Below are 576,716 nucleotides of genomic sequence, written 5' to 3' on the forward strand. Positions count from 1 at the left end.
AAAAACACTGGCCTTGGCCTGCAAAGTAATTACGTTTGAGAAGTCTTGAAATCTGACTGAAATATTTCTGCAATGTATTTAAAAATAATAATAATAATAATCCAATGCTGATATATTCACAGAATAGTAACATTTAGTGCTGCGGACTATATAAATACAGTCCATGTTCATTTAGCTCTTTTATTAAAATATTTGTATAGCTCCACTTTTAAATCCTATTCTTGTTTAGCACACAAGTCCTTCTGCCAAGAAAAACGGCAGCAAAACACAGTTTGATGCATTTCAATATTCTCATGTTTATTTTACATACTATTAACAAGAACCAGACTTGGAATCTATTGGACTTGTCCGAGCGGTGTGTTTCATTCTAACACCACCCACACCATCTTGTCTGGAAAGGTTGGTGTGACCCAGAGTTTGTTATCACTGCCAGGAGTTCAGGGGGAAAGATGAAGACCTTTTTGTATGCAAAAAGGAAGCAGGGAAGGTGGATAAAGGACACATGGGGACAGCCCTCTCTCAAAACCCATAATTTATTTAGTAGCAAAAATATTATCAGAATAGAGGATATTCCAGAACCACATTTTCAGATCTTTAAGGTAAAGGTAAAGGGACCCCTGACCATTAGGTCCAGTCGTGACCGACTCTGGGGTTGCGGTGCTCATCTCACATTATTGGCTGAGGGAGCCGGCGTACAGCTTCCAGGTCATGTGGCCAGCATGACTAAGCCGCTTCTGGCAAACCAGAGCAGCACACGGAAACGCTGCTTACCTTCCCGCTGTAGCGGTACCTATTAATCTACTTGCACTTTGACGTGCTTTCAAACTGCTGGGTTGGCAGGAGCTGGGACCGAGCAACGGGAGCTCACCCTGTCGCGGGGAGTCGAACCGCCGACCTTCTGATCGGCAAGCCCTAGGTTCTGTGGTTTAACCCACAGTGCCACCTGCGTCCCTTTTCAGATCTTTATCTTCTTGCAAATCACTGCTTTATGTCATCCAATCTTCCGGTGCACAGAAAACATTTGGTGGTTTTTAGTCACCCTTCTACTCCTCCCTTGAGTAGCACTCTTAATAAATCATACACTAACGACGTCTGCGTGCAATAATGGGCCCACACACAGTCACATTGTCTGCTTGTCTCTCATTTAATATCGATAAGCCCCCTCCTTGGCATGCAGTGTAATGGTAATCACAGTAAGATATTGTTTCTGAGATGACAATTAAGCACAGAGCTGAAGGAACATGAAACTCTCTGCTCCTCAAACCACATTCGCTGGAGTAGATTTCACTGCCTTCAGGTATGGGATCCAGCTAGCACCGGGGCTGCTTTTTTAACAGTCAGATGATCCTTTGTTGCTGACTGGTGTTCAGCAATGTCCTTGCAGAAAGAGGCCAAACTATCCAATAAGATAAACTATAAATAATACCGATGTACAGAGAAATGTGAAAGACAAGTATCAAGGTCTTAGGTGCAATCTCAGTAAAACTGTCAATCTCTGGAACAAAAGCTCTGGAGGAACATATAAGGATAATACACATTTCCAAAAGGGGAGGGAGATTAGAGCACTAGAGATGAGTGTAACAAAATGTGAGAACTCTTTTACAGTACTTGCATTTCAGTTCATTTCCCTCAAAGATGCAAATATTAAAGGTTGTCAAAGTTACTAGAGCCCAGTTCTGCTGTTAATGAAGAGTCTTGTCCTATCCCAGGGGTTCCCAACAAAATTTTCTCGAGGACCCCTCATCGAGCCGCTATTGTGACAAGGACCCCCATTAATTCCTAATCCTAAAATTAAAAAGTGAGAGCCAAATTAAGAGTTTTGCAAAGAGGCAGCGCACGCCAGGGAGGAGGGAGGGGAATGGAGAAGACAGGGTACCTGCGCAGTAGCGCACAAATGAAGCCGACGCGCGCAAAGCATCTTGGGGAGGTGAGCGTTAGTAGAATGTGCGCACTGTCTCTTTGCAAAACAGTAGTGTTTGTAAAGCGCCACCTAACGGCATACAGCAGAACTACTGCCTCTATCTAATTCTAGTTTTGCACTAGACTCTGCTCATGCAGGAAGCGGCCAAAACAAAAAATCTGTTATCATTCGAAATATATTTAATATATTTTTTATTCTAATAGCATCTTGCGGACCCCTCTGGCATAGCTCGCGGACCCCTGGGGGTCCGCGGACCACCTGTTGGGAACCACTGTCCTATCCTATCATTGAGTCACACTGACTGCAGAAGGGCAACATAGTGACCTACGTTATACTAGCAGAATGAATATATGATTGTATCATAGCAACATTCAACAGGGTTCACTGTTTGCTCAGACAGCTCTTCTCCCCCCCCCCTATAATATCCCCATGCCCTCCCCACCCCACCCCACCGATCTGCTGCAAAGCATTTGGGAAGCATGGAGGAGAGGAACAGAAAGTTCTTTTGCACAGATAGGAGTCCTGATTATGTGACATTAGACGTCCTCTAGAGCCAGATATATAGGATGCCATCATAACCGATTACATACCGTGTTTCTCCCAAAATAAGACGGGCCTAAAAAATAAGACATGGCATGATTTTTTAAAGGCAAAAAAATATAAGACATCCCCCCAAAATAAGACGTGTTGGGGTACTGGTACCCTACCGTGCTGGAGCAGGTCTGGATGGCGCTTCCGTAAGGAACAGGAAAAGGGAGATGCCTTTCCTGTCAGGAAGCGGATGCGCAACGTGCGCCACATGGAGCACAGACGGACCGGGAGCCGGGAGAAGCTGCAGCACGCGCCGCGCAGAGCCTCGACCCAGCAGGACCCTGCGCGATCCGCAGCTCGCGCCGCGCCAAGCCCTGACCCAGCGGGACCGGCAAGGGCAGCAGTGTGCGCTTTGCTGAGCCCTGACCCAGCGGGAGCCGGCAAAGGCAGCAGCGTGCGCGCCCTGCCGAGCCCTGAACTGCCGAGCCCTGCTGACTGAACTGAGCGGCAGCCGGCAAAAGCAGTAGCGTGCGCGCCCTGCCAAGCCCCGACAGAGCGGGAGCCGGCAAAGCCAGCGGCGCGCGCGTCCTGCCAACCCCTGAGCCGGCAAAAGCAGTAGCGCGCGCGCCCTGCCAAGCCCTGACAGAGCGGGAGCCGGCAAAGCCAGCGGCGTGCGCGCCCTGCGGACCCCTGAACTGCTGAGCCCTGCCGACTGGACTGAGCGGGAGCCGGCAAAAGCAGTAGCGCGCGCGCCCTGCCAAGCCCCGACAGAGCGGGAGCCGGCAAAGCCAGCGGCGCGCTGTGCCGAGCCCCGACAGAGCTTAATAATAATAATAATAAATAATAATAAAAAAGACATCCCCTGAAAATAAGCCGTGGTGTTTTTTTTTGCAAGAAAAATAAATATAAGACGTGTCTTATTTTAGGAGAAACACAGTAAACAGGGAAACAAGCATGTAAGTGGAAATGGTAGGGAAACAGCAAATGATTAATTAATTTAGCTAGCATGCCATCCTGTCACAGGGCTAGGTCCCCACACAGGTAAAATTTTGCCCACAAAAAGAGCTGTCAAAACAAAATGTCATGCAGATCAATGCAGAGCTCATGACAGTTGCCCTAAACTTTGTGCCACTCAGGTATACTTGAGGTTAGGGTCCCAGCTATCCAATCTCAGCAGAGCATCCAGGTTGTCTAAACCCCAGGAAGGGAGCATAGCAAATCTGAATATCCACGACATGCAAAAACATTACTCTGCTCCCGTATCTTTAGAACTATGGATGCACAAGAGCAGGGAGGGACTCTGGTGATGTGGGATTTTGGTGAAAGTGTGCCTTCCACAAACAACCAAGTCCAATAACAAAGTAGGAAGGGCAAGGAATAGCACTTGCTCTTCACCTTAGATGACTTCACAGTGAACATAAAATGGAAGCGTGTTACCTACCAACTGGGCTAAAGATTGCCCTTCCCATTTACTAAATGTAAAATGATGCCTCAATCTGAGTTGACCGCCTTTCATTTCATTTCAAAGACCGCCTTTCATTTCAAATTTGTGACTAAGTGAATGTAAGAATTTTAAGAATTCAGAACGGTCCCAGCAATCACAGCACCAGGGACTGGTGAGTTCCAACGTTATAAATCTATATATATATATATATAAATGTTCCCACTGCGTGTGTGGATGTCCCAGCCTTGCACCGTAACCGCTGAACCGAATTGCATCAAATTAGGACAAAGCGTACCTTGCCCATCAGGGAGGGATCTAGCATTAAAAAATTATCAAAAAACCACACCTTTCACACCTAAAATAATGATTAAACGCAAAAAGTGGCGAGCAAATTATACATCACCAGCAGAAGCTCTGAAGACTCCAGCAGCATCCAATAGAAAGGCAGATCGCACACTGTCACCAGCAAAAGCTCTGAAGGGCAGCGCCAAATAATGATGTCATCAACCAAGCAACTGAAACCACCAAGGCGGCCATTACCAGACAACCCACAGAGTCAGGCCGGGGCCAAGGAATGGAGATACAGGGCGGAGGCCTCGGCTCGCATTTAAATACTAGCCCAAGCCGAGGCCAACAGACTAGACCTCACCTCTACTTTAAAGCCTAAAAACTAGGGCTCTTCTCTACTTTACAAACAGGCCTTGGCTCTACTTTACAGCCTACAGACTAGGCCTCGCCTCTACTTCACAGACTAGGCCTCGCCTCTACTTTACAGCCTAAAGACTAGGCCTCGGCTCCACTTTACAGACTAGGCCTCATGGGTCTCTACAGGATGGGAGTAAACACAGGGATGAGACACAACCACGGGAGGGGGCACACATAGTCCGAGGGAAATGGACACATCCTCCCCCTTTCCTGGGAAACATTGACCCTGAGCATAGCTGTCAAGTTTTCCCTTTTCTTGCGAGGAAGCCTATTCAGCATAAGGGAATTTCCCTTAAAAAAAGGGAGAACTTGACAGCTATGACGCTGAGTCAGGCACAGCAACACGTCATGGATCATCACAGGGTGGGGGCAGCCACAGGGATAACCGACAGCAACACGTGGGAGGGTCAACTAGTGTGTTATAAAAATATGACACCAGGGGGTGCTGTACAGCTGTCAATGGAAAATTGCCTTGAGAGCTATATAACTACTTTTTTTAAGTGCTTTTTAAAATTAGTGTAGATCCAGCCCAGAACTAATATTGAAGTAGGCATTTTGGAGATAACATACAGTGTTAGTGTTAATGATGAAATAGTCCTTTGCCAAGGACTGGTTAATACAATCTACTCCATGGATTTTATTGCCAACCTTATGGTGTGTGTGGGGGGGGGGAGTGTTGGCAAGTGAACAAGCATATATTTGGCCCACCAAGCCTTAAAACCAAGAAAAAAACTTTACTATCTTCAGTGAGCAGAATTCAGCAAACACTCCTTGGAACCAGGATTCCCCTCCCCACCTTTTAACCAAGTTATGATACTGCTCCCCCCCTTTTTTTTGCTCCACTACAAACTAATATGGAATGTACTTTTAAAGTAAACGTTCCCACTGCTTCTTTGTGCCAGCTCGTTAGCAATGAAAACTAACAACAAGAGAGGCATATCTGATCCTCTTCAATGTTGCAGATCTGAGCGAGGCTTTTCCTCTTGCGTCCTGTGTTATTGCAGGTGCAAGGCAGCTTGTCCAGTAGCAGCAGTTTTCCGGAGCAGGGGTTATAATGGAAAACAAGAAATACGTTTCATGCCAAAGAGAAAATGAAGGGCATTTTCATCTTCAAAATGGACATGACTCGTTCATGCCTGTACCCTTCCACTTTCTGTTAGTTTCCCCCTCAACGTAGAGGAGGGGTTGCATGATGTAATAAACAAGTTTTGCAGTTTCTCCCCCGCCCCAGCCCAATTAAGACCATAAATCAGGAATAGTCAACATGGTGCCCTCCAATATGTTGCTGGACTCCAGCTCCCATCAGCTCCATCCAGCATGGTAAATAATCAGGGATGATGGAAGCTGGAGTCCAACCCTGTTGGCTGCTCCAGCCATAAACGTTTTAATGTACAAGAAAAAACATCCTGATTATGGTAAGTAAATGTGACAAGCATCTCTTTTTCACATTATGTGTAGCAGCCCTGAAAACAGCGATATGCACCCATACATGCTGTAAGCATGCTGGTACAGTTCAAATTCACACAAAGTAAGATGTGATTGTTCACGGGGGGCCTTGGAAATAGTCGACACCCGCACCCCCAGATTCCTTCAGGCAAAGAAGCCTTCAGGGACAAAGAAACGACTTTGTAACTTAAGACTGTGGGAAATGCAATCCTCCCAGCTTGCAAGGTCCTCTCCTCCCTGGCAAGGCTCTCGTGAGTTCAGTTCTTTTGTGGTTTCTCTTTCACCGCCAGCTACCAGCTGCACACGAGCAGGACAAGTTACGGCTGAGTTCCTCCAAAATCGAAATGGATCGCTGACACTATTTTGCAGAGTTGGCATGGGACCTTAAGTTTACAGGGGCAAATGGTTGGTTTCAAATGCAAAGGGAGTAAGGTTATAGCAGCAGAGAAAATATCCGTTGTAGTCAAGGTGTCCTGAACTTCTGACCTACCTGGCAGCAGGTCAGTATCTGGTCTGCAGTCCAGGGTCAGTCCGCATGTCCAGTTTACGAAGTCCAAACCAAAGCACAGTCCCACAGAGATCCTGGAGCATCCAGGTTGGAACAAATTGCTGGTGCTAAATTGGAGAGATCCAAAAGGTACAGTAAATTGACAAGGGAGAGTTGAGTTTCAAATGTTTAGAAAATCTGGCTTAAGGCAAGAAGGCCCAGACGAGCTTAGAGGATGTCAGGAAGAGAAGTAAACAAACTGCTGGTCTCATAATATTTGGAGAATATGGGATTACTGAAAATGCTTATTTTAAACAGGACACTTTTTCTGTCTCAGCTGGCAAAACACCCAGAGTCAAATTACCCAAGTGTTGAGTAATTATTTGCGAACCATTTAAGTAATGTGAGTAACAGGTTCTCGAAAAGGGATGTTCACACGTTTTGAACATCTTCCGACATCGGTCCATGCTTCCAAGCTATTTCAAAGGTGTCCAATCATTAACATGTACGCTACACATTCCTTTAATAGAAATATGGATATTCTGGGATTAAAGGTTAAAGAGAAACTGGGCATACAAAAATATTAAGCCATATGTGGCATTGTTTAACACGACCTACAATGTCCAAAAATGTTGTTTTAATATTATTTGATCTTCATATGTGATTATATTTTATGTTGAAGAAAAAGAGTTTTTTAAATAATAATTTGTTGCTGCCTTTGGGTGGTGAGCTAAGTTGTTTCTCTGGTACATATTGGTTACTAAAAGCATTATTTCCTTGTAAGCCATTTGGGGACAGAAACCACTGCACACAATTATAAGAAAATGTTATTCTGCAGCCACGGTTAACGACCAATTAAAATTTGTACAGCACTTCAGAAGATGTAAGCTGCTTTAAATGCACAAATGATGATCACTGCCCCTGAGTGGGGGGGGAAGCAATTTTATATTAAGTAATAGAAACAATTGCTGCTTTGAAAGCAAAGCAAAACCCTGCTGTCTTGTTCTTTCGTCCCTGTGCTGAAATGTTACTAAACAATCACTTAAACCTATGATTAATTCTTAGGTGTTGTTATGAACATCTTGATACTAAGTAGAACCAATCACCTGATTTTTTTAAAATAAACTTTATTAAGATTCAAATTAAAACACATAATACATCAAATTTGAATCATAACAACATTATAATAAATACTACAATACCAATAACACAAAAAATCAAATCACATAACTTATAATTCTCTCCACTCTGTCACTTCCACTTGTTTGCAGTTTGGTCCCTTAGTAGTTTTTTTTGAAACTGCTTCTTTTGATTTTATATATTTTTCTTTTCTTTTTACTTTTCTATTGTGCTTCAGTGCAATAGTTTGTTTTCATTGTTTTCAGTGCCGATCTTTAAAAATGGATCCAAGATTTAATTGTGGGACATTGTTGTTTCATATAATTTCCAAAATTTTCCCAGTTCTGTTCAAATTTTTGTTTATTACCTCCTCTTATTACATTAGTTAATCTTGCTAAGTCTACATATTCAAATAATTTCTCCTGCCATTCATTTACTTTTGGCACATCCTGCTTTTTCCAATATGAAGCTATTAAGATACGTGCCACTGCTGTAGCGTATAGCAGTATTTTTTGGTCTTGCTTTTTAACCTCTTTATCAATCATTCCCAGTAAGATATTCTCAGAACTCTTCTTAATATTAGACCTTATTATTATTTTTATTTCTTCTATAATTAAATTCCAGAATGGTTTTATCTTATTGCAATGCCACCACATGTGCCTAGATGCCTAGGATGTGCTTGTCCTAAGGAGGGGCAAAGCAATATTGCACTTAGAACAAACAGTCTACATTTGGAGGTACTGATACTAAAACAGCTGTACGACAGGGTGAGTCTTTTGTGTGGCGATACCCCGAGCCCTCCCGGGATAAATAAAGACACAGGACACATTGCACAAGGTTAATGGGCGTAAAAGGCCACAACTTTATTGATTACGGGTGTAGAGAGGTATTGGCTTAGGCATTGGATCTAACAGTCTATATCTGTGAAGGGTTAACCACCGTTAAGTGAGCCCTACGATTGCAGATCAACTACCGTGTTTCTCATATTATAAGACACGTCTTATATTTATTTTTTCCTCAAAAAAACACACTATGGTTTATTTTCAAGGGATGTCTTATTTTTTCCCTCCTCCTCCTGCTGTGGCCAGCATTGCTGCTGAGCCTATCACTATGTCTTATTTTCGGGGTATGGCTTATATTCCTTGAATGCTTAAAAATCCTGCTATGGCTTATTTTATGGGTATGTCTTAAAATATGAGAAACAGGGTAGGAACTCACCCTGTGGCAACCACTAGGGGGCGTGCCTTAGGCCCTCACCTACCACGGCTTCGGACATGGCCACGCCCCTGGACTCCTTAAGGGAGTACCCTTCCGCATTTTGGGGGAGGTGATGGCAGCAACCTCCCTCCCCCCACCTGTAACCTTTCAGAGATAATCCAATGCCTACCGCCAAAAAACCAAAGTTGTGACGAGTTGCTATGAGGTAGGCGAAAACCACCAGGCCAGAGCCAATTTGCCAAGTGGATAAATTCCTACCAGGCCCCTCAACGGCGACCAACCGAGGTCCATAGCAATGTCAAAAGGAGAGCCTTGCCTAAAGGGAGGGTGGGCGGGAAAACGAAGTGGCTGGGGGGTCCAGGAAAGAGAGGCAGACTCCCAGCCGCGCTCGCTTAAATCAGCAAGCCACGTCCCCTTGGAATGTCCGGATTGGGCGCGCCAAGGGAGCGCCCGTCCGGAAGCTAACCAATGGGCTGGGGGATGGCAACCACGCCCCCCCAGCACGTGAGGGGCTCGTGGCGCCCACAACCCCCCTCCTTCTACGGCAGAAGGGGCTTTAAAATAGGCCCCATGTAACATGCGTACTCTGTATCCACGGGGCCTCTTTTAAAGGACTCATCTTGTACTATTACTTGTGGACAAGTGATGCCTGCTTAAAGGTTTCCTTCTGATCTGCCAAACCAGAACTTTTGTAAATAAGCACTTTATTGTAAAGGGCACTATACATCTTCAGGATACTCTATGCAGAAAAGAAGTGACCTTGTCAAAGTTGGCCCTGTGATTTGCTCAGGGAACTGGGGAGCATTAAGCAGTATGGAGACATGGTTGTTTACGTGACACCATTTGAAGCAGAGCTATAATATTAAACATCCTGATAATCCGTAAATATTCCTATTTAAACTACGTTAGTAAAATGTGATTTGCCGTTTTCTGCTCAATTATTACGAGAGAAAAATAAGGTAATTTCTAGTACACACCGGGTTCCGTGTGCAACATTTATGAAGCATTAAACATTAAAACCAGAAACGCTGTCGTATTTCAATGCCTTAATGCACCCATTTTTAGCATTCCTGCTGATTATTAATTGAATTGTAGTAGGTGATAAATGTTTTATCGTACAAGCAGTGGAAAGATCAAAATTATCGAGTTTAAGTATGTTTTCCAATTTAAATAATTATCTGTGTTTCCCATAAAGTTGTTGCTGTAATTGGTTTTGACTTAACTTTTGAAAGCAAAATTAGCCCCATTAATTAAGGCAAGGCAAATTATGGCCTCTGTTTCCTCTACAGGAAAGAAACTTGTTTCTTCATCTAATCAATGACAAAATGTCTCATTATGCCATACAAAACGTTTAAAATTCAAATCAAATCTTTCCATGACCGACTGACTCATCAAACAAGAGCTACTATAGCCAGTGTTCTGAAATGCATATATTTCTGCAGTGAAATTAGTTATGAGTTTTATTTGAGTCTGGAAACAGAGCTTTACCATTCTGAATCTGGTTATCTCCCTCACAAATTTGCTACATACAGTTTTAAAATCAATTTGCTATGTGCCTCAAAACATGATGAAGAACGAAGGAAAGCAAGCATAAAATACATTAAATGAAGACACATACAAACCAGCCAGTTCCTTTCCATGTCATTCAGAACTACCTTTTTACAAATTAATGAATACACTGTTGTATAATTTTCAGGTCTGCAGGATTTTCTGAAGGTTTTCTGAAATAAAAGTCGAGATCTGCAAAGTGTAAAATGGAGACGGTCCTTTACCAGCTGGAGAAAGTTATTTTTGTATGTTCGAGTGGGACTGCGCTTTGTAAATTGCTCTGAGTGCTTTTTAATGGAGTGGCACTTAATGCAATTTATACATTCATAATAAAGAAAGGGAACACCGGCTTTGAAAGGAAACAAGGGGCGCAAAATGTGGAAAAAAAGAGTGGGAAGTAGGAGGTTTTGCAAACGTTTTCACACACAAACATTTTGCAGCAAAAGAAGAAGAAGCCCGGCGAATTTGGCACAGCACTACTGGTCATAACATTACCTGTGAATAAAGTTCCTGATATTTTTGAAAGCTAGAGTGTACAGCGAGTAGAAAGTAAGACTCGAGTTCGAATCCGCACTTGGCCATGAAACTCATGGCCTTGGGCCAGATGCAGTCTCCTAGCCTAACCCACCTCACAGGGTCACTGTGAGGGGGAGGGAACTGGTCCTTGATCCTTGGAGGAAAGCAGGGATATAAATGTAATAAATAATAAATAAATGAATAAATAACATAGAAATTCTGCCAGTACAGAAATGTGGGTTGTGGCCCTCATTTTATAAAAGAGAACAGAGCAGTGCAGCATATGCAGGGATCTGCATTCATTCATTCATTAAAAAACTTCTTTTTTTTACGACTGTCTATGCGGGTGGCGCTGTAGGTTAAACCACAGAGCCTAGAGCTTGCCGATCAGAAGATCGGCAGTTCAAATCCCCACAACGGGGAGAGCTCCTGTCGCTCGGTCCCTGCTCCTGCCCACCTAGCAGTTCGAAAGCACACCAAAATGCAAGTAGATAAATAGGTCCGCTCTGGTGGGAAGGTAAATGGCATTTCCGTGCACTGCTCTGGTTCGCCCCAGAGGCGTCCGCGACTGGACCTTTACCTTTTTTCCATTCAAAAACCTTCAGGGCATCCCACAGGAAGGTCAGGGTATCAGCTGAATTATAAATAACCAACAAACTGAAGGTGCAATGGAAGAAAAAGGTCTTAAAAGCTCATCTAAGCACAAGTAATGAGAAGTCTAATCAGGCCTCCTTGGAAAGGAAATTCCACAATATGAGCACCCTGCCAATTGGTACTTTGATGGCAACAAGATATGGAACAAGACCTCTGGTTATTAATCCAGTGGGGGGGGCAGTTTATGCAAGAGAAGGTGGTTCTGAAAAGAACCTTATCCCAAACCATTTAGGGCATCCCTGACAGATGTTGCCGGTCAACACATTGAGATTCCATCGGACCAGATTGTGAGGCATTGAAAAGATGGGAGTACACTTTGGTGAATGGGATTACACTGAGTCCAGCACGCCAAAGGTGGGATATGAATGGTGGTTTTGGCAGATCTTTATTTTCATTGGGAATGAAAAACTCAGAAGGTAAACTCTTACTGTGAAAAAGCTGCCAGGAACATACGATAGCATTATGTACACCAGGGGAATTAAGTGAACTGATTTGCACTTAATTGTCCTGTTAGATTCCTTGTAGTATGTGAGCATGAAACATTTATCAGTACACCCACTGGAAGGTTTTTTTTACTAGTTAGTTTCGAGCCAGGGGCAAAGCATTCATTTGGGCCATTAGTCTGACTACTGTGCAGCTAACAACAGGCTCATTAATGCAGGTATAAAGCACAAACAGATCTTTTCATAGCAATTCAATATATTCTCGATAAGGCAAAAATACAAAACTTAATTCCAGTCAGAAAACAACCAGATGCATGCGGTTCCATGTTTCGTTCCACTGATATACCAAGCCATATAACCATGGAAGGCCTAGCCTTCTCTCTGATACATAATTCTCCATTGATTTTTTTTTTTTATTTTAAGAAAGAAAGCAATCACTTGTGTTAATCTCCACCTGCAGTTTGAAGTGGTACAACCTATTGTACCTGAAATGGTACAATCAGGTCCACCACCTCATCTGTTGCTTAGGACAATTAGGTCAAAGTGTGCATGAGAACAAAGGTTCATACTCAGAATAGTATGGTGAGATGTCTAAAAAAAAAAGTAATTTTCAGGTATGCATGTTTGGAACTGAAGTGATTCAACACAAGGGTGAAAGACAGATGCAACATTTCATTGCATGCATTAGGAGAAATGGACCCTAAAATGCTGGTGAATTTTTAAAGGAGCGTATCCACCCCCATTGTTCTGCCCGGACACTGAGGTCCAGTACCAAGGGCCTTCTGGCGGTTCCCTTGTTGCGAGAAGCCAAGTTGCAGGGAACCAGGCAGAGGGCCTTCTCGGTGGTGGCACCCGCCCTGTGGAACGCCCTCCCATCAGATGTCAAAGAGAAAAACAGCTACCAGATTTTTAGAAGACACCTGAAGGCAGCCCTGTTTATTACTCCTTTTAATATTTAATTCTGTTAATGAGCTGCCAGTTGGTTATTTGGTGCACCGTTTCCTATCATTATGTTGCGTTTTAATACGTACTTAGTTGGTTGGCTTCCTTGTGGAGCCTTTTTGGTTTCAAAAGGCAGGATATCTTGAATAAATAAACGAAATGTTGCATGCTATTTCTGTCTGGGAGGAAGACAAATGCATCACTGGAAACAACCTGCAGAGTACAGAGCTAAAAGGCACCAGTAATCTCAGCGGGGTTGGCGATGCTTACTGTAACTAAATGTGTGGATTTATACTTGTATTCAAGAAGGAGTGAGTCGTTCTTATGAAGTAAGCTCTTAAGTAGCGCTCCTGCTGGGGTGCTGTTATCCTGGTGTTTTCCCCAAAGTGTGGAGCTTGCCAGTCCTGTTCCCTGTTTGCACTGGGATCATTCTGAAATTCCTCAAAGCGCAGATGGACGTAAGCAGTTGCTAAGTTATCACAAGACAGGAGGCCAGGGGCTACCTTCTAATTTTTCCTCCTGTTGAATTGCGTTTCATATCACACCCTCCACTTCCCAGAGCTATGCAAAGTTCCAAAATATCTCTCTACAGGGTCAGTTTCTTTTGGAACGAAAGTGCCCTGGAAAGCTCTATTTTATTTTATTTTACTTTGTAATAAAGCTATTTAATTAAAACAAAAACAGGTGAAGCAGGTGGCAGATAGGGAAAATTAATTTTAAAGCAAACCCACCTGATTTGCACTTACTGCAACAATATGTGAACTGAAACGCAGCTGATCTTCAACGTTTCCACTTCTCCAAATTGTACAACACGGTTATCCAACCAGGAGAAGTGTGCATAAAAATGTATATATTCGTGAAAACACACACGCAAAAATGCATTTTATTAGTGGAAATTGCTTGCAAAAATATTTACCTGTCACAGAAAATTGCGTACAAAAATGGATATATTAGGAAAAATGCAAATTAAACTGGTTTATTTTCATGAGGTTTTCCTTTTTTTCGAAACGTAACTTATGCAAAAATGTGGACAGGGCCAGATTAAGACCTTTAGAGGGCCTAAGGCACTTAAAAGGATTTGGGTGCCCTCATATATATCTAATTAAAAATAAAAACAATGATAAACCATAAAAGATTTTTTTCCCAAAAAAATGAAAACAAAACCTACAGTAAGGTGAAAAATAATGTTTTTTGTATATTTGTAAAAATAATGTTTATTTTGTTCAGCTGCACCATATAGTCCATAGTGAATCTGGCAATGGGAAATTTCTGTGTGCCCTCCCCCCTTCCCTTGATGCCCTAAGCATGTGGTTATTTTGCTTAATGGATAATCCAGCCCTTGAATGTGGAGCACTAAACTGAAAGTTTGGGGAAGCATGAACATGAGAGAAACCAAAACTGCCAGGTTTCAGTCTACTTCCCTTATTTTGAAAACATGAGTAGATCTTTGGGGAATAGCCAGTGTGCTTCTTCATGAGAAGCAGGGAAGGGTCGGCAGCTATGATAAGGTGGGGTCAGCCAGCTGGAGAGCACAGAGCAGCAAGTGAAGAAAATAAAAGCAATTCCCTTCTGAAAAGGAGACGTAAAAATCAGTATACCAGTCCAACATAGTGCTGGGTGCAAGAAGAGATTGAATCACTGCAAGCTTTCCATTGGAAAGCTGTCTAAATGTATGTCTCCCCAGGAGGTGCCGCTATGCATTTGACAGCAAGTTCCCTTTTGCTACTATGAAACACTATTATTCACTCTGCATGAGGCAAAGTGGTTTGTCTGCAATTCACTTATCACTGCTATTTTATTTGTCCATCGTCTGTCCTATTTAGCAGGGCACACTTCTGTTCCCCATATGTATTATTACCCCAAGCATCATTCATCTCTTAGTTTTGCAGTGGACCCAGGGAAAATCTGATAAAACATGGTTTAGAACTCATTTTAGAGCTTAAGCAACACAAAAACTATATTTTCTCACCAACACTGCATTGGTATAGAGCCGATTGTTTGAACAGCTATGGGCTTGCATCACCTTGACAACCCCAGGAGGTGTTTGAAGAACTCCAACAGTTGTCCATTGTGATCATCCCACTAGGCACTCTCCTAACCAAATCACTTGGATCCCTTCTGCCTCGCAGGCCCCATTCATTGCCCCATTAATTTACAGAAGTTCTTCCTGGAGCTTTGGCTTGGAAACTTTTCAGTGTTGGGATGTGGTCAGGATCTTATAAAAGGAAGCACAGGGCAAACCTCTTCAAGGGGAGAAGTCCACAACCAAATGAGAAAGCCTTCTCCTTTTTCAGTGCAATACATGTCTACTCAGAAGTATGTCCCACAGAGTTCAATGGGGGCCTTACTCCCAGATACATAATTGTCGCCTTAATCTGTGCTAATACTGCTGGTTATTTTAATGGCGATTAAAACGAAGGAGGAATTGCCTGTTTCAATGTCTGCTGTCCTTGTCCTGTTGGGTTTGGTGCCTCAAGAAAAGAAAAAAGCCCATTGGGTTTAGAATAACAAAGGGATGCTAATAATGGATAGACCAATATCCTCTGAACCTTGAATTTAAAAGATTTGGGTTGGGTGTTGTTGTTGTTTGTTTGTTTGTTTGTTTGTTGTTGTTGTTTTTAAATCCTTCATCCAAATTCTTTAACCTAACTTTCAGGGGCACAGATCAGAAAGCTACACTATTATTCCACTTGCATTTTTCATTGGCCTTAGGTACAACCAGGTTTGGGGGGTACATTGCTATGGCACAAAAGGAGGTCTATCCGTGAAATAATTTATTGTAACAATTTTGCCTTAACTAAAAGATTTAGGTTATATTACAAAGAAAAGGCACCGGAGAGCAGAATTTTCCTCCCCAGTCAGCCTTCTCAAGGAATTCAATTACAAGCATGTAGCTACGACACAGGATCTATTACTTGGATATTCCAAAGGCGTTCAATAAAACATATTAAGAAGGTAGCTATGCTATTTCATCATTGCTATAATGTAGACAAAGCCTCGTTATTCCACATGTTTTGCAGCCCCCTAACCTAATTTCCAAAGAGTACCATTGTGGAATTATATCAAAGATTATTAAGTTTTATGTCCCTGGACTTTATAGGTTGTGTCTACAGGGAGAGAATTCAAGCCAATTATGTAACAGTGAAGATCTGATTAGGTTGTAATAGAGGGACGAAATTTATTACTCTGAACTGAAAAGGGCAGAACAGCCACAAAGTGACCTGTACATTTTACAGCGAAGATTAATGTCATATATGTAGAAGGGACAAGTTCACTCATGCGCCAGAGCACATGTAATCTGCACTGGACAGAAAGGAACAGATTAATCAGTATATAAGAGGTGTAAACAGGCAGAGGTGCCAACTTGAATAAAATATTGTGTGGGCCCAGGTAAGCTCTGCCCCGCATAATCAATCACATGACACAGTACACACACACACCATTTGAATGGGAATGCCCATAAACTTTGTGGAGGCCCGGCTCCCTCAAATATTTTACTGTGGGAGCCAAAGCCCCCCATGGCCCCTAGGAGTTGGCTCCTATGTAAAGGCAAAATAGGACCTTAAAGGTAAAGGTAAAGGGACCCCTGACCATTAGGTCCAGAGTCGCGGACGACTCTGGGGTTGTGGCGCTCATCTCAGTTTATTGGCTGAGGGAGCCAGCGTACAGCTTCCGGGTAATGTGGCCAGCATGACTAAGCCGCTTCTGGCAAACCAGAGCAGTGGAAACACCGTTTACCTTCCCGCTGAAGCGGTACCTATTTACATGTATCTACTTGCACTTTGACGTGCTTTTGAACTGCTAGGTTGGCAGGAGTTGGGACCGAGCAACGGGAGCTCACCCCGTCGCGGGGATTCGAACCACCGACCTTCTGATAGGCAAGCCCTAGGCTCTGTGATTTAACCCACAGCACCACCTGGTCCCTTAAAATAGGACCTTAATATATGGAAGCACTGTTCCCATGTTGTATGTGAATGAAACTGAATTGGCAGATTTAGGACAGGAAAACGGAAGTACTTCTGCGCACAGAAGCACAACTATGGAATTTGCTCCCTCCTCAAGAGATAGTGATAGCCACTACGTTGGGTGGCTTTAAAAGAGGATTAGACCAATTCACAGAGGGTATGGCTATTAGTGGCTTCGAACTAGCCTCTGAGTACTACTTGCTGGAAACCGCATGAGACCAGAGCGCTACGGCATCCTTTAAAATGTGCATTTCTCTGAATTATGCACTGCAGGTCTCCGGTCAAGTAATACCGTAGGTACAAAAATCCACACACTAGTGTAAAGCACACACATAAATGGCTATGTTAGTAAAAATAACATAAAAGATGTGTTATATTTGGGGGAAATGCTTTGGAAAAATGTGTAAATGATGAAAAAATTCAGACTGAAATTGGGAGAAAGCAGAATTGACAGATTCCTCCAGCTTGATCTGCAACTATGCCTAAGTGCATATAACTGACATGATCACAGATTTCCCTCCTGTTGAATCCTTTCCCTTCCCCTCCCCATGAAAATATGACATTGTAAGCTTTCCAGGGCACTGTTGTCTTCCACTCTGTAATGCACTATGCACACTGAAGGTGTCCTATGAATAAGCAAATACAGTGGTGCCTCGCTAGACGAAATTAATTCGTTCCATGGGTCTTTTCTTATAGCGAAAAATTCGTCTAGCGAATCCCATAGGAATGCATTGAAATTTTTTTTTGCCCATAGGAACGCATTAATTGAATTTCAATGCATTCCTATGGGAAACCGCGATTCGCTAGACGAATTTTTCGTAAAACGCATTTGTCTAGCGAGGCAAGCTCCACTCGAAAAATCCTTTCATTAAGCGGAAATATCATTAAGCAGGGCATTCGTTAAGCGAGGCACCACTGTACTTAATTTTCTGTCTCTGCACAATCAGAGCCTGATGTCTCTGTACACGCTCATACTGACACTACAGAACATTTCAAAAAAACTGAGAACTAGTATTCATCTAGAGCACAGCTTTCCAAATGGTGTGTCGCGCCACATTAGTGCGTTGGCTGCAGTGTGTAGGTGTGTCACGTGAACGCTCCCTGCACTTCTCGTGGGGCTGGAAAGGGGTTAGTTTAACCTCCAGTTTGCTAGTAAAGCTGATTTACTGTGTCGTTAAATGATGCATGTCTAAAAAGTGTGTCACCGACATGAAAAGTTTGGAAAGCTCTGCTCTAGACTCAGGATCAGACAAAAGTTGTCCCAGTTTTGTTATGATGCTTACACTTAAAATTACTGAATTCACAATACTCAGCATTCACCAAAATCAGCCACACAAAATCTTTATATTTTATTGGTGAATTTTTCAGGTCAAAGATTTGAATCCACGTTTGCAATGTGAACGTTTAGTGCAAACCTGAAATCTGAGCACTTTCAGATTATTACCTGCCCAAAGGAAGCCAATTAAGAGATGCCATCAAATATAAATTGTCAAGTGAAAGTATCAGATATTGGAATAAAATACCACCTGAAGCCAAATACAGATATTCAGTATCAAAATTCTTGCAGGAGAAGTCTGGGGAGCAAATTTATTTCATTCCTATGTGTACGCAGCACATTTATTTCAGTCCAAGATATGAATGATAACATCTATTATTGTTGTTCCTTATATTTTCTTTCACCCTTCTATCAACGAATTCTAGGTAGTTTACAAGGTCCCCCCTTAAATAATCACAAAAGCCATGTAAGTTAAGATAGTTTAGTCTGCCAGGTAGACCAAGCTTTGTGGCTTATCAGTTATTTCAGTGTGGGTCTCCAACTCCCTAATTACTAGGTCACACTGGATTGTGTACATATGGTACTGCTAAGCACAAAATGCAAATGGCATGGTGGACTGTGACCTCTCACCTGACCTCCAGTCTGTTACATCATTGCTGCTTACTGGGAGATAGAGGAGGAAGGGCGAGGCAGCGGCAAGGTCAGCATGGTGTAAGCTCACTGGCAGAACTAACCCAGGTCTCCTGTCAATGCATTTGCACTACACCAACCTCAACCTTCATCTACCCCCTGGTAAAGCAGTCAGTTGAGGGGCGGTACCCTACCATGCCGCCCACTTCCATTCAGTATGTGAACTCCGCACTGTATTTTTGGCTAGCTAAGGTTGAACTGTCGATGGCCAGCCATTTCAAGAAATGAATATTTAAACAGTATTCCTACTGAAGTTAAAGAGTAACACATGTTCAAAAACACAACAAAACACCTTATTGGTTTTACGTCACATATAATTAACACAGAGAGCTAATTGCAATCAGATTCCACTGAAATAACCTGTGCTCACCGAAGCAGTTCAATGGCTGTCAATATTCAATTTGGACTTCACTGAGTATATCAAGATGAGTGCTGCGTCATCAGCACAGGGCAGTGTCCAGTCTATTATTTCAAGAAGTACATTTCAATGAGAATTATGCCCAAATCATTGCATACACAGGGTCACTATGCAGAGGGCTGGATCCAATTGCACCTGTCCATTTGTGGAAGGGTATTTTATGTAGCAAACAACTGTTTAGTCTCACCAGGGCCATAGCTAGAGGGTGGTGAGGTGGGCCCCTGCCAGGGATGCAGGCGACGGGGGCGCACAGAATTGGCTAAAAATATGTCCATAAATATAAATATCGATTATTGCCTCATAAGAAATGGTTTTAAATAGAGGGTGAATTGCATGGGTGGAAAGGGGGTTGGAGGAGAGACGGAAAGAAGAGCTAATTTGTCAGTGGCTAGGGGGCGCAATCTGGACGGTTCTGCCAGGGGCGCAATATCACCTAGCCATAGCTGCCAAGTCTCCCGTTTTCCCCAGGAAACCCCCGTTTTTACTTACCTTTTCCCGGTGGTCACCCGTATCACTTCGTCTCCCGTTTTTCTCCGTTATTTTCTCCTGCCGGCAGCCATTTTTTCCTTTCCGATTTGCCCTTCTATGGGCACAAAAAATGGCCGCTGGCGGCTTCAAAAGTCGCATCTACGCATGACCGGAAGTGCATAGATGCGACTTCCGGTGTCGACGGCGGCCATTTTGGTGCCCATAGATGGGCGGGGCGACACCGGAAGTTGCGTCGACACACTTCTGGTCATGCGTAGAAGCTACTTTTGAAGCCGGCGGTGGCCATTTTTGGTGCCCATAGAAGGGCAAAGCGACACCGGAAGTTACATCGACGCAACTTCCGGTGTCGCACGGCTGCCAGTCCCAGATTCTGCAGTCCGGGACTTGGAAGGTAAGCACCTAGCTATGGCTCTGGGTCTGGTTCCCATTTCCTTGTGTCCCTCCACCCCTAATGTGTTGCAGAGAGTTGCTGACTCTCCAAAATAGCATGGAATGTGATAGGGTGAGCTACATGGAGAAATTTGTGAAAATTGCCACCTCCTCCTCTGTTCCATTTAGACCAGGGGTCCCCAAACTACGGCCCCCGGGCCGGATGCGGCCCAATCGGCCTTCCAATCCGGCCCGCGACGACCCCCGCTGCCCGCTGCCGCCGCCCGCTCTCACGGCGCGCGGCGCAGCGACGATCTAAAAAATCGGCAAAAAATCGCCGAAAATCCTTTGTGCGCATGCGTATGGGCCTCTCCTGACCCGGAAGAGGTCATTTCTGGTGCACTTCCGGGTCAGGGGAGGCCCATACGCATGCGCACAAGCGATTTTCGGCGATTTTTCCCCCGCACGGGCGCGTGTGCGCATGCGCACGGGCGCGCACTCCCCCGCCCTCCGGCCCGCTGCGCGCGCACTCCCCTGCCCTCCGGCCCACCGCGCGGTCGGCGCGGCGGGCACCAGCCCGCCGCACGGTAAGTCTGGGGACCCCTGATTTAGACTGTAGAGGCCTTCATCAATTCAAAGACTTTTCACATCCAGAAGATAAACCAAAGCATTTAAAACATGGATGGAGACAACTGTTATTCCTTACCATTGGTCATGCTAGTTGGGGGCGGATGCGGAGGGCCACCACTTCCCCATTCCCTCATTTAAACATGCAAAGTCAGCAGTAGAATCCAGTACAATTATTTGAAAAATACAATTTTTCAAGTTCAATATCTTTTTAGTTATCTCCTCTGCATTTGTTCTGGAACCATTAAGAGAATAAGCATTACTGACTGACTCACGATCCACAACGTAGGAAATTACAAGCCCATGCCTTATTGGATGTGCCCCATGATCAGCAATGGGGCACTTGCTTACAACTAGGGATAGGGGAAGAAGAAATGCGATTCAGTTCACCTACCAAATTTGCACTTTCTGAAACAGTATTCAAACAAAGCCATCCTCCAAAGTTCACACTTCTCTAAATTTTGCAAGCAGTTCCCCAGTCAAGTAGTGTGAACAAAAAATGCATGGCCTTGAGGAAAGCACCCATAAAATTGAATACTGTATATCAGGCATGTCCAACAGGTAGATCGTGATCTGCCCGGTAGATCACTGGACGTCTGTGGTAGATCACTGGTAAATCAGTGGCTCCCCCCCAAAGAAGCTAAAAAACTTTGGCTCCCCTAAAAAAACCTCAACACCTTTGCCCTGCACCCCTAAAAAGACCTGAACCCCCCAAAACAGGGCTTTCCTTCCTAAAAAAAAGCTCAAGAACTTTGACCTGAACCCCCCAAAAGGGGGTAGATCACTGCCAGTTTTTAACTCTGAGAGTAGATCACAGTCTCTTGGAAGTTGGCCACCCCTGCTGTATATTAATGAAAATGACATATAAAATATTAGAGAGAAATGCTCTGCAAAAGTGTGCCTATTATGACAAAATTGCATAAAAAAAAAAGTAAATGCGTTAGGATAAATTTGCAACAAAATGCTGATCAATTTTCAGGAGACCTTTTCTTTAAAAGCAAACCGACAAAGTGTAGCCTCTCATGACAGTTTATAAGGTTTCCAAATGTGCCCAAGGGCCCAGAAGGTTGACAAGACTCATTTAACCGAAATTTCATAATGAAAGACATTGCACATAGCACCTGCTAGGTGGCTCCCTCGGCAAATGTTGCAGTACTGGCAGAGTCACTGGCTTCATTTTTGTATTTAGCCATGCACGGCAATATTTTTGCCAGTACTTACTTCCCCCAGACTTTATCAGGGAAGGAAAATGTCGCCAACTTTTGAACTGCCGATTGGAACTTCACTGTCCTGAACCCCTGACCTACCTGGCAACAAGCCAGTATGTTAAGTCCAAAGTTCAAAGTCTGGGGTTCAATCCACACAAGCAATGTCCAGGAAACACAGTCCAGAGTCAATCCAGGTAGGCAGGCCTGAAGTCCAGCAGTCAGGATACAGTCCAGAGTCAAACCCATAGAGGCCAGGAGCATCCAAGTCAATGCCCATCAACACGGGCAGTTGAGCAGACACCGCAGCTCTGCTGCCCTTCTGTACTTTGCATACTGATTAATAAATCTGTGTTTCTGCATGGATTTCAATGGATTCCCCCTTAAAAGTCTGCCTGGATAGGATGGACTTAGACCTATTCACTCAGCGGGAACAGGGGTGGACCCGTCCAACTTTCCCTAGTGCAGGCATAGGCAACCTTGGCTCTCCAGATGTTTTGGAACTACAACTCCCATGATCCCTGACCACTGGCCCTGTTAGCTAGGGATCATGGGAGTTGTGGTTCCAAAACATCTGGAGAGCCAAGGTTGCCTATGCCTGCCCTAGTGGGAACCAGAGAAAGGATGTGGAGCATCACTGCTCAGCTATATGGAGCATGCAACACACTATATAGTAATTTTAAAATAAGAAACAGATAAATGAAAATGATTGTTATGAGTAAAGGCGTCACATAATATATCCAGACTCTGCAGGCAGGTAATCAAATAAGCAAACCATCTTGCAGCGTAAACACATGCCAGAATGCAATAAAAATCTAAATTACCATGCACATAAATTCAAGATCAGCCAGTAATATTAAATTGTGATCATTTTGGAGGGACTTGAACATTAGGAGAGTTTTCTACCCAACTTTGTTTATATATAAACACACACGGAGCACTGCAACATGGCTCCCTCTCTCTCTAGCATCAGACAGCAAAGAGAGAGAACAAAGGACAATAGTCCCCCTTCACGGAACACTGTAACACAGACAACCTGTCTCCGTCACTTCCCACTCTGTGGAATGAAAACATACACTATCATGTGACAGACAACAATCCCATGACTGCAGACACAGGGAATGAATCTCCAACAGTCACATCGCAGTATTGCTGAGCAATACTTTGAGCAGGGAATCCAGCAATACTTGAGCAGGGCATCCAGCAAGAAATCTGGATGGTTGAGCATTCTAGTGCAAGGAGTAATACTGCCTCCTCTGGTTTGCCTTAAGCAAAAAGGCCACTCTGGCAAAAGCGTCAGAGAAGGCTGGTAATTGTCCAATAGAGGGAGATCAACTACCTGATGACTAATCTCCAGAAACACAGGCTGCAGAGCTCTCTGTCAGGAGTATGGGCAGGAGTCAGGCTCTGGGGCCTGTCGTGCTTTGCAGGACTGGGGCCTGCCTCAGCTTGTGCTGGAGAGGCAAGGAGTGGCCACTCAGGTGGTCCACTTGATATCTTACTGCACCTGGTGGCAGGAGCTGGGAGGGATAAAAGCTCAGCATTTCCCTTCAGCTCTTTGCCACAGCAACGCTATCCCTGCCTGGTTGCATCTGGCCTCTTGCTCTTGGACCCTTGCCTTGCTGACGCCTTGCTCCTTGGACCCTTGCCTTTGCCGACGCCTTGATCCTCGACCCTTGGACCTCTGTCTTGCCGACGCCTTGATCCTCGACCCTTGGACCTTTGCCTTGCCGTCGCCTTGCTCCTTGACTCCCAGACCTTCGCCGACGCCTTGCTCCTTGACCCTGCGACTGCCTGCTGCTGGACCCTCAACCCTGCACCTGTTCCTGCTTCTACACCACCATCTTGCCTCTGGTCCTGACGTCCTCAGCCAGGGCTTCAACCGCGCACCGACTGGACCGTGACACTCTCACAGCAGGAAGCTGAAACTTGAGGACCATGTGTGTTTGTTTGTTTGGAGATGGCTAGTATCAGTAGCAGCGGCAGCATGTTTCAGAGAAGTTCTGCAATGATGAACAAGCTTAGGATCGCCCTACTGTCCTGCAGTAAAGCTTTGAAGCGCATTCTTGCGGTGAAGAGAATTCATTTCTACACAAGCTCCAGAGAAGGGATTCCACTGAACAACTCGCAACACTCACCTAGGCCTATCAAGCTCCTTGGTCTCAGCAAATGCTCACCATAAAAAGGAGCGGCCTCCTAGTGCTGTGCCTCATCATCTTCCTTGGAAGGTAACCCTCAGCCTGGCCCTGAGCTATGCCCCTGATAGACCTTCCTGGTGCCTGATCTACAGTTTAGCTTTGCCTATGCCCTTGGCCTCTTGGAACCTGAGCTGCTTCTCCAGTCTCAATCCTGACTATATCCTTCTCTTGGTATCCAGTGATCAGGATCAAGCCCTGGCTAAGGCCTGCCAGTAATACAGGCATAGAAGGCTGATGTGCCCATGCAAATTAGTATAGGGTTCTACTAAGAGCGGAGGTAAATGAGCTCAAACGGCAATAGGAAGTTATGAGAACCATCTTCCCCCTTCCACATTAGGAAGTTTCATCTACATAAGCTACATCAACTATAAAGGCATGCTAGCCAGTTCCCATGGGCGGCACAATTTAAGAGGTGCCTGTCATGCCAAAAGCCGCGTATAATATCAGCTAATGAGCTCTTTCCAGTTTGGTCAGCCATCTCACTATGCAAATCAACCATGCGGCCCAGCATACTTTGAGACATCGCAAATATTTACTGGCCACATGCTTAGTTTGTATGAGAAGCAGGTCTTGCTAGAACCAAAAGGGGAGCTCCAGACTTGGCCTGTCACCCACCCAGGGCAGTGAAAAATCTCTGAAGGTGGCCTTGCCTATAAGCATGCCTATAACTAAATCTTGTGCATGCCAACATCACGGCATAGTCAAGCACTTTCCTTCCTTCCTTCCTTCCTTCCTTCCTTCCTTCCTTCCTTCCTTCCTTCCTTCCTTCCTTCCTTCCTTCCTTCCTTCCTTCTTTATTTCTGACTGACGGAGAAAGCTCTTCCGTTGTTTGGAAGTAATGTCAAGACCCCATAAAATAATCTATTCTCTGTCTATTGGAGGAAGTTCACTAGGTACATCTTCCATAACAACCCCAATAGAATGAAAGGAAGCACAAAAACGTTTCTTCATCTGGCCTGTTAAAATGTCCTGATTAATAGGACTGCATTTTATTTTATTTTAATGGCAAGGATAGCTTACAACGTTGCTTCCCCATATGAGTAAATACACCAGGCCTGCATGACTTCCAAGCCAAATGTAGACTACCAGCCTTTATGACGACCGACTAATAATTCAACGATCCTCTTTGGTATGGAAATGTGAAACAGTGACGTCCTACTCCATCAAAAGTCACACGTGCCTACAATAACTTTTACACCGAGGCTGTAGTCTCATGAACAGTCATGCACATTAAGTCTGATAAAAATGAATGGGATATAATTAAATGTATTTAATTATAAGCAGAATCAAGTACTTACATTTCCCTTTCCTTTTTGCCAGTGGCATATCCACATCTTTAACATTAAATAGGCTTGCCATACGCCCGGAAAATTCCTGACACGTCATGTGTAAAAATGACATCAGGGGGGGGGGGATATTGTTGAATTAACTCCAAAAGCTTAAAATCACTAATTTTGGGGGTTTCTCAAAAAAAAAACTGAAATTTTTTGGGGTCTTCCTAAAAAAAAAAAAGCCCAACAACTTTGTGGCTGTCAGGAATTATACTTTTTGAAATCTGGCAACCCTAATAAGCTACTGATAGTGGGGAGGGCATAAAGAAATACTATTGGAAGCCGCAAGCAAACTGTTAAGAGAATAAGACTTGGAATTTATTTATTTTTTATTTTTTCCTGTTTTTTCTTTTTTTCCCCTATCTGTTGTTTTGTTGTTAACTAAAGTGTTATATTGGAGAATTAGCTGGGGGACAAACCAAACCTCAGAGATCCTCCGCCTCTGTCCTCTCAGTGGCAGGGGGGGGGTGAGGGGGGAGGAGGGAGGGGGGAGGTCAAACCCAGCTTAAAATGGACCCCTTTGTTTCCCAATGCCCATGGGTATCACTGGTGGCAGAAGTGGTCTTGTGGGTGGAGGGTAAATGAAGGGACTGAGCTTATTTTGTATGTTTTGTATGTTTTGTTTCTATAAAAATCAAAAAAAATTATTATATATATAAAAAAGAAATACTATTGGTTCCTCACCTATAATTTATTTCATTACATCCACAATGCAAAAAATAAATAAATAATGCTCTGATTCCCCCCCCCCCCCCGGCCCTGTTGTATTAGTGTTTTTTAAGACAGTCAGACACACAAAAAGGGACAGGGCTCTTGCAATGTTTAATAGTTGAATAGAAGCCAGGACTTCTTGCCTAGATTGCATGAAGACTATTAAAGAGGCAGGAGCACCAATTTATTCCACAATCTGGCCATCCTCTATCTCAGGCATCCCCAAACTTCGGCCCTCCAGATGTTTTGGACTACAATTCCCATCATCCCTGACCACTGGTTCTGTTAGCTAGGGATCATGGGAATTGTAGGCCAAAACATCTGGAGGGCCGCAGTTTGGGGATGCCTGCTCTATCTCTTCCCAATACAAAATAGCTTATTCAGAACCAGAATTTTCTCCAGGGCTTAGCAGGAGAGGAAAGGGTTAGATTCCCTCCCCATGCCTGTCCTTGATCCACCCCCACCCCCCAGCGGATGCCATTTGTGTGAGTGTGCAAAATACACATTTAACAACGCATGCAGTTTGGCCCCTTTTCTGGCCTGCAGAAATGTAATTTTCTGGTTGCCCCTCAGTGGTTCTCTGCTGGCTCCCTTTCCCCAGTGGTGGCGCCTAGGTGCCTCCTCATGCAGTCGCCTTCAGCTGAAACTCTGCTTGGCAGCAGAAAGGTACCACATGCCAACTGCCTGGAGCTGAGCAGGTGGAAGGTCAGGTTGTGTTGCCAACACTCTGCAGACATTCCCAGCCCCGGTGCCACCCAGGATAAAAATGCTGGTTCCTATCTCAGCTTTGCCTGCGTCTTGGAAGGTGATCAAACCACCTGATCCTTGCCTACTCCTAAAAACCCCTTATGAAATTCACTTCACGGAGTTGTCTTGTATTCATTCAGAACTGTCATGCTGACAAGACACAGGCAGATAACCAGTGCCGGATTTACGTATAAGCTAAACAAGCTATAGCTTTGGGTCCCCCTCTCTTGGGGTCCCCCCAAAAAAATTAAAGGGAAAAAAAACTGGATGTACATTTCCAAAATATAAGATAAAAAACAAATGAAATAAAACCTACATACAGCAACAGCGTTTTGTGTTGTGTAGGCTCCTATGATGTACGGTAAGTCATGGGCCCCGCCTGCAAGCCTGCTCCCTAAAATATCTCTGCTTTGCTCATTTCTATATATAGGGTGCCTACATTCTGCATGGACTGGTTGAATGGCAACATGTGCAAATGGCTTTAGATACCTATTAAAAAAATTAAATCTCTTCCATTTGCATTCACAAGAGTTAAAATGCACCATGTGGATTTTGGCGAAAATATGTCAATCAACAAAATGGGGAGGGAAGAGGAGGCAACGTTTAGCCCATCTTCAAGAATCTTTAAACAATGGTTTTTAGATTTATCCCAACCATAGCTTCTCAATGTACAAAGATTAAATGCACAGTCATCTGTAACTAAGCTGTCCTGGAATGATCCGTATCCTCAAATACAAGATACAAATAATCACAATAAATAATATTAAATAAAGCAAGGCTGTATCGGATCTAGCATTAAACTGTAGTGTGAACCCAGGCAAAAGAATTCTGCGAGGGAGGGAGCCTATGTCCTATTCCAGTAGCTTTTCCTATCCTGTGTTAGACCCCTAGGTGGTGCAGGTGAGTTTCCACAGAAGGGAAACCCATTATTTTAGCAGTTTTCAGATCTATCAAACTCAAAGGAAAGCCACTCAGGGAAAAGTTGCGGGAAGTCCTCTGAGACTGCAAAGTAAGTGTAGGACAAGCGAAGCACAGGGTACATGGTGGCCCTTTATGGACAGCAGCAGGTCTTGGAACACCAATGAGATATGGTCCACCTACCTGCCTTGCAGCATCTGATGGTGGGATGCCCATAGGCAACTGCGAAAAGAGCTTCAGTAGCTTGAAACTGGATATTGTCAGCATTTTATTGACAGACTGCTTGCTTGGCTGGATTTCGGCTTTGTTCTTAAATTCTGCGCAAGGTAAGATTTTTTTCCATAAGAAATTTATGTTTGGAGAAGCTAGATACTCTTCGTGGCGGCGATCGGGATAAAAGCAGTCAGAAAATGTTTTCAAAATACTTGTCATTTTTAATATTTCGCGAGACGCGCCTCCGCTCATGGGATGTGCTGAAAGCCCTGGATTCCACATTTTTATCCCCCCCACCCCCATATCTCTCCCGAACAACTGTGTGCACGTTCTCCATTGAGGATTCATCCAAGTGTGATGTTGTGTTTCTTTGTAGTGCCCATGTAATACAGCATGGAACATATATCCAAGAAGTTGGGTTTTTGCTATATGGCTATTTGCAATAATGGGCAATAAGCTTTGATAGGTGGGTTGTTGTTGTTGTTGTTGTTGTTGTTGGCATTTTAGAGTTTGTGCTTGGAGATTGCAGCTTCGTTATTTGAGTTGTACAGAATACCAGCAATATGTTTATAACTTATATGCTGACGGGAACAAAGAATATTACTGCAAGGCACCTCGGCACCCGCCGGGATGAGGTTGATTGAATGTGGGGAATTACATACCTGTAAATACAAGTTTAGGAGCATGTACGGTTTTGTTTCCAGGAGAAAGTTTTCTCAATATTGCTAGAGCAACAGGGAACCCAAGCGCTAGAAAGAAAATGATTGCATTCTGCTAGATCTTTAAGCATGTTGTTTAGCATTTCTGACCAGCAGTGGAAAGGTAGACGGAGACATCTGTGAGTTCCAGGTAATGCTGTTTTTACAGTCATACAGGCTAAAACATTTAGTGGATCTGTTCCTTGCATGACTATAATGGATCTGATCTTCAGCTGTCTTAAAATCTGCAATAATCTCGAGACCAACGTTGATTTGCACTGTGCAAGAACGTAAGAGCTGTGCAGACCAACAGCCCATCTAATCATCCTTTGGCCAGCAGTGGTCACTACATTCCTGCAAATGGATAGGACAAGAAAAGGCAGCTGTTTGCTCTCCACTTCCATCCGTTTGCTATATGGCATAGGCATGGGGCATCTTTATCATGAGGATCAAGGCCTGAAGGCACAGAACATACCTCGCTCCATAGGGTGGAACACAGTCTTTGCTCACCTAAGTTTTGTAAGCATGCCCTGACCACTTTGGCAGTTCCCGATATTCCTGTGTTTCGTTCCAGCTCAGCTATATAAAAATAGCTTTCCTTGTTTTTCGTGGCAGTGTGATTCTGCAAGGATCAACTCTTCAAACTACCTCCTCAAAGGCACCAACTAATGTAATTTCCTGCTAAAAAGCAGGGTGGTCTCTGCCTCTGCTCCAACCTGCTTTCCCCTCATCAAGCTATGCAGAGAGAAGAGCACACCACATGAAGAGTCAGGTCAAGTGAATAGCGGCCGACGCAAGCTAGCCAGCCATGCCCTGAAGGCACCAATCCCTCTGGTCACTAACCAGTCTAATACAGCAGGCAGTTCCTTCCCCACCCCAGTGCGGTCAGACCCTGACCATTAGGAAAAAGTCCCGCGTCCTTATTAAGTCATCCAGTCAACATCTTGCCTTTGGGCCAATTAATTTTTCTTACTTCTCCATTTTATTTTATTTTACAAATTAACATCAAATTTGTTGGTGTGACAGTATCTTCCATACTCCCAAGGATGATGGGGAGCAGCAATTTCACATGTGGGGAAGGAGCCCGTTCTAAATTTTATGGGCTGGATTTTTTCTTCTGTGTTCTCCCGTGCTAATAATTTGACATTTCAGTTGCTGCAGTATATGATACATATTGCAGGGACCAAAGTATGAATTATATATGCCCTTAAATTCCCCTCTCAACTGTTGGATGCTGTATGCATCCACTGTTGTTGCTGCTAAAACTATCCCAATATTTTATTACCATGCTCTGTTTTATTGCTGCTATTATGCATGGCAGTAAAACAAAATATGTATCTCTGTCAACATCTATGCAGTTTTTTCTTCCCTCCTTACTTTCATAAGCTGGAGGAGTCTAACTTTCTAGTCTCTCAGTGCAGGCGCGCCAACTCTATGAGGCTGAGGTATCTACAGCCCCCCCCCAATGTCTGTACCCCCTCTTATCTTGAGACGGCAGAGAAGGGTTGCACAGTGCCAGGAGAGATGCACAGACCAGTGCGGCCTGGCACACAAATGTTACATCGGGAAGATGCCTGGTCGGCACTCTCCTGATGCAATAGTTGTCTGTCATGCATGTGACGTGTGTGACATCATATGCACGAGATGTGCATCGCACGCTTGATGTGCAACTCGGCACCTACGCCGTCTCAGTGTGTGCCACTCTAGTTATTGTACTGTGCCAATGAACACTTGGAAGCAGAGACTTGGCTTCTATAAATTGTGCAGTGCTAATTTATGTAGGGGCATTATGTACTTCTGAGTTTCTGATGCTTTGATTCTGGGATCTACTCTAAGCAATATGTTATGAGGCTCATTGCTGAAAACTTATTGAGCGAGGGGCCACAGGACTGGGCATGACAGGAGCCCCTTGGGGTGTTTCCTGCTGATAGGGGCAGAACTGAGCGTGGCCATCATCAGATACGTTCTGGATATAAAGCTGCTGCAGAGTCAGTGAAACTGTACAAGAGCCAAATGAATGCAAGATAATCAAAATGGAAAAAAAGTAGTAATTGGCTCAGGTGGGCAAAAGGAAGTCAGCTAAATGACTCAGATTAGAAGTATTTAATTTAATCTTCCTTGGCTGAGGAATTCTCAAATATTTCATTTAAGAAAGCCACCAAGGAGAAAATAATTATTAAATGTTAATGTTTGTAATTATTCCCCCAAGACATTTTCTTTTTCATTCTTGAATACACAGGCAAAAGAAAAGGAAAAAGCTAAGCAAAGGAAATAAATTGCCCCTGGCAGCTGCTTTCTTGGCTTCAAACAACATTCCCTGTGCCAAAGTTTGACCTTGCTTAAACTGACACAAATCTGGAGTTATATACTGCTCTTTGATTTCTAGTGAAATCATTTGTGATCTGGGTATGCAGGAAGCCCAATGGCCCAGAGTCTATGTATCCCACATGGGACCACAGGAAAATGTATGCATGAGCAACCGTCACACATGCCAATTTGCGCATGCGATGCAGAAGTGCAAATAATATGCAGCCCAATCCTATGCATATCTTTCTCAGAAGTAATTAATGCAATGCTCAAAGGGATTTGTCCCCTAGTAAGTGGGCACAGAATTGCAGCTTTAGACCATCAGTTAATTAAACACTACTACTTATAACTGTGAAATAAATGTGAAGGCAAATATACTGAGGATCCGGGTGCGGGAGGGCAGAGGTGATGTTAATAGCACTGCTGAAACATTGTGTTTAGAATTATGTCCACTTTGACAAAAAGACATTAAAAATAATTGGAAAGCGTTCAAGAGAAGAGTTATGAGAATTTTTAAGGATTGGAAAACAAGCCTAGCAGCTAGCAACTTAACACGATCAAGCTATTTATCATATCAAAAAAAAGTTGAAGAGGTGAGTTGTCCACAGGGTATAAATACTTTAACGAGGAGAAAGTATTTCATAATGAAATGCTCTCTAACCTAGAAGAGGAAGATAAAATATTAAGAAATGTGCAAAGTTCAAATTCATTCAAAATAGGTAGGAAACAAATTTCTAATGCTGAGAAATAAACCACTAAGAAATATTGCTCGGGATGTGCAGTTTTGCATCAGCCATCCTGCAATACAAGCCAAATTGTATGTTAGAATACGGTTTGACCCAATGCAATATGCATGTCATTAAATGCTGCATTTTAAAGGAAATTAAGGTTGCAATCCTATCCTACACTCCCTTTCCTGGGCTTAAGCCCTGTTTCATTCAGTTGGGCTTACTTCTGAGTGGACATGCAGCATTGCCCTGTAAATTATGTTTAATGGTTTCACCATCCACATGGTGCTCAGAGAACAATCTGCACCTAAACATTGGCAAGACAAAGGAGATGGTGTTGGACTTTTGGAGCAAGAGAGGGGAGCTAGCCCCATTGTATATCGGGGGGGGGGCTGTGTGGAGAGAGTCTCTTCCTTTAAATACCTGGGAGTCCATCTTAATGAAGACCTAACTTGGAAGGTCAATACAGCCAAGGTGGTTAGGAAGGCCCAACAGAAACTTTATTTCCTTAGGGTCTTTCGAAAGAACAAGGTTGGACAGCAACTGATGATTTCCTTCTATTGGTCCACGATAGAAAGTGTTCTCTCATACTGTACAGTCATACCTTGGTTTAAGTACGCTTTGGTTTGAGTACTCTCGGTTTAAGTACTCCGTGGACCCGTCTGGAACGGATTAATCCACTTTCCATTACTTCCAATGGGAAAGTTCGCTTCAGGTTAAGTACAGACTTCCGGAACCAATTGTGTACTTAAACCAAGGTACCACTGTATTACGGTGTGGTACGCTGGTTTGACAGCCATGGACAGAGAGTCCCTACGGAGGGTGGTGAAGACAGCAAACGATATCGTCCTTGAGTCCGCTAGATGTCATCGCGGGAGACTGTTGCCTAAGAAGAGCGAGGGACATTCTCATGGATGACTCACACCCTGGCCAGCACCTTTTTAATCTCCTGCCCTTGGGCAGGAGATATAGAAGCACGATAAACCACACCAACAGTTTGCACCCGTGGGCCGTGAGGCTGCTGAATGGAAGACAGCAACATTGCAGCTGATGTTCGGGGTTGCTGGTCGTACGACAGCACCCAGAGTGTAACAAGGACTGAGAGATTTGGGGGGGGGGGCTCATTTAATCCCACTGTAAACAAGTGGTACAGTGACAATAAAGTATTTCTATTTCAGCCAGGATCCCATAAGTAAAAATCATAAAAATGGACTCTGATCTGCTTCAGTCATGCTTATCTATGCCAATTCCAAGTATAACCTAATGGTCTGGTTGGGCTGTTTATGCAGAGATTAAGACCATGGAGGAAGCCTTTGCACCAATACAAGCTCTTTCTCTGCATTGGAGGGACCGCAAATGCATGGTACCACTAATGTCAAGAATAAAGACTTGAAATGTGCTTCTAAGTGAGCCTTCTACAATGCAGTGAAATGTCAACTTATAGACTCCTGCTGACCTGCTTCCTGAGTTTGGAGGCCTACAATCTCATTGACTGGTTGTGGGGCAGATAATCCCACAGCAAATATGCTATTGCTGTCAGGCTCAGAGCATGCATGAGTCACTAGGCATCACAGCAGGAAGGTATCCACAGATGTAGAGGTGCTCACACCAGCACTGAAGCTTTCCCCTTCCACTTTAAGGCAATCCTCCTACCTATTTCATGTGTTGCAGGACATATATGTACTCACAAGCATTCTCTGCAGGGATGGTTTGGGGACAGGAGAGAGAAGCAGGTCAAATCAAGCTATAGGTGGCCAATGGACCGCCAGTTGGCCATGCCTGATTTCGACAAAGAGAAAAATGTGAAAAATGAGCCACTGGCGTGTGGTTTTGGATATTTGCCCCCGGTGGTAGCTGCTGCCCATCAGGACTGATGGGGTGGAAGGCCAGGAAGCCAAGAATAGGTGGAGTCAGAGCCAATGACAGGCAGAGCCAACTAATTCTAGTTTTGCTTCCAGCCTCCTCGCTACTGAGTTATACAACATGAAATCCTGAGACTAAGGAGGAGAAAGCTGACAGGCAGTGCCATCACTTGGACAGGTGGGGATTGGCAGAGAGCAGACTGGGGTTAGTAGAGCAGTCTCACATTCACCTAGATGAACCAGCTTTGTATCCCATTTAGCTTTCCTCTGGGTCTAAAGCTTTTAGGCCTGATATACCTGGCCAGCTCGTAAGCAGGGGTCACAGGGTACCCATTTGAAATGATACAGGGAGTCATAAGTCTGAATCATCATGAACAGAAAGATAAAGGATAAAATATACTTCAGATGTGGTGGGTGTTGTTGTTGTTGTTAACATCAGTAAAGTGGGCATGGACCTTTTTGGTTTCCCCCATTTTTGTTAGAACTGAATCTACACTGGGGTTTATTATTATTATTATTGGTGTTAGCTCTGTATCATCAATCTTTCATGCATGCTCTTTCACATCTGCTGCTATTTAGGAGTAGGAAACTTGCCTCATTTATCATTCTGTAAAGCTTCATGTGTGCTGACTGTATAACACCAAAACCACCTGCAGAGCTATGGCCTACTTTCAGCCTGAATGCCAGAGCTCCAGGGGTATGCAGCATAGAGTAGGTTTCACTCGTCTGCAGTTTGCAGAAGCCCCTCCTTTTACAAAACACACAGGATAAGATTCCAACATACCATCAGGCACGGTGCTAGGGCTTTTTGCACCCTAGGCTAAATCACCTTCTGGCGGCTCCCCCCGGCACATGCGTCATGACGCGTGCACAATGCCGCTGACGCCGCTGCGTCCCCTCCATAGGCGGGAGGGCGCTGAGCTCTCATTTCGGCTCGCATGCCTCCCGCCTATGGAGGGGATGCTGTGAGCTCTTCAGCGGCCGCGGCAGCGAGCGAGCGTTGGCGTCGGCAGCAACAGCGCCCATAGCTGAAGGCTTCAGCTACGGGCACTGCCGCCGCCACCACCACCGCTCGCTCGTTGCTGCCGGCGGTGGCGGCAGCGCGGGCGGCTGGTGGGCAGGCTCAACAGCGCCCCCTCCATTTCGGCGCCCTAGGCCAAGGCCTAGTTTGCCTAAATGGAGGCGCCGGCCCTGCATACTATCTACTTCTGCTGTGGGGCATCTCCTTTATCTTCTGCCCCAAGCACTGGGGGGTTGGAGGAGCCTCTAAGGGACAATCTCGGTGATTCGCAGAGAGAGCAAAGAAACCAAGCACCCCGTTATGCAAAGTAGATATCTGGGTTCATTTTTAAAGATGTATGTACACATGTTTCTTCTTTCTGAAACAGGAACTGTTCACACATGTAGATTGGGTATAGCTAAAGTGATGGATTGCAGGTGCAAAGGAAAAATTTGCACACCGCACTCATAATTTTCATCTGGCATCAGCTCACCTCAAAAAACAACAGCATGCCTTTCAATGAGACAGCCCACACATTTGACTAAAAGTCATCAAGCGATGAGTAATCAAGGAACAAGCAATCAAGTTCACATGCAGAATGCTCACAGATAAGATTAGAAAGGTGGGGTAGAACTACTTTGACCCATAAGTATTCAATAGCTTAAAGACTCGAGTGTTTTCTTTTTAACCTGGGATGCTATTTTAAAATAAAGGCAACCGGGGTGGGGGTGGGGGAGGAAGAGCACACTTCAAAACCCACAGGATCACTATCTAAGAGGGAAAGGAAATTCATGAATTACAAGCCTTAGTCAGTGTATCGCAGATAGGCCTGTTAAGAGTCAAACTGCCTACAGAGACGCTTCTGAGTCATGAGATAACACTGCCATGGTGTGATTTTCAAAACATACAGATGTGAAGCAAACTGTGTGTTTACCGCAACCTTTTCGCTAAAGGGCCTAAGGCGGATAGAGTGATGGTTAATATCTTCACAGGCGCCTTCTGGCTGCAATTCTCCAAGCACGTTTTCTGAAATAGTGCCATTGATCCTGGAGAAAAACCCACCCTCCACGAACAACAGCTCGCTAGGGTTTTGAGAAAGCTTCTGCTTTTGACGCCTCCCTGGGACTGCAAATGGCACAAGCTGATGGTGGTATCCTGCCAGGTGCTTTTGACGTGATTTGCAAGATAACACACAAGAGTAATTAGTATTTGACAGTTGACATCTTACGAGGTTTCACATTTGAAGAATGCCAGCGAACGGTGCCAACGAGTCTAAAGCATTCAAATCCAAAGGTTCAAAATGCAAATGTGAGTTATGTTTTTGAAATCTCGTGCAAAAATCTGATGGGCAAAGTTGCATGAAACCTCGGGTATTTGTTTCGGTTTTATTGTGGACCAGGCATAGGCAACCTTGGCTCTCCAGATGTTTTGGAACTACAACTCCCATGATCCCTAGCTAACAGGGCCAGTGGTCAGTTGTAGATCATCTGGAGAGCCAAGGTTGCCTATGCCTCTTGTGGACCAAGCTTGCCATGGAATTCTATGGACCTTGTTGTTTAGTCGTTTAGTCGTGTCCGACTCTTCGTGACCCCATGGACCATAGCACGCCAGGCACTCCTGTCTTGCACTGCCTCCCGCAATTTGGTCAAACTCATGTTCGTAGCTTCGAGAACACTGTCCAACCATCTTGTCCTCTGTCGTCCCCTTCTCCTAGTGCCCTCAATCTTTCCCAACATCAGGGTCTTTTCCAAGGATTCTTCTCTTCTCATGAGGTGGCCAAAGTATTGGAGCCTGAGCTTCACGATCTGTCCTTCCAGGGAGCACTCAGGGCTGATTTCCTTAAGAATGGATAGGTTTGATCTTCTTGCAGTCCATGGGACTCTCAAGAGTCTCCTCCAGCACCATAATTCAAAAGCATCAATTCTTCGGCGATCAGCCTTCTTTATGGTCCAGCTCTCACTTCCATACATCACTACTGGGAAAACCATAGCTTTAACTATACGGACCTTTGTCGGCAAGGTGATGTCTCTGCTTTTTAAGATGCTGTCTAGGTTTGTCATTGCTTTTCTCCCAAGAAGCAGACGTCTTTTAATTTCGTGACTGCTGTCACCATCTGCAGTGATCAAGGAGCCCAAGAAAGTAAAATCTCTCACTGCCTCCATTTCTTCCCCTTCTATTTGCCAGGAGGTGATGGGACCAGTGGCCATGATCTTGGTTTTTTTGATGTTGAGCTTCAGACCATATTTTGCGCTCTCCTCTTTCACCCTCATTAAAAGGTTCTTTAATTCCTCCTCGCTTTCTGCCATCAAGGTTGTGTCATCTGCATATCTGAGGTTGTTGATATTTCTTCTGGCAATCTTAATTCCGGCTTGGGATTCATCTAGTCCAGCCTTTCACATGATGAATTCTGCATATAAGTTAAATAAGCAGGGAGACAATATACAACCTTGTCGTACTCCTTTCCCAATTTTGAACCACTCAGTTGTTCCATATCCAGTTCTAACTGTAGCTTCTTGTCCCACATAGAGATTTCTCAGGAGACAGATGAGGTGATCAGGCACTCCCATTTCTTTAAGAACTTGCCATAGTTTGCTGTGGTCGACACAGTCAAAGGCTTTTGCATAGTCAATGAAGCAGAAGTAGACGTTTTTCTGGAACTCTCTAGCTTTCTCCATAATCCAGCGCATGTTTGCTATTTGGTCTCTGGTTCCTCTGCCCTTTCGAAATCCAGCTTGCACTTCTGGGAGTTCTCGGTCCACATACTGCCTAAGCCTGCCTTGTAGAATTTTAAGCATAACCTTGCTAGCGTGTGAAATGAGCGCAATTGTGCGGTAGTTGGAGCATTCTTTGGCACTGCCCTTCTTTGGAATTGGGATGTAGACTGATCTTCTCCAATCCTCTGGCCATTGCTGAGTTTTCCAAACTTGCTGGCATATTGGGTGTAGCACCTTAACAGCATCATCTTTTAAAATTTTAAATAGTTCAGCTGGAATATCATCACTTCCACTGGCCTTGTTATTAGCAGTGCTTTCTAAGGCCCATTTGACTTCACTCTCCAAGATGTCTGGCTCAAGGTCAGCAACCACACTACCTGGGGTGTACGAGACCTCCATATCTTTCTGGTATAATTCCTCTGTGTATTCTTGCCACCTCTTCTTGATGTCTTCTGCTTCTGTTAGGTCCTTACCACTTTTGTCCTTGATTATGGTAATCTTTGTACGAAATGTTCCTTTCATATCTCCAATTTTCTTGAACAGATCTCTGGTTTTCCCCATTCTATTGTTTTCCTCTATTTCTTTGCATTGCTCATTTAAGAAGACCCTCTTGTCTTTCCTTGCTGTTTTTTGGAAATCTGCATTCAGTTTCCTGTATCTTTCCCTATCTCCCTTGCATTTTGCTTGCCTCCTCTCCTCCGCTATTTGTAAGGCCTCGTTGGACAGCCATTTTGCTTTCTTGCATTTCCTTTTCCTTGGGATGGTTTTCGTTGCTGCCTCCTGCATAATGTTACGAGCCTCCATCCATAGTTCTTCAGGCATTCTGTCCACCAAATCTAAATCCTTAAACCTGTTCCCCACTTCCACTGTGTATTCATAAGGGATTTGATTCAGATTGTATCTTACTGGCCCAGTGGTTTTTCCTACTTTCTTCAGTTTAAGCTGGAATTTTGCTATAAGAAGCTGATGATCTGAGTTACAGTCAGCTCCAGGTCTTGTTTTTGCTGACTGTATAGAGCTTCTCCATCTTTGGCTGCAGAGAATATAATCAATCTGATTTCGATGCTGCCCATTTGGTGATATCCATGTGTAGAGTCGTCTCTTGTGTTGTTGGAAGAGAGTGTTTGTGATGACCAGCTTGTTCTCTTGACAGAACTCTATTAGCCTTTGCCCTGCTTCATTCTGAACTCCCAGGCCAAACTTGCCAGTTGTTCCTTTTATCTCTTGATTCCCTACTTTAGCATTCCAATCCCCTGTAATGAGAAGAACATCCTTCTTTGGTGTCATTTCTAGAAGGTGTTGTAGGTCTTCATAGAATTGGTCAATTTCACTTTCTTCAGCACCGGTAGTTGGTGCATAAACTTGGATTACTGTGATGTTAAAAGGTCTGCCTTGGATTCGTATCGAGATCATTCTGTCATTTTTGAGATTGCATCCCATTACAGCTTTTGCCACTCTTTTGTTGACTATGAGGGCCACTCCATTTCTACTACGGGATTCTTGCCCACAGTAGTAGATATGATAGTCATCCGAACTGAATTCGCCCATTCCCTTCCATTTTAGTTCACTGATGCCCAGGATGTCGATATTTATTCTTGTCATCTCATTTTTGACCACATCCAGCTTACCTCCATTCATGGTTCTTACATTCCAGGTTCCTATGCAATATTTTTCTTTACAGCATCGGACTTTCCTTTCGCTTCCAGGCATATCCGCAACTGAGCGTCCTTTCGGCTTTGGCCCAGCCGCTTCATCAGCTCTGAATCTACTTGTACTTGTCCTCCGCTCTTCCTCAGTAGCATGTTGGATGCCTTCCGACCTGAGGGGCTCATCTTCCAGCGTCATAACTTTTATATGCCTGTTGTCTTTGTCCATGGAGTTTTCTTGGCAGGGTTACTGGAGTGGCTTGCCAGTTCCTTCTCCAGGTGGATCACGTTTAGTCAAAACTCTCCACTATGACCTGTCCATCTTGGGTGGCCCTGCATGGCATAGCTCATAGCTTCTCTGAGTTATTCAAGCCCCTTCGCCACGACAAGGCATTGATCCATGAAGGGGGCTATGGACCTTATTCTTAGCTAATTAATAGCAGACAGATGTTGCACTATCTTAGCTCTGGATGGAGAATAAGATGGCCTATGGGACAATTTTCAGGCTCAATTTAAAGTGTTGCTATCAAAGTCCTTGACTATTTGGGAAATTTATTGGAAGGGCTCTTTATACATGCATGGACATTTCTAGGTGTCCAGAAGCTAGAAAAGAAGTTTATTATCTCTCTTAAACAAGAGTAGAATGGGAACAGAATTTAAATTGGTCTAGGTCACATCCACACCATATATCTGAAGCACATATAACTTCTTCCCAAGAATCCTAGGAACTGTAGTTTATCTCTTGCAGATTTACAATTCCCAGCACCCTTAACAACACACAGTTCTGGAGATTCTTTGTGGGAAGCAATGTGCTTTTAATGAATGGTGTGGTTGTGACCCTATTCTCTGATCTGCCACTAAGAAATATCAGGGTATAAAGGATGAGGTCTCCTTCACGGTGGTCCCACGTCAGTGAAACTCCCCCAAAAACATTGCGTGGCCACCCTCTCATGGTATTTAAACTTATCCTGAAATTACGAATTTTTTCCAGCTTCCACTGCATTATTTACAAAATAAGAAATTGGGATTGCCGTATTAATATATCAAAACTAGCAATTAAGCAACATCAAATTAAAACATGGTGACAACATTTTAATCTGATGTTATGTGCTTATATTTGCTTTTGGATTAAAACATTAATACAATACATATCAAAACAATTCATACAATGACATCTGAAAAGTAGTGACTATGGATTGTTTTATAGATTGTTTTGACATGTATTGTATTAACTTTTTAATCCTGATTTCTTATATTGTAAACTGTCTTCGGTTTGGCTCCCAAACAGCAGGATGAAAATGACTTAATGAAAACACTAAATAAACAGGATGGCTGCTCACATCTGTTGCCCGTGAAAACACATCTAATAGGCTTTCTTTACTACTCAGGTTATGTAATTCTATATATAACAGAAGTGTTGTTCCATGCAAATACTGCTACTAATTGCCCATGGTATATTATCCTTAAACACCCTAGAAGGAGTTAACAATACAGTGGGATTTCAAGAATGTTATAGCTACTGTGAAAAATTATAATATACATGAATATCTAATCCTAGATTAGGGCTGCCATATGTCCAGAATTTCCTGGACATAGCTGGGATTCTTCCGTCGAAACTGGCATCCGGGCGTGATTTTCGATAAGCGTATGACAGCTACAGTATATAAAAAAATAGCTAACAACAACAGCTCTGCCAAAACAAAAACAACAAAACAAAACAAAACACACCCAACAACTTTTGTGTCCGGATTTTCGTGTTTTCAAATGTGGCAATCCTATCCTAGATACTGTAGTAATAATCCCTAAATTGTTGGCATCAGTCTGTCTTGAAAGGCAATGGAGTTCACCTCCAAGGGTGAAATCAAACTGCTGCATTAGCAGCACCAAAATGACGGCCTGTCGTGCAAGCCAAAACAGTGTGGATCCTGGGCTGCCCAGATGACAAGACGACACCCACCCCCCGGCCCCGCGGGCCTTGCTGAAGTGGTCCAAAGGAAAACAGAGCAATTGGCTGCAAGGACTTGCTGGAAGGATGCGTACAAGGCGCCACCCAACCATCTTAGGGACTCCACTCCAGATTTGTGTATGGTTTACTCCTTAGCCTGTTCTTCTCCAGAATATATCCCGCAAGGCACCAGAGAGTTAGGATCAGAGTTTTCCCTCTAGATGGGCTACCTCCCAGGGTGACGAGCCCAAACAGCACCTCTCTTCCCTTCCCTCTACAGCACGTGCAGAAACTGCCTTCTTGAACCCTCTAGTGTCTCATCTGCTCAATCAGCTGGAGCCTGTCTTTGCATGCAGGGGAGGTCCCTAAGTAACCGAGGGTTTGAGCCCCATTGGCTATCGTCACCCGGTTTAGCTGCCTGTTCATTTCCTGGGGTGTGGCTGCTGTCACATGCTGACAGCTTCTAGGAGCCACAGGACCCCTGATCGCAGGGTGGGGACCAAAGATGGACAAACTACCCTAGAAGGAGAACGACGTGTTCCCCCAGATGTACTACCCTCCCCTAACACCCCATACACCCAAAAAGGAAAGGAGTTAATCATACAGGAGTGGGATTTCAAGAGTGTTATAACTACTGCATTTTTTTAAAAATATGCACGAATATCTAACTCTATATTGTAATAATAGGATCTGTGTTTTCATAGAATTGCACAAGATTGTATTTTGTTGTGTTTTGTGGCTCCGCACCACCACTCGGCTGCAACATTCGGCATTTGGATACAAATTACAATCTTTGGGTTACACTGTGGAGAAAAAAATAAGCATCAAGCTAGCTAATAATCTGTTGAGTCTATTGGAGGAGACAGTACTTTTTAAAACCATCCCAGATCCTTGCCCCATTTTGGCATAGATTCTAGACATCTAATCTTTTATACATGTCCAGTGTCTTGGCAACTCTCAGGAGATTCCCCCCTCCCCTTGCTTGCTGGTTTTGATTTATGATCCTTTCATAGAATAATCCTGTCAGTCACCACACTTTGAGTTCCCCTCTCTCCTGCAAGATGATATAGAGATTTATACTTTCCCCCAGTTGCCTTGGAATTATTAGACCACGCTATATATGCAGAAACCTTTTGTAAGACTTCCAGTTAGTGGGTAATGCCCCTTTCGGATGACTTGGACTGCCAACCTATGGCCCCTGGAATGATAATGATGATAGTGCAGATTAGGCTACAGACTGAAAATTACCATCCTGGGGCCTCATTCTGGAGTGTAATGCAAAAAGGGTTGCATCAAATGAAGCTGCCCTGTTAGCATAAGGACTTGGACTTGTACAACAGAAACCCAAATTGTTTCCTTGCACACATTTATGAGAATTTATCTGATCCTTAGCATTCTAAGAATTGACTCATATTTCTGTGACTGGGGTAAGTGCCTTAAAAGTTATTCCAAATACAAACTGTAAATGAGCAAGTGGTGTGTGTACACACACACACACACACACACACACGTGTATATTCCAATATTCCAAAATATTCTAATGTGGAATGCATTTGCTCAGCGTTCCATGCAATTTCCCCCACCCATCAGTTTTTCCATTCTCTCCCACCAAAATAGTCAGTCAGCATTCCATGCCTACTGAGCATGCTCAGGACACATCGGCCTGGTTTTATTGGCCCCCTGAGGTTTTCTAAATGTTTGTTGCCTTTCTGCAAACCTCAGGGATTTCCCAAGCATGCTGGTCCCTCCCTCTTGCGAGTGGGTGGCACAGTTCTGGCTACATAAGAACTGGCACTCAAGAGAACCGCGGCCGCTATTATTGATGATGATGGTTATTGTGTCCTTCCAAAACAAGCACTGCCGTACTTTTGTATGTATTCGTGTTGCTATTTTTATCCTGTTTTCACAACATATAATGCAATGCGGGTGTTTCTCAAACAAATATTTTTCTTGGCTTATCTAGTGAGGGTTAAAAAGACAGCTGTTATGATGAAAAGCAATATATTTGAGTTGACTGGCTCTTAGATGTGTTGATCATCATGCGCTGTTTGATTCTTATCTTATTCATTCTGGAACACGATTTAAATATTGGAAACCTCAAGGCTCAGAAACAAGCCAGCTGCAAGCTAGGCAACCGCTGAAGAGCATCATGACCTAGTACCCAGTGCTGGTTGGAGGATCAGAGTTGTACATCTGGAAACACTGGAGCCTAGAGGAGAGATGGGGAGCCTTTGTACTTCCATAAATAGTTGGACTACAACTCCCATCATCCCAGACCATGCTGAGTGAACAGGAGCTAAAATCATCATCAGGGACTCAGAATCCCCATACATAATCTCGAGGGCCTCTTCTTAGTATGAATGAGAATCATTCATGTGCCCTGGTAACAGTGCTGTTGTTATCTATCCTAATGTGGCTAGAAGAGAAACAGAGGATCCAATACAGTGGTACCTCGGTTTACAAACACAATTGGTTCCGGAAGTCTGTACTTAACCTGAAAAGTGCTTAACCTGAAGCGAACTTTCCCACTGAAAGTAATGGAAAGTGGACTAATCCTTTCCAGATGATCCGTGGAGTATTTAACCTGAAGCGTACTTAACCTGAAGCGAACTTTCCCATTGAAAGTAATGGAAAGTGGATTAATCTGTTCCAGACAGGTCCGCGGAGTACTTAAACTGAAAATACTCAAACCGAAGTGTACTTAAACCAAGGTATGACTGTACACGTCTCTCATGTGCCTGAAGAAACAAGTGGCCAAAGCACTTTATGGGGTTATAAGCATTTTGCAGAGGCAAATGGAATTCACATGATGGTAGGAGGGACAGAGATAATTACTGTATATTGAAATTACCTAAATCTGTTACAGTGAGACTAGCAGGATGGACAATAGATAGTTGTTGCAGCTCTCACCTCACAAAAGTCCCCCTTTTAAAAAAGAATTCTAGTTATACAAATAATATGTAGGGTTTAACTGTTTCTTATAAAAAGTGTATGGCAGTGTAGGAGGGTGGTGAGCAGGAGCATATGGATCCATGACCTGCAGAAGTGTTCATCTGACTCAGCTGTCAGCTCATTTCCACAGCCCTGAAACAAATTGACAATTGATGGTGCCCGACATGGAGGCTTGTTTTTTTTTTTTCATTTTAAAGACACAAATAGTGCTTTTTTGTGCAATCTTATACATGCCTATTCAGTGGGACTTACTCTCCAGGAAAGAGTATGTATGATTATAGCCTTGCTGTAACATTCAGGTGCAAACCAGATGTGAGGTGCAGACCTTGATGGGTCTCCTGATGTTGTTGTTGCTGCTGCTGCTGCTGTTAAAAGCAGCTGTGTGAAGGATCCAGTTTGGATCAAGACCACAACACTGGAAGAAGGGACTCAACCAATTCCTGCCCACCTGTTTCCCCCCACCCTGAGCTGCTACTAGCCATTCTGGGATGGAGTGATGAGTAGCTTTGATGGGATGTGTTAACCCTTCCTCTTTCAGTTCAATGAGCTTGAGCCTATTTGTGGCCCCCAGCTTCCTAAAAAAAATGGCCAGGTGCTGTAAGAGGTACCAGATAACAGCAGTGGCTGTATGCAGTCAAATACAGCACAATCAGATCCTCCAAGTGTCTTTATTTTTTAGGGACAGTCCGAGATTGACATAAGCCGTTCCAGTTTCTGATTCGATCCTGGAATGACCTGCTTTTCCTTAGGACGTCCTTATTTACATTGGGTATGCAATATGCCTTTCCTATTTTCATCAGAGAAACATTGGAGCTGATGTGTGTATTTTCTTCAGGAAAATATTGGAGAGTGTGGAATAGGATGTTCCTATTTTCATCAGAGAAATGTTGGAGCGTATACACGATGCACTTTTGAACATCAAGGATGAACCAGTATGGTTTCACGCCACAAATGTTTGTGTGGCCTCAGGAAGGAGAAACTGCAAAATGGGTTTGATATTTGGCTAAAATTGCGAAGCACAATCCATGTAACTAATGCATGAGTGACTGAAATGAAAGGGGGAATTCATGATCCTAATCTGGTCCCCAGTGACGTAAACTGGTAATTAGTTCAAAACCACAATTTGCTCCCGTAAATTATTTTCGGTAAATTCACTAGGAGTTAGATCCGACCGTACACACACACATCATTTCGATTTTTACAGACGATCCATATACATGAGAACTAAAGAGAAACTGAAAGACGAAGAGTCAAACTATGTGTGAAGCCATACCTGCCTTTCTCCATCAAGCTACAGTAATAAGAGCTTCAGGGGGAAAGCTACTATGAGAATCTCTTCTCTGCAGTGCTTGTTGTTGTATAAATATTCATTAACAGAGGGTTCATTATGCATATGCTATGCATATTTCCTCAGAAGTACATCCCACTGTGTTTGATAGGGCTTGTTTCCAGGTAAGTGTTCATAGGCTGCCTAAACCCATTAACCTGGGAGTGTACCCCATTGAGGTAAAGTCGGGATCAAAAGGACTTACTTTTGAGCAGATATGATTAGGGTCCTTATTGTGGGTTAAACCACAGAGCCTAGGGCTTGCCAATCAGAAGGTCGGAGATTCGAATCCCCGTGACGGGGTGAACTCCCGTTGCTCAGTCCCAGCTCCTGCCAACCTAGCAGTTCGGAAGCACGTCAAAGTGCAAGTAGATAAATAAGTACCACTCCAGCGGGAAGGTAAGCGGCGTTTCCGTGCACTGCTCTGGTTCGCCAGAAGCGGCTTTGTCATGCTGGCCACATGACCTGGAAGCTGTACGCCAGCTCCCTCGGCCAATAAAGTGAGATGAGCACCGCAACCCCACAGTTGGTCACGACTGGACCTAATGGTCAGGGGTCCCTTTACCTTTATTCCCCGATGGACTCTAAGGATAATTTGCCAACACAATGGACTACAGCAGGGGTGGACTTCAACTCCCATCATTCCTGACCATTAGCCATGCTGGCTGGGGTTGATGGGAGCTGAAGCCTCTCAACAGCTGGAAGACCACAAGTCTCCCATCTCTGGACTGAAGGTTTTACATAATATAAAGCTGTATCCCATAGCTTTTATCTTTGCTACTTGGGATTTCGTTCCCTATCACCATGGAGGGGAGCCAAAGGAACAACACTTCTCAAATGAAGAGTGTGTCATTTTGGTTGTAACTGAAATGGAACTAGCTCATTATTCTTTTGTTGTTGATGCCGCCGCTGTTGTTGAAGGATACCTGACTGAAACGCCTAACAATATTTTTGCCCTTCAGGTCATGTTAGCGGAAACTTTGGAGATTAGGTTTTCGGGGTAAAAAACAAAAAAACTTCGTTTTATGAAACAAGATTAAAGCGAAGCAATTAAAGGATAAGGCTCATATTTAATTTTCTCCCTAAAATGTAATTTTTCATGCAGTGACAACCTCAAACCCTTTTCCAGTTTTATAGCTATTTCACATTTGGCACAAAGAACAGGAAACCATCTGTAGCAGACCAAGATCATCACAAGGCTATTCACAGATATGGGGGGGGGAGGGGAAGGCTGAGATGAAAAGCAATGAAACGTTAACTTTAAATGAAAGCTTTGAAGGTGTGCGGAGGATGCTGGTTTCTGCCTTGGGCCTTGATCTCTGCAAACAAACAAAAACCCTGAAACAATGAATAATTACTCTTATTCTTAGAATAAGAAGTCGAGTATTGTAGTACAAGGACTGGAGTACATTCATAGTTTTGCAGCTCAAATCCATACATGTTTACTAGAAAGAAAGTCCCCCTGAATTCTATGGAGTTCCCGAGTAATTAGATTTCTCTGTTTTCCTGAGGTCTCCCCTCTCCCACGTGACCCCATTTTGGGGGTCTATAGTGTCAACAATCATTGTGCATTCTCCTAGCTGCCACAGATTTAAACTACAGTGGTACCTCGGGTTGAGTACTCAATCCATTCTGGGGTGCTGTCCGCACCCCGAAAAGTACTCAACCCGAGCGGCGATAGCACCCATGTGCGAAGCGTCGATAGAGTGCTTATGTGCATGCGCGCACGGTGGAACCTGGAAGCAAACACTTCTGAGTCCGCCGAGTATGCAACTTGGAAGTACGCAACCTGCAGTGTACTTAACCCGAGGTATGCCTGTATGTGTTTTATTATCTTCAAACCCGACAAGTTACGTGCAGATTAACAGTTTAAATAAACGTTGCAAATAATTAAAACCTATTGAACAGGAGATCCATTGTAAAACTACTTTTTGTTTTTCTCTCACCTTTTCAAGTTCTACTTTTGCTGAGGCTCCCTAAAAATGGCCTGGTTTGGATGTAACACTAAGCCATAGCTTAGCATTGTTGGAACAAGCCCCCTTAAGACTTGGTGGTTGACCATTCCGCCTGCCCATATTATTATTATTATTATTATTATTATTATTATTATTATTATTATTAAAATTTGTATACCTCCCTATGCCCGCCAAAGGAGGATACTGGAAGAATCTACTTCTAGATTTAAACTAACCATGGTTTGTTATTGTGCTTAATAAGGAGAAAGAAACTGTGCTTAAACTATGTTTTCTTGAAACAAGCCAGGATCAAACTGCGGTTTCTGATCCTGGTTTATTTTTTAAAAAGCCCCTCAAAAAACCAATAGTTTAACCTAGCCTCAATTCCTGGTGGAAGCAGTGGAGCTTCTCCTTGAGAAAGTTTACACCAGCATTGGGCTTTTCATAATTTATATTTAAAAAAATAAGGGAGCTCTCAGATGGCCTGTTTGCTGAACATTCATCCTGATTTGTTTGCAAAGAGATTAGGGGATGTTGGCTATTTAATGGACTCTTACTCAGATTTATTTGCTGGGAGATTAGATGAAGTTGCATCAAAGCAAATGTTATTCCACACTTCCCAGTGCATTTTCCTAAGAGACACTAGGTAGAAATGTATGAAACTGATTCAGAGTGGGTGTGGAAGGAATGAACACAGTAACCCGATTCAGAGTATAACCACAACAAACAATTCGGATCTTAAGAAATACATTGTCACTAGATCTTATGACAACCACCAGCATAGACATTCTTTAAAGAAAGCTAAGACTTTTTAATAGGGCCATACCTATCAAAGGCGATATTTGAGGATGGGATTTCCATATTTACAGATAGGAACAACAGCAGGATATTGTGTCTTGCTTAAAAGCTTCCCTCAGGGTGCCCGGTGACTGATGTATGAGACAGAAGGCTGGACAAAGGCTTTTGCTCATCTTGAGCAATGCAGTTCCCCATTCTTTTGTTCTCATTATTCACCCCAGGATTATAAACTAAGCTATTATTTGGTTCGGCAAGTTTTAGGACTGGGCCATACATTTTATGATTGTAGCACCTCGGTGCAGAAAATTACCTTCCAGAGAATTACTTTCCACATCTAGATAAGAACTGCAATTAGATTTAATTGCTGGCAAATGGCAACTAAACAATATTTTAGATGTGTGTTTTTCTCTTACTTTGGGGGAATCGAGGGTTTTTCCAGGCAATTCAGAACAAGCATGCCCTAAACAGCATTTGTAGGTAGCAAGCAACGAAGTCCCACACCAGCAGGACATCTAGTCCTCCTGTAAAGGGAATGATTGCCATACTTTGTGCAACAACATAATCAACAGGAAAAGAAAATGAAGAATAATAGTAATGGAATAAGAGATTATTGAAATGACATTGTGAGGTTGTCAGACAGGAATGGGATTTGTTATCTCTTAGTGTTTTAAATAAAACGTTTCATGATTACAAAACTGGGGAGCTCACATCCTTCAAGAACTTTTATTTTATTCTCAAACCCACAACACGGCATGATTTGGGCGGGATCTACACCAATTGCAAAAATGCTTTAAAAAAATGTAATAATAGCTCTCAATGCAGTTTCCCATTGATGATGGATTGCTGTTCTACAGAGCCCTCTGGCGTCACATTTTTATAATGCATTTTAACGTTATAACTGACCAGTGTAGATTTGCCCCTAGTGAAGAGAAATGGTGTGTCTTGTATTTGCATACTCACACAGTAACTTCTAGGTATTTCCAAAACACATACAGCCAGACTACAAAGACAAAAATACCACTATTTCCTCAGATATAAAATATTGAGTGTTGTTTGGGAATTCTAAGAAAGAAAGAAAAATCAAGGAGTTTTGAAATGAGTGATTAAAATCAGTTCAGTTTTTAAAGGTTCTGGCTTTTTAATTAAAAATGGCATTCAACTGAATCCAAATACACAGGTAGATGAAAACCTACTCCTTGATCTGATGAAGCATCTTGCAAAAAATTGTTAAAATCAGGGCAGTTTTGAGAGATTCAGCCCACCATGTTGATTCAAAATGGTGGCGAATCGCCGTCAACATAGACAAAAACCTACTCCTTGAGTTCCCTAACCATCATGCAAAGTTTGGTTACAATGTCTTAAGTGGTGTCCAAATGGATAACCAACAAATGAACAATTTCCCAAAATATATAGTAGAAAGTAAATATATCACATACAGCATTTGGAAAAGGTACTAAGCCTACAATTTGATCCTGACTTGTTTTTAGGAGGTAATTTAATTATTGCTTGGTGTTATACTAATATTATATATTTGATGTTAGCCGCCCTGAGCCCAGTTTCGGCCGGGGAGGGTGGGATACAAATAAAAGTTGTTGTTGTTGTTGTTGGTGGTGGTGGTTGTTGGTTGTTGTTGTTGTTGTTGTTGTTGTTGTTACAATGGAAGAACAAGTGGAGAAGTGCCAGGATAGAACACAACGTTTAGTGAATTAAAAACTAAGGCTGTGCACTGGATTTCTCTGGGGCTGAAATCCTGAGCCAAACTGGGTGTGTATTCAGAAGGATTTGGACCTCAGGAAGGAAGGAGAGGAAGGTGTGAGTGAGAAGGACAAACTGCAAAAAAGGAGGGACCTACCACACAGCTGTGTCTTCATTGGAGAAGGAGGGGAATAGACTTTCCTTCCACGCCTCTCCTTCTTCCTGCCCCTACAGCAGCACTGGGCAGGACTTGATGTTCCTTCTTTACAATTGTTGAACAGGAGTATTCAATCCTGTGTGGTCCTGTGTGGTGCTGCTCCTTTGCAATCTGATCCTTTGTGGTGTTGGCACACCCCCTCCCAAATATATTTTTAATACGTTCAAATAGGTTTTTTTAAAGAACCCTTTAAAACTCCTTTGCTACACCCCTGAATTGATTTAGGGATGGATCTGATGACCACCACCACCACCCCTCGGGAGAACAGGATGAATTGGTCTGATCTGGTGGCCACAGATCAAGACCACAGGGTGGATTGGGAGGTCCACACACACCCCTAGTAAAATCTCATTTTGTGGAATGGGCCCATGCCAGTCTTTCAAACGGGTAGGGGTGGGGGGAGGAAAACAACTATTCAGGGCATCCTGCAGCCAAGATTGAAAGCTGTCATTTGCTAAAATGTTACTTCCCAGCCCCTGTGATTGCAGGGAGAGAAGAATCAAAACGTGCCACAAGCTCAGAAGCTCTTAAGACCGATTCAGAAAAGCCTAACATTAATTGTTGTGCAATTCATATTTCCCAAGTACATTTTGTGACGGCTGAGGCTCTTGATTTGTGGCTTTTCGCATTCGGAGTTAATAATTCTGAGGGGGTGGGAATGTCACAGAGGAAGGCCTACATGTCTATTAACTTCGTCTTGGCACCTATCGTGTTAATGGAAAAAATATGCAGATTTGATGATTAGCTGTAACTAAAATCTACAGCCCTCCAGCCACGATGTGCTTTTCGATGTGCTCTAAAGTTACACCAAGTAAGTTGTCTAACCCTGGGTTAGACTCTAAGGCTTTTGAGCTTGGATGGTTTCCTTTTCAAACTGTTTGGCATAGATCAAAAAGTTGATTTAATTATTTCCGTCTTGCACTCCCTCCCAAGCTAGAAAGCTGCTCCGCCTTCCCAGGATCAGGTGTGAAACCTAGGTAGGGTTTTAGACATGGCAAAAGCTTCAGAGCAGTTTTCCTGTTGTGATGGAAGAGCAAAATGAAGGAAGCAGAGCAATGGTAAGAGACGATATTAGAATTATTGCTTTACAGCTCTCTACCAAAGTGGATATTTTGCCAGAGTTACAATAGATTTCATCTTTGTGTGTGTGTGTGTGTGTGTGTGTGTGTGTGTGTGTGTTTTGCAATCAAAGATAACTAAACCGAAAATAGTGAGCAAGTCATTGTACTAAACTGCAAGTGACAATTAGTATATATTTCTGGTGGAAATGGATTGTTTTAATGGTGAAAAAATCCTGTTGTGTAATAAGCACCAATGGACAGGTCATTTCAAGAGTTTCATCAATCGCAATAAGAAATGAAAGGTGCATTTAGAAATGATTCACACATGCTTAAATTATTTTGCTTTTCTGCCTTAAATAAAGTTTCTGGGGCTGCAAGATTGTATCTGATGACCTGGCTATCATCCTCATTGAAATAAGTGGGATATACTTTTGAATTGACACATAAAGGATCATTCTTCTCTCCACCATTTGGGACACATTAAAACACTAAAGAAGAACCTGCATAAAAACTCTAGATTGGTACTGATTTCAGTGACATTTGCACCCTGCCCTTAGTACTCTGGCTAGTAAGTGCAAACTGTGTCAACTCTTACAACCGTGCAATCTCAATTTATTTTAGGAGCATTTTTAAGGGTTTAGAAGGGCTATTAGGGATGCTGGGGTCTGCTATGCTTAGCTATGCTTTTCAATTTAATGAAACAATAAAGAGGAGGTGAACAAACAATGCTCACATAGCTCATTTCTTTACACTCAAATAAAGAGGTATATTAAGCTTAGTAAAAGCAGGAGAGTCTGTGCTAGTTCAATGTTTCTCATACTTTTTGAACATGAGCCCCCCCTTCTAAACAAACTCGTCTATTTTTCTCCACCACCCCCTCCAATGACCCAGCAGCAATAATCTGTTTTGTAGGTGAGATGCAGTCAGAGAGAAGGAGACCCTTGCTCATGTGTCATACATAACACAGTCATGTGTGAAGAGTTGGTGTTGCATGCAAAGAGCTATGGGTTGGGGTTCCACTCCTATCACCAGCGCTAGCAGAGAAACGGAGCAGAATTTATTTGACACCCCTCTAAAACAATATACCGGGAAGCATCATAAAAAGAAAACAGCAGGTCTTTCTGAGCAACCTTCTTCGCAAGGTTGACACACGGATGATAAGGCAATGAAGGGGCATTTGCTGGGGACATTCAATCCACCCAGGTTTGGACTTGGGGGATGTGCCACCATAACTTCATGATTCCATCCCTCCCTGAAACCCCATGCCTTCCCTGTAAATTAGGAATGAAGAACTCTGGCTCTCCATATCTACTTGGCTTCCATTATCCATGGCCATTGGCCATGCAAGTTGGGCCTGATGGGACTTGGGAGTCCAATAACATCCAGAAGGCCACAGGTTCCTCACTCCTTCTAAACCACCCCTCATTTGGGCAACCACAGTATAAGAATAGGATTTGTTACATATTCTAATCCTTTAAAAAATGTTACTGAATTGTTAACAATCCCATCACTTACCTCAATTCTCAGTGTATATAATCTATTTGAGGTTATCTAACAAGGATTTTTAATACTGGTGGATTTGTGATTACAGGACTAGAGCATTTAAAGGATTTGTTATTTTTCCAGCTTTTCAATGAATCTATATTAATAGAGAAGTGATGCTTTGCCTGCACTGGTTGCAAATATGGAACCAATGTGGAGTCTCAGTATCTCGTGAGTATGGCCATCCTGGTACAGATGTAACTCTTGTCTTGTTTTTGTGTAAACTACACTTGGCCATAGGAACAGCGCCAAATTAAACTCTGTGGAGGACCCTAAGCAGTTGAAATCTCAGGGGACCTCCCATGCACTTGCTCTAGTGCAATAACATTGAACTAAGAAAGCTTGATTGTAATTTTCTTTCAAGATCAAATCAATATTATTTTGATCTGTTATCGCGGGGTCGCTAAAAGGCATGTGGCCCCTCTGCCTATTTCGTAATCCAGCATTGCACAGAAAGAGAAAAGTTCAAAGACTGTGATAATGCATGGTTGCGATTCACTTACTGATTCCAACGTAGCCTTTAAAGGCTTTGGTTTTCATAAAAATGAATGACAAACGTAACATTGTCTTACTTCTGCCGACAGCCTCAGCACACTTAGAACTAGCATTTACTAGCAAGTAAATGCAAGTAGGAGGAAGGCGGAAACTTGTCAATGTACCATACAGAACATTTAACATGCCACATGCGAATGATTTTTTTTTAACATGCAAGAATCTGCTGGCAAATCTAGAGAAAGAAAGGAAACTTTCTGTGCTTATGCTTGCAGAAGTGTAGGTTTCTCTGGAGGGCATGCTTCCTTATATCAAAATGTCCAGATTCACTGAAGTCGCTGCCAAATGCTCGCTGACTTCCGTGGATTCAGGTTACCCCCTTAAGCCCTACATCTCTGTGCTTTTCAATAAGATATGTATTCCTCCAGCGCCTAAGGGTCAAATTACTCAAGCATTACATCATCGTAGCGGAAGACATGCGCCCCGAAGGGGGAAGCCTCATTGATTATAGAGCAGGAGCACTACCTCAAACAATTCTCTCTGAAGGACCCCGAAGGGCAGATATGCCACCAAATATAATCTGTGGGAAGAGGATCCATGTAGGTGGTGACATGATTACTGGTATGTATGAAAAGTATATATAATAGTTAGGAAAGCCAATGAATTTGTATGTCAACTAAACTCCATCGGGGATGTATTCTAAATGCTGTACAGAAACAGGCAGTGGGTAGATCTGGTAGCCCTCAGGATGATTTGCAGGTGGCCATCCTACCACTGTTAAAAACCTCCAATGAAGGGGAGTCAACTTCTACTTCTGAGGTCGTCTATTCCACTGTCAAATAGTTCTGGCCATCAGCAAGTTCTTCCCAAAGTTTAGTTTCAATCTCCTTCCTTGCAATTATCATTCAAGCAAGGGACTCCATCAGGAAACAGGTTCCTCTGCGAATGTATGTTTGTATAGTTAGTCCCACTGGGGCATGACAAGCCAACAGGGATTGAAGAGGAGGTGTGGCGAAACTCAGGAGACCCATGGCATGCTGTGGCATGGGGCATCATTTTGCTGGGGGTACCAAAGTGCTTCAGGCATGTACTGTATTGGCTTGCCCAGTTGGTCCTGGGACAGCCAGCCTGAGAGCGAGACTTTGGATGTGAATTATATACAGTACCTGAGCACAGAATCATAGAATTGTAGAGTTGGAAGAGGCCACAAGGGCCATCTAGCTCAACTCCCTGTAATGCAGGAATCTTTTGCCCAGTGTGGGGCTCAAACCCACGACCCTGAGATGAAGAGCCTCATGCTCTACCAACTGAGCTATCCCAGGTACGGAAGCACAAATGAGCCCCACACTCTCCATCTGCAATAATAAAAATGATTTAATAATAGAAAGACATTCGTTTTGACAACCACGCACAGCAAAGTTGAATGTCAAAAAGAAAAAGGGGGGAAAGGAAGAAGCAAAAAACTTCTCCCACTACATTTCCTGGCACAAAGTGCAAACAACATACCATACAAGATGTTAACACCCTTTCCTTAGGACACCAGCATCTCTAACGGAGGTGATTACCTGAGCAGAACAATAGCCTGATTGTCAAAATGCTCAATGCAGATCACTGGAAGAACGTTAGTATTTAGGGATGTAATTAAATGTCACTTGCAGTGTGAGTGAGCTGATACCATGTAATGTTATATGTACTTGGCATCAAGGAATAGATTTCTGGGAATCTTTTAAAAAACAGAAGGAAGTCAGCTGAGCACTAAGCTGTAATGTAGCTGCTGTACACAAATGCAGGAAACTTATTCAAGTTTATGGGGTCATGGGACTTCCTCTACAGTCTTTGCCAGCATATAAAAGATGTACAGGCAGAAATCCAAGCAGGTGGCAGGGCTTCTAGTTGTGGTTGTTGTTGTTGTTGTTGTTGTGGTGTGTGCTGAGGGTCATATGCACAGCATATTGAGCACAGGATGTGTGTGCAAAAGATGCTCGACTCTCAGAGGGCTTCCAAATGTTGGGTTTCACACTGCCACCTCCACAAATACACCTGATCCTTAAGTGATGCTATGGCAGGTAGATACTCACAAACCAGGTGTCGATTTCCTTTCTAGCTCTAATGTATCAGCAATAATAGAACGAGATGAAGCGCAAGCATTCCTCTATATCTACTGATTCAACTTGCTTGCTGGTTGATATGTTGTCGGTCAACAGACGGGGTTGACCGATGTCGGGGTCCCCCACATAGTGAACCGCTTCTGGTGGACTCCGAAATGACTTTGGCTTGTGTGTGTCACTGAGTACATTCTTCAACTGACCCAAATGCTTTGTTGGTTCAGCCCGTTACTTCTACCTGGAATATATGCTGTCTCACTTTTGTATGTAGCTCAGCACCTGAAGGATTCTAGGAAACAGATGGTATCTTTCAGGCTATTGCCATCACAGGATGGCATCTGTAGGCTTGCCGGAAGGGAAAGTTGCATTTTACAGACTTTATCTTTCTTATGTCGCTCCTATTCATCTTGCTTTTTCGGTGGTTATTCAGGGCAGGATTTTAGCCACAAGTGACACCCCTCGATGGCATGTGCTGAGATGAGTGGAAGCCACAAGAACACTAGATAGGCATGACTACTGTGCGCAGGGTGCAGCCTGATATGCTGCTCAGGCACACTGTCTCTTCCCTTGCCTTGAGGAAAGAGAGGTGTGGCATTATGCATGGAGAAACTGTTCTCCAAAGCGTTATCCTCTAGTAAACTCCATTGTGTACGGTGATGCTATTATCGGCTCTAATTTGTGCTTAACCAACTTCAGTGGAGCACTAAAACATTGCTTGAGGGTAAGGTGTGGTGTACAGAGAAGAGCACAGTCGGGTCCCTGTGATGAGGTGTGTTCTGCTAGGAGCTGGAGAGGCACCACATAGAGACTTCCATCTTTTGCCTTGCTTGGATCAGTGACTCATATCTAAGCATCAGGATTCCCATGGCCTTTTGGCAAAATAATTTCTGAGTCACTGTGCCACCATCCCCCTTTAGGACGATTTGCTAGAAACCGTAGTACTGTTTACCTCTCTGCATCCCCGTGGAAGCGGAAAGGTGACCCTTGGTTTTTCATGCTTCAACAGGAATTCCATTGTTTTCCTCTGATTGTTTACTGTAACTGAGGGATCCAGGTCATAAGTATTATTTTTGCAAGAAGGGGGAAGAGAACTGCTGTCTTTAGCATTTCTATGCAGAATCATGCTAATTGTTTTAAATGTCACAGTTTGTTTCCTTTGATTTATAAGCCAGTTTTAAGCCACTAATGTGAACATACCCTGAATTAGAAGGCTGGCAAAATATCTATGTTCTAACTAAGCATCTTGTTGAGAACATAAGAAGAGAGCCTCCTGGATAAGGCTAGTGGAGCAAGTATCTGTTCCACCGGCTGTCTTAGACCTGTGTCATTCATTAGGTTAACCAGAGATGAGGGATCAGTATCGCTTCAGATCTTGTTGGGCTCAAACTCCCATCAACCCTGTTAGGATGGTTAATGGTGAAAATATGATAAGAGTTGTAGTCCAACAATATCTGGAGAGTCAAAGCTTCCTTATCCATGATGCAAACCAATTTATCACTCCCCCCTCATTCTTTATGGTGTGAAATTCTTTAAGTACCAGTGCAATTCTTGAAGGATCATTTTCGGTAGCTGTTAACTTCACAGCCTTCCACCCAAAGGCCTGTTCAAAATGTAAGCACTAAGTTTAAATCCTTGTCGTTTTTCCTGATCAGTGATGAAAGTTAATGTTTGCAACATGGAATGCTTATAGCTTGAGGAACGATCTGTCATCAGAATAAAGAATAGCTGCTCTAGCTGATTGGTTTCTGTCCATAACTATTGGTTGGTTTTCTAATTATTTCTTGTTGGCAGTCATTTCAAATCATATTATCAAGGTCATGTCACTCTGAGGTACCTTTTCAAATGTTACTGAGGGGTGTTTCCTGAAAACTAAAGTACAAAAATAATTTCACTTTATTTGTTCAAGGAAGGCCTTCAAACTGGTACCTTTGAGTTGTGATCCTCTAATCTCTTCCTTGGGAAGATGCACCACTGAATTCAGTTGGACTTACTTCTGAGTTTACATGTATAGGATTACACTGTTAGTAGAAAAATATAGAACTGACAGATGTCAGTGAACAAATATGTATATTTTCAAGTTCCACACCAAATCCATAAAAAGAGAGGGGGGGGGATAATATAGTGATATACAGTACTTGACAACATTGAACATTTCCTCATAGGTAAAAAAGTGGCTGGCAAAAATTTGGTAGGTCAGTCGGCAGCCGCTGAAGACTGGGTCCATCTTGTGGAGTGCCAGGCGGCCATTTCTCAATTAAATAATAAAATATATAGCTGGCTCTCACTTTATGACAAACAGTTGATCAGGATGGTCAACATGGAGAAGAGAACAAGGCAATGGTAGGTGAGCAGGAAGTCAGATTAGATTATGAACTAACATGCACTCTTTTATCCATTGATGCAGGCAAGCAACACTGCTTGACACTCTGAGTGCAAAAGGCTTTGCTATTCACTTACATAGCTGATGTATCATATGATACATAAGAAGCCCCCCCCCCCCCTGCCACACTTTTTGTAAAAGCAAAAACCTTAATATTCACTCGCCTACTTTATTCTGACATGTAATGGCCTGCCCAGTTTCTGTCAGATATGGTGCTTTTTCCTAATGATTCAAGCTGTAGAAAATGTTCTCTGGGAGATGGACGAAAATAATAGCTCTGGCTTCTAAATATTTATGGACCATAACATTAGACGTCAATATGCCCAGAGAATCTGGATCAGCATCCAAATTCTTTCAAGTACATTTTAAAAAATGAGCAGAAACGTTAGTGAACTCAAAGTTTGCGTGACTAAAAACATTTTCTGAACTTGGAAAAACAGAAATTCAGTTTTGGACCATTTTGCAGCACTGGATCTAGGGCATAATCATATTAATGGAGAGATTTCAACTTATTCCTGTAATCAATCATTGCATTAAGTTAGGGGTGCTGTGGCTGTCATTGTACAGATGTTGGACTCGATTCCCATCAGCCTCAGCAAGCATGACCAATGGTCAAGGATGCTGGGAGTTGTTGGCTGGGTTAAAGGATGGTTGATCAGTGTAATAGATGAGGGCCAAGCATGAGGGACTCATACTATGCAGCACCAAATCAAGGCATCAGATCAGCGCAGCATTGCTGTGCTGCAATATCTACAACTGCCTGGTGTAGTGTCCTGCAACACCATTGCATTGGGTTGTGTGAAAGTGTATGAAAGCAGCAGGATTTATTTGGTCAACAATCTAAAAGCATTGTGATGTAATTCCACACAACCAGAATACAGTAGTTGTGCAGTAGTTGTATGTACAGTGGACATACAAAATAGAACTGTCTCATTTGCCAAATGTCAGGTGGTCATCCACAAAGTACCGTAAGTCATTCTAAAATCCCATTCAAATCAATGGGTTTTAGCACTGACTTTTTTCTGTGCTGGCTTGTGACCATTATACATAGATTCAAGAGCTTGGCATCATAGATATTTTACGTCCTTCATTTGCTTTCTGTTGCCAGTTTTAAATGTCCACATCTTTCCTAAACCTGTCCAGTCTATTTATTTTGTTTCCTGGAATTGCCATTCCGTATTGTTGAAAAGAAAAATCATGTAAGAGAATGTTTTAAAAATGTATGTTTGCTGCGTTGAATCCAGACTGACACTGTTATGTTTAGTTAAATGGGTCTGTTCCAAGCATGACTAAATTTGGGTCAAACCCCTTGAGAAGTCACTCGAATGACTTCAGAACATGATGTAGCATCCAGAAGGAGTTCTTCTATTGGAAAAAGACCCCTTCTGTCAGATTAACGTCTTTCCACCAGAGGAAGGAAATCATTGGAAACCACGTAATCCAGAGGAGATGTGTATTCATTTGTGCTGGTTGTTTTCTGGATGCAAAATTAAGAAGTTGGGTTGAGAAGGGAGTTGAGGTGTAGAATTTCTTAGAGCTATCAAATCCCTGCTTTGTGTTCCATGCTTTGTGTAGTCTGCCTGAATTAAGCAGTGTCTGGCCATTCCATCCTTATACTGTATATAGCTGCCAAAATCTGTCACTGTGTTCATGGGAAATCACTGGAAAGTGACTTTTATATCTGGAGCTCAGTGATGCAGTCCTCTCTAAACTGGTCCAGGCATGTGATTTCATAAGCAAATCTTCCCTCAGCATGTTCCTAGGACTGCTGTGTGGGATGTTGCAGAAAAGCAAATGTATACATTGCCGTGTATAAAATGAAATGAAATGAGATAGCATGATGGTTTAGAATAGATGGTTATGCATCACTCTCGGTCCTACAGCATCCGTCATTGTAGTCAGGCTTTCTAACAGAGTTGGCTGAATGGGTAATTTCTGCAGCCAACCCTGCTAGATTTCCTTGTAGAACATCTTGCTCCTTCCCTCTTTGCTTTTCTGTGACATTTATTTTCCTCTATCTATCCATCTTTACCCCCAAACCCTTTTGGGCTCATGACGAGCTGCATTAAGGATTTGCTTTATCTTTTCCTTCCTTCGCTTCTCCCACCCCCTATGCTCCCCCACACCTTTTCCTAACCTTGAAAGCATTATCCATTCCTTGTGCATTTATCTTAGCTTATGTGGTCGTTGTGAGATGAAGAACCTCAAGCAGTCAGTCTGCGGTTGATTTGAAAACAGGCGAGTCTCAACAATGAGCTTAAAGAAAGGTGTCAGGTATAAATCAATTCTTCAAACAACCAGCGTGCATTCCAAACTTCAGAGACACTTCTTTGTGCAAAGTGATTTTTCTCTCCTCCCCCCTCCTTTTCTTTCCCCTCTGCCTGGAAGAGGATGAAAGTGGAGGAGTGGGGGCATTCATTTAGTCTAATAATGAAGGTGAAGCTCACAGGCATAATAATTTGGCAGCTGCGTTGCTTCCTGTAACAGTTAAAACTTCTATATAGGGTTCTTTCTTTTTGTAAGATGGGGGCTTCTCAAAAGCAAGTGTGTGCGCTTGTTGTTGTTGTTAAACTGCTGGTGGTTCACCTTATGGAGGAGCCCTGCAATTAATCTTGTTTGTATTTAAAAAGACAGGTTCCCTCTATAAGCTTTCCTGACCTATAATTAATGAAGATCAAAACTGTTACTAAGATTATTTAAGAAGGTAGGGTAGGCACGGACAGTTCTGTAACAAGCACAGGAAGAAAAGAAACACTCTGTTCTTCACTCAGATTCTTTTTCACTGTGGGTATTTTTAAGCGTTTCATATTCTTCTTTATATTGTTATCTTTGATTAAAGGGATGTGCAAATGATTATGATGGATAAACATTTGGAAGTGCCTAAAGCGCTAATCCACACACTGCTTCTTTGTTGCAAGCTCTGATCTCTTATGTGGGGTCTTGGTGCCAGTTTCATTGCTATTATCATCCCTGCTCAATTACTCACTGCTGTCAACTTACAATGGAGACAGATCCATGTTTAAAGTGGTACCTCGGGATACAGATGCTTCAGGTTACAGACTCTGCTAACCCAGAAATAGTGCCTTGGGTTAAGAACTTTGCTTCAGGATGAGAACAGAAATTGCGGTGCGGCGGCGGCAGGAGGCCCCATTAGCTAAAGTGGTACCTCAGGTTAAGAACAGTTTCAGGTTAAGAACAGACCTCCAGAACGAATTAAGTTCTTAACCCGAAATACCACTGTATTTGCAAATGCCTCAAAAACACATTCATACTATGGGTGCATATTACTGAGTACATATTAAACTCACGGGCAACTCCCATTTTATATGTGACCTGTATGTGTCCACAGGGCCAAATCCGGAAGTGACCCCAAAAACGTCACAAAAGATGTCACAGGGGCAGAGCGGGGCATTTCAGTTTCACACGGTTTCACGTAAGCACGCAATGACCCAGAACACAATCCCCACGCAAACTGGGGGTTGCCTGTACTGACTTAGTGTTATCCTGCAATCTGAATATAGATTTTACATTTGAAAGATCACAGCATATGGATATTTACCACCCATTAGCAGACAGCCATGGCTCTTTCCATGTTTTATTTGCATGTAGGGTGCCAGGTTTAAAGGGGGGGTATACTTCTTCCACTGCTCCCAACACCATGTTGCAATACTACCTCTTCCCCCTGATGGTTGAACACTGAGTGTGGTTGTGTCTGCAAGGCAAGCTCGACCCACAAATAGCTGCTTGCTCAGAGAGACCCCATGCAAGCAGGAACCCTGCCCTATTTTGTGTTCTGATCATGTACAGCCCCTAAATGTGAGCAGATACTAATGCACGAGGCTTCTTTTGCAGACAGCCACACTCAAATTCTGAACATCAGAGTATGGCACTGATCTTCCACTCTGGCTTGAAACTGTGAGTGCCCTACACTTGGCCAACACGTATATAGGACTCATCTTGCAATAGGAACCATCAAACTATTGCCAGCGCAAGGCCATTTATCTGAGTGGTGTCTTCACTGGTATAATTATTCCTTAACAAACCCTCTCAAAGGGTGACATTGCAAGATTAATGACCAAGCCCAAGGACAGGTGGGTCAGGAAGTCAGTGTCTGTACTCCCAGAGCTACTAGCCAGGCCCCTTTGATATGTCCTGTGGGGTGGACCAAAGGGAAGTTTCCACTCAGGTCCATTCCAACCAACCAGCATGGCCAATTGGCTCCTTCAGCACTACTGATTACCCGCACATCCTGGTCCTCCCCAGAGGCCTTCTAACATTCCCAGGTATGCACCCATGGCAGGATCCTTACCCTCCATCCTGCACCCAGTGACAGGATCCTTACCCTCCATCCTGCACCCAGTGACACAAATCAGGTCCTGGGTAAACTAGGGCCTGGGGCCTCTGCTTGGATTTTCAGAAAGTGAAGGAAGTGCACCAGTCTCATAGTTCTGGCTTTCATGTATTGTGGACTAGGGTCTGAAACCCAACACTTTGAATCAGGGATGGGGAACTTGTGCCCCCCCCGATGTTCTTGGACTTCCAACTCCCAACAGGAATGATGAGAATTGTTGTCCAACTCCATTTGTCTGCCTGAGATGCAGCAGCAAATGGTGTTCCTCAAGTCAAAGGCGCACAGTCCTAAAGGCTGGTCAGGTTTTTTTGGCACCAGAGGCAGAAAATCCCACAGTACCAACAATAATAATTTGCTACCCTTCATGGCACCCTAAATCAGCCGCCCGAGGCTGCCTCTTCACACTGCCTAATGGCAGGGCCAGCACTGGTCTTGAGGGCTACAGGTTCTCCATCCCTCTTTTTTTAAACAACAACAACAACAACACACACACACACCAAGAGGCCTTCTCTAAAGAGAAGCAGGCCTCTGCCTGCTTCATTGCTATGGAAATGAAACACCTATTTTACAAGAGCAGTTTAAAAGGTTAGCATCTGTAAGGTGGTGCCGTAACAGATTGGCTTAAGTGGGAACTGAGCTCACCCAACATCTTATAAGGCTGAAGCCATAAACAGGTTTATTTCAGGCAAATGTATGCATGGGCCAAAACTTCAAAAGGAAATGCAGAGCAGTTTCATGATTTTACATGTAAATAAATAAATCCCAAATTGCCTTTGCCACTGGGAATTTTGGTAGAGCGGATTAACTTTCCCCTGCGCTGCTTCAAGGAGTCATTGAATTGGCATCGCCAATGGGATATTTGATTATAAAGTAACAATTCAGGAACCTACAAACCCCAAACTGCCTCTCAGTGGCACAATCTTCTGCCGGTTGTGTCAGTCCATGCCTCCATTTTTATTTTGCGTCACCACAAGAGCATTGGTAACTTTAAAAGAAATCCAAAAGCGGATGTGAAATGAATGAATGAATGAATGATCCACGGTGACTTTGATTGATGATGTGTGTCAGTTCAAAGAACGGCAGGAAGAGATTGATTTTTCTGTGAATCAGCAGAGCAAGATATAGGGCCAGCTGCTTCTCAAGCTCAGAACACATAAAAGGTTTTATAATGGGTTGGGTTCAGAGTATGTTATTCTTTTTCTGCTTCATAGGGGAGGGAGAGGGGGGGAAATAGTTCCCTTGATCCTTTAGACTTTGAACCTACAATATAATTCACAAAAAAATTTGCTTGCTCCAAAGGCATCCACAGACATCAGTGAGACTACTCTGGTGTAACTGATTTATGGGTTAGAACCATATGGCCTGATCCTATGAAGTTGCTTCCATTTTATCATTTCAGAGATTGGCTTCTTTTGCCACAGGTAAAGAACCATCCTATATAACTGCAAATGGGGCACAGGTCACATGCTGTGCTCCATTTGCTAGCAACCCCCCTACCACCGCCCCATGGTAACATAAAATTTCATATTTGAAAAAAGGGAGGAGGAAGGAAATCTACAGTTTTGCTAAAGGGCACCCAGTGTTGTTACAGTCTTTTAAAAACTACATTTATATTCTCTCTCCTTCCCTGGAGCTTAGACACCACCACCCAGCACTCTCAGTGACAAGGAACAACAACAACATCTATACCCTGCCCCATGGAGGAATATCATTCACTAAATGAACAACTTGCCCTTACAACCCACTGTCCTTGTCAATATGTTGTTGTTGTTGTTAAAATCAGCAAGTGTTTTAGTTTCATAAGGGAAAACAACTTTAATTCCACAAAGCTTTCCACAGACCCTTCAAGTGTCCCCACCAAGCCATCCTGGGACTCAGCTAGGTAAAGGTAAAGGGACCCCTGACCATTAGGTCCAGTTGTGACCGACTCTGGGGTTGCGCGCTCATCTCGCATTATTGGCCGAGGGAGCCGGCGTACAGCTTCCAGGTCATGTGGCCAGCATAACAAAGCCGCTTCTGGCGAACCAGAGCAGCACATGGAAATGCCGTTTACCTTCCCGCTGTAGCAGTCCCTATTTCTCTACTTGCACTTTGACGTGCTTTCGAACTGCTAGGTTGGCAGGAGCTGGGACCGAGCAACGGGAGCTCACCCTGTTGCAGGGATTCGAACCGCCAACCTTCTGATCAGCAAGCCCTAGGCTCTGTGGTTTAACCCACAGCGCCACCTGCGTCCCTGCTACACAGCTGCAAATAAAATGTTTTAAGTGCAATATATAATGCGACACTAGCCTTATGGAAAGTTCAATGTATTTTTTAAAAAGCATTTTTAGAATGGTTTTTATGTATGTGTAGATTCCACTCTGGTTTCTTATTTGATCCCGGAATGTCCCACTTTTCCTTAGGATGTCCCTGTTTTCGCTGGAGAAATGTTGGAGGGTATGCTATTGACGCTTACTAGAGGTGAACACACAATACCTGCAAAACAAGGTATTTATTCTTAAAGGAAAGAAGGAACCCATCCATCTTTTCCCCATCCCACTCAACTGTATGTGTTTCTGTTGCCATGAAGTTATTTTAGAGTGATTACATTCTAAAAAATATAAACCCAGCAGGCAACGAGCATCTCTTCACCAACCCACTTCTCAAATGCTATGAGTTACTTTGCCTCATTTTTCTTCTAGAAAATATTCACAGCAGGGATGTTTGGGAACCGATTGCCTCATTTTTGGCAGAAAGAAAAGAAAGGAAAACAGACACGTAGTGTGATTGATGCCAGCTTACAAGACAATGCTAATTTAAAATGTTAATGCCAATGTTAATGCCATGTGGTATTAAGGCTGTTTGCAAGTTTGGTTTCTAAAGCAGTGCCAGAAATCCATCCAAAGGCAAAGCACCAGTTGCTAGGGAAAACTATATTCTAGGTGAATTCAGATCAGCCAATTAACACAGTCTGCATACAATGATTTTGAATAGTAGCCGTGTTGGTCTGGCGTAGTCGAAATTCCTTCCAGTAGCACCTTAGAGACCAACTAAGTTTGTCATTGGTATGAGCTTTCGTGTGCATTCTTCCTGTTGCTCCCATGAACAGTGCCAGAGCGTGGGAGGCTACAGGGGCAGTTGCACTGGGTGCAAAATTGTTAGGGGCGCAAAAATTCTACACCTGGTGCTGCCTCAACAACTGCACACCTCCATTGCTGGGCTTTTTTGGAAAATGGCTTCTCCATGAGAACCAAGAAGTAATCTCTCCACATAATAAAACGACTATTATTTTCTTATCTCTGTGGTTGCGATCTCCCGGGTGACACAGATGCCATTAGGCAGTTGAATGCACATGCATACTTTGTCCATTTCCCTCCCACCCACCTACCCCTCTGCGCAGCCCCGGGCACTGACAACCACGCTACACCACTGCCTGTGAACATACAATGCTTTTACTGAGTCAGGCCATTGGTCAACCTAGCTCAGTATTACAGTCTCTGTTTTCATTTGCATCGGCTCTTCAGGGCCTCAGGTAGAAAATGTTTCCTTACTTTGAAAACTTGAACAAAGCAATAAATATTTTATGGTGATCTGGAAGTTTAGTCAGGTGCTTTAAACTTCGTGATGGTTGATGCGCCATAGCTCAAATAACTACACCGTATCGAGTTTATAATTTTCATAAGAAAAGGAATGATAAACTCACTCTTAGTAGTAATCAAGACACTGGATTATTTTTCAGTTCTGAAAAGTTAAATCTTTGCAAGTTTGTCTAGAGCTATAGTATTTTATTTTTATTTGCAAACTAAAGAATTACTTGACTTGGAGAATCAACTTTAGTTAATATTTGCTTCCTCATAGATTAGAATTTGTGTACTACTGCTTTGTGACATGTAAAATCTGGTGAAGGCAACTTGAGGCGTGCCCACAATTGGGGCATGCCAGAGGCTCTGTGTTTTGCCATTCCCTCAGGCTTTCAGGATCTATATACAAATTATCACCAGAGAATGGATGTTGGCACATCTGTTATCCTGGCCAAAACTGACACCTTTTTGCTGTTAAGGGGAGGGACAGATGTGATAGCCTGTGCCAGAACCCAAGTGATAAAAGCTCCTGTTCTACGTTTCCTGAGCTATTCATAAATCATCTGATTTCAATAAGGACATGTACTGGTAAATGGGAAACATGTGGTTAGTAGATCCTACAAGGGCCAGCCATTTTAAAGCTTTTAGAACAAGAGAGGGAAAAGGCCCCCACCCCCCAAACAAAGAATAGTAGAAGCAATATCTAGGAACCAGGCAGTATCAAAGCTCCATTCAGCTGTTCCCCTTGTTTTTCCCCTTGGAAGGAGGCATATGATAGACACGATTACACACACACTCTCATTATATGAATGGGCTTCAGATTGTCCAAATGATATTGAATTGTAAATAGGAGCTTTGATAGAGGTGGTCTGTTGCATGAGTTGCTCATCTCTCCATAGCTGCCAAGTTTTCCCTTTTCTCGCGAGGAAGCCTATTCAGCATAAGGGAAAATCCCTTAAAAAAAAGGGATAACTTGGCAGCTATGCATCTCTCTGTAACCCGCCTAACTAGTCCCCATTCAGATGAATGGCACCTACTCTCAGAGGCAAACCTTGTTCTTGCCCTCTGCTATACATTGTAAAGGCCCTCGGCTATGCACAATGATTTTTTTTTTAATGGAACCTGCTCCTGAGTAAATGCTTGTAGAACTGCAGCCCATAAAGACAAAACCATACCTGCAGCATATTTTCATTGTGCTGACTTAGGGTATGTGCTCTGGGGGAGAAACGAGCAATTGTTTCAGGATTTTTCCAAGATACTGTTACGTTCAGCTAATTATAGGTCTCGCAGACTCAAAGAGTACCTATGCTAACATATATCATGACTGTATAGTGTGTGTGTGTGTGTGTGTGTGTGTGTGTGTGTGTGTGTGTGTGTGTTTCTTCTTTTGGGATATTGTTCCCAAAGGCTACAACCCTCAATAAACTAAGTTGGCAAAAATTCTATACCAGAATAAATTTCTCATCCAGAGTCTTTGCTCAGGCCTCATCATCAATTTTATTGCCTACAGCATGTACTGTATAATTCCCTCTGTTGGCAAGGTGCATGATAAATAATGGAAATTACACACACACACACACACACACAATGAGTCTTGAACTGGAGAAAGGATTGCGTAAAAAATAAGCTGCGACCGTTGTAAATGTGTGCCCTATGGTAGAGAACCTCAGGTCCTAGGCCTGAATGTGGTCCTTCAGTCCTTGCTGTGTGGCCCTCAGAATTCTCCTCAGGCCACACCCCTCACTGGCCTGCCACACACCCCAAGCAGTTTTTAGAAATTGCCCCTGAACTCTGATAATGACTTTTGCTTGCCTGGATAAAAGATAAAATTGGATCTACAAGACCCGATCTTTTTAAAGCAATGTGGACCAAAATCGCTTCTGGGGGCCTTCTGGGATTAGAGGCCCTGAAGCTTAAGCTTCATGTGTTTCATAATAGTTCCGCCCCTGACTGGGACTTGCGTACGCCTCCCTTGTTCTCTTGTAATGGCAATGGCACCCACTTGAGAGGTGCCAGAACTGAGTTCTGGCGCATTTTGGCTGGAAAAAAAGTATTGGTTTTCTCTCTTGTTCATTGTGTTGGCTCCTTTGGGAGGAAGGACAACATATAATGAATTCAATACAGCAAGGAAAGAAGGGCCTCACCCTGTGGAAGGGTGAGGGGTATCAGGTGGTTCCCATTAATGCAAGAGAGGCCCTCTCCTTGGCAGCAAATGGCACACAAAGAGTCTTTTCCCATTGGGGATCATGGGGCCTGTCCATATGCACTATGGCCCCTGGCAAGCAATGACACTCTATGCATCATTCGCAGCCAATGAGAGGCCCTTTGGGGCATGTTCCAGGTTGATGGGAATCCTCCGCCAAGTGCCATTGCCTTCTCCAGCCAGGCATCAGGAAAGGGACAACTAAATTGGAAGGCCAGGCTCACACTGAACTCTAAAAAAACCATGTTTAATCTCGACTGAGGGCAATCAGGAGGCGTGTGTTGTATCCCCAGTCCCTGCAGGCATGGCTCCACTCCATATCCATGGTGCGATTCCTGAAGGATGTGGAAACGGGGTAGTGTCATGCACCTATTGCTTTCCAGTCTTCACATCCTTCAGGATTTATGGATACTGACCTCTACTTCAAACAGTGGACTGGGCATGGAAAGTGCTAGCGATTTGTTTTTAATGGCTCATGAGGCACAGATTAAATGTGTTTTTCTCAAAGAGGCTATATACGTTGCTGTTGTTGGAAATCATTCTCGCCAAGGGGCGTATAATGCACTTATCTTGCAAATTGTTATAATGGGGCCATTTTATAGTTGTTAACTCAAGGCACACAATGTTTTTGATTAAACAAATTGTGTCAATTGAAAGCCGTATCCCTGGTCCAGATGTGAGCATCTGCATGAAGCCACCGTCAGTAAACAGCTGCCTCGGCTCTTTGAAAGCACCTTGAAAGTCTGCAAATATTTTCGATTTGCATTTTGCCAGTTACAGCTAGGTCTTTGGCAACAAGTTCTGTTTGGTTCCAAGAAATGTGCAAAAAATCACCCAACAGTTTTGCACGTTTAAACACAGAAATGCAAACCGTTTCCTATATTTTGGAGGTTGAGGGCCATTGCTTACGTAGCTAAAATGCTACCATCTGCACACTTCTGTAGGTCTCACTTCTGTTTTCTTAAAGCTCAAGAGCCCCAGGGCCTGTTGTGCCATAGTAGCGTTTCTAAATCATCTATCAGACACACTGAAGCATGTTGGAAAGAAGTGTGCATGTATCAAGTACTCCATGCTCCTTGGTATGAGGAGGTCCCACACAGCCCAAATTCCTGCTGATATATATGGCACTCCAAGACTGGGAGCAAGGACTTCTTCAAAGGTAGCCTGCTTGGAAGCATCACAATGATCTAAAATCCACTGTCCCTTGACTCCTAAGTGACTAAGCAAAGGGGAGGGGAGGATATCAGCAATTCCTATATGAACTGATCTATCCGGCAGCTGCAAGGCAGTTGCCTGCCCTTTGTTCTGGAAGTTGTCTGAGAGACTATATATGTATCTTTCTGCATGTTACCTCTCCAATTTTATTCTGGTGGGTGGATGGGTGGGGTGGGGACTTTACCCCAGGTATCAAAACTCTGGGAAGCGTTGCTGTACAGGTAGACACATGAGTCATGGGCAGATGGCCGTTGGCACTACCTGGAGTTTTTTGACTGGGTAATTTGAGGCTGGCTTTCTTATGCATGCCCATCATGATTTCTTAAGCTTACATTTGCTCGACCCTTGATGGCTCCTGGCTGAATGCTTGAACTGAATCCAGTGGAAAACATTGCAGCTGAGCTGATGCAAAATCTCCTGCCTGTGGCTGGTCATTGTGGCTGTGCTGTGGCAGATTTTTCTCTCATTCAAACCATCACTAAGATACATATGCATGAGGGAACCAACCAACCAACCTAGGTCTATCATCATTTCTTCAAACTCAAAGGAGATTGAAAATAAATGAATGCCAAAAAAACCCAAACCCCTCACTGTTTACACAGCGAAAAAGTGACCTAATGAAATGGTTTAACACAAATAACATTTAGTGCTAGAGCTTCAGTAGTCCTAAGCAGTTTGGGAGGGCCTACATGGGCATCGATACCTGCTTGTAACTTAAGCTGTAGCTTGAAGGCTCTGCCGGAGTGCTCACCTGCGACGGCTATTTGGCCAACAGGGATCCAAAACAGGGTCATTTTGACACTTAACTTCACGGTTGTGGAATTTTAGTTCTGCATGAACTCAGGCAGGCTCCAGCTTCAATATTTTTAAAGAGAGTCTAAATGGCCCATCATTTTACATGGCCTCTAGCAGGTAATTATGACCTGAGCTGGAAAAAACTGTGCATGTTCTGGTTTTGAAAGGCTTATTGGCCGCTGGGTTGTTGTTGTTATATTTCTTCTGGCTTTTTAACAGAACTGAAATGTATGTTTTAACTCAGGGGTGCCTAACATTTTGCAGACCAAGGGGTTCACTGCTGGCCCGCCCTCTGAAGGGCACATGCCTGCAGATGTTGCGAACATAACAAAAGTGAGTGTTGCCGAAATTGGCATGGTCCGCCTGCACTCACTCCACTTCTCTCTTCACATGCTTGCATGCACACACACAGCAGGAAATATAGCCAGAATATTCTTTGTACTTTTTACTACAACAGACAAGCACGCCTACCTCTCTGGAAATTGCTGGTATAGGCCCTCTTCAATGTGACTTAGATTTACAAGTTTACTTCATACTTCATACTATGTGCCTTGGCAACATCTTCCAAAAATTCCTAAAATATTATTCTGAAAGAACTTTGAATCAATTAATACCCTTCTGTCTCTTCATAGAAATGAGACAGCCGGATGGCTTTAAAGAAGTTTTTGACAACGCATTTATATCTCGGGTTTCAATAGCAGTAATCCTTACTTTTGAAATCAAGACATTAATAAAAGGATTAACTTTGAATCCCAATAATTCCTGCAGGTTTCTTGGTGTCTATTCTTCTGTAAACAGTATCTGAAATGTTTGCCAACTCATAGCCATGGCAAAATGATGTCACTTGGCTTCACACAGACGTCCTCAAAAATCCACAGGTAGTTTTGTATTCTGTGGGATTCTTGAGGGGAGAAAGCACTGATAACACCATATTTTCCTCATGAACCAGTAGAACAGGATATCAGGTCTGACAGAAAAGACCCAAATTTATTCCTTGTTTGATTCATGCTTGAACTCGAATTTTTCAGGATGGTTTCTTCATGAGAGGACATCACATGGTTATTTATAACTTTTGAACATCTCAGTCACTTCTATGATCAATCAAATACCATCTGCTGCTGTGACTTAGTTCAGTGTCCAAGCACGCAGAAATAGAAGCTTCCTTAACCCAAGGGTGGGAAAAGACAGCTTCAAAATTAATGTATAAACTTATTTTACAGACCCCTACTACTTTAAAAAATACTTCAGATCCTCAAGCTTTTGCCTAAACATAAAGAAGGTACATTAAATATATTGACTGCCGCTACTGAAATACATCACTACTTTATTTCCCAAAATTTCAGGTTGTCAGGGCTAACTCTGTCCATAATGGATTGCCGCGGCATGTATTTTCATAGCTTCCATTATTTGAATGTTCAAGTCATTTGGATAAATTGGTGTGTGCCGCAATGCAAGTTTGCCTGGTGTTTGCCAGTGGGATATGCTATTTAGAAATGATTAGCGACAGAAATGAAATAAGTGCTTTTCTCCCCTAGTTTCCAAGGCCTTCTAGACTTTCACTACCAGACACTGTTTGTCAGTGGCGTCTGCTATTTAAAAACGATTTGCATTCGGAACGAAACAAACATTACATATGGAATAAGTCACCCAGGCCAGCACCACACCAAAAAGCTCTTTCAGCTCAAACACTGCAGTTTGGGCTTCAAGTTAACAATGTAGTGGAAAGAAAAGGAAAGGAGGAATGCAAAGTCTATTGCTGTCTCTAAGCTTTGGAGAGCCCCTGGACACCCCACTCCCTCAGTGGGTCAACCTCTTCACTGCCATTGTCACCAGCTCGCTGCTCCTCCTCTCATTGCTAGTGCTTGCTTTCTTGCCAAGCAGAGAGCCAATGAGCAACCAGGAAGTGGCAACTACCGCTCTCCCTATTCTCTGGGCCAAAACCAGAGGTGGGTGTGCAAAGGAGCAGGTTGCAACCCTATAGAGGAAGAGCAGGTTTAGGAGATTCCTGACAGTGGGGCCCCTGTGGGGGTAGGCTCTTAGTAGATCCCAGTCCCTATTTCCCAGGGACAGTCCCGGATTTACAGAAGCCGTCGCAGTTTCTGGTTTGATCCCGGAATGTCCCACTTTTCCTTAGGGCAACCATGTATTCATCAGATAAAAGCCGAAGGGTACGGTAGGACATTCCTATTTTCATCGGAGAAAAGTTGGAGGGTATGGAGTTGTCCAACCCCCAAGCCACCCCTTTATATGGAAGGTTTTTTTTAAAAAAAGTTTGATTTTTAAATTATGTTTTTATGTATGTTGGAAGCTGCACAGAGTGGCTCGCGCAAACCAGTCCACTTTGGAATTCAGGTTTGATGGATTCCTCCCACATCTGCAGTTTTTAGTGTGGGTTTCTAGATGTTGCCCCAGTATATCCCGTTTCAAACCCCGACGGTGAAAACTAGCTGTAATGGCCACAGGCCTGTGTGCAGAATGCCGGCTGCCAAAGCTGAATGAAGTGTCAGCGTTGTGGGAGGGGGGGGCAGATTTAAAGTACAGCATAAGCCCCCTTATCTAGTCAAGGCTGGTCCTACCATTAGGCAGTGTTGATGCGCCTCCCTCGTGTAGCAAGTGCTAGTATTTAAGGAGAGGCAGCAAAGTTTTGGGCTAGGTCAGGCATCCCCAAACTGCGGCCCTCCAGGTGTTTTGGCCTACAACTCCCATGATCCCTAGCTAACAGGACCAGTGGTCGGGGAAGTTGGGAAATTGTAGTCCAAAACATCTGGAGGGCTGAAGTTTGGGGATGCCTGGGCTAGGTTGTCCTGCCCTCCTGCCCAGGCTAGCCCAACAGTGTCCTGTTGTCAGTGTTGAACTAACTGTACATGGAATGGGGGGAGTGGGGAGGCAGGTTCCTGCGCCTTGCTTTAGATAGCAAAATGTCTGGAGTAAGCACTGCTCACATTTAGTGAGGAAGGGTAGCGCATCTGCTTTGCATGCCATACATCCTTGGTTCAATCGCTGCTGTCTCCGGGTAGGGTTGGGAAGGACCACTGTTTGAAACCCAATGCTATTCACTCCCCCCCCCCCCAATACAAATCTCCACTGGGAGGAAAAAAAAACTTATATAGAAAGACAAGAGGTTTTGAATGGATCATTGTGGATGGGAGTGGTTTCAGCTCCCTACCCCATATATCAGGCACGTCCAACAGGTAGATCGTGATCTACTGGTAGATCACTGGATGTCTGTGTTAGATCACGGGCTCTCCTAAAAGAAGCTCATCATTTTTGCCCTGCACCCCTAAAAAATGTGGCTTTCCCCCTCCCTAAAAAAAGTTCAACAACTTTGACCTGAACCCCTAAAAAGGAGGTAGATCACTGCCAGTTCTTAACTTTGTGAGTAGATCGCAGTCTCTTGGGAGTTGGCCACCCCTGCCATATATTATAGGAGAATGGCAGGATAGACCTGGGCTCGGTGGCTACTGTGCTTCCTTGGTGCACACTAAAGGCATGCCAGATCCAGGAAAACCAGAAGAAGAGGCTGCTTACCTCTTTTGCAGCATTGGTCTTACTCCTCCTCACTAATGTTCAGGTTTAAGAGACACACCCATCTCGCTAATGAGCCAGATTCTTACCATTTACGTTACGGTAAATACATCCACCAGTTGCGACAAGTAAAGCCTTTTTAATATTTAGCAAAAAGAGCTATGTTGGGTTTTAAAAACTTATACATGAGTTGTACCGACATTATGTTTCCCACTTTTAATTTAATTATTCTACACAAAATTTGATTGACATGCATCTTTAGTTTGCAGACCAAAAAAATAATAATACGAAAATCACCACACTGGAATGCCTTCAAGCAACAACCACCCATGTTGGCAGCCTATTAAATTGCTATTGCAATCTTGACAACCCTCCAGATGAACATCAAACCTTCCTACAGTTCCTCTGGGGCTTGGGAGGGGGGTACACCCCCCTGAACTTAATATTAAGAAGAATAAACCCTGAATGCTTCATTACTCCCTGCAGCTTTGTAGCTAATTTAGAATCTATTGATCCTGGTGCCAATACATCAACTCTACTTAGGGGTGTTTTTTTTTTTTTGCTATCAAATTATCATTTATTTCTTGACTAGCAGATGTGGTTATCACAACTCAGCCTGCAAACATTGTTTAGTGTGTTTGTGTTTCTTCAGTGCAGGAGACTGTTTTATGTGACACTGAGGTATCGCTTAAAGGCAATGGGTGGGGGCAAGAGAGACAGGTTTCAAAGGACATGGGGCTATTTTAACAGTTATTAGCTGGCAAGACAGCATCCACAGTAATCCTTTAAAGCTAGGGTTGCCATATTTCAAGAGCTTTTTTGGATCGATCATCCAAAGTTGTTGAGCTTTTCTTTGGCGGACGGCAGCGTGGTGAAAGGGCTTCTGGGAATTCGGGGGGGGGTTGTTAATGGTTGCTGGGAATAATAATTCTGAGGGGGGGGAAGGTGTTTAAAAGGTATAGTATGTATGCAGCTCTGTGTAGCTTCAAATGCAGAATCTAATTTGGTGGACATTGTTCCATCTGTGACCCAACTTGCCGTATCTGGGAAGAATTAGGTTCGGGGGATCTGGAAGGAATTAATGAAGCAGACCTTGGAATAGATCTTAAGGGCTATATCCATAATGATGGCATTCAAGAGCCCAGTGTTATGACTATTACTGCTATTAATGGCACATGAGCACCCAGGTGTATGTCTGCTCTCCACGTTTCTTGTTTACCACGTGTATGGTTGATTTTCTCCTCCTGGTCTGTTCTTCCAATGTTTGCCAGCTCACTGATTTACAACCTGTTCAACAGCCAGCTCGCATTCGCGGAGAGGGTATTGCCTGACTTGTGCAATTGGGAGGGGCACGTGACCGTTCTCAGCACAGCCAAGCGCTTGCAAAGCTCACGGCATGTATGAATTCTGCCTGCAGCCTGTGTGGCTTCAGATTCCTAGCGATCCTGCTCAGGCCTGTGAGTTGGCACAGGAATGGGATGAAATGCTACAGTCCTTCCTAAGGCTCCTTCTTCCTGCTGCTTCTGCGGCAAACCCTGCTGCTCCTACAGCCATAACAAGGAGAAAATAGCTTCTGTGCACTTACTGTGGTCAGGGCATGAAGGAGCAAGTCGCACTTGTCCTCAGCATCTTCTTCTGACTGCAGATTTTCAGAGGCCCAGGCACCTGTCATTAGAGATAGACAAATGCGTCAGTTTCACTTACTCATTTGCCATATTTCTGCATCCATTTGAGAAACTTGGGTTAGCATTCTGGTGCACATTTATCCTAATGTACACATTCTTCTGTGCAATTTTGCCTAACATGCACATTTTTGCAAGCAAAACTGTTCATTAAATTTCTATACCGTCTTTCATCCAAAGGCCATAGGGCAGTTTACAATATAAAAGCACAAAAATGCATACCATAATAACAAACGAAACAATAACCTCCCATAGCTGCCAAGTTTTCCCTTTTCTCGTGAGGAAGCCTATTCAGCATAAGGGAAAATCCCTTTAAAAAAGGGATAACTTGGCAGCTATGTAACCTCCACACCACACACCAGATTTAAAGGCTATAGATTGTTTAATTAGCATATTTTTGCCTGGGGCCTAAAGATATGTAATGAAAGTACCAGGCAAGCCTTGCGAGGGAGAGCATTCCACAAGCGGGGAGCCACTGCAGAAAAGACTCCGTTCTCATGTTACTACCCATATGCAGATGACACAGCTTGACCCTATCCTGTTCCTAAAACAATGATTAGTGAATGGGGACTTCCCCCACCTTGGGCCAAAATCAGTCCACAGAAAACTGCCTGTCAGCTCTTGTAAGAACATGAGGAGAGTTCTTCTGGACTGGACCAGTGGTCCATCTAGTCCGCCATTTTGTTTGATTGCTATGGAAAGCCAGCAAGCAGGACCTGAGCTCAACAGCACTCTACCCACTTGTGATTCCTAGCAATGAGCGCTCAGAGGGACGCAGCCACAAATGGTGGAGGGAGAGCCTCGTCCCCCATTCATTTTTCTAATCCTCTTTTAAAGCAAAATCTGTAACCATGCACGGTGCGAAGAAGTACTTTATTTTGTCTGTCTGAAGCCTTCCAATGTTGGTTAGGTAGCCCCAGTTCTTATATTATGAAAGAGGGTGGAAAAACCTCTCCCTATCAGCTTTCTCCATGACATGCAAAATCTGAGGTTTATTCTAAACTAAAAAGCCTGAAAGGCTGTAACCTTTCTTCATAGGAAAGTTGCTTCAGTCCCTTGATCACTTTGGTTGCCCTTATCTGATCCTCTCCAGCTCTTCCAATGTTTTCCCGGAGGCTTCAAGGAACACTTTAGCCTCAGCCAACCCCCTATCAAGCTTCGAGAGGGAAAGGGGAATTTCCAGACAGATACAAGCTCTCCTATACAAACATTCTCTCCCCCCCCACTCCCATCCTGTATTGTTGAGCGTTTCAAATGTTGTGTCCTTTGTAGTACTCTGCATAGCCTTCTAAATCTGTATGCCATTACCACCCACCCTTCATCAAGGTCTCCGGGTTCCGGCTTCAATACGATACACATCCCAGAAGCAGCGCGAAAAGAAGTTCCTTTCATGAGACGCGTCAGCAATTGGCATTACAACAAGATAAACCACCCTGTGTGAAATTTAAAAGAGGAATCATAATGCGATGCAGGACCACCCAGGACCGGTGCTGCTTCCTGACAATTTAAATGCATATGCCATAATTGCACCAATTTCCAGTGCAGCAGGGCTTAGGCTGAGTCGCTTCATTCCACCTTTCCTCATGCACTTCAAGATTGCTAAGAGCAGAAATAATAAAATACAACAAAGGCCAACGGAACAACAACAACAACAACAACAACAACAACAACAACAACAAAATAGAGATCAGCAAATAACCCCCAATCCTAGCCGCAATAAGAAAATATTCTAGGTACAGTAGGATTCTATAGCAGCCAAAAGCTGCAGTCTAACACTGGGGTAGAAGGCAGGCATTCAATGTGTGCTAGGCAGAGAGTTCAGGTCGTGTGGCCCCTCTGCAGTGCGCCCCTGATGTGCAACTAGCTCATGTTTTCCCAAAAATCTGCCAGTGCAACCTCAGAACTGCTGGATGAACCCTTTTGTTCGTATTGCACTTTTGATCTGAATGGAAAATAAGGCACCAGAGCATAGTGGAAACAAAGCAAAATATTGTTATGTGGGAAAGGAGCCATAAGCGAGAAGGGCAAGGAATAAGGGAGGGTGCTGTAGGAAAGTGAGGACGGGAGAAATAGAATTTTATAATATTGTTTTTAAATTTTAAATATTGAGCGATTTAGAGATGGTTTTAAAGAAACAAATGTCTCAAAATGACAGCCTTGACTAGTAATGTATTATTATCGGATAATGCATTTTTCACCAGGAGGAAGAGTTGTAGCTCAGTGGTAAGGATCCTGCTTTGCATGCGTAAGGTCCCAGGCTCGATCCCTAGTTGTTGCTGATATCAGTCTGTCTTGAGTGACAATGGAGTGTGCCTCCATGGTTGAAGTCTGCTTTAGCGGCACCAAAGTGACCTCTTTAGAAAGCAGAGCAAGACGTTTGGCACCAGCCTGGCCGCAGGACTTGCTGGAAGGAGGCATATAAGGCACCATCCAACCCTCTTAGGGACTCCGCTCTGGATTTGTGTAGAGTTTACACCGTAGCCTTTTCTTCTCCTGAAGGTAGCGGAAATTTAGGTTCAGAGTTTTCCTTCTCCTAGATGGGCTACCTTCCCAGGCTGACAAGCCCCATCTGCCCCTCACCTCCTTCTACAGCATGGGCAGAAACTGCCTTCTTGACTGTTGGACCCTCAATTGGTCTCGTCTTGTGAAGAGCCTGTCTTCACATGCAGGGAAGTCTCTAACTCACTGAGGGCTTGAGCCCCGTCAACTACCCTCACCTGGTTTAGCCAAATCTAAAGGCAGTCCTGTTTAGGGAAGTTTTTTATGTCTTCTGTTATTATTAATCATCATCATGATTGATTCTGTTGTGATCCACCCAGAGTGGCTGGGGAAACCTGGCCAGATGGGTGGGGTATAAATAATAATTTTGTTGTTGTTGTTGTTGTTGTTGTTGTTGTTGTTGTTGTTGTTATTCTAAACTACAGTTTTCAGGATTCCTTGGAGGGAGCTATTTGCTGTAAATGTTCTTTAAACGTATGTTGTGGGTGTGACCTTCAACTCTAAATTAGAATAGAGAAGAGAGTAGGATACCCAAGGGAATTAAGTGATGAAGGTAAAAGTCCTCAAATTCCACATTGACATAGGAGAAACAATCCCATCATCACCACACATGAAAAATACAGCTGAAGGCATTTGTTTTGGGGGGGGTAGAGGAAAAGGTTAATTTTGAAAAGCCTCTTCTGCATTGATAAACATTTCTTCTCCTTTTATGGTTATTTTACCGCATCTGCTTCTGATGAAGGTCTTCTTCAGAATCACCTAACTTGCATTGAAAACAGGATACTGGATTAGACGGACAGCTCATTTGATGCAGGAAAGATGCAGAATGTTTCAACACAAAGAATGGAATAAGGAAAATTGGCCCCCTGTGTTTTGCTGGCTCCAATTTTTTTTTTTACATTACACATGTACATTACAATCCCTTTTTGATAAAACAACACAGAATTGTGAGAATCTTGGCAAGTATCTTAAGGCTGTTTTAATTCAAAATCTTTTTTGCCAAAACGGGGGGCCAGGGAGAAAAAAAGTGATGTCTATATATAGACACCGGAATCATAATCCACACGTATGATGAGTATACCTTGTGTGTCTGGAATCTGATGATCACTCAGCTTAGAAATTTTTGGCAGTCATCTGCTCCCTAGTGGAGAATTTACCTCATGATACTGTTTTTCCTCCTTTTCGTGACATGTTTTGGCACATCAAGCTTTGTCCATAAACACCTTTGGCCCGTTCACCTGATAGCATAAGAAACTACCTTCTACCTTAGAACAAACTTACCAAGGGATGAATAGAAGAAATCTGGGGGCGGGGGAATAATTAACCTGTTTTTGTAACGAGGCAAGATACTCGTTACAGGGTTTCCCAGTGCAGAGCACTCTTAGGAAGAAGCGTTGTTGTCAAAGGTGAGACCAATCATGTAGGGATGAAGAAACCCTGTGTCTCTCCCTATGTTGTTAGACTACATCACATCACTCCAGGCTATTTGCCATGCTGGCTAGGGCTAATAGAAGTTAAAGTCCAACAACATCTGAAGAGTCATAGGTTCCCCACTCCTGGATTAAGGGGGAAACTAAAGGGGAGTTTCCTAAAGCAGTCAGGAGGAGTGATATGGGTGGAATGGAAAGATGGAAAGCAGGGAATGACCTTGGTAAGGGGGCAGAAATTGTTGGGTAACGGGGTTCTGGGTGATCCTCCTTCAATATGCAGGCCGTTTGATAAAGGGAGTTTGTTGTTTTAATTAATCTCCACATCACTTCTCTAACCAGAAGTCTGTGCCAAATACAACCCGTTCTCATGTGGACTTAATGTACCTTAACGTACCTACTTAACAGCCTCAGTTGCTACAAATGAAAAATGGAAACAACAGGTTCTGTGAGAGTAAATAAAGAGAAAAACTGTAACACCTTAGGCCAAGAAAAACACTCTGTAAATGATATACAGTAGTAATGAAAACCAGAGGGAACTGTTTGCCTCTCACTGACAACACATGAGACAGGTGGCAAATTTATAGGCCTCCAACCCGCACCAACCCAAACCTGCATGGCCATAGTTGGGGACTGTAGGTCAGCAACACCTGACACAGGAGGATCAGAAAGGTGATGAGAATCATAGAATTGCTGAGTTGGAAGGGACCCCAAGGATTTAGTCTGATCCCCTGGAATGCAGAAATCTCAGCTAGATCATACATGACAGACAACCATCCAACTTCTGCTTAAAAACTGCCAAGGGAGGAGAGTCCACCTCCCTCTGAGAGAGTCCGTTCCATTGTCTAACAGCTCTTAGCATCAGAAAGTTATTCCTGATGTTTAGTTGGAATATCCTTTCTTGTAACTTGAAGCCATCAGTTTGAGTCCTAGTCTCTGGAGCAGGAGAAAACAAGTTTGCTCCATCTTCCATGTGACAGCCCTTTAGATCTTTGAAGATGGCTATCATCTCTCCTCTCTGTCTTTTATCCAGGCTAAACATACCTAACTCCCTCAACCATTCCCCATAAGGCTTTGTTGCCAAGTCCTTGATCATCTTGGTTGCCCTCCTCCGCACATGTTCCAGCTTGTCAATATATAAGTCTTAAATTATGGCACCCAGAACTGGGCACAGTACTCCAGTTCTGATTAACGCAGAATGGAGCAGGACTATGGCTTTCCTTGATCGGGACAAATACTTCTATTGATGCAGCCTAGAAGAGCATCAGCGTTTTTGCTGCTGCATCATACTGTTGACCCATGTTAGATTTGTCATCTGGCAATAGGACACAATCGCCCACCATATCTGACGGGCACCAAGCTAGCCTAGTGAGCAGCCCTCATGTCCTCCAACACCTTGCCACTCCACCCTGGGCCCGCTTGCTCGAGCAGATAGTGCAGTTTGTAGCTAATGAGCAGAACAACACAGGCAAGAAATGCCTGCAGGAAAGCATGGTCTGAGCTAGCAGCCACTCATGCCTTTCCCAATTTTCCTGCGGTACACACTGGAAGACGATGGCAAGATAGGCAGCTAAGCAAATGTTGCCGCCCCAGCTCATGAGAATGGGAATAGCCAGAGGCACATGTGGGCGGGTGCTCAGTTGCTGCCGTTCCACGGATTCTGTCACCTGAGGCAGCTGCTTCATTCTGACCAATGGTAGGGCTGACCCTGATTTCCTGTGACTCCGGAGCAGTGTTAGAAACTGAGATATGAAAGCTAGGAGCTAAATGGCACCTTAAACTTAGGTTATGGGTGCCGCAACAGAATGCCTAGGTGTGCTTTTTTAATAACAATACAACAAAGCTGAAAATGAATGAACTGCAGCTAAAGTCTTGTATTAATTTTTCACATGGTCTAGTCCTCAAAAAACAAAGCCATACTTCCCCTGCCTGCCTCCCTAATATTCTTATGAGGGTCCCTTCTCCCGTCCTCAGAGAGTGGCTGGAAGTGGGGAGGCAGAAAAAGGTCCTCCTTTCGTTCCAGCAGTGGCAGTTTTAATCTGAAATCTTAGGCGCAGTACTGCTCCCAGAGCTCAGAAACATTAATGAAATTCCCTGTCGCAAAACGTGCCTAGAACAATGGGAGTTTTGAACGCTGCTCCAGAGGGAAGGGTATTTCCGGCTCAACAGACTTTTTATTAAAGCTGAGCCACAATGAACACATGAATAGAAATATGTTGAGGATTATTTAATTAAGGAAGGTATAAATATTGAATTGGTGATTTGCTTAAATCAAAATATATATAGGGAAGTGTATCGAATCATTGTAACTAATAGTTAAGATAAGCAAGTTAAGTTATTAAAAAATAAAATTAAAGGAAAGCGGTGTATAAACAATAGGGAGTCAAAAATTTTGCTTTTATATTTATATATATATATTTTCTTTTTTCTTTTCTTCTCTCTTTTTTCTTCTTTACTCTTTTTTATTATTATTATGCTTGTTGCTTATGTGCATATTGCTTTATATTGTGTGTTATAATTTGGTTTGTCTGTTATTGGCTATTTAATTTTTCCTTTTCTTTTATGTAACATTTTAACGTTATTGAATAAAGCTGATTTAATTTTTAATTTTTATTTTAAAAAAGAACACAGCAGCTGTCACTCAGAGCACAGTGGACATACTGATGTCTCCGTAGAATTTAGGTTACCCATCCCAAATTGCTTGCTTTTCAGCCAGACAAGCATGGCTACTTTTTGTCTGAATCAGGGCCAATAGGTCTACAGTGACAGTTGCAGAAGCAACCATAACATTAGTTATGTGCCAGCTCTCCACACCTGTGCCAGAGTTAGGGAACAGATAAATACAGCATAGGGAGGAGTGCGCTCTTGGATTGTATCCAACGCAATGATGCACAGGTAGCTGGAATGTTTGGCCAATCTAAACACACTAACTGTTCACCTAAGGCAGGGGGCCTTTTTCCTTCCACAGTGATAGATATATGGTTCTGTCCTCCCAATGTGTGTATGGAGAGGAAAGAGAAGAAAATAGTAATTATATTGTTTTCTCTAATGCCTGAATCTAGGTAGGGTTGTGTTTTTTTGTTGCTGCACAACCCAAAGTTGCACAGCTCAAACCACATCGATTTAATGAGAAAGTTCAGCACACGGTTCACTCTCTCCTGTGGAAATCAATAGGACTTTTTAAAAGTGCCCCACATTGCTTGGATTGTGTTCTAAAAGCAGTGTGTGTGTGTGTGTGTGTGTGTGTGTGTGTGTGTGTGTGTGTGAGAGAGAGAGAGAGAGAGAGAGAGAGAGAGAGAGAGAGAGAGAGAGAGAGAGAGAGATCCCTTTCCAATCCCCATCCCCATCCCCATACAGTAACTTGTCTGAGCTAGTCTACTTGCTGGAAGGAATATGCAAAGCAAGTTCACTGCTTGCTGGTTAAGAGTTATAATCACTGCTTCAACTATGTCGAATTTTAAAAAAGAGATATTTTTGTGATTTAAAAAAAGAGATTTTTTTTAGCACATATGCAGCCACAGTTGCCTTGAGATTTAGGGAAAGCTCTTAATTTGACACGGGCTTTTGAAATGAATTTCTAGAAAGGTAGTTAATGTTTTCTGCGAAGACCACACTGCTGCAGCCACACCTCAAAACTTCAGAGATATTTAATTTGTTCAATCCCTGCAGCATATACCATGTTGTAGCAGCAGCATTAATACTGGGCTCCCCCCACCTCCCCGCTATCCTACTTCAGAGCAGTATTTTTAACTCTTTCCTCTCCCAATACAATTCTCAAAAGAGAGAGAGAGAGAAGATTAATGAACCTTATCAATTTCTGTTGTGCCTTAGGTGAGATTCTTAGATGCCAGCTTTTTAAATTTTAATATGGGAGACTTAAGGATTTCCCAGAATGTTTTACATATGTAACAACAAAGCACCTCCAAAAAAAATCAGGCTTGAAAAAGACAAGAAGGAACACATAAGAATAAGGCCACCAACTAGACATGGGAACCTAATATTAAGGAGCTAATGCTGCACTTATTTACGTGGAAGTAACCCCATTGAACCCAGTGGAACACACTCTTTGGGGCAGACTTGGGGCAGACAGCGCTCCATAAGCAGAGCACGATTCCAAAAACTGGCTTTTCGAGATGAACATTTTGTCTTCCTGGAAATCAAACACTGGAAACAGTGAATCTTGGGCAAAACCTTCAAAAGCAAGATACATAGAAAGCCATCTTTATTTCTAGTAGAAAAGGGGCAGGGGGGCAGGGCGGAAGGCAGAATGAAATATCAGACTGTGCGTTCTTCTTCTTCTTCTTCGAGCAATTAACAATATTTTAAAATAATTTTATGCTCCCTTTTTAATGGGGAACCCAGACTACATTGTTGCCAATGTGTTGTTTTATGTCTCCTGTCATTTTTCAGATCTGATCTGAAGTGGTTCCCTTCCCCCTTTAAAAAAACAATTAAAATGCCGTGGACAGCCAGCAAGGGCAACCAAGTAACTACTGAGACTGTTCAGGGCTATTGTGCCTTTAATTAGAAGCTTCCTTCCCTAGAAAGAGCAGCTTCCTCTGCCTCTTATTGCTTCCTGTTCAACATAGCCTTGGGTTCAATGAACCCTGTAATGAGGTAGATCCTGTTTCCCGCAGGAATGGAGGATGGCTTTAATTACTGGTCTCATCTAATTTTTTCGTTTATCCTGACATAGCACTAATTTGCAATAAAAAAGGGGGGGAATGATAATAGCAGTGAAGTAATTTCCAGGGAACAGAAATGCACTACTTACAGGATAATTTCATCAGTAATCCTGGGCTTGCTCTTCTGTTAAATAGTGTTGTTCAGCTTGACACAGCCTTAGAAACTATTTAATTAATATATATTTGCTAGTAGAGAGCCACTGAAAATTAGGCAACCATCCTCTGTACTGGTAATGATTCATATGTACAGATATAATTAATTAGCAGCAGTATCACTTCATCCATTTCCTTCTCCTTGCAAACAACATTTTTACAAATTGGTATAGGCTTGATTAATTCATGCCTCCAGAAACCATTATTTTAAACCAAATTTAATGCACTAAATTTTTCCACACACATACTCCCACCCACAAAATGAGAGACTTTCAAAATAAGTTTAACAAAGAACATTTCTCTAGCTGATCTGATGCACGTCTAGCTGATATAATTGTGTTTAGAATCATTAGGTCAACGTACTTGGGACTAAGTTATATTGAAATCAGTAGAACTTACTGCTAAAGTTGAAGCTACAATCCTAACTACAGCTACTGGAGGGTGGAACTTACTTCAGACTAAACATGAATAGGGATTGTACTGTTAAATATTTTTCTTACAATTAACAACTGATGTTTCTTTTTCAGATAAATCCTCAGGATAATATGCTGCACATGGGAGAATGTAAATGGAGTCAAATGTTTCCTTTTATCATGGTAGGTATTTCAAGGACATATGTTTCAGAAAAGTCGCTACAGTTATAAACCCTAGAAAATTAACAATAAGCATAATTTTAATTTTGTTAACCTGAGCAAACATTATTTAATCTTTGCACAGTTGCTTCAGATGAAGTCCTTATCGACATCATCAGGATTTCTGCCCAAGAAAATATTTTGAAATATATTACGAAATCAAACCACTTTCTTAAAACTGTTGCATCTCAAGGATATCAGCAACAAGAATACCTTGTATTAGGAAAAACTGCAAGCATACAACAATTAGTCAAAATTGCATACAGAGATGAAGATCATTAAGTGAAAAGCACACAAAAATGCACAACTTTATGCAGTTTTTTTTTTTTTTGCAAAGTGATATGGAAATTGGAGAAATGAAGACTGGGGGACGGACGGACCCCTGGCTAGAGAGTGACAAGACATGGCAATAGCAGAGAGATTAAAAGTCAGAGTAGTTCACCCTCTGATGGTATTGTTTTTAGGCTAATGTGATGCATTGACAACTTGGAAACTGGGCAATGGAATTAACCAGTATTTATCCTTTGGTGACAGGCGTCACTTGTTTATTCTGCTAATGCCGAATATTCCAACTGCGGCGAAAATGAGTACTACAACCAGACCACCGGAATGTGCCATGATTGTCCGCAATGTGAGCCAGGAGAAGAACCTTATATGGTGAGTTCTTTACATACTTGCAATCTTATCCTAGAGGTGGCAATAGGAACATCTGCACTGCATTATCCATAGTGGTCCTTACACACTTCTGGAAGTCCAGTGTTGTTGCTTTTAATAACTGCTCAGCCTTCCTTCCTTTTCACTACTACCGAGAGGAGATCAGTACTGCTGAATGCAGTCGCAGTCCAACACACCACACGCTCCTGCAAGTGCTGTTATTTCTCACGCCCCGTGCTCATTATTCTAAATTCCCTCCGCTGTCAGGAAAATGGTCACCACATGGCTGTTGCGAAGGAAACAGCCACCATGCTTCCAGGAGGAATGTTAAAGCAGTCTGGCACAGGCCAGCAGGGCAGAAACAGTCTCTCTCCAAGGCACTTTCAGATAATTACACCGAATCAAGAAATTTTGTTTGGCCTGTGTTCTGTTGTCCTCGTCGACATTTGCCTTTTAATGGGGACCATATTTCGAACGGAGGAGGGCTACACAGCATTGGCTCTACCCACTCTTGCCCCAGCCAAGTGGCTCTGTAAGGCCCTCCCCGTAATGTAACCAGCCACAGAAGTCCTGCCAGAGTCCTGCACTTTATGTATCTCATCCTCCCCACCTCCTTTGATCAGGGTCTTGGCTGGTGAATGGGAGGGAAGAGCAGAAGGAGGCGTAGCCTAAGGACTTTGACAGAGACTCTCTGTGGCTAGTGCAACACAGAGAAAGAGAAGTCTTAAGGCACCCTTGAGTGAAGTCGCTGGGGTGTTATGGTATGTTTATTTCTATGACACCTATGGGGGAAAGGAAAAGGAAAAGACCCACCCCCAAAAGGCACCTGAACTACTAATTTCAAACAAGAAAATAAAACGGCTTTGTTTTAGAGCAGGCTTGTCCAACAGGTAGATCGTGATGTACCGGTAGATCACTGGATGTCTGCAGTAGATCACTGGTAGATCATTGGCTCCCCCCAAAGAAGCTGAACAACTGTGGCTCCCCTAAGAAAAGCTCAACATTTTACCTCCTCCCTGAAAAAACTCAACAATGTTGACCTGAACCTCAAAAAGGGGGGTAGATCACTGCCAGTTTTTAACTCTGTGAGTAGATCACAGTTTCTTGGGAGTTGGCCACCCCTGTTTTAGAGAAAACACCAACATGCAATAAACGTATTTTTTAATTTAATTGTTGCTCCTTTTGCAAATCTACAAAAAACTGGTCTTGCTTGCCCATGCTGTGCCCCATCGCCCTCAGTCTACTACTCAGTCAGCCCCACCTGCCTGCCTTCTTTCTTCCAAGCAGCCCAGGAGATGGCCCTGATTGTCAGCCTCTTCCTCTTTACTCTCAGTATTGCCTTTGTCGAACACGTCAAGAAAGAGGACAGGGGCTAAACTGGAATGGGTTGGCGATGTTTGTCGTTGGTCCTGCTCTGGCTCCACTCATCTTTGGCCTATCTGCCTTCTGACCTACCAAATGGGCACCGGCCACCACTGCTGTATCAAAGCTTACTCAAAGCCGCTTCACATGCTGCAGCAAAGAACATCTTTGGCTGCAAAAATCCTTTTTATTCACAACTGAGTTTGGAGAACAACAGAGCAGAAAGTTCTCTGAGCTTTCCTCCTCCATTAATATATAGTGCAATTAGGGAGTCAGAGGACCACCAACTTTGGCCTCAGACACTGCAGGACCTCAGACACTTTGGCCTCAGACACTGTGTTAATGGGCTGTTAACGTTGTCTTTTATTTTCTTGAAAGTTGGTTTAAAAAGTGGCACTTTCCATTCAAAGACTCTGTTAACCCCCCCCCGCCCCCACAGACGTGTGGATACGGCACCAGAGACGATAGTTACGGCTGCGTTCCTTGTCCATTGGAGAAGTTTTCTAAAGGCGGATACCAGATATGTAGAAGGCACAAAGACTGCGAGGGATTCTTTCGGGCAACAGTTATGACACCTGGAGATCAAGAGAATGATGCAGAATGTGGGCCTTGCCTCCCTGGGTAAGGATTTAATTATGAGCCTTTGGTCTCTTAACAAAAACTCGTGTTATGCTGAATGACATTAGCATATTTGTTGCATTCCTGCTGTTGGCCACACTACTTTCTGCATCCATTTAAGCGCACAATAATTAACTCTATGTAAATAATATAAGCACTTGGAAAAGCATGTTTTAAATCAAGGAAAGTAACAGATGCTATTAGAGCAAATGAAATTTAAAACAAGTGCCTTGCAATAAGAACTAGGAGGAAGAACATGTTTTTTTGATGTTAGAAGGGGAGGAAGCTTGCCCATATAAGGATGTCAATGTAACTGTAAACTTTAGACTACCAAATTATTGGAATTTTAAAAAGAAACAAAATGAAACCAGTGTTTCTTGGTTACCCTAAAGGAGACTGAAGTATCGCTCTGATAAGATGAAAAATCAACATGGTCAGAATATGATCCTTCATTATTTTATATGAAAAGTTGATTGCATCACTAGATCTTTATAGTGACGTTAAATAACACACCAGAGCAGTTAAATTTATTTTTCTTTCCCTAGTAAAAGTAAATCACTACTTTTTATTAATAAAGTATTAGGTTCAATGAAGCCATATTGATTTTAAAGTCACTTTTTATTATTTTTATGCTTAAAGCACTTTAACATTCATGGCTCCCCCCCCCAAAAAATATATATTGTGGGGACTATAGTTTCTTAAGGGTGCTGGGAGTTGTTAGCCAGTATAACCAATGGTCAGGGGTGTTGAGTGTTGAAATTCAACAACATCTGGAGGGCCACAGTCTTCCCACCCCTAACATGATGCATAGGATTCCTGACCACGTGTCTGGCTGAATTGGCTCAGAGTCCAGCTGGTATCACATGTTCAGGTGTGTTGTCTTTTCAAAGTGACAGCAGGGTCACATGGAACACAGGGAGCTGCCTTCTACGAAGCCAGACCATTGGTTCATCTACTCTAGCACTGTCTCTATAGACTTTCAGTGGCTCTCCAGGGTTTCAGGGAAGAGTCTTTTTAAATCCCTGCTGCATGTGGTTACATGACTAAACTTCAGCACATCCCGAAATGTAAATTAAAAACATGTGTTCCTGCTTTTTTTAAGTCAAAAAATTACATTGGTACCTCTGGATGTGAACGGGATCCATTCCGGAGCCCCGTTCGCAACCTGAACAGTGCGCAACCTGAAGCGCCGAATCTGCACATGCTCGCCGTGCAATTCGGCGCTTCTGCGCATGCGCGTGACGTCATTCGGCGCTTCTACGCATGTGCGAATCGCCTAACCCGGAAGTAACCCGTTCCGGTACTTCCGGGTTCGGCGCGTTCGTATCCCGTGGTGTACGCAACCCGCCCGCAGCAAACGTAACCAGAGGTATGACTGTACTAATTACAATTTGGATGTACAAGAGATTAGGGTCTAGTGCTTCCACACATCTAAAGCAGGGTTCCCCAAACTAGGGTCTCCAGCTGTTTTTGGACTACAATTCCCATCATCCCCGTCCACTGATCCTGCTAGCTAGGGATGACGGGAGTTGTAGTCTAAAAAAAAGAGAAAAAAGCTGGAGACCTAAGTTTGGGAAACTTCTGATCAAGGTGGAATCTACACACATATAAAAACCCTTCTGAAAATAAGCATTGAATTTTCTATAAGGCTCACCGTTGCCATCTAGTGTCACATTGTATATTGCACTTACAACACTTAAAACATTTTATTTCCAGCTGTATAGCTGAGTCTTTAGAGCCTTGTAGAAGTTTCTGCTTATGGTTTACGCAAGCGCATTCCTATTTGTCAGAAAGGACACAGGCCATGACAAAGAGCTTCACGTTCTCGCCCTGCTTGTCTTCTAAACTTGATGTTGTAGTAAGTTTTGCATAAGTTGCTCTCTCTCTCTCAGTCCCCATCTCTCTGCCCAGGAGGATTAGCCTGGAGCAGAATACTCAGCATGCCAGCAAAATCAAGGCAGCTGGTGCTTGTCTGGAACATCACTTCTGTGTGTGTGTGGGGGGGGTTTATCCTTGCACAGAGGGTCTCATTTCAGAGACATGTCTTGAGCTGCATTGCAAATGCAGTGGACAAACTTCTGTTGATTTAGGCAGTGATACCACCTCATGTCATGTACTCGAATGCTTGATTTAATTGCCTTTATGAGGGCAGCGGAGGAGAGACTGTTTCTAGTCAAGCAGGATAAAAGGGGGATAATGCCATTAAACGAGAAGCACAAAAATTTAAAGTTAGTGATTTCATCTTGCAAAGAGAGTGATTTACTTCTCAAGCATATTTGAAGGCTACCAACCCAGTTCTATTGTGTGGTGTGTGTGTGTGTGTTTTCCTGCCTTGTCCTTTCACTGCCTTGTCCTTTCATTGCAGTTACTACATGCTAGAAAACAGGCCACGGAATATCTATGGGATGGTTTGCTACTCATGCTCCCTGGCACCCCCCAACACGAAAGAGTGTAAGTATTGCCATTCTGATTTCTATTTAGTTGCATTCCGACTTAAGAGACCTCAAAACGCCGCCTGAAGTTTTCCTGAGCAATATGCCAGTTGACAAATGGAGCCTGCCTTAAAATGGAGCAACACTTCAGCAACACAGAATGGAGGAGGGCACATGAATCTCCATGGCTTTCTTTTCAGAATAACTTAGAGACGCCTTCCTGAATCTGTTTCCAGACTACAACTCCTATAAACCTTGACCATTTGGCCATGCTGGCTGTGACTGATGAGAGTTGGAGTACAGCAACATCTGGCAGGTCCCATGGGGAAAGACTGACCTAGAGTTTTCACATGGTGGTTTTTCATTTTGCTACTCCAAAAAACAATAGCTGCAGTGCAGAAGCCGCCAGTAGCAAGACAAGCAGATGCACAAAACCAAGGGTGGTATTCAACTAGCAGTTTCCCGTCAGCACAAGGATTTCCGCTTCCCCCTCCTCTTTCTCCCGGTGCAAACCTTCCCAAAATCTGCTCCAGATTTAGGGGGGCATGGCGGGAGGTAAATTCCCAAGGTGCAAGCAGACATCCTAGTGCTTTACTAAACTTTAGATACAACCACAAATGCACATGCTTGGCACCAGCTTCCACGGAGCCTTGTATAAGCAAGACCACATCCACAGAGATGTCCATCCTTCGTCCTCCTCCTTCACAAAACAGGCTTCCCAAGGCTTAATATTGGCAATCCATATAGCTTTTTCCATTTATTGTATCCAATGAGCTCAAGATGGTAAACGTGGTTCTCCCATGCCCCATTTTATCCTAACAACAACCCTGTGAGGTAGACTAGGTTGAGAGGCAGTTTCTGGCCCAAGGTCACTCAGCAAACTTTACAGCTGAGCAAGGATTTGAATACTGGTCCTCACCCAGCACTTTAAGCACTATTCACACTGGCAATCCTTAAGGAAGAGGAAATTCCTTAATGGATCCAAGCCATTCTACATATTTCAGTTTGTCGCGTTCCCAACATGAAAGGCCGACACGGGGTTATCTTCCAGCGTGGCAGCTAAAATGCACAAAGCCTTTTAAAGCCTTTTAAAAAGAATAATCCTATTTACTTTTTGGCATGTGGATCTAAAGGAAGGGACTGTGGTAAACAGAACATGATACACTGGAAAAAAACAAAAAACTTTTTAAAGGCAAAATTATGATCTCCCAAATAGCAATGTTGTTTAATGGAAAGGCCGACAGACCTTCCGCTGTCGCACTGCTGATAGCTTTCTTCACAACATTCCTGCTGAATTGCGTACAGGTGGTTAAAAGCACACAACCCACATTTGTGTCCTTGAATTTCAGTCATCAGCATTTTGACGCCAAAATGCGGAAATTTCCATGTGTGGCGATTTGTCCTTGAGTTCCCCTGCATAAATCTTTTTAGAAAATGTTCTGAGTCATGGCTGCCCAACTAAGTGGTCTGGGTTGTAAATGATACTTGAACATTCATAGCTGAGAATGGCGGGAAAGGGAGCTTACACTTGGGTTTATTTGTTTCTTGTTATTTACTCCCCTGAAAGCCGGCATGTTGTAGAAGGAGTTTGTTTTAAAAGGTTCTCTGTTTTATTTAGGGCGAGAATAAAAAGGGGGAGTGGGGGAAAGCTTCATTAGAAAATGTGACCATGCAGCTTGAAAGGCTTGTTTACTGAGTCACACGGATGTTCTGTTGGCTTTTTTTTAATAAATCAAAACTAAGGTTTTCATTTACAATAAAAAAATCAAATTCTTAACAATACCTAAACCACAATCCAGAAAGTCACACCAATCATGCCATGCCATGCCTGCCCCCCCCCCCAGCAAAGTTTAGCATTTGGGTAGAAAGAACTGTAAACTTTGATTCTCATTTTTCCAATCTTCAATTCAGTTCTCCGCATTTCTGCAGCAATTTGTGAATTTTCTTTTTTAAAATTTCCTCAGCACTTCAGTGAATTCTCATTGTTGCATAACAAGTCCTGCAAATAATCCAGAAGTAAAGCTCTGTAAAGACTGTAAACACCCCTCCAGACTGGCAGGTATTTGTGGGTGTATTCTGCAACATGCCCAATAGCATCCTGAAATCTTCCCTTGAGTATAAATCCTAACTGATGAAAGACAGACAAAATGGGAAGAAAGCACACAAGAGCTTTCCTAACTAAGCCTCCAGTTCATTTGACCGCCCTAATTCACCGTCTTCAAATGTCCAGAACTATCAGGCTTATGCCCACCTAGTTTAAAGTCAGGAGATATACCAGTATATTGCATGCCTTACTATTTCAACACTGCATAAAAATAAGAACTATTTTGGTTTCAAATGAAAATGTCTATTACAAAAGGCACATACGACATTTAAGAACTAGCCACGCTTGGAAGGTACTTTGCTCTGTTATAGGAAAAACTCATTTGAAATTACTGAGCTATATGCTTTTTTTGGCCATGTTTCCAGCTCATATTTCTTTGCCATTGTCTAGAGCATTTTATATTGTGTAATAGTTCTTCGTTTATTTTTAAAAACGCATCTTTATTTAGAGCATGCACATTTCTTTACTTCATAAGCTGCGAGAAGTTTTTCACGCACTGCAAGAGAACTTAATTTCCTGCCACATTTGTCTGATGGAGCTGGGCCAAGAAAATTCTCAACTTCCTAGAACTGCAGAACAACATCAGTCATTTTTTCATTGGGGCATGAATTTAGCCAAATAAATTCTCCCATCTTGTATGCCCGATGTTATCTTTGCTAGAGATTCAGTGTCTTAAATGCTGATAATACAAGCCAATGCCTTTTAAACAATCTTAGAAGCAGGCTGAATATATATAATAAGTCTAAGGCTGCAAACCTGAAAGTCCAGTTGAAACCATTCGTTTCAATGGGAGCTGCTTCTACAAAAAAAAGGGGGGGGGGAGTTTAGGATTGCACTGCTGTGCCTCTTGTGTTGGTGTTCAGCTGGCACAACTCTAGGTTCGGAAATAAATGCGTGCCAAATGCGTCTTTCACAGCACGGCACCATAAATCCACATTTAGGTGTTTGACATTTGAATTGTAAGCATTGGCTTTTAAATGGATGGGAAATTCATGCAAGTTAAGTAACTGTGCTCTCAGTTCAGAAATGCATCAATTCATGGCTGAGATTTTACAAGCGTCACCAGGAAAATTTATGGCAAATTTGTTTTTTTTATTATGATAGGTGCAGGCGTTACCTCTGGTGCGTCAGCCAGTTTTCCAATTACTTCTGAAACAAGTACTCATTCTCCTTTCCAGCATGTGCACAAAGGTAAGAAAAAAAGCCCAGTTCCCCTTTTAGCATTTTCTTGAGTTGGCTTTTGTATGTAATCCTGGGAGGCTGGAAGACTGAGCAGCCAAGAGAGCAAGGTACCTTCTTCCCTACAGAGATGTGGGGTTGATGTGCCGTCTCAGGAGTCTGAGCTGTTTCTATTTAAACGTGTGTTTTTTTTACTCAGCCTATGGGTCTGTCAGGCAGGCTTAAAGTATGTGTTTTAATTTCATTTCACGGTTTTCTCATAGATCATTAAAAATATTTCTTCAGCAATCAACATGCTTCAGCAGAGATGAGTTTTACAATGAACTTTGAAAATGAGGTGTATTTATTGAGATGAAAAGTTAATTTAGCTCCTTTATCTCATCAAATGAGGTTTATTTGGATTGTGGGAATTTAGTTCATTTCAGCCATGTGATGATGTGAGCAATCTCTTTAGGTGCTAATACAGTCAGGTGTGTCATTATGGGGCACAGTCAAGGCAAGGGTACCAGGTCACCAGAAAATTGGTTTTTTTTGGGGGGGGAGTCATCTACTGATCCCGATTCAAAGGCTTGGTAATGTGTGTAAGGAACTCACAGTGATCATAACTTTGTTCGCTGCAAAGCAAGAGGCACTTTAGCCCATTTTAAACACAATTGCTAAGCAGGGCCAATTACTCTTGAATCAGGAACAAATCCATTCAGCAAATCCAGCTCCACAAACAGAAAGATTTGAGACACTAATGAATATTGGCAACTGACTGTGGTGTTTCACCTTAGCCGAGAAATATGTATCAAGAGTGTCTTTCAAACAAGCAAGTAAATTGCAGAAAAATGAAACAAAACCAGATGATTTCGCTGTAAGAGAATAGCTTTTAAATAAATGGGTTGTTCACGAAGGCTAAATAAGTATTTTGTTTATTCATTTCAAAGTAACTGGGGAAGAGAATTTTACAGCAAATCTGTTTCTATTGAAGGTGCGAGTCTTACCTTTTCTGGAGTGTTCTAACTGGAAAACTTTGCTGGCTGCAAATGGGCTTTACTTGCAATTACTCATTAGTGGTGGTTTTCGGGGGGGGGGGGAACCCAACACACAACACTACCACTATGAAAAGGTCTGCATTGGCACATATGAAAAGTGAATTGCTTGTTTGAAAATTTTCAAATTCAGCAACATTTTGATACACTCACAAACAATTTAGGGTAGGGGAATCTAGTAGTGCAAGCTTGCTAACAGTTAAATGACAATTTCCTGAATGGGCAATTTCACCTGCAGGAGTGTGATCTGAGAAATGTGCTCTGTGTGTTGTGTGTGCAGGGGACAGAAACAGTGGCAGAGCTTCATGCTCCGGCACCGGGGGGCAGAGAGCAGGCAGGGGCGGGGCTGGCACACGTTCTGGGCGCGGGGCACGACACCTGCAGGGGCATGGTGCCCAGCGTAGGTGGGAGGCAGCCGCAATGGCACCCCACCGGGATCGCGCTGTTGGGGATGGTGCACTCCCCCCGCACTCCTCTTCCTCCGCCAGTGGACAGAGGCAGTTTGAGTTTGAGTTTTAGGGCTAAGGAACCTATTTATGGAGCATTTATCCTGATTTCCTTGCACAAAGCTGAAACGGCAGTTAGATGATATTCAGACTCTATTGAGCATTCGTTCTAATTTGTTTACAGGGAGGTTATATGACAATGACCAGTCCTCTTGGTTTCGTTCCAGGGCGTTTGCACATTATCCCAGTAATCATTCCATTAATCCCACACTTTTCACCATCACTTTCCTAACTGCAAAAGATCCACTGTTGTTTTTTACATGGATATGTTGTGCTAGGGCAACAGAGAGCTTTAATCCATTTTAACTGTACAAACCCACATTTGCCCGATGGACTTGAATCCACCCTGCAAATCCTGGCCACTTGGAAGCACCCTTAGAGACCGAACTGTGAGGTGGCTAGAGCAGGTGCATCCTCGAAACTGCTCCCTATGAGGACCTGATGTGTGTGATAAATACGTATTTGTGTATGCATGTGTGCATGTGTGCATGTGGGGACACAGACACACATGCAATACTGACTCTGAATTATAAAGACTACATCTGGCATTCTACTGCAAGTAAAAAACTGCAAGCTAAGTAAATGAAAATACAAGATGTTGTGACGTGGGGTTCGTGATTTCAGCTCTCTTGACACAATATGCTGGAGACAGTTCTCTAGTAACACTTCTTTATTAAAGCAAACAAGACTGAGCTCTGAGGGGAGGAAAGCTATATTTATAGGGACGGGGGACTAGCTAGAAAGGGATACATTTTGGAGGGAACAATATCAGGCAATCACAGTGCTGCCTTTTGGAGGAAACCAATAAGACACAGCATCCAAATACAGCAGCTTAAATGAACCAATAGTAGCTGTACCTTCTGGAACCAAAAGGCAGTTACTTTACCCTAAAGCAAATACATACAATAGTCATACAGATATAAAATCCTTTGACTCAATACACAAAATTAGTGTTCTTCTGAGTCCAGTGGAGTTTATTTGCATGTTAACGTGCCTGACATTGTAGCCTTACACTATACAGTGGAACCTCGGTCTATGAACACCTCGGTTTATGAATTTTCGGTTTACGAACGCCGCGAGCCCATCTGGAACGGATTAATTCACTTTCCACTACTTTCAATGGGAAAGTTCGCTTCAGTTTATGAACGCTTCAGTTTATGAACAGACTTCCGGAACCAATTACACCCATGCTTCGGGTTAAGTACGCTTCAGGTTGAATACTCCGCGGACCTGTCTGGAACGGATTAATCCACTTTCCATTACTTTCAATGGGAAATTTTGCTTCAGTTTATGAACGCTTCAGATTATGAACAGACTTCCGGAACCAATTGTGTTCATAAACCGAGGTACCACTGTAGTCCTGTGCACTCCATGGAGTTCAATGAGACTTACTACCAGCTTAAGTAGATATGGGATCTCAGCCTTAATAATGGTAAAAGTGCCCCCCTGATTATCCAGGCAACAGATATGAAAAGTAAAGGAAGTGTGCTTCCTTTTTCAGAAATATTTGAGTTATCCTATACAAATGTGATTCATAATCGGTGACTAAGAGACAAGCTCATATGGTTAATACTTTGAAATGCCTTTAATGGGTTTGCAGCCACAGCTCTAATAATCTGTCTCTGTGTTTTCAGGCGACCTTTCCAGTCAAGGGCACCTTGCAACTGCTCTTATCATTGCTATGTCAACTATTTTCATAATGGCAATCGCTATTGTCCTGATCATCATGTTCTACATTGTGAAAACCAAAACTTCGGCTCAAGGTAACTGCCCGTCAGTAAAGAGAATTCTGACTTCTGAGATGCTGTGATAGGCATCTGCCGAGAATGGGTTTTAACAAGAGGTGTTCTTTTAAATTCCAGCTTGCTGCACTAGCCATTCTGTGAAGACCGTAGAAGCCCAGGCCAATATGCAGGGAGAGAAAAAAGAAGTACAAGGTTTGAACAGTTTTTTTAATTTCTGCCTTTTACACACATCAGATCCCACACGGCTTAATTTGCCCTGAGGTGATGCCCCGTGTTAATTTAAACTGTAAACTGCTCGGATTCAAATTCCATTTAGCAGAAGAATAATTGGGAAGGCATCTATGTAACCTTGAAAACGTCCTTCTGCATGCAATCCCTTCCCTGACTAATTTAAGGCTCAGCACCACAATTCGGTGATTTGTTCCAAAACACCCATACGCAGGTGCCAGCGAGGGAATTACGTTCACAACTGTGATCCGTTGACCGTTTCAAACCCTTTCCCTCCTTTTTTTTTAATTTGCAGAAAATGTGGTGATTTTCTCAGAGAAAGACGAGTTTGGAAAATTAACTGCAACTCCAGCGAAGGTTGTCAAGAGGTATGTGACAGAAAAACAAGCATGCTGATAGCAGGGAAGGAGTCGACAGGACATGACACTTAACTCTCGACAGTAGGCATTATTCCAGCCAAACTAAAGTCAGAGATGTATATACAGAACGGATTAAGTTTGTAAACCGGGCTACCACTGTATCTACGATCACATCCGCACCACATATTTAAAGCACATTTATATCATTAATAGTGGCAGGCAGCTTCCCCCAAAGAAACCTGAAAATTGCCGTTTACCCCACACAGAGCTACAATTCCCAGCTACAGTTAATAATAAAACACAGTGCCCAGGGTTCTTCGCAGGAAGCCTTGTGCTTAAAATGTATGGTGGATGTGACCTAGATCTCTAGATAGATGAGTGTGCACACAGATGCACCTAAGAATCTCTTAGGATCCAGGGAGGATCCTGAAACCTGTGGAAAAGAGACCTGGAGGGGCATATTTAGACCCAGGCTTGAGGTGCCTACGGTCTTGAAAGCAGAGAGAGATCTGGAAGGAAAGTTTATTTACATTAAGTGGGTGGTGGAGTAGGGCATGAAGGAATTTGTCGCAGGAAAATGTGGCAGGACAAACACTACAGTGGTTTGTTTGTTTTTAAAGGAAAGGATTGAACATCCGTCAGTTGATTTGAAATTAAAACTACAAAGAGCTAAAGCCCTGGTGCTCAGGTGGATACAAGAATCCCTTGCGCCAGGCTCAGTCACCAGTAATTCTATCTAATGTGAGGCATCAATCCATGCATATACCCTCCAGTATTTCTCTGATGAAAATTTCTCTTTTTTTAAAAAAAAAAAAGAGGTGCCGGAACTTACCATGAATTCCTTCCTAGTTCTCTTTGAGTACCCATCTGAGAGATGCTGGAACTTAATTCTAGTGAGTTCCGGCTAAGAAAAAGCCCAGAGGACATCCTATTCCATACTCTCATTTTACGGATGCAAATAGGGACGTCCTAAGGAAAAGCGGGACATTCCGGGGTCAAATCAGAAACTGGGGTGACTTCTGTAAATCTGGGACTGTCACTTGGAGAGTCTTGCCCCTGCCAGCAAAGGAATATAAAAGCTCAGTGGAAATCAACAAGCAGGTCACTCTGAAGCAGGGAGCTCTCTGGCCTGAGTGCATCAGAGTTTTCCACACCTGGAATAGACGGCTGGTTTGGGGTATGTGACTGTAAAAGCCCCTGGAATTAGAAAAGCACAGAGTAGGCAAACTACTTACTGGGCATTTATTTCCAGATTAGGATGCAATGGAGGGTATGAGAAAAGAGGGCTCCCCCCCCCAAGAAGCCCTGTTGCCTCATGAAATCGCATTGCAACACTTTGCAAGAACTAGGCCGAGCCTATTCAGTAAAGACCATGCATATATATTTAAAAGATGCTGGAATCACCTATGCTATCGTTTAGAAAAGCAACCCTTCTGTTTTTCCTCCCCCTCTTCCAGTGAAAATGATGCTTCTTCAGAGAATGAGAGGCTTTTAAGTCGTAGTATGGACAGCGACGAAGAAGCTGCGATTGACAAGCAAGGGACGCCGGAACTGTGCTTGTTGTCTCTCGTCCATTTGGCCAGAGATAAATCTTCCACAAACAACAAATCCACTGGCGTAAGTCTCACCTGGGAGACTTTGGGTCAAGTGCCACTTCCCCGTCTGCTTGAGCAGCTAGCTAGCTGATCTTCCATCAGGCATTGTTGGAAAGGAGAATACATAAAATATCATTAACTGTGTGGCTTAAGTTCTGTGGCATGGCCTCAGTGAGAGCCTCCATTAGATAATGGAGAAAGACCGTATCCAGTTTTTAATCTTACAGAGTTATTGGGATTGAAAATGAAATAGCAAAACAGTTCTGACTGAGCTCACATATTTCATTCATATGAAATATGCACATGTTCATTCATATTTTAGGTAGCTATTGAAAGGCATCTGTCTAGTCTGTCTAGACAGCTATCCTGGTTGCCCAGGATTTCAGACATGGTTCTCTCCCAGCCCTACCTGGAGATGCCAGGATTGAACCGGGGATCTTCTGCACAAAAAGCAGGTATTCTGCCAGTGAGCTACAGTCCCTTCCACATTGTCTCCATGTCCTGGAATGGTTACAGGCACGTGGCTCGGGTAAAAGGGTAGCACTAAGGACCCTGCTGCTCCCTCTCATATCTATGAGATGTTGCAATCCGTGGAGGGCTGTTGTGGGACCTTTATGCAGCTGGCTGTATTGCCAATATAGCAGTACTGTCTAAATGAAGCTTGCCAAAAAGCTTTTATGAAACCAGTTTTTTGCTCCATCAGTTCTCCTCACAAGATTCATGGCAAAGCAGGCTCTTCATGGGGCCACTAACTCTCAGTTTATATAACCCTCTTTCAGGAGGTGTAGGTAGAACTGCTTGATTCACCACAGATGTTTGTGCCCTATGAATCACATGGTCTCAGGCCATGATATACAACCGTGATATTTTATGTATTCTTCCTGCAAAATCTGGTCAGTGTCTGTTCAAAGAGCAATTAAACGCTGGAACATGTAAGCAGAAATGTCCAATTGATCCAAGGCAGAGGATGATCTTGTGTGAGAGTAATGCAAACTCTACTTAAAGGGATAGTGGACATGAACAGACTCCACATCTGTTAGACTTTTAACTCGCCTGTCACCTCAGCAGCATACTGTACAGCATGAAAGCCTCTAGTCCGGTCATTAATTTCACAGAACTAGCTTTCCTATGGAAGCTTCACAAATGTAACTGAAGACGGAACAAAGATGTTTCTGTAGTTGGCTCCTGTCAAAGGAGGACACACTAAGACAGGATCGAGACTCAAACTTTGTATACTTTATTACAGGCACCCCCAAACTGCGGCCCTCCAGATGTTTTGGCCTACAACTCCCATGATCCCTAGCTAACAGGACCAGTGGTCAGGGAAGATGGGAATTGTAGTCCAAAACATCTGGAGGGCCAAAGTTTGGGGTTGCTTGCTTTATTATTTTGTTTTCAATGCCCCCTGCCCTCTTCTCAGAAGTATGCAGATGTTATAAGCCTCACTGATGAATGCACATGGGTATGTGGGTGTGGGTGTGGAAGGTGTACTACCATTTGCCTGTGCCTGGGGCAGGTATGCTTCGCATGCACACCAGCCAGAGGTGGATTGCACTCATCCAGCACTCGCTGCCAACGATGCTGGGCAGGTGCTGGAGGGTGCTCTTCAAGCTCTGCTCCACAGATCCTGTCCCTGCTGGGCAAGCGCTCGTGCGCCAGGCAGGGGGCAGAGGGCGCATGATGGGGTTCTCTGCAGAGGGTGTCTGTTTCATGCACTCCCCAGATTGTGCGCCTGTGAAAACGGCCCCCCTGCCCCCCCACGACGCCACTGCTATCGGCCTACCAGTGGGATGATCTTTCTTCCCACGGGGGCCACATTATGTGAGTAGAATTGCCTTGGGTTCACACACCTTTGGCTCATATTAAAGAGTCAGCAACCTATTAAACAATGCAATTATGCTCATGTTGACGTTTTTAAAAACACAAATTTTGTTATCCTGCTTGTAACATAACTAGGGAAACAGCTATATGGGTTGGCGATGGAAGGCCCACCCTGGCTACTTGAAAACTGTATTTAGCCACACTTCTGATGTGAGTTTTCACTAGACAATGCCTGGGAAAAAAAATAGCATGTCTCCACAGCTACAAAAGCTAAAAGCGGGCTTTACCATCCCCATAAAGACCCCACCACCACCACTGAAATTCATAGGAATTAGCGTTCTGCACCCAATACCAAATCCCATTCTTTATAGGGAATCGTAGAATACACACAACTCCTTCCCCTCTGCTCATCAAACATCTAAGGATGAAGGTCCACTTAAAAAAAAAATCTTTTATTTTTCCTTAGATACAAAGCCGGCGGAAAAAGATACTTGATCTGTATGCCAACGTATGCAGCGTTGCAGAAGGTGAGTGAAAAGAAAACACATTAATTTATAGCCACATTATTTGCTACATAGCTTCAAGATGGCTAATATGTCACAGGCAATAGATTCAGATAAACCCAACTCTGGAGGTGAGGTAATTTTGGAAGCAATCTGCCTGAACGGCAGAATAAAATATCACCCAGTGCTATAGTTAAGACTAGCGCTTTAGGCTGAATTCCTATACACTTTTACTTGCGAGAAATCCCACTCAAGTCAATCAAGCTTCGAAAAGATGCATGTAGGTCTCACTGCGTGACAAATATGTTAACAGCCCTTCACAGCTCTGCAACCAATTATATATATAAAGAGACACTCCTCCCGCCATGTCAGCTATGATTTATTGCCGCTTATCAGAACTTGTCCTTCACCTGTGACATTTAGAGACCAACACAATAAATATACCATAGGGCTTTTGGCATGAGGAAGTGGGGGAAAGCGTTGCTTGATTACTACAGCACTTCTTTTCTTTTTATGCCCACTTTGGTCGCAAGATTCTTCAAGAACATAAGCCATAGCAAGATATTTACGGTCTGCGAGAATAAACCTAAAGCCACATAAGCATTTTTCTTTCCAGAAGCATTTGCATCTGTTCCACCCCCAACCCTGCCTTTCCTTTTTACCTCAGAAGATGTGTTTGGGAAAGTCTCTTGTTTTTGACCTCAGGATAAGATGGATAAGATGGGGAAAGTGGTAGGCCTCACCAGGAATTTCACCCTTTCCTTGAAATATATGTCGGCCCTGAGGTGACAATATATATATATATATTTAAAAAAGGTTCTATTTGTTGGGGGTTCCAGTGCTTTTCAATGGACACTTTTTGCTTTTAATGAAAACTGGAAGCTTCAACCTCTCCTGCAGGCAGTGCCAGATTTACAGATAAGCTAAACAAGCTATAGCTTAGGACCCCACTCTTTTGGGGGGCCCCCCCCCAAAAAAGGAAAAAACCTGTATTTCAGTTCAACAATTACTTTGATAAAATACATATTTTGTTATGTGCAAATGGCTTTAGGTACATATTAGGTCCATAAGTCACCATAGAGCATATATTGAACACAAAAAACAGCGGCAATTTGTTGTTGACAAAGGACAGCTGGACATATAAAGGGCCCCATTACCTTCAGTAGCTTAGGGCCTCATCAAACCTAAATCCGGCCCTGCCTGTAGGCATAAGACCTCCCAATTAAAATTTTCAGCCTAATATGAAGGTTGGCTGTCAGCTTATGCCAGGAAGATGCAGAAAGGAAACAGCAGCAAAACAAGGAAGGGGAATGTGCTGGATTAATTGACATTACTTCTATTGCAAGGTGAAATGAAAGTAACAGAAACTAATAAGCTTGTGCTGGAAGAATAATCAGTATGTGGGAAAACACATGCAACAGTAAAAAAAGGGGGGGTAATTTCATAGATAGCTTTAATACTATAAAACAAATATGGATAGCTCAGTTGGTTAGAGCAGTGTTTCCCAACCTTGTGCCTCCAGCTGTTTTTGGACTACAACTCCCATCATCCCTAGCTAGCAAGACCAGTGGTCAGGAATGATGGGAATTGTAGTCACAAAACATCTGGAGGCACAAGGTTGGGAAACACTGGGTTAGAGCGTGGTGCTGATAATGCCAAGGTTGCAGGTTCGATCCCCATATGGCACAGCTGCATATTATTGCATTGCAGGGGGTTGGACTCCATGATTCTCAAGGTCCATTCCAACTCTACAATTCTATGATCCGATGAAAAGCATTGCGAGTACACGTTAATGTTAATAAAGAAATATTCTGAATATGGGGAACCTATGGGCCTCTAAATGCTGTTGGGCTACAACTCCCATCATCTCTGGCCGTGGGCCAAGCTGGCTGGGGCTGATGGAAGTTGGGAGTCCATCACCTTCTGGAAGGGCACAGGTTCCTCAGCCCTGCCTGGAAGAGGCACTACATGTCAAACATGGAGAAGAGAGCTCAGTAAACGTGACCCTCTAAACTTTCTTTTTAGGCCTCAGTCCCACGGAGCTCCCGTTCGATTGTCTGGAGAAGACCAGCCGGATGCTCAGCTCCACGTACAACACCGAGAAAGCCATTGTGAAGACCTGGCGCCACCTCGCCGAGAGCTTTGGACTGAAGCGTGACGAAATAGGGGGCATGACAGACGGCATGCAGCTCTTCGACCGCATCAGCACAGCAGGCTACAGTATTCCAGAACTGCTAACAAAACTAGTGCAGATTGAGCGGCTAGATGCCGTGGAGTCTCTCTGCGCGGATATCTTGGAATGGGCTCAAGTGATACCTAAACCTGATCCAGTGGTGGCCTCGTGACATGTGTCTCAGTTGCCTTCATTTCAAGAGGATATGGATTCCAAGAGCAATGGGACTCACTATGGAATGGAATCTGAAAAGCATGGATGGCCTTCAGATTTCAGTAGCATTTTCTGTTGTTGCAAGTATAAATCGAGCCAAGGATTTTTACTGGTTCATCATAAAAGAAATGAAAGAAGCTTCACTGGCTGAAGACTTCTTGAATGAGACTGACTTGGCCTGTTAAGAAGATATTGTTGTTCACTTCAGACTCCTTTTACAAGCATAGATACAGATCGGCCTGGCAGTATCATTGCAGGCTCTGAAGAAATCTGATGTAATCACTATGGTTTAATTTTGTCTCAGTCCTCAGCAATTAGTAACGACTATCAGATATAGTGTTGCCTGATACAGATAATGTGAATGTCAGTTCTACTACATCTAGCATTTAACCAAATGTCAGTTTCCTCTCAAATAACATTAAGGATTAACCATTTTTTAAAAAATCATGTGAGGTTTTGACGACATAGATTAGTTGGATGTGTGTTGAAATTAGACCAAGTAGACCACAAGAGTCCAGTTTATTCAAAATTTCAGCGTATGCTACAGTCTTGGCATATGTGATCCACACAGACATTTCAGAAATATTGTCACATATACTAATGGAAATATATGTCAATTATAAAATTAGCAGAATTTATTTATGAATATGCTCATACACATACATTAAGTACAAAAATTATTTTGACCATCTTTTATGCTGCAGAAGGGGAAAAAAAAATAGACCTAAGCATAGAAGTATGTGGTGACATTTATTCTATCTTCAACTAGATCACAACCGAGGTAGGAAATAATAACGCCTCAGTCAATATTGCTCATTTATTTGTTCAAATCATCTTTAGATTTAATGAAATTCTTTACCATTGCAACCCTTTCAGAGAGGGTATTTTGAAATGCTACTTCTGTGTTGGCTACAACTGTTATGATTTCAAGGCACTGACTAATCAGATCAATATTGATCGGCAGGTTTCTCTGAAAGACCACAGTCTGGTTCATTTTCATGTTTTGTCATTACAAGAATGAGTCTGTGTGAGCCTCGTTGCTCCTGCTCCCCCTCCCCTGCCCCAAGGCATGAAGAGACCAAAATCTCTTGCTTTTGAGCTAACCACAGTTCATTGTTCTGCCTGAACTCTGGGACCTATCGTTCATTCTAATCTCGATGAATACAAACCAGAATATCAGACTGTGGTTTGGTGCTGGTTTGATTTAATGACCTCAAATTCAGATAGATGTAGCAAAGAACTCTAAAAATAGGTGATTTATCTCTTTCTGCAACTGGAGAGAGGAGAAGAAGATGGAATAGGGAGCACATGATAAGCCACTGTCACTGAAGTGGGTCAACGTGTTCGCTGTTACCAGAATTTCCCAGTATGTGTCCATGTGCAGGGGAATTTTGGACATGTATTTGAGTTTGCCCTCAGTTCATATGGGGCAATGGCGAGATCCAACAGTGTGACCAGTGCTCAACATGAACTAAAAGCATTGGAGAATGTACTTCAGAATCCTTTGGGATTCTACTGCAGATGTCCGAAGCTTCTCAGAAGGGGTCAGTGTGAACCGTATTAAGGTGATAATTAAATAACTACTTACAAAAGTTAGCGTGAGGTGTGGTCTCACCATTGTAATTACCCCATTCAATTTAATATATGTTTAAAATAAGCAATATTTTTTTTTCTCATTTGAAAAGTAGAAAAGAAACAACACATTTCTAAAGATCAATACATTTTTTTAAAAAAATGGCTTTATGCAATGATCACAAGAACTACCTAATGTTGCTGGCAGACTGTCCATGAGCAGGTAGTTAGGCCTAGGGCACAGATGAGGGCTATCTCCTCTCAAGGAAATCCGTATTTTTCTTGGCATGGGGGGTCCTCGTGAACTCATAATTACAGAGTCCAGGGGCCAGGGGCAGTTTAATTAGCAAGTTTATTAATTTACCGTTCAGTTCTCCACAAAGTGCTGTGCTGGCAGATTTCAGTAAGTTATTATTATTAAAAGAAACACCATGTCTCAAAAAGCAATATTTTTTTAATTAGAAGTTGCATGACTGAGCAAAAGTGATATAGAACTATAACTCATTTTCTTTAAAATTATAACCAGCCCTGCCCCCTGCCTCTTCAGCTGCAAACAAGTGGCAATCGAAAGACTCCACTCTAATGGGTTCAATGTGATGAATATTTAATGTTGTCATTTAGTTTTCCCATGTGTGGTACCCAATTTGTTAGCCTGTGAGCTTTGGATTTCTAACTATATTTTACTATCTCCGAAATGTCCTTTCCCCTCTGAATAATGATGAAGAATACCTTGTGTAATTAATTTGCAAATGTGTAATTTGATGACAGTTCATTCCTCCCTGGCCAGTGCAGTTTCCTGAAGCTTTGAAGCATTCTACCACATAAAGAGAAGCCCCACTCACCCACAACTATCAGCTAGAGTCAGTAGCTCTGAAATGATGCAATATGGTCTAGATCAGACATAGAATCCCAAAGGGTTCTGAAGTACGTTCTCCAATGCTGTCTTAGTTCATGTTGAGCACTGGTCAGACTGCTGGATCTCACCATTGCCCCATATGTTTTTGGACTGCAGTTCCCATCATCCCTGACTAGCTAGCGATGATGGGAGTTCTAGTCCAACAACAGCTGGAGACCTAAGTTAGGGAATCCCTGGTCTGGAGTCTAGTGCACAGGTTTAGCTTCCAGTTGTAAAGCTCAGAGGAAAGCTATTCCTGTGCACTGTAGTCAACTGGGGAGGGGCCACTGCTTCTTGTGCAGAGATCGGTTTCTGCAAATGTTTGTGCTCCCATAGTTTGGTTTGCAGAAGCCCCAAGACAAAAGTCCGGCTGCAAGCACAAACCTCTTCCTACTTGCAGAACACAATTGCTGGCTTATAACACCACATGTGGTCATTTCATTTCCTCATTTTGCAGCTCTGTACTTAACATAAACAGTAAACCTCTCTTTCCTACCCCAGTTCCTATCTACACTGTTATTTTACAACTTAGAAAGGTAGCCTGCTTTGGTTATTCTTCCACCTACTTCACAAATAAGTACAGTAATTATTTCCCCCTCAAAGCTTTGGGAACAATACGCCATTGTGCAGTCCCAGCATGAACACAGGGCCTGGTTCAAATTATTTCATTTTGCATACAAAAATTGTTTTCTTGCATTAAATCCCCTCCCCAAATAAATAAAAGGGTCGGGGGGAAAGCGAAGACTAATTCTGCACTTCTGCCAAAATGTTTCTATTGTAGCAATCTTGTATATATAACTTATTATTGTTGTACATTATGCAAAAAATAAATAAGGTATTAAGATAAAGCAATGCTACATGTGTGGTGATATTTTTGTTAAAAGGTTATACAGTTTACTTTTTATATCTACATCGCTTCTTGCCTTCCCCTCCAGGACTATTAACCAATTTCAAACTCGTATATTCAACGACCAGGATCCAAAGAGCTAATTAAGGCATGCCCAGAGACTGCGCACTAGTCCTATGGGTTTTGCTTTTTTAAAACTAACCTAAACTAAACTTTCCCCTCTTGAACAGCAAATCCTTCTAAAAGCCATCAGAGAAGTGCTTTGAGGGCCTTCCTCTCTGTAGGGCTCTGCACCCTACACCACCCCAGAGCAGTATTCTGTTCCCTCCTTCCTCTCTTCCATCACTGCAATACAGGCACCTATATTGTTGTTGGACAAGATGGTTGGACAGTGTTCTCGAAGCTACGAACATGAGTTTGACCAAACTGCGGGAGGCAGTGCAAGACAGGAGTGCCTGGCGTGCTATGGTCCATGGGGTCACGAAGAGTCGGACACGACTAAACGACTAAACAACAACAACAATATTGTTGCTAACCATTGCTGATGGCCCTTCCTATTTTTAATATTGTTCATGTTTTTCATGATTCTTAGTGCTGGATCTATTTACCACGTAAACATAATAAAACAGGCCCCTGATGTTGCTGCCCTGAATCCTGGATGAAGATTCGTGCTGCCAGTAACAGCATCTAGGCATTGGGTACCAGTTTGCTTAAGCAAACTTAAGGGTTTGCTTCTAGGGGGTCGGAAGCACAACAGCAGACTGACAACCATGGGCGCACCCGGGGGGCAGCTGCCCCCCCTAGAAGCTAAAAAGGAAGGGGGGAAGGTATAAATTATAGCTCGTGCTGCGAGCTGTAGCATCACACTATTTTTTTCAGTGCAAAAAGTGGCCGGCAGGGAAAAGTGGTTGCGGAGTACCACGTGACCGCTGCCTCCCCTCCGGGGGGCGTGGACATCATAGCCAGCCAATCGTGCGAGGAGGCGGCGCACGTTCCCGCCTCTTTCCCCTCCCACCCGGCTCCTGAGCTGCTTTGGCGGGGAGGAGGTATGCAGTGCACAGAAACGCCGTTTACCTTCCTGCTGTAGCGGTACCTATTTATCTACTTGCACCTTGACATGCTTTCGAACTGCTAGGTTGGCAGGAGCTGGGACCGAGCAACAGGAGAGAACCCCGTCACGGGGATTCGAACCGCAGACCTTCTGATCGGCAAGCCCTAGACTCTGTGGTTTAACCCACAGCGCAACCCCTATTATCAGTCAGGGCTCCCTCCATTCCTTCTAGTTACAGGTAGGTAGCCGTGTTGGTCTGAGTCGAAACAAAATTTAAAAAATTCCTTCAGTAGCACCTTAAAGACCAACTAAGTTTTTCTTTTGGTATGAGCTTTCGTGTGTATGCACACTTCGTCAGATACACCGCTGACGAAGTGTGCATGCACACGAAAGCTCATACCAAAATAAAAACTTGGTTGGTCTTTAAGGTGCTACTGAAGGAATTTTTTTATTCCATTCCTTCTGTTCTGCGAAGGAAGCCATTCCAAAAGAATTGAGGAGCTTTGGGCTCATGCAAAGTGACTTAAATGCCTCCCTAGTTCCTCTAATATCTCCTTATAGACCTCATTTGTCTAAAAGAAGGTGGAAATGCTCACATTATTTGCTGGGCCACCCCGAAAGAGAGGGGCACCTCCCTATACAGACAAGAGGTATACTATTCACATCTTACCAGGCACCAGACTTTTCAACAGATTAATCTAATTCTTTGTCACTGTTCTGTTCCTGGGGGGTGTTTTTAAAGGAAAAGCAGCAATTAAATAAACTCCCATTCTGCCAGTCGGTAAGTTGCCATGCTTACATCATAAAGAGAGCGGGTTATCTTATTAAGGAAATAACCTGTGGGAAATGTGCCCACTTTCTTTGCGGCTGTCTCCGCTTGAGAGAAGTGGATCTTCCCATTATGTATTTATCTCTAATCACCAAACTCCTGTGAAATGAGGAGGATGTTTAATGAGCCATCGTTGGCTCGAAACAAACCAACTTTTCTTTGAATAGATTCCATACAGCCTTCTAAATCTCTCCTCGGGAACAAAATAGCTTCCCACCCCCCTGCTCCCATCTAGTTGATTTTTATCTTAGCCCACACACAGTGGGACTGGGATACATATTTCTGAGACCTCGAATTCTAAATCCAGGCACATCTGCTCCTACTGGATTTAACTTAACCCAAAGAAAGTTCCTAAAATGAACATTATTCATGCCTCAGATGTTTCCCCCAAGAAACAGTAGAAGGCATGTCTTCTACTAACATAACATGAAGCTTACATTTTAAATGTTTTCTTGCATGATAAATCTACTTTTAATCTGAATAACATGTTATCCAGACATACTTGTACTGAAGCCCTGAAGAAGCTAGTACAGTAGTAACTTGGTTTAAGAACAGCTTAGTTTATGAACTTGGATTAAAAATGCTGCAAACCCGGAAGTAGGTGTTTTGGTTTGTGAACTTTGCCTTGGAATAAGAACATGTTCCGCTTCCAGTTGAGTGTGTTCCATTTGTAAATTGAGTCCCCCACTGCTATGGGAAAGCACGCCTTGGTTTAAGAATGGATTTCCAGAACGGATTAAGTTCGTAAACCAAGGTACCACTGTCCAAAACTGAACTCTGGCAACTATCAGTTGTCATTTTTGTGCCTTTGACGCCCAGAGTTGCAATCCTAACTCCACATACCTGGAAGTAATCCTACTGAATCCAGCAGAGCTTACTTATGAGTAGGCATGGTTTGGATAGCACTGTGATGTTCTAATGAGAATTGAAATCAATGGGTCACCTCCTTACAGAGATGAGACACTAAAAATATGTTACAAGTATTCTCCAGTTCCTGAATTGGTCTCTTTGGTTTTCTGGGCACAAATCAGGTATTGGCTTGGACCAATAAAGATCCAAGGCTGAGATTCAAAGTGTCAGAATTAACGGATGTTCCCACAATAAAACTAGCATTCTAAGTACCTCCATTATGGACCGTAGACAAGGAGGCCAACTGTCTTCTGCATGGGATAACTGGAGATTTTTTGGGGGGAGGCCCTCACAGGGTAGCCTGTTTCTCCAAGCACAGTTCACTACACAAAGAAAACGAGGTGTTGAGGAAAAGGGCTCTAGCCCAGCTTGCTTGTTAATATACTCACATTTTATGCCTAGAGAATGGATTCATTATGGAAGAGTTTTCAGTCCTGTGAGCCCCGCAGCTGTAACCTGAAATGCTGCTGTCCAAAGAACAGCATAGCTCATAAGGACAATTCATTCCTCAAATAACCAGCCCATCTATTACAATCATCTTTAAAGGGATGTCTCCAAACTCCTTGCCTTTGGAGGTGACACAAGGGCCCCCCCAAAAAATAGACTATTCCTGGTTGTAGTGGTTTTTTCCAGAGGGATTATTTTCTTCTCGGTATCCAGTGAAAATATTTTTTATTACCAAGGCTTCCAGTAACTGTTTGTAGGCTGTCTTATTTACTTTTTTAAGATGTGGAATTACACTAGTTCCAAGATTTCTTCACCTAGCAAAACGTGTGAAGTCAAGTGGCAATTTAACTATTTGTTGCCATCGCTTCAAGTCGCAAGTGCAAAAGGTTCTCTCTCGTCTCACTGCCACAAATTTGAAGGAAAAACTTTCAACATGCTCCACGTAACCCACCAAAAAGTTAGAAACTACCTGCCCAGGCAGACTCTGAATAGAAGATGAAAGGCTCTGCATCAGATCATCAGTTTCCTGAACAAATCAAATCCTAAGGGTGAAAAAACCTGCTCAGCTTATAAAGGCTACACTTGTGACAGCTATGAATTACTGAGTTTTGCTCACAGCTCTTCTTTAATTTGATCTGATAAATTAAACCATACAGAACAGTGACATCCATTGTGAATGAAAGTTCTAAAGGGGTGGGGGGTTTGCTATTGCCAAGGGCATTTCTTAAGTTTCAGTTAAATGGATCTGCTAAAACGTTTTCCATTAATTTATTGTTAAAAACACACACACACCACAGAATGCATTTAAGTAAAACTAAATCATACCTAAAAGAGGAATTGCTATGAAACTATGAAAGGACATATCTAAAGGTTGGTAATTCTTCCTGTACAGGTTCCAGAATGAGCAGTGCTCTCGAGCAAACTCTTCTAATCACCTGATGACAAAATTTATTGATTTTTTTTTAATAATTTTTTTTCCAGCATAACACAAATTAAAATTAATTATTTATCTCTTCTGGACTCCCCCCCCCCCCCGGTTTCTAATGTCTCCCCTTTGTTTCAGTACACAAGATGTGTAAGGAGACAAAATTCATTGACCTAAATATCATACCTGTGAATTCTGATTGGGGGTGGGTGGGGTTGAATTCTGATTTCCAAAAAAAACCAAACTTTTTTTTTTTAAAAAAAGTAAACTATTTTATTAAAGGTATATTTTTTACACCTACAGTATATATTTTAGAGCAGGCAACCCCAAACTTTGGCCCTCCAGATGTTTCGGACTACAATTCCCATCATCCCTGACCACTGGTCCTGTTAAATAGGGATCATGGGAGTTGTAGGCCAAAACATCTGGAGGGCTGCAGTTTGGGGATGTCTGTTTTAGAGGATAGCATAACTGCAAATACAGATGAAAGATCTTTTAACGTAGAAAGTATCTCTCAGTGCCACAACCACCTACTCATAACCCGGAGCTGCCATATTTTGCGGCGACTCACAGCCAGATCCTGTACAGCGCCAGGTTTTCAGAAGGCTTTGGGAAAGACACTCTTGGAAGGAGCCCTTCACATGTGGCTTCTCTCCTCCCTCCTTTCTATATCTCACTTCATTTCCCAGAGAGAGATAATCATGCAGAGGTTTTCTGCTTCCCCTCAGTGTCCCTACTTCCTTCCTTGCTTGAAGAGAGCAGGTGGCCATGCAGTGACAGCAAGGTGGCCACGAGGCTCCATGAATTGCCACTGGGTTGCATAATGAGGCATGGATCTCAGGCATGGACCAATGATGCCAATTTCTGGTGCCCCTTGTGGCGGATTGGGCTGGCTTGAGTAGAACTCCAGGGTGTTAAGTGTTAAACCCACCCTCTTAGTTGATTGACGGCATTCCATTCCATGAGGGGCGGGACAGCCACGGGTTAAAAGAGGTTGGGTAGCCGTTAATTCTGAGAGAGAGAGGGTTTGGGGAGCGGAAGCGTGTGGGAGATTGTGGAGTAGGTTACTAGAGTAGGTGTAGATGAGGAATTGGTTAGGTTTGTAATTATACAATTAACAAGAACAGTTTTATTGAAACCACATGCTTGTACACATGAAACTTGAACGCAACTGTTAAGATTTTAAGACATTAAATGTTAAGTTAAAGTGCCATTTAAACTATCGTCGGTGTGATCTTTCCAGCAGAGGTATCTATTGCTCATCTGGTGGGGATACTCATTAAAAGGACAAAACCCCTAGCTAAGGCAGAAAGGATAGTTTGTTGTCCCTTGAGTACACCGAGAGGGGGAGGAAGAGGGAGACTGGTTCAAGGGTGACACAAAGTTTCCTCGGGAGGGAGGAAAGCTTCACAGTGGGAAAAGCTCAAGTGAGGAGAACCCCTTACTGGTGTGTACACTAAGAATAGTCTCATATTCACCCCAGAGCTTAAGAAGATACCGGGCCACGTTCGGGCTGGTAAAGTACTCCCATTTAATTGTAAAACCTACAAGGGATAGGGGGATTACAATAAGGCTATAGGGAAGAGTGGAGAGGTTGAGTGTTACCTCAGAAATCCCTATTAGTGCTTTTTTATAATTTGAGAGGTTTGGAAACAAAAGGCGTAAGGTGGGGACCTCTTACGTCGCACCCCCTCATGCTACACCACAGGGATGTGAAACCTCTGACCCTTCTGATATTACTGAATTACAGCTGGACCATTAAGCCATGCTAGCTGGGATTGAAGGCCTCATTGTAGACCCACCCTTGATGTAGTTTTAGAAATACTGTTACAGGCTTAAAATATATAGACACATCCCATTCGTTTGGGAATCAAATAAACTTCTGTTCAGGACACAACCACAAATGGCCCTGTAGCAACTTGTTCTGAGCAGGACACCAATTCCTTCTTATCAGATGCCCTTGCTGCTCCTTTTGATGCAGTGCCATTAACGATCACCAAGCACATTAAAGCACTGAAACACAATCCCTAAAACAAGAGCATATAAAAGCCTTATTTTGTTTTTTACATCATCTACTCTTGTTTTCACCTGCCCCACCACTCTCAAACAGGAAACAAAATTGCAAGGGGCGAAAACTGTGTTTCAAAGACTGCCAACCTCATTCTTAAACATTGGCTAATGCCTGCAATGTTAAGCGAAACATGGATGCATGCTACTGCGATTTATTCCATATTTCATGGAAACGTTTATACTTGCCCCGAACCACTGGCCTACCTGGCGGCGAGTCAGTAAGTCAAGTCCAAAGTTCAAAGTCCAGGGTCAATCCAAGTAAGCAAAGTCTGAAGTCCAGCAGTCAGGATACAGTTCAGAGTCAAACCCAAAGCACAGTCTCCTAGAAGTTCAGGATTATCCAAGCCAAAGTCTATCAACATGGGCAGCAGTTGAGCAGACACAGCCCCTCAGCTCTGCTTCCCTTTTGTGCTCTGCATGCTGATTGCAGGATCTGGGCTTAATGAGATATATGACCCTCACCTGTTCTGAGCCTACTTCAGCTGAAGAATCACAAGCTTCTTCCAGAGCTAGAGAGCCCCACCTGGCCAGCTAAGGAGCTGAGCTGTGGGCCCTTGCCTGCCTCAGCTTCCTAGAGCTCCCCTACCACTCCTCCCTATGCCTCAGAGCCCAATGTTTTCATCAAGACAGGAGGCCCTCTGGCTCTGGGACCTGCTGCTCTGATTCCTGTGCACTCACCCCCAACTGCCTTGCCATCCTCTGTCACTCTGAGAATACTTCCTTCCCCATCCCCTGCTTGTCCCAGTGTGTCCTGGCTACAACCCTAGCCAGGATCCACTCCCTCCTCTCCATAGTCCTGCCAGTTTATGACATCGCTGCTTGACTGTAAGAACAAAACCTCAATGCGGTTTACAAAACGCAGCTGCAGATTTGCTGCATGCAAAGTGTTCATAAACTGGTTGATAACCCTAGGCCTATATATATATATATTTTCCTTTTGTTGTCTGGGTAAAATGGCACTATCATAGAGAAAACAAACTGGATGTTCTAGGACATGGTGCCACCTTAAAGACCTTTGCCCAGAACAACGTAGTATGGAAACGGGTCAGGTCGCTGCAGCAAGAGGACGAGGTTCGATGGGAAGGAGCTGGAACCGAGAGAAGTGAAGATGTCAGACTGGACCTCTTACCTCTCAGATCGCTACTCCATCAAACTGAGAGGCAAAGGAACAGAGCTTAAGTCTCTCTCTTTCAACCCCATGTGACAAATTGTTCAGGCATTTGTCTAGTTTAGTCATCGTATACATACAAGAGCTATTTCTCCACCTCTCTCGCATTCCATCATACCGGAAACAACAAACTTGAAAGAGTAAAGGATCTACACCAGTGTTTCCCAAACTTGGGTCTCCATTTGGTTTTGGACAATTCCCATCATCTCTGACCACATGTCCTGCTAGCTAGGGATGATGAGAGTTGTAGTCCAACAGTTGGAGACCCAAGTTTGGGAAACCCTGATCTACAGAGGGAATAGAGTTGCCAACCCTTACCTACAATGTTTTTCCTTTCTGGTGTTGGTTTCACGAGTTTACCAAATCCAGTATACGTGGTCTTCTTTTTGTTTGTGGGAGGTATATTAATGCAAATTACAAAACTTACTGGCCTGCTTCAATAACTCCCTTTGCCCGCTACTGCTGACCTCAAGTGTGCTCCCAAACCAGCACTGCTGTGTATTGGTGGGTATTTCTTACCTGTCTAATCTGGACAGAAACAGGGGGATGGAAAGGTTGAAAGCAAGGGATAAAGAAAGGGAAGGAAATGGAAGCGGGGAGTCTACTATCCCGCTTGTCAAATTAACATGTGCTTTTATAAAAGCTAACATTTGGTTCCCTTTCTTCAAGTTACAACTTGCCTTTATGTGCACGCAAATAAGAATTGTATGTAATAGACATGCACAGTAGGCAAAGCCATAAACATGTGGTAAAAAGCCACCCGTGCTACAGTTTTTCAACCAAGTATTTTAATCACAAATATAGTCAACTCCAGTCACAGAACTGCGTGGAACTGTTGCTCTTTGTTGCAAGCTGTATGTTTGCAATATAGGAAAACCATGCCTGTGCACTGTGGGTGGGTGGTACGGTATAATTAACTTGTGCTCATAATTAAGGCCACCAGTCTCATAAAATGTAAGGGAATGGAAACATTTAGCTGTGAGCACACAAAGTAATTGTTACAAAAGTTGCCCACAAGCTCTTAACGTGGAAAACCGAAGCACTTGAATAAGCAAACGCCCCCTTGTTTTCCACCCAAAGGTAACAATCCCATAAAGGCCTCTGCAGAGTGGCTGGACCTACTGAGTTGACAGCAAACGGCAACTTTTTTTGCAATGGGAAGATGACAGTGATCCAGCCTTGCTTCAGTGACATTCCAGGGTCTTTACCTTTGTCCTTCCTTGCATTTCCCCCAGACGAGTTTGCCAGCTAAGCACAGCCCAACAGAGCTGTCAAAAGGAGTGAAGCCAGCTGACCAGCGACACAAGGGCAGGCAGCAAGCTCTTGCAGAAGGAAAATATTTACCCATCTGCCACTCACCCTCTTACTGGCATCGCCAGCTTGCAAAAGGGATGTCATCTGGGGTACAGAATCACTAGGAAGCTGTACATGCAGGCTAATCATTGCTAGCCAAGCCAGTATCTCTTCTTTGCCCCAAGGGAGACAGAGGTATACCCACCTTCCTTATAATAATTTGCTTTGAGAAACTAAGGTGCTGGTTTCTACTTCCTTTTTTTGTCAAGGCTCCTGGCACAGCCATTGCCAAAGAAACAGGGTACAGAGGGGTGACTTTAATATCTTGTTCCTGGCAGGAATCTTGTTATGAGGTTTCATGGACAAGTTAAGCAGGTGCTCAAATATTTATTTCCTTATTTCCAGTTAGGATAGCACATACATTTTTTTAAAAGGAAAGTGCTCGTGTACGTGAAACCTGTCCTGTCTACGCTCTCTCTCTCTCTCTTATATGAGATAGTGAACAAGTGGATTGTGCAAGCAGAATAATCAAGAGTTTCATCCTCCCCACTGAATTAAGTAAGACTTACCTCTATGTAAACATATTTAGCATTGCAGCCTTCATAATCAAATAAGGTATAAACCCAAAGGGGGAAGTGTGTGTGTGTGTGGGGGGGAGGATGGCTTACTTTTAGTATTAAGTAAAACTGAAAAGCAATTTCTTTTTGTTGAAGAATTAAGTTCTTGGTGTAGTTTAATTTTGTGGACTTCTTTTTAATATTAAAATGCTGAATACAAATAGAGCACTCCAGAATAGTCATGTATCAGTAAGGACCAGTAATAGCCAATAAATACATATAAAAGTGACAGGCAACTATGCCTTTGAACTCTGAGTTACCAAACATATAGAGGGAATCAGTCAAAGCGCAAATCAGTTGCAAGCTTGACTTCAGTAGCTGATATCCCCCCCCCCCCAATACAGAAATTAGCAAACCAACATTTAAAAAATTCCTGTACAAAAGGAACTCTATTTCTACAAGAGGATAACTCACTGGTGTGACTTTGAGGATGGGATCAGGGCATCCTCTACTATAGCAGCATGGTGCCCAAGTCAGCCATGTCTGAGTTCTGTGTGGTTATGAAGTTCTGTCTTACGGGTGGGGAACTTGTGGCCTTCCAGGTGATGTTGGCACTCCCAACTTCCATCAACTTTCCCATCCCAGTTTACTGAAAGAAGTGCCTGGAAGCTGAAAAGTAGGCCAGAGACTGACACCACTCAAAGGCTCTCTTTCTCTCTACTGGCAATTGTCCTCTCCCAATGAGAAGAACCCAAGAGGCCTCTGCAACATCCAAAAAATATCTCTGGGATATCTTCTCACTATGCTGCTGGGATGAGGGTCAGGAGAGGTTGACCCTCACATTTGGCAGCAAACGTTTTTCAACTGGGGATGACGATGGTCATCTAGTGAGAGAGGGAGAAACAACTTTATGGCCAGGGAGGATTTGACACCCCCCCCCCCACAGGTTAAATAATTTGGCCATTGACGGATGAGGAACTGCTTCCAAAAGGGGCTGCATATCATGAGAGTTAGGGCTGTACACAAAGATCACTGTCAGCTTTGGCAGCACAGATTACCTATTGTACATCCCTCTGGATCATGACCACCCTAAAACTTTTAATATTTAAAGGGGGCAGGTAAATCAAGTATTCAATAAAATGAAAAGCTGTCCTAGGTCTATTTTGAGGAGCATATTGGCATAAAAGATTATGTCCATCGTGACCCCCCCCCCATTTATTCATTTAGAATCAGCATGCTTCAGAAAACGTCTTAATAAAATGCAATCTTTTACTTGCTCCCATTTAAACTATTGCTTTTGGGGTTGCTTTTAGTCAGTCCCAAATTGAAGAGAATTGAGTTGAGGTTAATGCATAAGAAAGCATGATCTGGATGCGTTGTCCTCTGTAGCTCTTGAATCATCAGGTGAATTGTGAACAGCTCAAACATCTTCTTATTGCCCCTGTAAGATTATTTTCCAAGAATGTTAGGCAGTGAAGGAACATCATTTTGATCACTCTGAAGGACGGGAAGAATTTCAATTATATCTGAACACTACAAGTTACAGAGCATCTGAAAATTGATTGAAGTAAAAATAAATGCTTTTCTTAGTATTAAGAGATATTGTAGTAGATTTGAGATGTGTTCGGTTTTCATTATGAAGCTAAATGGACTTAACAGCAGTGTAAAGCCGCGGAAAACTTTTTGTTAAATAAAGGTGTCTACAAATTATCCCACAATGGCATCTGCCAACAGCAGCCAAATTTGCACATCATGCTAGATCATGGTTTAGAGCGGGGGTTGAAGAAGCTTTAAATGTGAGGCCTGTATTTCCTCATAGCCAAACTTCTGAGGCCAGTAGCGAGCAGGGTGGGATGCAAAAAGTGGGTGTGGCCAGAGGCAAATGTGGGTGGAGCAACAGTTGTGACCCTTATTGTTGTACAGTAGGCTACATTCCAACTACAGAAAGGCTAGAGGTTTATCCTCACACACAGCCTCCCATCCAAGCAAACAATAGATGTTATCATAGTTCAAAGATACATTGTGGTGAGGGAAAAGCACTCGAGGGCATCAAAGGAAGTGAGGGATGTGGTCTGAGGAATGGGCCATGGTCTGAGGAGAATCCTAAGGGGTATAGAGGGCTACATTTGGCCCCTAGGTGCAAGGATTACCAACCACTGTTTTAGTGAAACATGTGCAAACCATCGCTCATATGCTCTGCCTAAACACACGGCCAGGAAGAGTTTAGAAGCTTTTAGCTCTTTGATCAGTCAGTCTGTGGTTTTGTATGTGATTAACAGTAATTATGGTTAATACTAACTATGGCTCACTTCAGACCATAGTTTCTGAAGGCAGCTTGTTGAAACTAACCAAAATGTTTACTGATTATTATTTTTTTAACAAAGCATGAACTGTGGAATTGTGGTTAAGGCAATACTGTCTCAAAAACCGTAATTAAATTTTTTTTCTTTAGCTTAAATAAAGATTTTTAAGGCTTACATTTGAAAGTTTGGGAACTTTCCCCTACCCCACTCACTTTTTACCTACAGTTATTATTTTCAAGTGGAGATCACAATTCATTTGTCATCATTTCCTCTTAAATATTAGTATGATGCTGAGGGGGAAATAAAGTTAATGTGCCTATTACACAATACAAGAACCTGAAAATGGGTTGAAAAAGATGACAAAGAGAGGATAATAAAACTGGATAGTAAGAAAAAGTTTACAAGACTTACTTGATTTTTGAGAGCTTTTGCAGCAGAATACTAAGTTTTTCCAATATCTGTGTATCTAGCTTAGGGTTTCGAAGCAACAGTGAACAAGTGCGAAAAAAGGTCTCATTACTGCAAGCTTCCAGAAACGGATGCAAAAACCCTGTAGAATAAAGTGACCAATAATTATAATTAGTTGAAAAAGGAAGAAAAAGGTTTTTTAAACAAATTAATAAAACTAGTCATGTAAGGCATATTGCACAGCTTCCAACTTTAGAAGAATACTCTGAAATTCAGATTCAAGCACAGGCACCCTGCAGCCCTTAAGTACAGAACATGAGAACATCACATATCCTGGCATAGCAGAGGCAGCTGAAAAAATGAACTGATTCGATAATCATTAAAGAATCAATTATAATGTGTGTAGACAGGTGTAGAATTATTCTACATCTGTAGTGCCCTTAGTGGATTCTTCGAAATGTACCAATTGTACCATCTCACTCGTTGCTCTGAAAGATTGGTTGATTCACTAGTATCTAGCAGCAAAGACTGCTGGGTAATAGCTGTGAAAATGGGTTTTCTTGTTTCAGGACAGATGCTTGACGTTGTTAAAGCTGTGCCTCTGGTTGCTTATTTTCTTGGTTTGGTAAGGAAGCAGCATGAACAAGCGTCTACATAAGTTCTCCTTTCTCTTGTGCAACAAAGTAAATCTTCCTTAGTTTGAAAGTGTAGGAACTAGGTTCTAAATGTTCTTAGCCAGCCTCGTGAATAGGCCAGCACAACTACTCAAGCCTCTTTTGGAAATTATTTTGACCCAAATGCTTTAATTTTAACACCTGAAGAACAGACAGTCTACTTTCCAGACTTGTGGCAAGGACAGATCGTGAAGCTGAGGCTCCAATACTTTGGCCACCTCATGAGAAGAGAAGAATCCTTGGAAAAGACCCTGATGTTGGAAAAGATTGAGGGCACTAGGAGAAGGGGACGACAGAGGACAAGATGGTTGGACAGGGTTCTCGAAGCTACGAACATGAGTTTGACCAAACTGCGGGAGGCAGTGGAAGACAGGAGTGCCTGGCGTGCTATGGTCCATGGGGTCACGAAGAGTCGGACACGACTAAACGACTAAACAACAACATTCTACCATGGAAACCCTGGTCTTCAGTTTAGCTGAAATCAGTTGACATTTTGACAGTTTGAGCCATCTTCCTCTCTAGAGGGATGGTTTGCGTCAAAGATGGTTATTGGAACATGTCCTGCTACCCTCTTGACCCACCCAGCTCCACCTACAATGCAGCATTTGATGTTCAAATTGCAGTGGCGAAGGGTAAAATTGGCTGTAGCCAGGATAGCTAACTCAAAGGTCAGGGTTTTCATGGTAGATCAACCTTGGGATAACAAATCTGGGCAAAACAAAAGTCTTGGTGCAAGGAATTTTAGCAGCTATAGGAATGCAAATCCTAATAATGACAGCAAAATCTAAAGCAGCACAGTAAAGCAGGAAGAGGCAGCATCAGTAATTGAAGGCCATTAACAACAACAGGTTACCCAGGTTACAACAGGTTACCCAGGTGGCGCTGTGGGTTAAACCACAGAGTCTAGGGCTTGCTGATCAGAAGGACGGCGGTTCGGATCCCTGCAACGGGGTGAGCTTCCGTTGCTCGGTCCCAGCTCCTGCCCACCTAGCAGTTCGAAAGCACATCAAAAAAGTGCAAGTAGATAAATAGGGACCGCTCCGGCGGGAAGGTAAACGGCGTTTCCGTGCGCTGCTCTGGTTCGCCAGAAGCAGCTTTGTCATGCTGGCCACATGACCCGGAAGCTGTCTGCGGACAAATGCAGGCTCCCTCGGCGTATAGAGCGAGATGAGCGCCGCAACCCCAGAGTCGGACACGACTGGACCTGATGGTCAGGGGCCCCTTTACCCTTTACCTTTAACAACAACAACAACAAAGGATGGAAGATACTAAACAGGCTTCTCATGGAAGAGAGATTTTATTCAAAGATAACAGCTCTTTAAGGCTCCAAGACAGATGAAAACTCCCAGCCTTGCACTACACAGATCAGCACCACATTGGCTGAATGCCGAGCTCGGCTTCTAGAAGAGAAAGAGAATCCTAGATGAATAATCGGAAGGAAGACTACAAAGAGAGACAGGATGGGAAAGGAAGGGAATCCTTTAAAGAGATGTTTCACTGCTTATCCCACATAAGCTATAAATTATTTCTTCTGCTCCTACTTCAAATGTTTCTCTTCAAGATAACTTCGCACCTGCCCTTTAGAAGAGTAATGGATGTGATGGATTAATCCTTGCAGCGCTGCCTGTACTGTCATTTAGACTCTTAAAACAAAGTTAACGCTACGCAGAAGTTGGTCTAAAGCAGAAGCCATCCTCCTACAACCTTGGCAAGGTCAAGAATAATGCGACCCTTTTGGAAGAAAAATATCTGGCTAAGAACATGCATGTTTCTACTTTATTATACAAAGAAGAAGAAGTGGTAACTGCTCTTTAAAAATGCCAGAAGCCCAATATTTGACTATCACCCATGTTCTGTGCAGGGAAAGCAATGCTTGGTTCCAGTAGACCAGGCACCCCCAAACTTCGGCCCTCCAGATGTTTTGGACTACAATTCCCATCATCCCTGACCACTTGTCCTGTTAGCTGGGGATCATGGGAGTTGTAGGCCAAAACATCTGGAGGGCCGCAGTTTGGGGATGCCTGCAGTAGACCATTACACAGATCTGAGCCCTTTATAACCTTTTAACAAGAGTCAGGTACAAGAGCCATGCCAAATAAAAGGCACGGGTCAAAATTCCTGTAATGTGCTCAATTGCTCACATGTGCAGCAACTTGAAACAGCTAAAGCCCTGTACAGGTGCATGTTTTTAAACAGCCTGAAGCATGAGCCTGGCCCTGTGTTCTTCTTGAAGCAGGGGGAGAGTGCACAACAAGCCCAAGGCAGAGCATTGCCCCGACTTTCTTGCTAACCTCCACCAAGAACCCCTTTTAACTGGGATTTAGAGTAGAAAGAAATGCCAACAGGTGGAGTAGATCTTTAAAAGCTGAAGAAGCTAATACAGCAACTCCGGCCATGAGCAGCTTCAAAACAAGCACACTCCCTCTAGTGGCTCTGGCTGTTGGGAGAACTTTTGACGCAAGTATAATACCGTAGTACTCTTCTAAAAAATGGAGGGCGCTTTGACTGTATGAAAAAGGGATATACAGTATATTCCTGCGTATAAGACTACTTTTTAACCCAGGAAAATCTTCTCAAAAGTCTGGGGTCGTCTTATACGCCGGGTCGTATTTCTTATACAGTGAGTATATCCCAAACTCTATATTTTAACTGGAAAAGTTGGGGGTCGTCTTATACGCCCAGTCGTCTTATACGCCGGAATATACGGTATTCTAGAGCCGTAAGAAACAACCCTGAAATTCCACACTGCATTGCGGGGCTGCAAGTAAAAGGGTGGGGCGAGGGAAGCTGCATTAGCACACAGCAGGTCCAGTAAAGGACTCTCCAAAATACAGTGGTACCTCGAGTTAAGAACTTTATTCGTTCCGGAGGTCTGTTCTTAACCTGAAACTGTTCTTAACCCAAGGTACCACTGTATAAAAACACAAAATACATAATAAAAATTAAGAAGGTGGGATTTAATTTGTAGATGATGATGTGTAGTTCCATCTAGCTAGGTAGCTTCTTTAAATATTCTCATTCATGTACTTCTGCAAGAAATAACCGCTGAAGAAGCCTAATGTGCCACAAGATTGACTGCACAGCACCTTAGGCCTTGCTCTGCCAAGGTCAAGTCCTCTGTTTCTCAGAGCCCCTTGTTATTCCTTGAAGAGTCTAGTCTACTGTCCCCTACATTGTCCTCAGCATCCCATTGGTGGCTTGTGGCATTAGAGCACCCTCTGGTTTCCTCTCTTCCAGTGCCATTCGCTGTCTCTCCTGTTCCATCTGCCACTCTCTCACCCAGACAGCAGCCATCTACCCTCCATGATTCTTCAACCTGTTTGATCCCAGTCTTGTGGCTGTTGCCCTGCTCCCCTTTCATAATTGCTGATATAGCCTTTCTTTTCTGCCTCTCACACTGCTTGCCCCAGAAGCCATGGTTGGTGGAGTTAATCTTATGTTTCCTAAATTCCAACAGCTCCATCCTCCACAGCCCACCTGGTCTCTCCGCTTTCCAATCTAGTTCGCTCTGCGTGACTCTGCTCCTCTCTGCATCTCCAGGCTGTTTTCCAGCCATGGGAAACAATAAAAGCTGTGGTAGGTTTTTTGTTACTGAATGTGTAACACTTACAGTTCGCTACAAAACGCAGGGCTAACTCCACGCTCATCCACTAATGATCTTTTTTGCTATAAGCCACATTCTATGTTTTTGGTGTGCGTACAAGAGGTTTCACGTGTACACTTAAAACTACAAAGTATAAAATCATTTAATTATTTAATTATGCATTAAAGCACCAGGACAGCTTGCAATGCATCAGTTCACATTCGACCATCAGAACACTAAATAAATAAACAAACCATTAAAATAATGTTCAAAACTGTTAACAGCCACATGCATCATACGGGCACATTCGTTAGAGATGGTGGGGGGAATTCACTTCTGCCCCCTATCAAGTGAACACTCAGTACAAAACCAGGTAATGGGTGATGTCGGAAGTCCTGGTTACCTGCAAGGAGACTTGCTTCTAAGCTGTATTTCACCAAAGGTCCTAAGCTATGGTATCACGCCTTCCGGGCATTTTGTGCAATTGAAATAAGAAGGAAAGTGCACCCAACACATATAACGTGCACGAAAATTGCTCTCCTGACATTAGTTTGTAGGGGGCTGAAGATAAAAAGGAGTAATACTTCCTGGTTAAGATAAAACAGCATAATCACCCTAGGCAGAAAGCGTGGGATGAGTCCCAAGCTGTGATTTATCTTAGTGGAAGATCAAGCAGGCTGGTTTGCATAGGAATGCATAAGAGCTCTCCATTTCTTAGCTCAACTAGCTGCAGGTCTTTAATGCAGAAGGATTATTCTATTTGGTTGGAGGCACATCTGGGGATCTTAGTTCTGTGGAAGAGTCTATCCAGGAGCAAGCAGTTCGAGAGACTGAAACAACTGCATTCTAATACTGTAGACTTGATGCAACGGTTTCAAAGCAAGGTGCCACTTAAAACCGAAGGATATCATATAGCCCAGGCACCCACAAACTTCGGCCCTCCAGATGTTTTGGACTACAATCCCCATCATCCCTGACTACTGGTCCTGTTAGCTAGGGATCATGGGAGTTGTAGGCCAAAACATCTGGAGGGCCGCAGTTTGGGGATGCCTGATATAGCCCATTCTTTCAGGTAACAATGTAAATATCTCACAAATTAAGACAGTTATATGAGATATGCTGTACAAAGTAATCTTGTACACAAAACACTCCGCCATGCAGATATATGCATGTCTAACCTCCTCACATAATGAAGAATTTACAGGGTACTCGAGGGTTAAAAGTGTGGCATTTACTGTAACAACTTCATGGTGAGTATCAGCACCATTTTTTTTTCTTTTTAAAAAAGCACTGAATAAGGAGTGGAGACTATGCAATTGGAGACTATGCGCAATGCACAATCCCTATGCAAACACGATATCCAATGCACGGACATGGAAGCATGGTGGATGTTGGGGATGGTAAGTGAAATCTTGATTACTCCTCTCCCTCACAAATCATTAGAAACACACATAGGGTTTATATCAGCCCCCCCCCCCCAAGATGTTATTCAGGCCGGTATATACTCCTTTTGTACAGTCACAGATGTTTCAAGAGGAAGAAGATAAAGCATCGTATCCTCCCACTAAATTTATGGGTGAATCATTTGCAGTTATTTTTCTAGACTGTATCCTACGGCAAGTTACTGTGCGCTTTGGACAGGTGTCTTCTGGGAAAGGAGAAGAATGAGCTTTACCCTACTCGTGTCATGTTTTACCAAACAGGCTAAGTAGAAGTCAGGGGATTGTTGCATTTTAAAGAGAAGCCTGCTTACTGGCTTCTTCCTCGCTTTGATTTCTCTCTGAGTGTGAAAAGTAGAAAGCTAAGCATTAGATCTACAGAAAATAATTTCTCCCCCTTTTACTAGCTTGCCTGCTAGTAAATTAATGAAAGCATTAAAATAAGACACTTTTGGGGGCGGGAAGTAAAGCCTGTTTTACTTGGACGACCAAGCAAAAGGCCAATTCAAAGGAAACCTGCAATTTAGGAAAGCTGAGCAAAGCAGTATGAAAATGTTGATCGTCACTTAGCACACTTACTGGATTGTGTTGTCATCTGAAGCAAACTGTCAACGGCGTTGGAAAGAACACCTTTACTCGATATTCTTATATGACTCAAGATAACAGGCACAGCTTGGTAGTCCAAAAACAAGGCCTTCCCTTCATCTGTCTTCAGATCCACGCAAAGGGAATCAAAGGCTTGAGCCAGGTAATCAGCTAGAGAATATGCATTAGAATTTAAAACAGTAAAACCGCACCACTATTTTGGGTCACTTGTCAAACAAGCTAGGCAAAAGAGGATACTGATATAATGGGATATCAAAAACAAAATGTCTTTATAGTGTGTTGCTTATTTAATGCCTAGCCTCGTTCATTCTTTTTTTTTACTAGAAGGAAATCATATTTACAACTCATATTTTTTTTAAATCAAATAACCATAAAATGTTTCATTTTTCACATTTCCTGTCCTTACAATGTTTATTATTATTTTAAATAAATTTTATTAGTTTATAAAAAGATACAAAACTTAATGCCAAATATCTTTTTTAAAATCCAACATTAATCTAAATAAAATAAAAAACATAGAAAAAAAGAGGGGGGGATCATTAGAATGAAAAACTTTTCCTCATTCCTGACTATCCCTCTTGACTGTTTTAGACACAACCTAGGGCCCAGAGATTTCCATAGACTTGCAACATGGTTTGTATTCCGATTTGATTTTAACCAGGTTATTTTTTAAAAAAGAAAAAAACATTCTATAAATTTTAAGAATCCAATTTAAAAAACCAAACCACCCATAGGTTTCAAAAATAAAATCGGTTTCTATCTACTCTGATAGAAAACAATAGCAGCACATACAGGAAACCATTGTTGTCTGTGAATCCAGAAGGTCCTATAGCACCCATTTCGTGCCCTTTTGTATTTAACCATTTAGGTTTGTGTAACTGAAGCTGAGTTGTTGTTGTTTTTGAAGCCAAAGTTCATAAAGCCTTGACCCTGCCTAGCATTCACATTGCTGAACGCTTCTCACTATGCTTAGAACCTAAACCTACACAAAGAAAGGATTTCTCCAAACTTAAAGGTTAAATGCTAACTTTAGTAACATTCAGTTATAAACAAGGTGTTAGTGGCTTTAATGTCCTCTGAATATCTGCTGCTGTGCAGCTTTTATTCAACAAGTCAAGGAATAGCATTGCTTTGTGCTGGGTGGCCCCAAATTTTTAGTGAAACAAGAATAAATATGCATTTACTAACTAGCTATATGAATACCAATCACATTTTCCTTTGGTAATCAGTTATTGCATTCATGTTCAAACACTACTAACTGTGTTAAAAAACATTTTAAGTCCCCTTTAATTTCCCAATGATTTGACTGAGAAAAGGTTTCCTTTGCTATTTTTTGGTATGTTGGCTTTCCATCAAAAGTAAATATTGCAGATTTCAGGTAATGATAATAAACCACAGTAACACTTATTCTACTGCATTAAAGGATTATTACATAAACTGAATCATGCCTGAACTTACAAAACCTTAATTAGGATGCCCCCTACTGCATTGTGACTTTAAAGCAAAACATTTCTTACAAACTATCTAGAATTATATACCAATCTATGCTAGCATTTTTATATTGTATATTCATTCTTACTTTATCTAAAGATTCTACACTAAAACAATAAGATGACAGAGAATTGTTCATGTATATTAAATATTTTAGGTGTAACTATAACCATCTTAGAAACCAAGTTTTATTTTTGTAGAAAGGTAAATGACCCCTTTTGGTCAGTATTCCTGGCCATTTTGTCCTTGAGCAGGAGTGCAGAATCTGTAGCCCTCCATATGTTGTTCAACACCCAATTCCCATCAGTCCCAGCTAGCCATTGGCCAGGGATTATGGGATTTGTAGTCCAACACCGCCTGGAAGGCTACAGGTTTGCCATCCCTTTTCTTGAGTATACCTAGGGAGAAATCAATGACCTACAGATCACCGGTACATTATCAGTAACATGTTTGTGACAAATAGTTTTCATTGGCTTCAGAATGGCAAGCCAAACTAAACAATATTTACAGATTATATGTGTGGGGACTGTTACTTTCCATGCCCTAAGGATCTAGCACAGGGGGTGGAGAGATGGATCTGGCCCTACCCCTCACAGGCCAAATTTGAAAGGTGGCCCCTTTCAAGGACCCCTGTGTGGTGCTTTGAAGCACTGCTGATCAGCTGGTTATTGGCGCTTCAAAGAGCAGTGCACCGCTGCTCAGCTCTTTGCAAGCCCTTTCATGGACCAGCTAGCTATGGAGTTCCACATGGGGAAACTTAATTGTGTGGCCAATCCCAGGGCACTTAAACTGAGTTCCTATCAGGTGATTGGTGGAGAGGGCAAGCCAACTAGGATTGGCCTATCAGTAGATGGTGCATTGGCAGGAGAGGCTTTCTGCCTAATCAGGAATGCACTTAAAGGCTCCCAATGGTGCACCAGCAGCCATGTCCCCATCTGCCCCACACCTGATGTCAGGTGAAAATGACCTCTCAGGCCAAACTGGGACCTATGCCAGGTCTAATTAGGCACACAGGCCAGAGCTTTCCCACTCCTGTTCTATCGTTTCCTGGTTATGGAAGTAAGTTCAAACACATGCAGACAGTGACTACCAAAATATTCCGGTATTCATCCATTCCATAAAGAAGCACCACTCTCTCAGGGCCTCTAACCACATCTCCATAATCACTCGCGCCAACTGCTTATCCCACTATCTTACCCCGATCTCCCTCCTGCCCATCATTTGCTTGCTTCTTCCAAAACCTTTTTATTTAAAAAAAAAATCCAAATTCTATTAAGTGCTAATGTGATAGGTGATCACTGAAATTTAATCATGCCTACATACAGTAACAATTTGCACAAACACATTGGATTTGACTGCTGCAAGTTGTGATGATAGCCAATGGATTTAAAAAATAGGGGATAAAATAAACTCTTGAAGGAAATATCTAACAATGAGTATTCGTCAGAGCTTCCCTATCTTGCTAAATGTCACTTCCTGGGAAACAACAGCTTTTGCTCTTCAAGCTCCGCTTGCAGGTCTTCCCAGAGGCATATGGTGGAAAACCAGATTCTGGACTAAATGACCTTTGGCCTGATCCAGCAGAACTGCCCTTACACTGTATGTTTATGGCCCTCTTGGGCTGCCAAACATGCAAAAGTCTAGAAGTTTAGCTCTGCAGACAGAACTAGCCATTACCCCTTAAAATGCATACTGAAATACTTTAGCCCCCACCCCATTTTTTAAAAATCAAGTTTCTTTAACCTATCTTTTTTTTTTTGCCAGGCTTTTAGAGAATGATGGGTGAAGTGATTTCTGAGTTCTGACACTGCTGGTTAGGCCATGTGTTTGTTGAGAATGGCTTTGATGTTTTGAACTGCCTTATTCTGACACAAACAGCCCTGTAACCAAGTTGATGGAGGGTGGTACAGAAATAACTTAATAAATAAATCAAACTTACTTCATGGGTCAGTCAGTCGGAAGAACAGTCTTTCTGTAGTTTGCTGTTTAAGTGTGGCTGGAGGCACTATATGTTGCATGCGGACATCAAAAGTATTGGTAGAACTTACCTTGCGTCACTGTTTTGATTATAATTAAGGTTGATACAAGTCTTAAAGGCAAGCTGGAGCTTTTAAAGAACGCTGCGGACTTTGGCTTGGGCTCGGTAGTATGTTCAGGGGAACTATATTGACATCCCTTCGGCACAACACCTTTAAACAGGTCTTCACCCAGTCTTCTCATCGTTGATGTCATTGTTGCATACTGTTATACAAGCAATAAAACTGTATGAAGTGAACATAGCATTCTACAGGATAAATGCAAACGTCATTTAATTACTCTGAACAGGTCTCATCAACATTATTCATGTTTTAAATGCTTTACGTTTGAGACGTCCGGGTGGAAAAAGGAATATCAAAGTACACCAATCAATATGTGAGCACCGTATTATAAGCCACTATGCAGAAGGCTGTCTCTTTCTGACGGACACGCATTTCAGATAGCAAGAGCACCCAGAGAAGAACACTCGCAGATGATCTATAAAGCAGCACTTTTGAGACTCCCAACAAAAATTGAAATAGGTGTTTGAAAAAGCCTACTATATAAAAGAATTAATAACATGTTATCACTGACTTCAATGGAATGTAGCTTTATCCTGGCCATGACTGCATTTCACGGAAGTAAGGTACGTTAAAACCCAGAAAGGTTATGTGGTCTTAATGTACCACATTCTAGCTTTTCCTGCAATATCAAGTTCTTGATTTTGGCACCCTATTCACAATAAAATAACAACCCTCTACCTAGCAAAATAATTGTGAACACAAGTACATTAGTACTGGAAGCAATTTACCCAACATATAAATGATAATAAATAACAACTCCGGGTCAAATTCAGATCAAGTAAAACATGGAACCTCCCGTAGAGAAGCAGTGTTAAATGCAAATGAACTACTTTGCATGAATACTTCTTACCTGTGTGCCTCCATCTAACTGCCTGATAGCCCAGTAAATGAATTTAACCACATGCATGTGCAAGTCAGGATTCACAAAGGGCATCCACTGAAACTGTTCAGCAACTAGAGGCAAAAACTGGAAAACACAAACACATCATTACTGTCTTTTTTCTCTTTCCAAAATTTGGGTTCTACTGATAGATCCTATTTGCAAGCTATTTCCAGTGGATATCTTTCATGTGATGCTGCATAATCCCACATGAAAAATTACCTAAGCAAAAAAAGACAAAACCAGCAACACGGTTGGCTGACTAGCACCATGAATGTTTCTTTACTTCCGAGAGCATGCCTTGCTTAGTAATTCAGACGAATTCAATGCTATTGTCAATGCTAATATTGCTACCTTTAAATTCTGGAATTCTGAAAGAGACAATACTATAAAATTATTATTATTTTTTGCAGAAATTTCCAATTTTTCTAATAGTGTGGGGAGAAACCCCGATCCTGTCCTCTCTCTATACTCCTTGGAGTGCACAAACAGGGCATGCAAGCAGCAGCTGCTATTTGTCCCCAGCATCTTACATGCCTCTGAACACAGAGGTATCAGTTAGCTATCATTAATATCACAATGTAAGGCTTTTGAGTACATTAGCAATATAGGGGAAAGCTGCACAGGTTGAAGGAGATGGTGTAGTCAAATGGCATGTATAGGCTATTGTGGCAACACACTACCCAATCTTGTTGGAGAGTGCCGTCTGGGAGGGGCCCAGTGAGCAACAGAAGCCTACAGAAACTCTTATAGGCAGCATTTATTTACATGAGAGCTCAAGGACAGATCTTATGAGCTTCTGTTAGGCACCACCAGCAAGGGCAACAACTGGAAGCAACTGTGTTATCTTAGGTGATGTTTCCAAAGCACAACTAGGGAAGAAAAAGCACCGTCAGTTCCAGAGTGTGGGTGCTATTGACTCCAGGTGTTCTCTCCATGCCGAGGTGTGAACAAGGAACAACACGTCAGCCAACAGCTGTTGGAATAGGAGCCTTGTAGGCACCTACCCAAAGCAAGTAGGAACAAGCACAACAACAGCTACATCAGACAGAATTCATGCCACATCTAATCACTACTTTGTCATGATAAATCATAACACTTGTGTTTGGATTGCTTTTTAATAGCCCATCGAGGGGATATTCTAACCTTTAGGTTAGATTATGGCAATGCGTTATACGTGGGGCTACCTCAGAAGACAGTTCAGAAGCTTCAGCTGGTGCAGAATTCAGTGGCCAGGTTGCTCACCAGGGCAAGACAGTTTAAATATAGAATGCCAATCCTGGCCCGACTGCACTGGCTGCCAATTAGTTTTCAGGCTCAATTCAAATTGCTGGTTTTGACCTATAAATCCTTTAACAGTTCAGGAGTGCAATACCTCAAGGACTGCCTTTCCCCATATGAACCAACCTGGACCATGCAATCATAACCTCCAGGTATGGGGTGGGATATAAATTCAAACAACAACAACAACAACAACAGGAGGCCCTTCTTTGTGTGCCTTCTCCACAAGGTCCAGAGGATGGCAACACAAGAGCAGTCCTTTTCTGTGGCGGCTCCCCATATGTGGAATGCTCTCCCCAGGGAGGCTCGCCTGACGCCTTCATTATACACCTTTAGGCACCAGGCAAAGACATTCCTCTTCTCCCAGGCCACTGGCTAATTTAAAAGGCCTATAACCTTTTAAACTGTGTTTGGGGTGGGGTGCTTCTGTTTGTTACTATGGTAGGTATTTTTGTGTTTTTATATTGTAAACTGCTCTGTGATCCTCAGATGAAGGGTGGTATAGAAATCTAATTAATCTGGGATTATAGGAAGCGATTGATAAGAGTAATGCAAATGCAGGGAAAGGGGATTCTATTCTGAGCAGCAGATCTCTATGCATGCATTTGAACTACTGTATCTGGAACAGATTGCTGGATCAGATGCTAATGGAGATGGCAAAAGCCAGTTAATGAAGTATTTATTGCAGTTAAGATTTTTCCAACTACAACGGAAGGACCGAACATTCCACATACTCACAAATGTGTTCCTCTGACAAACAGTATGTCTGAAGTTGTTCCAACATTAATAGCCTTTAAATATTTTCTGTATGAAACCTGGTAGATAGAACATGTCCCACATGTGTACAGAATTAACAGGGGAATCCTACGATAGAAGTCAGTCACACTATGCCCATTAAGGCTAACTCTAGGTAAGTGTTTAGGATTGGAGCTTAAGGATACACAAAATACCTTTGTTTTGTAATTTTATATCACCTTCTACTTAGGGGGGGAAAGTACTATATTCAACATTAGCCATACTCACCAAAGGCCCCCAGTAATTAATGTATGTGACTAACTACTCTTAGTATGACTAATTTTGGATACAACCTTTATAGGTTTATACAATGATATGAATTCATTATTCAGAGTGGCCTGGAAAGCATCCAAATCAAGATAAGCAAAGTTTGTATATATGGAAATGCTGCAATCATACATAAGGTTATATCACAGACTACACCCTAGCTCAGGTTTGGAGATCACATGAAAATGAACACCAATTCTGGGGCCTACAGCGTTGTTAGACACACATCCAAATATGATACAAGCAGTTTTACTGTAAAACAAGATGTAGGAAGGAGGAACCCTACCCTGATACACTTCTCCTGTGTGTAGTTTCTGCTGGAAGCAAGCATGCCTGTTAGAAGACATTCAGAAGCTTTCTCTTCCTCTGCTACCAATTTGCTCAGGTGCTGATCTGAGATCCAGTCCATTAACACCGTTAAAAGGTCATATATGTGTGAATTAATTGGTATCTGCAAACATAAAAGTGAATCTCTTAGGGCACAATTTGAAAAAGTTCTTTACTATGAGATGACTATCTAGAGCGTGCATTGACTTGTGCCGTCTGCACTGCAACACACATCTGACGTGCACTGAGAGCATATGCAAATCTGCCTGGGGATGATGGTGATGTACTGGTTTGAAGAAGGGGAAAGTTACTCCATTTCAGCATCATATATATGGATGAGAATTCCTGCAGGATTGACACTAGGAGGACAGCTATTATTATTATTATTATTATTATTATTATTATTATTATTATTATTATTATTTATTACATTTCTAAACACAGTTCTGGTACCTTCCTCTGTTGGGGTATGTCATTAGTCTTTTTGGGGGGAGGGGGAATTCTTCTAGTTACAAGTTCCTTCTTTTCAGAAATCCGTTTTTTTGCCTTTTCAGTTTCAACTAACCCCAGCCAGTGTCTTCTCAGAAACATCAAAAACTAAATATAACCCAAGCTTATTGAAATGGGAGACATATTTGGAAAGAATATTTTCAAGAGTACTATTTACCCTACAACTCCCCTCCCAATAAAATATAGCCGTTCCAAACCAACATGTCCCTGTGCATGCAAGAGAAAGAGAAAATGAATTTGTAAAATCTGGAATTGATTACTGAAAAAATATTGTCTTACAGACTTACAGAAAATAAAATGGTTGGGTGTTGATTAGTGAATACTAGAATTAGATGATGATGATGGTGATGATTTATTTATTCCCCGCGCATCTAGCTGGGCTTCCCCAGCCACTCGGGAGTGCACCCAACAGAATTAAAAGCACAATAAAACATCAAAGGTGCAGGACAGAGAACCAGAAGTCTTTATCTTTGGTCAGGGCTCAGCCTGACTCCCCTTCCCTTTTTGTCTAAGAAATAGTACGAAAGAGGCCTCCCAGCATTCTCACAGGCCCATATAAGATCAGTGTACACAGTTGGGCCTGATGAGCATTTACTGTTCCCAACCCAAATCCTGCGGAAAGCCATCTAATTCAGATTTTAATTTTATCCCGACTTGTTTTTAAGAGGTGATTTAATTATTGTTTGATTTTTATATCAATGTTTATATTTGATGTTAGCTGCCCTGAGCCCAGTCTCAGCCGGGGAGGGGGAGATACAAATAAAAAAAATACAAATAATATTTTTTTTCACTTTCTCTCTCCTTTCTCTTTTTCTTCCTTCCTTTATTTACCCCTTTCCTTCTTTCTGCCTCTATTCCTTTATAGATTAAGCATTTCTTTTACTTCAGTGTATTATAAAAAGATACTTTGTATTGAGTATGAACTTTTTTATATCTTTGGAAGAGTATCAATAAATATAGATAAATATAGATATAGATACAAGTATCAATATAGATATAGATACACTATAGGTGGACAGGAATTCCCCTTTCCCCCTATAGTGTACAGCTTACTTTGCAACTTTTTGATGTTATTGTTTTTTCTGGCTTGATAACCTTTCGTTCCTGGGCTGTGTGGAAAGCGTCTTTAGATTTCTGTATGGATAAAAATTCATGCTTCCGCTGTAACGGGACAGAATGAAAAGAAATTACATTAGACTTTTTCCTCCTGCAAAGCTGACAAAAAATACAAAGCATATTGAATTATTACCTGCAAATTCTCTAAACGAGATTGCACCTTTCGAGACTGGCCTTCCAACTTCTTGTTTTGCTCACTTATGTCATTTAGCTAAAAAAAGAAGTGGAAGATGTTGAGCCAAGCCTTAAAGATAAAACTTTTCTGTTATGTAGCGGGCGGTTCACAAATAATTCCTCTCCTGCTCATAAAACTGTCTGCGTAAGTCCTCCCCACCCTTCACAGCTTGTAAGAGTGAAGAGAACTAGAGTCATCCTTTATCCTCCTTTACATATGCAAAGATCAAGCTGCCAAGAGTTTGCAGCTGCAATTCTAAACACATTTATGGAGAAGTCAGTTTTGCTGAAACCAAGGAACATGCTTTCACGTCATTTTTTGGTGTTGAGACGAAAGACACACAAGCCACTTCAGGGTGACTGCATCCTTTCTGTGGCGTTTTTGAAAAGCAGTGCCCTGCTCCGTGGTGAGGCGAGGCAAAATTCCAGGCTGTGCTATCGAAATGCAGAACTTGAGCAACAAACAAAATGAGACTGGGAATTATAGAGTGGCAACAGCTGCCTTTCAATTGTCAGCCTTGCCTGCACTGGAAGGTGCTTAGAGGCCCATCCTGCAGCAGTAGCCTCCTACTGCGATAAGAACTGGGGAGCATCTGGTCTCACTGGGTCTCAGAATTTGAGGACAGCAGTGCCACAGGCTCATCTGGTGGAAGCACATCTGGGGCTCCCCCTGTGAGTCCTGCCCATTCTGGTTTGAAGTCCTTGACCTCATGTCCTTAAAAATTCTGGGTGCCTGAGAGGCACTAGTAAGTTTTTTTTTTAAAAAAAAGTGTGGTCAATATTTGTAAGAGCCACAATGGGCTAAGGCTCCCCCAAACAGACAATGGCTCCTGAAATGGAACAGATGTAGCCTACCTGCAGCAGAAAGATGGGTACCCCATAGTTTGTTGAAGCTCTAAGAGACCCACAAGCATTGGAATGCACCGCTGACAGAGAGAGAAGCACTTGAACTCAAAAGCAAACAACTACAACATTAGGTGCGAACACTCCGGTGCAGCAGATATGCTTTTAAAATACAGTAATTGCAAGACATCTTCAAGTATTACACTAGGCTAGTATAAGATAACGTGTGAATTATGTTTAACTATTCTGGTGACTATATTTCTTACCCAGCATCACCCATACACCATAAAGCTAACAGAAACTGTAATAACCATTTAGTATTAGAACACTTTACAAAAAACATTCTATTTGTAACATTTAAAACACCTGTTTTATGTGTATATTATTATTTATTATTTTTAATTTATTAAATTTGCTTACCGCCCTTCATCTGTAGATCTCAGGGCGGTTCACAACATAAAAATACAATATAAAAAAACACTTACCTGTTGTCTTAATCCATCATTCAGTTCCTTCAAAGTTTCGAATGATGATTTAAGCCTTTTGTTTTCCTTTGCTTTTTCTTTCAAAGCTTCAGACAACTGTTGAATTTCAGCTTCATGTTGCTAGAAACAAAACGAAGAACTTGTTAAAAAAAAGAATTAGAAGTTTTGTGTTTTTGAAAGCATTTAAAAGGTCCAAAATCACATTGAAACTATGAGCCACCCTGTCACATTCTTGACATAATGTGAATCCAAGACTCTTAAGGTGAGTAAGGTGGAAAAGAAAAATCTAAAAGAAGATAAATCTGGAACTTATCTGTCATTGTGCTTGCCCTGCTCAGTGGTACAGCCAGTCGAACTGATTCAGACTTAGGAGTGCCAAGTGAAATATAAAGAAATAGATCCCCAATTGTATGAAAGCATATATATTGAATGTCCAAATTCTGATATAGGCACTTCAGTTACCTCCTGTCCAGTCCTCTGGATAACGTCTATGCACCATACTACCCGTGAATAAGCTTTGGCCATACAATCCCTCTCATTCTTCTGTCTTTCTAGTAGCCCTCCTCTGAACACCCTCCTAAATATCCAGACGTTATGTCTCTTGATCATCCAAAATGCTACTTGTTATGTTTTCCAGTTCTCTTCCTTATGCCTTTTCATAATTAGCTTCTATGCCTACATCTGGATGATTGTAGGTCTGCTTAATAAGTGGAGAGATTAGCTTCCTGCCCCCATAACCAGTCCCTTTACACATCCCTTCACAAGAGCTGGGGGGCTTGTCTCCTGCCTGACAAGAATTGAGGAGCAAAGTGACTGCTTGTGGGTGTGCAAAGCTTGTTCATATCTTGACTTATCACCCTGTGATATGATTGAATGTGGCTTGTAAGCGATAAAGGAGCGCAATTATTTTAATTTAGATTGTTTCTTTAATATAAACTTGTATGAGCGCATAAATTATCTGGGGGAAATTTTACTTGTGGCACTACAGCATACAGAATATTATGGAGCAGTAACCTAAAAAGGAATATTTTCCTCTGGTGCACTGTTGTGGGGTAGGAGAGCTAAAAACAACAACAACAACACACAACTGGCAACCAATGTGTTCCTTTGGTTTCAGATAGTAAATACTGTAGGTAGAAAAGTCCAAAAAGCATTAACTCTGGAAGCGTATATTTGATTCTAACCAAACTAAGCCTCCTAGAGCAAAATATACATCAGCCTCTACATCAGGCATCCCCAAACTGCAGCCCTCCAGATGTTTTGGCCTACAACTCCCATGATCCCTAGCTAACAGGACCAGTGGTCAGGGAAGATGGGAATTGTAGTCCAAAACATCTGGAGGGCTGAAGTTTGGGGATGCCTGCTCCAGATCAAGGCTTATGTGTGTTTTGGTGGAGATTCCTGCATTACAGGAGGTTGGACCAGACGCCCCTTGGGAGTCCCTTCCAACTCTACAATTCTACGTATCAAGTAATGAGAGTTGCTTAGCTGAGATGTGAGAATAGTTCCCACTCTTGTGAATATTTTAGCCAGAAACATTTCACCCTGGTAAAGAAGCATTTTTAGACGTAACCATACCTCTTTCATAATTTGAAATTTTGTGTGAACTTCCTCCTCCACACTTCTTATCTTGGTCAAAGCAGCTTCATGTCTACAAAGCAGGGTCTCTCGTTCTGCCAAACAGTGCTCACGTCTTTCAAGTTTTAAAGCATATTCCTCCTGGGCTAATTTTTCTTGCTGCATCAGAATAGAAGAGGGGCACAAAGAGGGGCACAAACTGTGGTATTGTGAGTAAATTTTCATAAAATTCAGCATTTTCTCTTTAAATGTAAGTCATCCCTGCAATTAAGTGTCAGAAGAAATGACTACACTCCACAAAAGATGCGCTAGTCTGCCTTCCTTCCTTAATGTACCTTTGGCCTGAAAGGGCAGAGCTGAATCTTTTCCGAACACTGGTAACAATGAAGGCAGTTTTAATAAGCTTGTATATTGCAAAGAAGACTGAAGTAAGCAATTAAAGTAACTCAGTCATAACCACATTAGCTGCATATGGTACTGAAGGTTACTCATTTTTATATGACAGCCGAGATCAAACTTTGGTAAAAAAAAATTGAATTTCCTCAGTTTGTTTGAAATAGTATTTTACATACATTAATATTCACATTATAGATGGAATTTGATACAGATGTAAAATTCAATAATAAAAAACTGGAAACATTGGTTAAAATTGACGTTTATAGCACTGCAGCATCTAAACAATCAAATAATTCAGGAAAATTTGTTGATTAGAAAAACAGAAACATGATATTAACAATAAGCAAGCCACTGCAGGACAGAGAACAGTAAGAAAACATACATGATGTACATTAAATTAAAATTTATGTTTTTAATTTTTTTAAAAAACCTACTGATCATTATTGATTTTTACCTGCAGCTTTTGATGTATGATAGATAATTCGCGATAGATTTGACTGAAATGAGATGGTATCAAGTTTTTCCCATTTAGTTCTTGGGTTTCATGAATTCTCACACTCTCTCTTGCTGGTTCACCACCACTATCATAATTACAAGATGTGGTCACTGTCAAACTGGACGGCAGAGTAATGTCTAATGGGTGAAAACAGACACAGACACAGACATGCTCAGAAGCTCAGTGTACCATTCCTCTATTTAGAGCACGAGACTGTTATGGGTTCGAGCCCTGCGATGGGCAAACGATTCCCGCATTGCAGGGCGGTTGGACAAGATGACCCTCGTGGTCCCTTCCAACTCTACCATTCTACCATTCTACTTCTGTTGATAATTCATCAAGTAATCAACATAATGTGTGAACCAGTCGGAAGTGATCTTCAAAGCCCTCATTTATAGGTTTACCTAGCCATATCTAGGAGCACCCTGAAAACTGTTGACCTGTCCTAGAAAAGGATGACCCCCCCAAGTTGACCGATGCACCCACCATCAAATCATCCACCTTGCCTAGACTGAGCTTCAGTTTATTGGCTTTCATTAGTGATTCAAATCCCACACACCAATTTACCATGTTCTCTGCCTCATTTAAATCAGATGTAATGGGGAACTATAGTTGGGTGTCACCAATATACTGATAAGTCTCCACTCCCAATCCTCACATGATAACTCTCATGTTGAAAAGCGATCTTTTTTGCAGTCAATTCTCCAGTGTAAGAGCAAAACTACTATTTGAAGAGCCTGCCCAGGATACCATAGCTACTGAATGTTGTTGAGAAGTCCAGAATGAGCAGTGTTATGACATTCAATGCAATCTCATCCTGAAGTTGTAATGTCTTATTACTTGGCTACCACTAGACTCTGAAAAGCTATCACAGCTACTATGCAAAAGCATTTTAGACTGCAGTTGATTCTTGGAATTGTGTGCTCTATGCTGTTTTTTTAGGTTTTTGTTTCGTATTGGTGTAGCTGGATTTGTAGCTGGTTGACTGACCGAGCCCAAAGAGTGCTCAATAATGGTTCCTCTTCATCCTAGAAAAAAGTGACAAGAGGGGTGCCGCAAGGTTCTGTCTTGGATGAAGGTATTGAGGGGGTGCTCATCAAATTTTCAGATGACACCACACGGGGAGTAGCAGCAAATGTAACTGAGCACAGAAATGGGATTCAAGATGATCTCAACAGATTGGAGAACTGGACCCAAGCTAACAAAATGACTTTAAATAGGGACAAATATAAGGTGGGGAACATCTGGCTTGCCAACAGTACATGTGAAAAGCATATTGGGGTCACAGTAGACCACAAGCTTAACACGCGTCAACAGTGTGATGCAGTAACAAAAAGGCTAATGTTAATCTAGGCTGCATCAACAGATGTATAGTGTCCCAGTCAAGAGAAATAATAGTCCTGCACTACGTAGTTTGCCTTCACGATCTGTGTTATGACAGATCGTGAAGCTGAGGCTCCAATACTTTGGCCACCTCATGAGAAGAGAAGACTCCCTGGAAAAAGACCCTGATGTTGGGAAAGATTGAGGGCACTAGGAGAAGGGGACGACAGAGGACGAGATGGTTGGACAGTGTTCTCGAAGCTACGAACATGAGTTTGACCAAACTGCGGGAGGCAGTGGAAGACAGGAGTGCCTGGTGTGCTATGGTCCATGGGGTCACGAAGAGTCGGACACGACTAAACGACTAAACAACAACAACAACAACATTCTGCCTTGGTCAGAACAGAAGTCTAAGTGGATCCCCAGTCTAGAGGTATACTTTGGTTCATCTCAAATGGGGAAAAAGCTTCATCTCCTTCCTCTGAGAACAATGCTTACTGTTGTAAATTTTGGACATTAAGAAATGCAGTTAACTAGAAATGCTTCCAATACATTGCTTGGTTTCCTATAAAGAGTCGTTATGTAGCTAGCAACACAGGGTTATGTTCCGCTGCCCATGTGTAGAAGAACACAGGCCAGCCAGGCAAGACGCTTCCAATAGTAGAACAAGGGGATACTCACCCACCTGTCTGGAATTCGGAAGAGATCCCTCCCCCACTGGCACAGCAATCATTGCCACTGTTGCATCCATGTAAGGGAGGGTAGGGTAAATTACCCACCATGCTTTCCAACTAATTTAACACAAAACTTCACCTGTGAAGATGTGAATTAAGAGAGGGGGCATAGGCATAGTCTGAACTGTAACTTACTACCTCGTATAAGATGTCACTACCAATCCTGGAGTAAAAGTGCTAGAAAAAAATCATGCAGTAAATCAGCTGAGCTGCCAGTTACATATTTCATTTAATTTCAGGTTGCAAATGGGCTATCAGATGAGATTTCATTTGAGTTGTATTAGAAATCATAAGAATATGATTACCTGATTCTGAATACGTGTCTCTGGGAAAATCTCCAATGAACTCAGGCTGTATGTCATGCTGACTTGAGCCATATAGAGAATCCAACTCATCACCCTGCCTAATAGACACAAAATGATTGCATTAAGCTACACAGTGTTATAAAATAATGTTCGTTCACATTCCTTGTACAGTGGGAAAGATATCCAATAAAACTTTCAGATCTTAAAATATAATATTCCAGACTACAATGATGAGATTCAGTGGTATGCTTTACAACAAAAAGAAAAGACTGGCTCAAAGAGAAAAATGGTTTTCTTACCGACTTAAGTTTTTAACATTCTTTGAAGTGTCTGAAAAATGCTTTGTATTTTGCTTTCTTCTATTGCCAGTATATTTTAACTGTGAGGAGCATTCGAGTAATGATGCAATTGTATCATCAAGTGAGCTGTCCATTTTCTCTGCAAGGAAACAATATAGGATTGTGCAAATTAGAAAAACAGAGCCATCCTGCTAATGTACCCAGCACGAGTACCTGAAAACCCTGCTAAGAGCCAGTCCCCACAAATCTGGGACTAGGGAGAGTGAACTCTGGGTGAAGGAGCAAATCCTAGGAAGTCTTCAGCATTGGCAACTGGTTTAATATGTAGCCATTAGAATGATGAGCAGCCTGTCCACTCTCCACTTCTAAAAAGACACGTGGCGTCATTTATAGAGCCAGTGGAAAGGGAAAAAACCACTCCCAACCTCCACAGTTCACAGAGAATTGGAGAGAAGAGTTTTTGTGTTGGGCATGTTGGAAAGAAGTACTTATTTGTATACAGGCGGCAACCATTTTGCAAGCACCCAACTGATGGGTGACTGCCGAGACACGCACCGCTTTCAGCCCCGGAAAGGATGTGCGCAATGACCAGGAAGGCATGCCTTTGACACAACAGAACAGCTACTCTCTGACTTAAACATTGAGACCACTTGTTTTTAAAGGTATTCCCAGGTTTGTTAAGAAGCTAGCATGGGAGCACTGGCCCACAATCCTAACCGTATCTTCTCAGAATTCTCAGGGGGACTTACTTCCAGTCTAAAACTCCCAAATTATTAACTTTCCACTGCACCTAAAACTCCTAGGTACTTCTAGCATGGGTACTTCTTCAGGCTGCAAACTATAGACAATACAAATTAGGGAAGAATAAAAGATTAAAGGGCATAGGAAGGTCAGACAGAAAAGGTCAAAGAAAAGAGACGCATCCTTGTGCTAAGAGCATCCCCATTCTATTTTCCTAACTTTTTCATATCAAAATTTAAGAATTCTTTTAAACAAATAGATCAAACACCTTTAAATGCCTTACCTGTAGATATTAGGGACCTTCTACTTTTGCATTTGGTCTGCGCTGCATCCAGAGAATTATTCTAAAAGAAGAATTTTGTTCTATAATTACTAACATCAAAAATATGTTGGTCTGTTACATCTACACAATGCGTGTTTATTTTATTGTTTTGAAGTGACATTTCACCTTTAAACAGGAAAGGGGTTTCCATTAAAACTTTACAAGAAGTCAAAGGTGTTTTCCTTAAGCCAGCCCTTAAACAAAATATTTAGCCAACGGTGTGTTTGTGTGTGTGTGTGTACACACACACACACAAGAGCAAGAACAATAGCAATAGCAAGAGAACACCAAGAAGAAGGGGGAGTAAATACAGATAGACATTTCAAATACTGGTCTTCATACAAAGGGGCAATTATCTGTCAGAAAGTTCCACAACTTGTTTTTCATAGCTGCCAAGTTCTCCCTTTTTTAAAGGGAAATTCCCTTATGCTGAATAGGCTTCCTCGCGAGAAAAGGGAAAACCTGACAGCTATGCTTGTTTTTATAGGGCCAAATGTCACACACATACACACACACAGTTTAGAGCTGCCAGTTAGTGTATGCACTCAGAAAAAGGCTAGGAAAGCCTTTGTGAAACAAAGAAAGCGAATTAAGTCTCACTCTTTGTTTGAGTGTTTTATTATGTTTTGTGCATCTTTTTGTTTGTTTAATGACAGGGACCCCCTCTGGGCCCGAGTATGCCTCTGGGCACGTGCAGAGTGGCTTCCCAACCCAAGACAAACAGCAACTCATCGTCCTACATTGAGGTCTGCAGGCTGAAGGCTTTTCCGGAGGACGGGAGCCCCCAGCACCTGAAGAACCGAACAGGTGAGCGGCCGGAATTAAAAGTGCTACACGAGAACGTGGGGGGGGGAAGCCGACAGCACTCCTGGCCCACCCCGCGTCTCGTGGGAATGGAAGAACACGCATATGTAGTCTGCCCTCCTGTTCAGGCAGCTGTTCCACACACGCAAGCCCACCCTCCCTCACGCATTCCCGCCCGCAGGAGCCCCACCTGTCCGGCCAGGTAGCGTCTCCTCCAGCGCTCGACAGAGGGGCTCAGCTCGGCGGAAGCCGCCATTGGAGGAAGGCCAGAGACAGTCAAGCAGCCCGCGGCCGCCTCCGCCACTCACAGCAACGGCCCGAAAGGGGAGGGCCGAGGAGACGCCGAAGGGCGCCTGCGCGAAGACGCTCATTACCGCGGTTGCCACAGGCAACAAGGAGCGGGAGGCCGCGCGGCCTGTTTCCAAGGCGGCGCTCTACCTAAGACCCTCCTTTCCTCCGCGGGAGGGGAAATCAGCTTGTTTCTCTTTGACGCCGCAGGAAGGGGAGGGAACTCCCTGGAGGGTAGTCCCATTTCTATGTAGAAGACAGGAGCTGCCTGCCTTGGAATTGTAGGTACCCCATGGGGTCATCTAGCCCAACCCCCAACTCCCCCCTCCCCCGCCACGCAGCAGGATTCTCCACTAGATCATACTTGGCATAACTACTTCCCCGCTTTCCCCACTCCATGACCTGGAAGTTTTTTTTAGCATAGGTTGCTCCTGGTTTTTGGCTGAGATGACCCTGGGGGAGGGGGGGTAATCTAGTGCAGCTCTTTTCAAGATCCTATTATTCCCCGGTGTGCACCCAACACGGTGAAATGGCGCTTGGCACGCTTCAACCGTTCGGAATGCAAAAAGCCACCAGCAAACCTTTTGTAAATGCCACACTTGGCTCTTGCTGGCTGGCTGACTTGGATGCTATAAAAACTCGCAAGCAGTGTTAACTACGGTCTCCGTGTTTGCAGCCTTCATCAATGCAATACTGTTGGTGCCTACTTGCATGCCAATGAACTCCTTGGCAGTCGCTTCCAAGCATACGCAAGAGATCGGTGCTTTTTCAGTTCAGTGCATATGAGCAGGGGGCCAGGTGGGGAAGAGATCAAATTCTCCATAGCAACAAGGGGTCAAGAGCTAGCACCACCACAATTAGCAAAGAATGATCACCATGGCAGTATTTAGTTATATGCATCTATATCATTTTTAATCCCCCCTTTTGCCACCAGGCAATCCTTTGATTGGTTAGAAAATAAAATGAAATTGTTCAATGTAATATTAACAGACATAAATCATTCCATCAGCTGCCTCCTCTGTCTTGGGGGTTGCCAACGCTTTTTGGACTGTGTGGTTATAACACAAAAATTAAGAGTAGCTGCTCCTTGTCCAGTGGTTCTGATCCTACCTTCAGGCCCAAGTCTAGAGAGCATTGGGAGAGTGCAAATCGGCCCCCTTCTGTTATGGGGACTATCTCTAGTGGTATTTAGTATCTACATGAAGCTGTTGAGAGTGGTCATTAGGCATTTCAGGGTGAGGTGCCATCAGTATGCTGATAACACGCAGCTCTATTTCTCCTGCTCAAATGAATCAGGAGAGGCCATGCAGTCCCTGCGCCATTATCTGGCCAGTGATGTGATGGATGAGGAAAAACAAGCTGAGCTTGAATCTTGGCAAGATGGAGGCACTGTGGGAAAGTAGTTTCAGCGTCCAAAAAATTGATCAGTTACCTACCCAAGATGGAGTTAACCTTCAAGAGGAGCCTTCATGGGGAATGTAAGTTTGTGGGTGCTTCTGGGTCCAGCTCTGTCACGGTTGGCTCAAGTGGCTCTCTTACCAACTCTGGTTGGACAGCTACAGCCATTTCAGGACTATGAACCTGGCTATAGCAGCTCATGCAGATTACTTCAGATATAGGATTGGTGCAATGCGCTCTATGTGGGGCTGGCTTCCCTTTCACTTGATCCAGGAGGTAGGCCGTGTCAGCATATAACATCGGTGCTCAGAGATCTGCACTAGTTGCTATTTGCTACTGGGCCAAGTTCAAGTAGCAACTTGGGACCAGTTTACCTACGAGATCACTTTACCCCATATGCCCATTCAACTGGCAGAATTAACACAGGCTACCCATTCTGCATTTGTAAGAACTGCATTGTATAGTGTGGCAGTACCTGCACTTTGGAATCCCTTGCCTATTGAGATCAAGTAGGTGTGCCTTCATTGTGCTCTTTTTAGCACCTGCTAATACATTTAGACAAGCTTATCCAGATGATAGAAAGTTGAGATAACTTTAATCTCCTTTAAAGTATGGTTGCAATTTTTTCTCAATTTTATTTTATCCTCTTGTAAACCACTTTGGGGTATTTTTTTTTAAACAAGCAAGCAGTGTATACATTTTATGAAATAAAAATGGATAAAAAAATAATTTAAAAATGGTGTCCAAAAGTACTGAATAGAGATCAACAGATTCCAATTCTATGATTTGTTCACTAATATACAATTATGGCTCATGTGAATGAACCACTGCAGACTGCCCAAAGCCACACACTTAAATTTACACATGCAGGCAGGCAAGTCAACATAAATGTTTTGGGGTTGTCTGTTTTTCAAGGAAGTAAAGAGAGGAAAGTAGTAACCACACACTAGTTTGTAATTTTATTTAAACCATTCAATTAAATTGGGAAATTTGCACAAATCAGAGTAATAGAACTTCAGACTCGTATTTAATTTTAAATCATTTAATACAAAAATGGGGATGAACCAAAAATACACCTAAAATTTACCAGTGTTTGAACTTTTATTTCACAACATGCAGTCAATTGAAACACTAAAAAAGTACTCAGCTATAAGCTGTAACTTTACATTTATACATCAGAAATGTTCATTTTTTAAGAAGCTGAACATAATTTTGTCTAAATCAGAATATTTTAATCCACATAAAGGTCATAGCAATGATTTTATATTTGACCACAGTCTGTAATCGAAATTCTTTTTGACACTTCTCCTTTAGGTGAGCCAAAAGATTCTATTTTTTTCACGACATCCATCCCATCCTTTACAAACCCAAAAACAACATGTTTAAAGTCCAAGTGCTCTGCTTTTTTGAGAGTGATAAAGAATTGGGAATTATTGGTGTCTCTGCCACGATTTGCCATTGACAGTAAGCCAGGGCCAGTGTGTTTTATTTCAAAGTTTTCATCCTCAAATGCTTCTCCATAAATGGACTGGCCACCAGTACCATCTTGTCTAGTGATATCACCTCCCTAGAATGTAAACAAATAGAGAAAATTCACTTGGTTATAGTACACGTTGAAACATCTGAAATGTGTGTAGAAATACATTTACAATGTGGTGTGCCATCTGGTGTTCTCAACTGTTAAATCAATAGTGGTTTCATTCAGCTCCTGTGTTTAGCTATTGCAGCAAACCATGGTGTCATATTATGTACACAAGCAGCAGCAAGTCTCAGGTAGATGTCATTTGAGCCCAAAGCTCACCACCACCACTCACACACATTAATAACAAACCATGGTTTGTCAGGTTTGAATGCAGTCATGGTTTTCACTTACAATTGCCTTTCTTTTCATATAGAAGACTGTAAGGTGTTATGTCCCATTAGCTTCAGAGGCTAGCATAAATACCCTTGTTCCTTCATACTGTCACTGATCAAAATTAATGAAGGGGAAGAGTGAGCCTAGAAATGTATTCTGATTCTTCTAAGGCAGGGGTGGGGTACCTCCAGACTGTGGGGCCAACTGGTCCTGCCAGAGCTCCCAATTTGTCCTGCAGTGCCCACCTGACTCAGTCAAAAGGGTGTTTTGCTTTCAAAGAGGCATCTGAACACCCCAGAAGCAAAACAGGAAAGCTGGTGTCATTGTGACATTAGGTGTTTGACAGAAGTGCAGCTCTGCCTACATGTCAAATATGATCCCCACAATCTGGCTTGCAGGGCTAAAACATTCCCCACCCCAGGGTTTAAGAGATTGGCCTTTAGTATCCATTTACATTCTCTGTGTAGGTGTACATCTATTGGAAATAACTGAAGTAGGTAAGAGAAAAGGAGAAGCTAACTTGGCACTAGAGAAACTACAGAAGTAATGGAATATAAATTGAGAAGCAAGGCCAGACTTTCATGATATGAAAGGCTCATATCATGTTTCATGTTTCTACTAATTTGCTTGCAAACTAGAACTTTTCTACTGAGCCTTAAAATATATTCCTGTTAATAAATGTTTGGTATGAAATGTATGCGCTTTCTTAGTATTTTCACTTACTTGACAGATAAAATCTGGAATTATTCTATGAAATATGGAATTTCGGAATCCAAATCCCTTTTCTCCTGTGCATAATGCCCTGAAGTTCTCAGCAGTTCGTGGAACAATATTTGAAAACAATTCTATGGTTACATGACCTAGAGGTTCGTCATCAGCTGAAACTTCAAGATATACTATAGGGTTAGATTCCTTTGACAATTCTGCTGCCAGAGAAACATGACCCTTCTGTAACTCTGACAAGCTTTGTTGACATTCTTCAAATCTCCTCTTGAAGGAATCAGCCAGCTCTTGGCTTTTAAATCTGACAGCAAGCTGTTCTATCTTAGCTTCACCATCTGAAATTAAGATTAAAAGTGTTATTCATGATGTAATGATCAGAATGCAGCCTTCTTTCAACATTTGGTCCTGTCTTCAGCAACATGGAAGCTAGGAGAGGGGTTGTGCGGAGTAGCCCTGCCCCAGACATAGCAAACTTCATTCAGCCCAACATTTGTGCAAGCATCTGTACTGAGGGGGTTCTTCATTTACTTGCTATATGCAGAAAGGTTCCAGATTCTGTGGAAACCTTCACGCTAATGCCTGCTTTCTGCAGCAGCCACGGAAAGGGCCCAATGGAGCACCCATTATCAGGGGCATAGCTACTTGGTATAAAGTCTCCCTCCATGGGAACCAGCACAACCACAAAGGGTTAGGAAGGGAATATGTCATATATAATGGATGGGAAATAAAGTTATAGAATATCTTTACAAATACTCACCGGCACAATCTGTTGCAGTCCAAACCATAGCATTGTTTGAAGTATTCAATGGCTTTAGAGCCATCATTTTTGAAATCAAATGATTTGCACAGACTTTGAAAACTTGGTCCCTTCTCATTAAGATTCTATACCATTTATTCTGTGTATGGTAGAGGATCTTTATTTCTCCCACACCACGTTCTTTCCACTGATTGACTTCTCTGTCCCATCTGTAGAGTTTTGCCCTCTCTTTGAAGAGAATTTCTTCATCTTCTTCTCCTGACTTCACCTCAACCTAGCAGGGATAAGTAGTCATATTTACTCAGATTACTGCTCCCGAGTTATTATAAATTCTGTGCATGTTTACTAAGGAGTAAATTCCACTGTGTACAGTGGGGCTTAATCTCAGGCTAGTGTGCAAAGGATCACATTCTTAATGTAGTATATTCTTGAATTATGGGAGCTTTTTTTAAAAAATAAATGATCTGCAGACTTCTTCCATTTTAAAGTAAAAACAACAACCCTATTTTTCACAGAAGAGAAAGTGTGCAGCTCACTGTCCTCACATGTGTTAGAGGAAAGGACCAACTCTTATTTTATTTAACAGATTCATATCTTACCTCAGGCAGTGATACAATTGGTTCAAAATGAATATCATCACTATGTACAACTTCTTCATCACTTCCATCATCTTCATTGTCACGTTTAGTGGCCACTTGTCCGCCAAACACAGTTGCTCCTGTATCTGCCCACTTGAAGTTTTTGTCTGCTTAGATGGGAAGAGAATCTTAATACTATAGAAAAATATTTCTGAGATTACATTTTCTTATCCCCCCACCCCCCCAAAATGTGATTTCACACACAGTAACTCTCTTAGCAGCAAGCAGTTTCTATAAATAGTTAAGTAGATGTAATAATAATAATAATAATAATAATAATAATAATAATAATAATAATATATTATTTATACCCCACCCATTTGGCTCGGTTTCCCCAGCCACTCTGGGTGGCTTCCAACAAAATATTAAAATACAGTAGTCCACACATTAAAAGCTTCCCTAAACAGGGCTGTCTTCAGGTGTCTTCTAAAAGTCTGGTAGTTGTTTTTTCTCTTTGACATCTGGTAGGAGGGTGTTCCACAGGGCAGGTGCCACTACTGAGAAGGCCCTCTGCCTGGTTCCCTGTAACTTGGCTTCTCGCAGTGAGGGAACCGCCAGAAGACCCTCGGAGCTGGACCTCAGTTTGAATGAATGAATGGATGAATCGATTTATTACAATATGTGCATCTTACCTTTAGAACCAAAAGCAAAATCTCCAGAATTATTTGAAGCCAGGTCAGCAAATGACAAGCCAGGTATGTTGTTGCCAAGGGCAAATGAGAAAGGTTTGCTTTCTAAATAAAGGGAGGAAAAGTGATCATTTCATTCTGTGGTCCATTTTACATTGCATAATAGGTCACATTCCCCCACTATTATAGCTCCAGACATAAGCTCAGGTAGAAGGAGAAAGTGAACAAGTCAGCTGTAACCTCTGAAAGGACACTAGCAAGGCATTAGTCAGTCCACTGGAGATACAATGAGTGTTGCCCACTCGTCAAGGCCGCTTTCTGTTAAACTCTCAACCCTTCGTATTCTATACAGTCAGTCAGTGAATGTTTATTATGGCAAACAGCCAGCATATTAAACCAGAATTTCTGCATAATTCTCTACATGAACAATAAAACGATTGATATGGCGTTTAACAATCAAAATACTAATTAAGTGTACTTAAAAGTACATGTCCAGAGGAATAGAAGTTTTAATTAGCTGGAGATTCTCTGTATGCATTGTTAAGACTTTGCAATGTTAGTTTCCATAGTATATGTGTCTTTCACACATCAAATGAGTCTACCTTGGTTTGTAGAGGTTGCAGAACTGGCATCACTTTCTTTTTTCGTTGACAAGTCAACAGGTTTGTCATCTGCTGCTAATAACGTCTGTATAGTGTATATAGGTTCAGTGGTAGAATCTGGTTCTTCAGCTCTACTGACTGCTTCAGCAGGCTGTTCCTCCTTAATGGAGCACACATCATCAGTTGAACTGGTTACTTCTTCTACTTGAGCTTCCTAAAAAGAAACTCACTAAGTTATTTTTTTAAACTGGTGCCAAGTCTTCATAGCCTCTTTATGTAAATGCATATGTAAAGTACCGGACAGTATCTGAAACCAGAACTAGCTGATCTCTAGAATAGGTATCTTCCTGGCAGGGCAAGTGGAGGAAACTAAAACTGCCAAGCACCTCTGCACTTTCAAAATGGTTTCACATCATACTATCAAATGCTTGTTTTAGAATTGGGAATTAAAAGGAATCAGAAGTCTCTGTTATCCAACCCAATGTCCATGAAGTCTCTTATAAATATCTTATTGGAATAAAGGAGGTAGACATAATCCCTCAGCCCTCAAAATTTAAGAAGCCAAAGTTGTCCAACAAATCTGTAGTGGGGTAGGAGAGCTGAAAATAATGCCGATCTATTTCACATCTAGCAACCAATGCGCCACTATGGTTTCAGATAGTACATGGGTAAAGGTAAAGGGACCCCTAACCATTAGGTCCAGTCGTGACCGACTCTGGGGTTGCAGCGCTCATCTCGCTCTATTGGCAGAGGGAGCTGGCATACAGCTTCCAGGTCATGTGGCCAGCATGACAAAGCCACTTCTGACAAACCAGAGGAGCACACAGAAACACCGTTTACCTTCCCGCCGGAGCGGTACCTATTTATCTACTTGCACTTTGACATGCTTTTGAACTGCTAGGTTGGCAGGAGCAGTGGCCAAGTACATGGTTAGAAGAGTCTAAAAATCCCAGGACACAAATTTTCATGGCCCTCTAGCAGCTATGGTGGCTCATTTACCAGGAGTAATGTATTCATTGTTAACTCTGGAAATGTATACTCAATTCTGACCAAACTAAGCTTCCTGATGTATGTTGTGTTCTAGATCTCTTCCATGAACTTCTAGTAACAAAATGGCATTAGGGTGCAGGCAATGTGGAATATATCCCACCCAACTCTCAGCCCCAATAACAAACAAAAAGCAACAGCATCTCTTCCCTTAGAAGTATAGCATGTCAGGAAGAAGGAAGTCTTCCAGTTATGCTAATTTTCAAGAATCACACATTTGGACCATAGCAAGTCCAGCTGAACTGGTGCTTAAAATCCCATTCTTTTGTTACTTACATTCATTTCTTGGACCTTTCTAAGTTCTGTTTGAAAGTCTTCTAAGTTATTGTCTTCATCAGTGTCACTGCCAATACCACACAGAAAGGTTGGAGGAAGCTTCAGGGTTTCTGCTTTAGCCTTTTCTTCAGGAGTTGGTTTCTTTTCCCACACAAGAACACACTCACTCCCACATTCTGCTTCATTTTCTCCTTCAATAGCTAAACAGAGAATATAAGATTTTATTGAAAAATACTAGAATAAAGTAAAACCTCAAAATATTCCAATGATAAACTTAAAATCTCAAATAATGAAGCCTAGGGAGAAGAGGTTTTAGTAAAAATTAAATTGTCCAATAGCAGCTTAGAGACCAACTAAATTTGTTCTGGGTATAAGCTTTCATGTGCATGCACACAAAAGCTTATACCCAGAACAAACTTACAGTAGTTGGTCTCTAAGGTGCTACTGGACAATTTTTTTGTTTCGACTGTGCCAGACCAACACGGCTACCTACCTGAATCTAGGTTTTAGTAAAAGAGAAGGAGCAGAGGAGCTCTGCTGCTTTTTGCATCTTCAGAAATCTCAACCTTTTGCTGTAACAAATTTCTCATTATACTACCACTTGGTATTTTCACTTGTTTTCTCAGCCTTTAATTGTAAAACTGAAGCTAAAATTGCTAAGTTTCTAGGAAGGTATCACAGAGTGCATTTGAGGGGATTTCACCCCATATGCATGGGATTGTAACACATTCTTATTAAATCTATTCTTCTTCTAATAGTGTTTAGTACTACAGGGAACACTTTAATTATTTCAGCTTTTATCCCATTATAGCGAGCAAATTCATTACAAACTTGAAATTACCATTTCCCTACACAGTTCCCCATTCTTTTATGTTGTATTTCAAGTTATGGAACCATGTCATAAATGGCATGGCAAACGAGATTGAGTTAGAATGTATTTTCATTCCCCCAAAATTCAAAATTATAGCCCTGTGCTTGCTAAGTTACAATCTTCTTCCCAATAAAATTTACTTGTATCAGTTTCTTTCAGTTGTGCATGTTTTTCAGGTTTATCAGGATACAACTTTCCATTAAGCTTCTTCACGGCTGTTTCATAGTCCTCATCTGAAATAGGAAAATGAAAGTTTGTTTACATTGCATATCTGTTATGCCACTAGCAAGTAAGTATTTAGGTTTGTATGCCCCACTACTTTAAAGGGAGAAACAACCTTAAGCATGGAGAAAATCCAAAAGATGCAAAATAGCTTAAATAATAAAATGCAGCAATTAGACAACTATGGAACTTAAAAATACCTGGGTTTTGCCTGGTATGAGTATATTTGCCAGGTATGAATATACTGATAAAGTGAGTGCCAGACACGCGTCCCAAGTGAGGGAATACCACAGAATAGGGCGAGGGACCTTTTTGGCTCCACAAGCCAAATTCATATCAGGATCTGTCTTGTAGGTCACAAATGACATCAGGTGTTGGGACATCAAAGCACTTTGCAGGCAGCAACACACTGCTGAAAGCGAGGTTTTCACCTTTATTAGCAGCATATTGTTGCCTGCAAGGTATTTTGAAGTCCTGACACCAGGACTTCGAGGTTCAGCTAAACAGCACATTTGAGTGCACAGGGGGCTCTCATGTGCATCCAAATCAAGCTGGACTGATCTTCCATTGCATCAGCTGATGCAGGGGGAAGTCAGTGCTGCTTAGCTGAAGAGTGCTATTAAGTATCATCCTGCTCTATATGACTGACAAGGGCCAGAAACAGGAGACTTTGTGATCCCTGAGAAATGATCTACTGCACTGTGCATGTGATACCCTCCCCACCGCCCTTAATTCATGAAGACAAATACATTTCCAGAAATGATGTCCTTCTGGACTGGACCAATGCTTCCTTCATTATTTTAATAGTGTTCTTGTAACTTAAAGAAGCTCATAGATAGACAAAAACAAGAACAAATACACGCGCAAATTTAATTTAGAATAATAAAAGGCTCAATAGATATACAAAATTAAATATAAATATAAGGAAATTTCAAATTCCATACAGCAATCCATTACGTCTCTTATATGAAAAAACAGAAGTTAAAATTTTTGCCATTTGTAAAGTTACAAATGGATCTGTATCTTGCAATAAAAAGGCAAGATGGAAATCTGCCGGGTGCCCAGGAAATTTTTGGATTAATGGTAGCAATAAATTCTTCCGGACAGCACAATATAAAGGACATATAAACACTATGTGCTGAAGGGTTTCAATCGAACGATTATCACAGGAACATAAAACCGAAACTTGGCCCTTAGAGAATCTATGAAAGAGGGAATTTGAAGTCTAGCATGAATCTTGCTGGCCCAAGGACTGCTAAACTCATCACGCCAAAGACATTGGGCTAGATAGGAATTAGGTAATCTGTGCCAAAGTGTTAGCCAATAGCTAAAGACGCGTTTCCACAGGAGTGTCTCTAGGGAAGGCACCCTCAATTCAACACGAATAGCCATGTTACTCGCACAAGTAGGGACTTTCAAAAGATGGCGTAAAAATTGGTTTTGAATGGTCTCAAGAGAGATAAAATTTGCCAAAGCAGCCCCAAGTGGAGCAACTACTCTCAATTTATACACCTTCAACCCTGAGGGCACATGCAGGGCACGATTCCATGAAATAAAATTGAAGGGAGTGCATAAGACACGGCTTTTGCTTTATTGAGGAGATACTGAATCTCTGCTTTCCACCTCATGTTTTGTTGAAAGAGAATGCCTAAGTATTGGAATTTAGTAACTTGTTCCACAACCACGCCATCGAGCTTCCAAGCATATTGTTTCCGGCTTCTAGAAAAGATCATTATTTTAGTTTTTGAATGATTTATGACTAGATGATTAATTTGACAGTAGGAAACAAATATCTTCAATGCTCCATTTAAGCCTAACTCAAGAGTAGGAAAGAATTACTGCATCGTCTGCGTACAAAAGCAACAGGCATCGATAATCCGCAAGAAGAAGAGTTTTCAAGGAATGCTTCTTACCTTCAACATCATCATCTTCACTCTGATACCCAGGTTCATTCTGGTAGCAGAAGAATGTTGGAGGTAACTTAAGGGAGTCTGCAAGAGCTCTTTGCTCAGGCGTGGGTGTTAACTCATATACAATCAAAACATCGTCTGAAGTGGCAGTATCATCTGGCTCCTTCTTAATCTCAACTGCTGGGGAAAGAAGTGAATTGTCTAAGCAAGTCTGAAAGTAGCAGCTGCACTTGAACACTAACACATTTACAAAGCAGGCAAGAAATACTTTCAACCAGAAAACAAGCAAGATTTAAAGTCAAACCAATAATAAGAAGAGTTTAGCCACTATGAGATGGGTTTCCTTTCCATAAAGCCAAACTCATGCCATGCTTCTCGTAAGACAGCTGCTTCCAGACACAACAAATCTTCCATCCATCTATTGTCTTTTAAGTAGAACTTACACTGTGCATGTATTGTGCTTAGAAAAAATATACTTCTGGGAAGTTCAGTGAAATGGCATAGCAATATTTTAAGTTAAAAACTTGTAAAGCAGAAGAAAATGTACTTTTGATAGCACTTTAATTCCATTTTATCTTAGACCTGATTTAGGTTGGGTTTTTATTGATATTAAAATATGAATGTATCTTTTGTTAATGTCACTTAACAGTGGGAATAAATTGATAGGCTTTGAAACAGATCTGTTTCTATTCATTTGGAAGCTGAGAATTCAATTTTACTTTAAACAGTTGTAATAACAATAAAGTCGGGTTCTTTCAAATTATTCAAATTACACATTATAGATATCAAGCAGGAGCTTGGCAAGTGTGCATGGCCCCAAACTCTGACTTTGAATCACAAGATTTTGACAAAGCTAAAACGTGATTTCAGTGAGAGTTGAGCACATGGCATTAAGTTCTTCTCACTGAATGAGACACAATGTTTATTGCACAAGGTAGCACAAGGTAGATGACTAGAGGTGAAACTCGGAAAATTAGAATATCGTCGAAAAGTGCATTTATTTCAGTAATGCAATTTAAGCGCCAACAACACAATGGTTAAACTGCTCCTCAAAAGCTTCATCCTATAACACCTTACTATTTGACTAAAAAAACTATTTCTGAAGCTCAGACAATCATCTGCAAGGCAAAGTCTTTATGTCAATTGATAAATACATATTAAAATAATACATGCCAAGTACACAAAACATTTTCATGCATGCTTATTATCAGTGTGCACTGTCTCACACAAGAATGCAAGCCATATCCTACCTAAACAGTTAAATGTTCCAGACTTCTAGTCTCCTTCAGAATGCACAATTTAGAAAAACCATCACCACAAGTAGTTGTGCTAGGTTCAGCTTTAGTAAAACATAAGCCTTGGAATTTCTTATTTCCTTATGCCCCCTTTCCAATCTGCTTCAGGGGGTTGGGGGATGGGTGCATGGGAGGAAGAGGAAGTGTGAAAGTCCCATGCAGAAGCCCTTGCACTAGTGGGAAAACTTCTCTAGATAGAACTCAACATCTGCAGCCATTTTCTCTTAAAGAAAAATGGTCTTTCCCCAGGAAGTTCCTAGGTTCTTTAAAAACATTTTAAAAAATTAATCAGATGGAGGGACTTCAGATTATGAAGTGAAACAAAAGCAAAAAATATGAGGTTGGATAGTAGTTCAGGAAAGGTTCCATGAATTAGCATAAACCTCCCCACTCCAGGAAGAAAAATATTTTGCCTTGTAGGATGGTTCAAGAACAAAAATCCTAGTATCGAGACTGGGGGACAATAAGGACCCCTGAAACATACTTATTCCATGTCTATCCATTTGTCCTTGCCTACCTACCATCCAGCAAGCAAAAATTTAAAAAGTCTATAGCTGGGCACTCAGAAAACATAGGAATCAGGTAATCACATCCAAGAATTCAAGAACCAATCTCTTACCACAACAGCTGTAAAGCAAATTCAGTCATTATTATTCTCTTTTAACATGCATGTTAATTTTTCTATAATTCCATTAGCCAATATAGTAGTCTGCTAAAGTTGGGGAGCTGTCAGTGTTTACCCAAAAGTGATACAACACGACATTCAGTGCAGTATGTAAATACCTTTACTATTGGGTTGAGGGGGAGATGCGCTGGTCCAAAAGGCCATTGGGTTAGATTTAAAAAGGCTAAAATTAAATCCTAGAAAATAAGTGGATTTAAGTATTTAATTAAATTCATTAAAGGGTCAAGGGGCGCTGCCAAACACACACAGAGTCACAGACACACAGTCACATACACACAGACTTGTCTATGATTTTACATAACTTATTATACTAATGTAATCTGGAACAGTGATCTTTCTAGCGCCAACAATTAAGACATTAGCTTTCAACTAGCAAAACAATTTTATCAGTACAGGAAGTAATGTTGCAATCCTGACCCTACACTTTTGGGAGTAAGCCCATTGGTTTCAATACAGTGTACCTCGGGTTAGTGAACTTAATTCGTTCCGGAGGTCCATTCTTAACCTGAAACCGTTCTTAATCTGAGGTACCACTTTAGCTAATGGGGTCTCCCGCTGCCGCATGATTTCCGTTCTCATTCTGGGGCAAAGTTTGTAACCTGAGGTACTACTTCCGGGTTAACGGAGTCTGTAACCCAAAGTGTTTGTAACCCGAGGTACCACTGCAGAGCCTACTTCTTAGCTGACATGGTTAGGCATTCAATGCAAGATACCTAAAAAAACCAAAACAAAGGTTCATTACCCCCATTTTTCAAAGTAGCCAACCAGTTTCTAAGAAACATTGCAGGACACGAAGGTAAGAATTTCCCTCACTCTGTTGTGACAACTGGCATTCAGAAATACAGTCTCTGAACATGGGGAGTCAATCTGGCAAATAAGTGCTAAGACTCTCGTCTAACTCAAGATTTTACATTTCGAAGTTTTAAAGAGAAGAAAACAAAACATGAACCATGTTTTCCTTTTACTGACTTATTAGTGCCAATATTTATTCTGATCAAGTTCCCCTCAAATTTTCATCCTCCATGACATTTTGGCAGACTCCAGCAACTTGGCCTACACGGGCCTGCTAGTTGAACTGCAGTGTGCTGTTGCCCACTTCTGAATGGGCAAAGTCAGAACTTAGAACAACTGCGCAATAACTGTGCTACCTACCAGTTATGGATTTATCTGTAATTCAAAGAGTTACTTTTGATCTCTAAAGTGCTAAATAGCTTGGGTCCTGCATACCAGATCTTTTCTTTTTAATCTTCCTCAATAATGTTTAAGTAAACCAGGATACAGTCATTTAAAGATTTTTCAGTATTGTTTTTTCTTCTTACCTAGGGTTAACCATTATAGATTTTGAAACTGTACACCAGCAGGCAACTTAAACTCATGAAGATGGATAACGTGGAACCCAAGTACATTTATAACAACTTGAATTTATTAAAAATTATGTAAATGCTCACCTTTAAATGAAAAATTAGGAAGTCCTTCTGCCTTTGAGGTAGCCACTTGACTTTCTCCTTTGCCATCTGAGTGTTTCCAAACAGTAGCATCACTTTCCTGATGCTCAGCACCTTTGCAGGCATCATATGTGCCATCTGGTTCTCGCTGTTTTGTGCTATGACACACTGAGCTATCGCTTTTACTCTTGGGAGAAGCGTTAAAGCTGAAGCCAAAGAGAGATCCCGTTGCTGATGTGTTTCCAAATGTGAAAGGCTTTGATTTTTCATTGCTAAAAATACTTTTGACAGATTCTGAGCCAAAGACAAATTTGGGTGGTGATACCACTGCTTTCGTTGGTGTCTCAGAAGTGCCCACTGTTGGCGAAGTCTCTGCAGTTTGTGTAACTGTTTCTTCTTCATCCTGCTTTATATCAGTTCTTTCCCTGGTGGTTTCTTCAAGTACTGCAACAGCAATCTTTCCACATGGCGATTCCTTTGGAGTATTGGCCCGTGAAGAGAGCGGTGTGATTAAGGTGTCTTTTTCTTGAGCGTGTCTTGCTTCCTCGAAGATCTGCTTAAATGAGTCAGCAACATCTTGCAGCTTAAATCGCACAGCCAAGAGCTCTACTTTCCGTTCCCCTTCAGCAAAGTCAAATGCGGTCCATACCCAGGCTCGCTCTGTGCCTTTCATTGGCTGGATGTTCATATCTGAGGTTATTCTGTGATTGGCACAAAGTTTTAATACCTGGTCCCTTCGCATGACTACACGAACTTGTTTAGTGTCATAGTTTTGCAAGATCTTTATGTCTCCGATACCCCTCTCCTTCCACTGATTAGCATCTTTATCATATCTATAAAGTTTAGCACGATGGCTGAAGACAACCTGCTCATTTTCTTCACCACTTGTTACTTCTACGAGGTCAGGTAAAGGTACTACTGGTTCAAAATACTGACCATCTCTTTCATCTTCTTGGGTAATGTCAGATTCCTCATCTGTGCCTACAGAAGTCCTACTTTGGTTCTGTTTGGAAGGAGACTTAGAGGGACTTAATGCAGATTTGAAGCTGAAGTTAAACCCTGTGGTGGACTCTCCAAACCTAAATAGGTTTTTCCTCACAGGGCTACTGGCCCGAGGCAAAGCATACACAGAACTGTCTGTACTATCATCCAGTGCTTCCCCACGCAAGTCATAGTTGTCCCACTCTAATGTAGGCCCAGTGCTTTCAGCGTGTGGCTTGATAACCAAATCAGAGGCGTTTGTAGCAGGCACTGAAGCTTTACTCTCCTCATCTGCAAGTTTAGTTTTATCATCTGTCAGGAAGGTTTTGAGATCTTTCAAACCACTTTTCATTTCTTCTGCTTTTTGTATCAGCTCAGCTGTTTTCCCAGAATCTATTAGTTTATGTGGGGTCTGGAGTGGTATATCTAGCAATAGCCTTTGACATTCTTCAAATTTACATTTAAATTCCTCAGCTTGCTCTGGACTTTTGAATTTAGCTGCCAACTGCTCCAACTTTCCATCATCACCATCAGAGAAGTCGTTGGCTAACCACATCCATGCTTTGTCTGAGCCAGAGAGGGGCTTCAAGTTCATGGTAGTTGTGATCCAGTGGTTTGCACAAACCTTAAATACCTGCTCACGCCGCATGATGATTCGTAGCTTGCCATTAACTTCGTTCTTAAGGATTTTCAAGTTGCCCACACCACGTTCTTTCCACTGGCTTGTTTCTGCATCAAACCTGAACAGTTTTACTCTTTGGGAATACAACAGCGTCTCATCTTCTTCGCCAGTCACCAGTTCGACTTTCTCGGGCATCTGGACAACAGGGTCAAAATGAATATCATCGTTGTCTTCTGTTTTATATGACTCATCTTCCTTCTCAAGATCAGCAGAAGTATTTCCTTTGAATGAAGATTTAGCAGCCTGAGAAGAAAATAGCTTTTCACCTGCACCTGTAAAGCCCTTGAAATTCGGATCTTTCCTACCAAACTGAAATCCTTCACCTGCAGTTGTGTTTGCAAGGTCAGCAAAAGTGAATGTGCTGCTGTGTTGACCAAACACCAAATCACCACTCGGTTTGCTAGATCTATCATGAGATTTCATTGCCGTTTCTTCCTCCGACACATCCTCTCTTTCATCAGTACCACCTTTTTTATTCTGTTGGTCATTTACAACATCTTTGCCAGGCTCTTGTATACCAAATTTAAATTCACCTGGAGGTACAGGCATTGAAAAATTAAACCCTCCTTTTAAGGGCTTAGTTTCACTGCTAGCAGGAACCTGAAATGTGAAGGAAGAAGACTTCCCTTGCTCTGTAGAATGGCCAAATTTAAAACCCTTCTCTGTTATGCCACATTTAAAACCCGTCCCCTGTGGTCCTCCAGTGGGTTCGGATAATTTGCTTTTGAAGCCAAACACAGGCAGTTGAGGATCACTAGCTGGTAAAGCTGGAGCATCGCTAGATGGGTTTGCAGCCTGACAAGCAGCACAAGTTGGTGAAGAGCCATCATTTCTTACTAAGCATACGCTGCAATCCCACTGGCCCTCCTTTTTCTGAAAAGCAGCCCCAAAACCACTTTGGGGGACTTTTAGAGCCTCTACATGACCAAATTTGAATGTGGTTTGGGAACCAAACACTGGTACATTTGTACCGCTGGGATTCTTGCAGCTAATACAATGCGATGCACTGGCTTCGTTTCTCACAAGACAGGTCCTGCATTCCCACTGGTTTTCCTTTTTTGGAGGAATTGGTCCAAATTTACAGTGTGCACCTTCAGTGTTGGGTTTGAAAAGTACAGTCGATTCTGCCGGAGGAAGCACAGCCTGTGCTTCCCGATTAGCTGGATTTGGAGTCTGGCATGCTACACAACTCTGTGCAGTTATTTTATTTCGAACGAGGCATGTGTTGCACTCCCACTGATCTTTCTTTAACATGAACTGTTCACCAAATCCATATGTAGCATTTACTCCCGACCCTTCTTTAGCAAAAGAGAAGGATGCAGGTGTAGCTGCACTTGATGCAACCGTAAAAGTACTTTTGGCATTAGTGTTTTTAGCTGAACTGCTCACATCGGGAACAGGAACCTGATAGCTACCACTGACAGATGATGTCCCACTCTTGAAGTTAAACCCAGAGCTCATGAGTCCCGAGTCAGATTTACCAGAATCTTTTGCATCTTGAGCAGTAGCTTCTCCTAATGACACAATACCCTGAGAAGCCTGTTGACTATCACTTGATTCAGATACTCTCAAAATATTTTGTGCCTCTTGAAATTTCTGCTTGAAAAGCATCGCTTCCTCTGGAGTTTTAAACCTGATTGCAAGTCGCTCACGTTTTGCTGATTCATCTGCATAGTCAAAGGCATGCCACACAAAAGATTTGTCTGATCCAGCATTTGGTTTCAGAGTCATACCAGGATTTATATAGTGATTTGCACAAATTTTCAGCACTTGCTCCCGTCTCATAAGTAGTCTGATTTTGCCAGTTATTTTATGCCTCAGAATTTTCACATTACCAACACCTCTCTCTTTCCATTCTTTGTATTCACCATCAAAGCGGAAAAGTTTTGCTCTATTGCAAAACATCTCCTCTTCATCTTCTTCACCTGTTTTTACTTCAATTTTGTCAGGTAATGGCACAACAGGTTCGAAATGAGGGCCATCATCTTCTTCTTCACCACCACCACCATGGACACTTCCTCCATCTGTTTCGTGACTTCTGTTTGCTACATCTGAATGTGGAGTAGCAAATACAGGCTTGCCAGGATCCTGATAGCTGAACCCATCACCCTTACTAAAACCAGAGGGCCTGGGTTGATTTTGTCCCATTTTATCCGTAAATGAAATGCCTGACGCATTCTTCCCACCAAAGCTGAAGATGTTTCGCTGTCCAGTGGGATATTCAGCAAGCGGCTTTTGTCCAGCGTATCGGTCCTCTTTGATAGGCTTGTCAGATGTAAGAAGGCCTAAAAGACTGTCACTGTTACTATAGGGGGTACTATGTGGCTGTGTTTCAACCTGAGGTGATGAAAAAGTAAAATCTCCATCATTAGATTTGAAATTGGAATTAAATTTGAAAGTGGTTGGCTGTGTCGACTGAGCAGAAGTTATCAAGGAAGGTTTTGCTCCCTCTACTGGTGGTACAGGGTGCCCAAAGGTAGGCTTCCCAAATTCTATCACTTTTGACTCTGCAGACCGGGAGACCGGGGGTGCTGCAGAAGGTTTTGTAAAATAGCCTGGCTCGGGAAGTGGCGGAACGCTGTAGTTGTAGTAGTCCTCATTGCCACGAGGAGACAACATTCCGGTTGCCGGAGAATCGAAACGCAGGGGAGTACCACACATTTCTTGTGAAAACATGCAAGCAGAAGTGTTCTGCAGTGGAGGAGTATGCATTGGCTGTTGATATGTATATATGTGCTGCTGAGGAGTAAGCCTGTTCATGGCATAGACAGGAGCCTATAAATAGAAAAATGATCAATCTTAGTTTTAAAGCCTTAGTAGTTGAACATAGATTATAAATTTAAATTTCAAAAATTGCTTAAACTGCATTCAAAAACAACTGCTGGCTCCTGCTCTCCTACCCACCCCCACTATGTGACAAGAAACCTGCTTTTAAAATATTTAACAGAAAGTAACACACTTCTCGGGATGCGGGTGGCGCTTTGGTCTAAACCACTGAGCCTAGGGCTTGCCAATCATAAGGTCGGCGATTCGAATCCCCGCGACTAGGTGAGCTCCCGTTGCTCAGTCCCTGCTCCTGCCAACCTAGCGGTTCGAAAGCACGTCAAAGTGCAAGTAGATAAATAGCTACTGCTCCGGCGGGAAGGTAAATGGCGTTTCTGTGCGCTGCTCTGATTTCACCTGAAAGCTGTCTGCGGACAAATGCCTGCTCCCTCGGCCTATAGAGCAAGATGAGCGTCGCAACCCCAGAGTAGTCCGTGACTGGCCCTAATGGTCAGGGGTAGCTTTACCTTTAACACACTTCTCTGTTTTCCATCTCTTTACGAGTTATGAGTTGTATCAGAGAAACAGCAAATAATTACCTTTGTGGGGGTCACGTTCGTGGCTGCTGTCCGTAGGAGATATTGGGAATTGTAAGCTGGTGATGGGTTGTAGTAGACAGATGGACCTGTTGTAGCAACTGGACACACAAGAGATAAAAACAGTGAGAGTCCTGAAACTGACAGGAACCCTTAAATTGACAAGAACCCTAAATCTTTATCTTAAATATGTATGCCTTTAAAAACAAGAACCCTCAAGGTGGTTTATAATCCAACACACAACAATCCCATATATAACCATCTAAACACTCACTTCTAGTATGCCATCATTTTATATACAGCTTTAGTGATTTACTTCATTGGCGCTGTGGATTAAACTGCTGATCAGAAGGTCGGCGGTTCGAATCCCTGCAACGGGGTGAGCTCCCGTTGCTCGGTCCCAGCTCCTGCCCACCTAGCAGTTCGAAAGCACAACGAAGTGCAAATAAATAGGGAACCGCTCCGTCGGGAAGGTAAACGGTGTTTCCGTGCACTGCTCTGGTTTGCCAGAAGCAGTTTTGCCATGCTGGCCATATGACCCGGAAGCTGTCTGCCTATAGAGCGAGATGAGCGCTGCAACCCCAGAGTCGGACACAACTGGACCTGATGGTCAGGGGCCTTCACCTTTATATGGATATCATGTGTTGTTGTGGAGTATTCTTGTGTAATTTTTAAAAATGTATCAAAATCAAATAAAAGCAATCATTTAAAAAGTGTGAAAATGCACCCTCACCCTCAGCACTCATGGCAAGTTTTAAATAAAGCCTTGAGATTATGAAGCCAGTAAACAAAAATACTTTATATAAACTTTATCCATCTTTTTAATAATGTCCTACTCAAGCCAGCTTGTGATCCCTTCAATGCTTGTTAATTATAATCAGATGTCACATCAGAAACTACACATAAATTTATCTAGGCTCTCCACCTCCAAATGTAGTTACCAGTTAACGGTGCTCCATGAAAGCTCTGTGTGCCTTGATAGCCATCTGGCATAGTATCTGCTGCATAGCTGTCAGTAGGCCACCGCTGAGACATGGTTGTATTAGAATTGTTAAGTTTCATTTCTTGCATCTCATTCTATCAAAAAGACAAGTAGAGCCATTAAAAACTTTTGCACCAACCCCATGCTGTTTCTTTTGCATCTACAAAACTGAAGAGGAAAAGAATCTAAAACAGTTTGGGGTGCATATGTTTGTGTAAGTCCTGACTACATTGAATCCTTGGATTTCTCAATTCATTTTTATGGACTTCCACCATGAAGGCATTAAGAACAGTTACTCAGAGTGAGCCAGAAAGTGACCAATCCAGGCAATAAAAAAGTGTTCCCTCCAACCTCTTTATATCTTCCTCTAGTCTTTGCTGGTTTCTTCAAGATGAAAGTGGAGGATCAAAGTACAGTGGAAGTCAAATGGAATCCGTTCTGGAAGTCTGTTTGACTTCCAAAACGTTTGGAAACTGAAGCACGTCTTCTGATTGGCTGCAGGAAGCTCCCGCAGCCAATCAGAAGCCGCAGAAGCCCCGCTGGACATTTGGCTTCTAAAAATAGTTCGCAAACTGAGACAGTCACTTCCAGGTTTGCGATGTTCGGGAGCCAAAATGTTCGGGAACTATGACTTGTATAAGGGAAGAAAAAGCACAGCCAACCTTTTCACTCTCCTCCTTACCAGCTCTTTGTCCTTTGCTTCTCTGTTAGCCTGTCTTGTCCACTGATCAACAGTATTTTGATACCTCTAGGGCCACCACAGCAACACACACATCACTGGCTACTGCCAATCAAGTCAGTTTCAGCCTCCTCTTCTATTTCCCGCCCCCACAATGGTTCAATATTCTCTGGCTACTAAGCATGCTCAATAATCCCTTTAGGATTTTTTCCCTAAAGATTTTTTGCAGTGATGATGGCAATGACTGAAAATGAACCATGAACTGTTGAAAGGTTAACTGAGCAAGGAATAGTTGTGTGCAAAGTAACACATTTACAGAAATCAAATATCTTCTGAACAGCCCAAATTTTGATTTTATTGCTCTTTTAGTGTTAAAACGTTCTGGAGTATAAAAAGCTTATTTCTTACAGCACAATCATAACCATGTTTACTCAAAACAGTGGTCTTTATTCCCTAATGAGTTTAGTATTTTAGTGTTAATGAAAATTTTGTACAAATGATCAGTCTTCTCTCTTTCAATCAAAAACGGCCAGGAGTCTTTTCCTTTCTCTCTAGTAGAGGAAACTTTATTGATGTCACAATAGGCTGCTTTGCAACAAGATACCACAACTGTACTTCAGCTAACTTGAATCAAATTAGCAAGATCTTTCTAGTCTGCTGCTGCTATAAGCTTATTACGTTGTTTCTACTGCAATTTACTTTGCTTTAGTGTTAGGGTTAATTCTGATCTGATCCATGGACATGAGAAAAAGTTGTGCCAGCAGACACAATTGAATTTCCACTTCTTCCCTTCTTCTTTGCAATCCCTGAACTCCCCTCAGGCTACTTCAGAGGGTCTGCCAACCCACCCAAGAAGATTTTTAGGGGGTGGGAGAGGGGAAATCTGGACATCATTTCACATATTTGTAAATTTTTATTATTCTTGAACTTGCATATACCACCTTTCAGAAAATAATTTTACTCTGGAAGTATAATTATTTGGATAGGATCTTCTTGAGCACTTGACTTATCCATCCTGACTTTGATTATCTAAGCTGAATAAATCACATCTATCCCCAGTGTGGAGTACAGAACATACACAGCAGTGCTCTTATTTACCTTTATGGATTCTACTTGCTGACAGATCATCTTAAGTAGTGATTTTTGATCCTCGGCCCAGCGAGGAGGAGTTTTGGGCGAGAACTGAAAGAACAACAGTTAGGTGATCAGACCAACTGAAACATAATACAGATTTAAAGAACAAAAACATATTTGTTTTATATACCTTGTAGCTTTTACTTGGAGATAGAGAGAATTTTGTGGGCGATGGGGTAGAATGTTTAATTTCCGCCTCCACTGGTTGGCTCAAATCATTGTTTAGGATAAGACTCCTTTCTTCACCATTGATTCCAAGTTCTTGCATTGTACTTTCCAGCATCTCCTTAACTGTCTCTATGGATACAGGTAACTAGGACAAAAATTAAACAGTTTGTGACTTTAGGGTGAGTTTAAATATATACACGGTTACATTAATGAACTGCATATTCTGCCCTTGTTTAAAATTTATTGGCTTCAGAAGTCTGGGTTGCATCTAGTGCTGCTATTCTGCTCTTTCGGCAGACTTCCACCTCTCCTCTGCAGCTCACTCCAGAGCAAATTTTTGTGAGAGGACAAGAAGTCCTGGTGTGCAAGTAAAACTCTGCTCAAGCAACACTGGATACAACCCTCTGTATTTCACTAATTAAACAGAAAATGGTCACTAGCACCAAGAAGTTTGTATAGAATTTTTGCATCTGAACAAGTTTTAATTCCTAGCTACTCATACTCAAATGTTTGCTTTAGAGTCAATTAGTTCTACTACATTTCTGGTAGATTTACTATTAAAGCAAGTATTATACATCTAGACATATAATCTGACAAATGCTTTTTTTCCTATATAGATTTTCTTAGCAGTTTTTTTAAAAAAACAACAACACATTTTAACCTTTTCAATTACTGAAGTATCGCTGCTGCTTTCATCTATAATTTTTATGAGGTAGTCTCTACTCTTTTTCAGAAGATTTCTGTATTCTTCTTGTTCTTCTAATGACAGACCATCATTCTCTATCTCTTCAGCTTTCCTCTGGAAAATCTATCCAAGAGAAGAAGGAGTCAGTTGAGAATGCAGCTTATTAACTGTGCATACAGTTAGGGCAGAGGAATCCCTTGAAGTAATGTAACACTTACTAGAGCAAGATTCCAATATGAGACAACATTTTTAATAGCTTCAAATGCTTGCATTGCATCGTCTGTTTTTCCATCCACAGAATCCAAAATAGCAAATGCTATGTGTGCCTCTTCTTCATATACACCAACCTGGGAAACCTTTTTTAAAAAAGGTTTATTAATTAGTTTTATATAAAGAAATATTTTGGTACAAAATATTTTATACATTTTAATGATTTACAATTGTGTACAAGTTTTGCCCTTTTAAAGTGAGGAACTACTACTTACCTTGCCCAAGATGATAACCAGATTTTCAAGTTATACGATTCCAGTGAGAGAAATACGTTTGTAGAAAACATACTGAAACGTGCGTATGGAACACATATGCAATATTTGACAAACTGTTTATACAAGCGTGTTTCTACAATAAACATGTGCTTTTATATTTATAATAATAGTATGCATGCAGATACATGTATGATATGCTCAAATACTTGTAACAGATAAGTCTAGCTAGATAAGGAAATTCATAGTCACAGTCTATTTTTCAGCCATTATTTTCAACCATGCATGTAAGGGGAAGTTATTTCCACATATGCAAAGGCAGCGTTGAGAGTCCCTTATAGTCCCACCCAAAAGGCCTGCAGTTTCCCCCTCTGTAAATTTTTTAAAATAAGTGTTACAAACATTCCCCCCCCCCGCCCCCAGTTGGCTTAGTGTGTGCTGGGTTAAGTTTTCCATGGGGAAGGGAGGCGCTTCAGCAACTTGCATAGGTCTTCCACCTTCTCGATTAGCAGCAAAAATCACGATGCTATTTGATGTAGCCATAATGAAAACACTGGAAAAGCATGTAGTAGAATTAACAGTTTATATACTGAAAGAGTTAATGTCCTCAACAATTTTTTTCCTGTCACCGATGTCTATACAAAGCCACAGTTCAAAGCACAGTGATGTCAATATGCTAGTAACTAAACTTTAAAAAATTAACCCAGGATTGGTAGAAAAACTGTACCAAGTGCCTGGAAGCACTAAGAAACTTAAGTTGCATTCAGACAACAAGAGAGGCAACTCTGTGGACCTGGGAAAGGTGGTTCTGCTCATTCTGAATGGGGTCAAAATTTCTTTGAATAATCATGTTTCCAGCCAAGGGCTGAGTTCCTGGACACCATCTAGGTCCTATATATGGAGAAAAAGGCTACCAATGGCTACTAGCCACAATGGAGATGTTCTACCACCACTGCTGGAGGCAGTATCTCCCTGAATATCAGCAGCTGGGTATCGTAAATGGGGTGAGTGGTGTTACACTCAGGCACTACTTGCATGCTTCACATAGGCATCTGGTTGGCCACTGTGAGAACAGGATGTTGGATAAGATGGGTCTTTGGTCTGATTCAGCAGGGCTATTATGTTCTTCTTGTAGGTTCAGATAGCAACTGTGACCTAGGTGTTTCCACACCCTTCTAGAGAATTAACTGCTATGATCCATACCTCAGTAACCTCTCATATTTCATTACGTTAAGACACATCATGAGCTGTGTTTGATGACTGCATGATATCCAAGTCAAATAGTGAGATCAGTTAAGTTCCACTTTCCAAATAAAATAAAATAAAATAAAATTTTGAGCAACACCTGGCTAGCAGACAAATTATGTTACAAGCACATAATTAACATTTGTGGCTTATGAAGGAAGACTGGACCAATTCCAAATGTGTGGGTCTCAAAGTACGTTAATGGGGGAAGCAGACAGATCTGCTGATGGTTCAAGAGTTGGCAAGTAGCTTTTGTTGTTGTTGTCGTCAGAGTTGGAATGTAAACAGTACCCACTTATGGAGGTGGGGTTGAGTTAGAGAAGCGGCAACAAGAATTATACATCAAAGTAAGAAACTGCAGATTAAGACCCCCAAAGCATTTAGAAATATAACTACCATAGGAAGATTTGAGCTGCCTTATTACCTGAATATCTTCACTATGAAAGTGATTGAACAATGGGTTAATTGGTTCAGGAATACTTCTCTTCTTCTTGATTGTCTCAAGCATTGGCAAAACTTTCTTCCAGTAATAAACACTTCGTCCAATGTACTCTCTTTGGTCATAGAAAGAATTAAGACTGCAACCCTGTGAAGTAAAATAATTTGAATTATTTTTAATGTTACTCACTAAATTATTTGTATATATCAATGATAGCCCTGATGACACCATTTCACATTTCTCTATTAACATTCAGAATTCCAGTTGTACATGCAAGTGTTGTATTTATGATTTATTAGGTTTCATACCCACCCGTCACTGTAAGGTTACAGGGTGGATTATGACAACAGAATATACAATTATAAAAGCTGGTAAAACAGTCACAATTGTAAGACAAATTAAACAATTCATTGAATAATTTACAAAACAAAATACCTTAACTGTCAAAGGCCAGGGTAAAGAGCTGTATCTTCAGCATTCAGCAAAAATTATACAGTGAAGATGCTAGACATAATGATGGGGAGGAAGTCCCATAATTTAGGGACTGCCACAGAGAAAGTCCTCTCTTGGGCCACCATTCCCCAAACTTCTGAAGGCAGCAATTACAAAGAGATTCTCCTCTTGAGAGCCCTTAACACTGGAGAAAGTTAGTAGAGATGGAGATGGTCTTTCAGATATCTGGAGCTTAAGTCATTTAGGCAGGGCCAGAGGTTCTCCATTGGTGTTTTAAAAGGTGGTGGCAATTACATTCCAGACTTGTCTCCCCACATATAATCTAAATACCTGCAAGAGGCTGCATGGATTATACAAGGTTAAGAAATTAACTTTATAGCTCCAAATTGATTGAAAATTGCATCTTCCTACTTACTGTTTTAAGGAGACATTTTGCCCAGTGCACGATCAGAGCTGGCTGAAGCCCATGTTTACCTAAGGCTCTGAGGATGCTTATTTCATGTTGGACTAGAAGCCTCACTTTTGCTGCTGTCCCAGGTCTGAAAAGTAACATGTGTAACAGAAAAGCGTCAGCTGCATAATGTAGTTCTTAATTACCTGTTTCTCCTTGATTATCTATAGACTAAAAGTTATAAAGTCCATTCCTAACCAAAAAGGCAAAAGACAAAGGATCAAAAAAGTTTTCTTGTAAATATTTAAAAGTCAGCCATCTCCTTCAGCATGAGAAATGGGCATTAAAAGCTATATGTAGTCTATAGCCACATGTCTATTGCAAGGATGACTACCATAACAAAAAAGTCATACTTACACAGTTTGTTTGTGAACAAGAGCATAAACAGCATCCCACCAGGCCCTCTGCCTCTCGGTACAAAGTTGCTTGCATATTGGTAGTGGTAGGAATTGAGGCTGGTGCGCAGTGTACTTGGCATTAAATTTCTCTTCCACTTGCAAATGACAGGTAAATATCACCCCAAGCAGAAATACCTGTTTTGCAAACACATGCATTTTAAGTTATACAAAAAAATGTTTTATAAACTCAAATTGTGGTAGAAATTGATGCTGGAAGCATTTCCTTACTTCAAGGTCCAACATGCAAATCGATTCAGGAGCATTGGTCTCAAGCCTGGATGTTTCCTGAGGCAAGTGGAAAAGCTGCTTCAACCATTTGCGAAAAGTTTGCAGGGATGGTATGGAGTTCCACTGCAGACCAAGCCATATGAGGTGTTGGAGACTACCACTGTGGGCTCTAATGGCACCTAACAACAAGAAAGTGCTGGTTCATTTCTAAAGATGCAACTATGTGATACTACGGCAGAAGACAGCAAGCAAGCCATCATCTCATGTTAATATCATCTCATGTTAATTCCAAAACAGTTAAAAATGTGAATCAATGCCTCAGCTCACATCCTGTAAAATGTAGGTGTTCAAAACATAGCTCAGTAGGAGCTTCCGATGCAGTTTTGCCAGTTACTGAGGCTCCACTAGCTACAGTATTTAGATTTCTACAGACCTGTCTACAAGTATTCTGTTTAGAATGACAGAAACGTAAACATCACCTACTGTGGAACATAGCCATTATTCATTACTGCTTCCAAATACAACTATTTAGATACATAAAATACAGATAATTTAGCATCTTAAGTTATGCAAACTGGTTTGATTATCAAAGCATAACCTTATATGTTAAAAGGTACAACACTTGAAAGAGAGAGCTCATTTAAAGCAGGGGTGGGGAAACTCTAGTCCATGAGTCAATCTGGGCCCATCAGGGGGTACCATTTGGCCTGTGAAGCTATCTTCCCAAACCGTGTTCACCCATCAATCAGCTGACTTAACTGGTGACATCAGCTGATGGCTGAGGCCTTCCTGGAAAACCCAAACGGCCTCTCTTCAGCCTCCAAAAAGCATCATCATGAGCTGGGCTTTCCAAAACAAACAAACAAACAAACAAACAAACAAACAAACAAACAAACAAACCTACTTGCTTTTGTGTGGAGCAGCAAAAGCTAGCAGACCCTGCTTTTTTCTTTGCTGCTGCATCATCCAGCAATCCCTGCTAGAGCTAATGCCTGCTTTAGACACTGGCCTGGACAGACTGCTCGATCACACAAGAGTAAAGAAATAGGCACTTGTTTCCAAATGAAGTTCCTGCTCTCCCACAGGACAGCAGGGACTACAAGGAATTTAGACATACGGGCAGGGCAACTCATCTCTCAATCATGTAACCCCCTGTTACTGGCAGGTAGAATACTTCCCCTCCTGTCAAACTTGGTCTATAGGCTGGGGCCAGATTAAGATATGGTCACTGGTACAAAAAATGTTCCCCAGTCCGCTTTAAGATCTTTTCATGAGCTAGTATTTATATTCACCTGCTTCTTCCAGCATTTTTAATCTTGAAGTATCGAGATGTATGTGTATCTATTTCATAATATGCAATGAATTTATAATATAAAAAAATAAAAATAAATCAACACTCAAACCAAACTTCTTACCAATATCGTATCTAGCCAGTTCTACGTATTCTGGTACTTGCACACCAACATTTCTGATATCATCTGTGCCAAGAAAGGAGTTCTCTGTAGAAGAACCACTCCCAAATAGTGCATCAATTAAGGCAGACTGTCCACTCTTGTTTGCAAATGATTCTACAATCTCATTGAAAAAATCTTGCTTCCTACGGCTTAGGTTTAGCAGCATATGTCCTGAAAAGGAAAAAGATACATGATTAACCAAAAGTCAAGTTTCTGTTTGGCAGATATACACCAAATATCATGTATCCAATGAAGCTTGTTCAGTTTATGCAAGGACTTCAGCCTGCACAATGGAACTCCCCCCCCCAGACACTCCCCCCACATAAAATCTGCTCCAGAGTATTGTAGGAACCCCCAGAACAAATCTGGGGAGCATATAGGGAGAGAAGGAAGAGGCAACACGCCACTGCGCAAATGAAAGTCTGTGTGCAAATGAAAATACTGGTAGATACAACCCCTTGAATAAATTTGTCAAGTCCGTAACTTGAGTTCAGAGGACAGTACTGATGAAGTAGTTCCGCTGGTAGAAGAACTTTGGCCACACAATAGAACATAGCCCTTCCCTTCCATGCCCTGCTAAATCTGTTCTGGGATTTGTTTGACCTTCTAGGGCAGATCTGGGGAGGGTGTGAGAGGCATATGGGGAGAGAAAGAGGGGAAGTTGTGTTGTACAGTACAAGCAGAAATCCTTGTGATAGTGGAAGTACTTTGCTGAATACCACCCAAAGAGTTAAGCTCTTAAATTTAAAACATTCTGTTCAAAGGGGAAATAACTGTAGGTTTATAGACTCAGAAGGTGGAAAATGAATCTTAGTCAAGAGGGTAATGAAAAGTTATGCTGGGACCCCTAGCACTGCACATTATGCTTTGAATTTTTAGCATTGCCTGCTAAAGGTTTGTTACGTTTAATTTCAACTGAGTGAAGTCATTACACACTACTAAATTGCTACTAAATATCCACAGCTTTGATTTTAAAATGAATCTGATTTTTAATATTATTACCAGACTGGCTCTGTCGATCACAGGCTAACATTTCCAACTTCTCTTGTTCAGCTTGATCGCCTTTTATTAGTTTTGACTTTGGTCTAGGAACCTGGTAGAGATTAGACAAGTGTAAAGAATTTGCTCTGCAGTGGAATATATTATAATACTAAGCTTAAGAATAAAATCAATTTCTATGAAGTGTAGAAATCATGTCTAGTACAATCATAAATTTTACATTACATTTCTGCCCAAAGTGCCAAGCTGAACATTTTTTTACTCTATATTGCTATATGCCAAGGACAAGTTGAATGAATACAGACATATTGCTTCTTTCTCAAGAAATGAAGGGAAAGGAATAGTATTTTGAACTGCAAGTCTTGCTTTTACTCATCAAGATATGGTGGTGGAAGGTCATTTAAGAACAGTCCAATAGTAATTATTTGATAGAGCTAACTTTAGAGAGTCCAGAGTAGCCTCACCCAATCTGTTGGCCTCCAAATGTTTTGAACTACAATTCCTATCAGTCTCAGACATGTCCATTGATCACAGATGATGCAAATTGTAATAAAAAAAATCTGATGGGCACCAGATTTGGGAAGGCAGGGCTAGGGACTTTGCCCTTTGGCTGGAGAGAAAACTGGCATAAGAGGATGATAGAATCTGTCAAAGCAATGAAAAGCATCCTAATTATCACAGATGTATGTATGTAAAGGTAAAGGGACCCATGACCATTAGTTCCAGTCGCGGACGACTCTGGGGTTGCGGCGCTCATCTCGCTTTACAGGCCAAGGGAGCTGGCGTACAGCTTCCGGGTCATGTGGCCAGCATGACTAAGCCACTTTCTGGCAAACCAGAGCAGCACACGGAAATGCTGTTTACCTTCCCACCAGAGCAGTACCCATTTATCTACTTGCACTTCGTGCTTTCGAACTGCTAGGTTGGCAGGAGCTGGGACTGAGCAACGGGAGCTCACCCCGTCACGGGGATTCAAACAGCCGACCTTCTGATTGGCAAGCCCAAGACTCTGTGGTTTAACCCACAGTGCCACACGCGTTGTTTGTATGTATGTATGTATGTATGTATGTATGTATAAATAAATAAATAAATAAATAAATAATTTATTATTTATACGCTGCCCATCTGGCTGGGTTTCCCCAGCCACTCTAGGTGGCTCCCAACAGAATATTAAACAGAATAAAAGAGCAAACATTAAAAACTTCCATTAGTGCGCTGCAATAATGGCACACAGTGCAGCTACTTTAGTAAAGGTGCCAGAAAAGGATGTGTGTACATCGAGGCAGCAGCTGCATTGTACCACACTATTCTCCAGGCAAGAATGAAGACAATAGTATAGTATACTGGGATGCAATGTGTTGGCTTCCCATGAAAGTCAAAGGTGCACAGCAAAATTACTTGGCTGGGCTAAATTAAGTTATCTGTAGACAGCAGATTCCTCCTGATTTCACACATACTTATTTCCTTTTACCTCTAGATATTCAATTCTACTGAAAAGCATTCAATTTTGATTTTGTACTTATTTTAACAAAATAAAAAAGCACAAACAGAACAAATTTCACCCCCCTGCAGTTTCATGCATATACAAACACTCCTGGGCACTTTTAACATTGAAATCTACAGCACAAATACTATAAATGACTGAGGGCAACATGTTACTTGAGAAGAACGTACCTGAAAAGCTAGAAGGTAACATAAAGCTGCCAATTCCGAAACAGCTCTCCACTGCATCTCACTTTCCTGGGCCATTTTCAACAGCAGAGTTCCAGCATGCATGTAGAAGTGGCCTTTCATTTCCAGGAAAGTTACAGAAAGTTCATCACCTCCAGCTGCATGAGGTTTCACTGAATGGAGTGCATGATCAAAGCTACAAGACAAGTGTTCATTAATAACAGCAGTTTCATGGCTCAACAAGTACTGTTACAGAAACAAACAGCAACATGAGAAAATTCTTTTGATTGGTTTATTTACTAGTGGCTCCTGCTTATTGTTCCTCTGCCGTATATGGTACATATATGCACTGCAAATGTGCAAAAAGCAGCATATGAAAGCAACTAATAAAACATTCAACTGAATTAAGGGGCTTTTGTGCGGACACAATACAAAAGCAAGGACATTTCACAATACAAAAACGGGGGCATTTCATTTTTCATCAAGAGGCTATCATTTAGAAGAGTTCTGAATTGAACAAATCAAGATACCTTTGGAGGGATTCTCTGCTTTCTTCTACACCTCTGTTTGAAAGTGTCATTACAACCAGATTTGAATAAGCCAACAAGAGATCCCGACGGGATCTAGTCTTTTGCTCGTTAGGTTTATTGGATTCCAACTCCTGTGAAGAGTCAAGATATTCCTAGGGAAAAAAATTTAAATTAAAAAACTTTGGTTTAGTCTAATGTGTATTATGGCTCAGCCATCAGATCTCCAATGCGTTTTATTAAGCAAGATCAGACCCTACTTTGTTTACCCATTCTCTATTGAAATTCAGCAGCCCAAAATTAAATAAAGCAAAAATCTTATTCCGGGGAGACTGGGAGGATTTTATTTTTAGCACCTTTATCAGTGATAGTTTAAGCTATCTTTTAAGACACCAACTGAGCATCATTACCTCAGTGGACTCCAAAAGTAGCAATGGAAGAGCTGAGGGTGTGTGCAAAAAGCTGAGAAGGACTTTTCAGCATTTTGCATATGCCCTCCAAAGAGTGTGGCATGAGTGGCAAGACAAAAATATGCCAGTCTGCTTCATGCACTGCAGAAGGCCCTGAACACCTCCATGTGTTGTCCATGTAGATCACTGGGGTGACCCACTGTATTTTAGCAAGGCAACATCATGAGCAGAAGGAAGAGTTTTTAGGGCTGTTCCACAGGTGCTTGCATGAGTTCATGCAGTCCTACCATAGGTAGAATCTAGTTAGTTCTCTGGCTCCTCACGGGGTTGTGCACTTGAAAGAACAGCTTTTGACTTAGTCTCAATGTTTCTTATAAATGCTTAGTCAAATGTGAAATGGCTTTTCTAGGGGCATGAAGACTCCTTTCACATGAGGGGTATGAACCCAGTAAAAGCATATTGTAGGCCGTTGTAGACCTCCTTATTATATTGTTATTCGCTTGCTCAGACTCTGATCAAAAGTAAGTTCTGTCATGCAACTGGATCCAATTAATGAAGAAAGTTTAACTATAGGAAATTACAAAAAGAAATATTTTTACAAGACAAATATAAATAAACAAACCTTAAGTGTATGTACAACACACGAACACCATTCCAAGCTTGACTGCAATGGTATTTTTTTCTCTGCTTCCTGACAATGTGCCACAGCAGCTGCAAGATTTTTGTTTGATAAGTACAGCTTCACTAATCGAATGTTAACATAAACATCATCAGGTCTGGCACACAATTCTGACTGGATCAAATCAAGAAGCTGGTTCCATCCAGTCTCACTCCTGCAATCCACCAGACTCTCCTACGGCAAAGATAAAAGGGTTGGCATTAACACAAGGCTTTCAAGCATTCAAGGAATAACATCATTCTTATTGCTTCTTTATATAAAACTGCACTGCATAAGCAAGCTAGTTTTGAGACAATGTAGCAATAAACATCTGAATCCATTACATATCTGGAAATACATTGCAGTTTCTTTGAGGGGGGGCTTTTAAAAAATCAGGAGTTTGTTAACTATGAAAGGAAATGTTACATGTTATCAGGTTTCTACTTTTTTTGAGACTAGTTAGAAACCTCAGAAAACAGCAGGTATTAACAAAGTTACAACTACTAAGTTATTGCCAAACTTTTCATACTCCCAATTTCATGTAAAGATTGGGGAGGTGAAGGTTACCTTTAGTCGAAAAACTGAAGGGCTACCAGGAAAAAGCTTGGCTGCTCTGTCAACCCAGTATTTTGCTCTTCCATCAGTAATATCATTACTGCACAGCAGCTCTGCAATCTTCAATACAAGGTCTTTCTGTGTTGGGTTCAACTCCACTGAACGCTAAAGCCACAATTGAAAGGAGGAAGTATATACAGTTTAATTCTGTTTTTCTGTGACGCAAAATGTTGCAGTACACTATAGGCTACCAGAACACATTAACCAAGTTAAAGAGGCCTACACAGCTGTTTAAGAAGATCACTTCACTGCCTTATTTGCAATGATACTCAGGTGTAGAGGAGTGATGTGACTTTGTTACCACATGTCTGTAGATTAGTGCACCACTTCCGAAACACAGCATTCAAAAGAACCAAGAAAGGGAAAGAGAATGATGTTATGCTTATGAAATATCACGAGAATTAAGTATTTGTACAGAACAGAAACATGATTCACAGAAGTGTTGTTTTTCCTTGCCAAGTTGCCCTGTACCACAACACAGTCTGAGCATTTCCCAAGCTGACAAGTCAAGATGTGGCTTAAATTCCATACTGTTACTCCTTCACTTAGAAGACAGCACATAATTCCTTTCATTGGTTCTGAAAGCAATAGGGGAACCCATCGGAAAAGGCCAACTGAGCAGTATTCCTGTCACCTACTCCAAACTTCAATATTAAAGTGGACTCTTTATTAAGCTTAGAACACATAGTAAGGCATAGTAGCTTATGTGCTAAGGTGGGATATGAAAAATTCAGGTTGAGATCCTAGCTCAGATGATGGAAGAGCTAAAAATTCCTTGAAACTTATATGAGAAGTTGATAGCTATAACATCCTGCTGCTTGACAGCCCAGCTCAGATGATATGCCAAGTGTGTGTGTGGAAAAAAACTATTTCTTCTGTTTGGTTCTGTGCTTTCCAGAAAAAGGAAAGCTTATGAAAGTCTAAGGTCTATTTAAACCAGGCATGGCCCAACTTGGTCCTCCAGCTGTTTTCGGACTACAATTCCCATCATCCCTGACCACTGGTCCTGTTAGCTGGGGATGATGGGAGTTGTGGATCAAGACCAAAGAGAAGCTCAGCATTATACCCAACAGTCATCTGGTCAACACTTCATGCTTCAGGAATCAACAGGAAGTTCTCCCCACTATATTGACTTGACAGACCCAATTGGACTATCTTTTGATACCACTGAAATGACCTGTTAAGTGTTTCAGAATCACTCAAATTATTTTGCCAACTCTCTGTGTGGCAATCTGAGGTGGGAATGGCCAATTGTTACCCTAGGAATCCCCCCCCCAATGGAATACTATAGAATTACTAGTACATCTTGTAAAGGACAGTCTTGGTGGCTGCTCTACAACCATGCTTTACCCATGCTCAAAACACACTTCTTTCGAGGCAACAGAAGTTTTTGTGGTACTGACATTTGGTATCCAAAGTAATTCTATTGTTTAATTATAGCCAAGGAAGCAGCATTCCAAAATATGCTCTAGCAAAATAAAATATATTTAAGTAAGTATTTTATATACAACAGCCTCTAGCAACATTAATGTATGCAAAATGTAGAAGCATTTATTTTTTACCTTATAACAGCCTACAGCTTTCTCTATGTTTTCTTCAGCTTCATAGAGTTGTCCCAAGAATTTGTGTGCCTTGGGATCTCTTTCTTGGACACTGAGATATGTAGATATGTACCTTTAAAAAACAGCATAGCAAGTTAACATAGCAGCAGTCAATGACTAATGATATCCCTCTAGAATAGACGTAGGTGTTGTTAATGCATTTGATAGTCCCTCTATAAATGAGAATTAGGAGCCCCAAGCTTGGCATATTTAATTTAACAATGCAAAAACCACAGTACTTGGTATGAAACAACTGCCAGCGCTAGTTCTACATGGAACAATATAAAACCTGAAAATAATTATATATGATTAGTAGAAGCCAGTGTTCTCCAACTTGGTGCCTTCTGGATGTTTTGACCTTCAGCCTCATCAGCTGCAGCCAAAACATCTGGAGAACAGCAAGTTGGGGATGGCTTGTATAAACCTATCAACACTCATCATGCAGAGCTCTCTCATAAACAATTAACCAAACACAAGTTATTCTGAATCAGAGTAAAATCAATCATTGGAATAATTATACTTTTTAAAGAATAATATTTTGTATTACCTTTTAGCCAATTCATATTCCTTTGTTTCATAATACAGCTTAGCAAAAAAGAACCCTTTCATGGATTTCTAGAGAGAAAAATACTTTTGTTAATGCTGATAGTAATTCACTTACAGTTTGATCATTGAACAGCCAGAATTTTATCTGCATAACTCTATCCTAAGTTCTAGATTCAGGTAGGTAGCCGTGTTGGTCTGACACAGTCAAAATATATTTTTAAAATTGCCCAGTAGCACCTTAGAGACCAACTAAGTTTGTTCTTGGTATAAGCTTTCGTGTGCATGCTCACTTCTTCAGATATGTACAAGTGTGCATGCACACAAAAGCTTATACCAAGAACAAACTTAGTTGGTCTCCATGGTGCTACTGGACATTTACTTATATATATGTGTGTATATATGTGTGTGTGTATGTATGTGTGTGTGTGTGTATCCCCTAAGTATTTACAATGCTAGAGTGAGATGATGCATTGCAACAGCTGTTTCCAAGTCTCTTTCTACCGTAAGCATTTAATTCATCACAATAAGTACTTGTAAGCCTCTATCGTGGAAGACCTGGTTCTACCTGCTGTTTAACAACTGCAATGGGCTGTGCTAGATGCTAAAGTATTTCTTTAAAAATAAGTTCAAAGTTGTTGTTTAGTCGTTTAGTCATGTCCGACTCTTCGTGACCCCATGGACCAGAGCATGCCATGGGGTCACAAAGAGTTCAAAGAGGGTTCCTCAAACTGCCTTCCTCACCAGTCAAGGCCAGTGAGAAACATTACGCTTTGCAGAAGTTGTGAACTTTGAAGCACTGACCAGTAGAGCTGCAAACTGCCAGAACCCAGGGCAGAAATGTAGTCCCTCCTACAATTTGAATTTAGTGCAAAACTTAATGCTTGTGCCAAATGCAGCAGAACCCTGGAGTCAAAACCATGCTGGGTATCCACTCATATAACAAGGGTTATGCTCCTTGCTGGCCCTCAAAATCTACCCTAGGGATTAGTGGATCATCTGGAGATTTGGGGGGGTACACAGGGGAGGAAAAAGAGATCATCTAATGCCACCCTGTATTTTCTTCCTGCAGCATGCTCAATACTAAGGTCCAATAACAGCCTTTTTTTGTATAAGCATAAAATCTAATGTATAGATACCACCATCTGAATTATTCAAAGCTGACAAGTAACAACTGTCAATTTGGTGTTTCAGAGAAGGGAGTGACAGCAAAATGTATGGCAGCTTCCTATACTCAGAAACTACGCTTTCATTAAGACAGTCAAGACAACAATATGCAACTTTCATGTTAGGTCAGGGATTCTTTTTTTATTGCCTTTAGTTGAATTGTCTATAGCATTGCCTACCTATATGAAGAACTGCGCAATAGTTTCTGCAACTTGTCATTTGTATGTACAGTCAGGGGAATACCCCATTTGCCTGATTAAAGAATTTTATTTCTGTGTCTTGTCCTAAATTAATTTTATGTCCATCTCAAGCACAAATACTTTTATCAGAGAGACAACAGATCAAAAAATACAAAAACAAACTAGTCTACCTCAAGCTCTTTGCCATAATAATCCCACAGACCTCAAGTAAGAAAAGGCACTGACTTAATTAGAATTTAGGAAGGACAACTTCCAATTCCTGCCAGGACATAACTCACAACTGCTAACAAGAATGGGAAGTGAAACTTAACTAAAGCAACATTAGGGTTTTTTGAGGGGGAGAGAATATAACACTATACAGTTTGGTATAGGAATATCCAATTATCCATGATGTAGCACCTAGAAAACTGCAGGAAATATTTTTAAAATACACAAACACATGGTTAAGTGTTCAGTTACCAAATGCTACTTCACATGAAATATGTTGAAGAAAAAAAACACCTTGTTTTTAAGGAGGACAATAACCACTGGCAACTGTAATTGGGAATGGATTTTTAAAGCAAAAAAAATTAAGAAGGTAAGTTGAGCAACCTTATGCCAACTATTTTTAAACCAGCATTTATAAAGTTTATACTACACCCAGAGGCAGCTGGCAAGAGTGCTATATGATGCCACAGTAAAAAGATTACAGGGTTAAGAGAGCAATCCTATATATGTCTTCTCAGAAGGAGGTTCCACTGAGTTCAGGGGGTATTATTCCTAGGAAATCTTGTATACCGGTACTATGTATAGGATTGTACCCTAAGTGAGGAAACCTGATGGTAATGATCACATGTGTTCAAGAACCATTTTAAATATAATCTGCATGGCAGAGCTTCTTTGTCTGGGGCCTGGGCTAAACATGACTGAAATTATCCAAAAAGGAAAAAAGACACCCTGCAGAATATGTCTGAATAGCAAGAAATTGAACTTTAAGACTTAGCATGTCAGAAGCTAATAGGTTCACTTGCTTGTTTGGGTGCCATTTAATTTTAATGGTTATTACAAAAGTTATTAAATACAAGCCCTAAGATACTGGTTTGCAGACAGACCATGAACCACAGCTGTCGGTTTACATTGGAAAGTTCACAATATATTAGTTGGGGGGAAAGTCAGATGGAAAAGCCGCCATACATTAAGATTACCAAGCATAGGCCTGGAAATGGCTACTGCCTTTTTATGAATAGAAAAAGCATTAGAATTTGCATTAGAAACTGGCTTTTCTTCATCAGAATTTGTGCAGTAATACGAGGGTAGAGGACCCAAGACCCAGGCACCAAACGCTCCTAGGCACTCAGGACTGTCCCAGGCCACACACCCTCCCAAGCTACTTGAGTGCTTTCACCTGGCAGGAATAGGCCCTTCAACTGTACTCTTACATCTTGCTCGCCAAGGAGGGCTATGGGGTGTGTTAGTATAGCAGGGTACAGAAACTCCCGACTTCTGCATGTCAGGGATGTAACAGTGTAAGTTAGAACATGGGCGTAGCCAGGATTTATGTTACAAGGGGAGGCTTTTTGTTGCGGGGGCGGGGGGCGGGGAGCAGAGCCTCAGTTAAGTATTTTTATTGATTTACATGATTTTTTAAAAATTAGTTCTTATTGGGGTTTTCTGTGTTACAAAGCAAACAAGCAAACAAACAGGGAACGGTATTATTGTCTCCGCTTTCGATTCATACTTGATTTGAGCGGGGCAGCTGAACCACCCCCTTTTGACTACGCCCATGATAAAAAGACAGAAGATGCCCTGCCCACTTTTGCATCTGGCCGCACCAGACCATAGCGTGGAGCCCTCAGGAGGCTGCTTTGAAGGAAACGAGGCGGCCTTTGGCTGGAAGGAGGTCCCCCCTTCACCAGCCCCCTCCCGACTCCTGAAACTGCATCCCCTAGCACAGCACAGCCTCTTAGAATCACCATGGCACAATCCCACATGCTCGTCTGTTACACTGGAGCCAAGGAACAGGAGGGCCAATCCGCGAGCAGGCGCTGCCCTGATCACAGAGCAGAAGCAGCCGAAGGGGCGACGGCGACGCTGTTTCCGCTCCCGACCGTCCAGCCCCCTCCCTCCCTCGAACCCCGAGAGGCGCGTGTCCCGCCAATCCAAACTAACCCCCTCCCCTCCTTCACCGACGCCGGCTCACGTCCAGTCATTGGAAGAGAGTCTCAAAACAAACAGCCGGGGAAACCAATGGCGGGCCGCCTCTGAACTCCCCTCAAAACCGGTGGGGAGGGGGGAAGGGAAGGGAAACGAAACGAAGGCGCCTCACCTCCCTGGGCGAAGAGGCCGAGGCCTGCAGCGAGGAGACATAACGGTCCACTTCCGCCCTGCTGCGCCTCAACATGGTGGCGGGCGAAGGAGGGCCCGCCGCGAACGGGCCCCTCAGGCTCCTTCCCCTGGCTCGAAGAGGGAGAACGAGAGCGCGGAGCCCAGCTGAGCAGAGCCTGCGCCGGTCTGAGGAGGCGACGCAGCTCGAGGAGGAATGACGTGCTAGCAGACGCGCCGGCTTGCGCAGAGGGAAACGCCGCCGCTATTGCGTCGACTTCCTCGCGACCGAAATAGCGGGGGAGGGGGGGAAGAGATCGGAAGTGACGTCCTGTCACCCTAGAGCTGCGCACTGGGGAATTAACACCCAGCTTCGCTTCCTAGAGATACTGTACGTAAATTTGGGAGAGTGATCGCACCTCGGAGCCGCTATAGACAGAGAGCTACCGGTACTAATAGATGAGAGGGTCGAAATGCAGGGCAATAAGCACAGCTGTGGTCGGGCAACCAGCGCGCGTGGGAATCTTCGTGAAAACGAACTGCCTTCAAAGGTGGCGGACTTTCCTTCACTGGAGGTTTTTTTTAAAGACAGAGGTTGGATGGCCATAGGGTTGCCACTTGCCAGACTCAATAGAGGACAGGACTTCTGTGGCTTTAATTGCCCTGCTCTCTTTTGAGTCTGGAAACAAAGGGTCTGCTGGTTTCTCTTTAAGGTTTCCAGACTCAAAAGAGAGCAGGGCAATTAAAGGCACAGAAGTCCTGTCCTCTATTGAGTCTGGCAACCCTAGATGGCCACCTTTAGCAGAGATTCCTGTGTTGCAGGGGGTTGGGCTAGATGACCCTCGGATCCCTTCCAGCTCTACAGTGCTAGGGTTCTAAGATGCATGGAGCAAGATAAGCTCTCCCTGTGCACACAGCCAGGGCCGGATTTAGGTTTGATGATGTCCTAAGCTACTGACGGTAATGGGGTCCTTTATACGTCCAGCTGTCATTTGTCAACAACCAATTGTCCCTGTTTTTTGTGTTGAATAGATGCTCATACCCTTAGTCTATGCTGCCTGATCATCAGTCTACAAGCACTCTTTAATATTAGATAACAGGTACAACAGCTTGACCACATTCAACTGTGCTGCACTGCAGTCTGCATGTAGCTGCATGCTACATGTTGCCGTGTAACCAGTCCATGCAGAATGTAGGCACCCTATACTGTATATAGAAAGGAGCAAACCAGTGATATTTTAGGGAGCAGGCTAGCAGACGGGGCACATTACTTACAGCACAGGAACCTACACGACACAAAACACTGTTGCTGTACGTAGGTTTTATTTTATTTTTTATCTTATACATTTTGGAAATGTTCATCCAGGTTTTTTTTTCTTTAATTTTTTTGGGCCCCCCCAAGAGTGGGGCCCTAAGCTATAGCTTGTTTAGCTTATACGTAAATCTGGCACCGCACAGCTTTCCTCAGGTGAGGAATGGGCACTGGCTTGTACACCTCTTCTCTTACATCTGTTGTGCATCCTGGTTCCAACACATATGGAATCCATCCCACACACCCTGTTCCATATGGACGATGAGAGAGGCTCACCCCACATTAGGAGTTCCATGAGAGGCTCACCCCTCATTAGAAGCTCCACTGTCATGAGGTTGTTTGTGAAGTTCTCTTCCGTATCTCTACTACAGGCACCCCCAAACTGCGGCCCTCCAGATGTTTTGGCCTACAACTCCCATGATCCCTAGCTTACAGGACCAGTGGTCAGGGATGATGGGAACTGTAGTCCAAAACATCTGGAGGGCTGAAGTTTGGGGGTGACTGCTCTACTACATCTGAGTCAGTAGTGACTGTGCAAGCCCTAGGCTGCTGGACCAGGTGCAAGCTAGCCAGCTGACCTTGAATCCTAGAAAGATTGAGGCCTTGTGCGTGGGCGATTCCAGCGCCTGTTGCCTGTTCTCGACAGGATCACACTCCCTCTGAAGGAAAAGCTTCACAGCTTGGGGGTACTCCTTCATCCATTTTTGTCGCCAAGAGGCCCAAGTGACCTCTGTGGCTAGGAGTGCCTTCTATCAGCTTCAGCTGGTAAACCAGCTGCCAACATTCCTGGACCAGGAGGGTCTCACCACACTGGTAACCTCAAGACCCGATGACTGTCTTGCATCTGGTCCAGAAGGTGCAGCTAGTGAGTAATGCAGCAGCCAGACTGTTCACAGGAGAAAGCTCTTAGTACCATGTTACTCTGCCACTGGGAGAGCCACATGGGTTACCAATTTGCTACCTGGCCAGGTTCATGGTTCTTGTGTAAATTCAGAGAGCCCTAAAAAAATCTGGAGCCGAAGTAACTTATGGACTGCCTTATTCCATATGCTCTGCCACGATCACTGATACCTTCTGATGAGGCCCTTTAGTGCTTCCACATGCCCCCGAGGTTCAGCTGGCCATTACCAGGGACTGAGCTTTTAGTGTGGCAGGCCCTGCTTGCCAATAGCGGTTCATCATGAGTCATCCCTGCTGGCTTTTAGATGTCTTTAAAAAACTTACTATTCCCTTTCAAACCCGAGATTCTTTGCCAACCAGCTTTTACTGATGTGTTTGACATTTCTAGCCAGCCAGTGGTGTAGTGTTAAGAGCAGTAGACTCGTAATCTGGGGAACCGGTTTCTCATCTCCGCTCCTCCACATGCAGCTGCTGGGTGACCTTGGGCTAGTCACACTTCTCTGAAGTCTCTCAGCCCCACTCACCTCACAGAGTGTTTGTTGTGGGGGAGGAAGGGAAAGGAGAATGTTACCCGCTTTGAGACTCCTTTGGGTAGTGAAAAAGCAGGATATCAAATCCAAACTCTTCTTCTTCTATTGTTTTTGCTGTAACACTGTTTTTAGGTTGCGCGCTGCCTTGTGGTATTTTATATGGAAGTGTTTTTAAAAAATATTTGAATGAATAAAATGGGACTAAGGAACCACTGAATTCAGAAACTAGAACAGCTGTGATATAATCAAATAGATGACAGCAATGAAAAGGTCCAGCTTTGTGCAAGCAGATTTCATCTTTCGCTGAAGTAACGGAGCAGTCGGTGTGAGACCTTGGCAGCTGGACCGACGATAAGGATGACAAAAACAGTCCTAATCAGGCAACACAGCAGATAGTGAAACAGTAACATACTTTGGTTGTTTTTGAAAGTATGCTGATAAGAAATGTGACTATGTTACTGGAAGGCAAATGCAGATTTGAGGGAAGTCAGTTCTCTCCTTATTCCAGGAAGAGTTGGGGGCATGTATAGAAGGGTGAAGTTCTAGGGTCCATTTAAGGTGACAAAAAGATACTGGTCACATCTGTTACCAATAAAAATGGGGTGTGAGATAAGAGAATATGATACAGTTATTTTTAAAGGTGTGTTTTTCGTAAATGGGTCAAAACCAGGGTTCCACCAAACCTGTTAACTCCACAACATGTGTGACCTAGTTTATTGACAATGTACTTTCCTCTACTAAATATGATTTTTCTAACAGGCAGGGCAATCCTACCCAGGAAACAGGGGTGGGATTGTTGTCTCAGACCCCATGCCTATGGAACAGTTTCCAATGTTTACTTAGCCCAGGAGGGAAGAATATCAACTTACAAACAAAAAAGCAGAAAAATAACAGACATGCTCCAGTATCCTTGGAAAAACCACTAATGCCCATCAATTGGGGACTGTGGTACCAAACTGCTCACAGACTTCTCCACACGGATTGAGTTCTTTTCACCCTAGGGCAGGCATAGGCAACCTTGGCTCTCCAGATGTTTTGGAACTACAACTCCCATGATCCCTGACCACTGGCCCTGTTAGCTAGGGATCATGGGAGTTGCAGTTCCAAAACATCTGGAGAGCCAAGGTTGCCTATGCCTGCCCTAGGGGGATCTCAAACCTTTGTCCTAAGAAGGCTGCAATCCTCAGGAGCTGTGAACTCAACCTTCCTCTTCTTTATATAGGCTTTGCTCCTCCTAACCAGTGCTGATAAGGATACCTGCGCTCTGGCAGGTGTGCAGTTGCTGCTGTCTATGCTGCTGGGGCTAACGGGCACCATGGCAATGGGATGCAGGGAGGTGTGCCGGAGGCACAGCATGGCATAGAGGCTAGAAATTGCAAGTCGTTAACAGTGTATTTTATTGACCTAGTGGCACAAGAGGCATTCAGTGGGAACAAGGGTGCTTTCAGATTTCTATTTCAGATACTATTTAAAAATAACCAAGCTGAGTCGGAAAATGTGTTTTTGAAAAACTCAAGCATCTTCCATCATTAGGGAAAAAAACCAAATCTTAAAAATGCTTAACCTTTTCAAATACTGGGCATATATTTTCTGCATAAAAATACAAAATAACAGTATACAAAGGGTACATATTTTGACTAATATTGCTTTAAGTATGGCAGAATAAGGCACGACAAGGAAATGAAATACAAAAGCACAGAGGAATATCTCTGTTACATAGAAGGAATCCACAAAATTCAAGTAGCTCTGCGTAGACATATTTCTCATGATATAGAACTATTATGCTGCCGTTTCCAGCTCTGAGCCGCAGTCTTCTAACGACGCATCCCAGAGTTGTCTTTCTGTAGTTCTTTGAGAACGACAGCCAAGACTCTGCTCACACCAATTAATTACAAACACTATTAATCTCTGAACAAAGCATTTGTTGTATAGGCTTCGCTATGATTCGCATCCAAGGAGCTGTGAAGAATGGAATCTCTGTAATTTACAATGCAATTCTAGATGTGTCTACTCAAAAGTAAACCCACTCAGTTCACTAGGGCTTGCTTCCAGATGAGTGGATATAAGACTGCAGTCTTGGACATTTAGAGTTCTTTCTGGTAAGTTAGCAGGCATGATCAACAAGGCTTCCTGGCAGAATATGGACTTCTAATGTTGAGAATGCTAGTTCGTTTCGTTTTTTAAAGTTTTCCTCAGGGCAACAGCAATAGTTTGCAAACAGACTTCAAGCAACAATAACTCCTTGCTTCAGTAACATGAAGTGTGTGCATTGGACTCCTAATTTTTAACGTACAGTGGTACCTCGACTTACGGACGATTCGGCAACCGAATTTTTCAACTTACGAATGGGGCAAATGGCCGCACACTTACGAATTTCTCGACACCCGAACGGAAGCGGCGGTTTTAGATAGGGTTTTTTCAGCTTACAAATTTTTAGATGGGGTTGCTTCAACTTACGAATTTTTCAACTTCCAATGCATTCCTATGGGAAATCGACTTAGGAATTTTTCGACCTACGAAGGTGCCTTCGGAACGGATTAAATTTGTAAGTCAAGGCACCACTGTATACTGTATCAGGGCTCACAGCAAAGGAAAAGGTACTTTAGCAGCTAGAATCCTCTAATCCCTCACTTATGCCACAAGAACACTGGTAGAAGACATTGAGCTCAAGACCAAGAATGTCTATGTGTCGGAAGCAATTCAATTCTACTGCCACGATCCAGCCAAACACCTTTGTTGGGGTTTGGCTGTGCAATCAATCCTACATATGTCTACTAAGAAGTCCCACAGAATTTAATGGTACATACTCCTGGGTAAGTCTGTATAGAATTGCAGCCTCAGGGTATTTGCTTGAACAGACCATGTGCTTCGCTTGCATGGCAGAACAAACAATGCCAGAGTTTAGTGTAAAATGAGGTTTGGTCTACTTGGTGAGGGGATCTGCTAGATATGTTAAATTAGGCTATTCAGCACCAATTTGGGTCTTTTTCAGTTGCCCCTTACTAAGCAAATATACAATGTATATATCTACAAATTTATATACGTGTAAAATACAGATTTTTTTAAATGGTTGGATATGAGGTTACATAACATGTAAAGAGTTTTTTAGAGGTATACTGTCAAGGTAGCGAGGCAAACATTTTAATATGAAGCTAGTCATGCAGAGGAATACTCTCTCTTTTTTGCACTTAGGTTTCATAGACTCAACAAAAATAAGTCTGTAATATCACTTCCTAAACTTTGCACAGCAAGATGAGATCTGGAGAGGAGGACCTCACTTTCTTCCCAACGTCTCAGCCAATTTCTTCAGTCGCTTCTTGAGCTCCAGTGGAAACTTCTCATAGCACTTCTTGCAGACAGGCTTCATATCAAATTCCACAAACTTGTTTCTAAAATGAGCACACAAAAAAAGAGTGGTGGGGAAAGAACAAAGTCTTAATGCAAATAATAACCTTTTCATAGGTTTCGCTGGAAACTAATTTTATATATAAATTACCACCACCACCCCAAACTGAGTGTAGGTTACACTATTTTTACTTCTTCTCTTTTTTTTTTACAATTTTATAAAGACAAGGATTTGTACTAGTCCTCTAAGGATTCATAATTTAAATCCCCACATCTGAGGGGAAAGTGGGTGGTCTTAGGGCGGTTTTACACATACACATTTATTAGTTTATGTTTCTAGGCATCATGCTCTCCCACCATAAAGAAGTGCAGGCAAAAGAGTGATCGCCACCTCACTTATCATTATATGATGTGCAGCACAGAATAGTGTTCTGCAGCATTCACACAGATGGTGTCTTTAAAAAGTGATTTTTTATTTATTTAAAAAAATCAGACATGTTATGTTGCTTGTAAAGGCTATGGCTCTGAGCCCCAAAATGCACACCTGAAGTCACTCGTAAGGATGAACTGTGTTGTTTTAAAAATAATAATAAAATAAAATCATTATTATGAATCCATTTAAAATTATGTTGGGGAAATCTTGAATCCAAAGATTGCCATTATTTCTTATCAGGTCCAGAGCCGGTCACAATGGCGGCTCTTTCCCAGTCTTGGTGTGGAGGTGCTTCTACAAGAATCTCCCCGGTCTAACAGTATCCTATGAGAGGGGTGGCAAAGCTTTGCTTTGTGGGTGCACAGGGTGGTATTTCAACTAAATTTTACGCAGGGCAGGCTCACTGGAATTAAGGAATATGACTGAGTTAGGTCCATTACTTTCCAGAGGTCTACTATAAGTAAAACTTTGTTGACTACCACCCACTATCTTTGTTCCCAGGGAATTCCTGGGATAAATATTTTCAAATGCCTTGGGATAGATATGTTCACGTTGCCTCTCACCTCAACCTCAATAGCTATGTTCTAACAGACACAAATACAAAACAAACATCAGCGCTAGAAGAGTATGTCACCTAGAGAGCTCCACGTGTGTTTTGGGGACAAAGGACTTGCATGTAAATTAGTCCAGTTACTCAGAATGAAGTTGCCCTTTTTGTGTGGTGCTCATTGGAGGGCCACGCCTGCTGTATAAAAAGTAAAGTATGCATTCATATCCCACCTACTTTTGTCTCCTGGGCCACCCACCACTGATATGCTCCCCTTGGAAAACTGCCCAGGAGGGAAGGAGCAGCAAAAGGATTCTTGCCCCTAAAAGCTAAAAAGAAGAGAACTCCCTAAAACTGACCGAAAGGAAGAAAGGAAGGAGCGCAGTTGCTGGGAGGTAGGAAGAAAGCATGTTTACAGGCAGACAGGCTTTTTCTTTTTCTGTTTGTCTTTATCCTTTGCTTCTCGCTCCCGTTTGGCGAGCCTCCTCTTAAATTCTTCCGGCATTTTCTCGTAACAGTGTTTGCAGACAGGTTTGAGATCGATTTCAACAAACTTGTCCCTTCACGGGTGGGGAAAGAAGGAATGGAGGAGAGAACAGGATAGAATCAAGATCCAGGTGAAGCAAAATCAAGGAGAATTCAGCAGGAAACAGAGAGGGAGTTAAAGTAGTAAATATACTAATAGGAAAAGATGTCTCTGACACTTGGCAAGGGCTGCATCGTTAATGGCAACTCACAAAAGACAAAAAGCATACTGCATGTGTGCTACAATGAAGGAACCCTGTGCTCCAATTCCCATCAGGCCCAGCTAACATAGCCAATGTTCGGGGATGATGGGAGTTCAGCAACATCGCCGGCACCAAACAAACCATGGTTATCCAGGGCGTGTGAACCTGCAGATACAAGCCACGCTGCGGCTAAACAAACCATGGTTTGACATGTACAAACATGGCCACATCACCGCTTCATGTATTATCATGAACATCTGATAAACTTACTTGAGTGTTAGCTTAGTGTTGCAAGTAGAGCACGCGAAGCAGTTCACGCACCATGCCTTGTTCAATGCCGACACAACTGAGAAAGGGGAGAAATGACAGGATTAGCCATCTGTTTACCAGTGGCAGAGTAGATATTTATCATCGGAATTCCATGGCAGGTAAGGTAAAAAAGGTAAAGGACCCCTGGATGTTTAAGTCCAGTTAAAGGTGACTATGGGGTTGCGGCTCTCATCTCACTTTCAGGCCAAGGGAGCCGGTGTTTGTCCACAGACAGCTTTCCGGGTCATGTGGACAGCTTTCCGGGTCATGTGGCCAGCATGACTAAACTGCTTCTGGCACAAGGGGACACTGTGATGGAAACCAGAGTGCACGGAAATGGCGTTTACCTTCCCGCCGCAGTGGTACTTATTTATCTACTTGCACTCACTGGCATGCTTTTGAACTGCTAGGTTGGCAGGAGCTGGGACAGAGCAATGGGAGCTCACTCCATCACGCAGATTCAAACCGCTGACCTTCCGATCAGCAAGCCCATGAGGCTCAGTGGTCAAAGCCACCCGCGTCCCTATATATATATATTCCACAGCAATGTTTAAGAGAGTTACACAAAGTCTTTGAAATCACTATTGCGTTGTTTGAAACTGCGTATTATTTACACAATAGGGACACGGGTGGCTCTGTGGTCTAAACCACAAATTGTGTTTTTATTTGTTATTATGGTATGTATTTTTGTGTTGCTAAACTGTAAACCACCCATGAGCTTTGGATGAAGGGCAGTATGAGAAATTTAATGAATGAATGAATGAATGAATGAATCTGAGAACTTTCAAATCAAGCCCACTTTCATTTGCCTCACTATATTTTGTGATTGCTGTTTTTTGACTATAAGCTGACTTGGAAACCCACTATCAATGCCTAAACAGTTTCGTGAAATAATATTTCAGGCTCATGCTTAGCATCATGTGTATTTTATGTGCATTTTGAGTATTTTATTTTGAACTGAACTTCAACTGTTATCCTGCAGTGTGCGTCTCCTTTCTTAAATCACTTGTATTAAGTGGGTTTTTTTTTTTTTTTTTAAAAAAGCAACAACGCTGAAATGAAGACACAAGCACATCAGCACAGAGACTCACCATCTCCTTCAATCACACGATTACAGTGGAAGCAAACATCACCAAAGAGCTGTGGAAATGGGAAAATATTGCATAGTCATGCAAGTATTCATAAAACTTTGGAAAATGAAAATCAGCAGTTGGGACATATTAAAAACATATGCTTTCTCATTAGCACAACAGATTAAGTAGGAAAAAATCTCTTAAGTAATTATGAATTGATTTTTTAAAAAGGAAGCTACACACACTAGTTTGGATTGAGAGAAATATGTATTTAATGGTGTTTGTGGAAGCTGCCCCCCCCCCTGCAGCCTGCCCCCCCAATGCTCCCTTGAGGGACCCTGATGAGTGAAGTGGGCTGTGGTGCAGAAGGCTAAGGTGAAATCCCCATTTCCCCCTCTACCAAATATTCAGGGCTCCTCTTGGGCCCTTGTGTCATAGCCCGCCCCATTCAGCAGGATCCTTCAACCCCCAGGGGAGCTAGGGAAGAAGGGGGCCAGGAACTGGAGCCAACACATTCAGATATAGAAAGAGAACTGTAGAGTTGGACGGGACCACGAGGGTCATCTGGTCAAACCCCCTGCAATGCATGATCTTTTAACCATCATGGGTGATGGTCAGGGGTGATATGATAGCCATGTTCAAATATATGAAAGGATGCCATATGGAGGAGGGAGAAAGATTGTTTTCTGCTGCTCTAGAGAAGCGGACACGGAGCAATGGATTCAAACTACAAAAGAAAGAAGATTCCACCTAAACATTAGGATGAACTTCCTGACAGTAAGAGCTGTTCGGCAGTGGAATTTGCTACCAAGGAGTGTGGTGGAGTCTCCTTCTTTGGAGGTCTTTAAGCGGGGGCTTGACAGGGATATGTCAAGAATGCTTTGATGGTGTTTCCTGCTTGGCAGGGGGTTGGACTGGATGGCCCTTGTGGTCTCCTCCAACTCTATGATTCTATGGGGCCTGAACCCATGACCCTGAGATTAAGAGTCTCCTGCTCTGCCAACTGAGCTAGGAATACAAGCAGCTGTTTTACACCAAGTAAGACCTCTAGCTCAGTGCTGTCTACTATACTGACTGCCATTGGCTCTCCAACAAGACAAATGTCTTTCTGAGCCTGATCTGGAGACGCCAAAGGTTGGACCTGGCAGCTTAAGTGTGTGGTCTGAGCTATAACCCCAAGTGACCACTTGGGGGTGCACTCTTAAACACTGCCCAGTTTAAAGTGAGCACACTGCATGGTCTAGGATTTCACAATAGGTTTTCGTGCAGTGGTCCACATCTGTATGATGGCAGCTGTTAAAAACAAGCGCACACACAAAAAGCTATTAATAGGGGAAAGGAGTCTTTAAACTTAAACTCAGTAATAATTTATTAGAGATCATTGGAAATGTGAAAGGATCAATAGGACCTATGAACACGATAAACACACACACACAAACCTCAGATGGAAAAGTTTTAAACAGGCTAAAATAAAGAAATGACTATATTCTGAATATTTTAGACCATATTTTATATGATTCTTCTAATTCAGTAATTAACAGGAAAAATAATAATTTCTATGTGTAACGAAAGCTGAAATGAAAACACACACAGACACAAATGCATTTGAATTCATAGATTGGATTGCTACACTGCAAAATATTGCAAATGTGCAATATAGTTTTCCAGCTTCAAATTTAAACCAGTTCTCCAAATGTGTTTTTGAGGTGAAGAACCAATAAAAAAGGCAGATATTCCAATCTAAAAGTTTGCCTATTAAAGGTAGGCCATCATTGAATTAGAAGCTTTACAAGCAAATTGTTGTTCTTTTTTTTTTTTGACCTCATTAAATGCTGCATATCCATTGAATGTCAAATCTACATGGTTTGACACATACCAGCACTTGCTACGAGACAAAAAATGTGGACAGAGCGAAGTTTCAGAGTTAACATACTAAAAGTCTCTGGCTGAATGTACAAAATCCAAGACGCAGCCATACCTGGTTGTAGTGGGTCTCACAATACGCCAGCCCCTTCCTCTCGTAGTGACGGTGGCCTAGGAATGGCTTCTCACACTTCGCACAAACAAAATGCTGCAAGGGGGGGGCGGGGTGGGAAGAAGTATGGGTTACCTTCAGTTTTATGTAGTGATAATTCATCTGCATTAATCCCTATGTGATCTTGAGCAAATAATTTACGTAATTTTTGCTTCTTAACTCACTGTACTGGAGCAAGTTAAGTGTTTGCTCCAGAAAGCTGGAGCTAATTCTGAGGGCATGTGAGGAAATGAAAGGAAGGAGAATCCCATTGCACAAAGCAGAACTCTGGACAAAACCTTAAGTATTGCTATTAAAATGATTAGACAAGAGTTATTATTCTGGTGTTTTCCTTTGTACTTCCCTTTTTTTTGGTCCTCTTTTGTTTGAAAGCACATCAAAGTGCAAGTAGATAAATAGGTACCGCTCCGGCGGGAAGGTAAACGGCGTTTTTGTGTGCTGCTCTGGTTTGCCAGAAGCAGCTTAGTCATGCTGGCCACATGACCTGGAAGCTGTACACCAGCTCCCTCGGCCAGTAACGCGAGATGAGCGCCGCAACCCCAGAGTCATCCACGACTGGACTTAACCGTCAGGGGTCCCTTTACCGCAACCTATGAAGTTACACAGAATTCCCTATTTTGAGGACTCCTTTCTCTGACCTATTATTATCTAGGTTGTTGCACCCATCCTTACAGTAGCAAGCAACACGCAAGGCTCACCTCCACATGCCACTGTTTGCCCATTGCATTCACCACTCGTCCTTCAATTGGCCTCCTGCATGCTCCACAGATGGGGACGCCCATTTTGTCATGGCAAGGCAAGCAGTACAGTTCCCCCTTCAGTTCTCGGGCGTCAGCAGTTAGTTCCTTTCTGTTCATGAGGTACCAAAAGAAATGTGAAGACACAGCAAAGGAAAACACAGGCATGCATTTCAACTGGTGGATACAGTGGCAAAAGAAAACATGATTTTATTATTATTATTATATATTTGGTTACAAACTGGAATGAATACCCGCAGCAAAATATTTGGGAACTGTTGGGCCAGCAGCTGAAAACCAAATACAACGGCATGAAAGGTGTCATATGAAATGATCCTTGGGAAAACAAACCATTTTTTTCAGATTTAAGCCCCATGGCATCCATTTCAAGTGGGGATTCGTGTTGCACAAAATGAGAATAGCCAATAATGCTTTTGGTCTGTAGGAGCACCAGTGAAAATCTGTAGATGGTCCACTCAACAGAAGGCAGGCTGTTCAAAGTGATATCACGGAACTCCTGCTGAGGTAAAATACATCTGGGGCAAAATTAATACAACCCTTCTCAAAAGTAAAAGTAACAACCTGCTTAGAGAATTAAAGAAGCAGGGCCTATAAACTGTGCCGTGCCTCAGCCAAATTCCTCTCATCTCAATAGGCTATTTTACAAGTTGAGTGTAGAAACCTGAATAGTTTATACTACTGTAGACAGAGCCTCAGCTAGACCAAGTTCTTCCCAGCTAAAAAGGCCTTGCTGAGGAAAGTAAAGTGGTCATATGTATACATATGACCTGGGGACTTACTTCTGTGAAAGTATGTGCAGAATGGGTCCTACACACACTCACTCCAACTGAACACAATGGAAATTATTTGGGACCAGGCTGCAAGAGGTTTATAAATATCTTATTCACTGGTAAATGTGTGGTAGGATTGTGTATTTGCATTCACGCTTAATTATCAAACACTCTGATACTAAAGTTTCCATTGTAAAGATTTAAAAAACAAAAAGACCAAGTTCCTGTTACCCGCAATTGGCACAGTTGAAGTGATCAGGGTGGTAAGGGTCATTTTTGAAGATGAGGGGTTGTTCTTCGATGATAGCATGGCACTTTTGGCAAATGTATTTGCCCATGCCCCTGGCTTTCTCACGATTGTGGCAAGGACGGCAAAGGTGTCTAAGAGAGATCAAAGGAGAAACAGCAATGAAAAGAAACCATCTTCCTAGAACTGGGTTTTGTTTTGTTTTTAACCCACAAAAATGTAACAAGGGCTTTTGCTTCAGCTTTTTAGAAAAGAAACAAGTAATAATCCATAACAAAAAGAAAGAAAGAAAAGAAAACCACAAACCTTACCATAAAACAGTTATTTTACTGGTCTTCCAGCAGAAAGTCATTCTCTGCCCCTAAATTTCTCAAATCTAATGTGCAAGTATAAATTTTGCCAATAAAAAAAACTGCTCTAAAACTATTTTGGTGCAGAACAATGATATAGGCTCTGACCCGGTATTATAGCCTATGAAAACTGTCTCAGAATGCCATTATAGAGCTGAAGGTCAGTTAGGCTTATAGCCTGCAGCGAGTTATGATCTTCTAATATCATGATCAGATTAAATATATTAAAAGTATATTGTAGCTCTTAGATATACAGTGGTACCTTGGTTTAAGTACACAATTGGTTCCAGAAGTCTGTACTTAACCTGAAGCGTACTTAACCTGAAGCGAACTTTCCCATTGAAAGTAATGGGAAGTGGATTAATCCATTCCAGACGGGTCCGCGGAGTACTAAAACTGAAAGTACTCAAACCGAAGCGTACTTAAACCGAGGTATGGCTGTAATGTGAGCATAGTGCTTCTGGTTGTAGAACCTTTAGAATGGAGGGAGCATAGGAGCTGGGTTCTGCTCTTCCACATGCAGAAGGCATCTTCTTACCCAAGAGCTGTTTCATATCTCACACAAAACTGTTGCTTAAGAAAAGCAAAACTAAATCCAAGGACGATGTTCTGGCTGCACAACCTTTTGCACACACAGAAGCATGGGACTTACTTATATAGCACTGCAGAAATTTGCAGAGCAACTGTGGCAATTATCTTCCATGCATCGTTCTTTGGTTCCAGCCCTATACTTCCAGGATACAAATGTCACTCATTGACAGCCACACCCTCAACGAAAGGTGGTAGGGCCAGTGGGGGTGGGGTGGGGGTCTAGCATGTTTCATCTCCACAAAGTTGAATGCAACTACAACATCCATGATTCCATGAAACCCCGTTTGCAACTGCTGTCTTGGTTATAGTTTTGAAAGTATGTTTAATGCTATACTTCCAAAATGCCAAAAAGCCGGCCACCATTTAAAAAGCTGCTGCGTTATTTTTGATAGGACAAAATCCTGAAATCATTATGACCTTGCCATCAATTGACAATGCTCAGTGTCAAGAGTCAAGACAAAAGAAGTTGAACAATACCTGCCAGCATTCTTCACAAATCCAATGTCTGCCAATACCTGTTGGCAGATATCACAGCAGAAACATTCTGGATGCCAGCTGTTGTTCATAGCTTTAATAACACGACCAATAATGAACTCTCCTGCAAGTCAATAACATACCAGGATGTTTTAAAAAGAGTTAAATTTTAAATGCTATGGTGCTGGAGATAATAATATGGTGTGGGATATAACTAATGAGAGGGCAGGTCGTTCCACCAGGATCTGCTTAGCACTTTGCTGAATTCCTCCCAAAATATCTGTGTCCTCCCGGAAGTAAACAAAGCAAAATAGCAACAATATTTTTATATCCCTGTCTACTGCCATGTTTCAACCTCAACGAGCAAATTCAGATAATTTTACCCAATGAAATTTATGTTACCCAATGAAATTTTGGTCAGGCTGAGTTCCTGAAATAATAGGAGTACAAAGCAAAAATGAAACACAGAAATACAATGAGTGTCTGTCATACTTAGGAGTAGAGTTCAGCTCATTAATTTCAATGTGTCTTTTCCAAATGTGACTTAACACTGGAGATCAGTCAACGGCTGCTAAAGAAGCTCTTAATCTGAAAACCTAAGTATTGTGGAAAACTGTGTCTAAATACAGTATCTTGTAATTTGGGCTTCCAATAATTTAATGCTCATGGTCCTTTCCTCCCCCTCAAAAACAGGGTGCCAATAAAGCTATTAAGAGGGCTGACAACAAGATGATAGTGGACATGTGCAGAAAGGACTGGATTGTAATGGATAACAACAACAACAACAACAACAACAATAATAATAATGAAGTGTTTTAGTTCTCATATATTTTTAAGATGCTGCAATTTCCCTCAGTTTTGGGAGCCACCTCTCCTTTTCCAGCTCTGTCATAAAACTTCCTTTTACCTTTCCAGATTTCACTGCTGCCTGCAGGCAATTCATATCAGGTTTCGCCCCGGGGTTAATTGGCCTGGAGATTCCTCCTTCTAGGCATCTAAACACAATTGCCATAGTCCAGGGGGCTTTATTGGGTGTGGAAGACGGAGAGCTGTGAGTATATGGAACACTTTCTCCTTCCAAAATGGGCAAGATCCACTTGGAAAATGCAGCTGCCTCAGTGCAGTATGCAAAGCAAGCTCCAAACTCTTGCTTCCTATCTAATTCCACTCCTCACAATAAGGCAGAGCTCTGACACTCCTGGGGAAAAAAAATCCTACTCAATTCTGTCTACAGTATTACCGAGACAACTCTCGGTTTCTTTCTGCTGACCTTTTTTTTTTTTGATAGGTTACTTTAGGAATCTCCCAGTTAGTTCCAGAAATAGCATTCCTGTGCCTGATAAACAGAATATTATCTCATTCTAATTAAGTTATTTGACCTGTTGCTCTTGCCAAAGGGCACAGCAAGTGGGGGAAACAAGATATTTTGGTCTGGTTACTTTTGAAGGTTGAAATTCCTATTTAATAGCCCTCACTTTGCTTTTAAGTGAAACAAACTTAGGGAGGCTTAAGTGGGATTCAGTACATGCCACAATCTAGAGACCCAGTTTAGCCTGCCGTGGGGGTGGGCCTTAATTGTCTGTGGAATAGTAGGGAGGCTCTCAGGCATAGATGCCACAAAAAATACCACAGTTAAAAGCATTTTCTTTTGAGTATTCAATAGGCTGTAGGTTTAAAAAGTGTTTAGGAACTAAGGAAGTGTTAAGGATAATGATTCAATTTCCTGAAATGGGAATGTTTACTTATGTTAAATTACTGTGTACTTTTAACATGGGTTCCCCCCCCCCCCTCTGACAGTAGTTCTCTTGTGATTGGCTGATTGTGAGTCATGCAAGAGAGGCATTCCATTTCTGTTGTGATTGTTATTCCAGTAACTGTTGTTTTTTAACTGCTTTCTGCTGCTTATCTTTCTCTGTGTAAGGAGAATGGCTGCTGAGAGAGGTTTTTCAGGATACTGCTGAGGACAGTGTTGTGTCAGTGTGATCTGTCTGAAGTGAAACAGAGGAGGATCCCTAAACGTTAATAGGGAGAAACCTGTGCAGGAACTCTCTGAAAGGAGCAAAGAGAATATTGCTGCAAGTGAAAGTAAAAAAACCCCAAAACTCTTCATAAGAAACTGTAAGGCCTGAATGAGGTAAAACTGTGGTGCAATTCTCAACAGTTTTGCTTGTAAGTCCAAGTAAAAAGACTTAAATCTACAATTCTAGTGAGAACATACCCATGTTTGAATAAGCACGAGACTGTAAATCAGGCATCTCCAAACTGCGGCCCTCCAGATGTTTTGGCCTACAACTCCCATGATCCCTAGCTAACAAGACCAGTGGTCAGGGATGATGGGAACTGTAGTGCAAAACATCTGGAGGGACGAAGTTTGGGGATGCCTGCTGTAAATATATTCTTCTCAATTCTATGTTTATGAAAGTGAAGTTCTTTTGAATATAAAGTCTGGACATTGTACAGATGTATCTTCGAAGTCTAACGGAATCCGTTCCGCAAGTCCGTTTGACTTCCAAAACGTTTTGAAACCAAAGCACAGCTTCTGATTGGCTGCAGGAAGATCCTGCAGCCAATCGGAAGCTGCGGAAACCCTGTCAGATGTTCGGCTTCCAAAAGAACATTTGAGAACCGGAATACTCACTTCCGGGTTTTGATCGTTTGGGAGCCAATTTGTTTGGGAGCCAACTTGTTTGAGATCCAGGGTATGACTGTATAGTCTTTACAAAGAAGCTATCAATCACCTAGAAGTTATTTAGCTTCCTAGCTGTAAGCTACTCTGCTCCTTTGCATATCATCAAAATTTTATTTATATACATAACAGGAAGCTGCCTTAAGTCAGACCATCTAGCTCAGGATTATTTGCACTCACTGTCTGTGTGTCTCTCTAGGATTTGAGTCAAGAGTCACACCCAACCCTACTTGAGATGCTAGGGCAGGCATCCCCAACCTGCGGCCCTCCAGATGTTTTGGCCTACAACTCCCATGATCCCTAGCTAACAGGACCAGTGGTCAGGGATTATGGGAATTGTACTCCAAAACATCTGGAGGGCCGAAGGCTGGGGATGTCTGTGCTAGGGATTGAATCTGGGACCTTCTGCACTCAAACAAATACATTGCCACTGAGGTATGTGGTAGCTTCTAAATCAGACACTGAACCCTACAGGAGTACAGCAGTCTTCCCACTACAAACTTTCGCCTCCCAATTCATGGAGGATGGCGGAGAACAAGCACCTTTGCCCATGCTTCCTTCTCTGTGTTAATCGCGGGGGGAAACAAACAAATGCCCTAAGCAGGCTTATGTTCAGATGAATACCATCTGGGTGTACAGCTGTAGACAGTCATCATCCTGGCAGATATGTAACAAAATCTTGCTTGTGTTCAAGACCTGCTTTGTTTTCTTTAAACAGCATATGTCCCTCTCCTTCCACGTTTGGATGTCCACATTATCTTTATAAAACATTCTAAAATTTAATATATATATATTCTAGAACTTACCACACTGATGGCAGCAAGGAGCAAAAAGCATCTGAAAGTCATGTTCACAATATTTCCTTCCTTCAAACTAGAAAAAGCAAGACACAAAGGAATTAAGAGGAATACTGAAAAGTATAGCACTTCAAGTTTCATACATATAAATGGCCGGACAATTTCTGGGTTCTTTCAACTGTTTTTTTGTTTTGTTGTTGTTGTAAAAAGAGGATTCAGCCTGATTTTATGGCAGAAAGGAACTGAAGCTCTGCTAATCCATCGGATTGTTTAACAAGTTTTGCTTGTATATTATTATGCCACAGGGAATGATTTGCACAAGAAATCTGGCAGGCTGTGGTGGAGTTTATGTTAGATGGCTGGATTCTGACAGGATGCTAAAACAATCTGGGCACGGAATCAGCTCGTAGTCACATTTGCTTAACTGGATCAAAATAATAAACACCTGTGCTGGTATTCAGAACAGGAAGCACTTTCTGCTGGCTCATTAGATCCTTTCTGTCCCCTACATTTCCTGAAACCGCACTCTACTGTATTGCAGGAAACACGTCTGTAAAGACGGGAATATTCATACCAACCATCTATATAAATGGGCATACAAATCATTATTCCAGAGATTGCAACCCCCACTTCAGTGTATGACTTATTATGTCATTCAGATTAACTTCCAAGTATGTGCGTGGGGTGGGCAGGTACCAATGAGACAGACTGCAACGTTTATTACAGAAAGTTAAATATTTCAGGTTTCTCTCTGTGACAAAACCGCAGCCAGATCAGGACCCCGGGTGGATCTGGATCCTGCTCCCAGGGAAAGAGAAGGTTAAAACACTAGACAGCTTAGTAGACCCAGTTGGACCTGCAAAGGTGACAGGATTAAGGAAGGAGATGGTAAAAATGTTTTAGGGGATGCAGAAGAGTGTGTGGGCAAAGTTTGCCAGGTGCTCACAGCCAACGTCCTGGTGTCACAATGACATCAGGTGGCCTCCTTTTGTTTGCATGGGCAATCAGCTGATCAATGGACTCACATAGTTCCATATGCAAACTCCATGAGGCACAAAGGTGTCTTCAGCTAACCAATACTTGACATCGTACGTAACACCAAGTGTAAGGCAAGTGAGTGTGGATTGCTCAAAACGAACAGGGACCCCTGGTTTGCTTAATTTGGCCCACAGGCTGAAATTTCTCCATGCCTGCCATACACTGTTTGTCTAGCCTGGGATCACAGGAGTTCCTCCAACCAGGGGTCTAAATATTATGCTGGGCCCTGCAGATCCATAGCACCATGTGACACAAGGCATATACTGAACAAGTTCATCCAGCTGCTCAATGGCAAATAGAGCCCAGTTATTCTCAATAACTTTTATAATTACATTCTAGTTTTTCTGGCTCATTATGCCTGATTTTTCTGGCCAAGTCTACTTTCATCTTCCTCTTGATCTATTGGTGAAAGCTTCAAAGACCTGTAACAAATCCATACTTTGAAGTGAAGTTTGTTTGACGGTGACGTATGCCTAAGTTCCTAGTATTAAAGGCTTCGAAGGGGGAATTTTGTCTCAAGTGGCCCGTAAGCTAGTTGCTAATCTCTATACACTTTGCTAACTTTTTGGAAATTCCCACCCTCCCTAGCTGAATGTGTTGAACGATTCCTTGGGGGCATCTTGGGGACTATTATTCCAACAGATAAAACAAATACACTGACAGTATTCATAGAAGCAGCAAGTAATTACACCCTACCAAGATTTGCTCAGAAGCAAGTCCAATGGATTTTAGCAGAATTTACTTCCTGGTAAGAGTGTTTAGGATTGAGATCTTGGTTTACTAAAGTCGAACACAAAAGAAAGAGGGGTTCTGGCATAAAGCAGGCTCTCTTGGTTCTTCAGTCTCATGGATGAGAAAGGAGATAAAAAAAAGTACAAAATGACAGATAATGGCATTAATTGAAAATGTAATAGAGCACCTGGTTTGCATGTAGAAACTTGCAGGTTAAATCCCTGTGGTCTGTGAATGTCCCCTTGGAGAGCCGCTGCCTCTGTGTAGACAGTACTAAGCTAGATGGACCAATAGTTGGACTAGGATATATGGTAACTTCCGATAGTGAAATAGGCAGCCTTTCAAATTATAATGTGTTGGGGTATCAACACAAGATAGTAATGATACTTACCTACACAAGATAAGATAAGGGCTGAGGAGGACTAAGTCAAAAGAAAGATCCCATTCAACCAAACCCTAATTCAAAATCATACCCTCAGCCTTAGAAAAATGAGCTGTAAAATCCCCAAGGATTGAACCCACAATGGAGATAGGCAATGTGGTACCCTACAGATGCTCCTGAACTACAACTCCCATCATTCCACAGGCATCTCTTAACCACGTGCCAACATTTCCTTAGACTTCCTCATTTACATAGCAAATACGTATCTGGTTTCATTATTCCTCTGGACATCTTGGCATTGGCACTCCTAATTTTAGAAAGCTCTTACGAGTGTTGCTAGCTCTCTGTGCTGCAGCATGCTATGGCAAACAGCTGGAAGCTACAGGTGACTGAGTTCTAACCCCAAGTGGTTGTACGCGATGTAGCAGATAAGATTGTCAAACTTGGGCCATGAACCCGCACTGAGTCAGTCACAATCTCTCGGTCTAATTGATCTCAATGGGTTGTTACAAGGTTAAACAGAGAGGCAATTTTTAGCTCTCTGGGGGAAGCATAGGGCAAAACTCTAGATCATAATTAAAACAGAAAGTTAAAATCATAGATAGGTAAGTCATCACTCCGCAAATGGACATCTTTATTTACCCAACACAGTGCTGCTTTTTAAAGTTGAATTCTGTTGCCTGGTGCTTAGTGTCTAAACATGTATGTTGGGGCTGATTGAAAAGCTTTGTTTTCTAATAACTGCTGTATTGGACCAGCTTGTGGTTATGCTGTAGAGCAGCTGCGGCCCTCCAGATGTTGAGGAACTACAGCTCCCATCAGCCTCAGCAAGTGTGGCTGACGGCTAGGGCCAAAGGTCCCCCACAGCTACTGTGGGGTCTGTAGTTAAGCTGAACTCTGCAGGTGGTCAAAAGATGCTATCTTCTACATGGAGGTAGGTTCTGGCACTTAAAAAACAGGTTATAGGAGATGGGTTGATCCCAAGTCAAGCACTGCAGTGGCCTGGAGTCAGTCGTAAAGAAAAATGAACCTGCATCAGTCATAAAGAAATGACCCTGTGTTAACTGCCTCCCAAACGACACTGCAGGGAAGGAAGCAATTTCTGTGGCAAGTCCTTGACCAACGTACACAAGCGGCGCAGCACGGGTTTGGGAATAGTTAACGGAGAAGTGAAAAGACCACGGGGAACCAACCTCATAAAAAAGCCCTTCGGGGAACTGCTGGAAGCACTGGGCACACACGAAACACTGTTCGTGATACAGCTCGCCATTGCTGTTCACAATCTTCTCCGCAGGTGCGAAACCTCCCCGGCAGCGCTCACACATGGCATTGGCCAGAGCGTTGGCCATGTTGCTGTAACGATAACAAAGAGCAAAGGGGTTAAGCACACAAGTAAGGTAGATTTGCCGACCGTGCTTCTTTTTCAATAGGCAGCTGTCCCAATTCAGCAGGAAAACACACACTTTTTCCTACTTACTTTACTGCCTTCCTGGCCCTCCTGTCCAGGGACCAGTGGCAAATGCAGCTCCCACTTCTGCAATGTTGCTATTTAATTGATTGATTGATTTCCCATCTTTCCACCAAGGAGCTCATAGCGGTGTACACGCTTGCCCCTCACTTTCATTTTATCCTCACAACAACCCTGTGAGGTGGGTTAGCTTGAGAAAGAGAGACAGGAAATACCATCACCCTTGTCAATCAAGACTGTTTCCTATTGTGGGAACTTGCTGGGAGGAGGTGGAAGAGGAAGGCAAAAGCGAAAGGAATAGCAGTGGCAGCAGCGGACAAGATCTGCCACAAGCATCCTCCAAGCAGGTGAAGAGATACTTTGCCTCCACTAAGGGACTCTGGTTGAAGGGAAGCTTCCCCTTCTCTAAAAAGACTCTTGGGGGCTGTGTGGTTTATTGTTGGTGAGCCAATTTCCCAGTTTTTCTTTATGTTGCACTGTTAAGAGTAGCTTGGGGGAGGCAGAGGGAAAGCCGACAAGGATGCTACTCTGGCCTCAGGGTCCAGGCAAATGTCTCTGCCCCCACACTCTCATGTGGGACCCCAAAGCACCTCTGTCCACTCTGCTATTGGGCATCCTCCATCTTTGTGGAGCCTTCCAGATATTGCTGGACTCCCAACTCCATGGGTCATAATGGCTGAGGCTGATGGGAGCTGGAGCAACAACATTTGGAAGGCCATGAGTTCCCCATCCCAGATGCATTTATTTCAATGTGACGTGTGAGACGCTGGCCTGGTTCACATCATCCCACAACACATAAGACTCTGCAGGCAGGAGGATGCAACAGAATGCTGGGAGGTCATGTGATCACATGCCCCCTTTCCTCTTATGAACATCACAGTATACCTGGCAAGAGAGCAGCTGATCTCTTCTGGGGTGAAAACAGGGCTGCATTTATGACCTGGAAACCTACAACTTTTGTACTTTTTTGTGGGGGGGGAGGTAGAAGTGCATGCACAAGCCTGAAACACTCCCACATTCCACTATATGTAGGACCTAGACTTCTGCAGAGTATATGAGTCAACCAAAAAATGGTAAGAGTGTCAAATTTGAAGTAGCCTGAAGTCTCCTTTAATTCACGGCAATTTAGAGAGGGAAAGCCACATCAGTCCGTTGCAGCAGCAATCCTGTGTCACTTTGAAGCCTAACACATTTATTTGAGCATAAGCTTTCATTAGAGTACGTGTTGTCAGATTCAATTTAAGTGTCTCGTATGAAGCAGCTCCTCATTTGCTTTGGATTGTGCTGAGTAGCTCCCAATGTAGCTCCCCGTATAACCCCAGTCCCCCCAAGAGACAATTGCATGAGTATCTCTTAGCTGTTCAGAACGAAGAGGCAGAATCCTCTGCCTCACCAGTTTCCACCCAGTCATACAAAACGTACAAGCCAGAACAGTTCAAGTGACCTTTCTCCTTAATCTTGTTCTGTTCACATGGGCCTCAATCCAAAGTAACAGTTCTGCTTGCAAGAACATGGCAGCAGACAACATTCTGGAATGGGACACCGACATCCACACCCCCTCAGGCTACACTCTTCTGAGCAGCTGCAAACCCATGAAAGGCATCTTACAAGCGAAGTACGGAATTGCCGCCATGATACTACACAGAAAGGAGCCAGGTCTCCTTCACCCCCCCCCCCCAACTGCAATTCCAAAGAAATGTGCCAACAGCCACCAAGATGCACCCTGCAACCAAGTCACTTGTTATTGCAACAGAAAAGTCTTAGAATCAAGCTCTGAACGCAATATTGGTGTGCATGTCCCTATCCCTAAATATATTATCTGCAAATGACAGCACTCAAAAGAGCAATCCTATCTATTTTTAATCAAGTAAGTCCCACTATGTTAAATGTGTTCAAGATTGCAGTTTAAAGCTACAGGTATATATACACACTTGGAAGTCTTACTGAATTAAACTTGACTTTTTTTGAATAGCTATGTACAGGATAATGCTGTGGGGATGCAAGCCTATGTACAATTACTTGGAAGTAAGCCCAATTGAAATCTTTGGGACTTATGTCTGGGCAAACATGGATGTGTGGCTGCCTACATCAGAATTCCAGCTGAGATATCAGCGAATAAAATGAAAAAACGTCTCCAAGCTTATACTGATGGAACTTAAGAAAAGTAATTTTTATTTTTATTTTTTTAAATACATTTTATTCCATTTTCCAAATTCAACAAATTAACAAAACCAATCTTTTATACAAAATCTTATATTCACATCTTTTATCTTCTCCACGGCAAACTAGTATTTCATGTCAATATGGAAAACGGAGGTGTTGCCATTTTATACCTATGTACCGCAAAGTATTGGAAGAATGTGGAATCCACAGTCAGAAATCCCACAAAGCGTTTATTCTGCTGTTGAACCAGAAATGAATGCACACATTAACTAACACATACACACACCCCATGATTAAAATACAGTTAACTACAAAGCATCCTGTTATTGTGCAGATCATAATAAATTGCAAGTTCCCCAGTCATGAGAACAGCAAGCAAGATTGTGTTAGAGTAAGGCAAGCAGACCAAGTAACAAACCGACTCCGGCGGAGTGAACTTACAATCTTGCATAAAAGTCACATATTTCTTTGTATACTTTTACGTCACTGTGCCTGCGTTGCAATTTTGACACAGCTCTCTCGCCTTCATTTTCGTGGTCGTTGTGCACATTCTGATGGGTGTGCGAGATTTCTTCGTTCTCTGGAATGGCATAGGAGTGCCCCCTGCTTTGGAATTCCATATATATATGTATTAAAAAACACAACAGCCCAGCAGCAGCAACAGAACGCTCCAGGGAGCAGCGGTAAGGAGAGAGAAAACAATCCGCAGGACTTTAGCTGCGTGCTGGGTAAAGAGCTTCCAAGTTTAAAAGCGTCAGCCACAGAGCAGCTTGAATGTCAGAGCGAGGCTGGGAGAGATTCACTGGAAGCAAAGCAACACATTCCATTGCAAGGTGGTAACGCCAACTTGGGTGGAACATGCGATCTCTGCTATCTGCTGTCCTTAGCAAGAGTTCCACTGAAGCAGTGTTCTCTTAGGGTAAATGTAAGCTAGGGCAGGCTAGCTGTCGCAAGGGGTTTAATGTGGAAAAACTTACTGTGCCGTGTGTGTGTGTGTGTGTGTGTGTGAAACAACACGTTAACGCCTTTGCAAAGATAACAAGGAAATACCCTGCTAGGAACATCTTGTTCACACAAAAAACCAAACTGTAAAAATAGTAAGAATGCCCTTTTACAAATAATGCTCCCAATTTGATTCCTATGTCATGGAATTTGGAGCAGCTGGTGAGCACGCGCACACTCAAGAATGGACACTTCCATGGCTGACTAGGCTGTTCTGTCTTTTGTTTCAAAACACCAGTGACAACACTGCTTGGCAAAAACCACTCGGCATAATGGAATGCCTTAAGTTGCCATTTTGGGGACAGGCAGTTCAAAAGTCGTATTTTCCCCGATACGACTTTTTGGTTCCTGAAATTCATTCTGATTGTGCGGATAAAATACAGTCATACCTCGGTTTAAGTACGCTTCGGTTTGCGTACTTTCAGTTTAAGTACTCCGCTGACCCGTCTGGAACGGATTAATCCACTTTCCATTACTTTCAATGGGAAAGTTCGCTTCAGGTTAAGTACAGACTTCCGGAACCAATTGTGTACTTAAACCGAGGTACCACTGTATAACAGATCAAATTCTAAAGGGTGTGTTGCTAAACGTGTGAAAACAGTCCGAATCCAAGGCATGCACCTCCAGATGGTGGAGACGTCGGGTGCTGTCCTGGCACCTGGGCATCTTCACTTGATCGCAAGTGGCCTATAGCCAGGGGCAAAATGTGCATGGCAAATTTTGAACAATGATGCAATTAGGGGGGGGGAAGCATATGTACATAAAGCAGGCTCCCCTCTATGGATGTCCTCTGTACAGTGGAGAGGGGCAGCACAGTTGGGATAAAAGGGCCAGCAGGATTAAGGTCTCTCTTCCTTTCGTGTGCCTGGTGCCCCCATAGGGCTCTAGAGCAATCCCCCACCCAAATTCAAATGTCTGCATGGTACTTCACATAGAATCATAGAATTGGAAGAGACCACAAGGGCCACCCAGTCCAAGCAGGAAACACCTTCAAAGCATTCTTGACATATGGCTGTCAAGCCTCTGCTTAAAGACCTCCAAAGAAGGAGACTCCACCACACTTCTTGGCAGCAAATTCCACTGCCGAACAGCTCTTACTGTCAGGAAGCTCTTCCTAATGTTTAGGTGGAATCTTCTTTCTTGTAGTTTGAATCCATTGCTCCGTGTCCACTTCTCTGGAGCAGCAGAAAACAACCTTTCTCCCTCCTCTATATGACATCCTTTTATATATTTGAACATGGCTATCATATCATATCACCCCTTAACCTTCTCTTCTCCAGGGTAAACATACCCAGCATAATAATCTACAGCTTCTTATACATTGTCCGCCAGACTCTGGGGAATAGAGAAGGCTCTTGCTCCCAAAGGCGCTCTGCGGGCTTCTTAAAATTTCCTTATACAGAAGGAGCTGCTGTTTGAAACTATGCTATGGAATTCAATTAAACGTATTCAAGTGAATCGTTTTCAGTGGAACATCTTGCTTTGCTCTCAAGGCACGTTCACATCTTCTGGCAGCTTGTAAAAGATCCTAGGAGGAAGGAAACTTGCAGCAAATCCCAGCACTAGCCTGCAAATCAATATGGACAATGCATTCCCTAATTCTCACAGTGCTTCCTTCCCATAGGGAACACTAGATGCACACTCAGGTGGATTGAGGCCAATACATTTAGAAATGAGGTGCAAATCACATCACCCAGAAGAAAGGCAAACAACATTTTAAAATCCTGGGTTTTTAAAACTATTTGCTGTTGCCCAAAGAATGGGAATCCAAGCCCCTTCTCCTGCATATGTCTGCATAGGAAATGCCTCCTCAACACACTGTTACTAGCACAAAGGTATCTTTCCACAGATAAAGCAAAGCTGGCATGGTTGTTTGTGCCAGGGATATTCCAAGACTTGAAAGGAGAAATGAGAGATGTGACTAGATAATGTTGACAGATGTTTGTTTTCATCGGCAAGCACAAGATGTACTCCATCGGCTTGATCCACGTCCCATATTTAAACTTTGCTTGCAATAGTTATTTATTCAGCCGAATGCCTAATGGCACAAATTGTGTACGGGGCACTGGGCATCACCACCATTGCCACGGCACTTCGCTTCTCCATTCCTGAACTTCAGTGTGAACGCCCAAGGGGAGCATGTGCAGAGATTGCTTAGAAGATGCCCTAGACCTTCACTCTAAATGCATGAAAGTTGGCACAGTGGAGGGGGGTGGCATGAGCCAGCATGTGGGGCACCATGCCCCCAAACACAATTTGTGCACTCACTCACACATTTGGCTGAATGCCCAAACAGGGGTTTATGCATTGATTTTTACGTCTGCTACACTGAGGGCCAACCAACACATAATGTTAATAAGCCCGTTAAAAACGTGATTTGGGTTCTCCACGTTTAAGCAAAAGCAGCCACACTGTGGGAGGAATCTGAATGAGGACTGTGGTGCAAGGGTGAGTCAATTCAATCCATCCCCTGGAACATTTCCCCCATTCCCTGCAAATCCCCAACCACTGTTCGTTTTGATCTAGAAAGTTTTACACAGCTTGGGTTGGGACTCAACTACATCAGGGACTGCCTCTACCCCTATGAACCTACCCACACCCTACAATTATCATCAAAAGCCCTTTCTCCATGTCCCTTCTCTGAAGGAAGTGGGGAGAGAGAGGCAAAGAAACCCATACTTTTCAGTGGCGACTTCCTAATTGTGGAACTCCCTGCTGAGGCAAACTTGCCTGGTGCCAACATGATCAACTTTCAGGTGCCAGGCGAAGACATTTCTGTTTACTCAGGCTTTTCATTTTTGTGTAGATTACAGTGTGGTATGATTTATAGCTTGTTTCAGTGTTCATTTTTAGTGGACTGGGGGGGGCAGGGTTCATCCTTTTCATTCTTGCTGGTAGGTAAACACTTTTAACGTGTTTACGTGACCTGTGTATTCCATGGCATTTTGGATTTTAAATATCTGATATGTTGTACCGTGTTTTAAAATATTTTGTAAGTTGCTTTGAGAAGTTTTGCAGAAAGCAATGGGACAAATATACAACAACACTATTGACAGGGGGGAAGATGCATTTTCAAGGTGATTGTCAGCAGGAAAAAAGACACTGGGGGCATGGAGAGGGTTAATTCCCTTCCTTCTATCTCAATCTGGATCTTCCCCTCTTTTGCTAAGGTAAGTAGCAGGCCCTAATCATATTGTTAAGTAGCTAACATAATATGCAGTTCAGTCATGAACTTTGTGAGTCCACTGAAAGGACTTGGGAGGTTCAATGTTGCAGCACTGCTGAAACTTTATAAGGTAGAAGAAGTCTCAAAGAGAGATTACCGGAACCCTCACACTAAATCAGGTGTGTGAGACTTTTGGCCATCCAGATGTTGCTGAACTATAAATCCCATCAGCCCCAGCCAGTATGGCCAATGGCCAGGGAACATGGGAGTTGTAGTTCTGCCATAACTAGAGGACCAAATGTTCCTCACATCTAAATATACTTCCCACACTTGCTGTAATAAAGGTTGGTTCATATTAAACATGAAGAAACTGTAGAAGTGAATTTGCTTCAGCTGACTACATTAACTTTTCATTATTACTTTAAGACAATGAGCCGAGCAGTAGCTATAATTAATACCCTAACCAGACCAGACCAAACATCCAGACTGCCATGAAAGACTTCTCGTATGTTCATGAAGTTCCTTATACGGTTAGGGTAACTGTCAACACCAGACTTTCTGGCTCGAAACTACATTCTTATTATAGTAACGACTCCATCACAGATACCACACTGAAGACTGACCTTCAGCTAAGGTGGCGGAACTGGTGTGGATTTCTTTGCTAGGCAAGCATGTCAGTCCCACAGGGTTCCATTCTCAAGTAAACAAAGAGGTTCACATTTACATTAACAGGATTAAAGACTGTGATTTATCTGAATTTAGCACATTTTTAATGACACGGAGACAGGGATCAGAGCACCACTTCCATCTTATTTCAATTTTAGATTTTTCTTTCTTCAAAAAATAAAAATAAAAATTGCACAACCCTGCCGGTAAAATTAGATTTGAAAGGCTTCATCATTGAAAAGTAGTCTTAGAAGAATGGACAGTTGAAGACTCTTTTCTGAGACACAGTGCCCATGTTAAGAGTTTTGTAGCACTTTATAAAGTCCAACAAATGCATTATGGCACAAACTCCTGAAAACTAATCCACTGCAGCAGATAAAGGCAGAAACCTGTGCCAAAACAAACCAGTTAGCATGTATTGCACTGCAAGACTTTTGTTGTTTTGTTGAGAAAAACTAAGATGGGTACCCAGCCACTCTGGAAGTTAGGGCCAACTGTCACCCTATTTTAGTGTGTTCAAAGATACATTAAGTGTGCAATCCTAAATATTCACTAACTAGGGCATAAGCCCCCAATGAACGCAGCAGAGCTTACTTCCGAGTAGACATGCATAGGAGTGCACTGCACAGCTGCCATTCTTTATGTTCTTAAAAGAGAGCAAACCTTACTGAAGTCTAAGGAACTTGCATCCAACTAGAAGGTTTGAGATTGGGCGGCACACCACCGGATTTTTAATCTCTGCCCCAAAATTCTATATATGAGTAGCAAGGGACTCTGCACAAGTGCTTGGCCCCTTTAATTGAATGCATATTATGTATGCATCTTTTCCACTTCAGAGGTGCCATGTGATGCAGCTTGTATCTGCTTTCAGTATGGACGGGACATTCCTTTAGCCATTGCCCCTAGTAGAAAGATATAACCTGAGTAGGTTCATTTATCGATTCTAGTCAAATCTACACCTAATTTACAAAATCACCAGATTTCGGTTTACCGGTTGCATTCCATTTATGAATGTATAAATATTCAGTATGTAAAAACGTCCCGTATGTAGGAAACAATCAGATCAAAGGCTTCATCTTACTCTTGATGTGCTAAATTACTGTTTGCAGAGATTTTTTTTTTTAAAGTAAGCATTTTTAAAATGTCAGTCCTGCTCACATACAATACTGGAAATCTGCTGAACCATGATCACAAGCTGCAGGTCTACCCTTGTGCTGCTGGCACAAAATTTCAAAATGAAGACATTGAAATACATTCACCCAATAACAGAATTTAGTAGTAGTTGTAATGTCAATGCACCATGTATTCTTCATCATGACAGACTAAGGCTGCAATCCAAACCATGCCTAGTCATGAGGTAAATTCCGCTGAACATGATGTATCTTACTCACAGGTAAATGGGATTAGGATTATAACCTAAAAGATTAGCCTCTGCACCTGCAAAAAACGACTAAAGAATTTGCATTGTAATTTTAACATCATGTCAACTACTGAAATGAGAGCGTGATCCGAGATGCCCCATTTATAGGCAGAAATAAATGGGGAAACTCAACTGTTTACACAGGAACAAGATGTAAAAAGGCCAGTTGAGAACTATTCTTATCAGATACAGATGACAGATAACAGGTTAAACTCTTTCAAGGACAGTGGCAACAGCAAGAGACTTGTTCTCTGGGAGGGATGGGGACAAGATAAAGATGCAAAGAGATGTTAATAGGCAAGCCCTTATTTCCTTTATAAAAAAAATAATAGCAGTGCTGGTCTAAAGTATGTTGAGCTCCTGCCAGTGAGATGTTGGCTGTGATGTATAGAACTCAAAACCAGAATCTGGCACTGAGTTGCTTCCATGGGGAGCAATACTCGAACAATTATGTAAGTACAGTGGGTTGCCAGGCAGGTATGTATGTACTTATTCCTACCCTGTACTGAAAAGTTGTCTTTGGCTAGATCTACCTGTCACTCTCTGCTCCCCGCATGGAATGTACTAGCCAGATGTAACAGAAGAGATAAGTAGGTTCCAATCGAATGGTTATTGCCACACATTTACTTATATGCTCTCACATTTGCAATAAAAAAGTGAGTTATTGCCTGCTTACTTTCCCCCATTAAGCGTGGCCAAACAAAACACAAGCCAGAGAATCTGTTGCACCGGTACACAGCAGCGCCCGTAGCCAGAGATAGCACTGCCTGTTGCACATTCCCATCCAGTAATTCTGCACTCTAGGGCTAGTGAGTAAATCAAAAGGCATTTCTTGAAGGATGATTAAGCAACACGCACGCCAAAAAAAAGCGTTAAGGGTAAAGGCGAGGGCAAAGGGGGAGAGAAGCAGGGTGTGTCGTGCTGAAGATATTCAAAGCTTTGAGCAATGGAAATATCCCACATCTTATGCAATATCACAGTTCGACAAAATGTGAGTAATAAGTTTCCTAATAAAATAAGAGGTGGCAATTATTCTACGTGGGGGCCCCCCTCCCCGAAATGGAGAGGAAGAAACATCCACAACAGTAGCAACTGTCTACGCAGAATCTTTTTTCGAACGTATTCCATCTAAAATGGAGGCGTCCTGGCTGGGGCCCCGAAGGCACTGCTATAATTCAAAGAATAATAACAGGGTGAAGCTACATTAAAACTGCCTTAACTTTGAACTCCAGAGCTAGTGGCAACTCGTATTGGAACTTCAAAAAGGGATAATTCAATTTGCAGCGGAGCAACACTATTGAGGGGGGCAGGAAAGGAGACGTAATGCCTTCATGTTGTGCCATAAATGTATGTCAGAAGGGGAGGTACAGGAGTTCTTCTTATGAGATAAGAGGAAATATGTAATATTAAAGATCTCATTAAAGCTTTCTTAAAAAGAAGAAGAAAAAAACCAGCGATTTACTGAAACCCAGGCCCAAAGCCATTAGTGAGACTAGTGTTTGAGGATGATGCACCAACAGACCCATTTTAGAGACTGTTACTTCAAAGCGCCTAGGGTGTAGAGATGGTGACTTCTAAGCGCTGCCTGGAAGCGCAGCAACAAGGCATGGGATGGTGCAGCAAAGCAGCTGTCCCTGTTGGCACTACTGATCTACACAGACCCAATGCGATGCACAGCTGCTCAACAGGTTTCTGGACAAAGCCAGAATGACTGCAGAATGTATATTGGCTGGAGATGGGTGGGGGCATTTTGACAGCTGTCATCTATCAAGCATCATCTCAAAGATCTTGTAGCTCAAGAGAGATAGTTGCCTCATGTCAATGGCACCCCAACAGCATTTGTTTTTTTTTAAAAAAGCAGCCTAAATTAAATAAGTGGCATTCCTATAATGATGCCCCAAATCCATCCCTTGAAGCTTTTCCTCGTGGAGCTTCCCCCTTGAAGCTTTTCCTTCTAAATCATCCATCAGAGGTTGATGGATTGATCCAACAGAGCCATGCTTTTTACCTGGAGATGTTTTGAACTGAGCCTTTAACTCAGGGGTAGGCAACCTAAGGCCCGTGGGCCAGATGCGGCCCAATCGCCTTCTCAATCCAGCCCGTGGACGGTCTGGGAATCAGCGTGTTTTTACATGAGTAGAATGTGTCCTTTTTTATAAAAAAAAGCATCTCTGGGTTATTTGTGGGGCCTGCCTGGTGTTTTTACGTGAGTAGAATGTGTGCTTTTATTTAAAATGCATCTCTGGGTTATTTGTGAGGCATAGGAATTTGTTCATTCCCCCCCCCCCAAAATATAGTCTGGCCCACCACATGGTCTGGGGGACGGTGGACCGGCCCATGGCTGAAAAAGGTTGCTGACCCCTGCTTTAACTTCTCAGGAAGCTGCTCAGCCTGCTACCGGTAGTTATAGGTTTCTTCCCCACTCTTTGAACACAGATATGTACGGTAGGATCAGCATGCAAAGCTGCAATCCAAAACTCCTGTGCAGAGCAATCCCATGCAAGTTTATTTCTCCTACCAAGTGGAGTGGGACTTACTCAAACCAGAGTCTGCGCAGGATTGCAGCCTCAGTCTTCTTTGGAAAGCATTTTGCCCAACAAGACCAAGGTCCAAACAAATCTCTTTATGAACAAGGATGTAAGGAATCTGAAAGCACACAGGCTATCTGGATTAGAACCTGAACTTAGACCTTAAAACAGCGGAAAGGGTAAAGCGGATAACCTCGTCCAGTACTGACTTCCAGCTTTCTTTGACATTTTACCTATAATGTAAAGCGAAGAGAGCTTGGAAAGGCAGCGCCAAATTAATAAAAATATTGCCAATATGACTAGAGACGACTTCCAAGGTGCACCAGGAATGGGAACTTTTAAATATCACCAGCAACTGAGAATTCTGATTAGCACTGTCAAAAATTATAGTTTGATTCTCGCTCACCTTCCGCACGCTTTCTTTATTGATGCCAGGGGTCACCTACCTGTCGGCACATTTCCAAGCTAGAGAAGCTGTCATGGCCACCCCCACCCACTGCAACCACCCACCCACCGCAGCCTGTTCTATTGGCTCCAGTGACGTCTTTCTTCCAAGCCTTAATTTCAGCAGGGAGAAGGGAACCTGTGTGCACCAGAGGAAAGCTTCTGTGGGCGCACACATACCTTGGGGGTGCCATGTCTTGGCAGCCCCAGATTTAAGTAGTTACTTTTCCTTCTTTTCTTTTATCCCATGTCCCACTAAAGTTTTATCCTTTAGTGTAGGCTGAGAAGGAGTGATGGCCGCAAAGTCACCTAGTGGGAGCGGCCGCCGAGACCACATAACACCGGTCCTGAAAGACCTACATTGGCTCCCAGTACGTTTCCGAGCACAATTCAAAGTGTTGGTGCTGACCTTTAAAGCCCTAAACAGCCTCGGTCCAGTATACCTGAAGGAGCATCTCCTCCCCCATCGTTCTGCCCGGACACTGAGGTCCAGCGGCGAGGGCCTTCTGGCGGTTCCCTCGCTACGAGAAGCCAAGTTATAGGGAACCAGGTAGAGGGCCTTCTCGGTAGTGGCACCCACCCTGTGGAATGCCCTCCCACCAGAGGTCAAAGAGAACAACAACTACCAGACCTTTAGAAGGCATCTCAAGGCAGCCCTGTTTAGGGAAGCTTTTAATGTTTGATGGATTTCTGTATTTTAATATTTTGTTGGAAGCCGCCCAGAGTGGCTGGGGGAACCCGGACAGATGGGCGGGGTATAAATAAATTATTATTATTATTATTATTATTATTATTATTATTATTATTATTATTAGTGAGCTTCACAGCTGAGTGGCAATTTGAATTCTGGTTTGTGCAGCACTCTTGACAACTGCATTATGCTGGCTGTAAACATATAAAAGTCCTGAGCTGCATTTCACCCCCATAGTGATGGCATGGCATTATCAGGAACGGGAAAGCAAAGCGGCCTCGTGGTAATTTCTTTAGAGGTTAGCTATTAAAGCTTGAAGGGATCGGGGATTTTGGTCACCGTTCTAACAAAATTTCAACACTGGGCAAATGGACCACTAAGTTAACAGGTGAGGTCCATTGCTTTAACAAAGGAAATGACTATTGCCCACTTCTTTGGCAAACCGGGAATTATGAAGAATGCTAAGCAAGACTTCACTGGTAGTAAACTGTTCTTTTCTACCCTTTATCTGACTTGGCAGGGGCCCTTTTTCATAGAGAGTATGCTTTGTTTTCAAAGGGTGTTGACTGTTCCAGAGCAGAGGTGGGCAGGCTTGCATGATTTCTTTTTTAACTGAAAGCCAGGTTCTGCTGCAAAAAAAGCTATACACTTATGAATTTTAAGTATTCTGAGCCAGGAGTCAAGTTTCTGAAAATCAGAACTGAACACAGCTCACAGTCCTTAGAAACAAAAAATTTGCTCCTGGTTTACTACTACCCCACTTTCAGGGAGAAGAGACATTTTGCTGGTGCTATTGTTAAACAATTGAAGTGAGAAGTCCTTGTCCATCTATTACAGATTATCCAAAGATCTGCCCAGAGATCCAGGTGCCCAGGGGCAGGCAGAAGCTCAGGCTTATTTCTGCTCTCTTATTTCCAAGATTCTTATCCAGCAGCACCAGCCAGCGAGCAGCCCAGAGTTCCACAGGAGGTTTAGATTGTTATGTTAAAACAGTAAATACCTAATGGAATCATTAAAAAAGCTAGTCATTCACTAGTCATAGCATGACAGGAAACTCTACCCCTTCACTAACACTTTTGACATTTGCTCAGGGATTATTATTTTTAACAGTTCTGTACAAAAATGTGTTATTGGTTACCAGATCTACACTAATTACTATTATCATTACACCATTCTGTTTCAAAAAGTTTAGTTCCTCTTTTGAAAAGCGACATGAAATCCTCTACTGAGCTGCACTTTTATAAAATCAATATTTTAAAAGGAGCTCAACTTTTGGAAACTAACCAGTGTCATTAATGTTTAAGATTCTTCTTTGGTTACTTTCCCTTCGTAAGTTCATATAAAGTGGTTCTACTGCATTCTTTTGTTGCAAGGCATTTCAATAATAATAAGTAGAAATCTATTGGGGGGGGGAATAAGAGCAGATTTTTGCTTATTACAAAATCAAGATCTGATATGTCTCACATCACAACTTTTTTTTTTTAATGAAAAGAAAAACCCTATAGAACAGCCCAGGACTCCTATAAGGCAATGGGGTTCTCTTCGAATGCAAGTGTGCTGGAAACTAAAACTTATTTTTAAGATGTAATCTGGAGATTGATTAGTTCTGGGGGAAATTAAGCAGGGATCAAAAATATTGGGGAAGGGGAATGATTGACACTTCTTACGGTCACTCTTCGTGCTGCTGCAGCATTTAGGATAGCAAGTCAAACATCTGAGAAATGAAGTAAATGGAAAGCAGCTGCTTCCTCTCAGCTCCTCCTATATTATCCTGGCAACTCTGGACTATTTCCAACTGGGCACATTTTATAATTAGCGTTATTACACTTCCACCACCCTGCATTCTGTTTCTGCAACTGATTCTGTCAGGGCGTCAGTGTTAAACTCAAGAGACACCCAGAGCTGTCTTAAGTTAACCATTAATTTCCTCACCACCACTCACCTCAGCTTCTGCTCAGGTAACCCTTGAAGACCCAGGCTATCTGGACGGTCCCGTCGCCTCCTGTACAGACCTGAATGCGATAATTCTTTCAGCTGTAAGGCAGTCATTTTTGCTCTACCCACAAGCGCTGCTCCCCTCCCAGAGCACACAAGAGCTCTTGTTGAACAGCACAACTGCCAAGATGCTCGGAGGGAAGACGGCTCTCGCAGAGAGGCTGCACACCTGCGCTGATCAGAACTGCAAGTCTCTCTCCTCACAGGCAGTTTGCTGCTCTGCTTCCTGTTTCTCATAGGTACACACCCTCCAGAACGGACGACGGCACTGTGTTTCCTTTAGCGAGTTAAGCCTCCTACCTAAGTAAGGGGTGCTTCTGTGAGAAGCCAGGGCTTCAACTGTTTCTGCGCCCAGAAGCAAATGGAACCACTCACTGTGCAACAAAACTGCCACAAACAACAACAAGAAACCTCTTCCTGCCAGTTTCAAGAAGCTGAAAATCTTCAGCTAAGGACCAACTAAAAGGTTACACCACCATGAAGTCTTAACAAAAGCAAAACCTATTAGCACTTCATTGATGAGGGAAGGAAGGCCTGTGGCTTTCTACCTAAGAATTAATTTGGTGTTTAAGGTGGTTATATATACGTATATATCTAAAAAATGAAAAGTAATGAAAGACAGTAAGACAGGAAAAACAGACGGAAGTTTCCCTTAACTTTGAAACACAATGCTGTAGGAGGACTTAAGTTCACGAGCAAAAATCACTTCTATAGAAAAGTCCAAAATTCTGAGTATTTTTCTGTCCAGATTGCAAGCACCAAAGGTTACGTCATTCATCACTCATCACCTTTCCAATGTGCTTTGGGACAAGGTCCACTGGAAACTAGGGAAACAAGGAGGGTATATAAAAGGCTTTCCTGCAAAAGAGGAAGCTGGCAAACCGGAGATTTCTAAGTCATGCATGCCTCATTTAACCTTGCGATAAAAGCCTAGTGTGATTTGCATTAGGCATAATAAAATGATTTGCAGTATAACCAAAAATGATAACATATCATACCACCCACAAGAATTAAAATAAGGAGAACAAAATGAACAGGTGGAATATAGCAGCCTGCACTATAACCAGCAACCAAGACACCTAATTTATTCATTGCAAGGGCCTCTTCAAACCACCCAACCCTTCCCTTCCCTCAGTTTCCAGTAAGTAGGTTATGGCTTCTTGGACCCAGCCATGAAGAATATGCTTCTGCTAAGAACATCGCATGCGGTGGGCTGATTCGCTGAACACGCAGAGAGCTGCTTGTCTTGCTGGGTCCAGTTGCTGTGTGCTGACAAACCCACGTATTGCCCAAGCATGGCTCCCACTGTGCTTGAGGAACAAATTTTCTATTCACAGTGTGTCCTTGCACACCTGCTTAGAAGGGGCAGGATGATGTTCACACCCACTTTAAGAAGTAGAGACAAATTCCAAATCAGCCCTTACTTAGAATGCACATCTGGAGAGTAAGAAATTTGGGGTGGGGGTGGGGGTGCGGGAGAGGAAGATCCTGATATTTGCCTAAACATGCAACATTCCATTTTCAAGTGGGAAAACTTCAGCTAACTCTCTCAACATGCAGCAGGTGAAAAATAAGTAAGCAACAGCTTCCTAAAATCTTTCATTAGCGGTCTTTTAAGAGGCAATTAGTACTCCGACAATTACAGTCAGCCTCGGAGTTAACAATTCATGTCTCAGGGCTCTTGGCTTTTGTTTTTAAATAAATCAGCAGGAATAACTCTTATAAGAACGTAATCAGTACACGTGTCAGGATTGCCATTTCTGTCGTAGGAAAAAAGTGAACCCACAGGAGATACCTATTAAAGAGAAAACTAGGGCAACATTTAAAAGTTGTGGGTGTGACGGGAGAAATAGAGAGGTTTTGCTCAAATAAGAGTCGTTTGCGGTTATCCTTCATGTTTGCTATTTAAAACTAATAAGGCAAAATCCAAACAGGAGAAATGCTACCACTCACCCTTTCTGTTGCAAATGAGAGTGTATTTTGCTGGCTCCAAAGTAAATGATGTGAACCTACAGCTTGTTTGCATGAATAGCTGCCAAATGGAGGTCAGCAGATGTTTGTGTAGCCATATCTGCCCCAATCTAGCAGTACGGCTTCTTCCAAGGTCAAAATCCTGGTTGCAATGCACTTGTAGAAGAATTTACAAACAGATCCAGGCATGAACTTGTTTGAAGCCTAATCTCCCGGTGACAATCAACATGGCACAATCTCCTTTTGCCATATAACACCACACATTTTGTACGGTTCCTAAAGCCATTCCACCAATTCAGCCATCTTTTCAGTGGCTTTATTTTAACAACCAAATTTATGAAGTCTTAAATGGAACTGGGAAAGGATTTCCCAACTAGAGATAAGTGAACTGCTAGTAGCATTTTGTGTGTGTGTGTGTGTGTGTGTGGAAATCTATCTACGTCTCTCTCTCTCTCTCTCTCTCTCTCTCACACACACACACACAGAGAGAGAGAGAGAGAGAGAGAGAGAGACTTAGGGTACAATCCTATACTCTTTTGATAGTACGCCTCCGTGAAATCAACTGGACTTACTTCTGAGTATATATGTATAGTATTGTGTTGTCTGTTGTCTTTCTTGGCAGGGATACTGGAGTGGCTTGCCAGTTCCTTCTCCAGGTGGATCACGTTTAGTCAAAACTCTCCACTATGACCTGTCCATCTTGGGTGGCCCTGCATGGCATAGCTCAGGGGTGTCAAACTCAAATTCATCGGGGGCCGCATCAGCAGTTTGGTCACCCTCAAAGGGCCGGTTGTATCTGTAGGACTATGTGTCCACTCTTTATTATCATAAATTATTGTCAGTGCATTCAATTATTACTGTTTTTTGTAATAATGTAAGTAATAACTAGCTCTGAAAGCAGAAACATAGCCAGAATAATGGCAAGTAGATATTCAAATGTACAATTATTGTACAATTTATTGAAAAATGATTTTTGGTAACTGCACTGGGTGGTGGAGGCTCGCTAGGGTTTCATGCAGGACCTTTGCAGAGCTACTAGTACCTGGAGATGCTGGGGTCCTTCTGCATGCAGGACAGATGTTCTGCCAGTGAGCCACCACCCTTCACCAAAGGGACTGGCTGAGGTTGACTCACTGAAGCTGCTCTCCTGGTTCCAGGGTTTAAGGGCCAGAAGTATAAAGCAGCATCCTATGTTTCTGAGGAGAGGGAGAGGGAGGGGAGGGGAGGAAGGAAGGAAGGAAGAAAAGAGGGAGTGGGAGGGAGAGAGGAAGGAAGGAAGGAAAGAGGGGAGAGAAAGAAGAGTAGGAAATAAGGAAGAGAAGCGGAAAGAAAAAGAGGGAGAGAAGACGGAAAGGGAGAAAGAAGGAAGGAAGTAGAGGGAAAGAAAGAATAAGAATGAGGGAGAGGAAGAAAGTTGGGAAGGACGGAAGGAAGGAAGGAAGGAAGGAAGGAAGGAAGGAAGGAAGGAAGGAAGGAAGGAAGAAAAGAGGGAGCAGGAGGGAGAGAGGAAGGAAAGAGGTGAGAGAAAGAAGAGTAGGAAAGAAGGAATAAAGAAGGAAAGAAAAAGAAAGAGGGAGAGAAGACAGAGATAAAGAAGGAAGGAAGGAGAGGGAAAGAAAGAAAAAGAACGAGAGAGAGGAAGAAAGAAAGGGAAGGGGGGGGTCACCGCCTTGATTCAGCTCCAGAAAAGAGTGCGAAGGGACCCAGGGGCAAAAAGCATTTCCCCGGCCCCAGCTGTTTGTCGGCGCTTTGTTTGCGCGGCGCTTCAGCAGCAAGGTCCCACTGGCTGGGTCCCACTGGCTGGGGCACTCGGCGGGCCACATGATGAGGTCTGGCGGGCCGGATTTGGCCCCCGGGCCTTGTGTTTGACACCCGTGGCATAGCTCATAGCTTCTCTGAGTTATTCAAGCCCCTTCGCCACAACAAGGCATTGATCCATGAAGGGGATCAATACTTTGGCCACCTCATGAGAAGAGAAGAATCCTTGGAAAAGACCCTGATGTTGGGAAAGATTGAGGGCACTACCCTGTTTCTCATATTTTAAGACATACCCATAAAATAAGCCATAGCAGGATTTTTAAGCATTCAAGGAATATAAGCCATACCCCGAAAATAAGACATAGTGATAGGCGCAGCAGCAATGCCGGCCGCGGCAGGAGGAGGAGGAAAAAAAGAAGACATCCCTTGAAAATAAGCCATAGTGTGTATTTTTGAGAGAAAAATAAATATAAGACATGTCTTATAATATGAGAAACACGGTAGGAGAAGGGGACGACAGAGGACGAGATGGTTGGACAGTGTTCTCGAAGCTACGAACATGAGTTTGACCAAACTACGGGAGGCAGTGCAAAACAGGAGTGCCTGGCGTGCTATGGTCCATGGGGTCACGAAGAGTCGGACACGACTAAACAACAACAACATTGTGTTGTCAGTAGTAGTAATATTGTTGAGTTACAAGCATGTTGGGTTTCCGCCCCACAAATTCAATATGCAGTAATGGCCTCTCAGCCTTTTTTGAACACCCTCCCTTGTGGAGTGTTTCCTCAGGCTCCTCTCCTCTGCCCTCCCCATGAGGGTCCTCTGGGCAGCTGCTGCTTCCGTCCCTGAGCTGCACCCCCCTCGCCCCAAAGAGAGGTGCCTCCCAGAGGCACGGAGCTTATAGTCAGGGCTGCTGCAAACAAACAGCTGTGCAAGCCTTCAGGAAGCAGAGACGCACGAGGGCATCAGAGGAGGGAGGGAAGGAAAGAAAGAGGGACAGAGGCCTGTGTTGCCCACAACATCCCTGACCATCTTTCAAGGCACCCCAGGGTGCCACAGCACACTGGTGGAAAACCACTGCCTTAGCCTGCTGCCCCCTCAGGCCCCAGCCGATTTCTTTTCTAGGACCCTGCTCTTTAATTTCTCTTCTCATAGGCTCTTCTCTTCTGTAGCATCTCAATAGCAGCTAGAAAACCATCGGACTGTCTCTCACCTGTGGGGCAGGTCAGCTAGTCACAGGCAGAGGTTACAACTGATGGGGAGATTTACTTATCATATAGCAAGATTGGTTTGGAAAACTAAAACAATGAAATAACGTAGGCCAGAAATGGACACTTGAGGAGCTGGCAGGAGGAGAGGGAAGACAACTTTTTACGGAAGATTTAGTTACTTCCAAGTAAGTTTTGCAATATGTTCTTCAATTTAGAACCCTGTATAAATAGGTTGTTCTTCACGTCTAAATTCTGCAGCTTTGTAATTCTCTACAAAAGGTTTTCTTCTCCTTTTCTGTAACACCTAACTGTAGGTGAATAAGCCTCTTAACCCTTGGTTTGTTTATATAAACTAGGGACCTGAGGCTATTTAGTCAGGGTTTTTCTCCTGAGCCAACAATCTTTGTAAACACAGACAGGAAATCTCATTATTTTTAAGCTCTCTTGTGCATAGTCTCAGCTAGTTCTTTGCTTGCACCCACCTCTGCATATCCACAAGATGATGGTTGTGCTATTGTTTAAATGGCCATTTATTCTGAAATGATAGAGAAATGATCCATAGCCGCTTAATTACATAGGGGGAGATTTGCTGACTTTCATTTTGCTTCAGCCTTGGGATTCACCACCTCTTAAGTGTGTAAACAAGTCAGAGACTGAAGCGAAGGTGTTATTATAAAAATTACTGGTTGTGTAAATGAGCATTTCGTACAAACCATCTTTAGCAGACTTGTAGTGGTTCAGCCACCTTCTTTTGTTTATAAAAGTATTTATATACCACCTTCTCTCAAAACATCAGGGCAACGCACGGCAACAAAAAACACTTTACAATACGAAACAATCACTGAAACGGCTGGCCACTCTGTCAAGCAGTTTCAAAATAAACATGATGAACAGATCAAGATTCCTTCGCACTGCGTGAAAATCGTCAGCGCTTGCTCAATTTGGGAGAAATTCTGGGCATCAGGCAACACTTATATGGCAGTAATATTTAACTTGTCGTTTCCCTAGTCAGCTTTCAATGAACTTCCACCTAGTGCCTGAAATGTAAAGTGTATTCTCCTTCATGGGGAGCACGTGTTGCGGTGGGGGCAAACAAGACATCCCTCTGTTGCTGGGCGGGTTGGTTTGGATGGCCACGAATCTTACTGGGCACCTTTTGGTCATTGGGGAGAATTTGATGTTGCAATTTATGATTGACGGCCAAGGGGCTATTTATTCCCTGCGCGCAGCGTTGAGCTGCCACTTGTCGCTGCTTGCATCAGATCACCCTCCCACCCTCCCTATACTTAGGTCTGTTCACATTGACCTTGCTATGCCTGTCATGGGGTTGTCTGCTTTGGGGTAGGGGCCTGGTAGGAATTTTTCCATTTGGCTGATTGGACAGTGCCATTTGGTTTTTTTGCCTACTGCGTGGCAAAATCGTCACAACTTGTAAGGTTGCGGTTAGGCATTGGTTAAATTTGGTTGGTGGGGGGGGTATGGTTGGCTGTGCCTGGCCCTCCAATGCTGCTGCTGCAAGGGTATTCTGTTAAAGGAATCCAGGGGCTCGCCATAATGTTGTCCGAACCCCTGTCAAGGGGCAAGAGCCCCTGGGAGCATTTGGGGAGAGGTGAGAGCCTGGCACCCAGCTCTATTCTTTCCCCAAAATGTTTTCCCTTATTGACTTTCACAGGCTTGCAGACGTCGGTTCTGTTCCTACCTCTAGGTGGGAACAGATACAGTCATGAACCAATGCCTAAGCAATCACTCACATTCTGTAATCCATAAAGTTTTGGCCAAAAAATTATGCCAAAAATTCTGTGTGAATTGTGTTTTTTTTTTTAAGGGTGGCTTGGGGACCTCGACACACAACACATTATCCACGTCTGCGCATTTCAATCACTACACAGAAGTATAGCTAGAACTTTTCAGAATCAGCCCAAATGTTTTTTACAGCCAGCCTGGTGTGTACAGGATGCAACAGCAGGCAAGTCTAGCATCCAGGTGAGAAGGGCAATGTTCAACAGAAGGAAATATAATCCAGAACAGACTGCTTTCCTTGGCTTCAGGGAAAGACTTGCAAACTCAGCACCAACTACCAAATCATATATGAAAGCAGTTAGGCTCTTCCAGGGGTCAGCAAACTTTTTCAGCAGGGGGCCGGTCCACTGTCCCTCAGACCTTGTGGGGGGCCCGGACTATATTTTGTGGGGGGGAAATTGAACAAATTCCTATGCCCCACAAATAACCCAGAGATGCATTTTAAATAAAAGGACACATTCTACTCATGTAAAAACATGCTGATTCCTGGACCGTCCGGGGGCCGGATTTAGAAGACGATTGGGCCGCATCCGGCCCCCAGGCATGACCAGAAACAGTGGCTTAGCCAGCATTCATAATGCACTAGCACCTTTGCTAAACATAATGCCCCCCTGTCACCATCTTAGAAATTGCTCTAGGTGACCCAGACACTTGCCCTTCTGCTTTTGGGGTGACCAATGAATGGGGACTAAGTAGATTTTCCACTGACAACACCCAGTTACTTTCTTGACATCCAAGCAGAAAGAGACTCTTCAAGCTGGAATAAATAAAAAGGTGGCTTTTCAAACTACCATTCACTTTTCCTGTGCATTCAAATGGTATGTTTACGTAGCTAGAATCCGTTGTGGGGCTAAGCAAAAACTTCTGAGCAATCCAGTGACAGAGCCATTCAACAAAAGTGAAGACTCGATTTGGAGATCTTAAACATAATTCGGAAGATATGCCGAGGACACAACCTTGATGGCAGAAAGTGAGGAGGAATTAAAGAACCTTTTAATGAGGGTGAAAGAGGTGAGCGCAAAATATGGTCTGAAACTCAACATCAAAAAAACCAAGATCATGGCCACTGGTCCCATCACCTCCTGGCAAATAGAAGGGGAAGACTAAAAACTAACTGCATGTTATACTCTAACGTATGTTATAATGCCTTGACGTATGTTATAATGCCCCCGTGTGTGGGTTTTTATTTTATTTAACCCAGTCTCTTTTGGAAAGAGAAATATAGCAGGGCGTGGTGAGAGAGGGGAATTTAGAGCAGAGATGTCCATAGGGCATGGTGAAACCGAACCATTTCCCCACTCCAAATCACCCTCTCATATGACTTCCTCTCCCTTGCATGGTTCAAAAACCCATGTTTGCCAAAAGACTACAGTACTGGAAATTCTACTTCCCTTATAGCAGTGCACATAAATTCTCCCGTGTGACTTCTTCTATGCTAGAACTATACCTGAATAGGATTTTACCACTGCATAAAGCTGGACACAGATCCCAACACTAGCCCACCTAGGTTGTCGGTTTTTTTACTTGCAATAAAAGCTCATACTGTTACCTATCAGGCAATCAGCTTTGCAACATCTCCCTCTGCTGATAGAGTGCCTAATGTGCTGTCTTTCTATGTCAACATTATCCTCTGGTTATTCAACACAGTCCGATTTGCTTCCTTTCTTATTCTCACCAGCCTGTATAAAACCTTGCATGTTGGTCATCTTTGAATAAAGGTTTATTTCATGTGTATATTTAGTAACTTGCCAAACAACATCAAACCTTGCGTTACGCGTCTATATAATCTTACATTGCAACAGTTGTTGTTCCCGGCAGAAACCACTATGTTTTAAGTTTTATTATTTTGATACTTCATATATGCTGTGCACTTCTATAGCACAATTGTTTATATAATTTCAATTTGTTAAAATATGTTGAATTACGACATTATATTCCTTAGAATATGCACCACTGATGAAGCCCACGAGAGCGAAACAAGGCATTATTCCGGAAATCCTTGTCAACTGGGGAATTGTAGTAGGCTCCAATTTGGACATATGTGGAACAGAAACTAGCAGATATTTGGTCTTTATGAATGAACTGATCTATTGGGACTTCCATCTATATTATTGCACTTTATGTGTTGTTTATGTGCAAGATAAACATTTGATACAGTGATAAGAATATATAGAAGAGTATTGTTTATGTGAATGCACAGTCGGTTACGTCTTGTGTGTTTGTTGAATATATTTAGAAACTGGCCAGCAGAGGCCTTCCCTATTTCTACTGCTCTTTTTTATAAAGATAACGTTGCTTTGTATTAGACAACCTTAATTTTAACTCCGACAGGTTGAGGGAGGGAGGAATACAGACTGACTAAGAGATTCACTCGCTCACAGAACTACTATTTCTGCATACCAGGGAATGAGGGAAGATGTAAGCTTGCCATTTCCCTCCTCCCATTAAAACGTGCCGACTTTCTTTCTAGCATAGATCGGCATGCGAGCCTGATAAGATACATTTATAAATTAATAGCTATCTATAAGGTATCTTACCCACTTTAAGGTCCCAGGAAGGGTGGCAGCAATATAACCAGATCATTATTATTGCACTTTGTGCAATTTTGTATGAAGTACACACCTCCTTGCTGTATTTTTTTTTAAATGAAGGTAGAGTTTATAAATATTTGCGTAAACAAAATAAAAACAAGAGAGTTTATATACAATTATAAAAAAAACAAGTTTAACATATACAAGCAAGAACAACACAGTAGAGATTAAACAAATTAATCGCCCATCATCCCTGACCATTGGGCATGCTGGCTGGGGCTGCTGGGAATTGCAGTTCTGCCCTGCCACATTTTCTAGGTGGCCACAAGTTCTCATCCCTGATCCAAAATGCTCCTGCACTAACAAAGGGAGACTTTTCGCACTGTTATAAAGATTTAATTTTCAGTGCCGAGGGGCAGAGAGGCTTCTTTGTTGGTCTACGTTTACTCATCTTCCTAAGAGTAAATTAGAGAGAAAGACTGGTCTATTTTGTTTAATGTGAACAACATTCTCTCTCCCCACCCCCCTTTGGAGTAAGTACGGGGTGAAACAGGAAGCGATTCTTCCTAGGACAGATGAGAGGGCTGGGAAGGTTATATCAGTAAAGTCAAAAGGACACTCAGGCATGGGCGTACCCAGCGCGGGGCAGGGGGGGCAGCTGCCCCCCCCCAGAAGCAAAAAAGTGAGAGCACAGCACGACAGGCAGGGACGCTGCCAGGTGTGCTCTGCCTCGGCCTGCTCGGCTGAAGCGAAACGGCAGCAGCAGCAGCGAAGCTGCCTCCGTCGAGGGAAACCTGGACCTGGACCTGGGCTAACTCCTTCAAGTCACTCCTTCAAGTCACAGCGAGCACATGACAGAAAGTGCTGCCCCACAATGCTCTGCGGCACTTCATTTCAACAGCATGGAAAACCCAAACCGGTTTAATTTATGCCCTTTTGCAATTGCTCCAGGAATGGGTTTTCTTCCGCTTCACAAGCTGCTTGCCTGTGAGAATTTATCTTAGCGGCAAGTCCCTTCTATCCTGAATCTGCTGTGTCCTCAAAGTCACGAGGAAATTATAGACCATCTTAAGACTACGGTTGATTAGCAATATACTTACATGAAAAGTTCCACCGAATCTCTGGGCACAAGATTATTTCAAACAGAACTAGAGAAAAGCCAAAACTGGCTTCCTAGAAGAAACAACAACCCACACTGCTGAAATAATCATGTATATATGGCATGACTCAGAGGCCTAGAGTGGACAATGGCTGACATGCCTAAGGTAGGTAGCACACCCCCAATGCCTGGAGTAGTTTTGAATATGATTTTTTATATATATAATTAAAAAAAAACTTCAGAAGTACATGGGGGAGAAAAGCATGTGCCCATATGGAGCCCTTAAAAAAAAGAACTACACCAAAAAGCAGTGCATAGATACGTCCCCAATTCCCGTTCTGTGAAAAACAGCCAACTTTATTTTCCCTTATTATTGAAACTGAGTAAACTTGTGTGGGACTAGAAAAGGCTGTGCACAGGGCTTAATGCTACCCTAACAGCACCCTCTGCTCCTCCACCTCCCAATTGCATTTGTAGTTATCAAAACACACCACTGGCTGAATGGAAGCCCATGGCCAGCATGGTATGGAAGGAGATGTAAATACCATCGCTCTTCAGAAGTGATGGCCTATGGGCAGCCCAAGTAATCCCAACCCCACAAGCTATCCTGCAAACTGAATAATATTCCTAAGCGACACAAGATCCAACAAAAGCAGTTGATTGAACAGCTCCCTTTCCAGTCCCCAAAGGGCTTAACGGCAGCAAGTCTCTCAAATGGGACATTATTCAACTACTGGTCTCACTTCTCTCTAGAACTGTGTGCCTGTGTAGCCGCGTTAACGGTTATTTCTGAAATTACTAAACGACACGGCAGCCATGCAGGCTGAAAGAAGATTTAGCTTACAAGTACAGAGTTTGCAAACAAACTGATGGCACCCCTGAATGAAAAGAAATAAATAAAATGTGACGATACTTACGCCGTCGCTTTGCCAGCAGCACAAGACCTGTCAAATGGACCAGTGCCACATATAGTTTTGTGCCGAATATGCTGCCTTCCACAGCTTCTCTGTGGTCATTACTGGCAGTGGTGATAAAAGGCAGCATGACTTGACAAACCACTTCCTATTTTTTTTTAATGTGGATATGCATCAAAAGCTTCTTTATTTAAAAGAAAGATGCAAAATGTGCCTATTGTAGTATTGGAAATGTTTTCAAAACAGTGTCTGGGCTGAATGATGGAGGTGGAAACGCGCCTTCAGGTATACCGGGCCAAGGCCATTTAGGGCTTTAAAGGTCACCACCAACACTTTGAATTGTGCTCGGAAATGTTTGCCTCCTTCTTCGTATTCTTGCTTGGGGATCCACATCTTGTACATGAGAACTTCATGTACAGCAGCCACCCTAAGTTCCTTGAATGATATAGGTGTTATATATATAAAATGAACAGTGGCGAAAGGTCCCCCTGGACCTGAAGTGGTAGAGGCTTTTGTAATATGGCAGAAGGAACCAAAGCGCCAAATGCAGGGGGAGCCAAGGTCAGCTCCACTGAAGCCACATGTGACCCAGAAGCCCCAAACGTAGGTCTCGGTGGATGTTCTCATATCTTAAGTCCCCTACATCTTTTGCAGTGAAAGGGGCACATCTCTTTTGACTGTGCATTGCAGCTGAGTGAGGCAGCAATTTTTTTAAGACTAGCCCACTCCTCAGAATACCCCATCAAGCCTAATTTTTGGGATTGACCAAGTGGAGAAAACCAACATCCACAAGGCTATCTTCTATATTTCATTATGCGAAGATCCTATAGACAACCTTGTACAAGTGAGAGCTGGTGGGTATGCATCAAATATATGACCTATGCTTTGATGATGGTTTTGAAGAGATCCCTTGTAAGAATTGTGACAATTCAGAAGGATCCATCAGTTTCTTCCCCCCCCCCCTTATCTCCCTCTCCCCAGTGACTCTGTTTTCCTTCCTCTAGTCTCCCAGATAACCCCCTCCCTTTCTACCCTCTTGGTTATTCTGCTTTCTGTACAGGTGCAGATATGAGTCTTGAAAACCACAGAGCTGAAAGAGGATATGGGAAAGAGCAACAGTCTTCCCACTTCCTCTTTCAGCTCTATGTTCTTTTCAAGGAGAAGGGGAGAGAGGACAGCAACTGTCATGACAAAGGCAGCAGTGACTGGGGAGCTCCCCAAACGTCGGCCCTCCGGATGTTTTGGACTACAATTCCCATCTTCCCCGACCACTGGTCCTGTTAGCTAGGGATCATGGGAGTTGTAGGCCAAAACATCTGGAGGGCTGCAGTTTGAGGATGCCTGCTCAAGAGGCTTCTCACAAGCAGCAGGGAAAGTCCCCAAGGACACTACCGCAAGCATAGGACCATGTTGGCAACACCAAAACACAACAATTATGGTGACACTCCTCTGCGAGGTCCTTCATAGATCATGCTTCTGCTGCATTTCACAGCCCCCTGTCATTCTTTTAATTTAAGATTGTTGTTGTTGTTTAGTCGTTTAGTCGTGTCCGACTCTTGGTGACCCCATGGACCATAGCACGCCAGACACTCCTGTCTTCCACTGCCTCCCGCAGTTTGGTCAAACTCATTTAAGATTATGAGGTGCTTTTAAAGAGTTTGGGGGTTTTTTTAGGTGGAGGAAGCAGGGACTGTGTTTATTTGTTAAGTTAGTTTGAAAGCTTGCTTTTTGAACTGTATTGCTCTTCTATACTCAGAATAACAAAGTTAACTGAATATAAATTAAATAAGGACTTGAACAGTCCCTCAATGGAAACACTCAATACTTTTAAAATCTTTGGGCGTGATGCAGCTTTAAAAAAAATTATATAATCCTATTAGTTTTCATGGGATAATTAATTACTGGTATATGCTTTTCACTTTTGAAACCAGCAAGACTAAAAGCAGCCTTACTTTGGTTGCATTCCCCCCCTAATTCATAAGACACAATTCTACAAACATGCTACCTATTTAGAGAAACCTATTCCTTTAACATACAAAGTTCTGTTGTGCCTAAACTTTATAAGCCAGCCCCATTTTGATTGTTTCAGCAGAAGCAGGCAGGAAAGACAGGATGTTGCTTCACAATGACACTAATGTTTTTCTGTGGTTTCAAGGAAAACGGAGATAAATTTACACTGCAAGGCAACTATGGCACTAAGGCTGTTCAATTTTATTTCTTATTAATTTTTTACCCACCCTGTCTGGAGCAAGTTCTGCAAAGCTTCGTAGATGGCAGCCTTCAAGCCATTTGCTTTGGAGTCACCCTTAAAGCCAGTGGAATAATCGGTAAGAAGTTCAAGGATCACAGTGCTGATTATGCAGTAGACTAACAAAGTCAAGCTCTCCGAGACTGGTTTTGCAGTATGAGACAGGAAAGGGCAAATATTTAGCCTGCTAAGACAGTACAAAGTTCGGCTGCCTCAACTCTGTCTCAGAATATCTCTTTGCCAAAAATGCATGAATGAAGCAGCTCACACAGGGCATATTGGCATTGCTATGTTGGCTTAAGGCAGGTGTGGGGAACCTTTAGCCCTCCAGATGTTGCTGAACTACAATTCCCATCATCCACAGCCTGTCATGACCCCTGCATCCAGCATTAGTATGCAAAGTCAGGAAATGGATACTAAGAACTGTATGTGGAGCCCATTGTGCCAGCAGTGGTTGGACAAGAACTCCCAAAGTTTTCTCAAGGGAGTGCGACTTGGAGGCATTACCTCAGAAACAGATGCATTAAACACCTGTGCCTGCTTTCGTTTAAGCTAGTTGCTCACTCAAGAGATGCCAGAGGTCCAGCCTTGGGGTTGCCACCCACCCACCCCATGAGTTCCTGCATCAGACCAGAACACAACATAGCCTGAAGCAGAACCCAAAGGAGAACTCTAGCAACTTGTGGTTTTCACCTTAGAGGAGTTCCCTCTGCTGAAGAGACAAGCCACCACTCAACTGAAAAAGCAGCTTGTTTCTTCTGCAGCAGGGCCTTGTGCAGCGAAATCAGCAGCAAACAGAGGCTCTCACTCATGTCTCTTTTCTTTATAACAGGAGTCTGTCAAAACATCATACTGAGAACTGGAAAGAGCCATATTTCGCAACACCACCCCTCAATTATATGCTTGGCTGCGCTAGCGTATTTCTTCTTGGTAAATGCATAGTGCTCTTACTCAACCCATGCGGGAAATTTCCTTTGCCTTAAGGACATGAATTCCTTATCACCCAGAGAAGGGTGAGGCCACATAGTTAGCCACCACTTGAATCAAAATTGTTTGCTTTATTTTAACACTCTTCGGGAGCACTGTACTGCTGAAACACTTTTAAGCCATCCACAATGGCATCTGCCAGAGCTGTGCTGGAGATGCAAACTGGTGTGGCGATGGAGTTTTAGACACACAAAGGATGTGGCAAGTCATGCGTCTCATTTGGGTGCCATGATGTGGCTGGCGGGGGATGCTTGGCAAAGCTCCGCCACTACCACTACAATATACATTTCAGCATGAGGAATCTCACACCAACTACATACTTTTGATTGTGTGGCCAGCCCAGCCTGTGGTATCTTCTGCACATTTGCTGAAGAGCTCTGAGTACAGGTGAAACTCAGCAAATTAAGAATATTGTCAAAAACTGCATTTATTTCAGTAATGCAACTTATTATTTTTTATCTTTCACAAATGCTTTCTTTTGGAAATTCCACAGTAATCAAACAAATAGTTACAATAATACAAAAATAAACATCGCTATTACATTTCATTAATTACATTCCATTTATAATTGACCTGCCTAACAACAAATAATTACAATTACAATAAACAGAGGCTTGACATATCTTGCTTTGCATGTCATGCATCTATCTCATATATTGGTTTCATCTTTTAAGTTGCATTACTGAAATAAATGCACTTTTCGACGATATTCTAATTTTCCGAGTTTCACCTGTATGTAGGTTATAAGGAGTGCCCTACTATAGAACTGGCTCTTTGTTATGAAATATAGCATCTTTTACAGCCCATAAACACATGCAGATGATGAGCAGATAGAGTTCAGAGGTCAACAGGAAAAAGATTTGTACTACTGAATAAGGAGAATCTTGGCAGAATCTTGGGAGAAAGCCACATGTCTGGCATGATAGGCAAGGGTGAATTCTTACTTTACTTTTAATAAAAAGTAAAATTCAGGCATCTCTCGATGATTTGAAAGGCACTCTTCCCTTTTAAAAACTTCCCTTGGAAGCAATGGCCCGGTTCTTTCTCAGATGTTACTCCTGAGTTTCTAAAAGAGATACGAGGCCAATTCTACACAGATTCCCCCTCCCAATATTTGAATATTTTGTACTACCGAGGTACGCACGCCCAAGAAGGAAAGGGAAAGTGATAATCACCCTGAAGGTATGGTAAGGCATTGCTGCAACAAAGCTGTCTTTCCACAGGTACAGATAAAATAATCTGTGCTGCCAGGTAGATCCACTTATACTTTAGCTTCCACAATCTTGCCACTGGGTGCCATCACAGCAGAAGCTATGAAAAGGAATGCAATGGAAAGAGGCCTGACTGAGAATGTCACAGCTCTCTGATAGCATCCTAAGGTCTGGTGAATCAACAAGCATAATATGTGTTCCTCAGATCATGGCCTAGTTAACTCCATGCCACACAAATGCTCTCTGTTCATCATATATCAACAACAGCTGATATATGAGGCAGATTAAAGCCTTGGTATTTTGTAATGAAACAGCTGCTATCAGAAACACGGCTGAAGTCTACAAAAACTTAGAAATCTTATCTACTTCCTGCATAGTATATTTCTAAATCCCCTTTGAAACTGTGTTATGAGGCACAAAGCTGTAGATCGCTTATTTGCACTTTTGCAAATGTAGGGGATAAAGCAAAAGACTCATACATTCAAAAAGCATTATGTTTGGGGACATACTTCCTGTATCACCTTTTAGTTCTAGTCTATAAGGAAAGTACTGTTAACGCTTTCAAAAGATGCAAATGTAAATTAAAGCTGACTAACCAGGGCTTGCTGATCAGAAGGACGGCGGTTCGAATCCCTGTGACGGGGTGAGCTCCCGTTGCTCGGTCCCAGCTCCTGCCAACCTAGCAGTTCGAAAGCATGTCAAAGTGCAAGTAGATAAATAGGTACCTCTCCGGTGGGAAGGTAAACGGCATTTCTGTGTGCTGCTCTGGTTCACCACATGACCTGGAAGCTGTACGCCGGCTCCCTCGGCCAGTAACACGAGGTGAGTGCCGCAACCCCAGAGTCGGTCATGACTGGACCTAATGGTCAGGGGGGTCCCTTTACCTCTAGCTTTAACCTTACAAAATACAAAGAGCAATGAGATAAATAATAGCCTCAGCTTCTTAAGTTCTTACAAGAATCTAGAAATCAAACTGTATAGAATGAATTAAGTGCTAATTGATTAAGACATTACCTGCATTGACTGCAACTATATGTATTTGTTGAATAGCCAAGTTTTGCATGTGGCTCAGAATTAGCATCTCTTCTATAGGCCTGGGAATTTTAAGATTATAACTTTGCTAAATGGGAAGGAAGCATAATGAATAGTGATCTGTCATGCTAGTTTGTAATATCTGTCAATAAGTATACCGTGTGTGTCGTAAACGCTAAATGTATATCACAACAGATATACATTAATAACTTGTATATTCCGTAATCACGTGCGGCATCTGCAACCACCTTCCTGTTCTCCCTTAACAATTCGAAAGGTTGCAGAATCTGTCTGTTATAAAGAGATGTTAGCCAGGACAAAGACACTGTCTCACTTGGTGTGTGAAGAATGCATATCATATTGGCCTAGAATCATAGAGTTGGAAGAGACCACAAAGGGCCATCCAGTCCAACCCCCTGCCAAGCAGGAAACACCATCAAAGCATTCTTGACATATGCCTGTCAAGCCTCTGCTCAAAGACCTCCAAAGAAGGAGACTCCACCACACTTCTTGGCAGCAAATTCCACTGTCGAACAGCTCTTACTGTCAGGAAGTTCTTCCTAATGTTTAGGTGGAATCTTTTTTCTTGTAGTTTGAATCCATTGCTCTGTGTCTGCTTCTCTGGAGCAGCAGAAAACAACCTTTCTCCCTCCTCTATATGGCATCCTTTAATATATTTGAACATGGCTATCATATCACCCCTTAACCTTCTCTTCTCCAGGCTAAACATACCCAGCTCCCTAAGCCGTTCCTCATAAGGCATCGTTTCCAGGCCTTTAACCATTTTGGTTGCCCTCCTCTGGACACGTTCCAGCTTGTCAGTATCCTTCTTGAACTGTGGTGCCCAGAACTGGACACAGTACTCCAGGTGAGGTCTGACCAGAGCAGAATACAGTGGTACTATTACTTCTCTTGATCTAGACGCTGTACTCCTATTGATGCAGCCCAGAATTGCATTGGCTTTTTTAGCTGCTGCATCACACTGTTGACTCATGACAAGTTTGTGGTCTACCAGGACTCCTAGATCCTTTTCACATGTACTGCTCTCAAGCCAGGTGTCACCCATCCTGTATTTGTGCCTTTCATTTTTTTTTTTTTTTGCCCAAGTGTAGTACTTTACATTTCTCCTTGTTAAAATTCATCTTGTTTGCTTTGGCCCAGTTGTCTAATCTATTAAGGTGTGATTCTGTCCTCTGGGGTATTAGCCACCCCTCCTAATTTGGTGTCATCTGCAAACTTGCTCAGGATGCCCTCAAGCCCATCATCCAAGTCATTGATAAAGATGTTGAATAAGAATGGGCCCAAGACAAAACCCTGTGGCACCCCACTAGTCACTACTCTCCTCACTGCTGAAGTCTGGTCAGGCTCAATTTCCCCCTTTTCAATTGCCATCCTTGGAAAGTGGCACTTTCCAGCCAGTTTGTATGTTCCATTCTTTTGCCGAATCCTATTTTGTTCAGGTCAGAAATAAGATATCGTTCATGACTTATTAAGAGCTTGCTCCAAGCCATAACCAGTTGCCCAGTGGTGTCAAATCTTGATGCTGGGCCGGGGGGTGATATCTGGCTTTCTTACATGGTTGTGGTATCTGTGTAGGAAATTGCTATGTGTGAGTACCAAAGAGCTTCTCTGGGGTCAAACATCTCTACATCAAAACAAGTAAAACCTATTACTTCTTGCTAGCACTTCTCTCTCCAGCAGGTGGAACCAGAGGTCTATCATATCTGTTGCCTTTATACTACTTCAGAAATTTAGCCTGCAATCTTAAACACACTTGCTAGAGTGTCAATTTCACTGAATGGGGCTTACTTCTGAATTTAGATAGCTTACGATCATGCTAACTAATAATTTGATTCTCAAATCTGGGTCTTTTTTTTTTTGCCTTGCAGTTCTTAAAGGTAAAGGTAAAGGTGAAGGGATCCCTGACCATTAGGTCCAGTCGCGGACGACTCTGGGGTTGCGGCGCACATCTCGCTTTACTGGCAGAGGGAGCCGGCGTACAGCTTCCAGGTCATGTGGTCAGCATGACAAAGCCACTTCTGGCGAACCAGAGCAGCACACGGAAACGCCGTTTACCTTCCCGCCGGAGCAGCACTTATTTATCTATTTGAATTGCGTGCTTTCGAACTGCTAGGTTGGCAGGAGCTGGGACTGAACAACAGGAGCTCACCCTGTCGCGGGGATTCGAACCACCGACCTTCTGATCGGCAAGCTCTAAACTCTGTGGGTTAACCCACAGTGCCACCCGCATCCCTCTTTAAGGTAGGGTGGCCAAATTACACAAGAGGACAGGGCTCCAACACGGGGAGAAAGGGGATTTCAGCAGATATAGCTTGTCATATTCCCCCCCCCAGCTGATCGACCTATATTAAGAACAATAATACGTGTATGCCTTAAGGCCCAACATGTTTGCTCAAGAGACACATACTCAACTGGAAGTCTAGACACCCATATAACAAAACAAAATTAAATTACATCACCACCATCTTTCCAGAAGCAAATTTTAAGAAAACCATTGAAGTCACTGACAGAATTATAGCAGAAATGTGAAGTGTTGCCAGTCTAGGATTACTGTATACATCCCACCACAGACAGCATCACTTCTTTTCAGCACTCAACAGGAAGTTTAAAATGCACTGAATTCTATTTTCCAGCAAGTACATTACTGTTTTATTTAAGCTACAAAAAGTGGGAGCTTTATATAGTGTGTGGTTTATATAGCTTGTCGTTAAGCTCCTTCTCCCCATCTCTGTCATACCCATTTTGCCACTTTTAAGATTTCAAAACAAGAAACAATTCATTTGCGGAGTACAAAATCAGCGTTTCCTTTTCTGTTCTCTAGAGTGGTGGCGTTTTTGGAGTAAGGGTCAAGCCTAGGAAAGAAGAGACCCACACTCACCTCCCCCCTCTCAATTTTGTGCAGTTTCTCTTTCTAAATAAAAAAGAAGCCTCTCATTAGAACAACACTCTGCAGAATCCCTACTTTTCCTAATGACAGAAATGAGGGCATTTATTTACCCAGTTAAAGGGGAATGAAGGGACCCGATACAACAAGTTAACCCCTTCCTCCTCCACCACAGGCGTGAACAAAACCGCAGATCCTAACCTCCCTGCTAATGGAAGTGTCCACTGGCACAAATGGGGGCTTCCCTCCATAGCTGCCAAGTTATCCCTTTTTTAAAGGGATTTTCCCTTATGCTGAATAGGCTTCCTCGCGAGAAAAGGGAAAACTTGGCAGCTATGCTTCCCTCCCAGGCACAACAGCAGCTGCAGGAGGGTGATTTTTGGCAGGGCTTCAGCAGGGGAGGGGAGGGGTTAAATTCTCTGGAATACTTTGTTCCCCACAGATGGGCTTGCAGCATTGGCAAAATGCTCCCTCTCTCCTAATCCTAGTTCTTCTCCATCCAAGCAACAACAACAACAACAACAACAACAACAACTTAACAACAACTTATTATTTATACCCCGCCTATCTGGCTGGGTTGCCCCAACCACTCTGAGCAGCTTCCAGCATTTATAAAAACACTAAACCTTAAAAAGCTTCACCTTATGGAAGACAATAATAGTCTTCTTTGCCCCATTTCCTTACTGCCATGCCAAGAGCAGATTATTTGGTTCACTAGAGTCCTTCCTTCCTTGTGCCCAAAGGCTTGCTGGCTGGACTCCCAAAGCCCAGAGACACAGCTTCCTAGTCCAACGCTCTTCCCACTAGCTTGGCAGCCTACAGTTTCCTCATTTCTTTATCTCCTGACTACTTCTCCTGAGGCCGCTTCACTGCAGTTCTGGCTAATATCTGGGGTCTTGACTGCCACTGGGCAATCAAAGCCTCTCACAGCCTCTGTCAGGTTAGGGAAGAGAGACCTTACAGCTGAGGTATAGCACAGGATGCTCTCTGCTCTCACAAACTTAGAACAAGAAAGTAGATTCTGAGTATTTATTTTATATTCTTCCCTTCCTCGCAGGGTGGTTCGCAGGATAAAACACAAGCAAATCATTAAACCAAAACAACAAAACAATGACACACCCACACCCCACTCACAGACACATTTAGAAAGCTGTAGGATGCGAATCAGCCCAAGGACTGGTGGAAGAGGAACGTTTTCGCCTGGCACCTAATATATATATATAGTGAAGGCACCAGGCGAAGCTCCCTGGGGAGAGCATTCCACAAACGGGGAGCTGCTAAACAAATCAGGGAGAACACCTGGCGGTTAGTGCGGTTTGACATGTGTGACACGCGTGTGACATCACGCAGCTGTCAAATGCATGGGATGTCATGTTTGCAGCGCAAGTGCGTCATCGGGAAGAGGCTGAGCACGGGGCCCAGCGGTCTGGCGGCTCCTCCTCTCTTGCACTCAGGAGGAGCTGGCCCCTGAAGCCACACTGTACTCAGTTCCATGCTCAGCCTTTTCCTCCCCCTCAACATTGAGGGGATCAGGCCTCCTCCCAACAGGTATTAGGGGGGGCAAAGATACCTCGGCCCCAGAGTGTTGGTGCCCCTGGTCATGTATGATTTAGCTGAGATTCCTGCATTGCAGGTTGGACTAGATGGCATTCAGAGTCCCTTCCAACTTTACAATTCTGAGATTTTAGGACTGCCCCGTTTCCTGCCCTTGGGGGATATTGCAGTTAAAAGGATTTGCGAGAGCCTAGAACTCAAGAGTATGCATTCTCTGAAGATCCAGCCTCAGGATCTGGCAGACTCTCAGCTGCCATCAGGTAAAGTGATACCTCTACTTACGAATAACTCTACTTACGAATGTTTCTACTTACGAATGGAGCTCCGTCTGCCATCTTGGATGCGGTTTAGATAGGATTTTTTCTACCTACGAATTTTTAGATAGGGTTGCTTCGACTTACGAATTTTTTATCCCAATGCATTCCTATGGGATTCGACTTACAAATTTTTTCGACTTACAAATGTGCGTTCGGAACACATTAAATTTGTAAGTAGAGGTACCACTGTATATGGCCGACATGAAGGTGTCAAATGGTGTACTGGGGGGGGCACCAAGTGTCCTGTTGCTGAGGGCCCCCTCTGCCCAGGAGTCAGCCTTTTCTCTGTGCAAAGTTATAGCTGGAGCTCTGACAGTTACTCCCTGCCATAACAATATTTTGTGAATATCAAGAGTCAGTCTTCACTCTGGTTACCTGCCTAGTACCATGTTTCTCCTAAAATAAGACACCGACTTGTAAGTACCGTATGGTTCTAGGCGCCTGCCTCCTCCTGCCGCGGCCGGCGTTGTTGCTGCTGGGTCCTGCTGGCTCGGGGCACGTGGCGCTGTCGGGCACTGAACCGGCAGGCTTCCTGCTCCTCCTGCCAGCTCCCGGAGGCTCAGGGTGCTCCGCTGCTGGGCGCCGACCCGGCAGGCGTCCTCCTCCTGCCGCGTGGAGCCCTGAGCCAGCAGGACCCAGCTGAAGTGTCGACAAAGCGCCCAGCAGTGCTGCGTAGAGTGCCCCGAGCCACAGCAGGAAGAGGATTCAAAGTGCTACAGAGCACTGCTGGGTCCCACTGGCTCGGGGCGCTCCGCGTGGTGCTGGTGGGCGCTTTGTTGGTGCTTCAGCGGGGGGCGCTGCTGGGTCCCGCTGGCTCGGGTCTCCACGCGGCGCCTCTTGCCGGGTCCCGCAGAGTCGGGGCTCCACGTGGCACACGCTGCTGGGCGTTTTGGAGGGGCAGCAGCATCCGGTTCCGGGTGCTGACAGGCATCTTCCTCTTCCATGGCGCCATCCAGACCTGCTCCCACCACTACGGCTTATTTTTGGGGTATGTCTTATATTTTGTCAATGCATGAAAATCCTGTCATAGCTTATTTTATAGGTACGTCTTATTTTATGAGAAACACGGTATTTACAGAAGTGGCTTCACACAATATACCACAAAAAAAGGAAACACTTTCCTTGCCTTGTGCCCAAATAACCATTCGTGCAGAAATATTTTGAAGGACAAAAGTGTTATGTGAGATTTAATCGATCAATTGGTTATAACTTAGAAATGAAAATTTCTTTAGCGGGCTGTAAACCTTAGTAATCTTCTTTTTAAAATGCCACAGTGCTGGTAAAGGGTTATTTTCCATGGGAAAGAGGCGAATCCAAAGCTGTCTGCCCATAAGAGATTTGGATTGTGCAACTAAAACTTCACGGTATGACTCAATTATTCTTGAAAACTTGCTTCTATTATACTGCTGCTACCCAAACCTTTCTCACTTTACAATGTCAAAACAAAATAGATTTAGTTCTTTAATATGAGTAAATGCTCTCTTAGTCATGCCGTTCCTTTGGGCTATAACATTTTTCATCCTTAATCACACCCATTTATTCTAATACCGTATTCCTAATAAATGCATTTCCACATCAGAGTGTGTGTGTGTGTATGTGTGTGTGTGTATATAATCTCCCTTTATGGGAAGCTGTTTCCTGTGCACTGAAAGCTAATTGCAAAAAGGAAAGGAAAGTTAATTACTACAGGAAAGATACATAATCCGCAAAGAATTTCTCTCTCTGTGAACACAGCTCATTTAACTACCAATACAACAACAACAACAACCACCACCACCACCACCAAGGGAGAAAGGTTTTATTTGCACACTTCTAACTCCTTATGCGACCATAAATCCAAGCAGAAAATACAACCACATTTATTCCTATCCACAAAATGCATGAGTGTTTTTGAGACTCCAGGCGCTTAGGAAAGCAATGACTTGCTGGTGGTTTTCTTCAGCTAAACATGCAATTCCACTAAAGGTCCCACCCAAGTAGCAATGTGGTATCATAACAGCAGAACAGCCATGCCAGCAACATGCCAGCTTGGCAGAAAAACTCCCTAAGCGCAAGGAAGGTGGGGCAAAGGCTTTTTAAAGAGTGTGTTCTCTAGGCAGATCCTGCCACTCTTCATTTGTTACAACTTGCAATCCTGCTTCTGAGCTATTGAGATGCCCATGATGAAAAATCCTGAACAGCTCCAAGTGCAAACAATGCTGTTATAGCTAAGCTGATGTCAATCTGGATGGAAGACTGCTTGGGAGCATCATTTAAGCCACTGTGAAATCCCCAGAGTAAGTAACACAGCACCTTTGAAGAGACTTCACAAAGCACAACTGATCCAGAATGCAACAGCAAGACTGATGGGAACTTCCTTATGAAATCATATCACCCCTGTCCTGCAAGGGTTACACTTGGTACCAACTTGCTTCTGGGCATCACTGAAGGTGTTGATGAAGACCTTTTAAAGGCCTGAAACCCTTAGGTTCAGGATAGTTTAGGGGCCACCACCTGTCCATATCTGGAGATTTATGGAGAAGACTTTCTCTATTTCTCATCTATGGTGGAGGCTCAGTTGCCAGGGAACAGAGAAAGGAGGAGTTTGGATTTGATATCCCGCTTTATCACTACCTGAAGGAGTCTCAAAGCGGCTAACAATCTCCTTTCCCTTCCTCCCCCACAACAAACACTCTGTGAGGTGGGTGGGGCTGAGAGACTTCAAAGAAGTGTGACTAGCCCAAGGTCACCCAGCAGCTGCACGTGGAGGAGCAGAGACGCGAACCCGGCTCCCCAGATTATGAGTCTACCGCTCTTAACCACTACACCACACGGTAGCTGCACCTAAATCGTGGGACTCTTTACCCTGGGAAGTCAAGTTGGCTTCCTCTTTTATGGTGTGTTGCAGAATGGCAAGACCCTTACTGTTTGGAGAGGTGCTTGTTTTAATAGATTTATAGGTTTTCATCCAATGCTTTCAATCTGCTCCCCACTCCTGCATCACACTGTACTGTATGTTATAGCCGATTTCAATTGTTGTTAGCCCTGAGTGGTAAGCAGGCAACAGAAAGGACAGGATATACAGTTTTACGTAGATAAAATTAATTAATCAAGATTACATGCTAGACTATTTCAGGGTTTGGAATTGATTGTGTTTATAATGTAACAGAGAAGAAACCCAAATGATGAGAAATGGGGTGATTTCAGAAAAATGAAACCTTATGCAAGAAGTATTGAATTGAGCTGGGTATTGAATTGCATAAGTACCCAAGAGAGGAAGATTTAAGTTGGAAGAAATGACTTGCCCCAGCATCAAACAGGGTGCCTGGAAGCCATAAGGTCAATGGTATGTCACCAGAGCCTCATACACACTGTTGAAATGCCTACAGACAACCTAGTGCCTTCTCGGTAGTGGCACCCACCCTGTGGAATGCCCTCCCACTAGAGGTCAAAGAGAACAATTACCAGACCTTTAGAAGGCATCTCAAGGCAGCCCTGTTTAGGGAAGCTTTTAATGTTTGATGGATTTCTGTATTTTAGAATTTCTGTTTTTTTGGAAGCCGCCCAGAGTGGCTGGGGGAACCCGGCCAGATGGGCGGGGTATAAATAATAAATTATTATTATTATTATTATTATTATTATTATTATTATTATTATTATGCCATGTTAGTTGTTAACTAGCTGGTGGACAGAACTGTGTTATAGCGGTAGTGTGTTATCACATCAGTGGAAAGGAAGCAGCATTGCTCCTATGAAAGCACATGCACAACGATTTTAATTTTCATAAAAGATGCAATGTGATTGCACTACCTGCAACGACATCCGGTAGCACATCACTTCTTCTGATCGTAAAACGGGTGTGTTAGGTGTAGGGCCTCAAATTGCAGGGAGGGCAGGTTGCAGGATATATGTGGGGGTTTACTAGGTCTGGGAGGCTAAAGAAAAGCAAAACATTTGCCCCTTGTTTCCCTTCAACCTTGGGTCCTTGGGAATCGGAACTGGGTCTAGAGCAGTGTTTCCCCAAACTTGGCTCTAGCTGTTTTGGGACTACAACCCCCATCATCCCTAGCTAGCAAGACCAGTGGTCAGGGGTGATGGGAATTGTAGTCTGAAAACAGCTGGAAACCTAAGCTTGGGAAACACTGGTCTAGGGGATATTTGCCCCCAGGTGCTTGAACTGGGCCCAATCCCCCAGCTCAAGATCAGTCATAATTTAAAGGAAGTGTGGGTAGGGAATTAGCTTTGGAGGCCACATATCCGCCTAGGCCACTTCTCCACACACACACACACACACACACACCTGTTATACAAGTCGTACAGTTATAGATTTTAAATATTTAATATATGAAAACATGTACAAAAGGCAAGCTCTCTCATGATGTCTTTGCAGCACCCACTCGATCGTTCTGTAACCTTAATCCGTTTTCAAGAAAACCCTAAAATCATTAAGTTCCTACCTACTGTGTCTCCATTAAAATATGGTTTTGGAAAGAATATCCTTTATAGTATAATGCTGCATTACGCAACACTACAAACATCAATGCAGAGGACCAATTCCTTCTGCACTCTTCAGCCGTGAGCTCCAGCAAGAGAAATCGCGAAAGCTTTCCAAAGCTAAGGCCTGCACTTCCACCAAGTAGCAAAAATACGAACGACAAAGCAACCGATCAGAAGAAAGAGAACAGGATAAAGCTTGAAAAGGAAGGGAATTAACAAACAGATTTGAAATGGCCATAGACGCAGCCAGGAGACACCTTCAGCGGCTGCTAAAAAAAAATGCAAGAAATGTTTTACAGTGGTTAACCTCTTAAGGAGATACCACCTCTTTTGCGTTCAGTGTGTCTTTGTACTTCCAAGATATGCAGGTAGAAATTTAAAAAACAAACACATGGCACTAACCCAAGCAGCAATTTGGTAGCTTGGATTTCTTTCAAATTCTATCTAACTGACAGTGCACATTCGCCTAAAAGCAGACAAGTAGTCTGATGCTCTGCATAGCAACTTTCCCGATTGGGAGATGAAGAGAAGGAACTGTAAGCATCCCAATTTTTAAAAAAGGGGAGTGATGAAGGGATACTTTCCCAGCTTCGTCACACAAACTAACATTCTTTTTGTCAAAATCAAAAGATGACTTGTTTTCAAAGTGATGTGGCACCTCTGGGCAGTGGAGAAGGGCTATGAGGACACCTGGAAGAATTGCAAAGTGTCTTCCAAAGAGATAATCCTTAAAATGAGCTGCAGGCAGATAAATCAGGCCTGCAGACTTGCAACCTGCCAAGTCAAATGCAAACTACAACCAGAGTATTATGATATTACAGCAGCTGCTTTTTGCAGCCCTAGGCAGACAGTATAAACAGGAAAGACCCTGTTGGGTTGCCATGTTTTGCCGGCGGGCTGGTACATTGTGCAGGCCCCAGATAAACGTATGAAATGAAAACTTAGGTTTATCCAAATGGAAAAACCCCTGTCCTGCAACAATGCAGGATGAGAACATAAGTGCTAAGCTCTTTGCTCAGATGCAGGTGGGTATCTTGTCTGCTTGCAGGGTGTGCATGCAATGAGGCTAAACTTACTAGCAACTCTCAGCTTCATCTCTAAAGCTCCAGAGAGGTCCAGTTTCTGTGGAATGATGCTGTCACAAAAGCCCAAGACTTAGAATTTTCACAGCAAGTAATTCTGGGGAGCCTTGCGCAAAACCTATAATGCCAGATGGCTTCATGTGATCTATTTGTTTTAAAAGAGAAACACCTGACACCAAATAGCAGCAGCAAACAAAATCTGTTTCTATCATTATCACATAGTCTGGAATTTGGAAATAAATTAAAGCCAGTCAGCCATGAGTCTGTTTGCTCCTACTAGTGTTGCCCATGATCAGTTTCAGGACAGCAATGTGTTTCAGAAGGCAGCCAGGGCTGTTGGCACTGTATAAAAATCTCTTCTAGTACTGGAAGAAAGAGAAAACCCATTCCTGAAGGGAACACCCACTCTGGAATTTGCTGAAGAGGAATACTTAAGAACAACCAACAGAAAAAGGAAGGAGTGGTCCTATTTTGCTGCTCCCTTCTTTTTGGCATTGTATTAGCAACAGGCCCTGGACAGTAGCAATGGAAGGAATTCTTGAATGAAGAGGGTGGAGAAAGACAACATGTTCTTAGAATCCTTATATTTAAATATGAAACAGCTTTCCTTGCAGAGTCAGAGGACAGAGAGAATGTCTCCGATAAAAGTAGAGTTAAGCAGCAACTGACACCACACCGGTGGCAAAAACCATTTTGGAGATCAGGAGATCAAAACATACAGTTTCCAGCTTCTTGAGCTGCAAACTCTGTAGTTCTTAAGCCTAGGCATATTCCCCAAACCTCTCTCCAGCTTGGTTTTCATCAAACTGAAGATGTATCTGGGCATACCAATTCAGGCAAGAGTTCACATTGACTGAGCGCACATTCAAAAGAGGAAAATCTTCCAGAGAAAACTAGGTGTCAGGAACAAAAAATAAAATAAAAATTCCTTCCAGTAGCACCTTAGAGACCAACTAAGTTTGTCATAGGTATGAGCTTTCGTGTGCATGCACACTTCTTCAGATACCATGCACACGAACGCTCATGCACACGAAAGCTCATACCTATGACAAACTTAGTTGGTCTCTAAGGTGATACTGGAAGGATTTTTTTTATTTTTTATTTTTTGTTTCGACTATGTCAGACCAACACAGCTACCTACCTGTTAACTAGGTGTCAGGAAGAAGAGCTCTAGCTTAGCTTTCGCTGTGTGCAATTCTTGTTGCACGGAGAAGCATTCAAGGGGGCTGAAGTGGTATAGTCTTGACACAGGGCTACCACTTCAGCTGTGAAACAGGTTAAGTAATAACAAAAAGATACGGCCTCTATGAGTGCAGGAGGTATCTCTTATCACTAAGTAAGCATAACTCATTCCTGCACTAATGGGTTCTTCTAGGGCAGAGAACGCTTCTTGTACTTCTCCTTTTAAAACATAAAAACACTGAAGACCCATAGCAACTAGCACCACCCTAGCAAATGACATATCTACTTCGAAGAGGAAGTCTGCAAGAGGTCCGCCATCACCTCGCCCCCATTAGTCACAAGCCACACCATGCTGAGATGCTGCCACATCAACTATTTGCATGAGGTTTAAGAGCTGAAAATGAGCAAAGCCTGCAGCTAAGAAGTTCTTGTTTAGTTGCTGCGTGTTTGGGCGATAGGAGGAATCGCAGCGGACTAGAAAGGAACCAGTTTTGCACAGCGACTCAGGAACAGCGAGTTAAATTTCAAAATGAAGTTCTTTATGGCTACCTATCTTTTCAATATATCTTAAGAACAATTTGCATTTTTTTAAAAAAGGCTACAGCACCAAAACAAAAAAAACAACCCCACCCACAACCTATTGATCCACTACTGCAATGGCCAGCACAGGCACACAGTGGCTAATCTCTTAATTCTGAATAAGAAAGCAGAAGCCAGCCACTGGATTTGCCTGTGTCCTCCCCACAGTTTGTCCCCTCCCCGGAGCGAATTCACTGTTCCTGCTTTAGCTAAAGTTAAGCAGCGCATGTTCTTACATTAGCTGTGATCTGGTGAAAACTAACCGGGTTTCTCACTTACCAAACCGGTAAAAAGGATCCTGGATACGGTCCTGAACACAGATTAAGTGCATCTGAGTACACAGTTAAATCTTGAATACAGGAGGCAAATATGCTGGAATGAACTGGAGCGAATTGTTCCAACTCTACAGATTGGCACTAAAATCACCAACTGTTTAACACTCTTCTGACAATATACTCTACAAACTTTAGAGCTCATGGGGGTGGGGTGGGGTGGGGTTAAGCCTAAGAGAAATAAAATTTTTAAAAGCATCTTAGAAAAACATCACCATGCAGCTTGAGCCTTGAACAAAGTACTGTTCTTCCCGTATCTCAGCTTAGCTTTAGGGCCATTCCATTGTCACGGGTGGGACACTTGGACCATGTTTTTTGGTATTCACACATGTGTAAGAATGTAAATATACATAAAAATTAACAACCAAAATTTGAACTATGTTCTTAATAAGATACTGAACATTTTACTAATTTTTTATTATTTTTATGGATATTTTTGACAATTTTATTAAATGTTAAAGTATTGTCACGGGTGGGACAAAAAAAGGACATGGGGCTTGAGATAAGTTTGATTTATGGAAAAACTCTGTGAGTTGGGAGGTGAATCAATTATAAACTCAGCATATTTGTTTAAATCAATGTTTATTGGTTACAACTATGCAATCAGAAATTCAGGTTAAGAAATTTAATGATACAAAATTAAGGAAAAAATGCTGTCACGGGTGGGACAATGAAATGTCACGGGTGGGACGCGTCTGGCATACACTTGATTTAACATACAATTAAGGTTGTTAAAAATGGAATAATTACAAAAAACCTTTTGCTATTACTATACTTACTATCTACCATAGCCTACAAAGTATAATGTTGTATTTACAGTGGTACCTCGGTTTACGAACTTTCGGTTTACGAACTATCCTAACCCGGAAGTTAGTAAACCGAGGTGCCGGAGGTCTACTGAGCGTCCGATGCCTTCGGGGAGGCCGGGCCTTCGCTCCGATGCCTCCTGGAGGCCCGCAGCGAAGGCCCGGCCTCCCCGAAGACATCGGGGGAAAAGGCCAAACCTCCCCAAAGGCATCGGAGCGTCAGATACCTTCGGGGAGGCTGGGCTTCGCTCCGATGCATTTGCGGAGGCCGGGGAGCGTTTCCGTGACTGGGCTGCAGTCACGAAAGTGCTCCCCGGCCTCCGCAAAGGCATCGGAGCCGGGACTTCGCTCTGATGCCTTTGCGGAGGCCGGGGACCGCTTTCGCGGCTCCCCGGCCTCCGCAAAGGCATCGGAGCGAAGTCCCGGCTCCGATGCCTTCCGGAGGCCGGGGAACGTTCCGGGGACTGCTTTCGCGGCTGCACAGCCCAGTCGCGGAAACGCTCCCCGGCCTCCGGAAAGCATCGGAGCCGGGACTTCGCTCCGATGCCTTTGCGGAGGCCGGGGAGCCGCGAAAGCGGTCCCCGGCCTCCGCAAAGGCATCAGAGCGAAGTCCCGGCTCCGATGCCTTCCGGAGGCTGGGGCTTTGCTCCGATGCCTTTGCGGAGGCCGGGACCGCTTTCGCGGCTGCAGCCCAGTCGCGGAAACGCTCCCCGGCCTCCGCGAAGGCATCGGAGCAAAGCGGTTAATCCGTTCTAGGGGGTGTTTTTCCTCGTCTAGAACGGATTAATCAACTTCCCATTACTTTCAATGGGAAAGTTCACTTCGGTTTACGAACACTTCGGTTTATGAACAGACTTCTGGAACCAATTGTGTTCGTAAACCGAGGTTCCACTGTACTAAAATTAAAATCTATTAAAAAAATATTTTCTTGATTTTGATTTGCTGATTTCAACTGTTGGATTATCAATCTCATAGCTGCCAAGTTTTCCCTTTTCTCGCGAGGAAGCCTATTCAGCATAAGGGAAAATCCCTTAAAAAAAGGGATAACTTGGCAGCTATGCAATCTTAAATAAGGCATAGGCCTCTTGGACTGTCATATTCATATGCCGCTTTTGGATTTTGATTCTTTTTCCACTTGTCGGATCTTTAATAGATTTGACATCCTTAAATCCTGGTGCCTGCCTGCTAATATCATCTGAATTATAAAACTCATGGACCTTTGAGATATTATCTTGTGAAATAATAGAACTTTTGGTGTTCTGTTTAGGGCTTTTATCATATACAGTCGTACCTCGGGTTGTGAACTTCGCAAACCGGGAAGTATTTTGCCGCGCGCGCATGCGCAAAAGGCGGTTTGGGCCCTTTTCGGGTTACGAACTTTTCGGGTTACGAACTGCGACCCGGAACGGATCGCGTTCGTAACCCGAGGTACCACTGTAGTGGTTTTGGCGCTTGAGGTGAACTCTCATACACAAGCTTTCGTAACATGGCTATTCTTTATTCTTTTCCGTGGACTTAATGGCAACACTCTTTTAACTTTGGTAACAGCCTTTCCAAGAGATTGTGGGCATTTAAATGACCCAATCTCTGGAATAGTAGTGTCGCCAATTGGCCTAGATTTTTTTCTTTTATCTTTTGTCTGTACTTTCTTTTGTGCTCAGTTTCTTTCCGTCTGTATTCCATAAGTGATTTTGCAGACAAATTCTTTACCAACTTTTCTCGCCTATTCTTATCTCTGACCCTCTCCTTTTCTTTGAAGCTTTCACATTTGTTTTTATCTTGTTTTAGTTTTTCACGCAGCTTTCTCATACGTTCTGCAGATGTAGTCTTTCCCATTTTGTGTATTGATTCAAAGGTTATATTATCTGTATTACTGTATGTATTCGTACTAGGGTAAAGTAACGGTAACTGCCTTTATGTTCCAGAAGGAACAGCTACTATTGATTCATTCAAGCAGCTGCATTTGGCTCCTTAGTCTTATTGGTTTCCACCAAAAGGCAGCTTTGTGATTGCTTGAGATTGTTCCCTCCAAAATGTATCCCTTTCTAGCTAGTTCCCCTCTCCTCAGTCCCTCAGTCTTGTTTGCCAGAATAAAGAATTGTTACATGAGGAATCTGTCTCCTGTCTGCAGAGAGCTGAAATCACTTGCTGAAATCACTAACTCAAGCTACAACAGTAAAACAAGTTGAAAACTGTCACGGGTGGGACAGAAAAAGAATTATTAAAATTTCATGGTGTTTACATTAATTAACTGCATTTTTATTACTGATAGGTGTGTTATACTCTAATACATACTCCCACAATAAAACAAACATAACCTATAAATTAGTTTTATCACAAAATAAACTTTTGTACCTTTTGCTGTCACGGGTGGGACACTGAAACAGCATCCCATTCAATAATAAAAATAAAATAGAAATAACTTACCTATTTAAAAAATTTCAAGTCCAATGTGTAGACAAAGGTCTTCACTTTAATAATATACCAACAATGACAACCACAATTTTTGTTTATCTTTAAAAAATAATGCCAACCTAAATGAACAAAATTAAGCTACACAATCAGAAAAATGATACTGAAACTTCAAGCTCAGATTTCTCATGAAAAAAATAATTTCAAATTCTTTTTTCCTTTGGAATATTGAACTTTAATATGTTTAGTTAATGAAACTATAAGTAAAATAAGTATATTTTAAAAATAGTTTTTTTCTAATCAGGCTCATTTTTCACGGAATGGCCCTTTAAGTGTATGGTAATGTGTCTGTGTAAACGGCAATTGTTCCCAAGAGCACCACAAACACAAAGGGGAAGCTCTCAGCCACAATGTTTATCCATCTTCTGAGTGGTAGCAACAATATATTGATCTCCCCAACACCCTCTTGCAAGTACAATTCAATTAAAATGGAGGCAACATTGTACTGTATTCCTACATACAGTGGAACCTCGGTTTATGAACACCTCAGTTTATGAATTTTCGGTTTATGAACACCGCGGACCCATCTGGAACGGATTAATTCATTTTCCATTACTTTCAATGGGAAAGTTCGCTTCAGTTTATGAACGCTTCAGTTTATGAACAGACTTTCGGAACCAAATACACCCATGCTTCAGTTTATGAACGCTTCAGTTTAAGTACTCCGCGGACCCATCTGGAACGGATTAATCCACTTTCCATTACTTTCAATGGGAAAGTTCGCTTCAGTTTACGAATGCTTCAGTTTAAGTACCCCGCGGACCGTCTGGAACAGATTAATCCACTTTCCATTACTTTCAATGGGAAAGTTTGCTTCAGTTTATGAACGCTTCAGTTTATGAACAGACTTCCAGAACCAATTGTGTTCATAAACCGAGGTACCACTGTATAGCTAAACGGGGGGTGGGGTGGTCAAAACTGTTGCTCAAGGGGGCAAGCAAGTGGCAAACCTGGTCTTACAGACATAAAAGCCGAATCTATTTCTCTCCCCTTTCCCCAAACTTGACTTCCAACAAGCTGGGAAAGCATTATGGGAACATCCCATTAATTTGGTCATTGGCAATGCTATTTTCAACTTACATGAAGGGAGATAGATCCCTGCCCCAAGGAGTTTACAATCCAGAGATCATTAGTCAGGGGCATACAGCAAAGAGAGAAGAAGCAAGGTTAACAAGGGATGAGTGCATACAATCTCTGCCCACCAGCTGTGTGCAACACACACACACACACACACACACACACACACACACACCCTCACCCTCCAATCAGTAAGCTGCAAACAAGTCTTGCAACTGCTTTCCAATAATCACCATAAATGGTGTAAACCAGACAAGCATGAGGTAATCAAGAAACGAAGCACAAGCACATAAAGAATGAAAGTGCTGTTTTAAAACAAATTCCTCTGCAAATGCCAGGTTGCAGAGATCCAATCTCAGCTAATGCTTCACTACTCACAAATCCTTTTTCAAGCCCCAAATAAAGAACTTCCACTTCATCATTTAAAACAATAGTGGCTGCAGCCAACTATCAGCAAGACTTCAGTGTTAATATTTGCTATTCTAACATGCAGGGATATCCTTCTCAACTGCTCTGGAAGCTTCTCTGGTGTCCTTCCAACGCAATAGCTATATTGGCTGAGACACAGCAATTCTTCTTATATATATATAAACACTACACAATAGATCCATACGAAATATTTAGAGATCTTCCATATGGAGGAAAATTATCTACTACAGGTCCATTATAGATGTGCATCAGAACTGGAAAGCTCTCAGGTATGTGGGTGCCATGTGTTACCAATTAGACTGTTTTATTACTGGCTTCCTTTTGGCTACGTCTAACCGCAAATCCATTACCGGTATTTACCTATTCTCCAGTGCTGCATACCACAACTCAGCAATGATGAGCTAGCCTTTGTATTTGACTTACAATTCTAGATTTTTCAATTTTGGGGCGTCTCGGGGTTACAGTTTCTGATCGGGACTCCATATTTCATCCTTCCAATTAGGCAATATAGTAACACTACATTTAAGAAAAGTGCAATCGTTTCTTGCAGGGAAGGTTTTAAGCAACAGCCGGTTCCAGGGACCGAGAAATGAAACATGGGCATCAGGCTTCATCTCCAACATGCATGTTAGGATCGCAAGTGTGAAGGCGCTGCACATTAAAATCTCTTTGTGTGAATGAACTTAGGCCACCAAGGTAGAAAAGCTTTTGGTCCAGCTTTCTCCTTTGATGTGCTAACCTCGCCCATTCAGGAAGATGCATTCAAATATGCTATCCCACAAACATTATTAACTGACTTGGTTCACTGCCAGGGGGATTCTTACTTCGTCAATAATCAACATCTGAATCAGTGTTAAGGTTCTCCATGCCTAGGAAAGGTACTAGAGACAAATATTATCTGGTATCTTCCCCGCCAAAGGTACTTTTGAGAACTGCGATCATAAGAAAACGACTGTTCATGTATAAATATCTCAATAATAACAGATCAAAAACATGTAAGTTTAGAGTCTAATCAAAGTACAGTGGTACCTCGGGAGTTGAACGGAGTCCGTTTTGGAAGTCCGTTCGGCTTCCAAAACCAAGGTGCGGCTTTGATTGGCTGCAGGAAGCTCCTGCAGCCAATCGGAAGCCACGTTGGGCATTCGGCTTCCAAAGAACGTTTGCAAACCAGAACACTCATTTCCAGGTTTGTGGCGTCCAGGAGTCAAAACATTTGACTCGCAATGTGTTCGGGAACCAAGTTAAGACTGTAATTCATAAAAACAGACAAGATCCATTGTGGGGCAGGGGTGGGGGACACACGTGAGTGTTGAAACCACGACAGGAAAATCGCAATACGTGTGTTATTCTTGAAGATTCTATAGAACTCATTATTTTGGAATGTTATCTTCTTGCCTTCACCCTATATGCACTGATTTGGATAGGGGAACTTTATACTATATTGAATGGTCTGCATGTTGCCTCAGGGCCAGGGTAGCCAAAGTAGTGACAGCAGCTTCAGATGCCACCCACTCAGGTAAATTACCACATAAATTGGCCATACCATCTCATATCCAAACATAGAATGGCCAACTCTCAGGTGTTGCCATCTGAACTGGCCAGGAACTACAGCTCTGAGAAGGTAATTCCTTAGGAGATATTCCTAGTTCCATTCTTAAAATAAAATAAAACCACAGCTTCTATTTTTTCCCAGCAAATGGACAATAGCTCTCCCACCCATTGAGTTCACATTGCCTGAATTCACAACCACTGTATTCATGAGGACTGGCCTGTTCTCCAATTGGGGAGGGGAGCGGGGGATAAATGTTTAGCTCCAACATCAGTGACAAGGAATTCCCACTCCCCCTTTCTGGTCATTCTCACGGTCCCAACATGACCCTGGTGGACTGAAGCTGGCTGCGCACTTTGAGGCATCCTACACTGCCCCCAACTTTCAATTCAAGTGAAACAAACAACCGACAAAGAACTGAGGCGAAAGGCTTGGCAACTGGCAAGCATACATGCAATTCCTGTTAACTGCATGTTAGACAAGGCGGCACGCAACCTCCTTTCTTTGAGATATCTTTATTATAGCCTGTTCTGAGTGTTTACCAAAGAACATTGTTGCACAGGATTCTGAACACATCACACACAACCAGTCTGCACAAGTGAAGCTCGTCCTCTGAAATTCTACAGACAGAATATGACTTAGAATCATAGAGGAATTGTAGGGTTGGGAGGTACCTCAAGGGTCATCTAGTCCAACCCCCTGCAATGCAGGAATCCGGCCCAGAGGCATCCCTGGTTGGGCTTGAACCACCAACCTTCTGGTTAACAGCAAGATGTACTGACCCACTGTGCTGAGGGGCATGTGACTTTGCGTAGAAACTCGCCTCCTGTACAAAGATAAAATCCACTCGCTTTTTGCCCCTGGAGCTGGCATGTGGCCCCTATAAGGCTGCCCAAAGGGCAATGTGGCCCTCTGGCTGAAATCGGTTTCCCCACCCCTGCTTTACCAGGTTGAGCCACACAAAGCTAGTGCGTTTAGCTTATTGGGCCACAGAACCACAGTCCCCCACCCCATATGAGTCTATCTAACTTTAACAGAAGTAAGTCTGGACTCAACTGGACAGTTCAAGGGACAGCGATTTCTAAACAAATCAATTCACATTCAAAACATGTGCCTAGTACCCGTTTGCCAGATTTTCTCCCCACAAGAAAGCAAGCACAACAAAGCCAGAAGCTTCTACGAGTAGTGAAGGATGCAATTTAGAATACTGCTGGAGTGAATGAATGAATCACTGTGTCCCAGGCTCTGGCTCATTAACCTTTACTATCACTTTATAGGAATGCTTACACAGCTCTGGTATAGCACCATTGTACTCGCACTTACAGAAATGCAATTCCACCAGGAATTACAGGGATATGACTATAGATTAGTAATATAAATCATCTACTTGCATGCAGAAGCCCCCCCCCCCGATTCAATTCTCAACATCTCCAGGTAAGGGGTCTGGGAGAGCCTGCTGTCCGAAACCCTGGAGAGCAGTTGCCAGTCAGTACCGACAACACTGAGCAAGACGGACCAGTGGTGTGACTGACTCCATAGAAGGTGGCTAAGGTGGCCAGGACAGCTCAGTTGGGTACATCATGAGACTCTTAGGGTCGTGTGTTCGAGCCCCACGTTGGGCAAAAGATTCCTGTGTTGTAGGAGTTTGGGGTTGATGATCCTCGTAGTCCCTTCGAACTTTACAATTGTGTGAATCCGAGGCAGCTCCCTATGTTCCTGTTGCAAGAATGATAGAGGACCAAAAAGCAATCTAGCTTACTTATCCTGGCACATCCAAGATGTTGAATCATTCACCAACAGTTCAATCAGAGCAAAAAAATAAATAAATGCTATGGTAGGTGTGCTATGCAATAGCAATAGTCACTGATGCCTCCAGCAATGAAACAAGCTCGCATGTCCAGAGTAAGCAATTTGACTAGGATGGAAATGTCTTGCCAATACCAAATACAGTGGTCATTCACACTCTGAAAATGAACCAAGTTAGTCCACCAATATTTCCCAAGGACAATATTTGGGAAGATCCTGTCTTTCTCCTTTCAGTAAATGTTTTCATTCCACAGCAAGCTTCTGGGGTTACAAAACTGAGATTATTGCCCCTGGAGTCAGCGTCTCCCATTCAGTAGGCTATTGCCAAAATAACAAGGGCAATATTTTGACCACCGTTAAGAGATCAAGAGAAGGCTATGGAATTGCATACTCCCCACCTCCCTGTTATGCACCTGAACCATGCAGCATTACAAGAGCATGGGGTTAATGTGTCAGGTGGTCATTGGGTCTTGCAGAGCACTTTTCAAGGGGCTTCATATGACTGAAGCATCAGCTAATCATTGGTGCTTTGAGGGGCATTCCTTTGCCACACCGTTTGATTTCAACCTCAGCAAGCAATAAGAAAAGGATCACCTGACATAACATGTATTTGAGTGAAATGTAATTGAGGGAGGTTGAATTGGGGTTACTGATAGGATATTAATTTGAAGGTACAAGTTAATTGAAGGTAACCATAGCTTAAGAGTAATGAATGGGGATAACTGAAGGACAACTGATTTGGAGTAAGATCTGTTAGGAAATGAACTGAGGGTTTCAATGGAAGGTTACTGATTTGGGCTGACCTGCGGTAGGTTGCAAACTAATTTAAGAATGTAACCATACTGATTTGGATGAGAAATTGATTGGCTTGCCTCCTTTGAGATTTAAATTCTAAACCTGCATCTATAGGTACATATTTGCACATGCAAATATTATGTAATTACGGTATGTGTTTATGGAGTGATCCCCAATCTTTTAAGACTATAGATTATAGTCCCTAGGGGAGGAGGCCAAAGCTGTTTAGAATTTGGTAGGATCCAAGAATTAGAATCTTGGATTATGCCCTGAAGGCCAGAACCAAGACAGAATGCACTTTGTAATCATCTGTACCGGCAACAACCCAGTTAGTGTGTAAATCCCGGAGCATGTGCGAAGAGCAATGGCAAAAGTGGGAATTGAAAACTTCAGGCTGTATAGTTGGCATTTCACACCCTATCCATGCAGTCTAGAGTTTCATCACCCACCACAAGCAGCTGTGGTTATTATTATTATTTGCAGGAACAGATGTTATGGGTAAGTATCCTGACCAGATGACATCTCCAGAAGAGGACATGCTGTTACTTAGGATCCTGGGAACTTCGGAATCCAGAAATGCACAAAGTATGCAATCCTTTCAGCTTCTTCCAGAAGTGTAAACTTTGTGAGGAAAGGGAGACGTGTCGTACGCACTTTCACGGTGCAAAACTATTAAAACAACTTGGGCACCAGTGCTTAGGAGACCTGATTGGGTGGGCCACGACTCTATGATGCACACATACAAATGTTTTAAGAGCATACAGTGGGCATTAACAAGTTGCACATTTGCTGCAGGGAGCACCGATGTTTCTGACAGTGTGCCCACAGCAAACATGAGTGCTACACAAAATGTGAGGAAGCGGAATGGGAACCAATTGTCAGAGGTCTCTGTCTGCTGGGTGAGGGTGACCTTATTTTAAAGAGCAACCAAGCCATGAACTCTCCCACAAGCTCCAACAGACCCCACTTGTTTCAGAACATTTCAAGGAATAGATGCCACAGTTCCACAAGAAAGCCCTTTGTGAAACTCTCCACTTATTAGCAGCAACATGCAGAAAAACAGGCTTGTAAATACACTTGCCTGAAAAGGCACTGCCTCCACCCTAACCAGAAAGCAGGGAAAGTTTTATGTTTTGGCTGTTTTGTGGCTTATTACTTGTATTTTATTCTGTAGACAAACAGCCAATGAAATTTGGCAGGATGGGATGTAATAAACAAAATAAAAATATTGGAAGTAGATGATTATCTATGTGGGAGATGCACTCTATTTGAGGCACTCTTCAAGGCTGGACGTACACCTAAGCAGTTGGGACTTATTATTTCAGTGTCACAAATATGCATTTGGGAAAATATATGTATCATTTAAGGTAAATTTGTAAAGCACCCAGATAAGCTGAGTGTTGAGTGTGCAGTTGTTCACCAACCCTAATCTGAAGGTCTGTGATGGAATGTCATGTCAGATATCCTCCTTTCTTCCTTTGCTCCAAGTCTAATCACGTGACCATCATCACCTAGCTTAGGTGAGCAGATAAAAAGTTCTGCAGGCTTTGTTGTTGTTGTTTAGTCGTGTCCGACTCTTCGTGACCCCATGGACCAGAGCATGCCAGGCACTCCTATCTTCTGCAGGCTAGTCCTTGTTTTAAGGGACTTGCTTGCAAGGCTGCCTTCAATGATGTCGCCTTGCAATCCGTGGCCGGCCGTGCAGAATTTGGAGAGGGGAGAACAAGCCCAGAAAAGCCTCGCCTCACTTTCCAGGATAAGGCTACCTTAACCGAACTCCTTTTCAACTTTATAAAGTCCCCGCTCCACCCCTTGTGACCAACGAGAGGCTCCTTCATCGAATGCAAAAGCGTCCCCACCCTTCCCCCCCACCTCCACTCGCCTGCTGCAACTGCGGCGCGGAAAAGTTCTGCCAGCCCCACAGTTTGCAACATCCCGCCATTCCTCCATGATCCCTTGCGCCCAGAAACAAAACAGAACTCTCTTCCCTGCTTGCTCCCTTCCAGATGCGCTGAAGTCCAGGCAGCTTCTTTCCCAGGCAGCCCCTCTTCTCCACCCCACCCCACCCCGCATCTCTTTCCGCGTGGCTCCCCCTCCCCCCTCGACCAGTTCCCGTCCCTTAAATCGCGCCAGCCAGCCCGCCGCCACCGCAACCTCGGCGCGCCCTCTGGAGAGAGCGCACAGTCCCGTTCTCGACGCCGCTGCTGCTGCTGCTGCAGGAGGGCGCGGCGGGCTCATCCCCGGCTTCCTTCCTGCCTGCGGGGATGCCTTTTGCCTGACTGCGGGGAAGTTGTTCGGGGAGAGCAGGCAGGAGGCAGAGCGGGAAGGAAACTGGGCAGGCAGGGCGCACGGAGCCCCCCAGCCGAGTCCTTTTGCAATGAATGGGGAAGAGCCCGGGCTGTGGCTCGCTCGCTGTCAGCGGCGGCTTACCTGTTCGTCACGCCGGCCGCCACCCCCAGCATCGCGGCGGCGAGGAGGCAGGGGAGTCCCCGACTCAGCGAACCTCGCAGAAAGCGCGCCGCCGCGTCTCTCCGCTCCGCTCTTTGCCTTCTTCTCGCAGGCGAGTTCCGCGCAGCAGCAGCAGCTGCAGGCGGGGCCGCCCCCGCAAGGCAGCACAGGAAGGCCACGAGGGGGGAAAGGGAGGGAGCGAGAGAGCCAGGCAGGCGGCGGCGGCGGCGGCAATGGCGCGTCACCGGCCCAAGCACCCTTTGCTCCAGCCCCCTCCGCCGCCGCCTCTTCCTCCCGCGGGGAAGGAGAGGGAGAGGTGCGCGCCGGGGGTGGCTCGCGGGCGGGCTCGCTCGGCCCCACTAGGGCTTCCGGCTCTCCAGTGGCTCCTATTCCAAAAGCCCCGTTTCTTTCGCAATGTGACCCCCCCCCTTTTTTAAGCAGTGTGCTTTTTATATGTATAAAAAAGCAAGCGCACTGGCCAACGGGCAACAGCTGGAAGTCGCCGTGTGGTCCATAAGTTGTTTTTAGAAACGGGAGAGGTGAATGGCTTTGGAAAGGGGCCACACACAAAAAAGCGCTCAGCAGAACAATTACTTTGCTCGCCCGCCCCCCCAAGGGCCGGCCCAATACATTTGGACACCTGAGGCGGACCCCAGAATGGCTTCCTGCCAGGGAAGAAAAGGTGAGGGGAAATTTAAATCAGAAACAAGGCGCGCGGGGGGGATATCTACATCGGCATGACGCTGCCCCTGTGGATTCTGCCGCCTGAAGCGGTCGCCTCCCCTTGTGTGGGTTGGTCCTAATCTCCCCCGCTCCCCACTTTTTTCTCAGGACCCTCGCTTCAAGGGCACGCTTTCCTCAACTGCTTGACCCCCCCTGAGCCCTGTTCTGTTTGTAGCCTCCCCTTGTGACCATCAATTCTCTAGTCCAGTGTTACCCAAAGTGGGCGGTACTATCTCTTGTGGGGGTGGGATAACCTAGGAGGGCAAGGCAAGGGGGCGCTGGAGATGTAAATAACTACCGGTACCAAACTTTAAAAAGCTGGCATCACTAGACAGTGCATCAGTTTTGTTACTTAATTAAACCAGTGCTTTTGTCTGGGGGACACGGGACGCATACCCCTAAACGTTTTGTGAATCTTTGTACTTTCATCCATTTACTGTATTTATTTTTCCCAGTTTGAACTATAAAACGGTGGTTTTCTTGAGTCAAAATAAGAATACCCCTAAACATTTTTTTTAGAAAAAGCATTGAATTAAACTAGTTTTAAATGGATTTTGAGTAAATGTGCAATTATTCTTTGTTATTATTTTGAGTTTTATTGTGTTGTTATCCCCCTTAATGGGTCATGCAAACCACTACTCTGAATAATGCTTTTTATACGGTTTATGGAACCAGGGGGGCAGCGGCCCGAAAAGTTTGGGATCCACTGCTCTAGACCTTGGAGAATGACCCCCACGCGCTGCTTTTACAGTTCACATTTCCTACCTCTTAGCTGTGTTTCAAAGACAGCAGAAATTCTGACAGTTGCTTGCTCAGATTATTCACACATTCATTCTGGACTCTGTTTGGGTTTTGGACCTGTTAACTGTGAGAAGACTTGACCCCAGTGGAGGCTGGATTACAGGGCTCCAGCCCACCTTCTGAAAACATAATGCAGTTTTTAAAAATTGTTCTCAAAATCTCAAAGCCACGTGCTCTTTCTTGTCCCCTCCACATTTTATGCTTGGATTTACAGAAGACTTTTTGTCATTCTCTCCTCCAGCGAATCGGCTCCCTGCACCACTCAGCCAGTCCTAACCCAAATGTTAGCTACAGCAAAGAGATCCCCTTTGTGTGTCCTAGCCGAAAAACCATGTGACTGATTGGAATGCCAGAATGTCAACCCTAAGAGGAAATCTCTTACTCCATCTGCTGTTATGAAGTCTGTCTAGCATATAACAGATGTGGGAGGAGTCAAGACTGCTTCAGGAGCATCCCTGTGTGGTAGCATTAGCCTTTGAAGAACATGCATTGGTTCAGAACATGCACAGAGCTGTTTCCCAAAGGCCAAGAAGCAATAAGCAGCTTCCTTTTCTTTACACTGGTACCTTGGAAGTCGAACGGAATCTGTTCCGGAAGCCCGTTAGACTTCAAAAACATTCGGAAACCAAGGCGCAGCTTCCAATTGGCTGCAGGAAGCTCCTGCAGCCAATCGGAAGCCGTGGGCGCCCCATCAGATGTTCGGGTTCCAAAGAACATTTGCAAACTGGAACACTCGCTTTGCGGCGTCCAGGAGCCAAAATGTTCAACTCGCAAGGCATTCGGGATCCAAGGTACGACACAAGGTGTTTTGTGACTTTGCTAAGAAAGAGATTGCGAAACAGTGCAAGCAAGCATCAGTGGGTCTCTTTTTTTTTTTTTACATGTGGTAATCATTTTTGCATTTTTTTAAATATTGGGAGGATAAATAGTGGGTGACCTGTGTATGTTTTGCGACCAGTAGTGCAGCAATAAAACTGCTGTACATTTGCAAAGCTAAGCAGGGTCTAATATGGTTTCAAATTGAATGGGGAACCTCTTGTTGAAATTCCCACATTGCAGGGATTGGACTAGATTACCTTCAGACTCAGTATGGAATTGGAATAAAAAGATGACCTGACCTGAACTGTGTAGTGTTCTGGCAAGTGCTCACATTTTTACTAAAAATGAAGCTTTTAGCAAGATTAATATAAAATATGCAGCACTGATTGCAGAGCCTGAAAACTTCCTGGCACAATTTGGAAAGTCAGATGCCCTGTCAAAAAATGCTGAAAGATATCTGGTCAGGGAGTTGAATCACTCATCACTCTAATCACGTGCTAATGTCAAATGGATATGCATGACTCCTGCAACAAAATGTTTTACATTTATTTCTTCATTTAGTACATTAAATTGTTGGAGGTGGGATAGAAATATAAAAACATAAAATCCATACTTAAACCACGTCAAAACAAGAACAATACTTTAAAAAATGGGGAAAAGAATCCAGATTTTTAAAACTATCACAGAACACCGTAAGATACTTACTGCATAGAAATTGCAACAATAATGAATTTGCTCCCTGGAGGAAGAACTGCATTTTCCCAGAACACAAAACAAATTAATTTGCATTTCTTAGTTTGGGGATAAATGCATTCACAGCTTCCTAAACCAGCCTTTGCAGTGATTTAGGCAGTTTTCTTGGCAGAATCCCTAATGCTTTTTTTGCTGTGTAAACAGGGCCTAGTATTGGGAAGTAGGAGATACAAGTTCCAGCCTCAAGGGAAAAGGAGGAAATGGCCTCTTTCACCTTTTGCATGCCTGTCCAAAAAACAGCCATGTGACGAGGAGAGAGGAAGCACCCAGGACTCAAACCCGCACTGTAAATACTGTATGAAGCAATTCCCTATCCACTCAGCCACAACAACAGACAGGAAACACAGGGGACATGGAGTATTTTGGGAGTATTTTGTGTTCTCCCATGTTGCAACCCAGCAAGCCTTCCTGCATCATGGGCTCCCCTGTGCTGTGCTGTCCCACCCCACTTTGGCCATCCCATTGGCACATTTTCACCATCATAGCAGATGTACCAGCAGTGGTCCACTGGCATCTCTTTCATGGCAGTGGTGTCCCACCAGCAAGCAACACGGGGGGCTTCCACCATATCCCACAGCCCCTCAGCCAGCACGTCTCCTTAATAGCGCTATGAATTCTTGACTTCCTAAATGGTCAAATTTAGCTAATATTTGGGGCAATAAGAGGAGATGCCAGGCAAAGTGTAAAGATACAGGCTGACACCAATTCTCCTGTTCAGGAGAACAGAAGATGGAGATGGCATCAAAGAACAAAGATTGGTGATGGCAGGGTCAAAATGTGAGACATTCAGCATAAGGCGAGGAGGGTGAAGTTCTTCCCCCTCCCAGCCTTTCTTTCCCCTCTACTGGGTTTTGTGCCTATTTGCCTAGGGACTTGTTAATCTTTAAAATGGGACCGGCATATTTTAAGGTTTTGCTTTCCTCTGTGTGAACACACAAAAGGCTCCTGTATGCATTATTTACAAGTTAAAACTGTTTTGTACTCTTGTGTGCATGACTTCTTTGTATCTGAAGAAGTGTGCATGCACACGAAAGCTCATACCAATAACAAACTTAGTTGGTCTCTAAGGTGATACTGGAAGGAATTTTTTTTTGTTGTTGTTCCCTCAACCCTGTATGCAGAGATTGGTACACAAACAACAGGACTCCCGAGGGCTATTTCCCATCAGCCTCCGGGAGCTGCACCACACATGGAGTTCCCCTGCTGCACCAGAAGCGTGCCAATTGCATGCCTTTGCGATGGGTGTTGCAGTTTGAGTCTTCTGTGCCTCCTAGTAGGGCATGCACAGGCTAGGTCAGGCCTGAGCTCTTGCTCACTCAAGCTTAGCATTTATGCAAGGTTCAGCTGAAACCAAGCCACTCGTTCACAAAGGGACCTATACCAGGGGAAGCTGATGGCACAACTTACATTGATTGATTGAATTTGTATACCGCTCCTCGTCTGAAGAGCCCAGAGTGGTTCACAACAGAAAAATGCAACATGAGAAATACAAAATATGTGATAAAACTGTCAGGGTTCAAAACTACAGTGGACTCTCTAGTTATGTATCACTCTGGATATGCAACTTTTGGGTTATGAACGCGGTATATACTTCCGGGTTTCACTGTGCATGCATGCACAGAAACGCTCAATCATGCACAGCAGCGGCGCCTCTGCCTATGGACTTTTTGGGTTGCAGACGGATGCCCGGAACAAATTTAATTTGTATCCGGAGGGTCCACTGTAATGATCTTGACACACAGACATAAAGTTATTGGGAGTAATGTTAGTGAATGCAGATGCCAGCGAAGCCTTCAGATTTCTGGTGCAGATACAGAGTTGAAATGGTAGGTCCAAACAGTTACACTGAGTCTCTTGAGCTTGCCGAATGGAAGGTCGGCGGTTCGAATCCCCTCCGTTGCTTTATCGCTCTATCCCAGCTCCTGCCAACCTAGCAGTTTGAAAGCACACCAGTGCAAGTAGATAAATAGGTACCGCTGTAGCGAGAAGGAAAACGGTGTTTCCGTGTGCTCTGGCACTTGTCATGGTGCCCTGTTGCACTGGTAGCGGTTTAGTCATGCTGGTCACATGACCTGGAAAGTTGTCTGTGGACAAATGGCTTCCTCGGTCTGAAAAGTGAGATGAGCACCTCACCCCGTAGTCGCCTTTGACTGGACTTAACCATCCAGGGGTCCTTTGCCTAACAGTTACACAAATACAGAGGAACAGAAACAGGCATAGGAAAACCCAGTAACAAAAATGCAATTTGATAAAAAGTACTTGGGGCAGTTTTTCTAGGAGAGTTGTCGCAGAAATAGGTCCCAAGTTCTTATGAATAAAGTTTTAAGAATTTCCCTTGACGGCTTTTTTTTCAGATTGGGAACAATATCCATTGTGCAGCTGTTTGCTTCTTCTTCTTCTTCTTCTTCTTCTTCTTCTTCTTCTTCTTCTTCTTCTTCTTCTTCTTCTTCTTCTTCTTCTTCGTCCTGACACCTCAACTCTTTTGCAGCTTAAATTAAAATCCAATCTGAAGGGGGGGGGTCATTTTCTCCTGTCCCCACAAATATACGATTCCAATATTTCTTTGGATTTTTATTCTATTCTTTTGAAGCATGATCCACATCCCATTTATATAATATTGACACACTCGTTGATTTTAAAGAGCTTTTAATCATATGGAAAAATTTCCAGCATGTATTTGGTACATTTCTGGTTCCTGCAAAACCTTGCAAAGCATGAAAACAACACCTAAACCTCCAGAGAATCAGCTATAAATTTCGACATGCCATCATTTACATTTAGTATAATATGTCTCATTGTATATGTAAAAACTGATTTCTTCAGACAGACTCATCTGCGAGTTCCAAAAATAGCTCTCATAAAAGCTGTGTACTGAAGAATGATTTATTATCCTGGGCTATACAAAAATAGGGCAAGATTACATTTAGTATATTGACAAGAGTTATGTCAGTGATCTGTTCGACTTCCTTTTTGATTCATTGCCAAGGTTCTATCTGATCCTTATTAGAGACCGACCCTATGTATTGAATTCAGCCAGCTGGCTTAAGAAATAGCCAGAACATAAGAGATGTGATTTATCATGCCACAGTCTGAGATCTATGCATTCAAATTATGTGTTTACCCAGAAAATTGAATTCTCCAAAGTAGCCTGGTAATTAAATAGTCTTCTATGCTTCCCCCCCATCTGTACTCGCATTTTAAAACAAATTGTTTTAAATGCCGGGTTAGTGTCTAACTAATCACATTACTATCTTGCTGACCATGTGCTATGTAAAGCACGGCAAATTCCTCATACAGTACTCAAAATAAAAAAAACACTTTTTGTTATTCCAATGTAGTACTTTTGCTTTTAAGAGTATTCATTCAAGGCTGCAAGCTGGTACAGGAAGCAAAAATAAATGCTATGCAGTTGTCCCGTGATGGCAGCCTCCAATGTTCTGGTGATGGGTAGGAATTCAGAATAAATTGGGTAGGAAACCTCTGCCCAGTGGCTCACAACTGACACACCAGAGCAGAAAATACCAAGACATATTTCATAAAGTCATCTTTGTCTTGAAACCATTATGTACCCAACTGTCTCCCAAGTCAAACAAGTTATATCCTCTGGTCTAACTGTAGAAATACTACATTCCCTCTTAGCTACAAAGCTAATCCTTTTTAGGCTCTGAACAGTTCATGAGTTATCTGCTCCTGCAGTCACTAGTTGATATTCTTTGCATCTGATGTACTCTGGATTTATCGCTGGTGACTGGAAACTGGAGACAGCATTTAGTAAAAGCCTCATCGGTGCCTTGTATAAGATTATAATACTTCCATGGCTGTAGCTGAATTCATGGAATCATAAGGGACCACTAGGATCATGTAGTCCAACCCCCTGCAATGCAGGAATCTTTTGCCCAACTTGGGGCTTGAACCTACAACCATGAGATTGAGTCTCAAGCTCTACCAACTGAGCTACACCTAATGTACCCAGGAACATAGCTGCCAAGTTATCCCTTTTTTACAGGGATTTTCCCTTATGCTGAATAGGCTTCCTCACGAGAAAAGTGAAAACTTGGCAGCTATGCCCAGGAACTGCCTTTTTGGCAGCTATCTCCCACTCACAGCCAACAATGCAATATCTTCTTTCCGGGCAGGAGTTGATCACGGTGTGGGTTTGCCAAGCGTGCCTTCCTCTTAGCACGTTTCTCCCTTGAATCCTGAGTTCGAGTGTCTTCAAAGCCCATGACACCTTTGGCAAAGGCGGTTCTCCAACTGGAGCGCTCGCAGGCTAGTGTTTCCCAGTTGTCAGTGTTTATACTACATTTTATTTAGATCTGCCTTGAGACCGTCTTTAAACCTCTCTTGTTGACCACCAGCATTACGCTTTCCATTTTTAAGTTCAGAATAGAGTAGTTGCTTTGGAAGACAATCATCAGGCATCCGCACAACATGACCAGTCCAACGAAGTTGATGTTGAAGCCGTGCCTTGGTTTCTGAATGCTTTGGAAGTTGAATGGACTTCCGGAACGCATTCTGTTCAAAAACCAAGGTACGACTGCATAAGGGTTATAAAAACACAATCACTACACACATTTACATTGAAAAGTCATGTTTTGTACTTCTTATTTTAATCAGCATTCACCCTCCACAATCTTTCTTTGTAGTAAAAGGTTACATTGAGAGCAGGAAAACAGTATGTTACATTCATGAGTATAGCATTTTAATTAATATACAATTGAAATTTTCAAAAATAATGAACTATATGCATAATTTATTCACAGTCTGAAACAATAAAAACAGAATTTCAAATGACTTCAAAAAAGAGGAGAAGTTTGTTTTGTCACAGCTGTTAATAACATTGAAAATCGTATCCCTACCTGCAATAAGTAGCGAGCATTCAGTCAAGCTAATGTGAAAACGGTGAAGAAAATGCAGAGACAATTTCCTGCTCAGTTTAAATATCTGAACATACACGGCAGAACATAAACCAAGACATCCAACTCTTAACTATCGCTGTAGGAGCTCACATTAGGGGGGAAATGATATACCACTTACACTGCTGCGGTGAAATAAATTAACGTCCACAGATTTAAAACTTAAAAAAATAAGGCATGGCTGTGCTCTGAAAACAGACTGTTACTAAAGCTGTGCAAAGGTATTTCTAATTAGCTATAGTGAATGGAAATTATGTGTAATTATTGGTGAGAAGCGGTTCGAGTATATCATATGCCTAACAACGGAGCTGGCCGTCCAACTGCTTTCTAAATTAAAGATGGCAGTCAGTGTAGGTGGTAAAATAACTTAAGCTAAGCAGAGTAGCTGTGTTCTCATATTACCCTTTAAGAACAGGTGCACTCATCTGTTTTACTCCTTTGTCTGAAAATGCATGTTACTATCTTTACAGAACATAACAACAACATTTGGGCAACCATATCTTGGCTCAATAAACTGAAATATGGATGGGTCTTTTGTCCATGCGGATAACCCCTTCATATTTCCCTTTCTGCAGGCTGGAATACAAAACAGGAAGCCCTCTTTTAACTTTAATTACACTTGAGACAGAAGCAGCTAGCTACCTCAAGGAGTCAGCCGCTTCTATTCTTTGTAACGCCAGAATGAGCTGACACATAATCAATGAATATCGAATGCATCACACAGACATCAAAGCAGTTTAAAATGAACTTACATGAACTTATGCAGGAACCTTCTCCAGACCTTGCACATTTAAGTCTCAACTCATCTCTCACTTATTAGTAGCAGAGGGAATAACTGGACTTGTAGCATATAGTGGATGGTTGAGCAGATGAATAATGAAGCAGGGCTCACATACCAAGAAAAGAACCCCAAATTTTGGCATGGCTGTTCTGTAAGAAACCTTGTTTTTAATGATAGCTGAAAGCATTTGAAGGGCAAAAAAAGAAGAAGGGTAGAAACACTGCGGGAGAACACGTTACCCAAATTCTCACAATTACCGAGCCTAGTTTTAGAAAGTAATTGTACTGCTTCTAGAATTGTGTTAAGCAGATGTACAAGGCAACGTGAAGTATAGACCCCTTATTAAGTGGTAAAAATGCATCTTTCCTTGGAAGAACTAGCTGGAAATTACACAGACCTGACCCTTTCCAGAGAGCCCTCATCTTCGATGACCACTGACAATTATATTTAGAATTCACAACCTTCAGCAAATTCAATCCTATTTTAGGATCTTCCCTCTCTGTAAATTCGTGAGTAGCATAATCAGTGACGTCAGTGGCTACTTAAGAATCAGTACAATGCATTTCCCTGTCTCTTAATTTAATGAAGTTTTTCTCGTTTCGTTTTTGAAATGTCACGTTTTAAAGCATCTTGTTCTTGATGCTCATTAGCTAATGACTTTAATGCACAATTCAAGAGGGTATATGACACACAGCAAAATCCCGAACACTAGATATTACCTTATTAAGCTTGAGAAATCACTAAATGAGTTTGGCAAGATTCCTAGAATTGAATAAATTGAATGTAGGGCAAACAGCCAGATTTTTTTTTAAAATTTCTGTATGCCCCCTCTTTCCTTCTGAGAGACATAAGCAATTTATAAGCTATGTCTTAAAGTACTTTGATGAGAAAAAGCATGCCTCTGATACTGCTGGTCATTAAAGAAGTGGTGATTTGAACAGCAAAACTGGAAATCACATGGTCAGACCTGTCAACTTGAGTCTTACTGATACTCCCCCCCCCCGATAAATAAAAAAATGAAGATGTCTGCTGAAGTTGGACATCCCAAACCAGAGTTCCAGTGTACAGAAGGTATTTCTCCACGCAATGGGAGAGGGCAGCTCCAGACAGACAGACAGACAGACAGACAGACAGGCAGACACAGACAGACAGACAGACAGACAGACAGGCAGACACACACACACACACAAAATGTGGAGCAGCTCTTTCAGACTGGAGAGCTTAACAGATGTACAAGGCCTCACACACCTGTAGCCAAAGACTGTAAAGGGGAACAAAACAGAATTCGTTGTTCACATGTCTTCTACAATCCTTAGCCAAAAATCAGTTACCTGCTTAAAATGGTCAAAAGAGAAAACGACACAAGCTACCCTGGCTACAGATATATACACTTCATTCTTCGGTGTTGAGATTCTTCCCAGTGCAATCGCAAACTCTGAACGTTTGAACAAACGAGAAGTCTTATCGCAGTCCTGACCAGCTGTGCAAGTACGACGCCCAGCCTGAAGGTTGCGATGTGCTCTCTTCCTCACCTTACGAAAGAAAACAACAACACATCAATCCTTTAAATATGAGCCAATACAGGTTTTCAATCACACAACTAAAAGCATGATTCAAATGGCCAGTGTATTAATTGTGCCTTAAAATGTGGATTTCGAACCTGACTTGAGTCAGAAGCTACCCGTACAAAAAGTATAGTTAAGCAAGAATCGGCCATGGAACACTTTTTTGCAGGCTCTAGGAATGACAGAATCATAGACGTAGAATCACAGAATTGTAGTTGGAAGGGGTCCCCAAGGGTCATCTAGTCCCACCCCCTGTAATGCAGGAATCTTCTGCCCAACGTGGAGCTCCAGCCCACTACCCTGAGAGTCTCATGTTCTACCAACTCAGCCATGTATAGTATAGCCATGTTAGTATTATTTTCAGATTGAAAGTCGTGTTCAGCATATTGCTTGAATATGCAACCCCCCCAAAAAAAAACCTGCTCTGGGAAGAAAAATGACTCATAGATTTTCTAGTTACATGTTATAGTTTACATTGAAATGGTCACTGGTAACTTGTTTCTTAGATGTTGGGAGTTTAAATTTTATAAAGCCACTCTGCGCCCTTGCAGTTCTGACTGTATGCATGTCCTTGCAGATGGGAGGAGAGCCATATTTCTTTCAATTTCTATCTTGCTGCAAGCTCGCCACCAACAGCAACTGTCCCACGTCCCTTCCTCTGATAACACCAGTAGCAAAATACAAACAAAAACAAAAGCTTAATGTACCCTGAGCTATCGCAACCAGCCTTCCTTTTTCTTCTGGACTCAGCTGCAGCATGGTGTCTATGACCGGAAGAAGCCTCTCTCTTTCACTGCCCGATTTTAGGAAAATAAACTGGAGCAGAACATTCTTCAGATATTCCAGATTAGCAGCGGATTTTTCTCGCTCTTGGTTCCTTTCCAATCGCCTTATTTCACTTTTAAGAAGCTAGAGAGGAAAATCAAAGAAAGATCTCTTAAGATACCGACAGGGCACCCTTGTGACACATTAAGACAAATGGCACAAGGAAAAGGTATGGGCACTTCTGCACCGATCTAAGTTCCCAGGAAGACTGAACGTGGCATGAAAGCATGCCGTGATACACTTAACAGAATATAACGTATGCCAGTTCACACTGCTAAATTGCTTCAACATGATCACATATGCTGTTATACCAGTGAATAAAGGAAAGAATATTTTCCTTACCTTATGAACCACCCTGAACTTTGCGATCATCATCTGAGGCCCTTCTTTCGGTGCACCCTCCACAGGAGGTTTGGAGGCTGGTAACACAAGTGGAATGCTCTCCACAGAGTGGTATGCCTGGCACCATCCTTGTTTAGTTTTAGGCATGAAGCAAATATTTCTCTACCCCACCCTGCACCTTTAGACTTTGAACTGAAGGATACTGTGGCCTCTTAGCTGGGTAGGATTTCCAGACATGCCTTTTTATTAACAGTGCTTTCTAGTATTTTATTTGAATTGTTGCGCTCTTAGGTTTTCATTGTTGTTTGTAATTGGTTCAATGAAAATCGCTTTGAGTTACCTTCTTAAGAAAAGCAACTAACCAACACAATAAAAAACAAACAGACTGGGTTGTGCAAAGTGGTTGAATGAACAACCCCTGCATGTTTGTCTATATAATAGAACAACAACAACAACATATTATTTATACTCCGCCCATCTGGATGGGTTTGGGTGGCTACCAACAATATACAGTGGTACCTTGGTTTGCAACCGCTTCGGATTGCAACCGTTTTAGATTACAACCACATCAAACCCGGAAGTGTGTGTCCCTTTTTTTTGGATTACAACCCTTTTTTTTTATTACAACCAATTTTGGGGGGGAGGTCCCACTGGTGAAAGTACGCCTTGGGTTACAACCTGTTTTGGTTTACAACCAGACCTCCAGAACGGATTATGGTTGTAAACCAAGGTACCACTGTATTAAAAACACAATAAAACATCAAACATTAAAAACTTTCCTAAACAGGGCTGCCTTCAAAAAGTTAGATACTGTAGTTGTTTATTTCCTTGATATCTGATGAGAGGGTGTTCCACAGGGCAGGTGCCACTACTGAGAAGGCCCTCTGTCTGGTTCCCTGCAACCTCACTTCTCGCAGTGAAGGAACCGCCAGAAAGCCCTCGGCGCTGGACCTCAGTGTCTGGGCTAAACGATAGGGGTGGAACTGCTCCTCTAGGTATACTGGGCCGAGGCCGTTTAGCGTTTTAAAGGTCAGTACCAACACTTTGAATTGTGCACAGAAACGTACTGGGAGCCAATGTAGGTCTTTCAGGTGTTATATGGTCTCATCAGCCGCTCCCAGTCACTAGTCTAGCTGTCTAGCAGTGGCAATCATGGGCACACCCTATTTCAGATTAACCGTTTCCCATGTAGTGATGCACCCGCGTGTGAGACCACAAGGAGGAACTCAGCAGCATGAACTGGCTCTCAGATGCACTGAAACCAGCATAAGAAAGACACTGAGAATCTGGGTGAGAGAGAGGAGGCTGGAGAAAGCCTCCAATAAAGTAGTTGCTATAGCTTCTCCTAGTAGTGGCATCCCCTTCCAACAGTGTTTTGAGGGGTTGTGGGCAAGCAGGAACTCCCATAGGCAGTCAGGAAGCTATGAACACAGGCTCCCCACATCCCGGCTTCAGGAAATTTAAAGGGGTTAGCAGTCTCAAAAGTATCTGTTGGTATACGGGACACAGTCAACCTCTTTTTGAGGGTCCCTCTCCTCTTTGGTATTTCACACTTCTCATCACTGAGTCAATAGCAGTCACTGAAGCTCTCAAGCTTCTGCTTGCAAGCAGAGCTTGACTCAAGCGTGTCCCATGTCCGACTCTTTCTAATCACTTATGGAACTGTGCACCAGGAAACTGACTGTGTAAAAATGCTTTCCTCCGGCGACAGTGATTGAGTCTCCTCCCCTCCTCCCAACAACTGCTTCACATTTCACTGTGTTCTCGCTGACAGGCAACTGACATTCTTAGCTGTCAAAATTCTATTCTGCTAATTTCCAGTTCCTGATTTTCCTAGACCTTTGAGACTCTCGGGAGGCCTCCCTCCTACTTCATATTCTGCCTTTTTAACACTCCATTAGCCTACGTTCATTCACATTGCCTGACATTGCCTGACTCCTTTTCCTACGGAAGAACCAAAAACTGTTAATAGGAGATTCCATTCTGTGAGAATTTGTTAGTCCTCACGATCACAAAGGTGGGGAAGACAGTATTTCCATGAGCTGATGGGGAGAAGCTGGCAAGTTGTGGGAATGAGAATAGCCCTGAGTTCACATAACCGCAGAAGGATTTTTAGACTTTGCAAACAAATACTGAGGCACCATGCAGTTCACCAGAGCTTGGTAAGGGTATGCCTGCTAACCTTTATTTGCTCCATGAGGATTACATTGGTGGCTTCTGATTCGCGCAGCAGTCCATTTAAGTGATCCGCACTCTTCGACGTGGTGTTCAGCTTCTGCACCAACTCTTCTTTGGTGAGTTCTGCTTCCCAGTGTGGAGCTTCTAAAATGGTTGACAATAAGCCAGTTTCAAATGTGATTGATGCTTCTACTATTTCTTACGGCTGCAAGGTGTGTATATGTCAAGAGGAATGCAGGTTAAACAGGTTATGTGCATGGCAACCGGTGAAAGTGCATGTTCGCCAGGTTTCATGAAGAACATGCGCATACGTTTTTCGTAAACGTGCTGCCATGGGATCCTGTCACAATACACAGAATCTTCAACAGGCCTTGAAGAATGTGCATCTCTAGGCTGAATTTGACATTCCCTAGGCCCTATGCACATCATCATGGCTCATGAAGAGGGCTAAACATGAAGAAAGTATGACAGACCTCAATGCAACATTAAAAAAGTTGTACAACTCATACAAAGTTCTGTATTGTGCCCAAAACAAAAGTTTAAAATAGAAACTGCACCAATGGATGACCAAGCCTTCCTTACCAAATTTTGCATCAGGGGTATTAAGAAGCTGTTCCAACGATGGCATGTAAGTGCTGGCAGAAGATACAGACTCTGTGTCAGTGGTTTCCATTCCTTCGCCCTCCTCCCTGGTGATAGCGTGGACATCGAGAAGAGGAAGGTCAGTGCTCCTCCGCTCTCGCAAGTTCTTTGCTGGTAGGTTGGATGGAGCAGAACCTGGAAAAATAAGCCATTATAAAGCAATCCCAAGACAAAGCAAAGCAAAACATCTGGAAGGAAATTACCTAAACATTGTTAACAGCCAATATTTTTTAAAAGTACCAAAAGACACACTGCTGTACAACATAGAAATGCCCCAATATAACATTGATTCGTTCCTGAAGCAGAATATCTAATCCAGGGGTCAGCAAACTTTTTCAGCAGGGGGCCGGTCCACTGTCCCTCAGACCTTGTGGGGGGCCAGACTATATTTTTTTTGGGGGGGGGGAAATGAACGAATTCCTATGCCCCACAAATAACCCAGAGATGCATTTTAAATAAAAGCATACATTCTACTTAGGGTTGCCAGACTCAACAGAGGACAGGACTTCTGTGCCTTTAATTGCCCTGGTCTCTTTTGAGTCTGGAAACCTTAAAGAGAAACCAGCAGACCCTTTGTTTAATTTCCAAGCAAAGGGTCTGCTGGTTTCTCTTTAAGGTTTCCAGACTCAAAAGAGAGCAGGGCAATTAAAGGCACAGAAGTCCTGTCCACTATTGAATCTGGCAACCCTAATTCTACTCATGTAAAAACACCAGGCAGGCCGCACAAATAACCCAGAGATGCATTTTAAATAAAAGGACATATTCTACTCATGTAAAAACACGCCGATTCCCGGACCATCCGCGGGCCGGATTTAGAAGGTGATTGGGCCGGATCTGCCCCCCGGGCCTTAGTTTGCCTACCCATGACCTAATCCCTATCCACCTGGATACAAAAACAGTAACAGAGGTGGTTTTAGGGAAGCTCCTACAAGCACTTGCTCAGCTACAGGAAGGAGGTGGGAGCCCTCACACCTCCGCACAGCATGAGGCCTGGAGGAGGGGGAAATTTTGGACTAGGTCAGGGTGCCGTAATACCAAAGTCCGCCCCTGATAGTAGTAAGAGCAAAACGGTTTGGCTCTGCAGAGGTGCCCCCCCCAAAAAATCCCCCTCTGCTACCATCCTGACAGGAAAACTTGTCCTGCTACAGGACATTATGTAATAAGAGATTTGAGTCAGTGACAGAATTGGCAATTCACCTTAAATGAAGCTGGGGAGTAGAGTCCTAAGTGGAGTTTATTCGACAAGCACAGAAACAGTTGCTAGGTGAGCTCAGCTGAGCATTATTCCTTCAGTGAGTATCAGATTACTTACTTTTGGTGTTTGGCTCGCTTTTGAGTTGAAAAAGCTGGGTTTCTACTTTGGACAGCTGCTGCTGCAAGGTCTCCACAGTCTTCCTGTGCTCTTCTTGCAGGTGCCGGACTTGATCGCGGAAACTGTTGCGAAGAGCTTCATTCTGGGCTGTCAGCTGGCTGACAATCTGCGCGTGCTCCGACTTCATCACCATGTTTTCAGACTGGATTGTGCAGAGCCTACCCAGCCAAAGAATGTCCATGTCAGCTAAACAAGGAACTGTTAATGATGTCTCAAACTTGGGGGGGGGGGGACAGGAAGAATTTATTGAAACATCTTCCCACCATAGGAACACCTAAGGCATGGAGGCTTTTAGCTCCAAAGATCTGCTTGGGCACAAAATTCAAAGATGAAAGAAGGTGTAGAAACGTACTTTTCTCGGAGCTCTGCTTCCTTTGCCACAGTCTCTTGAAGAATTTTATTGTGCCTTTCCAGCAGAGTGTCATGTTCAGACTGCAGTGACTGAAGCTCAGTTATATTCATTTGTAAGTTATGCTGAGTGTCTTGCAATTTGATCTTCAGTTGGTCTATTATATTTTCCATGTGTTCTCTAAAGAAAAGGAAAACACACCACTAAACACTGCAAGCGGGTACCTTTTCCTGAACCTTCAAGTTTACCTTCCTAAATCACAAAAAAATGGAATTCTTCTGTGCTTTGTTAGTCTTCTATGACTGTATCTACATGGTTCCAAATCCATAACAGAATTGAAGAATGTCAGGCTGAAAGAAGTGATGAAGGGATCTGAATTTCATCATACACATCCAAATCAAATCAAACTTTTGTACTTTGGAACAAGCGGAACTCCACAAACAAGAGCATGGAAGTTTGCCACATTGTATGGCTGCTGGATGCTAAATGGACTGGAGAATTACAAGCAGGATCACAATGACTGCATCAGAGGAGAGGGAAGTTAAATAGAGGTATATTTTAGTGTTACGTCTGAATCAGATAAATATTAAGTGTACTATGAACCTTTTTTTGTCTCTATTTCCACTTGGTACTAAGTAAGATTCTAGATCTACTTTGCAAATACACTGAGGCAATCTGTGAACTGAGAAACTTTGAGCCCTAATATTAACAAACGCCCTGAGAATGGAATTTTGATTTAAACCAGCATCCACCAAAGCCTTCCAGCCACGCAACACTTACCTTTCTTGCTTGGTCACATCCGCTTCAGAGTGAGAAGACTTATTCTTCTGTTTTAAAACATTATGAACGCGGACTTTGTAGCTTTCAAATTCGGAGGTTACAGCAGAGTATTCTGCCTGCAATGACATATGGGGGCTGAAGGTTATTTCAATTTGCATAAGGAACAAAACCTAAAGAGTTACTTATGATGCACACACTTCTTCTTCTTTAATTAGAGAAATATTACACCCCTCTCTCGAGCTTCACAGGATAATCTGTTCTTAAACCATGACAGTAAAAAAAACCCCACCACTTTTGTTTCAAAGGCACATCATTTGTAGCTTCAATATACAAATTTAATGCATGACCAATGTGACGAATGTCCTCCCTCTCTATTACTAAAAATGCGACACAGGAATCCACGGGTGAAACCACCCTCCCTCTTCTTCTGCCGCCTTAAAATAAACCCCTTTTTACTTGTGGGTTTCTTAGTAAAGAGAGTCTTCCAGCTTACGTGGCCTGGTATCTCGAGAAACTCTAGGCTGTTTGACGGAATAACCTCTTGCCTACAGTAAAGGGTCTCACTCAGTTTGATTCCCCACTGCAAAAGTTTGCCCTTTCCACTCTGGCAACTTCGTGGCACCCCAGGTTATCCTCCTAAGCCTCCTCAGTGTAACTCTAAGACACAAACTGTCGCCTCTATTCCTGAGGTAAGTTTTGTCCTCTATTGCAGTGTTTCTCAACCAGTGTGCCTCCAGATGTTTTGGGACTACAACTCCCATCATTCCTGACCACTGGTCTTGCTAGCTAGGGATGATGGGAGTTGTAGTCCCAAAACATCTGGAGGCACACTGGTTGAGAAACACTGCTCTATTGAGCCACCACTTCTGTGAGTTCTGATACCCAGCTGGAACAATAATGACGATTCTTCTTGGCACAAAAGAGATGAATTTTATTATCTTAAAAACATAGGTGTTTCTTTAACGTTTCATGTGTTTATCCGCTTTGTTTCAGTTGTACAATAACTCTGTCAAACATTTAACATCAAGCTTTCCTAAACCTCATCTAAACCACCACTATCCTGGCCTCTCAACTTTATTCTTCACATCTCATCACCTCCCTCTCCCTCTCCCTAACTGACCAAACCGCTCCTCTCTCCTTTTGAACTGGGAACAGTCCCGCCCCCATCAGAATGTTATGTCAGTCAGGCTGGAGGTGGATTAACTCTTTTCCAGCCAGGTAGGAATAACTATTTCAAAACTGTGTCAATCCGTTACAACCAAGTGCAATGCTATTTTGTAATCTAAGTGTAACCAACGACAACCAATAACAATTACAATGCAAGCCAGGGGCAGAAACCTCAGAAGCCACGCTTCTGTTCCATGACACATCCTGCCATCACAACCCAGTCCCCTCCTACACACACATCAATCACACACCTAGTTATAACTGACACGGATTCTGAGTCATTCTGCTTTGTAAAAGCAACCAAAAAGATAGATAATTCTACGTTCAATTTGGAAGTCTGCTGAAGAGCATGCAAAAAACATTGCCCAGAAAGCAAAAACATCAATCATTTATCTTTGTGCAATAAACACAAAGGGGTGTGTGTGTGTGCAAGCAGTACACATGTTCTTTGCAACTGAGTGAAAACTCTTTGTAACTTGATTCCTCTTCCTGCTCCCCAAAATATCCTTATGGGAAATACAGCTTTTTCCACTCCACTCCATCTGTTACCAAGTACAAATCCCAACTTTCGCCAGCTTGGGTATTCTAAATGCAGCTGAATTGCCTTCTATACAATCAGATTAATTTAACCTGTATATCGCAAAGCCTAAAATAATATCTATATACATACTGTGGTGCTTAGCATCTCTAACTGTAGCCTCCTTGCAATCAGTCAGACTTTTCTTTTTTTATGCTGCATTTGTATCTATGACATAGCAACACTGGGAAAGTCTACCAGTCATGGATATATGGCAAAACAGAAAGAAAAGTAAGATACCAAACAGTTTTGCTCATAGGGAAAGATGACGAATTAAGTAATTCTCCTAAAAGAACTGTTGCATGCCATGGTGAGCATTTGGCCTTCTGAACTAAGATTGACTTTAATAAAACAAAGCTAGGCATTTGAATAATTCATTTTTCAAAAGAACTGAATGTCAGACAGCACCTCCCAACCTCTAAGCAACTACTAAGATGCTTACTGAATGTTTTCATAGAGGAGCCATTCCTTAGGAATTGGAATCCCTCCTCCACAAGAAGAAAATACCTTTGCCGTACTACATTCCTCTTGAAGAGCTGCTAATTTCTGCTGATAAGTACTCTGAACCCTCTGGTGTTGCTCCAGTGAAGTCCGCAGGTGTTCCTGTATCCTGTGCTTTTCTGAGGTTATATCAGCCAACTGAATCTGTAAAAGGACATTCACAGATCCAAAAGATTTGAATTTAGCTGTCGACACTGGTGTTTTCTCATTAAAAGAAAACTTATTGCTACAAGTTTCCATTCTGGTAATAAGGAATAACGGTAATAAGGAATATCAAATTGACAAAAATCGAAGCTTCCAACAACCCTCTGGAACAATTTTGGTGGCACAGGAATACATTTACTTTGCTTTTTCACTCTTTTCCATAGCAAAAGTGTTCCACTTAGTGGCTTAGGTCTAGTTGTTGCAAAAGAGTTGCAAAACAACTGTTTTGTTGCTAAATTTGAAGCTATGTAAATAGTCAAATGTTTAACAAGTGGCATGAAGCGAGGAATTCAAGTACTGTAGTTGCAATTAACCAAGAGCTACTTCTTGTAAAAACATCCTTACACAGAACATTGGATGTAAAAACTGTGTATGTCTATTTTGTCATGGAATTTATAGCCTGGAATTCCTGCAGCTTCCAAAAAACGTATTCACGTGGAGAAAAAATGAGATACACCATTTTGGTCAAAGACTTTACTCGTACTGTATGTGACATTGTATATTTCTCACTGCACTCATGTAGGGAAAACATGAAATGGATACAACATTGACCACTAAACCTAGTGGCGTGGCGTGAGTGGAGATCGGATGCAGCGTGGCATTGGCAATCCAATTTACAAGCTGCTTTTAATTTTATTAAAAGGAATATATTTGGAACAATCCCGTCAAGCACTTTGGGGCCCCACACTGATTTCAATAGTTGTCCGCACACGCATAACTCTCTTCACTGAAATCAACAGGACTTTAAAAGGCTCAGTCTTGATTGGATTGTGCCCAGTTTTTTTTATTCTCAGACTTGAAATCTATCCGGGGCATTGGGGTGGGACTGGGTACAGAAAACATCTACAATGACATCCAGATCCAAAAGCATGTACAGTGGTACCTCGCAAGACGAATGCCTCGCGCAACAAAAAACTTGCAAGATGAAAGCGTTTTGCGATGTTTTCGGCGCTTCGCAAGACGAAGTTTTCTATGGCCGCACTTTGCAAGACGAAAATCTCGCTAGACGAAGCGACTCGCGGAACAAATTACTTTCGTCTTGCGAGGCACCACTGTAATAGCAGTATGTACACAACTACTCCAAAGTAACACCACCGAACTCAGTGGTCCTTATTCTGGAAACTGAGTCTAAGAGTGCATCCTTAGTAAGGTTTTGTTGATTTCAATGCAACTTATTTGTAAATACGTAACAGCAGAATGCCATCTTGAAAAATGTAGTATTTCAAGGAGATAACATGTATGATAGCAACTGATTGCAGTTACGGTTTTTAACATACAGCTTTACGGTAGCTACCACTCTGGGGGAGGTGCAACATTGTGCATCTCACTACTTTTTTTGGGGGGGGAGGGGAAAGGTCTTGCCTTATAAACTTCAACTTGCTGCTGACTTGCTTCCAACTCCCCTTTTAAAGATGCTTGAAGTCTCAGAAGTTCATTTCCCTGCAAAACAAGAGCATCTTGAATAATTTAGCACTATGGTGCAGAAGAGCAAAATGAAGCTGCATCATTATTACTTCGTCAGAAGACAGAACAAATTAGAAAGCATAGGCACTTACTGCTTGCTTTGAGTCGGCCAGTTCCTTTTTCGTTTTCACCAGCAGCTGTTTGATCTTTGTGTTTTTCCCCTCATACTCTTGTACAGAATTCTGGAATGATTCTAGTGAGCAAGGTAAGTGTTGAAGGTAATTTATTCAGAAAGCAAGCAGCAGAACTTTCAATGAAATTCTTCCAGATTTTCTATAAAGGCTTGGAAAGAAGGAATGAAGTTTCCTTCTTGCTCCTTGATTTAAACTTTCCACTAGAATTAAAACTATACCAGAATGTTGCAGTTTTCACTTTAAAATACTGTTTTCAGATAAGAAATGTTTTAAACCCAACTAAAAATCTAGACACCATTTTAGAAGAAATATAGTAAATGAACAGCTATAAAGATTTATCATCGACGTGAAAAAATATTTCTAAGGTTTGTTGGCTTTTCCAACCTACTGAACTTTAAAGATTTGTGAAGTGGCATATACTGCCACTGATTTGTAAATACTATGACACTTTGTTAACCCTAACAAAATAATTTTCTTGCAAAGTTATTCCTATCTACTGGATAAGAGGCCATTGACCTCTGTTTGGAGGATGTAGATTCTCTGCTATTCTGAGGCATACCTATAAAAAAAAACCCTCTTACTGTACTGAAACATCCACAAAAACTTATTTAGACACAAGAAGGAGTTGAGTGCGCTACTCACTGATTTCTTCCTGCAGAGTCTCTTGCTTCTGCTTCTGAATTTTAATCTCTTGCTCAAGGTCTTCAATTCTGCTGCTTTTGTCAGTAATCTTTTGATTAAGTTCTTTTACACAACGCTCATAATCAGCCATTTCCATGTCCATCACTGTACTCTTATGTGCATCCTGTAGGTTTACAAACACACGGCACCTGCAAGTTTTAACTTTTACCGCTGCTTTGGCTGGTCCCGTAGACCAAACATTTATTATTTAGCCCCCTTTAACATGCCATGGAATACTGAAATAAAAAAAACCCAAGATTCTATATATCAGGCACATCCAATTCCAAAGAGACTGAGATCTACTCCCAGTATAAAATAAATGGCAGTGATCTACCCACAGTTGAGCTTGGGGGGGGGGGTAGCCAAAGTTGTTGAACTTTTGGGGGGTGGGGGTGGCCAGAGTTGTTCAGATTTTTGAGGGGTGTGTGGCCTCGGTTGAAAATTAAACACTTACAATTTCACGAAGTGCTACAGATAACTTTGCTTTAGCTTTCCGCATTTCAAAACATTCACAAATGCTGTGCCACCAATACAGGAAACTAGCGCTGGGAGACGGAGGAGGGGACATTACTTGTCCGCGATCGACCAAGATTGTGCAGCGATCTACCTGTCAATCGCGATTGACTGGTTGGATATCACTGCTATATATGAATCACCAACATACTCGTGAATCGGCTTGGAGCCCCCATGCTGCGTCAGAAGGTCCCTTGGCCTTTAGAAGAGACTTTGGGGAGGGGAAAACCCAGTAGAGTCCTACTTTGCATGCTCTTTTCCAGATTCTACCTCTTGAGTGAAAAGATGGCAAATATGCAAAGCTAAAAAAGAGAGAGGTAGATATAAACTACCAGTCTACCTTCTTTGCCAACTCCAGCTCTTCTAGAATTTTCTGAAGATGCTTCTTTTCTTTCTGAAGTTGGGTTTGAAGTTCTTCAACTTCTTTTACAGCATTAGTGTGGTCCTGCAAAAAAAAAATAGTGTAAGGGCTACTCATTCAGAAATAGCTATCTTATTCTGTCCTATTTTCTGCTCTCCTAACACATGCCACTCACCTTTATCTTTTGTTCTTTTAGAAGCTTTTCAGCTTCGAGTTCTTTATCAACTTTTGCTTTAGCCCTCTGAGTTTCCAGTAGCTGTGTTTCTAGCAGCTTAGTGTTAGTTTGCAAAGTCTGAATTCGAGTCAAGAGGTCTTCGTTAGCAGAACGCCACTGGTCTTGCTAAAAATGATGGTAGCAACGTTAACAGAGTCAGGATGGGAAATATTCAGCTACACCACTTAAAACACTGGAGATTTCACCCAGATACCATTTTCAAAAGCCAGACTTTCCCCCCTTAGTGTGAGGCTTAAAATAACTTGCTTAAAAGCCTTCAATTCACACAGGCTTTCCACTAAATTTAGTGTGCCACTAAATATATGATACTGTTTTTCTGTATTTTATTTTGTATATGCTTTACAGTATGACGGCATACACCATTCTGGTATTTTCTACGTTGAACTGCTCTGGAATTCTTACAAAACAAACAAACAAGCCCTAACATAAACATACTTGAAAAATATTAATTGCTTTTAACCCACTTTTGTTACTTTAATGGCTTGAGTCCTGAATACATCAATCTCAGGAGAGCTTAAATACGACTGATTCTAAGCAAATGTATGATTTAACTGGTTCCTTTCTGCAAATAGTCCCTAGTGGCAATGATACAGCACAAGAAAACTACGGCAGACAATCCTGTGCAATGTAACATTTCAGTCAACTGGAACAGATATTAATGATCAGAGCAACTTTCTCATAGTTCCCCCTGAAGGACAAAGATATCTAATATAAGTTGGCTCATTTTTTATCTGCACAATATACAGTACTTAAAGAACTGCATTATTTAAGAATACATTGGGGTGGGGACGGAGAATCACCTGTCTCTAACAAAACTTATTGTTTCCACTTTAAAAAATAAATCTGTGCCACCTTCAGAGGCACTAAATACTATCTAAACCATTTTTAATGAAACTTTTATGTTCCTCTGTGAAAATAAAGAGCCAGATTTTGTTATAGACTTTTTCTACTTTTGTATTTTAAAAAAATCCAGTCTTTTGGATTGGTAGCAATCAGCTATGATAGTGAAATAAAGCCTTCATTCCAGGCAGCACTGCTGGGAACTAAAAATGGTGTGGGCAGGGGGAAGAGTGGTGATGCTGTTACCCTCAAGACCTGCAGTAGGTTTCTCAGAGTCATGTGGCCGGCCACTGTTGGAAATAAACAGTGCTCAACTAGAAAACAAGTGAAGTGCCCAAGTTCACAAACAGGGGCTCAAGCCCTGCAAAGGCAAAATTCATTTTCTAGTCTTAGACTTCTCACTCCCTACTCTCCTCCCATCAATTCCCACTTTTTCTCCCCCCCCCCAATAAGAACAAATTCCATTTGTATAGATTTTATATAACCACCAGCACCTGCTGAGTAGAGTTTTCCAGTTGTCTCGTAAGGTCATCTATTTGGTGTTCAAATTTACGCGCTCGCTCTTTTTCAATGTCCAGCTGCTCCGCTTGCTTGTCAAACTCTGTTAAAAGATTCTTGGAGCACATAAACATTCTATTAAGCCTTCATTTATGAGCCTACAACGTTCTGTAGGCATAAGCAGCCATATTCTTTGTCAGGGTAGCACCAGGAAACAGAGCTACTTCTTAACATGGAAATAAAACCTAGATTTTACTTTCTGGATACCCCTCTGAAAGATCTGCACTGGTGCATCCTACTGCAACTATACTGTTATATACCGCAAAGGAAAATAGCATGCTAGATGAAGGCATTAAAAGTCCACATTATGTTTATCTCCATGTCATGAACTTGGGCTGGCTCAACAAGCAGCCTATCTTCAGCATCTCTGCTGAAAATATCTGGGAAGTTGTGTTTTAGCATGGAATTGTACTGCTTTAAAAACAGGCAAAATGAAATAATTGCTACTTAAGTTTTTTGTTTTTTTAAAAAAACGCCTGGTCAAAGATTAAAAGATAGACCACGTTAGCCAACTTACTAGAAAACTATTAAAATATTAGATGCCAGTGTACAATTAGATTGGCTAAAATGTATAAAGATGATGACAGATCTTTGTGGGAAGCAAGGGGTAGAGAGGGCTGATTCTTATCACTGTTAGTGGTTTTTTCAGAAGATAAAAAGATTTTAGAGGAAAATAACAGTAATACTTAATATCCTGCAAGTGAATATACTGTCTGAACCAGGCAGTATTTTAATGACTCCACTCTCTCAAATAAAGAGAATCTATTATGTAATACACTGTCATTACAGTAGCACCTTAAAGACCAACTAAGTCTTTTAAGGTGCTACTGAAGGATTTTTTTTATTTTGTTTCGACTCAGACCAACATGGCTACCTACCTGTAACTGTCATTACAGTGTCTTACATATGCCAAATGGGGGAACCAAAGTAAAAACTCCATTAATTTTGAGAATGGTGTATGAAATTTTGGGACTTGGTCCTATTGAGCAAAATCACACAGCCCTTGTGAGTCAAACAAGATCATTTGAACAAAATTTGAGAAGGAATTCAATTCGATACATTAACATCCAAGAGACAGAGATAGATGCATACTTCTATTCTAAAACCTTTTTTAAAAAGAGCAAAATGTTGCTGGTAAAACAAAGCGCAAAAGCACGTGGGGACTAACAGCTGAGTTCAATTCACAAACAGAAACTAGGGTTACCATGCAATGGGTAGGCAGATCTATAACTGAGTCCTTGTCTCTGCTTTTTCCATTCTGTTAGACAGAATGGAGTTGGGGATACAAATCAACTGTCCTGCTTATAAACAGCAACAACAGGTTCTGCAGGATCTTTCTGTGAGTTCCGTGCAATTAATTAAGGGGATTAAAACAAAAATGTAAAAAAAATGATCTAAAAGCGAAACACCTTAGAAAAATCTACACTAACAAAGCTGTAAGCAGAGGGTTTTGGCGCACAGTGCTGTCCGCTGCAAACACAGCCCTTGCTTATAACTCCCCAGCAGCTGAAACGCAGGTGCTTGGAAACAATGTGGGCACAAGCTCAGAGAAGCCCTGACTAAGCGCTTCAAGCACAGCAAGAAGTGATGAAGATAAAGTACTTGCCCTTTACCTTATAGCTCTCTGCTGTCTGAATGATGTCTCCCATTGAAGTTGATAGCTGCTGTCTCTCTGACTGCAATAACTTCACCTCTTCTCTAAGTGACTGTGCCTAAGCGCAAAGAAAGATATTAACCCGTTACTTCTACCAGTGATTGGACCCGAAGACAACCTTCTGTGAATGAAAAGGGGGGGGGGCATTTCACTAACTCTAGCCTCCTCTGAAACTTTCCACGCTACCTCCTACCTTGTTTCCTCTGGAGCAGATTTTCACAGTGAAGCCAGGACCCAAGAGTGACCCACTCCCTGAGCTCACCAAATCCCAGCCCTCATTAGCAAGCTACCAAATTCCATGTACTGTAGCTTTGAAGCTCTTTGCCACAGAGAAGGGTTGACCAACCCCATTCAGCATGAGGGCTGTATTGACCCTCAGTCAGCCACTCCCTTGAGGGCAATATGGCAGCAGTGAGCATGGCTGCTGCATGAATACACAAACATACACTCACCACATAGGGACATTTACCACATACAGAGACATCAGAGTTTGTCTCCTTAGTCACAGATTTGTCTCCTTAGTCACAGATACACTATTTCACACACACGTATACAGAATTGGCACTTCCCGTATTCCTGACCCATGTTGGGGTGGCTGGAAACGCTGCTTTTTTAACTCTGCACAGAAGGATCTGTGTGGGCAAAAGACAATGTATTCACCCACTCCAGTTTGGAGTGCGGAAAAATAAAATGCTGCCTTTCACTCTTTAATGTATACTCACTGCTCTTTAGAGATCAGACAGAGTAGTTTACCTCCTGAACAGATCTCAGGAAATAAAACCCCCTCAGATCAGGAGATAAAGCTGTGGGGGGCTTAAATCAGGCCACTTCCTGTGGCTTGGCAGATAAGATGCAGCTCATAGGTCGTGGGTTAGTCGTTCGTGCCATAAAGAGAATGATGAACCGCAAATCCAACCTTCCTTGCAGCTTGGTTTTCAAGGAAGAACTGAACAGACAAGAAATTCCAAATGTGTGGGTTGTACCGGCTTCCAAACATGTGTATTCACTGTAAAAGACATGGCAACTCCACATGTAGAATTGTGTCCCTTTCACCCCATGCAAGTACTGCCATGCAGGAGAAACATGAGATGTATGAAACAGCCATTTGGCAAAGACCAAAACCTCTCAAGTCAAACGCTGAATCTACCTGCCCTGGTTCAAGGCCTGCTGATCATTATAACTTCCATCTTCTCCAGCTCATATGCAGCCAGACATTTGGTCAAAACTGAAACTAAAGGCTGTGGATAGATGAGAATGGAGGCTACCAAAGTGCCACCAGCCCATTAGCAATCACAGATGAGAACACTTTGGAACCATGCTACTGGGAACAAGTTAAAAGCAGGCCTAAAAAGACCTGTGTGGCCCCAGAAACACATTACCAAACATCTCACAAGGAATTGGTACAAAACATATGGAACTTGATTCCAGTTACCTCTTTCCTGCTGCATTCCAGTTCTTTCCTTAATTTCACGGCAACGGCTTTGATTTTATTTCCTTTTTCTTCTTTCTCTTTCAGTTGTCTTTCCAAAGTCACTGAATGAGCAAACAAAACCTATTTTAAAATGTGAATGCAAAAACATCTTTCTGAAATAAGAAATAATTGATTAATATATACCAGCTTCATTATATTCGTTAAGCAATTAAGAAAATTACGACAATAAAAACGGTCACATCCCATAGCAAGATCTATTTACACACCACCTCATACAAATTAACCCACACATTGATAATATGCTTTCTTTTCTTTTTAAAATGGAAGCCATACATTTCAGGATTCGAAAGCAAAGTATCTCCAGAAGATGCAACTTACTTACAGAGTAAGGTTGCAGATTTGAGATGAGATAGAAACAAACATTAAATACTCAACAATTATTTACACAGCAGCAAACCTGGTAAAATATATATATATACCCATTTTTTCTGCTTCTGATAACTGCTGGTCATCTTTAGCAGAAGACTCCTCGACAGAAGCCTGCATTGCAAACACAACAAATTAGATGGTTAGCTTGATCCTATCACTGAATGTAACTCATCTAAAGTAAGAGAGACAGAGCTTGTCCCGGAAATGCCTTCTGAGAAGCACTTATTGATGCAATTTTCTCTCCAAACGGTAGAGCAGCGAAACAGATGTCTGCTGCTGCCTGGTGGTAGGGTTTCCAGAGCCAAAGCAAAGTGACCTGTGATCTCATTGTGACATCACAATGGAAGCTGTTGAGGCTGATTCCGTCATTCTGCTTTGCTCGGTGGGAAAGTGTAACACTGGACTCCTAAGTGTTAACAGGAGTTCCTAGTTACATCTGCTATTTGTTTCTATAGGATAAAGACAGGCAGATAAAACTAGTTACGTGACAGGAAAGGCTCCAGTAAGAAGATATCACTTTTTAAAATTCAGCAATACATGTATTTTCTAATTAAAAACTGCATCATTGGTTTCTCCCTGATCCTTTCCCCCCTCAGACTAGCTATTTCATTTATTTAGTATTCATATTTCTTTACTGCCCTATGAGCAGAACTCTTTGGGCAACAAGTTTCTTCTTGATAAGGCAATGACAGAGCGTCCATGAAGCATTATTCACTTGCAACAGCCATCTAGCTTCATTGCTTTATCACCTCTAAAGTGTCTCAAAGTGAAGAATACTAAAAGTCTTGGAAGACCCTAGCTCACTTTCATTTTCCAGAATTTTGGGGGGACACAATAAAGAACCTAGAAGTTTCACCCTTGACTACTTAACACTATCTTAAAATGCATTTTAGTGGCACTCAAACAAGACCAAATTAACAACCACTGTAAAAGAATGGTTTTAATGAGTTATTGTGAACTCAGGGATAATTAATCCTCAGAACACAAATCCAACCCGTAACCCAGGTTCCAAATCTATAAATGCTTATTTGGGGATGAAAGGAGGAAGCACACTTTCACGCAAGAGTTGTGTTTACTGCATGTACCACAACACTGTTAAGACAGGCAGTAGACAAGTCTATCACGCAAAGTATGAAATCACCCTCACCAGCCTCACAAGAGATATGAAGAGTTCAAGTTTTGCGGTATTTCTTTTGCATGTAAGAACAAAAGATTGTACCCAAAGAATTTCACAATTCCCACTACTTTCCCAAATTCTGTTCTCAAGAGGCTTGGGGGGGGATAAATGAGAGCAATTCAATAATAAAACCCTAACCTTCAGCAAAGAAAGCTCAGCCTGCACGTTTCTCAATTCCGTCTCTTTTTCCTCAAGGATTAAGCTTAATTTTTTCCGCTCCTCTTCTTGATCTTTTATTTTGCTTTCACAGAGCGCATGCTTTTCAGATAGATCTTCCATGCAAACTAAAATATCTTGGTTCTCATTCCGGAGTTTTTCACTGGCGTGTTTCAGCTCCTGGATATCTAGATGCAGGGCTTCTTTTTCAGAAACAGCCCCTTCCAACTCGTCTCTTAACAAGAGTTTTTCATTTTCATAGTCATCCAAAAGAGATCTGAGTTCCATGCAACGAGCTGCATTTTCTTCCTGCAGCCTCTGCATCTCCTCCTGTAGAAGCAGGTTTTCATCCTTTTGTGAGTTCAGACTTTGTATCTCTTGCTTCATTTTTGCAAATAATTCATTTGCCGCTTGCAGCAGACCAGCTACATCTTCTCCTTCGTTTTCTTCTGGGTTTCTGGAGCCCATCTGCTCAAGGAGGCTACAGAGCTGACTCACGACAAGCGATCTGAAAGCCTTTTCCTCCTCATGTACCTTAGTCAAATGGTCTTTCTCTTCACAGACTGTTTGCAATTTCGTTTCTAAATTATCTGCTTTCTCTTGAGACACAATCCAGCCCCGCTTTTCAGATGCAATGCTTTCCAGCTCTTTCCCTGCTTGGTCCCTGTCTTCCTTGAGCTTGCTATTTTCATCATGTAGACTCGCTACTTCAGATGAGAGGTGCACTTTATATTGCTGAAGAGCTTCAACCTGCTGTTCCAATTCCCCCAGCTTTAGTTGGTTCTCTTCTTTTTCCACTTTCAGTTTCGCCATCAACTCCTCTACCTGTTGCTCCAATTCACTGTTGCAAAGGCTAAGAGCCTCAACCCGCTGCTGATGCTCCACAGCCACTGCTTTCTCCTCTTTGCATTTTCCCTGGAGGCTTTCTATCGTCTCAGCAGAGCATTTCAGTTTGTCAAGGATACTATCATTCTGTGATGAAAGCTCACTCTTCTCCTCTTCCAGTTCTTTCATTGCAGCCTCTCTTTGATGAAGAGAAGCAAGAAGTTTCTCCTTCTCTTCCTGGAGAGTGCCTATTTTATGCCTTAGTTCTTCCAGCTCCTCGAGTTTGAAGGAGAGCTGTTCAGTATGTTCCCGGAGCTGATTTACGGTCTCAAGGAGAACATCCTTTTCACTGAAAGCAGCTCTAAGCTTTTTCTGTAGTTCAGCAACATCTGAAGCCTGCTGCTGCTTCATGGATGCAAATTCTCTGCTTATCTTCCCAGCAGATTCCCCCAATTCAGTTTGAAAGGTTTCCATCGTTTCACGCAAGCTCTCATAACTAGCAATTGCATCTTCTTTCTCCTGTAGGTGCTTCTGACATTGTTCTTTAAGATCCACTATCTCAAGAGCCAATGACTGGTTTTCTCTCTCTAAACTTAATGATACTGATTGTTTAAGCTCACAAATTTCCCTTTTATGCTTTTCTAACAGTTCTTCAGTTTCTAGACTATTTTCTTTTACAGTCTTCCTGTGTTGTTCTGTTACTGCCTTCAACTCCGATTTTAGTTTTTCAACTACGCCACAGTGATCCTCTTTGGCAAGCTGCAGTTCGTTAATTTTGAACTCCAAATCTTCTTTCTCGTGGAAGAATTCATCCTGTGCGTGCTGGATTTCCACTTCCAGTTTCATCTTAACATTGTTCATGTAGGTTAACTCATCTTGTAATATGCTGTGTTGAGATTCCAGTTCTTTTAAAGCATTTTCTAAATGTCTGGTCTTTTCTGCCATTTCCGTTTCCAACTGTACATCTCCAGTTTCTAGGCTGTCTACATCTTTCGTTAGAGTTTGCCTTATGTATTCCAGTTCACGCTCATATTTCTCCTTACAAGCACGCAATTCATCCTGCATGTCCTTCTCTTTTAACCTGTATTGCTCTATTAAGTTCTGCTTTAGCTGATCCACTTTATTTTGCTCCTCTTCACGTGCTCTGACAGCGGCTTCAAGCTGACATGTCAACTCAGACACTTCCTTTTGGTGAGTAGTCCTCTGTTTCTCTAGTTCTTCATCTAATCTATCCATTTCCCTTTGGTAACACTGAGAATTGCTTTCAATGACCTCTTGCAGTTTGGCAGTTTCCTCCTTCTTACCCTCAATGGAAGCATCCAACTGTTTCTTCAGATTCAATATTTGTTCCTCACAGGCAGCCTTAGTTTGATGGACCTCTTCCTGTAGCCTTTTAATTTCTTTGTGGTTATTACTCTGACACTTAAGCTGTTCTGTGAGCTGCTCTTGTTTGCTCCTTTCTGCAAGCAGTTCCTTTTGCAACGTGGCCATAGTTTCATCATATTTGGACTGTGTTGCTATGGTTTCATTCTTAAGACCTTCGATTTCTTTCAGGTAGTCAGTGTTCAACTGTGCAAACTTCTTCTGCAATTCTTCTTCCTTAGCGAGAGCAGCCTATTGATAAAATATTCAAAGGAGTGTCATATATGCATATTTTAATCATTTTAAAGTGTATACTCAATTTACACCACTTAAAATATCAAAATCAAACCGAAACCCACCCAATATCCATCCTCACTCCCCAACCCCATCTGACAGAGGGAACAATTTAGGAATAAAGGCATACACAAAAACATGTGTAGGAGATCTGCACAACTTGCGTTACTTCATCAACATCTGCCTTCCCATCCGAGCTGAAAACATATTTCTTCAATTAAAAGCAAAATATAAATATGACCTATTACAAAATAGGATTTCAAAGGATGCACAAGATTTACTCTCAGTCTGCTTAAATAATATATATTTAATCTACTTTATTGCTCTCCATTTTATTCCATTCACAAAACTGAGCATGCAACTTCCAGCTTAAGTAACTGTGTGCCTTCTACCTAATGGTAGTTGTCATCTATTAACTGACACACATACCAGAAAAAGCAGCAGAACACATTTTACAGAAGAAAAGAATTCAAACTACATTTTGTTCTTGGTGGCAAGATATCTTCTGAGAGATTTCTAAAACGGGAAACTTGAGAGGCCAGATAAATGAGAAGTGTTTCAATTGTTCAATGTTTTGGCAATATCTTAATACTCCGTCTGCTGGGAATAACTTTTGTGACACCTCACATGTCTAGGCACTGGCAAGAGCTTTGGTTTGTTTTTGTTTTTTAAAGGATGTTTAAAGCAATTTCCAATAAAAGGTTGAGAGATGGCTGGGGCATTAAGCCTTACTGCAACAGAACCATTGGCCCACAGATAGCTAATGTTATGCTCTCTGGTTGCTGCTGGACTTCAACTTTATCATCCCTGGCCACTGGTTGTGATGGCTGGGGCTGATGGGAATTGTACAGTAGTCCCGCAGCATCTGGAGGGCACCACATTAGATACCCCCCGCCTATTGAATCTCTCTTCCCCAGAGAATACACTCATATCTGCTGTGCCTCCCTGTTTTAGGATCAAGGAAAGGGGCAATGCATGACACTTGTAAACTTGGAATAGAAACAAAAGGGATTCAAAGATAGGAAAGGCTCTCTTTGACAGAAATATATTAAATAAGCTAGAATTAGAAAACATATTTTACTGCATTGAGGGAGTACCTCTGCTTCTTGTTGCCTTTTCCCATTTTCTTTTTTCAGAGCTAGACACTGCTGCTGGATTTCAGCTTTTTCCAGAAGAACAACATCCAGCCGCTCTGTGAGGGCCTAATTTTAAGAAGGACAGAACAAGAAGGAAGAACCCACTTCACTATAAACAAAAACACAAGAGGAATTGTATTTTTTTAAGATGCTGAAAGATGTCTCTTTTTTTATTGACATTTGTTTCCTGTGCCCCAGAATCAATGGAGACTGAGAGTTCTTCAGCTGCACTCAATGGGCTGAGTTATTAACCCACTTCAGCACCAAACCCAGAGTCTGGTCATGTGTCAGAATCATGGGCTTGATCCTCAGGCTCCATTTACATTTAAAACCACACAGAGATATTCACTCTAAAGTTAACTCTGATATAATTTCTTTGTATTGAAAGTCATCCTTAAACAGAAAGCATTGTTAAATCAATCCGAACCTGACCAGGGATATGCTCATGGTTCTGTTTGGGGCAGTTCTGGGGCTACTAATAAGTCTGGTAAAATCTAAAAACAGCATTGTTTGAAAACACATCCTTATCAGAATACACAACATGGCTAACCTAACTATGCTCTGAAATTTTCTTTATCTGAAGTTTAACTAATGAATTTACTGCACTGATCCAGAGGGGAACAGACATGGGGATGAGATTATTGTAACAATCATGTTATTACTTCTTGGCTGTGCTTAATGTTTACAGTCATAGAATCATAGAATCATAGAGTTGGAAGAGACCACAAGGGCCATCCAGTCCAACCCCCTGCCAAGCAGGAAACACCATCAAAGCATTCTTGACATATGCCTGTCAAGCCTCTGCTTAAAGACCTCCAAAGAAGGAGACTCCACCACACTCCTTGGTAGCAAATTCCACTGCCGAACAGCTCTTACTGTCAGGAAGTTCTTCCTAATGTTTAGGTGGAATCTTCTTTCTTGAAGTTTGAATCCATTGCTCCGTGTCCGCTTCTCTGGAGCAGCAGAAAACAATCTTTCTCCCTCCTCCATATGACATCCTTTCATATATTTGAACATGGCTATCATATCACCCCTTAACCTTCTCTTCTCCAGGCTAAACATCAGATTTGCCATTTCCCCCTCTTCTCAGGTGTAACCACGAGAAGACTTAAAAGTTGTCACTGTCATTTTCAGCTAATTACAGTTTAGTGTTATGTCCAAACCCTAAACTGTGATTTATCATAACAGTAGTTTACTGAAATAAGCCAGCTTGAGTTTAGTTTCAAGCATTGCACTAAACTGTGGGTAATGGAATGGAATCAAAAGCTTCCAACTTCCTCTGGTGTGGGTCAGGGGAGATGGGAATGCACAAGTCCAAGGCTTATGAATGTAATGCTAAACCATAGTTAAGCTTACGATCAGACCAAGCTTTCAGTTGCTCACTCTCATTAAGGTGACCAGTAAATGCGGCAACAGGCAATTATAGTTTGAGGAACACTTGTAGCAAATGATCTTCAAATCTCATGAGATAAGAAGCAGCCCACATTAGGAGGAAGTCCAAAGAAAGATAATTTTCAATAAAACACAATGCCCTGCACTTTAACTCATAGGTAAATGACCTGCCAGACAACTGAGAAAAGGAGTCTCAGTGGTATGACACAGGCAGAACTTACTTCCTTTTAACCAAAACATGTATTTATTGGGAATGAAAAGCCCTTGCACAATATATGATGCGTTAAGAGTACAATCCTACCACCGTCTGTGTTGATAGCTGGGGGCATTAAGAACTGTGTGTAGTTGTCTCTCTGCTGCCAATGGAGCCTCTGCCTTGGCTAACCCAGACATCCAGAAAGCTACTGCTGGGGATCCTCCTGCCAGTGGTAGCAAATGGAAAGCCCCAAGAAAGTGTTGCATTTTCAGGATCGAAAGCACTGCAGATTCCCCAATGGCTCTGGTCCTCAGCCTCCTCCCCAGTTAGATCAGCCTGGAGCTGGCTAAGTGAAAAGTTAGAATAAACTGCCCCCATATTCCACTCAAACCGGTGTGAGCTGGCAGGGCTTGGGAAGCTGCAACAGTTCTGCCACCCTACCAGCCTCAGGATTGTTTGTTAAGTTATGCATTCCCACCTGAATAATATCATCAGTTCCTCCAGCAGCAGGTTTTGTTTTCATTTCTTCAATCTCTTTCTCCAATTCTAAGGGGAAACAGTGTTTTCTCTGAATAAGGATAATTCATTCATTTCATGTATTATTCTACTCTTCTGCAACCCCAAAGTTTATTCTATACAGCTAATTTGGTTTATTCATGGTCGTTATTACGCCTAACATCAGCAGGAGCAGATCCAAGCCTGGCAGATATTCACGCCATTTCCCCAGGATTTCTGAAAGCTTTTTTTTTTTGTCTCATGACTCTGATTTGTTGCAGCTAATTGTACTGGTGGGCCTTTTTTAGACTAGATGCTACATGCAGTCTGCCATGCTGTTTTAAAATAAATGAAAACCAACATCAGTAGGGAGGTACCTGAACATCGGGATTTCACTTTCTGTACATGCATCATTTGCTTCTTGGCAAATTTGATAAGATCTTCTCTGGGTAAAGTATCCAGCTGCAAAATTAATAAATAATGTTCTAAATAGCAGTTAAGGGTATTGAACTTCAGAACGTCAAGCTAACTTTTAATGCTTTCCCTATTTCATTCCACCAGAAGAAGCTTCACAAAGAACGCTGGAGAAATAAGCTGCAGTTTGCAAAGCATACTGCAAATGTTTGATTCAACATTAGCAGGGGCTGAATGTATTTGTCTCCACCAGACCTACAAAGTGGGACAACCCTTTCAGAATAGTAGCAGTAAGAGAGACTTAGGCACTCAGCCCTGAAAAACACTAGGTAACACAGCCTACAGTACCACAGTAACTGTGCACTTGCTATGTTATTCTGTAAAGATGGTATCTCAAATTACTATTCTGGCTCTTTACAGCTTGAAAAGCAGTGAGAATAGCACCACCTGCACTGATTTGCTAAGCAAAGAAACAGTCCAGTTTAGCCAAGGGGCTATGCCGCCTCTCATAGGCTCAAGGTTAGGAAAACGCAACCTGAATTATGGCAGAACAATGATTTCCAAACACATTTTCAGTTTATCTGAAGTAATTTCAAAAGGAGTCTACATATAAACATATTGGAGGGATGCCAAATAAAAAATGGCTGAACCTCTTCAGATACACCAAAATATTAGGCTTGCCAAACAGATGAAGCTCAGGAGTTACTATAGACTAAATTGCTGAACACTACAGAAAGCACAACCTTTAACAAGGTTTGTTACATGAATGAGCAATAAGAAAATGAAAGCCAAATATTCGAAGGTATTTGTTTCCTGTAATAGCTGCCAGCTGCACTTGCCAAATAAACCTTTGCTGCATACAAAGATTACTTTTTAATGGCTGCAATGACTTCACTTTCTGCAAATAAAGCAGAGCCAATTCTTACATTTGAAAATGCAGCATTTTTTAATGTCACCTACAGACAGACCTCCTTTTGTCCATCTATTACTACTGAAACAAATTATATTTGTAAGGAAACCTTACCTTTGACTTGCCTGTTGTGGATGTGGAAGGCGAAGCTGCCATTTCTTGACCACTATCTTGCAGCTGAAACATACAAAATTACAGATAAAAGCCTGGTGTGTGCAGACTATTTTATTATTTCTTTCTCCAACCCTACACTACCATTCTACCCCGAAGTGTATTCAAAGCTTACAGCAATAAAGAGACCATTTAAAGCAATAACACTATTAAAGCAGATACAATGACTATTAAAAAAATAGCAGAGTCAACAGCAAAGGCAAATAAAAAGACCACTACTGCACAATCCCAGGTTAGCACACACAGAATTGCATAAAGAGCAATTCAATAACTTAATACATTAAGAATTAAGTCTTCAGTGCAGCTTACTCCTTTCTAAGTGTTTAGTAGTTTTCTGGGACCTGATAAGCTATTGGCTAGATGACAGGTGTCTCTTCAGGGAGTATGGTATTCTGCCTCACCTGGATCAAATGAAAAGGAGGCGAGTTGGGTGGGTGTCAAAAGTATGTTAATGGAACACCACCCTAAATTGCCAGATGACAACACAGGGCTTCATGTTCACGTCAAACAGCTTGGGATTATTAGAAAAATGTGTAGAATATAGTCATACCTCTTGTTACGTCAAGTCTCCGGTTGCGTTTTTTCAGGATACAAATGCGGCAAACCCGGAAGTGCATGCGCAAAAGCACTCTGCACACCTCGTGCGTGCGCAGAAGCGCTCTATTGCGCCGCGTGCAGAAGTGGCGCTCTAGCTGCGGACTTTTCGGGGTGTGAACGGCACCCCAGAACGGATCGAGTCCGTAACTAGAGGTAGCACTGTAGTTTGCAACTTAATCTAAAGGGGTACTTTCTATTTCTTTTTTAAATATTAATTTTTATTAGTTTTCAAATTTTAACAAATCCATCCAAATTATTTAAATTTAACACATTTTTTCAAAAAATAATTTGGTTTCCCGCTCTCGTTGCAAGCATATGTCAATTATATTCCTGATGTTACCACTTCATTCTTCTTCTTTAATCACCTTCTCAACCTTCTACTAGTTTTAAACCATTTTCATCGCCAGCTGATCTTGTTACCTTGTAATCAGCACCATTGTTGTTTCCAAAACATACAAACATCCATTTTTGCATGCACAAAGAGATACTTTTTATTTCTAATCTTTGGAATGCACAGATAGTTGTGTGTTTATGCTAACCATTCAGTATATAAACATGGCATTCATATTTTCTAATACTTCACAACAACGCGAAGAATAAAAATGTTTCCAAGGCCTAGTCACTACAATTACAAAGCTAACTTTGCTAAAATAAGATGTAGTTTATCCACCCTGTTTCATTCCAGTGTTCGAATGCTGAATTCATAGTGCCAGCAGATGTTGCAGGGGTGCCCAAACCTTTTTCAAAGAGGGCCGGATTTGATGAAGTGAACATACATGAGGGCCGACCAAAGTTTTTAGGACTGAAGTTGTGGTGCTTTGGGGGGAATTTTGCCCAGGAAATAAAACTTACTCAGGGGCCGGCTTAAATCGACCGGAGGGCCAGATTAGGCTCACGAAACGGGCTTTGGACACGCCTGGTTTAGGGCAATGTTCAAAACTCCCATTGTTCTAGGCACATTTTGCGACAGGGAATTTCATTGGCGCAAGCAGTTTCTGAGCCTAAGATTTCAGATTAAAACTACAGAGTGGAAGGAAAGGATGACCTTTTTCTGCCTCCCCACTTCCAACTACTCTCTGAAGACTGGAAAAGAGACCCTCTTAAGAATATTAGGGGGGGTGGGCAGGGGAAGGACTAGACCAGTGTTTCTCAACCAGTGTGCCTCCAGATGTTTTGGGACTACAACTCCCATCATTCCTGACCACTGGTCTTGCTAGCTAGGGATGATGGGAGTTGTAGTCCCAAAACATCTGGAAGCACACTGGTTGAGAAACACTGGACTAGACCAGGCATCCCCAAACTGTGGCCCTCCAGATGTTTTGGCCTACAACTCCCATGATCCCTAGTTAACAGTAAAAGTAGTCGGGGAAGATGGGAATTGTAGTCCAAAACATCTGGAGGGCCGAAGTTTGGGGATGCCTGGACTAGACTATGTGGAAAATGAACATATTTCAGCTGCAGTTCATTCATTTCCAGCTTTGTATTCTTGTTATAAAAAAACGCACCTAGACAAGGTTCCATTTAGCTCCAAGCTTTCATCTCTGTTTCCAACACTGGTTTACGGCTGCCATCTCTTTTCAGCCCTCATTCTGTGTCTTTTAACAGCAGTCTGGCACACTGAGGCTTACCAAATAAATGTTCCTACCAAAGACGTAAAGTGATTGGAATTGCACTCAGCATCCATACAGTGCTTTATGGTGTTCACTGTGCTTCATACAAATCTCCTCGGTAATCTTTTCTCCATACTGTGGATCTATAGGAGTGTGTTTGTTCGTTGCTAAGAGATTCTTTACATTTACCTAAAATCAGCTAAGGTTCAATGTAATTTTAAAAAACCACCACACCCTAAACCAAGGTCCTCTACTTGCACTCTCTGAGACGCTGTTCCATACCAGTAACACCTTGACCGATTTAACTTCTGCGTATATCAGGCTGCTGCTTTAAAAGCAAAGCAGCAGAGGCCAATACGAAGGCCTTACATTACATATACGGTACCACATTTTTTGGGGGGGGGTCCAACCTGATTAAGAGGTGCGATTCTACTCAGGTGTGCTTAGAGGTAAGCCCCGCACAGTTCAGTGGAACTTATTCCTGGAATTCGCAGGATTCCAGTCCTAGCATCTGACCAATATTGTTACCTTTTCCGAGGACCTTCTGGCGGTTCCCTCACTACGAGAAGTGAGGTTACAGGAAATCAGGCAGAGGGCCTTCTCGGTAGTGTGGAATGCCCTCCCATCAGATGTCAAGGAAGTAAGCTATCTGACTTTTAGAAGACATCTGAAGGCAGCCCTGTTTAAGGAAGTTTTTTAATGTTTGATGTTTTATCGTGTTCTTAATATTCTGTTGGGAGTTGCCCAGAGTGGCTGGGGAAACCCAGCCAGATGGTGGGATATAAATAAATAAATAATTTATTTATTATTATTACTGTATTATTATTTGTGCAACTCCTGTGTTGAGGGAGGGAGACACTTGTCTGAACGGGGATGGTTTGGGGAAGATGCCCACCTATCATGCATGATCTAGCTGAGATCTAGTTGAGGAGGGTTGGACTAGATGACCCTCGGGTGTCCCTTCCAACTCTACGGCTCTATGAGATTCCACGCTCCTGGCAAAAGCAGGAGACGAAGCCAAACCAGGCAGCCCACACCACAAACCCCGAGTTAGCCTTATCCCCGGGCTAACCCTCCACTTGGGAAACGGGGAGAACCCACAAGTGGCGGAGGCGGAGGCCCCTCTATGAATGAGGGGTGAGGAGGGGGAAGCTCAGAGCCCACGTCCTCCGTCTCCCTCCCCCCCCCCGCCCAAGTTCCTCTCCCCCTCCCCGTTTTACCTCCATTGCGGCGGAGGGTAAGCAGGCTCGTTTGCTCCCTCAGCGCCTCAGTTGGCAGCACTTCCGCCTTCGTCACCGGCTCTCCCAGCGCGCGCGCTTCTGACGCCAGCGAAACGAGGAGGTGCTTGACCAGAGTGACGGCTCCCCTTCTCTGCTTGGGTCGCCGTGGCAACCGGCCCGGCCTGGCTCTCTTCCCTCCCTCCGCCTCTCGCCTGCCTCCTCTCAAGCCACGCCCCCTTACCCCACGAGTTCTTTTTATCTTTCATCATGACAGTGCAGAGGAAATAATAGCAGGGGGGAAGAGGAGGAGGGCGGCCGGAAAGGCGAGATCAACGCCATCCCTGAAAGACTTGGCTGTACAGTTTTTTTAAAGAATAAATAAATCTCCCACCAGCATCTTCAGTTGCTTATATTTGCTTATTTCAAAGTCCTTTTGATTCTTGGAATGGATCAGACCGCGAACACACACTTTTTATTTATTAGTTTTTAATAAAGATTTTCCTGTGCTGCAAAACAAAACAAATAAATAAATGGGGGGGGAAATGCATATTTCGCCTCCTGGAGCCTTTCCCGCAGTTCGTTCACATGTAGTTAGAGAGACTTTTGCAGTGGCCGTGCTTGCTCTTTGGGTAAAAGCGGGTGAAAAATAAAACAATGAGCTGTTGCATCACACAGTGGATTACAAGGTGGAACAATGATCGCCTTAACAACAAAAATAGAGCCCACGTAAAGTGAATAGCACAGTAGATTCAAAAGCTTATAATGGGACCACAGAAGGGTCAAAGCGCATCTCTAAGTGTCACAAGGAGCTTTGTCCCACAGTATAATATTAATGCTTGCTCACATCCTAAGCATATTTTCTCTTCCATGTATTGATTTTTGAAGATGATAGAACCTGGTGCCTTGTGGCAGGAATGCAGGATGCTGCCTCACACCTCATCACACCTTTGGGGTAGGCTACTCTAGCTCAGCACTGCCTACCCGAGCTTTGCCGACATGGTGCCTGCAAAGGTCCTGGTTCCCACAATGTCCTGCAAATGTGCCTGTCAAGCTCCCCTCTCCCACACCTGTCTTGGCAACTGTTTGTGTAGACACTGGTGGACGTGGTAGGTGTTTTCCCCTACCTCCCCACCTCTTCTATTTAACCTCCACCTCCAAGGTTCAGTGTTGGGAGTGCAGAGAAAGGGAAACAACTGGATTGGGCTCAAGAGGAGAGTGGGTTGAGTGTGCATGTGCATGTGGCACGAGATGAGCAGACAGAGCATGTTCTGCCACCTCTGCCACAAAGAGCAACTCCTGTATGGCCTTTTGTTCTTCCTGAGCAAGTCTGAGGAGGAGAGGACAAAAACTGACCAAGGGAGACAGGAGTGAATACTGTACTGGACATGAGGATATATTTATTTCATTTGAAGTGGAGTGGAGTGGAGAATGGATGGATGGATCATTTCAAGGAGAAATGGGAGAGGTGGGGCTGCCTCAGAGGCAGAAGAGAAGAAGATGCTGGATTGGGAAACTCTCGATCCCATTCCAGCATTCTTTTTCATTCTGCTTCCAGGACAGTCCCCCACCTGCTCTCTCCTAAAATAACCCAGTTGGGAAGCCTAGGAATTGGCACAAGAAATCACTTTGAATATGAAAAAGAATGAAGGGATGAAAGGATCCTCTTTTCACTCCAAGGACAAACCTTTCCAAACTTCTGCTTCACACACACACACACACACACACACACACACACACACACAAAATTTACTTCCCAAATTCAGTGTTAGAGACAGAGAGTGGGGGGTGGGGAAACTGCCACTAGGCAAGCAGAAGCCCCTTTTGTCAATCAACATAGCTCCATCTTCAATTCACATTTTAGGTTGAAATGATTGCTACAGTATACTTTATACTGAAGAAGATAATGAAGACCAGCAAGTATAAAAGGATTTGTACAAGAAAGTGTGATGGGTTAAGACTTTTGCAGTGCAATCCTATGCATGTCTTCTCAGAACTAAGCCATACTGAGTTTAATCGGGCTTGCTCTCAGGCAAATGTGTATTCTATAAGGTTGTGCTTTTAAATAATGTAACATACTAATAGGATAATAGAGTTTACACTGTTCCTGCTTAAAGTTCCATGCGGAAAGTCAGAGAAGTTCCTGCCATGTTCTTCTTATACTCTGCATCAAATTTCTCATTTTGTGCCACAGTAAAATGGTTCTTCCAGTCCCCAACAGTTCCTAGAGCAGAGAAAACAAAAGACAAAGAAAATTCAGTTTCACTTAAAAAAGTTAATTCTACTGTTCAAAGGTCACAAATTTGGAAGATACTAGCAAAAGAACCCCACAACTATTGGGAACAAACTACCATTAGCACATAGGAAAAATGGTTTAATCCTGGAAAACAGGAGTATTACTAGGCCTTTAAAAAAACTCGGGGCACAGTCCCCAACACACACCTTCATATGCTTGGAGAGAACTGCTGCTTATGTACATATTAAAACTAAAGCAAGTCTTGTCAGACATCTAATACAGCTCCTCTCTCTCATGTGCAGTTCTGCCTCCCCACACCAACCAGCTACTATTGCATGTGCTTACAAGTCTTCTGTCCCCATTCAATACCATCATCACAGGAAACTCTCAATTTAGGGGCATCCAAATGATGGGCGATTGAGCACATGCGTACGGCGCCAAACCTGAAAGTATCCCCCAAACGTCATAAAGACGTAATTAAAAGGGGCAGAACAGGTTGGAGCATGGCGGAACGGGCTTACGCATGCTCTGCTGATGTGTGCTAGGGTCTGGAACAGAACCCCCCCTGCAAAAAGAGGGTTGCCTGTACACACAATATCCAGCAAGCACAGATCAACACACCACTAGAGAACAGATAAAGCTGGCCTGTGATTGGACTCCCACTGAATTGCACCCAGCCAAGCTTTAAAAAAAAAGGTTTTTCAAAAGGAGGGGGAAAAGCAGGAGACCAGGACCATAGTGCAGGAGATAGAGGCCTTCTGCTCCCTGAGCGGCACCCCTGTAGAAAAACAATGACCCCCCCCCCCATAGCACCTTTTCTCATGAATGGGGAGATTGAATGGTCCAGTATCTCTTGAGGCAAAAAGGTGTAGTTTGCCATGGGATTATCTTTCATGACTTCAAATTGTGTATAATGGATTATCTTATCTAGAACCTCCTTTTCCAAGTCCTTCTCCAGGAAGTGCAGGATCTTCTGAATTTCACACCTTGGATTCTGTGGAAAGGGAGGGAATTAAATCCAGGAATTAACCAGGAATAGGAAAATAAAACAATTGTTAATCAACAATGCAATCCTGCACATGTTTACTATACTAAATCAATTTTAGGTTTCAATCCCTGTAGTCTAGTGTTAACTCGCTTGTGGTCTGAAGCCTAAAAATAAACACTCACTTCTTTTATATCTTCATAGAAGAGGTAAAGAATCCGGTTCTTATTTTTCGCCTCCCACCAGCCTTTTACATGATCATACCAGGAACCCCAGAGCACTAAGGGATAAAAAATGAATTAAGCGTCTTAAGGAAAAATTTCATATCACAGACTAAAGAGACTATAAACTTAAACAAGGAGATGTTACGGATTTACAAAATATAGGTCAGCTTGTTCACGGCAGAAGAAAATTCACTGGGGCCAAACAGTTCCATGACTACAATGACAGGAAATACATTTTAAAAAACAAACAAACAAACGCAAAAACAGTTAATTTATTCCCAGGTCGTGGTTAGACAACACCAATTCAGGGGACTAAGCTGGATAACTCTATGATCAGAGTTTGTTATGATGGAACAACTGTCAAATCACACCCAAACTCAGAACATTTAACGTGCTCAAGCTTGGCAACTTTTTCCTAAATAAAAAAGATAATTGCCTCAACATCAAGACTGTAGCAAAATGGAGCAAGGGGCACATTCCCTTATGGAATGAGGAACAGGCAGGAGATTTCCTAAACAGGATACCTTCTGCTCCACTCATCCCAGCTTCCTCCCTTGGCTCATAAATCAATCCCATCTAAAACAGATTGCGCTTTTATTCCCAGATCAGAAGCTGGCCTTATATGCTGCAGCAGCTGCACCTTGTCTGAACGAAGCTTGAGTTTGTTTGTCCCCTTCTAACTAGAAAGGAGCCACATGCGGTGTTTGGCAAAAAGTTTTTAACTTCCCATTATCAGTTTGCTACTTGAATTTAAAATACAAAGATAAATGATTGAGTTCTTAAAAAAAAATAATGTAGAAAACTTGGCGCAAAGCATTCCGTTCACCTTTTCCATCTATGTATTTCTGAAAAAATTCCTCCCATGTTCCTGGCTCAGGCATCATTTGATTCATTCTGTGGAAGTGATAATAAGAAACTAGATTGTCTTTGGCATTTCTTGCCACGTAGATGACCTGCGGTGGGTATAGAAGTGAGAAGATACCATTATTCGCCTGTGGAGAAAGCGCAAGTGCACTTTCATAATACTAGAACACAGGACCGTCCGGTGACGTTCGATTTTGGAAGACTCAGGAGGACAGGCAGAAGAAATTGCCTCTTCACAACAGTTGCTCCCACCAGATGCAGTGATGGCCGCCAACTTTGAGAACTTTAAGAGGGGTCTAGACAAATTCATGGAGGTTTAGGCTATCAATGGCTACTAGTCAGGATGGTATCCCATATTAGAAGCTGTATGTCTCTGAATACTAGTCTCTGGGGAACAACAGCAGGAGAGGACTATTGTTCTTATATCCTGTTCTTGAGCTTCTATAAGCATCTGGTTGGCCACTGTGAGAAGAGGATGCTAGACCAGATAGGTCTTTGGTTTGAGCCAACATAACTCTTCTTATGTTCTTAAACATGAACTAGATCATTTTAGTGGTATCTGACTCATGTTCCTCTATATTGCCTCCAAGTGTCCTTATTTTCCAAGGACAGTTCTGGATTTACAGAAGCCATCCCAATTTCTCATTTGGTCCTGGAATGTCCTACTTTTCCTTAGGACATCCCTATTTTCATCAGAGGGTATGAAGTTATGCAACTCCCGAGCCAAGGAGATAAGTAACTATACAACCTTTAGAAGACATCTGAAGGCAGTCCTGTATAGGCAAGTTTCTTTTTTTAAATGCTTAATTATGTTTTGTATATGTTTAAAGCTGCCCAGAATGGCTGGGGCAACCCAGTCAGATACGCAGGTATAAATAATAACATTTATTGTTGTTATTGTTGCTGTTATTGAATAGGGCATCCCTATATTCCTTGGAGAAATGTTGGAGGGTATGAGAGAAAGAAAAAGAAAGAAAAAGAGGACAATAGCACTGAGACTGAAAGGGACACAGAGACCTGACCTGCATTGGGGAGCCATATCAGGAAACCTAATAGAGAAGTAGGATACAGTGGTACCTCTGGTTAAGAACTTAATTCGTTCCGGAGGTCTGTTCTTAACCTGAAACTGTTCTTAACCTGAAGCACCACTTTAGCTAATGGGGCCCCCTGCTGCCACCGCGCCGCCGGAACACGATTTCTGTTCTCATCCTGAAGCAAAGTTCTTAACCTGAGGTACTATTTCTAGGTTAGTGGAGTTTGTAACCTGAAGCGTTTGTAACCCGAGGTACCACTTTATGTTGGAGTGTTAATGATGTGCCCCCCTCTTATGCTTAGCATCTGTATATACAGTATCTGTAAATAAATTCTGATTTTACAGAAACACCATCAGTGTCCAGTGACTTCATTCAAAGGAAACCAACTCCAGGGCATGCTTGCAAAGCTTCGTGCCCAACCCATTACCTTACAGTTTTGTTCCCAAAATGACGGAGGCACCAGTTGTACAGGAAGATGAGTTTTCAGTGTTCTTGGTGAGGGCATGGCTTCAGCTTTATCCAAGCCTGAGAAACAAGCCATTGTTATTCTACAGTATTCTTTAACTTTATCCATCCAATACCATTTTGTAGGGCTACAGACCAGACTTTCCAAGACCCACATGCAATGCTAATGTGTTGCTAGATCTTAGCCTAGTGGAAAACATAAATGTTTATCTCCTTTCAGTGTCCTTTGGGCTTTGCCTTCAGGGGCGTTGAAAAAAATGATCTCATATCTTCATCTAGTCTCAGAATGTTGTCTGGAACATTCAGCGTCATCCGAGCCACTGATGACCTCATGGCTAATTTGACCCTCCTCTTAGGACAATTTGTTCACTGCTTTTCTATTTTTCTCTTTTCATTCATATCTTTATTCTATTTCATGATATATTTTAGGTGATTTTGTTTCTTGATAATTTTTTCAAAGCAAAAAAACAACAACAGTACGGCTTTGGGAAGGAGAAGATGGAGCAATTTTCTGCTTTTGGCAGTTAAAACGAGTGACAAGAAAATAAAATAAGCATTGACTTCCTAACAGTCCTTTTCTGACACTCGCTTTGCCTCTTTCAGAATGAAATATGACATTCCAGCAAATAATCCTGGATCATGTTAGCCACTCCATTTTCTTAATATGGATATTTTTTTGAATTTCTTAGCAATATTTTATCTGATAATTATATACAAGTTGACCTGCAGATCTGGCGCTTACCAGTGGGCAAAGTCTTGTGCAGCACCCATTCAATAAAAGGTTGCCGATCGTAAGTGGAAGCACGCTTGCATTTCTCAATGTCGCCATCACATTGGATCATGTCTACAATCTCCTGTGTCCATGTTGTACCTGGTAATATACGGAAACAAAAGAAGAGTTTTGCCTTTTGGCACAAGATTTATGAGTTCATAATTTTTCATGGACTGGAGCCAGAAAATATTCGAGTCCACATTATACACATCTCCCATCTAAAAGCAACGGATGGTTTGGCTAGCTCAATGCTGATTGTTGTTGTTGTTTAGTCATTTAGTTGTGTCCAACTCTTTGTGACCCCATGGACCAGAGCATGCCAGGCACTCCTGTCATCCACTGCCTCCCACAGTTTGGTCAAATTCATGTTAGCTTCGAGAACACTGTCCAACCATCTCGTCCTCTGTCATCCCCTTCTCCTTGTGCCCTCAATCTTTCCCAACATCAGGGTATTTTCCAGGGAGTCTTCTCTTCTCATGAGCTGGCCAAAGTATTGACTCCTCAGCTTCAGGATCTGTCCTTCAGGATGGATAGGTTTGATCTTCTTGCAGTCCATGGAACTCTCAAGAGTCTCCTCCAGCACCATAATTCAAAAGCATCAGTTCTTTGGCGATCAGCCTTCTTTATGGTCCAGCGCTCACTTCCATACATCACTACTGGGAAAACCATAGCTTTAACTATACAGACCTTTGTCAAGCAAATAACAACAAATGTTGCTTTTAGATAAATATAAATGGGGGGGGGGGGTACACTTGTCAACTGAGAGTGCAGAATGCATAAGGAATATATGTTAATTTTAAAGCTATGTCCCCCACCCTATAATACAAGAAAAGCCTTATGAACCTTATCACCTACCACCAGGACGGTGTGACCTTCTTCACATGCCTGCTGTTTGTAGTGGCCATTGGTTCTGGCTGTTTTCCTGTGTATACTGTCCATGTACACATATCCTTCATGAGAGACAGGCCACACATTTCGCACTTGTATTTATAATAGCAGCCCAAAGCCCCCCTTTTAAAGTTGAAAAGGTTGTATGGGAGAGATTATGGGGTAGAGGAAGGAAAAGAAGCAAAGGAAGATTTTTGTTGGGATTTGAAACATGCATTTGCAAAAATAGTACATAGGCTATAAAGTTTGAAAGCTTCCACATTATGCATTGGCTTACAGATCCTCAACTCTTTCATGTTCAGCCTGAATTTGTCTGGGTCATTAATGTTATCTTTTGAAACCCTTTTTTTGGTCCAACAACATTATGTGCTTTCAGTGACAAGCAATCACAAGGCGTATCACTATGAATCATACTACCATCTACTGAAAGCAGGCAACATCCACATTCATTATAAACAATAGGTCCTGTTTGCAAATCCATGAGTCACAAATGCATTAACAGAGATTTTAAAATATGGTACAATGGGAACAATTCGCCAGGAGGTTCTGAACTCCTTGAAAATGTTTATGGGATAATTTTCTGGTGTGTTGCATCCAATCGATGCAAAGATCTAGCGGAAACTACTGCAAGTCTTGGGTCACTTTATGTGCCTGGTAAGTCAAAGATGCCTAATTAGGCCTCCTTATGTTTCCTGCTTGCATACTCACCTGCCTTTGCATAGGTTGCTATGAGGAGGTCATCAGGCTTGGCTTGGAAAGCCCAGATTTTATGCCACGTGTCACAGATCTCCTTTGTCATAGGAATCCCATCCACCTCACCAACTTCAAATCGTTTCACATCCCAGTCCAGCTTCAGTTCTTTCATCTTTTCCAAGGGCATGGAGAAGGTGCACTTCAGCGATTGCTTTGCTCTCCTTTAAAGAAGAATATTACTTTATACCTGGGACCTGGGCCAAGAACCAGCTGAAGTGGCAGCTAACACCGCCAAGAAGTGTTGCTACTACAAGTTCCTCACTTAAGCCCCTCCTACCATTCCTTCCCATAGCTATCAAGTTCTCCCTTTTTTTTTAAGGGAAATTCCCTTATGCTGAATAGGCTTCCTCGTGAGAAAAGGGAAAACTTGACAGCTATGTACCTTCCTTCCTTCCTTCCTTCCTTCCTTCCTTCCTTCCTTCCTTCCTTCCTTATTTAGCCACTCCTGTCTGTAGCTCCACTCCTTCAAAGCTCCTCCTGCTTGCTCCTTGCCATTCTGTGCCTCAAAGCCCCACCTGTCCTCCATGATATTAAATGGGTTCCATGCTCTGAGGCAACATATTGCTGAGTACCAGATGCTGGAGACAAAGCCCAGGGTCAGGCCTTTGTGCTTTGCTTTAGTCATTTGGCTGGTTAATGTGGAGACATATGGGACTTTCCCAAGACCACAAACTGAGTACAAGGCAGCAGTGGGATCTTATCCCCCAAGTTACTCCTTTGCACCTGCACCTGCTACTGCAGTATAACGTCAGTTTTGCAGAATAATGCTGAGGCTCAAGTAAATTGCCCAAGACCACACCAACTACATAAGTTCAAGCCATACACTGGGCCTCAAAGCACCACCCACGCTTCTAATTTTCCAATCAAATAGACCAGGACATTTCTGATAGTGTTGGGTATAGAACTTTGCGTGTTTCTCCATAGAACTCAGAGGCATTGGGCTGGATTCATTGAAACCAGTGTGGTAGGGGAAGTAAACCCAATGCCTCCTATTAGTGCAATGGGGCCTTTAACCTCCCAACACATCCCTCTTATTCACTCTGGGGGGCTGGAAGAACCTCCAGAGCAACACACAAGGGGAGGAGAGGTGGATTGTTCCAGCAGAAATGCTTGTGCTGATGGAGCAACAGAAATAGTATGATGAAAATGAATTCCACTCATAGGTAGAAACAACATAAATACAATATGAAACTGCCTTACACCAAACTATTGGTCCATTGAACCCAGCATTTCCTGATCTGACTGGCAGCATCCCTCCATCACCTCTCCCATCATCTACTATTTAATCCCTTTAACTGGAGATGCCAAATATTGAACCTAGCAAACATTCTGCACACAAGACTTATGCTCTGACACTACGTTATGGGCCCTCATCTCTGCCACAGCCAGATACTCACAACACAAATTGGAAGGGGGATTGGGAGTTTCTCTTAAATACCTTGTACACTTTCCCCTCAGCTGGATGTCTTGGCCCTGTAAAGGGGATGTAGTCTTTTTCTCAAAGCGAGGTATTGTTCTGAACCTTGGAGCTACAAGAAAAATCCACGTCCTTGGAAACTGCCTGTTGGTGGCACAACTGTGGGATGGAGTACAGTACTCTTACCACCTAACAGGGACACAGGAGTAGTGTGAGGATTTGGAGAGAACTTAAATTTCTCTTGTGAATGGGGAAATAAAAGGAGGTGGAACAGGAGGTGGAGAAGAAGGTGTTTCAGAAAGAGCCAATAGCAACAGAGGTGTCATGTGCTGTAGCTTTTTGAACTTTGCTCTTCACCTTATCTTCATGGGTTAATGCCCCAGATGGAAATATTTCCCACAAATGGTGACTTCAGACTCCTCTCCATTTCTTGCCACTATTTCGTTTCAAATTGAATTCTTGCTCATTTCAAATTAACTTACACTCCCACTTTAAACATATACATACTGTTCTTAAACTTATGTGCTCTTAACTAAAAAAACGGCAACCCTAAATCTGCTTATCAGGCGGTTAGAGCATGATGCAGCAAAAATCAATCACTGTGCAGCAAAATTCTACGCAATATTTATTCGGACATCCCACTAAGTTAAACGGTCTGAACTAACTAATAAGGGAGATCAAGACTGCAGCCTTAATGTTGGGTTGATTTCAGCAAGGGAGATTTAAGCACGTGCAGAATTTTTCCTCTGAAATTAATGCCATTTAAAAATTATTATGTTTGGCTGGATTGCACTGTAAGTCCCACTGAATGTGTCAAAACTTACTGAGTTAAAGTGGTTATGATTGGGCAGAAAATACCAATTCTGTGGGTTACTGCATCCATGAGTGGCAGCATGCTTCAATAAACCGTTGTGAGGATGCACCCTTAGAAACTCCACACACACAAACATTTTGAGCAAAAGGATCTCATTTCAGTATAAGAATTCCTCTAAGAGCCTTCCGTTCAGAAAGTTGTTGAGATTTTCAGTGAATATTGACCTGCAGCATTTTGCATTGACCCTCTTGTATACTGCTTACCTAACTCTTAATCTGGACAACCGAAATACTGTGCTCAAATAAAGTGTTCACACAGTGTAAAGATTAACTAATGGAGAATGCAATTAATCAGATATTCAAGGTATTAGGGAAGGAACTGGGGTAAAGAAGAGAGAGAAAAATATGCATGAAGCTCCATTGAGTTAAATAGGACTTGTGCTAATGAAATGCCAGTAAGTGCTGTGGGTGCAACAGATTTTGCTTTTGCACATAACCATTCCTCTTTACCTGCCAGTTCGCCTCTCTCTACCTGGAACCTTCAAGAGGAAATCCAATGCTTGGTTATGCAACCATCAAGATAATACGTTAATCCCTAGTTTAAACAGAATGGAAATGCGTGAATATAAAAGAAAGATAATGTTTGATATCCTTGTCGGTTTTTTTGCTCAATGTTGAGGAAAGGCACACCCGGCGCCACATACCCTGGGAGCAGGTCTGGATTAAAGCAAATGGAAGCCCTGAGCTAGAAGACTTTGGGAGGCCCAGACTTAATAGCACCTGATCACAAGAAACAAAGCCTCATTCTATTTTTTATCTTCTCAGTGAAAGTATGACATTGATGAAATGTTAGCATTGATAAAAAGATTGTTTGTAAATTTATAACCTTTAATACAACTACAAAAGAATTAATGAAGATCTTCACAGAGAACATTCATAGGACAATCATAGCTATCTTATTACATTGCACTGTATACAAAGTCAGAACAGTTTTTTTTTAGCTCTTTTGGATGTGAACTTATCAGTTAATGCTTAGAGATAAAGACAATCGATCTTGGGACATTGTTGACCGTAGAACATTCTTTATCCCTTTTAGTCTAGAAAAATGATCTTTCACCGGTACAGTTTGTAACCGTTAAACACAGGAAGAGTTTGTAACCATTAAACTCTTTGTAACCATTAAACACAAGGACAATCTGAAAATTGTGTCCACATTTGAAAAAGTTCTCTGAATTTTCTCCTGGAATATTATCTGATACAGTGGAACCTCGGTTTATGAACACCTCGGTTTACGAATTTTCAGTTTACGAACGCCGCGGACCCATCTGGAACGGATTAATTCACTTTCCATTACTTTCAATGGGAAAGTTCGCTTCAGTTTATGAACGCTTCAGTTTATGAACAGACTTCCGGAACCAATTACACCCATGCTTCGGGTTAAGTACGCTTCAGGTTGAGTACTCCGTGGACCCGTCTGGAATGGATTAATCCACTTTCCATTACTTTCAATGGGAAAGTTAGCTTCAGTTTATGAACGCTTCAGTTTAAGTACTCTGCGGACCGTCTGGAACAGATTAATCCACTTTCCATTACTTTCAATGGGAAAGTTCGCTTCAGTTTATGAACAGACTTCCGGAACCAATTGTGTTCATAAACCGAGGTACCACTGTACATATCTTTGTGGCTGAAATTTTCTTTTTCAGGGTTAGCTTGTTTGACGTACAGGTGGAAGTGCAAGGGTTCATCAACTAGACTAAGCTCAACATCCTTTGGATAACTCAACATGCATCAACATCTTGACGCCATTCTGAATCTGTTCCTTGGTTGCTTGGAGGTTCACCAAAAATGACAAATTGCCAATGACACTTCTATATACTGTTGCTTTTCTGTCTAGGTTGGCTGCAAGAATATCCATGACAGGGATAAATGAATTTACCCTAAACTTGTCTCTTGGAGAAAGTTCGTCTATGGCCTTAGGTCCTGTCTTATTATTGCTTTGTTTTTTCATACTCTGCTTTCTTTTGACAATTTTGTATCCTACCGGTAAGTAAATTTTGCTTGCTGTTCAATTTCGTCAAAATTAACCTGAGTGCATAGCTGCCAAGTTATCCCTTTTTTTAAGGGAAATTCCCTTATGCTGAATAGGCTTCCTCATGAGAAAAGGGAAAACTTGGCAGCTATGCCTGAGTGTTTGATACAAACTGCAACAGTGAGATGTAAATATTTGCACATGTGCTCAATGAAAGTTGTGAACTTTGGAGTGCCTTGCCAACTTTAAGAAATGGGACTAGCAAATGTGTCTAAATGTGAAGCATGAAAATGAATTCAAATTCTTCCATTTTCTGTAGAAGATTTTCAGCCTGCCATCCAGTATCTCTTTTTTTCAGTTTCATCACAGTAAATATAGCAGAAGGCTTCAACAATATAAGCATAGCTAACACAAGCTACCCTAGAAATATATTGCCTGGCTCAGTTCTGCAGCTTGTATTTCCCCCTCATATCCCAAATTTATCTAAATACTACTGTTTATTAATTTCTACCATTCACTAACAGACTCTGGTACCCTCGATCTCTGACAGGGCTATTCTGAGCACAGGTTGACCTCTGTGAAAGTACAAGAACAGCTTGACAGGGATTTTAGCTAGATAGTCAAAGAAGAGGCTGTAGAGAACAGTCAGTACAAAAGTGCAATAAATATAATGGAAAGAGAAGGAGAAGGAAAGAGCAAAAAAAATTTATGCCACTGATGGTGCTGTCATGCCAAAAAGCTCTCATCACGTCCATGGCAAGCTTTTACTTTAATTAGATCTATTGATTTTCAGTGTTTAAGTTGATAAACTGCTATATATATATATATATATATATATATATATATATATATATATATATATATATAGTTTCAGCTATATTTAACTTTTAAAAGTAATACATACTGGGAAAAGGTGACCTTAGAACCTTCTATTTCTTTATTAAATGAATTCAATTATAATGTTCTTGGGCAGGCTTCCAATTTATGAAGTATCGGGAAACCAGGATCTTGTACCGGTAGTTTTAATTCTCTGATCTCGGCAAACAAAAGGAAATTAAAACCGTGGGATTGATTTGAAAAAAGATTTGCCCTCTTTATGGATTGGTCAGCTGCTAAACCCGTTTACCTGGTTTTGTTTTTGTAATTGTTGCTTTGCTTCTATTAAATTTCACCAATATGCAGCGTGTAAGAGAAGCTACTTTGTTTAAAACGTTGAGATGTAGTATTTCCTACAAACTCAGTGTTTTGTCCGCAGCATCAGTACTATACTAATCCAATCTCCCTCTAGTGGCTGCTTCTGAAAGCACTCTGTTGATTTCTGCTGCAGAAGTTCTTACTTTCCTGGAATCGAACCCTTTTATGGGAGTAAGCCCCACTGAATTTAGAGGCACTTATTTCTGAGCAGACCTGCCTAGAATTTCACTGCCAAGCATGATTAATTGTCAGTGGAGGAATCACACCACTAAACTACCGGTACTTGTTAGCACCAGGTAGTGGTGGCATTTTAAGTTATCAACGCTTCATCTGTATCCTACCTTTCTTCCAAGCAGCTCAGAGCACTCATGGGGCACCGTGTCATTTTATCCTCACAACAAGCCTGTGAGGTAGGTTAGACTAAAAGATTAAGATCTGCTCAAAGCCACTCAGTCATAGCTGCCAAGTCTTCCCTTTTTTTAAGGGAAATTCCCTTATGCTGAATAGGCTTCCTCGCGAGAAAAGGGAAAACTTGGCAGCTATGCTCAGTGAACCAAGATTTGCCCCCTATGCATAGGGAAGCCAGTGTGTGCAATGGAGAGTTGTGGGTTTAGGGCAAAGTTGACCAAGTTGACCAGGCTCAAATCCCCATTGATTCTTTTAAACATTTCCTTAACTTATTGACTGGTTCACAGACAATCCTTGGCATGTCTATTTAGTCAATTCCCATTTAGTTCAAAGAGACTTACTCCCACGTAAAGTTTATATAGGATTGCAGCCTTAATCGCTTTAAATGCAATTTCCCAGCTCGATGTGAAGATGAACTGAGCTCATCCAACACATTTATTTTATGCGTTTATATACTGCTTTTCAAGCATCAGTAAAAATTATACATTACGTCGGAAAAGATGAGCCAGAGCAGCGGGGTATCTTTGAAAATCCATTCTTTTTGTGCTACATTCTTAAATCAGGTTCCCTCTTCTCTCAGGACAAGATGGCTTTTGAATTGCTGTTGGAGGACAGAGGAGTCTTTTTTGAGGAAATGCTGGGACATGGATAGTGGGCAGTGGCATGGCTGGCCTAAGACATTTTGCAGCCTGAGGTGAAGGACATTAATTAATTAGGCATTCTATTGTGACTCTTATTCCAGTGACTGTCATTTTTAACTGTTTTCCTGCTTCTCTCTCTCTCTGTGTGTGTGTGTGAGGGAGAATGGCTATTGAGAGAGGTTTCTCTGGATGCTGCTGAGGACCGTGTTGTGTCATGGTTTCTCGGAGGTGAAACTCAGGAACATTCCGAAACCTGTGCAGTAGCTCTCTATAAGGAACAAAGTGAATAAGTATGAGATTGCAAATATATTCTTCTCAGTTATGTGTATGAAAGGTAAAGCTTAAGGGGCCCCTGACCATTAGGTCCAGTCGTGACCAACTCTGGGGCTGCGGCGCTCATCTCGCATTATTGCTGAGGGAGCCAGCATACAGCTTCCAGGTCATGTGGCCAGCATGACAAAGCCACTCCTGGCAAACCAGAGCAGCACATGGAAACGCCATTTACCTTCCCGCTGTAGCGGTACCTATTTATCTACTTGCACTTTGACGTGCTTTCGAACTGCTAGGTTGGCAGGAGCTGGGACCAAGCAACGGAAGCTCACTCCATCAAGGGGATTCGAACCGCGAACCTTCTGATCGGCAAGCCCTAGGCTCTGTGGTTTAACCCACAGCGCCACCTGCGTATGAAAGTTACGTTCTTCTGAATATAAAGAGTCTGGACATTGTATAGTCTTTACAGAGAAAAGTTATAAATCACCTAGAAGTTATTTAGCTTCCTAGCTGTAAACTACTCTGTTACTTTATATATAATCAACATTTTATCACACACACACACACACACACACACACACACCATTCTGCCTTTACCACCGCTGGTGGTGAGGGCAGCTGTTTTGGTCTTCTGTATGTGCTGCTGCCAAGGCTTTTTCCTCCTGCAACCTCCTAGGCCAGGATAAAGAGTCAGCGCTCAGAACTCACAATAAATCTCACTCAGGCTCTGCAGGTGTTGGAGGCGCTGCTTCATTAAAACACGGTCTTTCCAGTCAACAGGGGTGGCGGCATGGCGGTCAGGTGATATAAACCTCATTAGGCTCCTACAGCTTTCCCAAATGCTTTCTCTGAGGACTCAAGCATTTGAAACGCGGCAGCCCATCACACTCCCTTCAGCGGTACACGGCCTCCGTAATGTATTGTTACTTGAAAAAATGTACAATCCAAGCGAAAGGTCAGGCCTTCTGCAGGTAGGAGAACCGTTTTCCATTAGTAAAATGAAATTTGTTTCTGAAACCTGGGAAGACGGGGGTGGGAATGAAAGAGTGTTTGTAATAAAACATTCACAGAACGTGCTGGCCTTAATAAAGTAACAAATATGGTGCCTTCCCCAAGAGGGGCGGGGGAGCCCTCAGGTGACAGGCCCCCATTATGTGCTGGAGCTTGAAGGGACAGAAGCAAATTTTGCCAGCACTGAGTGGAAAGGAAGCGCTGGATGCAGAACTTGAAGGGTTTCTGGGCAAAGAGATGAGGGAGAAGGAAGGTAGTCTAGCTTCCTCCCTGCCCAGCAGTTTTTCATGAAAACCTCCAGGACCACTTTGTGGGAAAACATTACGGCAATAAGATTATTCCTTCCCACTTTCCTCAAAGCCCTCTCAGGAATCCTGTTGCCCCTGATGGCCTGCAGCAGTCGCAGCTGGTCAGGTTGAGAGTGTGTGTATGTGACACAGAGAGGGGGGGGATGGTTTTGCCAAAAGTTAGCTCCCCACCTCCAGCAATCCTCTAAACACCACCATCTGCCTGGAGGTTCTAGGATGTGGTTTTACAAAATAATTCCCTTAGGTTGCCCCTCACAATTAAGGATTTAATTGAGGTGGTATTTTGGTTCCTTAGGACTAAAAAGGTAGATGTAGTACACTGTAGATAGGATTAATCAGCTATGGCTGCCCAAGGGGGGAAAGAGTCTAAAAACCTACTGGGCATGCACAGGTCCTTGAGTGAACCTAAACTACTGTGGTTTTCAGCCTGTGAAATAGATTTAAAGTCAGCAGAAGCACAGTAAGATCATATAAAGGAAAACCGGTTTTTCAGAGCAGGTGCTCTTCTCAGTTTCCCAGGAACCTAAGCACTATCAAATGACAACAGGAATGACATACGGTACCTTATATCCTCAACATACTTATTAATGGTTTTGCTCACTGGTGGTTACGTGAAAGTTGCATAAACCCTTCTACCTTAATTATAGAATTATTCAGGAATAAAAGAGGGAAACAAAATACCAGTCAATGCAGATTATGCAAAGCCTCTGATTAGTTTATGTAATAAAAAGTGTGTATAACATACTCAGAACTAGCCGATGATAGGTAAAATAGAGGCAAATGTGCAATTTTTTCTTTCCCTAATGTGGAAGGTATTTAAATGCTTTTAAAAAAATAACACATTTCATTTTTTAAATATAAAATTCTACTCCCCCTGCAAAAAAATGGGTATCTGGATTTCCCATCTCTTAAAAATATTTTAATTGAAGTATTTTATTATTAGTAGCATGCATAATATACATCTAAATAGATATATAAATACTACATAATAAATATAAAGTTTTGGGTCCAAAGTGACTCTCCTGCAAATGGAAATATTCCTCCCGTTCATGGAAGCCACTGAAATCCAGTGGTTTCTTTCTTTTGCAGGAATGGAAGTAATTTTTAATGATGACCTCATCCCATTTCTGCCTCCCACCCATGCTCATGCTATTCTGGAGAGTCTTGCAGTTTCAGGAGCAGATTTTTGAAGGGCACAGTGGGCTGAATGCAAAGAGGAACAGGTGAAAAGAATCTCCCTGTTTCCATTCTTCCACCATGAGCCAAACATTACTGGGCACAAAATCTGGATCAGATTTATAACATTTAGTATGCAATGCACAGTTAATAAGTCACCAGTGTCCCCATATATTTATGTCCATTGATCAGAGATCTCTAACTTCGGTTGATCATTATATGTTCTGTACATTTTAGTTCCATGCACCCCTCACAAAAGTGAACAAAAACTCAACTTTTTTCTAATCAGGGCCAGTTCTAAGGCAAGGCTGGGTGGGCCGCCGGGCCGCCAGGGGGCGCCGCGCGGCTGCACCTGCTGCAGCGGTGCTACGCGCTGCGCCCGCGAGACAGCTGCGATGGGAAACGGGGCGGGGGGGCGCGCCAGAGTGATCTTCGCACCACGGCGCCCGGGCGCCCGATATGCTTAAGACGGCCCTGTTTCTAATTATATGTGCTGTACATTTTCGTTCCATGTACCCCTCACAAAACTGGACCCAGGTGGCACTGTGGGGTAAACCACAGAGTCTAGGGCTTGCTGATCAGAAGGTCGGCGGTTCGAATCCCTGCAACGGGGTGAGCTCCCGTTGCTCGGTCCCAGCTCCTGCCCACCTAGCAGTTTGAAAGCACATCAAAGTGCAAGTAGATAAATAGGGACCGCTCCGGCGGGAAGGTAAACGGCGTTTCCGTGCGCTGCTCTGGTTTGCCAGAAGCAGCTTTGTCATGCTGGCCACATGACCCAGAAGCTTTCTGTGGACAAACGCCGGCTCCCTCGGCCTATAGAGCGAGATGAGCGCCGCAACCCCAGAGTCGGACACGACTGGACCTGATGGTCAGGGGCCCCTTTACCTTTAGCTTACCCCTCACAAAAGTGTGTGCGGGGGAAACCCCTCAAATTTTTCTTATTATTGTCTACTCTCTGGTTGTTGTTGTTTTACATCTATATGAGAAACATCTATATTTGTCAATGTCCTAATTGGGGGGGGGGAATTAAGTGAAAGGGGAAGAATATTCTCTAAATGTAACTAGTCATTGTCCACCTGCCCCCAGCATTACAAATACAATTAGATGGGGCAGAATTGCTTCATACTGCTCTCTCGGTGGTAGAGACAACAATCACACCACTCCCCCCGTCATAATTAAGATCTCTGCTGTTTTTAGGTTCCATGCCAGATGCTGATCTTCAGTTGGAACAGGTGCTTTAAAATACCCCAAATAAAGGATCCAGATTAATGGGCTATTTGGCTGTCGGCCAGATAGCATAGCTTAATGTCCTCCAAAACTTCTCTGTCTTTTTCCAGATATACATTCACACTATGTACTGTGACTAATGATGGCTGTTCGGTATCCAAGTCTCTCATCCATGCACAGGCAAAGAGCAAGCGTATGGATAAAAGAGGAATTTATTTGTTTTCCCCTGCTCCTAGCATTCAGGATGAGACTTCTCCATTATCTCTATTTAGCAAACATTGTTACTTCATCTGGAACAGTTAAATGCTCCTTTAAAAAAAGAAACACATCTGTTATTCCTTCTGGAATACTCCTGTATCGCTGCATGAAAACTTCCAGCTTCTATAGGGAAGCCATTTGCTTACCCAACCAAGAGCTGTGCCAGCTTTTGTTTTAGCATCATGTGTTGAAGCGTGAACTCTCTGGTGAAGTGAAGCTAATGAGGCAATGATAGTTTGTGTGCCACTTCTAACCAATGAAGATCACAGATCAAGTTCAAACAATCTCACTAACGTAACTTTTTGGCTCTCCCAGAGAGATGATTTAGTTGGATACCATGGCCAACAGTACTGAAAGCTGCTGAGAGGTCCAGGTGAACCAACAGTGTCGTGTTCCTCCTATTCCTAGAGTAGCCTTTCTCTTTTTTTTTTTAGTATATAGATATTTATTAATTTTCACAGTAGAAAAAGGGTTACAGAAAATTGGAAAGGGTGGGGAAAATACAAATTCAAAAAGCAAAAATACAAAAATCAGAAAAAACATAGAAGAAACAACACAAAATAAGAGAATAAAAAGAAACTGTATAACTTATCTTTATCACAGTGTATATTGGGACCTCCTTGGGTTCCCGTCCCTGTGTATCCCAAACACATTTCTAATTTAGCAAATTCTACCTCTAATTATTCACTTTTAATACTAAATTTCTTATTTTCTAATTTAAAATAACCTCTTCACTTAATCCACAGGTTTATTTACCACCTAATTTCTATTCTTAAAATATTACTTTAACATGATTTTTTAAATACAATTTAAAATCTTTCCACTCTTCTTCAATTGCTTGTTCTCCCTGGTTGCGGATTCGTCCGGTCATCTCTGCCAATTCCATAAATTCCATCATCTTCATCTGCCATTCATCAATCGTTGGTAACGTTTGCTGCTTCCAATATTTAGCAATCAAAAGTCTCGCTGCTGCAGTGGCATACATGAAAAAAGATACCTTTCTCTTGGGAATCTCCCTCCCTACAATGCCCACTAGGAATGCCTCTGGTTTCTTCACAAATGTGCCTTTTAGCACTTTCTTAAGTTCATTATAAATCTTATTCCAGAAGTCATTCACTAGTGGACATGTCCACCACATGTGGTAAAATGAACCTATTTCTTTCTTACATTTCCAACATTTGTTATCGTTGTGGTAAATCTTTGCTAACTTTTCTGGTGTAAGGTACCATCTATACATCATTTTCATTATATTCTCCTTTAATAAGCTACACGCAGTAAACTTAATATTTTCCTTCCACAACTTCTCCCAATCCTCCATCATAATATTATGTCCCACATCCTTTGCCCACAAAATCATAGCATTTTTAGTTTGTTCATCTTTTGTATGCCATTCTAGCAGCAATTTATACATTCTCGAAAGTATTTTCGTCTTAGGTTCTAACAATTCTGTTTCCACCTTTGACCTCTCAGTTTGAAAACCAATTTCTCTATCCATTTTAAACGCTTCATTTATCTGATGGTATTGGAGCCAATCATCCAATTTACCTTTCAACTCCTCATATGTTTTTAATTTAAATTGGTCTCCATCTTGAATCAATAAATCTCTATATTTCAGCCAACCGGTCTCCATATTTAACCTTTTTCGAACCTTGGCCTCCAGAGGCGAAAGCCAATTTGGCGTTTTTCTTTCTAATAAATCTTTATATCTGGACCAAACCTTGAACAATGAATTTCTGACAATGTGTCTTTTAAAGCTTCCATGGGCCTTAACCTTATCATACCACACATATGCATGCCAACCATGAACATTATCATAACCTTCTAAATCCAAAATATTAGCATTTTCCAATGTGAACCACTCTTTCAACCAGCAAAAGGCAGCTGCTTCATAATAAATTTTTAGGTCAGGTAGAGAGAAGCCTCCTCTTTGTTTGTCATCAGTCAATATCTTATATTTAATTCTTGGCTTCTTCCCTTGCCATATAAACTTTGAAAGCACCTTTTGCCATTCCTTAAAACAACTCAACTTTTCAATTATTGGCAATGATTGAAATAAAAACAACATCTTTGGCAATACATTCATCTTAATCGTTGCTATACGGCCCAACAAGGACAGTTTCAGGTTGGTCCACGTTTCTAAATCCTTCTTAACTTCATTCCATAATTTCACATAATTATCTTTAAACAAGTTTAGGTTTTTTGCTGTCATATCAACACCAAGGTATCTTACTTTTTTAACAAAAGATAAACCAGTTATTTCTTGCAATTTCTCTCTCTCTTCCTTATTCAATTTTTTATCTAATACTTTAGTTTTTGATTTGTTCAATTTAAAACCTGCTACCCTTCCGAACTCTTGAATAACTTCCAGAGCCCTCTGTACACTGGACTCTGGATCTTGTAAAGTTAACACCAAGTCATCAGCAAAGGCTTTAAGTTTATATTGTCTCTTCCCTACAGTTACACCTTTTATTTCATCATCTTTTCTAATCCTGTCAAGCAGGACTTCCAGGACCGATATAAAGAGCAAAGGAGAGAGAGGACACCCTTGTCTTGTACCTTTCTCAATTCTAATCTCATCTGACACCATATTATTCACGATTATCTTGGCTTTTTGATCTGAATATATTGCTTTTACTCCATTCAAGAAACCACTGCCCATTCCCATTTTTCCTAATTTTTTTTTTAAAAAATAGCCAAGAAATATTATCAAACGCCTTTTCCGCATCTATAAACATAAAGATGGCTTTTTTGTTTATCTTCTGCTCCAGCATTTCCAAAATGTCAACTATATTCCTAATATTGTCTTTCAAATGCCTCCCCGGAAGGAAGCCGGCTTGATCTTGATGAATAAAGTCTTTCAAAACCCTTTTCAATCTGGAGGCTAAGATATTTGCAAATATTTTGTAATCCACATTAAGTAAGGATATTGGGCGATAGTTCTTAACTTGCGTTCTATCCATATCCGGTTTTGGTATCAGAGTGATGTAAGCTTCTTTCCAAAATTCGGGGGCCTCTCCTCCATTCAAAATTTCATTGCATAAATCTTTCAATGGTTGTACTAACCAATCTTTCATTATCTTGTAATATGCATCAGTCAAACCATCCGGTCCTGGGGTCTTGCCCGACTGCATTTGTTGTATAGCATATTCCACTTCTTGCGTTGATATCTGTTGGGAAAGTAGGGATTTATTCTCTTCTGGGATTCTATGCAGCCCAAATTTGTCCAAAAACTGCTCCACTTCCTCTTTATTTTGATTATCTTGTTTGTACAATTGTTTAAAATACTTCTGAAAAGATTTTTGTATCTCTACCGGGTGTTCCAGATGTTTCCCATCTTGCACTAAACTTACAATAGTGTTCAATTTCTGCCTCTTCTTCAATTGCCATGCCAGTAGCTTTCCACATTTATTTGCTGACTCAAAGGATTTCTGTTTCATCCATTTAATTTTGGATTCAATTTCTTGATTCATCAATTTAGAAAATTGAACTTGTAATGCTTTGATTTCTTTCTGTATCTGTTGATTTTTAGGATTTTCCCTCAATTTCTTTTCTTTTTCTTTCATTTGATTTAGAATCTTTTCTTTATTTGCATTAGCTTCTTTTTTCTTTATTGCATTCTGTTGAATTAGAAATCCTCTCATCACTGCTTTGCTGGCATCCCAAACAATTTTTTTCTCAGTTGTAGTCCTTAAATTTATCTCAAAATAGTCTTTCAATGCTTTCTGGGCTTTCTCCACTATTTTCTCATTTCTTAACAACGCATCATTCATTCTCCATCTGAAAGTTCCCTGGAGAGATATCCTTAAATCTAGTAGTACAGCATTATGATCAGAGCAAGTTCTTGGGCAAATCTCAACATTATTTATTCTTGGTCCTAGCTCTCTTGTAATCCATATGTAATCGAGACGACTCCACGATTGTTGAGAATTTGAGAAAAATGTCTGGTCTTTTTCCAAAGGATTTTTCAATCTCCAAGTATCAATCAGATCAAAATTTTCAATCAACTCAAAGAAAGACTTTGGCAGTCTTCCTTCTTTACTACAGGACTGTCGTTGTGATCTGTCCATTAATGTAGAGACCACTCCATTCATGTCTCCCATTAAGCATAATTTGTAATCCAAATAGTCCAAGAGTTTATTACATAGCTTCTTAAAAAACTCCGATTTTCCGTCATTTGGTGCATAGACTCCCAGAATTAAGATTTTCTCGCCTTGCGATAAAATTTCCACAGCGACGTATCTCCCTTCTTCATCTTTAAATATTAACTTTGGCTTTAGTTTTTCTTTCACGTAAATCACCACACCTCTCTTTTTAACATCATCCGAAGAGATGAATTCTTCACCAAACTTATTATTCTGTAAAAGTCTTTGATGTGCTCTTGTGATGTGTGTTTCCTGAAGACATATTATATCTAGTCTTTGTTTTGCTAAAATATGATAAACTTCATTCCTTTTCCATTTCGAATTCAAGCCATTCGAATTCCAAGACAAAATCCTAAGTGACATCTTTAAATTGCTGACGCAGCTCCTGCTCCCAAGAAAGAATCTGAATCTAACTCAATCGGATGTCCTGGTTGGCCTGGGGTGGAGGTTGCTAAGCCAGCTCTTAACAGCTCTCTCTCGTAGTTCTGAAGGAATTCTTTCTTCTGCTGGTTTGACCTGATCTTAATCTTCTTCTGTTGGAATTGAAAATTCAAGCCCTCAGGTAACTCCCAGTTATAATTGATCCCTTGTCTCTTCAAGATAGCTACCAAATCAGAATATTGGGATCTCAGGTCCAAAAAGAATTTTGGTAAATCTTTAAAAATTATTATTGGCGTTTCTTGCACCTTTAAGGTTTTCTCGTAGTGTAGGCTCAAAATTCTATCTCTTTGTTCTCTTGTTTGAAATGACACCAAGCAATCACTAACCAGTTTCTTGCCTCCTTTTGGTTTTGCTCCAAATCTGTATGCTTTTATCATTTGTCCTTCCAGCTCCTCCTTTGATAGATTCCAAGCCTTCACAAATTCTTCAATTATTGCCTCTTTCAGATCACTCTTCTCAATGTTGGGGAACGCTCTTATCCTGAGATTTCCTTCTCTTTGATGTAATTGTACAAAAGCCAAAGCCACCTGGGTCTGATAGGCTTGCTTCTCCAAGTCAGGTACTTTTTCTTCCTCGAGATGGTCCAGTCTCTTCTCCACACCAGTCACCTGTGCTCTCACCTGGGCAATATCCTTAGATATTGCTCCCACTTCCTCCCGCAGTTGCCGCAATTCCTGAGTGGTCCGTTGCTGTTCTTTCGTGTTTCGATCAAGAGCATTTAAGATTTGCTCCTCCAAAGTAGCAGAGATGGATGATTTTTTCTTCCCTTTGCCAGTCTCTTTGCCAGTCTCTGTTCCAGCCATACTTCCTGTCAATCCAATCTCAGAGCACACAGTTCAGTAAAAATTCCCACTCAGATGGTAATCCCAATTTAGGCCTTAAGCCCTCTGTCTCAGCCAGCAAATCAAATGTCTTTTAATCAAAACAACAAAGTAGAATATAAGCCGTTCAGTCAAGTGAAAGAGCAAGCCGTTCAGCGGAAAATTCCACTCAGTAGATTACTTCGAGTCAGTCAATAGGAGCTCTTTCACCGCCAGTAGTCCAGATGTCTTTTTATCAGTGAAGAAATATAAACAAGTGCAAACTAGCTGTCTTTTCAAGGTCAATGCTGGCATGAGAATTCCAAACTTATAACACAGTCTCTGTATGCTTGCCTAAATATTGAAACTGGAACTGGCTCATTAAAATAATTCAAGGCAAAGGAACAATATTTCATACAGTCACTTATAGCTCAAAAGTCGATACGTAGCATAGTCTTATAGAAAAAGAAACATCCTTAAGTCCTCAAAGGAAGGTTGCAGGTAAATCAAAGCCTGTCAAGGGGTAAACAGAAGTTCATATAGAAGTTTCTTTCATGCCGTCACAATGGCGAACGGCTAGAGAGATCAGAACGAAGTCCCGCTTCCAGTTTGAGCAAGCAGTCTCAAGTATTAATATTGCTGTCCACTGCAGGGTATTTTCCAGAGCCCTGCTCTCTTTTAGATAGTACAAAGTCCAAGAAATAAAGTTACAAAGCTTTATGGTTAAAGTGCTGCGGACACTGTCTTTGCTTTCAATCTTCCACAGGGGGGAGGGAAGAACCCGACCTCCATAAATTTTAGGTTCCCCTTTGACCAAATCCGTCCAAATTAGAGACGTTAAAAGCTTTTTAGATTCATTACTCACAATGGCCAGATGGTTCCATGTTGATATTGTAGATTTTGAAGGAGATTGGTTGCTGTTCCGCCGCCAGTAAACGGAGCTTCTCCTTTAAGGGAAAGCGCTGTACCCGCTGTGCCGTGCCTTCCACCTTCCCGCTCTCGCACTCTTATTATAGCTCTTCGGGGGGAAGGGAGGCAAAAAAAAGACAACTGCCGGGTTCCCCAAGCCTTCGGAACTCTCTATCCGAAGTTTCGGGGGGCTGCGCGCTCTGCAGACCCCCCAGAACCCCTCAAAGGACCGGGAGGAATCTCTCCCACAGCCGCCGGCGCTCGCAACCAACCAGGAAGTCTAGAGTAGCCTTTCTCAACCTTGGGTTCCCAGATGTTGTTGGACTGCAAGTCCAATATCCATAGACAGCAGGGGGCAACAGTCAGGACTGATGGAAGTGGTAGTCCAACAACATCTGGGAACTCAAGGTTGAGAAAGGCTGTCCTAGAATGTCATCCATCCAACAGTGACCAAGGCTGTTTCTGTCCCCAAATCAATCACAGGCTTCAATGCCATATTATTGTAGAACAATAACATGCTAATAAACATTTTCAGAATATCACAGAAAGTTCAACATGCTGCCATTGTGTGTCAGAAGATAAGAGCAAAAATGCTTTACTGGAAGAAGTCGTTCTGGATTAAAGTATAGATGTCAGAGTTCATCTTCCTGGCTACATTTTTCAAATACAGTGGTACTTTGGTTATGTGTGCCCCCCCTTTTGTATTACAACCCATTTTTTTTTGTATTACAACCCATTTTTTTTTATTCCAACCATTTTTTTTTTTGAGGCCCCATTGGCGAAAGCGCATCTTTGGTTACAACCTGTTTTGGTTTACAACGGGACCTCCGGAACGGATTACAGTTGTAAACCAAGGTATCACTCCACAAGAAAAACTGACACCAAGTATATACAGCATGGCAGGCTGCAGTGTTTAAATCAAGAAATATGTGGTTAAAGATGCTGTCTGCATCCCTGCAAAGTTTTTGTGTGTTCTAGAGAAGTACTGTAATCGAGAAATTCCACGGAAAGTTATTTTGAGTGCGTCAAGGTTGATGAGTTCTTTGTATGTGTGCTGAAGTGTTGTTCATTGCCTACTATGTCATCCTTGGGCTCAAGATGTTGTGCGAGTTTTGCTGCAACAGTTCCAGTATTGTGATTAATGTGTTTTCAAAGAGGCTTGAGCACATAGCAAAACAGTGTAACAAGTCAGCAACCCAAGTGGTTTACCTAGTCATAAAATATATTAATGGGGTTCCAGCTGAGAGAGAAATATCGGAGTAGCATGAGCATGACTTGTAAAAGGAACTTTGTAAAAGGAACATTGGTCTTTTCATGAAAAGTTGGGTTGGGCTTGTTATGGGTTGAGGCTTGTTTGCACATGCCTCCTCTTCTCTTGATTTTTTAACGCTGGATGGCAGACAGCTGAATATGTGAATGGAAAAGTGACTTTGGGCCATATGCAAGCTTAGCTGTGGTATCAGATCAACGATTCATAACATTTAAGGTGGCAATCCTGTACACACTTGCCTGAAAATACATCTGGGTGAAATTACTTCTCAGATCTGAAATGGTTCATTCACCCGTAAAGACCACCACTTTACGTGCACCATTATGTGGTGGTTTGCATATGTGGATGAAATTTCGGGAGTGCAGTGGTGCTGTCAGGGCAGGACTTTGGGGCAAGGATTCATTCAGTGATCATTCATTCACCAGTCCTTACGCGTGAAACTGGACAGTTCAGGTGGAAGTACATAAATGAGCAGAGCACTCTGCTTTTACACATCTCCACATACCTGCCAAGTCCTGGACTGCAGAATCCGGGACCGGCAGCCGCGTGACACCGGAAGTTGCGTAGAAGTTCCGGTGTCGCTTTGCCCATCTCTGGGCACAAAAAATGGCCGCCATCGACACCGGAAGTCCTGTCTACGCACTTCCGGACATGCGTAGACGCAACTTTCGGCGCCGGCCATTTTCGTTGCCCATAAATGGGCAAAGCAGAAAAAAAATGGCCACCGGCAGGAGAATATAAGGGAGAATAACGGGAGACGAAGTGATACGGGGGACCGCCGGCAAATGGTATGAAAAATCAGGGGTTTCCCGGGGAAAACAGGGTACTTGGCAGCTATGCATCTCTACTTCCTCGAAACAAGGGATGCTCCCTGAAGTGAGTCCAAAGAGATGTGACTCTTAGCACTGTGGCAACAGTATCGCACACATGAATAATCTCCTCTGGGTTCATGTCCACCAAGATGCAACAACTAGGTTCTCTCTTCTTCTGACAGCTTCTCCTCAACCGGTGCAACATGTTTTCCTTCGCCTTTGAGCAAGCCTGCCTTTTTAGTTGCCAGTTCAGATGCTATATTAATGGGAGCTAATAATACACCAAGCTCTTTGGAGAAAGGTCAGAAAACAAATGTGGTTAAGAAGGTTAAGAAGGAGATCTTCTATTTGCTTTATTCCTTAGGTACCTTAGGTTCCTTATGCGACCACTATGTCACAGTAGCACTTTGTTTACCCTCAGAGGAGGTCAGTGAACCCACACTGCATAAATGAATCATTTTGGCATATAAAACAGGTTTAATGTATACTAAGAAATGCAACCCACATCATTCTTTGCTGCTATCATATCCTGTATCAACGTGGCAGCAATTTATATACAATTAAAACCGCTCTTTTAAAGCTGCTCAGAGGACAGCAGGCACTAAGCTTATAAGAGTATACTTATCTAGCCTTTCCGTGTAATGATAATATGGCTGCTTCGTGGATTTCCTCTTTGTTCACTTCAGAAGATGGAGGCTTATTATAAAATAGCGTTTAAGAGTATTAATATGTAAATTTGTTTTCTAATACTGATGAAGTGCCCCCGGATAGCTTTGTCAGCATTCATCAACAGTTCTCGCTTATGGTTTGAATATGGAACCTGTCAGAAGCTTTGAAACTCTGACAGATCATTCTGAGCAAAGCACTTTATATTTGACAGAGCCGCTTGGTTTTCCCAGCCCTGCATCCCTGCTTCACTGAGCAAGGGATGCTGTTACGTTTGGCTAAGTTCATTTTGGAGTCTCTAAGGGTCACAACCCAGAAAACGGAGTGACAAAGGGCCATCAATCAATGGGAGAAGACTCCTGGCTCAGATACTGAATTCCTAAAGCTATGCAGAATACATGACACTTGCCATTTAACCTGCAGAATATAAATATCTTCTTGCCTTTGACAGCCTGAGGCTGAGATCAAGGTTTCAGTCATTTCCGACAACACTGCTGAGCAGTCAGGCCTCCCCAAACCGACAGGGTGCTGTGTAGATCCACAAGCAATAGTGCGTCACTGTTTATGGAAGTTAGTTGTCATCCACCAGCTTCTTATGCCATTCCGTGTTTTGAGAAAGCCCAGAAGTTCACTGGGAATAAACAGCCCCATAAACAGCAAAGCACATGCGGACAGATCCATATGCACCCCTGGATCATGGCCAAAGGGTGCACTATGTATCTACATCTTTAATACATGCCGTGATATCCAACTTAGGGTTCCTCCCAGATGATCTGTTTATTAAGCATTCATCCTGATTTGCATGCACAAAGCTTACGAGGCAGCGTCTGGTCTGTGTCAATCATTTGTACCAATTCTTTACAGGGAGGTTATACCATAGTGAGAATTCACCTGGAGTTGCTTGTGGGGCAGTTAATACATTGCACAAGATACAGCCTGGATGCAACCTTAGATTATACACATATTGACCATTTTTACTTTTCAAAATAACAAGTGGTGATCTGGTATCATAATCAAACATAATGTAGTTATACAAAAGGCTGACTTTCTGCATACTCATGTTTTCGACAGGCTAATTTACTGCCTAAAGCAAACACATATTTCTCCACCTCCATCGTTCTGCCCGGACACTGAGGTCCAGCACCGAGGGCCTTCTGACGGTTCCCTCATTGTGAGAAGCCAAGTTGCAGGGAACTAAACAGAGGGCCTTCTTGGTAGTGGCGCCCGCCCTCCCATCAGATGTCAAAGAGAAAAACAGCTACCAGACTTTTAGAAGACATCTGAAGGCAGCCCTGTTTAGGGAGGCTTTTAATGTCTAATAGATCACTGTGTTTTATTTTTCTGTTGGAAGCCGCCCAGAGTGGCTGGGGAAACCCAGCCAGATGGGTGGGGTATAAATAAATTATTATTATTATTATTATTATTATTATTATTATTATTATTTTATATTCTTTTCTTTTCCCCTTTAGTACATATACAGTTAGGGCAGCAAGTGATCCTAAATGTATTTACTAGGGAGAAATCTCCACTGAGGACAAAGGACTTTCTACTGAAAAAATACACACAGGGCATCACTATCTTTCTAGAAAAAGAGGTGCTGGAACTCACCATGAACGCCTCCCTTGTTCTCTTATAATGGCAGTGACACCCAGCTGAAAAGTGCTGGAACTGAGTTTCCACAAGTTTCAGCTGAAAAAAAGCCCTAATTGTGGCTACGTGCACTATACAGATATAGCATAATGTGGAACTGGTAATACGTTTTCACATTCTGTTTGAAGGCTCCATTTGCTATATATATAAACCCTGCACTTTCTCCCTTGCTTTATTGCAAGAGAATCAGCAGAGGGCGTACAAGTTAAATGAAGGAAAACCAAACGACTTCAGTCAAGCCTGCGATAGGAAACCCGTTACCCTGCACAAATGAAAATTCAGCTGCGTTTCCCCCGGTTAAACTGTGAGCCACCTGCTTCCTGATTTGAGGGTCTTGCAGTTGTCCTCTCTCTTCACCGTGTCGGTGGCACCTCCACCTTCAGGATATATCAAAACCAGGATGCAATTTTTTATTACAGTACTAATATTACGGCAAGTTGCAAAAAGCATTTTTGGGGGTTATTGTTGATCTTCATATGTCTTCTTTGTTTATACTCTGTAACAATTCTTCCTCCAGTTTCTTCCCTTTGCCCCTCCAAATATTAAAAAACGAGGAGGGTACGTGATATGAAGAGCTGCCCTGTACCTGTCTCGGTGTGTGAGCAACTTGGCAGGTCATTTGTGTGCAAACTGAAATGCCAAAGATTGGTTTTCTGGAAAGTTTTAAAGGTTAGAAACTTATAGCTTTGGACTTCTAAAAATGTGAGTTATCACACCCTTTGAAATGATTGAGGGGAATGTTAAAAAATGACTGGCGTAAAGGAGGATCTCTATTTTTAAAAGCGATTTAGAATTTTTAGATTTTTAGGTCTGTGTATTAATCCTCTTAATCCGAAGTATGTTCATCAAGGTTAAAAAAAACAAAACCCCTCTGTATATGCTCAGCTCAGTTCTTTTGTATTCTGTCAAGTGTTACTCAGTTAAGGTGTGACACAAACTCCAGCATTGTTCTCTGGATAGCTGTGACTGTCTTAAAGTCTTTTGCCTTTTAACTAACGCTTTCTTTAGTTCTGTAGCCAAGTCGGAAGCTACAGCTGTGTACCTTTACAGCCTGATTCTATGTAAAATTAGATATGCTTAATTGAAATCAGAGGGCTTATGCATGCATCCTGATTCTTGCAATAGGATCAAGCTGCTGTATAATACTGTTACAGGACTGGGTGGTTGGTCCGAAGGGGTCCCTTCTGTATCTGTGAGTTTAGAATCTAGTCGTGGAGGGAACCTGCTGAACTGGTCAAACCAGTTTCTTTCTTAGGCTGATAGCTGTAGCCACGCCTGTAAGCACCATATTTTGCATGAATGCAAAAGGGGAATAGAACAGGATATCTCTAATCTTCTCCCAAATCCAGAGATGAGGGAAACATCATTAGAGAGTGGTGAGTGTGATATAACCTCTGCAAATTTAACATGGAATAATGAGTTCTTAGCCAAGAATGTTCCACACGTTGAAGGACCAGCAATTCCCCTAGATCTTTGCTTTGCTATGCATAAGTGGGGCCCACTTGACAGTTTGGGAGTAGGCTTGCCAGACTCAATAGAGGACAGGACTTCTGTGCCTTTAATTGCCTTGCTCTCTTTTGAGTCTGGAAACCTTAAAGAGAAACCAGCAGACTCTTTGCTTGGAAATTAAACAAAGGGTCTGCTGGTTTCTCTTTAAGGTTTCCAGACTCAAAAGAGAGCAGGGCAATTAAAGGCACAGAAGTCCTGTCCTCTATTGAGTCTGGCAACCCTATTTGGGAGTCACTGCTTTGCAGTAGCAGCCTTTTCCAACCCAATCATAGCTGCCAAGTTTTCCCTTTTCTCGCGAGGAAGCCTATTCAGCATAATGGAAAATCCCTTAAAAAAAGGGATAACTTGGCAGCTATGAACCCAATACCCTTCGATGTTTTGGACTACATCTCCCATCAGCGCTAGCCAGTGTGGACAATGGGCAGGGATGATGGTGGCTGTACTTCAACAACGTCTGGAGATTATCAACTTCAGGAAGGCTAGTCTAAAGCAGCTAATTATTAGTATTATTGCAGAGAGGCAAAAAGCAGCATCCAGTAAGGTAGTCCCCTTAGCTCCATGTCTTCTGGCTTTGTAATGGACCTTCCGGTCCCTCTCCTTTCTCTGTGCCCCCCACACCTCCTAAATCTGTTTTGCGGTTTCCCCCTGCCCTCCAGAGCAGTTTTGAGAGGTGTATCGGGGGATTGGGGAGGGAATGGAAGTTCTGTTGCACAAAACAGAAGTCCTTGCACCAACAGAACTACTTTATTGGATACTGTCCAATGTGTGTGTGTGTGTGCCATATCCTCCAACGTTTTCCCGATGAAAATAGGAACCTCGTAAGAGAAAGTGGGACATTCTGAGATCAAATCAGAAACCAGTTTTTCAATACTAAGTAGTTTAAGGTCAACTTAAACTTAAAAAAAAAACATTTTCAGTACATTTCTTTCTACATGGTCTTTCTCTTGGTTTGGACCCTGTTACTATTTGCTTCATCACACGCTTTCAACAACGTTGGCTTCTCTGAAAGGCAATTTAGAAGTTCCGTGTAAAAAGGCAGAAAGTGCCTTAGGAAATCCAGTGCCATACAAAAGAAAGAAAGGCAGCCTCCATTTATGAGGATTCACAAAATACAATGCACTTTTAAAAATGTTTGCTTTGCAGGCTATAAACATATTGACAATCATGTGGCTTATGCATTATATATACTAAGCTACCCATTCCAAATTAAATCTTCATTTCATTAATTTATTCAGATCCACCCCCCGTGATATTTTCTTCCTTGCTCCCACAAAGGGGGCACATTTATTTCTTTTTTATTATTGAAGCATACTGTTAATGGCTGCTGTCTGGCTTCTCTGAAGCTGGACAACCAGCACTTAACTTTTGTTGTTGCTACATAGCTTAAGGCACATCTAGATGGATCTAATTTTAGCAGTTGGATGTGCTTTTTTAGCACTTGCCATGTAATCATAGAGTTGGAGAGGTCCTTGTAGGTCAGGGGTCTCCAACATGGTGTCCATGCGCCCACAGAGGCCTTTCTTGGTGCCCACAGAATTCCCTTTCCCCACTGAAATTAGGCTCGAGAGAAGCGCTTTATTGGAGCCAGTTGAACAAGCTGCAGTATGTGTGTCTGTGTGTCACCTAGGACAGATTCTCAGGACCTGCCTCCACCCCTCCAAGTGTCCCTATTTTCCAGGGACAGTCCCAGATTTACAGAAGCCATCCTGTTTTCTGATTTGATCCCAGAATGTCCCGCTTTTCCTTAGGACATCCCTATTGTCATCAGAGAAATGCAACTCCTGAGCCATGGAAATAAATATCTATACAACCTTTTGAAGACATCTGAAGGCAGCCCTGTATAGGGAAGTTATTTAATGTTTATGTTTTTATATATGTTGGAAGCCACCCAGAGTGTCCTGAGCAACCTAGTCAGAATGGTGGGGTGTGAATAATGAAAATTTTATTAATAATATTATGGAATAGGTTGTCCCTATTTTCATTGGAAAAATGTTGATGGGTATGGCACCATGATTTTCACTTGGAAGCGAAGAAGAAAGAGAGAGAGTAAGAAGAAGGAGGGAGGTAAACAGAAAGTTAAAGAGGGACAGGGGGAATAATACTTTTGAATGATTTAAAAAATCTTTCTGGTAGTTTTTGTTATGTGAATGGTGCCACGGACCCCCTGGCTGGGATTATGAAGCACCATTGGAAACCACTGTCCCAGATGAGAGCACACAATAAAAACAAAACAAAACAGCGTATTCCACATATAAATTAGGTGGGCTTCTGGGAAGCCACAAAGCAAACATCTGTCTATCTTTAGTCTTGTTAGAAATGTGAAGAATTCGTCTCCCTGCCCTCCCCGTTGTTCTTCCACCCAAGCAAAATCAAACTAAGATTGAAACATGAAGCACAATGGTTTTTACTTTCCCATTGATCACACAGTACATTCTGAACGTAGAGCTGAAAGCAGTAAAAAACTGTGGTGGCTTAAAGTGATTGGTCTCTTGCGAAGATTTAAAAATAGCTACAATGCCGGTTCTCTCCAAGGAAAGATCAAGGGGCAAACAATCAGGTTCTGTGCTCAACAGGACAGGTGACTCCCAATACTGTATTGTTGAACCAACAATGAGGAGCGCTGAAAGGCAGCCTGCCATAATTAATGGCTGACATTCTTAGTAAACCTATACCAGGCACTTCTGTCACATGCAAAGAGCATTTCCCCATAGATCTGCATAGCAGTGTAGTCAAAAACCCTGATGACAGGCAATTGTTCTAATAAACATCTTCACAGCAAATAAAGGTGCCCAGCAATTATTTTAATACCACAGTTTCATAAACAGTGGAATATCCTTGGACTCTGTGGGTTGATTCAAAGCAGATAATGAGTTTACTTGCGTGGTTTTATTTGGATTCATGCATACACTACACAGATATGAAGCATTGGGCCACAGAGGTTAGCAATAAGCTCAGCTGGGTTTATTATTATTATTATTATTATACAGTGGTACCTTGGTTTTCGAACTTAATCCATTCTGGGAGTCCGTTCGACTCCTGAAACCATTCAAAAACCAAGGTGCGGCTTCCGATTGGCTGCAGGAGCTTCCTGCACTCAAGCGGAAGCCTCATTGGACATTCGGCTTCCGAAAAATGTTCGCAAACCGGAACACTTACTTCTGGGTTTGTGGCGTTTGGGAGCTGATTTGTTCGGCAACTAAGCTGCCCAGGAACCAAGGTTCCACTGTATATATTAAAAAATACAATCTTTTTACAACAACAGAACCTTGCTAATGAAAGATACAGCATATAATATACAGGAAAAGACCCTGATGTTGGGAAAGATTGAGGGCACTAGGAGAAGGGGACAACAGAGGACAAGATGGTTGGACAGTGTTCTCAAAGCTACGAACATGAGTTTGACCAAACTGCGGGAGGCAGTGCAAGACAGGAGTGCCTGGCGTGCTATGGTCCATGGGGTCACGAAGAGTCGGACACGACTAAACGACTAAACAACAACATAATATACAGATCCGAAGGCCTTCACTAATTTAATAACTTCCCTTGAGTTTCCCTCCTGTGTTTCAGACCATGCATGAAGAGGAAATATTTGGGTCCTACCCAGTGCTATTTTTCTAGAAAAAGAGGTGCTGGAACTCACCACGAACGCCTCGCTTGTTGTCTTAGAATAAAAAGGAAAAAATAGAATGGCAACGGCGCCCACCTGAGAGGTGCCAGAACTGAGTTCCAGTGAGTGTTGGCAGTACAATGAAAATATAAAGGGAATGATGCGACTTCATGTGGTGACAGTATTTAGTTTTTCATGAGCCTTTTAGAAGTTCTTGGGTCACCCTGTAGGGTGTTTTCATGAGAAAGGAATAAGGAAAAATCTCCTTGTGGTGACTTTACCTCAACATTAAAAAATACCTGTGAATCATACCAACATCATGCTAGTATTTACTCTTGCTCCAACAACTCAGACATTCCTCAGTGCATCAATGTTTCCCAAGGACTTTAATCTTGTGATTTTCATTACTATCTCTAAAAGCAATAAAACAACAATAATTAGTGTAATTATTATTATTTATTAAATTTATATACTGTGCTTCATCCAATGATCACAGGGCGGTTTACAGTATACAGTCGTACCTTGGATCTCAAACACCTCGGCTCCCGAATGATCGGAACCCAGAAGTGATTGTTTTCGAACGGTTTCCAGAAGCCAAACATCTGGTGCGGCTTCTGATTGGTTGCGGGAGCTTCCTGCAGCCAATCAGAAACTGTGCTTTGGTATCCAAACGTTTTAGAAGTCAAATGGACTTCCGGAATGGATTCCATTCGACTTCCAAGGTACGACTGTAATTCCATTGCTAATAAACATTTGCATCACAGAACATCAGTTGCCCTGCCTCCTAATGCTGCTTTCTATCCTGCTAAGAAAACATTTAAACATAATATAAAAAGCTTATTAATTCACTGTTCCTTCTCTTTAGGCTGAAATGAAGTCAGCTCGTAAAATAAACGACACTTTGTTGGATTCCACCAAGCCCCCCACTGACAGCACAGCTACGTGAAAAATAATATGACTTGTCTCTGTCTCATGCAGCAGAGTGAATTACTCTGAAGTATTCCTATTCCTGTCTTTGCCACAGTCTTTTATTACAGTCCTTGTCATGAGCTGTGCCGATCATTCATTATTGTTGATGGGTTGTGGGCAAGAAGGCATTTCTCTCTCCTTCTCTTGTTCTCCAGAGGATTTAATCTTGATATACGTGTGTGTGTGTGTGTGTGTGTGTGTGTGTGTGTGTGTGTGTGTGTGTAGCATTTAATCATGTCTAATAGCTCTTCTGGCACAAATTCAGAAAAGGCCTCAGGAATAAAGAGTATAGAGTTTTTATTAATTGTTACTTCAAAAATGCATTTATTGGCATGGGCCAGAATGAAAGGTGTTGGGAATATCTTGGTGCATGGGAGGAAGGGTTTTAATCCACAATTTTGTAAAACACTCCTCATGTCTCAGTCATCTCTGCTGAGGATGCGATACTACATAGAGAAAACAATGGCAATTTGGTTTGCTCACCTTTATGGCAAACACAATCTAACTCTCTTATTAGCCAACAAAGAACAAAGCAGCAATAGTTCATAATATTGTTATAGATGACTGGTCTATCAATACAGCAAAAAGCAACCAAAATTTGAATAGTAGAGGGATTCAATAACATTGTATTTTTAACATTTATTCCACACTATTTCATGCATTCTTTTTGGACAGATAAATCTGGTGTCCCCTATAGTAAATAAAGGGCATAACTGCATATTAGATGGGAAAGTGTGTAAAATGAGTCTTGCATTCCTTTTTCTTTCCAGCAAAAGGCAGGAGGAGGCAATATGAAGAAGGGGAGGCGGTTCTTAACACTCTCGTTGACTGCCACTTCTGCTTTCCAGTTTGCTGCTCTTGAGGGTTTTCACTTTCTCCCTTTTAGAATAACAAATCAGCAAGGGGACATAGTTCTGTGGTAGGACATATGCATTTCACGAAGGAGGTCCTGAGTTCAGCCTTGATATCTCCAGAGAAAAGACGTCTTTTGAGTCCCTGGACAGTTACCACCAGCTAGAGTGGACAATCCTGGTTTACTATGTTCCTAATAGGCACATTGTTAACAGAACATGACTAATAAATATCTATTCCCTGCCCCATCTCCTTTGGGTTTTGTGACTTCTTCTCAATATCTACTGTGATTAAGAATCCTTTAAAAGTCAGAAGCTAGCATTCAGCATTGTTAGCATCTGTTGGGTAAAAGGCGCCATTCTTCAAAAAAAAAAACAGGGAAAATGAGAGGAACCAGGATGACATCAATGCCTGGAAAGGTTCTAGAGCAGATCTTGATGCAGTCAGCCTGTGTACATGTAGAAACCCTACCCAAAGTCTTATTTAATGGCTCCTCATCAACCTGGAGAAAAAGGGATGTCAAGGGTGCTGCAGGGTTCTATCCTCAACTCATGGACTGAACGCTGTTTAATTATAAATTATTTTTAATAATTATAATAGTAATTTATTGTTTATACCCTGCCCATCTGGCTGGGTTTCCAGGAAGGGAGGGGAGGGGAGGCTTGGCAAATCCGCAGGCGACACCAAACTGGATGGGATCTCTAATCCTGAACTTGACAGGATGGAGAACTTGGCCAAAACTGACAAACGAATAGAGACAAACGTAAAGTTCTGCATTTAGATAGGAAGGGTCAGATCATAACTGGAGGATGGGTGCCACCTGACTGGACAGCAGTGCGTGTGGAAATGATCTAGAGGTTTGAGCAGTCAGGAAACATGAGTCAGCAGTGTGATACAGCACAAAACATGGAGCTGATGCACTTCTAGGTTGGTTCAATGGAAGCGTAGTGTCCAGATTACGAGATGCAATGGTACTGCTCTATTTTCTCTTTATCCAGGGAGATGGATCCGAACCAAATGGGATCAAATTGCAGGAAAGAAATATTTGAACTAAGCATTAGGAAGAACTTCCTGAGATGATGAACCAATAGCGGAAAGACTGTCCCAGAAGGATGGCAAACCTTTTTTTGCTAGGCTTTTTAAAGCAGAAGTTGGCTAGCATTAGCTGCAAATTGGACTCTGATATCTTCTGATACGCTAAAGGTATTGTCTCACTTGCTTTGTGTTTCTCTTGGACTGCTCAGACAGAGATTGGGATTCACAAAACTCTTGATGAACTTCACAGTAAGAATTTTGCACCCCCTGAAACAAAATCTTGAATGAAACACTGGATTGATAATTTTATATTTAACATCTCTTTCTCCACCCCCACCCCAACTTTGTGAATTAAATTCTGACTGTTTTCTATATTATATGTTAACTATTATGCTTTGGGGCAAACAGAAAACCCGAGAGATACATGTGACTGAAAGGGTTCCCCACACACACACTTCAGGATACACAATATTAGAATTCCTTCATGATCAAAACAGGGCCTTGTATGCTAGACGTGATGAAATCATTGTCTGCAGCTGTCAAAATAAAGATCACTCAGTGACAGATTGTCTAGTTAGAGGAGCCTTGCTTCAGTAGACTGGAACTTACAAGCAATTTTGCTACATCAAGGCAGTAAACCCTATTTAGAGCAGAGCATGTAGCAAAGATGCAGCCAATATTTCCATTTGTTTAATGATCACACATTTTCTAATTATACAAACAAGTACCGGTACTATAGAAATTTAATGAAGTTCAGTACTCATTAGCATTGGTGGAAAATTAATTGACAATAATTGATTATATCACATTTTCTTTTGTAAAGGTTGGTGCATTCTAAGTGCATGTTACAATGCTGCCCTAAGCATGTTTAATCCCATTGAGTAATTCCTATTGAACTCATTGGGGCTTGCTCTCTAAGACACGTTTTAATGATTGCAGGTTTAAGTCTTTGACTTTTCACCTGTAGCAATCTTAGTGCCAGTTTGAACATTGCGTGTTTGTCCTCAGGATTAATGGATGTTCTATTTAGATATCATGGCTGATAGGGGTTGAAAGACTGATCCCCTGTTAATTTGTCCAGAAGGGCATAAGCACTTTGGATCAAGCTGGGAAATACATAATTTTGATTAAATGCCTATGAAGTGGTAATGATCAGATCTGCTTTTTAAACTGAAGAGGGACTGCATTTTGAAAGGGGTATATAGCTGGGACTAGACTGACTTGGAGTAGGGGAAAGATGTTGCGAGATGCTTACAGGACCAGCTACTAGGTCTTTAAACCCCCTCAAAAAAACTGGTTGCTGTCTTTAAAAACAGCTTGACAAGAATTCAAGCAGGCAAAACATTTCTCACCATTATAGTTCCATGCTAGGAAGATCTTCCTTCCTTTGTTTTGTTTATTGCCTGCCAGGCTGCTGTTAACGGTGCAAAAGCATGGCTGGTGAATTAAAATAAAGGATAGGATTTGCATAACCAATGCAGAAACATTTCTGTTGTGTGCTACTCCCACTTCGAATGTGGCCACGTGTTGGTTTGCTGAAACCACTTCGAAGCCTGTAAAGGACTGAAAGTTTAAGGCTGTACTGTAATGATATACATGCTTTCTTGGAAATAAGGGGTCCTATTATTTATACATGTGCATCTGCGTTACCTATATAAACACAGTGTTGGACTGGATATCTGTATAATATAGAACTGCTTATGAATCCCATCTAACAAAAGCTTTAGGCTTATTTAACATTACATAATGTTTCCCAGGGACCCAGGTGGCGCTGTGGTTAAACCACTGAGCCTAGGGCTTGCTGATCAGAAGGTCGGCGGTTCGAATCCCTGTGACGGGGTGAGCTCCCATTGCTTGGTCCCAGCTCCTGCCAACCTAGCAGTTCGAAAGCACATTAAAATGCAAGTAGATAAATAGGAACCGCTACAGTGGGAAGGTAAACGGCATTTCCATGTGCTGCTCTGGTTTACCAGAAGCGGCTTTGTCATGCTGGCCACATGACCTGGAAGCTATACGCCGGCTCCCTCGGCCAATAATGCGAGATGAGCGCGCAACCCCAGAGTCGGTCACGACTGGACCTAATGGTCAGGGGTCCCTTTACCTTTAATGTTTCCCTACGCTGCTCTGGTTTCGCCAGAAGCGGCTTAGTCATGCTGGCCACGTGACCCGGAAAAAAACTGTTTGCGGAAGCGGACAAACGCCGGCTCCCTCGGCCTGTAAAGCGAGATGAGCACCGCAACCCCAGAGTCATTTGTGACTGGACTTAACTGTCAGGGGTCCCTTTACCTTTACCTTTAATGTGTGTCGTGGATCTATACAACTGCAGTTGTAAAAGAAGCATGAAATCAAAAGCTAACTTCGGAATGCAATCAAATGCAAACTCATTTGCTAAGGGTTACAAGGATCTAAAATGTCGATTTTAATGATAAGGAGTATGAATGGTGAAAAGAGACAAACAGAGCCATCTGGAGGAGCAGTAATACTCTTCAGAAGCAGGCCTCTCAAAGGGACATATTTTCTCCAAACACCTGCTATGGAAAGCCTCGAGGACAAACCATTTTTTCTAGGGTAACTGGTTGCTTTTTTGGGGGGGAAGACAACACACTACTTTTTTCTAGCTTATGTTTCTGTGAGCTAATCCTGTTCCCTTATGCCCTGTGCTAGCAGAGAAGTCTGCCTGGCTTGATATTTCTATTTGATGAATGCCGTAAAGTCTGCCCTTTGTCTGTATGAATAATGAAGAGTGTCGCTTGCGTCTGTTTTACCAGACATATCAGTCACGATCAAGGGAAATTTCTAACATCCTATCATCATCCAAAGAGTCCAGGCCAACAGTCCCTATGACATCCAGTTCATACCTTGGTGAACCTCAGTTCCTTTCAAAGTGTGTTTCTTTCAAAGTTGGGTTCCTTGGACATGTGTAGGGATGGAATAATCTGCCAATTTCAGTTTCTCTGTTTCCCAATCTTTAGTTTAGCTATCCACATTTCTGCATCCATTTTCAAATTTTGTTTTTAAAGTTTTCATGAAAATCCTTCAACATTTTAGTGTACATTTCTCCTAATATACTCATTTTGCTTGGTCCCAGCTCCTGCCAACCTAGCAGTTCGAAAGCACGTCAAAGTGCAAGTAGATAAATAGGTACCGCTACAGCGGGAAGGTAAACGGCGCTTCCGTGCACTGCTCTGGTTCACCAATAGCGGCTTTGTCATGCTGGCCACATGACCTGGAAGCTATACGCCGGCTCCCTCGGCCAATAATGTGAGATGAGCGCGCAACCCCAGAGTCGGTCACGACTGGACCTAATGGTCAGGGGTCCCTTTACCTTTACCTTTACTACATATACACATTTTTTGCAAAGCAAATTTTCTAATCTAATGCATTTTAATTGCTATATGGATTTTAAAGCACACTTTACCACAGTATATACATTTTTAATACACTACTTGTTCGAAAAATTGTATTGCAAAAATTGGGAGAGTGTGAATTTGGAAAGATGGCTGTGTTTTGGTTTGAATACTGTTTTTTGAAGTGCAGATTTGGGGTGCTTGCCTTCATATGCAAACTGGATCAAATTTATCCTCAACCCCTAGCCATGTTTTCGGATTCCTCAATGGAAAGAGCAGCTGTGGTCAACAAGTTCACCTAAAAGCAGGATTGTGATCTAAGACTCACTGTCTGTTGAGCTCTTTAGCCACCTCTGTGCATGAACTAAACTATGTGGGCTAGAACAGGAGGGGGAATAAGGTCAGGATATGGTGAAAAATTCCTTTGATTTGCATACTACCTAATCCACAGTTCTGCAGGTAGTATGTGAAATAAAACACAGCTGTATTTTGCAATTCCCATGTCTTTGAATTTTGCTATGTAATTCTCCAACAAAAATACGTATATTCAGCAAAAATGTGCACAAAAACTGTGTATATAAATGAAAATAACATAAAAATGCATTATAGTAGGGGGAAATGCTTGCAAAAATGTATATTTTAGGCAAAATTACGTTAAAAAGTGTTTATTAGGGGAAATGTGCAAAGAAGTGCACACAAATTTTCATGTAGACTTACCCCCCCACACACACCTGTGGAAAAGGGACATACTGAATTTAAGAAAGGGAAAAGGAAATAAATGTAAACTGATAAAATTCAGCCAGCCCTGCCAGAAGGTAGATCAGGCTCTATTGATAGACCTCCAGCTAATTTGTAGTAAACGAAGAAGGATTTCTGATACCTAGTTGCTTAACAGTAGCAATACCAAAACAACTTTTTAGGCTGCTGAATTGAAGAAAGCCAACCAGAAGAGGAATTTTGAGTGAAAGGAATGTGAGCGTATTTCAGTTCTGGTACTGAAAACATTTTTTAAAAGCTCAGAACGAGCACACCAGCGCCCTGTTCTTTAATACGAACAGTATCTTTGTTTGCCTTTGGCTGGTAAATTTTGGGGGTTCTAATTAAAAAAAAAAATCAAAGTGGAACTGACATGCCTGAAGTGTCTATCTCTGCTTTAGACTATGCCCCAGAATCCTTTGCAACACGTGGGAGTTCCATTAAGGTTGAACATTTGAGTGCCACTGATCTAAGTTACACAACTTAGGGAGAAATGTAAAGTACTACACTTGGGGGAGGGGAAATGAAAGGCACAAATACAGGATGGGAGACACCTGGCTTGAGAGCAGTACATGTGAAAAGGATCTAGGAGTCTTGGTAGACCACAAACTTGACATGAGTCAACAGTGTGATGCAGCAGCTAAAAAAGCCAATGCAATTCTGGGCTGCATCAATAGGAGTATAGCATCTAGATCAAGGGAAGTAATAGTACCACTGTATTCTGCTCTGGTCAGACCTCACCTGGAGTACTGTGTCCAGTTCTGGGCACCACAGTTCAAGAAGGATACTGACAAGCTGGAACGTGTCCAGAAGAGGGCAATGAAAATGGTCAAAGGCCTGGAAACGATGCCTTATGAGGAACGGCTTAGGGAGCTGGGTATGTTTAGCCTGGAGAAGAGAAGGTTAAGGGGTGATATGATATGATATGATATGATAGCCATGTTCAAATATATAAAAGGATGTCATATAGAGGAGGGAGAAAGGTTGTTTTCTGCTGCTCCAGAGAAGCAGACACGGAGCAATGGATTCAAGCTACAAGAAAGAAGATTCCACCTAAACATTAGGAAGAACTTCCTGACAGTAAGAGCTGTTCGGCAGTGGAATTTGCTGCCAAGGAGTGTGGTGGAGTCTCCTTCTTTGGAGGTCTTTAAGCAGAGGCTTGACAGGCATATGTCAAGAATGCTTTGATGGTGTTTCATGCTTGGCAGGGTGTTGGACTGGATGGCCCTTGTGGTCTCTTCCAACTCTATGATTCTATTATTCTAACTGCTCTTGGAAGGTGGATCATTGTGCAGCATGATGGCAACAATTTTTGCAAACTGGGCTTTTGTAGGCTCAAAACAAAAACCTCTCAAGCAAGGACATACCGGTAACATTCTGCTACATCAAACATAGAGTGCAGCTTGAAATACGTCCTCCTGGTCTGATTCCATTAGTTATTCCTCCACCCAGTGCAATAATGTAATTAACATTGTGGGTCTCCTGGCCCTTTTTAAAGGAATTAGGAGTCATGACTCACTTGGGCATTATGTGAACGAACTCCCCAGAGTTAAAATGATTCAATCACTGTGATTGGAATCTGGCAGTATTCTGAGATATGTCCAGAAGAGAAGAGGAGCCAGCACTTAATCTGATTTAGGGTCATCTTCAGTGTTTTTCAACCAGCGCCAAAAATGTACTGGTTTTAGTGGTGGCAGCAAGAATTATTTTAGGTACACCCCTTTCTTTATCTCTTTTATCCCCCATGCAGCATCATTTTTCCTTTTAAAATGACGAGGTTGTTTTTAGAGCAAAAGGCAAAGAAAACGGAAGGAGCCTTGCGAAGCAAAATGGCTCACAGCATTTGCTACGGAAATTCTGAAGCCGTGAGAATGAGCAGAAAAAAATATATGGTTTCTTGTTTGTTTTGAATTTAGATACATAGATTTAGTTACAATTTTTTTTAAAAAAATACAAATATTGCACAGCTATTTGACACAACAGTATACTAAATACATGATGCACAATAATACACAGCTCCTCAAGTGAAAATAATGTATGATAATATTAACATGCTAAATTTGGTAAAATCTCTTTGTCATTCATTCTAACAACAATGACCGTTCCCTTCATCAAATGGGGGGGGGCGCCTTTTGCGTGATCACACGCAGCCCCGGATCCCAATGAGACTCCTAGTAGTTCGGGCTGGCCTCATCCTCCCCAGGCTGGATACCTGGAGGTCTCCGCCTACCTCAGCCAATCACCCAATCCTGCCTAGGGAGGTTGCCAGGGGATTGGCCAGGTAAGGGGAGGGACCGTCCTGCCCACACAACAGAAGGTGAATCTTACCTGCGACGCGACAGTCAGCTCCAGAGCTTCTCCCACCCTCCCTCCCCTCAGTTAAGTCTTCTTTTGCAGGTTAACCTATTCTCCACAGGTACGCAGGCGCTGCTACATCAGGGTCACTGCTGAAGGGCCGGAAAGGAATTTTCCTGCATTGGCAGGTTTCGCCTTTCCCGTAGCAAAATGTCACAACTTTGGCGGTTTCAGGCCTTGGGCGGAATCCTTTAGTCTATCTTCCTAAAGGGGGCGGGGCGCGTGAAGCGGTGACCCACGCCCCCCCTTGCGGCGATGATACCAGGGTTCCCCATTAAAGGGGTCTTGAGGGGAGGCATTGGCCATATGCCGAGAGGTTGTCATTGCTCTCCCCTCCAATGGCGGTGAAACGGGGGGGGTGGGCTCTCTGCTTTAACATATGTTCTCCAGAGCCAGCCCAATCCCCACACATTCTGGATAACCCTGAAGTCTCTCAGATCCCTGGCTGGGGACTGGGAAGGATAAACGCCCAATGCCTGAGCCAAGGTCTCCCTACACCTGAAACTTAATAAAGTTGTGGCCACTTTTAATCCCTTGAGTCATTATTCCGCTCAGGGGTTGCCTGGGGTTGGGGGGACTCCGCCTGTCCACACAAAACTTTGATGAGGGCAGTATTATTTCTGTTACATGGATGGGAGTGATGATGATGATGAGATATATTATTTAGCCCACGGCCATTCTGTGAATATGATTTGTACCCGTAGATACCTTGAGTAGATTGTGCAATTCACATCTCCTTCCCCTGATTAATAGTCCAATTCTAGGCTGGTATTGGTTTTTTTTTTGAAAGGCAAAACACAATGCAAAGAAAGCCTAGAGAGGCAAGCACAGGTCCTCCGAGGTTCCTGCTCCTTTGTCCCTATGTCTTTAGCTGCCAGGGGATATGAGATATCATACTAGCAAGGTGTTGGGAGCTTGACCTCTCTCTCTTAATGAAACAGCCATGCATCCTTTCTGTGAACAAAATACTTTCTGTCTACAAGGCTGCTGCTCAATTGAATTACTTAATGGCTTTAACAAAAGCTCCAAACGTGAGCTTTGATCTAAAGGTGCCATGATCCTAGTGTGTACGCTAGAGCTTCTAGGAGATTAGCAAAGAAGGAAGATAAAGTGAAAAGCTGCATCTCTGCGCAATTTGGAGTGTGCACAAGCCCCAAATCAATGCGAGTAACAGAAAATCTACTGCCTTCACCTAGTCATTTAGGCAAATGGGATAATCAAGCTTGTTTTGTAATAGATTATCTAAAACCTTCTTCTTTGATTGAAAAACCCCTCTTTGGTTTTTGTTCTGGGCATGTTTAAGAATCTCCCAGTGGGGTAGGTAGGCCTACATAGATTCTTCAGTATTGCCTGAGAAAACCAGGCATTGTTTTCCACCTAAACAATCTTTTACAAGGACGCAGATTGTCCCTGGGGTATGTACATGTGCCCTTAGAATGCCTCTGCGCTCCCTGAATATTAAAAGTTACATCCAGGCAGTGAAGGTTAAGGTTCTACCTAATGGCTGCTACTTTAGCTGATGAATATTTTGGCGTGGGTAATGCAAATCGCATTAGTGAATGATATTACATTTACATTGATTCTTTTTTTTTAATTTCTCCCCTGCTCCAGGTTTCTCTGCTTTTATGCAGTTTCTCCTCCCACTTCTTCAGAGTGCATCAGAAGAACCAATTTGGAGATGATCTCATTCATCTTGCACAGAAGTTGGAAGTTTGCCAGTTTGTGTTTATCAGTTAATACACTGCCATTGATTTTTACACAGTATTTTTCATTGATACTGAAGGGCTGTAAAAATCAATTGTACAAAGAAGACCCTTTCAGTTTCAATGAATATATGGTATATATTCTCTCTCTTTTTTTCTCTCATTGCCCAATTCCTGGAAAATAAGAGATAGTTTTTAGAACCAATTATCATCATCATCATCTCTAATGAGTCCCAGTTACAAGTCTCAGTGAGTCAAATTGCTTGGTATGATTCAATTTCTAATTATATTTCCCACCTTTTTCCTTTTTCCTCCAACTGGAAGAAAACAGTTTGTTACATAATTCTCTTGTAATCTTAAATATATAAACGATCCCTCCAGAAATTTCTACCTCTCCTATATGATCCATAAAAATAGGGAAATTCCAGTGTATTGAAAAGCTGTCACACAGATGGTATTTCTGTTTCAAACAATACCAGTGATCGGCAATACAAGATGTGTTAAAGAATGGCAGAATGATATTACTACGTTCATCTGGGGGAGAAACCAAGAATAAAGTATAAATTATTGACAGATGCCAAAGAAAGAGGTGGATTCTCCTTACCAGATCTGAAATTATATTTTGAAGCGTCCTGTCTTTGCTGGTTAAAGGAATGAATAGAGTTGGAAAACGGTTCCTCTCAAGTGGGTGCCATTGCCATTACTAGAGAGCAAGGAAGGTGTTCTTGGTGACACCTCTCTTTCTAGAAAAATAGGTATGAAAATGGCAACCATCTTAAGTGAGGTATTCTCCTTTCTCTGTCAACAGAAGGAAATGCCTCTGCAAACCTCCCTACAGCATAATATATTTATTTTTAAAGGAAGAGGACTTTATGCTTCAGAAGTGTTTTATTCCTTATGAAAATGCGACTAGTCAGTTATTGAGTAAAAATTATTCAACTGTGTAGTGGCCATACAATAAATGAAAACAGCAGTGTCTCAGGAGAAACTTCACCTACTGATTTTCTGCTTGTCAAAGGTACTGGAACCTTTCCAGAAAAAAGTGGAAAATCCTCAGTTCTGGAAATTCCTGATTCTACCCTTGGGACCAATATATTAGTGAAATGCCCTTTGCTCCTTGGGCTGGTGGCTGAGGGGGCCATAGGATGCTATAAGCACCCCTCTCTACCCTGTCCTCGTATAGAGCTCTCCTGAGTGCAACAGCAGAAATAAACCCTGATACACACCCCTGGAAAGCAAAAAGGTAGTAGCATACCTGTCTTATTTTCTTTCCCATTAGTGTCAACAGAAGTAATTCAAAACAGCAACAACTTGGAGAGAAAAACTCTAGAAAATCCATCGCGAAAACCTTCCACCTTGGTCAGTCTAGATGCTCCACTGTAAATCTCCACCTTCCTATGTGGGATTGTCTATGGTATTGCTGTGTAATCTTCAGCATGTTTATTTTGATGCAAGTCACACTGTGTTCAATGGGGCTCGCTCCCAACTTCCCAAGTAAGTCCTTTTAGGATTGAAGCCTTGGAGTTTCTTTGGGGGGCTTATAATTGAGCCTGGAGAAAGCTGGGACACAAGTTTAGCACTGTGCATAAAATCCCAAATAGATTAATATATTGCCCGATCAGATTTTATTGCCTTTAAAAAACAACAACTGCAGTAACCCAGTAAATATCAATTATGTCATTTTTGAGAAACCTGCAGGGTCTATTACCACACTTAGTTTAGTGGCAAGAGTTCATACTGCATTTGACCACAGCAAATGGTCACATCTTGAAAATAAGCTCGCACTCTACCCCGATACCTAACTACAGAGCAGAAAACAGCAATATGTCTAGAAGAGCTGTTTCCTGCACATATTTCTTACTGCTGTCTTCAGTTTTGCTGCAGAAACAGAGTATTCGATCAAGAAGACCAGTCACGGAGTTCAGTTATGGTGCTAGCCCTTGTTTGGCAAGTCTCCTGTGTCTTTAATAGTTATATAATACGGAGAAGCTCAACAGGTGTAGTGAGCCTGGCATGGAGTTGTGCCAATGCAATTAGTGTCATCCATTAAATGTCTACCTGCCACAGAGCTGTTACAAGGCTCAGGAACACAGCCAGACAAAGGTAGCGACTTGAAATAATCACCCTGTAATAAGCATACAGTGGTTACTGTCAGAATTTGTTCTAATGGCATTAGGGGAGAGCAAAGCATTGCACAGACTGTGATGAACTGCTCGGTCCAAATATTACATGGTTCTTTAAAGTAGAAAGAAGAAATAATAAATTTTATGTGTATCTGGTACCTGTTGCTTTTACTAAATAAAACAAGTATTTGTTTCTCTGAATGGTGTTTCAATGGCAACACTCTGCATACCCGAAGGAGCGTCTCCACCCCTGTCGTTCAGCCTGGACACTGAGGTCCAACTCTGAGGGCCTTCTGGCAGTTCCCTCACTGTGAGAAGCAAAGCTACAGGGAAGCAGGGAGAGGGCTTTCTCGGTAGTTGTGCTCACCTTATGGAATGGCCTCCCGTCAGATGTCAAGGAAATAAACATCTGTCTGGCTTTTACAAGATATCTGAAGGCAGCATTGTACAGGGAGGTTTTTTAATGTTTGATGCTTTTTGTGTTTTGATTTTTTTTGGAAGCCTCCCATGGTGGCTGGGGCAACCCAAACAGTTGTTGTTGTTGTTGTTGTTGTTACTCTCCAACAAGAGAGTGGCTCAGACATTGGCTCAGGTCCTGCTTGTCCACACCTTATCCAGAAGTTTCAGAGAAATGGAGCTGGGTATCACCAACATACTGACGACAACACCGTCAGCCCCAAGACTGCACACTCTTTGGTTCAGTTCAGACATGCATGTTCAGACATGCATCTTCTCACCACCTGGTGATTGGCAGCTGAATGTGTGAACTCAACTGGGTTTATTGTAGACTGAGTAGATACTAAAGATGATTGATCTGTAATAATTCATCAGCCAAACAGGCTGATGAAGTCACCAAGGGATGACTTTCTGCTCGTGACCCATCTCTTAGCAAGGGCTGCTATTCTTTTGTGTATGTAAATATTCTGAATGTTGTTCTGAGCTTCTTTTGCTAAGCATCTCAAAGCCTTGCCGAATGCCTTAATTATATCTGTATGTGCTCAGTTGCCTTTATAAGTCTCTGAGGAAGAGCACAAGCATTCCCCCCCCCCAACTCTCCATTTCTCTCGCTTTTAGTTTTATGAAGAGGAAGGGACCATAACTTTGTATTGATTCTGCCCCCCCCCAACACAATACTAGTTTATTGCCCAAATGGGAGCCGTCATCTCATTAGAAACGGGCAGTTTAATTTTGACCCATGCAATCTGCTCTTAGTTGCAGCATGAGATAGATTGTGTGCATTAGCCCAGAAGACACAAAATGTTTTGAAGCTAGTGAGTTAGAACGGACAGAAGGGGAAATATAGGGAAAACATAAAATCTCTCAACACTTAGATTGAACGGACAAATCTAACGTGATACTTTAAGGGAAGAGCATGAACACACTGATCAATACACTTGGGGATGCAGTGTGTACATGTGTCTTAAAATTACCTGGGCAGATGTGTCGCCCATCTCTTGCAAATCTAATCATCCCTGGACAATGAAGAGATATTTCATGTTTTCTGCTTTAGTATTTCTCTGACACAGTAGCATCTGGATGGTCTTAATTACTGATTTGGCTCAGTGGGAAAGAGAAGACAAAAGTTGTGCTCACATGATTAAGAATCTCTTTTCTTCGTTGATATTTCTCCTTCTACTGTATTGCAAGATACCCTGGGTGCATTCTCTGAAATATCAGTATGTTAGGCTGGTTCTACTCAATAGAAACCTCCTCCCCCACCCTGGCTTCAGTTGTGTTAAAGACTTTAAGACCAGCCATGAAATGGTAAGGGAGCACTATGGCATTCATTCATGCAGTAAACTCAGCTAAGGTCTGAAGTCAGACACAGAATAAATGTTATTCTAAAAATGGGGGACATATTGGTTACTGGATATGTAGGCGCAAGCTGATAAATAAAGCTAATATACAGAATCTGGATCCTTCAGTTCATTATTTTTCTTATTATCCTCTCTGATTGCTTTGGAGGAGGCAAAATAGATCATTTAATTCACTAAATTGATACATTTCCGATGCAACCTGATTAAAAAGCATTTTAATTTATTGTGTGGATTTTAGTCGATTAATCTATTGATTATATTTTTTGCATACAGATAAAAACAGTATTTCCGAAGCAAGATGCATGTGTTGTATTTAGATTATGCAGATTATGTCATGCTCATGCATGGGCACAGAGCTCTGGCCCCATCCATCAGCCAGGGGGTGAAGGGCTGCTGGGTTGCATGCATTCTGTGGTTTGTGATTTATTATAAGATGCTTTGGGAATCATTTGGATTTGAGACACGATATGGAATGGGTAAATAAATAAATAAATAAATAGCAAGAATAATTAGAGATTCCTTTGTTTGGGGGGAAGGGAGAATGCCTCTTTCAAGATGGAAATTGCACTCTGCAGTCGTCCCCCCCCATTTATTTGTTTGTTTACTTCAATCATTTTCACTCTGCTCTGCAGCCAGAAAGACTTCCCAGAGCACAGATTCATCTACAGACTCTCCCTCCCCCCCCACACGTATCATGATTAATTGACAAAACGCGGGTGGCGCTGTGGTCTAAACCACTGAGTCTCTTGGGCTTGCCGATTGCAAGGCCGGCGGTTCGAATCCCCACGGCGGAGTGAGCTCCTGTTGCTCTGTCCCAGCTCCTGCCAACCTAGCATTCTGAAATCACGCCAGTGCGAGTAGATAAATAGGTACCTCTGCGGCGGGAAGGTAAACTGCGTTTCTGTGTGCTCTGGTTTCCGCTGCGGTGTTCTGTTGCGCCAGAAGCGGTTTAGTCATGCTGGCCACATGACCCGGAAAGCTGTCTGTGGGCAAACGGCGGCTCCCTTGGCCAAGGGTCCTTTACCTTTTTTACCTCCCTGCCCCATAATCATAAATATTGGTACAGGATGATAGACTTGTGGAAGAACAGTTCAGCCCTTGGTCAGGGATTGGATGTATGGGTATGTGAACTGCCCGAGCTTCTAATGATGGGTTATTGATCCTGTAAATTACCTTGTGGAAAGCTCCTATGGAGTCCATTGCAATTCTTCATATGTGTAATCAGTGCTGCCAACTCCTAGGGATCCAGTTCTTTGGGGGCTGCAATATTTTTGGTTCTGAACAATCAGGGGGTGGAGGAGGTGAGGGTGGAGCTGAACTTGGTGTGGCTGGAGGCTCCTCCTCTTCTTGAATGGAAAGCTGGGGGAAGCATTCCCTGGCCAGTGGTGGCAGCAGCAGCAGCAGGAGGAGGAGGCTGAGCATGAGAGAGGAGGGGCCACCGGTCATTGGAGCCTCACTGCCACTGTGATTGGCTCTGCCCCTGGCTCCTCCTGATGTCATGATGCCCCAACATCACATGTGTGATGTCACGCGTGATCCCTCAGTCAAGTTGGTGCCTCTGCGTGTAATACAAAAAAACCCTTGTAGATACCTGTAGCATTATTCCTCTTACTCCCTTCCGGGTTGCCGGTATAAGAATTCAGACATGCATGTTTCAGTTCAGTTTTGTTGCTTTTAACCACACGTTTATCAGCTGTTATTTTGCACATGCACAGCTCAGCCACCACAGATAGGGCTTCAATCGCAGCTCGCTTTGCTGCAAATACATTTCTACCCAGAAGAGGCAATTCACACAGAGAGAAACCACATGGTAAGTCACAGAGTGATGTCCTGTTGGATAATGTAGAGATGTGTGAATCAGTCCTTGAAACCCTCTACTAGTAAGAGCCAGTCCAACAGACTGTTATACACCTTTCCATGCTTTTGGAACACAGCTCAGGTGCATTTCCAAGAGAGAAAGAGATTGGCCAGTAATTAATGGGTGCACTCTGTGGCAGCCATGTGCAGATATGGGACAGCAATGGGATACACAAGATGACACTGAGGGCCTATCTTATATAACAGGATTTAAGAGACAAGACAGGCAATATTTTTAAGTATGAAAGTTCCAAGTTGCACAAGTAACACTTTTAATATGATTTTTGCTAACCAACCCTTCACAAAGGCTTACTTTCTGTTGGAAACTAAATAGAAAGAAATATTCCCCCCTTGGGTTATGAGTTTTTTTGCCTTTTTATTTTTAAAAGCCCTTTGAAGAGCTACAGATTCCTTTCTAGCAGTGTTCTTCATATCTTCCTGCTGCTTATTCCATTACATGATGAAGCGGTCATTTGGGTAGCAGTATGTTGGCTTGCCACGGTGAGAACTATTACTTTCCCAAGAAGAAGAAATAAAGCAATTAATTCACCTCAAGCAAGCAATTATCACCTTTTATTGAATATGTAGTGAAGAGTGCCACTATAAATAAATAAATAAATAAATAAATAAATAAATAAATAAATAAATAAATAAATAAAGTCCCCTGTTGCAATGCTGTTCAGGTTCCTTCTTTTCATCCTGAATAATGTCTCAGTGAAGAGAAAAATAATCCAGATCACTGGAACGTCAGCCAAGAAGTAAACAACAGGTTCAGATGAACTCAAACAATTACAATGTGGTAGAAAAGAAAGCAAGAGAAACATGTCGATAACTTTGAACGGCCAAGACCGCCTGTTTCAGATATTAAAGTAGTAGAGAACACGTTGATAAATTTTCTAGTGTGGTTGAACCCATCTATGCATCTAGGCTTGACAGAAAACATGTGTTATTGCCTCCCCCATCCCCTTTAGAAACAGCCATTTCACTTTTAAGTATAGAAATATTTGGTTCAAGACAAATTGTTCTCCTAACTTCCTGTTGGTTTTCTGTAACCCTAATGTCAGAGCTGGGGGGGGGGGAAGAGAGGCAGTTATAAGGAAGATTTGCCAGGTCGAAGGGGATGGGGTATCCTATCCTTTGCCTACTCATTGGCTCTTCTCTGGAAAGGCCCCACCAATAGCCTGTGGCATAGTTTGGAAGCAAGTCTGGCTGTGCTAAAAATGCTCAGGAGTGATTTACAGGGGAGAACTGGCAGACATGATTAAACAATCTCGTTCCGTGCTGATTCTTCCTTATGGGTGTCATCTCCCAACAATTCTCGTTGCATCAGTAAACATAGGGCTGTGTATGCACACAAGGAAGATGACATAGTGGGGTAAAAGATTGCATAAAATTGTCTGCCAGAAATCTTGCTGCTAATGCTATTGCGTGAAGCAGCGGAGGAGAACGTGGTTCCCACCAAATGTCCGACTTCCATCCCTGACCATCCAACACAGAGTTAGTCTGCATCTTATACCCACTTACCTGGAAGTAAGCCCCACTGTAGTCCATGTGACTCGCTTCTGAGTAGGCAGGTGCAGACTTTTGCTTGTACACTTACTCACCTGGAATGTTAAGCACAACTTTAAAGAGAATAAAAGATCTTAAGAGAGTTCATGACCTTTTTTTTATTTTTAGAAGAAAGATACGATTATGCAACATTTCTCCAATAAAAATCTTGTTAAAGCAAACAGCATTTTCATCTAAAGGATGATTGCTGCAGTTGGTTCTGAGTATTTTCAGTTTCATCTCGTGTATATTGGTTTTTGGGGTTTTCTGTGGGAAGGGGGGGAGCTTGACATTTCATTATTTTTGCCAATGTGAAGTACTACAGCAGTCGTACCTTGGAAGTCAAACGGAATCCGTTCCAGAAGTCCATTCGACTTCCAAAACGTTCAGAAGCCCAAGCGTGGCTTCTGATTGGCTGCAGGGAGCTCCTGCAGCCAATCAGAAGCCTTGTTGGACATTCAGGTTCCAAAGAACGTTCGCAAACTGGAACTACAGCATTTGGGAGTCAAAACATCCTAGTAACAAGGCGTTCAGGATCCAAGGTATGACTGTACATTGCTTAGGAAGCTCTGGCCCCTTGCCATAAGACAAATTCCCATCATCCCCGACTGTTGCCTATGCTGACTAGGGATGGAGTCCAACAACATCCGGACATTTTTTCCACCCCAACTGTAGTTGAAAAATTTCCCGCAAGTAGAAAATTAGTACAGCAGGGAGAAGGCCAGCCTAGAACCACCCTCTACTTAAGATATGAACGAGACAGGGATGTGAATCATAGAGTATCACTCCCCATTCCCAGCTCTCAGAGAGCTAAATTCTGTCCGATATTCAGTGTTGGAGGTGTGCAGCAAGCAATACCGTGGATAACCAGATACGTGAGCAGTATAGAGTGCTGGATTGTGACACCACAGGTAAGAAGGGAAGCACATTCTCCAAAATATGCTGCCCAGCTGTTCTGAGTGCCACACTTGTCTTTAACATTTTGCCGTGTATAATGGATTTTTCTGCTTCTGTGTAACGAAACTTCAAAAGGAAGAATAATGACAGGACTAAATGGATTTCTAGGGTAGGTTCACATTAATTTTATAACCACTCAGTGACACTATTATTTGCTAACTTAAGATGCCTGCTGGCACAGTTCTTTCCCTCTCCTTTAGGAGTCGAAATACCTGTACATTTCCAGAAATCATGGTTGTGTGTAAAAATAATGCTTTGGCAGATGTGACTAATAGGCTGTTGCACAGTTCAGGCCTCTAATAATTGCATGCCCTTTACAAATGCTGCATTGTTTGTTAATACGGCAATGCAGAGGTGGCATAGAAAGAGAACCTGCTCCCCCTGTGTGTGCTGATTAACCTATCTGACAATACGGTTGGAGTATGAATTTATGATCAGTGTAACTAAGAAGCAACAGCCTCAGTTCCAGGCTCAGTTCTCAGGCGAATGGCAAAGCCCTCCCTTCTGTTTGCTAATTCCAATGAACTGCTCCTCATTGTAAAGTGTGTAGGATTACTCAGGGGCGTCTTAGCCATAGAAGCTACTGGCGCAAGGCGCCACGGCGCCAAGTTCTGGAGGCGCTTTGGAGGGCGCCTCCGCCATGCCACGCTGTGCCCAGAGCCTCCTCCCTGCTGGAGGAGCAGCACTCAAGCCCTGCCGGCAGCGCCGCCCTCGCCCGCCTCTTCTTGGGCTGTGGCCGCCGTTGTGGGGTAGCCGGCCGTGAGCCTCCCGTCGGTGCTGCAGCCAGGGCTGCCTGGACGGCAGCGCCGCACAACCGCTTTGGCCAAGGAGGCGGACCACAGCTGGCAGCGTCCCCGCCTGTCAGGCTACCCCCTCCGGTGGCCTGCTGTGCCTGGCCCTGCCCAGCGGAGCATGAGTCCGGCGTCACCGTTGCTGGTCCTGCTTGCGGCGGGCGAAAAGCAGAAGCCACGGCATGGTGGTGTTGGGGGGGGGAGCGACGCCCCAGAGGTTTTCCGGCTGGGAAAGGGGGGGCGGGGTGCCAGAGGGATCTCTGAACCACGGCGCTGGATAGGCTTAAGACAGCCCTGGGATTACTATAAGATAAATCAAGCCCTGGAGAGTTCTAGTACACTTGTGTCCTTCTTGTGGATTCCTGGCTGGCCAGGGCGTCAAACCGGAGGCAGGACAATATCGGTCTTCCACCTGACCCACCAGGGGTCTTCCTAGAAGGCAGAGAGGCAATTGTGGGGGAAACAACTTAGGATATTTAATTTGTACCTTTTATGAACAACGCCCCTATGAAAAAAGGTCAAGGTGGAGAGTAAATTTTAAGTGCCAATCAGACACTACAAAGTAGGCAAACCTGCCATGTTGCTGTCAGAGAAATAAGGGTCCGGGTGGAAGTAGCAGACCGGAAGTAGCGCTGTCGCCATTTTGGAACTGGGCGGAGCATGCTCAGAAGTGACTTTTGATGCTGCTTTGCCCAGTTCCAAAATGGCCGCCGCACCCTAAGTCGCACTGCAGCCATTTTGGAACTGGGCAGAGCAGCATCAAAAGTTGCTTCTGATCATGCTCATAGCTGCCAAGTTTTCACTTTTCTCGCGAGGAAGCCTATTCAGCATAAGGGAAAAATCCCTGTAAAAAAGGGATAACTTGGCAGCTATGATCATGCTCCACCCAGTTCCAAAATGGCCGCCGTGCCAGAATAAACCAGGAAAAAACAGCTGGAAAAGCGGGGATTTCCCGGGGAATACGGGAGACTTGGCAGCTATGCAAAGTAGGACTGTGGTATGCAGGGAGAGGGGTTTAATACCCTGCTGTACTCCCCCCCCCCGATGACAGCGGAAGCTCCCAGGACCGTGGCATGAGAGGAAAGGGTGAAATATCCCTCCCTGTGTGCTGCAGTCTTGATGTGCTTCACCACCTGGCTTTTACTGTTAAAAGAAAACAGAAATATGTCAGATACAGTCAGGGCTTTCCCCCTCAGCTGGAATTCAGTTCCAGTACCTCTCGATTGGGCAACATTATAAGAGGACCAGGGAGATGTTCAGGGTGAGTTCCAGCACCTCCCTTTTTTTCTAGAAGAAAAGCACTGGATATGTTTATGTGCTTATTGTCCTGTCTATTTTGACCCTTAGCTGGACAGCTCCCCTGTTGCTTCAGCAAACTTGCCATGGTCTTGCTCAATAGACTTGCTGGACTGATCCTTGGGTTCTTTAGTAAGACATGGACACCGAATCACGTAATTCAGTAGTGGTGGTAGAAAAGGGGTATGAAGCATCACTGGAAAAAGCCATATCAGGGTAGGAGAAAATTGGCATTGTAACTGCTTGCTTCCATGCTATCAAAGCTATAGAAGAAGAGATCCAAGTTCTCTGTGGGCGACTAAGAACCACTCAGTATTCTCAGTGGAGAGGTTACGTTAAGTAATATGTTTGAAGGTCGAATGTGTAAATTTACATCTAGAGTCCAGGGATAAAACAAACATCATCAGATGTACTGCTGGATAAGTGTTTAATGGTTCTAGTTTTTGTATTTATTTAAAACCAATTAAAAATGGCACATTTATATGAATTTTAGACACATTTTAGTCACAGAAACCTTCCTGGAATGTGGTAAATGACACACAGGAAAAAGAGACACACTGAATAGCAAAACTACACAGTCACATATTCTGACATACAAAAACAACGTGGGTGAGCTTGAGCTGAATGCAGTGCAGCTGGGATTTCTCCTGACATAATTGGTTTATCTTTCATTTCTCCATAAATCCAATTTGCCTCTTTGACTTCCTGTATTGATACAAATGGAGTAAATCGGAATATGGCTTAAGCAGTCATGTCTAGGCAAGCATTTTTTCATTCCTGTTTTATCAATTAAATGAGTTGCAATTGCATTACAGACGACTCTGCCCCCAAAGCCCATAAATATTCTTAATGCCTTCTGTCTAGCTGAACTGAGAGTGACGCAGACAGCTGCATCCGTGACCTCCTTTCTTTTCATTCCTTGACATATGGCTTGGACAGTTGCAATTTGTTTTTGTTTCTGTTTTGCTGCATGAGATGGAGAAATGGCAGAAGGGCTTTTCTTTTGACTTCTTTTTTCTTGCTTACACAGAAACAGATTCTCTGACTTTTGTTTTGTTTTGTTATGAATACCGATAGGATGTCAACCGATTTAGCTGGAAGGGCAATTTTACAATGGCAAGGTTCTTGCGTTCAGAAAATCACTGTAGAGCAGCCGACATCCGACACTCAGAATTTATTTTCCAAGTGGCTTCATTGGATAGGAAACTAGACCTACAACAAAAGGGGATAGAAAGTAGCATCTTCTGTTTTAATAGACCACACACACACACACACGACAAATGATGAAGTAGCGATGATACAGTTTAGAGAAGATAAAAAAGATTTTCCCTAATGGCGCTCATCCCTAGATGTATTGTCTCCCAAGCTGTCCTGTGCTAAGTTCCCTGTTCCTCCTTCATTAACATCTGGTACCACAGACTATATGCAGTGGTGGGGGAAGCTGTGTTGTCAAGAACTGGCAGAAGAAGAAGAAGAAGAAGAAGAAGAAGAAGAAGAAGAAGAAGAAGAAGAAGAAGAAGAAGAAGAAGAAGAAGAAGAGTTTGGATTTGATAATCCCACTTTATCACTACCCGAAGGAGTCTCAAAGTGGCTAACATTCTCCTTTCGCTTCCTCCCCCACAACAAACACTCTGTGAGGTGAGTGGGGCTGAGAGACTTCAGAGAAGTGTGACTAGCCCAAGGTCACCCAGCAGCTGCATGTGGAGGAGCGGAGACGCGAACCCGGTTCCCCAGATTACGAGTCTACTGCTCTTAACCACTACACCACACTGGCAGGACTTCAGGGAGGAGAAAAAGGAGGAAGTGGATCCTGGCGAGGGGTTTAGCTGGGACTGGCACACACGGGGGCAAGCTGGGGATGGGGAAGGAGAGGTTGGTGTAGGTAGTACTCACAGGGTGACAGGGGATGATGAGGGCACAGGGGCCAGTTCACAGGAAGTCGAGCAGTGGGACCCCTCGCCAGAACCGGAAGGGCCACCATCCCCACGAACACGGCGGGTCTTGAGACGTAGGGAACAGCGAGCGGGGCACTTCAGGAAGCAGAGGCAGGCCAAGGCCCGCAACCCAGTTCACTAACTGGCCAGATGGGGAAGGAGGCATGTGACTCCTTAGCTGGAGTAAGCAGGTGAAGGTCACACGCCTCATCAAGCCCAGATGCTGCAATCAGCAGGCACAGTATAAGAAGGCAGCAGAGCTGAGGTAATGTGTCTGCTCAGCTGCCTATGATGAGGGGCCTTGTCTTGGATATTCCTGGACCTCCATGGGTTTCTACTTTGGGCTTGACACTGGACTGCATCCCGCCTTTGGACTAGGATTGACCCTGAACCTCATTTCCTGACTTTGGATTTTGGACTGTGGACTTTGCGGGTGCTGATTGATCCTCGGATTTGGGACTTGGTCTGTCTGGCTGCCAGGTAAGCCAGGGGATCAGGACACTGTGACTCTCCAGATGTTGTTGGGTGTCAGGCTGCTGCCAGCGACTAACACGGCCTGTTGCTCAGGAATGTACAAAGACGAGGAACGTTCTTACCGTCTGCTTTTTATTCAGTGTTTACAGAGAGAGGCTATAAAACCCAGCCTCTTGGATAATGGCGTTGTCCTGAGTGAATCTCCACCTTCTGTCTCTCCCACTTCCTCATTCGTCATCCCTTTGTTGTTTAGTCGTGTCCGACTCTTTGTGACCCCATGGACCAGAGCACGCCAGGCACTCCTGTCTTCCACTGCCTCCCACAGTTTGGTCAAGCTCATGTTGGTAGCTTCGAGAACACTGTCCAACCACATCGTCATCCCTACGGGTGCTGATAAGTGCCCTCTGTCTTTGAGCTCTTTGCTCTCCTACTTTTACGACTCACCGGGTTCTGGGAGAGGTGGTCTGGAATGCTTTTTAAAGACACTGTGTCTGTCAGCTGTTGCCCCTGGTGCCACCTCTTCCTTCTCCTCTCCCATTATTTCCCAACTTTCCCCCTCATCTGCCTCTGAGCTGTGACCTCCCTCAAACCCCTGTTGTAAATCTAAACTGTCTAAAGCAGGCACCCCCAAACTGCGGCCCTCCAGATGTTTTGGCCTACAACTCCCATGATCCTTAGCTAACAGAACCAGTAGTCGGGGAAGATAGGCATTGTAGTCCAAAACATCTGGAGGGCTGAAGTTTGGGGATTCCTGGTCTAAAGGATCAGGCTGGGGAGGCAGTCTCCACCATTCCTCCTCTGCCCAGTCCCTGACATTGGACTCCAATCCCCATCAGTCACAATTACATATACAGAAAGTTTGAGGTGAAATAATGCTGAACTTTGATGGAATTTACCAACAGCAGATAGTTCTTGCTCTTCCAGCATACATGACTTGGGATCACAACTAGCCAATTTATTCAGTAGTAGCTTTGTTTGATTTTTTTTGGGGGGGCGCTTTCTGTTTTTGAAAAATAGAACACTTATGTTGATGAAACAAACTACTCAGACGCTAAGTGAGAGAACTACTGCTGTGGCTTGAAGTGTAAAAACACTTTTCATATTCTCTGCCCTCGCAGCGTGCAAGGAAAGCTGCAGCTGGGTTTAAAAATGGACAAAGTAAACAACTAACTCTTTAGATCACGAAGGCTTCTGCAATCTTCACAAGAAAGCACACCATGACACTAACAGGGCCCTGCGTGGATTGCTCACATTTTCATTCAGCAACCCTAACTTGATTGCACCATTAGGAGGACCGCAATAATGATGACTGGGTGGTGGTTAAAAGTGGTTTCCAGAAGTATTTGTGCTCTAGTACATTTCACTGTATTTTCATGATTGAGCACATCTGTATTAAAACATTCCCAAGGAGTCAAATGTGTAGCATTTGTACTGATTTCATTCAATTCAGCACTTCATTTGGTATTCTGGCCCCCTGTGGTTCAAGAAAGGCACGGGTGAGCTGAAAAAGATTCAGAGAAATGTTCTGAGCATTGCAAAGACCAGATATTTATTATAGCTGGTTGACTGTTGATGGTTGCAATGTGCATTTTGTTAGACAGGTTCTACTAATTGAGTTGCACGGTACTTAGTACAGTGGTACCTCTGAATATGAACGGGATCCGTTCGCATCCAGAGCCCCGTACGCATCCAGAGCAGCACTTACCCTGAAGTGCCGAATCTACGCATGCTCCCTGCGCGATCCGGTGCTTCTGCGCATGTGCATGACGTCATTCGGCGCGTCTGTGCATGTGCGAATCGCCGAGCCCGGAAGTAACCTGTTCTATTACTTCCGGGTTTGGCACGTACGTATCCCATGTCGTACGCAACCTGAAGTATACGTAGCTAGAGGTGTGACTGTATGCAATTACTGCTTAGGGGATTAGGAGCAAGGTGTTGATGTATGTTGGGTGTGAATGCAGTTGCATTTGCAACTAGAAAGTGAGAAACTGATTGTGTCTTATTTCAGATGATATGGGCTATACCAGGCATCCCCAAACTTCGGCCCTCCAGATGTTTTGGACTACAATTCCAATCTTCCCCGACCACTGGTCCTGTTAGCTAGGGATCATGGGAGTTGTAGGCCAAAACATCTGGAGGGCTGCAGTTTGGGGGTGCCTGGGCTATACTGTCTGAACGAATCCTGTGAAGATATTTTTTGTTCTTTTGCAATCTACTACTTGGCCTGTTCTGAAATTGGTTTTTTTTATATATATAGAGGAAGTTTGTTGTGAAAATGATATACGGTATGTATATTTGTTGTGTATTACCAACAATGATAAAATAAAAGGTAATTTTAAGAAGATCTAATGTATAATCCTCCTGGAGGTCCTCCTTATAAGCCCCTTGCCGTCGTCTTCTTCTTCTCTGGCGATCACTCGTAGCTGAGTAATATTGTCTTCCATAAAGACGGTTTTAACAATGAGTCCGTAAGTGACTGTGGAGGCCAGTTCTGGATCCACACGTCATTCCACAGTGGGGACATTGGCTACCGGGCAGGAGTTAATCATGGTGTGGATTTGCCAAGTGTGCTTTCCTCTTAGCATGTTTCTCCCTTGTGTCCTGAGTTCAAGTGTCTTCAAAGGCCATGCCACATTTAGTAAAGGCTCTTCTCCAATTGGAGCACTCGCAGGCAAGTGTTGTAAACAAATGGTGGGTAATGCGATCCAATAGGGCTTCTTCGTTCATCACAGCTCTTAAACCTACACAGTGTGTTCCAGGGCTTGTAAGTTTACATTCTCCTTTTATCCCAAAGAATATCCCAGACATATACATAAAGAATTGCAGGGTATTGAACAGCCTTAATAATATACAATTGCCAGAAAAATGTAATAAATATCAAATGTCGCACCCAGAAATAATAATAAAAACCCAGCAAACTGTAATAGAAATATTTTGGTGAAACCAAAGAAGAGTTGGGAAATGCTTCATGGAAGTCATGCTAATGAAGAAAATATATGGTTATGTATCTGGTTTACATAATTTATTAGAGTCCCAATGTGGATTTTTTTTGGCTGAACAATTTGAGATTCTTAGTACAAAATTAAAAACCCTCTGCCAGAAGACCTTTTTTATGTTTTTAATCATCACTTGTTCGGTGTTAGTGAAAAACAGCTCCTCCTGTGAATTATTACTATAGTCTCGGAACACTGAGTATATCTTTTCTCTTTGCCCAGGGCAAATATAACTGATTATTCATCCTTTGGGAAGAGAAATGCACATATGACTAATAGCTAACTTCTAAGGATGGAGCCTAGCATTAAGCAAGGACTACTTTTTCTTCTCCTGTTTAGGACCCATTCTCATACAATTATAACAGTACAGAATTTAATAATGAGCCCTTTGAACAAATGGCAGTGATTTAAGATGGGGGACAGTGCTCACATCAATCTGGATGCAATTATCCCAACAAAACAAAACAAATCACAATGGGTTCCTGTCTTATGGTTTCTCAGAGCTTCCAATAAATAAATAAATCACTCATAGCATATCAGAACCCTTATTTTACGTCCAAGGGTATTGGTTTCTATCTCCTGTAATGCAATGTCTTTTCCCCATAAAGTCAACTGAGTCCATTCCCCAAAAGGCCTATCCATTAGCCATTTAGCATATTAGACTCTGTGTCAGTTATTTGTTTAGGAAGCCATGGAACTGGCATTCAGTTGCTGAAAATGCAGAGGCTTAAATAAAGCCTGCACAGCTTGTAATTCCACGATTACTGCCTTCCAGCCAGGGACTTGATAAATCTCACGATTTGCTGCCTGTAAACAAGAAGGACTTGTACATTACCTTCCAGGCCAAAATGCAGAGCTGCTGGTCTACTTTTGACCTGGGCTTGAATTCTTATCTCAATTGCTTATTATTTGCATCCCATCAACACACAGGTTTGATCACATGTGCTTGTACATAGATATTTACAAAGGTCAGAAATGAAAGCACAAGATCTTGGGCTTAGGAACTTTGTACACCACAAAGATATTGGGTTGCATCCAGCCTGTCATGGGTGTCAACTTTGCATTTTTAAAAAATTCATTTGTTATTTTCAATGATGTTTTTGATGGGTTTTTTAAAAATATATTTTATTATATTTCATTCTCCGATGAAAATAGGGACGTCCCATCCATGATAATAATTGTACTATTTATACCCCACCCATCTTACTGGGTTGCCCCAGCCACTCTGGGAAGCTTCCAACATATATAAAAACATAACAAAACATGAAATATTAAGAAAACTTCCCTGTACAGGATTGCCTTCAGCCGGCTTGGGGTTGGATAACTCCATACTCTCCAACATTTCTCCCCAAAAATAAATAAATAGGGACATCCTAAAAATAGGGACATTTCAGCATAGCTGCCAAGTTATCCCCTTTTTTAAGGGATTTTCCCTTATGCTGAATAGGCTTCCTCGCGAGAAAAGGGAAAACTTGGCAGCTATGCATTTCAGGATCAAACCAGGAACTGGAACGGTTTCTCTAAATTTACTCTGAATAGGGCCAGCAATGATTACAACTTGCTGCCTCTTTTTAAAAAGATATTGTTATTTTTACACAGGCTAATGATTACATGAGTAATAAATCATACGTTCCAGTCGTGAGGAAAAGCAAGAGTTTATATGTATCACAGAACAGAATACATGGAATGGATACAAATGTATTTGAGTGGACCACACCAGCAAAACATAGTCTGGATCAACAGCTAAATTGAATTGGTTTTGTAGAAGAGGACTGAAACAGTATGAGATGTTGGTGATGGGAATATTGCTGCTCTACAAGGAGATAGGAGATAGCTAGGGTTCTTGCAGGGGGGCAAAATGGAGCAAACTCGGAATGATTGCAATTGTGGGGAGCCTGCCAGGTGAGCTGGGGCCCAATTTCTGAGGATCAGGCATTTCCCATCAACTCCCACCATATAGCTTCAGTTACACCACCTTTTTGTGGGCAGAACTTACACTGGATTGCTTGATCACATGACCAAGCTGAATGGCCTTGGGATCCTGCATAAATCATTTCCCCTGGCCTATTCTTCTACCCCTAAATGGTGATGGAGGCCTACGCCCTCCTAAAAGCACATCACTATCTAGTTGCTGCCATGGCAATTCATCTGTCCTTGACCAACACTTTAGACATGTAAAAGGGGTGCTTACAAGCCGGACTAGGGCTGTTAACGCAACAAAGAAACCGGGTTGACCACTTTAGCATTTCCTTCTTCAGCTTTACAGATAGAAAATCATTGGCTTAATCCAAACCAACCCCCCACATACTATAACAGGGGTCAGCAAACTTTTTCAGCAGGGGGCCAGTCCACTGTCCCTCAGACCTTGTGGGGGGCCGGACTATATTTTTTTTCTGGGGGGGAAATGAACGAATTCCTATGCCCCACAAATAAAAATAAAAATAAATAAAATAAAATAAAAGCACACATTCTACTCATCTAAAAACACCAGGCAGGCCCCACAAATAACCCAGAGATGCATTTTAAATAAAAGGACACATTCTACTCATGTAAAAACACTTTGATTCCCGGACTGTCGTCCGCGGGCCGGATTTAGAAGGCGATTGGGCCGGATGCGGCCCCTGGACCTTAGGTTGCCTACCCATGTCCTATAACAAAACCTATAAGGTAGGGGAAATAATTTTTTCTGGGACGTTTGGAGAATTTATTGTGTTTTTCACAAAAGGATCTAAAACATTCTCGGTGAGTTTGGAAAAAAAAGCAAAAAAAAAAGCTATCCCATTTATCATGTCAGCCCTCTTTCTGAGTAGGATGACTTTCCAATAAATTTTGTGTCAATGTAGAAGACAAGGGAACTGCAGATGCTCTGTGTGACAGACTAACCAGCTTCTTCTAGGCTATTGAGAGACATGTTGAACTCCTAGGGACCAATGTTCATGGTATATCTTGTACAAACCAATACAAGAGTCTCCAAAATCTGCACTAGGTTTTGAGCAAACCTCTGGTTTTATATGTTGTTCTTGATGTTTTATTGCACTTTTTTTTTATCCTTTTGTCTTTTCAGTCCCACTAGATGTGAATTGAAAGGAGAAGCTGACAGCGTCAGCGTCTGGTGCTGGTGTTATTCGCATTTTATAAAAATTCAAAACCTTTGCTTTCTTTCTGTCAAAACAACTGACTTTCTCCTGGCAATAAATATACATAAGATAACCTGTCATGACATTTGGTACCAAACCAAAGATTAGTCATCGGAGGAGAACCCTGTGTTTGCATAGCACTCATTTCATATTTCCCAACACCTACTTTCTGAGGACAAAATAACAGCAGAACTAGAAATAAATCATGGAATGCAGCCCTGACTTGATGAACAGTCAATAAATCATTTCTGCAGAGAGCAAAACTCGAGAGTTTTTGATTTTCCTCTAGAGGTGGTGGTTGTCATTATCATCATGAGCAGAGGTTTGGAAAGCAAAACAACAACAAAGTCATCCCCCCCCCCCAATGGCCTGCTGAGGAATCTTGGAGCATGGACTGCAATGAGCAACAACACCCAGTCACAATTGCCACTCATCCCCTAAATACTTCAGACTGGTGTTCATGTGGTTAATCCAAGCATGATTGTACAGACCTACATAATCAGCTCTGATTGCCTTCCATACTTTGTTTTCTGTTTCGCAAAGTCGGCAAAGAATTAAAAAGAATCCGGGTACATAGAACTGCATTAGAAGGAAACCTTTGGACATCCAGACATTGCTGAACTACAACGCCCACCAGTTCTGACCATTAACCATGCTTGCTAAGGCTGTTAGGGACTGTCACGGTCCGGTCGGTGGGAGGTAGCAGTCCCAACTAAGGACGTCAGGACTGGGTGCAAGATGGCGGTGTGAAAGCAGGAACGAGAGTCCAGGTGGTGCGGGGGCTGAGGGTCAAACAGCAGGGAGTCATGAAGTCGAAGAACCGAAGGTCGGGAAGCAGGGCGTCTCGAAGGCAAGGTCCGAGGGTCGAGAAGGAAGGAGCAAGAGGCTAGACACAACAAGGCAGGGATCACGTTGCTGTGGCAAAGAGCTGGAGGAAAATGCTGAGCTTATATCCCTCCCTGGCTCTTGCCACCAGGCGCAGTGAATTACCAAGTGGCCTCACCTGAGCGGCCGCGCCTTGCTTCTCCAGAACAAGCTGAGGAGGGCCCCAGTCCTGCAAAGCCCTACAGGTCGCATGGCCTGGCTCCTGCCCATACTCCTGACAGGGACTGTGGTTCAACAACATCTGGAGGGAGAGATGCTCTCTGCACCCAGGGCTTTTTTTTCTCAGCCAGAACTCACTGGAACTCAGCTCTGGCACCACCATAGCTGCCAAGTTATCCCTTTTTTACAGGGATTTTCCCTTATGCTGAATAGGCTTCCTCGCGAGAAAAGGGAAAACTTGGCAGCTATGGGCACCACTCAGGTGAGCGCCATTGCCATTATAAGAGAACAAGGGAAGTGTTCATTGTAAGTTCCGGCACCTCTTTTCCTAGAAAAAAAGCACTGCCCAAACCTGATCTAAAACATGCATGAAAATATAGGATGTGTATATTTGGACATGTTTTGTTACCTGATTTTGGACCTTGTTGGATAAAGATCATGGATGATGTTGATAATAGTAACAGCAGTAGCAGGAATAAAGAGATCCATATATCATGGTATTGGGGAATTACTGTTGCGTGGGTACCACAACCCATGTTTACTTTCATTTGCAAATGAGAGATATTACAAAAACATATTATATTTGCTTTGTTTGCAAATAGGCCCACCAGATCCCAGAGAGAGGTGTCCCGCACCCTAAGGGTCCTTCAGTTCTCTCACTACTTTTCCCTCTCTCTTTTCTGAATCACCAATCTGTGCTTCCCCCTCTCCTGCACTCATAGACCTATGGTCAGAGCTGGTCCGCCAATGAAGTGGGGTGAAACACTCGCCTCAGGTGACAGAACTGCCCGGCCCACTGCTTCCACCGCTGCTGGAACACTCTCCTCTCGCTGGTGAGAGGGAGGAGTTCTGGTGTGTGGCATTGACACTCATCCCCTCCTAGGGTGGAGAAGACGAGCAGCTATGCTTAGTGGAAACCCTCTGGCTCCCGATGAGTCCAGTGAGAGCCAGAGGGTTTCTGCAGACAGTGTTGTTGCTTGTATTCGCTGCCCTGGGGCAGAGAAGATGAGCAGCAATCCCTTGAGGAATCTTTCACTGCGTTTGGTGAGAAGGGGGACATTCTGGCAGCGGTGGAAGTGTGGCAGTGAGGCTGGGGAGGGGTGGGACAGGGAAGGGCAGGGAATGGCACATTCCCCTTTCACCTCAGGTGACGAAATGCTACGGGCCACCTGCCTATGGTGGCCCAATGAAAAAGAGGTCAGGCCTCCTCCATCTTTAATGTAGAAGATGGACTTTCAGGAGGTGTAGCTAATCTTTTTATTATTATTAGTAGTAGTACATTCCCTCCTATGAGCACATTACATACTTGCATTTCGGAGCAGACTGAGTTTTTAATCTATGTGTTTTAGATGTCATTTTGAATTGGAAATATTTGTTGAATAATTCTCCTTTTTGGTCCCTTTGGACCAAAACGCAATATATAAATAAACCATAACATAATATTTACACAGGATGACACATTTGTTTCCTCTGTACTGATAAATCCAGGATATTTACTACCCTCAGATTCTATTTATCACAGTTACTGAAATAATACTGAATAACTATAAGTTTTTTGTTTTTTTAGAGTGACCAGCAAGGATCCGGAGTCCTAACTTGAACACAACTATTCAATGGATGGACAAACTTTATATTAAAAACAAACAAACAAACACTTTAATATTAATCCTATGGGAAGTACATTTGGCTTTTTAAACTTACAATATTTCAAAGAAGGTAATGACAAGAAGATGGTGGAGTGGGGGGGAATCCCAGGAACTTAATTCAGAAACCAATGTCTTCTCTTGAGACCTCAGATCCTGATGTTGAACAAGACCTTCTGCTTCAATGAGTTGTGCTGCATCATATTCACGTGACACAGCTAGGAGCTGGGATTCCACCATATGGACGTGACTGTATTATGAAAAGGGCAAGAGAAACCGTGAACCTTTGAGAAAGCCCAGCCAGAAGATCTTGGCTAGTTCTCAATGCCATTAGTGCTAATGAAAATGCACATTAGTCATTGGAGCCTAAAAGCCTGCCACTCGGCAGGTCAGCTGCTGTGCAATGTTTGGCGACACAAATTGCCAGTCAGTCAGGAGGACCTTTTAGCTAGCTAATGAAAATGCTCTGCTACCTAGAAGTGTATTCAATCATTCATTTGCAGTTTTGGCACAAAGGACAGATTTTGTGAACGCAAACATGCTACACTGCGCCGCAAAATATTTTCAGCCTCTCGAATCCACAGCACCAGTCTTTTTTTATGAAGTCCAAGTAATATGTCACTCACAGTTTGATCATATATGTGCATTGCTGTTTTCTGTGTCGGCAGGTATCTTGCGGGAGGTATCTGTTGAGGCCTGACCAAGTTTGCTTCTTGGCAATCATGGAAAAATCAACTCACAAGGTGCCCCTACTCAAGGAACGAATTAAAAGAGACACATTTTGTTCCAATTTATTAGCCACACAGGGAACAAATCAGACAGTTCCAGCAAGTTATGCACTTTGATGGAATTCACAGCCCACCAGCCAAGTAATTGTGTGCATATATATGCAGATATTAGTGAAAATTATGCAGAAATGTATTGTATTTGGCAAAATCCTATGATTCTGTGGGATAATAATTTTTCAAGTTAAATAAGAAAGGGAAACTTGAATCCTGCAGGCTTCCTTTCTTATCATTAAAGGTAAAGGACCCCTGACCATTAAGTCCAGTCGCGGATGACTCTGCGGTTGCAGCACTCATCTCACTTTACTGGCCAAGGGAGCCGGTGTTTGTCCACTGACACCTTCTGGGTCGTGTGTCCAGCATGACTAAGCTGCTTCTGGTGAACCAGAGCAGTGCACAGAAACGCAGTTTACCCCCCCCCCCCCCCAGAGCGGTACCTATTTATCTACTCACACTTTGACATGCTTTCGAACTGCTAGGTTGGCAGGAGGAGGGACCGAGCAACGGGAGCTCACCCTGTCGCGGGGATTCGAACTGCTGACCTTCTGATCGCCCTAGGCTCTGTGGTTTAGACCACAGTGCCACCCGCGTCCCTTTCTTATCATTACTTGTATGCAATTAGCAAAGGAGGGGAAAGGTGATCGTACCTTTATGTGAAATCCCTTTTCTCATTTCATGCACCAAGGTAGAAATATATGCCAAAGAAATCAGAACAAACTCCTCCGTTGAGATGTATGCCTTTCGGCTAATATATCAAGATTAATTTAATAGATGCGTGCGTGAAAGAATAGCAACTGTGTTTATTCAGTGTGCAGAGGAGGAGGTGAGGGAGTACCAGTATTTTGAGCTCTGGTTCCTTAAGCTTGACTGCTTCAGAGGAGGGAAGCAAATGCATGCTAAATCCTCAATAGAATATATGCAACATTATTTGTGGCGGCATTGCTACTCCATAAAAGAAAAATTTATGCAAAGGGAGTCTTAGCATCAGCAATACATCCCTGGTCATAGGTTTGCATTCCCGCGAAGACCACTGCAGAACCAAAATGTGTTTCTGGCTTATGGAAGTATCTCTCTCACTCTGTCTTGCCTTAGCACAGGTTATTTTGCTTGGCTGAAATCACAAAATGAGCTGAACCTTGAGTCTTGGAAGGTTACCCTCGAAGAGAAATGCAGCCACATTATGCCTTTGTCATTCACTCATGTACCCCTAGGCAGGTTTTCAGCTTTTATAAGTGATGAGCTTATTAAGGCTCCTGCTTCTTAAAAGCCCCTCCAGACAGACATCCATCTGACTTTTTGCTCGCCTGTATTTACAGTTTGCAAGCAGCGAAAATGGGGGCACCTCTTTTCTCAGACTCCCCACCAGCTCCCAACATGTTATAAAACAACACTTTGTGAGGCCGAGCAGTTAACAGAACGCTGCCAGAGATTAGCTTTTGTCTCTTCTTTGATATCAGAGCTGCTTGCGAAGGTAAACACACCTTGCTCTTCACTAAATGTAAGAAATGATGCACAAGGGTATCTGAAAGTACAGGGGATCCTCTTCCCTGGAACAGAACAATACTCACAGGAGTGTTTGTTTATAGCACACTTGTTTAGAGTGGTTAGCAGGTTTGGTTAAGGAGTTGCTGCAAGTCTCCAGCTAAAAGTGTAGTCGGCCCAGGGGTGCCAACTTGAATAAAATATCGAGGTAAGCCCCGGCCTGCATAATCGATCACATGATGTGGCACATACACAGCATTTGAATAACAATGCCTATCAACTTCCCCCACAAATTCCTTCTCCTAGATGGGCTACCTTCCCAGGTTGACAAACCACATCTGCCCCTCACTTCCCTCTATGGCACGTGCAGAAACTGCCTTCTTGACTGTTTAATCCACTATCGGTCTTGTCTGCTGAATCCACATTCAGGGAAGTCCCTGAATCACCAAAGGTTTGAGACTCATTGGCTACCCTCACCTGGTTTCGCTGGCCAGTTACAGCCTTTTCCTAGGATGTGACCCCTGTCGCATGCTGACAGCTTCCAGGAGCCACAGGTGAGAACAGGCGGTGTCCAGGGCCGTCTTAAGCACCCCTGGCGCTGTGGTGCGACGGATCCCTCCGGTGTCCCCCCACCCTGTTTCCCAGCGTGGTGGGCAGGCAGGCACAGCGCGGTTGCCGTGGGCGCAGCTGCACGGCGGACCGTCCGGCCAGCGGGTGGGCACAGTTCGCGGCGCCTCCCTGGCAGGCCGACGCCGTAGTGCCCTGCGCCACCCAGCCTGGCCGTAGGGCCGGCCCTGGCGGTGTCACTCGGGACTGCACCGCACCCCTTGCCTCTGCACGGCAGCCTTGGGGGAAAATACCCCAAAAAGCTGCAGGCGCACCGACCGAGCGATGTTTTGGGTGCCGCGCAGGTGCCTGCTGGAGGGGGGGTTTGGCACTCGGGGCCATGCCCCCACCCTGCGATCGGCGCCTGAGCCTGGACACTCCGTTTAGAAGTCGTGGGGGCGCGATCCCCCTCTACGTTGTACGCATGCATCGTTACGTAGCGACGCCACCCCCCTGGGTGCATGGCAATTTGCCACCCCAGGTGTTGCAGCGGCTCGCTGCACTGCTGCAAGGTGGAGACCAAAGGTGGACAAACTACCCTAGAAGGAGCATGGCATGTCTTCCACCAGAGGTACCGCCCCTCCCCTAACACACCACGCACCCACAGTGCATCTAAGTGTGAATAAAACCAATTCACATCACCCCAGCCACTTTAAAACGAACATGCAAATGTAATGGAATACAACAGGGCAACACCTAAACCCCAAAGCTTAAACCACAATAACTAGCCATTCCCCCCAAAATGCTATAGGATGCTGTTAATGATACTGCATGGAAAACAATTACTAACCCCGTAAAAGTGGGTAGAAAATAATATCCAAAATGGAATCATGTTACACAATACATGATTTATTGAGGAGTCAGTGTTGCTTTTATGTACTGGGAGGGAGATCTTCATCATGCGAAATCTTCCATGTCCTTCTCGGCATTGACCTTGCATTTGAAGCTTTGATTGCGAATGGATCAGAATTGATGGCTGTGATTTATACTTCATTTTCCTTGCTTGGAGTCACTTGATTTCTTTAAGAAACAACTAAACTGCAAAATCGTCCCCAATCTCTTAAACACTGAAATAACAACTGCTAATGCATAAGAAGCTTAAGGCTTTAAGGAAAGTGACCTTAAGCCATCCACTTTAACTTGAGGAAGTGAAAGCATTGTGGGAACGGCGTCAAACTTTTTAGCTGCCTACAGTGGGGCAGCAGAGAGCCTGTTGGTGTGACGAATTAATCTGAAGCTCTTTAAGCTGCTGAATCTCACTTGGGTGGGGGGTCACTTGGTGACCCGTAACTGGGTATCAACTTGACAAAAAGTGACTTGCACCACCAGCACTATGATTATCACTTGCAGGAGGAGAAGAAAGAGAAAGAAGAGGGAGGGAGGTAAACAGAAAGAAGGAGACTGAGAGAAGTCAGTCAAATCTCAATTTGAAATGGGGTGGGTGTTCTTGAGCCTTTTAGGGTAATTTCCCAAACCTCCTCCTCCTCCTCCTCCTCCTCCTCCTCCTCCTCCTCCTCCTCCTCCTCCTCCTCATTTTGTATTTTTTTCTTGAGGATTGTTTGGTTGTCAGACCTTGCCTTGGGGCTTCGTAGCTCAGGCTTCTAATATGAACAGTCAAACGTGTCCTCTTGCCAATTGCTCATACTGTACGTTGTTTTCCAGCATTTGGGATTATTAAGGACAAGCTCCTGCCTGTCTTCTAGTGTGAGATCTCCAGCCCCATGGAATGGTTTTGTACAGGAGCTATGAAAAGTCCACTCATCCTCATGCTGTCAAACAGCAGGGCTGGATTCATGTCTGCATCAGTGTTTAAGACTAAAATGTTCCGTTTTCAGAGCCTGGCATGACCTCACCATCTTTAATCAAAGTCATGTTACATCCAGTTAAACTGCTTGTATTGTAATCGCAAAATAATAATTTAAAAAATGATGTGCAGTGATTTGGGAAAGGCAGATCTATTGGCAAACAAAAACAAGGTGTAAGTGGACTGCTAATATATTATGAGCTGCAGTCCTATTCCCAGCCACTTGGCTATGGAACAAGCCCCACTGAACATCTGGGTCCTCTCTTGCTTATCTGGATGGGAGAGAGCTGTTTGGGTGCGTCTAGAAACCAGCATCCTGCACAAAGGCAAAATTTACATTAATTGCCCCACCCACTTTTGCCTCTGACCTTTCGCCTCTGGCATGTGGCCCTCGAAAGATTGCACCAAAGGAATGTGGACCCCATACTCCACGGTCTTCATGTCTGCTGCCTCGTTCTGACAAGTGCAGCTGAGTGGGAGAGGCCTCCCCATGCCGTAAGATAGATCTGTTTCAGTGTATGATCAAGAATAATGTATTTCTAAATCGGCTTTAATTTTTCAATATCAAATTACACTCTGTACCTACCTCTGCTAATTGGATAACTGCTATTTATCAACCCCACCATCTCTGGAATTCATCAAGCAGCCAGGCTCACCTGTTTATCTTCATTATGCCGCTCGGGAAAAACACACGTTCACCAGACTCCTGATATTGTAGGCTAGACTTCAGCTGTCAGGTCTTCTGTATTGACTCGAGTGTTTTCTGAATATTGGTTTTATGACATCCTCTGTCATAATGCAACCGGCATGCCATTACTCTCTGAGCTGCGCTGACAAATTTACATTGCGTTTGCATTGTAGGGCATTTAATAAAGAAATATTGTAATTGAAAGCCAGCTGGGCTGCAACCCCCTTCCCCTTGCTATGGATTTCATAGAATCACAGAACTGTAGAGTTGGAAGGGACCCTGAGGGTCATTTAGTCCAACCCCCTGCAATACAGAATTTCAGCTAAAGCATCCACGACAGATTCAACCTCTGCTTAAAAACCTCCAATGAAGTAGAGTCCACAGCCTCCTGAGGGAGTCAAACAGCTCTTACTGTCAAAAAGTACGTTTAGTCGGAAGCTCCTTTCTTGTAACTTGAAGCCATTGGCTAAGGTCCTACCCTCCAGAGCAGGAGAAAACATATGACGGCCCCCGAGCTATTTGAAGATGGCTAGCATTTCTCCTCTAACTCTCCTCTTTTTCTGGCTAAACATACCCAGCTCCTTCAACTGTTCCTCATAAGGCTAGGTTTCCAGACCCTTTATAATCACGGTTGCCATCCTCTACACATATTCCATCTTGTCAATATCCTTCTGTTGATGCAACCTAGAATAGCATCATCTTTTTTTTTCTTTTGCTACTGCATCACACTGTTGACTCATGTTAAGCTTGTTGCCTACTAAGACCCCTAAATCCTTTTCACATGTACCACTAGCAAGTGCCATCCATTGGCTCCCAGTACGTTTCCGAGCACAGTTCAAAGTGTTGGTGCTGACCTTTAAAGCCCTAAATGGCCTCGGTCCAGTATACCTGAAGGAGCGTCTCCACCCCCATCGTTCTGCCCGGACACTGAGGTCCAGTACCGAGGGCCTTCTGACGGTTCCCTCATTGCGAGAAGCCAAGTTGCAGGGAACCAGGCAGAGGGCCTTCTCGGTGGTGGCGCCTGTCCTGTGGAACGCCCTCCCATCAGATGTCAAAGAGAAAAACAGCTACCAGATTTTTAGAAGACATCTGAAGGCAGCCCTGTTTAGGGAGGCTTTTAATGTTTAATTGTTTTATTTCATTTTTCTGTTGTAAGCCGCCCAGAGTGGCTGGGGAAACCCAGCCAGATGGGCGGGGTATAAATAATAAATTATTATTAAATTATTATTATTATTATTATTATTATTATTATTATTATTATTATCTTATATCTGTGCAACTGGTTCTTCCTGCTTAAGTGCAGAACCTTACATTTGTCTCTATTGAAATTCATTCTGTTAGTTTGGGCCCAGTTCTCTAATTTGTTATGGTCATTTTGAATCCTGATTCTGTCTTCTGCAACATCTAGTTTGGTGTCATTTGCAAATTTGATGAGCATCCCTGTACGGCAGAATCTCTATTGATATGACACACCTAGAGTGGCACTGGGACATAGTAATGAAAAGGGTACCAGACTCCAGCGGCGTAGGAAGCCGCTGCGTCACCCGGAGCGGTAAATTGCCGTGCACCCAGGGGCGGGACATCGCTTGTAGCGCACATGCGCAGCGTCGTTACGTAGCGACAAATGAGGAAATTATAGGAAGGTATAGGCCGGTATAGGAACCAAGTTAATATATTGTCTGAGCACCATTTAAGAAACCATACGCTCAGGGCCGTCTTAAGCGCCTCTGGAGCCGTGGTGCCCTGGGTCTCTCCGGTGCCCTCCCGCCCCGTTTCCCAGCGCGGTGGGCGGGTGGGCGCAGCACAATCTCTCCGGCGCCCTCCCGCCCCGTTTCCCTGCGCGGTGGGCGGAGCGCGATCTCTCCGGCGCCCTCCCGTCCCGTTTCCCAGCGCGGTGGGCGGGTGGGCGCAGCTCGCGGCGCCCTCCTGGCGGGCCGGCGCCATGGTGCCCTGCACCACCGGGGGTCTACGTAGAGCCGGCCCTGCATACGCTTGTTCTCTGTACAAAATAAACTGAAGTTTATGTTCACTTTCAAACTCTGACTGGACTCAGTGATTACCAGATAGTGCCTGGTTGGTGGCAGCGGGAAACCAGTGGTGGCACAGGGATCAATTGACCATAAAACGTCCGGGGACCCTGTTTGATCGCCACAGCCCCCCCTTGCTACGCCACTGCCAGACTCAGCTGCTTGCCACTTCTCAAAGCACTGCCACTTCTCCCCAAGGAAGCTCACCATGACATGTTGAGAGAGGCTAGGGCCAACTGGAGGTCTATTAAATCTTCACAATTGTGTGTTGATGTACGTGTGACATGAGTGTGTTAATTTAATGAAACCATGGCTTATAGAGATGTGTGAGTTTCAGGACTGACTCTATGGAGTGCGGTACCCACCTCAGGCAGCAGTGGTAGCTCCTTAGCTATAGTTCCTGAGATAGCTGCCATTGACCTCTGTTGGAGGACAGAGATGATTATGAAAGCCACATAGCTTGGTCGGGGCCTCTAAACTATCCTGGTGCTTCAGGTGCAGTGGAAGAATGCAGTCCCACTGCCAGTGTTGAAGTAAGATCCAGCTGCCAGTCCAGTGGCCTTCTGTATGTGGAATGGGGAGGGGAAACCATATTGCTTTTGCTTCAGGTGGCAACATATCTTGGCCCAGACCTGATGAGGCTCCATCACAGGCTTAAGCCCAGGACCCCACCATCTCTACCATCTTAATCTAGTCTTGATACCAGTTTTCAGCCTTTCCTGAAATGAATACTGTATCAGAGAGATACTCATTGGGGTGAGTATTGGGCAGAACATGAATGCACAGGAGATAAAGTCCTGAGACAAAGACCAGAGGAAATCTTTGGCTGTCATGAACAGCTTGTTAGAAGTTCCATTATTCATGTCAGTGGTCCTCTTGTGTCAGTCTTGCTGACTTGATTCCCCTCATTACGGTGCACGCGTGGCAGGTGAGAACGGCACGGTAGCCAAAGCTTCCATGCTTTCTCTGCCTATTATTTCAAATTAATGCGGAGATCCTTAATTGAAAATACAGAACAAGCCTCTTAACTGCAGGCTACCCACTTCCTTCTGACATATTTGGCGTCCATGAGAGAGGTAACGTCTCTACTAATTAGTGAGGGAAAGAAAAAGGAATCTGTATTTCACTGAGGCAAAATTAGGGTGAAGTGTGAGGTTGGTTTATGGTTATTGAATGAAAAGATAACCTTATGAAGCCTAAGGGAAGATGTCTTGTTTCTGTGTTGATTGTCTTACCAACTGCTCGTCGAAGCAAACAACTGTATTTTCTAGCTTAAGAAGTCTTTATGTATTACATGGTTGACTTTCTTTCTTTTTTAACCTTTGCCAGGAAGCAGAGATAGGAAATTTTATTTCCACATTAGATTGAATTGTAGACACTTAGCCAGCCTCACTGTTGGCCTCAGATGTACATTCTCACAAACGTCCTAGAATACTTCCTTCACAAAGTTGTTGGGAAGCTAAAATGGCATTGTATCTAGAAATCTGTCTGATAGCCATAAATGACCAGGAATTCCAGGTGTTCTTTTCTTTAAAACTGTGCAGATATTTCAAGAGCAAAATGTTTCATTATATATCAGACACAATACACGTTGCTTAATAATAAAATAAATGTATATTTTTTTTAAATAGCTGGACAAAAACAAAGCCAAAACTAGACAATATTTGACATTTCCCCTCTGAACCTTTGGGCACTATTGAAATACATTACACAGCCAGAGAGAGAACTTACACATCTACAGCATGGTTATTATTAGATCCAGCCATTTTTAATATATTTCTGACACAGACAAAAATATACATCTATTAACAAATAATAGCCACAAATACTACCCTGTTTAAATAGCAGACTTACAATTATATACTGATGAGTTGCACATTTAACTCAGTCAAATCAGCTTGAAGGGTAGACAGGTGATCTTGACCATTTTCTTTCTACGATTTAAAATATTTTAGATACATTTCAAAGATTAAATGGCCGTACTATATGAAAATAAAAGGCTAAGATCTTATTGTTGCTGTGTATATGATTAACACCATTAACGTTTACATTCATATGAGGCTCTCATAGGGTTAGTAATGTATATCTATCACCAGCCCTTAAGGGCAAAAAGAGATAAAATAATATTGTACTGTTGACATGGCCTCATCTGTGGACAGGCTTAGAACCTGGTCTTATCACCTTCTGTTAGCATTGCAGAAAAAGAAGTCCTGCAGCTTCTAGCTTGTGCAAAGCTGTGCCACTGTTAATAGCAATGAAACTTGATCAATTTGGGCAAATGGGACACTGCCCTACCAATCTCAGTTTGTCCCCAGGCAACTTCCACCTGCCCATCTTTCTTGCAACCATGACTATCAGCTTCCACCCTCAAAGTCTCAATGCTTCCCTTGTTCAACACAGCAAGGGGTAAGATGTGGATGAAACTAGCATTAGTTGGCTCTGACTGCTGTTGGCTCTGGTTCCACCTGTTCTTGGTGACCCATTGGTTCCCCGTTCCAGTGGGCACAGGATGGAGTGATGGAGGACCCACTCTGTGGGCTTTACAGGGCTTGGCTCTCCTGTCCATATCTGAGACTTTCCTACCCTAAAAAAGCCACATGGCTGGGCTCTTGCGCCATGTTGCTCTTGCAGCAACAACAATGGGTTACTGCAGTGCTTGAGCTCCTTGCAACAGACATACAGTTTCAATAACCATTGCTATCAGAAGTCATGGTGGGGAGGCTCCCTCTCACTCATGTACAGAAAGAACAAACAACAAATAAAAATAAGGAAGAGTGCAATCCAGTCCCACAAAGGCACAGTGCCCACATAAATGGAGGATTTTTTGTAATTGCAAGAGACCCTGTTTCTCACCCCTCCTCCCTGCCTGCAGGTGCAAAGGCAGGGGAGCAACGAGGTCTCTGTTGAGCCTACGAGAATCCTTCCTTCATGGACTGGGCCTGTTCTGGTCCAGGAGTCAGCTTTGCCTGTTGAACAGCAGCCTGAAGAAGAGAAGGCGGAGTGACTCCACCTTCAGCTGATCAGGAAATGGGTGAGATGGCACTGGTGAGACCCAACTGGCTCTGGCATTCTTAAATGGAGCTCTCGGCAGCAGCAGCCTGTGGTTCCCAGCCCAACCTAGCTGCTTCCTGCTCTCCATCTGGACCCTTGGTCCTGTGAATTCTCTGTCCTCTGAACTGACTACGCAGATTGCTGCCTGCTCGACCCTCAGAATGGACTTGACTTCAGATGTGGATTCGGCTGTCAGGCCAATGTTTCTTGGAGACTTCTAGCCCCAGCCTCCTCGGCAGCGGGGCTCAGATGGGCCTGCCATTTTTAAGAGTATGCATTAAATGTTTTGTGTGAAGATATGAAAAGGTCATAGAGGGAAGAGCGGCCAGTTCCCAGTTTTGGAAATTCCCAGCACCTGAAAAACTCAGCACAAGAATTACCTTTCAGTCTTTGGTTGTACATTTCTTTCTATATATCTCAGGATACAGGTGACAAAAATGTGCACCCAGCCAATTGGCTCAAAGATTGGCATATACAGCAGAATGATTACAGATCATTTGTCAGCTTTTTGTGGTGCTCTAAACAGTGCTATGGCGAGGTTTTTGTCCGTGAAAAGCTACAGGTTGTCCTGTTGTGCAACAGTGTATGCTTGTACAATCATTTTAAGAGATGACCATAGGGAAGGCTATGTTACTAGGGAGGCCCTCTGAACCTTTGGCCATCAATGTTGTGAGAGTCCCTCTGCAGAAAACATATGGAAGCCACCGCAAAATATTGCTTCCTTCTCATCTACCTTGTGTCAGATGTCCTGACTTGAAATAGTGTGTGATAGACTCAAAACATCCCTACTTTCTTGTTGTTGTTACAATACTCCCTGATGTGATACAGGAAGATGAGTCCTGATTGCTGAGCCATGATAAACCTGGGTACAAATGTGGGAACCTGCTACACTAGAAATGTACCAAGTTGCAAAAAAAATCTTATTACTTAAAAATGCCCTAACTTATCCATAGTTTTGCTTTGACACTCAGGAAAGCACATTTACAGCAATTCATTATTTGTCCCCGTCCCCCATTTCATAAAGGGCAGGGTGAAGTAGTTCTTAGAGTGAACTTCTGGAACTCCCGAGATATTAATAAATGTTTTAAAAAATGAAATACTTTTGGATGGAAATTTGCATCATTTAATTTTGAAATGAAACAATTAGCACAGTTCATTATCCCATTATTGGATCTACTCAGGATCAAATCATGTGCTATGTAATGGATCTCTCCATGTAGTTTTGCTCTCCTAAATGGAATTATCAGTGGGCTAGGGAAAGAGGAGATCTAAGCCTTGTACTGTATTCCTGTTCCTCAGCCATCATGGCCCATGGTCAGGGATGCTTTTAGCTAGAAGTGGCAGCCAAGAGATATAGTTTTCCACAGGGGACCATGGGATTTGTAGTCTTCTCTGCTTCACGAATTGAAACTCATGATCTTTGTCAGCAAATACTGGCTGAGATGCATAGCATTTTTAGTTCTCCCTGCCTCCCAATTCAAATTGAAGGGAGAAAATGACAAACTCCCTAATTCCCAGCGGGAAACAACACTCCTTAGCACCAGTTTCAGTTAGAAGGAGGCACCACAAACTTCCTCCCTTATGTAGTGGACCCTCCCTGATGTTGGTTGCTCATGTTCCCTTTGCAAAATTAAGGTTTTTATTGCTTGGGAATGGAGGATTGGCAGGGGAGGACTGCCTAGCAGTTGAGGTGCTGAATAAACCAGTCAGATGGGTGGGGAAAAATAATAAAATTATTAGTATTATTATTATTAAACCATCTTTTAAGATGGACCCAAACTCAATGGAGTGATGCCTCTCCAATTGCCCTTCCAATTCACAGTTCATTTCCAAGTTTAATTGAAACATTCAGTACTGTCCTAGACACTGAAATGGTACAACCAAGCAACAAATTAATTGCATGGGGCTCCTGTTCATCTGTAGTAGGGATTGCTTATTACACTTCCTCCGAACCAGATGCTGAACATTCATTATGGCTATAGTTGATTCTTTCAGGTACCTGAATAAAAGTAATTTTTAAATTAAAAAGGTTACTTAATCTTTTTATTTTCAAACACCCCCCCCCCCCCAAATACTAAGTTATTTGGCTTCATTCAAATGCTAGCAGAGCAACTTATTCTATTCCACCGCATTTTATCATAAAGCACAACAATTTATTCCACAGACTATTCCTAGAAATGAGTTGAAGAGGATTGTGCAGTGGTATTTGTTTGTTTGTTCCCTGTCCATTCTTTCTCCCTCAACTAAAATGCCTCTGATCTCCCTTTGTTGCATACCCTGTTGCATTGTGGGGGATGTGAAAGCGACCTCTCTCCTCCGTTGGGCCGTTGTCAGTTATCTTCTGCTGTGGATACATCGGGACTTGAATCAATATCACTGAAGGCCTCTTTGTTTGTGAAGGTGGTGCTTAGAGCCAAACTGTGCCGAGGGTTCACAGGGGCCAACTCGTTTAAAACAATATTGTCACTTTTCACAAGAGTGGCCTTGTCCATGTTCTCCTTACTATGCTTCGCAACAACGGCATCCAAGAAGTCAAATTTGGGTGACAAAGTGCCGCTTTCGAATAAGTATTTTGCCAGATAGGATACTCCAATGTTAGTGAAGAAAGAGGTAAGCATGGCTATTGTTTTAAAAGGGAACCTCTGAATTTGCTGTTCTTGATCATAACCAGGATACAAAATCAAGGGTTGCAAGTGCAAATACGGTTCTCCTCCAGTAATTCGGAGTATGACACCAAACAGATACCCTACAACGGCACCGTAGGTGTTGGTTCCTTTGATGAAGAGGACACACAAGAGCTGGGGGAAGATGATGATGTAAACCAGGTCAGAGCTGAGGTACCAGAGCCCATAAACCGACTGAGCTAGTAGGGCCATTAGTGTTGCTGCTGCTCCAAACACAAAAATGGTAATTCGCATGACCCAGACTATTTCTTGGTCTGACGCCTGTAAAAGAAAGGAATGGGATTGTATTGTTTTCTACCACTGAGTTTTCTTACAAGAATATCCATAAAGGACAGAAATATATAGATTTAACGCAATTAGCGGAAAAGAAACACTTGAATCTTAGACATCCATAACCAAAGTGACCTGAAAGGATTCTGATATTTATCAAGTTCACTCTTCAAATCTCCAATGACTACAGAGCTTTGGAGAGGAAATCCCGTTGTAGGACATGGTACTTAATATTACTGAAGTTAAGAACAGATCTCGAAATATCACAGACTATGAGCTGTATACAATAGAACAAACATTGGTTGCAGCATGAGGTTAATCTGGAGAGACCTAAACAGTGATCCCAGATTTGGAAGACACATTAAGCCAAACTATGACTTAGCTCAGTGCAGTGCCACAGCAAAATTAGAAGGGAGGACTGTGAATCATCTTCAACAGCTAGCTTGAACTGAGGCAGACGATCATTGCTCAGAATATACAACCACTGAGTATACCAAGAAAATCTGGGCTTCTTTGTGTACCAATTTAATGTGTGCTCAAGGTATTGAATTGCCTTCCCTTGTTCCTTATGGGTGGAACTGGGAAGGCATTTGCACACAGCCCAGAGTTTCAGGGCATCAGAAGCTGCAGTTGTAGCTTCCTTATATCCAGCACTATTTTTCTAGAAAAAGAGGTGCTGGAACTCACAATCAGCACCTCCCACATTCTCTTGGAATGGCAATGGCACCCACCTGAGAGATGCTGGAACTAAGTTCTGGTGAGTTCTAGCTGAAAAAAAACCCGCCCTGCTCATATCTCTATATTTTGTGCAGCTCAGAAACAATTAAGTGCTCATTTTTCTTTCTCTGTTCATTGTGTCACCAGCCACTATTGACAGCATGGTTAATCCTATCGCAGAACGAAACTGTGGTTGCAATAGTGAATCTTACACTTTGCCGAAAAGAAAGCTGGTAGATGTTCCGGGCAAACATGGAACTCGCCGATAAGATGGAAGAGTCAGCAGATGACATGACAGCAGCAGAAACTGCCCCGAGGCCGAAGAAGGAGATATATACTGGGCAAAGGTACTGGAGGACGATGGGTAAAATCATGTCAGCTTCATAGTTGTCCTTGGGGTCTGAATTACCATAGTCCGTCTGGTTCCAATCTGTAATGCAAACATGTGAGTATTATGACCAGATCCACTAATGAAGCTTCAACTTCTGCACTGAGAGAAGCGTTTGGAGCCCAAGGACTGCATTTCATTTTGGAGAAACTTTTTCAGGGGTGTCCACTGCCAGTGGTGGTTGTGGCCAGAGACAAAAGTTGGGTGGATCAATGGATGCGATTCTTACCTTTGACAACAGGCTACGTCGCACTCACCTAAAACTCAGGTTTTTACACCAATTCACGTCTCCTTCCAGACAAGCAGAGCACATTGTCACAGTTCAAGGACACCTTCCAGCTAGGCAAAAACTCTCAAGGAAGGTGTGAGGCAAAAGCAAGGAGAGGTGTTGCTTTGGCAGGAGCAATGAGGCAGTGAAACAACTGAGGACCAGATAAATCCGCCTGGAGGACTACATCTTGGCCCTGAGCCTGATGTTATCTACCTCTGCATTAACCCTTCTTTTATAAGAGTAGTATTTCCAAGTATGAGGGGTGTGTGTGTGTGTGGGTCTATCTATATCTCTATCTCTAATCTATCTATATGATTTTGGGATGGGATGGGATGGGGAGAAAAAAGACTTCCCAAGATCACCCACCTATATGTATTTTTTTTACTACTTTATTTTCCAGTTTCTAAAAATACACATAACTAACAATCCCCATATCCCCACCCGAAGTGCTGAATCCAGATTTTCTAAGGGTCAAACTAGATGCTACATGTATGGTCACATTTAATAAACAATTTGACCCTTAGAAAACCTCGATTCAGCCTTTGCTTGGTAGGTGACCTTGGGGACATCCACACATTTAACATGTGATAATGTAAATGTTCTATGCATCTCTGCGTGCTTTAAAAAAGGAACTTCAAGGGGAATCAAATCCAGACTGCAGTGCAGAGGACCTTTCCCTCCATGTCATGGTCCCGATGGAACTTCCCCCCTCACCTACAAAGCTGCTGTTTGCCCAGAAAGGAAGCTGCTATTTATGCCAGTACCAGCTTCCCTGGTGGGTCAAAAAATATCTTCAGCAGAAGGGAAAGTGCTAATCCCTTTCACCACTCACTGTGGTCCTGATCATTGTCCGAATACTGCATTGCAAAATTGGGATAAGTGCAAATTTCTATGGATAGTTATGTTTCATTTTGCATATTGTTTCAGAAAGTGCAAATTCTATAGATTTCCTTTTAAATGAGAATTGAATTGGATTTCTTCGCCGTCCCTGCAGTAATGGCATTCCCTTTGTACCCCCTGCTTTAAGTAACGGCGATCTGGACACTCAGTGTACCTGTTGATGCACCAATGGCACCAATGAGAATGGCAGGCACTGCCATCACAAGACATCCAAAAGCTGCCAGAAAGGATAACACTTGTGCATAGGTAGCAGAAGAGGAAGAGAGAACTCGCTGGAAATATGCTTGCCATGGGATTCCTCCTAATGTCTGCAAATAAAAATAAGGAAACCCTCCATCATTTCTGGGCTAACAAGAAGATCATTTGAGTTCATTTGAATGCTACTATTTTACTATTTCAGAATGATTTCACCCAGTATTTAAACCTGTAATCATGAAATAGCTGCACCTTCAGCTTGAAAATGTATTTAAAAACAAATATTGGAAGGGTTTTTTCATGATGGCAACATGTGGGATTGAGGCAAGAAGGTATTTGCTCCCATAAAGCTAGATTTGCTCAGGTACCATTGCTCCTTGGCCCAAGGGTCTAGAGAGCAGCATCAGAGGAGAACATGGATGGAAATTTTCAGCATCCCACACTTGTTAAAAACACAGCAGGAAAGGTCGACCCCTCAGTCTTTTAACATCAGGAACACTTGTGCTCTCTTATTTCTGAACAAAGTGTAATCCCCCCAAAAACCCTGGTTGTAATCCAAAAGAAGGGACACACACTTCCAGGTTTGACATGGTTGTAATCCAAAATGGTTGTAATCCAAAATGGTTGCAAACCAAGGTACCACTGTATTGGTATCCCACCTTCTCGTTCCCTTTAAGTACAGATTCAGTCATCTAATGTACCTCAGTATCCAGACAATCCAAATATTATAAGAGTTTCCTAAGTCACCTGCAACACTTTTTCAAAACTGCTACATTAATGCATGATAACTGTTAAGTGGCGTGTTGGTTTGCTTCAACATATGCTTAGATAATTAAAAAGCAGTAATTGAGCATCTCTTGCTTAGTTGGTTTGTAATTGTAGAGTTTTTAGAATAAAACTGTGAGTGTCAGGCCATGGTTTGTCACAGGAGTGCTCACCAATAAGAGGAAATTGTCAATCCACTTGTAGATATCAGGTTTTTTAATGGTTCCAAGCCAAGGCTCCTGAAAGACATTGTGTACAGCTGTGTATCCAATATCTGTCACTGCAGGATGGGACATGGCAAATGGAACACTGATCCACTATAATAAAAGAGAAGCTATCATTCAAAACTGGGCACTAAGGAAATAATGAAGAAATAGCAGCAATATAAGATTACTTAATATCCCCCTTTTTTTCTTTTTAGCATTATTCAGGTCCAAATATAGATTTCTATAGCTAAGAAAATACAGGCATTACTTTTTCTGATCACCAGGATTTCTTTCAACCAGAAATAAAATTCGACACAGAACATAGGTAACAGCAGATTAAAATGGAAACATAAAATGAGTATATTGCAGACAGGATATTTTCTAAGCTGAGCTTATAGGGCAGGTGTAATTCCTGCCCTACCTTGAATGAGATTGATAAAGACCTGTGAATGTAATAATAATAATAATAATTTATTATTTATTATTTATGGATTTCCCCAGCCACTCTGGGCGGCTTCCAACAAAATATTATAATACAATAGTCTGCCAAACATTAAAAGCTTCCCTAAATAGGGCTGCCTTCAGATGTCTTCTAAAAGTCTGGTAGTTATTGTTCTCTTTGACATCTGGTGGGAGGGCATTCCACAGGGCGGGTGCCACTACCGAGAAGGCCCTCTGCCTGGTTCCCTGTAATTGGCTTCTCGCAGCGAGGGAACTGCCAGAAGCCCCTCGGCGCTGGACCTCAGTGTCCGGGCAGAATGATGGGGGTGGAGACACTCCTTCAGGTATACTGGACCAAGGCCATTTAGGGCTTTAAAGGTCACCACCAACACTTTGAATTGTGCTCGGAAACGTACTGGGAGCCAATGTAGGTCTTTCAAGACTGGTGTTATGTGGTCTCGGCGGCCGCTCCCAGTCACCAGTCTAGCTGCCGCATTCTGGTTTAGTTGTAGTTTCTGGGTCATCTTCAAAGGTAGCCCCACATAGAGCACATTGCAGTAGTCCGAGCAAGAGATAACTAGAGCATGCACCACTCTGGCGAGACAGTCCCCGGGCAGATAGGGTCTCAGCCTGCATACCAGATAGAGCTGATAGACAGCTGCCCTGGACACAGAATTGACCTGTGCCTCCATGGACAGCTGCGAGTCCAAAATGACTCCCAGGCTGCGCACGTGGTCCTTCAGGGGCACAGTTACCCCATTCAGGACCAGGGAGTCCTCCACACCTGCCCGTCTCCTGTCCCCCCCAAAACAGTACTTCTGTCTTGTCAGGATTCAACCTCAATCTGTTAGCCTCCTCCAGACACTCACACAGGACCTTCACCGCCTTCACTGGTTCTGATTTGAAGGAGAGGTAGAGCTGGGTATCATCCGCATACTGATGAACCCCCTGATGATCTCTCTCAGCGGATGCATGTAGATGTTGAAAAGCATGGGGGAGAGGAGAGAACCCTCAGGTACCCCACAAGTGAGAGCCCAGGGGTCTGAACACTCATCCCCCACCACCACTTTCTGAACATGGCCCAGGAGGAAGGAGCGGAACCACTGTATAACAGTGCCCCCAGACTCCCAGCCCCTCTAGACAGTCAGGAGGATGTTATGGTCGATGGTATCAAAAGTCACTGAGAGATCCAGCATCAGGGGCGTAGCCAGGATGAAAATTAGGAGGGGCAAGGGGCGGGGCCAAGGGGCAGGGCCAAGGGGCGGGGGGAGGGACCACAGTGGGGCAAGGAAAGCTCCCTTCTCCCTTGCCAGCTTTCCTTCCACCCGCACCGGCGATCGCGGAGGGGGAGGAGGGGATCAGAGCAGCCCGATTTCGGGCTGCTCCGACCCCCTCCTCCCCCTCCTCGAATGGCAGGGGCGAGGGGGCACCAGGAACAGCCTGAAATCGGGCTGCTCCGACTCCCTCCTCCCCCTCCGCGATCGCCGGGGCGGGTGGAGGGAAGGCCCCAGAGCCGCGCAAAGCGGTTGCCTGGCTTTCCCTCCGCCCGCCCCACAGCCAGCCAGGGAGAAGGGAGCTTTCTCCCTGGCTGGCTGTGGGGCGGGTGGAGGGAAAGCCCCAGAGCCGCGCAAAGCAGTTGCCTGGCTTTCCCTCTGCCCGCCCCACAGCCAGCCAGGGAGAAGGGAGACGTCCCTTCTCCCTGGCTGGCTGTGGGGCGGGCAGAGGGAAAGCCCCAGAGCCACGCAAAGCGGTTGCCTGGCTTTCCCTCCGCCCACCCCACAGCCAGCCGACTAGAAGGGACGTCTCCCTTCTCCCTTGCTGGCTGTGGGGCGGGCGGAGGGAAAGCCAGCCAAACGCTTTGCGCGGCTCTGGGGCTTTCCCTCCACCCGCCTCACAGACAGCCAGGGAGAAGGGAGACAGCACCGGGCGGGCAGCGGGGCAGGCTGGCCAGCGGCCCTGCTTCTAGGGGGGGGCAACTTCCCCCCTGCCTACGCCCATGTCCAGCATGTATTGTGCAGGATATTCTCTTCTGAAGAGTGAGGACACACTATGCAGTCTTTTACAACCAAAACGCATACACAAGCTATAAATCAACAAAACTAAGCTTTAAAATGGATAGACCCACCAAAATAAAACATTGATTTTCCCTTTCAAACAAACATCAAGCCAAAATCAAATGGCAATGAAGTATCTCTGGAAGATACTTGGGTTCTGATTCTGCTAAGTTTCCAATGGGAAAGAATGTGGACATTTCTCTGTGCACCCTTATCACATGAATTAAACACAAAGTTAAGGTGTTGCTCTGATTAATTTTGGATATAATAGCTGTAAAATATAAACTGACATATATATATATATATATATATATATATATATATATATATATATATAGTCAAAGCCAGCCTCTTGACTTGAAGCATAATAGGGATCCAGTGTAGGAACAGAGCAGTGGTCTAGTAATCACTCTTGTCAGAAGACAATTGTGTCTACCACTACGTATCATGGGCTGCACCACACACAAGTCATTATAGTAGTCCAGCCTTAAGGGTCACAAGGGAATCACAAAGAGTCCAGTGTTTCTCAGACTTGAGCCTTCAGCTGTAGTTGGATTACAACTCCCATCATCCCTAGCTAGCAAGACCATTGGTCAGGGATGGTGGGAGTTGTAGTTTAATAACAGCTGGGGACCCAAGTTTGAGAAACACTGTGGGAACAGTAATAGTATTCAATCTGGACAATTTGCTATTGCGGTAAGGTTGTCCTGTTGTTGTAAAGAGGTAGGCACAAAACATATTTGGTTCTAGTTCTTTCCTGACCAACAGGAGTCAGTTAAAACTGTAAACTTTGCAAAGGAACAAGGCATGTTCCTTCTGCACATACTACAGATACTATAATCATAATTGCACCTGTACAGTTTGACTGATGAGAACATAATTCCCTCCTTCCACCAACCCACAGAGTTATTCAGCACCTCTCTCACAATTCAGGCTTAAACAAAGCATTTGCAAGACAACCATAGTTTCAGACACATAAATATTATACAGAAACTTACCAGTCCAAGGAAAATGCAGAACAGCTGGACCACATCAGTATAGGCTACTGAGTAAAGTCCACCCACCAGTGTGTACAGAGTTGCAATTAGGGCAGAAATACCAACTGAAATATTGATATTGACATCAATGATCACACTTATGGTGGCACCTGCAGCAGAGGTTGGGGTTAAGGAAGGGAAACAAACCTATTTTAGAAATGCATGCCCTTTTCAATGTGTTTCAGTTTGCCCCAGTTTCTAAGACAACACTACTGCTTGCTGGAATCTTTTAGGACAGATTCAGAAATAGTCTAATCATTTGTAGGGAATTTATACTTTTTTTGCATTCTGCAAGTTTGTTTGTTCTACAACTATGTCTTTTTAGAAGTCCAAGGTACATTGATTTCTTAATTTAAAAAGTGGTTGCTTCTTGAAAATATATCCACGTGGTATTTTCTCAAAACTACCACTGTCAGGTTGCTCTTCCACATGATAGAGTGTTTCAAAGTCTCCACTGGCCATCATTAGAAGCATTCAGCGCTGGTGTGAAAATTCTGTAGGCCAAGCAGAAGAATTGCATGAAGCACTACCGATATCACCACAAACTATCCTGTTTGAAAAGTGACACCTGCATGTAGAGTTGTGAAAAGAAAGCACAGGAAAAAGGAAGAAGATCTGGCGAACCCTGAGTTCTGTAACAACAAAACTCTCCAAACTTGCACAAAGTAATTAGGAGGCAAAAATGTTCAGTGTATGCTGACATATTGTACTCTAATTTTAAAGGCAGCTCCAGTCTCTGAGATGAAATGCTAAAGGCATACCTAGAGGGGTAGGCGCCGATCTGCTTTGGGGTTTAAGTCAAAAGCCTGGGCCAGATTCAACTAAATAGTTGTGCTAGCAGGAATTAAACCCTCTGCTTTCTCCCCTTTTCCTCACCTCCATTAGCTGTGTGTGTGTGTGTGTGTCTGTGTGTGTGTTGTCAGCTCTCAGGGCAGTGCATTTGGGTGGGGGAAGAGGGGAGATAATTCCATCAGAAAAAGAACCTAAACACACACACACACACACACACACACACACACACACACACACACACACGATCTCTTGAGTTGTGATCTGATAGCCCTAGATCTAGAATTTAAAAAAATCTATCCACCCAGAAGAGATCTTTTCCTTTGACATTCAATAATGCTATATGGCAGCTACACCTCCTATAGCCTCTCTTTCATGGAGAGGCTTCACGTGACAACTTGCTGTTCACTTTCTTTGGCACAATAGGGTCATCCACACTATGGCTCAATTTCACTGCACTTAATTGCTATGCACTTGATGGCTTGCCGCTGAATAGTGGGGTTACCTGACCCCACTTAAAATGTTGCATTTGAGGTGATGTGTCAGTTCTATCTGTGGTGTTAAATCTGCAACAGTCTTTCTGAGCATTCATGATCACACATGTATGAGTGAACCAACACTAAGTGGATTGGAAGGACCAACAAGCTTATGGTATACTTGAATATGTTGCTCTCCAAGGTCCTAGCTCAGAGTTGATTTTGCCCATGCATTTTGTTGCCTTAACACTTATAACTGATAAATTCCACCTAGCTCCTAGACTGCAAGTTGCCCTTTTATGAGCCTACCAGATTGAAAGGCATTCACAGTGCTCGCTTTCTCATTGTGAAACCACAGAAAATCTTTATTAAGTTTGAGCTGTGCTTTTTAAAAAAGAGGAACAAAAGAACACGTTTTAAATTCCCTGTTTAAGCCACTCAGTTTCCATCACCTCAGCATGCAGTTATTCTCAGACTCTTGAGCACTTGCAATAAAATTATGGTTAAAAAGCTCCCCATTGATTTCCAGTTAATCAGAGCACAGTTGGAAAGAAGGCTGATTATTTTATTTTTAAGAGTGCAACACCAAACAGCTTTATATATGCAGTTGATGTGTGTGTGTGTGTGTGTTTTTTTTAAAGTAGAGAAAGTTGCAAAGGTCACTTACAGTAATTCATCTGAATGCCCCCCCCCCGAAATGCTAGAAGAGCTATCTAACTTGGTTCTTGCAACAGAATGAAAAACATTCAGATACAAAATTCCACCAGGGACTGAAATTCAGTGATTTCAAAAACTCTAGATAATAATTTTGTACATGAAGTTTCAATGGAATGCATCATGCAGTTTCATTACTACCAGTTGAAAAAAGATCTTTTTCACATGTTAGAGAAGTGCAAACACACATTAAAAAAACACACACTCTCTCTCACACTCTTTATACAAAATATGAAATGCAGAAATAGCACAGACACAGGTTTATGTGTGCACAGACAATCCTGTAGGTATGTAGCATGTTAACTCTTTCATATGTGGGACATGCCACTAGCTCCTCTACCAACCAAACTAGATCCTAGATTTTAAGGCTGCAATCTTATACTTATCTGGTAGTAAGTTCTATTTAACTCATTGGGTCTTATTTTTGAGTAGATCTGTATAGGATTGCATTGCACATCATTAGTTCAGATTAAAAGATATACAGTGGTACCTCTGGTTACGAACTTAATTCGTTCCGGAGGTCCGTTCTTAACCTGAAACAGTTCTTAACCTGAGGTACCACTTTAGCTAATGGGGCATCCTGCTGCCGCCACACCACCGCCGCATGATTTCTGTTCTCATCCTGAGATAAAGTTCTTAATCCGAGGTACTACTTCCAGGTTAGCTGAGTCTGTAACCCAAAGTGTCTGTAACCCAAGGTACCACTGTATGTATTCTACATTATTTGATCAGTCCTAGTTCATTGCATGCAGCAGAATTATGAAAAAAAAAATTCCCATGAAATATTCTATGGTAATCAAAGTACAATACCCACACACTAGTAATGAAAGATATAATTGCTGTGTTTTGAGCCCTTCACTACAAAGGCTGAATTGTTTAAATCAACAAGAGCATTTTCAATTGCAATGTAATCTCTTTAATATTAAAACAAGTTGGGTAGCTAAAGCCTTTCATGATGAATCTTCTCAAATGTTACTATAAATAACGATGGTTCTTATTTTGCAGTCAGTTTTCTGATAAGCAAGTATCACCACATGACTAGGGTCACATGATTTTATGGTGAGCATTTGGATTTAGCATTTCTCTATGCCAGTGTACTTCAGGCTTGAGTCTCCAGATATTACTATACTTCAATTCCCACTGTGCCCAGTCAGCTTAGCCAAACATCAGGGATGAGGGAGTTGTATTCCAGCAACATCTAGAGACCCAAAGCCGAAGAAGACTGCTCTATACCACATGGATTGTTAGCATTTGTATTGATCGCTTTTCAAAAGTTGTCCTGGAGCCACTGATTGGATTTCTTGGCTCCATGCTAAAAGGTAAAGGGACCCCTAGTAAAAGGTAAAGGGACCCCTGACCAGTAGGTCCAGTCATGACTGACTCTGGGGTTGCGGTGCTCATCTCACGTTATTGGCCGAAGGAGCTGGCGTACAGCTTCCAGGTCATGTGGCCAGCATGACAAAGCCGCTTCTGGCGAACCAGAGCAGCACACGGAAATTCTGTTTACCTTCCCGCTGTAGCGGTACCTATTTATCTACTTGCACTTTGACGTGCTTTCGAACTGCTAGGTTGGCAGGAGCTGGGACCAAGCAAAGGGAGCTCATCCCGTCGCAGGGATTCGAACCGCCAACCTTCTGATTGGCAAGCCCTAGGCTCTGTGGTTTAACCCACAGCGCCACCCACGTCCCCACCCACCCGCATCCTTACCTAATTCTTTACCCGTATTCCTTACCTAATGCAGAAAAGATGGCTGCAGCCCAGAACATTTCCCCCATTACAGCAGGTATGAAGATAAGCCCTCCCATTCGTTTTCCATAAATTTGCTGAAAGGGGTCCAACATTGTCACATAGCCTTTGGAGCGCATGGGCTTTGCAAAAAACAAACCACCTGAAGCAACAAACATGAGAAAGACAATAGACATGAATAATAGCAAGTGATCTCAGACATGCCTGGTTCCATGTAAGCCCCATCTCCAGTAATCAATCAAAACCTGTGGTTCTGCACTATTTTAATATATTTTCCCATTTAATAGAAGACTTCAGATATTCAGTGGTGTCTTGGGGTTGCAGTGCTCACCTGACCTCCTGACAGCTGAGTCACCGCTGGGAGGAGAGGGAAAGGGGTGAACTGGCAGGAAGGTGGGGGGTGCAAATGGACTGGTGGAGGCAAGCCAGTGCATTTGCACCACACCGATCTCCCCACTGCCTTACCCCCACCCCCCACCCCCGTTTTGGTAAGTGGCGGTGATTCAGCAAAGGGGACCATGAGATTTTGATTATAAGTACCACCTCGAACTTATGGACATGTTTCACAACCATACATAGGCAGATGATTCCTGTTCTTGTCTCTGAGAGAAAACATCCTGTTCACATAGGGGGAAGTGAATGTATCGACTGCAAATTACTTTTCATCTAGATGAGAAGAAGGAAAATCCCTCCCATATTCAAGACTCTGGAACAGTTCCCTCCTTAAGGGCCACTGAGACAGACCTGAATGAAGTAAATAATTGCACCATTCAAATTCAGATTATGCCCAATTGCATTCTGTCTCGGGATGCAAGCAAAAATGTTAACTTTGTGAAGTGCTGAAAGCATTGAAAAGATTTTGGATTCTCATGAATTCCTTAGTTTGGTGCAGGCAACCAAATAATGATGGTGCTTAGCAGTTTTAATGTGCTGCTACATTACTAAGCTTGTGAGTAACATAACTGGTGTCTAAGCACAGACTAGGGCTTTCCCTCTACCCATAATAAACTGTCCAATGCACTGTTACTAATTACTGCCAAAGAAATGGCAATCTGGTCATGGGATTGGCTCTTGTTGCTGGCAGCCTTACTCATCATCACAAAGGTGTATTGAAAAAAAGTACACATCACAGAGAATACCTGTGACAATTGTATTAAAGCTCCCCTCCTCTCCAAGATCCTTGCAATGTGTACTTAAACAAGACTGCTGTTATATTGCAGGTATGTACTGCAACTTTGTTCTTAACACAATGCTATCACATTATTGTTGTCTTATAGTGCAACAAAAACCGGTCAAAAATAAACTGAAACATTTGTGGCATAACAAGTTACAGGATTTCAACAGGAAGTTATGACATATGTACTGATTCAGGTTGAAGCAGTGTGACTGCCCCAAACAGTGTTATAAGTGGGAATGAGTCTTACTGTCCCAATAACATCATGAGCAGAAAATCACCAAGAATGCACAAGTAAAATGATGTCCGGAGAAGCCCCATGTCTTACTGTAGGCCAGTTAAACATAGGTCCCATGGGCATGTCATGTCTCAAGTGCTGAGTCCCTCCTTCCCATTACCCAGAAATATGTCGTAATGAAAAGAGGAACAAGGAGACAGTCTTCTAGCTGGTGGGCTCAGAGAAACAATTCATTTTAGCTTAAGCTTCAACTATAGTGTATCAACTAAACTTGACATTTGCTTGGGTCGTAATTCCAGCTTACCTACGACAAGGCTAAGTGAATATCCAATGGGTGCCTGGGCCCAGGCCAGCCCATAGCCTGGTACATACACAGCCTCCGCTGTCCCGTTTATATAACCTCCTCCAACCCAGGTGGCTGAAGAAATGGAGATAAGCATTAAAGCATGTCATAGATATGAAAAAGAAAAACAACATCCTTTATTTGTGCATCAAACACAGAATCGTAGAGAGGAACAAAAGTTGCATCTCGGCTAAAGAATTCATACTGGTAGTAGATTTACAGCACATACTCAATCAAATCTACTAAGACATTCATTCTATTGAATTCAGCAAGGCTTACTCGCAGGTAAGTGGCTTGGGACTGCAGCCTTAGCTACTCTACAGAACTAGAGATAACTAAGAGAGAGAGAGAGAGAAAGGTAAACTGTAATAATCTAGTACACCCACCCATGTGTTAACCTTGACATCATTTGCTATTTTATTTCAGATGCATGGCTGAATTAAGCTTTGGCTTTACTCTTATGTTTTGCCTGCACACACACAGGAAATGGCAGCATCTGTGATGTAGCTCTCTCCTGAGCAGCTAATGAGTTGATTCTCAGTGGCGTCTCCATCAAATTTTTTTTTGGGGGGTGTTGAATGCTCTTAGGCAGCTCACAGACAGAACAGATATGTTATTGTTATGAGTTTGGTGGGGGAGGAATAGGCTGTATGCTGTATGCTGAGATCCTTTGCCTGGGTCTCCCTCTAGTTCTTGGAATAGCCAGGCTAGCTTCCTGATGAGGTGATTGCCTGGGTGATGGGCCATTAGGGGGAACAAAGGAAGTGGATCTGTGTGAGATGGCAAATGGGTGGGGCGCCCTCCCCCAACTTGTGGGTAGTTGAGAGCAGAGTGTAGAGTGATGTAAGCTAGAAGCAAAGCTTGATGTAGTAGTATAACATCATAACATAATGTGGGTAGTTATTCTTCCTGTGATCTTGCTGAAGGCAATTGCTGGTCTATCATCAGACTGCACACCACCACCTAGTTCCTGACTCACTGTGGGATAAAATCCCCACAGACTGAAAGGGATACAATAAAGCATTCATCCAGTACCATGTTTCTGGTGGTTTAGTGATGGATAACAGACATAAACAGAGGTTGTGTGGAGCATGTATCCTGATACTAATTCCGTACATGCTACCAATCTCCCCACAATGGAAGAGTCGCATGGGGAAAATAATGGCAAAACTTCTGTTGCTATCTGCTCTGCTTGTGGTCATGGCAGAGAAGCTTGCCGTGTACTTAGCATGGTTGCCTGTCAAGAAAATGCAGTGGGATGACACAGATGGTCAATACCGCTAACAATCCTTTGTGTGTGTCCGTGTGTTATAGATATATGGGTAGATTCTTAATCTTCTTTATTAAGTGAAGCACATACATGATCTGCTGAGTGATTTTGCCAATTACTGAAGCTCAGAACTGCTGACTCTTCAGGTTAATTTCATTTTATCAATATTCAGTTCATATCTGAGGTGTTTGGGGGTTGTTGTTGTTGTTTAAATCCATTAAAGAACACCACCACCTAGGGTGATGCCTTATTAAGTAATACTCAGATTAGACCGCTTCAAATTGGTGGATTTAAGTTACATGGGAAGATTGATTTCAGTGCCTTCACTCTGAGTATGACTAACAGCAGAATTCACCCCACGACTTTATTGTTATCTGTTCAACAGGAGGATTATCAAATACCAGACCTGCTTTACAGCCAATTTCTATACTTTGCCAAAAACATTCCTGTCAGTGCGAATGACTCCCAAGTCATTTTCAGACAAATTTACTCACCCCCCCCAAAATCCATGCACTAAGATTGTTTCATCTCCCTTAAGCAAAGTGCTGAACTGTATGCTTACCTCAGAGACTCTGCATAGAGCCGAGGGTTTCTACAAGCCACAGTCTGTCTCCTATGCAACACGGTTACAGATAGATATTGCCAGAGTCATGCAGCTGTTATCATTATGCCATATAGAGATTCATTGTATATTGTTGTAGTAGTTATTTACAATTCTCCCTCACGCTTCCTCACAAGAAGCCCAGTTCAGCAAACATAAAACAAAACAGGTTTGTTTTTTTAAAATGTCCACCCCCCCCCAGCCTTCTTTTGGAGCCCATTTCTTACACCCGCAGTTGGTGTTTGGGATATAAATTTAGCAAATCAAAAACAGTATCTGAATCTGGAGCTGTCTTTCATCTGGTTTTAAGAGCATTTGCTAGGGCGACAAATGGCAGAGTTTTGATTTTAATATCAAGGCGGTCCCTCCCCACCCCTGGTAATCTTAACTCAGGGTATTTTAAAATTAGGGAATCTTACATTGAAATAAAGTTACAAATTCAGTCAACAAAAGGGAAGAATACATGTAACTATGCAAAAGGGTAGGTAATTAAGGAGAGAAGGAAACAGACTGCAATCTTCTGCCTCTTTAGAGTAATCCCTGTTTAACACAGAGAGTTGTCTCCAATGCCAGTCTCCTCCTCAGAGCCCTACCCACTGACATTAAAGGACATGACTAATTTAGGTGCATTCATTTCAAAGGTCTACTCTGAATATATTAGTTGGATATAACCCTGTGAGCCTTACTTCAGAGTAAACACATAGGATTGTATTGTTATTTATTACAGTCCATGGGGGTCTACTGTGGATCAGCTTCTGGGGCAAATAGAATACAACAATCTAAGAACAAGCTCGTTGACTATCTTGGGTGTGTAGACAAAATGTGTAGCTGAATTGTAGACAAAAGTGTGCACCTGTATTTTAGTGGAATGCAATCAATTCCAAACTCAGGAAGTTCATTTATTTTGGAGATGAGATTTTAACTTTTTTTAATACTAGGAAAAACGATTATATATGTGGTGCTAGTTAAATGTGTGTTTGCTATTCCTGGTGTCTAAATCTGTTTAAATGTGTTGTTTCTTTTTAGTCCCGCCAGTAGGATTTGTTTGCATTTTGTGAACAGACACATTTAGCTTTGAATTCTTTTCTAAAATTTAGATGTTTTGCAGTCTTATTTGTCTTGTAGATATCATTGAAGACATTTTGCCACTTTCTAAATATTTATTAACACCAGTAATCACAGTGGACAGCTGGTGCTTCTCCTGACGAAACTGCCTGCAAAATTCTCATAATTTTCACGGCTGGCAATCAGTTCTGTTGACAGAACTGCATCTAGTTTCCTTTGAAATGTTAGAACCTTTTATTCCTGGCTGACAAAACACAGATCAGCAAACATCCCCCTGGCTGCTATTTTACAATTTGCACACTAAAAATCACTGCATAATTACTTACACTGCAAAAGTATAAATGCCAGCATAATTGGGAATTATAACCCTACCAAATACTCTCTTTTCTTTACATGGTGTATGAGTGGGTTCTGTAATGTGGCAGCTGTAGTCACCCTGGAAATCTTAGAAACTCCCATGGCATACACCAAGGTCCTCTGCCCTCCCAATTTTTAAAATTTAAGTTTTCCAGGAGAGGTATTTAGCTGTGGAAGTATGGCCTGGTTTTTTTTTGTCTGCATTTCTTTCATTTGTGAGGTGTGTGTGTATGTTTTGCCTATTTGGGGTGTTGTTGTTCAAAGTATCGCCACTTTTTCTTCTGTGAAATGAGTATTTTGTGGTGTTCACAACTGTTTCTTAGATTTTAAAAATGTGTCCCTGGACCTAAAAAGGCTGGGGACCCCGAGTGCATGGCTCCAGAATCTAACATTTTAGACAAAGAGTCTTGCGACTCTCCACTTCATCTGTGCTAATGCCACAATAAATTGATTAGCCTTCAAGACTCCTTGTTGATTTTGCTTCCACAGATTAATGTGGCCACTACTCTGGAATTTTTGTTCACAATAGGCAGCCTTTCAAATCATGAGCAATAATTACTCCTTGAAGTAAAAGGAGAATAAAGGCTCCAATTTTTTAATCAAAATGGTGGAAGAAGGCAGACTTTTACTTGCTTTAACTGATATACTATTTTCCCTCCCCAATGACAAATCTGAACCCCAACCCAGCCCGTATTTGAATGAAAATTTAAATGAAATCAACAGGAACTCATCCGTTCAACATAGTTATGCAAATTAGTGCTGGACAAGTTTAATCGTAAACCTGAAACGACTGCAAAAAGAGGGGAAGAAAACAATGAAAGAATAATCAAATTTGGAACTGAAATGGTTTTTCTTTCAAATGAATTCATCTTGTTTCTGGAGCAAAGCCCTTTATAACAAGTAGAGTGGGGACATTTCATATCTCATGCCATTTTGCATCAATCTGAAATGTCACTTTGGCAATTCTTGTAACTGAAGGCCCAGCCACAAACATTTTAAACATTTTGGTGCATGATGACTCACCGTTCGGCTCCTTTGCCCTCTCTGATGATGTCATCATGGAGTCAATGCGGCCTGACATTGTGTATAGGAAAGTAGACATGTAGATTGACCCATCATTTTCTTCTGATATCTGTGCAACATGAAGGCTACAATCCTATGTGACTCACTTGGGACTAAGTCCCATGACACAGAGTCAGACTTACTTCTGAGTAAACATGTACCAGATTGCATTGCATGAATTACTTAACTATGTTGGCTTAACTGAAAATATCTTGCCTAAATTGCTTTGAGGATCACCATGTGAAATCCCAAATTATTTGGTTAAATTATAATAAGGCTGGCCCAGTGAAATTCTTTGTGAAGCGCTACTGTAGTTGATGGCTATGTTTGGTTTAGATTTTACTTGGTGCACCTACAATGGCATCTGTCAAATATTTTGATCCTTCCCTATATGCAACATGCTTGTCCTATTCCGTGTAATGTTCAGAAGCAATAAAAATATATCTATAAAAGATGCAAGCCCCATTGATAAACTGTTCTGGCTCCTGTTGGATATTGTGAAGGTAATAGGAGATGCGACTCATTCATTAGATATTCGATAAATCATGGTTATATCGACCTGTTCATACTGCATTATTCAGTAAGCCCAGTGGGGTGCATTTTCCAGAGGTAAAAAGAAAACAGTTCTCAGTGTGACTACTCAGAAGCAACTGGTTGAAGCCTTCCTGTCAGAACTATTTATGTGGCATGCAATTTTACTGGCGGCTAAGCAGCATCGTGAAGTTCTGCCTTTGCAAGGCATACATTTAAATTCATGTCAGATGAAGGATGTAGACACTTGAATAACAGGTAAAAAGAGAGGAACATACCAGTCATGGTAAATACACCAACCAGCAAGCCAATATCTCTTCCGCCAACTATAATAGCTTCCCTACGATCTCCATCACTACCACTGTTTTTGGTTTTCCATGCAGCCCATATTCCAACAAAGAGGATAGCCAGGTAGAACACAATGATAGCAATCAGTCCCGCCACATGAAAAGCCATGTTGAAGTCTCTCGACACTTCTCTGGATTGCTATTTCATTAACATGAGAGCTAGACAAAAGGTAATAACATATTATGCATATCAGTTGTACATGGCAAAAAAACCCAACAACCCTAAGTCCAAATCAGACAATAACATGATTGTCTTATCCTACAGTTCATCCTGATATGATTATGCTACTTCAGATGTAACCTCTTTTGTTTCAGATAATCCACACACATTTCCTAAACATTGCAACATCTCCAAACAAATATTTCAATCTAAAAATCAAAGTGTCGGCTAGAAACTTGGTTGAAATAAAGTCACTTTATTTAAATCTTTCTTATAGATGATAAAATCGAAATGTCAGTTCAAAATCAAAGAATTCTCCACAAACCTCAAGAATATGATAAAAGCAGCTTAAAATGGTATACAATGGTGAGCACATTTACTTTTTTGGTTAAAAAAGAGCCAGCTCTTCCTTAACCAAAAACCAGTATAACAAAACAAATAAATTATAGCTCAAAGAATGAAGGTCAGAAACGAACAAGTTATTTCTGCCACTTTTGCAAGCGTAGTTTTCATTTTCATAAGAATGACATTTCTGTGCCTTGAGAAGGTCTGCCTCAAGTTTGCCATTAGGAGAAACTCATCACTAGAAGATTTAAAGTGTTAATAGAATCCAACAAAATCAATAGCTCACATGAATGAATGACAAAAAAAGAGTAGAACTATTATCAACAGTTGATGTACCTTAGACTGTGCCTTCCCCCCCCATTCCTTCAGAATTTACTTTTGCTTTCACAGCTAACCTACATTTAACATGGAATTGAAAAGTGTGTTTTCAATCAAAAGAAGAATGTCCATGAAAGGTTTTCTGTGTGACATAAATATTTAAGTCTCCGTACCGTAAGAATCAGAGTAAAGTGTGATCCAATTAGCTGACATAAGCAGGGGCATCCAAGTGGGGCTTGGTAATTCCTTTCCCTCTACCCAATCATTAGTGACTATTTCCTTAGAAATTGTTGATCAGCTTCTAAAGTTTGAGCAAAAGCAGGTTGCCAGAGGTGAGATTTGAGTTTACACAGCCAATTTCTAAACTCCCAGACTAGCGTCAGTAACAAGTTAGATTTATTGGATTACTCACAACCCTTGCAAAAACAGGCATTGTTCCCGGCACAACTATCACCTCCTCCCAACTCCCCCCCTTTTGTTTCACATATCCTCATCCCCAATTCACCTCTTTTTCCAGCAGATATCCTCTTCTCCCTTCTTCCTCTGTGCTCTGCCTCTACTTTCCCTTGATCTGGCATCAAGCAGCTCAATCCCAGCACCTTGTGTTCACCCACAGAGGCAGAGTGTGAGAAGCAGCTTTCCCTTTCTTTAAAGGGACAGGCACAATTGCAAAGAGCTCCAGTCCTACGAGAATTTCAGGCTAGTCTGTACACATCCAGGGTCCTGTGTAGCACAGAAGGGAAGCCAGACATCTTCCCTAAGAGGCTGAATTTCCTCACTTTTGGGGAACTGGTGCCTTCCCTCCTATTTCACCCTGTTCCCAATGGTTCTGTGAGACTACAGCTATGGAGGCAGAGCATCAGCCATCCTCAGTGGGAGAATTACCTAGGGCTCCACTCTCAAGGGAGCAGCAATTCTTTCAGGAGCCGATCAGGAACAGCAAAACAGAAGGCCCTTGGCCTGGATTAACCCAGTTTACCCAGCCCACTGAAACAGGTGCAGAAAAGATGCTGTTTCCCTTCTCCTCCCCCTCCTATTGAACCTATGCTCGTTTTGGGGCCTGCATGTGGTTATTGGATTAAAAGAGGCGATTCCATTATAAAGGAGTGGGGTGCGGAGATTGCATCCGTCAGAGCTGGGACAAACACGTCACAGGGCAAATGGGGGCTGTGGGGCAGAAATGACTCAACAGAGCGTGATCTGCTACGTGGGGGACAGAATGAAGAGAAGAGTGGAAAAAGACAATGAGTGTGGGAACGGAACATGAGACAAAATGCCAAGGGGTGAGTTTTAGGGTCCAAGACTGTATACTGAGCAATCGGGAAAGGGAGACTTCGTCAGCAGTAGAAGTTCCACTGTGTGTGTGTGTATTTGTGTGTTTGTAACATTGTTCGAAAACATTCAAGCGGCTTAAGTAAAATGATTAGATTTATTAGATTTTTATCCTGACTTGCCTGCACAAAAAGGAAAGAGCATTCATATTACTTTTGCTGAATTCAGGAATTTTAACATCAGTATGGGGATTCTCTATTGTCCCAGTAACTTGGTTGTCATAGTGTTTTGCCATAAAATGGCAAAATCCGTGCAAACCAACTCCTATAATTTCCATCCATTCCCAAATAATCTATTTTTAATTTTAATGTATTTAGTTTTGTTGTTGAGTTGTATTTTAACTAGTTGTTTTATATTTGGTGTTAGCCGCTCTGAGCCCGGCCTTGGCTGGGGAGGGCGGGGTATAAATAAATTTATTATTATTATTATTATTATTATTATTATTATTATTATTATTATTATTTCATTTGCCAAGAAGACAGAGTCAAAACTTAAAATGTTTACTCCCAGTGTATGAGAAAGCAGCTGTGCAGCAGTGTAGATGCAGAGCCTGGGAGTAAGTCCCCCAACATATGGAGGGACACAGGTTCCCCATCCCTGCTTTAGTAAATAGCTCCAGATGGAGTTACATATTAGTGACCCCATCATAAAATGAGTGCTCCTACTATCCCAGATTGTTTGGGCATCTTTCTCTGGGTGGTTAGTGTGGGATATTACACAGCCAAACATAATAGTGCATATTCACCAGTAAGAAAGGGGTTAAGGATCACAAAGTTCTGTATTGGTAGACAGGGCCATCTCAAGCAGGTCGGGCGCCCTGGCGCCATGATTGCTTTGGCGCCCCACCCTGGTGGGCGGGCGCAGCGTCCACCTGCTGACCCGGCGCCCCGCGCCACCAAAACTACCCCTAGAGCCAGGCCTGGGTAGAGAAGACTCAGATTGGTTGTGACTTCTCACCTTGGGGGAGGGAGGAAGCAAGCAAGGGTTGTTTCCTGTTCCCCCCCCTTTGAACCATGTAACTCAGCAGACATCTGAGGCTGGGGCTCCAAACTTCTGTATTTCGTAACCAAGAATACCTTACTAATGTTTCTGGTGTAGCATCACAAAAGCACTCTGATTACTGTAAGTCAGGCATCCCCAAACTGCGGCCCTCCAGATGTTCTGGCCTACAACTCCCATGATCCCTAGCTAACAGGACCAGTGGTCGGGGAAGATGGGAATTGTAGTCCAAAACATCTGGAGGGCCGAAGTTTGGGGATGCCTGCTGTAAGTAAAGCATTTAAAGCATTTAAATTTACTTAAGGATGTAGTCTATTCACTTTGAGATGGGTAGAGGTGGGAAAGTACATTATCAGTGCTTAACACTGGGATATTTGCAGGTCTAACAACCTATATGTCCCACACTTTGCAAACACTGTACATATTTCTGTTTAAAATGCTACTGGGGTCTAATTTGGCTAAAGAGTGAGTCAAGCCCACATTATTTAATTCAGGCAGTCAGCTTTTTTTTTTTTTTACTTTTGTAGTTTCCCACACAAGTGGGACTTCAGAATTAACTGGTATCCCCCAGTTATTTCCCAACAATTAGATCATTATATATGAATATCCATCCATGGCTCAGGCTGCTGATTTCTAACCCTTAAGCAACCCTTCATTTTCCTGCCTGCAGTCTTTGCTTGTGCAAGGGACATTGCTGATCAGGCTATAGGCAGGAAGAGGAAGGAATACAGTGGGAGGGGTGGGCAATCATGAAGATTGTGTGGAGTATGGGCAGAGGAAGCCCATGTCTCACGCAGTTTAATTGTACCTAGTCTGCTCTTAAGAGGGCTAGGATCCAGACTGCCTGAACAATGGCAGTTTTCAGGTGCAAGGGCACATTATCCAGGCACTTGGCTTGAGATAAACAAAACAAACAATAATAATACTGCAAGAAGTTGTATTACACTTGTTTTATTTATTGCCATACTAGCCTGAAATCCTAAGGGCATTTTTGTAGAAACAAGTTTCCACCGAAATCAGTGAAACTTGCTCAAGTTTGCATGCACAGGACCGGCTGTATAGATCAGAAATCACAAAAGGATATATAGATGCTTGATTATAGCTGCTGGGTTTACATTTCAGAGACATTTGTTTTACCTTATTAAATCTGTGCACTTGTACTGCACACAGGCGTTCTCACAGCGGCTTACAAAACTAGCTGAAAAATTCAAATGACAAATTCTGCAAAATCCGATATTTGCCCTATTCCTTACGTGCCATATTAACAAAAGTCTACAGGACTTTTTAAGTAGGATATTGCAGGTGAGACATTCAGCACATTCAGCTTACTGACTTCCTTGAACAGAACTGACATTTGAATAAGTGTCCTTAGAATAACATCCCTTGCAAACTTAATTCCTTTATGGTGCAGGCTGTTATGCATCCTTAAGTGATGGAACAGATATCTTTCCAGGGGAGTAGACCAACATTTTTCATTTTTAAATAAGGCTATGTAACATGGAAAAAGAGTGAAAATATACCCAATGAAGGTATCATAATGTGGCAGGTGGCAGTTGTGTTTTGGGTTCACCCCCTCCCTTGAAAGTATTCTGATTAGTTACCCTACACAAAACAGGCTTAAGCAAAGTACAGTACTGTAGTGTGCTTTCATATGGAGTAGAAGACTATTACCCAAATGAAAGAAGCAACTAAACTGTCTCATTTGCTCTCTGTGAGTTTATGACCAAGAACCTCATCACTATGATATATAGGCTCTCTGGGACTCCAAGAGCACACGAGCCCATCCACATCTTCCCTCAAAGCAATCAGTGACTGTTGATTTCCTTCAGAAATATTTTCCATTTCCATGCCTTCCTTTCCCCTCCCCCCTCAATTCCAGGCAGGTGGTTTGTCTAATCAATGGCTGGATAATTTCTTTGGGGACTCTGTAGTTGCTTAAAGAAATTGTACTGGGACACTCAAGATGAATGACATCCTGAAAGCCACAATTTCAGTCTGTGGCCTTACTTCTGTATGTATGTATGCTTTCTGATAATTCTGCTGTAAAGCATTTCTTAAATTAAGCATCTGCCACCCAAAAAGTTTGTAAACCTGGCTTTAATGGGAAAGCCTATCCTAACAGAAAGCTCAATTTTCAGTTTGATTACACATAGTTTGCCATTCCTTGTTTTATATTGTTTTAGTATTTTTAGCACATGGTGTTCTGATCTCCTTCTGGAGGAAAAGTAGGCTATACTTGACAATCAATACAATAATAAGACTGAGATAAGTGCCTTACTTTAGCCATGGTGATTGGCTGTGCAGAGAGACTGATCCTTGTGAGGACTGCACATAGGCTTGCCAGACTCAATAGTGGACAGGACTTCTGTGCCTTTAATTGCCCTGCTCTCTTTTGAGTCTGGAAACTAAAGAGAAACCAGCAGACCCTTTGCTTGGAAATTAAACAACGGGTCTGCTGGTTTCTCTTTAAGTTTTCCAGACTCAAAAGAGAGCAAGGCAATTAAAGGCACAGAAGTTCTGCCCACTATTGAGTCTGGCAACCCTAACTGCACACTTTAGAACTAAGCCACAAACTCCCCAAAAGCATAGTTAGGAAGGAGCTGGGGTACTAACAATAATTAGCCTGGTCTCCTAACCTCTGCTACAGGTTCACCTGTCACCTATCTGAAGGGTGAAACCCCCGTTCTAGGGTTCACATCTCACAATCTGGATCCTGGACACACCCTGTTCACTCTTTCACTAAAGTAGTAGATGAGCTCTACTGCAGCTCTTCTTCCCTATTCACTCTGTGGTCCTGTTATCAGATCCTTTCCTCACCTGCTATGGTCTACAGATTTCAGGGAGCAGATTAGGGAGGGAGCAGGAGAAAGCATTGCAAATGGTGGGAGGAGCCACAGCCATTTTGTCTTGCTCCTAAATGAGAGATTAAAAAAAGTTGTGCTTGACCATCTGGGTTGTGGAGTGGAAATGTTATCCTTTCCCCATTCAGTCCAATTGGAGTAGGGCGAGTTGAGAGGCTCCTTGCAGTGTTAAGCAAATAGTCCACACAGCCAGCAGAAGGAAGGACAGAGCTAGAATTAGAAGTGGACCAGCCCCTTCACCTTTTGTGATTGACCCTAAATTGATGCTAACAGAAAGATACGTATATTTGGGCTAAAATTGCAAGGAGGGCTTGTGGAGGATTTTATGATGGCCTTCCCTCTCCCCTCATCATTTGATCCATTGTGGGATAAATGGATGGTGCAGCCATTTTACCATTTTAATACCATGTTTGCCTTGCCTAAAGGCTTCATCTCTACATGACAGCTGTGATGCACAGGGCCTAATCAAGGGGCCTCAGTTACCTCACTGACATGCTACTCCTCACCTCACTGAAAGCCTAAGGCAGGCATCCTCAAACTGCGGCCCTCCAGATGTTTTGGCCTACAACTCCCATGATCCCTAGCTAACAGGACCAGTGGTCGGGGAAGATGGGAATTGTAGTCCAAAACATCTGGAGGGCCGAAGTTTGGGGATGCCTGGCCTAAGGCCAACAGCCAAAGCTTTGTTTGGCACATCTTTATATTTTTTTCATACCTTTTATCCAGTACTGTTCGTTGACCATGCCCAAAGCATGTCCGGATAATACTTCAGAGGGCCTGCATATTATACCTGTGTGCTGAATAAAGGAGAATAAAGAATCATATACAGTGGCAACTTGGTTTAAGAACAGCTTAGTTTATGAACAATTTGGATTAAGAACTCTGTAAATCTGGAAGTAGGTGTTTTGGTTTGTGAACTTTTCCTTGGAATAAGAACATGTTTCACTGCCTGTTGAATGTGTTCCATTTGTAAATTGAGTCAGCCGCTGCTATGGGAAAGCACGCCTTCGTTTAAGAACGCTTTGGTTTAAGAACAGATTTCCAGAACGGATTAAGTTCGTAAACCAAGGTACCACTGTATAGAGAGAACATATTTGCTTATTTAGTTTGTACAGGCTGCCCAGGAGGACTCCCCTGCCGTCAGTGCCTGAGGTTCCTACCTCTCACCACCTGGCCCAGGGCAGGGCCTGACAGGCCTCATAAGGACTTCTGCTGCCGCCCAGGAGGACTCCCCTACTTGAGGGCCTGAGGGCCCCATTCCTGCCTCTCACCACCTGGCCCAGGGCCTGCCTGACAGGCCTCATAAGGACTGCTGCTGCTGCTGCTGCTGCCGCCGCCCAGAAGGAAACCCCTACTTGAGTGCCTGAGGGAATGGGCCCCATTCCTACCTCTCACCACCTGGCTCAGGGCAGGGCCTGACAGACCTTATAAGGACTTCTGCTTCTGCTGCCGCCCAGGAGGACTCCCCTACTTGAGTGCCTGAGGGCCCCATTCCTGCCTCTCACCACCTGGCCCAGGGCCTGCCTGACAGGCCTCATAAGGACTACTGCTGCTGCTGCTGCTGCTGCCGCCGCCCAGAAGAACTCCCCTACTTGAGTGCTTGAGGGAATGGGCCCCATTCCTACCTCTCACCACCTGGCTCAGGGCAGGGCCTGACAGACCTCATAAGGACTTCTGCTTCTACTGCTGCCCAGGAGGACTCCCCTACTTGAGTGCCTGAGGGCCCCATTCTGCCTATCACCACTTGGCCCAGGGCAGGGCCTGACAGGCCTCATAAGGACTTCTGCTTCTACTGCTGCCCAGGAGGACTCCCCTACTTGAGTGCCTGAGGGCCCCATTCTGCCTATCACCACTTGGCCCAGGGCAGGGCCTGACAGGCCTCATAAGGACTTCTGCTTCTACTGCTGCCCAGGAGGACTCCCCTACTTGAGGGCCTGAGGGCCCCATTCCTGCCTCTCACCACCTGGTCCAGGGCAGGGCCTGACAGGCCTCATAAGGACTGCTGCTGCCACCCAGGAGGACTCCCCTACTTGAGGGCCTGAGGGCCGCATTCCTGCCTCTCACCACTTGGCCCAGGGCAGGGCCTGACAGGCCTCATAAGGGTGGCGGCTGCTGCTGCTGCCCATGAGGATTCAGAACACCGCCGAGTTCTTTTTAAAATGTTTTTTTTAATTTTTTTTTTACCTTTTTAAATTCCTTGTGGTGTGGGGGTGGGATGGAAGTTTAGTTGGGTTTGGGAATGTGTTTAATTTTACTACTTTTGTAATTTTTATTTTTGGTTTGTATTGTTTTATGGTGTTTTGTGTGTGTTTTATATAGGTTTTATTTTGTTCTGAAGGGGAGGGGTCAGGGCTGCCTGGGAGTGGGTCCCTGCCAACAAAATGGCTGGGGCAGGTTCCACAGAGTGTGTCCCCCCCCTCTGTGTGTGTGTGTGCGTGCGCACTCAGTCCAGTCTACCTGAAGGAGCGTCTCCACCGCCATTGTTCTGTCCAGACACTGAGGTCCAGTGCCGAGGGCCTTCTGGTGGTTCCCTCGTTGTGAAGTTACAGGGAAGGCCTTCTCGGTATTGGCACCCGCCCTGTGGAATGCCCTCCCACCAGATGTCAAAGAGAACAACAACTACCAGAGTTTTAGAAGACATCTGAAGGCAGCCCTGTTTATGGAAGCTTTTAATGTTTAATAGATTGTAGTATTTTAATATTCCGTTGGAAGCCGCCCAGAGTGGCTGGGGAAACCCAGCCAGATGGGCGGGGTATAAATAAATTGTTATTATTATTTATTACAGGGAGGAGAAACATGTGGATTCATAACATGGATTTGCAATGTTTAATTTGGACCTGGTTCACTCAGCTTTTCCAGGTCTTCTCCAGTTGTATTCATTTTTGACGCTGTAGATGGAAGTGCCCATAAAGAAGTGAGACAGAAAGGCCATAAATTAGTCTATTTTCACAAAGCTGCTTTTTAGTACACTGGTGCTTCTGCAGATTTATTAGGAGGTTGTTGCAGCCTCTGCTTTTATAACTTTAAACAAATTACACAGAGATTCTATGCTTCCCCTCTTCCACCCCCAGCCCGGAAAGCTTTTTATAAAACCATATTTCAAAAGTGGTTCATAATTTATTATGTATACACTGGAACTATGCAAGCGACACAGTTGTTAGACCTAATGAGAAAACATGAGAGGCCTTGTGCGATTCAAATAGATGACATAAAACCTACAAGAACCTGAAATCCTTTCAGCTAATGTTTAAGGAAGCCTCACAAAGTCAAAGTTAAATCATGCTTCTTATTCCATTCTTTACTCATGCCAGGGCTGCCTATATTTAGCATGGGGGCTAATTCTATCAGTTTTTACTGACAAACCCCTCACAAAGTCTCACAAGGGCCCTCTCCTTTCTGTTACTCATGCTCCATAGGGTTAGGGAACCTTTGGTTACCCAGCTGTTGTTGTTGCCCCTCAGATCCCATCAGTTCCAGCCAGTGTGGTCAAGTGTCATGGATGATGGGAGCTGAGATCCAGCTACACCAGGAGGACCACAGGTTCCCCACTCCTGTCCCAGAAGAAGCGTTTCTGCAACTTGGTTGAATTTTTTTTCTTTTGCCCTTTCCTGAAAGCACTCAGGCCAGGGTTGTTTAGGCAGCCAATTGCACTCCTCTTGGGTACCATTTTGTTTTCTGCATCTAGGTCACATGTGCTCTAGATCTATAATAAGTAGTCACTCTGTGAATGTTAGTCTTTCCCCTCTACATTTACATGTATTAACACTCTACCTTTTTTGTATTTAGAATCTTTCTATTATTCAATTATTTGTTATGTATTTGAACTTGTTATGAATGAATGATCGAATGAATGAATGAATGAATTCCATTTTTAATCCACCTTTCACCATCAGGTCTCATGGAGTGGTAAAGGTAAAGGGACCCCCTGACTATTGGGTCCAGTCGTGACCGACTCTGGGGTTGCAGCGCTCATCTCTCCTTATTGGCCAAGGGAGCCAGTGTACAGCTTCCAGATCATGTGGCCAGCCTGACATAGCCGCTTCTGGCGAACCAGAGCAGCACATGGAAATGCTGTTTACCTTCCCGCTGTACCTATTTATCTACTTGCACTTTGACGTGCTTTCAAACTGCTAGGTTGGCAGGAGCTGGGACCGAGCAATGGGAGCTCACCCCGTTGCGGGGATTTGAACCGCCAACCTTCTGATCGGCAAGCCCTAGGTTCTGTGGTTTAACCCACAGCACCACCCGCGTCCCCATGGTGGGGTACAACAACTTAAAAATCAATATTAAAACAAATTACAGTCACATGTCTTGTTTTTGTTTTCTTGATATTATGTTGATATGGATATTTTATTTATACATTTTGATGATGTGATACTGTCAGATCGTTTGAGATCAACACCATTGATGGAAAAGCTATTCACACATATTGGATGCCCGGAGCATGCGTGGACTATGCCTGTCTTGAACAATTTTGAAAACAATGTCCTTTTCCATCAACATTTTTTTCAACCACACCTTGATTAGCATTTGGTAGTGTTGCCAGGGTGTAGATAACATTGCTTTGGGATCACATTTTGCCCTTTGAGGGAAAATGTGCTGATTTTGTGAATTTCCCTTTTTGCTTTATTCTTGCCCTTTCTGTTAAAAACAAAAGCTTGTACATCGGATTACAATATCTGGCCTTTCAAGATATCACAAGTTTATGTCACGAAAAGGGATATGACAGGCATACAACAATGAAGTCAGAAAAGAAGAGAAAAGGAGGGGAATGGCCAAGGTGCAAGTGAAGGCTGGATATATTGGGTTGGGTCTGGTCCACGTTGTTCCCACTTGGTTCCCACTAACACCAGTGAGATGAGTTAAATCATAACTAACATTTTGCATTGATTTTGGCAGGACTTGGGTGCAGTTAACTTAGACTGGATTCTACTTATTTACAGTACAATAAATAGGTACCGCTCCGGTGGGAAGGTAAATGGCGTTTCCATGCATGGCTCTGGTTTCGCCAGAAGTGGCTTAGTCATGCTGGCCACATGGCCTGAAAAAACTGTCTGCAGACAAACGTCGGCTCCCTTGGCCAGTAAAGCAAGATGAGCGCCACAACCCCAGAGTTGTTCGCGACTGGACTTAACTGTCAGGGGTCCTTTACCTTTACCTCTACATGCTCACCTAGAAGATATCCCACTAAATTAAATAGTAAATAGGTATAGGATTGCAGCTACAATATATCTGAAATGTGACTACTACAAACATCCAAGGACTAATCTTCCCAAAGCTACTCAACCATTTCAATTCCTTTTGTAATCGTTTTAAATACCATATTCCGAGGAAAGGATTATGGCTCAGTTCAGATAAAAGATATGCAGTTGAGGTTCCCCAGAAGTGACTATGCAATTGGATGTAATATGTTTATGTAACATACCTAATTTGTTATCCAGCAGGTGCAAATGCTATTCCTATTTTCTGCTTATTATATGCTGGAGAAATAGAAAGCAAACAGCTAATCAGCACCATGGACAGAGAGCAAAGTGCCCCATTCATTTTTGCATTTACTTTTGAAGTTTTCAAACTGGACCTGCTTTTTTAGGGGGGGAGAGGTGGTCCTCAAGAGAAAATGTTAAAACAAATCTTGCTTCAAAACCTGTGTTGCTGGACTCCAACTCCCATCACTCCCAGACAACATGTTAGGTGATTAGGGGTGATACACATTATAGTACAACATCTGGAGGGCTACAGGTTAGTCATCTCATGTTATAAGTGAATTTCACTTGACTGAGAGACCCTCTTTATAGAATGATTCTATTAAAGCAACCTTCCTCTCAACCTGATGTTGTGAGGACATTTTGGACTACAACTCCCATCAGCCCCAGCCATCATGGCCAATAATCAGGGGAGATGGGTGCTGTAGTCCAAAACATCTGGAGGACATCAGGTTGGAAAGTCTGTGTAAAGCAGGCATAGGCAAACTCGGCCCTCCAGATGTTTTGGGACTACAACTCCCATCATCCCTGACCACTGGTCCGGTTAGCTAGGAATGATGGGAGTTGCAGTCCCAAAACATCTGGAGGGTCGAGTTTGCCTATGGCTGGTGTAAAGCATTATTAAAACAGCAATCTTATACACACAAGGCTGGGAGTGAGACTGCCAATTTTGGGGATCAGAAAGACATTATCCAGTACACTCAAAGGGATTGTGAGAGGATAGCATTTGTCAAAGAAGGTTTTGTGCCCTTGATTTTTTTTAAAAAAAATAATCTGAAGGAAAACTAATTTGGTTGTTTTTATAACAGAACACACCCCATTGCTTTCCTTTCGTCTCCCTGGGCCTGTCATTCTTGGTGACAAAGGGTAGGAAAGTGGAGAAAAAGATGAGTTCCACATTGAAATTCCTGTTTCCCCATCTACCTTTGCTATCTCAAAAAATTAGAGAACATGAAGAGCCATAGCTCAGTGGTAACGCATGTGGTTCCAACCTTGGCATCTTCAGGCTAAGAAAGAATGTCTGGGCCGTATCTGATGCAGTAATTCCACTGGTGCAACAGCCTTCTGTTACCTCCAGAATCTTTGCACTAAGTCATCTCTGGAGGGCTGGGGACCATTGTACCAGTGGAACCATGCTGGTGCAGCTATGGATACAACTCAGTGTCTGAAATCCTGGGAAGCCACTGCCAGTTAGTGTAGACAATATGTCTATTTAGTCCAGAATTTATAAACATCCTTACATTCAGAGAATACATGAATGGTGTGCAGAAACAGAACACAAAACCCTATAGAGATAATAAAACAATGTTAAAGCATAAACCCTATCAAAAATTAAGAACAGCAACAATAAAATAGACTAATTTGGGAAGGCTTAAGAGACACAGGGAACCTGGTGGAGCAATTGCCTGGTGTAATATAAGGCAGCTTCGTGTTTTCATATATTCCTATGCTCTTTCATTTCAGCTCCCTGAATGTTTTGCTTTTTAATTCTTTTGTTGTACTTTTAGATTTCATAACAAATGCTGCAACCGAACACAACTAAACCATTGTACATCCATATATTATCAATAAATCAAATATTGGGATGCAAAAATAAGAAACGACCCCTCACTCTATAAATAAAATAAACAAATTTGATCCAGAATCTCAATAATGTTTTAAAGAAGGCTAGGATATGTCAGTTGACTTTTTCTCTGCCAAAATCTGTTATCTGACAATGACTCGTCTCTTACATGCTCCCCCCCTTCCTCACATCAATCTTTTATGCAGCAACACAAAAGGAAATATAGCCAAGCATGTTAAATGACCTGAGGAAATATGGAGAGCAAAACAGGATAATTTCACCGGGTCTATGAAAAGGCAGAAAAACTATGCTATGAAGGCAATTGAGCAACAGCAACAAAAACAAAATGGTAAACATGGATGGAAGCTTGCCCAGAACTCAGCTAGCCACCTGAAATTTGTTTGTCCAGATGACAATAATCAGGGCACCTGTTCCATCAAAATTCCAATCAAAGCTATGAACTTGTATGAATTATAGAAGCACAAACAATACTGTAATGTGAGTGCTATATTGACAGTTCTTTTTTGATGGCTTCAAAGTCACCCTCATCCCAATTGAGTAAGGGAGACAGACAGACAGAAACACAGAGAGGGGATGTGTACACATAAAGCACATATAAGTAGATACCAATCCAGGTCTGTGGAAATCCAGGTGTTCTTCCAACCTCAACCTGGGCAGCCAAGTTAGTTTTGTTATCTTTTACAGGATCTGCCTACTGCAGAAGATTATTTTAGGGCATGTCATTCGATTGCCTCCTATTCATAAAAACCTACTGGCCGATTACATTTCTGTTATCATGTCCTGAAATTTCTCCACTTTCTTGCACAGGTATAATCATGTACTCTTGGATGGAGGCCAACTCTGCTCCCCCCCCCCTCTGACAGAGGGGAAAGTGGTTTCCCCTCATGGGTGCAGACATTATAATGTTGCCTGTTGGATATTAAAACTGTCAATTTTCTTTATTTGCAGCAAAGTAAGAAGTAGTATATTCTATCTCATGTTTGCATTGATGTGATTCCCATCAGTTTACTGCCAAGCAAGCCGAATGAAGCAGAGCAGAGTTGTGCAAACATTTTATTCATTGAGCTGGAATATTTATTTATTTTTTAAAAAAATTGTATGCTGAAATATTTCAATGCCTACCTTTCTTGAAATACCTTTAAAGTAATTCCTTCAGGATGCCTGCCAACTTCTGCATATAAGCTATTGATTGTTATTGTTCCTGTTTGCTCAATTTTGATAGGAATGGAACTCTGGGATCCTGAGAGAAAAACTCCTGTCAAGCAAGGATAATACTTAATGCATTTGATTAAGTAAACTCTAGTCCAGGCAAGTTTATGCTTCAATAAATGTTATTAGTCTTCTTAAGAGTCCTGTCTGTTTCGGCTAACTCGGAGGATGTTACTCAGATTGCAGTTTTGTACACAGTGTCACAACTTTTCCACAAGTTCTGAGCCAAGTTTATTATCTGAGGACAGCCTTCAAGTCCATGTGAACAGTTTCAAGAGAGCTGACAATGTTAACAGGCATTTTTGACACCAGAGGTAAACGACAAAATGGTGTCTCACCAAGCCAGAGAAGAAGGACTGAGTGAAGGAACGGGGGGGGGGGGGCAGCATAAAGATCTACATTGAAAGCAAGTGTTGGAGAAGACCACCAGCGCCAACAGGTCACTGTAGATGTTTAAATGGGGGAGGGGGGGTTAGGGGCATACCCAGGATCAAAACTAGGGGGGAGGGGCAAGCCATGGTCATTCAGGTTGTGACATTTAAGCACGGAAAAGGCGAATGAAACCAAAATTTAAAGAAAATTATATATAATTATAGCAGTGCTTTATTACGGTAGTTATTACAATTATTTGCTTGAAATTTTTATTCTAGTTACATGTCTTATACTAATATCATTTTTCTTGGGTTTGAAGAAAACTTGTTCAAAACTTTCGTTTCAATCCAGTCCTGATTTTCCTTGAAGAATTTCCGATGGACGCTCATCAAACACAACCCAGTCAGTCTGTCCTCTCCCATTGTACTTCTGAGCCAGGTCTTTACCCTTTACAATTTAATTTTCTACAGAAATTACTTAACTTACCTTTTTGGAGCCAGTTTCTTATATCCATTTAGACAGCCTCGATGTCTTCTAAATGTAAATAAGAAGGTAAACTAATAGCGGGCGGCTCAGTTTAGTGGTAGGCGGCTCTGTTTAGTGACGCGGAACTCACTAGACCCCCCCAGGAAGATTTCCTCTTCTCTCTGCTAGAGCCCGATAGAGACCTCTCCCTCCCTTGAATCCCAATGGTTGGCTGACATAGATTCCTCTACCATTCGCTAGGTGGCTCTAGATACTTCTTGGTTTTTACACCATTTCAGTGTGGTAAACAACTGATTATTCGCCATCGCCCTACCTAATTTTGTTTCGTTTCATCACTTTATAACCATTTTATTTATTTTTGCTTCTGGGGGGGCAGCTGACCCCCCCTGCCCCTCGCTGGGTACGCCCATGGGGGGTGTTACAAAGAGGCAGCAGATCTGGCCTCCAAGGAGAGCACTTCAGCTGTCGCTGCCACCACCAGAGCAGGCGATGCATTCAGTGAAGGCCTAATTTGCTGCCTCTGTGGATCCTGCCACCTGAGGCAGTCACCTGACCTTGCCTCCTGGTTCAGTGAGGAGTTCCTCAGTTCATCATTCAAGATACCCCATTTTATTTTCCCTTTAATGAACCACTGAGGATGCTCAGACAGGCTGCTTTTTATTCCTTTTTTGGTTTTTGCTCCCATAGGTGTTCTCTCTCTCTAATTGTTGTTGTTGTTTTACTTCCGCAACCCTTGACGTTTCCCCATGCAGGTGTGTGGGTGGTGCCGTTTTGGCGACGGCAAGTCCTGGCACTTGGAGAACTACTTGGAGAGATATACAGTGGTGTTTTCTGTTTGAAATTCAGACCAGAACAATGAGGCTTAAAAAACAAAACAAAACAAAACAAACACCCTCCGATTCATGATGTGCTTTTATTTTATTTTGTTAAGGACATTGACTATAAAAATTAAACAAAGCATTGCCAAACACAAATGCCAATGGGATAAAAACAGCCATACTCCTGGACAACGTTGGCTCATGCATTTCTCAGATGAGGCAGTGAGGCTTTGAATGGTGACTTTTGCGTTGTTTTTCCATGAGGCATTTGAAGTTTTGTTCTCATGCAAATCATCCCAACGGGAACATCTGCACACTTTACTGGATGCCAGTTCCATGAGAGCTTATGACTCCTGATCAGGCATAGAGCTCAGGGGGGTAAGGAAATAAATGGGAGAGGAGAAGTCTGGGTGTTTGGTTAGCGAGGAGCAAAAGCAAAGAAAGAAAGGGCACTGGAAGGTGTGGAATTAGAGGTGTTTGTTTGTTTGTTTGTAGGGGGTGGGGGTGGAGTTACACTGAAGTTTGGGAGTACTGACCAAAACAAAATGCCTTAAACCTATATCTATACTTATAGAACTTGTATAGTTCCATATAAAATCCATTCGCCTTGCAGAATGCTTAAAGTGAGATTTTAGAGCAGGCCAATAATATTTTGATGCCTGAGGCGAAGGACGGCATCCCTTCACAAGTTGTCATGCAGAAGTCAAGTGGATTGGCAGTTGAATCTTGATTCACCTCTGGTGACAGGAGAGCATCGTTTGCCACACCTGAGGCAGCAGGCCAGATTAGGGACAGCAGAGGTAATTGGCAGGGAGTCTGTCAGTTTTGGTTCCTCTCAGTTTCTCATTTTTCTACTCTGAAGTTCAGGACTTCTCCCCATTCTGGCACAGTTTGCATTTTTAAAAGAAGTCCTCATGAAAACCCACCAGCATTTTACTGCAAAATTCTCCTAATATACATAAAAGGGTAAAGGGACCCCTGGCTATTAAGTCCAGTCGTGACCGACTCTGGGATTGCGGCGCTCATCTCGCATTACTGGCCAAGGGAGCCAGCGTACAGTTTCCAGGTCATGTGGCCAGCATGACAAAGCCGCTTCTGGTGAACCAGAGCAGCACACAGAAACGCCGTTTACCTTCCCACTGTAGTGGTACTTATTTATCTACTTGCACTTTGACGTGCTTTCGAACTGCTAGGTTGGCAGGAGCAGGGACTGAGCAATGGGAGCTCACCCCGTCACAGGGATTCGAACCGCTGACCTTCTGATCAGCAAGCCCTAGGCTCTGTGGTTTAACCCACAGCGCCACCCGTGTCCTAATATACATACGGTATTTGAATGCAATTTTGTTTAATACGCAAAGCAAAAGCCTACAATACAATGCATTTCTGTATGTCCTTTTTTTGGGGGGGGGACTAGCGTATGCATTTATATGCACACTTTACTTCAGTGTATGCATTTTTGTAAATGGTACAGTACTTGCCTGGAGAAGTGCAACTTGCAGCTTTGCTTCAATCCTCATCTTGTTTCAAACAGTGAAAGTTAGGTAAGTTTGCCTTTAAATGCAAACTGACTCAATTTTCTGCCTTATCCCTATTTCTGCCAGAGGTAGTGGCTTCACTGTGGCTAACGGCAGGGCCAAACTTGGGGCCAGGTTGTGAAGCTATTATTATTATTATTATTATTATTATTATTATTATTATTATTATTATTACAGCCCTCCATCTGTAGATCTCAGGGCAGGTCACTGAAAAACAAAACAAAAAACCAAACAGACAAACAAACAAACAAACAAAAATACAACATACAATTTAAATCACACTGGCACATTCTTAAAACAACCAGGCGTTGAAAAACGTTTGGAATAATGAACACAACAGACTTTAGAATTGTTAAAATGACTTAATGGGTCTTTATTATTATTAAAAAATGGTAAAGAACCCCTGACAGTTAAGTCAGTCGCAGAATTAGGTTGCTGTTAAATTTCAAAATGGCCTCTTACCTCTGAGTTGGGAACAAATTTGACACATAGTTTCATGTATGTAATTAAAAAAAGAGTCATGCCTGCCATACTGATCATCAATGTTGTCCATCAGGAAATTTGAAACACAAATAGTTCTTTCCCCAGACGTCATGACAAAAGTTGCTTATGTGGGATACAAGCAGCAGTAAAATAGGTAGCATAGTGTCCCCTGCTGGACAAAGGTAGCATATTTTGAAACTAAAGAGAAGGCAGAAAATACAGGTCGCTAAGGTTCCAAATGCATCCCTATCTTATTTTATGACTTCCCTGATATCGTATGTGAGCTGGAACTTCTCTGTGATTCAAATCGTTAAGGTTTGTGACTGTGTGGCATCCTAAACAGACTTGGAAGTAAGTGCCATTTCTTTGAATGCAATCTATAACAAGCAAGGGCTGCTTCACACAGAGGCTGTAATGCTGTGGATAGCAAAAAGCCCTGTTAAACACAACACAGCTCTTGTGCAAATCTGGCTCCATGGATGTGTGAGGGTGAGGGTTCCTGGGGAGGAGCATATTGTGGCCACTGGGCTCCTCTCATTGGTCCTTCTGCCGCTGGCGGGTCTCACCTTTCTCTTGCCACATGTACTCCCCTTACGTGGCATCGACCTGAGCAGGGATGAGAAACCTTTTTTTTTCCCCTAGTGGCCACATTCCTTTCTGGACAACCTTCTGAGGACTGCACACCATTGGTGGGTGGAGCCACAGGCAGAAATGGGTGGGGCAATTGATGTAAATTGGACTATTGTACAGGCAACCCAACCCACCCCCATTTACGCAGGGGTTACGTTTTGGGCCATTGCACGTGTTGGTAGAGCATGTGGAAGCCCACCCTGCCCCATTCCACTCCCCTGCCCATTCTGCCCCATTCTGCCCAGTTCCACCCCCTTTCCACCCTCTTCCCATGCCAAACACGGCACGCACAACAGTCCCGACCCCATAGGCACTTCTGGTGAAACCTGAGGGAAGGAAGTGCCAGAGGCCTTGGACCCAACGGCGCCCTTGCAGGACCTCAGGATCTGGAAATGGTTGGTGATGGGTAGATACTCCTGTAGATACTCCGAAAGGTAGGGAGGTGATTTTGAAAAATGCATTTAATACACAGAGTTGAGTGTTCAGCTATCTGTGCTTGTAGGTAGCCTTGCATTGGGGTGGGGCTTTAAGGTTTGGGAGAAGGTTGTTTTAAGGTATGGGAGAAGGGCACGTAGCAGCACCCGTAGGGATGACAAATGAAGAAGTAGGAGAGACACAGGGCATGTGTGGAGATTCATTTGGGATAATGCCATTATCCAAGGGGCTGGGTTCTATAGCTTCTCTCTGTAAATACTGAATAAAAATAGGATGGTAAGAAACATTCCCTTGTCTTTGTACGTTCCTGGGCAACCAGCCAGGAGTTGGTGGCAGCAGCCTGACACTTGGAAGCCACTGGCCTAGGAGGGATAAAGGTAAAGGGTAAAGGGACCCCTGACCGTTAGGTCCAGTCGCGGATGACTCTGGGGTTGTGGCGCTCATCTCGCTTTACTGGCTGGCTTCCAGTTCATGTGGCCAGCATGCTCTGGTGAACCAGAGCAGCGTATGGAAATGCCGTTTACCTTCCCGCCGGAGTGGTACCTATTTATCTACTTGCACTTTGACATGCTTTCGAACTGCTAGGTGGGCAAGAGCAGGGACCAAGCAACTGGAGCTCACCCCGTTGTGGGGATTCGAAACGCCGACCTTCTGATCAGCAAGCCCTAGGCTCTGTGTCGCCACCTGTGTCCCTAGGAGGGATATCTAGATCTAGATCTAGATCTCTGTATCTGTAACCATTTGGCTCTTTCTTTCTTTCTTTCTTTCTTTCTTTCTTTCTTTCTTTCTTTCTTTCTTTCTTTCTTTCTTTCTTTCTAAAAAAAAAAACAACAGTTTCCAGAGACAGATTTGAATGGCAAGAGATCTGTGGTTGATTTCATCCACCACTAACTTTCCTGGTCATGAGCAGCAACTGTACCAAGCTGTTTGGTGGTAGAACTGAGCCCCTTTCGAGAATATTTGCTGCATGTCTTACATAATCCTGAAAATTATAAAGATGAAAGACATTAACTAACATGTGTGTTGCATTAGCAGGCAAATGGAATATCTTTCATGTGCAATACTCGATAGTAAGCTAACAGCCTTGAAATGACCTCATCCAGTATGTATTTTTGGCCTTAGATCAGCATGTGCCGCCATGCATGGCCCTTTTAAAGGTTCTGCACAGTAAATCTACATTTCACAGGAAAAGGCTCATGACTCACCTACTGTAAATTTCTGTTTCCCTGCACGCCTTTGCACAGAAGATCTTTGTCTGCCTGCTGTAAATAATTGGCTTGGCTGCTGGCCTCCATTGTTACTTCCTGTGACTCAAATTAATTGAGACACAACTGATGCTGAAGCCTGAAACAAGAGCTACTCCAATAGAGTTTTTAAACTGACTAACAGCACACCATTTAGACATCAATTCCAATTAGCTCCACGACTGACAGCCCTTTCCTACATTCTACTTCTGTTCTTCTGTGCATTCTTCTTTGCTAAAAAATTAATTTGATTTATGAAGACTCCATTTCCTCAAGTGGCTTGTGATGGGGCTACCAAACTTGACCCATAGGTGGATGGGCACAGTGGAGAGAAGTCTTCTTAGCTGCAGTCTTCTGGCACAATCTGTTTAATCTCCCCTGTGCCAAGGATTTCCATCCACTGATGTGCTTTAAAATGTCAGAGTAAGTGCATATCTCTATCTTTTCATGGTTAAGGCATGACTCATCTGCGCCAGCTGATCTTCTGTCTGCATTCTTGCTGCAGAACATGGAGTCTTGTTGGAGTTGTTCCAGGTACAGCTAGTTCAACAGCATCCTTGGCAAGGACCTAGAAACCAGGAAAGCACTGGGTGGTCCACCAGACAATGGCCATTAACCCAGCAACCAGGGCCGTCTTTACCCAGGGGTGCAAGGGGTGTGGAGCACCCAGGCACCGAATTCTGGGGCGTGCCAGGCTGCCTCGCAGCCAGCCAAGCACCAAGAGGAGCTGCAGGAAGACTGCGGAGAGGCGGAGGAGGATGACGAGGGCAAGTGGCGGCGGCAGCAGCAGCAGCAAGGGGAAGGAGTATCTCCACCTCTGCCGGGCAGCGACTGTGAAGTCAGCGAAGATCTCGTAGCCGATGTGGTGGCACCCCAGAGAGTTACTCACCGGCAGAGGAGGTGGCTGCTGCTTGCCCTCACCTTCCCCGTCGTCCTCCTCCACCTCTCCACAGTCCTTCTGCAGCTCCTTTCAGTGCCTGGCCAGCCGCAAGGCAGCCTCTTTCCCGCCACAGGGGCTCAGGACAATGGCCAAGGAGTGCGGGGCAATTTGGGGCGCTGGGTGGATCTTTGCATCCTGGAGGCACATATGCTAAAGGCGGTCCTGCCAGCAACCTTTGGGGGTGTTTTTCTCATGAGTTTGCTATTTATGATTTGTAGCCTTGTGGGAAGTGCAAACAGGTCAATGGATCATTTTTTCCTTTTCCTTTTTTCACATGTGGTGGACTTGCAAGAAAGCAAGGGCATTTTGGGAAATGATACAGAATGAGGGTTTTTTTTTTTTAAAAAAAGATATTTAAAATGATTGTGTGTGTGTGTGTGTGTGTGTGTGTGTGTATATATATATATATATATATATATATATATATATATATATATATAAAACTCTTTTTGTTAGGGGATTACAGGGGTAGAAATCCCCACCCCAAATGTTAAAGTTTTTTATGTGTGCAACAACAGCAGCTAGGATTCTATATGCACAGAAATGGGAGGAAGGAGACATTCCAACAAAGGAAGAATGGATAAGTCAAGATGATAGAGTATGCAAAACTGGCAAAATCAACAGCAAAATTAAGAGAATCTAATGAAGAGTGTATTATGGAAGAACGGGCACCTTTTTTGGACTATTTAAAGAAATATTATAGTATGATGAACTCAGGAGTAGGATTTGAGCTATGGGCAACAACTCCATGGAAAAGGGGGTGGGAAGTCGACAAAAAGAAGAGAATAGACAAAATTGTGTTTTGACTATATATGTTAGAAGTATTGAAATGGAATAAAATATAATAATTTTTTTTGTAGCCTTGTCTTTTACAAAAACAGGCAAAACGTAAATAGATAATGGTAGTGAATGCATGTCTTTTTTCTAACTAGGTGTGGTGGAGTTAATTAATTATAATTAAATTAATAATAATGACAAAAAGTTCTTACCCACCCTTCATTATAAGATCCCAGGGCAGATAACAAGAAGAGTCAAAAAAATGCAATATTAAAACACATCAAGGCAGTGATAGTCCTCGGCCGAATTTTGACATGAAAGGCCAGTTGGCAGCGGGATTGCCTGCCTGGAATTGACCGAAGTGATCTAATACGAATCCTAATCAATACAGTTAAAGCCCTAATTTCAAATCCAATACCTTTATTAGGCTCTGAGGGAGAATGGCTGGGGTTATTTTATTTTATTGGCCTTTCCATGCCACTTTCCTTTCAGCAGAGGGCGCTGTAGGAGAAAAAATCCTGACAAGGATCCGGTAGCTTGAGCAAATCAAAGGGGATGTGTCTGAAGTCTGGGCAGGCGGCTGCGGAAAACAACTCCTGCCGCTCAAATGTCAAATCAACATGGAGGCAAATCATGCTATTTGTTTCGACTGCCCCCTGTCCCGCCTGCAGAATAAGCCTTCTGGTGGTGGTTCCAAGAGCTCATCCATCATGAGAAGCAAAAACATTTAGAGGGTTTGATCTTGCCTTGGTGTAGCCAATTAAAAAGTTTACGCAAACCGTCTCCTCCTCGGGGAAGGGGCCCCATTAGCTGACACTTTGGACAGCTCCTGCAATTTGTCTTTCTTCTCTGGACGGCTTCTACAATTTGTCTTTCTTCCGAAGAGTGAAACACCAGCCTTTTCCTTCTAATGAGGTTCGACTTCGGCTGCCGTTAAAAATAATAATAATGATTATTTAAAAAAAGGAAGTTGTTTTGGAATCAAAATATAAATACAGTATCTCTGCATACAGTATATTAATCCTTCTAACAACATGGCAGTCGGCCAGCTTCTTGGATAATTCCACCCTTATTCCTTTTAGGAGGTGGCTGACTGCACATTTGTGCAACTCTTATGAAAGGAGAGGATTTTTCCCCTCCTCCTCTGGAGGGGTCTGCCAATGACATCTGCAGCTCAGTTTCTTGCCACCTTATATTGCCTTGCCAATGTCCCCCCATCCCAAATGCAAAAAAGGTGGTCTAAGTAAGAGTTCAAGCGCCTTCTTTCCATTTTTCTTTTGTTTTTGTTTTTGCGTGTGGCCAAATTAATTCCCTTCCAAATCTCATTTGTTCAGACTCTCTAACAGTGATAATATCTTCTTTTGAACTGAGTATAAAAATGGGGGGGGGGGAGAGAGAGATGTGGAGAGGAGTAAACAAAACACCACTTATATTCACAGACTGGGGTCCTTCCTCTCTGAATCGTATGCCTGTTCTCGAAAGGAATCTGCAGCAGTGGCTGTGATCCAGAAAAAAAGAAGAAGAACGCGAAAGGGATTTGCTTGTGTGCCTCTCTCTTCATAAAATATGTACTCTTTATTTCTCAGTTTCCCTTACAAATATAAAGTTCAGGGCCATATTATGCAAGTAGTATCTTAAAAACACTACAGTACACAGCTGCCAGTAGTCTGAAGGGGAGGTATTATGGGAAGGGGTCATGTCATCCACCATGCACTTTGCACTTTTTTTTTTTAGTGTTTTGGCCTGTCCTTGAGATCTGACAATGCCTTTTGGTTGCCTAGATGGAGGATAGAGAGAGAGCTGTGTGCAGTAGAAACTGTCCTCCTGTACAAGGGTAAAATGCATGTTCATTGCTCTCTGCCAGCTCTTGCCTTTGACCATACCTGGGTTTTTTTTGTGTGTGTCTCTTGTCCTGCTTGTTGCTGGAATGCGGTCTCTGGTAGGTTGCCCAGAAGCAGATGTGGGCCTCAGACTGGAATATGTGTTAGATACCCAACATCAAGTATCTATCTATCTATCTATCTATCTATCTATCTATCTATCTATCTATCTATCAGCAGCTCTACTTGGAGATGCGAGAGATTGAACTGGGGAAGTACTGCATGGAAAGCAGAAGCTCCCCTAAGGAGCTACAGCCTTTCCCCAGACCTATGGAGGCAGAATCCAGATGGGAAGCTTTTAACACCTTTGGCAGAACAAGCCATACCTGAGCTTCTACAGAGTTGACACAAGTAGGATGATGGTACCTTTCACCTGGTCTATATGGGAAAGGTTCAACCATAACAGAAGTCAAAGAACTCTGAATAGGAAAAGTCAGGAGATGCACTTTTAAAAAGAGAGAAAATAATAATAATAATAATAATAATAATAATAATAATAATAATAATTTACCCCGCCCGTCTGGCTGGGTTTCCCCAGCCACTCTGGGCATCTCCCAACAGAATATTAAAAACATGCTAAAACAGGCATCCCCAAACTTCGGCCCTCCAGATGTTTTGGACTACAATTCCCATCTTCTCCAACCACTGGTCCTGTTAGCTAGAGATCATGAGAATTGTAGCCCAAAACATCTGGAGGGCCGAAGTTTGGGGATGCCTGTGCTAAAACATCAAACATTTAAAACTTCCCTAAACAGGGCTGCCTTCAGATGTCTTCTAAAAGTCAAATGATTGTTTATATCCTTGACATCTGGTGGGAGGGTGTTCCACAGGATGAACAATGTGGGTGGAGATGCTTCTTCAGGTATACTGGGCCGAGGCCATTAAGGGCTTTGAATTGTGCTCGGAAATGTACTCTCTTCATTTATAGTCTCTCTTCATTTCATTCTGTTCTGGAATGGAATGCTGTTCTTTATTTCATAAAAAATGTACATTGCCATGAAATATGGATCGCTAGCAGGTACAGGCTTACAAATTCAAGCTAAATTATTTCTGTTGGTTTTATGATCTGCAGTACGGAGCTGCAGGTCCCAAACTGTCTTTCTGGGAGTTTTAAACATTTTAAAACAAAGGACAAAAGAAAAGAGAAGAGAAGAAATAGTTGCTGCATTTCGGGCTCAAGGCAGAGCAGTATATTCAGAGAACATGGTAGGGCGGAGATGTAACTGTGGGATATCAGTATGAATAGTTTATAAATACCAAAGTACTGCAAAAGGTGACCAGATGCTGGATGGTCCCAACTTGTAGCTGAGAAAGGGATTGGGAACCCAAGCGCTTCAGGCTACATTTTGCATTTTTAATCTTCAATAAAGCAGGTGGCTCTGAAAACAACGTTTTAAAGGAATACACCACAGGACAGGAAAGGGCAGCGAAAAGGAAACCAGAGGTACAAAAATAAATATTTGTATTCTACTTAATGATTGGATTTGTCAAGTGCCATAATTCATTGGCTTGGGATATGACCTTGGTGATCCATAATGCTTGCTTAAGAAACAAGCATTACAGTCTTTCCCTCCACCCCACCTTCTTGTATGACCCAGTTTTAACCTGAGCCAGATCAAATCTTCCCTCCAACCAACCAACCAACCAACCAACTCCTAGCTCCTTACTGAGGGAGACCAAGATGATAAAGGGTCTGGAAAGCAAGTCTTATGAGGAATGGTTGAAGGTGTTTGGATAGGAAAAGAGGAGTCTGAGAGGAGATAGGATAACCATCTTCACATGGAGGATGGTGCAAGCTTTACTTCTGCTACGGAGGCTGGGACCTGAACCAGTGGATTCAAGTTACAAGAGATGAGGTTCTGACTAAACATCAGGAAGAATTTTCTGACAGTAAGGAATTATTATACCTCTGTGAAGTAGGAAATGGAAACCACAGAAATGGTTGAGTGTTGTGTTTTTTTTTTTTTGAAAACCTCAAAGTTGTTGAGCTTTTTTTACACAACATATAGCAACCAATATTCCAATTTCTGTCCTCCGAACATATGTCTGGGGAAGAGGTCTTTTCAGAACTCTTTAGACCCTTAACAAACTAAGGATACTTTGGTAGAAGCCATGATGGTTTAAAGTGGTGTGATGTTGCTTTAAATCTATAGTGCAGATGGAGCCTTACTTCTGAGTAGATCTGTACAGTAAAGCCACAATTTGCACACATTTAACTTGTGTGCATTCAGCTTTATTGGCTTGCCAAATTTTTTTCCAAAAATAAAAAGGGGAAAGGCATCTGGGGAAAATAACTTTGGCAATCCCACCTATCATTGAACCCAATGTGTTCTGACCATACACAATTTTGGATTTAGGTGGCTGGGGAAACCCAGCCAGATGGGCGGGGTATAAATAATAAATTATTATTATTATTATCCCTAGAGCGTTACCCTCACGTATGTTTCTGACTTACTGTATAGCATTGCCCTGAATGTTTCTTTTCCATGTACAGTAATTATTAAAAGTGCAGGAGCCCAGTCCTCTTTCGATTCTGGCCTCCCTAAAGATCCACATATTTATGTGACCTGCATAATGGTTCAAGAACCCTAGATTTAATTTCCAGTGTCAAGCTGCACTTGAAGTAAGACCCACTGAACTCAGTAGAACTTCTGAACAATGCCTAGTAGCCTTCACGAATTCCATGAATTCCCTGGTTCCAATTTCTACTGATATTGTTTCCCCATCAGTTCTAACCTCCAGTTTCCATCCACTTTGGCCTTTGGCTGTATAACCAACTGCTATGCACACCAATTGCTTCAGGAGTTCAGAGCATGGTCTATTTAAGAATGCAATGCCACAGAAAATGTACTCCCAGTTGCTCTTTGGTGCCCCTCTTCCCTGCTTAGAATTCGCTACCTCCTAGATAATCCGTCAGTTTTAGCTGCTTTAATTCTACCTGTTGTTTTATCTCCATTTATCTGCAGCGAGATCAGTGAGAAGATGCTAAGAAGCCCAAAGTGGCGGTGGATTTAGCCTGAAAAAACCAGTGCCTTTGTGACTCTAGCTAAGCACCATGGCTTGCTAAATCAAAATACGTCAGGTCATCATGAGACTTTAGCTCCACATCAGAAAGCTGAATGAGAACACCATCGTGCCCTCAGATTTGAATCTCAGAATGTCACCTACCACGGGCTGCCTCTCCTCTAAAATAATGAGATATGAACCATTGGCTTAAGGCTGTTCTTGACACAGAATATTATTACATTACTGAAAGTTCTCTAGAGTAATCTTCAATCTCTTTCTGTGGGCTTCTCCTCAGCAAGATTTTATTTTTATTCCCCACCTAAGACTTGCTGTCACCTTTGCTATTTCTTGCTAAAATATGAAATACATTGGAAAGAACCATTTTCTCTCCCTCTCTCTGCCCCCCCTCCCTACCCCCCTGATTAATGAAAACTCAAGCTTGAAATCCATTTGAAGATTAAGGGCACTGTCTCCTCCATGGAGCTACAGCAAATTGAATGTTATTTATAATTTATAGGAATAGTGAGTAGGAGGAGCACTTCTGCTTTCTTCCATTAATCTAATGAATGTAATTATCCCCTAAATCTGATGTATGTAGGTCTTTCTATGGAGGAGAAATAGCTTCTCTATAGATTTTTCAAAAGAACATTATCACTAAAACACATTAAACTTCTGTGAATGTACTGCATTCTGTGGTGGACCGAACACCAGTGAAATAATATAACACTTCCAGGTTCTAGGTTATTGCAAAATGTCCTGTGAGTGTGTAAAAGCAATATAGGATAGGGCAGAAGATAGATCTTATAATACTAGAACCTCGGATGAAGCTGAATGTTGGCAGGGCAGAAAAAAAAATAAAGTTCTTCGTACAGTGGTACCTCGGTTTAAGTACACAATTGGTTCCGGAAGCCTGTACTTAACCTGAAGCGAACTTTCCCATGGAAAGTAATGGAAAGTGGATTAATCCGTTCCAGACGGGTCCGCGGAGTACTCAACCTGAAGCGTACTTAACCCGAAGTATGAGTGTAATTGGTTCTGGAAGTCTGTACTTAACGTGAAGCGTACTTAACCTGAAGCGAACTTTCCCATTGCAAGTAATGGAAAGTGGATTAATCGCTTCCCGACGGGTCCGCGGAGTACTTAAACTGAAAGTACTCAAACCGAGGCGTACTTAAACCGAGGTATGACTGTACAGTGAAAAGAAAGGAAACACACACATGTCAGCATTGCACTCAACATGAAGTGCCTCCTGTTAAAGGTAAAGGTAAAGGGACGCCTGACCATTAGGTCCAGTCGTGACCGACTCTGGGGTTGCGGTGCTCATCTCGCGTTATTGGCCAAGGGAGCCAGCGTACAGCTTCTAGGTCATATGGCCAGCATGACCAAGCTGCTTCTGGCGAACCAGAGCAGCGCACGGAAATGCTGTGTAGTATATATGACTGTGTGGGACCCAGGTGGCGCTGTGGTTAAACCACTGAGCCTAGGGCTTGCTGATCAGAAGGTCGGCGGTTCGAATCCCTGTGACGGGGTGAGCTCCCGTTGCTTGGTCCTAGCTCCTGCCAACCTAGCAGTTCGAAAGCACATCAAAATGCAAGTAGATAAATAGGAACCGCTACAGCGGGAAGGTAAACGGCGTTTCCATGTGCTACTCTGGTTTGCCAGAAGCGGCTTTGTCATGCTGGCCACATGACCTGGAAGCTATACGCCGGCTCCCTCGGCCAATAATGCGAGATGAGCGCGCAACCCCAGAGTCGGTCACGACTGGACCTAATGGTCAGGGGTCCCTTTACCTTTACCTTATGTATGACTGTACTGTGCATAGTGAAATTATGTTCAGTCCCACAAGAGACAGCCATGGCCACTAACTTAGATGGCTTTAGAAGACAATTAGGGGGGAAAATGCGGAGGATAACACTATCAATGGCTCCTAGCCACGATGGCTGTGTCCTGTCTCTAGAATCAGAGGAAGCATTCCTCTAAATACCAGTTCTTTGTGTGCACAACAGGAGCGAGTAGTGCTGTTGCCTTCATGTCCTGCCTGAGGGCTTCCCAAAGGGCATCTGGTTGGCCAACTGTGAGAACAGGATGCTGGACCAGATGGGCCTTTCACCTGATCCAGCAGGGTTCCTCTTCTGTTATTAGGATCTACTAGGAAATCTCTGGGTGATCTGCAGTAGACCGGCAAATGTTTCTGACTTTCAACTATCTAATGATGGCAGCAGCAACAAAGCTCTGCCTCCCCTCAATAACAGGATGCTGAAAAATAAGGCAGGGTAGTGTGGTGAAATGGCACCAGGAGTGGATTTTTGTGTGCAAACACTTGTAACCTTGGTTCTCATATTGTAAGTAGAAAAATTTGTAAGTAGAGTTATTTGTAAGTAGAGGTACCACTGTAATTTATTCTATCAATATTGTCAGTTTGCATTTCTTGGTACAGAAAGTATTGATCTGATGAGATCTTTCCTATTCGAATTAATTCAAGAGGGTTCTGGAAGCTTCTCTGTGTGAAAGAAACAAGCATAAGGTTTGTGATGTTTGGGTTACTCCTTCAGAGAAGCTGAGTGCAGCTGGTTTGAACTGGTTCTGTTATCTCTTATGTTCAAGGTCATGCTGACCATAATAAGAGGCCAGAAGGAGCCTGGCTTTTTGTATTCTCTTTCTAGCTCTCTTCCTTTTGGTGTGGTGTTCTGTATATAGTGTTAAGGTTTAAACTCATTATAAGTTATTGTAGGTTTAAGTTAAGTCTGCTGCAACTGGATTTCTTATGGACAGTGCCAATCCCGAATGTATTGGATTTGTGACCATTATGCTCATTTGCCTTCAGTAGCAATAAAGCTCTGCTGGATGAAATATTAATTGCCTCTGGTTTATTTTTGGGGAATCCTTCAACGTGTCTAAGTTTTTACTTTGCTAACTATATGCCCGGAGTTCTGGATCAATACTGAGTAGAATTTTTATGACAAATATATGGCAACTTTTTAAATAAATAAATAAATAAATAAATATGGCCCCCAGGCATGTTTGAGTTAAATGTAGGTCTCAGGTCTGAAAATATGGAAGACTACTGGGCTAGCACAGCGGAAGAGATAAGACTGTCTTCCATTCCTACACTCTTCCCAGACAGGCATGTGATTTACACCAATCTCATCTGCAGCATCGGAGGCATGAAATACTAACAGTTGAGAGTAGATGCCACAAGAAAAACAACAACTGGCAGTTGTTAGCAAGGAAAAGATGATGGAGGTGGAGAAGAGCTGCTCCAATTAGGGAAAGAGTTTTTAAACTGAATCTTGTGGGAGAGAGGCCTGTTTGTTGGCACAGGGAACACACACACTTTGAGACAATTAAAGGCAAGTGGACGGAGCGCTTTTAAAAAAGCAGAGACTTCCATTCAAGGGGAGGGAGGCCAGTGACTCATATTCCATTTCAGGTGTGAAGATGTCTTAAGGCCAATATTTCCAGAGAGTTAAGTGGATTTCATTTCCGGGACAACCTGCTTTGCGTTCACTACCCCGAAAGAAAGTTCCAATTAGCTCAGATAATAGTAAAAGTAAACTGCTTTAGTTCGGGGAAGAGAAATTGGCAGTTAAAACATAATAGCAGGCTTGTAAACATGCTTGTTATTCTTAGTGCTTGATAAATCACCCCTTTTTGGCTCCTGCAGACACGCGGGAGCGCTTACCTCTTCAAACGACTCCGGCAGATCAATTCAAAATTAGTTACATATAGTTAAGCCACCTTTTTATCTTCCTGATAGGTACCGGTAGTGATTCATTTATTATGCTTTTATTTCTCAGCTATTATGGGGAAAGGGGAAAGGCAGCGGAAAGGAACAGGGTCGAATGCGCAACCTGGACACCACCACTGCCTTTGGGTGGCGGGGAGTGGCCTTGTTCTCTTCATGCACCTTTAACAGCCATTTGAGACACAGAAATCTGCAGGTGGAGGTGTGCTTGATGTGGGCCTGATCATGAACTCATATTCAGAGGGGTCAAATGCAGAGGCACAGGGATCATTTAAAATAAAGATGGCAACCTGCTATTGCTTTGTAGGGAATAGGGCTCCCTCTTCTGTACTGGAGAGTATTGCTTGGCAAGTCCACAGGGTACTTGATGCAGTGGATTTCCTCACTGAAACATAGTTGTGGCCAAATCTTTGGCCACATGGCCGTCAAGTACCCCACACCACTTGCTCAGGAATTGATGACCAATTCCATATGGTGCTTCTTCTCCTTCCTCTATCTAGTTGTATCTCTCATTTGCACCCAAAATGGCAATGGTATTGAACTTCTCAAAACTTCCACAAAAAAATATTGTTGTGGGGGACTCACCTTAAATTTTCAGTGAAAGGCAGCCTCCGATGGCCTTTCATGCGTCACCAGATCATTTGTAGACATAGTTCACGTGTAACTTGAGCTGAGCCAACATTTATCAGAAGACATTTCCTGAGAACATTCCTGAGATTTTTCTTTTTCTCCCACACCAAGAACAAGAAGGCACTTGATAGAATTTTCTCCAAATATTCCACACCGTGTCGTCGTCCCCCCCCCCAAAAATCGGGTTCATTACCCCAGAATGACACTAGATCTGGAACATTGTAGAGAATGCAAAATTATGGCCAGGACAGTAACACAGCTGCTGCTGCTGCTTGCACCAGGACAGGCACCCCCAAACTGTGACCCTCCAGATGTTTTGGCCTACAACTCCCATGATCCCTAGCTAACAGGACCAGTGGTCAGGAAACATGGGAATTGTAGTCCAAAACACCTGGAGGGCCGAAGTTTGTACCAGGAGAAAACCCTAAAAACCGTAGGAAGAACAGGAAAAAGTTGTGTGCCACCCCCTGGGGAATATTTCATTTCCCAGGAGAAATATGGTGAAATTGTCCCTAGTTTCTCTGCTCACAAATATAGTGGGGAATTCCAAGACACTATTTTGCAAAAAGCTTTAGGTATACTCACTGAGAATGCTATGCTGCCTTCCAAGTGCTTTCACATGTACTCAGTTCCATGAGCTTCTTCCATGCACTGCAGACTTCTTAGGCCTCTGTTATCAGGTGTTATCATCGAAGGAGCTGCTGTATCAAATATTGTCCCCATTGTCTCCTATTCACCAATATACTACATAGCTGGTTTATTGTGAGTAATTTTCTTAAGAATAATGACACTTTGGGTCCTATATGTTTTTGTCTTTTATATTCCACGGTAATGTTTCAGACTCATAGATATAATAGGGCACTAAATTTCCTGGCAGCAACTTTGTTATATGTGCTATTTGCTGACGGATCATTTCTGCAACAGTGTTATGTTGGTGTAAAAATAGTCACCGCTACATAAAATGAGGAACTCTGCTGATCAGTATTATATGATTTGTCCTAGATTCGTATGTAGGCTGTGCTTATATATAATAGTTTTCTTCATTAGAAGTTTCGTATAATCACCCCTTTTTTATTTCTTGATTCTTTACAGCGGGGGTGGGGGTGAACAGCTCTGTCAGTGGGGTTGATTCTGATCTCCCTCATCCAATGGGTGATTTTGGCAGTGGGCAGTAAGGTAAAGGTAAAGAGGCCCCCGACCATCAGGTCCAGTCGTGACCGACTCCGGGGTTGCGGCGCTCATCTCGCTCTATAGGCCGAGGGAGCCGGCGTTTGTCCGCAGACAGCTTCCTGGTCATGTGGCCAGCATGACAAAGCTGCTTCTGGCGAACCAGAGCAGCGCACGGAAATACCGTTTATCTTCCCGCCGGAGCGGTGTGGGATGGAACACTGGGGCAGACAAGTCACAACAGTTCCTAGAGTGTCCACTAACAGGAACTCACCTGGAGGGACACCTGACTACAGGTCAGTTCCTGTTCCCTCAGACATGCAAATGAGTTTGATTAGACAAAAGCCCTAGCCTGCAATCACTCTCTCTCTTAGCTACTTCCTCCCTCGATGAGGACACATCTCCAGAGAATCTCTAGTTAGCATGGTTCTCACTCTAGGCCTGCAGCCAAGAGTGAGACCAAATGGAGTCTTACTTTACTAAGTAGTCTCTAGATGTATATATACTTGTAACTTTTCTAAGCAAGCCTGCCTTTCTGAGATTATGCTGTAACTCAGGATGAAACTGTAAGTAAACTCTATCTTATTTTATAAACACTGTGTTGTGTATTTCTTTTAAGAGGGACAAAGGGGACCTTTGCCAGGAAGTGTAATATTGAACTATAAAGTGTAATATTGTTATAGAGATTCTAGCGAATCTAACGCACATGCTTTGCTGCGCACAAAAGGGGAATGTCACTCTGCTAATATTGGAAGCTTGCTAACACAAGCTTGGATAGGATCTATCTAATAATATATCCTAATCCACATCCCTAACATTCCCATAAAGGGTTATTACGGCCCAGGACTGCGTATTTTTGTGTATTTTTGAAGGATTGCTTTGGATTGTGATTTTGAACTGAGTAGGATTTTTTCAGTTAGAACTTCCTGGTGAGCACATGGTCTATTGTTCTCCAGTGTGCCTAGGGGATTAGCTACCCCTCCCCTCCCTCAGAGTTTACAGCACTGAGAACTCAGAGGCAGTGAAGATTATTTTGCATTTTGAGATATTTTTAGAGATTTTGATTTTGGAATTTTTGGCAAATTTTTGAATTTTGAGAAATTTTTAGAATTTTGAGATTCCAAGATGGCTTTTGCAGATTTTGATAGTGGAGTTAAGCCAGGATTCATGGCTCTAGATGATGACAATTATGTATTTTGGAAACAACGCCTGATAGCATTTTTAGATGCAAGGAATGTTTTGGATGCCATTGAAAAACCTATGCCTACTGGCACAACAGCAGAGGATTTAGCCAAGATAGCAAATTGGAAACGCATGAACAGCGAGGCCAGATACATAATTTTGAGTGGACTTCGCAACAGGCATCTAACATCAGTTAATAGCAAAGATGATGCAGCTAAAATCTTAAAAGATATTGAGCGCAGGTATGGAGCATCTACTAAGAACTCCTACAGGAATTTGATGAGCAAATTAACTGCGCTGAGGATGAATTCAAGAGAAGAATTCACTGACCATATCAGCAAATTTAGTGAAATTGTTCAGAGGATTGATCTTACTCCTAAAGCCCTTGATGAAGAAACAAAGGTTTCATTTTTGATAGCATCTCTAGGACCAAGCTTCAGTTCATTCAAGAGTTGCATGGATCACAAAAAGGACCTGACTTTTGAAGAACTGATTGATCATTTGAGAGAGGAATGCAGAGATTACCTTGATTCTTTAGAAAGGAATACAGGGAGAAAGGACACTAATTATGCTTCCAAGCATTTTCAAAGGTCCAGACAAACGCCAAAGGAAATAATTTGCTTTAACTGCAATTTAAAAGGGCACATGGCGAAGGAATGCCGGGCACCTAGGAATAAATCCCGCCCCTTTCCACCAAAAGGCGAAAAGAAGGGGGGTCGTGGGCGTGCAATGATATTGCAAGAAAGAAATGTAGCTTTCCAGAGCTGTGAAGGAAAGCGCAATAAGTGGCTTCTGGACAGTGCAGCAAGCAGCCATTTCTGTTATAAAAGGGAATATTTCAATGAAATAGACAATAATAAACAGTCTGAGATTGAAATTGCTGATGGAAATGTTATAAAGTCAATAGGTGCAGGATCTTTGAACTTGAATTTCAAAGTGAACAATGAGTCTTTTGATACTACAGTGAGTAATGTTAAGTATGCACCAAAGCTGAACTGTAATCTAATAAGTGTGTCTAGCTTGGACAAGAAAGGTTTTGAAATTATATTTAAAAATGGACAATGCAATGTGATAAAAGATGGTGAAGTGTTTATTCAAGCCAAACTAATCAATGATGTGTATGAGATTGATATTTCAGAGAATGAGTCTGCAAGGGTTGCACAACCCAGCAGAAAGGATCAACCAGATCTGGAACTCTGGCACAAAAGGCTTGGACACAGGGATACCAACCTTATCCTGAAAATGCAGAAGGAAAATCTGGTAAAAGGTCTACAGGTAAAGAATTGCAGTACACCAATGCCAAACTGTACAACTTGCATAACTGAAAAGGCAGTCAAGCCTTCCTTCCCACGTTGTACAGAGAAGAGAAGCACAAAAGTCATGGACACTGTTCATACTGACCTATGTGGTCCGCTGAATGTACCTTCCCTAGGAAACAATAAGTACATTCTGATATTTATAGATGACTTCTCAAGATATTGTGTTGGATATTTTCTAGAGGAAAAGAGTCAGACACAGGAATTGTTCAAACTGTACTTAAACATGGTGAAGAACAAATTCCAGAGAGCTCCTTCCACCTTAATTTCGGATAATGGTGGAGAGTTTTGCTCACGGCAGATGAAGGCCATCATGGCACAAGAAGGCATAGCACATGTAACTACAGTTGCTTACACGCCTCAACAGAACTCCATTGCTGAGAGAAAGTTTAGGTCTATTATGGAGATGACAAGGTGCATGTTAAAAGAGGCCAACTTGTCACAGAAGCTATGGGGTGAAGCGGCGAATACGGCGATTTATTTGCAAAACAGATTGCCTACAAAGGGTGCAGAACGCACACCATTTGAACTTTGGCACGGGAGAGTCCCAAGTCTGCAGCACATACGTGTGTTTGGAAGTGTCTGTTATTACCACGTGCCCAAAGAGCGCAGACACAAGCTTGACTCCAGAGCAAAAGCAGGTATCCTGGTTGGATATGCTCCTGGAGGAAAGGGATATAGAGTTCTAGATCCAAAGAGTGGCAGAGTAGACCCATACCATGTGGTTCATTTTGATGAACTAGGAAAGTTTGATACAAAGAACACTGTTATTGACTGTTCTAGAGAGTCACCAGATGAAGAGTTTATAAGTTTTCCTTTAGCACAAGGAACTAATATACCTTCTAGTGTCACAACACCCCCTACAGGCGACACCCCAGAAGACGCAGAGGTCCAGACCCCTGGCGGCACCAGAGACGAAGAGGAGGAGCTGTACGTGGACATGCCAGCGTTGGAGGAGGATGAGGATGCTGATGCGGTTGCACAACCAGAGGTCAGATGCTCATCCAGAACCAACAAGGGCGTTCCGCCACTACGACTGTCCTACTTTGCAGGGTCGGCGTCTCCACCAGAACCTTCCACTTGGGAAGAGGTAGAGCAGATGCCAGCCACCGAAGCCAGTCTCTGGAGGAAAGCCGCGCAGGAGGAGATTGACGCACTGCACAAGAACAAGACCTGGACACTCACAGAATTGCCTGCTGGTAAGAAAGCAATTGGGAGCAAATGGGTGTTCAAGGTTAAAAGGGGTTCAGAAGGGGAGGTGCAACGTTACAAAGCAAGACTAGTGGCACAAGGTTTTTCACAGCAATATGGCCACGACTGTGACCAAGTCTTTGCACCGACAGTGAGATACAGTAGCGTAAGATTACTTTTAAGCATCGCAGCATCAAAAGGGATGGAGGTGAAACACATCGATATAGCTACTGCGTTTTTGCATGGGGAAATTTCTGAAGAAATTTACATGAAGCAGCCTAAAGGTTTTATAAAGCCAAATGAGGCACATTTGGTTTGCAAGCTTCAAAAGGGACTGTATGGTTTAAAACAAGCAGCCAGAGCCTGGAACTTGAAATTGCATGGAATGCTGGTGAAACTTGGGTACAAGCAAGGTGAAGCTGACAAGTGTTTGTACACTAAGCAGAGTAATGGACAATTTTCTTATATTCTTGCCTTCGTTGACGACCTTTTAATCGCAACGTCAAATGACAGGGATTATAAAAATGTAGTCCAGCACCTCAACAAGGAAGTGCAAGTGAAGGAATTAGGACCAGTTGAGTATTACCTTGGGATTCAAGTGGAAAGAGAACAGGATGGTTCATTTCTACTTAATCAGAAGCAAAAGATAATTGAACTGTTGGAGAGTATGCAATTGCAGGATGCAAAACCCGTTGACACCCCGATGGCTACAGACTTCTTAAAGAACCAAGAGGATTCGAAGCTGCTGCCAGACAACACAGAGTACCGGTCCGCGATTGGTAAACTTTTGTATTTAGTTACCACGTGCAGACCTGATTTAGCCAATGCAGTAGGGATTCTCAGCAGGAAAGTGAGTAGTCCCACTGAGCATGATTGGGTTGGTGTGAAGAGGGTGGTTCGATATCTTAAGGGTACAATGGATTGTAAATTAAAGTTACCAGCTGTCAGTGACCCTAAGCTCATTGGGTACACTGATGCTGACTGGGCGGGTGATAATTCTGATTATAAATCCACAAGCGGGCATGTCTTTTTGTATGGGGGCGGAGCTATCACATGGGGCAGTTATAAACAGAAATGTATAGCTTTATCGTCTACAGAATCGGAATATGTTGCGGCTACAGAAGCGTGCAGAGAGATTTCCTGGCTGGACCAACTCCTAACAGACTTTGGCGTGGAGAGAAAGGAACCTATAAGCCTGCTGGAGGACAACCAAAGCTGTCTAAAGCTGGCGCAGAATGAGAAGTTCCTAGCACGCTCAAAACACATTGGGGTCAGGTACCACTACGTTCGCCAGATGATACAAGATGGACTTGTCGAACTGTCGTACTGCTGCACATCGGAGATGACAGCAGACATCCTAACAAAACCCCTGCCAAGACAGAGTTTCCAGAACCTGCGTGTCAAGCTGGGACTCTTGGGTGGTTGAATAAAGTTGCTTATGTTTTGTTTTGTATGTAATGAATGTTGTGAATTGCCTGAGAAGGGGTTTGTGGGATGGAACACTGGGGCAGACAAGTCACAACAGTTCCTAGAGTGTCCACTAACAGGAACTCACCTGGAGGGACACCTGACTACAGGTCAGTTCCTGTTCCCTCAGACATGCAAATGAGTTGGATTAGACAAAAGCCCTAGCCTGCAATCACTCTCTCTCTTAGCTACTTCCTCCCTCGATGAGGACACATCTCCAGAGAATCTCTAGTTAGCATGGTTCTCACTCTAGGCCTGCAGCCAAGAGTGAGACCAAATGGAGTCTTACTTTACTAAGTAGTCTCTAGATGTATATATACTTGTAACTTTTCTAAGCAAGCCTGCCTTTCTGAGATTATGCTGTAACTCAGGATGAAACTGTAAGTAAACTCTATCTTATTTTATAAACACTGTGTTGTGTATTTCTTTTAAGAGGGACAAAGGGGACCTTTGCCAGGAAGTGTAATATTGAACTATAAAGTGTAATATTGTTATAGAGATTCTAGCGAATCTAACGCACATGCTTTGCTGCGCACAAAAGGGGAATGTCACTCTGCTAATATTGGAAGCTTGCTAACACAAGCTTGGATAGGATCTATCTAATAATATATCCTAATCCACATCCCTAACATTCCCATAAGCGGTCCCTATTTATCTACTTGCACTTTGATGTGCTTTCGAACTGCTAGGTGGGCAGGAGCTGGGACCAAGCAACGGGAGCTCACCCCGTCGTGGGGATTCGAACCACCAACCTTCTGATCAGCAAGCCCTAGACTCTGTGGTTTAACCCACAGCGCCACCTGGGTCCCTAAACATGCCACAAAGGAAAACAGGGAGGTGCATCTTTTGGGGCAGTGTTCCCACATGACTCGCAGAGTTGGAAGAGCTCCTAAGTTGTGTAGTTCTTTTTTCCTTGACATCTGATGGGAGAGCATTCCACAGGGAGAATGCCACTGCCAAGAAGGCCCTCTGTCTGGTTCCATGAAACTTCACTTATTGCACCTTCTTCTTCTTCTTCTTCTTCTTCTTCTTCTTCTTCTTCTTCTTCTTCTTCTTCTTCTTCTTCTTCTTCTTCTTCTTCTTCTTCTTCTTCTCACTCAGAGCTGAGTAAGATTGTTTTCCATAAACATGGCTTTAAAAATGAGTCCGTAAATAACTGTGGAGGCCAATTCTGGATCCACACGTCCTTCCACAGCGGGGACACAGGTTTCCGGGTGGCAGTTGATCACAATGAGGGTTTACCAAGTGTGCCTTCCCCTTAGCGCATTTTTGGAAGATGCCCGTGCATGAATTTGTTTTATGTGTGTCGATCAGTGCATGCTGACCAACACACAGTCTTCGCAGTAAGGCTCTATACTGGTGGCATGAGTAATCATGACGACTGGTAGATGCTTATCTGCTGCAGCCTTCATCTGCCTTCACAGCCGTTGTAACATAATGCTTGTTATCTTCTGCCTGTTCTGCCGTTGAGGACTTTTTGGATTGTTCTTTGTCTAGCTCCTCCCCTTGACCTTACCACCTTGGGTGACCCTGCTGCGAGTACAAGACTCCCGACGGCTTCACTCACAAGGGTCATAAGAACAAGCAAGCCCACTCACCACAACAAGGTGATGATCCAGCGACTGAGGAGGGAACCAGCAGAAGACCCTCGGAGGTAGACCTCAGTGTCTGGGCTGAACGATAGGGGTGGAGACACTCATTCTTGACACTCCATCTCACTCTTCCAATATTCTGTCACCCTTTGGAGTGACTGAGAACTGAACCCAGAATGGTGCTGTGTACATCGAGGGGCGAGGCTATGCAAATAAGCTCAAACTTCATTCTTAATGGCTGGGGTCAGCAGGGGTTGGCCAGGTGGTGTTCCTGAGCGAATTCTTCTTCTTTCTCTTATACACATGCAAGGCTCCCATTCTTTCCAACGGGGAAAAGTAAACAGCTGCAACTTCTGTGCAATTTACAAGCTGTGCACGTTCTCCCACTCATCATAATGTGCTAGTCATACATGAAACAGCAAAACCCAGAAATTTTAGAAATGTAGTGCTAAAGCAGAGAGTCCCTTAGACTGCAGTAATGTTGTAGTCCCAATCACTTCCTTGCTGCTGGACACATGGATTGCATAAATTAAGCATTCTGCAAATGTTTATTTTTTGAACACATTTACACAGTGTTATGGAAAGGGCATCCTGCTACTTCAACTAATTAATAGTATCTCTTTTCGGCTAAATCATTTTGAATTTTGTAACATCTGTAAACAAAGAAAAGATTACTTTAGGTTGGCTTCAGTTAATAACTTGCGACAATGTCCAAAACGGTTACAGAGAGCCCTTTGTCTTGTTACATTTAAGTTTCAGGCATTGCTATGTTTGGCATGCTTGTTTTAAACAACTGTCAGTCCCACGTTTATTCATCTGTTTTCAAGGTAGGAAAGGAAAGGAAAGGAAAGGAAAGGAAAGGAAAGGAAAGCGTTCTGGAATAAACACAAATTGATCATTTATTCAGGAGACAATAAGCAAACAACATCTGGTTCAGAAGTACATGATTATACTGAAAATAAACAATTTTCCCTCTGATTATAAAAATGGCTGGTGATATCATCAGGCCGACTAGGCAGCCTCCTAGGGCATAGAGCAGTGAAGTAATTCATACATTAGAATGACTTTTTATGCATTTATGAAATAGATAGACCATAGAGTTGATTGATGTGATATATATATATATATATATATATATATATATATATATATATATACATACATATATATGGTGTTATAAAGCAGAAAATTTAAGCAAACTCAGCCAAATACTACTCAGTTATTCTGGACTGCACACCTGATGTTAGTCATATTGAACAAATAACAGTGACTGTACGTTATGGTGATGTAATGAAACCATCAGATAATGAGATGGCCTGAGCCCGAGGTTATTATAAGAGAACATTCCTTGGGATTTGTTCCAGTAAAGGAGACTTACAGGTGCCTTTCTGACACAAGCTCTTCTTGGACAGCTTGAGCAACTGGGATTACCAGTTGAGAATCTATGTGGTCAAGGTTATGATAATGGGAGTAACATAAAAGGCCAAGAAAGTGGTGTATAACAAAGAGTCCTGGACGTAAACCCACGTGCCTTTTCTGTGCCCTGCAATGCACACTCTTTAAATTTGGTAGTCAATGATGCCACTAAGTGTTTTCTAGAAGCAACTACAGTAGTTTCTTCAGTTTGGTTCAACAGATCTGTAACTATTTCTCTGTATTGACTTAGTGTGGGGAAAACTGTATCAGACTTAGGTATAATTGTTAAGCCATTGAATGAAACAAGATGGCAGGGTCAGATTGATGCTTTGAAACCACTGAGATATCCACTTGGTAGTATATATGATGCTAGTCACAGCCCCAACCTTAATACTTGACTCCTGGCCCATCTCAGTAAGTGCCAATGTGGTATACCACCCCACCTCACAGACTGCTCATGGACTGTTGCATTTCCTAAGGAGTCTTTGGTGATGGTCTTTGTCCAAAGCATTTTGAAAGTCTACATACACAGTGTCTACCAGATCACACCTATCAATATACTTACTGCATGCTCAAAGAGTGCCAAAAGGTTTGTGTAATAGGTTCTACAATTAACACTGTTAAGTGGTCTCATGAAACAGCAACTGCTGTTGATATTAGTTGGTGGGAAATATTCTCAATTTCAGAGCAGAGTAATGAGGACTGGACAAGCTATATGTCTAAATACTCTCGTGTGGAGTAATTAACAACTGTTTTAATTAAATAAATGCAGTATACCATGTCTTACCCATTCTGGAGCTATACAGCAGCTGCTGGTACTTGGGACCATCCTTTCCCTACAGAACTGTCCACAGACAGCTTCCAGGTCATGTGGCCAGCATGACAAAGCTGCTTCTGGCGAACCAGAGCAGCGCACGGAAACGCTGTTTACCTTCCTGCCGGAGCGGTCCCTATTTATCTACTTGCACTTTGATGTGCTTTCGAACTGCTAGGTGGGCAGGAGCTGGGACCGAGCAACGGGAGCTCACCCCGTTGCAGGGATTCGAACCACCGACCTTCTGATCAGCAAGCCCTAGACTCTGTGGTTTAACCCACAGCGCCACCTGGGTCCCTTATAGGAGCTCAGCAAAGAAACTGTTCCAGCCAGAACTCAGCCAGTTTCAATGTCTAGTCTGAATCTGAATCAAGAGCCCATTTATTGGCACATTATACCCCAACCTATTTATTATCTTCCTCCAAATTGTTCTCAATAGGTCATCTTACAAACAAGTCCACTTCAGACTAAGATCTGGAGAAACTGAGTGAGGTCCTCTTCTTTTTGTTGTTGTTGTTTTTGATGAGTTAGATTAATTCAATTGTATCTGTTTTTGCTTCCTATTTCTCAATCTGCGCAGTCAGTGTGTCTGTCAAATTCTCTTAGCCGTCTTGTTATTATTTGGTCAGTCTCTCCTGCACAGCCTTACGCTGCTATTGCTACACATTTTTAATTAGTTCCACCACAGTCATCAGCTTTGTGATTAGCTTTGCATCTTGGAACACCTGGTGTGACTTCAGAAATTACTTGCCATCTGGCCTAATATCGGATAATTATAACAACATAATGGCAGTTTTTTTGTTTTTTTTTAATGCTAGTTGCTGAGATACTTGATAATTTCTCCACATTCAATGTGCTATGTCATTTGGCTGCATTTAAATCCAAACATCCTCAGCATTTTAACTCACAATGTCCTTTCTGGGGGTTTCCCCAGTGGAACATCACTTCGAACTTTACTTGATTTTAATTGCAGGTCTATGTCTAAAGGACTTTGTGAACTGCTTCTTGAAATTCACTGGGATGATATTTATTCAAGAACTTCCATTGCATATGAATAAATGAAGTGGCAAATAGGACTTGCCTGGCAAGCAAATGCTGAGACTACTCCAGGGGGCCATTTCTGAAGCGTACACAGAAATGGAAGGTCTCTAAATGGGCCATCAGTGTATCCTTCCTTTCCTATACAATGTGGGAAGGGTGAAAGTCGCTGGCAGATTATATTTGGCACACAGCTATAAATAAGTCAATATCTTGTGAAAATCAGTGGGTCGGGTAATGGGCTTCATGCAGTGTGGCTCATTGTGTGATTAGCTCTCTTTATGGTTTTCAACTTTTTCGTGCAAGTAATGTATCTAAGGAACAAGTCCCTCACATACAGAAATTTCCCTTAGTGCCATTTTTGCCGGTAATGAAAGCAATGCGTTACTTATGACAGTGTGTGTGTGTGTGTGTGTGTGTGTGTGTGTGTGTGTGTGCATTGATGAAATGTTTTGTCCTCTTGAAAAATGTGATCTAATTCTTTCTTAGTATTAACATTTCTCCATTAAGGCAAATTAGGGAATGGGCCTGTATGACCCATAATGTCCCTCCCCCTCTTACACTTTTAAAAGCAATGCTCAAGAGAATTTGATGGTTTTTGCACACATTTATAGCTCACAAGGTATTCTTTTTCAGTATAATGGCAAGAATATCCTGCTGTAGCTCTTTGTGCCATCATATCTGAAGATTCTCCCTCTCTTTCTCCCCCCCCTCCCCAAAACCTAAGGACTTCAACATTAAGTGTACGTACAAATCTTCACAGAATCAGGCAGGAAATATTACAGAAAAGCTGAAGCTCTTTTCCAAAAGATGAGTGTAAAACTATAAATAGGAACCTCTTTTTTGGTGTGTGTGTGTGTGTGATGGTAGTAAATCTGCACAATGCAGCTTCAAAAAGCTTATTAAATCAGCCAGCCTACTATTTCATTTCATTTCTTCATACAAAATTCATAAAATACTCATTGTAACATAACGATATCAAAGTCACTGGTATACTTGTGGCAGACGTATGAAACTAATATGATGAGAGTGAAGATAGCTGCTCAGACTTACATTTAATGGGATTATGAAATATACTAATGAATACAGAACAACCTGTAAAATATCATTATGTGTTCAAAGCTGGGACTGTTTGAATTACTTTTGAGTCAAAAATAATAGTATGTTATTGATCATTTTCCTTTTATATCCCCCCCTTTTTTTATTCTGCACTACTTTGCTTTGTTCTGTACCAGGAATCTTAGACGATACCAAATCTAATTATCTTTTCAAGGCCAGAGTTTGATTGAAAAATGTTGTGAGCAATCAGAAAGGTAACAATATAGAAATAGATTTTATCAGATTATTTTAATACCACACCTAGCACCTTTTTACTTTTTGCCTTGTGTGTTACTTTGACGGACAATCGGCGTAAATATATTTCAAAGAAATACACACATAAATGCATGTGTTTTTAATTTCCTTTTCTAGATTAGCTAGTCATCCTTGGGATTCTTTTGTATTGTTTTACAGGAATTTATGTTTTATTGCATTTACATATATTGCAGTTTATGTGAGTGGATGGTATATATAAAGACTTTTATAAAGCAAGCAAACAAAATGGTAATCTTTTGTTGACCCTCTTGGGAACTGCAGAGAATTTTTTCCAGAAACTATGTGATGATTTTGTTCTTTTTTTTCCAGGCAACTTTCCCTAATGGAATGCAATTTTGAATGCTACCTTCAGTAATGTATATGTCTCGTGCATTTAATATACATTGAACACACACTTTCCTCTAATCATGCTATTTCCCCCTCTGGGAAAGGGCAAATTTACCACACTCTCCTACTCTGGAAGAAGACGAGATCCAGGAGAGAAAAGTGGCAAGAGTATGGGGAAGTGGCAGAGTCCAGGCTATTTAAGACAACTTTGCTCCACACTCTTCCGTTTCTTTTTTTTTGGGCGGCTGCATTCCCACTTCCACCATGTGGGCTTTGCTAGCCACTCCAGGAATTTTTGCTAGTCACTCTAGGAATTTTTGGGGGAGCCACTGATAGGCCCTTGGGACTCCTTCTGAATGCCAGTTGCAGGGGAACAAAGGAGAGAAAGAGAATCCCATAGGTGTCTCTGGGTTTTCCATAAGTATGTGGCTCCCCCATAGGCATTTGGTTGGCTTCTGTGGGAAAGAGGATGCTGGACTAGATAGGACTCTTCTTACATTTTTACCTTTTCTCAGCCTCTGGCCATCCCATCCGTGGGGTGTTGTTCCCAGCCAAACTGACAACTTTCCTTCCCTCACAGAAGCTGGATTGAAAAGTGTCTCCCTCCCAAGAAGCTAAACGTTCTCACCAGTCATCACATTCTGGGTCATCTCACCAATCAGTTGACAACACAACAGAGATCACGAACTTCAGTTGTTCTCTGTTTGCAGCATTCACCCTAATGACCATCACTTGAAAGACTACAACATGCTTCCTGAATGAACTATCTTAGCTGCAGCTGGCTGGCTCGAAATGGCTGAACAATCGTTCCTTTGTCAGGTTGTCGGGATCACTTAAGCAGCTGCTATTCCATAAGAACACATGTCTTTCTATATTTGGGCCCCAAACAAAATACTTCTCTCATAGCAGCCTAAAGGCCTATAGATGAAGTGTTTGTAACCGTTATAAAAACATAATTATATCACAACTCTTTGGGCAAGGAACAGACATGTAAGTCAGGACTGCCATACCTGGGAAGGTCACCTAGAGCTGCTTTATGTGGCTTTTAATATTTACAGCATGTATTTAATATAATGGCAGCTTGTTAACTTTTCCTGCCTTGCTTGGCAAGTAGGTTATAGGGAAATCTTGGCTGGGACCCAACAAATTTCTTAAGCTCATGCATGGAGCCCTTAGGATCCCCTTTCTTCCTCTTGGAACTGCTGATTCCCAGCTTAGATCACAAACTACCTTTGAGCATCAGTTCCTGGAGTAGTTTTCTATGCAACACAGAAAGGGCGGCAGGGAAGGAAGGGGGTTTGACAAAAAGCAGACAGCCTTGAAGCTCCCTGGGGATTATGATGGAACTAGTTCTATTAGATGTGTTGTTGTTATTTAATTTATATACCACTTGTTGTTGTTATTTAATTTATATACCACTTATATTCCAAAATGGCTTCTAAGCAATTTGCAAGTACAGAGGACCAGCCCATCTATGGACATTAACCACAGTCAACTGCTAATCTGTGTTGTTAGATTTAATAGAAGTACTGTTTGTGGGGGATAGGAGGCGGGCAGGTGTGGGGGACTCCCTGGTCCTGAATGGGGTAACTGTGCCCCTGAAGGACCAGGTGCGCAGCCTGGGAGTCATTTTGGACTCACATATGTCCATGGAGGCGCAGGTCAATTCTGTGTCCAGGGCAGCTGTTTATCAGCTCCATCTGGTACGCAGGCTGAGACCCTACCTGCCTGCGGACTATCTCGCCAGAGTGGTGCATGCTCTAGTTATCTCTCGCTTGGACTACTGCAATGCGCTCTACGTGGGGCTACCTTTGAAGGTGACACAGAAACTACAATTAATCCAGAATGCGGCAGCTAGACTGGTGACTGGGAGCGGCCGCCGAGACCACATAACACAGGTCTTGAAATACCTGCATTGGCTCCCAGTACGTTTCCGAGCACAATTCAAAGTGTTGGTGGTGACCTTTAAAGCCCTAAATGGCCTCGGTCCAGTATACCTGAAGGAGCGTCTCCACCTCCATCGCTCTGCCCGGACACTGAGATCCAGTGCTGAGGGCCTTCTGGCGGTTCCCTTGCTGCGAGAAGCCAAGTTACAGGGAACCAGGCAGAGGGCCTTCTCAGTAGTGGCACCCGCCCTGTGGAACACCCTCCCAGCAGATGTCAAAAAGAAAAAATAACTACCAGACTTTTAGAGGACATCTGAAGGCAGCCCTGTTTAGGGAGGCTTTTAATGTTTAATCGATTATTTTATTTTATTTTTCTGTTGGAAGCCGCCCAGAGTGGCTGGGGAAACCCAGCCAGATGGGCAGGGTATAAATAATAAATTATTGTTATTATATTATTATAATTTCTCTTATCCTGCAGTTTTATATGAGAGTGTGCTGTTGACTGATAGGAACACAGAAAGCTGCCTTAGATATGTCATCTAGCTTAGCGCTGTCTACACTATTATCATAGAATCATAGAGTTGGAAGAGACCCTAAGAATCATCTACTGTAGCCCAAGCTGTCCCATGTGGAGACTGAACCTGCAACATTTGCATTTTCAGCACCCTGCTCTAACCAACTGAGCTAGCCAGAACTGAGCTAGGTCAACATCATAGCTGCCAGGTTATCCCTTTTTTTTAAGGGATTTTCCCTTATGCTGAATAGGCTTCCTCGCGAGAAAAGGGAAAACTTGGCAGCTATGCAACATTCACAGTTCTCTGATTTTTTTCTAGCCGATTAACATATACAAAATGCATATATTAGAGGAAATGAGATATGAAAACGCATTGCATTAGGGAAACTTGCTTTGAAAAATGTGCATATTAGGCAAAAATTGCACTCACAAGTGTGTACATTAGGAAAAGCTGAAATGGTGGTGAATTTTCACTTTAAAAAAAAGCAAACCAATGTGGAGAAATGTACTTGAAATTGGAAAAACAAGAAACCCAACTTGACAGAATCACCATATCTCCCTGTTTGTGAGATTCCAAAAGGGATCTGGCTGTCCACTGTTGGAAACAGAATGCTGGGCTGGAAACAGAATGCTTGTTCTTATGGCTATTATCTTTTAAGTTCTATTATTTCATGGAATTTGTTTCATATTTGGTAGTATGTCATAATGACAACTGGCTTTGTTTTAAAAATGAAGGTGCCCTTTTTCAGCGTGCTTCTCTCTCTCTCTCTCTCTCTCTCTCTCTCTCTCTCTCTCTCTCTCTCTCTCTCTCTCTCTCTCCCTCTCCTCCCTCCCTCCCTCCAACTTCTTAGTACTGCAGTATTTCTCTTTCCAGAAATTGACTGGCAAAAATCCATCACAGAACCAGGTGTGCCACAGCCCTTTGAAAACAAATGGGCTCATGCACACCTCTAACTCTGATTTGGATTGTGGCCATAGCCTTTTTGAATTTTTCATATTGCAATATCCATGCCTTAATTTCCTGACATTCTATGGCTTTTCCTCTTTGTCATCCGGACCAATTAGCCGTTCATTACTGCCCAACTCTTTAAACAGCTAATGGATATGCTTAGCCTATTTAAGTCCAAGTTAATGAAAAGCTCGGTTATTCAACAGCCTCTCTGGGTGCTGGTTTCTCATTCTAGCACAATTAAAATAAAAGGCGCACATAATTTTGAGTTAAACTTTTAGGTATTGCTGAATTATTTCTGATATTCTCAGGCAGGTTTCAAAATCTGTGCCAGGCACCCAAGCTCTTTGCACGCCTCTCTTCGCATGATCAGGTAGCTTCAGCGAAGCTGCTTAGAGCTGCATTTTCCCCAAATTCAAAGCTGACCAGCATAATTCCCAGCATCTCATTTAGCATATTTTTCCCTTCCCTGGCCTGCCAACTCATTCTATGAAGGGCACAACTGACTGACACTCAGCCTCCCTCACTCCTGTCCACACACAAGTTGCCCTCTGCCGGCTCAATGGCACATTTGGAAATTTAAGGAACTGCCAGTGCCAACACAAAATACCGATTGTACAGGAGAAAAACTGCAGATACTCAGACTCAGACTCAAAAATAGACAAAAGATATAACCCTGCAAAGCAAATAAAACAGAGACAATGCAGGAACACCCCCCCCAAAAAAAAACAGGTGACAACCAGCATAACAAAACAAAACAAAACAAAACAAAAGTGCCAAAATAGCTAAGCAACTTGGGAAGGGTATTAATGGTTTGTGTATATCTGGAAGCAGCCTGGTGCTCCCAGGCTCCATGTATAATATATAATGTATAATATATAATTTTTATTAAGTTTTTCTATTTTACATTTTATAGTATTCATTTGAACAACCATAAAATATCAGTGGCTTCCCTTCTTCTCCCATGGTTCAATTTGCATGCCATAGATCCCTGCATATTTTACATGAACTACTAAGCCATTCAGTATTCCGTTTTTACATCCATCGAAACTTATTTACACTGTTGAATTTATCTTAATGCTGCCAGTGTTTTCAAATGTACACAATTCCCCCCCGTATATTCATTAAACGTTCTCCACTCTTCTTTAAACATATATTCTGCTTGTTCTCTTATTAATGGAGACTCCAGGTTTTTAAACCTTCTTGCTCCCGACCTTGCATTATTCCCTCAAACGTGGTTGCAAGATTGAGCATGCAAAGAATATGGGGCCTCTGGGTAGTGCATTGCATCAATATTCAGCGGGGTAATTGTGCTTTAGAACAAACAATACTACATTAAAAGCAAGATATGCCTTTGCTTTAGTAAGTGGGGGACTATTCATAGATCAGTATGTGTTTAGTGGAAAATGTGAAGATCACCCTGTTCTGTCTGTCTGTCTGCAGGGGAGCATGATGCAAGAAGTTTGGAAATTGGAGGCGAGGGCCAGTTCTTATTAACATGAAGAAGACACCATATTTTACTGTGATCTCTTGTTATAGATTGTGCAGAGTAACCATTCAAGTCCAAAGAGGTGCTCACCACCACAGTTCTTGTATCACAAATTGCATTCACACGTGACACAGGCATGACCTGACCCTCGTGAAAACATTGCACTTTTCTCTTTGTGACTTATGCAATGCACATTTTGCCATTTGGCGGTTCACTAGTTTTAAGCCTGCTCTAACCACTTGTATTGCTTGTTGTTGTTGTTGTTGTTGTTGCTTAAATTGGTCCATGTGAACTTCTGAAACTTCTCACTCAACTTTTGGGCAGATCCAGACCTACTCATGCCTACAATACACCCATTAAAATCAATGGAACTTAAGTAAATCCCTCATGTCATCATGACTCACGATAAGTCTATTGATTTCTATAAAGCAGGAATGGTAAACGTGGATAACCTCTTTTGAATTTCACAATTTAAGAAGAGAAGAAGAAGAGGAGTTTGGATTTTATATCCCGCTTTATCACTACCTGAAGGAGTCTCAAAGCGGCTAACAAACTCCTTTCCCTTCCTCCCCCACAACAAACACTCTATGAGGTGAGTGAGGCTGAGAGACTTCAGAGAAGTGTGACTAGCCCAAGGTCACCCAGCAGCTGCATGTGGAGGAGCGGAGACGCGAACCCGGTTCCCCAGATTAGGAGTCTACCGCTCTTAACCACTACACCAACCACACTGGCTTTAAATTTAAGAATTTAAAATGTGATTCTAAAGGGATATTTAACCAAATTTGTCATACCTTTGCTTGCACACACATACTTCTCTCTCTCTCTCTCTCTCTCTCTCTCTCTCTCTCTCTCTCTCTCTCTCTCTCTCTCTCTCTCTCTCTCTCTCTCTCTCTGTGTGTGTGGTTTTTTTTTAATCTGAGTGCAAAACAGTCATGATTGTTGAATTGTACCCAAAGAAATAGACTTCTGTGCATGGTGAATTTTTTTTGTTCAGGAAGGAACCTTTTCTCTACCTTCAGCTGGCTGTTTTATTCATTGTTCCCCCCACAAAAATAAACATCACAAGTAAAACCCTAAGTTTTAGAAAGCAGTTGCTGTAAGGTAAGGGGTAAAGGTTCACTGCCCTTGCAGAAACTTATAGACACCTTAGCAGATCTCAGCAAAAATATTCAGTGCTGCTCCTATATTGCAATTACTGTATCTGTGATATTTCAAAGGAATGGATATGATTAATTCATAAAACATGGGCTTCATAAGTAGACATTTCATAAGAGTTCTTATCCAAAGTTATACTGTGCTGTGCTTTTAGTGAAAATGCAGCCGTTGCTTTTAAGTCTGCTTATGAAACATTTATGATGCATATTTATATGGCTAGATTGCAGAAAAATTCCACGGCTTGAGAAATAAATAATACCTCCCTCGTCATTTAATTCCCAAGTATCACAGTTCTTTCAGAATCCAATCAGAAAAAAATGTAACTTCATTTGGGCGTAGAGATTTATGTACTTATCATACTAGCGCTCTCTCTTCCACCCATAAAGAAAATTTAACAAATTCAGCAGAAATTGTAGTGATGTAAATGAATGGTGGCAGGTCACAGTTTCGAAATTATGTTTCTGCAGTCCTGTTAGCCTACAGCCATTCAACAGCCACATAGGCAGTTTGAACAAGACACGCTACATTTAGGATCTGGGAGACAACCAGAATTCATCCAATATTATCTGCAAAGTTGACACTTCTAGTCTTATATTTAACATGGAGAGACAGTATCCCTTTGAAACACAGAACTGTAGAGTTGGAAGGGACCGTGAAACCCCCTGCAATGCAGGAATCTTTTTGCCCAACGTGGGGTTCGAACCCTCGACCCTAAGATTAAGAGCCTCATCTTCTACCGACTGAGCTATCTAGTTACTTCATTAGACATGCTGACCGTTCATTGGCACCTTGAAATGAGTTCAAAAATCGCTGCTAAGAATGTCACATTACCAGTTTTCAGTTTAAATGGATGTAGCTGTAAAGGAATTTGTGCAAAATAGTGGAAAAACTAGGGTGACCTGTTTGACTATAAATCAAGTGCGTAGAATAATGGAAGGTTCAGAAGGTCATACGGTCTGACTTCTTCATCCCACGAGGCAGGACTTGTTATCTACCATCCCTCCCACTGATCATCCTATACAATCCAGACTTGGCTGCCCCCCACCCTGGCCTCTGCTACCCAGCAACAAAATATATGTAAGCTAAGCCAAATCCCACAGGAAGAGCAACACCTTACTCCCCTAGAGCAGGGATAGGGAAACTGCAGCCTTCCAGATGTTGTTGGACTCTGCCAGTGATTAGGAATGATGGAAGCTATACAGGCATAGGCAAACTCGCCCCTCCCGATGTTTTGAGACTACAATTCCCATCATCCCTGACCACTGGTCCTGTTAGTGAGGGATGATGGGAGTTGTAGTCCCAAAAACATCTGGAGTTTGCCTATGCCTGCTGTAGTCTAGCAATATCTGGTGGGTGACATGTTCCCCATGACTGTCCTAGATGGATCCGGAGAAAGATTTTGGCCCAGTCCCAAACAGAGCAGTTGTGCACTTAAGCAATTCTAGACTCTGGACTTAATATACTGGACACCCCCACCCTCAACCACTCTACATTTGCATCAAGCTGGCTGCTTTGGGGCAGCACTCTAAGAGCACTTTGTTAACACTGGCATCTATCCTTCCCCATCTACAAAATGATTTATTACTTCTTTAGACCAATCAGTAGCATAGCGTGGGTTACCTGCACCTGGGGTTGGAGGAACACAGACAGAGTATGCAAAGCGCATTCAACTGCCTAACATCATACACTTCACCCAGGAGATCACAGCTGCAGAGATAAGAAAAGAAGAGTCGCTCCATTGCCGGGAGAGGTCATTTCCTGGTCCGCATGGAGAAACCATTTTCAATGGAGCCCAACGATGGAAGCATGCAGCTGTATTGAGGCAGCACTGGGTGTCAAAATTTTGCACCCTCTAACAATTTAGCACCCAGGGCCACCGCCCCTGTGTCCTCCATGCTATGCCACTGAGCCCTACGTCTTCCAATGAAGCTGGAGGCAGCATACATGCCCCCTGTCATCGCCACACCAACTCTATGGGGCAGGCTAGGCTTAGTAAGTGGCCCAAGATCACACAGTGAGCTCCAGGGATGAACCTGGGTCTCTCCAGTCCTAGTCTAACACCTAAACAACTGCACCCACAGAAAGCAAGTGCTGCCATTTAAAAACCCTCTACTGTACTTAGAAAGTGGAATCATAGAATCTAAATTTCAAATTACAACTTACTTAATGCTGCCTAACACCAATGTCTCTTCTCGCACTCAGTTCTTCAACTTTCTTTGTCCAACGTGCTGCCAATACCACATGAAGAGCCAATAGGATTCTGATATGATTGTCGGAAGACACAATATTCCCTCCAAATAACCTGCATTGTTACACTGGCTTATTGGCTTTAGAAGTCATTTCCCACAATTTTACCCAGAAATTCAATTAATAGGAGAGAGAAGGCAAATGAATGGCTTTTAAATGATCCCAATGCCATAATTTTTTCATAAGGTTTATTAGTTTCTTTGAAGTGTAAATGTGTACAGTATTAGCTGCCACAAAATAACAGAATGCTATGGCTGTTGATGGAAGTTATTGAAAAAGAAGATGCTCATCTTTTACCTTATATTTTTAGAGAGGCATTTACAATTCTACTGTTACGGTAGGAGTTATTTGGGGTGCATCATTTTAGACACAGATCTATGATGTGCTCATTTTAATGCTGCTAAGTTGCTTGTTGCCTTTTTGCAAAGGTGACCCACATATTGGCTTGTTGCAGGATCACATTATCTAGTGGCAGCTTCCTATGTCTGTGTGCACATTTGAAAAATGCTGAAATCTTACAGAGAAGCTTTACGTTATCACTAACGATTTATCATTCGGGCTATGCGACAGATTTGGACAACACTTACCGGTACATCTGATAACTATTTGATGGCGATAGTGAGATCACTGAGGCATGCATATCCCATCACAGTCTCACAGATCAGCCAAGCATGCCCCCACCCGCATGTCTCTACCATTCACTCTGTGTCTGCTGCACAATTAGAGAACTTTTTGTGCTGCCAGCACAGCTAAAGCAATTTTTTGCGAGCAATATAGAGACCACCTTATTTCAACTGGTTTCCGGTGGTGATGTTAGCCCTGCCAACAGCTTAAGAGGGGCCAGGTGCAATCGAAAGGAGGGATCTCGACCCTTCAATATTTGTGCAACAAACAACAACTGTCGTGTTTCAAGTGCTTTATATTTATTTATTAGATTTCTGTCCCTCCCAAAGCAGCCCAGCGTGGCAAACGCCTAAGCGGTAAAGCGGTACTATTGCAAATAAAGGACAAACAATTTTAAAATATGATTAACCATTGACAACATTTGAAACCAGGAAAAAACATGTAAAGCTGTCACGTCACATTCCCTCAAAGGTTCATAATTTCAAGGTTGTCAGGATCAGCTTCTTTGGGTCATTAAATGCTTGAGTGAAAATGAATGTTTAAAAGCTATTTCTGAAATAATAATAATAATAATAATAATAATAATAATAATAATAATAATAATTTATTATTTATACCCCGCCCATCTGGCTGGGTTTCACCAGCCACTCTGGGCGGTTTACAACAGAAAAATGAAATAAAACAATTAAACATTAAAAGCCTCCCTAAACAGGGCTGCCTTCAGATGTCTTCTAAAAATCTGGTAGCTGTTTTTCACTTTGACATCTGATGGGAGGGCGTTCCACAGGACAGGCGCCACCACCGAGAAGGCCCTCGGTTAATAGTGAAGAAGATGGATGGATCTCAGCAGGGAGGGCACTGCACCAGGAAGGCCAAGTCAGGAGTCAGTGCTGACTGGACAGTTCCCAGCAGTGGCACCACCCAAAAGTCCTCTTCTGCCAATGGTAGGGCCTGAGGTGCTTATTATTGGTGTTCTTTAAGTGTTGGTTCCCAAGCTGTTTAGGGCTTTGTATCCTTCTACACCTGGACTTGGGTGTGCTAATTTACAGGGTCTCATCAGGGTGACCCAACTTAGCTGCCTATAGTTCATCTTCAAGAGAAGCCTTGCAATATAGCACATTGCAGTAGTCCAGGCAAGAGGTCACCATAGCATGGGCAACTGAGGCCAGGCTCTCCTGGTCCAAGAAGAGGCATAAGCTAGACATAAACACTCCAACCACAGAAGCCATTTGACATATTGGAATCCAGACATGCTTTCAACAAGTGTAACTCATTTTACTTCATTATCAGACAGAGAACTCAGCTATACAGTCGTACCTCGGCTTAAGTACGCCTCGGTTTGAGTATTTTCAGTTTAAGTACTCCGCGGACCTGTCTGGAACGGATCAATCCACTTTCCATTACTTTCAATGGGAAAGTTCGCTTCAGGTTAAATACGGACTTCCAGAACCAATTACACTCATACCTCGGGTTAAGTACGCTTCAGGTTGAGTACTCCGCGGACCCGTCTGGAACAGATTAATCCACTTTCCATTACTTTCAATGGGAAAGTTCGCTTCAGGTTAAGTATGCTTGAGTTTAAGTACTCCGCGGACCGTCTGGAACGGATTAATCCACTTTCCATTACTTTCAATGGGAAAGTTCGCTTCAGGTTAAGTATGCTTGAGTTTAAGTACTCCGCGGACCGTCTGGAACGGATTAATCCACTTTCCATTACTTTCAATGGGAAAGTTCGCTTCAGGTTAAGTATGCTTGAGTTTAAGTACTCCGCGGACCGTCTGGAACGGATTAATCCACTTTCCATTACTTTCAATGGGAAAGTTCGCTTCAGGTTAAGTACGCTTCAGGTTAAGTACAGACTTCCGGAACCAATTGTGTTTGTACACCGAAGTACCAGTGTACGGTACAGCTGCAGATAAAACGTTCTGAGTGTGTTTTAAGTGCAATATACACCAGATGGCGATGGTGAGTCTTATGGAAAATTCAATGTATTTTTAAAAACACACACTTAAAAAAGCATTTTCAGAACGTTTTTTAATATGTGCATATAATCCCTTGATGACATGGCTAATATAATTCAGGTGGAAACCTGAATTATATTAGCCATGTCATCAAGGGATTAACCAGTGCCAGATATGCCATCATTGGCCAGCAATTGCCACCTACTGTTTACCAGACAGTCTCAATATGTACAGCCCCCATGTAGAGCGCATTGCAGTAGTCCAAGCGGGAGATAACTAGGGCATGCACCACTCTTGCTAGACAGGCTGAGACCTTACCTGCCTGCAGACTGTCTAGCAAGAGTGGTGCATGCTCTAGTTATCTCCCGCTTGGACAACTGCAATGCGCTCTACATGGGGCTACCCTTGAAGGTGACTTGGAAACTACAACTAATCCAGAATGCGACAGCTAGACTGGTGACTGGCTCCCAGTACGTTTCCGAGCACAATTCAAAGTGTTGGTGCTGACCTTTAAAGCCCTAAATGGCCTCGGTCCAGTATACCTGAAGGAGCGTCTCCACCTCCATCATTCTGCCTGGACACTGAGGTCCAGCACCGAGGGCCTTCTGGCGGTTCCCTCGTTGCGAGAAGCCAAGTTGCAGGGAACTAGGCAGAGGGCCTTCTCGGTGGTGGCGCCTGCCCTGTGGAACGCCCTCCCAACAGATGTCAAAGAGGAAAACAACTACCAGACTTTTAGAAGACATCTGAAGGCAGCCCTGTTCAGGGAGGCTTTTAATGTTTAATAGAGTATTGTGTTTTATTTTTCTGTTGGAAGCCGCCCAGAGTGGCTGGGGAAACCCAGCCACATGGGCGGGGTATAAATAATAAATTATTATTATTATTATTAATATACAAGAATAAATGGACATGAGAACAGCAGAATTGCCAGTTCTTGACCATTTCAGACTCCACAGCTTTAAAGGCGGTAAAGCATCTGTGTCAGGTGCAATTTTAATTTACTTTCGTTTTATACAGCAGCGGTAGGGCCTGTGCCAAGACCTCCCCATTTGGGCACCCTTAGGGTGATTATTGTGATGTTCCTGCAATTAGGGATCTGTGCTTTGTTAAGCAGCTGGCTAGGTTGATGCTAGCTTCTTTCCACCATCCCTCATTATTTTATTTGTTCCCCTGCAAGCAAAGGACAAGAGCATGTGATTATTACTGTGGGAACAACCGGACTGCCAAATTTATGGAAGACATTATGTGAACTATAGCTTAGTATGCACCATTACCTTTTAATGGGCAGGAAAAAGATGTTGGGTGATTTTTATTTTTGGTATGATAGCAACTAATGCAAAGAGATTATTTGTGCACCTTTTCTTTAGGGTCTGTGCTGAATAAGACCTAGTTGTGATAAAGAAAATGGGTAGCAAGCAACTAAGTTTTTATTCAGAGCAGACACTTTGAATTTAATAACTTAGTCATCATTATTATTTTCACTAGTTCTGCTATGAGTAGGACTCAGTTGAATACCTCTTGGGTATTCACACAAAGTAGACCCACACAAAGTAGACCCACTGAAATTAATGGACATGACTAACTTGAGATCATTAATTTCAGTGGGTCTGCTCTGAAAAGGACTTTGTTGACTATGTGTTTTTGATGGTTGGAAGTACAACGGTTCTTTAAAAAGAAAAAGAACCAAGGGAAAGCTAAAAATGGATCCAGGGATTTCGACTACCAAAATCGGGGTGGGGGGTGGGGGGGTGGGAATTGCCCTCAACTTGTGGAGATTGAGGAGCCAGGAACTTGTGGAGATTGAGGAGCTATCCAGCCCAGACACAACCACACAAATATATACCTGTACAACCATACATAAACCATGCCCATGGAAACAGGCATAAATTTAATTACAGTGGTACCTCAGGTTACAGACGCTTCAGGTTACAGACTCCGCTAAGCCAGAAATAGTACCTCAGGTTAGGTTAAGAAGTTTGCTTCAGGATGAGAACAGAAATCATCCGGTGGCAGCGCGGCGGCAGTGGGAGGCCCCATTAGCTAAAGTGGTGCTTCAGGTTAAGAACAGTTTCAGGTTAAGAACAGACCTCTGGAATGAATTAAGTTCTTAACCCGAGGTACCACTGTATTAGCAACTGCGCTCTAATTTCACCATCTATTTTCTCCATATACTTGCTTTTCTATTTCACAAAGTTTACAGAGAAAAAGAAAGCAAAATCTTGTATCTGTTCCAACTATGCAAAAGGTTAAAAATCCTCAGTACTGTATACAAATATGGTTTTTGCACAGCTGAACTGCAAGAACTGCCCAAAATTCCAACATGCAACTGTGCCTTGAAGCTGCGTGTATGCAACTTCAAAATCCCCAGGCTACTTTTTGCATGTTTGCAAGGAGCACAGATATGTTGAGACATTTCCTTTGATCTTCCTGGAGCAGATCTTGCAGAGGAAGGAGCTGCAGTTGAACACTTTGCGCAACATCCAAGCCCTTTCCCATCTCGACTACTCTTCAATGAACAGCAAGTGATTGAGGGAGGACCCAGAGAGTCAGGGGAAATCTGGTTGGAGGCTCCATCTGGCCCATATACTACATGAATATTATTTAGAGATATTTTTGAATATCACTGTTAGTGGCGGATAGGAAGTAATACATTACATGGATTGCCCCCCTCCCCATGAAATGCTATAAATTATTACTTCTATTTATGATGATGATGATGATTAGTAGTAGTGGTAGTAGTATCGCTGCTACTACTGAATTCTTCTAGGTACTTTTAAAAAACAAAATAGGTTTGTATTCTACTACTGTAAATACAAAACGAGAGGAATAGCAAGAGAAGGAGGAAAAATTCTTGCATAATGTTACATCATTGTGATAATTATCAGGGGGAAACAGCCACTGATGGAGACACTTCTGGGAGAAAGGAGACAAATGGGAAATGACCCCCGTGAGCCAATGGAACAGGCCTTGCTGTCTCAGCAGTCACTGATGCAGATAGGTGAAATAGCTGCTGATGTCGACTATGTTCATATATCACAGTAAACCATGGTTTGTCATGACACGTACAAACCCAGCTTCCCTTCAGGCTCTCGTGCTTCCTCTTCTCTATCCTCCTACACTGCAAGGAGGAAATCAGAAACCTCTGCTTTCATTTCCATAGTTTAGCATGCCACCTAAACCATAAACTGTTGCTAATCCTAAATTTGGTAAGTTAAATAAGCCAGCTTCATCATAACTAATGGTTTGAAGTAGCCATGTTTCAGACAAACCGTAACTGGCTGGGTTCAGAAAATATGAGAAGCTTTAGTTAATGAAAAATCACAATGAAAGTTTCTGAATTTGTCCTCACAGCCACATCAGAAGAGAGGGGTGGAGGGAACATGCAAGCCAGGTGAGAGGTTAGACTCATCCCCATAATGGTAAACCATTGTTTACTGTGATATCTGAATGCAGTGACTGTGTTCAGTAGCAGATGTGCAACCCTGAGAAAAGATGTACAGATTGCATACAACAATGGACAAACAAGTTCACTTTGTTGTGCAATAAACTGCTTGAGCAGTAAAGTCATGTGATACAGTAATTCATCCCGGACAGCTTTTAGATATGAGCTTTTAGATATTGAGCTTACCCTGCAACTAATGATTTCAGTAAAAAGAACAAGATTCTACCCCCCTCCTGCTAATCTAATGGCCCAACACAAGAGCAGACTTTATGACACCATATTTCAGAGCATGAGCATGGGTAAAGCCCAAGATCTGGCACAAACATAAACACAGACTATAAATTAGAAACAAATAGGGCACTGTGCATTTCAAGATCCCAGGCTCTTTCTAGATTTACTGGCTGTTTGCTGAGATTTTGAGACTAATGGCGGTATAAAATATTCCAGCCAACTAGTAAAGCAAAGGTTTAGAATGATTGAGAAGTATGGATCTGATGCTCCTGATTAATGGTGGGTAAATTATTGTTAATGCATGCACTAAATGTCAAGGGCAATAATTTACTGAGCAGTCTCAGAAGCACCATAGAGGTTCTGCTCATCGAAAAGTTGAGAAAGGAACAACGGCTAGTAGCAAGCAGGAAAGCATCAAACTTCTGGCTTGAGCTCAAATGGAGCATGGGCAGCTATGGACACATTCCAACCTATGGCGTGTCCTGGAAAAAAGGTATAGTATAGTATAGTATAGTATAGTATAGTATAGTATAGTATAGTATAGTATAGTATAGTATAGTATAGTATGTGTTTACTACGGTATATAGCATTTATCAAGTAACGTAAGCTTCAATCCTGCATATATTTCCTTAAATTTCAATGGGATTTGAGCATCCTAGCTGTGCAAGATTGGAGCCACAGAACACTTCCATCACTGACATGAAGAATGTCCTTTTGTCTCTTCCCACTTTTTTGAAGTCTTTTTTTTATAGTCCGTTCTGCTTAAATAAGCAGCCTTGCTGAATAGTGCAGTAGCTGGACAATGGACAATGTCTCTGCTGTGGTATCCTTCCCCAAGAGCAGGGGTGGAAAGCTTTGGTTCTCCAGATTTTGTTGGACTCCAACTCCCAACTGCACAACCAGTACTGCAGATGGTTAGGAATGATGGGAGTTGCAGACCAACACCCTTTCCCTAGAGAGCCTCTCCTTCTACCTAGGAAAAAGTCTCTGCAGACTCTGCACTGCTGACCAGTCAGGAAAAGCTGGGGGTGGCTGTTCTAGATTGCATCTGAAAAGCATCAGACTAGAATCACTAGTTGGGAAATGCAGGGAAGCAGATTATTGACAGTGAAACAGACTGCCTTGGGAAGCAGTAGCCTGTCCTGGACTGGAGGTATAAGGCTGGGTGGACATCAGTCAGAGATGCTGTAGTTCAGAAGTGCCTTGAAGGGTAGAGCAGAACCACTGCACTAGCTTCCTGACAGGTGGGTTGTTAACTGGCAAGGAGAGGGGGAGGTTGGCACAGTGCAGACACCACTGGAACCACTCCGGCGTTCCTGTTGGTGTGTTTGCACTGTGCTGACCTGCTTGCCACCTTAACCCTCCTAGTAAGCAACAGCGACCCCTTCTTACCAGGAAGCTAGTGTAGCTGTTCCACCCCTTCCAGTGAGCCACTTCTGCTGTGCTTACATATCCAGGGTTTTTATCCAGCCGGAACTCACCAGAACTCAGTTCCGGCACGTCTCAGGTGGGTGCCATTGCCATTCTAAGAGAACAAGGGAGGTGTTCATGGTGAGTTCTGGCACCTCCTTTTTCTAAAAAATAGTACTGCTGTATCCTGGATGGATCGGTGACTGGACTGAACGATATCCAAGATTACTTCTATCTCTACAATGCTATGAACTTAGCCTTTATGGGAACTTAGCCTTAGGGCACTCCTCTTTCTATAGTCTTTCAATGAAAGGAATCAATGGGCTAGAACAGTGATGGGCAACCTTTTGAGCTTGGTGTGTCAAAATTCGCCAAAAAACTGAGCATAAGTCGGGTGGTGTGTCACTTTGAGAAAAAAACCATAATTTCACGATATTTAGAGTTTAAATAACAAAAATGTATAATTGTAATATATAACTGTATTTAATAAACCAAAACCTAATTATTTAAATTCCTTCAGTAGCACCTTAAAGACCAACTAAGTTTTTATTTTGGTATGAGCTTTTGTGTGCGTGCACACTTCGTCAGATACACTGAAACAGAATCCACCAGACCCTTATGTATATTCAGAGGGTGGGGGGTGCTTCGACTCAGACCAACACGGCTACCTACCTGTAACTAATTATTTAACTTATTTTTTAAAAAAATAATATTTTTTTAAAAATAATAATCCCCCCTGAGCTACTCTCACAACGGCTACCAAGCCAATACTTAGCCACGAGAGAAGGAGGAAGGTAATGAGGCTCAGCAGAGGCTGCAGAAAAATTCCCTCCGAAGGCAGGGGACGTTCCTCCCTGGGATGCCGGCAGCAAGCGTGAAACAAAGAAGCTGCTGAGCAGAGAAATATGGTTTGAATGCTGCCGCGCCGGCCTAAACGTTGTCAAACCCTGCCCCCCAGCCGGCCCTATTGGCCAGCCAAGAGGCTCGGCACGGCAGCAGGGATAGGCTGGAGCAGGGGGCCAAAACACGCCCCCTGCTGAAGCAGATCCCGTTCGCAAAGTCTCCCCTTTTGAAAGAGGAGAGATCTTTCCGCCGCCAGTCGGAGATCGCCGCGTGTCACTGGAAATGGCTACACGTGTCAGTGCTGACACGCATGTCATAGGTTCGCTATCAGGGGGCTAGAATAACTTCCTTTCTCCTAGACATGCACGTAGCAGAAGATTAAGCCTTTAAGGTTTGGTCTAGTCCATTCATAAAAGCCCTGATTATGTTCCTGACTCATCTTGATTTGAAAGCTTTCCTTCTGCAACTTCCTGTGGGACTCGATAGCCAACAATTCTGCTCAGTATCAGGATAGGCGGTGTGTTCAGATGACCTCAGAAAGTCCTTCTTGGGAATCTTTTAAATAGTATTTATATGGATGGAGGAAAGGAATGTAGGTGAAGAACAACCTATAAAGTTTACTGCTCCTGCTTCCAATACCTAACGGGCAACTATTTTAAAGCTGAGAAGACTATTAATACAGCCTGCAAAATAAGTCAGTAAAATTTTACAATACATTTTCCCCAGTGTGCATGTTTGGCTTCTCTTTTTGTGTGTTGTGATTATTTTGTGCTGTGATTATTTTTTAAAGCTGTTTGAAACAGGGCCTCTTTGAAATGCTGACATTATGGATTCAGAGCAGTAGTAAACTATGAGGTGGTTGGGTTTTTTTTTACGTATCACTTTAATATGACACCATTTAGGATGTTATGACTGCAATCTTAGCTTTTGAAATATTTTGAAAAACAGATTTGAAGCAGCCTAGCGAATCCGATGCTTGGTTTTCTGCACCTTTCTGGAAGATGTGACTTTGCATGATAACAAAATGTTCAGATTTAATGGGCAGAGGGTGACAATAATTTGTTTCAGTGCCCTTGTTAAATGTCAGGCTGCACTCAGGGCCAGATATTTTTAAATTGTGTGCCATTCAGGAGCATCTATGCAATAAGCACAGAATATTTCCATTGCTGTTGGGGAGAAAAGTGCTTTCATGCCTATTGTTTTTTTATTCATCCAATTGCATATGAAAAGCCTTACTGAATCCTAACATTCAGTATGCCTTCAGTAGACCATACCCAGCAACTTATCATGAACATATTCTTGTATTATAGGTAGATATACTGGTAAACAAGGTCTACAAATACAGTTACCAGCTCGCTACTGCTAAGTACATTTTTTTGCTCTGGTGAGTGCACAAGGTCAAGGACAACTGGTGCCCTTCTTCCATACCAGGAGGAGATTGAGGATTCTCCATGATGCCTTGTTGACTTCAGCCCAAGAGAATGGCAAGAAAAGGGAATTGCGCTGAACCTCAGGGGACACTCATAAAGCCACGAGTCTTCTTGCTGCATCTGAATTATCTGAGGCTTATCACAATGGAGATGAGGTCCTTTCTTTCTCCTCAGCTGACGAAGAGAGCAAGGGCTCTCCTTAAAGAGCTGTACTTATCAGAAGACCCTGGCCCTTCTCTCTGGTGGGCTAGGCAGCAGCCAACAAACAAAGGCTGAATCCTAATAAGGCAGAGGTGATGTGGGTGGGCAGTTCTCCTGCTTGGGAATTATTCAGTCTGCCTTTTCTGGATGATAGTCTGGAAGTCTCAGCTGTCCTGCACTGTCTTGGTCTCTGTGGCTGGTTGTGGATAAATACAGAAGGCAAGGGCAGTTGGCTGCTTCAAGGCAGGCAGTCAAATAGTACAAGGTCCTTCCAGCTTCTCCATGAGGTCCTTCCCAGGTGAATGGTAGGAGTTTGGCAACAGGTGGGTGAAGCAGGGTTGAGCTCAAACCCTCTACAAAAGTTGCCATATACACTGCTCAGGTATAATGCCTGGGCAGGTTTAATGGAGAGAAAGGAAGCTAGCCCCTACTGCTACCCAACACTAGCCAGAAATCTGCATAAAAGTGAATTTAGTGATGCAGTAGGGACCGATGCCCAAAGCAGGAAAAAAATCAATCCAACTCTAAATCATTTTCTGGGAAGCACTGTTAAATATAATGGGAGGAAAATAATACCCTGCTGCCTATCTGAACACAGGAGACAGTTTTTTGTTAGCACCACTGTTGCCTTCGCCCAGTGAGCCACCATTTTAAGAATGTGTTCCTTAAATGACAACTCTCTTGAACAAAATACACACCGTTTTTAAATGGGAAGGCACTGGTACAACATGAGGTTCGAATACACAACACAAACATTGGATTTATTTATTTTGGCTAGGTATCCCTGTTAGTTACAGGAATTGTGCTGCTTCTGTTCCCAAAGGCAAATACTGCTTTGTGTTTCAGTTAAGATTTTGATTATCTGGAGAATGTCGCTATGACACAAACACACATACTCAAAAATAGTTTGTATGTAATAATAGCCTTAAATCCCTTTTTCGTTTCTTTTTTTACTAACTGCCCTGCCAGCTGGAAGCTGTCTGAGCAGACAGGGCAAGGTTTTGTCAGTGAGTGAAGAGATGAATGACACTTCTAGATGTGTTTGCTCTTTCTGTTTTCCTTTACCTGCAAAATAATACTATTGCAAACTTTAGGGCTGTGCACCAGATTTGGCTGAAGCCTGAGCCCCAAGCCAAACTGGGCCTATTTTGAGGGACAAGCTGGGTTTGCAGACTCACAGATAGTCAGGTTGGATAGCCCAGAGTGATTCATGACTGTCAGGCAGTGAGGCAGGATAGGAAAACGGTCTGATTCTTCCCTCTCAGGATCACCCCCTCTTGCTCAACGTACTGTATCTTTAAGCATACTGAGTATTTATTACATCTTATTCAATTACGGTATACTTAACACATTCATCACTCTTAATAGTATGAGGATCTGCCCACTTCCTTGAGTGCTGAAGAAGTTCCAGAAACAGAACAGATTTTTTTCCCAGGTTTGCCCTATTTGCAAATGTGCAGGCATAGTATAAATGGAGGCAAATAAGCACTCCAACAGGATAGAAGACCTGTTGCTCCACAGCAGATAGCCCAGCTGTCACCCAGCTCAAAGAAGTCTCCTTGCCCCTGTCTCTTCAAAACCTGCCATTTTTCTCTCACACACAAAAGACAGACAAACCAGCAGCCACCTCCCCTTAGCAGGAGCGTAAGGTGCCACCTTCCTGAGAAGTGATGGGTATCTGACTCAAACACACTGAAATTTCCAGCAGTTATATATTACATATATATCTCATTAGCTCTTCGCAGCCACAGTTCTGGCATATTAACCATTAATCTGTCAGCCATCACCATAACACTACCAGCTTTTGGAAAGTCCAGGTAGACAGTTTACATGTTTTTTGGCGCACTCAAAGAACTCTGGAAAGTCAGTTGGACAGGTCTTGCCCTATCATTTCCCTCAGAGCAGACATTAAACTCCTGGCCCATAATATCCTGGATCCCATCTGGATTTCTTTTTAAAAAGTGGTTTCCATATACCTAGATGTTATTTATTAGGAAGTTTCATTGAAATCAGCAAGTTTTGCTTCTGAAGCTGCACATTTGCACACGGATTCATAACTGTGGACATTATAGCAGCCTAAGTATGAATGGGGTCACGAAGAGTCGGACACGACTAAACGACTAAACAACAACAACAACAACAAAGTATGAATTAAAAAGGATTTGACAAATGCATTACTAAAACAGACCCTTGCATATCACATATGTTTGTCCAAATCAGAACGTCTTATATCACTTGCAGTGAAGGCTCAGGAACATATTCTGAAGGTGTCACAACAAGTAGGTACAGCACATCAGCCAAATGATGAATAATAGGATGTTGCTGTTGGAGGGTGATCAACAGTTGTTCTTGTTGAGCTTGCTATAAGCAAAATTGAACCATTCCTTTCTGTTTGCTGCACCTCAGCTCTTGTATACTGTGCATATTAGACCTTGTTTTCCAGACCTTCTTATCCATTCAAGGAGCGGACAGAATACTAGCATGCCTCACAAAAGAGGGGCATATATATATATATATATATATATATATATATATATATATATGTCTCTTTGTCTCTGAAAAGTCTGTGTTCACCTCTGCATTCAGCGCTGTGCCTTACTTAAAAAGGTAACTGCTTTTAGCAGCCAACTATGCTGAATATTTGAAGTTTTGCCAGTGGCAATAAGAAAGCAGAGATTCCCCCTTCGCCCCCTTCACAGTGCCAATTAACTCGCTACAGGGAACATTCTTTCCTTCAATTGTAAGGCAATGAGTAAGTTAACTCTCTACCTGCTAGAACTTTAAGAATTCAGGAGGATTAATTAACTGTGGATAGGAATACAGCCTTGGTAAGTTGTTGGGCATAATTGCTGAAGCTTTGCTTTCTGTGGTGGGGCTTTCTGCATGGTTTAGAGCCCTGGGTGATCGGGGTTCTAAATCACACAGAGAGCCTCCTATACCTGGGTATCAAGCTACCCAATGCAGCTGCCATGCCCATCATGGTGACAGTAGGTGGGTGGGGCAGGAGGAGCCATTCAACTTTGGGGGTGGAGCTTAATGTGTGTGGGCAGGGCTTTTTCAGCCAGGACTTGCCAGGACTCAGTTCCAGCACCTCTCAGGTGGATTCCGGCTCCTGTCAGGTGGGCGCCATTTCCATTCTAAGACGACAATTCATAGTAAGTCCCAGCACCTCTTTTTCTAGAAAAGTAGCACTGTGTGTGGTCTTGGAGCAACTTTCAGCAGCAACTGAACAGGGCCTTCTTTTTTCTTCTTTTTCAAATTGATTCTTGTTTGTTTGTTTGTTTGTTTGTTTGTTATTTATACTTTTCAAGTATACATTTCACTAATTTTATACATTTCACTATATTTACAATCATTTTGATATTTCAAAATTTGACTTCCTTCCCCCTCTTTCTGCAGTTCCTTAGATTTATTTTTTAATATCTTCTGCATATCTAAATTAACTTATTTTGCTCATTTATTTCATCTTTATATATATATATATATATATATATATATATATATATATATAAAGATGAAATAAATGAGCAAAATATATATATGTATATGTTACATATATATATATGTAAACTGGGCATGTGTGTTCCTCTCCAATGTTCAACAAAACCGCTTGACCGTTTGCGTTCAAATTTTAACACAAAGTCAAATGCGATTGCAAGAGCAAGCCCATACCGTTTTCAAAGACAAATGTCACACCTGGGCCATGTAAAAACCCCAAAACCCCATGTTCAAAAACACACAACTCACCCTAAAGTGCATGCTGGGAAATAGAATTAGGAGACCTTGCACAACAGCGGCCTCTAGTGGCAGATACACTGGTACTGCAGGTAGGAAAGCTTCCCACTCCACAGCAGCTCAGCTTGGCTTTGCAGACGAGGCCAAGTAGAGGTTTGTAGACTAGGCCGAATAGAGGTGGGGGCTCCCCTTGGTGGGGGATGGGGGAGGAGGGACGGGAAAGGTCATGGCTCGGGACAGGGTGGGGTCAACCACAGGGATGAACCTGGTGGGTGGGGGGAGGAGTCAGACAGGGGACTCTGAGGGCCCATCCATGGTGGGGCCAACAGGGGAGACTGAAGGGGGACTCTGAGGGCCCATTTAACAGACTAAGTCACAGCAACGCGTGGCAGGGCCAGCTAGTACTCTTATAAAACTGCAGGCTATTACAATAATCCTGCCAATGTTTTTATCTGTTTATAATTTATCTGTAAATATTCAATAAACCATTTCCAATTTTTTTATTTTAAAAAATTGTTATCTTGATTTCTTATTCTTCCAGTAAGTTTCAACATTTCTGCATATTCCATAAGTTTTTGTACCCATTTTTCCTTTGCTGGGACTTCTGCTTCTTTCCCATTTTTGGGAAGAGGGCTTTTAGCCTTTGATGACCCCCAGAAGTCCCTTTTTGTTCTCTCCAAACATAGTGTTGGATCCAAAAGTTCCCTATTTTTCTCCAGTGGGAAGCATCTTCTGCTGACAAAATGAGTTCTTCCATTGGAAGAAGACCCATTTTGCTGAAGCAAGGGAACCTTTCCAGTCCATTTTTGAGGGCCATTGCACATGTGTTCTTTACAACCAGCATGGAGAAATCTTTCTAATCTGAAAAAAGCATCAACATTACAAATGGCTAGTACTGTTCCTGGAGTACAGCCTAGGGAGAACTGGGCTTAGCAAGTGAAGAATGAAGGGAGATTTGTCCTGACATGGGGAATGGAAAGAAATATATCTGAGAGTTTGTGTGATGCCATTGGCTTCAATGAGAGGAAAGAGAATATAAAAATATTTCTTGTAATCCATTTACAAACTCGCACCCCATAGATTTGCCAAGGAGATAAAGCCAGTTTTCTGTTTAATCCATATTGGACTTGATTAAAGAGACCTTTTTTTGTTCTTTCTTGGACTCTTCATTTCAAGGTGTGTGTTCCGTATTGTTATACATTTTGGATGACGCAGCTGCTCATTTTGGAGCCTCTGTGTGGAAAGATAGGGCTGGTGGAATGGAGACAGGAGAATGAGCAAGGGTGAATCAGGGTTTGCATTTATTACCGCAGGCAAAATAAATCAAGCCGGTGTACCTAAAATAGAACACATTTCTAATAGAAAATTAAGCAGTTTGTCTGCCAGCGGAGATAATATACAGACATGTGACAGTTTGAAAAGGTATTAATTTAATGCATAAAGCCGGTAAGAAGGCTTTGTGGAAATTATATGCCACACGAGTAAGTACTGTTTGGGATTAGGCAAAAAGGCCCACGGAAAGTCCAAGCTGAATTTTTGCCCTTACAAAATGTACTCACCTCTTTCGTGGTAGCTAATCGCCAGCTTGTGACAGAGTCGTGGCTATCGCGTTGAGGAGAAAGCCGAACAGATAACAAAAGCTCCCCTTTCCTTTCACCTTTGACAACTTCTTCATTTCAGCATTGCAATCTTGAAAGCTACGTTTCTTCTATTCAGGGCCTGCCATTTTGGGGTGGGGTGGGGGGAAATCCATTCCTTGCATTGAGGATGCACTGCCAGGCGGAGAATGTAGGGGCACTCTGCAAAACTTGACCCTTGTCCGATTGCACAGCGCTGTGGCTTTGCTTGATGGCTGCTTTTTAAAGAGGGGAAGACGGTAACCTGGAACAGTTGTCTGTAGAATGCAGCTCCTCCAAGTGTCCCTATTTTCCAGGGACAGTCCCGGATTTACAGAAGCTGTACCAGTTCCTGATATGATCCTGGAATGCCATGCTTTTCCTTACATCATCCCTATTCTCATCAGAGAACTGTTGGAGGGTATGGAATTATGTGACCCCCCCCCCAAGGCATCTGAAGGCAGCCCTGTATACTGAAGTGTTTTTTTTTTAAAAAAATGTTTAATGTTTAACGATGTTTTTATATATGCTGGAAGCCACCAGAGAGACTAGGGCAACCCAGTCAGGTGGGTGGGGTATAAATAATAAAATGATTATTAACGTCCCTATTTTCATCGGAGAAAAGTTGTAGGGTATGAGAATACCCTAAGCAGATGTGGGAAAGAAAATTGTTCAAGGGCCACATGCAACCTCCCAGGGGCCACATGCCAATGGTGAGAAGGGCCAGAAACAAAAGTGGGTGGAGCAACAAATGTAAATGTTACCATTGTATGGTAGGTTTGTTTTTATGCACAACCACAGACCCCTCTCTACTCTCCCTCCAAGCATGCAAGGAGCACTGTCAGCAGTCCAGGGAACTTTCTAGCCAGGTAGAAACACCTGAGAAGCATGCAAAGCAGGGCTGGTGAGTGGTGTGGCCTGGGGAAGAAAAGGGGCATGGCCTGGGGAGAGTCCCGAGGGCCGGATAAGCTTGAGGTTCCCCATCCCTGGCTGAAAGGAAGCATTCAGCTTGCAAATGTGCCAGTGACAGGACATTAAAATGGTTGTGAGAATGGACAGTGTCATCTAACTCTAATGACTCTTAATAAAACTGTAGCTTACAACTACCCTAATAAGGAATCAATATTCTTTAGGAAAAGCAAATGCAAAGGGGAGCGGGGGAGAAGGAAACGAAAACGGTAGCATATGGGAGCCATGATGTAGTGGCAAACTTGAGAACATGCTGATGCTCAGCCAAAGCTTCCTGATGAATTGTATCAGGAGAGTTGCTTTTGGACATTTCAGTTCACACTCTGATCAGCGGGGCACCTGCTCCTAATATTGTGCATCTCCAGCTCTGCCTCCTGCCCACGGCAGATGACTCTGGGATCCCTGTCGCATGATAGGTTTTGCATGTATGGCCACAAGTGCAAAGGCTTCCTCTTTGCAAACTGTGAATTGCCATGTAGAAACTAGGTCCAGAGGCAGCAGGGAGCATGACACCAGGGCAGCCTCACCTCTCACTCACCCATTCAATCCATACATCAGCCCTGTGCTTTGGAAAAGGGCTTGTGACACCTGGGTTTTGCCACATTCAGTTTATACTTTTCAGTGCTTTGCTTTTTGCATCTTAACGCTTGAAAACATAACGTGTGAAGTGACGTTCAATCTCTTAGCAACAGCAAAGTTTCTGGTGGTTCCCTAAATGGTCTAAGTGGCAACGTGGTGCCTTGTGTTGCCACCTATAGTTTGATTCTCTACTTTTGCCAACTGGAACCATCTGTTTTCATGTGGTTTCTTTTCATCTCTGCCTTCTGTTCGGCATGTGGCACATCTGAGTCTGTGTTGACCCTATTTACCAACAGACCATGTCACTGGGCAACATCCTAGCAACGTCCGTTCATGAGCGATGGATGTGTGAAATTTCAGAAGGCATGCAATTATTTGTGCCATGGCTGCTTCGGATTTCGTGCACAAAAACGGTTAAGTATGAAGGGCAGATCCCAGTCCCGACCCAATCAAGAACACATACCAGGGACCTCTGATTGTTTGACTCAGTAACAAGCATCCTCTGTATGTTTAGGGACTCATGGATACCTTTTGCCACTTTGTGTTTTGCTACAAACCCACCCAGGCACCATTTTATGGTTGGCACCCACAACAACTCTTCAGGTGTTATCCATTGACCCCAAAATACTGGCGACCTATGAACAAGTGAAAAGGCCCATGGAGAAATAACAAATGTAGGTGCTAGCATGCAGGTTTCTATTGCACTCAGATTGTCTGTATGCATTTAGGTGGGAATGAAGTCCTGGAGAATACTTTTCTTATACCACTTTAAACATTCATACCGTTCCAGAAAAACATCCTGGCAACTGCAGGCTGTTAAGGTAAAGGTGTTGAGACTTGTTCCCCAAGTGGCTTCACATTCAATCCCTCTTTGCAGGGAACTCTAGGAATTGTAGCTCTATCGTGGGATTAGGTATCCCCTAGCAACTTTTGGTGCCCATAGCAAACTACAGCTCATAGGATTCTTTAGGGGAATCCATGACTGTTTAAGGTGGCATGATGCTTCTTTAAATTATAGTACAGGTGGGAGAGAGGGATGATGCATTGCCTAAATGTTTTTAAATCCTTATTTCTGTGTAGACGAAGATGAGAGAAGAAATTGGAGTGATTCTTCAGTGAGTTAAATTCAAAGGAAATGTTTCCAAGAAGACAGAATGAAGCTAAATGAAGCCTCTTTGCCACAATAGCTCATCAGACTCAAGGGCAATGTTAAAGGAGGCATTTGCTGGAGGCTGTTATTAATGGCAAACACTTCTGAGGAAATTCGCACATCCCAGACCCATTTGACCTGGGTTTCATGCATTTATCACCCCCCCCTGCCTTTTCTGGGCTGCATTTAAATCAGAAAAAACATCATGGAGGTGGCTTTAAATATACTGCCAGAAAGAAAATGGGATTCATCCTAAATGCTATTACTGCAGAGGACAGGAGGCAAATTGGGAAAAAATATATGCAGGAAGTTGCACTTTCCCTGACAAAAAGGCATTTGTTCTTATCTATGGGTCTGTGACAACAACAAGAAGAAAGCAAATCTGGTGTTTAGGGATGCTACATAGTTTATGTCGTGTGCAGTTTTGGGGAAATCTAGGAGATTCGGGTAGAAGGCACAGGAAAAATGCTCCCCCCACCCTATCGCAGCTTTATACTCCTTGGCCTCAAAAGGTACACGCATATTTTCACAGCTATTTTTGTTTTAATGAAGACTTACCTAAATGACTGAAATCTGTTCTGGCTCAAAGGCAGGGCTTATTATTCATAAACCACAAGCTGAAGTATTTGCTTCTTCATTGCCCATAATCTTACCATATCAAATAATGCATTTCATGGTTCTTAATGAGGGGTTAGCATTCAGGCTGCAGCGTTCTGAACTCAGTAGGCTTCCATTCATCTCAGCATGGCGTGTAAGCTGACAGAGGGCTGATCGCTAGTGGGGGAGGACCATGAAAGAACATTAGGGCAAATTAGGGCACTCTTGGGTGGAAGAGAAAGTTGCCTTGTACCACCAGTGAAGAATATATTTTATGGGCTGTCTCTGTCAAGCTGTGCAGCTAAAGGAGTGGAAACTGTTGATTTTCCAGGCAGTTCCGTCCCTCCAACCGGATCCTGTTTTTACAGAATGTGCAAGTGGTCATGTAATCCGGCAGACCTAGGGCAGAGCAGTCAATCGGAACACAAACAGCAGGGAGGGGAAAGATAAAGTGAATTAATTTGCCTAGGCTGGGAACAACTCTACAGTTCTAGGGGCGGTGGCATGTGGCTTCCCCCCCACAAGGAACATATTGGGTTTTGTATGTGTCATCTCTCTGTAAAGATAATGTCTGTAAAGACACTGACCCAGTGGTGGCGAAACTGTGGCCCATCAGATGCTGTTGGATTCTTGAAAAGCAATAAAAGCTAATTGGCAAAATAAAAAGTTGTTGGACTCCATCTCCCATCAGCCCAAGCCAGCATTATCAATGGTTGGGGATGATGGAAGTTGTAGTCCATCAAAATTGGGAGGTTTCCCCACCACTTCGCTACACCAAGCCACATGTTCTGAAAAAGAAAATGCAATCTAATCCCTGATGTCAGAGAGACCAAGCTCTCAAAGGAGGCCCCCATGTTTTGTTTCTCAATGGCAAGAAAATGGCTTGAATGGCAATGAGGATCCCATACAATTGCTTTGATGGTGTATGGGACTGGCTTCCTGTATCGAGTCCCTGTTAATGGGAGTCAACATTGGTTTGAGTCCACCAGCATTGTGACATTAGGATACTACTCATACGGAGGCACCAATTCAACGCACTTAGCACTTCTGTGGCAACTCACTGCTAGCTCTGCACAAGCTTGAGGTGTTAGGGGACTGAGGTCTGAAACAGCTCTAAGATTGCATCTGTACAAAGAAAAACAACTGTACGGTACATCAGATAATTTAAATTGAATTGCCATATCACTGAACGTAAAAATGGCCGATTCCCCAATTTGTATGCACCAGCTATATTTTCATGTGAAAAACAGTCACGTGGCATTGTGGCGTTATTCGTGAAAGTGCCCGTGTAAATCCTTTGGCATTTACACCTGCAGGAGCTTCTACTCTTTGCATGTCTTTCTGTAGTAACTTCATTCTGTTGCATAGATAAGTTTGTTGAAGGTAGATGTGTGTAGAGAAACAAAGGCCTATAAAGGGTCTCAGAGCAAAACAAGAAATGCTATGGATCTCTGCAAGACAGCACAGTACGAAAAGACATTGTAAGTGGATTTGGGAAGCAGTGAGTTAGGTTTCCCCCGACAACTGTGGCTCTGTGGCGCTGGGAATGAAGAACTGGACCGATGAGACCCAAGTTAAAATCCTTCTCAAACGCCACCTTGAACAGTCATGGCTTCCCCCAAAGAATTCTGGGAGTGGCAACTTGTTAAGGGCACTGACAGTTGTCAGGAGACTCCCAGTGCTTCAGTTTCCAAAGTGGTTTTATAGTCAGTTCTTCTTCACAGAAAACTCTGAGGACAGTAGCTCTGGGAGCAGAACAGGGAGCTTAACAACTCCCATAACAAATTACAGCTCCCATAATTCTTTAGGGGAAACCAGGACTGTTCAAAGTTGCATCCTAGTGCTTTACATATATGCAGTGAATCTGTCCCTCAAGACTCTCCTCTGTTAGTGCGTGAGCATCAACTCTTGGGGTTCCCTTTTCTCTGTCTCAACAGAGTTAGTCAGAAAGTATTCCTGCATTATTATAGCAGCAGCAGCAGCAGTAGTCCAGCCCTCTCTTGGTGAATTCCCATGACAGGAATAATCACCTCACCCATCCAGTTCTTCTCTAAAGTCTTTATTATTTACATTACAAGTTGCACAACACTACTGGTCTACACATAAAATAAGAAACAGAACTATAAGCAGATATCTGCTCCGTTCAGACATCCAGGCAGAGAGAAAGACTCATAGACTTTCAGATATGGGTATTCTGGCAGCCACATTGGCCAACACTTGACTGCCTCACACTGAACTGCATCTCTCCAGACATGCCACGGTAAAGGCTGGAATGTGTCCCTGAACGGCAGTGACACCCTTTGCTTGCCTGGTTGAACAATGGATGGATGTGTGCAAGCAGAAATGTTTGCATGGTTGGAATGGCACTGACTGTACCAATGCAAGAAAACAAAAAGTGGGCATAGAAGAGAATGGGTTGAGCTTGCAGGGGGGGGGGGAAATTATTATTGTGAATGCGAGTTTAATTAGGAGATATCCCCCCCCCAGCTACTACAGCTTGCACATTTCGCAAAGATTTTTTTTAAAAAATAATAATAATCCAGGCATCAGCTAACCTACCCCACTTCTTCCCTTGCCTTTTAGCTTCCAAAGGAACTATGCAAGAGCTTGCTTTAGCCCTGGGATTCAATGACCTTCATTAATTTAATTAGTTGCCATGCATGTAGAACACATAGGAGTGATTGTCATATGGCTCCATACTCTTAACCTACTAGTGTTTTGCATTTGTGCGCAATGTTGACCTGCCTTCCCTCAAAGGTTGGTGAGAGGCAGTCACAACTGCACATCTGAACGAAGGGATTGGTTTTCGTGCATTATGATTTAGCAGCACAGATGGATTATTTATGTAGACTCTCAATTAAGGCAATACAACTTCCCTAATTATCCAATAGGAAATGTTCTCTCTTCCACTAATCTCTCAAAGTGAGGCACCCTCTAAAGGTTTGAGATTTAAATTAGCGCACAAATGACAGCTGTCAGCTGACAATGGGCAAAGTATTAACCAGGCTCTGTTCTTGCTTCAGGAGTCATGCCACTTCCTTTGCGCTGAGTTATATTTTGAGAGTATTACTCACTGAGAGCATCTGATTCCTCCCCCCCCCACAAAAAAGAACTGAAAATCTCCGCACACGCAGGAACTCTGGAAGAAAGCTTGGTGTGGGAAAAAATATTCTACACGAGTAGATATTTGCCACATGGTCAAATTGTGTTCTCGGCATCCAGAGCAGAGGTTAATTCACTGAAATCAGCGAGGCCTAAGCCTTACTCAAGATTTTCTTTCTCCTCACACAATTAAAATCAGGTGAGAGAGAGCCAGGGCCCACCTGGCACATTTTGGCACCTGAGGCAAACCACAAGATGGCACCCTCCTCCCCATCAGGTAAGAAGGGGTCGATGAAGATCTACATCAGAAACAATGGGGGAATCAAGATCTATGTTAGGATCTGCTGCCCCTGTGGATCCTGCTGCCTGAGGCAACCACCTCACTTTGCCTCATGGGTGGGCTGGTCCTGGGAGAGTGGAGAGGAATGGGCACCTCCTCTGGCGCATCATCTTCCCCTTGATTATAGCTCTCCACAAGTTGAAGGGTGAACATCTGTAGCAGGGAACCACCATGAACTACAGGAGGAGGAGGAGGAGAAGGAGAAGAAGGAGGAGGAACTGCAGCCATTGCGGCCACACTGTGCTTGGCTCTGCCCCGGCTCCTCTGGTGTCTTTATGTCACACACACAACGTTGGACATTGTGGATGCAGCATCATGTGCTGAGCACTACTGGCTCCCCATTCTTATTCAGAAGCTAGCATGTGTGCCCATGGTAGTGCTCACGGTGATGCTGCCCATGGTGAGAACACAATAGTGGCCCTGATGGACCTTTGGCCTGACCCAGCAAGGCTTTTCTGATGTTCTGATGTTCAGTCCCCTTATTGCAGATGGCTGTCTACTTCCTATGAACTACTTCGAGCATAATGCATTTGCAAACAAGGCAGCACTTTTATATACAGTCATACCTTGGTTTAAGTACACTTCGGTTTTAGTACTTTCAGCTTAAGTACTCCACGGACCGTCTGGAACGGATTAATCCACTTCCCATTACGTTCAATGGGAAAGTTCGCTTCAGGATAAGTACGCTTCAGGTTAAGTACAGACTTCCGGAACCAATTACACTCATACTTCAGGTTAAGTACGCTTCAGGTTGAGTACTCCGCGGACCCGTCTGGAACAGATTAATCCACTTTCCATTACTTTCAATGGGAAAGTTCGCTTCAGGTTAAGTACGCTTCAAGTTAAGTACAGACTTCCGGAACCAATTGTGTACTTAAACTGAGGTACCACTGTACTGTGTGTGTGTGTGTGTGTGTGTGTGTGTGTGTGTGTGTACACACAACAACACTGAGTATGAACTTGGTAATACCCCCCCCCCCCCCCCGGAATCATTGGCAGCAATGAACATGGATAACTGCCACCATGTAAAATGGGTTGGGAACCTGTAGCCATGCAGATGTTGCTTGCCTCCAACTTCCAGCGCCCCTGACTGTTGGTCATGTTGACTGGGGCTGATGTGAGCTGGAGTCGAATACCATCTGGAAGGCTGCAGCTTGCTGGTGCAAATAAAAATAACAAGTTCATCGTTCTTCTGCCCTTGTTATATATTAATGTGCCTTTTTATAACACGCTACATATGACGAAGGAATAGGTGCCACCTTGAGGGGGGGGTTAACTTCTGCCATCTTCCTTTCTCAGACCACACATATAATGTTTGTTTTTAAAAAGCCAGTTGTTTTTGTGTGGCCTGATACAAGAGAGCGAGACAGTTTTCAAAGCAGCAAATGTCACTGTATGCAGCAGCAATTCAGGCTCGCTGATTCAGCAATCGATAACAATAAATATTGTAGCAAATCCCTTGCCTCAAGGTTCTTCAGCAGGCTTCTTCAGTCCCCTTGTATGAGATCCGAGCATATTAGATCAAGCTACTGACTTCAGATACTGACAACTGGAAAGTGGGGGAATGGCAGAGGAGTCTTTTTTGAAGTTCGCAGAGAGCTGGCAATGGAGTAAGAAATGGAATAAGGAGGGTTGAGTGTTTTCAACAGGAGAGATGTTTTACAGAGGTACAATAGTGCTTGATTTCTGTGGATGTGAGGCACTGCTTAAAACATGCATACACACATGAATGCCAGCTTACCATTCTGTAGTTTGACAGTGTGACTAGGGATGCTTGAGGGATTTGATCTTTCTGCGTTCTTCTTTGAAATTACCTGATCTCTACCCTCCAGAACTAATACGTAGACTGGATCATAACTACCTACTGGATTCTTCCCCGAAATACAGAGACATTTAAATATTGTATGCTTAGAAGATTGAAAATGCAGAAATGGAACAGAACAGGATTATGGCCAAAAAAGAACACCCCAAAACACGCAAAAGTTTTGTGAATCAGAAATAGACAGCTTCATCATTGCATGGATAAATGTCAGTAGGGCTGTCAATGTTGCAGTCAGACAACCATCTCTAGAAATGAGCTGCGCTTTCCCCCAGAAGCATTCAAGAGTTAATGAACTCTGTCCATGCCAATCTCTTATCCAAGTCCCAGTGGGGAAGGGCCTTTGAAGAAAGAGCAGCACTATTAGATCTAGTGCAGAGCTCCCAGGCACAACTTTCCTCTTTCACTTGCTATGCAACCGGGCTTTGTACTTATTGGCAGAATCATAGAATCATAGACCACAAGAATAATCTAGTCCAGGCATCCCCAAACTGCGCCCCTCCAGATGTTTTGGCCTACGACTCCCATGATCCCTAGCTAACAGGACCAGTGGTCAGGGATGATGGGAATTGTAGTCCAAAACATCTGGAGGGCCGAAGTTTGGGGATGCCTGATCTAGTCCAACCTGCAATGCATGAATCTTTCACCCAACGTGGGTCTCAGACCCACGACCCTGAGATTTGGAGTCTTGTGCTCTACCAACTGAGCTATCCCTCAGGACAGAGCCCCACCCTAACAAGCTGCATGATGAAATCAACTTAGCCTCCTCCAGGTATTAGCTGACTGCCTCAATGCTTCTTCTGCTATAGCTGGATCTGTGACCTGTCTGGGCAGCCAATCACAGGTTTCCTCCCTCCATGATGGCCAGTTAATTGTGTGTAAAACCCAAATAACACCAGCCTTTCTCCATGGAGTTGTGTACTTTAAATGCACAATCACACGGAGGAAGCTCACAGAGTGAACAGCCCCGTAGATTTCAGATCGCACAGCGCACACAAAGAACAATACTACAAAATTGCCTCAACAATTGAATTTAGTGCCTCCTAGATTATACTTGCCAATTAAACACCCTCTCCATCTGACCCAAATGCCTACTCTGTCAATGAATTCATGGCAGTCTTTCATCCGAAGTCCGGCAGGACTTATTAAAATATACACTCCAACCAACCTTCAGTAGCAGGCTGCACATTATAAACCTTTAATTCTCATTTCCTCCGACACTCAGGCTTAATCAATTTTAATTTGAAAAGGTAATTGCAGAATCCCTTGAGACTCGAAAAAACAAAAACTCCCTCCCAACTTGGTAATTATGTACAGTATAATCTGTGATAAACTGATTCAAACAGGAGAGGCTCGCTCTGGAAAGAATAGGAATGCTGATATCGCTTTGCTTCTTTTTTTGTCTAAGCATGTTGATTGCTCTAATTACAAGCCAGAGAGGAAAAAATAAACAAAAGGAAAAGCTCGCAAAATGTCTGATTTTTTTTTAAAAAACAACAACGTCTTATTAATTGATAAATCACACTTGTGTCAATGGATAAATTGCACAAAACAGACTGTTCAGAAATTAAACAAACATGGAGCTGCAAAATACAGCTGCCCTGCTACCAGTCCTAAAATAAAACAATGACTTTCATGTGGGCAGTTCTATATGTCTGCTGTATTACAACCACTGCTGTCTGTAAGAGCTGAGCTTCACGTTTAGAAAAATTCAGAAATTTAGATTTAGAAAAAATCAGACTGCAAGTAGGGGTTATACTTTTTCACTTAAGGGAAGGCAGCCTAGCCATCAGGTAGGGATGGAGAAACATTCCGTTCAGTTCACATTTCAAGGCAGACCTAATGAATCCATATATTTCAAAATAATACGTGAATCCAAACACAGCCATATTTCAAAATCCCCATGTCTGAATTTTGCAATGCAGTTCTCCAGCCAAATGATGTGTACGAAAAGGAATATAAGTGGTACCTCGGTTTACAAACACAATTGGTTCCGGAAGTCTGTACTTAACCTGAAGCGTACTTAAACTGAAGCGAACTTTCCCATTGAAAGTAATGGAAAGTGAATTAATCTGTTCCAGACGGGTCCGCGGGGTACTTAAACTGAAAATACTCAAACCGAGGCGTACTGTATTGGGGTAAAGTGTACGTACGCATACATAGGTGAAAATGGCTTACAAAAGTGCATTGTGTAAGGGAGAATTGCTTTGCAAAAATGTGTGTGTTGGGCAAAGCTGCAGCCCCCCCCCAAAAATGTGTACATTTGGAAAAATTCACACTAAAATGTTGATGATTTATCATGAGGAATTTCAAAAAATAAATCGTGTGAGTGTACAGAGTCAAAATTCACATTTGTTGTTCTGCCTATCCAGGCGTGTGGTTCCTGGAAGTGGGACCGGCCCACCCATGAGGCAAGGTGACGTGACCGCCTCAGACAGCAAGATCCACATGGGCAGCAGATGTTGCTCTCTCCCAGCCCCCTGTTTCTGATGTAGATCTTCCCTCACCCCTTCTTCCCTGACAGGGAGGGGAGAGGCACCATTTTATGGTCCACCTCATGTACCCAGGACCGGATTTATGTTTGATGAGGCCCTAAACTACTGAAGGTAATGGGGCCCTTTTTATGTCCAGCTGTCCTTTGTCAACAACAAATTGTCGCCGTTTTTTGTGTTGAATATATGCTATATGGTAATTTATGGACCTACTAGGTATCTAAAGCCATTTGCATATAACAAAATATGTATTTTATCAAAGTAATTGTATTTTTCCCATTTAAATTTTTTTTTGGGGGGGGGCAAGAGAGTGGGGCCCTAAGCTATAGCTTGTTTAGCTTATACGTAAATCCGGCACTGCATGTACTCAAATGTTTTGGGCTGGCCCTGCCTGGAATACTATCCAGAAGGAAATGCCACCCCCAGGCTGAAAATGGTGCCCAAGCATACCTTCTACCCCCTGAGTGTTTATGGTCAGTGTGGCAGCACAAGGCATCTCTTCTCTATTTGCGTTCTACAAGGTGGCTGCCTTGATACCAGTTGTTTTTTTATGTCGTGCAGTCTGCTAATGTATTTGCGTAAGGCAGAGTTCCCCCCCCCCTTTCTTATGATGACACGGATAACATTAATTAACGGCTGCATCCTTAAGCAGAGAAACTCATGAACAAGCCCCTCTGAAATATGGTTCAGTGGCCTCTATTTAGTCCAAGTTCAAACCATAGTAAATAATGAATAAGGGACTAGAGGAAAATCGATATATGTACAAAGTCACATTCTGCTTCAATAATCATCCATGAATGAATGAATGCCCTTGGCTAACTCCCATGACTCATGAATGGCCTCCCAAATTATTCCCCGGGCCTGCAATCATTGCTTGGTTTAAATTAATGGGATATGTCCCAATTATTTTTTAACAGGAGTCGAATTAGGGCTGATTCATAGTCATTGGCGTTTTGATGGCAGTGTCCTGTGGTAACTGAATAAGAGTCTGAAAACCAGTGGGGCATCTGTGAGACTTTGTTGCAGCAAAAAAGAAAAAGAAAAAACAAGAATCATGGCACCTTAAAAACAAAACAATTTATTGCAGCATAAGCTCATGGATTAGAGCTCACTGTGTTGATGAGATTGGACCCTGAGGAAAAGACCGCATTTTATTTATTTAAAAGATTTATGATTTATTTATTGCCTCTCTCTGGGCAATTAGCTGACATTCATTAGAAGATTCCAGGGCAGCGTCCAGCATTTGAGTTAAAGTTATTCCCATATCATATACTGTACATACAATTTCGAACGAAGAAAGCAGGGAGTCATTGACAATGGTTTGCTGTGGTCCTTCATACTTGGGCCAATGTGTATTGCTCAGGACTGTGTTCAGATTTTTGTCTCGATGTGAATTACAGGCCATGAATTCTATGGAATTTGTCAAATTAGTCTTGAGCTTAAAGGTGCGTATGATTGAGTTAGTTGATACTGTGGCAGTTGGAGATCTGTCGTTCAAATGGTTTGCTGACTCAGCTTTGTAAGGATGCTACAAGTTCCAAAGCCAACTAATCAGAATTTGTTCTTTTTTATGCTCTATTTGTCTTTAGGAGGTTAGTTAGTTAGTTGCCTGTCCAGTTTGGTGGTTGCTCATTGCGTATGTGGTCTTGTTGCAGTCAGTGCCGGATTTACATATAAGCTAAACAAGCTATAGCTTAGGGCCCCACTCGCTTGGGGGCCCCAAAAAAATTAAGGGGAAAAAACCACAACTGGATGTACATTTCCAAAATATAAGATAAGTTCAACAATTACTTTGATAAAATACATATTTTGTTATGTGCAAATGGCTTTAGATACCTATTAGGTCCATAAATTACCATATAGCATCTATTCAACAGATAAAACAGCAGCAATTTGTTGTTGACAAAGGACAACTGGACATATAAAGGGCTCCATTACCTTCAGTAGCTTAGGGCCTCATCAAACCTGAATCCGGCCCTGGTTGCAGGGATTCTGCATAAAGGAAATGGATTGAAGCATTGTTTTGATACCTATGTTCAGTGGAGGCAGGTTCATTCAGGAAAATGGGGCACTGCCCCAACAACCTCAGTCTGCCCCCAGTAAACCCACACCTGCCCCCTTCTTACTTCCAACCTGTCCAAGACATGGCACCGGCTGTCAGTTTTATCCTCCTCCTCCTTGTTCCCAGTATAGTCTTTGTATAACTCAACTGGGTGGGTGGGATACTTGTAGGGTGTCTCTGTCATTCTTATAGTGTCCTGCACTGATAGGATCCACTGCATCTCTCTGTTACATTTATTATTTAAATAAAGTGGAATCCTTAGTATAGATTGACAAACTTGTCAGTTTTGGCATCTCCCAGTTTCTCATCCCCCCTCCCCCAAATCTTAAATTTAAGTTGTCCACATTTCCATGTTAATCTGCTTTTTGGGGGGGAGGGGCTCATTAAAATTCACTGGCATTTTAGTACAAGCAAATTTTCCAAATATAATGTCTGTAGGCTGCTTTTACTAACATGTGGGTTTTAATGCCTTCTTTTCCTGAATATACTGTCCACATTTCTGTGAAGATGGTTTGCTTAGAGAAGTGCATCACAAAATTTGGAGGGGGTATGAATTTCAAAGGATAGATCCATTTCCATTTGCAGACTGTTTCAGGAAGTACAAGTTAAATAAAAAGTTCACAAGAAAATACAAACTAGCCTAAATTTCTCCCCCATCCCTTGTTAGCCCAATGATGAATGTTTCATCTACCTATCTGGGGTGCGGGAGCAAATGGAACAGAAGTATTAGTGGAGCAAGGTTTCAGGAGGTTGTAAGAGATGTTTCTTATAGTTATGGTAATTGGATACATTAGAAAGTTCAGCTCCTTTTTATGTCTAGCTCTGTGGAAGCAGAATACCATTACCAATTCCCCTGTGGCGATATTATCCCAAAACATCACTTTCAGCTTGCACCAAAACTTTGTGTTGCTTGCTCTCCCTATTGCCAGCTCTTTCAGAAAAATACAGTAAGTGGTCCAACATATACATTCTATTAACTTTCCTTTCCTTGGCTCAAGGATACTGCAACCACAATCTTTTGGGTCTAGCTACAAAGAGATGATATAACTGGGCTCCATTTTGTTCTCCATTCTAACTCTGAAAAAGCCAAAAGAAAAAGGACCCCCATATTCTAATGTGGCATTTCTTGCCAATAGATATTATGTTTCTAAAGTGGGGGGGGGAGTGCAATGTGCCAAGATAGTAACTAACTAAAATATGTTATTAAAAATTGGAGGTAGCTTGCTACAACAAAACTTTTGGTTTTTCACATTATATGTTAGAAATTTGGTAAGCCTTAAGATAATAACCTAGTGAACTTTTATCCACAAACCACCAAGTTTTCCCACATAGAGACCCGGACCACTTTCTTATGTTTCCTGAATTCTTGCTTGTTCCTATCAATACTCAAGTCATAACACGAGAAGTCATTTATCACGTGCAATTTTCCTGTGTGCTCAGAATATGATACATTTTGGACCAGGGTTCCTTCTGGAAAGAGAAGCTGACACTCTGGACAACATTTGAATCCATGGAAATGTGGCCTAATACTTGTGGTCAAGAAAACTTATCCCCCTACGTATCCCTGGTCCCTCTCTCTTTTTCCTTGCCACTACTTGAACTTGAGCAAGGAACCCAAGAAGACAGGAACAGGTGGCTGAGCATCTTGGAGACGTGTCCTGAACCAATGATAATTGAGAAGAGTTGATGGTTAGAGTTTCCGGGTACTATGAGGGATTTTTCCACTGCTGAGTTTAGCTAGGGAGGTGAACCAGGAAGTGGTTAGCCTTCAGGGTGGGCCTTACTATGAGGGAGCGTGAAGTGAGTGTCTCAGGAAAAAAAAAATTCTGAGCCACTGAAACATGGCAAGTGATTGGGTATTTAATTTATTATTTGTTTGAGCCTTTGGAGGGGTAGGTAACCAGACAGAGGGCCTTCTCGGTAGTGGCGCCCGCCCTGTGGAACGCCCTCCTATCAGATGATAAGGAAATAAACAACCACCTGACTTTTAGAAGACATTCGAAGGCAGCCCTGTTTAGGGAAGTTTTTTAATGTCTGATGTTTTACTCTGTTGATGTTTTAATGTTTTGAAAGCCGCCTAGAGCGGCTGGGGCAACCCAGACAGATGGGCGGCATATAAATGAATGTTCATTATATATATATTTTTACTTCAGGGCCCCAAATACCTTCATCTGAGTCTTGCCTTTTTAATACATTTGTGGCTTCATTCACTTGATTGAAGCTTCAGATGTGTTGTACACCAGCTCCACTGTTGGCCCTACCATTAGATAGAGTGTGGCAGCTGCCTAAAATGGTAGACACTGGGCAAAGTCTCACTCACCAGCCATTCTTACCACCAGTGCTTTTGTTCTAGAAAAAGGGGTGCTGGTACCCACCATGAAGTTGTTGCAGTAAACGCCACACTTTTTAACAACAACAACAACACTGTTAACCAATCTGCCCCCTGCCATTCCTCCTGAGCAGATGCCATTCCCCTCTCTTAGAGTCAGAGCTGTGTGGATGAAGACAGGGTTGTCTGAGCCCCCGAAGGTCGTCTGCTACCAGTGCATTGGAGAATGCTGTCCCATCTCAAGTGTTAAATTAAGATCCAGCTGCCTGTCCACTAGGAATGGAGGGGGGGGGACAGGACACACCATCTCATCCTTTGCCTCCTAAAACAAAACATCTTTAGCCCCCCCCACCCTCGTGTTCAGTCCATTCTAACGGAATGATTTTCACAAGCCTACACATAATAGCGCCATGTAGTTTGGTTATCTCTTCCGCCAGACCAATAGCCACAGATTCAAATCAGCAGTCTCTGATTTGCTACGGTTTAAAAGAGTACCAGCTGATATGTGTGGTGCTGTTAGGAGATGGTTAAGGTTAATTCCCTTTGCCCTGTCATTTATCACCGGCATGATTTGTGAACTTCACAGAGAGCAACTGCTTTGTCAACACACTGTCATGTGATCATCATCTGCATGGACCAATAAGTTCACAGAACTCATGGGGTAAAATACCCCACATAAACAATCCATGTGTCCTTTTATTGTTCAGTCGCTAGGTAGATGAAATACCATGTGTCGGCATGGAACCTTGTAAAGATCTCTCCAGTCATTTTTTTTAAAAAAAATGCTTTTATCTTCCTGGTGATTCACTCCTACAAGGATCTCATGCTTTTAGTTAGACTGATTTCTTTCTAGGCTGTTAGAGCTGTGCTACATACAAAAAAAGAGCACATAGTGTGATTTTTTTAGAAAAAAATGGGAGAGGAGCCATTCAGAAGGATTATTCTTTTCCCAGAATAAAAAGCTTTCTGAGGTATGTTTGCATTTGCATTGCCAACATTTTTTATTTTTTTGCAAGTGATCACTGAAGTGCTGATTTTTCTGACCATGTTCAAGAAATGCTATAAATAACCACACACATCTTCCTTAATGTTTGGTCTTCTTCCATGTGACATTCCTCCAATCCCTGAAGCTGCATAACTGTTTGACCTGAGAACTATTTTAATGACCTAGAACCTATAAGTCCCATCAACTTAAAAGGTTACAAGGGCTACCTTCTCCCCCCCATTTTTCCTTTTGCTCATTCATTTAAAAAGAATGTTTACACATGGCAAAATCATGTAAAGCAACTGGGTCATCTTTTGATGGTTGAAAAGAGATAACACGATGCACTTCATTGCATTTCGATGTTGTTGAGTGAACCCAAGCAAAGTCCGAATGAGAGATATAGAAGCTGGAAAGCCTTAAGGTATTTTACAACTGAACAAATTGGCAAAGCTACTAGGATGTTTAAAAGAATTATCGGTCGCATTCATGTTTGAGAGTTAACCCAGAAGCAAGTAACACTGGAATAAGTTTAAGAGGGCTGCTGGTGAGGGTACAGAAGGAATAATCTGCTTCTTGAACACAACCCTTAGACTGTAATCCTAAATTCACTTACCTGGGAGCCAGCCCACTGAGTCCACAGGGCTTACCTCTGAGTAAGATTCCTGGGTGGAATCTAGACACATATAAAAAACACTGCAAAAAATTATTTTTAACAAAGTTATTAAAATATATTGAATTTTCCATAAGCTCACCACCACCATCTAGTGCCACATTTGAATAATGCACTTAAAACACACTTAAAATGTTATATTTGCAGCTGTATAGCTGAGTCCCTGGTAGCTTTAGTCTGTGCTCTTTAGACTAACATTTTGCAACCTTAGCCAAATGCTAATACTTTATTTGTGCCTATACATGTTGAATGACCTTTCTAGGTCATTCCCTGTCTTTAAAATAAGTTGCCGTCTTCCCAAGGATGTTGTGAGTCCAACCTTGGTCTTGGTGATCCTAAAATTTGGGGACTAGCAGCTGAATATCATAATGTGAATTTTATCTTGTAATAGAGGCCAGCACTCTAGCACAGACAGGACAGAATGTCAGTGCTGCACAAGTTTCATTGCCTCCTTCAGGCATGTGAATCAGGCTTGAATGGTGGAGAGGGAAGGAAGACTTGCTTATGCAGACTGCATTGATCTCATATTAACTATTTGGTGGGCTATTCTGAGCTGTAGCTGGTGGGAGAGATCTAAAGGACTAAAGACATATCACTGCTTTTAACCAAACAGAAATGCAATATATAGTAGTTTTGTGGATGAGAGAGATGTAGAAATTAGTTTCCATGTGTCATTGATGCTGTGCCCACTTACCCATTGAATTCCAAGAGACTTGTTGTGTTTTTGCCCTTCTTGGGCTTCCAGTAGGCATCTCTAGATGGGCCTTTGATCTAATCCAGAAGAGCTCTTTTTAGGTGGCGGTTCCTCTGACTAGCCGTAATTTCATTCACCTCTTAAATTATGCAAGGGGTCTTTCTTCACCCACAGTTGCACTTTGGGTAGGTGAAAAAGAGACAAACTGTGAAATGGGCATTCTTGGTAGCGGTGCCTGCCCTGTGGAACACCCTCTCATCGTATGCCAAACAGATAAATAACGATTTATAAGACATCTGAAAGCAGCCTTGTACCGGGAAGTTTTTAATGGTTGATTGTGTTTAAAATATTTTGTTGGGAGTGGCTGGGGCAACCCAGTCAGATGAGCGGCATACAAATAATAAAATTATTATTATTAAATGCTCCACAGAACAAAGTCAGTGGAATTTGCTTCTAGTATTAACTAAATACTGGAGGAGACTCTTGAGAGTCCCATGGACTGCAAGAAGATCAAACCTATCCATTCTGAAGGAAATCAGCCCTGAGTGCTCACAGGAAGGACAGATCGTGAAGCTGAGGCTCCAATACTTTGGCCACCTCATGAGAAGAGAAGACTACCTGGAAAAGACCCTGATGTTGGGAAAGATGGAGGGCACTAGGAGAAGGGGACGACAGAGGACGAGATGGTTGGACAGTGTTCTCGAAGCTTCAAACATGAGTTTGACCAAACTGCGGGAGGCAGTGCAAGACAGGAGTGCCTGGCGTGCTATGGTCCATGGGGGTCCATGGGGTCACGAAGAGTCGGACATGACTAAACGACTAAACAACAACAACAACAACAAAAGCATCAGATCACTGGTGTTAGGCCACAAAGGTTTTCTGTCTTTTCCGAGCTGCCGAAAGAGGTGGCAAGCAGTAACTTTTTCTGATTCCAATTGTTCCACTATGGAATATTGGTGTGTCTTTGCCGAGAAATTTAAACCTTGCCCTATGGTTCTCCAGGGATTTTAAAATTGAGCTGAGAGTCATGAACAGCCGTTTAAGGATGCACGAGTTGCTGGCAAAGACAAATCTGGGCGGTGACATTTATGTTCCATCCACTTAGCAGCACCACAGCCATAACAGTAGTGCTCCAGTAATAAGCCATTTCTCTCTCCCCCTTATATGCGACATGAGAATTAGCTAACGTTAGGCAAGCTTTTCGAAAAGGTAGGGCCCGTGGATGAGCAGGGAATACAGTTGCTTCAAAATGTACCCTTTCTTGAAAGATTTCTTCGCCTACAAGAGGGGCTTCTATTTTTCTGCGCTTTGGCAGAGTATGTCGGTGCTGCGTGTTAGTTCCAGCGAAGGTATTATTCGTCATTTATTTCTGTTCTCCCCCCCCCAAAGCGCAGCAGCTTTGGGGCACCCCACCAAAAGCAAAGCAACTTTTGCACACACCCCAAAAAACCTCCAAAACTTTGGTTAGCAGCTCCCCCTCCCCAAAAGCTCAACAACTCTGTGCACTTTGTGATAAATACCGTAAGGGGTTTTTGGTTTGGTTTGGTTAAATAATTAGTTTTTGGTTTATTAAATACAGTTATATATTACAATTATACATTTTTGTTACCGGTATTTAAACTATAAATATCACAAAATTATGGTTTTTTTCCTCGAAGTGACACACCACCCGAGTTATGCTCAGGTTTTGGGCGAATTTTGACACGCCAAGCTCAAAAGGTTGCCCATCACTGCCCTAGGCTGACCTAGACCAGGTGATCAACATTGGAAACCCTTCTTCATGTTCTTCCTCCATGAGAGGTTCAGAGCAACACAAAAAGTGGCTCCCCATTTGTGGAATGTTTCCCCCAGTTTGGCTCGCCTGGCACCTTCATTGTATATCTTTAGGTACCAGGCAAAAACATTTCTCTATTACCAAGCCCTTTAGCTGATTAATATTCTATAAATGGGTTTGTGGGAGGGGAGCTACTGGTTTCTTTTATTATGCATTTTGTGTTCTCTATGGTCTTCTGATGAAGGGCGGTATACAAATTTAATTAACAACATTAACAACAAACCCTGTACGCGATAATTTCACCGAAATTTTCTCTCCCCTTTGATAGTTTTCAAAGACATTTTGTTTTCTTACTAATTGATGGAGAATGGTTGAAAAAAAGAAAGAGGTGTGAGACATTTCCAGCTTGGCACTAACAGTGAGTCATACCTTAAGATGCACGGCAAGGCAAGATTTTAAAAAAAGCAACTTTAGAAATAAATCAGTTTAAACAGAAAATATGGATCTTTCTAGGACGCGGTTCTGGACATTGTGCATTTTCTGTAAAAAACAACAACAACACAAAAACAAAAACAGCCATTCAGGGCGCTTCATAGTCTCTCTTATTGAACTTGTGCACATACATGATTTTCTTTTTTTAAAAAAATTCAGCACTGGAAGCAAAGAAAGACAATTTTCAATCCAATGTGCATTTTGAGATACATATGGCAACGTGATCAATATTATGGTCCAATTAACAGATGCAAAAATGTGGTGGACGAAAGGAAGTTGTCTTATATAGAGTGAGACCAGGTGGCGCTGTGGTTAAACCACTGAGCCTAGGGCTTGCTGATCAGAAGGTCGGCGGTTCGAATCCCTGTGACGGGGTGAGCTCCCGTTGCTTGGTCCCAGCTCCTGCCAACCTAGCAGTTCGAAAGCATGTCAAAATGCAAGTAGATAAATAGGAACCGCTACAGCGGGAAGGTAAACGGCATTTCCATGTGCTGCTCTGGTTTTCCAGAAGCGGCTTTGTCATGCTGGCCACATGACCTGGAAGCTCTATGCCGGCTCCCTCGGCCAATAATGCGAGATGAGCGCGCAACCCCAGAGTCGGTCACGACTGGACCTAATGGTCAGGGGTCCCTTTACCTTTACCTTTATACCTGGAATGTTGAGCCTATGGTCCAGCAGATGTTGTTGGACTAGGACTCCCCTCATCCCTAACTGCTGGTCATGTAGAACATTTCCCAACTTGGATAAGAATGGATCAGCTGCTGATTCCGTGGAGCTCTGTGGTGTGCACTAGCGGCTCTGGGTTGGCGCATGAGTTTTCAAACATAGACAGTACTCTCAGCGCCATAGCTGTGTGAGAAACAAATTTCTAGTAACTGAAACTGACCCTTTGTGGACAACCTTTTGACTAAATTTTGATTCAGTTTGAAAAAGCCAGGCCCACGGTATCCGCCAGAGAACCGTTATTGCACCCAGACCTTCCTCATATTCTGATGGGGCCCTGTACAAACACAATTACATGCTCTGCGCATTCTGCTATTAATACCTGAATCTATTTTGCATAGCCTGCTGCACTGCCTGCCTCCGCTCTCACACCTGTAGTGTATCCAGGTGGCTGGCACAGAAACAAAGTTTCTCTCGCTTTTCAAGCTGTGATGGTCCGGCCATATGGTGAAGCCTGATAGAGAAAGGGAAAGAGAGAGAGAGAGAGAGAGAAATATAGGATGCTGTTGTTATTAGCCATGCTACAGGTTTTAAAAGAGAATCAGATCCCTGCCGTTCTAGCATTTCATTTAGCATGTCCTTTTAACGCTGTTGAGAAAAGCTTCAGACCGTTCTCATAGATTGAATTTTCAGTTATTACTGTTCACCCAGGAAAATAATAATAATAATAATAGCAAAACTGTGCAGTAGAATTGGTTCCCCCCTCTCCAAAACCCACAGGATTTAATATGTGGCTACAGTAAGACCAGTGAGTCTACTAGTAGAGATATAGATTTAGATATAGAGATATACAGTAGATATATAGATGATATAGCTAGAGAGATAGAGATAGAGAGAGTGTGCCAGGCATTGCTAGACTCAGGGCACAGGCCCAAGACACAAACATGCATCAAATTTTCATGCACTAATTTATATGTGCCTAAATGGCCTCGGTCCAGTATACCTGAAGGAGCGTCTCCACCTCCATCATTCTGCCCGGACACTGAGGTCCAGCACCGAGGGCCTTCTGGCGGTTCCCTCGTTGCGAGAAGCCAAGTTGCAGGGAACTAGGCAGAGGGCCTTCTTGGTGGTGGCACCTGCCCTGTGGAACGCCCTCCCAACAGATGTCAAAGAGGAAAACAGCTACCAGATTTTTAGAAGACATTTGAAGGCAGCCCTGTTTAGGGAGGCTTTTAATGTTTAATTGTTTTATTTCATTTTTCTGTTGTAAGCCGCCCAGAGTGCCTGGGGAAACCCAGCCCGATGGGCGGAGTATAAATATATTATTATTATTATTATTATTATTATTATTATTATTATTATTATTATTATTGAAAGGAGACAAATGGGAAATGAACCCCCGTGAGCCAATGGAACAGGCCTTGCTGTCTCAGCAGTCACTGATGCAGATAGGTGAAATAGCTGCTGATGTTGACTATGTTCATATATCACAGTAAACCATGGTTTGTCATGACACGTACAAACCCAGGGAGCCTGTTCAGGGAGGCTTTTAATGTTTAATAGATTACTGTGTTTTATTTTTCTGTTGGAAGCCGCCCAGAGTGGCTGGGGAAACCCAGCCAGATGGGTGGGGTATAAATATTATTATTATTATTATTATTATTATTATTATTATTATTATTATTCACTTATGAAAGATGTCTTATAATAAGCTTATGAAAACCAACAGTTATAAAACACATACAAATATACTCAATAAAATTGCATGTCAGCATAGGAAACAATTTCTTCTTCTTCTTCTTTTATAAAAAGCCCTGGTAAAATAATTGACAGATGGTGTGAAAATTCATACAATAAATAAACATAACAGTACAGAAGTGTGACAATAAGCTCATTATTGTGGGGGGTTCCCTCTCTTTGGTTATTTATTATTATTATTTAAATAGAAACATTCTTTTTCTTTTTCAGTGCTGTCCTGAGTGCTTTTTTTCTAGCCATTTTGTTGAGGTAACTATAAAGTTGAAAAATGTATGAGCTATAGAAATGGAGGGGCAAGGTGCCAGCTGCAAAGGAGGTGAGGGCCTGTGCACCTTTGAAGGTTGTGTAGAAGAGGGAATTTCGGCAGCTGCTGCAGGTGCAGGAGACCATTCCCTTCTGTACCTGGCTGCCCCCTGGCTCTCATGCATATTAGCCTCTCTGTCACTTGTCTAGCAGACACACGAGGGTCCTGAGCAGGATTGGGGTTGTGGATTGTGCAAGGACAAAATGCGTTAACCTATCCCTTCCATGCTTTAGGAAGCTTCCAATCTCCTCTTTGTGTCCCTACCCAAGGAAGAAAGGAGAAGTAGAAATGCATAAGCCAGTCCTTGCTTGTAACACTAAACCATGGTTTAATGCAGGCATCCCCAAACTTCGGCCCTCCAGATGTTTTGGACTACAATTCCCATCATCCCTGACCACTGGTCCTGTTAGCTAGGGATCATGGGAGTTGTAGGCCAAAACATCTGGAGGGCCGCAGTTTGGGGATCCCTGGTTTAATGTTATGTGCAAACCAGGCCCATGTTTGCCTAAGATGCAGCATGTTGACCTCTATTTCCCCCAACCCATGTTAGTAATAACACCTTCAGCCTGGGCAGAAAAGAGAAAGCCAGGCCATTGCAAAAACAGGAAACACAGCATATTGCTTCACCTTTAAAAATATATATTCCTCTTCTGGACAGTATCTAACACAGGCTTTATCTGCTGTATGTGAAGAGCTGCTGCTATTCTCGAAATGCGATCTGTATTGCACTGCAGATAAATCTTTCGGGAGGCTTTGTATATTGCTTTCCGCCAATCTCCTCTATAAAACTTCCTCCTTCATATAGGACTCTGTACATTTGAATGGCATTGACTGCAATGCTATCTTACTGAGGCTGCCGCTTTAAGCATGTAGAATGATCCTTATTCCTGGCACAGAGCGACAGGGCTGAACAGAGCGGCAGAGTTACGGCTGCACCTGAAGCTCTGCCACTGGGGCTGACCATGGTGGACGGTGGAAGGGAACAAAAAGGCCTGCTGTCACTGTGCAAGGTCAAGGCTGGTGTTGCAGAGAGACCTGTACTAGGTCCATCTTAAGTAGCTGAACCAGGTTAGGACCCAGCAGAATCTTGCAGAACCCAGCAACGTTCTATCCAGATAAGCACCCCTGCCCTGCCGATTGCAGCTGGTAACAACAACAACAACAACAACAACAACAACAACAACAATTTATTATTTATTATTTATACCCTGCCCATCTGGCTGGGTTTTCCCAGGCACTCTGGGCGGCTCCCAACAGAATATTAAAAACACAATAAAACATCAACCATTAAAAACAGAGCTGCCTTCAGATGTCTTCTAAAAGTCAGATAGTTGTTTATTTCATTGAGGGTTTTCCACAGGGTGGGCGCAACCACTGAGAAAGTCCTCTGCCTGGTTCCTTGTAACCTCACTTCTCGCAGCGAGGGAACCGTCAGAAGGCCCTTGGAGCTGGAGCTGAACAATGGGGGTGGAGACGCTCCTTCAGGTCTACTGGGCTGAGGCCATTTAAGGCTTTAAAGGTCAGCACTAACCCTTGGAATGATCCGCAGATACTCAAATGTCCAAGAGATCAATGTTGAACAGGCAGGTTGGCATAATCAGCTACTCATAAATAATATTGAAAACGATCATTTAATGCTTCCTCGAATCCAAAGAATTACTTAAACATGCAAAAAGGGTTTTGGAGACCCCAGTGGGATTTTTGACTGCTTCATTTTTTCCCCTTTGAAGAGCAGGTTGCAGATCTGAAGGCGCTTTTTCCATTTGAAAATGAGTTGCTATGAAACATTAGGGGTTGTTGTTTGTGGAATCTAAATCCAAACTCACATTACGTTGGGATCCCAGACTGGAGAAAAGTGGTGTATTTCTCATTATGATAGATGCTAGCCGTCCATGATGAACATATTTAATATTCGAGGTTACATTTCAGATTTTTGTCTGCTAAGGATTTTAAATAGGTAAATTCATAACGAATAGCGTTCATAGTCAATAATAGCGTTAACATTTCTGTTAGAATCAAAAGTTTGTTTTAACAACGAAAAGGGAAAGGGAAAGCAGAGCATTCTCAGGGGATTAGTCCTTCTTATTTCATTTCATTTTGGTGCTGAAAATAATTTTCTCTGGGAGTGATTTCACTAATACCTCTCCGTAAGGCACTTTGTTCATTTTAGAAGCAAAACCAATTCCTTCTGCATCCCTTCTATGGGCTTACGGACTGCACAGTCTCATTTCTGTTGCTGTCCCATGACTAGGAAAAGCAGGATTCAAGCTCTCAACCCTTCTGTGTTGCTCCCTGTCACATCCTGCCATCCACGCGGCAAGCAGGTCATTTAAGAAAGCAGCAGGCTTCTACTTAAGACTGCTTGATAATTGCTTTCTGCTGAATGACTCACCCTGCCAGGAAGCCAGCTACATTATGGTGACTTTCTGTTTATTTCAGGATGCTGTTAAGCGTTCCAAGGTAAGCACGGGAAATACGGCCGATGTAAACCCTGTGTGGCTCTTCCTCTCTCTCCTCAACGCCTCCCCCCCACCTTGCAAGTTATGCCATCTGTTAGATAGGATAAGAGAGGCCCCCCCAATGCCGTTTTCATCAGAGTTATTTGCTGCCAGTCATCTCAGATTCCATCAACTCCTCCATTTGGCAGGTGATCCAATTAAACCCAAGTTGACAGTTTGGGGACAAGAGGGTGCACATCTCCTGGGAACTGAAGACTAAAGGTCTTGTCAAATCACTTCAATTTACTGAATAATTAGTTTTAGATTTCGAAGATAAAACAATCCCATCTAGGAAGTTTGGAAGCATTTGCATCAACAGCCTCTACCAGGTTCCAAAAAAAGGATGTATAGATGGTATGTAACACCCGTAAAATTGGCTAAGATGTTTAGGATGAGTAGCAAAACATGCTGGAAATGTAAAGAGAAGGATGGTGAATTTTATCATATGTGGTGGACATGCGACAAAATCAAAAGATTTTGGGAAATGATATATAATGAAATGAAAAAGATTTTTAAATATACCTTTCCCAAAAAACCGGAAGCTTTTTTATATAGGACAAGAGATAATGAAAGGAGATCAAGTATTATTTATGTATGCGACAACTGCGGCTAGGACTTTGTTAGCCCCAAAATGAAAAACTCAGGAGTTACCGACAATTGAAGAGTGGCAGACGAAAATGATGGACTATGCGGAATTAGCAAGACTGACTAGCAGGATCCGAAACCAGGGAGAGTCAAGGTTCTAAAAGGACTGGAGTAAATTTGTGGACTATATGGAGAAGAACTGTAGAAGTTTAAAGACACTTGCAGGACTGAAATAAATCCTACGAATTTACTTTAAGTAGATGAAATAAAGGAACTGCGAGATAGGAGTGAATAAGAAAACCGAATGAGGGGAGGGAGGGAAGTCAAAGCTTGGCAGAGCAAAGAAAATTGTAATGATTGATAAGATGTTAAAAAGAAAATTTTTGTGTTTATTATGTTTATTATGTGTTGTTGTGTTTGTGGCTGTATGTGTGGTTTGTTTTTGTTTAAATGTGTTTAATGGGAAAATCTAATAAATTGCTTTTTTTTAAAAAAAAGGTTCCAAAAAAAGGGGGAGGGGTAAGGAATTACTCGTGCTTTAAGAAGTATCTGTTAAAACACCTATGAAAGATGGACCTGTTGGTGGTTTTGCATGCTGCTCTTTTCTGCTGCATTAGGACTAGCTAGGCAGGTGTAATTAGGTGATGGTTAGGGACTGGATGGATGGCAAAGAACGGTGGGAGGCACCAGTCCAAGATCTCCCCAAGGATGACACAGAAGAAGACTTAGATCCAGGACAGTGGTGGTGGGACACTGAGGACAGGTCTGAGGAGGGGGCAAGTTGGGAGGTGGTAGAAGCAGGAGGCTTGATGGGAAATGGAGAGTCAGAACAACGAAGCCATTCAAGGGCGGGGTGGGGTGCTGAGAGTTTGAGAGCAGATTCTGGCTTTCCAAAATATAATATATTGAAGAGCAGTGATAATACTACTCTATCAGTTTTTTAACTCCTGCCTAACAGGTCACTGAGAGAGTTAGCAGGTGATGGACAACCAAACTATCATGTGATAATTGCAGTCCCTGTGCGGACAAACTAGTTGCGGCCACCGAGACCATATAACAACAATCCTGAAAGACATACATTGGTTCCCAATATGTTTCCGAACACAATTTAAAGTGTTGGTGCTGACCATTAAAGCCCTAAACGGCCTCAGCCCAGTATACCTGAAGGAGCGTCTCCTCCCCCATTGTTCAGCCTGAGGTCCAGCACCAAGGGCCTTCTGGCGGTTCCCTTACTGCGAGAAGAGAGATTACGGTGGTGGCGCCTACCCTGTGGAACACCCTCCCATCAGATGTCAAGGAAATAAGAAACTATTCGACTTTTAGAAGACATGTGAAGGCAGCCCTGTTTAGGGAAGTTTTTAATGTTTATGTTTAATGTAATGTTTTTAATATTTGGTTGGAAGCCGCCCAGAGTGGCTGGGGAAACCCAGCCAGATGGGCAAGGTATAAATAAGTAGTAGTAGTAGTAGTTGTTGTTGTTGTTGTTGCATGAGCCTTTGTGAAGAGCAGAAACCAAGATTCTCTTCCTGGCCCAAACATGCTGCGTTTCCTGCCATACAGAGTTAATAATATTTTTCTCCGTGTGACCTTGAATTTGGTGCAGAATGTAGATAAAAATATATATGATGAAGCTAGATGATAACAGAGCCTCCAGTGGCATGACACTTTGGAAACCAAATTGCTACTCCCAGTGCTAATACATTAAGACAAAATGCTATGAATATGTATAAGCAGGACAACAGAGTTGGTGTGGGGGTCAGGAGCCATGCGTAATATTTGAGTCTCACTTTTGATACAAGCAGTAGCATACTAAAAAAAAACCGTGAGAGAAAAATTAGCCAATTTAAAAGCTTATTTCCATGGAGGTACATAGAGTTTATGGATGGCTGTGGCAAAAAGAAAATTTTAATATCTGGAAATGGTCTGACCAATTAAGACTAGGAGAAAGATATGCTAACTGCTCCATTGCAGTGGATCAATAATGCTCTTTAGCCCGTGGTAGAAGGCACCAGCTAGAATTCATACAAACATTATCCGTTTTTCTTAATGAACACAGTGCAGAAATAAAGATTTTCTTACCATAAAGTGGTATCCACATTAATTGCTTTTGTAATGAATATTTAAGCAGCGCAAGTTCTGCAAAATTACTATTATACAAATGTGTTTTACATTTACCACCCAAAAACACCACAAATGTGGTTATGTTAAGGTTACCAGATTTATTTCAATGAATCCGGGGACAAAACAAACAAACAAATAAATACTATAAATGCATAAATAAATAATTATATATATATGGAAAAGAGGGAAAAAGTCATTAAAAAAATAAGGAAGTAATATATTCTCTTCTGTGGTCTCCTCTGTTGTGCGGCCTTCCTCTGGGTCCCGGCCTTTCTTGGAGCACTAGCCGTGCTCCCCCCTCCCTCCCTCCTTGCACTATGATCCCCTACAGCAGGCACGTCCAACAGGTAGATTGTGATCTACCAGTAGATCACTGGACGTCTGTGGTAGATCACTGGTAGATCACTGGCTCCCCCCAAAGAAGCTCAACAACGTTGGCTCCCCTAAAGATGCTCAACATTTTAGCCTTTCACACACACACCCCCAAAAGCAGGGCTTTCTTCCTGCCTCAGAAAAGCTCGACAACTCTGACCTGAACCCCTAAAAAATGGGACTTTCCTCCTCCCTAAAAAAAGCTTAATGACTTTGACCTGAAAAGGGGGTAGATCACTGCCAGTTTTTAACACTGTGAGTAGATCACAGTCTGTTCGGAGTTGGCCACTCCTGCCCTACAGGCTTACTCAGGAATAAGTGTTAGCAGAACCCCCTCCTGCTGCTGCTGCCTTGGCCATCTGTCTGGGCGTCTCCTATGCAGGGATCATCCAGCGGCCGCCCATCCGCACCGTGGCACACCCAGTCAGTGGGTCTGGGGCAGAGCCAGCGACGAACGAGTGGGAGGAGGCGCTCTGGGGCCAGATCAGCTTGTCTCCTGCTCGCCACTCGTCCGCGATGACCAATGACGAGCTGGCCAACAAGCTGAGCCGCCGCTTGCAAGTCAAGGAGCACAATGGCAAAGCTGAGCAGCAGCCCAAGCACCACCCGGAGGCTGAGGTGGAGCCCAAGCCGATGGCCTTGGGCAACGGTGCCGACGGCGAGCTGAGCACCAAGTTGCAGCAGCGCACTGAGCTCAACGACCCCACGCAGCTTTCGTCCGGCGCCCAGCACCCAGCACCATGTCTTCAGCCCCTACTCCGAGTCCCCACATGATGTGTCTTGTGCACAACACATCATATGGGGACTTCCAGTGAGGCAAAATGGCGGGCACCACGGTAGCGGGCAGCTCCTGAAACTAGCCAGAGCCAACTGTGCTACCAGGCTGGCTCCGGGCTGCCGAGACTGCTGCTGCTGCCGCCACGTTTCCCGGGGACATTAGATGAAATCCAGGGACATTCCGGGGATGGAATTTGTCCGGGGACAAATTCGCAAATCCGGGGACTGTCCCCAGGAAACAGGGAGGGCTGGTAACCCTAGGTTATGTAAGGGGATTGTAGTGTCCATTGCTGAATTGAATAAAGACAGTTGAGTGCTGCCTGGAGCAAGTTAGATACACCTCAGGCCTATTGAATATGAAGCAGGCATGAAGCTGATGGTCACTTGGAAATGTGTTGAGGGAGGTGCGTGGCCACACATTCTGACCACTCTCCATCTCAAGCACCCCTGTCAGTAGCAACCTCAAGCCTAAATTTAATTGACAGAAGATCTGAAGGGGCATTTTTATTTTTTATTTTGCACACCTGACTGCAGAAGAGCCCAATTGCAAGGAGCTTCTAAGTGCGCTCATCCAAGCACATTGATAAACCCCCTACAGATTTTCCCACTCAACGTTGGGAGGTTAAAAGTGGGGATGGAGATTCTGGGAATGGCATGTGTCCCTCTGTGTCACCCACACCAGTGTTTCTCAAATGGGGGGAGGCAACCCAGTGGGTCTCAGTCCACTTTCAGGTGGACTGCTCACTCATCTGCTCTGTCCCCTGGCCATGCAATTGTTTCCCTGGCTGGACCAATATCAGCAACTGCTCACCTGCTGAGTAAATATGGCCAGGAAGCATACATGTTGTGCAGTGAGGAGGGAAGGAGAAATTCAAATGTCTTTTTACCAGGCAGGACATTGCTAAGTGGCATCTAATCACTGCCTTTTCATATTGTTTCTTGTGCTATTTTTAGTTGTGATCAGGTTAATTCTCAGCTTGGTACTGTTTCAGATTGCTGCAGTTCGAGAAAGAAAGAATCTTATTTTATGTCTCATGAAGGGCACCAGGACAATAGCAAAGGCTGCTTGGAGTGAAATGGGAGAGATTTTGTCCTGTACAATCCTGCATTGCATGCTGCCTCTATGAATATATTGGATATATTTCTCCAAGGTCGCATCTTACCATGAATATTTATGTATTTATTATGCAATTTTTATCTCATCACGACATTTCCATCAAGACTGAAATCCTTTATTCAAGGGCACCCATCATGTTGAGGCAACCCCCCAATACACTAATTCTTGCTGTAATATCCTGTATTCATCTCAAAACGAAACAGAGCTGTATAGTTTTTTAAAAAATCATGTTATTTATGGATGCCGTGATGAGCCCCCCCCCTTTTTTCTGAAGCACTATGTGCCTTGTTTCAATAAGTGCTTTGTACTGTAGGTCAGCAATTGCGAAGCTATGGCCATCCATAGGTTATCGGACTATAATTGTAGCAGCCACTACAAGCTGGCCAAGCGAGAAAGCCAGCAGCAGCAGCAGCCATGGAGAGGGCATGGAGGAGAGGCAATGAAATGTTCCCTCCAGCTGCAGCTGCCGCTGTTTCCATCACTCAGGACAACTACCAGCCCTTCCTCCTCCTCCTCCTCCTCCTCCTCCTCCTCCTCCTCCTCCTCCTCCTCCCCAAGCTCGATGGTGGTGGCCCTGGCGGTGAAAATAGGGACATTGCAGGATCAAATCAGAAGCTGGGATGGCTTTTGTAATTCCAGGACTGTCCCTGGAAAATAGGATACTTGGAGGGTATCCACATATCCCTCTCTATCGTCTGGGCGAGGAAGCAAGATTATTGGAGTTCAAGGTCTACGCTGCAACCAGAAAAAAACTATCAAGGAGGAGGTGAAGCAAAGGCCTCCAACCTCTCCTGGGTATCAGCTTCCATATGCCCATGGAAACCCTCTTCCTATGGCATGTTCCTTTTTTTCATTTCCGTGGAGGAACCGCAGTGTATCAGACAGTCTATGCGCAAGGGATCCAAGTGTCCACATGGATTTCTGAAACTGAGCAAGTAAAATTAAATTTTAAAAATTTCCCAAGTTGGCTTTGGGGTGAGATTTTATCCAGGCACGCAGAGTTTTCTAAAGACAGGGCAGGCGAACGAACCTTTTCTCCGGCAGCCTCTGAGAATGCCACCCTTGTCTTTCAAATTTTAAGTGACACGCAATCTCATCATCATTAGCTCCAAAATGACTAGATTTGTTAAATATGCCATCTAATCTAGTGAAGCTTGATTTAGTAGCGTTCAATATAATGCATGACACATCACACCAATCACATGAATTGTTAAGGCCTTTTCTCTCCCTGTGTACTTAAGCAATTAATGCTTTCATGAAGAATGCCCAGTGCAGCCAGAATACTTATCAGAGCCGCATCAGAGTCCCATTATGAATATAAAGACACATTCATTTAATATGTTGCCAGTATATGTCTCATGTTAGCCACGAGAACCCAAGTGGGATAACTATCAGGAGAGGATCCAATTTCGATTAGACAAATGCATTCTCATTCACATCGGTTGAGTAATACAATTCCTTACTCGATCCATATGTAACCATATGAAGGCATATTCACATGTAGCAAGGTGTAGCAAATGTAACAACTCCCCCCTCCCCCGCAACCAACAAACCAACAAACATTCTTTATTCTGGTCCAAAGACTCGCAGAACAATTTCAAAAGCAAATTACAGCAAAAATGTGAAAACGACATTATTAGGCATTATTAGTGTTTTATCCAAGACATGTTGATTTCTAATTCTTACTACCTCCAAGAGAAATTTTTGCCATGGCCAGGGTTTTTTTTATTGCATGAAACATATTTTACTATACTGTGGGCTCTGTAAACAAGCCAAGAACCAACTAATTAAGCCCTTATTGGCAAATTTACCCGGAAACTCCAGTGCCTTTTATCTCAAGTATATTGAATATAAGAAAAATGATATAACTTATAACCCACCCACCACCATATGCAGTTCCACTCATTGCAAGCCACTGAGTTCCTGTGCAAAGTAGACATGTGTTACTTCAAGCAGATTGGGGTATGCCTTGCCCAGAGCCACATATTTCGGTGGAGAATCTGCTGGGCCCGCCAAATTTCTGGTAATGCCATTGGTAGCATCGTACTTGTTCCATTTAAGTTACAGAGAGTACCATTGGACACAACCCTTTGTCCATAGTCACACATATGTACCGTACATACATCTCAGACATGCTTATGGAGCAATGTTGGACTGCAATGTACATGATGCAGTGTGATGGAGCAAAATATGCAAAAGCAGCTGGGGCTATCTGTACTGATGGCTTGTACAACTTTGTCGGGGACTGGTGAGGACAGAATGCTCTGTTGTGAACACAGGTATTGGGTACAGTGCCCAGGCTACAGAACCTTGCTTTCAATTCCATTTTATTGTGCTCTTCAGACCACAGATAGTGAAATGCTCAGTCAATCGTTACAGCACACCGCATCCCTTAATCCAAAAGCTATTTTTCCCTCCCTTGGGTACAACACAAACATTTCCCTTGTTGTTGCTATCATACAAAGCACCGCAAGTGTGCAGAGAATTTGCTACGAGAACAAGTATCCTGACAAATTGTCAGAATACTGTACGTGGTTTTACTCTGACACTCTACTGATGTGCAACAGTATCAATCAACACTGCTGTACCAGCAACAGTTGTTATTACCTGAAGTGGAACAACCGACGATGCACAAAGCAAGGGGATGTGAAAAATCGAGGGTTTCTTACATACCATGTCACGAGGGGTAGCCATGTTAGGCTATGGCAGCAGAAACAACCAAGAGTCTTCTGGAACATTACAGACAAATGCATTGATGGTAGCATAAGCTTTCATGGCCCAGAGTTTAGTTCACCAGATGCGTGGAATATTATCCTGAGTTCGCAGGTAAACAAACACATGGGCGTCTATACTGAGGTGAGAGGGAAATGAAATGCAAGAAACAGAGGCAGTGATTGCCACGTTAAAGCTTATCTTGTTGCAGAATAATTTCCAAGAAGTCAACTGCCTTGATACAACCTATGCAGCTGATATACTGCAGTCGGCCATCATGACAGGATGGTAATTTACAGGATAGACTTCACTCCACACATATAATGTTAGTATGGCTGAATTGGCACAACAAACAATCTGTGCTGTTACCCAGAGATCTATTTATATAGAAGCCTGATTAGAAGCAGCTATCCCCACCCCCCTGAAAGCCACTGGAAGGGAAAAAAATCAAACCCAGTGTTTGCAGCACATACTATTTTGTAGGTTCTTACTTTGCAATAAGCATATCATCGTTGCGTATTGATGGTGTTTATACTTTAGCTCACACATGTTTCTTTCGGGGATGTGCGTGGAACAGGCTTACAGAAATACACAGATTTAGTGGATCAATATTCTTACTGATATTCCCATATATTTATACTTTTCTTAAAGGCTTCTGTCACAGTGGCCGGAGTGGACTACTTCAGAGTAACGACGCTACGCAGCTCTGCATTTTATTCTTTTATTGGTGCTGCGTATTTACAGTGCTCAAGTCATTGCTATTTACACGGAGCGATGTTGTCAGTCGGTTTCAGAACCTCCTAATGGCTTTTGGCGCGTCTTTCTCCAGCACAAAAGCTTTGGCAGACCCATCCTCTTGCCCCTCCTCTTCCTGCGTAATTCTGGAGTTGGGGGGATGGGTCTTCCCCCCTTACTTGCCCCTTCCTGTCCCACCTGGGACCCTGGCTCCTCTACCTTGCCTGAGCCTCGGACACGACTTCCTGCTTCCCCACTGGAATCGGAACTCTCCCTGCTTTCCCCTTTGCTCGGGGACGGGCTTGAACTCAGGAGGGGAGGGACTTCGCGATATCCCCTGTCCCTCACATCCACCCCCCTCCCAAGCTCTCCTTCACCCCTCCCCAGGCCCCCCCCATGTGTCGGTGACGACTGGAAGCCTAAAAACTCGGTGCTCTCCGAGCCCGTTGGTGTGAACACCTCCCCCCAGTCCTGCGAGCCCCCCCCTTCCGCCTGGGAGGACGGGAATCCCAAAAAGTCCGTGGCGTCAGAGCTGGTGGGGGTAAAAATGTTTTGCCAATCTGCTCCTTCCTCTGACTGGGTGGATCTTGGCGACACCCATACCTCATCCTCTGGTTCCTCAAACTCCGCTTCCCAGCGCCATGGTGAGCTGTTCTCCCGTGCCTCCTCCTCCTCCCCCTCCCTTTCCATGTGCCAGGGCTTGGGTCTGTGGGGAAAGAGGGCGTGAAATTCTTCCACCAAGAATTCCTCCTGTATCTGAGTGGCGGGAACCCATTCATTCTGGGACGGTGGAGCATCCTCCCATGCCATGAGGTACTCCAGGCCCCCCACCCCCCACCTTGAATCCAGGATGGCCGTGGCCTCATTGAGTTGCTCCCTGCTTTCCCTCTCCCCCCCTCCCTCGGGGGTTTGTTCGCTGTCTCTGAGCCTGCTGCTTTCCCTGTACGGCGACAGCAGCGATCTATGAAACACTGGATGCACCCTCATGTCCTCTGGCAGTGCCAGCCTGTATGCCACCGGGTTGACCTGTTGCGTGACCGTGAAGGGGCCCAGCCATTTGGGTGCCAGCTTTTTGCACCTCCCTCTGGTGGGAAGGCCCTCCGAGGACAACCACACCTTGTCCCCCACCCTGATGACCTCCCCTTGTCGCCTGTGGCGATCTGCCCCCTTTTTGTACGCTTCCTTGGCCCTCTCCAAGTGTTCTCTGAGCTGCTGGTGCACCGTCTCCAGTTCCTCTGCCCAATCCTCAGCCTGTGGGCCCTCCTCCTCCTCCTCCCTCTCCCTCTCTGGGAAAGATCTGAGGTCGCGCCCGTAATTGGCCTTAAAGGGCGACACCCCTGTGGAGACGTGCACTGCATTGTTGTAGGCAAATTCTGCTAGTGGCAAGCGATCCACCCAGTCCGTTTGCCGCTGGCTGACGTAGCATCTCAGGTACTGCTGCAGAATGGCGTTGACCCTCTCCGCTTGTCCGTTGGTCTGCGGGTGTCTAGCCGTCGACAAGCTGACCTCCACCTGCAGGAGGTTCATGAGCCGCCGCCAGAACCTGGAAACAAATTGGCGGCCACGATCCGAAATAACCCTTAAAGGTAATCCATGCAGTCTGAAAATGTGATCAACAAACAGTTTGGCTGTCTCTTCTGCCGAGACTGCCCTGGCACACGGTATAAAGTGACACATTTTGGACATGAGGTCCACCACCACCAACACTGCAGTCTTACCCCTGGACGAAGGCAGATCTGTGATGAAGTCCATGGACACCACTTCCCACGGCCTGTGTGGTGTGGCTAAGGGCTCCAGCAACCCTGGTGGCGCTGCTCTGACCACCTTCGCCCGCTGGCAGGTGGTACAGCCCCTTACATAGTCTCGAACATCTTCCCTCACCCCTGGCCACCAGAAGTGTCTCATGACTAGGTGAGTGGTCTTGTCCCTTCCAAAATGCCCCGCTGTAGGGTTGTCGTGCATCTGCTTGAGGACCGTACGTCGAAGCTGGGTGGTGGGTAGGTACAGCGCACCCTTGTAGAAAAGCAGCCCTCTGCGTTCTGCAAAGTCTTTTGCCTGCTCCCTCCCCCCTCTCAGTTCTCTGAAGATGCGGTTGGCAAATTCATCCGCTGCCGTCAGTGCTGTGAGTTCTGCCTCGCTCACCACTGCTGCTCCGCAGGACCATGCCGACGGGGGGAAAATGTGCCTTGGGGCTGGTGGCGCCTCCTCCTCCATGTACTCTGGCTTGCGGGAGAGGGCATCCGCCCTGACATTCTGCTCTCCTGGGATGTAGTGTATGGAGAAGTTGAAGTTCGAGAAGAACTCCGCCCACCGTATCTGCCGCTGGTTGAGCACCCTGGCAGTTCTCCAGAACTCCAGGTTCTTGTGGTCTGTGCACACCTGGATGGGGTGCTTGGCGCCCACCAGGAAGTGTCTCCAGTGCTGGAACGCCGCGTGGATCGCAAGAAGTTCCCGATCAAAAACTGTGTAGTTTCGCTCGGGCTGGGTCAACTTCCTGGAGAAGAAGGCACAGGGTCTCCACTCTCTGTTGGCGTCCAGTTGCAACAAAATGGCGCCCACAGCCTTATCAGAAGCATCTGTTTCAATGCGTAGGGGCGCGTCCTGAACCACGTGGAACAGGTTCTGGTCTGAGGCGAACACCCTCTTGAGGCTTTCGAACGCTGCTTGCGCCTCTGGTGTCCACCTGAACTTCTGCTTGCCTCTCAGGCAGTCAGTGATGGGAGCCGTAACTCGAGAGAAGTTCTTGATGAACTTCCTGTAGAAGTTGGCAAAGCCTAGTAGGCGTTGGGCATCTTTGCGCGTCCTGGGGCTGTGCCAGTCCAGGATGGTCTGCACCTTGTCCTTGTCCATTGCCAGCCCCTTGTCTGACAGCTTGTAGCCCAGGAAGTCCACCTCCTTGGTGTGAAACTTGCACTTCTCCAGCTTCACATACAGGTGGTTCTCCTTCAGGCGCTGTAACACCTCCCTGACGTCCTTCACGTGCTGCACTGGGTCGTTGGAGTAAATAAGGATGTCATCCAGAAAGACCAAGCATTTCCTGAAGAGTAGGGACCCCAGGACGTGGTGCATGAAGGCCTGGAAGCATGCTGAGCCCCCTTGCAACCCGAAGGGCATCACCAGATATTCAAAAGAGCCCAGAGGCGTGAACATCGTGGTTTTCCACTCATCGCCTTCCCGGATCCTGATCAAGTTGTACGCCCCCCTCAGGTCTAGCTTGGTGAAAATCTTGCCTCTGCGTGCCGCTGTCAGGAGATCATCCACTCTGGGCATGGGGAAAGCCACTGGCTCTGTCACCGAATTCAGCCGTCTAAAATCCACCACAAGACGGCGCTGTTGCGTGTCTTTCTTGTCCACCCAGAAGACCGGGCTGCCCCCTGCTGCCTTGCTTTCTCTGATGAACCCCCGCTTGAGGTTCTTGTCGATAAAAGCGCGCAGATCCTCCAGTTCCTGGTCTGACATGGCGTACAGCTTGGCTGGGGGTATAGTTGCCCCAGGCACCAGGTTGATCTGGCAGTCAAAAGGCCTGTGTGGGGGCAGGTGGTCGGACTCCGCTTCACTGAAGACCTCCTGCAGGTCCCAGTATGGTTTGGGTATCGCCTCACCCCCTTTGACGTGCATGGTGGCCACCGTGGCTATCGGAGGCCCCTCCCCTGGTTGGTGCTGCATGCAATGTTCCAGGCAAAAGTCCGATCCAAAAGTGATGCATCTCTGATGCCAACTTATGGAGGGGTCGTGGCGCGCCAGCCAGCTCATGCCCAAAACGATTGGGGGGTCTGAGATGGTGGTGACGTTGAATGCCAGTGTCTCTGAGTGCCTTCCAACCGTCATTCTCATGGGGGGGGTTTGATGAGTGATGGCCCCTCCCAGCAGCTCTCTGCCGTCAATGGTTGCCACGTGCAGAGGAAAATCCAGCTGCAGAAGCTGGATCTGGTGCTCTTCTGCAAAGTTTCTCGAGAAGAAGTTGGCTGAGGCACCACTGTCAATTAGGGCGAGGACCGTCAATGGATAGCCATTTGGGAGCGTGAGCGTCACTTCTAGAACCACTCCTGCTCTGGGAGGGGTGGGCTGGCTCTGCTCCTCTCTGTGCGGGTGGGTGGGCTGGGGCTGTTGTCTGCTGACTGTGCCTGGCTGCCGCCCCTTGTCTCCTGCAGCCAGGCTTTCCCGTTTCCCTGCTGTGGTGCTGCGTCAGTGGGGGAGGGCACAACCGTTCCCGCCTTTCCTTGCCACTCCCTGCGATGTGGGCAGTCTCTGACGAGATGCTGGGGGGAGTTGCAGAGAAAGCAATTCCCACCCCTTCCCTCCTTGCGTCTTGGCGCCGCTGGGGTTTGAAAAGCCCGCGCGCGCGCGCTATCAATCTGCATGGGTTCCTGGTCCTGACTGGCCCCAGGCGTGGCTTGAAAGGGTTGTTGAGGGAGTGGCTTCTCCTGCGACCGTGGGAACCAAGCCCGCTTTGCGCGCGTTGCTTGCTTGTCGCTCCATCTGGATTCCTGCCTCACCCCCACCGCCAGAGCCGCTTTGCTCAGTTGATCCATATTACTGGGCTTTGGACCTCTCGAGAGCTCATCCTTCACCTCCTCATGCAACCCCAAGTAAAACGCCGCTTGCATTGGGGCAGACTCCAGATCCCACCCCAATCTGTGCACCAGCATGGTGAATTTCGCCCAATACGCGCGAACTGTCATATTTCCTTGGCGTAAATTATGAAGTTCCTCCTTAGTCTGGTCCATATGACTATCGGACGAATACATCGTTTTCAAACCTTCTAGAAATAGTTTGACATTCTTCATGCAAGGATTCCTTGTTGCAATTAACGGTCTTAGCCACTCCCTGGCCGCCCCTGTAAGGTGCTCCACAATAAACGCTACTCTGTGCTCATCATCAGGGAACTCATCGTGGTGCAGCTCAAGAGCATACACAATCTCAGTCTCAAAGCCCTGAAACTCCTTCGGGTCTCCATTGAACTTGCTTACTAGGGTCCCGGCTCTCCTTCCTGGCAGCACTTGGACTTGGGGTGCCCCTCCCGCCTTGTTTTTCTCTGCATCCAGCTTGTTTTGGAGGTCTACCGCCACCGCCCTTAAATGCTGCTCTTTTTCCTGGAGCTCTCTCACCTGTTCCGCAAGTTGTAGCCGGTCGTCCTGGACCTTCTTAGTCTCCTCTTTAGCTGCCTTCAATTCCCCCTGCGCCTGCAGCGACAGCTGTTGCAGTTCTAGCTGGGCTTGCTCAGCGATCTGCCGCCACTTCTCCGCCTCTGACACGCTCATCCCGGCAACTCCAAAGTAGCCCAAAAATGATTAGGAGGTTGCTGTCACAGTGGCCGGAGTGGACTACTTCAGAGTAACGACGCTACGCAGCTCTGCATTTTATTCTTTTATTGGTGCTGCGTATTTACAGTGCTCAAGTCATTGCTATTTACACGGAGCGATGTTGTCAGTCGGTTTCAGAACCTCCTAATGGCTTTTGGCGCGTCTTTCTCCAGCACAAAAGCTTTGGCAGACCCATCCTCTTGCCCCTCCTCTTCCTGCGTAATTCTGGAGTTGGGGGGATGGGTCTTCCCCCCTTACTTGCCCCTTCCTGTCCCACCTGGGACCCTGGCTCCTCTACCTTGCCTGAGCCTCGGACACGACTTCCTGCTTCCCCACTGGAATCGGAACTCTCCCTGCTTTCCCCTTTGCTCGGGGACGGGCTTGAACTCAGGAGGGGAGGGACTTCGCGATATCCCCTGTCCCTCACAGCTTCTTTCCCATGCAATCAATGAATCCCGCTGACCACTAAAAGAACAGGATGGTGGACGAGATAGACCTTAGGTGTGATCCAGAAGGACTCCTCTGTGTCCTTACGTTCCTGAGTGCAAATAGCATTCAGATTTGTAATGACATAGATCTTGTGCAAGAAGGAGAAAACACCACAAAGCTGTTTTTGCCTAGCAGAGACCAGTTGCTAACTTCTAGCACACAAAATTCAGGATCCTTTGCATATTAAGCAATGGAGTTAATTGTGCTTTTCTAGGAGGCCACTGTAATGATGCTGTACTTTTTAGTAGCGATTAAAGGTGGTCTCTCAAAGCAAAGGACTGTGTGAAGTTGCTGCTGCTCGAGATGTATCACTGAGCACGCTTCACACTGCTGAAAATGCACTCTTGTTCTGTAACTGCCTCGTCTGAAGGATGAGTCTTCTAATCAGCAAGCTTTAGTTCCACTCAAGTTCCTATCATTCAGCAACAGGCTCTTAATACCCCTCTGATGTTGCAGGTTAATAACATTGCTATGTCTATAGTAGAGTTTATCTTCTCTTTGATATTTTTCAATATTCTAAAATTGCTCACTATGGGAACAGCCTGTCAATCAGAGGACATCACACTGGCAAGAAAAGGGTGGGGGAAAGCAAATAGCCTTGTCGTCAACTGTTAAGGAAATGCAGTAAAGGGGGGGGCAGCTTCCTCCAGTTTCAAAAAGTGTTTAAATTTGCCCAAGAGCAGAATCGGTGTCTCCAGAGAAATAAACTTACCTGGGGCAACTCAGTTGGCCGAGCATGAGACTCTTAATCTCAAGCTCGTGGGTTCAAGCCTCACGCTGGGCAAAAGATTCCTGAATTGCACAGGGTCAGAGCAGATGACCCTCAGGGTTCCCTCTGATGCCACAGCTCTATGATTCTCTGCCCCAGATGCTCGTCTCTGAAAGATTAGTGGGATTATATAAATCCACTGTTCATCATTTATGAAATTCACAGGTATTTCCATCCCGAAGAGAGGAGGGGAAGCATATGCTGTGTTAAGAGAGATTCCATATAAAGCTCTTTGTACATTGATGCAAGGGAATATAAAAAGCTCCTTGTACTTTGGATATAAAAGGAATACATGAATAGTGCATCACGCTCTGAAGTCGGGGATTCAATGAGCTGAATAGCTGCAATGCTGGCTGAAAGGACAGAAGACATATTCATGTTTGTCATGAGGAAAAGAGAGCATTCTACCTTTTTAAAAAATAAAAAAAAATCCTACCCTCCAATGCACCACTGGAGAATGGATTTTTGAGACAAAGGGCAAGTACCATCAAAATGAATGGTGACTTCACAGCTCTGGTTTCAGTAGAGAGAACAAGCCATGCATCTGTACCTCCCCAGCTCCCAATAAGACTCTAGGATGCTGAGGCATCTAATGATTGTCTTGCTATAATGAGGCTATTATTGGATTGTAATTGAAAACTAATAAAAATTATTATAGAAAGATGAGGGGTATGGAAAGGCCTACCTCCTCCTTCTGAAGGCATCACTAGCTAGCTGTTTCTAAGGCAACACATCTGTACTTGACTGACTTTTTAGACATGTAAAAAGGCTGCATAACAGGCTTGGCTAGGGCCCTTAACAAAAAGGTTAGTTTGACCATTTCAGCAGTTTGTGCTACCACAGATTCCCATCCTACAGACACAAAGCCACAAGGCTTGGAAAACATGCAAAGGAATCCCACCCACCCTGCAATCCTGCAACAATATTACCTAGTACAGACACCCCCAAACTGCGGCCCTCCAGATGTTTTGGCCTACAACTCCCATGATCCCTAGCTAACAGGACCAGTGGTCAGGGATGATGGGAATTGTAGTCCAAAACATATGGAGTGCTGAAGTTTGGGGATGCCTGATCTCAGGGCCGGCGTGTCCATTAAGGCGAACTAGGCAGTTGCCTAGGGCGCCAAAATGGAGGGGGCGCTGGTGTGTCTCCCCGCTCGCAAACGCTCTCTCTGCCGCCGCCGCTTTCGCTCCTGCTGCTGCTTGCTGCTGCAGAGGTGCTTCCCTGCAATGCCCTGCAGGGGGTGCAGGGCCGCACCGCATGACAGAGCCAGAAATCGGGGGGAGGGCGCTCTCAAACCAATCAATCAAAGCAGGCGTGGAGGCGGGGGAACTTGAGTGCGCGCGCGCCCAGTTGTTAGGCAGATGGATTTTTAAAAAAGAAAAGGAATAAAGAGCGCACGGCCTTCGGGGCAGGGCGGGGCGGGGTGGCGGAGGACACGCTCCACACTCCAAGCTCCTCCCCTCACGCGCCTCCTTGGCCAATCGCCGAGCGGGAAGGCAGGGGGGGCGCCAGAAGGTGATCTTGCCTAGGGCGCAAAAAACCCTAGCACCAGCCCGGCCAGATCTAGTAAGTACTATTGACTTTTGTGAGACATATATATTTGTAAAAAAAAAAAAACATTTCTGATTACAGCTAGGCAGTTTGGGAAATCCTTGCCTCTGGAGGCACTGCAGCCAAGAGAAAAACAGGGGAACATTTCCATACCCTCCAATCAACTGTCTCCTCTTGCTGATATACAACCAGGAGTTGCTCACCCAGTGGGGCAGAAACACAGCAATAGCCTCCCAGCAGTAGCATTGCTGCCATTCACCAGGAGGGGGCAGGAGGGGGGGCATGTATGGACCCACTGGTGGAGCCAATCTAGCACCCACATGGCCGTGACCTTCCCTCCTCCTCCTTGCCAGGAGGCTATTGCTGTGGTTTCACCCCATTTTGAAATCAATAAATCCAACCAATAGTACGAAAAACAATCAATTTTTTGCAACACCAGCAGCAAAAAAAAAAAAAATCAGCATAAAACCATGCAGAATATTAAAATCAGCAAGGTGCACTGAAAAGCAGAGCTTAGAGAAAACAAAGTAGTAGTGAGAACTGAAAGCATGATATCTGAAAAGCTTGGTCAGCGTCTGCAAGCGATATGACCTGTATCTCAGTGGTTACTTACACATAAGCTCCATTGAACTTGAGGGTACTTATATCTCTGAGTACTGTGAACGGGCTTGGATTGTTAATCCATCTCCTTGACTTCTACTAATTAACAAGTTGGTAGTAAAGTTGCAATGGCTAAAATTTTTAATAGCTCCAGATCTAGATGTAATAGATCTTTAATTGCTTAATTAATTAAAAACGGTCACATTCCTAAGATAATCAAAGTTCATCACAGCTAGGCATTAATATCACAAAGAGATTCTGGTGAAAATTTATCTATTTTTAGTCTTCTCAGGGCTTTTTTTTTTGCCAGCCACTACTCACCAGAACTCGGTTCTGGCACCTCTCAGCTGGGTGCCATTGCCATTATAAGAGAACAAGGGAGGCATTCATAGTGAGTTCTGGCACCTATTTTTCTAGAAAAACAGCACTTATCCTTCTTATCCTGACCCCAACACACAATGCATCCTCTCCTCTTGAAGGGAGGCAGTGATCACAGCAGGGAGAGAGCCAGTGTGGTGTAGTGGTTCAGAGTGGTAGACTCGTAATCTGGGGAACCGGGTTCGCGTCTCCGCTCCTCCACATGCAGCTGCTGGGTGACCTTGGGCTAGTCACACTTCTCTGAAGTCTCTCAGCCCCACTCACCTCACAGAGTGTTTGTTGTGGGGGAGGAAGGGAAAGGAGAATGTTAGCCGCTTTGAGACTCCTTTGGGTAGTGATAAAGCGGGATATCAAATCCAAACTCCTCCTCCAGGGAAGGAATCTTCTCAAGACTGGTCACTGCCAGCCTAATTACCTTTACTTTGTTACAGGCAGACAACTAAAGTAAATCTTTATGTGACTGGCTTTTAATATGAAAGGTGGTTCATACAGAGATTATAAAAATAAATAAAAGTGTGACAGTTGTACAAACTCATTTGGAAGAAATGGTAAATATTAAGCTTGGCTCCCACAAAGCAAATAAAATGGTCGTTCAGGAGATTTATGCTTAAGAGGCCTGCAAATTAGCCTATTAATGTTAAATTGGAGTGAAAATAGAGCTCATACATAGTAATGAAGCCGAAGTCAGGGCGCTCAGAGTTAACTGGGCAGAGCCATCATTTTGTGTTAGCTTAGGCAGAACGCAGGAAGGACTAGCGAAGGATATGCAAAACGACACCAAAGGCAGAGAAAGGCTGTGATTGCTGTTCCCCAGAAACCCAAGCTCTGGTGGAGAACACGTTCCTTTGCCTTCTCGCCTCGCTCAGAGACTCACTGTAGCTCATCCTTACGTGAGAGACGAAAGATGAACCAGCTAGATGATAACATTCGATTCAGCAGTTTCATCTATAAAAATGAGGTAGTGGGTCCATTGAGGGGGAAAGGAGGACTCTGGGAATCCAGGAAAAATGATTCTTTTCTCATCGTTAAAGGGATGGATAGAGATATAGGACAATCTTTTCACTAGAGTTTTGGAAACTCGTCACAACACACACACACACACAGTCTACATCACAACAGATCAGTCCTCAAAACATGCAAAAAAAGAGGAGCTGTATTGTTTGAAAAATGGCATGCTAAACATGGCCAAGGTCTGGCTGCATTGGCATGCTGAGACTAACATTTTGGATTTATACACTCCTGTGCAGGTGTACTCAGAAGTAAGTCCAACAAGACTTATAGTGCAAGCCCCTGCATATCTGTCCAGAAATAAGCCCCATTTGTTTGTTGTTATTGCCACCCATCTGCCTTGAGAGACAATGGAGTGTTCCTCTGGGGGCAGGGGGTCACACTGCTGTGTGACCTTTCTGGGGCACACCCCTGAGCAGTGTGGATTAAGGTCCTTGAGATGGACAAGACACCCATCTCTGCTTCACTGATGTGCCCCAAAGGAACACAGAACAATATGTTTGGCTCCAGCTTGGTTGCAGGAGTTACCAGAAGGAGGCATACCATTTTAGGGACTAAGGGTTTGCTCCTTAGCCTATTCTTCTCCCAAGAATATCCCACAAGGCAGCAGAGGTTTAGGATGAGAGTTTTCCTTCTCCTAGATGGGCATAGCTGCCAAGTTATCCCTTTTTTTAAGGGATTTTCCCTTATGCTGAATAGGCTTCCTCGCAAGAAAAGGGAAAACTTGGCAGCTATGTAGATGGGCCACCTTACCAGGTTGACAAGCTCCTACGTGCCCCTCACTTTCCTCTACTACAGGTGCAGAAACTGCCTTCCTGACCCACTACTGGCCTTGTCCGCTCAATCTGCCAGACCCTTGTCTTTGCATGCAGGGGAAGTCCCTAGCTCACCAAGGGTTTGAGACCCATTGGCTACCTTCACCTGGTTTAGCCAGCCCGTTGAAACCATTTCGAATGCTGGCAGCTTCTAACAGCCACAGGTGAGAACTGAGTGCAGGGTGGGCACCAAAGGTGCACAAATTACCCCAGAAGGAGCATGATGTGTTCCCCACCAGAGGTACTACATCTCCCCTAGCACCCCATAATACAGCAGCAGTTGGCAGGGCTGGGCTGCTTATCTGACCTCTCACCACCCTTGTTGTTCTGGCATCCTAGGAAGAAAAGAGGGCAGGACAAGGTGGCAGTGAGGTCAGCATGGGACAGTTGCACCTCCACAGCCAATCAGGCACTTCCACCAGTGCACTACAGCATCTCTCCACCACCTCTCTCCTCCCCCCACAACTTGGTTGTCGAGAGGGGTCCCTGCTCAACCAATTGCTGCTCAATTTCAGCCTTAAAGGTAGAGGTAAAGGGACCCCTGACCATTAGGTCCAGTTGTGACAGACTCTGGGGTTGCGGCGCTCATCTTGCTTTATTGGCCGAGGGAGCCAACATACAGCTTCCAAGTCATGTGGCCAGCATGACAAAGCCACTTCTGGCTAACCAGAGCAGCCACGGAAACGCCGTTTACCTTCCTGCTGCAGTGGTACCTATTTATCTACTTGCACTTTGACATGCTTTCGAACTGCTAGGTTGGCAGGAGCAGGGACCAAGCAATGGGAGCTCACCCTGTCATGGGGATTCGAACCGCCGACCTTCTGATCGGCAAGCCCTAGGCTCTGTGGTTTAACCCACAGTGCCACCCACGTAAATGTGCACAGATGTGCAGAATTGTCATGCTGGGATAACATGCACGAAACTTGCAAGCAGTTGGTGATGATAATCGATTCTTATTGTTTCTCCTCCAGTATCTGTCAATCAGATGGAGGACCAATGTATAACTACCACACTTAAGAGGCATTGATAGACCACCTATGATTTTTATTTTTTAAAACAACAATTTACTGCAGTGACTATCAAAAAAGCCTGCAGCAGGAAGTCCTGAGAGATCCTTGTGGAGATGCAATCAGCTTAGGATTCTACCAATCTGGGAAACTGGATGTCTTTGGCAAAAATGTGCCCTGCTGGGTCTGGTCCAATGTTCATCCATTCCAGCTTCCTGTTTTCATCAGATGCCTCCAGGAAGCCCACCAGTGGGGTTGAAAAGCTATAGCCCTTTCCTAATGTTGCTCACTGGGAACGTGTATTCACTGGCAAACAGCCTCTGAATGTGAACGGTCCATTTAGCTACCGGTACCATGCCTAATAGTCACTGATAAACATCCTTCAAGGTTTTACCTTGGCTCAGATACCTCAGCTTGACTTCGGTTTATTTGCAGAAAGGAAAAACAGCACACATATGAGGCTGGTTCCAGCGTAATGATCTGGGCCCCCAAAAATTGGTTTATTAGTGAGTGCTGTGCATGAACGATAAGATCCTGGTATCATATCGTGGTTTAAATCTGTGATGAAGTGGCAATTTCTGGTTTGAATCTAATAGGAACAAGCTTGAACAAGCCATGATAAAAGTGCTGAAGCCTTTTGTGGGAGTGGGGCGCGTGTACTGGCATGATGCTCATTCTCAGCCTAATGAGGCATGTTTTAGTAAGCTGAAATTGTTGCATCTGAACCACCCCACTGTTTATCTCCCTTTCCCCAAAACCATCCATTTGCTTCTTATAGATCCTTATCCTCCCTGTGATGGGAGTTGTGGTTTAAAACATCAGCAGGGGAACAGGTTGGGAAGGCTGTATTAATGAGTCTATAAATTGATTTCGCTCTCTGTGGGAGGATTCAGAGGCGCAACGGACAGAGGAGGTGGAACAAGGGCTCAGGGATGCTGCAGAGCCCCACAACCGCCCAGAGACAGAGGAAGCAGAAGAGGGGGCGGAAAGTAGCCAGGTGGAGCAGGGGCTCAGGGATGCTAGGAAGCCCTGCAACCAACCAGAGGCTCCGGAAGGAAGCTCAGACTCAGGAAGGGAGGGGGCTTTTTAATCAGCGCAGACAAGGAGGGAAATGAAGCGTAAGGAAATAGTAGGAAGCCACTCCCCGAATCTGACTCAGTGGGTTCGGACACGTAATTCTGAACTGTAACTGTTTCTTGTATATATGTAATAAAGACTGAAAATACCAAGCTGACTGTGTTGGAGAGTTACTGCGAAGGGGAAACACCACCTTTTCACTCTCTTATGCCATGCTGCCTGTGGTTTTTTCCCCAGGACCAAGGTCCCATTCAGTCCCCTGGTGTTGTTGTTGCTGCTGCTGCTTTCTTCCCCCTTTTAAAAAGAGACCTCTGCCATTGGTATTTGAGAGGGCATCCTGATCAGGGAATGTGCCAGTTTCAGTTTCTCATTTTTTCCAGACATCAATTCCATTCTCCACATTTGCACACCAGTTCAAGATTATTATTGTCAAAGTCATCATGGAAAGTCATTAGCATTTTAGTGCAAATTTCCCTGGCGTGGGCATTTTTCTATTCTGCGGAATTTCTCCACGGTATACACGTTTTTGCAAAACAATTTCCCCCAAACATATTGCTTCTTCTATACATTATTTTCACCAAGATGTGCATTTATATGCACACTTTATCCTAGTATAGGTATTTTTGTGCACATCACACTGTGCTGCAAAATTCAGAGATGTGCAAATTTTGAAGGTTGGCTGTGTTTTGTTTTGTGTATTTTTCTCAAGAAGTGCAAATTAGGTAGATTCACTTTTCAATGTGAACTGAGTCAAATTTCTTCCCCATCCCTAGGTCCTAATGCCCACCCACATTTCGTACAGCCGTTTCTCATTTTCTTCTGTTGCAAAGGTAAATGCAAATAATTCATTCAGCTTTTCTGCGGTTTCCAGCTTTACACATTTTATCATCTATTGGCCCTCCTGCCTTTCTGCACAGATTCTTGTACAACTTTAAAATGTTTACTATTAGTTTTGTATATCCGTAGCCCTTTACATTTCATGTTAAATAAATATTGCAAGCATGTCTTGCACCACACCCTAGGCAGTGCTTAGGAATAAATGAAGAATCCTATCTCTTTTGTTGATCTCATAACTAACAACTGCAGGGTGCAATGAATTATTGTGTGCAATAAGTTACAGCAGCGATTGCTTTGCTCTACACACAAATCCAGATTTTTCTCCACACAGGGCCACATTTTAATCACACGTTTTCATTATTCTGTCAATATGAATTGTATACCTAATTGTAGCACCAAGGCTTTATTTCTTCCTAGTAAAGCAACTTAGTAAAATATAAATTATTGTTCCAGTTCTATTGATGCAGTGACATATTCTTTGTGTCCCTGGATTATGTCTGAATGCTGAATTACCATGTCCGTAAACTTTCCAAGCTGGAAAGTAAAACTGCCACTCACTGCCCCGGCATTTCCAAAAATTGATTAATTATGCACGCAACAGGAAATATAGTGCCGAGGTAAAAATAACTGCAATAAACTCTTTAGGGTAGAAGTGTGTTCCCAAATAAAGGTGTGGCTTCTTGAGTGCTCCTGATAATTTGTTGTTGTTTAGTTGTTTAGTCATGTCCGACTCTTCGTGACCCCATAGACCAGAGCACGCCAGGCACTCCTGTCTTTCACTGCCTCCCACAGTTTGGTCAGACTCATGTTCGTAGCTTCGAGAACACTGTCCAACCATCTCATCCTCTGTCGTCCCATTCTCCTAGTGCCCTCCATCTTTCCCAGCATCAGGGTCTTTTCCAGGGAATCTTCTCTTATCATGAGGTGGCCAAAGTATTGGAGCCTCAGCTTCAGGATCTGTCCTTCCAGTGAGCACTCAGGGCTGATTTCCTTCAGAATGGATAGGTTTGATCTTCTTGCAGTCCATGGGACTCTCAAGAGTCTCCTCCAGCACCATAATTCAAAAGCATCAATTATTCGGCAATCAGCCTTCTTTATGGTCCAGCTCTCACTTCCATACATCACTACTGGGAAAACCATAGCTTTAACTATACGGACCTTTGTCGGCAAGATGATGTCTCTGCCTTTTAAGATGCTGCCTAGGTTTGTCATTGCTTTTCTTCTTTTTCTTCCTAATAAAAATAAACAAATAATGCTTACAAGAACCCCTGATATGATTTGCGACAACATGATTCCCAATCCTATGTAGTTAGGCACTAACATTTGCACGTAAAATTTGGGTCCTTAAATACGGCAGCATGGAATTTTACTTGCAAAAAGATAGAGGCGCTTAAGAAGAGTTTTCTCTGTGTTAGCTTTTGTTTAATGCATCACATGTTTATGTTTCTACAGAGGCTGTATGTCACCTGGACAGGTGCTGATGCTAAGACAGAGTGCACAGATATACTGTGGAGATTTGACTTTGCTTTTTTATATATTTTCCTTCCGTTAATTTAAAATTGTCCATACGATTTATGTTTTTTTTTTTTTTTTGGAGTGAGGAAATGGAACCAGAATTGTTTTATCAGTCCAGCCTCAGTTCAGGACCCTGTCAAGTAAGTCCACATTAAAATGCATGCGACCAATGGATTGATAAGGGGATTTGGGATGGAGAGCCTAGCTTTTGACTAAGAGTGTCAGGGACAGGCTGGGTGAGGAGGTGTGGTGGGAGCTGGTAACTCAAGAGCCCCCCAGGGAGGGCTCTGAAGATGACACCTTAGTGCCTGGAGCCTGGTGGTGTGACACTGAGGAGCAGGCCGCAGAAGGGATGAGCTCGGAGCTGATAGAAACAGAAGACTTGAGCAATCAAGAGGATCAGGAGAAGAAGGATCTTCCAGGACAGGATTAGAAGCTGAGAGTCACAGTGTGCACACAGACAGTACCAGTCCTGCTGTCTCCCCCTCTGACTCCCCACTTAAGGAGGGTACTTCCATTGCTGAGCAACGTGCCAGACAGGCCCAGAAGAGGAGCCCACCCCATTGATGTAGCTTTTGTCTGCTTGGGAGGGATCCAGAGTAAGAGGGAAAGGACATACCTAGTACTTAGTTTCAGCAGTGCCTTCATTGAGTTAACACAGACCAGGGACGTTGATGTATTGTTTTTTTTCCCCCTGCTAATAAAAAGCTAATCGCGTTCTGTGCCTGCTCTGTGGATGACCTGGCTCCTTGACAGCTCCTTGACAGAGAGGAAGACAGCACTCAAAGGACCTGATCCTGCTGCTATGGAAACTTCCATGTGTACATGGGGAAGCCTCAACAAGGGCTTTCCCATTCACTTCAGTGCGTGCATCCATTTAAAAGGATGCGAATGAGGAAAGCTGTTTCCTGAGGAACTCCATTGGGGCACTGGAACACATATGAGGCTCTGGATCAAGTGCCTGACAACAAATTTTTGTGAGGTAGGTTAGGCTGAGAGGCAGTGAACTGACCCAAAGACACTTAGTGAGCCCCATGGCTGAGTGGGGATTTGAACTCTGCTCTTCCAGGTCCTAGTCTGACACTCTAACCACTATACCACACTTGTTCTCAATTATGTAGGGCATTTGCAGGGAGCATGGAAGAACATTTGATTACGTGAGCCCCTACTTACAGATTGTTGTGGTACCTGCCAGAAACAGGTTGACTTCAGTAAAGGCCAAGAGGCAGGAAAGTAAGGAGAAAGAATCCCAAACATTGCATTTTAATTATTTGGGGTTATTTATGCCAATATCACCCGTTACAAAATTTGATTTAAGGGTGTGAATTTTTTTAAGGTGGTGACGAATTTTTAATACCCCCGCCCCTCAAATAATAAGCAGAGACTGAACACTTGTGCCTGGATTATTCACCAGAACAATATTGGAGTCTCAGCAGATGTTAAGAATAAAATCACTCCTGTCTTCTGACGTTAGCAGCATACAATTGAATGGACAGAATGGAGATTATGATTTGGCAGCAAACTGGAGAGGGTAGATTGATTCCTAGTTGTTGCTGGGTAAATAATTAAACCACAGTTGCACTGCTTATCTTATTTGTCGGCAGTGTCTGAAGGCCATTTAGAGACATCTGAGGAAAATTAATTAATATACCTCCACCATTGCTTAAATACTGGAAATTTCTAATCCATAAAAGATGAGCAGCTCATTAGAGACCAACCCCAGCTACAGAAAATTTCTCTCTTAAGCCTCAAGTGCCTAGCAGAGCAAGTCATCACTCCCACACACCCCGTCCTTCCTTTTGTTATCTGTAATAACTTTATAATGCCTGCAAATAGCACACATTGCCAACTTGATCAGAGTTTATGGGCTCAGTTTCCCATTCCCTGAAGATAAGATTTGCATCTTTTGTATACACACAACAATCCTATGCTGAGGTAACTTGGCAAGTCATGCAAGCCGAGGAACAGAACCATGCACAGCTGGCCCAGGATGCTTTGCTGTTTGGTGCAAAACAGAAAAGGCTGCCCCAGCTCCACCATTGCTACTGCCACCACCACTCCAGTGCCTTTGCCTGAGGCAACTAGAGTGGGCCCAGGGAAGGTGGTTGAGGAGTAAAATGTAAGCCAGATGTCAGAGACTGGCTGGACAACGAGGAGTGGTGGGACGCGCCAGTCATACCTGCCAAGTCTCCCGTTTTCCCTGGGAAATCCCCGTTTTCCCAGCTGTTCCTATCTGAAAAAATGGATTTTTTTGTTTTTTCCCGGTTTATTCTGGCGCGGTGGCCATTTTGGAACTGGGCGGAGCATGCTCAGAAGCGACTTTTGATGCTGCTCTGCCCAGTTCCAAAATGGCTGCAGTGCGACTTCTGGTGCGGCAGCCATTTTGGAACTGGGCAAAGCAGCATCAAAAGTCACTTCTGAGCATGCTCCACCCAGTTCCAAAAAAGTGGCAGCGCTACTTCCGGTCTGCTATTTCCGGCCGGTCCCTTATTTCTCTGACAGCAACTTGGCAGGTATGGCGCCAGCTGGGGAATCCCCAAGGGAGATCTCAGGGGAAGAAGGCTCAGAGCCTGGGGATTGGTGGTGGGACACTGAGAGGAGGACAGAGAGGAAGGCTTGGGAGGAGATGCTAGATACTGAAAGAACAACAGGGTTTAGTGATCAGGAGAAACCCGTGACAGGGAGCAGGTCAGACTCCGAGGCTGAAGCAGAGGAGGGCAATCAAGAGACTGCAACAAGTTCCCCTCCTGCCTGGTCTCCAAGAATGCACAGGATAATGAGGAGTGCAGAACAGAGACCAGAGGTGTGCAGACACACATTGAGATTGGTGTGGAACTGCAGGGACCTTCAGCCCTGGCAACTGCTCCATAGGGCCAAAACCACCTGGGAAGTGGTGCTGTGTTGGATGCTGTTTCCTTGAATGGAGAGTGAACTTCACTGACAACCAACTCTGCCTCTTCATGCTGACCTGCATAGGACTCCAGTCTTGACACCGGAGAAGAGCAGGCAGTGGGGATGTGTGTACAGCCAAAGAGGAGGGTGACAAGTGCCAGAGGTGGCTCTCTGGAGTGGGCGGATCTGATGCCCCTGCAAGCATGAGGCAACGGCTTCAGCATGCATCATGGGCAAGCGAGTCCTGCTTCCCTGTTTCCCACTGTAAACGATGCTCCGCTCTGTCTGCTGATATTTTGCATATTTTCAAGCTTGCTACATATATATATTTGTAAACAAATGAATAGATCTTATTCGGAAGAGAATTCTCTACTCCACCCGACAGGATCGTGAAAATGAAGAATATGCCACATGCCAAAGGCACATGCCAAAGGAAGCCTGATTGATTAAGAAATGAAAAACCTCTCGGCAGTCAGAGAATGCCCAAACCACGTGCAGAAATAGAATATAAAACACAATGCTGATCATAAAAAAACCAACAATATCGAAACGTGACAACCAACAAGAATTAAGAACAGTGGAAATAAAAAAAGACTCATTTGGGATGACGAGGGAGAAAAGAGATGTCTACTGGTACCACAATGCTAGTTGTTGTCATCGTCCACGACCTGAAATTTTGGATCCTGTGGGTTTCTAAACTTATTTTTAGTTTGCTGTGGCTGAAGAGCATAAGTAGTGTGACTGTGCTCATGTCCTGCCGGTGGTCTTCCCATTGACATCCAGTTGGCCAGTGTGGGAAGAGGATGCTGATCCAGGTGGGCCTTTGGTCCCACGAGGGCTCTTTTTGTGTTAAGTAAACACCCACTTCTCCACCTGCTATATTCTTCTCCTTGATAGCATTGCTAAATCCACCCACTAGTAAATTAATAAATTGCTCCCTGTGAAATATGTGGGGAGTAAGCATCGCCGAACACCGTGGGACTCACCAAGTAACCATGCATCAAACTGTGCTGCATGTTAAATAATGGCAGGTCTGTTGTCTCAACTTCCAACCTGGCTCTAATCACTTAGTGCACTAAAAATAAAACCAATCACCCTTTTAATACAGTGCAAAAACTGATCTGTGGTGGATACTTTATTGAAAACAAATTAGAACAAGCAGTGTTCTGGTTGGGGATTCTATAGAAAAATCAATGCAGCTGTGGTCTGGATAAATCCATGAATTAATCTCTTCACTCTAGCCTATTTGCAATATTCTTCTTTAAATATTTCATAGGCAGCATCTCTCAAAGGGGTTCAATATCCTTAAGAATGCTTCATACATATGAGGTGGTTCCTCGTTTTCTCCACATAGGATTGCATGGGGAAATCACAGTGCAAAGTTGGCCACAGCTGTGAAGGCTGGTCACTGCAGTCTTCATGGCACTTTTGCTAGCTGGATTATGGGAGAGCTGCTTCCTGTGGACTGTGTCCATCCTTGTACGCTCCAGTCCATGATGAAGAATGTCTATGCAATCCCATTAATAGGGGTAGGCTGGGCTGTGGGGAGGAATAAACATCCAACTTGCTTGAGCATTCATCTCCATGCTCTCGAGAAGCCAACGTGTTCCGCACATGTTTATGTGAAGGAAACCAGTTTTGTGGAATGCCATGCAAGGGATAGAAATCTAGGACAGCAGGCATTTTACATTGCAAGAGTTGTGGAAAAGCTCAGTTGTTTTGATTCACACGTCGGTCTTCCCTTTCGCAGGATTTATGAAGCAGGAAGCCAATGTTACAATGTGGGAGGACTGGATTTCTTAGCAATGCAACTCCCCCCAGCAGAACTCACCTGCCTCAAGCGGTGGAAGGCTTGCCTCAGCCCCCTCTGCCCCACTGCCTCTGGCATCAGCAGAGAAGCAGTGCAGCCAGTAGCACCAGTTTCCGGCAAGATCTCACTGAAATCTCATGAGATCTCACAGAGTGCATGGGACCTTGTGACACTGGCTAGATCTAACCAGGAGTCAGCACTACCGTGCAGCCACACAATGCAGGGAACAGGGGTGCAGTGGTGTGTTCCTGTTTCTCTTCAAGCAGCGAAATGGGATGTACCACCCCTGTTCCCCCCGCCCCGCCCCAAAAGCTGAATACCACCCAAGAGAAATCCTAGATCGTGTTCACAGCTTGATCCAAGAAAACTCATAGTTTCCAAATAACATTTAAAAAAATGTACATGGATGCTGATCGGGTTGGTTAAAAAAGCCAATGCATAAACACAAAACAGTTTGTTTGTTTGTTTGTTTGTTTGTTTTTAAAAAAATCAAATTCCATTTATGGTTGGATTGCGGCACAACAATAGGAGCAGCTACAAGAAAATGAATGCTAAAGCTACAGGAGCATTTATCAAAAAAGAAAAATGCGCTAGGCCTGGATAAAGGGCTTTATGTGCATATAAGATGCACCCACACTGATATTTAAAATGTGAAGAATCACATTTCAGCTGAAACACTGAAATAGAATTCTAATTAGCACAGCTAGGCGGCTTTGCAGCTTGATTTCCCTATGTTATGATGGTTTCCAAATTTATATTTTGTTACAGATGATACTGAGGCAGAGTACAGCACTCTCCACCTCTCCCAGAGTGGGGAAATCAAACTGGCCATTCCTCATTTGCATATGCTACTTTGTTTAACTGTATGCTAATTTAAAATTGCTCGGCTGCCTAGCAATGATGCTCAGCTAAAAATAAGCAGGCCCAATGAAGCTGCAAAAAGAGCGTTCCAGGATTAGTAGCAACAATTGCTACCAAACAGTTTTAAACCTAGCTAAATATTAACCTGTAGACCAAGTGGCATCAACTCTGAGGGGTGCCTTCCATTTTTATTAACTCAAGAGGCCTGCATCTTTGTCACAGAAAAGCAGTTTTGATGCAATTTTAATGCTGTTTCTGTTAAGCTGTTTCTTCTCTGCAGCTCCACAGAACTCTGGACTCTGTGAGCAAAATGTCTCCTTTTATCTGCCTATTATTCCATAGTGGGCTCTCACCTACCCCCCCCCCACTTTGGTCCTTTCCTTTAGCTATTCTTTACTTTTTCTGTCCCATCTGCCATCCACATAGCTCCATTTTTGCTGACCCCTCTTCTTCTCTCTGCACCAATGGCATCTCTGACAGCTCTCCATTCATTTCCTTGCTCTGAGGGCTGACCACACGCACCCGTTTGTCAATCACCGCTTTTTTCTTTCTTCACTCTCGTTTCCTGACCAGCTTCTTTCCTGTGGTCGCCACTCATCCTTGCTGTGTCACACACTGGATTAGACCAGGCATCACCAAACTCGGCCCTCCAGATGTTTTGGGACTACAATTCCCATCATCCCTGGCCACTGGTCCTGTTAGCTAGGGATGATGGGAGTTGTAGGCCCAAAACATCTGGAGGGCTGAGTTTGGGAATGCCTGGATTAGCCCCAACGAAGTGGGCCATGCAGTGTAGCTGGCTGAAATAGGTTAAGCGGGAAGGATGCCCTCAAACTCCACAAACTACCTTTGTCCAAGAAGAGAAGAAGCAACGATGACATGATTATGCAGACATTTCATCAGGACCACATTTCAAAAGTCGGCTTCAGCTGTTTTCCCCCAAAAAGGTGGGAAATGTAGCCGGTAGCAGCAGGACATGCAACAAATGGTTGCAGTGTGGATTGCTCACATCCAGGGCTCCAGCCAGCTATGCCAATTCCCAGAACACTCCATTTCATTCTCCCTCCCCGAAGGGCTTTCATTTTTTCCTGTCCAGCGGCAAACTGCACCCACTGAGTACGACCAGTTCTTATGAAGCTCTCTGTGGTTCCCCCATGAGGGTTCCCCCCTCCTCTCATAAAGACTTTCTGTCCATCACGAAACTCTGGAGTTTCTCTATGCCCACTGAAAGCTCCTGCTCATGCATGGATGAGGCCATTTTGGCTGGGGAATGAGCACAGGTTATAGAAGTTCCAGAAAAATCAGGCTCAGAGTTGAGTTCATTTGACTCAAGGTCCCCCTTCCCCCTTTATTTACAGAAGCTCGGGGCAAGTATAAAGTCAGTGGTGTGAAGCTCCTCCTCCTCCTCCTCCTCCTCTTCTTCTTCCTCTTCTTCCTCTTCGGTGATCATTCGTAGCCGAGTAAGATTGTCTTCCATAAACACGGTTTTAAAAGTGAGTCCATAAGTAACTGTGGAGGCCAATTCTGGATCCACACGTCCTTCCACAGTGGGGACATTGGTTTCCGGGCAGGAGTTGATCACGATGAGGGTTTGCCAAGCGTGCCTTCCTCTTTTAACGTGTTTCTCCCTTTCATTCTGAGTTCGAGCGTCTTCAAAACCCACGACACCTTTGGTAAAGACTGTTCTCACAAGCCAGTGTTTCCCAGTTGTCAGTGTTTATACTACAATTTTTATTTTATTTTTTTCGATTTGCCTTGAGATAGTCTTTAAACCTCTTTTGTTGACCCCCAGCATTACGCTTTCCATTTTTGAGTTAGGAATAGAGTAGTTACTTTGGAAGTGAAGTTTGCTGTGGTGTGAAGTACTCTCATGATCGTTACGTCTGGGTAATAACTGCAGAAAGATAGGTGTTCAGCAAGTCCTGTCATAGTGCAGAGGAGAATGCATTGCTCACATCCACACCATACAATTAAAGCACATGGCTTCCCCAAAGAATCCTGGGAATTTTAACTCCACGAGGGGTAAACTACATTTCCCAGGATTCTTTGGGGGAAGCCATGACTGATAAAGTGGTATGAATGTTTTTTTTTTCAGTGTATGGTGTGGATATGGCCACTGTGATACAAAGAAAAAAAAGGGTGTGTTTTTTTTAAAGAGGGGATGGGTTAAAAAGCAGAATAAGAATCATGACCAAAATATTTTTCTCCAGATAATATGGTAATGCAGACCTCTTGGGCAGCAGCCTTTGCCAAGGTGCCCTCCAGATGTTTTGGACTACAACATCTGGGCAAAAACTTGGGAAAGGCTATCTTGGGTTGTTTAAAGAAAAAAAAACCCAGCTCTCAGAGCAGTACCCCTGATGCAGTATCAACCCTGTATATTGTCTTTGTCTTCCATAAATCTCAAAGCAATTTGAAGAATGTGCAATTATTTGTATTTCGGACATGGGATATAATTAGGTGGGGAGATGTGGAGGAGAAAACTGCTCCAACATGCAGATTCAAAGCTTTGCCCAGTGGGATGTGATGCTTCATTCTTTCCTTGCTGAGTTCTTTGTCTGAGACCAGAGCAATTGCGGTGCCAGGATCAATGTCAGCTTTAATTAGATGCTCATTTATCAGTGCTTATAGCAGATAAAAGCACATTTTCTGTTACTGGCTTCGTATATACATTCTTGGAACCTTAGCAACACTCCCGTTGCCACTTGGCAAAGGTTTCTTCAAAATTCCACCATAATAAGACCAGGGTTATTCCATCCTTGCCTTTAAACAAAATTTAAAAAATACCTTTGCTCTCTTTGCAAAGTGTGACCGGCTTAAATATGAAATGACCAAACTCCTAAATGCATTTATAGCTTTCCGTTAGTGTTTTTGCCCTGTTATAGCAGAGGAGATTCTCAGGCATCCAAAATGCATTTAATGGAAACGGATTGCTGCTAATGCTAAATTTTCGTATTTTCACTTATGCTCAAGCTTCCTCCAAATCTCCAGCCTTGCATTCATTAGCCATTGGGGAAGTTGTTTTATTATGAAGCAAAAGTGAAAATGAAGAGAACCCCCACTCCTGATTCATCCCTAATAGAGAGACTTAAATGTAGCTGTACATCTTAGTTCAGATGCCATTTTCTTTCTCAGATCCTTGTGTTTGCATTTTGGTGTCAAGCTCTTGCCTTTCCACAAAGATAGCTGGGTGCAGTCATTTTGGGGAGTTGTGTGAATTATTCTAGTTCTTTACTAGGCAGAAATCCCTGGCCTAATTTCTCTTCCTCTGTGAGAGGTTCCTGGAGTGTAGGTGGATGCGTCAGCCTTTTGCATTTTCAGCTGACAGTTATTGATCTTCCACCACTGAAAAGTGGGATGTGTGCGAAAAGCAGGACCAGATGCCCTCCGGGTCATTTCTGTGCCTGAAGTTCCGTGATCCTGCACTGGGCATGTGTGAAGAGCTGTGTTAGAGGCTGACTGCTGAATCTTCATGCCAGAAAAAAAGCTAACATAATGAATTTCTGCCTTGCAGGTAGCAGGGAGACAGGAATCCTGCTCAAATGCACTCCCATTCTGCATTTTCTCTGCCAGCCCATTGAACAGGCATTCCTGTGTACAAGGTGCAGGTTCAGACTTGAAAAATCATAGAGTTCAACATGTCCCATGAAGATGTCTGAAATAGAAACCAGGGAATGGAAAAGTGCATCCGGATACCCCATAAAACAATTGCAAACCAGGTACTCAAATTAAAAAAAAAATGCATATCAGGACTTTGCTCCTCTGGTTCTGTGTGCCAGAAATGGTGCAATCCTGTAAACGTGTACTGTACTCAGAAATAGGGATGGTGGAAAAAAATTGATTCAGTTCACATTTAAAGGCAAACCTACTTCTAATTCTACACCTGAGTTGTCTGTGAAGTGGACTATGGTTAGGGATGTAAGCCATCCATTTCCACTCTGTCCTGTGTTTGTCACAAGCAGTGCTGTTTCCATTCCACTGCAGTTCGCCTTCTGACAAAAAAACCACATTATTTATTTATCTCTCTGTCAGCTGTGCCAGGATTCTAAACAATTAATTGTGCTATTAAGTATATTGTCCTTACATCACTGCACACCACTCATTTCATTGCAAAGCCCATCCATTTAAGTACAAAAGAAACACCATGCAAAGTGGGGGTAGGGGGAGAGACGGAAAAGAATAATTAGGGAATACAAGAATAAGTTAGGAAGATTGGAAATCTTTAGACGTGGTTGATGGAAGTCCAAAAAAAATATTGCATAAGATATGAATGAATGTTAAAGGATGTATGGAATTTTTTTTGCAAAAACTATCTATCTATCTTTCATCTATCTATCTATCTATCATCTATCTATCTATCTATCTATTCTCCAACACTTGCAGCTATGGTTACCTAGATACCACCCAACCAAACAGGAAGAAGGATTTTACCTCACATCAGGTACACCTGTATGGTAAAATCTGGAATAGCAAAGTGTGGAGGAGAAATGGAGTGTTTTGCATGCAGGCTTGCTTATTTCTCTTGAGTGCTTTATTTCTTGCTTTGTCTTCGGCTTCAGAAGTATAATGCAGTCTTCACATTAGGCTGGGTATATGTTTTCTCAAAGCTCTGGAATTGCTTTTAAATTGGTTCAAGAGTATCCATTTCCAATGCTGCTATAAGAAACTTGTCTCAAACACAAAGAAGACGGAAAGCAAAGACATGGAAATCGAAACGTCTTCTTATTTTTTTCCTCAGCTTTCACATTAGGTGAAGAGTAAAGATTTTTTAATCTTCACAGAAGAAAAGAGATATTGCTGGTTTATGTCATAAGTAACTCTCAGGAACTGCAAAATGTCAAATATTTAACATAGCATATTGGCTTGGTACAGTACTACATTATCAAGCACCTATTAGAATGTTGTTCATATAGTCGTTCCATTTCATTTCCTTAAGCTATTTCAAACACTAGCATATTGTTGATAGTGCAGAAAATGAAATGTAATCTTCCCTTTTTCTCGCCATCTTTGAAAGTCTGAAGGGTATTGAGGATATAATCAAAATTACATCAGGTGGATTTTCAAACACCATAGTGTGTGCATACCACAAAGACTAGCAACAGCCCATGATTGATCAAGGTGATAAATTGATTTTCCCCATTAAATCTGGAGTGACAGAAGATTCAAATCTAGGATAAATTATAATACAATATTTTCATGCCATTATCTAAATGTATACTGTACAAATAGTACAAATCATTCCTTTAATTTAATTTCAGCCCTAGCAAAATATAGTGATTTACATAAGAAAGATCATCAAAGATATAGCTATACACTTTTATGCCACAAAGGGTTGATTCTCACCTAATACCCTGAATGCTTCAATTATGGGTAGCAGGATCAGGAACATACCTTGGTCTTATATACTTCCTCCTCTCCTTTAAGGTTTGCATCCACTTTAGCTTACTATTACTTCAGAGATGGTGAACTATGGTTTGTACTTGCCTTCGGTCAGTGAGAGCCACACCATTTAGGATCAACTCGCATGTTGCACTAAGGTCGTGTTTGCAGCTTCCCCATATGCATCTGGTTGGCCAGTGTGAGAACAGGAAGCTGTACTAGATGGGTCTTTGGTCTGATCCAGCAGCAAAGTTTTGTTAAGTATAATTGGATTAATTCACACTGAAATGGGAATGCCTGTGTGTTGATGAAAGGCTTTAACTGGATAATTTCACTAAAGCTAAAGAACGGCAAGAAGAGCTTTCTCTGAGCTTTAACTGAGTTGATAATTAACCGATTGTTGTTCTCTAGTAGCTAGCATGTGAGTGTTTAAACTCAGATCATGTGAGAAAGATGGCAAATTCGCTGTCTTGGAAGGGTGGTGGCTAGTTCTTTGTTCCCAAGGCTCCATGGAGTGAGGCTGTAAATGAAGTTCTCCAAGTAAACAGCCTAAGGCAAGATGCTGGCTTGGGATGCAGGCAATGGATCCTGAGAGGTAGTGAAAGCTATGTTTGTCAGCTCTAAGTTAAAGTTATTTCTAAGATGCTGAGCCTGTGCTGTACAGCACAAGCTATTGTGTGGATATTTTTGATGCATCTTTCGTTTTGTTTTTGAAGAAAGTTCTGCAAGTAAACCTTTTAATAATATCTGGGACCCAGGTGGCGCTGTGGTTAAACCACTGAGCCTAGGGCTTGCTGATCAGAAGGTCGGCGGTTCGAATCCCTGTGACGGGGTGAGCTCCCGTTGCTCAGTCCCAGCTCCTGCCAACCTAGCAGTTTGAAAGCATGTCAAAATGCAAGTAGATAAATAGGAACCGATACAGTGGGAAGGTAAACGGCGTTTCCATGTGCTGCTCTGGTTTGCCAGAAGTGGCTTTGTCATGCTGGCCACATGACCTGGAAGCTATACGCCGGCTCCCTCGGCCAATAATGCGAGATGAGCGCGCAACCCCAGAGTCGGTCACGACTGGACCTAATGGTCAGGGGTCCCTTTACCTTTTACTAATGGGTCTGGGCAATGTTTCATTTCCAAAAGGAGTGGGGTTTTTTAATGCATCCAGTCACTTCAAACTGTGCAATATTAATATCTGCAACAGGTTTCCCTCAATATCATATGTCAGGAGCAGCAAAATGGTAACAGCGTGCAACAGCGCCACTCCTATGGGTAGCCAGGAACTGCGGTTTGTGAGGACCTCATTCCTGGAATACTACTTGTCTCCTCAGTAGTTTGGGCATCCCTTCAGAAAACGGTGACACAATGATGCTCAAGAAGTGGTTCCTGATAAGTGGAGCCCTTTTGAAAGCCTGTAATCCGGTTCTTCAATGCAAGGTGAAATGACATCCCAGGTGAGAAGTCCTGACATGTAGCAATTTCTCAGAATGCACAAAACCAAAGTAAGAACGCTGAGAGGAAAGCGACTTCTTGAAAACAGGCCGTCGCCTTCTGCTCTGCCAAGCAAAATGATAGGCTTCTTTTTCTGTGTTCTTCCATCAGTGTGAAAAGCAATTGACATCATATATGTCTACAAAGCTGGACCTGAAAGGAATAATTTGTACATTTTGAATTTGTGCAGAAAACGGGGAGCTGTTAGAGATCGGGGAGGCGACTGGCAAGAAGCAGCTTTGGGTGTGTGTAAATACAAGGTTGATGCTGTTGCTTTGGTAGGGACTGATGCTGCTTCAAGATGAGCACAGCCTCTTTGTGTGGTTGCTCGTTTTCTATGTGCTGCATCTGTATACAAAAACTTTCACATGTTATCCCATCAGTCTCCTCTGGGATTTCCTAGCTGCGGCAAAACTGAGGGTTCTTAAAAAGGATGCTGGGGTCTTAGGTCACCCTGAGCAGCCTGAAGCAAGTTTTCCATCTCTTATAAGGAGACGACCCTTTCATTCAGATGATATCAGTGCAGATGTTTCTCCTCTCCTCCCACTCACCTACTCTCTCCATCTAAAGTACTTCTCATGCATATTGGCGATAAGTGAGATAAATGCCGAGTGTCAGAATTCATTTGTCGGCAACAACCCTGATTTACTTGGTGCCCTTTCCAACATGCCCTGGGCTCTTGGTGCACGAGGAAATCACATTTGATGAACATTACGCTGTAGACAGCCACATAGACACAATTAAAGCTTCATCTGACATAGGAAAGCATTATTAACCTCGATGTGGGAGGCAGTTCTTTTGGGGGGGGGCACAAGGGCGTACCCACCATGGGGCAAGTTAGGGCAGCTGCCCTACTCTAGAAGCCAGCTGGCAGCTGCCCCTCTCTAGAAGCAAAAGGACGCAGCGAGGGAGAGGAGGGGGGAGAGCGCAACACACTCCTGCTGGAGCTCGCCCGGGCTGCCTCCCCACAGCCTTCGCTCGTTCAGCTCATTCTGCTGCTGCTCTTACTAGAGCAAACAAGGAGGGGGGAATGGAGAACCAGAATTGGAAGAGCTGGGGTGTGGATTAAAACACTGTACGTAAAACACCACACTCACTCTGATGTTCCTCCCAGGGATCGCGGTGGGAGGGAGGGGGGAAGAGAGAGAGAGAGAGAGAGAGAGAGAGAGAGAGAGAGAGAGAGAGAGAACTTGAAGCTGGCTGCTGAAGGATTGAAGTCTCTCTCTCGCGCGCGCGCACAAAGAGAGGAGGCTGGACAGGGCGAGCCTTCCAAAGCTCCTGTGCCAGTATTTAAGATACAATTTGTTTCCTTGTTTCAGGTAGCAAATGGTCGGCACCACAGCTTTTACTCTTGTCCTTGGGGAGGGGGGATCTTTATCAGTTTAATGAAACCTTCAGCGATAATGAGGTGTGAAAGGAGTTCCGTTTTAACTGGGTGGTTTTGCATAAGGAGGCTTGGAAGGCATGGGAATGCAATGGTGTTATATCTTTCCCAATTGTCCTCCCTCCTTTGTGTCTTTTATCATCCAAGCTGTTTGGGCAGCCACTGTGTGATGTGATCTTAAAAGATGTGTGTTAGAAAGGGTGGGCATGGATGTCTCAGTTTTCTCTTTCAGCCTTAAAGGGCCAGCACCCCTTTATTGCTATAAAGCAGGCATGTCCAACAGGTAGATCATGATCTACTAATAGATCACTGGACGTCTGTGGTAGATCACTGGCTCCCCCCAAAGAAGCTCAGCAACTTTGGCTCCCCTAAAAAAAGCTCTACATCTTTGCCCTGAAGCCCCCAAAACAGGGCTTTCCTTCCTAAATAAAGCTAAACTTTGACCTGAACCCGCTAAAACATGGATGGCTTTCCTTCCTAAAAAAAAGCTCAACAACCTCAACCTGAACCCCCAAAAGGGGGTAGATCAATCACTGCCAGTTTTTAACTCTTGGAAGTTGGCCACCCCTGCTATAAAGAGTCTGCATGTAGCTTCATTGGAAAGCGATGGTATGTTGGCATTGACAACAGATATTTTTTATGTTGTTATGTATTACGGTTTTTAGTTTCTTTGCTGTCTCACCAATAGAAAAACCTGGGTGGTCACTGTTAGGGAATTTTATGGGGGGGGCACCCAAACGAGGCTTCATTTGGGAATCAAGATTGGCACAAATGCCCTCAAGGGGACCCCATTTGATCCTACAACACCACTCTAGTATCGCACCAACACGAACCCCCTCAAGATCAAGCCCTGTGTAATAAAGGCTCCCTTTCCTACCCTTTCTCTGTTGCCTGAGACTCTATGTAACCATATTTCTTTATGAATGAATACAGTGTATCTTTATTTCTAAATGAAACCCCATTTTGCTACTCTGGCCAAGGGCTCTCAGGGATGCAGGGAACAGCCATACTGGTACTTGCTTAACAATGTTCTGGGACATCGTGCATTGTTACCGTATGTTAATCCTGTTTACCTCCTGTTTACCTGTATGCTAATGCCCCTTGCCCCTTCCCCTTTTCTGACGTTTTACCCTGTCACAAGTGATGTATGTATGATGCTTTCGATGTACATTATGGGATGGTGGTGGGAACTTTTAAAAGTTCTTGCAGCCCTGTTCATGGTGTTCAGTCTGGCATTGAACCTGCTGCGCAGTAATAAACCTTGCTGTTTGCTCCGGATCGTGGCTGGACTCCTTCCTTTTATACTCTGCAACGACCACAGGCCCTTGCCTGATGAGCTGGGTGGCTGAGCATTCTCGCACCCAGAATTTTGCCCTAACAGTCGCTTTTTATCTTTGGGCGATGCTCAGAACAAAACAGGAAGAAAGCAGGTGGTGGACTTTTGGGGGAATTGGAGTCCTTTTACTTCTTCTTCTCTCCTTTAGGAGGAATATAACTTTCCATCTCCCTCTCATAACGAACTTTGCCACTGTTTTCCATGTCTTCAAACTTGCCTATTTGTTTTGCTGACATTGTCCACCATTCAGACAATTGGGTTGCATTTCGCAGGGCAGAAGAGTCCGGACCTTGGTGTATTCAGCTTGCTAGGCTTAAAGGAATCCGGACGTATGAAAGGGGTCGGTCTTGCTGTGGGCAGGATTCCTGCATTACCGGGGGGGTTGGACTAGATGACCCTGGGGGTCCCTTTCAGGCCAGCTCTACAGGATTTCTGTGAGGGGTTCAAGTGAAAGGAGCGGCTGTAGATAGTTTCTGTGCTTCAGGCTGCTATCCTATACAGGCTTACCTAGGCATAGATTGATTTCTTAAGATGGTTGTGTGAAAATTATTATGGACAAAGTATAATTATGTAGCGCCTGTATTGTAGGCTCAGCTTATAAATATGTGTAAATAAGCAATACATCATAAAGACACCGCTATCTCCACTGTGGAAATATGAACCCTGGGTAAGTGCCTGGGCCCCTGGAATCTCACTGTTGTGGATAGTGGGGTGGCATGGAACAATATTAAAACTTGCAGTTTGCCCCCCCTCCTCCATTCCCTCAATACTTTTCATATAATCATAGAATCACAGTACTCCAGGTGAGGTCTGACCAGGGCAGAATACAGTGGTACTATTACTTCCCTTGATCTAGATGCTATACTCCTATTGATGCAGCCCAGAATGGGATAAGGCAAAAGATGGGATAAGGCAAAAGCAGGCAAACTTTAATTTATTTCTTTGCTAAGCTGATTCCCCTCCGTGTGCTTTGGACTACAACTCCCATCTGCCTCTGGCAGCGCAGTTGTGGTCCAAAGCACGTGGAAGGTGCCAGGCTGTCAAAGGATGCTGTTCATTCATAATATGAGTGCCCATGTGCGTAGTATGGGATATGCCTTGTCCTTGCTCTTGCGTAACCACAGCTGGTCCTCAGCAGGCTCATTGAGAATGTCCCTTTTTATAGCTGCTTGTCCTGACCTTTCTCTGATCCTCCTTATTATTTCCCTGGATTTCCCCCCTTTTGATGTTATTAGACTGGAGTCAGTTTCACCTGGGCTCTGTAGCCCCACCCACGTCCCCACTTTGTGGCACCTCCCCTCCTGTGCCTTGGCCCCGCCCCTTGCCCCTCCCCTCCCATGCCTTGGGCCCACCCCTTGCCCCCCCCCTAGTTTTGATCCTGGGAACGCCCCTGGGGGGGCAACTTTCTTTTAAAAACAACTGCTGTGTTTTATGGCTTATGTCAAGGAGCTCTTAACTCAGGATGTGACAAAACACCAGAACAAGTTTATAGCAGTTAAGACATTCTGATTTAATGCGGTTACGGTAAGTTGAATGAGCTTGGAAACTCACTGCAATTGGAGGAGAGTGAAGAGAGGAAGAGGGCAGTGGAGGGCTGTTGCAGAACTCAATCATCCCGAGATGACAGGTCAATAGCGAGAGGGCTATGTGGATCTATAAAGAAAGTATACTCTCAGGTTAGAAAATGAGTCCCAGTAGGTGCAAGTGAGAATTACAGTACACATTTTTTTAAAAAAGCACCCTACATGTGATGTTAATTTTGGAAAAGGACATCGGAGGGCTCAGAAAATGTCCAAAAGATGTGTGTTGATCTAGAAAGGTGCTTTATTCAAAAAACAAAAAACAGTCTTGGAAAATAGGTTGCTTATTTCCAAGGCTATCATTTGCTTTGCCTGTCATCCTAATAGCACCCATTCCTCCCTCCGCTCCCCATTAAATATCACTTATTGGGTACCAGTAGCAGCAGCATCCAGCCAATTGGGCAATCACAGAGAGGGAAGAGGTGAGGAGAAGACTCCCCTCATTTCTGCCTTTCATGGCTGCCACAATTACTGTTGCTACCAGTGGCCCATTAAGTGGAATTTTAAAGGGAAGGGAAAGAGGAGATAGATGTTGTGGAAGAAGGCCTGGTGGATGGATGGACTCAGGGGTGGGTTGGTGGATGGGTAAGTTGCACTTTTCTGTGTTGTAAGCCATGTTGAACATGATCTGTTGTGGGAAAGCGGCATGCAAATTAAATGAATGAAATGAGCATAAACATGAACAATTCAGGAGTTTGGGATCCTTTCTTCTTTGAGGTTAGCATAGAATATCTAGAGTTTCTCCGGGCTCCTGCTTCTTCCCAGCAGCTATTTTTGCAACTTGATATTTACACAGCACCATTCTTGAAACGCACACTTCTGGGAATTCTAATTGATTGTTTACCCTTCTGTTTAAGGTTTTAATGACTCTGATTGTTTTGGGACACTTTAAAAAAAATATTATGAGTTGCGGCATTCTTCTTTTCTGTTTTTAAAACGCCCTGGGGCCTTTGGGTGAAGGGCAGGTAATGAATATATTTATTTGATTAATTAAATAACAAAGCCTCGCTTGAATGTATCCCTCTTAAGACTGTGGCTAAATAGATACTACATGCAGACTCCACCACAAGCCAACTTCTTCCTACCTTCCTCCCATCTCATTTGCCATCTAGCCTGATGAAGAGTTTTTAATAACTCAGAAGCTTGTGCCTTATTTAACATCCTATTCATTGGCCAAATACAGGTATTGCCTTAATGTTGATTTTGGAATCTTCATTTTGGGTCGTGGTGGCTGCCTTTGCTTTGATTATTATGCAACATTAGCTTCTGTATTGTTTAGAAGCAGGCTAGTATCTCTGAAGTCAAATAAAGTTGTGGCGGGTCAACATAAGGGATTACATTGCTGCAGAAGATGTACACATGAATTACTACTATGTTATCCAGTACATAGATAAGATTATTTCTGTAACACACTATTAGAGAGAATTCAAGTTGAATCTTAAAACAAATTTTCCCCTGCAAGACACATTCATTGAAACTGACGTCCTTCTCTCAGCCTTAATGAAGTCAAGCAACTCTGGTAATAAAAGATCATCTTCATTAGAGGCTACATCCCTGATTAGTCTCTCCAGTAAAGAGGGTCACAACTGACATTTATAAGGAAATAAAGCTATCTGGGAACCAAGGCAGATGAGGTATGTCTCCTCAAGCTTAAATAGGCCTTAAGTACAAATGTGATTAAAATCCTGACAGCTTCTTAAATTCCAAAATACCAGTCCCTTTCTCCCCCGCTGTTTTGAAACTCTTGGCTACATTTGTGAAAGAATAAAATTCTCCACATCCCAGCATTTTAAGCCACTAAAGTTGTTGAAAATGATTTCAAACCTCATCCGCCACTCGATTAGGGGGGGAAAGAGTTGATATTATGGGTCGCTTTGATGCCCCTAAATAAATACTTGGGGGAAGAACTGTTTTAGAGTGTGAGGCCATTCTGCCTGTCACAGTAAAGTCCCCCCCACCCTTTTATCAGTTTTGGAGGGGAGACTGTAGAATAGGGTAAAAATGCAGGCCCCCTATAGAATGAAGGGTAGGAAGCCTTGTTTCTGCCCAGGCTTTGCTTTGTGATGCCACCATTTAATTGTGGTATTATCAAGAAGGCTGTTCAGAATACAGGCAATGCATCCAGCCTTTACTCTGACTTGGCTTTATGATTTCATCAAATAAGGAGATCTGATCAGCTGCATGACATGGCAGCTGCACCATTGGCTGGGATCACACCAAGATGATGATGCTTTTTTGCATATCTATAAAGGGTTCCAAAGCTGAGAACAGGCAACGAAGAGCACATGAATAAGGTAAGGCGGTTCATGTAAGATTCGCCCCACCCCCCCACCCCAATATTTTCATGAGAAAATCTGGCCCAGCTCTATTTGAAATGGAAGCCAGTGATGACAAGGGAAGCCTTAGCATCATGGCCAATATATGTCACTGGTTCATACTATTTGTAAGGCAGTAGAAAAATACAGCTTCAAATAACTAGAAGGTCATAAGTTCTAAGGAGAAGGCAGGATGATTCATAATCAACTTATCAAAACAAAAAACAAAAACCCAGATCCAATTCCTTTAACCTACATAATCCAACCTACAGTGCACAAAATGAGCTTCTCTAAGTTTATTTTTGGTACAGTGCTAACAAAACAAATGCCTAGAGTACATGAATAATTTTCTAACAGCAAGAGTGAAAAATTTGCTGAGCAAACTCCCAACCCCCCACTTTTCTATAAATGATTTGCTTATTCCATCTGTGGCCTCAGTTCGAAAAATTAAGGTCTCCTTGGTAAATCGGTTTTACTCAACTGTCCCCTGAAGGCTCACCTGCCTTCTGAAAAGAAAGTTGGGGAGAGGTGGCATAGAATCATAGAATCATAGAGTTGGAAGAGACCACAAGGGCCATCCAGTCCAACCCCCTGCCAAGCAGGAAACACCATCAAAGCATTCTTGACACATGGCTGTCAAGCCTCTGCTTAAAGACCTCCAAAGAAGGAGACTCCACCACACTTCTTGGCAGCAAATTCCACTGTCGAACAGCTCTTACTGTCAGGAAGTTCTTCCTAATGTTTAGGTGGAATCTTCTTTCTTGTAGTTTGACTCCATTGCTCCGTGTCCGCTTCTCTGGAGCAGCAGAAAACAACCTTTCTCCCTCCTCTATATGACATCCTTTTATATATTTGAACATGGCGATCATATCACCCCTTAACCTTCTCTTCTCCAGGCTAAACATACCCAGCTCCCTAAGCCGTTCCTCATAAGGCATCGTTTCCAGGCCTTTGACCATTTTCATTGCCCTCTTCTGGACACGTTCCAGCTTGTCAGTATCCTTCTTGAACTGTGGTGCCCAGAACTGGACACAGTACTCCAGGTGAGGTCTGACCAGAGCAGAATACAGTGGTACTATTACTTCCCTTGATCTAGACGCTATACTCCTATTGATGCAGCCCAGAATTGCTTTGGCTTTTTTAGCTGCTGCATCACACTGTTGACTCATGTCAAGTTTGTGGTCTACCAGGACTCCTAGATCCTTTTCACATGTACTGCTCTCAAGCCAGGTGTCTCCCATCCTGTATTCGTACCTTTCAAAAAAAATTTTGCCCAAGTGTAGTACTTTACATTTCTCCTTGTTAAAATTCATCTTGTTTGCTTTGGCCCAGTTGTCTAATCTGTTAAGGTCATTTTGAAGTGTGATCCTGTCCTCTGGGGTATTAGCCACCCCTCCCAATTTGGTGTCATCTGCAAACATGCTCAGGATGCCCTCAAGCCCATCATCCAAGTCATTGATAAAGATGTTGAATAAGACTGGGCCCAAGACAGAACTCTGTGGCACCCCACTAGTCACTACTCTCCAGGATGAGGAGGAGCCATTGATGAGCACCCTTTGGGTTCGGTCAGCCAGCCAGTTACAAATCCACTGAATGGTAGCATTGTCTAGCCCGCATTTTACCAGCTTCTTTACAAGAATATCATGGGGCAGCTTGTCAAATGCCTTGCTGAAATCAAGATAGGCTACATCCACAGCATTCCCTTCATCTACCAGGCTTGTAATTCTGTCGAAAAATGAGATCAGATTAGTGTCAGGAATTGCTGCTAAACCAACTATTTCTGGTAACAGATGCAATTGTTTATGCATGCACAGGGAATGGAGGAAGCTACTTTATCCCAAGTCCATCTTGCTCAGTACTCTCTGCACTAGCTCTCAGGGCTTTCAGATTGGAAATCTCTCCCAGCTCTACATGGAGTAGTTGAGGATTGAACATGGGGCCTCCTGCATGCTCAGCTCGTATAATGACACTGGTTAGTAGTATCTTGATGAAGGCAGCATAGAGCCTATGAGTATCGGCCTAATAAGAACACGGAAGCCCTGTCAGATCAGACCATAGGTTTCTTTAATCCAGCATCCTGTTCTCACAGTGGCCAACGAAAGGCATGTGGGAATCCCTTGGGTGGGTCCTATGTGATACAACTCTCTACCTATTTGCAGTTACCAGCAACCAGTGAAGGTAGACCATCACAACTTAAACAGGATGTGTCACAGTGGCCGGGGTGGGCTACTTCAGAGTAACGACTCCACACAGCTCTGCATTTTATCCTTTTATTGGTGCTGTGTATTTACAGTGCTGAAAACAGTGCTATTTACAGATGGTCAGTACATGTTGTCAGTCTTGCACAGAACCTCCGAATGGCGACTCACGCGTTTTCCTCCAGCAAAGTAATCTTGGCATACTGAATCTCCTCCCCCGGCGCTTCTTACGCAATTCCGGGGTCGGTGGGATCGGCCTCTTTCCCACCGTCTCCCTGCTCCCCTGTTCCTTTCCCCGGCGGTGCCTGGGCTCCGCTAGGGTACTCACGCTCCTGTTTCCACTTCCTGACTCACCACTCGAAGTTTCCCCCTCCCCGCTGGGGGAGGAGCTGGTGTTCAAGATGGGAGGGGGCTGTCGGTAGCTCTTATCCCTCACAGGATGTATACCTGAAGGAGCATCTCCACACCCATCATTCTGACTTGGACACTGAGGTCCAGCTCCAAGGGCCTTCTAGTGGTTGCCTCACTGCAAAAAGTGAGGTTACAGGGAACCAGGGAGAGGGCCTTCTCGGAAAGGGTGCCCTCCATGTGGAATGCCCTCCTATCAGATACGAAGGAGATAAATAACAGCACAACTTTTAGAAGACATCTGAAGACAGCCCTGTTTAGGGAAGTTTTTAATGTTTTATGATGCTTTTATATATGTTGGGAGCTGCCCAGAGTGGCTGGGCCAACTAGTTAGATGGGCGGGGTGCAAATAATAAGATTATTCTTAAACTTGTTCTTATTATTACAGCCAGTGGTCATTATCCTCCATGAATTTAGCTGATCTTCTTTTAAAGCCATCCAAGTTGGTGGCCATCACTACATATTGTAATGGCAAACTCTGGACAGAACCTCTGACAGAGTGGACTGCGCAGATAAGAGGAGAACAAAAACATCTAGCAAAAGTGAACTCTTGGGCTTCATACCTGCAGAAGGAAGGAAAGGAATTGATTTCAGAATTTATAATTGCTGATTTGTTGTGGATTCGATATTTTGTGGAGTAACCTCACTCCTAGATATTGCAAATGTTAAAATATTTTACGTGCGGGAATTGGCAAGTGGATAGCTGATGGTTGAGGACAAATAAGTTGAATGGAATGTGTGTTAGAAACAACTCAGAAAATAAAGCAGCGACAAGAGGCAACTTTGAACACATCAAGGACAGAAACCATTTTTTGGAATTTTTAAATTGAATTTGTTTTAATTTGTAGGTAAAATTGGGAGGGGGTCAATAAAAGTGTTTTGTCCTATTGTAATGGTGAGTTGCATGGTTTAACTATTTGCTGTGTGGAGATGTACCGTATTCCTCTCTGTTGTGTATCTTTCAACAGTCAGCTTCTCTGGGTGACCCTGGGCTCCAGTATTATGAAAGAGTGAGAAAAGCATTTCTCTTCAGTTTCTCCACATCATGCAATTTTTAAAATACATGCATCCTATCCCCTCCCTTAATTTGCTCCTTCGCTAAACTAAGAAGCGTAAAACATTGCAACCTTCCCTCATAGGGGAGGTGTTCCAGTTATACTCACATCATAAGTTATACTTTGGGCATGGTTAAGAGGCAGACCTATGCCAGAGGTTTACACTAAGGGTGCATGCCGAGGCTGTGTGTGAACCAGCCATAATTTGATCTAAATGCGCATCAATGTCAGTTTAGATCTCTGTTACAACAGTGATGGTAAATGCCTGTAGCACTGATAAATTAATAATGCCCCATGCTTACTACTGAGCACAGTACATACCATGCTGGGATTAAAAGGAACATAAATCAATATTCTTTGGATGAATTCTCTCTCTCTCTCTCTCTCTCTCTCTTTTTTCTCCTCAGTTTCTGCTAACCCTTTGATTGGGGGGAGTTCAGAAATTGCTATTCTATGCAGTGACCCTAAACAGAACATTGGCAGCCCGGCCAACTCTGCCATTTGAGTCTGAAGAGAAGGCTAATATGTCTTCCTTTCCCTTTTCGGATCCTGCCTTGTAACTTGATGTTGCCTTGATCACTTTAGCCTACAGCATGTTGATTCCTTCAGAATTCCTTTGGAAGTGCTGATTTGGAGTTTGCCCATAGAGATTCAGTTTTCAGGCACTCCTAACTGAAATATATGGATGTGAAGCAGTGTATCTCATCACCACACTAAATGTGATACCTTTAAATTGTGGCCACAGTTGTCTTCTCTTGAGGAATTTGATCTTTGTAAATTCTGACGCAGATTGATGCTGCTCACAGACTAATGGGCAGAACCGAACGCCGCTGTGCATCAAATTTCACACATCTCTGAGCGTTGCAAACAATATCAAAATGCCTTTAAAATGCTTATTTGGCAATCAAGCGAAGGTAGTATGTTTAGAAATGTGAACTTTGAAAGAAAATATTATCAAAATACGTGCCTAAATGTGGATTAAATGCAAATTTGCGTGGAGATTAAAAATATAAATAGGTTAATGCGGAAATGTGATGAAATGGACATATGGGTGAACACATGTGGAAGTGGCACAAAGTAGAAACTAATTGATTAGTCCATCCTACAGTAGCTTTTCATAAGTCGAAATGGGGGCGGGGGGTGTTTGACTCACCATCTGTGTGAGTCAGGTTAGGAACTAGTGATAGGCCAATGCCCTGTGGCTCGTTTTAGAATTGCCTTTGCATTTTTTCAGCTTCTCTGTTTTCCAAGACTTCTCTCCTCGCTCATACTGTTGGTGCACATGCAATGACGGCGCACACGATCCTATTGTTCCTGGGAATTTTTGTTTGGTTTCACCTGCCTGAGTCATGCAAGCGCTTTTTGCGCTGAAATCAGTCTTCATAGTTGGAATTATTTTTTTGTCGAAGCGATTTGTTGTGTGTGTGTGTGTGTGTGGCTCGTTGTTGCCACATGGGAAGTTGACAATGGGCCTGTGATGCGTTATGCAAGAAAAGCTACCTTGTCCATCTCATAGTTACTCCTGAGAAGCACCTGGGCTGCCCACTGCATACAGCTGACTTGCAATGTGCACATCCACTGGATGCAAGAAACAGTGCTTGCAGAGGCTGAAAAGTGAACCGATATTTTTTAAATTGGCTCCATTCCCTCCTCCTCGATTTCCATACATTGGCTGTTACAAGAATATATTGCCCTTTTTGTTGCTTGCCTTTACAGTTGAGCTTGACATAGATAACTGTTGATTTTCAATCAGATTCAGCTACAGTAAAACACATGCCTGGCACAGATGGCTTAGGAAGGCTGACTTATTCTCTTTTTTCCCCACTGTTTCTGCCAATGCTACCAAAGCTGTGTGTGACAGATGCAGCTGCAGCTGACATGGTTTTTCTCCCAGCGGTTACTACATTTTCATTGTTAGCCTCAGTCTCTGCTAGGCTACTGCATATAACTCATCAGTAGATTTCACTGCACACTATAAAATTCTTCAAGTACAACTCATGTAGTGATGAACCGAACAATGAATACCATCTGTACTACATCTGTTTTTTGCTTCGGGGATGGCCACCGGTGGCCACTCCTTTACGGACTTTGGGAGGTGGCATTAGTGTAACAGCCTTGCAAAAATTATAAATCAACTTTGGGCATGTAAGGGTAGAGATGGAAATTGGACTGGGCCAACTTTAGTGGTAGATTTGAATCGTACTTCAATGCTAGCCATGGTTTAGCCAGGTTTAGGGGGAGCATGGAAGGGTGTGTGGCACACACAGTTCTGATCTGCAACAGAGGAGAACAACCACTGGGCTCAGGATGAATGGGCAGGGGGACTCCTGCATGAGGACAGCAACATCAAGCAGGGTTTTTGCCCTCCACAAAATAGTTTATGGGCTCTCGCCCCATTTGAGCTTCTGCTTTGGTTCAGTTGCAGCTGCAACAGCCAAAAGCTAAGTCATTCAGCCTCTCCCACCGGCTGAGAAACTTCCAATCTGGTCTGTGTCATAGACTGACTGACTGGATGCAGAGGAGTGTTGGGAAGCACCAGCTGGTGAACCCCAAAAGGAACCCCTAGGGGAAGAAGGTTGAGAGTCAGGGGGTTGGTGGTGGATGGTGATACATGGTCAGAGGGAGAAGAGGGAGCAGTCTGGGAGGAGGAAGTGTCTGAAGCTGAACAGTTAACAGCGTTTAGGGAGCAGAAAGAGGCTGGGGCGGAGGGCAGTCCAGATTCAGAGGCAGGAGAAGAGAGGGGCCAGGAGATAGAGATGAGACAGGTTGCTGAAGAATCCCCTCCTATTGCAACCAGTCCCCTCCCCCCTGGTCTCCCAGAACAAGCAGAGTAATGAAGAGAGCAGAGCAATGAAAGACAAGATAACAGAGCCTTAGGCTGCTGGGGAAGAAACCAGGGGAGGAGCCTTAGAGAGCGGTGGGAAGGCGGGCCTTCATTCCTTACAATTGGAGCAAGACCTACTGGAAAGGGTTGCTGTGACCACTAGGAATGAGCTGCCCTACACCCTGAATATCCTGGACATAGCTGGGATTCATTCATCAAATTGGCTTCCTAGCAATGGAATGCAATTTTTGGGGGGTGGGGTGGGAGGGAGGCCCATAGCACTCCTCTTAAAGTGAATTGAGTGGGGTAGTGCCCATTTGATGTATGCCATAGGACTCTGCCACCATTGGCTCGACCTCTCGGTAAATTAACCAGCAGGCGTACTGTACATGTGATACACAATAGCTAAGCCAAAGTCCCTGACATCTGCAATTGATAAAGTTGTGGCCTAATTTGAACCAAATGTAATGTTGTCGTGAGTAGTCATTCGATCTCACACATGGTGCAGGGTGGTCGGGCTCAGGGCAACAGGGCACGCAAAATAAGTGCAGACCCCAAACACGGGACACAACTGCATTGCAGCACATTCACCTCTGCTAAAGTCGCATCTGAAATGCATTTTAAAAGCATACCATTGTGTTAGTCATCTGAGAGCTCAGACCCTTACAAAATACAGGTGATATTTGCTAACAGGACAGCCTGGTTTTTTAATGACACGGTTATTACATTTACTCAATAGAGCATTCATACAACATCAATGTCACCTGCATTTTGTCTTCTGGCTTATTACCGGTAAGTTTTCTTGGCACTTTCTTGCCCCCTGTTAACTTGAGCTCCTGCCACTTTTAATTATCCAGATCATTTTTCAAATGTTTTCTTTTTTTTTTTTAAGCAGCAAGGCAGTTCATTGTCCTCACCCAAAGGCAGTGTTATTTTCAAAAGAAGAAAACATTTCTTCATTTCTGTTACCCTCTGTGCACTTCTGTCCTTCCAATAAGCCTGCCTTGATAATAGAGCATCCTGTTTTTTTCCTAGTGTTGTAAATCAACATCAATATTATAAAAAAAAAAGCACCTGCATTATAGTGGAAATCAGCTGGGGATTGGGTACCACTTCACATCGTTTTTTATTTCAATAGAAAGTTTGGATTTTCTGTCTCCCAAAGCTTTGCATGAATGCAATGAAATGGCAAGAAGAGGACCATATTTCAACTGTGCGGCAGCTGATAGAAAATCAATGCTGGCTAAAATCCTATAAGGTACTTGTAACAGGCCCATCTCGACCCCTACAGTTCTGCCTTCAGACTTCAATTCTTTCCCTCTAAAAGATTCAAGAAGCAATCATCTTCTCTTCTTGCACAGCTTGCTTAGTTCCAATGCAACTGACTCAAATCAATGCAGTCTTCTTAAATACCTTCCCAGAGTTCTCACTGTAGTCTGTAGGCTGGGACTGCATTTTTCTGACCAACCAAACCAATAGCGCTACCAGGTTTGTATTGTAGCCTCTCAGGAGGAGGAAACTCACCCACCTCACCTGTTTCCTAGTTATTCATCAAATTTGAACTAGCAAACTGTGGTTTGGTCTGACCTTAAAAGCCAGAAATGGAAACCCATCTTAACATGTGGTTCCCAATTATGGTTTGAACAGTAAATGCAAACTATAGCTTGCTGAGTCAGATGTACAGTAATAGCAAATTATGGCTTGCTCAAACTAGGAAGCCAAGTATGGAATGAATTGAAGGAGCTATGATCTCTCATCTCGTTCTTCAGCTCAAGAAGCTTTTATTGGACTTGTAAGATTTTAGTAAGTATAGACTGTTATTTTATTTATTTTTTGAAAAACATTTTTATTTGATTTTACAATACACACACACACACACACATCCATTTACAAATATTCCTCCAAATCTTAGTATTTCCCCCATCCCCTCCCTGGAGTCCCATTTAAAACATTTAAAACTGCATTTTCTACAAATTCTAACTATTATATCAATCCATGTTTTCCATGACAATTATTGCACTACAAGTGAAGTCAAAATCCTGCCAATGTTTCCATCTGCTTACAGTGGTCTCTTAAGTAAGTTATAAATTTGTCCCATTTTTAAATAAAAAAATTGTCCTCTTGATTCCTGAGTTTTCCAGTCAGCTTTGCCATTTCGGCATAGCCTATCAGTTGGGTTTGCCATTCTTCTCTGGTCAGGACTCTGTCCTCTTCTTGTGGTCGAATACATGGTTGCTGATCAAATCTATATATTCTTGAAAGGAGCTGATTCTGTAAGATCCATTCCAACTGGAGTTCAGGTTTTTGTTCTGGACGTGCCTTGGTCACCTTGTGGGATGACCCAAGCATGGAGAGAGAGAGAGGAGGAAGTGTTGATTCTTCTGGATTTCTTGGTGGCTTTTCATATCATTGACTTTGGTATCCTTTTAGATACCAAAGAGCCATTTTGAAGGAAGAGAACTTAATGAGGACAAAATCACAGAAACCAGGGGAACTGAGCATGAGAGATCTGAGAAGGTAAGGACTGATTAGATACCTTTGGATTAGATACCTAAGGAAGTCATTACTGAATTTGATAAGGTCACTTTTAGTGGAGTGCAAGGGGCAGAATGAAGGTTTCATATAAGGTACCATACCAGTGGCAAATTATGTAATGTTTCAGTGACACCTACTAATGTGATTTATTTAAGAGAAATGAACGCCTGCCTATCTTTACAAGCTCAGAATGCATGTCTATTACTGAATCCAGGTCATTTATATACAAGCTGCTTCTAAGTATTTCTTTTTCAGTAGACACAATGCACATTATAAAACCGGAGGTGTAAAAATTAAGCATTCTTTTGAGTAGCGTTTTTATGTCTCTTCTTTGAAAGCTGTGTAAAATGTGCCCTTCAGATACCATTTCTTCCCTGGTAATTTCTTTAGTGATCGCATTTCAAGCTGTTCTGACAGTTTTTAGAAACAAAAGCTTCCAAGATTTTTTTTAAAGATCTTTTACAAAATGTTCTCTGTGTTTTTAAGAAGATCTGGAAATGTACCAAGAAAAACCCAGAAGTTCATTGCTTTGTGCTGCCTCCTTCCTGACAGTTATCTGAATTTACAATGCATTTAGCATTTTATATGAAGACGGTTTAAAAATAGTTCTTTCTGAAATATTAATTTGTTAAATAAGCAGGATCTTGATAAGATGAAGTACTAAATACTCCTGGAGCTGTAAATGTAAATATATTATTTTTTAAACTTAAAATTGTACTCTCATATCCTCAGTCCAGATGTTCTTTTACAAAAATGATTGTGTTGGGCTCAGTGGTGTAGCTAGCTGCCTGGCCGCCCAGGGTGGCGAACCTGAAGGCACCCCGCCGGGGGGCGGGGTGTCTGTCGCATGCGTGCATCGCGCGTCACGATGCACAACGCACGACACACGCGTCATGACGCATGGCACATGTGCACACAGGAGGCATACGTGAGCAAGCCGCGGAGTGAGGCAGTCTCGCTTGCATTGGGGCTTCTCCTTGATGGCGCCGCGGCGTATGCCTCCTGTCCAGCCCACTGCCCCCCGCCTAGCCTGCTGCCCGGGGCGGCAAGCCCCTCCCGACCCCCATTACTATGCCACTGGTTAGGCTGCATTGCTTGGTAACACCACAAGGGTCTAACAAGTCCCTTTAGCCCCAGTGAAATGTACTTCTATGTTTAAGACTAATCTTTGTGTGTATACATTTTCCAGTAGCAAGTTGTACAATGGAACTCTGGACTCTGTTATGAGAACCTCAGAAGAGCCTGCTGGATCAGGCCAATGGCCCAGCCAGTCCAGCATCCTACTTGCACAATGCCCAACCAGATGTCTGTGGGAGCCCAGGAAGCAGGATGCAAGCACAATAACATCTCCTCCTCCTGTGGCTTCCAGCAACTCGGATTCAGAAGCATTACTGCCTCAGGCCATGGAGTCAGAGCATAGCCATCATGGCTAAGAGCTATGAATAGCCTTTAAATATTATGTTTAAAATAGTTAAGTGGAGACCTGTGGTCCTTTATGTGTTGCTGGTCCTTCATATGTTGTCCCATCATCCCTGACTGGCGTCCATGCTGGCTGGGGTTGATGGGATATGGAGTCACACAAACCACAGTTGCCCCACGACTTTGCTGAATACTGGATTGCTCTATGAGATCCACGTGCCCTGAAGATAGGAGCAGTCATCGATCAGTCACTGATCCGTCCGTCTTTTTTGTTTTCCCTTTTCCTTTTTGTGCATCAGATTGAAACCTGTTCTTTGAGATGTAAATTGCTAGAACAAACAGTAATTGAGGCAGAAAAGACGTTAGGAGCACTGAATCTTTGGAGAGCATTCCAGAAAACAGAATTACACTCCCGATTACCCAGCACTCATTGCTATTAATTATCACTGGGCTTAAAATGGATCCCTGAGTGATGTCCCAATTAAATGACTTTACTGATTAAGCACATTCCAATTAAGTGGTGTGTACTTTGCAGTACTTGAAAAATTGCACCATTTACACAAAAATATCATGCAAATAGAGCAGTTGACACATCCCTATTTAGGAGCTACCGCTGCTGAAACCAAAGTGTTCTGCTATTGGCAATTTGTTCCCATTGTAGAGAATGTAATTGCCTCCTTAGAAAAATAAAGAATGATACAGGGACTTTTTTCTGTTGGGGCTCCTGCTCCTTTTAATTAATTCTAAACCTATTAATTTTGTGTTCTTATAGATGACAGATTGCTCTTAATTTTTTAAAAATAGTTTTAACCAAATCAATGTCAATCAATATAACCAATTACATTCCCCCTTTCCCCCTCCCACCCCTCCCTCTCCCACCCTCCAAAGACTTCCCTCAGCTCCTCTCTCTGATCTGTTTACACATATTATTCTCTGCATGTTTTTTTCCCCAGTATCTATACCTTGTCTATCCTGTGTTCTACTAATAAATTTGTAGATGTTTATTCAAAACCTGCCAAGGGGTCCAAGTCATTTTGTTGTCTTTTTAAGTAATTTGCGAAAAGTTCCCATTCTTCCTTAAAGTCACAGTTGTCCTTCTCTCGTAGTTTATAAGTTAACTTTGCCAGTTCCGCATAACTCACCAGTCTTTCTTGGCATTGTTCTCTTTTTGGGACTTCCTCATTCTTCCAACCTTGTGCTAACAAGACTCTTGCCGCTGTCGTAGCATACACGAACAAATTCTTTGTTTTCCTTGGCAGATCTTGTCCTAAAATCCCTAACCAGAATGCTTCTGAGTTTGTTTGTTTTTTGCAAATGTCATTTTAAACATCTTTTTCAGTTCATTGCATATCATTTCCCAATTTTTAAAAAATTCTTTACATTCCCACCACATATGATACAAAGTACCGGTACCTTCTTTTTTTCTTACATTTCCAACATATATTTGACCCAGTTTTGTATATTTTTGCTATTTTTACTGGTGAATGTACCATCTATACATCATTTTCATATAATTTTCATTCAAAAGAAAACAGTCCGTAAATTTCGAATCTACTTTCTACTGTTTTTCCCAGTCCTCAAATTGTATATTGTGTCCTATATCTTGTGCCCATTTAATCATCACCGCTTAAATCTCCTCATCTTTAGTTTCCCATTCTAGCAGGATACTATATGCTGTCTTCAGTAACTTCATGTCTTCTTCTATAACCTCCTTTTGGAATCTAGAAATTGTATAACTAAACCCCTTTTTGTTGTCTTCCTTGTACTGTATATTTCATTTAGTTTTTTGTAATGCAACCAGCTCTGAAGATAGTCTTTAATTTCATCATAGTCTTTCCATTTTCCTTCTTGATCTCTCAATAGGTCTCTATATGTAGGCCACTTTTCCTTTTTGCCAAGCGGTTTGAGTAACGAAGCTTTAATTGGTGATAGTCAACAAGGTGTTTTTCGTTCTATTAAATCTTTATCTCTCTCTCATACTCTCATTAGTGACCCCCTAATTAAAAGATTGTAGAATCCTTTATGTACTTTCCCTTTCTTTCTCCCCCATAGCACGTAGAACCAGCTCATTCCCCTTGCCCATGGTGTGGTTCCATCACACTGTGCATTTCTCCACCACCCAAAGTGGTCGAAACAAAATAAAAAAAAATTCCTTCCAGCAGCACCTTAGAGACCAACTAAGTTTGTCATAGGTATGAGCTTTCGTGTGCATGGGGCAGGGGAGCTGCACACTGTGATGATGCCACACAACACAGGGAAAATGATCATTAATATAACCTGGGGGAGAGGGCAGAGTCCTCATGTCAGCCCTAACATTTAGTTCCACCCTTACATAAGGCAAGGTTGCAAGAATGGTTTTGCAGCAGGCCTGGAAATGCTTCAAAAGCCAGTAGTTCTTCATATTCTTTGCACTTACAGCACACCAGTTTTCATTACATCAGGCTTCCATTATTTCTGAGATATACTAATTTCCTTTTTAATATAGCTGTTGCAATAACTGATACTTATTGTGGCTTCCCTGCTTATAGAAACTTAGGAAGAGCTTATATGAGGGAGAAAAAAGATAGCTCTGATGCTATCCAGATGTTACAGATTCCAAACAAAACAAAAAAAGCCAACTGTTTTAAATGCAGGCCCTATGTTGCCAGCATTAATGTTTCTTGCATTCTTGTATTGACCTATGACTAATGATTGCAATGATGACATAATAAAAACACACAGCTTATTAGGGCTTGGCTATATATTTGTACAGGTCATACATTCGTGTCCCTGACTGGCCCCTGATGGTGTGTGCACATGTCCCATGCTCTTCTCCTTTTCCTTAGGAAACCCCATCACAAGCATTTCTTTTAAGTTGCCTTGTATGTGGGCCACAATTCTAGAAAAAAAAGTTGTTAAACGGCTTCGTGTGAAAGGATTGTGTCAGAGGTTATTACGGCTACTCCTGAGTAACGACTCTCCACATACTTGTATTTCAGAGTCTTTATTGGTGCACATTATTTACAGTGTGATGAGCTGTCGGTTTCATGTCCGCTATTCCGTGTCAGAATCCGGCACTGCCCCTTTTCACTCCTTGGACCAACATAAGAGCCTGGGGACAGCGAATCTCCTCCCTTTTCTCCTCCTCCTTAATTCCGGTGCCGGGTGAAAGGGTCTACGTTCCGTCTTTTCCCTCTCCCCCCTTTCCGTCTCTCTCTCTTCCCGCCTGTGGAGCAGGGGCTCTTCCCTGCTGCCGGAGCCCTGGCTCTCCCTCTCTGCTCCCCATGGCTGCTTGGGGAGGAGCTGCTCCTGATGATAGGGGGAGGTTCTCTATACTCTCTCCCCCTTACAGATTGCATTAAGTCTTTTGAATAAGAATGTTACTTTTTTTAAGAAAAAGATATAATGCCTGGACTTCATGTGAATTCTAAAGAGATTGTCTTCTGGAAAAGGTTATTGGAAACATTCTATCTAAGCCATTCATATTTGGACGCCTGAGAAGGATCAAAAGCTAACATGAAGTGCTGACACAGTAAGGAAAGAAAGTATTGAAGGGGTGGTATCCCATTTCTTCAAATCCTAGAGAATAGGCCTTCAGATAAATGAGACAATGTACAATGTTATGTACAACATTCGCCCAGATGTTTCCAACAATCCAGGGCAAGGGTAAAATTAATCTACAGGTCCAGAGACAAAAAGGAACTGCATGTCATATGGTAGGAACATAAGAGGAGCTTGGTGGGTCATGCTAGTGGCCAGGGCTGTCTTAAGCCCATCCAGCACCCTGGCGCTAGGTCCCTCCAGCGCCCCCCTCCAGAGCCTCTCCAAGAGCCTGGGAGTGGCAAGCGGACCGCGGCAGCAGCAGGAGGCCACCTCCGAGGACTCCGCGCTGCGCCTCCTTCTTGTTTCCCCAGCACTGGGTTCCGCTCAGTCAAGCTTTGCCACCAGCGCGCGCACCGACTGAGCGGAACCCAGCGCTGGGGAAACGAGAAGGAGGTGCAGCACAGAGTCCTCGGAGAAGGAGTGCAGTCCTGGCCAGATCGCCAGAACCCTGCGCTCACTTGGCGTCCTTCCAGCACCCTCCAGTGCCCGACGCCGTGGTTCTCCATGCCACTAGCCTCTATGGCTAGGACGGGCCTGCTAGTGGCCTGCTTTGCCTAGCACCCCACAGTGGCCACTCAGATGCCTGCTGGAAACCCTCATGCAGGACCCAAGCAGAAAAGCACTCTTCCCTCCTGTGGTTTCCAGCAACTGGTATTCAACCAGGGAGGCAGAACATAGACGTGGATTGAAAGGGTTTCATTTTCGATATATATATTTCCTACAGGTCATACTTGTATTTCGATGCCAATGAAAAGCATAGCACCATACAACAGAAAATGAGTGAACCAAGTGACTTCAAAACAGCAGAATTTGAGAAAACGGCCCTGAGCAGTTTGAGACTGACTCAGAAAATGAACCAATTCTTCTGTAGAGGGAAACTGGAAATAGGCTCATTTCTTGAACCAATCCCCCTGCATACAATTTCCCCTCCAAAATACTTTAACCTTTTTTTTTAAAGAGAGACATGCTGACAAGGGAGTTGAGGAGGGAGAAAGGATGTTGTGTTTTCTTTCTCCTCCCCTCGCTATCCTTCTGAAGTGATCCACAGCACCTTGAGAGTTTCAGAGCACTGTTCCTAACTCCAAAGGGACTGCCCCTAACTATGAATCTCCTGAGGTGTTTGGGGAAATGTCAGGAAGATGGAGATAGAGGGAGATGAAAGAGAAAATTCTTCTTCTGTCCTCAGTGCCTCTACTCCATCCAAGCTGAAATGTAAGTAGAGAGGGTCCCTTTACAGCCTGAAAATTGATGAGGTCAGTATGGTTGAGGCGGGTCTTGAACGCCTGCCTCTCCTTTGAGGTGTGGTTTTAAAAGCCCCTGGAATGTTGCACTGATGCAACACTATGACTTGTATCTCACCACAGGAACACATTAAACTGTCTTAAACGGAGTCAGACCATGGCTTCATTCAGTTCAGTACTGTCTACACCAGGCATCTCTAAACTGTGGCCCTCCAGATGTTTTGGACTACAAGTCCCATCTTCCTTGACCACTGGTCCTGTAAGCTAGGGATCATGGGAGTTGTAGGCCAAAACATCTGGAGGGCTGCAGTTTGGGGATGCCTGGTCTACACTGACTAGTGGCCGCTCTCAAGCATTGGCCAGCTCACTACACACTCTTCCACCTGTGAAATGTTGGGAAGTATGTTACATATTTGGACTGAATGCTTTTCTAAGGAAGAGGCAATTGTGTTGTGGTAATATTATTGTTCGGCAGCTGGGAATATGCTGACGTGCTAAAGGTTCTATACACTCAGAATCTCTGTCTACCATATGTAAGAAATCCTGGAGAATATTTGAGGTGCAACAGGAGTGGAGACACACAAATGTCCCAGTCTTCAAAAGGGTGGAAATGGAGATCTGAGAAAATGCAAGTCAGTCAGTCTGACTTCAGTAATGGAAAAATAACAATAAAAGAGATCATAAAGGAGTCAAATTGTAAGCATCTTGATAATAACACAATGATAAGTAGGAGCCTGTGTGGCATTGTCCTGTCATTACCTTTTTTCTTAATTGGGTTACTGACATAGTGGATTGTAGGAATGCTATGGACATAATTTATCTTGATTTCAGTAAAGAATGTGGCAAAGTCCCCCATGATAGTTTGGTTAGCAAACTGGTTAAATGCAGGTTAGATGATAGTGGTTTCAGAGGAGGCTAGAAAACCATAATTTAATAGTGCTAATACATGGCGCCTCATCAAACTGGAGGGAAGCTACAGTGGGGTGCCATGGAACTGTGTCCTGGTCTGGTACTCTTCACCTTTTTTTACTGGTGGCTTAAGAGCAGAGGTGGAGGGAAACTGTATCCAAATTACAGATGACACAAAACTTTAGAATTAATCAGTACTTGGAGTGAGGCTTATAAAGAGTAGGGGAGTCCTGAGTTCTAAGTTAAACTGGCCTGGAAATGGCCCAGATTCTGGTTTGCTAGAACTTTTGGAAAAACCCAGAGTGGGCTTTTGCACATTACACAATGTACTAAGATGAAGTTAAATCTTTTTGTAGGAGAGAAACCAAAACTGAACAAATGACAGATTACTCTCAGAGAAAAGTTTTCTAAATATTTTGAAGACAGCGTTCTGGCAAAAGCCTAACTGTGCCATAAGTTATTCATAATTTTTAAAAATAGCAGTATGTATTTTAATTATATTCTTAAATTTTTAATAAGAAACCAGCAGTGTTTATTTCTTTTTAAGCTTATGATACCCAAAGGAGGCTCTCTTTCCTTTTCCATTGTTATTAATAACATCCTGGTAATAATTATTTGACATACTGAAAAATAAAAAGCACCGGACTAATGAGCCTCCTCATTTGCCAATGTCAGTCTGGAACAGACGTACTAAAATCAAAGCACCCATCAAGACTCTTTAAGTAATGAGGCTTCTTTGTCTGAATCAGCTCCCATTCTGGCCTTGATCCGTTAAAAGGGTGACTCCCATATTTGCCTATGATGATAAGTCATACAATTGTCCAATTCACAGAGCCAAAGGTATATTGTGAGACAATTAAAGATCTATTAGCAATATCAATAGCAGGGCCGTCTCAAGCACGTTGGGCACCCTGGCGCCGTGGTGCGGAGATCGCTCCAGCGCCCCCGCACCGCTCCGTTTCTTGCCGCGGCTGGTGGGCGGACTACCCCTAGAGCCAGCCCTCATCAATAGGTCACAACAGAAGACAGTAAAGCAGCCTGGAAGTAGAAAGAGCTAGCTATTGTTGCAGGAATGGGAAACAGGAACCCCAAAACTTACCAGAAACCAGTATGTGGTGGCAAGGAGAGTCTCATTTCCCACCCTTTTTTTTTTGAAAAACATTTTTATTTGATAGTCAATCAGCTTAGTTACAGGTAGGTAGCTGTGTTGGTCTGAGTCGAAACAAAATAAAAAAAATTCCTTCAGTAGCACCTTAAAGACCAACTAAGTTTTAATTTTGGTATGAGCTTTCATGTGCATGCACACTTCATCAGATGGTATCAGATGCACACTTCATCAGATGCACACGAAAGCTCATACCAAAATGGTATCAGATGGTATCTGATGAAGTGTGCATGCACACGAAAGCTCATACCAAAATTAAAACTTAGTTGGTCTTTAAGGTGCTACTGAAGGAATTTTTTTATTTTCAATCAGCTTAGTTTGCCATTCTTCTCTGGTTGGGACTTTGTCTTCTTTCCATCTCTGGGCCAATAACATCCAGGCAGATGTTGTTCCATACATAAAGAGTCTTTTCTGGTCTTTTGGGATGTCAGTACAGTGGTGCCTCGCAAGACGAATTTAATTCGTTCCACGAGTCAATTCGTTTTGCGAAAAATTCGTCTTGTGAATCGCGGTTTCCCATAGGAATGCATTGAAATTTTTTTTTTTTGCCCATAGGAACGCATTAATTAAATTTCAATGCATTCCTATGGGAAACCGCGATTCGCAAGACGAGTCACCATCAGATCGCAAGACGTATTCGTCTTGCGGAAAATTCGTCTTGCAGGGCATTCGTCTTGCGAGGTACCAGTGTACCTGTAATTCCTAATGAAAAAGCTTCTGGTTTTTAAAGAAAAGTTATTTTAAACATTTTCCCCCATTCATTGTACTGTATATCATCTCCCAGAAAGCTTTTACTACTTTTTAAGTCCACCACATATGATAACAGGTACCTTGTATAGCAAGTATTTGTATTTGTGTTATACATTTTTGCCAAGGGAGTCTCATTTAGCATGCTGCAAGTGTGTTTGCTGACTGGCTGGCTGTGGCTCACAGGGGACTGACTTCAGAACAGGCAGCTAGCCAGTCAGTCAGTCAGTCAGCAACCATGCACTTGTAGCATCCTTGTGGGAAATTAAAATATATGAATCCCTGTAGACCCATGTGTGGACCCAAAATAATCAGGTTGGTGTGTGGATTCAAAATGCGGGGCTTGCGCACAGAGAGCCTCAGTAGCAGAGTATTAAACTCATAAAAGTTACACTGCAGCACAGCACTAGGAATATAGGTTGTTAGACCACCGGTTTTCAGTCTTCCATGATTTCCTTACACGTGAATATATTACAATTAATCACACGGATCGCCAACTGATGCTCCCGTTGTCAAAGAATAAACATGCATGTGTGAACAAGTTCCGCATTTGAATCAAAGCGCAGAAACTAGCTGGAAAGTCACACGATACTTCCTTTAGTCTCAGCACAAGCCCATTAATTGAAATGGCACATTCAAAGTACCAATAAACATCAGTGTGCAAAGCAAGCAGGAGTGATTGATTGAACAATTTGGCATCAGAGCAGTTGCTTAGAACAAAGAGTCTGGTTATCTGATCATTGACATAAACATTTGAATGGAGGGGATTAATTCCTCTGCATGAAAGAGGCTTTAATTCTCAAGTTGGGTCTTTTCTCCTGTGTTTATGTGTGTGTGTGGTTTACTTTTTCTTTTTTTCCTTCTTTTTTATTTATGAAAAAAAACAACACCCCAGTTTTACAAGAGTTATTTAGCAGGATTCCCACTGCACTTTGGAGAATGTGTCCATTAGCTGATTAGCAGTGTATTCCGATATGAAACGTCGGACTGCTGAGCTAAAGGTAACTGGGGATTAGCCCTATCCAATCCACATATAAATTGTGTTCGTGGCACAGCATAGACCAAGGACTCCACACTGACTCAGAAGTAATCAAAAGATTTCTTATTGGTTCCTTTTTGAATGAGTCCAGGATTCATCGGTTGTTTCAAGCTCACCATTCTGAAGACTTCTGGCTGATATGATTTATTGAAGTCATGAGCCAGAATTGATGAGCACAATAAAAAATACCAGGTATCTGAGTCTTTATTCTTCCCATGAAAAACAGCAATGTATTTTGTGGAGCTGGGAAACGCAGGTGTTTGAACAGCCAGCTTCCTCTTCCTCCAATAACTGTAGCCACTATTTTTTTAAAATAATTTCATTTTCTCATTTTACAAATATTTTAACAAAAAACCAAGTCTTTACATAATCCCCTCCCCTCCCCTCTTTCTGTGGTTATTTATTTAATATATTTTGCTACTGCATATCCAGTTCAAACCCATTTACTAATTTCCCCTTTGTATTCCCTTTTAGTTATTTCTTACTGCACGTGTTTATGTCAATCCTGCTAATGTTTTAAGTTGTTTACATATTCAAATAATCAATAAATTTTCCCCATTCGGTTTTTAAAAGTCTCTCTCCTCGGTTTCTTCTTCTTCCGGTACGTTTCATCATTTCTGCGTACTCCATCAGTTTTAATTGCCAATCCTTTTTCATTGGAACTGTTTCTTCTTTCTATCTCTAGACACAAATCATTTGGGCAGCCTTAGTAGCGTACATAAATACCGCCCCCCCTTCTTTGGGTACCTCTCCACCAATTATACCTAAAAGAAAAACTTCTGGTTTTGTTTTTTAAAACAATGGTTCTCTTCAGCATCCCCCCCCCCAAAAATCATTATAAACCATTTCCCAGAAAGCTTTTGCTACCCTGCATGGCCACCACACATGGGAAAAGGTACCCTCCTTTTCTTTCCCAACATGTATCTGATTCTGACTTATGCATGTTTGCTCATTTACAGTGGTGCCTTGACTTACGAATTTAATCCATTCCGAAGGCACCTTCGTAGGTTGAAAAATCTGTAAGTCGAAAAGCGCCATTGGAAACGCAATTTCCCATAGGAATGCATTGGAAACGGAAAAATCCGTAAGTCGAAGCAACCCTATCTAAAAATTCGTAAGTTGACAAATCCCTATCTAAAACTGCTGCGGTTTCCTTTCGGATGTCGAGACATTCGTAAGCGCGCGGCCATTTGCCCCATTCGTAAGTCGAAAAATTTGGTTGTCGAGTCATTCGTAAGTTGAGGTACCACTGTACTAGGAGTCAGATGCCATCTATACATTAGACATTACTTTTTGATTATTCTCTAGCAGGTCCTTTTCTAGTTGAGAGGTTTGATTTGTAAAGCCATTCTTTTTATCCAATTCATGAAGTTGATAATATTGTAACCAACTCGTTACTATTTCTGCTATTTCTTCAAAGATCTTTAATTTGAACTCACCTTCCACCTCTGTTAGCAAATCTCTATATGTTACCCATTCATCACTCATATGTTGTGGCTTCTGTGGCTGAAAGCCATAATGGTGTTTTCCTTTCCAGCTACTTTTTGTATTTATCCTACACTTTATGTAAGTTTTTCCTAATAACTGAAGCCATTATTAGACCTTGGAGGGAACAGAAACTGTTTATTTGAGTGCCTGCCTGTATCTCCAAGATCCAAAACCAGCCCTTCTGCACAGAAATTGTGCAGGTGGTAAATGGAACACACAAGCTAAACTGAATCTGATGTAATTTGAGACAAAACTGTCCCAATTCTTTCCCCTCCCCTCCCCAATCCCTCACCCCACATTGTGAGCACTGCATTGGACCAAAGTGTCTCTCCACTGGCCCACTTCCAAGAGCAGGATTTTGACAATGGATAAGAGTAGGAAGCTATTAATGCAGTGCATGATGAGTTGAAATTTTATCTGCAGAAGCTCAGGCTCCTGCAGCGAAACCAGGAGAGTGATTTTTCACATAGCATTTGTTTTAATGTCCATTGCACGATTCTTCTCTGATGGGAAATATACCACCAATTGAATAAACTGGCCTTGGGAGGTAGTTAGGAAGTCTCTCCACTGCCAGGGCATTTAGACTCAAGACAACACAGACTGATGAGAAGCCATTACCTTCCGAAGGTAGCACTGTATATCCCAAGGCTGCAGCCGAGCATCCAAGTCTTTAATTTCTCCCAACTTTGACAACTACAGTAATGAGGAGAAACGTAGAGCAGCTTGTGACAGGAAGAGCTATTATTGTTTTTTTCCTGACTAAGCTTCCAAGCCTGGCAGCTCTTGGTCCTCATATCAGCTGGTACTATGTACATGACCTAAAACTCCTTGGCTCATTTAACTTCACTCAATGGCTAACTGTCCAAAGAGAGAAGATTCTTACAAGTACACAGAGGAAGCAAACCTTGGCATAGATTAGCTGCCCTCACCGATAGTAGATAAGCCTGCCCTCATTGGACAAAAACTCCAGATGTTGCTTCTGCCCAATTTGGTACCTGATCCATTCTCTAATTGCTAACATGGGCATGAACCTCTATTTAGCAACTAATTAGCTTTTATTAGAACAAAAATCTCGTTCTCACTGGCACCACCTTACCAAGTAACCTAAACAATGCTTATGTCTACCTCCACCTCTGCTCTGAATGTGGGACATCCTTGTCACTCAAGTTCAAATATGGCACCAACTAAAGACATTCTGAAGTATCTGGCATTCTGCATGTACACGAAAGCTCATACCTATGACAAACTTAGTTGGTCTCTAAGGTGCTACTGGAAGGAATTTACTTATTTATTTTTTTGTTAAAGACATTCTGTCTCTGTTGGGTTATCACACTCACTTTTGTCCCTTAAACCTGGTGGGAAATTTGCACCTCATCAATTAGTGTACCACCTTTTGATACCTTCCCCCCCCCCACTAGCCTCATTCTCAATCTAATCAACTTTCATCTCAGAAAGTCATGTCTCCTGAGAGAGACCACATTGTTCAAAATTGCCTAGATTCCCATGAGTTCATTTTGCTTGGCCCTGCATAGGAAAAACTGAGCTGCTCCAACTCCAGTTAGCTCCCGGCCTTGGAATCTCTAGCCATTTCACTTGCCCCTCTCCATGTTTGCAATCTTCCTTGGGTTAGTCAGGAACACTTAAAACAGTAGTAGCAAGTATTTTTGTCATCCAAGTGTTACTGGGCTCCAACTCCCATCAGCCCCGATCAGCATGGCTAATGGTCAGGGACAATGGGCATTGGAGTCCACAACATGTGACTTAAAGGAACTCATGCTTTGTGGTCTCCCATAGGAAATATTTCTGTTTTTGATCACAGGAGAATCTTGGTTTTTCATAATGATATTTGTATTGGTGAAATAATGGATAAGGTCAGCCACAGTCTTCAAGCACTCACCCTGTTCCCTATCCTTGCGTTAGTGTGGATGTTGCATTATGGAAGGCCACTTTGGAAAACTGCTGCCAGAAGTAAAGCAAAAAACTTTGCTTTTCTTGCTGATTGTTGTTGTTTAGTCATTTAGTCGTGTTCGACTTCATGATCCCATGGACCAGAGCATGCCAGGCACTCCTGTCTTCCACTGCCTCCCACAGTTTGGTCAGACTCATGTTGGTAGCTTCAAGAACACTGTCCAACCATCTCGTCCTCTGTCGTCCCCTTCTCCTTGTGCCCTCAATCTTTCCCAACATCAGGGTCTTTTCCAGGGAGTCTTCTCTTCTCTTCTCTTCTCATGAGGTGGCCAAAGTATTGGAGCCTCAGCTTCAGAATCTGTCCTTCCAGTGAGCACTCAGGGCTGATTTCCTTCAGGGTGGATAGGTTTGATCTTCTTGCAGTCCATGGGACTCTCAAGAGTCTCCTCCAGCACCATAATTCAAAAGAATCCATTCTTCGGCAATCATCCTTCTTTATGGTCCAGCTCTCACTTCCATACTTGCTAGGGGAGCCTAATTGAGGACATTCACAGTCAACTTGTACAGCTGAAATCTCCTCCTCCTTTGCATTAGTGTTCCTGGGCCCCATACTGAGGCATAATATTAATCAATTGGTTGATTTCTACCTGAAAAAATAAAATTTGCTGTAGGTGTATCACACATACATGTACATGAAACACACACACACACACACACACACACACACACACACACACACTTTCTGCAGCAAAATTGCTATTGTTAGACAGCTGGGAGGAGAAGCAGCAAATTTCACTGAACTAGAGCAAGAATAAGAATGAGATTTACATGTTCTTAATTAGGTCCCTTAAGAAAAGCAAAGTTGTCAGGCATTCTTTAAGTTGCGGCCCTTTAAGCCCTAATCAGCAATCATTGGGTCGTTTCACATCCTTTTAAGACATCTTCAAACAATTTTTGGAGATGCTAGGACAGATTTAAAGCAAAAGCCAAGCCTGTGAAACCCTGGGTGCAATGTCAATATATTACTAATATTTCAGGGCTGGGAGGAAGCAGGGTGCATCTCACATCAGTTAAGATGAAGCAATTCCTGGGAAATGCATACCAAAATAAGCATTGAAAAAGCCACATCTTCTGAAAGTTAAATGGTGTCGTTCGATTATTCTCACTGGACTGGCCTCACTCTTTTAATGTTGTCAACTCTGATGAGTTGTTCCTTTATAGTTTCAGCAAATGAGCACTCACTCCCGCACATCTCTTATGAGGTAAACAGACAGAGGTGTGTCCTTCCTTAAATTCAATAAGCAGCTACTGCTGCCACTTTTTGGTCCCAAGCCAGAGAACACTTGGTTGCCTCTGGCTCCACCTACTGTTGGTCTCCCTGCATTCTCTGCCAATCCCAATGGGCTTCAGGAACCACTCTCTAGACTGGCAGTGAGACCAGTCCTGAGTTGCCACAACACTTAGACAACTTAGAGCAGTATAACAATCTCCTGTTCCCAGGGAAGTAAAAATAGTAATAATAATGATAATTTATCATTTATACCCCGCCCATCTGGCTGGGTTTCCCCAGCCACACTGAGCGGCTTCCAACAGAATATTAAAATACAAAAGTATATTAAACATTAAAAGCTTCCCTAAACAGGGCTGCCTTCAGATGTCTTCTAAAAGTCTGGTAGTTGCTTTTCTCCTTGACATCTGGTGGGAGGGCATTCCACAGGGCGGGTGCCACTACCGAGAAGGCCCTCTGCCTGGTTCCCTGCAACTTGGCTTCTCGCAGCGAGGGAACCACTAGAAGGCCCTCAGCACTGGACCTCAGTGTCCGAGCAGAACGATGGGGGTGGAGACACTCCTTCGGGTATACTGGACCGAGGCTGTTTAGTCTGGGACTTGTACCTCTCTGAGGGGACTAGGGGTCTCCTAACAATTCACGGCACCGTTATCAAACTACATTTCCCAGGATTCTTTGGGGGAAGCCATGACTGTTAACAAAGTGGTGCTTCCAGTGTATACTGCTGATGTGACCATAGCAACATTGTATGTATGTCTTCTGGAGGGGCATGATGCACACTTAAGTGTTGGGGGCAAGGCTAGCAGGAACAGTTCTTCTCACCCTTCCTTCCTTCCTTCCTTCCTTCCTTCCTTCCTTCCTTCTGAACAGCCAGGGCCTAGAGAGTCTGCATATAAAAAGTTTGTAGATATATAACACACTTTTGAACGATTGAATTATTCCCATGGGCGTAGGCAGGGGGGCAGGAGGGGGCAATTGCCCCCCCTAGAAGCAAAAGGCTGAGGGGCGCAGCGTGGCAGCCCCAGGCTCCCGCTCCCGGCGCGAAGCTCCAGAGACGCGGGGAGCGTAAGCGGAGGAGCGCTAAGCAGGAGCGGGGAGCGTAAGCGGAGGAGGCAGCCCCAGGCTCGCGTTCCCCGTGCGCCTCTGGAGCTTCGCGCCGGGAGCGGGAGCCTGGGGCCGCCTCCTCGGAAGACCTGGGCGGTGCAGGCAACGTAGCCCCGCCCACATTCTCACTGTGGCCCCTCCCCTCCCGCCCCTTGCCCCCACCCCTTGCCCCCCTAATTTTGATCCTGGGTACGCCCCTGATTATTCCCAATGATTTCCCTTTTAGTTTCAAGAAACGGCAACTTTACTTTTATCGCTGTTTCAATTCATGATTTAGATAGCCTTTTTATATTTTAAAAAAACCCATACAGTTTGCGAAGGACCATTTCAAAAAGGGAGCCAAAAAGAGATAGGTTTTTTTTTTAAGGGAGGGGGGCAGAGAAGAAGACGAGGGGAGGGGGAAGCAGCGTCCAGCTTTATCTCGGCTCTTATTTATCCTCAGAAAAGCTTGCAGAGGAAAGCTGGAGCGAGTGAGAGTGATTTGTCCAAGGTCACCTTAGTGAGCTCCATACTTGAGAAACAATTTTAATCCATGTCTCCTCTATCCAGACCTAACACAAGCACTGTCCCTAAGGATCCCCTTACAGTCAATGAAAGTTTGGGAAGCCTCCCTTTATTTTCGGAGGGAGGGAGGAATTCTTCTGATGGCTTTCCAAGTTAAAAAGAAAGAAAAAGCCACTTCTGGAAGCCACTTCTTTTCATGCAGCAGAAGAGAGATTGTTTGTTCAATATTATAGAGCAAAGCTCTTCCCCTGAGGTAGGTCTGATAAGCTGTCGAACTGGCCATTATTCAGCTTTCTTCAGCTTCTTTATTTCTTTCTCTCTCCCCCCCCCCTTCACCATGTGCAACGTTATTTATCATGCAGATTAAAATAAAGCGTTAAGTCTAGGCATCAAGTTCTTTTGACAGGTAAAACATTGCACCATTAGCCAGCATCTAAATAAATAATGCAAGTTCCAGAAACAATATTGCTTGTGACGGCTGGAGACATCACAAATTGGGCAACCAGGGGAGAAGAGGGAAAACATAAAGGAAGAAAGAAGGGTGGGAGGGGAAGGAAAGAGAGAGAACAGTGAATATCACTAAAAATAAACATGCAGTTGCTACAGTACCAAAGGCAGATCTGTATTAGCTGACAGCCTCCCCTTTTTAGGGAGACCATGATGCTACGTATTTATTTATTTTCATTAGGCATCTGCTGGGTTTTCTTTTTTATAGTAAAAGTGGAAGGTTCCCATTTCAGAACGTTCACATAATGTGTGTGTGTTTAAAAAATAATTTTCTAAACTGCAAATATCAGTTAAATTTGCCAACCCAATTAGCCCTTTACAGGACTGGTGTAGAATCTATGGCAGGCATCCCCAAACTGCGGCCCTCCAAATGTTTTGGCCTACAACTCCCATGATCCCTAGCTAACAGGACCAGTGGTCGGGGAAGATGGGAGTTGTAGTCCAAAACATCAGGAGGGCCAAAGTCTGGGGATGCCTGATCTATGGCCTTACAGATGTTGCTAGAATACAGATGTTGCTAGAACATGCCTGACTGCTGACTGTGCTTCACTATTATATGTTTGAAAAAGCCAACTAGAGGAAGAGTTTTGTACAACTTAAAGACTCACTTGCCACATTCAGAACTTTGGCTTTAACAAAGTTATGATTTTACTGTCCCTGTGGATTCACTTCCCCTTGACTGACTTTGCATTCGACATTCCAAATCAGAATGACATTTTGGAGGGTGGTGCAAGGAATGAATGAACTTTCACCCATGTCTGTAATGTCTGAATCATGAATAATGCCCCCAGTGGTCCTTAATAACATTTCCCATTTCTTCTGCTCTGTTTTTGCTAGCAAAAAGGACAAAAGGATTCCTTTGATGGAGCTTCTCCAGTAGCCCAAAAGAAGATAGCAAGCTGTCTATTGGCACAACAAGCAACTAAATTGCATCTTGCACTTTAGGGTCAAGTGCTTGAGGTCAGGATTGAGATCACTGCTGGGTTGGCCAAAAGGAAGTTCAAGTTATAATACTAGAATGAATTAGCTTGGGGAATAAATCGATTCTTCTCATTTTGAGAGCTATCAGGCTATTAACTGTTGTATATGTACCAACAAAGTGACACCAAAAAAATGAGAACGGGAGAGAAAGTTGTTAGGAGGAAATTGCATTCATAAATGTTTCACAGATTACCTTTAATTAAGTTGTTCTGTGAATTATAATCACAGCATCCCCAGCTGAACAGAGTCATGGAATGCCCTACTTAGATGAAAATCTCTTGTCAACAACTGAACTGTTTCTTCTTAAAGAATGCACCGCACACAATTATATTTGGTGTTCAAATAAGCACTGCACAGTTAATCCCGGGCCATCGCATTTCCCCTCTGGTAGTGTTTAGTTATCAGCTAGAACAGGAGGACTGAATTGTTATCTCATTGGGGTCTCATAAAGAGCTGGTGCCGACATTATTTTTCAGAGTTTACCCGTGTAAATAAGCACTTGGTTCACATAGTCTACTTATACAAACAGTGTATCATTAGAGAAATAGACCACTGCAGCAGTTTTGTGTGGACGAAAGCTGCTTGCTGAGCATTATCTGCTTATAAAACCAGCTGCCGCAATCTTCCATGAGCCCCTTTGATGTCACATGGGTCGATCACTACCCCTAGTGAGTCAGAACAGATGTTATTCTGAGTTGCTTAGTTAGCACAAATAACATCTGTATCGACTCACTTGGGGGGCTCACATGTTGCATCCAATGAGTGTATAATCTACGTACTTGTGTACCCAACTACTGTAGCTTGCATACTCCTACAGCTATTCATGTGTATTCTTCAATTAATGTACAATCAGTGCACTGCCTGTGCACACAACAGTTGAACTCTACAAAATAACGAGTGTACACTCTTCCACACAACACCTGGAGTTGCATAGATACAGCTTGTAGATGTGTTCAGTGTAGCGTGCGAACAACAGCAGTTTTAAAAATGGGGGAAGTCAATGGCACCCAAAGATCCATGGAGGAAGTCAAATTGTAGCTGTATGAATTGAAATGGAAGTAATTTTTAATGTTATACAATAGTAGAGTATCTATTATCTTAACTTAGTAGCTGGTTATTGACCCAAGACAGATATATGTCTGCAGAAAATGAGAGTTCACATTGGTGAACAAGCTTCTTCATCGGTAGTCCCATTAATATATTTTTTTTAAAAAAAACCCATTTGATTTGCAAATTTTAATTTAGAAACTATCAAAATGAATTTTGAGAAATTATCTGAAGAATTTTGTTAATTTTTATAGGGGTTGGGAGGTAAGGGTTGCAAACATTTTAAGCAGTGCTGAATATGTCCAGTGTTCAGAGATTTCTCAATACTCATGAAAATATCCATAACAAGGGATTAGTTTATGTCAAGTTATAGACAAAATAGTTATAATTGGGACTACACTGAATACTCTCCAGTTTTGATTTTCAGGTCAAAAATAGTGAATTAGAAGGAGAAATATTTCCTGGGTAAATAAGGACGAGCCTTTCCTTCGAAAACATTCTTCCCCCACATTCTCTATATTTGTAACAGAAAGTGTACCTTGCCTTAGGATTGTTTTTCACATACGCAGTGTCATTCCTAGGAGAGCTAATGTTCCTAATTGTCTTATCCCTTGCTTAATGTCCTCAAAAATGGATTATTATTATTATGCAGTACAGAATCTCCTAACAGCAGCAAAAATACTGGTTGTTAACAAATGGTGTTAAGGAATTGGTGTTCACTTGAATAGTTGCATAAAATGTTGCTGACAGTGCGAATAAGGGAGCATAGGAAATATTCACAGCATCCCGAAAGGTCACGGTCTCCCTATGTTAGCATTTCAAATTTCTACTTTATATATTTTGGAAAGTTTATTGTTCACTATCCATTTGGGACATCCTTACGATATCGTACTACATTTTGCATGATGGTTCCTGAGATCAGGGATCAGGTTTTCATCTATTTTTGGATACAGATGGTGGACTGAACCTTTCAAATATGTACCGAGTTTAACTGCTAATTTGAAAACTGTGCTGATTTTTTTTTGCATTAAATAATTCCCAAGCAATGCTGAGGATGCTGAGTGTGAGGCTGTCAGTAAGCTATACTGTGGGTAGAAAACATATGAATTAAGTTTTCTGATCAATAACTGTTCATAATACTTCAATTGTGATATAGCTGCGATACAGCTGTAATGTGAAGACAGCGTTGTCAAAGTGAAGCAATTGCAACTGATATTTACTTCAGTGGGACACACTTAAGCATTGGTCCTGATAAAAAATGAGTCAAAGGTGCCTAAGTGGTTGTAGCACAAACTTGCAGTTTAAATGAATTGTTGAGGGAAATGTTCCTGTAATAGTAAATTTGCAAATGGCTGTACAAATGAGGCATAATCTGGAGTGTTCTAAAAGGTCACAACTTCAATTTATTAACATTTCAAAACCGTGCCCTTTCTAGATATATACATATATGATTTTTTTTGGGGGGGGTGTCATATAATGCATATAATGATGCTTATAAATCATAGAATCATGGTGTGATAACCAAGTCATACACAGAGAAAGCCCTTGAAATCAATTGATTAAGATACTAACAACCATTGGTTTCAGTGGGTCTATTTCCTAGTATGGCTGTTTTCCATGGAGCTCTAGTTCAATCCTTTGCTGATGCAGAACACCCAGAGCTAGAGCATCTTCAACCCATTGCTGCCCAGCCTCTGAATAAGACCTCCAGGGAGGGAGAGTCTACCACCTCCCTAGATGCAGGTAGGTAGCCGTGTTGGTCTGAGTCGAAGCAAAATAAAAAAATTCCTTCAGTAGCACCTTAAGGACCAACTAAGTTTATATTTTGGTATGAGCTTTCGTGTGCATGCACACTTCTTCAGATACACTAGAAACAGAAGTGTCAGACCCTATATATATACAGAGGGTGGTGGGGGTGGGTGGAAATGGGTGATGGGCTGATGGGAGTGGTAAACCTGTAGATGGCTGTTAATGGCTGCTGATGGCTGCAATTAGTCCTGGGCTGAGGTGCTAAAGAAAGCTTGATATGCATAATGAGATAAGAATCCGATGTCTCTATTCATCCCAGGTGCTTCCATGGTTTTAAGCTTGGTAATGATTTCCAATTCAGCAACTTCTCTTTCCAGTCTGTTCCTGAAATTTCTCTGTAATAAAACAGCTGCTTTGAGATCTTGTATAGAATGTCCTGGGAGATTGAAGTGTTCTCCTACTGGTTTTTCAGTCTTATGGTTCCTGATGTCAGATTTATGTCCATTTATCCTTTGGCGTAGGGTTTGGCCTGTTTGTCCAATATAGAGAGCTGAAGGGCACCGTTGGCATTTGATGGCATACACAATGTTAGAAGATGAGCAATTAAATAGTCCTGAGATGGTATGTTGGATGTTGTTGGGGCCAGTAATGATGTTGTCCGGGTGTATGTGGCAGCAAAGTTGGCATCTGGGTTTATTGCAGGCTCTGGTACCAGTGTCCATGTTAAATCTGGTGGTTGTATTATTGTGGGTGAGGAGTTGTTTAAGATTGGGTGGCTGTCTGTAGGCAATGAAAGGTCTTCCTCCCAGAGCTTGAGAAAGGGAGCTGTCATTGTCCAGGAGAGGCTGTAGATCTCTGATGATGCGTTGTACTGTTTTAACTTGGGAGCTGTATGTGATGACTAGTGGTGTTCTGTTATTTTCTTTTTTGGGTCTGTCTTGCAGCAGGTTCTCCCTAGGTATCAGTCTGGCTCTGTTGATCTGTTGTTTAACTTCATCAGGTGGATATTTTAGTTCTAAAAAGGTTTCCCTAGATGGTTGGATCTATGGTCAAACTGCTCTGATCATCACAAAGTTTCATCTAACCTCCAAGGAAGTTCTACCTCTGCCATCTGGTTCAGCAGTGAACAAGTCCCTTCCTTTTTCTGTGACAGCCCTTTGAGCATTTGAAGAGTACTATTCCCCCTGAGTTTTCCCTTCGTGAGGGTAAACATACCCATTTCCATTGTCCTTTCCCCACATGACTTATCTTCCAGACTGCCACCTTCATTGCCCTCCTCTGCACCTGTTGCATTTATGTCTTATTCTTACATTGTGGCGCCTGGAGCTACTCCAGAAAAAGATACGCTGGTGCAAGGCCTTGTGTAAAATCTCTTCTTCCCTTGCATCCTTCTCTAAGTACTTTCTCTTTTCCCCTTCCATTCCCTTGCCCTGAGATTGTAAGCCCGATGTCTGATCAGAGGTGTCAACTTGAATAGGGAGGGACAGGTAAGCTCGCCCCCCCACAATCAATCACAAGACACACACCATTTGAATGCCATTGCCCATCAACTTGGTGGGGACTTACCTTTGAAGGTGACCCGGAAACTACAACTGATCCAGAATGCAGCAGCCAGTCTGGTGACTGGGAGTGGCTGTCCTGTCGAGACCATATATAACACTGGGCCTGAAAGACCTACATTGGCTCCCAGTATGTTTCTGAGCACAATTCAAAGTGTTGGTGCTGACCTTCAAAGCCCTAAACCTCCTGAAGGAGTGTCTCCACCACCATCACACTGAGGTCCAACTCTGAGGGCCTTCTGGCGGTTCCCTCACTGCGAGAAGTGAGGTTACAAGGGAACCAGGCAGAGGGCCTTTTCAGTAGCGGAACGCCCTCCCATCAGATGTCAAGGAGATAAAGAACTACACAATTCTTAGAAGACATCTGAAGACAACCCTGTTTAGAGAAGTTTTTAATGTTTGATATTTTGTCGTGTTTTTAATATTCTGTTGGGAGCTGCCCAGAGTGGCTAGGGAAACCCAGCCAGATGGGCGGGGTAAAAATAACAGATTATTATTATTATTATTATTATTATTATTATTATTATTATTACTCAAATATTTTATTGGTGAGGGGGGCGAAGGGACCTCGGCCCCAAGGAGTTGGCTCTTAAGTCCTGGCCCTGTGTCTTTATTTTGTTTCATGCAGGGCTTATCAGAGGTCAGCAAACTTTTTCAGCGGGGGGCCAGTCCACTGTCCCTCAGACCTATATTTTTTTGGGGGGGGAATATGAACAAATTCCTATGCCCCACAAATAACCCAGAGATGCATTTTAAATAAAAGGACACATTCTACACATGTAAAAACTTGCTGATTCCCGGACCGTCCACGGGCTGGATTTAGAAGGCAATTGGGCCACATCTGGCCCCCGGGCCTTAGTTTGGGGACCCCTTGATGTGGGCACTGTTGAAATAAAGAATGTATCAAATACTTTTAAAAATGAATATCTAATGTCTAGGTTCCACCGTGCCCCAATTAGATACTACCTCAAGCTGTACAGCTGTTCCAACATAGGAAATAAGTCACCATCTGTCAGCGTGGAGCATTTGAGTGAATTAAAGTGCTTCAGGCCCAGCCTGACAAGCCCCGCAACACACATCTAGTTCTTAATTAACACAAGTGGATGCACAGGTTCCATACCAGCAGCAACCAGGAAGCTTTTTCATAAGTGACTCCAACAGACTCCATCGTGCTTTGTGTGCCAAGTACAAATGTTGCTAATGCAAGAAAACCTAACTGAATTACAGCCAAGTCTGAATTTTTACACATGTGTGAAAATAGCTTTACCTATGTGCAAGGGGCTTGGCGACGGCATAAAAATGCAACTGCAACAAACTGTTGTGGCTCTGAACATCATCTCATGACAAGGGAGCAAATTTTTTTAAAAAAAAATTCAGACATCTCTCTGCACTTTGGTGAACCTTTATTCTGAAAGCTCTCTTCCTGCTTAATAACTTTCTCCACTTTTTCCGAGATTGCTGTCGTCAGCAATATCACACATTTCTGAAAGAACAGGAAGTGAAGCAAAGCTAGTGGGATGAATAGTAATTTGTCTGTGGCCCTGCTATAATGGGGCAGTTCTTACCCAGGTCATTGCTTTATTTCACTTGTGGGAATTCAGCTAGGCACAGTTCCTGCAAACTGAACTGGTAAGGTGTCCATTAAATATTCTTCTTTGCATAAGGAATCTATTATTGATTCTGGTGTCAAAAACCAAAAATTTTCTTTGCTCTAACTGCTGTACGATTCGGGAGTAAGTCTCATTGACCTCAACAGCCCCCTTACTCCCAGGCAAGTGGGCATACGATGGTAGACTACATGTTTAGTTTATGCCAATGGTATAATGATCCCCTGCCTGATGAGCAAAATTACTACTATATCTGTTGATAATTAGTTTTTGTGAACATGCAGTTTGGTGTGGGATCCTATTTCCATCTATGGTGGTTATGTCCTAAAGTTTATTCTTTTTGGGTAAAGATTTTCAGAGAAAGTGGGTAATTATAAGTCAAGAGATTGCCCCTGCTCCTAAATTATCTCTGCTAACAGTTTATTCTGATTTGACACGGTCGCAAATGGATAAGGATTTAATTTCATTTTTACGAACAGCCGCAAAATTGATTATTGCTAAAAAGTTGGAGCTCTATGGATGTGGATTTGATGAAAGACTGGCATAAGCAAGTGTGGCAACTTGCCCTCTTCGAGAAACTGACATGGCAATTAAAAGACAGAAAGATTCAACATATGTCTGTAAAATTTTATGGAGCAGCTTGTTTTCATACAATATGCAGCTGTTCTGGAACACGGATTTCACCCTGCTTTGACTCATAGCCATCTCTGGAAGGCTTCTTTTGGTTGACAGCCCATAATTTGTGATATATTTCTGGAAAAATCTTGACCTCTCTTTCCCCGGTTCTTAGTAATTTTCTTATCATTGTTCATTGCTACTGTCATTGGTTTTTTAAAAAAACCAAACAATTTTTTAAAGGCGTGTTGAAGGAGGTTTTTCAGTAGGCACCAAAGAGGCAAGAGAAATAGTACCTGTCTATTATTTTTACTCTTATTATTAATTAAATTTGTTAGTCGCTTTCTCTTGCCCAAGGCAACTCAAAGTGACTTTCAACCAAACAGTAGTTTGGGATTTCCCCCCATTAACTATTTTACAAAGGGTAGGTATCACACAGCTAATGGCTCAATTTCTATTTTATGCATTACAAACCTCCTGATAAGATGGAAGCTGCAGGAGGCCCTCTCTTGCAGTGATTGATTGGGTATATAAGGGATGAGATTATGTTTCACGTGACCTGGTCCCAAACCAGAACCAAAAGAGAAATTGGTTTCTCTCTGGTTTTCCCCCAGTCTCAAATTCACTTCCCCACATTTTTGCAACAAATTGCAAAGTAAAAAAATTAGTGCAATTTTCTCCTAACATACACATTTTTGCATCCAGTTTTGACTACTGAACAGTTTTGCAATCAATTTTCCCTACTATAATGCATTCTTATATGTGGTTTTTTTTACTAATGTGTTCAACTTTATGCAAGCCTATGCATTTTTGTAAAAACTGCTTGATTAGAGAACTGCATTGCAAAATTCAGATGAGTGCAAATTTCAGAGAATAGCTGTGCTTCTTTTCTCATATTGTTTTGGAAAGTGTGGATTTGATGGGATCCTTTTTAAATGCCAACTGAATCAAATCCCCCCCCCAAATCCTACTTCCTGGCAGTGTTTTTCCCCCATCATCCTGGAAACACTTGTCCTCTCTCAAAGAGAACAGACAGATAAGCCTCGTTTTCTTCCATTCTGTTCCCTGATATTTCTCCTATTCTGCTTGCTCCAGACAAAAACATATTATATCATCATTATACACTTCAACAGTACACATGGACCCCTGCCCCCCCATATCTATAGGTAAATGTATCTGTACATATGTATCATAATGTATTTCCTGCTGAAATCTGTGCATTAACTTCCTGTTTAAAAATCTTGCCCTAGAATAAGTGCTCCTGTGTCAATAGTCACCTTTCAAATGTGATTCTGGGTTAAAACTTTGCTTTCATGCTTTCTACCTAATCACAATAACAACAATAATAATCTCTACATTATTATTATTATTATTAGTAGTAGTAGTAGTAGTAGTAGTATTAGTATTAGTATTATTATGACAGACAAGAAAAGGCTCCAACGAGCTGTAAGAATTGCAGAAAGGATAATTGGTGCTAGCTTGCCTACAATAGAGACAATCTATGCTACCAGAGTTAAGACGAGAGCAGAGAGAATTGCAGCAGATCCTTTACATCCCGGTCATAATCTGCTAGATTTACTCCCATCTGGACGTCACTACAGGTCTTCATATACAAAATCAGCCAGGCACAGGAACAGTTTTTCCCCTTGTGCGCACGAAAGCTCATACAAATGACAAACCTAGTTGGTCTCTAAGGGTCTACTGGAAGGATTTTTTCAAAACATTTTTTTGACTACGTCAGACCAACACGGCTACCTACCTGTAAATAAAACATTAAATTAAAGTACTATCTACCAGTGGTTTACATATGTGTATGTTAGTCCAGACCTACAGAAGTTAAAAAGGTCAAAATGAAAAGAGAAATGACAGAAAGAACAATAATGTACAGTTAGTGTCAAACTGTGGATTAAAAGAAGCTTTATCCAATTTTTCTGGGCTAGTTGATTCCAGTGCATGGTAACTGAAGAACCTCCACAGAATTTTCTTCTAAATTAACAGGCTATTTATTTCTGACTTGCCAAGGTGGGGAAAAAAGTAGCAAGTGTGCCTATGATTAGACCAGCTAGTCATTTAAAGCATTTAAAGCTTTCAAACTAAAAAATTTTCAGTGCAGGCTGAATCAATGTGAATAGGGATTGCTTCCGGGAGAAGCTTTTAAGCATAAATGGAGAGGTGTCAATGATTCTTCTCCACCATGGCAGGTCCTTTGTGTCTGGCTGGATTTGACTACTTTGAGTACTGATCTGCCCACATGCATCAAAATTCATTGTATGGGGAACAGTTTTGTTGAATTGTGTAAATATGCAGGATATAATACTTCTTACATAAAATAAATATTGTAAAAATTAGGTGATACTCGGTAAACATGCATAATGGGAAAACTTCTGTACTCAAATATTACTTTAGTGGAATGAATTGTGGAAAACAAATAATTGACTGAAGAGTCAAAACACGACCATGACTCTCCTCTCAAAATTCTTGGGGTTTTCCTGTCATTTGAATGCAATACAACATTTGGTGTTGCAAGAACAAAGGTGGGTTTTGCTTTTTTCACTCTACAGATGGATCCCCTCCCCCCCCAACTATATACATGGTCTTTTTGTGTATTGAAATCAAGTTTCTTTATTTATTTTGTTAGATGCCTTAAGTACAGACTCCTTACCAGAAAGTCCCACAGGGAGTTACAAAACAATAAATCATTACAGTCCAATATATAAATAAACAATAACGGTTAAACTCACTTCATCGTTAACTGGTATAACACCGCAAATAACAGGGTTTGCAACCAACCAAACTTTCCCAGAAGCTTGCGTGAAAAGGTGCACTTTGTCATGCATTTGAAGTAAGTGGTGGCTGGCGACCCCTTGAACTGGTGGGGCAGCTAGGTCAGGTCACATAGGCGGGGCAGCCTAGGAGGTCAGGTTTTCTCCCTAGCCTCCTTCCTTGCAAATTGCCAGGGCTGGTTCAGAGGCAGGTTGGCACTCAAGATGCAGAGACGAGCAGCAGAGATGGCTCTTTATTCAAGGAAACAGTATACAAGGCCTACAAACAGGACTGGCCCCTATGAAACAGTTGCCAGGACTGATGATCTGTGCCTCTTACTCCCCCCAAGTGTTCCCCTCAGCTGGATAATAATAATAATAATAATAATAATAATAATAATAATAATAATAATATGTACCCTACCCACCTGTCTGGGATGCGGGTGGCGCTGTGGGTTAAACCACAGAGCCTAGGGCTTGCCAATCAGAAGGTCAGCGGTTCGAATCCCTGCGACGGGGTGAGCTCCCGTTGTTTGGTCCCAGCTCCTGCCAACCTAGCAGTTCGAAAGCACATCAAAGTGCAAGTAGATGAACAGGTACTGCTCCGGCGGGAAGGTAAATGGCATTTCCGTGCGCTGCTCTGGTTCGCCAGAAGCGGCTTAGTCATGCTGGCCACAGGACCTGGAAGCTGCACGCCGGCTCCCTCGGCCAATAACGCGAGATGAGCGCCGCAACCCCAAAGTCGTCCACAACTGGACCTAACGGTCAGGGGTCCCTTTAGCTTTACTTACCCACCTGTCTGGGTTGCCCCAGCTACTCTGGGTGGCTTCCTACAGATATAAAAGCGTAATAACACACAGGATGTTTCCAATGCAGCCTTAAACTTGGTCAGGGAGGGGCCACCTGTGCTTCCCCCCCCCCCCCCCCGCTGCATGAATAGCTCTCCTTGTCCTTGAAGACAAGAAGGGAGATGCTTACTGCAGTAACAAAGGCAAGCTCCGTGGATGCTTCTGCAGCCCCTGGCCCCTTCTGCTTCATTTGCTGAGTCTGCATGCATCTCCTCTTGCTCACTAAAGCCTGTTGTCTCTTCAGCATCCAGCCATTCCTCCCATCTTCACCTTCCGTGTCCCACCACCATTCCCCTGGCTCTGAGACATCCTCCTCTGAGACTTCTCTAGGGGGTTCCCTGGCTGTGCCTCCCACCTTCAGTCCCTGACACAAATACACAGAAATGCATACACCAAGGTAAAGTGTGCCTAAATGCATATATAAATGCTGTAAATAACATTAAAAATATTGCTGGAAATTGCTTGCAAATTATTGCATTTGTATGCCACCCTATACCCGCAGGTCTCAGGGTGGTTACAACATAAAATCACAATATAAAAACACAAAATGCATAAGAAAAACAAAACAAAAACAACCCATTACCTCCCCCCAAAGAAACACATGTTAAATTATAAAAAAGGGTAATGGTAAAGGACCCCTGGACGGTTAACTCCAGTCAAAGGCGACTCTGGGCTTGTGGCGCTCATCTCGCTTTCAGGCCAAGGGATCCAGTGTTTGTCCACAGACAGCTTTCCTGGTCATGTGGCCAGCATGGCTAAACTGCTTCTGGCGCAAGGAACACCGTGACGGAAACCAGAGCACACGGAAACACCATTTACCTTCCCGCCACAGTGGTACCTATTTATCTACCACTGCGGTGCTTTCGAACTGCTAGGTTGGCAGGAGCTGGGATAGAGCAACGGGAGCTCACCCCATTGCAGGGATTTGAACCACTGACCTTCTGATCGGCAAGCCCAAGAGGCTCAGTGGTTTCGTTCACAGCACCACCATGTATATTAGACAATATTGAATTAAGATGTGTATAGTGGGAGAAATTCACTCTAAAATGCTGACGAGGTTTCATGAGGACTTTACACAGAAATGCAAACTGATTTGCAAATTTGGGGAACTAAAATTGAGGTTGGAAACAGAGAGACTGAAACTGACAATCCCCATTCTCAGTGCATCCCTGGTACGAGTAAACAAAGCTGGTTTGTAAGATTACAGGAGTTGGTGAAATGATTTTTAATAGCACAGGAATGCATATGGTTTATATGAAGGGACTAATAAATTGGAAGCATTAATATATGGAGAGAATCGATAAATGTTCTAAAAGAGTGGACACTTTCTGTTTTGACGTGAAGATGCTATGGCAGCGAAAACTTTCTGTTCGGGATTCCAAGGGTGCTCTGCTAGAAGATTTCCAGTAACAGTATAGCTTAAGGTTTCATGCTAGCTAGAAATAACACTTTTGATGGTGGCAACAATCTGTGTGAATGTGTGGTGTGTAGTTGACAGCAACATGAATCCATGACACCTTCTTTTCCAGCCCCCCCCTATCTTATGATTCATCTTCTTATTCTACTAGGCAGTAAATAAGGAAAATAATGTTAGCACTGTGCAATCTATGTTGTGAAGATTTCTCTTCTACGTACAGTCAGGATGAGAGGATGCAAGATAGCACTGGATTTTGATGTCCTTGGGCATGGCGATAAGATGCAGACATTTGACTGTATGATAAATCCTACTTGATCGCCTCCGACTTAGTGATTTGGCATACTATCTGCCACTACATAGCCAGAACTATGCAGCCTGCCTCTGCATAAATCTGTAAGATCGCTTAGTTCATCTGGGGGAATTCTACTCATGGCACCACACCCAACAGAGTATCATAGGGCAGTGATCCAAAAACAGGCATTCACTGCTATACACGTGAAGTAGCAACCATTAGTTGCTTCAGATAGCTTGTGATGATTTACCTTCTTGCCCAGGCTCTCCCTGACCTATAACATTGGACTCTGCTCTACAGGTTAGAATCCTCTGAACCTCTCTTTTATATTTTATTTTTTTAATAATACATTTTTATCAGTTATTTACACAAAATTTAACATTCTTCATTTCACTTCCAGTATAATCATTTCTTACATCTTCATTTCCCATTCTTGCGTCTGTGATGTTCCTGTTGTATTCCTTTATCTGCTGCCATAACTACCATTTCTTTTCAATTATATTATAACTTAAATTACATTTATTCTCCTTCCCTTGCCTATTATTCAGATCTTTCTCAGGATTTCATTTAGAAACTCCACTCTTCAACAAAGTTTTCATCTTTTTGATCTCTTATTTTTGCTGTCAGCTTCCCCATCTCCACATAGTCCAATAACTTTCAAATTCATTCTTCTTTCATTGGGACTTCTGCTTCTGCACATACAGGATTCTAGCTGCAGTAGCAGCATATATAAACAGCTGAAACAACTTTCTCCCTTTATACACTCTGAAGTGTTTTTATATTGCTGCTTTATTGGATGTGAGCTGTGTTTTCGCTTTACCATTTTAACAATATATTGTTTCCCGGGGAATACGGGAGACTTGGTAGCTATGCACATTTGATGTGTAAGGAAATGTTTCATTAAAATCACAGTTTCACTTAGAAAACAACCCGGAATTCCAGTAAGAAAGCACCCACCCAACTCTTGGCTGCAAATGGAACATAGGAAATTGAGTGAGAGTACAGCGAGTATATTTTTAGTTCTGCTTTACAGAGTACATTTGCACTTTAAAGCAACATGCTTGCTGATAGTAAGAATGCAGACAACTGTTCCCTTTATTTATTCATGAAGCTCCTACCAATTATGAATGTAGGGTCAAAATCTCCAGAAGACCTTCACTGACTGTCTGCAACTTGTGTGGAGAAACATACAACACAGAGCAGCTGCTTCCGTCCACACTGACCTGTCAAGTGAACCCTCAGACGCAAGATTAGTCATAGCAGCTGAGTGGAGAAATAAAGTTATGCTGGGACGAGCCAAAACAACACTCAACCCTACAAAGGATCTTTTAAGTCCTACAAGTTAGTGTCATAATTTTAGCTCTCCTCAAGAAGAGCAGACCTACGAAAACCACTCATGCACTGATGTGGAAGTACAGTTGTGCCCTCCAGTCATGTCCTTTGCCAATTATTAGTATCAGTATTACCATTAACCTTACTCTGTTTGTATCCTGCCCTTCTTCCTGAAGGAGCCCAGGGTGGTAAATAATAAGAAAACCTTTATAAAGCACTCTGAAAACAGTTGAAACATTTAAGAACAGTGATCGTTACATTCTAAATGCAGTTATAACCATAGCTGCCAAGTCTCCTGCTGAAAAATGTGGGATCAGCAGCGGTGCGGCAACAGAAGTCGCTTCTACGCATGTCCGGTGCCCATACATGGGTAGCCCATACATACATACGTGGCACCAGAAGTCGCTTCTACGCATGTCCGGTGCCCATACATGGGTAGCCCATACATACATACGTGGCACCAGAAGTCGCTTCTACGCATGTCCGGTGCCCATACATGGGTAGCCCATACATACATACGTGGCACCAGAAGTCGCTTCTACGCATGTCCGGTGCCCATACATGGGTAGCCCATACATACATACGTGGCACCAGAAGTCGCTTCTACGCATGTCCGGTGCCCATACATGGGTAGCCCATACATACATACGTGGCACCAGAAGTCGCTTCTATGCATGTCCGGTGCCCATACATGGGTAGCCCATACATACATACGTGGCACCGGAAGTCGCTTCTACGCATGTCCGGTGCCCATACATGGGTACCGCAGCACTGGAAAATGCGTAGAAGCAACTTCAGGTGCTGCTCTGCCTGATTTTCGGTGCCCAGGCATGGGTGGCGCGGCACCGGAAGTCACGCCACCTATGTCTGGGCACTGGAAATCGGGCAGGTATACCCAGCAGGTATACCCAGCAGGTATATAAGAGGACGGCCCGGCCTCCTCAGTGCGTAGAAGTGACTTCTGGCGCTGCTCTGCCCATTTCCAAAATGTCCGCAACGCCAGAAGTCGCTTCTACGCATGTCCGGAAGGGCATAGTTTCGACTTCTGGCGCCGCTCTACCCATTTCCAAAATGTCCGGAGCGACAGAAGTCGCTTCTATGTATGTCCAGAAGTGCCTGCCCATGTATGATAGACCCCATCGAGAGTCCAGAATCTCTGTGGTGTCATTGACTGCCTCGTCCCCCCTGCTCAGGCCTCTATAAAACAGGGGTTGGCATGGTTTATCTTGCCTAGGCCAGATCTGTCCCACGGAGATCCGTCCGTGGGCTATGTTGCACGTGGGCACAGCGGCATCGGACGTCGCTTCTATGCATGTCCGGAAGTGTGTAAAAGCAACTTCTGGCACTGCGGACATTTTGGAAATGGGCACAGCGGCATCGGACGTCGCTTCAACACATGTCCGGAAGTGATCTTGGTTCAGGGGCAGCTCGTAGGCTGGTCAAATGACCTCATGCATTTCACTGTGTCCAAAATGTCCGCAGCGCCAGAAGTTGCTTCTATGCATGTCCAGAATTGCATAGAAGCGAATTCTGATGCCGCTGGTGCTGCGGACATTTTGGACACAGTGCATCCTGGTTTCAGATCCGAAAATCTTGGACTGTATGGGGGCACCTCTACACTGTCCTGGTCATAACGATCCCATGAAAGGCAGGAGGAGGAGGACTTGTCTAGTGTTGGCCTCAAACACATTATTAAGATGTACTTCCTCACAGTATGCATGGATGGTATTGCAGACATAGCTCATGAAGGAGACTGCAAAATTCGCAAGGGAATCGTTGACAATAATATGATCTCTTGACCAGCTTTCAGTCAACACGACCTGTGGCTTCCCTGTTACATTTTTTTAGCACCTGTAGTGCAGACATCCTGAAACACATTCCTGTCATCTCTGGTTCCTCACCTGTTATTATTTCACAGGTGCATCAATGGGTGAAGAATTTAAATTCATCATTACCGTACTGAACTTGGTCATAATGGCTGCATCTGATGCTTAGGAGAGCATTAAACTCCTACTTTAGACTCAATAACGGCCATTTAACTGGTAGCATCTCTGCTATCCCTTCCCTTCTTTTGGAGTGGGGAAACTCCTTCCAATGCAACTGCATCAAAGAGTACAAATTCTGGGGACTTTAGGAACAAAGACTGAGAGCTGACATTCTGAACATTCGCAATGATGATTCTTCGCTCACCCCTTGAAGCTACGAAAGCCGCGAGCAAATATTTAGAGATGTTCAGAGTTTGCTTACCGACTGGGAAATCTATCCTTTAATATGCCATTATATAGACTTGTCAGCAAGAAGTTGCTTATTTTTCTATTATGCTGCTGCAGGGCACTTTCTATTCTTATTTGCATAAGTCCAAATTGGGAAGTGTTCCAGTAAAGCCAGTGGAATTATCCCAGCTTTATAATCATGCAAATGAAGGGGTGGGGGAATCTGCCCACAGTTTGCTCTAAACTAACCGAAGGCACCTCTCTTTTGCTGTAAATCACTTGCAACATGGGGCATAAAATCTTCTCTGCTGTTTTACATTAAAATCCAGGCATGCTTTGCCACACACTTAAATGTGTGTCACTGGATGGCATAAATTACAGGAAGGCCGGCTGAGGTCGCAAAGCATTCTGCTTTCCTCTGGGCGCAACCTGAATTGAGTTACTTTATCCCAAACTGGAAGCGGCAATCCTAAGCACACTTACAAAGGAGTAAGTCCCTTTGAACTCACTGGGACTTACTTCTGAGTAACCATGCTTGGGATCGCACTACGTGACTATAACTTTAGGCCTTGCAGCCATCACAATATGCAGGCAGGTTGGAAAAGATTAGCAGGGGGTGTATGATTTTACAGGATGTGTGAATTTAATTTGCTGCAAGCGCGTGAAAGAAAAGAAGTCACTTTCATGCGGTGTGTATTTCCCCAAACAACTCTTCGCTGTCTTGTCTTGATACAATGCACTCTACGCGTGGCTGCCCTTGAAGACAACTCAGACACATCAGGCAGTCCAAAATGCAGTAGCCAGATTAACTGGGTCCTCCGTAACAAGAGGGCACATGTTGCGGTTCAACCTGGCAACTAGACCCTGTGTTGTGGGTGGGAACATTGAGGTGGCCAAAACACCCTATTGGAGGTCCCTCAATCCTGGGTGCAATTTGACCATTGGGATGTCAATCAAATTGATCGTGGGACCTCTATTTAAGCCCATGCATGTGTCCTTGAGCTTCCTCTTTTGGGCTCAGTGCATCGGAACACCTGCCCACCTCTCCCTATATTGATCTTGCTATGCCATCGTGTGCTGCCTGTCATTGGGACAGGGGCAAGGCAGGAATTTTCCCCACTTGGCTGATTGGCTGGTGCCACTTGGGTTTCACCTGCTGCGTAGCAAATCGTCACAACTTGTAAGGTTGCGGATAGGCTCCGGTTCAGGTGGATAGGGGTGGCAGAGTGCTCTGGCCATCCCTATGTAATGGGTATTCCACTAAAGGAATCCACAGACTCACTGGTTGGTCCTCCCTGTGAGGGGTTGTGCCCTGAGCCTGAGTCCAGTGGACATCTGGGTGAAGGACTAGCAGGGCTCCTGCTTTCCACTATCCCGAGGCTGACCTATGGTTGGAGCCCAGGGTCAGCGCTACCTGCAAGGGTGCAGGGAGCTAGTTGAACCAGAGCCTATGCAACCACTCACTTGATTGTAATTAATAAAGTTGTAGCCTAAATTCTGCCAAAAACACAAACCAAAAATTTGAGTCTTGTCTGATTTTATTTTGGGGGGTGGTTAATAGGTCTACACATGCAACTGGCTGGCTTTGCCTTTAGAACTCATATAACCCTTTTATAAAACAGGTGCATTGGCTGCCAGTTTGTTTCCAGGTTCAATTTAACATGTTCATGTTTAAACCCCAAATACAGGGACGCTGTGGTCTAAATGACTGAGTCTCTTGGCTTTGCCAATCAGAAGGTCAGCGGTTCAAATCCCCACGACGGGGTGAGTTCCCGTTGTTCTGTCCCAGCTCCTGCCAACCTAGCAGTTCGAAAGCATGCCAGTGCAGGTAAATAAATAGGTACCGCTGCACTGGGAAGGTAAACGGCATTTCCGTACGCTCTGGTTTCCATCACGGTGTTCCGTTGCGCCAGAAGCAGTTTAGTCATGGCTGGCCACATGACCCGGAAAGCTGTCTGTGGACAAATGCCGGCTCCCTCGGCCTGAAAGCGAGATGAGCGCCGCAACCCCATAGTCACCTTTGACTGGGACTTAACCGTCCAGGGGTCCTTTACCTTTTACCTTTTTACTTTAAACGCCAAGTACAACTCAGGCCCCAAATATCTGAAAGATCACCTCCTTTCCTACAGATTCTCCTGAGTGCAAAGTTCAGCAGAAAGGGCCCTCTTGTTCAAGGGATTGCAGCCCAGGAGAGGTCATTCTCTGTGGCAGCTCCAATGCTGTGGAATTCTCCTCCCACAGAGGTGTGTCTGGCTTCTTCACCATACAGGAATCAGCAAATGCTGGGATGCAGCTTTTTCACAGACCATCTACACCTGAGGTGTGTGTTTTCAGGGACCACCCTATTCGTGTAACTGTTTTTAAATCTGAATTTTAAATTGTTGTAACCCACACTGGGACCTGCATGTCAAGGGGAAACAACAACAACAACAACAACAACAACAACAAACAACAACAACAACAACTATAGGTTCCTCATAGTGATATAGGAACAGTGGTAATTTCTATACTGTATGTTATATGCTGGTATTTCTATATGCTATGTACTGGTATGTATTGGTATTTATATGGTGCTTTACCTAGGTGCCCAAAGTAGTATACAGTATAAATGTGGTCTACGATCACTGCCTGCCCAGGAGCCTGGACAAGTAATGCATAGCTGCCAAGTGTAGGATTTCAAAAAAGAATGTGCAATGTGATGCTAAGCATGTTTACTCAGAGATAAGGCTCTCCAATTTCAAAGCAATGTAATAATTTTTGAATACAAATTCTGTATATAAAAAAGCACCACACTTTCCTCCTATTTTTTTGTAATCATTGCTTCTATATAATTGTGCATGGAATGGCAGTTCTTTGGCTTAGTTTCCCATCCCTGAGACCTCCACTCGCCGCCTTCTTCCTCTGAACCGTTACTAAAGACACAATGAGAAAAGCAAAGTAGTTATTCTTCTAATATTTCTATTCGTTCTGAATATATCCCTAAATGTGTGCTAAGATCAACTGGTGCAATCAAGACTAAGCTTTTGTTAACTTAATGGCAAATTTCTGGCATTCTTCTCCAGGAAAAGAAGACCTAACCTAAGCTCAAAATGATTAAAATAAAATAAAATCAAAACATGGAATATTCCATAAAAGCATACTAATGCATTGCACATCAGATGAGATCATTCAGAGCTTTATTGAAAAGAATGCTTTTCACTGCCTTGGGCTCAGCAAACCGCTGTGTACTCTTATCTCTTTGATTGAAAGGTGGATTAGGAAATGCAGGCAATGAAACAAACTTTTTTAAAAATGCACGTACAATTTTTTTATTTTATTTTTTAAAAATTATATACGTAAAAACAAATTTCCTAAAGCACAAAGAGTATTAGGTGGGCCTCTTCTGCAAAGGACTTCCAGAATA

General features: G+C 43.0%; 7 protein-coding genes across 15 annotated transcripts; 1 reads left to right on the forward strand and 6 right to left on the reverse strand.

The window, feature by feature from the left end:
• The first annotated feature begins 27,974 nt into the window (after window positions 1-27,974).
• Window positions 27,975-104,809, forward strand: EDAR (ectodysplasin A receptor). The gene is made up of 12 exons (XM_060273400.1): window positions 27,975-28,244; window positions 84,178-84,246; window positions 84,817-84,939; window positions 86,738-86,919; window positions 89,282-89,367; window positions 92,557-92,643; window positions 95,806-95,934; window positions 96,034-96,108; window positions 96,440-96,512; window positions 97,961-98,120; window positions 100,386-100,446; window positions 102,448-104,809. Exons 2-12 carry the CDS (start codon window positions 84,196-84,198, stop codon window positions 102,765-102,767), a joined length of 1,347 nt encoding a protein of 448 aa, XP_060129383.1. The 5' UTR covers window positions 27,975-28,244; window positions 84,178-84,195; the 3' UTR covers window positions 102,768-104,809.
• A 5,668-nt stretch (window positions 104,810-110,477) lies between these two features.
• Window positions 110,478-141,962, reverse strand: CCDC138 (coiled-coil domain containing 138). The gene is made up of 15 exons (XM_035115550.2): window positions 141,841-141,962; window positions 140,808-140,868; window positions 139,784-139,922; window positions 139,485-139,582; window positions 137,081-137,259; window positions 136,231-136,389; window positions 134,653-134,772; window positions 133,284-133,361; window positions 133,088-133,195; window positions 131,484-131,648; window positions 128,825-128,941; window positions 127,924-128,116; window positions 124,358-124,534; window positions 118,086-118,224; window positions 110,478-116,812 (listed from the first exon to the last, which is right to left on the reverse strand). Exons 1-15 carry the CDS (start codon window positions 141,904-141,906, stop codon window positions 116,641-116,643), a joined length of 1,971 nt encoding a protein of 656 aa, XP_034971441.1. The 5' UTR covers window positions 141,907-141,962; the 3' UTR covers window positions 110,478-116,640.
• Window positions 141,963-143,262: 1,300 nt separating this feature from the next.
• On the reverse strand, window positions 143,263-181,109 carry RGPD4 (RANBP2 like and GRIP domain containing 4). 4 transcript variants are annotated; one of them, XM_035114834.2, is made up of 30 exons: window positions 180,808-181,109; window positions 177,140-177,207; window positions 176,554-176,665; window positions 174,944-175,096; window positions 174,341-174,571; window positions 173,312-173,463; window positions 172,785-172,977; window positions 171,114-171,204; window positions 170,073-170,282; window positions 168,658-168,836; window positions 168,389-168,564; window positions 167,996-168,119; window positions 167,113-167,274; window positions 165,180-165,317; window positions 164,938-165,084; window positions 164,239-164,421; window positions 164,073-164,156; window positions 162,255-162,390; window positions 161,317-161,414; window positions 156,295-160,729; window positions 154,945-155,022; window positions 152,870-153,046; window positions 150,875-150,967; window positions 149,864-150,063; window positions 148,541-148,754; window positions 147,942-148,043; window positions 147,271-147,416; window positions 146,672-146,945; window positions 145,915-146,249; window positions 143,263-144,903 (listed from the first exon to the last, which is right to left on the reverse strand). In XM_035114834.2, exons 1-30 carry the CDS (start codon window positions 180,880-180,882, stop codon window positions 144,598-144,600), a joined length of 9,072 nt encoding a protein of 3,023 aa, XP_034970725.2. In that variant the 5' UTR covers window positions 180,883-181,109; the 3' UTR covers window positions 143,263-144,597. The 4 variants fall into 4 exon arrangements, with proteins under 4 accessions (XP_034970725.2, XP_034970724.2, XP_034970728.2 ...); XM_035114833.2 differs by having other exon boundaries at window positions 147,271-147,419; XM_035114837.2 differs by lacking the exon at window positions 154,945-155,022 and having other exon boundaries at window positions 143,264-144,903; window positions 147,271-147,419; window positions 152,870-153,043.
• A 3,818-nt stretch (window positions 181,110-184,927) lies between these two features.
• On the reverse strand, window positions 184,928-257,138 carry LIMS1 (LIM zinc finger domain containing 1). 6 transcript variants are annotated; one of them, XR_004692558.2, is made up of 11 exons: window positions 256,937-257,138; window positions 202,034-202,193; window positions 198,698-198,764; window positions 195,209-195,329; window positions 193,775-193,924; window positions 192,714-192,864; window positions 191,959-192,051; window positions 189,999-190,047; window positions 188,869-188,944; window positions 188,230-188,430; window positions 184,928-186,934 (listed from the first exon to the last, which is right to left on the reverse strand). XR_004692558.2 is itself a non-coding variant. In XM_035114568.2 (10 exons), exons 1-10 carry the CDS (start codon window positions 216,618-216,620, stop codon window positions 186,820-186,822), a joined length of 1,272 nt encoding a protein of 423 aa, XP_034970459.1. In that variant the 5' UTR covers window positions 216,621-217,492; the 3' UTR covers window positions 184,928-186,819. The 6 variants fall into 6 exon arrangements, 2 of the variants coding, with proteins under 2 accessions (XP_034970459.1, XP_034970460.1); XR_004692559.2 differs by lacking the exon at window positions 256,937-257,138 and adding an exon at window positions 227,671-228,593; XR_004692556.2 differs by lacking the exon at window positions 256,937-257,138 and adding an exon at window positions 216,331-217,497.
• Window positions 257,139-264,624: 7,486 nt separating this feature from the next.
• On the reverse strand, window positions 264,625-296,615 carry GCC2 (GRIP and coiled-coil domain containing 2). Its single transcript, XM_035114839.2, has 23 exons — window positions 296,506-296,615; window positions 293,022-293,084; window positions 291,961-292,045; window positions 291,567-291,634; window positions 289,462-289,566; window positions 285,866-288,322; window positions 284,601-284,661; window positions 284,122-284,222; window positions 282,649-282,747; window positions 280,972-281,091; window positions 279,578-279,742; window positions 279,382-279,486; window positions 278,490-278,652; window positions 277,806-277,906; window positions 277,612-277,689; window positions 276,052-276,189; window positions 273,801-273,916; window positions 273,024-273,200; window positions 272,612-272,829; window positions 271,240-271,434; window positions 270,662-270,801; window positions 268,020-268,221; window positions 264,625-267,279 (listed from the first exon to the last, which is right to left on the reverse strand). Exons 1-23 carry the CDS (start codon window positions 296,509-296,511, stop codon window positions 267,209-267,211), a joined length of 5,034 nt encoding a protein of 1,677 aa, XP_034970730.2. The 5' UTR covers window positions 296,512-296,615; the 3' UTR covers window positions 264,625-267,208.
• A 379-nt stretch (window positions 296,616-296,994) lies between these two features.
• Window positions 296,995-306,368, reverse strand: SULT1C4 (sulfotransferase family 1C member 4). The gene is made up of 8 exons (XM_035114840.2): window positions 306,162-306,368; window positions 304,679-304,884; window positions 303,053-303,181; window positions 302,273-302,370; window positions 300,774-300,900; window positions 299,909-300,003; window positions 299,552-299,732; window positions 296,995-298,726 (listed from the first exon to the last, which is right to left on the reverse strand). Exons 2-8 carry the CDS (start codon window positions 304,848-304,850, stop codon window positions 298,614-298,616), a joined length of 915 nt encoding a protein of 304 aa, XP_034970731.2. The 5' UTR covers window positions 304,851-304,884; window positions 306,162-306,368; the 3' UTR covers window positions 296,995-298,613.
• A 70,245-nt stretch (window positions 306,369-376,613) lies between these two features.
• SLC5A7 (solute carrier family 5 member 7) lies at window positions 376,614-396,374 on the reverse strand. The gene is made up of 9 exons (XM_035116029.2): window positions 396,325-396,374; window positions 394,928-395,155; window positions 389,725-389,838; window positions 387,995-388,150; window positions 384,245-384,393; window positions 380,719-380,862; window positions 379,740-379,893; window positions 378,239-378,456; window positions 376,614-377,300 (listed from the first exon to the last, which is right to left on the reverse strand). The coding sequence occupies exons 2-9, from the start codon at window positions 395,103-395,105 to the stop codon at window positions 376,686-376,688; spliced, it is 1,728 nt and encodes a 575-aa protein (XP_034971920.1). The 5' UTR covers window positions 395,106-395,155; window positions 396,325-396,374; the 3' UTR covers window positions 376,614-376,685.
• Window positions 396,375-576,716: the final 180,342 nt, after the last annotated feature.

This window comes from Zootoca vivipara, chromosome 4 (genome assembly GCF_963506605.1).
Source record: "Zootoca vivipara chromosome 4, rZooViv1.1, whole genome shotgun sequence".
In the NCBI taxonomy this organism is placed as follows: Eukaryota; Metazoa; Chordata; class Lepidosauria; order Squamata; family Lacertidae; genus Zootoca; species Zootoca vivipara.

What these genes read in the sequence shown, in the direction of transcription:
- SLC5A7 (XM_035116029.2), bottom strand. Translation starts at nt 395,105, where the DNA reads ATGGCTTTTCATGTGGCGGGACTGATTGCTATCATTGTGTTCTACCTG. An exon ending in TGGTGTATTTACCATGACTG is followed by an intron (nt 389,839 to 394,927) that starts GTATGTTCCTCT and finishes CCATTTCTTCAG; the next exon opens with CCACCTGGGTTGGAGGAGGT. An exon ending in TGCCATTGGTGCATCAACAG is followed by an intron (nt 378,457 to 379,739) that starts GTACACTGAGTG and finishes TTTGCATTACAG; the next exon opens with ATTGGAACCAGACGGACTAT.
- GCC2 (XM_035114839.2), bottom strand. An exon ending in TGGAATGCAGCAGGAAAGAG is followed by an intron (nt 282,748 to 284,121) that starts GTAACTGGAATC and finishes CTTTGCGCTTAG; the next exon opens with GCACAGTCACTTAGAGAAGA. An exon ending in TACCCCTGATGCAAAATTTG is followed by an intron (nt 270,802 to 271,239) that starts GTAAGGAAGGCT and finishes CAACCATTTTAG; the next exon opens with AAGCTCCACACTGGGAAGCA.
- CCDC138 (XM_035115550.2), bottom strand. Translation starts at nt 141,906, where the DNA reads ATGGCGGCTTCCGCCGAGCTGAGCCCCTCTGTCGAGCGCTGGAGGAGA. An exon ending in ATGATGGATTAAGACAACAG is followed by an intron (nt 133,362 to 134,652) that starts GTAAGTGTTTTT and finishes TTCTTTTTTTAG; the next exon opens with CTAAATGACATAAGTGAGCA. An exon ending in AGTTAGATGGAGGCACACAG is followed by an intron (nt 128,117 to 128,824) that starts GTAAGAAGTATT and finishes CTTGTATAACAG; the next exon opens with TATGCAACAATGACATCAAC.
- LIMS1 (XM_035114568.2), bottom strand. Translation starts at nt 216,620, where the DNA reads ATGAGAAACAGGAAGCAGAGCAGCAAACTGCCTGTGAGGAGAGAGACT. An exon ending in TTCAACTGTGCCAATTGCGG is followed by an intron (nt 192,865 to 193,774) that starts GTAACAGGAACT and finishes CCTCATGAACAG; the next exon opens with AAAGGAACTAACTGCTGACG. An exon ending in TCGTGTGATTGAAGGAGATG is followed by an intron (nt 188,945 to 189,998) that starts GTGAGTCTCTGT and finishes CCCCTTTCTCAG; the next exon opens with TTGTGTCGGCATTGAACAAG.
- EDAR (XM_060273400.1), top strand. Translation starts at nt 84,196, where the DNA reads ATGCTGCACATGGGAGAATGTAAATGGAGTCAAATGTTTCCTTTTATC. An exon ending in ACCCCCCAACACGAAAGAGT is followed by an intron (nt 89,368 to 92,556) that starts GTAAGTATTGCC and finishes TTATTATGATAG; the next exon opens with GTGCAGGCGTTACCTCTGGT. An exon ending in AACCAAAACTTCGGCTCAAG is followed by an intron (nt 95,935 to 96,033) that starts GTAACTGCCCGT and finishes TTTAAATTCCAG; the next exon opens with CTTGCTGCACTAGCCATTCT.
- RGPD4 (XM_035114833.2), bottom strand. Translation starts at nt 180,882, where the DNA reads ATGTTGAGGCGCAGCAGGGCGGAAGTGGACCGTTATGTCTCCTCGCTG. An exon ending in CTCCAAGTAAAAGCTACAAG is followed by an intron (nt 164,157 to 164,238) that starts GTATATAAAACA and finishes TTGTTCTTTCAG; the next exon opens with TTCTCGCCCAAAACTCCTCC. An exon ending in TCCTAATTTTTCATTTAAAG is followed by an intron (nt 155,023 to 156,294) that starts GTGAGCATTTAC and finishes CTTATTTTCTAG; the next exon opens with GATTTAATTTTAGCCTTTTT.
- SULT1C4 (XM_035114840.2), bottom strand. Translation starts at nt 304,850, where the DNA reads ATGCCCTTGGAAAAGATGAAAGAACTGAAGCTGGACTGGGATGTGAAA. An exon ending in TTTGGGAACAAAACTGTAAG is followed by an intron (nt 300,901 to 302,272) that starts GTAATGGGTTGG and finishes TACCCACCGCAG; the next exon opens with GTCATCTACGTGGCAAGAAA. An exon ending in TCTATGAAGATATAAAAGAA is followed by an intron (nt 299,733 to 299,908) that starts GTGAGTGTTTAT and finishes CCCTTTCCACAG; the next exon opens with AATCCAAGGTGTGAAATTCA.